Consider the following 576,716-nt stretch of genomic DNA (forward strand, 5'->3'; position numbering starts at 1 on the left):
TCCCCCTCCTCTCCCTCAGTGTCGTGTCCTCCCCTCCCCCCTTCCCCCTCCGCTCTCCCCTCTCCCTTCCCTCTCCCCATCTCCCCTCTCCTCCCATCCCCCTCTCTCCCCCTCCCTCCCTCTCCCCCCCTCCCCCCACCCCCAATCCCTCCCCCCTCCAATCCCTCCCCCTCTCCCCCACCCCTCCCCTCCCCAATCCCCTCTCCCCCTTTCCCCTCTCTCCCCTAAACCCTCCTCCCCCCACCCGTCCCCCTCCCCTCCTCTTCCCCTCCCCCCTCTCTCCCTCCCTCCCCCCACTCCCTCTCCTCCCCCCTCACTCCCCCTCTCCCCCCTCACTCCCCCTCCCCCCCCACTCCCCCTCCTCACTCCCCCTCCCCCCTCTCCCCCCTCACTCCCCCTCCCCCCTCTCCCCCTCTCTCCCTCACCCCCCCTTTCCACCTTCCCCTCCCCCATCCTCTCACCCCCTCCCCTCTACCCCGTCTCCCTTCCCCTCCTCCTCTCCCCTCCCCGTCCCCCCTTCACCTCCCCTCCTCCTCTCCCCCTTCCTCTCCCCCTCCCCTTCCTCTCCCCCTCTCTCCCCCTCCCCCCTCCCCCCTCTCTCCCCCTCCCCCCTCTCTCCCCCTCCCCCTCCCCCCTCTCTCCCCCTTCCCCCTCTCTCCCCTCCCCCTCCCCCTCTCCCTCCCCTCCCCCCTCTCTCCCCTCCCCCTCCCCCCTCTCCCTCCCCTCCCCCTCTCCCTCCCCTCCCCCTCTCCCTCCCCTCCCCCTCCCCCTCTCTCCCCCCCCTCTCTGCCCCTCCCCCCCTCTCCCCCCCTCCCCCCCTCTCTCCCCCTCCCCCCTCTCTCCCCCTTCCCCCTCTCTCCCCCTTCCCCCCTCTCTCCCCCTCCCCGCCCCTCCCCCTCCCCCCTCTCTCCCCCTTCCCCCTCTCTCCCCCTTCCCCCCTCTCTCCCCTCCCCCTCCCCCCTCTCTGCCCCTCCCCCTCCCCCCTCTCTCCCCCTCCCCCCTCTCTGCCCCTCCCCCTCCCCCCTCTCTCCCCCTCCCCGCCCCTCCCCCTCCCCTCTCTCCCCCCCTCTCTCCCCTCCCCCTCCCCTCTCTCCCCCCCCCTCTCCCCTCCCCCCTCTCTCCCCTCCCCCTCCCCCCTCTCCCCTCCCTCCCCTCCCCCTCCCCCCTTCCCCCTCCCCTCCCCCCTTCCCCCTCCCCTCCCCCTCCCCCCTTCCCTCCCCCTCCCCCTTCCCTCTCTCTCCCCTCCCCCTTCCCCCTCCCCCTCTCTCTCCCCTCCCCCTCCCCCTCTCTCTCCCCTCCCCCTCTCTCTCCCCTCCCCCTCCCCCCTCTCTCCCCTCCCCCTCCCCCCTCTCTCCCCTCCCCCTCCCCCCTCTCCCCTCCCCCTCTCTCCCCTCCCCCTCTCTCCCCTCCCCCTCCCCCCTCTCTCCCCTCCCCTTCCCCCCTCCCCCCTCTCTCCCCTCCCCCCTCTCTCCCCTCCCCCTCCCCTCCCCCCCCTTCCCTCCCCCCCTCCCCCCCCTTCCCTCCCCCCCTCCCCCCTTCCCTCCCCCCCTCCCCCCCTTCCCTCCTCTCCCCCCTCCCCTCCTCTCTCCCCCCCTCCCCCCCTTCCCTCCTCTCTCCCCTCCCCCCCTTCCCTTCCCCCTCCCCCCTTCCCTTCCCCCTCCCCTCCCCCCTTCCCTTCCCCCTCCCCCCCTCCCCTTCCCTTCCCCCCTCCCCCTTCCCTTCCCCCCCTTCCCTTCCCCCCTTCCCTTCCTCCCCTCCCCCTCCCCTTCCCCCCCCTCCCCTCCCCCTTCCCTCCCCCTCCCCTTCCCCCCCTCCCCCTTCCCCCCCTCCCCCTTCCCCCCTCCCCTCCCCCTTCCCTTCCCCTCCCCTCCCCCTTCCCTTCCCCCCTCTCTCCCCTTCCCCCTCCCCTCTCTCCCCTTCCCCCTCCCTCTCTCCCCTTCTCCCTCCCTCTCTCCCCCCCCCGCCTCCCTCTCTCCCCCTCCCCCTCCCCCTCCCCCTTCCCCCTCCCCCCCCCTCCCCCTTCCCCCTCCCCCCCTTCTCCCCCTCCCCCCCTTCTCCCCCTCCCCCCCTTCTCCCCCCCTTCTCCCCCTCCCCTCTCCCAGCGCCGGGCCGCTCCGCCCATTCACTGCGTGTGCCGCCGCCCGCACTCCGTCCGGCTGAGTTGGATCCACCGCCGAGGAGCGATCTCAGCGCCGCGCTCATTGCCAGGTCGGTAGAGACGGGATCCCCGTTCGCCGCAGACACTCCCCCTCCCTCCCGGCGCTGAGGCTGCCTCCACTACCCCGCTCCTCGGGAAAGCGCCGCATTTACCGGATCCACATTAAACACAGCGGGGCAATAACGGGACATTCCCGCCTGTGAACTTGGGCCGGTCCGTTTTGTGTCTGGGGTTTTATCTGTTGTTGAAGGGACCGGGGTTGGTGGGGGGTGTCCCGCCGGGGGGGTGCCCACTGCGGCTCTGTCCCCTGACCCTTGTTATAATAGCGCCGGTCTCCGTTATTTTGCATCTTCGAAGTCTCGGTTGAAGCATCCAGAACCATCTGCGTAAATAAAACAGAAAGTCTCGGTTTCACATTCCGTGAAATTCCCGGAGTCGGGCTTTGCAGGTCTGGGGAGTCACACTTGGCTCCGGGCTGCACCTACAACAACAAGGTTGGATACAAAGTGAAACCACTCGACATCATTGTGGTATCACTTCTGACGTCGACCCGGATTGCTACAGGATTCCCAGGCGTTGCTCTTCCCTTCAGCAGTCAGGAGGAGTGTTTCTGTAACCGCTACAGATTGTCAATGCTTTAATAGAATCAGTGGATTGTATCCAGCAGATCGTTTGTTGCTGCACGTACCAATATCTGCAACCTCTGACTCCCCAGAAAATACACGGCACAGAAATGGGCCCTTTCTGCCACCCTGTGATTGATGCCCATCAACGCTGATCCCATTTGCCTGCATTAAGCCCATATCCCTCTGTTTCTTTCTTATCCATGAACCTGCCAAATGCCTTTCAAATGCTAGGAAGTTGTGGGCATGCTATGTTGGCGCCGGAAGCGTGGCGACACTTACGGGCTGCCCCCAGAAGACTCTACGCAAAAGGTGCATTTCACGGTGTGTTTCTATGTACATGTGACTTAAGATATCACCTTATCTTAAATGTAAATGTTTCTGCCTCTACTACTTCCTGGGGCAGCTCGTTCCAGATATTCACCACCCTCTGTGTGAAAATTTACCCCTCAGATCTACTTCAAAATTCTCCCCTCTCACTTTAAATCTATGCTGTCTAGTTTTAGATTCCCCTGCCTTGGGAAAAAGACTGTCACTACCTACGCTATCTATGCCCCTCGTAATCTTATAAACCTCTATAAGATCATCACTCAGCTTTCTGTGCTCCAGTGAGACCAATCCTAGCAATCTCAGCAATCCCAGCCTATAAACCCAGCCTATCCAATCTCTCCTTGTAACTACAGCCCTCCATGCCAGGCAACATCCTGGCAAATCTCTTCTGCACCTTTTCTAATGCTACCACATCGTTCCTGCAGTGTGGTGACCAGAACTGTACACAATACTCCCAAGTGCAGCCTGTCCAATGTTTTGTGCAGCTGCAACATGATGTCCCAACGCTTATACTCAATACCTTGGCCTCTGAAGGCAAGTGTACCGAGTACCTTCATCATTACCCTATTCACCTGTGTGTCATTTTCAGGGAACTATGAACTTGCACCCCAAGGTCTCTCTAGATCAACAATCCGAAGGTCTCTGCCATTTACAGTATATGTCCTGCTGGCAGTTGACATCCCAACACTTTGCTCACTCAATGTACCTCTTTGGAGATATTGCTTGCTCCTCAAACCCTGCCTTCCCTCTTTAGGACCATAAACAAAGAAAGTAAAATGCAATTTAAAAGCAAATATTTCTGGTTTATGTAAGGTTTTGCCTTCACCGATTATTGATCAATAGATATCATTGATTGTAGAAGGTTTTGCAGATCTTCCTTGGAGAGAGAAGCAGTTAACATTGTCAGTTCAGTGGCAAATCATCAAGAGTTCTGAAGATCAGGCACTGATTTTAATGTTAGCTCTGTTTCTCTGCCGTTTACACTCCAACCCCTGTCTTTTCCATGCAGAATAAAAAAATCTCTTGAGATCATCATATCTTATGGTTGAAGAAATAAAGATAATTGCCATTTCTCAAGTGCTTTTGAGGACAGCAAGACAACCAAAGCAGCTTTACAGCCAATTAAGTAATTTTTGAAATGGAGTCATTATTGCAGGCAACTCAGTAAACAGCTTCTAGTCAGCAAGATCCCACAAACAGCAGTGGGATCTTGAGGGATGACTGTTGATCAGACTCTAGAGAAGAACTCAGTTTGAATTGTGAAGCTGACATCTGGATGTGTTGCCAGAATGTTACAAAACAAAAATAGTTTCAAATGCAAAACAAGTTGGTATTGTCTTTATCAGAAGGATGGTACGACAGGGAGCGTCCAGAGAGAGTCAGTGCCAGGAACGGCTTGTTGTAAAAGCTCCTGTGAACTAGCAAAGTTGAACATCCTATCCAATTCACCCTTTGCAAGGTTTTATGTAAAACTTTAATGCATTTTCCCCCATTGAAGATTGTAGCTTTTATAAAATCATGTATGTCAGGATATTGGACATCCACTTGTAAGGTAGAAACTTCTGGAGCTGCAGAAGAGGGAGTTGATTGGATTTCAGCAAGGTTTTTGACAAGGCTCCAAACTGACAAAGACACCCGTGCTCCCAGGGATGGTGGTGGCTTGGATCCACAGCTGGCTCATCGGCAGGCAGGAAGCAAGGGGGAATGTCTGGTCACCTCACTACAGGAAGGATGTGGAAGCCATAAAAAGGGTGCAGAGGAGATTTACAAGGATGTTGCCTGGATTGGGGAGCATGCCTTCTGAAAACAGGTTGAGTGAACTTGGCCTTTTCTCCTTGGAGCGACAGACGACGAGAGGTGACCTGATAGAGGTGTATAAGATGATAAGAGGCATTGATCGTTTGGTTTGTCAGAGGCTCTTTCCCAGGGCTGAAATGGTTGCCACAAGAGGACATAGGTTTAAGGTGCTGGGGAGTAGGTATAGAGATGTCAGGGGTAAGTTTTTTATTCAGAGAGTGGTGAGTGCATGGAATGGGCTGCCCACAATGATGGTGGAGGCGGATATGATAGGGTCTTTTAAGGGACTTTTGGATAGGTACATGGAGCTTAGAAAAATAGAGAGCTATGGGTAAGCCTAGTAATTTCTAAGGTAGGGACATGTTCAGGCACAGCTTTGTGGACCGAAGGGCCTGTATTGTGCTGTAGGTTTTCTATGTTTCTCAGGTGTTTCTGTGACTGAAAGGCTGTTACCAATGAGAAGCCATGAGGATCAATACTTGGCCATTTGATTTATGTTGTGTATATTAGTAGTGTCGTGGAGAAATACAGCAAGGAAACGTGTCCCTTGGTCCACCAAGTCCACACCGGCCATCAGACCCTCATTTTTAAACTGAGTCTTCACTAATCCCATCTAATTCTCCCTACATTCCTATCAATTAGCCCCAGATCCTACCGCTCACCTACACAAGGGGCAATTTACAGCGTTAAGCTATCAACCCGCAAAACCGCACGTCTGTGGGATGTGGAAGGAAACCAGAGCACCAAGAGGAAGATAAGATTTCTTTATTCATCACATGTACATCGAAACACACAGTGAAATGCACCTTTTTGTGTTGCGTGTTCTGGGGGCAGCCCACAAGTGTCACCACACTTCCAGCGCCAACATAGCATGCCCACAGCTTCCTAACCTGTACATCTTTGGAATGTGGGAGGAAACCCACCCACACAGTCACAGAGAATATGCAAACTCCACACAGACATCACCCGAGATCAGGATTGAACCCGGCTCTCTGGAGTTATGAGACAGCAGCTCTACTGGCTGGGCCACTATGCTGCCCTCAAGTGATTTAGACTCACATGTAGGGGCACAATGAATAAATTTGAAGATGATACAAGAATTGGTTGTGTTGTTGACAGAGAGGAGGAAAGGTTTAGAATTCAGGAGGATATAGATGATGCGTTCCTTTCAACAGAAAAGTGGCATAAGGAATTTAGTCCAAAGGTTAGGTGACTGAGGACATGATGTGAGGCAAGAGAATGTACTGTAAATGGGCAGGTATTGAGAAGTGAGTAGGGACAGAGAGACTTCCTGCTGTATACCCACAGATTCTTAGAGATAGAGGAAAGTGGATAATGTTGTTTAAGAAGTCACATGGGATACTCTCATTAGTTGAGGCATAGAATATAAGAGTGGGGAGATTATGCGTTTCTCCCTATTTTTCCTCTGGGAGTGGAGGACATGCCCAGACCAACCTGCCGGGTACATCTTCTTGCTCTGCATTTTGCAACTCCTCCATTCTTTTGTCTATGTTCTCACTCTCCAACTGCTCCCATTCACTCATTGACCAGATAACCATGTTTACTGCTTATCCCATGGTCACCCCATTGAGAGACACCCCATCATCCCTGCAGTTTAACGAGTTTCTTTTGTCTTCTTCCCAGTTCTTCGACCTGAAATGTTTCTCTTCCCACAGATCTGGCCTGACCTTCTGAGTATTTCCAGCATTTTTTATGTTTTTTATTTTAGACTTTGAGCATCTACAGTTTTTTTTATTTTTCCGAGATTATACTAGAATTGTATACAACACTTATTAGCCCACAGCTTGTCTACATTTCTGGTCATAATGTTACAGGAATGATGTCCCTTGGTCCACCAAGTCCACACTGGCCATCAGACCCTCATTTTTAAATTAAGTCTTCCCTAAATCCCATTTAATTCTCCCTACTTTCCTATCAATTAGCCCCAGATCCTACCTCTCAAATACACAAGGGGCAATTTATCCCAGAGAAGTCGCAGAGATCTGTAAAGACATTGCTAAGACTGAAAAGTCATTGCCGTGAGGCTTTTAGCGGGGGTTGTTTTACTTTATTTTGGATCACTTAAGGCTGGGTGGGAAGTTAATTGAGGCGTAAAATTATGCAGCGTCAAAACAAAATAGGAAAACCAGGAGGGTACAGATTTAAAGAGGTAAAGGTTTAGAAGGGAGATTTTTATTTGGGTTATGGGTCTGGAACTCACTGTCTGAAAGAGTGGCAGAGGCAGACACCATCCTCAGAAGTGCCTAGGTGCATAATTGAAGAACTGTGAGCTGCAAAGCTACGGTTCAAGGCTGGGGACTGAGATTGGGTTGAGCAGCTCTTTTTGGACCGACACGGAATCAATAGGCATAATTGCTTCCTTCTGCGTCATTAATGTTCTATTTTTCTTTGCTGTCACTCTTCAAAAATGCTGGGTCCATGGGCCAACAGTGCTGAGTGATGCTGTGATTGTAATGCCTTTAACTTGCTAAAGGCTGCTTAATGTAACAGTGCTAAAAGCCAGCCAGCGTGGAGATGGTGGAGCAGTTCCCCATCAATGTAGGTCATTCAGTGGTGCAGGCTTGGTGAGCACATTACTGTAAATGTCAAACATTGATTTTTATGCACATAATTCACGAATACCAATCCTCCACTCTGCATTTTTCTGAAGAAACGGCCCTGCTTTTAATTGGATTTGTTGCTGCCCTCCATGCTTCCTCTGCTCTTTAAACTTAGCTTCCTGAGTAAATTGACTTTGCTTTTCATCAGAGTGTTTGTGGTCAGCCCATCATCCCGCTCCATCTCAACCTTAGAACATTCAGAAAGTGATATTGAAATTTAGTTGTAGGCGCTGTGTTTTTAAGAGTTGTACAGCACAGAAATGAGCCCTTTGACCCACAGGCTTCATGCTGACATTTTTGCCAATCCACATTAATCCCATTTGCCTGCATTGGGTCTGTGTCCTTCTACGCCTTGTCTATGTAAGTACCTGCCTAGTAGTGCTTGTAGCTGACTCCACCACTTCCCCTGGTGGCAAGTTCCAGATATCAACCACTAGGCAGGCACAGTAGCAGTAGTGTAGTGGTTAGCGTAATGCTATTACAGTGCCAGCGACCCAGGTTCAATTCTGACCGCTGTCTGTAAGGAGTTTGTACTTTGTCCCTGTGTCTGCGTGGGTTTCCTCCGGGTGCTCCGGTTTCCTCCCACATTCCAAAGATGTACAGGTTAGGAAGTTGTGGGCATGCTATGTTGGTGCCGGAAGCGTGGCAACACTTGTGGGCTGCCCCCCAGAACACTCTACGCAAACGATGCATTTCACTGTGTGTTTCGATGTATATCTGACTAATTAAGATATCATATCATCTCTGTGTTTAAAAAAAACTTTCCCCTCAAATCCCCTTTAAAACTCCTCCTGCTCACTTAAACCTATGCCCTCCTGTTTTCGATACTCCTACCTTGTCTATAAAGTTTAACACGTTATATTTGGTACTAATGAAATCCTCTCTTAGCAGGATGACAGTCAAGCTTTATCTGCTTCTGTTTATCAGTCAACTGCCTGTCCTGTTTAATGCGTTATCCGGGTGTGTTGACGCATCGACAACACAAACCAATCACACTCCACAGCCACAGAGAAAAGGTAAGTTTTTTAAATATATTTAATGTAATTGTAATGATCATCCCCTCTCTCCTCCTCCTGTAGTTGAACTAGTGTTACATAGAACACAGAACAGTACAGCACAGGAACAAGCACTTCAGCCCATGATGTTGTGCCAAACTAATTAACCACCTAACTAAACGAATCCCTTCTGCCTACACAATTGGTATTGGTTTATTATTGTCACTTGTACTGAGGGACAGTGAAAAATTTGTCTTGCATACCATTCATACAGATCAATTCATTCCACAGTGCATTGAGGTTGTACGGGGTAAAAACAATAACAGAATAGAGAGTAAAGTGTCACACAAATGTCCATCTCCCTCCATTCTCTGCACATTCATGTGTCTATCTAAGAGCCTCTTAAACGCCGCTATCATATCTGCCTCCACTTCCAGCCCTGGCAGTATGTTCCAGGCACCCACCACTCTCTGTGTAAAAAAAAACTTGCTCCATACATCTCCTTTGAACTTACCCTGTCTGATTTTAAATGCATTCCCTCTAGTATTAGACATTTTGACCCTGGGAAAAAGATACTGGCTGTCTATCTTTGCCTCTCATAATCTTATAAACTTCTATCAGGTCTCTCCTCAGCCTCCACTGCTCCAGAGAAAACAACCCAAGCCTGTCCAACCTCTCCCCATACCACAGCCCTCTAAACTAGGCATCATCCTGGTAAACCTCTTCTGAACCCTCTCCAAAGCCTTCATATCCTTCCTATAATGGGGCAACCAGAATAGAATGCAATACTCCAGATGTGGCTTCACCAGAGTTTTGTAAAGCTGCAACATAACTTCCTGACTCTTGAACTCAGTGCCTCGACTAATAAAGGCAAGCATGCCATATGCCTTCTTTACCACACTAACAAACCTGTGCAGCCACTTTACAGGGGGGGCTATGGAGTTGGACCCCAAGATCCCTCTGTACATCAACGCTGTTAAGGGTCCTGCCATTAACTGTGTACTGTCCCTTTATATTTGATCTAGTGTTGATCCTCATCCATTGTTAAAATGATAGACAGTTATAATCTGTGCAAAAATCTATCTGTTCCTGTTTATTTGGGGTATGTCCGTGGCTTTGCTCATTGCAGATCTATATCCCAACTCCATTCTCCCGGTTTAGCTCCATTGAGCCAACATTAGGTCATGAAAATCAATACTAACTGCAGATGCTGGATATCTGAAATAAAAGCAGAAAATGCTGGGGAAAAACTCAGCAGTTCAGGCAGCATCTGTGGAAAGAGAAACAGTTAATGTTTCACGTCTGGGACCCTTCATCAGAACTGAGAGAGAGGAAGAAGCTAGGCTAGGTAACCGAGAAGGTGGGTAGAATTTCTCTGATCGGGTGAAATAATGTGGTTGTTAAAGAGAAACTAAGGGCATCAATCACTAAGGACCCTCACCATCTGGGACATGCCCTCTTTTAGTTACTACCATCGGGGAGGAGGTACAGGAGCCTGAAGACCCACACTCAATGACTTAGGAACATCTTCTTCTCCTTTGCCATCAGATTTCTGAACCCATGAGCTACCTCATTATTCCTTTTTTTTTGCACTATTTATTTATTCTGTAATTTATAGTAATTTTATTTCTTGCACTGTACTGCTGCTGCAAAACAACACATTTCACAACATATAAATCAGTGATAATAAATCTGATTCTGAATTAAGCTTCTCTGTGTAATGTGTTGCTCATGTCTGTGTAATGCCCAGCGGACTAGAATAGACAATTGAAATAAGATGGAAGAGAGGGATGGCAGACAAAAATGGACGGTCCTGTTATAAACAGAAAGAGCAATGTTTTGGAGACATGTAGACGGGCACGTGAACAGGCAGAGGAATAGAGGTATATAGATCACGTGTAGGCAGATGGGATCAGCCCTGATGCAGGGTTTTGGCCCGAAACGTCGACAATTCCTTTTGCCTCACAGATGCCGATTGGCCCGCTGAGTTCCTCCAGCAGATTGTTTATCACTGGGATTAGTTTGGATTAGGATTATGGTCAGCACAGACATCATGGGCCGAAGGGCCTGTTCCTGTGCTGTACTGTTCTCTGTTCTATCTGAAGGCGGAGAACGCAGTACTGAGTCCTACAGGCTGCAACTTGTCCTGATGAAAGATGAGAGAACAAGGTACAGGAGAAACTCAGCGGGTTGAGCAGCATTTGTGGAGGGAAATGGATAGTCAATGTTTCTGTTCGAGACCCTTCACCTGGACTGGGAGATGTTGTTCCTCAAGCTTGCATTGGGTCTCCTGGTAACAGTACAAGAGGTCAGAGTGGGTGTGGGATGGTGAATTAAAGTGGCAGGCAACTGGGTCATGAAAATTTCATCTGAAAATTCACTTGTTCTCGTTAAAGTAAGTTTTAAAAAGAGACTAGAGAAACAAAGGACTGCAGACGCTGGAATCTAGATGAAAAACACGACGATGCTGGAGGGACTCAGCAGGCCAGGCAGCATCTGTGGAGAAAAGCAGGCAGTCAACGTTTTGGGTCAGGACCCTTCTTCAGGACTGAAGATAGGAAAAGGGGAAGCCCGATATATAGGAGGGAAAAGCAGGGCAGTGATAGGTGGACAAAAGAGGGGAGGCAGGGTGGGCACAAGGTGGTGATAGGTAGATGCAGGTAAGAGATAGTGATGGGCAGGTGCGGGGGAGGAGGGGAGAGCAGATCCACTGGGGGATGGGTCAAAGGTAAGGAGAGAGAGGAAAGGACTATTCCTCGACAGACCGTAGTGTATTTTGGCACCTTCTAATTCTGTGCCTCGCTCCAGAGACCAGAACACAAAATCTAGGCACACCCTGCCAGTACTGGAGAGTCTCCAGGCTGTTGGAGATGCTGTCAGAGGATATTTAATGACTCAGACAATTGGTGTTCTTTTTGGAATAAAGAAGGCTGAGAGATTTGCTGGAGGCGTACATGGCGCGGTTAGAATGAGGCGAGAAGCTCTTCCCATTAACAGATAGTTCAAGGACCAGGTGGCAGGGATTTAAAGTGTTGGGCAAAAGATTATGGAGTCATAGAATTGTACAGCATTGAAACAGGCCCTTCAGCCCACCATGTCTATGCTGACCATATTGCTATCCATAGTTATCCCACTTGCCTGCATTAATTTCCACATCCCTCTATGCCCTGATCATTCAAGTACCTGTCCAGATGCCTCTTAAATACCTTTACTGTTCCTGCCTCCACCACCTCTGGCACCTCATTCCAGATACCAACTAATCTTTGTGCGGAAAAATATACCTCTCAGATCTCCTTGAAACCCCTTCCTTCTCACTATTAACCTATACCCTCTAGTTTTAGACACTCCTACCATGGGAGACAGACACTGGCTATCTGTTTTATCTATGCTTCAGAATTTTAAATACCTCCATCATGTCACGTCTCAGCCCCCTTCACTCCAGGGAAAACAGACCTTGCCTCTCCAATCTCTCCTGGTAACACAAGCCCTCCAATCCAGGCAACATGCTTTTGAATCTTTTCTGCACTCTCTCTAACTTAATCATGTCCTTTCCATAGTTTAGTGACCAGAACTGAACACAGTACTCCAAGTGCAGCTGGACCAATGATCTGTACAACTGTAATGTGGCGTCCCAACTCTTTGGCCGATGAAGGCAAGCATGCCGTATGCCCTTCTTCACCACCCTGTCTACCTGTGTTGCCCCTTTCAGGGAACTATGTTCTTGTACCCCAAGGTCTCTCTGTTCAACAACACTCCCCAGAGCCCTGTCATTCATTGCATGTGTCTACCCTAGTTAAACTTCCCAAAATGCATCACTTTGCACTTGAGTTAAACTCCATTTGCCATTCCTTTGCCCACTTTCCCAGATGATCAACATCCTGTTGTAACCTGAGGCAACTTCTTCACTATCCACTATACCACTAATTTTGGTGTCATCTGCGAACTTCTAAACCTTGCCATCTATGTTCTCATTTAGGGGAGGTTGTGAGGAAAAAAGGTTGTTTCTTTTGCAGGAAGTAGTGATGATGTGGAACTTGTAGCCTGTGGGATGATGGGAACAGCCGGTCGGGGCGTTTGAAAGAGAATGGACACTAGGCAGGATAATTGGAGTGCTATAGAAGAGCTGAGGAAGGGCACTGACTAGATTCTTTTACAAAGAACCGACATGGACTTCGCGGTCCAAATGTCTGAACGTGCCCTTGTGATTCTATGATCCAAATGGAATCTGCATGCCCTTTCAGGTTGATATAAAACATCCCATGGTCTTGCTCAAAGAAGAGTTGTGGAATTCTCTCTAGCTCTCTCTAGCTCCCTGACCCCCTCAAGCATCAGCAGTTTAAAACCTGATTATTATTATATTGCTCAGAGTTGTAGAGACCTACAGCACAGGCACAGGCCCTTTGGCCCAACTTGTCCATGCTGACTATCTATACTAATCCCACTTTCCTGCATTTGGACTATGTCCTTCTATTCCTTTCCTATCCATGTACCTGTCCAAATGCTTTTTAAATACTGTGATTGTACCAGTCTCTACCACCACCTCTGGCAGCTTGTTCCATACCCACCACCCTCCGTGTGAAGAACTTGCCCCTCAGGTCCCCTTTAAATATTTCCCCTCTCACCTTCAACCTATGTCCACTAATTTTAGACTCCACTACCCTTGGAAAAAGACTATGACTACCTACTCTATCTATGTTCTTCATAATTTTATAAACCTCTATAAGGTCACCCCTCAGCCTCTTATGCTCCAGTGAGAACAATACCAGCCTATCCAATCACTTCTTGCAACTAAAGCCCTCCATACCGGGCAACATCCCGGTGAAGCTCTTCTCTCTTTCTAGTGCTGTCACATTATGACCAGAACAGCACACAATATTCCAAATGTGGCCCAACCAATGTCCTGTACAGGTTCAATATGATGTTCCAACTATTGTGTGCAGTTCTGGATACTCAGGTAAATGAAGGATGTGGAGCCTTTGGAGAGGATACAGAAGAGCTTCATCAGGATGTTGTCTGGCTATAAGGAGAGGTTGAAAATTATTTCAACCTCTCCTTATTTTCTCTGGAGCGTCAGAGGCTGAGGGGAGACCTGATAGAAGTTAATAAAATTATGAAAGGCATAGATAAGGTAGATAGTCAGAGGCTTTGTCCAAGGTAGAAATGCCAAATACTTGAGGGCATAGCTTTAACATGAAGGGGGTAAAGTTGAAAGGAGATGTGTGGGGTAAGTTCTTTACACGGTGCCTGGAATGCATTGCCAAGGGGAATGGTGGAAGCAGACACAATAATTGTGTTTATGTGATATTTGGACAGGCACATGAACATGAAGAGAATGGAGTGATATGGATCATGTGCCAGCAGATAGGTTTAGTTTAACTTGGCATCACTGTTGGCACAGATATCATGAGCTGAAGGGCCTGTTTCTCTGCTGTCCTGTTCTATGTTAACTCTTATACTCAGGACCCTTGCTTGTGCCCTAGCAAACTAAACCCCTTCTTCCCTAGAATGTTATCCACCTGTGTCACCATTTTCAGGGCACTATGAACTTGTACCCCAAGGTTCCTCTGTACATCAATGCTTCTAAGGTCCCTGCCATTTACTGTACATGTCCTGCCAGTATTAGACAACGCAAAATGCATTACCTCACACTTCTCCGATGTAAATTCCACCTGTCACTGCTCCACCCAACTTTCCGGCTGATCTATGTCCCTTAGGCAACCATCTTCGCTATCTACAACCACACCAATCTTTGTGTCGTCAGCAAGCTTACTTATCAGATCACAGACATTCTCATCCAAGTCATTTATATATATGACAAACAACAAAGGTCCCAGCATTGACTCCTGCAGTACACCACTGGTTACAGACTTCCAGTCAGAAAAACAACCCTCCAACACTACGCTCTGGCTCCTATCACCAAGCTAATTTTGGATCCAGTTTGCCAAAACACCTTATATCCTTTGTGTCCTAACTTTCTGGACCAGCCTACCATGTGGGACCTAATCAAAAGCCTTGCTAAAGTCCATGTATACCATGTCTACCACCTTGCCTTCATCAATTTTCTTAGTTACCTCCTCAAAAACAAAACAATTGGATTTGTGAGGTAGGATTTCCCATGCACTAAACCTTGCTGACTCCCCCTAATCAGTCCCTGCTTTTTAGAGTGATCATAAACCCTACCGCTCAGCATTTTTTTCAATAGTTTCCCTACTACTGACGTAAGGCTCACTGGCCTGTAGTTTTCTGGCTTATCTCCACTGCCCTTCTTGAATATGGAAAGAACGTTAGTTACCCTCTGGTCTTCCAGTACCTCACCGGTGCCTTTTTAAAAGGGACAGTGCTTGCTGGCCACATATTATTTGTTATATTTCCCTATCTTTAAGCTGTGACCAATCTTATGGGAAAAAAATATTAGCCAGATTAGAATATCCTGAGGCCAAGATGTACATGTGACTAATAAAGATATCTTAGAGACATACAACATGCAACAGGCCCTATATCTCACCAAGTCCATGCTAACCATCAACCACCCATTTACACTAATCATACATTAACCCCGTTTTGATTCTCATTGATCTACATTGGTGGTTAGTGCTGTATAAATGGAAACTGTTCTCTTATCTTTGCTTTGTGTTTTTATTTTAACCAAAATGGATTAATTGTGGGTTTGATGCAATTGTCCGCTTGTGGTCATGCATTTTGGCAATGACTTCCCCTGTAGGTGTTGCAGTGCAGTCTTATATAATGGAAAATAAATATTAATCAGTCAAGTGTCTGCTCTTGACTGGTACACTAGAATGTCGTAGACAGGAGTGGGAGGAAGTGGCATTGCACATCAATATTTCCTTTGAAAGTTGGGTCTATATAAAAATTATCTTTCTAGATCATGTTTGGGTCATTTTTGTGTGTAAGTACTTTTCATGTTGGAAACATTTTAGAACTGATAGTGAATGTGAATATTCACATGAACAGCATCTCTGTGGAATATTAACAGTACTGATAGTGCCAACAAAATGAATCAAATTCCACTACTTTACAATGAACTCTGTACCCTCTGTCCCGGTGCAGTAGGTATAACTTAGAAACTGGGAACCAGTGCCAGGAGGTGAATGCACAGAACAATTCAGCCAATGTACAAGTGCATTTTTAAGTATTACTTATTATGACACAGAAGGAGGCCATTCAGCCCATTGTTACCATGCTGGCTCGCAGCACAGCAATCTCGTCAGACCCATTCCTTTGTAAACTATTCTCTCTCACTACAAATGCAAGGCAAGTCATTTAAGGTGTCAATAGTAAACAAGTGCAGTTTGCTTTTAAAGTTTTTTAGTTGAAGTGGTGCTCTTTTATTCTGTTTTGGTTTGGTATTGGTATTGGTTTATTATTGTCACTTGTATCGAGGTACAGTGAAAAACTTGTCTTACAAACCGATCTTACAGGTCAATTCATTACACAGTGCAGTTACATTGAGTTAGTACAGAGTGCATTGATGTAGTACAGGTAAAAACAATAACAGTACGAGTAAAGTGTCACAGCTACAGAGAAAGTGCAGTGCAATAAGGTGCAAGGTCACAACAAGGTAGATCATGAGGTCATAGGTCATAGTCCATGTCCATTGTATAAGGGAACTGTTCAATAGTCTTATCACAGTGGGGTAGAAGCTGTCCTTAAGTCCTGGTGGTACTTGCCCTCAGGATCCTGTATCTTCTACCCGATGGAAGAGGAGAGAAGAGAGAATGTCCCGGGTGGGTGGGGTCTTTGATTATGCTGGCTGCTGCACCAAGACAATGAGAGGTAAAGACAGAGTCCAGGGAGGGGAGACTGGTGTCCATAATGCATTGGGCTGTGTCCACAACTCTCTACAGCTTCTTGCGGTCTTGGGCAGAGCAGTTGCCGTACCAAGCCGTGATACATCCAGATAGGATGCTTTCTATGGTGCATCGGTAAAAGTTGGTGAGAGTCAAAGGGGGACAAACCAAATTTCTTTAGCTTCCTGAGGAAGTAGAGGCGCTGGTGAGCTTTCTTGGCCATGGCATCCATGTGGTTTGTCCAGGACAGGTTGTTGGTGATGTTCACTCCCAGGAACTTGAAGGTCAACCCTCTTGACCTCAGAGCCATTGATGAAGACAGGTGCATGTACACCCCCCCCTTTCCTGAAGTCAATGACCAGCTCTTTAGTTTTGTTGACATTGAGGGAAAGGTTGTTGTCATGAAACTATTCCACTATCTCCTTCTTGTACTCCGACTCATCACTGTTTGAGATACGGGTGCAGTAGTAAATCTGATGCCAAAGAAATCCCGCACAAAGAGTGTATGTGTTTTATGGCTATCACTTTGATTATCAAAGTACTGAACAGATATTCCAGGCTCGTGTGGCTATCTTAATTTCCATGTTAAAATGTTCATAAACATTAAAGATAGACAATCCGAAGAGCTCTATTGGCATTGGTTTATTATTGTCACTTGTACTGAGGTACAGTGAAAAACTTGTCTTGCATACCGATTGTACAGGTCAATTCATTGCATTGAGATAGTACAGGGTAAAAACAGTAACAGAATACAGAGGGTCACTGCTACAGGGAAGCTCTAGGAAACTATTCCTGGTCAATATTTTGCAAAGCCCATTCAGTTCCCATGTCATTGGAAGGAAAAGTAGATCAATAAAGAAAGAGGGCTCTTCACAGCCTTGTGAAGTTTCAAAATATTTTACAGCTAATGAATGAGCTGTTGCTGTTGAATTTTATGATTCTATGACTCAATTAGCTTTGGGGAAACGTGGCAATCAGTGTGCATGCAGCAAGCAAAGTCTCACCAATGGTAACAAAATAACAGCCAGAAATGTTTGTTTTGTGATGTTGGTTAAGGGATAAATTTTGGCCGGAACACTGGGATGAACAGTCCTGGTGGAAACTGAAATACACTGGTGTCTCACTTGGTGTTACCCCATAGAGCATTGATCCCTTATAGTGCTATTGGTCTGGGGGAAAAATATTTTTACTAATAAGTGCTAGAAAACAAAAATAAATAATCAAAGCTTATCAGCTTGCTGAAGGTGTCTAGGTACCACGTTGGTCACATTGCCCAGGCCAATGGTATCTGTGGTGCTCAGTCAATGGAAGCACAGTACGTAATCGATTTGAATATGTCTTTGGAGCTTAGTGCAATAATGCGTAACTCTAATGATTTGCTTAAGCCACTGGAATGGGATTTGAACCAATATCCTTCTGACTCAGGGGCAATAGCATTACAGAATGTGTTTGGGGCTTACTTATCCTGGCTTTCAGTGTCCGTACAAAGTAGGCAATAAAGCAGTAATCTTTTGAGAGCTGGTGGGAGCCTCCATTGAGAGAATCGTCTCAGATCATTTCGTTTTGACGTAGCAGAAAATGAATAGAGGGATATGGGCCAAACGGGAGCAAATGGGACTAGCTTAGATGGGTAGGGCTGAAGGACCTGTTCCGTGCTGTGTGACTCTAAAATCAGGCGTGAATAGTATTCTGGCTGACTCTTGCAGGCATGAGAACAGGAGGTCCTTTAATCCTTTCTACCTGACCTGCAGCACAGGCGCTGTATTCAATTGGAGGGAAGGATGTGGGTGCACATGAGGTAACTTATAGAACCCACAGCTGGCACAATGACTGCTGCTCCTTCAAGGGTCCAGAATCTGCAGGAGATCCGATGACAACCCCATCTTCACTCACCTTTTCTTCTCCCCTTTCACCTTCTCTTTGGTCCACACCTTGCTTCCTTTCGTCTGAGAGTTGGAACTCATTATGTGGGAACGTGCAGCTACAGTGCAGAGCTCCACTTCTGAAAATGGAGATTCAATGTCTCTGTAGAGATTTTGCACTCTGTATGGACAGATGTTTCCAAGAATTTAAGTACCATCACAACACATATTTCTGGGAACTGCAATAGTGTATGGTTCCTGTCTCTCAGTATGTTTCAGTCTCCAATTGCAATGGAGTCGTAGAGAGATACAGCATGGAAACAGGCCCTTCAGCCCACTGAATCCGTGCTACACTACATGGTATCTGGACATATTCAGCAAGCTGATAACCACCTACACTAATCATAGATTAATCCCAGTTTTATTCTGCCCACAGTCTCATCAACTCCCCCAGGTCTTACCACTCACCTATATACTAGGGGCAATCTATAGTGGCTAATTAACTTACCAACCTGCGTGTTTTTGGGATGTGGGAGGAGATTGGAGCACCCGGAGGAAACCCACATAGTCACAGGAACATGCAACCTCCACACAGACAGCACCCAAGGTTAGGATTGCTAACCTGGGTTGCTGGAGCTGAGTTCTACTAGATGCATCATTGTGCTGCCCCACAATAGGCTATACATCACAGGCACAACCCTCCTCACCGTCAAGGACATCTTCAAGTGGTGGTGCGTCAAGAAGGTGGCATCCATTATTAAGGACCCTCACCATCCGGGACATGCCGTCTTCACATTACTACCATTAGGGAGGAGGTACAGGAGCCTGAAGACCCACACTCAATGATTCAGAAACAGATTCTTCCCCTCCGCCATGAGATTTCTGAACCGTCCATGAACACTATCTTGTTATCCTTTTTTTTTGCACTATATTATTTATTTTTGTACTTTTAATTTCTTTTAACTGTACAACAAATTTCATGTCATATAAGTCAATGATAATAATTCTGATTGACCCTTGTGGGTGAAAAATTTGTATACATTCTCCCTTTAGACCTTGGAATACCAAACAACTTTCCCCTCAATCGGAAGCTGAACACTGAACCTCTAACCTAACCTCGTCCTTATCATAACCAAAACCATGACTGCTCTTTCAACATCCTTTTTCGAACTAGATGTTTATTATTGAACTCTCCAACACAATCCCATTATGGGTTAGATGATGTGAAGTTGGATAATTAAGAGGATGAGTTGATTAAAGTGGCAGCAAAACTCGATCTTGGATGATCAGAAAAACACATGTGAAGGGCGATTGTTCTGTTGCCCATAAACTCAAGTCCAAACTTCTAATGTTAGTTTGTGCTCTCTGCTCGCTAATCAATCTGAACGATTTACTTTGATCAACTTTCTCAGTTTCGTCCATTAACTTGAAAACTTTAGATGGGTCATTTCACTGATCCTTTTCCGAGGGAAATGAGCATAAAATGCTGAAATAAACAGAACAACTGCTCCTGCATTGATGATTCATATATTTGAGATTGTTATTGAGGTTAGAACAGATTCCTAAAAGAGGATGTGCATGGTTGAAAGAGCACCCATGGTTTGGTTTGAGGATGCTAATGGATTAGTCTCCTATTTAAACACAGTGGATACAGTCAGCCAAACAATGACATCTACTGTCAGTTTTTAAGCTGATACAGTTCTTGTGTTTATATGTGTGTGCCTGTTCATGGTTTTCAGCGTTTATCAGGGGAGATGAAGCCCTCAGTTTCTTGGGACGGCGTCTCCTATACAATCAGTGGGATTTTGAAATATTCACCCAAGGAAATCTCGAAAGAGAGTGTTATGAAGAAATATGCAACTTTGAAGAGGCACGAGAGGTTTTTGAAGATGATAAGAAAACAGTTGAGTATTTCATTCTTACTATATCTATATGATACCTGATGATGCATGTGCATCCTAAAAGGGAATAGCATTTAATAACTGATGTTACTTTCAAAATTTGTTTAAAAAAATTGTTAACTTGATGAAATACCTCAGTTTTAAATACAGACTCTCTCATACCACCTGCTGGTATGAGACAGTGCTATGCTGCTAGCTGTTCTCGGACGCCCTACCTATGTATTGGGAAGGGAGTCCATACAGAAATGTCAGCAATCTATTTCATCAGTGGAGTATCACTGCCAGATAAAATCTTGTCCTTAACCAACCTCTGCAGTCTGAAATGAGTGCATCTTTTTCAAAACTCCTGATTAAGATCACTCAAACTTGAAACTGAGTAGATATTATATCTGGACTTTCTTAATCCGTATGGTTGTACAGAATGAAGCATATTCCCACTCTTCTGGGTTTGAAGATTGTTTAAATTGTAATTTGAAATGATATGTCTTATTACTGAGGGAAAGGAAATACTTCTATTTTTAAAATAGATTTTCTTTATTTTAGCTTAGCTTTTGGAAAGTATACTCAACAAAGGGCCCTTATGCTAACTCAGGTAAGAGGTACTTTTATTATTACCAATGTGATCTTTTGTTATATCATTCAACTTAAGGGCATCATTGGCATGCATTACCCTTGAGAAGTTACCCCTCAGCCACATTTTTAAGTCTCTAAAGTGATTTAAGTGAAGGTACTCCCACAACATAGTTGGATGGGGAGTTTCATGATTTGAGTACAAGAGTTGGGACATTATGTTACAGCTGTACAAGCCGTTGGTAAGACTACATTTGTAGTATTGTGTGCAATTCTGGTCGCCGAGCTATAGGAAGGATTTCATTAAGCTGGAAAGGGTGTAGAGAAGTTTCACGAGGCTGTTACTGGGATTGGAGGCTTGAGTTATGAAGGGAGACTGGATAGGCTGTGGCTTTTTCCCTGGAGCGTAGGAAGCTGAAGGGTGACATTATAGGGCTTTATAAAATTATGAGGGTTATGGATAAGGTGAATGGTCACAGTCTTTTTCCCAGGGTAGGGGAGGCTAAACTTAGTGAGCAAAGATTCATGGTGAGAGAGGAAAGATTTAAAGGAACCTGAGGGGCAATTTTTTCCACACACAGGGTGGTGGGTATGTGGAACGAGCTGCCAGAGGAAGCTGTAGAGTAAAATTACAACATTTAAAAGACATTTGGACAGGTAGATGGATAGATAAGATTTCTTTATTAGTCACATGTACATTGAAACACACAGTGAAATGCATCTTTTGCGTAGAGTGTTCTGGGGGCAGCCCGCAAGTGTCGCCATGCTTACGGCACCAACATAGCATGCCCACAACTTCCTAACCCGTACGTCTTTGGAATGTGGGAGGAAACCCACACAGTCATGGGGAGAACATAGGAAAGGTTTCGAAGGATATGGACCAAACTAAGGCAAATGGGACTAGCTCAGATACACAACTTCGTTGGCACGAACAAGTTGGGCCAATGGCCTGTTTCCATCCTGTACAACTCTATGAGTCTATGACCCAGTGACAATGAAGGATGATCAAGTCAGGATGACGTGCACCTTGGAGGGGAATCTGCAGGTGGTGGAGTTCTCTCATGCCTGCTATCACCATTGTTGGTGACGGGTCCCAAGTTTGGGAGTGGCTGTCAGAGTGATCAAGGGGAGTAAATGCAATACATGGTACACAATGCAGCCACTGTGCACCAGCAGGAAGGAAGTAAGTGCTTTGGCTGGTGGATGTGGTGCCGGTCAAATGGACTTGTTTGTCCTGAATGTTGCCAAGCCTTTATTAGGGTTGTTGGCGCTACAGTCCCACTAAAGGAGTCAAGAGTATTCCATGACATTTCTAAATAGTGCCTTTTAAATGGTGGTGTGGCAACTCACCGCTTAGTTCGGTCGAACTGGGCTCGGCAGTCGGGTCGAGCGGCGTCGGAGCGACGAGGCCCAAGATGGCAGCGGGCCTCGTCTTTCCCGAGCGACGGGGAGAACCCGCGCGCGGGAAAGTCTTGATGACGTAGGACTTACGTCATTGCCGGTTGGATTGGGCGGGAACAGTCTCCCTTAAAGGGCCCGCGCAAGGCGGGAAAATAAACCAGTTCTGGTTCGACAATCCTCCGACTAGCGCCTTGTTTTATTTCGCGGTAGCAACCGCTACATTGGTGACCCCGACGGTCCAAACGGATTTTGGATGCGCGCAATGGCCGACAGCGCAGCAGCCAACGCAGTGGCCCTCAAGCTGCCCACCTTTTGGACACTTCGGCCCAGCGTCCGGTTTGACCAGGCCGAAGCACAATTCCACCTTCGGCAGATCACCTCCAACTCCACGAAGTACTACCATGTGGTTAGCTCTCTGGACCAAGAGACAGCTGCCCAGGTTGGAGACTTCATCCAGTCGCCTCCGGAGGAAGATAAGTACCCGGCTTTCAAAGACCTTTTGATTCGGACCTTCGGCCTCTCCCGTCGTGAGCGTGCCGCCCGCCTGCTTCATCTGGATGGCCTGGGGGACAGATCGCCATCCGCCCTAATGAATGAGATGCTGGCATTGGCCGAGGGACACAAGCCATGCCTGATGTTCGAACAGGCCTTCCTCAAACAGCTCCCCGATGACATCCACCTGTTGTTAGCTGACGCCGACTTCAGCAACCCCCGTCAGGTGGCCACCCGGGCAGATGTCCTGTGGAGGGCCAAGCGCGAGAGCGGTTCGTCCGTCAGTCAAATCACCAGGCCGCAAGCCCAATGCCCGCCTCGCCTGGCCCCAGCAACCGAGCAACCACACCCCAGGAACGCAAACGACGACACGGGTGACCAGCTGTGCTTCTACCATCAGAGGTGGGGTGCGGAGGCCCGTCGATGCCGCCCACCCTGCAAGTTTCAGGGAAACGCCAGGGCCAGCTGCCGCTGATGGCTACGGCGGCTGGCCGCCGACAGAGCCTCCTATTCGTTCAGGACAAGAAATCTGGACAGCGTTTCCTCGTTGATACTGGAGCGGAGGTTTAGTCGGTCGAACCGGCTCGGCAGTCGGGTCGAGCGGCGTCGGAGCGACAAGGCCCAAGATGGCGGCGGGCCTCGTCTTTCCCAAGCGACGGGGAGAACCCGCGCGCGGGAAAGTCTTGATGACGTAGTACTTACGTCATTGCCGGTTGGATTGGGCAGGAACAGTCTCCCTTAAAGGGCCCGCGCAAGGCGGGAAAATAAACCAGTTCTTGTTCGACAATCCTCCGACTAGTGTCTTGTTTTATTTCGCGGTAGCAACCACTACAGTGGAATGGATTTGGGATGTCAGGGGGTGAGTCATTCTTCACAGGACTGTATTTATGTGACTGGGCAGTTGAGTTTCTGGTCAGCTGGTCAGGAGTGATTGCCAGGATGTTGAAGGTGCGGGGACTCTACAATGATAATATCCTTAAATGTGAAGGGTGGGTGATCAACCTCTCTGTGGGAGATGAGATTTTGTTTGGCCCAGTTCAGTAAAACTCCAATCTTTCTGCTATCCGACCATTTGGAAATCCCGATGGTTCGGTTTCTGGCTTCCATTGATGTTTGCACTTCCGACCTGCTGGGGCCCCGGTTCCCGTGCTCACTTTAAAGTCACCTGGTTATGTTGGCAGGTGCTGTCTTGTCGGGTTCACTGAAATGTAATTGTGTAATGTCTTTTAACAGTGAATTAGACGTGTGTTGGAGTCATAAGCTTCCAATAGGCCAGAAAATCTGCTGGTTGCAACAACCTCCAAAGTCCTGAACATCCTGGAGTGATGGAGTTTTACTGTATTGTTGTAGCGCAAGTGATGCAGAGACAGTTACAATTTGTTCATTCTGAGCAGGATTTGCTGATGTGGAGCTGGTGGGTTTCTCCAAAAACTTATTGTCAACAAAACTACAATTATGATATGATCTGAAGATTGGAATTATAATCTTGACCTAATTAAGTTGTGGCATAATATACCGTTAATCTGCCCTGATTGTAGCTCACCATGAGGAATAAAGTATCTTCTAGTATGTACATCAGCAAAAGAGGCTATTTAATCCAACTGCTCTGTGCAAGCCAGAGATGCGGCCTGGAAACAGGCCCTTCAGCCCACTGAGTGTGCACTGATCGACAACCACCCATTTACACTAATCCTACATTCCGATTTTGTTCTCCCCAGGTTCCCATCAACCCCCCCCCCCCCCCCCCCCCCATTCTATCACTCACCTGCACACTAGGGACATTTTAAAGGAGACAATTAACCTACCGACCTGCCTGCCTTTGGGATGTGGGAGGAAACCGGAGCACCTAGAGGAAGCCCACAGTACCTGAGGTCAGCACTGAACCCGGGTCTCTGGCACTGTGAGGCAGCAGCTGTACTAGCTGCACCACTGTGCTGCCCCTTTTTGTTTCTTTAAGCAAACATAAGTAAAGTGTTTATACTGCACACAAATCACCTGTGATATCCCATCTTGCTCACACACTTACTTCATTTTCCCCTTTAAAACCATCACTGATATTCACCTAAACCACTTTGTAGTGCTGAATTCCACATGCACATCACTTGCTATGTTAAAATGTTTCACACAAATATCCGACTGGATTTATTAGACCCTCTTTTGTATTGATGTCTCTAGCTTTAGGAACGGAGACCTGGGAGTGTAAGTGTCCTGATCCTTAAAAGGCAGGATAAATTGGGAAGGTTCACTGAAATTTTAAAAACAAAACTGCAGAAGCTGCAAATCAGAAATAAAACAGCATTACTGGGAACACTCAGCAGGTCAGGCAGCATCTGTGGAAAGAGAAACAGTTAATGTTTCAGGTCTGGCACTGTTCATCAGAACTGGGAGACGAGATGTGGTCAAGGGCTCTCTCCACTAAGGTAGATGGGAAGTCATGGTCAGGAAGATGAAGGACATTTCTGAGGCATCTGTCTCATCATTGGAGCATATGGGAAGGTTACCTACCTGAATATATTGCAGAATAAGGTTGCTCACTATCAATTTTTTTGTGGGCAGTAGTAATGGGCAATAAATACCAGAGAAACAAAGGAATGCAGATGCTGGAATCTAGATGAAAAACACGATGATGCTGGAGGAACTCAGCAGGCCAGGCAGCATCCGTGGAGAAAAGCAGGCGGTCAACGTTTCGGGTCAGGACCCTTCTTCAGGACTGAAGATAGGAAAAGGGGAAGCCCGATATATAGAGGAGGGAAAAACAGAGCAGTGATAGGTGGACAAAAGAGGGGAGGCAGGGTGGGCACAGGGTGGTGATAGGTAGATGCTGTAAGAGATAGTGATGGGCAGGTGTGGGGGAGGAGGGGAGAGCAGATCCACTGGGGGATGGGTCAAAGGTAAGGAGAGAGAGGGAAAAAGAGGCCAGGAAAGGGAAGAAGAGAAGAAGCGTGGTGGGGGAGGAGGGGAATTTGTGGGGAAGGGGGGGTGGATGTTACCAGATAAATATCAGTTTCGTCAGTGACCATGTTCCATGGTGAAAGTCCCTTACAAGTTAAATATTTCCAGTACAGCATTGCCCCAAATGGCCATGGCATTGATACCCATAAGAATAAAAGTATCACATTTTAGCACAAACCACAAGATAGAATAAGGGAAGAGTTCAAATAATTTAGAATGAAACTTTGAACTTTGGCAATCAAAGACAGATCAAACTGGACATGGCTAACTTTGATCATCTCTCTTCGCCCTCTCTTTACAGGAATTACAGCTGACGTTACTACAATTCTGACAGCTTTCTTTGGCACTCTGATAGTTTTAATTGTGTTGGGGTTGTTCCTCTGGTATTGCTGCAAGCACAGATCCAAAGATCAGAATAGGACAAGGTGAGTTTCTGTGTTGGGTTAATCATTGTCTTTGGTGTATACATGAGAAGGGTTTTTTGGAAAACTCTAAAACATGTTTAAAAACTCTGCACACATCACCTTGTGATTTGTGCTTGGATTTACTCTTCAAAACAAATGTATATAGAATCTGAAGTGTCAATGAAGGAATTATGGGTTAGTGTCTGCAATTGTTCAGCATGTTCCCAACTGGACATTGAAATTTTTCTCAATTAAAATGGTAATATAAAGAAAGTAAATGTGTGTGTATGGGGGGGGGGGGGGGGGGGAGGCGGGGGTCGCAATCTAGAGTGACGTAAGAAGACTAACCACACTGAACAAAGATGATATAATGCTTCCCATCTGTTTTTCATTGAATAGCAAGAACAGTAACTTTCATTTCACCTCACTTTTCACCTTCGTAGTGAAATGTCCCAAAATGCTTCAGAGGAACAATTATCAAACAAAATCTGATACTGATCCACAGAAGGAGATGATCAAAAACTAGAATATAAAATATTGGTTGGGCCACAGCTGGAGTTCTGTGTACAGTGCTGGCCAGTAGACTATAGAAAGGATGTGATTGAACTGGAGAGGGTGCAGAGGAGATGTTGCCTGGCATGGAGTGTTTCAGTTAGGAGAGACTGGACGTTGGGTTTTGTTTATTTTGAGGCAAAGGAGGCTGAGTGGGGATCTAATTATGATGGGCATAGGTAGCGTAGATAGTAGGAAACATTTCCCCCATAGCAGAGATGCCCCATACTCAAACATAGAACCATAGAACATAGAACAATACAGCACAATGCAGGCCCTTTGGCCCACCATGTTGTGCCGACCTTTAAAACACATCTAACCCCTTCCTCCCACATATTCCTCTATTTTAAATTCCTCCATATGCTTATCTAACAATCTCTTGAACTTGTCCAACGTATCAGCCCTCACCACCACCCCAGGCAGCGCATTCCATGCACCAACCACTCTCTGGATGAAAAACCTCCCTCTGACATCTCCCTTGAACTTCCCACCCATTACATTAAAGCCATGCCCTCTGTTACGGACTCAGTGAAAGTCCCTTTAAGATAGAGAGTGTGTGTGTATGTGTGTGTGGGGCGTGCTTACGTCAATAGAAGATAAAGGACGTAATGACGTTGTTGAAGAAGAAGAAGAAGAAGAGAGAGAGAAGGGAGAGAGACACCAGCCTGCTTGTTTTCTCTATCGATGGATGAGAAACAATAACTGTGTTTACCACTGAAATCCATGTATGGAAGTTGGAAGTAATCCGGTGGAGTTCACTTTGTTGCTGACCTGTAGAAGGAAACAGGTATTTGTGTGTGGACGACCACGGTTCGGATGCTTTTCGGGGTGAGGAAGTCACTACCGAGTAAACACTGGAGTGTCGTTTGGGTTCCATCGTGGAACATTTGGATTTCGTATGTACTCTCTCTATGTTTTTCTACATCTACATCTTATCTTCAGACAACGGTGGTTGTTGAAGAAGCCCTTGCTCATGTTTCACCTTATGGCTTGCGGAACTGAACTTTAAGAACCATTCCGGAACTGGGAGTTTTGGACTTTGTCACACACACACACGAAGAGTTTAGTTTTGGGGTTAACGTTCGAGGTTTAACATTCTTGAATTCTAACATACTAACATTTTTTTTTACATTAACACTGAAAAAAAAATGTTAGTATGTTAGAATTCAAGAATGTTAAACCTCGAACGTTAACCCCAAAACTAAACTCTTCGTGTGTGTGTGTGACAAAGTCCAAAACTCCCAGTTCCGGAATGGTTCTTAAAGTTCAGTTCCGCAAGCCATAAGGTGAAACATGAGCAAGGGCTTCTTCAACAACCACCGTTGTCTGAAGATAAGACGTAGACGTAGAGAAACATAGGGAGAGTAAATACGAAATCCAAATGTTCCATGATGGAACCCAAATGACACTCCAGCGTTTACTCGGTAGTGACTTCCTCACCCCGAAAAGCATCCGAACCGTGGTCGTCCACACACAAATACCTGTTTCCTTCTACAGGTCAGCAACAAAGTGAACTCCACCGGATTACTTCCAACTTCCATACATGGATTTCAGTGGTAAACACAGTTATTGTTTCTCATCCATCGATAGAGAAAACAAGCAGGCTGGTGTCTCTCTCCCTTCTCTCTCTCTTCTTCTTCTTCTTCTTCAACAACGTCATTACGTCCTTTATCTTCTATTGACGTAAGCACGCCCCACACACACATACACACACACTCTCTATCTTAAAGGGACTTTCACTGAGTCCGTAACACCTCTTGTATTGAGCATTGGTGCCCTGGGAAAGAGGCACTGGCTGTCCGCTCTCTCTATTCCTCTTAATACTTTGTATACCTCTATCATGTCTCCTCTCATCCTCCTTCTCTCCAATGAGTAAAGCCCTAGCTCCCTTAGTCTCTCCTCATAATCCATACTCTCTAATCCAGGCAGCATCCTGGTAAATCTCCTCTGCAACCTTTCCAACGCCTCCACATCCTTCCTATAATGAGGCGACCAGAACTGGACACAGTATGTGGTCTAACCAGAATTTTGTAAAGCTGGATCATTACTTCGCGGCTCTTAAACTCGATCCCACGACTTATGAAAGCTAACATCCCATAAGCTTTCTTAACTACCCTATCCACCTGTGAGGCAACTTTCAGTGATCTGTGGATATGAACCCCCAGATCCCTCTGCTCCTCTACACTGCCCAGAATCCTGCCATTTACCTTGTACTCCGCCTTGGAGTTTGTCCTTCCAAAGTGTACTACCTCACACTTCTCCGGATTGAACTCCATCTGCCACTTGTCAGCCCAGCTCAGCATCCTATCAATATCCCTCTGTAAGCTTCGACAGCCCTCCACACTATCCACAACACCACCGATCTTTGTGTCATCTGCAAACTTGCTAACTCACCCTTCCAACCCCTCATCTAAGTCATTAATAAATATCACGAAAAGTAGAGGTCCCAGAACCGATCGCTGCGGGACAACCCGAATGCACTCCCTCCACCACAACCCTCTGCTTTCTACAGGCAAGCCAATTCTGAATCCACACGGTCAAGCCTCCCTGGATCCCTTGGCCTCTGACCTTCCGAAGAAGCCTACCATGTGGAACCTTGCCAAACGCCTTACTAAAATCCATGTAGACCACATCTACTGCACTACCCTCATCAATCTTCCTGGTCACCTCCTCAAACATACCCAAACATTTCCCCCATACTCAAAGGCATAGGTTTAGGGTAAGGGGCAAAAGCTTTAGAGAGGATCTGAGGAAGAACTTTTTCAACCAGAGGGTAATTGGAATCTGGAACGCACTGCGAGGTGAGTGATGGAGACAACATCTAACAAGTATCCAGACAAGCATTTTAATCACCAAGGCATAGAAGACCATGGACCAAGTGCTAGGAAGTGGGATTACTACAGGTGAGTACTTGATAGTCAGTATGGACATGGTGGGCTGAAGGGCCTGTTTCTGTGCTATACGCCTCTATAAGTTGTTCTGAAGGAAAAAGAGGGATTGGAAGATTGAAAGGCCTGGATAGAGTGGACAGGGAGAGAATGCTTCCAGTAGTGGGAGAGTCTAGGATCAGAGGGCACAGCCTCAGAATAGGAGGACGTCCCTTTAGAACAGAGGTGAGGAGGAATTTCTTCAGCCAGAGCGTGGTGAATCTGTGGAATTCATTGCCAGACAGCTGTGGAGGCCAAGTCATTGGGTATATTTAAAGTGGAGGTTGATAAGTTCTTAATTAGTAGGTTATGGGGAGAAGGCAGGAGAATGGGGTTGACAAGGAAAAATAAATCAGCCATTGTCGAATGGTGGAGCAGACTCGATGGGCTGAATGGCCTAATTTTGCTCCTATGTCTTATGGTCTAAGAAGCGGTTCAGGGAAGGTTTTCCCAAGTTTAGGGCCTTGGCAGTTGAAGTCATTGTTGCCAGTGATGGTGAGATTAAGTATGTGATGCTCAAAGAGGCCAAATTGGAGGCGTGCAGAGATCTCAGAGGATGATAGGGTTGAAGATAGGGAGGACTGATGCCACATAGGACACTGGCAGTGACTAGAAAGGTAGCACGACGTTTAGGGTTTATTCACACACCATCAGGAAGGGCAGAAATACACAGCACTGATCAGTAACTGCAAAGAAAAGTGATTTTGACAGTTCAAATGTGAACCACATCAGAAGTAAGAATTTGGGGGGGAAAATTTGTTGAAGAAAAATAGGAGGACTCAATATACGCCCATGTATTGTACACATGGAGCATGTCTTATGAGGATAGGTTGAGTGAGCTAGGGCTTTTCTCTTTGGAGAGGAGGAGGATGAAAGGTGATTTGATAGAGGTGTACAAGATGGTAAGAGGCATAGATCGAGTGGACAGTCAGAGACTTTCTCCCAGGGCGACAATGGCTAACACGAGGGGGCATAATTATAAGGTGATTGGAGGAAGGTATAAGGGGGATGTTAGGGGTAAGTTTTTTACACAGAGAGTGGTGGGTGCGTGGCAGAGGTTGTGGGGGCAGATACATTAGAGACATTTAAGAGACTCTTAGACACATGAATGATAGAGAAGCAGAGGGTTATGTGGGAGGGATGGGTTAGATAGATATTAGAGCAGGATAAAATGTCGGCACAACATCGTGGGCCGAAGGGCCTGTACTGTGCTGTAATGTTCTATGCTTAAGAAGGGGAAAATATGTATCAAAATGTGGTTTGTGTTTTTTTTCTCCCATTTGACCACTAGATGGCACTTCAGTTGCATCCTACAAAAACTCCCTGCACGGCAACAAACTGAATCTACATTTTATTTCAGACTTCCAGCATCTGCATTTTGTTTTGATTTTCACTAGATATATTTTTTGTAGAATTGGAATTGTTTGTCAATAGAAGCATCATAAAGACTTAAAATGTCTCGGTCACAGTCAGCACTAACACTCCCTATCACCTCATCTGTCTTACCCCATCTCTACATAGTCTTTTGTCTTACACCTCAGTCCTCCTGCCAGCTCTCTGAAAACTGTAACCCCTCCACTCTCCCCCCAGTTCCAGGGGTGGGCGGCTGCTGATCCCAAAATATTGACTGGTTTCTCTTTCCACAGATGCTGCTTGACTGGCTAAGTTCTTCCAGCGCTTCTGTTTATGTTTCAGATTCCAGCATCTATGGTTCTGTTTGTTCTCCTTTGGTTCCCCGTCCACCACCCTAAACATTCATTCCTTCCACCACTGGCACACAGTGCTGCAGTACCATCTACAGGATGCACTGCAGTTACTCATCTATTCTACTCTGACAACATCTAATCTCATGATCTTTGCCATGGGGCAGGCACGGTGGTGTAGTGGTTAGTGTAACGCTATTACAGTGCCAGCGACCCAGGTTCAATTCCGGCCACTGTCTGTAAGGAGTTTGTACGTTCTCCCCGTGTGTCTGCGTGGGTCTCCTCCGGGTGGTCTGGTTTCCTCTGACACTCCAAAGACATACGGGTTAGGAAGTTGTGGGCATGCTATGTTGGCGCCGGAAGCGTGGCGACACTTGTGGGCTGCCCCCAGATCACTCTACACAAAAAAAAGATGTATTTCACTGTGTTTCGATGTACATGTGACTAATAAAGATCTTATCTTATAAAAAAAAGATATCTTATCACCAAGGAGAATGTCAACATCAGGAACATAGGAACACCATCACCTGCATGTGATTGTGTGCAGTTCTGGTTGCCCCATTACAGCAAGGATGTGGAGGCTTTGAAAAGAGTACAGAAGAGGTTTACCAGGATGCTGCCTGAATTAGAGGATATGAGCTATACGGAGGGGATGGACAAACTTGGGTTGTTTTCTCTGGAGCATCAGAGGCTGAGGGGAGACCTGATAGATAGGGGAGATAGTTAGAGTCTTTTTCCCAGAGTAGAAATGTCAAATACTAGATGACACATATTTAAGGTGAGAGGGAGAAGGTTTAAAGGAGAGGTGCAGGGCAGGTTTTTTCTTACACAGGGAGTGGTAGGTGCCTGGATCAGGTTGCCGGGAGTCCTGGTGGAAGCAGATATGATAGTGATGTTTAAGAGGCTTTTAGGTAGACACATGAATATGCAGGGAATAGAGGGATATGGATCATGTACAGGCAGAAGAGATATAGTTTAATTTGGCATCATGTTCGGTGTAGACATTGTGGGCTGAAGGGCCTGTTCCTGTTCTATGTATTAAGCCCAGAATTTCAATTCTTCTATCAGAAAATTCTGATAGCAAGCTGAAATTGGACCGACTGTGCTGTTTGACCGTGCTGTTAGATATATTTCGTTCTCATCCAATCTGTGCACCATTCTGATGTGGAAATATACCACAGGTGCTTTGTTGTCACTCGGTCTAAATCTTGGAACTTCCTCCTCAAAAGCGCTGTGGAAGTTCCTTCACCAGGAGGACTGCAGTGATTCAAGAAGGTGGCTCATCACCACCTTCTCTGGGGCAGTAAGGTTTGGGGAGTAAATGCTGGCCTTGCCAGTAACACCCAGGTTCTAAAAAAAAGTGAATAAAATGGAATATTTAATCCATAGTCAAATATTAACATTTAACCCAAAGGAGACATCAGTAGAACTTCCTGTTTCCATCTCTATAACATTGACATTTCTCCTGCTTCAGCTGCAGCTGAAACCCTCATTCCTGCCATGGTTACTTGTAGACTTGACTATTCCAACAGGCTCCTGGCCATCCTTCCTTCTCCAACTCTTTTAGTTCATCTCAAATTCTGCTGCCCATGTCTTAATTTGCATTGTTACATTCAGCTCTTGTCTTTCCTGACTTTTATTGTTCCTGAGTAAGGTCGCTTCTATTTTTGTTTTTGTTTAAATTTTCTCACTTAGTGAAAAGTTATGTCTCAACTTACTCTGTCCCAGAAATCCCTTTCAGCCTACAACTTGGTGAAGAATTTACACTGCTCTAATTCTGGTCTGTTGAGCCTTCCCTAATTTAATCTAATTCCACAAGTGGTGACGGTGCCTTCACACAATAGCGATCTAAACTTTGGAATTCCCATCCTAAGTCACCTCAATATATTCCCTTTACTACTTTAAGATGTTCCTGAATATCCTGAATTTGATGTAATATCTCCATGGATGGTTCTGTGTAAAATTTTCATGCTTGGTAATTTATTCTGACACAGAAGGTAGCTGTTTGGCCATCTGATCCATTCCCAGCAGAGCAATCCGATCAGTCAGTTACTTCGAGTCATAGAGTCACACAGCATGGAAACAGGCTAACTGGTCTCTGCTGACCAAGATGCCCATCTAGAAAGTCCCATTTGATGGTGTTTAGCCCATATCCCTGTCCATGCACTTGTCCAAGTGTCTTTTAAATGTTGTTAATGTATCTACCTCAACCATTTCCTCTGGCAGTTCAATTCATATACTGACCACCCTGTGGGTGAAAATCTTGCCCCTCGGGTTCCTATTAAATCTCTCCCCTCAAATCTATGCCCTCTAGTTCTCGATTCCCCAACCCTGGAAAAAGACTGTGGGCATTCACCCCTATCGATGCTCCTACTTATTTCCCTGTCCCACTGCAATTTATTCTCTCTCACATGTCCATCAATTCTCTTTTGATTATTTTGCCATCTATCTACTCTCAGGGGTAATTTACTGCAGTCATTTAACCTATCAGCATTGCTTTTGGACGTGGGAGGAAACGGACTTCTCCAATGAATGCTCTGTGCAGTCCACAGAACATGCACAACCTCCACCTGGATAGAACCCAAGGTCAAGATTGAACTGGGTCCTTGGAGCTATGAAGCAGCAGCACTATGCTGCACAGTGATGCCCCAACAGTCTTGTGAAGTGCCTTTTGGTGTGTTAAAGGCACTATCCAAATGGAAGTTCCTGTTATATACTGAGATGTGATGTTGAAAAGAGAAGAGGAGGAGGAGTTCTTTTTGTTTCCAACTCCACACACTCACTCCCCTTCAAAAACTAAATTCTTTCTTCTTATTGGAGCTGAATGTTTATAGGAAGTTGTTTGGGGTCAGGGCAGCATGGCTGACCAACTTGATCCTGAATATTTGACCACATGTAATAGCTACGAAATATTGTTTGCAAAAAGAGCTGAAAAAATGCGCAGCTGAAATATTGCAAACCCTGAATCACTTCTGATCAATTACTTACTGATCAAGGGACTGTAAATTGCTTGGTGTTCAAACTTTCCCTGGCAAATTTCCCTGCTTATGTTGAAAAGAATTTTGACTGGGAGAAAAGCCTGTGTACTCTTGTTCGGCTCTGGTGGTTTTGTGCACAGTAATTTTCTGGACTAGCTTTTGGACTAGCAATCTGGACTAGCAAGATTCATCATCTTGCATACTTCTCCAATTAGATCACCACTCAGGCACTACCTTTCAGAACTGAAAAACTAGTTACATGAGCATTTCTTTTTATCATTATGTCTTATGAGGAACCTTGGTTCAGACTTAAAGACAGAGAAATAACATTTCTCACTATTGACTCGAAATTATCCAGAAAGACTGAACAGAGTGGAGCTCATTTGACTCGACAGAGTTGTGTGATACAGTGAAGTTTGAAAAGATGTGGGGGTCATAATTGTAAGATGGTGAAAAGTGCAAGAGGCTTTCAGGAGAAAGTAGTTCAAATGTTGAATTGAGTAACTGAAACGAATATTGGTGATATTTTGAAAGATGCTAAAAATCTGAAAGAAAAGTAGAAAATCAAAGACCCCTCCCACCCTGGACATTCTCTCTTCTGCCCCCTCCCATTGGGCAGAAGATGCAAAAGCCTGAAGACACGTACCACTAGGCTCAAGGACAGCTTCTATCCCACTGTTATAAGACTATGGAATGGTCCCTTAGTACAAAAGTACGATCTTGACCTCGTAACCTACCTCGTCATGGCCTTGCACCTTATTGTCTGCCTGCACTGCACTTTCTCTGCAACTGTAACACTATTCTGCATTGTGTTATTGCTTTTCCCTTGTACTACCTCGATGTACTGATGTGGTGAAATGATCTGTATGGATGGCATGCAAAACAAAGTTTTCCAGTGTACCTCAGTACATGTGACAATAACAAAACCAATTTAAATACTGGATACACTCAGCAGGTCAGGCAGCGTTTGTGGAAAGGAAACAGAGTTAATGTTTCAGGTCAGAGATCCATTGTCAGAACTGGGAAAGAGGAAAAACAAGTTAGTTTTCAGTTGAAGAGAAGGTGGTGCTCGGGGAGGGGGAGGAGAACAAAGGGAAAATCTGTGACAGCATGAGGCCAGGTCAAATGGGTTAATGGAGGCAATTATATGGTGATTACGTTGCTTTGTCTGTGTTTTGTGTTGCTAATGGTAGGACTGTGGGAAATGGCCAGTGGGTCAGACTGTACTAATGGAGCGAGGAAAACTATGCCAGTATGACAGAGAGACGCAAGAGACTGCAGATGCTGGAGCAACAAACAATCTGCTGAAACCCTGCCTCAGGAGTCCTGCTGCAGGGCTTGGATCTGAAACGTCCACAATTCCTTCACCACCCCCCCCCCCCGCCCCCCCACAACACAGATGCTGCTTGACCTACTCTGTTCCTCCAGCAGGTTGTTTGTTGAGCCAGTATGACAGATGGGTGACTTGCAGTAGAAATGGCCAGTGCTGATGCAGAGAAAGTGAGTTACTAAAAGTTGGAGAATTCTATACTCTGAAAGGCTGCAGTGTACCCAGACGGAAGGTGGGATGCTGTTCCTCAAGCTTGTGCTGGGCTTTGTTGTAACAGTGCAGGAGACCACAGGAAGGTCAGCGAGGGAGTGGGATGAAGAATTAAAGTGGCAGGCAGCAGTGGGAAGCTCAGGGTCGCTCTGGTGGATGGAACGCAGGTGTTCTACAAAGCAGTCGCCCGACATGCATTTGTCTTCTATGTAAATGGGACCACATTGTGAACAGTGAACGCAGTACACCATACTGGAAGAAGTGCAAGTGAATCCTTTCAACTCTTCCCAGTCTTTCCGGTTGAAGCGCCAATTCACTCGCACTTCCACTCTGATGTACTCTAAACTCTCATGTTCTATTTTCCCCTCTTAATTAATCTCTTATTCCTCCTTTGCTGTGTTCTTAAAACATTCCCAGTCCTGCCAAGGTGAGCCTAAATGCTAACTAGAGGAACAGCACCTTATATTCTGCCTGGGTCGTCTACTACCCGACGGCATGAACATTGAATTCTCCAACCTCCAGTAAGCTGCTCCCCTCTGTCCCTTTCCTCTCTCCTCCTCATCTACCTAGCCCCCATCACCGTTTCTTTACCCCTGCTCCTCCCTGTCCATCTCCCCATCAGCCACGCACTCCTCCCATTGGTTCCCGTCCCCCACTGCTCCCGTCTGCCCTCCCCACCTTCCTCCCTTTACTCCATGTTCTGCCTTTCTCTCCTATCAGATTCCATCTTCAGCTCTTTGTCATTTCCACCTATCACCTTCCAGCTTTTGTTCCTATTCTTACTCTCCCTCCTCCATCTGCCAATCACCTCTCCTCACCTGGGTCCACCTACCACTTGCCAGCTCTTGCTCCACCCCTTCCCTTCACCTCTTTCGACTGGCCATCTCCTTTCTATCTTTCAGTCCAAATGAAGGGTCTCGACCCGAGACATCGACTGTCCATTTCCTTCCATAGATGCTGCTTGACCCTCTGAGTTCCTCCAGCATCTTGTGTGTTGCTTCAGTCTACTCTCTTGTCCCCCTGTCCTCAGGTTTGCCTTTTTCAGGCCAACTTGTATGAGATCTCATATTATCCCCAATTTATCTAGTTGATTGAGCCACCTTTTCTGTTTTAATTTTGTGCCACTGAAAATCAATAAAAAATCTGCAGATGCTGAAAATCTGAAATAAGAGGAAAATGCTGGAAACACTCAGCAGGTCAGGCAGCATCTGTGGAGAGAGAAGACCTTTCCACACTATTTTTGTGCCAGACAGGAATAAAGAATTGTAGTGCCTCCATGCCCTCCTTAAATGTTTGCCCATGTTAATCCCATTAGTAATCTGTAAAGTTTCCCGCTCCTTGGCATTTCTTAGCTCTACCCGTACAGATTTCACATCATCTGAGCTAATATTCTTCTTTTCTTTCTGTTATAATTATAAGATAAGATCTTTATTAGTCACGTGTACATCGAAACACACAGTGAAATACATCTCTTGTGTAGTGATTTTGGGGGGCAGCCCGCAAGTGTCGCCACACTTGCACCCTTTGCACATGCACATCTTTCTCTTCTGCACCTCTCTGAAGTTCTTTTCACCCACAGAAAGATATTAATTATTCAAACTAGCTCCACTCTTTTAAGTTGGACAAAGGTGGGCAATCTGCAGCTGACTTCTCTTTCTCATAAATTCTTAAAATTAGTAGCAAGCTGAGCACAGTTCATTTATTACAAAAAGAAACAGATGAATCAGTAACAGACCATCTACAAATTAATAAGTTCTAAACTTTGACTTAGTTCTTGCTGTGTTTTTTTAAGTTGGTGTGATAGTGCAAAAACCCATTTTCTAAAGAGCAGCTTCTCTCCCAGCAGAGTTGACTTGAGGCCCAACCTTTGCTCCATTTCAAAGCAGCCAGTAAAGGCTTTAAGCCTTTGGATTTCGTGTCCAAGATGCTGGTATGCAAAATTGCTCAGAAAGTGTGTGATGGATTTCAATGTTAAAAGAGTTAGACTTGCCATATTACTGAGTGACAAAGCCAAATGTCTCTGCCAAGTATTGAGATGTAATCTGGGCCCATATTTATGCTTGTAACTCAGAGCCAGCAAGAGGGAGGCATCGAGAATATGAATTACTATTTATTTTATCACCACCTGTTATGACTGCCTCTGCATGTTGGAGTCATGGGGAACAGTTCCATGCAGTCCCCCTCAAATGCCAACGCTGTAGTCTACTCATGAGTTCCAGTTGGACTCATTGGATGGAAGCCTGACTTGGGATTTTTTTTTCCACTTAAGAGTCCAGGTTGTTGAAGGAAATTGTCTACCTTTGCTGAGATCAACCAATATAGTACACTCATTTCAGAAAAAAATCAATATAATTTGTCTTTATAAAGAATCTGGAACTGTAATCACATTTATGTAATCATGTTTATTTTGTATGAGCTATCAGGAGAGGTTGGACAAACTTGGGTTGTTTTCACTGGAGCATTGAAGGCTGAGGGGACACCTGATAGAAGTTTATAAAATTATGAGAGGCATAGATAGAGAGGACAGTCAGAATCTTCTTCCCAAGGTAGAAATGTCTAATACTAGAGGACATGCATTTAAGGTGAGAGGGGGGTAAGTTCAAAGGAGATCTACAGGGCAAGTTTTTCACACAGTGAGTGGTAGGTGCCAGGAATGCACTGCATGGGGGGAGTGGTGGAAGCAGATGCGATAGTGGTGTTTAATAGAGACATGAATATGCAGGGAATGGAGGGATATCAATCATGTGCAGGCAGAAGAGAATTAGTTTAATTCGGCATCACGTTTGGCACAGATTTTATGGGTCAAAGGGCCTGATCCTGTGCTGTAATGTATTAAGCCCAGAATTTAAATTCTTCTATCAGCAAACTTTGATAACAAATTGAAAGAATGGTCATTCATTGGGGGAAAAATTCCCATCTTTTTGATTTGGGAAAATGTTCTCATATTTTAGATTATAATGAAGTTGTTCTGCTCTAATAAAGTTACCTCTGTTAACTTTGTTTTAAAATTTTGCCTAACATGAAAAGAGCCTTTGTTTACACAGTACCATTCATAATCTGTTTGCCCCAAACAATTTGAAATCAGTGAAGTTCTTTTGAAGTTTCATTGTGGTTTTACTGTAGGCGGACTTACGATAATGAAACATTCTGTGCCCAAATGAAGAAAAGCCTAGATAACGTTCGGGCACGAACTGATTTATGACAAATAGCATCCACACCATGCAGTAGTGAATCTGACCAATTCCCCATTGATATCTCCATTGTCTATTCTCCCATTATTTACTTCCTCAGCCATCATTGCCAGAAAGTTAACTGAGCTGGTCATGTAAATACAGTAGCCACAAGAGCAAGGCAGGTCAAAGGTTGAGTATCCTGTGTCGAGTGACTCAAGACTCTAGTAACTCATTGCATCATCTATATAAATGTTAGCAATTCTCTGGAATACTCTCCACTCACATATCCAATAACACTTAGAAGCTTAACACCATCCAAGACAAAATGTCCTGTTCAATTGACAACCTATCTACCACCCTAAACACTTGCTGCTGCTATCGCTGATGCATTTAGTAACCTACCTTGCTTCTCAATTAAGCAACAGTTCAATTATGTAACTTGTGTCTTTCTTTCCAAACCCCTCCATGGTCCTCTCTCTGTAACTGCTTAAAATCATCCAGCCCTACAACACTAAAATGATCAGCTGTCTTGAACGTCTCTGATTTTAACCTCTCTGCTGTTTGGCTGTTTTGCCTTCTGTTGGCAGGGCCCTAAGCTCTGACATCCCCTTCTTAAACTCTCTGCCTCAAGTGACTTTATTTCCTCCTTTAAGACCCCCTAAGACCCAGCTCTTTGTCCAAAATTTTAATCATCTTTGCCAATAACTCTTTATGCAGTTTTGTGTGTAGTTTTGTTCGACAGGGGCTCTGCAAAAAATGTTAGAGTGTCTTACATTGAAATAAAGTTACTTCATTTTTCCCTCCAAACATAAAGTCCACTCTCCCCTTATGCTCGAGTTTTCAGCCTTCTCAAGTATATTATTAACTTTCAGTTCTGTTAATAATCTTGAATACATGGAAACAAGATAAAGCCACTTATCCCTTGACTTATCTGAACATGGCTGATTTGTACCATGACACCTTTAATTTGCGTTGTACCTTTTAATATTCTCAGTAACTACAATCTATCAACTTCAACCTTAAAAATATCAATTGATGCCTACCCCCTCCCCCATCTCCCAAAGCACCCTGAGCATTTGATATTAAAATGTTCCATTTCTATCTGTGTAAAAGAAAATGCTTTCTGATTTCACACCTAACTGGTCTAACTCTAATTTTATTATTGCACCCCTTCCCTATCATAGAAATTAGCATCTCTAGCTAATCAAATCCTTTTTCCATTTTTAACACCTCAATGACATCACTAATCAATCTTACAAAGCTGAGGGAATTCAAACCAAGACTGTGAAATATTTCCTCATAATTAAACCCTAGAAGCCCCAGGAAAATGTGATTACTGTCTCCAGAACATTTTTCCTTCTGTGAACAACACACAAATCTTTTCAGAATATGGTTGACTTGTGCCCATCTTCATAGATGCAAATACAGAATTGATAGAGGCCATTTGATCCATTAAGTCCATGCCAGCCCCCTGCAAGACCAATCTTGTCATTCTAATTCCCCAGCTCTTTAACTGTAATTGGCCCTGCAATTTCTTTCACCCTCAGCTCCCTTGTTTAAGCCACCACTATTCTGATTCCTCTGCCCTTTCAGGTAGTGAATTGTAGGTTATTGTGTGAAGAAGTTTTTCATTAATCCCATCCTGTTTCTTTTGCCTATTATTTGAAATCCATATTCTCAAGCTGGTATTTGAATACTCCATTTCTGGTGCACAGGAGACACACTTTCATCTTTTGAAGATTTGTGTATCTTCTGCAATGTCATGATGCTCTTGTGGGATTTATCCTTTATTCTTCACTTAAACTGTAGACAAAGATTTGAATTGTATAATAAAAACTGCAGCTGTGAAGGTAAATAGAAAATGCTAATCCAACGAATTGGTTTATTTTATGCTAGAAATGCCATTAACTTTCAGCTTCATAAGAACATAATTATATGAGACAAGGAAACTACAATGAATAGAGAACATGCAATGATTGTTGCCAGGATTACTGTTTCACATCCATATTACTAGGTAACAGATGTTTCAGTTACTTATCATGAGGAGTAAGTAAAATCCATGCAAAAAAGATTTTGAATTTGCTTCAACGATAACTGCCAACAGCAAATTTTCTGGAAGTATTTTTTGCAGCTAATGAACTTGAAAAAGTTGTGCTTTATTCTGTTAATGAGTGCCAGTGTAACTTTCACCAGATGAACTTGTTCATTAATACTAGATGCTCTCTGATGTTGATCAGTATATGTCTTTACTAATATTTATCAAATTCCATTAGCATCCAGTTCCTACTTGGGATATAGATCCAAATTTGTAGATTTGGCTTCACTCTCATGGGGTTGATGGTGATAACACAATTTATATGGTGCATCTGCTGGTTATCACTTGACAACTAGCAGTGCAGTGATATGGGTTTCACCTTTTCACACCTATTGTCACTTAAATACCACCATGGAAACTTGTGAAGTTGAACATGGATGCTCTTGTAGTCTCAAAGTGAAAGTGGAAGGGAACCTATCAGACTGAGCCAAATTGACCAAACATGACTGCAATGAGTTGACTCTGAAGGGGGCAAACCACACAACTGTGCAAAAAAAACATTCACAATTTCCAGGAAGAATCTTTAAACCCAGCTCAATGATTTAGTGACTGTGATGAACAGATTCATTTTATATACAACTGCAATAATTTTGTGTGTATGCAGTGTAATCTGCAATAATATTTAGTCAAGCCAAGCTGTTTATTTGGATTTATTTCATTGTAGTTAATGGAGCCTAATGATCCATATGATTATTCTAGTGTGCCCATCCTGCCCTGCCTTCTATAACTGCACTTTCTATTCTTGTACTGTTAAGAAAATCATGGCCAGCAAAAATGTTTAGACATGTTTGTTAATGCCCTTGTTTTATCAGGAGGACTGAAGAAACCTCCGTGTATCTTATGCCCATTCTTGGAAACCCAAAGTCAGCTCTACCTACCTATGAGCAAGCGCTTATGGCAACTGGACAACATGATGCTCTTCCACCTCCCTACCCAGGGTAGGTAACACAACTGCTATCATTTACAGGAATGAAGTAGTTATTGCATTAGTTGAGTAAATGTCAAACGTTGCATAGAAAAGCCTTCACAATTCATTGGTTTTAAACTGCTTTGGGTTGATGCGGGTGTGTGAAAGACACATTATGAATTGCAACTTACAAACCCATAAAATAAGCAAACTGTCACTGGGGTCAATTTCTTGAGTGGGATAGAATTAAAACTTGGGTTTGGTTCAATTTGTGACATTCTCACCTCTGAATGATGAAGTTCCAGAATCACATCCTAGTACAGTAACTTGAGTCCAAAATTTCAGGCGAAACTCCAATGCAGGAGTGAAGGAGTGCGACTATCAGAGGTTCTGTTGTTTCGATTAATCAAGGCCGAATGAGCCCTATCTGTCCCTCAGCCCTCAAACAGAACATAAGCTCCTGAAGTCTGCTCTGCCATTCAGTAAGATCAGGGGTTGTCCAATTTTAGCCTCAACACTACTTTCCCACTCTTCCTCTGTATTCCTTGACTCCCTTGAGGTTTAAATGTCTGTCAATCTCTGTCAACATTCAGTGACTCCACCCCCACAGGTCTCTGTGATAAGAGAATTCCAAAGATTCGCTCCCTCACAGAAGAAATTCCTTCTCATCTTTCTTGAAATGGACAACATCTTATTTCTGAAACCATGTCCCTTACCAAGAGAACCATCCCACACAGAATCATATGTTTCAGTCAAATCACCTCTGATTTTTCTATGCTCCAGTGAGCATTGGCACAACCTGTTCAACCTTCCTTCATATGTCAATGCCCTTCATCCTAAGATGAAGGTAAATCTTTGCATTGCCTACCACACAAGTACATCCTTTCTTAAATATAGAGATCAAAACTGTAGACAGGACTCCAGATATGGTCTTCCTATCACCCTGTAACATTGCATGAAGACTTCCCTACTTTTATACTCCATACCCCTCGCAAAAAAGGTCCACATCCCATTAACTTTTCTACTTACATGCTGTGCCCGCATGCTAACTTTTTGTGGTTCAAGTACCAGGACTCCCAGATCCTTTTGTAGTCTCACAATGTTTAGTAACAATTTGCTTTTTCATTCTTCCTTCCAAAGTGGATAATCTCACGTTTTTCCACATTTCCCATAGCAGCTAGGAGATTCACTGTCTCACTGCTCCAGCAACCCAGCTTCAGTCCAGACTGCTGGTGTGGAGTTTGCATGTTCTCCCTGTGACCACGTGGGTTTTCTCCGAATGGTCCAGTTTCCTCCGACGTCCCAAAGGTGTGGGCTGGTAGGTTAATTGGCCGCTGTAAATTTACCCCTAGAGTGTAGGTGAGTGGGAGAACCTGGAGGAAGTTTGAGAGGAATGTGGGAAGAATAAGATGGATGGTGGAAATGAGTTGTTGATGGTCACTGTGGGCTCAGTGGGCTGAGGTCTCAGTTTCCATGCTGTATGACTCTATGACTATGACTATTCCATTTTCCAACTTCTCACCCTCTTACTAACATAGCCATATCCCTTTGCAGGCTCTTTGTGTCCTCCTATCAACTTGCTAACACACCTTTGATTAGCCAATGTGCCTACAGACTCTGCTAGGGCAACACAAATTACCATGAAGAATCTTAAAAGAGATTAGCTACCTGCCTCAGACTTGCTAGATGTTTTTCAGGCATCCTTGTTTATTGGACATAGCCAGGGCAAAACTGGGATTCTTTTCCCCTGTTTTCTATCTGGTAAATGGGATCGATGCTCACTTTCTCCACCTCATAACCCTTACATCCAACAAGGCCCTGGCCCTTTAGCCCACTGAGTCTGCACCGACCATCAACCACCCATTTTTAATCTAATCCCTCCCTAACCCATTTTAAAAAGTCTCCCCACATTCCAATCAACTCCCCCAGATTCTACCACCTACTGTAAATTAGTGGCAATTTTCAGTGGCCAGTTAACCTATTAACCTACCAGCCGGCACATTTATGGGATGTGGGAGGAAACTGGAGCACCCGTGAGAAACCCATCAGTTTCAGGGAGAACATGTAACCTCCACACAAACGTTACTGGAGGTCAGGATTGAATCCAGGTTGCTGGAGTTGTGAGGTGGCAGCTTTACTAGCTAGATATTGATAAAATGTTATTAATTTTGAAGGCATTTAAAAACTAAAGGTTATACATATAAAATAGCAGCTAATATCTCTAAAGGGGAATTCAGGAGCAATTTCTTAATTAACAAATGCTTAAAATATATAACATAACACCACAAGGAGCAGTTGATGCCAAAAGCAAAGATGCATTTTGGGAGAAATTAAATAAATACAAGAGAGAGAGAGGGAGGATGAGATATGGTGGGATGACACGAAGCTTAAACACTGGCAAAGATCATTTGGGCTGCATGGATTGTTACTTGGCTGTAAGTTCTGTGATTCAGTGAAACACTCGATGATTGCTTTGTATAACTGGAAGTCAAATTCTGGTGGGACATATAGAGTAAATGGCAGGAACCTTAGGAGTACTGATGTTCAGAGAGACCTTAGGGTGCAAGTCAATCTTCACACTGAAGATTATTCATTTCTTAACAGATTTCTGTGTAACTATTTTTTCTGAAATATACTGTTTGTACAGGTCACCTTCTGGTTCCTGAAAATCCCATTGCTCCAGAAAACGAATAGACAAATTAGTCTTGATAAAAAAATTGGCACTAATAGAAAACATTTATATATGGTGTATTTTTAATAATGAAATATGCACTATAAAAATTACATTAATTACTGTTTGTATTTGAATATGTGATATTTGTATATAACTATGTGGATGTAAAATTCTTCAGAAATGATACAAAAAATGTTGGTTTATTTTTCGTAGTTTAACTTTTTTCAAACACTTTCTTAATCTATTATATGAACAAATAACATTTTAACTAATGCAGTTATAAATCTGCAAACCATTGACCTTCTCGACAGTTTGGCAGAAGTGTGTCTCATTGCTTCCAAGTTGCAGGATTTCAGCTCCAGGGATGATTGGAAAATTGAAAATATTTGTATTGGGCTAGAGTTAAGTAGGGCTGAGTACTTAAGCATGTGTCTTCTATAATGTTTCTCATATATCAATTATAAGTAAGGGAGAATTATAATATTTTCCTAAAAAAATCATCCACTATTCCATGTTGGTCTAGCAGCTCAGTCAGCCAAATCATGAACAGACTTAAAAAAACATAGTCTTCAAAAGCTGCTTCACACTAAAAAGCTTACTGATCCTGGAATTTCAAGGCTTAATTACCTAACAACTTTCCCTTTCAACTAGTGCAGGTCTTCAAGTCTGACTATCAAAATCAAAACTCAGATAAGTACAGACCTGCATTCCTCTCATCAACCAGCTCTGAGCTTGGTTTCCATTGTAATTCATGGTCTTGTAACATTTCAGCCACATCAACAAGAGCTGACTTTGGAGCAATCCATTGTCACCTTTATTCAATTTCTCTCTCTGTCAATGCCCCCAGCATTGAGTTGAAACATTAGTTGTTGATATTTATAGCATTCACAGCCACATTGAGAAACTGGCATGTCAGGTTAGCTGGTATCCTGAACATGTCACTTGCATCCCACGAATACAATATTATGATATCAAATGGATTGATTATATTCCTAACACTATTTACTCAATATTTTCTTGTTCCTGTGATGTCAGAATTTTGTATTTGCTCAAGTCTAAAGAAAGACTTTGCTCTGGGCTTTACATTATGTACTAATTCAATACTATTGATAAACGATGAATCATGGGTTTTGACAAAGGATTACTAATATGGAGAAGGATCTAGTCACGGAGTAGAAGGTTAGTGAGGTTAGAATAATTTCTGCTAATTAATTTACACTACAAGTATACTTCAACTGACAATATGTCCTATACTTGAATTGATCTGGACTTTCAATGGAACCCATAAATTACATTGGGGGTGCATAGGTAAATGTTTGAAATGAGGAAAAGTTGTGCATTATAAATTTTTGGGCACCACATCGATATCCAAGAACACTTATTAGTCACCACCGCCGGACAGGAATATACTTGAATTTGTGCAAGTTTAGATGATGGTTTATCAACTCCAAACTCGCTCAACCTCTTTTGTTTCCTCCTTGAAGACATCTATACAATCTTACTGTGAAAGCAACTCGACTGTGCTTTAGGTCTTTTGGGGAACTATTAATTGAATTCACCTATTCACATAATTGAGTATAGACCAAGAACATTCCACACTCATCCTCATATCTGCTGAATCATCCATCAGGCTGAGGTTTGAGTCATTGTACATTAGAGAAAAAAATATTGGTTTAAAGTTCTATTTTTGCGAGACTGCGACTGGAAGTTTCATGTGAATTGATGTGATGCCATTTGCAAATGTACAATCTGTCAGCACTGTTCAGAAAGTCTTGTCTGTGAATAATACCATTTGGATAAACTTGTGATAATGAAGGGAGCTTCTGGAATTGTACCGTGAGAGACAATACTTTCAGTAGATGGTATAAGAGGAGCATAAAATACCTGCCATGTCACTTCTAGTATTCTGGGTATTAATTGTTGTTGTTACCATTCTGACTAATTAAGCTCAGATAAGTTGTCTCAGGAAATCTTTTTGCCGTACAAAAAAAATGAAAGGAAATGAAAGGACTTTAGTGACTTACCTCAAGATTTGGGTGCCTATTTAGGAAGGTTTGTATTGAAGATGTGCAGGTCTGCATATCTGACTGGAAGAGAGAAACCATTTTACTTCAAAACCTCACATAGCCCTAATTAAACGCATACATTTCTTTTAACACAGAAATTACTTCATGCAAAATTCTGGGGTGGGGGGGGGACATTCTGATAGTTCTTTCATACTCTATAGGATTATGAAATAGTACTGTGAATAAAGTACAGACAGTAGTCTCTGTGTAGTCATGCCTTTTGTGCTTAAGTCCTTAATTATTGTGAAATCTGAGAGGCTTTAGTTAACTATGATTACAATTTTATTTTACTGAATTTGCCAAATTTATTTTGGGGTTTGCTGTCAAATGCAATAGTCATTTAGATTTCATTAAAGGCTTCTTTGGAAATTTTGAGGCAAATCGCCCTTTCTCTGGAACTGCTAGCACTAATATCCCAGTACTTTCTCTCCAAACTGTCTTACCCTTAACCAAAACAAACATTACCCTTACAGAAATTGAACATTTTCCCCAATATGCTTTAGTTTCATGTTCTTCTGTTGCATGTTATCTTTGATGTCCTTTGGCTTTTTTTTCCAGGAAATCAGCCTCCAGAGTTTTGTCTTCAATTAATCAACATTCTAGATCCTAAACCTGGGCTGTTTAAGCAATTTCCTTCCCTGCTTTCTTGTTAATTCAATGGAGTATATATTTGTGTTAACAGATTGATAACTATTTGTAAAATGTTTTGATTCTAAATAAAACCTGCTTTCATCAAAAAATGTTCAGCAGTACTTGTAATTTTTACAAACCCAATTATTCTACAGAATTTCTTTCCACAAATATATCTAAAGCTGGAATATTGTGGTTCAGGCAGCAAAAAAACCCAGTTTGACCTTGGTTTTAATGATGATCACTTACTCCCAGTCAGAGTTGCATTTCTCAAGCTTGCATATTGCAGCTGAGTGCATTCCAACTATCAGGACACTTGCTGGTCTTTGAGCAAGTGCCAACAACACAAACATATATAATGTATGTATTTAGTATCACAGAATCATACAGCATAGAAGAGAGACTATTTGAGCCATTGTTGCCTTTTGCTGGATCTTTGAAAGAGCTATTCAATTTGTCCCACTCCCTTGCTGTCTTCACAGTAGTGCCATTTTTTTTCTATTCATATATCCAATTCCCTCTTTCAAAGTTGGTATTATGAATCAGCTTTCACCTTTCTAGGCTATGCATTCCAGATCATAATCTCAAACAATGGCAATGCCTAATTGTAGAGTATATGACAAAGGATGCCATAACCTTCCAATGCACCTGCTGTCTACGTCTAAGGTGAATGAGGTCACTATTCAAAGAAATGCAGGGAAAGAAACTGGGGTGAACTCCGGCAGTACATCCAGTACACAAAATGTCCTCCATGGCATACTAATTGTGTGTGTAGAGGTTTCTGTTTATATTACTAGTAACAGGGTCCAGATGCAGCCACTCTATTTAACACACACAAGCAAACTAGTTGTGCCAATGAACACTCGGTGAATGTAACTTTTATCTGAAAGGTGTTGGCTTAAATTTGTGCTGGAATTAGTTGAAGCTTGAAAAGATAATCTCACAGCACTGATGTGTAATATGTAACATTGGCAGCTTTCCAAATTCTCCTCAAAATGGGGTATCTAGCCCTCAAAGTGCCTTCCTAATGTTATATGCTGTTCTGGAACTGTAAAAGATTTTGGTTTTCCATATTTCCTTACAACATAGAAAGAGGCTATTTCAACCCATCGAGTCCCCACTGGCTCACAGAGCAATTCCATTCCCCACCAACTTTCCCTGTAATAGTCCCATCAATTTGCCCAGATTTTCCCACTCGCCTACAAGCTATGGCTAATGTAGTGGCCTATTAAATGACTGATCTGAATGTCTTCGAGATGTGGGAGGAAACGGGAGCACCTAGGGAAAATTCATGCAATTTTAGGGCAATCGTGCACGGACAATACTGTTGGTCAGTATTGATGCCAGTTCACTAGAGCTGTGAGTCAACACCTCTACCTCTGCACCATTATCATTTTGGTGGTGTTCAGTCTCGGGGGTTTGCTGGATCTTGGTGGCCAGTTATGATATTCACTTCTTATTTAATACTTTATTGGCAGCCCTGGTAGTTTTTGCAGCAAGCTCTTTCTTAGTAACTGCCTTAATCAGTATCAACTTTGCAATCTATTGTTACTCAAAAGTGATATCTTCCCCTCAAGCTTTCCATTTGTTTGATAACTTGATATATCTGATTTCTTGGGAGTGGTTGAGAGGAAGTAATTTGCTCACTGATGTTACTTCTCCTACAATGGTCCATGTCCATCAATGATAAATTACATAAGCCAAGAGAATATTTTGTTGGGGGAACAAAGTCTGTATTTAAAAGGAATAAAGCTTTCTTTAGTCTCTTTAGGGGATGCAAATAACCAAGCAAACTCATAACTTTCCAACCTACAATTTTATTCTCCCCAGTTAATTGTAATTGCTTGTACCATTTTAAGTAATGTAGTGCATACTTTTATCACTTGATTAAACTGTACTTTTACTACACTCTCTGCTAGGATATGCTTTCCTGAATTAAAATTTTTGCATTTTATTCATTACAGAAAGAGGGTAGTTTGAAGGTAAAAATGACACACATGTCTTGGCTTTGATTTCCCCTGTCTGGATAGATTTATCTGATCCCATCTGGTAGAGTAATAAATCACTAGTTGCTCTAAGCATTGAATAAATCGCTGGCTGGAAGACAAAAGGGGAAAGGTAGGTTCAGATCTGCAAGAGCTGGGAAATGGAGTCATCCCCAAGGATCTGTGTTAGGAGACTGATTGTTCACAACTTATCAATTAGACTTTAGGATGATAAACACAATTTCCAAATTTGAAAATGACACCAAATTAAATAGTCGATACCAAGGAGAGGAGGAAAGTAACAAATTACAAACATGCATTAATAAATTTGAAGAGTGGTTATATTGTAATTGCAGCATGTTTTAGGAAGAAAATTGTCATTATTTGGAAAATAAGAATATAGATTAAAACCGAAAATTCTGGAAATACACAGCAGGTCAGGCAGCATCTGTAGAAAGAGATTAAGACGTTTCAAATTGGAGACCCTTTGTCAGAACTGGGTGATCACTGGAACAAAGCAATCTGAGAACATAAGTGCATCACCTGCTAAAATTTGTGATGGAGATCAGTAAGGATGTATCACAAACAAGCATCATAATTTATTGATTTGAGATAAATAACCAAAATTAGAAAAGGTTTGACAAACTTTTATCAAACCTTGGTTATTCCACACAGTATACCTATAATTTACTTTGGTATAAAAAAGTACTATAGAAAGTACAAAAAAGTTACACTATTGAGATTATACATATCAGAAAAGGATAATCACACTTTTCTCTTGAAAAGAGATGGCTGATTGATGAACTGGGAGAGCTCCTCTAAATTATGAAAGGATTTGTTAGCATAGAAATAGTGATTTCATTCGCGAGGTGCAGTAAACCAAAATGCCAATAATGAAAATTAAAAATCTAGAAGACAATTCCCCACCCAGCAAGTGATGAGAATGTACACATGGAGCAGTTGAGTTGCATGGATGGATTTTAATGGAAGACTAATCAGCACATGAGGGAGAAGAACAGAGAATTATATTGATAGGGTTGCAAATGAAAGGATGAGAGGATATTTGAGTGCAGCATAAATGTCAGCAAGTATTGGCTGGGGTGAACAGTTGGTCTCTGCATCCTAGATAACCTTTGTAAAGGTTCTTGGGTTAAGGAAGGAAATATTGCCCAGGGTGAACTAACCACAATTGGAAGTGCAGACGTTGGGTGAATTCAGGAAGTGTTCTTGGCTATGATGCAAACAGTGGTTGGAATTCTCACCTTACCACACTGCCTACACTTGTTACCCACAGCAGCCATTAGGATTAGGTACCTGAAGTTTCTTTTCCTCCTGGAACTTTGGTCTTGTGGGCAGAAGAACACTTTCTGACAAAGGTAGGAGAAAGTTGGTTCTGACAAAGGTAGGAGAAAGTTGGTGAGGGATGAAAAGTTGGGTTACATGGCTATTACTACTATGTGCTATCACTTGTACTATGTTGAGTGGTGTAAATCTCTTTAAAATATTTTTCTGCTTTTGTATTCATCCTGGGATGTGGTTTGGCTTCCATCCTCTATAAACTTGAGCATATTCCAAAACTCTGCTGTCTGGTTTTTCACTTGGACTAAACCCAATCACCTTGGTACATACTGACCTATGTTTGACCTTTGACTAGCAACACCTCTATTTTAAAATTCTCATCCTAGTTTTTAAAATCCTTTCATGACTTCAACCCTTCTCTATCAGTCCTGCACTCTCCATGATCACTCTGCTCCTCAAATATGCCCTCTAGTATATCCCTGACTTGAATCGCTGCACCATCAATGGGTGGATTTTTAGTTGTCTATGCCATAAATATGGGAATTTCCTCCCTTAAATTTCCCCACATGTCTTTCCTCAAGCCATTCTTAAATCCTTCCTCCTTAGCCAAGTTTTAGGTCATCTGTCCAAATAGTTTATGATTTGGTTTGATGTCAAATTTTGCTTGAAGATGCTCCTGTGGACCATCCTGGGATGTTTTTCAACATTTAAGATGCTTTATAAAACTGAGTCTAACTAGAAGGTATTTGATGGTAGAATTCTTATGCCAAACCTGGACTGTCCTTTGATTCCGAATATGCACTCACTATTTGAGGTTATTGGACAGCATTCTGGGGTTGAAACACCGACATATTTCTCCCCTCTAATTAAAGTCATCAAGGCCAATAATTGTCTCCTGCCCTGTATCTTAGCCTTACATTAAAAAATACTTTAGCACAGGTCAGGAAATTAACTTTCTAACCGGTATGTAACCTAACAGTAGCACCAAATGCCTTTTCTTTGAGCCATCAGGGTAATGTTAGGTTGACACAGTACCAGCATTCCCCAGGTTATGACAGTGCTCTGTTCCCGAGAACTGTTTGTAAGTCAGAAATGAACAGAAACAGTGAGGATCACAGAAACAGCGGTGACGGGGGAGTGAGCAGGCATGGGAAGAGCGGCCACCGGCCGGCCTCACTAACTGAGTGAGTGAGTCTGCTCAGTGCTCCCAGCTCTGCTCGGCTTGACCCAGACCCTGACTGTTGTGACTCAGGGGTGGGTGGGTGGTGGAGAGAGAAGGCACGTGGAAATGCCCCATTCCCACCCGGTGGGAGATGCCTGCAGTCCTGCAGCAGCCGGTGAATCCATCCCCATCCATCCCACCAGTCTCCTAAATGCTTGCTTGTATATACGGCGTGTCGATAAGTTAGACCTGGGGAGAATCTGTACCATTAACCAAAGAAAAAGGAAATAAGTTTTTTTTTAAGAGTGATGACAAATAAACACACAGATCGTACAAAAGAAGAGAGAAGTTCTCAAATACAGTGCAACCTCAATATGTCAGGGTAAATTTTAATACCTGTGTAATAACTTACTTGCATTGTAAGTGAAACTAACATTTACTCAGTTCTCATCTTGAGAGAAATGATAATACCCCAGAGTAAATCTGAAACTGTGTTATAATTACACACATTTGTAATGAGGTTACCCTGTAATATAATTTAATTTGCAACATAACAATTTAACTAAGATTTTAGTTGCCTACCCTAACATCTCTTTAGGTGGAAATGAGAATAGTTTCTACCTTCCTCAGAGTGTGTAAGGCATCAAGTTTTCCCATGGATGACTCGTGATCATTCTCCAGGCCCATCTGGGTACATACAAGGTTCTGGAAGATACAGTAGGAATGTGACCAACCCTCCACACACCACCATATCCAGCTTAGTCCTGTGAATGACCAAGTCCAGGGGCAGACTCGTGAGGAGATCCTGCACTCTGGAAACTCAGCAGACTAGTTTTGGGGCTGTCAGATGGTGTGATGTCCTTTTTAAATAATTATTAAATAATTCTGATTCTAACAGTTTGCAAAGGGATATGAACTGAATAGAAGTAAAAAGAAATATCCCGTGATATTTGCCAGTGGTTAACAGCCTCACTGCTTTCAGGAAACATTCCTATTCTTAATGCACATTTTCAGCTGTGCACTTCAAATGAATATCACATGCATTAGGGACTTTTCCAGTTTTGACAGATGTAGAATTTTATCAGCAACATATAAATAATAAAAGATTACTCTTGCAGAATCTCTAACTTGTTTGTCCAGTCTATTAGACTGATTTTGTCGAAGTTTAAAGTGAGGCTATCAGTGATAAGAAATAGGTCACTTTTCCATTTCACGTATACAGTACCAGCATGAGATATCTTTAACCAATATCTAAGGCATGCAAAACAAAGCTGCTACTACTACTTTTGCAATATGAACTATAATAACACTGAAATCAAAACTACCAGTTTCTGCAATCTTGCCACATTGGGGGCCCCCATGAGGGAGAATGCCAGTTAGTGCCATGCTTATTCTTATTCTTTCTTGTGCTGTAGTCGTAACCAATTGGGAAAATTGGTCAGAGGATGCAAATTGATGAGGGAGTTCAGTACAACCAGAAAATAGAAAGGAGATTTTAATCCCTCACCCTGGATTACGTTCAAACCCAGGTTCAGAAATGTGATTGACCAACTGCACAATTCAGTTCCTGTCAACATGTTTCTTATTAATTCTTTGGCATTGAAGAAATAATATTGTACAACTGATTTCCAGCTTACTTTCTGTTTGCTTAAATGAACATAGAACATTAAGGACATAATGAATTTATTTCATATTTTGACCCCCAAGCTGAACTTCTAACCACATTTACAAGCCATCACTTCAATGTCCTGTCTCTACTTTCATAACATCATCAAAATCCATCCCTACCTCAACTCTTCTGCTGTTCAAATTCTTAACTGTACTTTGATTATCCCTGGACTGCTCTAGTGCAGACTTGGTCCACATCCCATCTTCCATCCTCTGTAAACTTTTGAGATCATCAAAAAACTGCTTGTTTCCTAGTTTCTACTGTCCATTCACCCATCATCCTATGCTCAATAATCAATATTGAGTCCTGTTCAAGCAACCCCTTGAGTTTAAAATTCCCATCGATGTTTTCAAAACCCCCTTGGCAGTGCCCCTTCCCCTACAACCTGCACTCCTCCAATTTTGAGTTCTCACATATCCTTGAAATTCTCTGTCATTAATAAGTCTTCTTCTGCTCTCACCCCAAAGTCTGGAATTCCTTCAAGGTGGCAACCATCATTAAAGAATCTCACCACCTGGGGCATGCCCTCTTCACGTTACTACCATCGGCAAGGAGGTACAGGAGCCTGAAGACCCACATTCAATGTTTCAAGAACAGCAACTTCCCCTCCACCATCAGATTTCTGAACTGTCCATGAACACTACCTTGTTATTCCTCTTTTGCACTGTTTATTTATTTTTATAACTTACAGTAATTTTGATGTCTTTATGTCTTGCACTGTAATGCTGCCACAAAACAACAAATTTCACTATATACATCAGTGATAATAAACAGATTCTGATAACAGCTACACGTCTCTCCCTTAAAGAAGCACCATGAAACTACGCTCTAGTGGCCTCCCCTAACATCTCTTTAAGTGGTTCAATGTGAAATTTTGTTCAATAATATTCCTATGAAGCATCATGGAATGCTATAAAGGTGCTTCATAAAATAGGGGTTGTAGCTGTTGCTTATTCTTTCTTTGTAACAGCTTGGGGAAAAGTGGATTGAAGTTAATAGAGAAAAGTGAGAGGTGTGAGGCACATTGGGTTCTTTCACTAAATCCTCTGCTAATTGTAAATATCTGCAATGAAATGTGCTTAAGCTGTCTGAGGCTAGTTTTTAATAAGCACAGAAGTACTGCACAGAATTCAACATTTATAATAACACATTTCATAATCTGAATGTGCAGCACCAATGCACTTTACAGCCAATGAAGTATTTTTTAAATGTAATCATTGCTGTAATGTAGAAAATGTGGCAGCCAATTTGCACACAGCAGGAATCCCCGTAATAACAATGAAATAATGTGCTGGAATGTGCTGAAAGCTACCTGGCAGTTCCACAGTTCCATAGAGAATTACTGAGTAGATGCCGTGTGTGAGGCAGCGAGTCCTGATATTCCAGAGTTATGCCCAGCAGCACAGAAATCAGGAACACATTGCACACCATGATAACCAAAGCTTTAATGGAACAAAGGGGTGCATTAGGCATGAGACTACCAGATCCCAATCAAAGCAGAGGTCTGTAAGGCACATGATGATCATGATGTCAGAAGTGACCAATCATATGCCTCATTCAGTTGGGTTGGACAAGAGGCGATAACTGAATGTTTTTACATCGATGAACACAACATAGAACAGAGAATAGTACAGCAGAATGTCTGTGCCGACCATGATGCCAAATTAAACTGCCTGCATGTGATCCACATCCCTCCTTTCCCTGCACATTCATGTGCCTATCTAAATGCCTTTTAAATGTCTCTAATGTGTATGCTTCTACCATTACCCCTGGCAGTGCATTCCAGGCACCTACTACTCTTTGTGTAAAAAACTTGCCCTGCACATCTCCCATAACTTTTCCTGTCTCACCTTAAAGCTACCCTGGGAAAGAGATTCTGACAATCTACCCTATCTATGCCTCTCAGATGCCCTCTAGTATTTGACACTTCTGCCCTGAAGATGTAAAACTTTATCTCGAAATGTGTATAAGGTTGCCTTATGTTGTATAACTGGAGAGAGTGCATGGATCAAACTGGTAAGGTGAACAGGCCTCTCCCTCCTTGAGATAAAATATTGAATGAATATAAATGTTTCTGCTTGACTAAGAATGGCTTTGTGTGTGTGATTTCTTGGTTCACAGTATTGCACAACAAAAACATGATAAATTTTGAGTCCACTATTATCACCAGCTTTTTTTAAATGTTACCACAACCGCAGCCAGTTATGTGCAGTGGGGATTTCTGTAGGAAGATTGGGGCTGAAGTTTATTTTTGTTATATGTGAAGAAAGATTTACTCTGTACCTAACTCTGTTGACATTGGATGCGAAAAGTGGGAAGGTGCTCTTCAGCAATAAATCCCATTGAGAAACACAATCATCCCTTTGCAAGGAAAATATACAATGAAGTTAAATTCCAACAATGGCCTGGTTATGCAGCACAACTAACTGAATAAGGCCCAAATGTGCAGGTAAGAAAACAAAATGGGAATGTACTGACTGAAATAAAATTTTAAAATTGCTAGAGCAGCTTTGGCAGCGTGCTTGGTAGTGCATTTCTTGTACTTCTTGAGATATACTTGTTTTTTTAAACTAATGTACATTGTCAAAATCCAATTCTATCTCTCCACCACCTTGCACTACGTGTTGTTTGTGGCTGCTTGCTCAGCATTCAGAAGGATGAGACATAATTTCCTCCACTTAATGATAGTGAAGAATAAAGCCTCTGTCTTTGGCTCCTATCACAAAATATATAGTCTTGCTGCTGTTTGAACACCCATTCTGACCCCTCCAGAAATGGACTTATTGAGAACCTGAATACCCTGTCAGACCCCAAAATGAGCTTCCAATCCCATTTCCATTTCCATCACAAAGACTGCCTACTTCCTCTTCTGTACCCATTCTTATTTGGTCCATTTATGGCAGAAACTCTCCAGATTTTCCTCAGAACAGTGAGCCATCTGCACATATATTCCTGCTAATCCCACTCACACCTTTAGTGGGTTCTCCAGCAAGGGCTTCCTCAGCAAATTCCCCTTCAAACTGATGGGTTCTGGTTGTAATTTGCATGGAAATATTTAAATCATGCCACCAAGCTGAACTGCTGTAAAGAATAAAGAATTAATACTAATAAATACATTTTATTTTAAACCTTTCCATGAGCTCACCCTTTGAAATCTGCTTCAGCGCTACAATCTGTGTCACCACCCCCCCCAACAAGAGTTCACCTTTTGTTCATTCCTTATCCCATCATTGCAGCAGTGACCTCAACCCATTTGAAGGCAATGGTAAGAAACCACCAACACTGTCTCCACAAAACCCTCCTAATGAAATAGAAGTATGAACAAGACACAAAATGCTGGAGGAACTCAGCAGGTCCAGCAGCACCTCTGGGTCGAGACCCTTCCATCAACTGTCCAATTTCCTCCTTAGATGCTGCCTGACCTGCTGAGTTCCTCCAGCTTTTTGCATGTTGATCCAGATGCCAGCATCTGCAGTCTCTGTGTCCTCTCCCTGACCCCTGTCTCCAGCACTGGGGCCCAAGTTACACTCAGTCAGCTCCGTTGGGCAGGCGATGTCATTTGCATGCCTGCCAACCGACTCCGGAAAGAGACATTCTATTCCGAGCTCTGTCGTAAGAACAGATTAGCATGTTGACAGATTCAAAGACGTGCTCAAAGCCCCTCTGATAAATGCAATGTCCCAACTGACTCACTAACCCTGGTCCATGATGACTCAAAGTGGAGAATTAGCATTTGGGATGGTATTGAGTCCATGTATCAGGAGCACACAAAGCTCAGTGAAATGCAAGGAGTGATACCACCTCACAAACTACCCATCCACCTACCCCATCAGGCAGCTCCTGTTCCTGATGTGGAGGAGTCTGAAGTTCCCACATTTCCTCATCAGTCACCTTAGAACCCACAGAATTGGAGTGGAAGCAAGTTATCCCTTATCCAGAGGGACCGTGCAAGATTACATCATTGTTGATTTTGTCTCTTTTATCAACAAGGTCCCATCCTTGAGAATTTTTTACCCAAACATTTCTGTCTTCATCTTTTCCTTTAAAACTTTCTTTGATCAAGATTTAATAATTTCCTGCTTTGGATCAGCTTCCATTTCTTTGATTGCATTTCAGTGCAAAGAACTGGAGCATTTGTTCACATAAGTGTGCTTCAAAATTTCTTTTTATTCAATTCACAGAATGTGAGCAAGACCATGATCACTGCCATCCTCAAATGCCCTTGAGAAGTTGGTAGCAGCCTACCTTCTTGAATCACAGCGGTCAATGTAGTGAAGGTTCTCAGTCCATGTGGTGAAGGTTCTCGTCCTGTGCTCTTAGGTGGAGGACATTTGACCAGGTGATAATGAAGGAAGTGGTGTATTATTAAATCAGAATGGTCAGGGGAAATAAATATGATGATGTTTCCATATACCTGCTGCTTTTCACTCTGTAGGTGATAGTGCCTGCTGATGAGTCGTTAGCATAACGCTATTACAGCGCAAGCGACCCGGGTTCAATTCCAGCCACTGTCTGTAAGGAGTTTATACGTTCTCCCCAACACTGCATGGGTTTCCTCTGGGTGCTCCGGTTTCCTCCCACATTCCAAAGACATACAGGTTAGGAAGTTGTGGACATGCTATGTTGGCGCTGGAAGCGTGACGACACTTGCGGGCTGCCCCCAGAACACTCTACGCAAAAGATGCATTTCACTGTGTGTTTCAATGTACATGTGACTAATAAAGATATCTTATGAAGGGTCTCGGCTTGAAATGTTGAATCTCCATTTCCCTCCATAGATGCTGCCTGATCCACTGAGTTCCTCCAGCATTTTGAGTGTGTTGCTCCAAATTCCAGCATCTGAAGTCTTTTGTGCCTCCAATAACACTCACAAGCTGTTGCAGTACCTCTACATCAGTGGCATTACACAACAATGTAAAAAATTGTAAAATTAGGTGCTGTCCACAAAAAGCAGGCGTGAATCATCTAACTAATTATTGTCATCGAATGAATAGATGATTCAGATTAACTCACTTTTACTCCACAGATGCTGCCTGATCTGCTGGGTATGTCCAGCATTCTCTTTTATTTCTGATGTCTAACAGTTTGTTCTGTTCTGCACCTGACTGGCCCAGCATGTTTTTCTGTTTATTTTCCAGCATTAACTGCCCTCATTCATCTAATAATAAGTAGACCCTGAAAGCATTGCATCACCTGGACAACCTTGGTCCCACGCCATTACAGAAATCCCTTGGAGACACAAGACCGCAGATGCTGGAATCTGGAGCATAAGAAGAACTCCTGGAAGAACTCAGCGGGTCAAGCAGCATCTGTGGAGGGAAAGGGACAGTTTACGTTTCAAGTCAAGACCCTTTATCCTTTGTTCTCTCCATCCTTTACGCTCCCTGCACTTTAAAATACAGCGGGTCCCAGGTTATGGAACACCTGGCTTACAAAAATCTGACTGTATGCAAATTCTCCCAGACTCTGCTCTCAGGTACAGTACCTGAATCTCTTCGCCAGGAAATGATGCAGAGATCACCCATAGAAAAAGCCAAATCCTTCTCTAAACTCTCCTTCAGGTAAGATCAAATGTTACGAACCCTTAGTGCACACTTTCTTTCATTAAACTGCTGACAATTTTCTCACTGATTAATGCTCCCCCTGTACCTGCATTCAGACAAACATTTGTCACAGTTCACTTGCTGGTAACAACTCCTGTCACCTACACTGACCTTCTGCAGTCTAGTCTCTGCAAATCTGTCCCCAGGGCTGTTACTAAAGATTTCACATTATGGTTTGGGGGAAAATGTTCGTTTCTGACTTACAGAAAACTTATGGACAGTTCTCAGGGAGGGAGACACAAGAGACTGCAGATGCTGGAATTTGGAGCATAAGAAGAACTCCTGGAGGAACTCAGCGGGTCAGGCAGCATCTGTGGAGCGAAATCGGCAGTCGATGTTTCAGGTCAAGACCCTTCATCAGGAGTGAAAGCTAGAGGGGAGATGATCAGTATAAAGAGGTGAGGGGAAGAGGTGGAGTAAGAGCTGATAAGTGATAAGTGGATCCAGGTGAGGAGCAGAGACAGGTGGATGGAGGGGAGAATGGAAATAGCGACAGAGGCTGGGAAGTGATACGTGGAGGCAACAAAGGCCTGTGGACAATGGAATATGATAGAAAAGTAAGGTGGAGCATGGAACCAAATAAGGGAGGTGGGGTGGGGAGGTGGGAACAGTAGTGGGAGGAGTGTGTGAGTGATGGATAGATGGAGTAGGCAGAGAAGGGGAAAGAAACAGGGTGATGGGGTGGGGTAGGGTGTAGGAGGAACTGGATAGATCAGGAGGAGAAAGAAAAGGGACAGAGGGGGAGCAGGTTACCTGAAATTGGAGAATTCAATGTTCGTGCTGTCGGGTTGTAGACTACCCAGGCGCTGTTCCTCTAGTCTGGCCTCACCCTGGTGGTGGAGAAGGCGGAGGACAGACAGGTTGGTGTGGGAATGGTGAGGGTATTTAAAATGGCTAGCAAGTGGGAGCTCTAGAAGGGCATGGTTGATGGAGCACATGTGCGTGACAAAGCAGTTGCCTAGTATGCACTTGGTCTCACCAATGTAGCCTCTGTCTTTCAGTCCAGATGAAGGGTCTCGCCCGAAACATTGACTGTCCATTTCCCTCCACAGATGCTACCTGACCTGATTAGTTCTTCCAGCAGTTTGTTTTTTTTTGCTCTCAGGAGCAGAACCTTACATAACACAAAGACCCCCCGACAACTTCCGATTTTGCAATTTTGATGACAGATCATTGATGGGAAATGCTAACCCTGGTTTCTCACTCCATGGATGCTGCTTGACCTGCTGAGTTAAGAGCAGGAGTAGGCCATATCGCTCCTCATGTCTGCTCTACCATTCAACAAGATCATGGCTAATCTACATAGAACATAGAACACTACAGCACAGTACAGGCCCTTGGGCCCACAATGTTGTGCTGACATTTTATCCTGCTCTAAGATCTATCTAACCCTTCCCTCCCACATAGCCCCCTATTTTTCTATCATTCATGTGCCTATCTAAGTCTCTTAAAGGTCCCAAATATATCTGCCCCCACAACCTCTGCTGGCAGTGTGTTCCACGCACCCACCACTCTGTGTTAAAAACTTAGCCATGACATCTCCCTTATACCTTTCTCCAATCAGCTTAAAATTATGTCCCCTCGTGTTAGCCATTGTCGCACTGGGAACAAGTCTCTAACTGTCCACTCGATCTATGCCCCTCATAATCTTATACATCTCTATCAAGTCACCTCTCATCCTTCATCGGTCCAAAGAGAAAAGCCCTAGCTCGCTCAACCTTTCCTCATAAGACATGTTCTCTAATCCAGGCAGCATCCTGGTAATTCTCCTCTGCACCCTCTCTAAAGCTTCCACATCCTTCCTATAATGAGGCGACCAGGACTGAACACAATACTCCAAGTGAGGTCTGACCAGAGTTCTCTGGAGCTGAAACATCACCTCGCGGCTCTTGAACTCAATACCCTGACTAATGAAGGCCAACACTCCATACGCCTTCTTAACAACCCTATTGACCTGCGCGGCAACCTTGAGGGATCTATGGATGTGGACCCCAAGATCCCTCTGTTCCTCCACACTGCTAAGAGTCCTGCCATTAACCTTGTATTCTGCCTTCGAATTTGATCCTTGGCCTTAACTCCACTTACCTGGCTCTTGCCATAATCATTAATCTGCCACATCAAAAGATTCTCCAAAAATCTGTCTATAGCAACCTTGAATACATTTAATGTCTGCATTCATAGCCCTCTGGAGTACAAAATTCCAAAGATTCACAATGTTCTGAGAAGATAAATTTCTTCTCATCTGAGCTTTGTGACAACAGATTGCCCCTCTAGGGGAAACATCTTCGTAGTATTTAACCTCTCAAGTCCTTCCAGAATCCTACAGATTTCTGTGTGATCACCTCTTATTCTTCTATAGTGCAGAGAATATTGGCTCATTCTGCTCAATCTTTCCTCATTGTACACATTCCAGGAATCAATCCAGTGATATTTCTTGCACTGCTTCCAAGACAAGTAAATCTTGCTTAAATAAGGAGACCAAAACTGTACACAGGTCTCACCAAAGCTCTGAACAGTTGCAGCAAGCCTTTTTTTACTCTTTTAATCTATTCCCCCTGCACTAGAGGCCTGCATTCCATTTGCCTTTCTGACAACTTGCAGTCTTGCTTGCTAACTTTTTCTCTTGAAAATTAGATTCTTCTGAACACCAATATTTAAAACTCTCAAAAAATGGAATTATATTCTCCTTTTCTATTTTTCCTGTCAAATTGAATACCCTCATGGTCATCTACATCATCTTTTTGCTCACACTCAACCTCTCTATATTCCTTTATGGATCTCTGTCCCACTCAAAGTTTACTTTCACTTTAAAATAAGCACAGCATATACAGGAAAGGTTCAGTTCAGGCAGCATATGTGGAAAAAGAAACAAGTTAATGTTTCAGGTCAGAGACTCTACTACATTTTGAAAACATTCCATTCAGTCCCTTCACCTGCCATTAACATAGATTGTAAACAGCTGAGGCCCAACACTGAGGTACTCAACTAGCTACAGCTTGCCAACTTGAATATGACCATTTATCTCTTCCGTTTTCTGTCTGTTAACTAATCTTCTATCCACAAGCTCAGCCTGTGCAATAACCTCTTATCTGTTACATCAGTTAATGTCTTTTAGAAATCCAATTACAGTATGTCCACTGACCCTTCTTGGTCCATCCTCCTAGTTACATTCTCAAATAAACGTTAATTATTTTAATCGTTAAATAACTATAGTAAACTTTAAACACAATTTTCCTTTCATGAAACGATGTTGACTCTGCTTTATCATATTATGCTTTCCTGAAGTGATCTCTTAAACATGCTAAATGATAGATTCTAGCAATTGCTTGATGACTGATGCCAGCTGATTGGCAAATAATTCCCATTTTCCTCTCTTCTTCCTTTCTTGTGTAATGGTGTAACAGTTGCTGTTTTCTAACCCAGAGACAGCTGTCTGGAATCTAATGATTTTTTAAAGATTACTAATGTACCTACTACCTCTGCAATCACCCCTTTTAGAACCTTAAGATGATAAGCATCTGGACAAGAGCATATATCAGCTCTTGTTCCCATTAGTTTGCCTGGTAGTGTTTATTTTGTGATATTGTTTTACATTTGCCTCTTGGTTGCTGACAATTTCTAGTATGTATTCAGTATCTTTTACTGTGAAGATAGATACAAAGTATTTGTAAAACATCTCTGCCATTTCCTTATTCCACATTATTAAAACCCATATCTCAGCTTCTATGGAGTCAACATTTACTTTTTCTACTTTCTTCCTTGTTGCATTCTTGTAGACGCTCTTACAGTCTTTTATATTTCATTCTAGTTTACACTCATGTTCTATTTGGTCATTCTTAATTTTTTTAGTCATCCTTTTCCAGTTTCTGAAATTCTCCTAATCCTAATTCTCAGGCAGTCTACTATTCTTCAGAACTTTATAAGCCTTTTCTGTATAAGACCAACTTTATAAGACTCTTTGTAAGAGCAAACCACAATTTTTAAAAATTCATTCATTTTTTTGTCAGGATCTGGCTGTCATTGCCAAGGCCAGCATTAACTGCCTAATCTAACTGCCCTTGAGAAGATGGTGGTGAGCTGCCTTCTTAAAGCGCTGAAGTCCTGATGGTGAAGTTACTTCTAGTGTTGTTGGACAGGGAATTCCAGGATTGAGGCCCCATTGCAATGAAGGATACATTTCCAAGTCAGGATGATGGGTGACTTGGCGAGAACCTTCAAGTAGAGTGTACCCATGTGTTTTCTGCCCTTGTCTTTCTTGGTGGTACAGAACATGGGTTTGGGAGGTGCTGTCGGAGTAGCCTGGACATGTAACTACACTGCATCCACTGTGCAGGAATGAACATTTCGGGTGGTGGATGGGGTACAAATCAAGAGGGCTGTTTTGCCCTGTATGGTGTTGACCTTCTTGTGAATTGTTGGAGCTACACCAATCCAGGCAAGTGTAGAGTAATCCATCATGCTGCTGACTTGTGGCTTGTAGAAGGTAGAAAGGCTTTGGCATGTCAGAAAATGAATCACTCACTTCAGAATACCCAGCCTCTGACTGGTTCTTGTAGCCACAGTATTGGTTCATTTGAGCTTCTGGTCAATGGTGATTTCCCATCATGTTGATGTTGGGTTCATGAGAATACTAATACCATAATGTCAAGAGTAGATGATGAGACTTCCACTCCTGAGGACCTGGAGTGCTGGACTGGGTAAGGAAAAGCAGATTTCCTTCTCTAAACCTCATTTGTAACCAGATGGGTTTTTACATGGATCCGGTAGTTTTAATGCCAGCTTATATAGCAGAAAACTATATTATTAAATGAATTTAAATTCCCCAGCTACCACAGTGTTATTCAAAGTGATTTCCTCAGATCATTAGTCATGGTCACTAGGGTTCTAATCCGGTAATATAATGACTACGCCATTGAACCACTTAATTGCCAAAAATAGTGGAAATGAAATCTACAAGGTAAAACCTGTTGTAACAAATTACACATATATACAAAAAGCATTGGAATGATTTTGGTAATACTTTTAAAAGGTTTGGCTCAGTGGCATATCCTGTTCCTAACTGAGAGGGCAGGCCCTCATCCAACTCTGCCCTTGTTGCAGCTGGTGGGAAGCTAGTTTGTGATTAAAAGCAGCTTGTTGTGACTGCCCTTGTAAGGTTCATTGCTTCCCTTTGGGGTAGTGTTGCCCTACACACTCTTTCAGATGGTGATGAAATGTGGCATGTGCGGTCAAATAATAGTGAAAACAAAAGTGGCACCAGCTGCAGCCTGACATCATGTCAGATGTACATCCTTGGGTGTCACAAACAGTAGAATAAGCTTTGGATGAAAGTCAAAACCAATAAATCTCCAAAGGTGGATTTTGCATACTTGTTGAGGTATTGAGTCTGGGCGTGAAACTTATTAAGTTGTAATAGGTAAGTACAGGATAGGTCTCTGTGGAATGACAACAAACCAATAAAACACCTATTCTTAACTAAAGGCAATCAAACTAAACCCTGAGAATCATTAACACTACATTAGAAACTGTTAAAATAACAACTTTGAACATCAGAAACAACGTTGGAAATTTTCCTCTTGAAATGAATCCAGTCAGTAGCAGCCAAGGTAAGATTCAGAAAAGGCAGATCCTGGGGTTGAACTCCTTCAAGAAGTAAAAACAAAGTCATTTTATGCCAGGTATGTAATGGTTGAACTTCCAGAAAACCAGTTCAATGGAAAAGACAATGGAAAAACAAGCTCAAAATATTGGTTATCTTAGTGAAAGCTTGTATTTGGATAAGAACATGAAGAAAGTAAACCAGTCAGAAAAGTAATGACAGGTTGGAGGAATGTACAGACTTGATCACCCCAGGGATCAATGTTCAAGCACTTTTTCTGACCCGAATAAGTGACCTGGATTCAGAAACATAATAGAAATTGACCAGGGCTTGCATATAAAATAATTTCAAACCAGGCAAGGCAGCAGAGTAGGATGAAGCAACCATGGAATTATAGAAAAAAATGCGAGTACTTTCAGGAGGACAGATCTATGAAAGACAAATGACTGCAGGGTATTATACATTGAGAAAATAATGGGAAACATACTTCATGAAAGGTGCTCAGTTAGGCAGAGGGAGAGATTTAGAGCAATCTGGAGATGCTAGTACACTCAGCACTACTCAGGTTCAGTCACTGTGAAGCATTCTGCAGTTCAGCTACAGAACTCTCATCTCTGAGTAAGAATAGCTGAGAGTTCCATACCCATTCCTGAGCCTTGAGCACAAAATCTAGGCTGATCATCCTGCATAATACTGAGAGATCACTGTATTGTCAGAGATGCTGTGTTTCATATAAAATATTAAACATAGACACTGTCTGCCCTTTCTGATATACATAAGAAAAATCCCACAACATTATTTATAAGAAGAGTACTCCCTAGTGTTCTGGCCAATAATTATCTTTCAAACAACTGAATAGATTATCTAGTCATTAACTATGTTCAAATTAGCTGCCATGTTTTCTACATTACAGCAGAGACTACACACCCAAATAGTTTAGCAGACCTTGGAAAACATGGACCACATCCCATGTGGCAATCATCAATGAGGAAATCTACCATCACCTTCAATGTGCTATCACAACCTCTGATCGATTGAGGAAAAGCATGCTTGATGCTAATTACCTCAGACCCAGCACAAAACTCATGGTCTACAAGGCAGCAGTAATCCCTGTCCTCTCAGATGCTTCTAAGACCTGCAGTACCCACAGCAAGCATCTCAAGGCACTGGAAAGATAGCACCAACTTTACTCCATAAAATCTTCCAAATTCACTGGAAGGACAAGCAAATCAACAACACTGGTCTCTCCCAGGCCAACAATCCTAGCATTGAGGTCACAGTTACATTTAGTCAGCTGTTGTGCGAGCTACATCACTCACAGGCCTGACACAAGCCTCCTGAAACAGTTTATATCAGCTGTTAAAGAAAGAGATTACCATGTGGACGAAGGAAAATATTCAAGGATGTAGGCAGAGCCTCCTTGATAAATAACAGGTATGTGTTAGTTAAACATTGCAGCTGATATTTCCCCTAGCTCCAAATATTGTGCTGGAATGGTGATTTCTGCACAATCCAAGCTGATGCACTGCTAATCCCTGAGAAGTTTTCAATTTCAGCCTCATTTACTCTCTAAAAGGTCTCAATTATATTCCCTCTTGGGAGTTTGTAGCTGGGGAAGTAAGCGAGGAGGGGTTAGGGAAGGGTATTGGGAAAAGGCTGGCTGCTAGCCCCGGGTGTTTGCAATAACTGCTATGGTGAGGCCAAATCACCAAAATTTCAATCCAATTCCTTCCATTAAATCCCAGAATTTGCAGCATTTATAGTTCTTTTCCCCCTTGATTCTCCACTAAATAATGTGGTTACGATGCCCAAAAGCACTTTATGGATTTCCTGTCACTAAATAATTACTCCTATGGATAGCATTAACAATAACACAAACTCAGCAGAAAGATGGCGAAAAATCTATTCTGGTAAATGGGACATATAAAATATGCTGTTAAACAGAACTACTTCTTATCATATATCCTCCCATATTAAAAACCAACAGACTAAGATTCTAATCAATGGAAGTGTCCAGATACAAAATAATTCCAATAAAAAAGGTAGAATTACAAATCTACCTGTGAATCTGACATCTCCTTTATCATACTTCTGCCAAAGTTAATTGAGAAGTTCAAGTAACTCACTCAGTCTGGTTAACTATGTGATTACAGATTAAAAATATAGAAATGCAAATCACTGCTGAAGTAAATTAACAGCAATAGATCAGGAAATTCAGAGGCATGTTTTTTTCTGACTAGATAGCACCTCACAAAGCAATCAAATATAAGATTATCAACATCTGGAAATCATTTTTAGTCTATTTTTCATTGCAAATTATAGATTGCTTATTCCTGATTTTTTTGTTTTAAAAGATGTTTCTTTTAAACTCCTGATTGGATTTATTAAAGACTACCTTATGTTAATAATCTTTAGTTTTAGGTTATCACAAACCAGAAAACATTTTCTCAAAAGTCTATCCTATCAATTCCCTTCACAGTTTTAGAAACCTCAACAGGTTCCCCCCTTAGTTTTCCTTTTTCTCTGGAGAAAAGACTATACACAATATCTTATACGTTAAGACATTGTACATTCTTATTGTAGTTAGTCCCATGAAAAACACAACAGAAATGTTACATTAAACTTTTTAACTGTCAAACAGATATTTGTTCCAAAACTGAAGTGATAGAATTATCTGTAATATAATCTTAGTGACAAATTGTTTGAAGCATTAAAGGCAATTTATAGTTCAAAGTGAGTTATATACAAAAATATCATTTTGTTTTGGGCATGTGTTGTTACAGAACATGGAAACAGGCCCTTTGGCTCATCAGGTCCACGCTAGTCATCAAGTATCTATCTACACTAATCCCATTTCACAGCAGTCAGCCAGTAGCCTAAAAGCCAGGCTGTTTCAAGTGCTCATCCAAATAGTTCTCAGTCTCCACTACCTTTCATGGAGTGGGTTCCAGGTTTCAATCACCCTCTGGCTGAAAATATTCTTTCTCAGATCCACAGTAAATCCCTTACCCCTTATCTTACACGCTTGGCCTCTGCTCATGGAAACTTCTGTTCTGGGGAAAAATTTCTCACTATCTCCTCTGTCTAAGCCCCTCTTAACTCAATCAGGTCACCACTCAACCTTCTCAACTCTGAAGCAAACAAATCTAGCCTATTCAGTCTCTCCTCATAGCTGAAACGCCCCATCCCAGACAACATATTGGTCGATCTTGTCTACGTCCTCTCCAGTGCAGTACCATATACAGTACTCCAGCTGTGGACCAGCTACTGTTTTATATATTTGTAATATAAGCTCTCTGCTCTTATATTCGATGCCCTGGCTAATGAAGGTAAGGATCTTGTATTCCGTCTTAATCACCTTAAGTACCTGCGCCTTCAGAGATCCTTGGGCATGTACACCAAATCCCTCTGTTCCTCAGTACTTCCTAGGGTATTACTATACATTGTGTTTATCCAAGCCTTATTAGTTCTCCCAAAATGTAACACCTTTTATAGGTTAAATTCCATCTGGCATTTTTCCGCCCATTTTACTAACTGATCAATATTGTCCTGTAGCTGAAGTCTATCTTCCTCACCAACCACAACATCACCAATGTTCGTGTCATTTGCAAAACTAATCATATCTTCTACATTCATATCCAGATTTTAATGTATATAAAAAATTGCAATGTCCCTGCAGAGATTGTGTGATACACTACTAGTCACAGGCTTCTCATCATAAAAAAACCCTCTACCATCAACCTCTGCCTCCTACAACAAAGTCAATTTCAGATCCAATATGACAAATTGCCTGGGAACTCTTGGACCAGATCTAACTTTATGGACCAGTCTCCCATGTAGGACCTAGTCAAAGGGCTTACAGAAGTCCAAGACTACATCAGCCACAATACCCTCATGGACACATTAAGCCACCTCCTTAGAAAATCCAATCAAACTAGCACTACCTCCCCTTGACTACCCTTGATTCATTCCTGCCTATCCAAGTGCAGATTAATCCTGTCCTCAGAATTCTTTACAATAAACTACCTCCAATAATGTTAGAGTCGGAGGTCTGTAATTACCTGGTTCATCCCTGCTGCCCTTCTTGGATAAAGATGCCACATTTGCTATCCTCCAGATAGATAGCATTGCTTCTGTGGCCAGAGAAGATTTGAAAAGTTTTGTCAGAACCACAGCAATCTCCTCCCTTGGCAGCCTGGGACTGACATATCTGTGATGGAGTGGGAGGGGGAGTTGAAGTGACTGGCAACAGGGAGATGCAAATCACAGTTATAGAGTGCAGGTGTTCTGCAAAATGGTCACCTAGTCTCCTCCACTGCCAGGAGGATTCCAAGCGCAAACTGGAGGAACAGCACCTCATTTTCCATCTTGGAACCTTGCAACTTACCGGAATGAACATTGAATTCTCCCACTTTAATTAATCCCCCCCCCTCCACACCCCCCCCCCCCCCCACCCGACCCAACCATGCCTCTTCTTTTCTTCCCTTTCCTAGCCTCTCTTTCAAGGTTCAAGTTACTTTATTGTCATTCACCCATATGCTATAAAAACACATGGAGGAATGAAATGTCGTTTCCCCCAGACTCACACAAAAAAGGACATACATAAAACAGAAGACATACAATAAACGCAGACAAAAAAAATTGTGCAAGTACAAATAGTGCAACCCCTTTTTTTCTCTCTCCTTACCTTTGACCCATTCCCCCAGTGGATCTGCTCTCCCCCCTCCCCCGCCTATCACTATCTCTTACCTGCATCTACCTATCACCACCCTATGCCCACCCTGCCTCCCCTCTTTTGTCTACCTATCACTGCTCTGTTTTTCCCTCCTATTTATTGGGCTTCTCCTTTTCCTACCTTCAGTCCTGAAGAAGGGTCCTGACCCGAAATGTTGACCACCTTTCTCCACAGATGCTGCCTTGCCTGCTGAGTTCCTCCAGCATCATTGTGTTTTTCATCTAGATTCCAGCATCTGCAGTCCTTTATTTCTCTTTCTTTAATTGTATTCACATTTGATCAATGTAGAACAAGAAATAATACTTATAAAATATGTGATGTAGTTTATATAGAATTTCAAATGTCATTAATTCACCTGCAAGTTCATCTGTTTTATCATTCTTTTATTTATGGCTTAAGTTTTTTATCCCCATTGTGTTGTGGTCTTGCATGTTTTCAAAATATTTTTCGATTTCCTAACATGTAACACCTCCTGTAGGTGGTGGACAAAAAGGCAAGCAGACAATAATTTCATCCTTTAACTTTACTGTAACATTAAGGTATTAATTGTCCCTGGTATTAGCGATCTATTGTTAATTTGTGTAGTTGCCACTTTTGATTTGATGGAGATGGTTTCAACAGTAATTTGTGGCAGAAATTAACATACCACCATGAACAAAGAAACAGGTAAACTCCATGGGTCATTAGATGGTGAATAAAGTAAAACGCTAATATTATACTTGAGCCATTGTGGATTGGAGTCCTGCAGTATTGATGGAGAAGTCCTCACATTGAGAAAACCAAATATAATTGCTCCTTGTAATTTAACCTGGTATAATTCAGCCTAATCTATGCTGAAATCTGCCCAAGGCCAGTCACATCCTTTCTAATGTGTGGTGTCCAGACCCACATACAGTACTCCAGATGTAATCTAACCAGAGAAACCAAACTGTTAAGAATGGCCAATTTATGCTAATGTTGCCAGTGACAACCCTATGCCCACAATTTTAAAAAATCATGCAATTCAAAACTTAAGTTTTGATTTTTGGATATGTTGCCTATCTGTTAATTTGTTTTGTTTCCTTCAGTTTTTCCTATCCAACAGCAAAATTTTGAATGGTATTTTTTTTCCAACAAAATGGGGATTAAGAATACCAGTTTTGCAGTCAAGGCATTGGGAGAATCAGTCAATGTTATCTGTGACTGGGAATTCCTTTTGGCTGGAGAGCAAACCAGTTGGGTGAATCTCTGCCCACAGAGATTTTGTAATTTCCTTGCCAATTATCATTGCGGCAGTTGAAATTCTAGACCATAAGGATAATCTTAGAGTTCAATGGCATAAGCAGGTAAGGCAGAGCTGCTAAAGCATAACAGATGGTAAACAGTTGCCAAAAACACTTTAATTACCTGAGCAGCACTTAGTTTAAAGGATTTTAAGGGTTTTGGATTCAGAGTCTTAGTGTATGGTATGGTGCCAATCTTTAACTGTGTCAGATATAATTATACATCTATTAATACGTTAATTAATGTATAACCTTATGTGGTTGTGAGATGAAGTACTTATGTACAATGGATTGTGTCAGATTCGAAGTATAACTGGAGCATATGGTAAACATGCTAACACTATTTTATTTTGAAAATAAAAATAATACTTTAATATGTTTGTAGTTTCTTTATGCCAGGAACAATACACAGAATTGTTAACCATTTCTATACACCAAGGTTGTGCCAGGAATTTGCTAACATTGTAAATTTCAGAAAATCATTAATTGATCTAAGCACAAAATTAAGATGTATCAAATTAAATCCTCTTGTTACACCGTTTGGAATATCTGAGCTAATCGTCAATCATTTACAAAATCTTGACCAATATACAATGTAATGTAATGAATCGATTTTTAATTATTAGCTTGGGAAATATTAAATTTACTGTTAGATTTGATTTGAAGACTGCAGCTCCTCAGAGTTATTAAACCAGTTTTACACTACATGTGTGCTTATGCTTCTTATTGACTGGTTGGATAGAAATATTGAATAAATTTTAAATGCACAGTGTAATGAAGATTTGCAGGTTAGCTATTTTTAACCATGGACAGAAATGTAACACGACAAACTACTTACTTACATCTTAATAACTAACTGTCCAATATAGTCTAAATTACATAACCTTCAAGTGTAGGATTCCAGTTAAAACAAGTTTAATCAGGGAATTCTAGTACTAAAAATATCAGTATGTAAATTCAACAGAAATTATAAATTAATTTACAGCTTTTCTTGGCCCTTTCAGTAATTGATGTGAGTTTTGTGCATCAGGTTGTGATATTACATGAATCAAAAATGCAATGGGGAGGTAAGGCTCTTATCAAGGAGAATGGTAGATTTTTATTCTAAACAATTTAAATTTGACACATTTGTCAAAGTGAATAATTTACAGAAATGGCATCTCTTCCTACCTCTGCACAGTCACTTTTGAAGTATTCCCTGTAATTCATTTACATGCTGTCTTTTGATAACATTATTCACTGAATTATGGTCAGTTTTCATACAATTACTGATAACACCCAGCTTTTACATCTCCATTCGCATTCTCATTTTTATCAGAACTTTCATTATTCTTCAGCAACCCAAGAGTTCCAATGAAAGGTCATCACACTGAAACGTTAACTATGTCTCTCTCTCTCTCTGCAGACACTGCCTAATCTATTGAACATTTTCTGCTTCCTACACATCAGCCTTTCAGTTCTATTTTTGTTTTCCCGCGTTTCCCTCCTCCTGGTTGGACTAAATGTGTGGGTTCTTATTCTAATGGAACATAGTATCGGGGATATAATGAATCACCACTAGAAGAAATGCTGAGAAACATGCATCTTGTTCATTTCACTGCCTAATCAGCTAGTGCATGTGCACATATACATGCACATCACACATTCATTCACACTCCACTCCAATTTTGTAAAAAGATCAAATAAGCAATTCTGTGTGTTTTATAATGTTGATTGCATACATCATAATTCAGGTTTATAAACACTACACTCATGATCCTCACTTGATGGCAGAGCATTAGTAATCTTGGCTCTATTGACAAGAGATTCCTTCAAAAACCTCTTTGTTTTGCTCTTTCTGCCTTTAAAAGGTTATTAAAGCATATCCTTTGGATTATTTTCATCAACTTTCTCAGCATTACTAGCTCCTGGGCCATATATTAACTGTGAGGTGTAAATAAATGAAGAATATCGATTAAGCATGAATCAGTGATATGACAGACACAGATTGAATTGATAACAAAATAGAAATATACCAACAGCCATTAACACTTTTGATAGGGCAAGTGACTGGATTTTATTACAAATGTTTAAGAAACTAATATCATCATCACTTTTTGATCATTAGAACCATACTGTAGGAAACACTTTCTTTGGTTTATCACCAAAAGATAGTAAATGGAGAACTGTACATGTCAGCAGGCAGAAATTAGGTACAAATGATTCACCCAGGGTAATCAGGTTCACATTTGAAGACAACCATGAGCTAACTGTACAGCTCAATTCAGATAATGCTATACTTGTGCTTGAGCTGTGTGTTATCTCTCTGCAACTAAAGTGATGTGATTGACTAATAATAATACTGTTCTGAAGAATCAGAATCAGGTTTATTATCACTGACATATGTCGTGAAATTTGTTGTTTTGCGGCAGCAGTACAGTACGACAAAAATTACTATAAGTTACAAAAATAAATAGTGCAAAAGAGGAATAATGAGGTAGTGTTCATGGACCGTTCAGAAGTCAGATGGCGGAGAGGAAGAAGCTGTTCCTGAAATGTTGAGTGTGGGTCTTCAGGCTCCTGTACCTTCTCCCCGATGGTAGTAACGAGAAGAGGACATATCCCGGACGGCAAGGCTCCTTAATGATGGATGCCGCCTTCTTGAGGCACCACCTCTTGAAGATGTCCTCGATGGAGGGGTGAGTTTTGTGTCCATGATGGAGCTAGTTGAGTCTACAACCCTCTGCAGCCTCTTTCAATTGTGCACATTGGAGCCTCCATACCAGGCAGTGATGCAACCAGTCAGAATGCTCTCCACTGTACATCTGTAGAAATTTGCAAGAGTCTTTGGTGACACACCAAATCTCCTCAAACGCTTAATGAAGTAGAGCCGCTGGCATGCCTTCTTTGTGATTGCATCAATCTGTTGGGCCCAAAATAGATCCTCTGAGATATCGACGCCCAGGAACTTGAAGCTGCTCACCCTTCCCACCACTGACCCCTCAATGAAGACTGGTCTGTGTTCTCCCAACTTCCCCTTCCTGAAGTCCACAATCAATTCCAAATGTTGAGTGCAAGGTTGTTGTTGTGACACCACTCAATCAGCCGATCTATCTCACTCCTGTACACCTTCTCATTGCCATCTGAGATTTTGCCAACAACAGTGGTGTCATTGGTGAATTTATGGATGGCATTTGAGCTGTGTAGAGAGAGTAGAGCAGTGGGCTCAGCACGCATCCTTGAGGTTGATCCTTTGTTGATTGTCAGCGAGGAGGAGAAAGACTCCCTTTCCAACAGGGGTTGCCATTGAATTGTCTAATGAGAGGTATTTTCTAACAGCAAATGGATGATGGTCAACACAGATTTGGTGGGCCAAAGGGCCTGTTTCCATGCTGAATCTCTCCATGACTCTATGAGCATTAAAATACACTTTGTTATTGCTGCAAATTGTTAAATAATTTAAATGGTCTATGATCAGTGAAGTGAAAATATTTTGCTCATTTATTTGCTTTGCCTTAGATTTTTAACTTTCAGACACTTCATCAGTCTTACATTGCATTCTGCAACTGGATGATCAACTAAGGCAAGTTATAATACAACCCAGTCATCAAAAATGAACAAACTCCCAGTTTTGTTTGAAATTAGGAATTAAGGATTAGGAAGTGACCAAAGATAACACTACTATTCTACCAGCAGGGGAATGGGACTGACTGGATACTCTACAAAGAGCTGGCACTGACCCGATGGAACGAATAGCCTTCGTCTGTGCCATAACAGTTTTGCTGTCCACTATCCAGTAAGCAATCAAAGCCATTCTTGGTCCTGCAAGACAGAACAATTAAACCACCAATTAGTTTTATATGATGTGATAATGTTTTATTATCAAATCCTGGGAAAGAGAATGTACAATCATTCATCAACAAACTAGTGTTGGTACCACACACAAAGAGGTGGAGGAACTCAGTAGCTCAGACAGCATCTATGGAGAGAAATGGACAGTCGACGTTTCGGGACAAAACCCTTCATCTGGACTCAAAGTCTTGGTCAGTCTAGGAATTCAAGCTGATTAAAGTATTCTGTGATAAATCAATCCAACATTAGCAAGCACTAGTATTAGCTAAGCAATATTAGCATAGTAGACACTGACATTAATGGTCCTGAGCAATCATGCATCAACAAGCCAGGTACTGTGGTTCTGAACAGACTACTATTACCAAACTATTACTGTGGTACCAGGAAATGAAGCATCGGTAAACTTTGACATCGTGGAACTACTAGGAAATAAACCATATATTGGAGAAGAAGATACAAAAGCCTGAAAGTAGGTGCCACCAGGCTCAAGGCCAGCTTCTATCCCACTATTATAAGACCGTTGAATGGTCCCCTTGTACGATAAGATGGACTCTTGACCTCACAATACAGCTCATCATGACCTTGCAACTTATTGTCTGCCTGCACCGTACTTTCTCTGTAACTGTAAAACTTTATTCTGCTATTGTTTTTCCTTTGTATTTCTCAATGTACTGATGTGATGAAATGGTCTGTATGGATGGCAATGCAAAACAAAGTTTTTCCACTGTACCTCGGTACATGTGACAATAATAAACCAATTCACCCTACATTATATGAGACCAGACAACATTCGAGCATCAGCAAGCTTTGGAAACAAACTATTACCAAATCCCATATTATAAGACCAGACAACATTCAAGCATTAGCAAGCTTTGGAGACAAACTATTACTAACCCTTGCATTATGAGACCAGACAACATTCAAGCATTAGCAAGCTTTGGAGACAAACTATTACTAACCCTTGCATTATGAGACCAGACAACATTCAAGCATTAGCAAGCTTTGGAGACAAACTATTACTACACCCTGCATTATGAGACCAGACAACATTCAAGCATTAGCAAGCTTTGGAGACAAACTATTACTACACCCTGCATTATGAGACCAGACAACATTCAAGCATTAGCAAGCTTTGGTAATCAACCAAATTCTGCGGGGTCCAGACACCACTTAAGTGTCAGGAAAGCCAGGAAGAGCATATGTGAGCGGTGGAACGTTATAAGCATGCCTCGGCACGGTGGGCCTGGGCTATCAGGCGATAGCCAGCCCCAGCCTTGTCCCTCCCCAATTCCTGACGCTCACGCGTTTGGCTTCCCTGACGCCAGCTCTCTCGCTGTGGTCTGGAGCAGAAGGAGGTGCATCCTGGGAAGAACCAGCGTTGTTGGGGGGAAGAGAGAGGGAGAGGAATCAGAAAGTGAGGCCGTTTGCATTCCGTGGACTCTCTCTCTCTCTCTCTCTCTCAGGCTGAGAGGCGCCCCGGGGCCCGCGCTCCCGCCACAAGCGCGGCTCCCAACGGCCGCCGGCCAACGGCGCGAGGCATGTGACGGACGGGCCTCCCTCCCGCCCGCCCGCCAGCCAGCGAGCGCCACCGCCGCCGCCGCGCACTCGGAACATGGACAGGAACTACACGGCGCCCAACTTCACCGACCCGCTGGTCGCCAGCGGGCAAGCGTGGCCGTACGAGCGGGCGGGGAGCGGCGTCAAGTCCAGGTGAGGGGGAGAAAGGTGGGCGCGCTTGGGGCGGGCGGCCTGACCGGCTGAGGTGCGTGTGTTTGGGGAGGGCTGGCCGGGCTTGAACGTGTCCTCCTCCTCTCCCCTCCCCTCACTATCTAACGGCGAGAGGAAAAATCGAGTAGGGGGCTTCGAGGCCTTCTCCGCTTCCCCCACCGCAGAAATCCTGTGTCGGTGTCCAGCGGAGTTGGGCCCCTGCATTTTTCAGTGGTTTATCTCTAGGTTAATTATTTTTAATCTCCTTTCCCTCCCGGTAATTTTTAAAAAAATGCTTATTTTCCTCTTGATCGCCTTTGATAACATGTCCACAGGGGTCGGGAGGGATGAAGAGCGGCTCTTGCACAGGGCTCAGATCAGGGCCTTCAGCAAAATTGTTTTGTTTCCACCGCCCCTTATCTTCGTCCCTTCTCTTTTTTTTGAAGTAATTCTACATTGATTGCAAACTGTTTAAGAAAGCTCTTTGGTACAGATTCAGGGATCGGTGTTTGACTTTTTATTGTTAATGGAAGTGGAGAACGTTTTAAGAGTTTGCAAAAGTAGGCGTGGTCTACAGGAATCACACGAGTTCTGCTGCGGGGACTTGTAAGAGTTCTCGTCAAGTGTTTCAAACTTTTTAGTCATCAGCAACTCAATTCAAGCAAACATCATTCGTGTGCATTCAACTTTGTTCCTGAGGCAGACAGGTTGTTTGATGTTAATTTGCGTTAAGTTTGACAAGTTACGCACGTAAAATCTATGTGGAATTGTTACGGTACTAATTAATTGTTTCCCATGTTGTATGGCTTTAATTGTTTACATTCTGCTCCTTGCAGTTACATTTTAATGCAGAGATATAAAGGCTTAAACTTTTTGATACTTTTAGGCGAAAAACATGTTAAAATCGCTATTATTGGAAAATAACTTTTTATTACAAATTTTAAAAAGGCCTTAAGTTAACTTGCACATTGCAGCACAGAAGGGGGGCATTTACCTCATCCGGAACCGTGCTGGCTCCCAGCAATCTCATTAGTCCATTCCTCTTCCCCTACACATGAGCCCTACAACTCATTCTCTCGCACATGCCCATCGATACCCCTTTGGTTTTTTTTTTGCCCTTTCTGACATTAGGGGATATTTTAGACTAGCCACTTCTCCTTACTAGCACATTTCTGTGACGTGAGAGGAAACTGAAACATTCAGCATTACAGGGGGAGCATGCAAACTCCAGAAGGGCAGCATCCACGTCGTGATCAAACCTAGGTCCCTCGAACTGAGGCAGCAGCATTAATTGTTATGCCTCCACTGTTTTGCATCTTTTCACAACCCTGAGGTGATCCAAAGCACTTCATACTCTTGCTATTTTTTCTTTGTAATTATTGTAATGAAGGCAACGTAGCAACCATTTTGTACATAGTAAGTTCCTGCAAACAGCAACGTTTAATTACTAGTTCAATTACTAGTTGAAGGCTAAAATTTAGCCAGGGAAAATTTCTGTAGCTTGTCTGAAAAAAGTTTTTAAAAATTCATTTCTCAAGGTATGGATGCCATTGGCAAAGCCAACAATTACTGCAGATCCTTAATTGTTCTTGAGAAAGCAGTGAACTATGTCAAAGGTATTGTTGGGTAGGGATTTCAAAGATATAAATCTGGTGATGAAGAAGAAATAACAATATGATTTCATGTCAAAATTGGACTTGGGAGAATCTACCTTTCACCCTTCTTCTTGACTTAGAAGTTATGGGTTTCATTGATGCTGAAATAATATGCGATCCAATACATCTGCTGGAGATGGACAGGACTTCCATCTCATTTAAAAGAGTACATCTCTGACAGTACCACCCTGTCAAAGTTTTGTATTTATTTTCTGGAGTGTGACAAATACACAACCTGGTGACTGAAGTGCCACCCACATTTATTTGTTGATTGGAATATTTAAAGTTGAAGTTCTGATGGCAGAACATTAATTCTTCACTGGAAGATCCTATAGTTCAGTTGTTGAGATGGATTACATTTTGGATCAATTCATTAAGCTCGCTCTCAAAGCATTTTTTCTCCATGGAGGAAAAGTTAAAAGAAATTTGCAATGTCCTTTCAAACACATCTGCCATGTGATGCATTAATACTGGTGATTGTGAAGAATCTTATAATCAAACTCCTGATTTGAGAGAAGGCAGCAAGTAAGGGAGGTAAAGGTGAAAAATAAGAGGGTCAAAAATAAGGCAAGTTCACCAAATTATGGTTCAAAGCTTCATTTAAGTTTGTTTATTTGTTTTCTAACCTGCAAGACCAGCTACAGTGAACAGGATATCACATTGTTCTATCCATTTCTGTTAACCTGATTATTGCCTTGTAAATCTTTTTTTTCATGTCATCAGGATAAATCCAGATTTCATTATGTAAATCTTAGCAGTTGTCTTATGAATGTTAGGCTTCAGTATTTGATTTAAAATCAGGCCATTATTAATGGTGTTGACCTGACCTGCAATCTAGCATAAATGAGATGTGGCTTTGCATCTTTAAAATATTTTTATCAGTTTGCTGCTTGTGTGATCATATATTACATTATCACCATAACCTACCCTGATGCTATGCATCTGTTGTGAAGCTGTTTTCCAGGAAAGCTCATCGTTTCTTCAAAAATTCTTAATTTTCTATAAAAGCCAGATCTTTCACTTTAGATCAGGGAAAATACTTCAGAAAGCTTTTTTTGCATTCCTGAACAAGTTTTTGCATGAAAGCTACTTCCTCCTTTCAGCTCTAAAGCATCTCTGTAAAAATACTGAATGATTGTAGCAATACTACAACACTCAGTAGTTTTGTTAAGCTTTTCACAAATTCTTTCAGAGTTCTTCTTTGTCTTCTCCATGTCACTATTTTGTTGTAGAGATGCAGCATTCTCATACTTTTCCTAGAAGTTCAGAATTGTATGATTTCTTGATTTTTTTTTAAAATACAAGCTTTTTGTCCTGTTAATACTTTGGACATACCTTGTCTTTAGTCTTCAACCTTGGTCATGTTGTGTGCTATAGCCTTGGCTGTCTTTAGTTTCTCAATAAAAAAGAAAGATCTCTCTGGAGATAACTAAAGTTTGGAAAGCTGATCTGTCTTCCTGAATTTTGCAGTTCAGATCTGATATTCTATTGGGGTTTCAAGATGATGTGACAGAAAGGGGTTTACTCATTCCCCAATATATCTTCCTAAATCCTGATTATAAACACAACAAAGTATACCAATTGCACTCTTCAGCAAGTGCAATTCTTTTCTTTTGTACAAATTCCCCATTTATCTGTGACCCACATTGAGTTTGAAATCCTGCTTTTTTAAAAAAAAATTTCATTCAAATAGCACCAAATACTGTTTATCTTAAAGCAGAATTTTAATGAACATTGTCATTTGTCTGCAGTGCCGAATTCTGGAATATAAGATTCGTTTAAGGTTTTTGTATTATTGGGCTGAACTTAAATGTTTAGAATTTCATCTGCAAGTCTTGGTAAGTGATTTGCATGGAGGCACAAACATGTAACTGATTTAAATTGGTACAGGATCATTAAGAAAGTGGAGTTCTTTCATTTCACCCCGCCCCTGCACCACCCCCCCCCCCCCCCCCCCATACCTGTAAATTTATTAGACTTGCATCTAATGATTTGGATTTTTTGCTTCAAGTCATCTACAAAATTGTAAAGCCCTACATTGTAAATATATAGCACAAGCCCAATATTAATACTTAGTAATTTCCCTTCTGTAACTTTGACATGCACATCTGATATGAATTTAGTTGCATAAGATGAAATTTAATTAGGATGTGCAGAGCATTTTGTTATATCTGGGCATAAGTGGTGGAGCCAATGTACTTGGAACTATGTGGCTTGGTGAGCAATTTCAGAGGATCTTTAAGAATTGCACAAAGACCACACCAGGTGTCACATTTCCTCCCCTGTATGACAGTAGTGATCCTGCTGGGGTTTTGCAACATTCTAGTTAATACTAATGGCTTTTTTTTAAAATTGCAAATTACTTGGCTGCATTTAAATTCCATAGTTGAAATCTTGGGATTTGAACTTGGGTTCCTGTATTGTTAATCCAGACTTCTGAATGTTTAACCAACACATCACCCCCTGTGCTCATTGCATTCAAATTAGTATATGACCTGTTGAAGTTGGGGACAACTTTGTACAGTTTATTTTGTTGATTTCTGAGAATTGTCCAATTAGTAATCTCAAACTTTAAAATGGAACTCTGTTAATTGGAAGATCAATATGTAAAAGGCTGCTGTGGGAAAACCTGCAATCCAAATTGGAGTTTTGTTCTTTGCATGTACGCAGAATTAGTGAAGGGTGAAATTTCATTTGGAAACTTTGTTTCTTTACTGCCAAGGGGTTGATTCAACACAGTGCCAGTGTAATTCATTTATCTGCAAAGTCCAATTTTTAAAAAATCTCATTCTTGAGATGTGATATCACCAAAAGATCTGGCTTTTATTCTTAATTACCCTGATATGGTAGCAATGCCTTAAATTGAATGGACTTGTTGTGTTACTTGTGAGTGGCTAGCTAGGCTGCTGAAGGACCATGTTGATGTAAGTGGTCACACAATTGGTGCATGGGGTAAGGACGAAAGACTTTCTTTAAAGGAAGTTAATAAGCCAAATTGATTTTTTTTTGTCATTCTGACAGTTACATGATCACCTTTTAAATGATCAGATTTTATGTTTGAAGTATTTAAACTGAATTCAAAATCTCAACAGCCATTGTACAATTTCAACACATGTTGATTAAGTGACCTTAAGTCTTAAACTTTTATGCACTCTTTATAAATAATTTATTACTCAGATGGTGAGTTCCTCTTGATGCTAGAAGAAAATGCATCGACTGTGAAGATAAGATAAGCAAACTCAGGTTATTGAAATTGTTTCTTATGATCTTATTGAAATTGTTTCTTATGATCTTATTGAAATTGTTTCTTATGATCAATTTTCTAAACCTTTTAAAACAATGTTAACTTGGTTAGCCTGATCCCAAGAAGAAGACGCGTAGTTTCTGATTGTGGTTTATTGAGTGAAGTTGAAGCCCTGAATAGTTCATTACAGTTGACATTATTGATATGAATGTGGAACTTGCTACCGTATGGAGTGAGAAGGGAGACAATAGCATTGACATATTTAGGGAAGAATAATGTATACATCATAGGGAAGAGAATAAAGGACTACAGGTGCAGGAAGGAGACCATTTGGCCCATAATGTCTGTACCAGTTGAGAAAGAGGTCACAACTTATTCCATTCCTGCATCCTCAGTAATGTATGCATATCCAGGCACTTTTTAACTATGAGGCTTTCTATCTCGCCCTCCTTTCAGGCATTGAGTTTCAGTCCCCAACCACCCTAGCGCAAAAGGTTTCTTATTCAACCTCCCTCCAGTCCTACTACTGATTACTTTAAAGGTATGCCCCTAATTTTTGAATCTGCCTTCTAGAAGAAAAGGATCCTTCTTATTCCTGCAGCCAGTCCCACTATACACCTCAATTTAGTCCCCTTTATATGTTCCCAACCTAACTAATTATTCTCTCAGCTAAAATTTTCCACTCCTGACAATATCCTCATAAATCACTCTGCACCCTCTCCAGTGCAGACACATCTTTCCTGTAATGTGGTGACTAGAACTGTACATAACACTCAAGCTCTGGCCTAATAAATAGTTTGTAATTCTAGCATAACCTCCCTGTTCCTATGCTTTCTCTTGTTAACCAAGGCATCCCATATGTCTTTTTAGCCACCTTATCTACCTGTTACTTTTAATGATCTGTGAACAAACACTCAAAGGTCCCTTCATTCCTTCCCACTTCTCAATGTTCTAGTAATTGTATTTTCCCTTGCCTTGTTGCACCTCCCCAAATGAGTTAATTTGCACTCCTCTGGATTAAATTCCATTTGCAGCTCTTCTGCCCAAATGATCAGACCATCTATATCCTCGTGAAGTTGAAAGCTTTCCTCCTCCCTGTCTACTACAAGGCCAATTTTTGTATCATCTGCAAAAAATGATCCATAAAATAGTGTTGGCTGGATCACTTCCAAAGCATAAAGTAAGGAATGTGCTTTAGAAATCCAGAAGAGAGAGAACCTCATTTTTTGTGAACTTCATGTGTATTTCTCAGTTTGAGTTTCAAGCAAGAACAAATTTGTTGGGAACCATCCATATACCTGCAATACTATGTGCTGATTATCTTAAAATCTTATACTTCCACCAAACTTGAAAACTCTCCCACTATTCAGATATCATTTGATAGAAACTGAAAGTATGCCTTTAGAACCCTTTTATATTTGTAACTTTGGATCTGTAAACAGTGAATTGTAATCTCAACAGGCTTTTTATCAAAATTCACAAGTGTTAATTGATTTACCGACTGCATTCCTTTTTTAACATTGGTAAAGTGGCAAATGCCTATTCTGTGACTAAATGTCATCTTAATCACAATTCAGAATTAAAATGCATTATAACGATTTGCAGAACCAACTGGACGTTTTATGACTAAATCTTTCCACAGTTAGTATGCTGCTTGGATAAACACATTGGACTAATAGCTATGAATGGATTAAGGTCTATTTTTTAGTTTATTTGACTTGGGTAAAGTATACTGAGTTTGGTGTGCAAGTTCTTCGGAGATTATTTGATATTTCCAGCAGGCTGGTGGGGGAGGTAGGTAAACATTTTAATTTATTTTTGCATTGTACATAGGAGTGATCTGAATGCACATAGCACTTGCAATGCAGTAAATGAATTAATAGAGCAAATTGAAATAAATGGGTACAATCTAATAGCCATTACTGAGACGACGTTGCAAAGAGATTAAGGCTGAGATTGAAACATTGCTGACGGGAAAAATAGGAAATGTGGGATAGCCTGATAATAAGGGCAGGAGAGAATCAGTTTAAGTGAGAAACAGCAAGAGACATTGGTGGGCATAATACAAATTGGGAAATTGGAAATGCATGTAGCCGGGCGATAATATAATCAGAGGACCTTGCCTATAGACTGGATAAACCTGAATAGTAGTAACAGTGTGGAGGATCAGTTTATGAAATGTGTAAGAGATCAGTGTATGTTAAGGATCAGTGAGGGAGTAGACTATTTTAGGTCTATTAATGTGCAATGGGAATGTAAACCTGAAAGTTAAGGGGTCTTTAGTGAACAGTCATCATGATATGATCGAATTTTATGTAAAGATTGAAAGCAATTTTGTTCAATCTAAAACCAAGGTCTTATGTCTTTGTAGTTTACTTTATTCAGACTTGAGGTCTGAATTGGCAATGGTTGATTAGGAAGCTACATTAAATGGTATGGTAGTAAACAAGTGAAGGTTAACTTTTATTAACTGATACATTGTTTATAAGTAAAATGTCCCTTTTAAGGCCATTCTGATGTGGGTTGATCCATTCTGAAGGATTGGATGTCAGTGGTAAAAATGAACTGGTTGGGAGCTGCAAACTATCAAATTTGCAGGTGGTAAGAGGATTGTTATGGGTGTAAGTGGGAAGAAGCTGGATAAGGAGTGCAAGAATTGCATTAAGGTAGAAGAAGTAAGTTCTGTGGGATAAGAATAAGGTGAAATGCTAGGAGAGACCTTGGGGCGGTGGTAGATGTGTTCTATGCATGGTTTGAGACTGAGGCTAGAGGTTCTGGAGAGAAGATCTTCTCAAAGTGTCAATGACTGTCTGGGAGATGTCACTGTTTCTTCTCAGCCTGACTGCTCTGATGTCCACTGGTCAGCATTTTCTTGCATTCATTCTCAACAAGTTCATCCAAAAATGTTGCCCATCTCTACTGTCCTTTCTAAAAAGACTTTTGATGTCCTGTACTCTTAATTCAGGCATCTTGTACATCCTCTGATGGGTGCAGTGATTGAAGTCAGATGGCCAGGCCCAATTTCAGTCTCTAAAACACCCCGTCTTGCCAATTCTCTACTCTTCTTAAAATCTATGATTGATGTCAATTTTTGTGTAACCTCTGGTTATTTTACTGTTATGTACATGCAATTGGTATTGGTTTATTATTGTCACTTGTACCAAGGTACAGTGAAAAACTTGTCTTGCATACCGATCGTACAGGTCAATTCATTACACAGTGCAGTTACGTTGGGTTAGTACAGAATGCATTGAGGTAGTACAGGTAAAAACAATAACAGTACGGAGTATAGTGTCACAACTACAGAGAAAGTGCAGTGCAATAAGGTGCAAGGTCACAACAAGGTAGATTGTGAGGTCAGAGTCCATCTCATTGTATAAGGGAACTGTTCAATAGTCTTATCACAGTGGGGTAGAAGCTGTCCTTAAGTCTGGTGGTACGTGCCCTCAGGCTCTTGTATCTTCTACCCGATGGAAGAGGAGAGAAGAGAGAATGTCCTGGGTGGGTGGGGTCTTTGATTATGCTGGCTGCTTCACCAAGACAATGAGAGGTAAAGACAGTCCAAGGAGGGGAGGCTGGTGTCTGTGATGTGCTGGGCTGTGTCCACAACTCTGCAGCTTCTTGTGGTCCTGGGCAGAGCAGTTGCCATACCAAGCCATGATGCATCCAGATAGGATGCTTTCTATGGTGCATCGATAAAAGTGGTGAGAGTCAAAGGGGACAGACCAAATTTTTTTAGCCTCCTGAGGAAGTAGAGGCGCTGGTGAGCTTTCTTGGCCATGGCATCTACATGATTTGACCAGGACAGGCTGTTGGTGATGTTCACTTGCAGGAACTTGAAGCTCTCAACCCTCTCGACCTCAGCACCATTGATGTAGACAGTTTGTTAACATATCCCAAAGTGCTCCACAGGCACATTAATAAGCAGCTAGGGAACTATCAGGGGAGGCCAAAAGTTTTGTTAAATAAGCAGGTTTTAAGGAAGGTCTCAATGAAGGAATAAGTGTTTGGAAAAATTTGGAAGGGAATCTTAGAGGTAAGCATTTCAGAACCTGAAGGCATCATTGGCAATGGTGGAAGACTTTTAAAATCAGATGTGTAAAGTGCCAGAGCTAATAAGTGTGGGGATTTTGAATGTTTATAAGTTGGGAGGAGTTTGAAGTGAGCAGAGTAATTGGAAAAATTTGAACAATTTAAAATTGCAGCATCACTGAACTGTGAACCAGTATGGATCAAATGGTGTAGAAGTGATGGGTGAATGCGATGTGGGGTATGAAGATAGAGGCAGCAGAGTTTTGAGAAGTTCACAATGATACAGGGTGGAAAATGGGAAGCCAGTGAGAATTGGAATTGTTGACCATAGATGGAACAAAGGCCTTGACGAGAGCTTTGGAAACAAATGAACTGAAATGGGCACAGAGTTGGTTGCTGAGTGTCAAGGAAACTGGTGCTGTTTTTGGGTGATGTTGCCAACTTGCAGTCAACAAATGAAGGGTAAGAGAGGTTCCAATTCCAGACTCTCGAGTCAACCATTCCTTGGTTGACTCTTGAGTCTAGATTTGGAGCCAGGAGAAAAGTTGTTGCAGGGTTTCTTGAGCCATGACTAAATAGGTTAAAATAGAACCAGATGTGAGCAGCCCTACTACAGCTTGGCTACCAGTCTTATTTTTTTGATACTCAATGGGACCATGTTTGGTCAGGTTGGTTATCAAAAAAATTTAGTCCTTGGGGATGGGTTTTATACGTATGCAGATTTCTGAAGTCCCACCAAGCTGGACTACAAAATATTTTTATTGTGTAGGTGGCAAGTTCTTCAGAATAATTGGCTTCAGCACTAAAGTGTCTGCAACTTGGTCATTGAGCAAGGTTTAATCAAAATGAGCTGGTAAGATCTCCAGAGGTACATTAACAATCTTTAACATGTTATAGTATGTTAATCGCCCAGAAGAACAGTAATCTTGCAAATCTAGCAATTTTGTCTACTTTAATTACAATTTTCCATCTGTGTCTCTGATTTGTATCCACAATAATTGCTTTCTTAAATGCCTTTGAATATACCATGTGTTTTGACTAGGTCAATTATTTAAGGAATGGATGCATTTAAGATTATTTTCAGCAATATAGTATGTGCATTAATTTTTTTTTCACTCCTTTAGATTCATTCTTAAGTTTAACTCTCATTGAAGTTATACTTGCAAGTAGAATTGGACCAGTATGTGTTTCATTGCCCAATTCATGTTTGCTGTATGAGCAATATTTTTACTCTATATATGAAGTATTGTACTTTTACTTAACACATCCATCCAATATACTGTATAAAATTCCTAGCAGTTGTGGGTGCATGATAAGTTGAATCTGCAGTTTTATGATTGGGATCACCCTGAATCCAAACTGGAGAGATTTAAAAAAAAAATTTGGGTGATTATTTTTTGATTTAGATAAGATATCTCTATTAGTTGCATGTACATTGAAACACACAGTGAAATTCATCTTTTTGTGTAGTGTTCTGGGGGCAGCCTGCAAGTGTTGCCACTCTTCCAGCACCAACATAGCACGCCCACAACTTCCTAACCCGTACATCTATAAAATGTGGGAGGAAACCCACGCGGACATGGTGAAATGTACAAACTCCTTACAGACAGTGGCCGGAATTGTACCTGGGTTGCTGGTGCTGTAATAGCGTTACGTTAACCACTACACTACCTTGCCTGCCCTGATTTCCTGGCAGTTCAGCTACCTGTGATTACTCAACAGGTGAAGCTTGTCATTATTTTAATGGCCCAACGCTGGGGTGCAATTAGACAGATTTTGATACTGCTCCAGATAAGATAGGTAACCAGACAAAAAAAGAAGGTCAATTTTAAGATGAAGAGCATTGAAACTGAGGGTGAAATTCCAGGTTATAGACAAGGCAGCTGAAGGTATTACTTGGTGGAGAGAGATTAGCATTAGGCTGTTCAAGAGGCCGGTTTTGGAAGTGCACAGCAATCTTGGAAGGTTGCTGACTTGAAGATGGATGAAGCCATAGAGGGTTGTAAAAATCAGGGTGAGAATTTTAAAATCACTTGATTGCTTGACCATGATCCTTTTCAGTACTCTGAGTAGAAGGATGATGTGTGAATAGGGCTGTGGAGAGCAAGTCAGACATGATCTGTGGAAAGAAAAAAAATTAAGTTCTGAAGTTGACCTTTCTTGGAGAGAGAACAGTCATGGCATTAGCATTGTTGATGAGCAGAGAGGGTTACAAGTCTATAGTTCCCTGAAAGTGGCAATATCGATCGATCAGATCGTTAAGAAGGCATATGGCATGCTTCCCTTCATAAGTCGGGGCATAGAATGTAAATGCTGGGATGTTATGTTGCAACTTGCTAAAAGGCATCAGAAAGTTGTCTTGATAATTTATGTCTCGGCTCATAACTCATTATTGATTTCAGCTTCTGAACATTGCAATTGTAAGAGTTGACTTGATATGGTTTGCACAGTCATTCTGTTAGCCTATCCTGTTAGCCAATATGAGAGATAAGTATTTTATTTGAGCAGATTTTGCATTTTGGAATATTGGGTTATATTTTAGCAATATAGTAGCTGCTGATTTGGATTTTCATGTCTTTTATAAATGTTCTGTATCCTTATATTGCCAAGTATGTAAAATTACAAGGTGCTCATCAATTGATATTTAAAAATGCATATTTCTTTCCTTCATATAGCAATTCCTTTGTGTAAGAATATTTTCGGTGAGGCAAGGAGTTGGAGGAAGACAAAACCAGGAATGTCAGTGACTAGCCCCATAGGATCATAATTTTTTCACTATGAGAGGAGGCTGTTGGACCTATTGTGCATCTTTCCACGTTGCCCTTTATGTTCCCCTGCATTTAAGTGTTCACTTAATTCTCTTTCAAGAGTTATTATTGAATCTGCTTCCACCACTCTTGGGCAGTGCATTCTAGGTACCAATATGTTACTAGATTAAAATTATGGAATAAACTTGATTTCTCTTTGTAAATCATCTTAAATCTGTCTTCTGATTATGACCCTTGTGTCACTTAATAGATATGCATATATCCTTCATGATTTTGAACACTTGTATCTTCTCTTAACCTTGTACATTCTAAAGAAATCCATAGACCTTCAGTAACTTTGTATAATTCAAAATTGAGCCTCTAGTCCAATACAAAGTTGAGGTCCCGGTACTCCATTGGTAAGTATCTGCTCAATCTTCTAAAGTCTTGACACCCTTTCTAAGGTTTAATGCATAGGAGTGAGCACAGTTATTTAGCTCAGGCCTGAGCAATACTTTGGAAAGGTTTATATGACTCTCCTTGTTTTTGTTTCTTTGACTCCCTTTAGGAAAGTCAGATTCCACCTTTTATTAGCATCTTTCTCCATTTGTTCTGCTGCTTTAAAAAAAATGTACATATCTACCTCAAGTCTGTCTGTTCCTGCACCTTCTTTAAAATGATATCATTTAGTTCATTTTGCTTCTCATTCTTCGACTAGAACTTGTCTCCAAATTTACTGGAGTTGTTCATCTATGATCTGTCTCTTAATTTTCCTGATGGTTTGAAATTATTGCCAAGTTTAGCAAAATCCAGATAATCAATATACATCTGATAGAGCAGTGGTCCAGATCCTTGGATTGGGCAACACTAAGTACTTCTCTCCTGAGATGAAGACAGAAATCCAGATCTGGAAGGAACGAGTCAGAGGTGGACCATTTGAAACTGAGAGCACAGGTGGAAATGTGCAGCAAAAGTAACGAAATTTTCCAGTTCTACATGAGTACAGGAAGCACCTTCTCTACAATTGAAAACTAACTTTTTTCTCACTTTCCCAGTGCTGATAAAAGGTCTTTCATCTGAATTTCTCTTGATGAGATGCTGAGTGTTTCCAGTATTTCTTGTTTTTATTTCAGATTTTTGGCCTCGGCAGTTTTGCTTTTCGGTTGCCAGATCAAACCTTACCAAATGTTTGCAGTTGTGTATTTCATATTACTCGCAACGTAGAAGGAGGCCATTCAGCACAACAAGCCTCTGCCATGTCTGAGAGCAATCTATTCAGTCCCATTACCTTAATTATTTTCCAGTAGCCTATTCTCTCTCTGTGCCCATAAACTTCCTGATTGTCCTGCCACCGACTTGCGCCGGGGGTCATTTACAGTAGCCAATTAATCTACCAACCATCTCAGCATCTTCTCTGACATCTCTGATGGCACTGATTTATCTAACCGTTCTGCATTTGGAGGGGTCTTCCATTGTTTTATGGAGACTTGATTCTCAAAGCTATAATTCTGCAGTACACTCCTCCCCTCCTGCCTTTTGATTTATATTTCCTATCTTTTATTTATGGCAAAATCCTCCATATTCATTGAAACAATGAATTAACTGATGATAGTGTCCTCTCTTAGACCAACATCCCTGGAGGCACTGTTTTCACTCAGTCGGCTCTGCAGGGCAGGGTGTTTGCTTGCACACCTGGAGCCAGGTTCCCAAAATAGACACCCTATTCAGAGTTCCTCTTGTCAGGGAAAGAGATTACCCAATGGGCTAAAGAAACATTTGAGGATATGCTCAAAGACTTCTTGGAAGCATCCCCTTTGACTTCTGGGAATCCCTGGCCCATGATTACTCAAAGTGGAAAAGGATCATTTGGGTTTTATTGAGAACCTCAATTTCATGTATCAGAACACAGAAGCCCTATGTAAATTGCAGAAGGGTCTTATTACATCAAAAACTACCCACTTGTGGGAGGTACCTCCTGCCATATTTGTGGGAAAAGTCTGAAGTTGCCACGTTGACCTCAGTCACCTCAGAAGCCCCATCATCCTCGATCCCAAGGGACTGCTCAACATGATTTATAGGAGCTATAGGTTGCTCGATAATCTGAAATTTATGCATAGGAAAATAAGTAGTTGTTAACAAATAGTAAAAACAATTGTTACCTTTGCACTCTAGCCTGCATTGTACATCTTCTTGGAACAGCATCTTGAGAATGACTAAATAAATCTTTTAATGTCTTCATTCTTTTACCATCTTATTTTATGATTGCTTAACTTTTTGTTTTCAGGCAACATATTCCATATTTGAATACCTGTCTTGTCATTTTTCTTCCATTTGGTTCCTGGTGGATTTACTCTTTTGATTATGTATAAATTTATGGAAGGAGAAAAAAAATTATACTACTTTTAGATATCACTGTCTTGTGAACAATAGGAATAACAATTCTTTGCCAGACTCATTTATTATGTAAAGACTTCTTCACTTGTTAATAGCTTAAATGCTAGAAACTTCATGATTTATTTTGAAAGCAAAGTTGACCAGTTGTACATTTCATTCCTTTGTTTTCCATTTTAAAATTCATTTTTGAGGCCTAATTTCATATTCCTAAAATGAATCTGTTGATCATACTGTTTCCCAAAAAATTTTTTTTTTACTTGTTCAGTCATTCCACTACAATGTGGTTATGGGTAATGGTCATATCTTTAATGAAAATATTCACTATAATTTAGTTACTCAAATTGTATTGAATGTTGTATCAACAGCAATATAACTTGATGTAAAACTCTATCACCAAAAGTTTTTATGAATTCCTGCAATCAGGGTTCTGCACCTCCAACTGTACCACTATTCTGCTGTTATCAGACTCTTTAATGGACCTCTTCTATGCAAAAAAATATGAATGCTTGATCTCCCAATCTACCCTGTTGTTGCCCTTGCACTTTATTTGTCTACCTGCTGTGCACCTTCTCTGTAATTGTAACACTATATTCTGCATTCTGTTTTCCTTTTTACTGCCTCGATGGTAATTATTTATAGAATGATCTGTCCAGATGGCATTTCTCGGTACGTGTGACAATACTCAACCAGACCAACCAAAACTGACCATCTTTATATGAATTGGTGTTGAAAATTTTGTTAAGTGTTCCTGTTACGTTTTGTTATGTATTTTGTTATGCTACATGTATAAAGTAACTCAATTTAGAAGTCCTTGGTTCCGGCTGAAGATGTGCAAAAATTCAATTGTTCAGTTCCATTATCACTTGTTTTGTGTGCAGAAACTGTGAATTCATTTTCATATGCATGTCATCCACAAAATCTCATGTTTGGAATTTAATGTTACGATATGTGGCATTGTGATATAATTATTTTTCAGATGCTTTGGACCATGGTGAAATGGATAGTAACTGTTTATCACTTACCTCTGTAGTTTTTCCTGATCTCTAAATGGTGATTAATGAAAATGTTTTAATGCAAGATTGAATCAAAAGTGATGATTATTGCACTCTACATCTGTATTGAGTCTTAAACACTTGGTCTGTTTATAATCTTTGCTTCATTTACCTTGCCATTACTTTAATGTGTCTTGATTCTGCCTGAAGCTGAAATAAAACTTGTATGTGGGTTCATTAATTTTTGAATCTCTATTTGTTATAATCTGAATTGCAGTTTGTGGTACTCCAATTCCCTACTTAAAGCTGTCTTTCTTTCTCAGATCCACATACTGGATTCCAGTTAGACAAGCAGAGCTTTGGCCTGAAGTGAAATAATTTTTCACTGACTTGCTATTATAGCATGACTTTTCTAAGAAAAGAGAAAAGATGATAATTAAAAGTGGGTGTCCAAAAAAAATTAGAAAATGAAACAACACTTATTAATTGTTATATTGATCGTTGTTAATTTGTTATGTAGTGAACGTACAGTTTCTTCAGGAAAACGTTATTGTTATCCCAACCACACAAAATGTAGAATGTTGAAAATGTAATCCTTGTTATGTTCTCTTGAATAATATTCCTTCCATTTGGTATCCACAGAAAGGCAAGTGCAAACATTTCTTTTAATCTCTTAGTAGATTATAATCAGAAGAGTTTAAAGTTTGCACATTTTTAATTGCATCAGTAGCTCCCAGAGAAATCTTTTGTTCTCCATTGGACTTAATTTTAGAAGCCAACCTTAATGTTTGCATGGTTTTCAAATTTGAATTGATTAGAACTGAACTAAGTATTAAGCATTATTTAGAAGTAACTGTCAAGTTTCTTTTAGTGAAGCTCAGCGTTCAAAACAAAACTTGCACATGATGCAAAGCTAGTTATTAGATTTATCCATTGGGAAAAAAAAAAGTGGAAAAACTTTGATTTCTAATCTTAGCCAAAATATAACTGGTTCACAGATTCTCCCCAGTTTAGAAACACCTGACTTGTGTACAGCCCATACATATGAGCATTTGGGAAACTGGTAGTATAGATTTGCCAGCTGCTGTGGGGCTGCAGGCATCTTCTGTCACCTGGGAACTCTGTTCAGGCCACATATCTGATTTTAAATGGTTTGGGTTATGAGCAGTTCCCTCCTTTGTCCTTGAGTGCACCTACCCTTTTCCTAGCTGCCCTGTTGCTCCTAATATACTTATAAATTGCCTTGGGATTCTCCTTAATCCTACATGTTAAGGAGATTTCATGGCCCTTTTTTTAGCCCTCCTAATTCCTTGTTTAAATTTTTTCCTGATTCCTTTGTTCCTCAAGGGCCTTGTCTAATTTCAGCTTCCTAAACCTTGCATTGGCCTTGAATTTTCTGCTGAAGCTGTTGGATTGGGACTTGAACCAACAACTTTCTGACTTAGAGTTGTGAGTGCTCCTAAAGGAGTTGCAGTTCCGACAACAAGACACAAAATGGTGTGGGTCTTTTATTTTTTATTATTTCATTAGCTCTACTGTATTCATTACTTAATTTTGCTTACCTGCCAGTAGAATATACGAGTCGGCGTTGTGGAAATGCCATAAACAGCCTGTGGGGGTGGGTGCTGCCATCAATCAGTTTAACTGATCACTGTAGGCTAGCATTAGAAAGCAAGTCCAGTCGATTAACGGAGGCACCAGAGGTGGCCCATGGAAAAGGGCATGGAATATGTTCTGGAAAGTGAGGGTTAAATTGATGAATGCCATGAATCAACATTCTCAGCAATTAATCTGATAATTATCAGAGCAGGTTTGAGACCTATGCAGCCTACACTTGGTATTTATTATCTTGCAGGCACGGTAGTGTAGCAGTTAGTGTAAAGCTTTACAGCGCCAGCGACCTGGGTTCAAATCCGGCCACTGTCTGTAAGGAGTTTGTACGTTCTCCCCGTATCTGCGTGGCTTTCCTCTGGGTGCTCCAATTTCGTCCCATGTTCCAAAGACATACGGGTTAGGAAGTTGTGTGCATGATATGTTGGCACCAGAAGCGTGGTGACACTTGCGGGCTGCTCCCCAAATGACTACGCGAAAGATGTACGTCGAAACACATAGTGAAATACATGTGACTAATAAAGAAATCTTATCTGTTGCTGGGATGAAAAATGAGGCCTAATTTAGATGCAGAAAAGCTAATCAGTTCAATTTTTTAAGTTGTAATGTTCAGTCATTATTCTTGTGATGCTTTGAATTTGTCTGACAGGTTTGCTGTAATTGAAATTTAGGATGTTGAAGCACAAGGAACACTCTGGCTTTGCTGAGCGATGCAAAGTTAATGTTTTCATGTTTTCTTATGACAAGGAGGAGGCTGCTTGGCCCTTCGTGTTTATTCTGACCTTCAGAGCAATCACATAAATGCTCTGCTTTTCCTTTAAAACAATCTCTCTCACATGCTCATCAACTCCAATCTGAATCTCCTATCACCCACCAAGACTCAAGGCACTTCATAGTTACTAATTGCGGGAGGAAAATAGTCCCCGAGGGAAATCTACCTGGTCACGAAGAGAATGTCCAAACTCCAGGTCAGGATTGAATTTGAGTCACTGAATCTTTAAGGTACCAGCACTACCTGCTGCATCAACATATATTGTCATTGCATGTGAATTTTAATTATAGTTTATACCTTTTCCCTTTTTTGTTCCGAACCAGCTAATTTCTAATAAAATGCCAATTTTTCTGACAAAGGGAGTAGAGGGATATAGACCACGTGGAAGCAGATGTGCAGTTTAAGTAGGCACCATGGTTGGCACTGACATCGTGGGCCAAAGGACCTGATCCTGTGCTGTACTGTTTGTTTTTCTGTTATTATTGTGGACATATAAATTTATGATCATATGTTTGACATCAAGAACTAACTTCTGAATAATGCATATTTAAATATAGATACAAGAGACTTAACTGTAGTTTGAATATGCATCAGTTTAGATTTTGAACATTCAAACTGGAGTTGCAATATGAGAAAACACGTTGAGCTGAGTCACATACGGTAATGTGTATGATGGGATCTCATGCCATCTTGGATCTTATTGATGCAAGTAGCTAATTCAGAATAGGGAAACCAGCACTCTACTTTTTTTGGCTTTTATTTATAGTATCAGGAGGATGATGAATAGGATCATTGATTTGTTGCATCGTGACATTCCAGAACTTCAGCGCTTTTTTTTTGTACGACTTCAGATTTGCACTACAATCTTTGCATCATTCTGCTGTTTGTATACTGTTTACTCTGTGAGCTTCACACAAGCAAGAAACTTCATTGCACCCTGGTGTATATGACAGTAAGCTAATCTGTATCAAATTCTGCAATCCACTTGTGCAATTTTCCTGCTCCCGTAAGTGATACATTTTTATTTTAACAAGCAGTACTTTTTGAAAGTACCAGCATTCTGTCTGTCTGCCAGAATGAAAAATTGGTTATTGTAATAATGACATTTCGTGCAGTCAGCATCTGAACCATTTGGTTCCAAACAATTCATCAGTCCTTAATTTAAACTCTCACAATGTATTTTGAATAGTTCTAATGTTACATTAACCAGCTGCAACCACGGACTGAGGGGAACCGAACATCTAACACTTTTTAACCCGTATTTCTGATTAAAGCTTAAGTGCTGCAAGCAAAGTATTCTCAAAAATTGTGCACACCTTTTTGATAATTGCTTAGATTTCATTCTCAATTTCTTTAATGGCCCAGGAATCAACATTGAATTCAACTGTTCCGGACCAGTCTTTTCACTTCTGCTCAGAACTAGCCAATTCTTTAAAAAGAGGTCATCAACCTGCAATGTAGACTGTTTCCAGTATTTTGTTTTTTGTCAGATTTCTAGCATCTGCATTGTTTTCTTCTCCAGCTTGAATCTGAAGTTTCAGCATTTTGTTTGTTTCTCTGATGGAGGTTCTTAGACCTGAAATGCTGCCTGACCTGCTGAGTGTTTCAGATTTGCAGCAACTGCAGTGTTTTCATTTGTTTTCTTTCCTTTTTTTTTATTAACTCTACTGGTTTTTCATTTTTCTCCCTTTTCTGCAAGAGATGCAAAACAGATAATTGGCAGTTGACAAATCTTTGCCACGCACTCTCAGCTGGCACTGCCAATCAGTCTCTCCTGGCCTCTATGATAGACAGTCCCTTTGATATCTCCTTTATTCTCCCTCTTAAAGTAACATTTGATTTTTTAACAGTTCTGACAAAAGGTCATCAACTAAAACATTAACTTTTTTCCCTTTATCTCAATAGATGCTGTTCGGCCTACTGAGTATTTCCAACATTCTATTCCCAGTTCCTCTTTGTTTGTTACCAATTTTCACATTGTCAAATCACTTCCCCCCCCCAAAGACGAACAAACACTAATTTGTTTTAACACATTGTTCTTTGTGTTAAGTGGGCAAGATGCATGTTCAAGTCTCCTTGACCTTCATATTCCAGGAGGAACCACATAAAATGATAAAACATCTGCTGATTTGGAACCAAGTAAAATTTGTTGCCGTCCTAGCAACTTCACTGTATACATGTGTTAAAATATTTTTTTAAGAAAACAGCATTTATGGAAGGTGGAAGAAGACTTTGATCAATCATTTCTAGCCAAGCTTCGCTTTAAAGCATGGTTACAATGACACCACGTCAAAACTAATATATTTCAATATAGGGACCTAGCTCACATAATCTTGATTTTGAAGACAGGAAGTTGGTGTGAGAGGAGATAATTTTATTAAATGTTGTAGTGTGGGTTTGCACCCAGATTAGCCAACAAAAACCCTGCCAAAAATAATCAATCACTCACTATAATTGTTGGCCTGGAAGTTCAATTTTGAGTACAGACCAATTTTCAGAAGACTATTTTCAGGCACTAAGAGTTTGTTGTCTTTTGGTATAATTGCAGTTGGCACCTCTGAATTGCAATGTGGTCTCTCAAACTACTTCAAGCCCATATGCAAATGATTTTTGAAATGTAAATTCTTCAAGTTGATATCTGCAAAAGAAGGTGGAGAAAAGGGAGTTTCAGATGAGGAGAAAAAGCAGCAAGAAAACAAGGTTACCAACAAAGTGATGTGCAAAAACCAAGTGATTTCCAAATTGTGAAGAAAGATTGAGCAATTTTATAAATTGCTCTTTTGTGGGTTTCAAAGTGCATTATAACCAATGAAATTCCCTTTTGAGGTGAAGAGATATTGTGTGATATATTGCTCAAACCATTATGGCCCAGCTTTCATTAATGGTGCTATAGAATCATTTATGCATGTCACAACAGGCAAGGGTTTTAATTTGCTCATTTAAAAGTTGGCACATCCTATAATACTACTCTTCCTCATTTCTGATCCTCTAACCTTTTGATTAATATTATTAAATTTTTAAAAATTTTATTTACAGCGTGGTAACAGGCCCTTCCAGCCCAACGAGTCCGCGCCACCCATTTTAAACCCAAATTAACCTACCCATACGTCTTTGGAATGTGGGAGGAAACCGGAGCACCTGGAGGAAACCCATACAGACACGGGAGAACGTACAAACTCCTTAGACATCATATCCTATGAGCCAAGTTGACTCTGGAAATAAGTTTCATGATTTTAATTTTCAATCATTCCAAGTGCATTCCAACCGGTATTTGTAGTCATGGCCCATGGTGCTATGTGGAGTGGTCAGTATTATCAGTTATATTCTGTTCACCAGAATTTAATTGCAGTAGGATAGGGTTGGAATGATTTCGTAATTGATAAATGTCAAGGTGCCGGACCACATAGGAACAGTTTGGGACTGGAGAGCCTCATGTGGTCAGCCACAATCATGTGAGAGTTGGGAGACTGTGGATGGAAAATTTGGAGGCTGAGCTGAATGGTGGCACTGAGCAAAATTTGGTGGGAAATGGTGCCTTTCCTCTGCAAGATATCTGATATTGGAGAAGTCATTCAGATTCAATAGAAAGTGGCCACAATAAAGTAGGGATGGTCTTAATTAAAAAACACTTTCTGTGTTAAAGTTACTGGTTTGTACTGTGATCAGCATCCTCTTTACATTGATGACTCCTTGCCTGGAACTCCAATTATTTTGCCAAGAAGAGAGAGAGTACATGTTGTCATTTGTATCCTGTGCACCTTTCTGGACATTTAGATTTAAATATTTATAGAGCATTTTAGGAAGAACTTTCATAAACTTGGTTTCAAGCCTACCCGGTTTAATTTATGTGTTCAAGGGGTTTAATGTACACAAGGGCATGCTGTAAGTTAGTTAATGTTCATATGATGTTAAATCAATACAGTGGTGAAACTTTTCTCTTCAGGGCTCTTTGCATTGGTGTATTCTCAGGTCATATTCAATAAATTCCAGTTTATGCTGCAAATTTTATTATGAGGGCAAAAGTGAAGTATTTTGTAGTCATGGTACATTTGGAATATAAATGGTTGTGAAGAATCCATCAGTGGATGGAAAAAACAAAACTAGATATATTGCATTTATGTGTTGATATTGAAGACTTCAGGATATGTCAAAAGCCAATAAAGGATTTTTTGAAATGTGGTCACTCTGATAAGGTAGGTAAGTGACAGTCTAAGGTTGCCATGTGTGAATAACAGCCAGTTTGGCTTTCCTTAGTTGATGCTGTAAGGGTTACTTATCTAACATTAAATATTCTATAACAATATTGTGTTGTTTAGAAGAAAATAATGTAGGCTTTATCTTTAGGAATTTGGCTGGAGGTACTTGTGATACTTGGAGGGAAGAGAGCATGCAGTATCTTAATTGTGTGGCTTTTGTATCAACTGGTATATTGATGTCCAGTTTTGGAGCCAGGTTATGCTGAGTGGAGGAGCTGCATGAATGCTGACTATGCTGTGGATAAAGTGTGGGTGGGGAGGGTGCACATCTTTGACTCTGCTTTATGCTTTAACTTTCATTGCCGTGGTCACCACTGTGAGTTAATTTGAATTTCCATTGGTGTAAAAGATGGTCATATTTTATTTTGGCATTCCTTCTATCATTCATGCATGTCTGACAGGTTTGCAAAGATTTGATCAGTCTTTCTTTCTAATGCATGAAGAAGTGATATTTGCCAGAGTCAGGAGCCATTTGAGGCCGTTGACTTCACTGCTTCAGTAATTGTACATGTTGTAATCAGTTGCACAGGCAGTGTCTTGTGTGGTGAGTGTCTATCTGTACAAGAGTACAATGCTCTACAGTAAAGTTCACCAAGGACAAAGCAGTTGTTCATACGTTCTTTGTTCTTGGAGCCATGTGGTTTCTGCAAATTTTGGTGCCTGTATCTTTTCCCTAATCTTAAATAAATGTTGCTTGAAGGTAGAGGAATGGCACATCAATACTTGTAGGTACTTTGTACAATTGGAATCTAATTTCCAGGGATTAAAGTGTTGCTCAAATTATTTTGGTCACTTTATAAAGTTGAGTACTAGCTAAATTCATGGTGGGTGTCTGCAGCTAGTCCCATGTTTTCAGCATCTGTGAGTTTGGCTGACTGTCATAGATATTGAAAAGTGATAGAGCTTATTGTGGGTGTCTGTCATTAAACACAATGACTCATTAAGTCAGCATTTGGAATTGCCGTTGAGATGACGTGCATATGTTCACATCAAAAGATCCTCAACACTTTAAACATCCACCTCTGTCAGTGAGAGAAAAGGGTAATGAGAAGCTCTCGGGTCTTTCTCTCATGCAAGAAACATTTCTTGTTGAAAGTTGTGAGGGATAGGAACTGATTGGAGTAGCTGCAGTAACATCTGAAATCTACCTGATTATTTGAGAAGTGAGAGAGATGGTTATGTAGAATTGTTCAGTTGTTTTCTTGGTTTTAACAGGATGATGACCTTGACCTGCTTCCTTTGGTTTTGGCGTGCTTACGCTTTGTTAAATAGTTGTGAAAAGTTTGGCAAACCTCTTGCCCTGAGGTTCTTCGAAAGTTCTGGGTAAATTCCATCTAATTAATAGCTTGCTTGCAGCAGCAACAGCAGCAAGTGATGCGTTTATCCCTTCCACTATGCACGTTGTGATGGGGTTCCCTGGCCACTGCAATTTGCTGCTTGTTGTGAGGCATTTTTGATATTGTGTAGGTAGGAGGCTTGTGATCCTTTTGGAAGTGGTGAGGATAAATGAGAGAGGGATGCTTTTTGGATGATTGAACATTCCAAAGGAGCTGGAGAGATGACTGACAATGCAAGTAGGAGGAAGAGGCCATTCGGCCCCTAAATTTCATACCAGCACCTAGCAGAGCAATCCCATTACCCTCAAATTCCCTGTAGCCCTACAACAACTCTCTGGCATGCCCATCATGTGATAGTCAAATGCTGTGACTTGCCTGCACTAAGGGGTAATTTACAGTAACAGGACATTTTTGGGATGCAGGAGGGAGGAAATGGAGCACTGGGTGAAAACACGTCACAAGGTGAATGTGCAGACTCTACACAGAACGTACTTAAGGTCAGCATTGAACAAAAAACTGAGTCAGCAGCACTGAATGCTGCCCCCTGTACCACTTAAAGGGTAAAGTCCATTCTTCCCAATATTCAAAGACATCTGAGTTCAGAAGTGTCAGTAATCGAGCACCTTCCAGATCGTTATGTGTAAGATATTTCTGGGGGAGAGGCGGGGGGTGGTTTCAAATTCTGCTTTCCCCAAGGAAAAAAAAAATTCCAGTAAGAAGCTGGTCTGTGGCATGTGGCCAGCTGTTCAACATCTAGGGTTATAATAGTCAGCAGAATGACTTTAAACAAATTGTTTTCTTTAAAATGGATTTTCCTTGTGTAAAGTATATTTGTGGGTTGAGATTTGTTCCTTGCCTTGCAAACTTAGAAGATTTTTGTGTTTTGCAATCGAGGAATTGAAATGCGTTGGTGATCATTCTGACAGTTACTGTTGTATTGAAGCTTCAATTGTACTAGTTGACTTGGACATAAGGAAGTCTCTTATATAGGCAGTTGTGTGGAGAAGATTTAGGAATATTAATTTGCTGGATCAATTGTGGAGAGAATGAAGGCACATTTAAGCATGTAATGATCATTAGCCACTGCAAGATAGACTAATTAAATTACTCTGTTTCATTACAAAGTTTCATTGTACAAACCTAGAAATTCCACAGAGCCAACTAATCACATCACTCCCAAAATTTAGTTCTGGGTTATTTTCTTTAACTGTTGCTTTTTGGGGGCCTGTCTACATATGTCAAAATCAAATTCAAAGGTCAATACACAAGAAAAATCAAATTAATTAACCTACCCATCTTATCTTGGAAATCCTTGCAAATGTTTAAGTTCTGCTCAGTTTTTAGTAGTTAAGCCTTGCCAATGCTGTAGTTCATTTTGCAGCTTGTAACAATTGGGATCTTGCCATATTCGTGACTGGAAAAATGTTATTACTGGCAAAAATGTTTTTTTCTGTTGCAGGGGCTTTTCAGCTATCTGATTTTTTTTAAGATGTCTAACTGACAAATCAAGTCAAGCTGGGCAGAAAAAGTGCTCCAGCAAGCAGTATTTTAAATTTGTTGGTTGGGAGGTGAGTATCACTGGCATTGTTCACAGCTATTCCTAATTGTACTTCCACTTAACCATTTAACAATCTAACCACTGAATCATTTAAGAATCAACCATATTGATGGGCTGGGTGTCACCTAAAGGCCAGACCACATGAGCTTGGTCGATTTCTTTCCATGAAGGACACTAGTGACCAAATGAGCTTTATGACAATCCACTTGTGTCATGGTTACTTTACTGTGACTAGATTTTTTTTACATTAAAGTCTTTAATTTATAATTCCTCAGCTGATCTGGTGACATTTGAACCTGTGTGGATCAATGAACTAGAATTCTGGCTGCTAGTCCAGTAACATAAGCACTACCATACCTCTACATTGCCGCCACTATTCATAGTTTGGAAGGAGTTCTGGAACCTTTTGGAACTGGGTATAATTACACTTTTTTTTAAAACTCTTGGAATGGGTTATGAGTTTATTTAAGAACTGGTGAAATTCTTGCAACGTAAATATATTGTTCATTACTCCCTAGAAAAGTTCATGGTTGAACTAGCTCAAACATATACAGGTCCTCCCTGAGTTAGGGAGATCCCATTACGTATGATCGAATATTTGGGATGCTGGCAGGATGGATTTGCTGGCTGCTGTGGGGCTGCAAGCATTTTCTGCCAGTTACGAGCAGTTCACAGGAACAGAACCTTGCCATAACCTGGGAGGACCTATAGTTGTATTTGGAGGCCGGCAGGATGGATTTGTTGGCTGCTGTGGGGCTGCAAGCATTTTCTGCTGGTTACGAGCAGTTCACAGGAACAGGACCTTGCCATAACCTGGGAGGACCTATAGTTGTATTTGGTTGTAAAGCTCCACATTTCTATTCTCTGTCACCTAGCTTGAGCATGTTGCACAGCTATACTAACAGAACTGCCCGATCTTTCCTCCTTCACCACCATCCAGAGACCTAAACGACTCTTCCATGTGAGGCAGATGCACATGCCTCTCCTCCAGCCTCATCAATTGCATTTAGTGCTCTTGATGTGGCTTCTATACAGGTGAGACTAAGTGCAGACCGGACAGTCCCTTTGCTGAGCCCCTGCACTCTGTTCACATGGCCATCTTGAGTTCCTGGTTGCAAGCCATGCCCATGCCAATCTATCTGTCCTTGGCCTGCTTCTCTGCTAGGGCGAGGCAAAATACAAACTAGAGGAACAACATTTCGTATTCTGCCTGGGTAGTCTTCCACCCAATGGCATGAACATTGAATTCTCCACTTCAGTAATCCACTCCCCCTCTGTCCCTTTCTCTCTCCTTCAGATCCACCAGTATCCTCTCACACACCACCTTCTTTCCCCTCCCCCACCTGGTTCCATCTGCCTATCATCCACACACAACCAACTTGGTCCCCTATCTCCTCTCCTCTCTCCCCTCCCCCCACTATTCCCATCTGCCCATCATCCCTCCTTTATCTAGTTCCACTCGTCACTTGCCTTCCTTAACAGATTCCATAATCTGCAGCCCTTTATTGTCTCCACGAATCACCTCCCAGCCTCAGTTGCAAACGCCACCCTTCCCCTCCCCCATTTAGGATTGAGGTGAGGAGAAACTTCTACATGCAGAGGGTGGCGAATCACCTGGAGAGCTTTGGAGACTCAGTTGCTGAGTTCATTCAAAACAGATCAGTAAATATCTGGATATTGAGGGAATAGGGATATGGAGATAGTGCTGGGAAATGAAGCTGAGCTGGAAGATCTGCCATGATTTTTAGCAAAGATGGAGCAGACTTGAGCAGCCAGATGGCCTATTTCTGCATGTTCTATGTAATACCTCTTTCTTTCTTAAAATTGGTAAATTGGTTTATTATTGCCATATGTACCGATGTACAGTGAAAAACTTTGCTCTGCATGCCATCCATACAGATCATTTCACTACGTCGGTGCATTGAGGTAGTACAAGGGAAAGCAAAAGCAAAATGCAGAATAAAATGTCACAGTTACAGAGGAAATGCAGGCAGACAATAAGGTGCAAGGCCATGATACGGTAGATTGAGGTCAAGAATCCATCTCATCATACTAGGGGACTGTTCAATAATCTTATAACAGCGGGATTGAAGCTGTCTTTCAGTGTTGCGTGCTTTCAGACTTTTCTGCCCGATGGGAGAAGAGAGAATGGGTGGGTGGGGTCTTTGATTATGTTGGCTGCTTTACCTAGGCCACGAGAAGTATGGACAGAGTCCATGGAGGGGAGGCTGGTTTTTGTGATGTGCTGAGCTGTGTCCACAACTCTCTGCAGTTTCCTGCTGTCTTGGGCAGAGCAGTTGCTGTACCAAGCCATGATGCATCTGGATAGAATGCTTTCTATGGTGCATCTCTAAAAATTGGTGAGGGTCAAAGGAGACATGCCAAATTTCTTTAGCCCCCTGAGGAAGTAGAGGCACTGGTGCACTTTCTTGGCTATGGTGTCTACATCGTTGGACCAGGATGGGCTATTGGTGATGTTCATTCCTAGGACTTGAAGCTCTCAACCCTCTCAACCTCAGTACTGTTAATGTAAACAGGAGTGTGTGCACCGGCCCTCTTTCCTGTAGTCAATGACCAGCTCTTTTGTTTTGCTACCAAGAAAGGTTATCCATCAAGTCTTGTCATCGCAGTGCGCCTTTCGAAGATGTGCAAAGTGGTGTCATTTTAGAGGTGATGTACCTCAAAATTATTGCAATTTAATGATGTAATTTGCACTTATGACACCATGTCTGTGAGCAAAAATATAAGTACTTTATTCAAATAGCCACATCTTTAATTTTTGCTATCAGATATTTGCTTTTTGAGGATTCAATTAACTGTTGTTAGCAGTAAACCAGCAATAACCCCCAAAATTAAACAAGAAATTAGGACTTGCAATTTACAAAAACAGCCTGTGTTGCAGTTGGATGCTTACTGCTTTGGTGGTCAGGTTAGTGGACTTTGGATAATCCCATAAAAATTCATTCAGTTCACTTAAGCAATTCAGGGAAGTAAATCTGCCATCTGTAACTGCTCTGATTTGACTGGAGTCACAGACAGACCAATGTGATTGTCTCTCATGTCCTCTGAAATGGCCTCTCAAAAGGATAGCCAATAAATGCTGGTGTTGCCAGCAAAGTCTGTATTCCATGAATGAATGAAGAGTACCTTGGGTAATTTTTAAGACTAAAAAATGCCATTGTACATTGCATAACAAGGAATCAAACCATATCATAATTTTGAAGGTATGACTAAACATACCTGTACATTTTCTTGTTTAGTCTGCAGCTTTTGGGGGAAAAAAAATTAAGTGCCTGACTGGAAATGACTAATACATAACTGTGATGTCGAACTCAGGAAAAGGCTAACAAAAGTCTGAAGGTAATTTTCTTAAGCATTTTTGTTCAGTTTAAATCCAGACAAAAATTCTGAGCTATATCTGCTGAATAGAGAAACCAATGGCCAGCAGGGGATTTTTAGGATGTGCAGACTTCAAACTTTGTTAGCAAATTCAGCCATGCCAGAAATTGAATGGATGTCTAGTGAATTCAAGATTAGTTTGATGTGATATTCCCATTCCTTCTGAGGTTGAACATTTACTTAAGCTCTTGGATAAATTACTGAAAGTATCTATAAAATGATACCCTACCACACAAAAACCTTTTAGAAGAGAAGGAAAAAATACTAGCACAAATGGAAATAACTACAAGTACATGAAAATTCTACAATGGTGGAAAGATTTTGCACCTTGAAAGTTATCTCATGATTGCGGTCTACTTATTTCTATTGCATAGTAACACTTTGGAAAATGTTGCCTTGTAAGATCCTGCAAAAACATAAAACTAGGAAACTCCTTACAGTGAAAAAGTATGAATTGTATTGAAGTACCTCTTTGTGAATTGAATGGAGCATGTTAAAAAAAAAATTGATAGTGTATGTTGTATTTTGTGCCTTAATTTTTTTATTTAGTAAACAGCCTTGGACAAATAAAATTTTATGTTGCATGTGCTCAAGGATGAGGGAATTTAGAGTTTAGTTTTGATATAATACACAATGTCATAGTCATAAAGCATGGAAACAGGCCCTTCGTCCAACGTCCATGCTGATCAAGGTGCCTTCCTGAGCTAGTCCCATTTGTCTGCATTTGGTCCATATCCCTCTAAACTTTCCTGTCCTTGAACTTGTCTGAATGTCTTTTGGACATTGTAGTTGTGCCCACCTCAACCGCTTCCTCTGCAGATAGATAAGTAAGCTTAATTTCTGAAGAATGGTGAGGCTGAAGTTTTATTGTCAGTTCCAATCGCACGTAATGCCACTGCAGTCTGTTCCTGTACGAGACTGAATGGGGGGCAGGGCGTGCAGTGCGTGGGGGTGCTTGGTTTAGACGTAGCGCTGTATGACAAAGAAAGTGGGGGAATGGTGTTGGGGGAGCGGGCTGGGGAAAGAGATGGAGACTTTGGAATGGTCTGCGGATATGTTGGTTGACCAGATGCCATCCAATCCGTTGATGCCAATCTTCAGGACTACAACCTACCTGAATTGGTAACAACCCAGTAGAGTCCTGAATTGAGAAATGAATACGTTGAATGTAGCAGTTTCGCTCCAACATATGATGTATTCTGTTTTCCTTTCTTAATCCATTAAAAAAAACTCATCTTTGAATGCTTCATTATCTTAAAAACATAAAAAAAATAGGAGTTAACATGATCATGGCTGATCCTCTATCTCAATACTCTCTCTCTCCGTATACCCCTTGATGCCTTTTGTATCTAGAAATCTACTTACTCATTTTTTGAAAATACATTCAGTGACTTCGTCTCCACTGTATTTTCCATTCCTGAGACTGTCTTAATGGTGCCAAGTAGAAATGAGGACTATAGTTCATTACTGAACTTCTGAAGCCATGCATAATGATTTTAATGAACAAGGAATTTAAATGGCAAAACTATTAAATGAGCAGAACTGAACTACAGCAAATTTGTTCTAGTTCAGTACTGAATCTTGTTTTTTTTTCAAGATTATTGACACATTTCCCTGCACCTGCAATGACAGTTTTGAAAATAAGAGCAATTGGAAAAAGAAAGACAGATGATGTTAATTCCCAAGGGTCTGTAATTTACCACATTTACTAATTAACTTGTATTGTTCCTGGAGTTTTTGAAGCCATATTAAGTTTGACTCCGTCTACTGACTGACTTAACTCACTGAAACAGAAACCTATGCTTTTGTTGACCATTCTCTCTCTACATTTAAAGTGCAGTGAAAGACCCGAGTGGAGAAACAGGTGAAGGATGAACTTGGGTGGGACATGGGAGAAAGTGGAGTGGAAAGAGGACATGATGAGGAAATGGGGTATTTTGTAATTTATTCCAAGTACTTACATTTGGTATTGAGAATCTAAACAACTACTGTTTGCATAAATGGTAAATAGAAGGTTGTGAAAGTTGGTATAGTTTGAACTTACAAAGAAAACTTTATTTTGATTGTTGAGACACAATCTTCTTGTAAAACCACAGCAGAACTATTTGCGGGCATATCTGTATTTTAAAACTTTGCATTAAAATCCCTTTCCACCAAACTAATGGGAATTCTACCTGCACAAGTGGAATTGCTAAAAGAACATCAAAATTAAAATGTTGAACTCAATGTTCAGTACGTCAACTGGCATCTGTAGAAATAGAAATTGAGTTACTGTTTCATGTTGATGATAATTCATTGTTTTGAGATTTACTCATTGAAAAGAAAGTGATGGAATGATTTAGGAAAACCTTTCTGAGATTACTTTAGCCTATTCCACCAGCCTAATTTGGGTTCCTGTTTCATTCTGGATCATGCCATGTTTTTCTTTTCTTTCCAAATTTACTTGTGATTTTAATTGCTTTAAGTTATCATTAAGTCCACTCTTCAGTGGTTTCATGAATTACCACTATTCACTAGCTTTTGTTCCTATCTCCATTCCCTAGGCCCAAAGAGAGGCAACGTTTCAAAAACTGTAGAGAAACGCTAGACAATCTTTACTCAAGATGCTAGTGATTACTCAATGTAGAGGGAATGTGTGGGTGCAGAAGTAGCAGAGAAGGATACATCACTAGAGAATTGACTTGGGTGGGAGTTTGAAAGATCTCTTGAAACAGTAAAGATGTTTCTACTTGCTGGCTGGTAACAAATAGAAGACAATTTTAATTTAATCAAATTGGAAAGAAATCGACACCTCTGAGCTGTAGACCTATTACACCATGCTGATTTTCTCTATCTGAGATCCTTTATCAGAAACTGAAAGGACTCTTGATTTCATTTTCCCTAGAGAGTTGTATTGATGTTTTTATCTAAAGAACTTGAATCTTTGTAGCATGTGCTTAGTATCTACTTAAAACAACAGTTAAAGAATTCCTAGACAATTTTCAGGTTCTGTCCACATTTGAATTCCCACTTTTGAGCTGTAGTTGACAAACAAATATTATGGATTTTGAAAGACCAGTGGTCATCTAATTTTTGCTTGTAGCTGGATTACAGATTAGGCCTGTTGAAGGGCCAGTTTGGGGAGCTGGGGGAAAGGCAAAGCAACCAAGGTGATTGGAAGTGTGAAACAGTGGATTTTAGGAGACAGTGCTCTTCCTGGTCCATTGGAAATTTAATCATACCACCAAAACTATTTTTTCTTGAGCAGTCTCCTACGTTAAGAACCATTGGTCACACTGTATTAATACCTTATCTACCTGGACCTGCCAACTACACTGTATGCTTGATTTATTTGTGCATAATGGCAGTGTTCTGTAAAGACCCCTGCATATTTAAAGAATCTTCTATTGCTTAGAGGCAAGATGCTGATGGTTTCGAGGGGAAAAAAAATCCCACTTGATATTAAAGTCCAATGAGCCTTGGGTGGTTAATGACAATTTTTGCTCAATTTGCCCATTTTATTTCTTCAGTGCCACAGGTGCTCCTGCCCAAGCACCCATACTCACCCACCCTTCAAGTTTTTTGACATGAACTAGACATCTTAAATTTATTATCTGTGATGTGTATCATTCAACGTTTGATAAGTTCCACCAAAGATGATATATAAAATATCATAGACATTGACTATCAAAATATTTGGAGTATTTTATGTTTTGGTATTACTTGTTTGCTCTCAGTGTCTCGTAATTTGTAAGAACTGGCCATTATCATGTTAGTTGACTCTTGCTCAGTGCAGATTGACTGCTGCGTTTCCTATATGACAGTATATTTTAGGGTACATCATTGCCTCCAACATGGTTCGAGTCAACTGGAGCTCATGAAAGTTATTCTTTATTTCTGGATTTCAATGCAATGCTGTGAACTTATTTGGAAAAGAAATTGAACTATTTCATGAGTCTCACATGCTTGGAGATAATTTGATGTTGACTGGTAATTCGGTTCTCGAGTGCAGTGAAAGAGTGATTTACTTTTAGGTTTTGACAGCAGTATGGCTGTAATTTACTAGAACACATGATTTTTATTTATGGCAAATAACATTGGGAGACACTTGCATGTGCACTGCAATAGTCTCCATATAACAAGAAGGATATTGACAACTAAAAAAGCTGCAAAAATGGTTTGCAGAGATAAAAGTCAGAACTGGGAATGTATGCCCATCAGGATAGATAAAACAATTTGAGTTTCTTTTCTATATATGAGTGGTGTTCTTTTTAGAGGGATTTAAAATGTATACGGGTTTGGGAATAAAAAATGTTTCCATTTGGCTGAGAGAACAGGGTGAGTTGGTTAGGAAAGAATGAAACTACAGGAAATGTATATAGGATTATCATTAATAAATCCAGTATAGAACTCGGGACAAATTACTTCATTCAGAATGGCGAATATGGTACTCACTGGGGGGGAAAAAATAGATGCATTCAAGGGAAAACTGGAGAATCATAGGGGGTGAAAAGGATAGAAAGGTGTATTGATGGGGTTAGATGAAGGAGGCTCATATTTGGTGTAAATATTGACTTATTCCAGTTGGGCTGATGTCTTATTTCTGTAATACAAAATCTATTTATTTAACTGTCAGCAAACATAAGAGCCTGCACAGAGCCAAACCTGTCAATCATTGCTCAAGAAGGCACAGGAAAAGTTCCATGCAGATGTGAGGTGTCCTTGAGGCACTCCTCTCCCAAGGCGAAGAAGCACCATCAAGCACTCATTAACATTGACCAGACACTCTGTGGCAGCATGCAGTAGTTTGACCATTTTATGGTCTGAGTTAAAACTCAGCCCATAAAAGAGGCTCAAAAAGGTACTCATGATCCACACTGTCAAATACTTACTCCATGTCAAGGGAAGAAAGAAGAGCTACTAACAAACTAACCCTTGAGAAATGTGGGTCAGGTCTTGGATTAGATAGATGTTGTCCTGAATGGACTAGCTCAGGACTGCATTGGACTGGTCAGTGTGGGCCAGCATAGAGCTCATGTGGGTGGATGCTATTTCTCCAGCAAGTAGAAGAAGGGTAAGGCAGTCCAAATCTTGCAGGATCTATATCCTCTGTATTGCATATATGCCCTGAGATCCCGTGAGGTTCCACAGCACACTATTCTTCATTTGTGCTTATCGAACTGGGTCCTCAACAGCTTAACTTAGCTGGGACAACAACTCAAGCCCCTCTTTCTGAAGGCACTTGACATCAGACCCCAGTGCCCGTTGGTTGACCCCTTCATATACTCCTGATAGAAGAGATGGATGTGAATCTTACCCACATTCTACCATAAGGAGCTTTTCCAATATGCCTGGAATTAATGGAACAAATCCAGCATCTGGTTGTTAAAGTGCTGGTCTCCATGAGGTGATAGTCCAGACATGACTGCATGGAGGCTGCTGACTCTTTCCACTGCCGATTTTCCCCCAATGTAGACTGGCGCGTGTTCTTGGGTACAGTTGAAATCCCATCATCCCTCCCACACCAAGGGTGATGTGTTCCCTGCTGTTGATAGAACTCGAGCAGCTGCTTCTTGGAAGAAGCTTGCTTGCAATAAGCCGGGCCAGGAGATGCACACATTCACAAAGAGTAATGTTGCCTCATTTGGGTGAATAGTGAAGTGCTATAAGTGGCCTGGCACAAGCTCCGTGACCCCCAAGATCTCTAGCTGAAAAGATGGTCGCTGTGCTAGATATAGAACTAAGATGACTTGTTCCCAGAATAGCAAATGGAGGAGAGAAAGGGGTGTTCTCTCGTACTTTGTGTGGAGTTTGCATGTTTTCCCTGTGACCACGTGGTTTCTCTGGGTGCTGCTGTTACCATCCACATCCCAAAAATGTGCTGGTTATTGGGTAAACTGGCTGCTGTATATTGCCACTGGTGTAGGTGGGTGATAGGAAAGTCAGTGGAGTGTTGATAGGCATGAGAGAGAGAATAGGTTGTAGGGAAATAAGTGGGGGAATGGGATTTCTCGAGAGCTGGCATTGACGTGAAGGGTCAACTATCATGCTATGTCATAAGGAAATATGAGGAAACTCTATACACTTCCCTTCCCTAAGAAGCGGAAGTAGAAGACATCATGTAGATCCACCTTAAAGTACACCACATTTCTCGTGTATCCAGTGCAGTGATTTCAGTAAAGTTAAAAGGGAATTTTACCTATGTATCAAAACCATGGCATTCATGGGCACATTTAGAAAGTTTAGTGGAACAAAGTTTATTTTATTTTCATTATATTGCAGTGGAATTCACCAAATAATTGTTGAAGTGTTGGTGTGTCATTTGTACATTTGCTGATTTGAATAGCTGACAACAGGCAACCCCTGCGTTACAGGGGGATTGTGTTCCCAGAAAAAGGTCTGTTTCGCGATTTTCCATAATGCGTAGCCACATCATCTGCGACATGTCAAGAAATAAGAGTGGGGAAAAAAAATTGACACACAAATTCTGTGTTAGTGAATTTTTATTTGTGTATCAGATTTTTTTTGATAGTGATTTGTAAGTTTCAGAAGGGTGAATTACCTGATGTCCTGCAACGTGGGGGTTGCCTGTACTGTATTTTCATTGTGTGTGTTGCTTCCTACATCACTGGCACCTTGAATAATTCTGGAATAAAAAGCTTGTCTCAGTTTAACTCTTGGATTCTCAGGGAAGCCCATCTGGTTAAATAATATTCTTCAGGGAAGGAAACCTGCCACGTTTACTTGCTCTGCCTTGTGTGTGACTCCAGACCCACCAATGTGGTTGATTCTCAGTTGAATTCTTGTTACAGGGGCAAATAGGAATGGACAGTCAGTTCTTGTATTATCAGTAATGTCCACATCCCATGAATGAATAAACAGAATAATTTTTCAGTAGAACTGGAACTTCTGTATAGGATCCTTGGAGACATCTGAAATATACAAAGTTTATTCTTGTTAACTTCTTTGGATGTCAAAATATGCTGTTTTAGGCCTAAATTTAAATAGTGGACATTATAAGCAATCCATTCAAAGGAGATTGTTGAAATGAAGCAGCTCATAAGAGTTCACTAAAGTTTTAAAACTGTACTGAATTTTCAGTGCTAATCCAGTTTTGCACTCGGTTACACCATGTTAAATTGTTTTGCTTTTGACAATGAGTGTAAACTGTGATACTGGATTGAAGCTAAAAACCTCTTCCCCACCCCTTTGCATTTTAGCTGAAGTTCTACAACCCACGTTAAAATCCAGTAGGATCATAAATCCTGTGCAAGTCTAGCTTTGCACAGAACTTGAAAATTGGATTTTGGATTTTTTCTCCAGTGTTCAAAATCCATCAGGACTTCCATGTTCAATGATGTCATGTGCCCAGGTCCTAGACCTGCTTCTGTTTGAATGGAACTGCTAGTATTTAGCAGCTAGATGCAGAGCATTGTGTTGTTTTCCAACAAATTTTAGATGTCAGTCATTCTCATTTGTACTGTTAATTTTAACTGAATATCCTTGGCCAGCTGTCAGAACTTGTGAATGTGTTCTTTAAATCTCTGGAATCATTGGAAGTCTCAATTCTTGTATTATAGCGGTGGCATGCATATATTATCAGTGACATGCTATCATACACCTAAAGAGCCTGTTAGAAAATGGTGCAAGGCAAATTAGTGCTTAAGTATTGGTTCTGAATAACGGTGTAAGAATTCAAATGACTCATCAAGCTCAGAAAATCTTAGCTTTTGCTGCAGTGCCTTTCCAAATCAGTAATTGAAGTACTTGGTGAACTTGTAATAAAGCTATCAGTACTTAATTTTCTGTGTATTATGATTAACCATTAGTTTTGTTTCTCCTCAAGTAAAATACATTGTGTTCTCTGTACATTTTGTCCTTTTGACAAAAGACCTATAGTTTTAGTCATGTATTTTTAAAAATATGCCTTTTCAGTATGGGTGGCAAGGAAACAATTTTATTTGTTCCAAATTACTTTTTGAAAAGCTTTTTGGGCTATTTCAGCAGGCATCTAAGAGTCGGTCACATTGATGTGGGTCTGATTCACAAAAGCTGTACCAGAGATTCCTAAATGAGATTAGTGAACCAGATGGGTTTTTTACTCAATTCCCCAGCTGTTCTTATGGGATTTGAGCTTGTGTTTCCAGATCGTTAGTCCAGGCCCCTGAATTACTGGTTCAGTGCTATAAATTCTGTGCTGCAGTACTAAATTATATGAAAGCATTTTCCTTGGTTCCGATCATGAGAGAGTTCTTTTGTTATTACAGAAACAGGATGTCAGGCTAATTTAAATTAATGTTGAGTCTTAAATTTTTAATAGAGGGAAATATTGTGTACATCACCTTAAGTCCAGGTGTAATACTGATCTGGATTTCAAGCTCCATATCTAGTCCATTGTGAGGATGGCATCTCTGAGACATCAGTCACTCATGCCTTAGATTGCCAGTGATAATCTGCAGTGATGACTCACATTAGATTTAAAATCAAAGTTTTCTGACAGTGCAAAATTTATATTTGGCTTTTATGTTGAGTCCGTGCTGTTACAAGCTAACAAAATAGATGATGGAGAGAATGGACTTGGAAAACTGGTCTTGCTAACTAAAAAAATTAATTTCCATATACTTTTTTAATAATTACAGTAAGACTCTGATACTCCAGCATCCGCGGGGCTTTAGTGGTACCAAACTGGCAGATTTTCCAAATATATTTTTAACTCACATTTTGTTTTACATGTTATACAATAGTATAATAAATTTTCCAGTGAACCAGGTGAGCTTACAGAGAGCGCAGGAAACTGAGTCCCAGTGACTTTAAAGGTTGTGTGGGAAATTGGGCTACGATGAGTTTAAAGGGAGTGTGGGAAACTGAATTCATGTGAGCTTAAAGGGCATGTGGGAAATAGAACCAGGTGATCCTGATGTCATACCATCTAGTTTTCCAAAAAATCATGAAGCACATTATCTGAGTTTTATGGTAGCAATCAATTGGCTATACTATCAGGGAGAACTTGTGGAATAAAATTGGATCAAAAAGCTTCAAAATGTCTTCAATTGAGAAGTCTGATGGCCAAGAATTTTGCAGTCAACTGCAAATCCAAGTTCTTCCTATTTGAATTAATTCATTGCAAGCTTGAATTAAGTTTTCTTCTTTGTTTATTTTGCTCTAGTAAGGGAGTTCACTCTTGGGGGTACAATTTCATTGTAGTTTTTAAACCCCATGGTCTGCCCAAGTAATGCTGTTTATGTAATCTGCACAATGCAAAATAATCCAGTTCACTATATAAAGGGCATCACAATCAACTGCATTATCTGATGTTCATTTAATATGCTTGCACGCACCAATTTCCAATGTCCAGGGGCAGAAATTTCTTATTCGTGTTCCTAGTTTATGACAACCCAAGATGGAATACAGTCATCACAGGTTCTATTAAGGTTACCCAGGCTAGTTCAAGTTTATTACTGTCATGGGTATACTTGCACAAGGTCTGAATGCCATGAAAATTAGCTTTTTGCAGCAGCAGTGCAGTGAACTTTCATGGCATTTTCATGGCTAAAATGTATTGCAGGCTTGCATTCATTAGGTGACATACACTTTACAGGTGATCTAGAAATTACTTATGTTTAGCATTGAAAGAAGACATACAAATGTGATCATACATTTTTAAAGATGTTTTCCATTATATAGTCAATGATATTCTGGTACTGTGTGAGTTTCAGGAGAAATTTAAACTTGGAACCCCTGCTATTTCTTGACTTTAACCATTTACCTCATTATGACCTTGCACCTTATTGTCTACCTGCACTACACTTACTCCGTAGCTGTGACACTTTGCATTCTGTATTGTTTTATCTTGTACCATCTCAATGCACTGTGCAATGAATTAGTCTGTATGAATGGTGTGGAAGACGAGTTTTTCACTGTACCTCGGTACAAGTGACCATAATAAACCAATTCCAACTACCCATTTGAAAAGGACTGTTTATTTTAATAGCTTGATCAAGAGCTTGCATTTGTGTCCTCTTTTGTGTCTTTTTTTTAAATTCCCCATGTTAGTTTTTGATTCACACCAACAAATATTCCAAAAATTGGCAGAGCCATAGTATTGAGATGGACATGTGTTTGCACTTAGATAATTGAGTTCCTAATCACTTCTGTTCTGTTTTCGTTCAATGCTAAATGGAAGCCAGGTGGTTTGTTGGAGAAGCTGTTACCTCTAGTTACACCTGTGTAAGTTCTGGCAGTGAAATATCTTTAAGGCAATTTGACATGAAAGGAATCCAGCTGACCTGAAATGCATTGATCATCTTTTTTGCCAGCAGTAGTTGATAATTTAAGAGCTCCCATGTGCAGGGATCTTGTACCATTGTAAAAAAAAACACACAAAATATGTGCATTAACAATTATTCCATTAATTAGGGAGACATTATGGAACCAGAATCCTGCATTTCCTCTGGTAAATCTATTGGGTTTCTATATTTTGCGTTTCTATATTTTGCTGTGGTAATTAACAGGAGTAACAAGTTAAGGTTTTGATTTGGTGGAAAAGGCTAGGGATTATAAAGCATCTTTAGAAACATAGAGGAACCTACAGCACAATTCAGGCCCTTTGGCCCACAAAGCTGTGCCGAACATGTCCCTGCCCTAGAAATTACTAGGCTACCCATAGCCCTCTATTTTTCTCATCTCCATGTACCTATCCAACAGGCTCTTAAAAGACCCTATCGTATCCGCCTCCGCCACTGTTGCCGGCAGCCCATTCCACGCACTCACCACCCTCTGAGTAAAAATCTTACCCCTGACATCTCCTCTATACCTACTCCCCAGCACCTTAAACCTACGTCCTCTTGTGGCCACCATTTCAGCCCTGGGGGAAAAGCATCTGACTATCCACCTGATCAATGCCTCTCGTCATCTTATACACCTCTATCAGGTCCCCCGCATCCTCCTTTGCTCCAAGGAGAAAAGGCCGAGTTCCCTCAACCTGCTTTCATAAGGCATACTCCACATTCCAGGCAGCATCCTGAGGTACACCACTGGTCACCGACCTCCATGCAGAATACGACCCTTCAACAACCACTCTTTGCCTTCTGTGTAATCCTTCATTAGCAATGGATGATAAGTGACTACTTGCCTGACACAAGAATTTTTAAGGTTCTGAGAGACACACACACGCATACACTCATACATGCACACACAAGCAAATGAACCTTATTTCAAATATTGTAGCTGGTTCAGATTAACATTTTAAACTTCATTTTGACAAATATATTTATTTTTAACTGCATTACTGCTATCTGAATATAGTAATTGTGAGTGTGTACCAAGTGTAAACTGAATTACACCTTTGGTATAGACAGTGAATTATTTGATCCAGTGTTGGTAGTATCATGGTTTGTTCATATTCTTGCTCACTGTCATATCATTGCCAAGTGTTTATGGAATAATGAAATAGTGAGTCATAGGGAACTGGCTATTTGGTCCATCAGCTTTATCAGACATATTCAGTTTGTCCCACTCTGGACTCTTTCTGCACAACCAGGCATTTTTTTTTCTCTCTGCTGGTATTTTTATGGTTGCCATTGAAGGCTGCCATGGAATCTCTGCACACCACCCTGGCAGGTTGCCGTTCAGTCTGGATCCTGCTCCTTCAGGAAGTCATTTCAAATCTTACCCACTTGTTGCATAAAAATGTTTTTGCTTGTGTTGCCTCATGGTTCTTTTGTTCATTACTTCAAATTTATGCCTTTTTAATTAGTGTCCCTTCAGCCATTGGAAATGATTTTCTTATTCACTCTAAACTTTCATTTAATAACCTACGTCCTCCTTGATGCCTTTGTTCTAGGGAAGTTCAACCCCAACCTCGAATCTATCCACAAAACTGTGAGGTCTCCTACAGCAATTCAAAGCTATTCTCTGTGCTCTCCTTTTATTTTTCTGGTAGATTCTTTTCTCTTGCGTTGGTGATTTTGTTTCCTTGAAATAGGCAATGATCACTTCCCGTGGCAAAAGACTACAAAATTCAACGACACTTTCTAATGCAATTTCAAATGTCTCTCTGTGCTGTTTCAATTTTGAATCCATCACCCTGTTTGCTAACAGCCAGACCAGAAGAAATTAATTTTCTTAACATCCTTCATAATTCTAAAACTTTCCACTTTTTTTTTAAAAAGATTCTGGCTTCCAAGGAAATGGTTTCAGAAATTCCATTTTCACTCAAGTTTTCTTCTCTTTGAATCTGCTGTTTATCAAAGAGTCAGAAGCATTATTCCAAGAATGAAGAAACTAAGACAATTGTAAAATAATTGTTATCTTGTCCAAGATCATTACGGATTGGTCAGAAAGTATTGCTCTTTTTTTGTATGCTCTGCTGCATGCTGATTTTACCAAATGAGCTACTTGGAAGAGCCTACCCCTTCCATCCAAAACATTGTACAAAGCTCTGACTTGCTATACCTAGTTTCCATCACAACCTTGACTTTTTTTTATGTATTTGAATGGCTTCAGGAGTTCAGTGCTCAGTAGAGATTATTTTCCCTCCTGGCTCGTGCATATGGCTAGTCTGGTTAACTTTTGGATCATGCTAGCAGTATGGGGGGGATTTAGTGATGGCAATTTGTTGAATGTCACTTGGAGGTGCATTGCATTTGGGTGGTCTGAACTTTTTTTGCAACTTTTGCATAAGTGACTGATGTCTCAGAGATACCATGTTGTACAAATCTTATGAGTACAAGTTGTTTCAATAGTTGAGCTATAATTGAGTCTGAACAGAGCAATAATGAGAGTACACACTTCTGACCTCATGTAATATAGTTCTGGAATTGCTGTAATTGGCCTCTAACACCACAACTTGTGGTCTTCAGTTCCAGGTATGACTTGAGCTAGTGCAGTTATACACTGACCTCCGTTTTGCTGTGTGTTCTTGTTGCATTTGGTCAAGTATTGAGGTTCATACTTAATTAATGGCATTCAGTTGCAATGCCCATGTTCTGACCAAGGCTGAAATCTGGAGTAGAGTGGTCCCGGCAAATCCCTAAGCGTTTTGAAAAGCAGATGGTTGGTGAGAGTGTGCTGCTTGTTAGTACCTTTGACAGCTTCTGTCACTTTTCTGGTAATTTGGTAGAATTGCTAAGCATGTACTGCACTGTCTATTAGTGGAGCTGTGTTTATTTTAAACTGTTCTTTTCAAGTCAGAGTCCACTACTTAGATGCAGTGTGAAATTATTTGGGTTGTTTAATACTGGAATTTGCTATGGGTTTATGAAGTTAAAATGCTTGCTGCTGCCAAACCTTAATCGTTTTGAATTTCTAGCAGTGCTATATCTGAGTGTTAGCTGCAGTTATTTTTAAATTGAGAAACTCTTAACTGAGGTTTGTTCCTTCCTAATTTCTTGGCAGTTTTTGGCACACCCTTCATCGACCTGAAGGAGCTTCTTCATTTTGGTAACTGAAGACATCAGTAAACTCCTTTTAGTCTTGCTCTTGGATATTTGATCTGACAGTGCACTCAATGGCCACTTTCAGCAACTGGTGTATTGAGGGTAACCTGCAAAAGAGTTTAAGAGCTAGGTCGATTATAGTATGTTCCTCCTTAGGAGCATACTTCTCTGGAGCTACTTCCTCCAGGAGGCGAAAGAAATTTGGCACACCCCCTTTGACACTCACCAACTTTTATCGATGCACTATAGAAAGCATCCTATTTGGATGCTTCATAGCTTGATATGGCATCTGCTCTGCCCGGGACTGCAAGAAACTGTAGAGAATTGTGGACACAGCTCAGCGCATCACGGAAACCAGCCTCCCCTCCATGGACTCTATCTATACTTCTTGTTGCCTCGGTAAAGCAGCCAGCATAATCAAAGACCCCACCCACTCTGGACATTCTTTCTTCTCCCCTCTCCCATTGAGAAGAAGATGTAAAAGCATGTACCACCACGCCCAAGCTTCTATCCCGCTGTTATAAGATTATTGAATGGTTCCCTAGTACGATAAGATGGACTCTTGACCTCAAATCTACCTCGTTGTGACCTTGCACCTTTATTGTCTGCCTGCACTGCAATTTCTCTGTAGCTGTGACACTTTACTCTGCATTCTGTATTGTTTTACCTTGTACTACCTCAATGCACTGTGTAATGAATTGATCCGTATGAACGGTGTGCAAGACAAGTTTTTCACTGTACCTTGGTACAAGTGACAATAATAAACCAATTCCATAGTTAAGGGATCATGACCACAGTTGAACTTTAAGTCAGCCAGCATCTTCCACTATTAGAGCAAGTAGCCTTTACAAATTCTGTTGGATGCTACCTTTTAAGAGAGGTTGAAGCCAAGGGACCTCCGTGATAGAGGAGGGTGGTGTTCATTGAAGTATTTTTTTCCTGCAGTGAACGCATTCTGTATTTCTCTCCATCTACTTGGTTTGTGGCGGTGCACAAACGTTGTTCCATAGCCCTGTTTTTTAAACTTCTGTTCTTTGGGACACCACATGATGGTGCTGGGAACTGCCAAAGATATTGGTAGATGTATTCTGGTGGATTTCTGAGGGGTGTATTTGGAGTGGTTTCAAAGCTGAATTAATCCATGTTTTTTTACGGCTTTGCTTAGAGTATTTGTGATAGAACCAGTGCCTTGGCATCATTTGGCTCCAGTGAGAACCACGAGATCTTGTTTCATGATCTCCATTTAACACCAGAACTACCATGGGGATGAAAGTCATAATTTGCAGTGATTTAGTTTGTTTAATGATGTCATAATGGACTTTAGTTCACTCAAGTTATTAAATGTTTTTCTATGAAGTATAAGTTTATAATCTAATCAAAGAAGAGGAACAAGTTTGGCAACATCTGTGGAGAGAGAAACAAAGTCTATGCTTTTAAATCACCCTTCATGAGAACTGATTGCTCAAATGGATTATCTCAACTAGAACTTGATGGGATAATGTTTTAACCTAAGAAAGGGTATTAGACCCAGTGTATGTTAATTACAAGTTTGCTCTACTTTAGTATGCTTATTTTGCACTCATTTGGGGTCAAGGATGTCTTGCTTCTGCTCCCGTTCTATGGGTTCTGAATTGCCTGAAGAGTACCATGCAGATCTCAGACTCTGCCACAGGTGGGTCTTGATGGGGTGGATGGGTGGATTGTTTGGAATGTTATGTACTCCTTCCCTTGTTTGTGAATGGTCTCCATGCGTTGTCGTCATTGAGACTTTGAGAGCATCTTTGACATCTTTTGTCTATCCTCCCGGAAATCACCTGCCAGGTGGAGCTTGGAATGGAGTATTTATTTCAAGAAATAAAACCAGAAAATGCTGGAAGCATTCAGCAGGTCAGGCAGCCATCTATGGAAAAAGAAACCAGTGCCTTGTTTCTGTTTCCACAATGCTACTTGACCTGCTGAGTGTTTCTGTTTATTGTCTGTCTTCATTTCTGATTTCTATCATTTTGCATTTTTGATATTTTTCATTGCTTGTTTTTCTAAGAGCTTGGTGTCAGGCATGAGAATGATGTGACCTACCCATGGAATGTGGTTGAGTGTGATTAGAGCATTGATGTCGCCCTGACGAATTCTGCTGATGTCAGATTGCCAATGGATTTGGAGGAATTTGAACAAATGATATTCATAATTCTTCAGTGCTTTGAGAAGAATGTTGTTATTCACATCTCTGAAGCAGATAAAGAATTGGAAGCGATGCTGCTGGGATAGAGATCTTGGTCTTTGCACAGTCTTTGCAGTTGGCTGAACTCTGCACTGGCTTACTGGAGGTGATGGTGAATTTTACCTGCTTTTGTTGAGTAATGGCTCCTAAGATATAGAAACCAAACCATATTTTCTAATTCTCATCATGAATATTGGTTCTTATTGGAGGTGTACCATGAGGGAGCAGATTGATAGGGTCTTTTGAATGTTTGGTGTAAGTTCCATCTCCTCATGTTTCAGGGAAGGAGCTAACAGTGATTGTCTCTAAATGTACACAAAGCAAGCATCCTCTGGTACTCTAAATTGATAACTGAGATTGAGCTGAACTTGGTTCCAGGAGTGGCGATAAAGAAGGGTGAACAGTTTATTTGTCCTGTACATTAACTTCACTCCCAACAGGTAGCTGAGAGATGAAGAAGTGTTGCAGTGAGGAAGATTGAGAAGGGGGTTGGTGCAATGACACGCCTTGCTTAATGTCAGGCTACACTAGGATTGGGTGGACTAATTGGATGTCATCATCACAGCTGAGCAGCTGCATGATCTGCAACTTTGAGAAATACTTTCATAATGTAATAACATGATTATGAATTTGTATTCATAATGAAGTACATTTTTTAAAAAGAAATAATATTTGGGTTTTTCTCATATTTGTGACTCGATGCTTTCTATGATCAAACCAAATCCCTTATGAATTGGAACCAATGCCTTTGCACTCTGTCTTGTGTGACTAAGCAGAATTCACATCTAATCATTATTTTCAAACTGCATCAAATCATTTTCTTAGGGAATACCTTGTGTTCACAGCATTCTCCTTAGAGGTAGGAAATATTGCACTGCTAAAGCTACAGATTAATTTTGCTCTAATAAATTATAGGTAAACAATACATGGAGCAATGCATGGATGGTTCAATAATTAAACTTGGACTAAAAATTTTAGTCATTAAGAAAATTTTATTCTGCTTCTCTCTGGAATTTTTGAGAAGTGGTAAGCATGTAACAAGTTTTGCTTTGATGGACTTTTATCAATCTCCTTTGAAGGGTAGAGGCAGATAGGTAGAAAAGTTCTCTTCAGGGAAGACTTTAGCTTCTAAGGGTGCTTTTATTTCTAACATGCCTTAAAATAGTTGTCATCCTTGTTTGCTTTCAGTACTGAGAGTGGTTTTAGATGGTGTTAAATCAGAGTTTTACCCAGTGACCATGATACCAAAAATACACTGTTATACTTGATCTTTAGTAACTTAACTGTGATGGAATACACAGCCACTTGCATCCAGTGGCCAGCTTTCATTGAAATGCCATCAGTTATAAACCTTCATGTAAAGTATTTTTTTAGTTTAAAGCTGTTGTTTCAACCAGGAGACACTGTTATCTAATGTTTGTACCTTGTAGACTGAGTTTCTTGGTTTGCCATTTTGTTTGTAATTCAAAACCAAAATGCCCTTTTTAATCAGTTATTTTACAAGTGTAATCAAAAGGGTATGAAAGCTTGATTTATCACAGTATATAGTACACTAATACTGATTTGAGTGCTCACTTCAAAGCCCACTTCACTTACTGTCTACTAAATAAATTTTACGGTGATTTGAGCTTTGCAATGATATTCCGTTTGTTACAGATTTCTGGGTTCAATGTACCCAAATCCATTTGAACCATAGTGAAGAAATATAAATATAAATGTGTATTTGCATTTCATTACCTAGTTTAGTAGGTGTCCTATCCACTTAATATTGTGTATTCATGAGTGGGATTAAAATCCACATAAACAAAAGGCAGTCTTTTTACATGAGAGCTATATTCTATACCTTACCATGTGCTGGAAGTAAAGCTCTTGACAATCATTAAATAAATTACTAACACTTGACTTTCATTAAGAAGCTGTGTTCTGCCACCATCTGATTTATAGGTGTTAATGATGGCTAAGTTTGGTTTTCGAACTGTTTTGCCTTGGCTAGACAGAAGGATATTTGTTACCAGTCTCTATTCTTGATCCTAATCAGTAGTTATGTTTGTTAGTTAATCCCTTGCTAAATATCAAAGTCGAGAAACAAAATCTTAAAGTAACAGTTATTCTTTGCCATAGTTAACAGCACTTAACGTTTTGTATGTGAGTAATAAGTAGGGTTAGTTGATTAAGATATTTGGTAACAGTTGTAAAAGCAGTTAGGCCACAATAATTCAGGAGTAAATGTTTACTGATTATAAATTTACACTTGATCAGTGTCAGAGATTGAGATTAAATTAGCATTTGATTTGAATAGCCATGGATCAACAACGTTGGATAACCAAACACAGAATAGATTAAAATCTTGTAGTTAGAAATTCAGAACATGTGAAGCTGCTGAGGTGTCGCTGAGAAATCATTTGAAAAGTTGCTTTCTCTTGTGTACTGGCTCTATCTGGTCTGACCATTATTTTACAGCAGTTTGTATCATTTAAGTGACACTGCTGTATCCATCTGTGTATAATCACTATCTTTGTAACTTTTCTTTCAGATTCACTTTAATGTGTGCTTCCATGTGTAATTGTCCCTTCCCCTGTTTCACTGTCTTGCTGTCTCATTGTCTGTTGCTTTCATTCTATACTGCTCACCTAGACTCAAGCCAAGTTTCTCAATTGCTACTTTTCTTCATCAGACTCTAGAACATCTCACTCATGGTGATACAAGAGATTCTGCAGATGCTGGAATCTGGAGCAACACACACAAAAAGTGCTGGAGGAACTCAGCAGGTCATGCAGCGTCTATGGAGGGAAATAAACAGTCAATGTTTTGGGTCAAGAATGTCAACTTGCAATTAAATTACAATTAAATTTTAATTTCAGTCCCTCACCTGAGTTCACTACTCCCTGTCCTCATTTAATCACTTTCCATATAAACTCTGCTATATATGCTCATGGCCACCTCTTTAACCTTACTATCAACACGATCTCGCTATTCAACCCCAACAAAACTGTTGCTTTTGTCCCATTTAGTCATTCTCCTTTTGAATTGTTCCAGTCTTTGCTTTGTTCAAAGGGGGACAAATTTGACTGCTTAGATGACCGGTTTAGCTTTTTGTTGTCAGATCCGGCGAGACCTTGTCAGGAGCCAAAATGCTATGCTACTCTCGACTCATCTGTTTACCACTTCTTAACTGAGGAATTGAGATTCCACCTTGACCTGCCCCCTTCCCTCTGCCCCTACATTACAGCCTTTGGAAGTTATCCCAAGGATCTTTTCTTGACCTCTTGTGTTCCACATTGCATTCTGCCCCAAAGTGACATTGTCCAAAGATGTTAGTTTCCACGTTCTGACCTGTACCCAGTATCCTTTTTTCATCGACCTACATGGTTCCCAGCTCTCAAAATATACCCAGCCCTATTTTAAAATTCTGTTTAAAACAAAATACTGTAGCCAAGCTTGTTTCTGCTTTTAGGAGACCTTGTTACTTCTCCTTTGCCTTGATGTCAGTTTTTTGACTACTAGCTTTCATGGAAAGTGCCTTGAGACATTTTTGTTCCAGTGTTTAAAGGTGAGATATAAATGTAAATTATTGGTGGAACACTCTGTTAAATCTGAAAGTTACAGGTTAATTATCTGAGAGTTAACCCATTGCTATTTGTTTAACCTGACTGTATGTTGTTGGCTATCATCTTTCCCTATTATTAGAGATGTGTCTACACTTTAAAAGTGCCTTTAAACTGTGAAAGATGATTTATAAATGAAAGTTCTCTCTGAGAAGCTGCAGATTTCACCTTTCTGCTTACTGGATTGTTTTTAATGTGGTGACAAAGGGATATAATACTAATTGGAAAGTACCTGTCTAAGTAATCTCTACTTTGACCTCATATATAGCATTTATAATACACTATCATCCAATCACATTTAATAAAAAATGTATATGCAGTGGATCTAAATTCTAGTGCCAACACTGCATAGTCTTTCAATGATGGCAGCAAAGACCCAGTATCTCAACATTGTGTGATTAATTACTTTTCATTTATGAGCTGATTGGGAGAAATAGTTGGTTACAGAAGAGGTGAAGACTTACTCTTCAGTCCTTGAAAGCAATTATTCTGTCAGCTAAAAGTAACTAGTCCTCTTTAAAACTCCCAAAAGCTGAAGGAGTATACGAAAGATTATTATCAAGTTTCTACAAAGTATATACACCTTTTAAAGTTAAGATGTTTATTTATGAGTCACATGTACATTGAAACATACAGTGAAATGCACCTTTTTGCATTACTGAGAATGTGCTGGGGTCAGACTGTAAGTGTTGCCACTCTTCCAGCGCCAACATATAGCATGCCCACAACTCCTCACCTGTACGTCTTTGGAATGTGGGAGGAAACCGGAACACCCGGAGGAAACCCATGCAGTCACGAGGAGAATGTACAAATTCCTTGCAGACAGCAGCGGGAATTGAACCCCGGTCGCTGGCACTGTAGTAGCGTTATGCTAACCACTACACTCCGTGCTGTGTAGGTAGTCGGTTCTGGCAGAAATAAAACAACTACTATTTGTATTATTGCCAGCTTTGTATTCACTAGAATTTTAACTGCTTTATTTGTACTTCATTGAGATGAACTGAACAATTAATTAAAATTACATCTATGCTGGTGTTTTGTTGAGAAAGTGGCACTCCGATTTTAATCCCAAATGTAACTTTTTCTTTTGAACTGTGATATATGTATCTGTCAATAATTAGTCCTGTAGAAGATTATTAACTATATTGAAAAATATATTCTGTCATCACTAACTTATTGCCCATTCCTGATTGCCCTTGAACTGAGTGGCTTGCTAGGCCATTTCAAAGGGCATTTAGGAGTCAACCACACTGGCGGGTCTGGTGTCACACATCGGGTGGCAGATTTCCTCTTTGGAAGGACATTAGTGAACCAAATGGGTTTTTACAACAATGTGGTCATTCTGTGGTTAGCGTCATGAATGACTAATTTTTGATTCTAGACTATTAACTGAATTTAAATTCCACAGTTGCTGCAACGAGATTCAAATTCTGGTCTTTGGATTGTTAGTCCAGGCCTCTATGTTAGTAGTCCAGTAACTTGACTACTGTGCCACATTTGATCAAACTGAAACAGAAATCTTAATTGTTCTTAGTCAATGTTATGGTGAAAGAGCTGCACACACAGTCAGAATAACACGTGACTTTTCATAATGTATGTAGTTGTAGGCTCTAAGATTCTAGCTACTCTGTGAAATCTAAGATCAAAATTGTGCAAGGTTGAGAGTCCAGTAACAAAGTTCAGTGTTTACTTGAATCACTTTCACCATTTGGCTGGACAATCAATACCACAGAAATGCTTCAAAAACTGAACAAAACTTTGCAGGTTAGGCAGCATCTGTGGAAAGAGAAACAGAATTAATGTTTCGTATCAAAGACCCTTCATCAGATTTGAATTTAACCGTTTCTCTTTCTACAGATGCTGCCTGTTCTTTTGAGTGTTTCCGGCATTTTCTGTTTGTTTTAGATTTCCATCATCAGCAGTATTGTTGATTTTTATTTATCACAGAAATACTTGTATTTTACATTTTCTCATTTTGTAATGTTTTTATAGAATCCTCCTAGAAATTTCCAGTACAGGAGGAGGCTGTTTGGGCAATCATTGTCAATTCTGGCAAAGTGGGTTAATTCTTCTTCCCAACTCTTGGTCATATCCTGGAGGTTATAGCTCTACAAAGGCTCAGCTGGGTACTTTTAAAACGTTGTGAAGATTTCTACACCATCCTTTCAGGCAACTAATTCCCAGCCCCACCACTTGAGTGAAATATTTTTCTCAACTCTTCTCCAAGCTGCCTTAAATTAAATCCGTGTCTCCACTACCCCCAATAAGTTCCTGTCCTCTCTGCTAAGGGAAATAAGTCCTTTCTGTTTATCTTGTCTTGGCCTCTCATAATTTTATACACCTCCCCTAAACCTCCCTACAGTTTCCTTTGTTCTAAAGAAATGAACCCCAGCTTAGTGAGTCTTTACTCATTACTGAAACACTCCAGCCCTGGCAATATTTTTTTTGTAGAAACTGAATTTTCCACTGACTCCTAGAAATCTCTGGTCCATGACCATCCAAAGTAGAGAAGATGCAATTAGCAATGGCCTAGTTAGTATTTTATCATTTCAGAATGACCTCTGGCTCTTGTATTCTGTGCCTCAAAATCCAAAATGCTTGCCATTTGAGAGTCGTATTGAGTATTTCCTGTGAAATGTTTTGGATATTAAATACATTTTTATAGGTGACTTGCATTCACTTTTTGCATGTGCTTTACGTACTAGATTCATACAATATTCCAAATATTTATCAGTAATCCAAAACAAGCTTTTAAATGAAGGGCATATGACTAAGAGACACAAAAACTAAAGGACGTTTGTTTGCACATTGCAAATATCATGCATTTCCTTACAATAAAGGAGGAGGCCATTTGGCCCATTGAGTCTATGCTGGCTGTCAGAGCAATGACTTCAATACCATTCCACACGTATTTCCATGTAAGATGTTCTTCCACATATTCCCAGTTGACACCCCATGATTCTCCCACTAGCCACCTACATAAGGAGTAATTTACAGTAGACAATTAATCTACCAACTTGTCTATGGGAAGTGGAAGGGATCTGGAGCTCCTCGGGGTGGGTGGGGAGATTCCATACAGTCACAATATCGCGTATAAACTCCACACAGACTGTGCATGTGTATCAGTGAAAATGTGGAAAGAATCATTTCCATTGACCATGGTGTAACTGTACCACTTTCACTTTGCACAGAACTCTCCACCTTGTGGTTTTTCGCACAAACCCCTTGTGGTTTTATGCTCAACTTGGGACCCTGTTTAAGAAACTTCCTCTTTCAATGCAGTAAACCCTGTATGTGTATTTATTTCCACCAAATCAAATCTTGATGAGACTTTGAAAATTTTTGAGCCTGTAGAGAAAGAGCAACAGAAAATGTGCACGTCAAATTAGAAAATGTGACCGAGTGTTAGTGAAATAGTCTGCAATGCAATAGTACTGTCAAATTTTGTCATGTTCCATGGAAGAAAAATTATATAATTTATGTGAATAGAATTATGAGCATTTTATTCATGCAATGTCAATACTTAACTATCATTAAGGTTGAATTTTTCCATATATTTAGGCATCTCATTGGGAACCAATTGCAGAATAAAATGTTTTGTCCCATAACTGCATATTTTGAAAGTCCGTGCTGTGGGTTAAGTAGTAATTGTATTACAGCTATAGTAAGGCTGTCTTCACTCTGTGTGTGTGTGTGTGTGTGTGTGTGTGTGTGTGTGTGTACCAGTCACCTCTCCAAATTAACACATCAAATATGACACTTTGTTAAAGTTACAAACCAATGCCTTTTTCATGCTTTTTTTGGTCAGTCTCCCACTCTACTCTTAAAATTGAGGTCATCTAAAACTCTGCCTCAACTGTAATTCCCATCAGATCTCATTCACCAATCTCCCCTGTGCTCGTTAACTTAGGCAGGCTCCTGGATAAGCATTACCTTGATTTGAAAATTCTCATTTCAAATCCTTCATTGTCTGAGTGTTAAATAGCTTTAACTACAATCTACATTCCCCACTCCAACCCAAGCTCTACGACCTTTCAAGGTATTTCTGGTGCTTCGCTTTTGGTCTCTTGAACATTTCTTCTCGCTGAGGGTTACACCTGCAACTATTAAAGCGTAAGCTCTTTAATTCCCTCCCTAAATGTCTTTTATTCCTTTCCCTTCCCTTCCCTTCCCTTCCCTTCCCTTCCCTTCCCTTCCCTTCCCTTCCCTTCCCTTCCCTTCCCTTCCCTTCCCTTCCCTTCCCTTCCCTTCCCTTCCCTTCCCTTCCCTTCCCTTCCCTTCCCTTCCCTTCCCTTCCCTTCCCCCTTGAAAATACTCCTTAAAATCTACTCTATTTACCCAAAACCAAGTAACAAATTTTGTTTGATTATGTATCTGTGAAGCACCTTTTGGATAATTTACTACATTGAAGGTGAATTGTTGAGATGAGGAACTTTGACCTGTAGTCTGAACTTTTCACATAGTTATAATTGCTCTTTAGTCTTGGATTATAAATCAATGGAATTGCTTAGATTGGCCTATCTATAGAAGTGGGTTAGGTATGTAACTGAACTTCACAAACCTGGCAATCATGGTGTTCTTAATTATAAGCTGCTGCCTTTTACAAAGTACATGAGAGGTGTATTAGTTGACACTTGCTTATTTGCAAATTTCTGGTGAATAACAAGCTTCTGTTTACATTTAAGTAGTATTGACAGATCTTTGTGAAACTGTTATATGCCTGTAAGGACTGTAAGTAGGAACCAACATCTCAAGTTTCAAAGAACCATAAATTAAATGGGCAGTGTTCTGTCATTGCCAACAAATGAAAGTGGAAACCAATCTGATTGCTCTAAATATTTTTCCTCCAATCAGTTGAGTACGCTTGGATTGAATGAAACATCACACATTAGGAAAAAGCAAGAAAGTTTTAACTTCGTCTTACAGCTACTCAATGTCCACTGGAAATGTGTCAATTAAGTTTTGCTTCTGGAGCCCAACTTTTATCCTGGGTGTGGAGGGGTGTGAATTTGATTTTGATATTGTGTGTTGTGTATTTCTGGGCAATAAGTGTGGTTTTGATAATGGGCTGTTTACTAATTAGGTTGTAATTACACCTTTTTGTGCTGAGTTGGCGTTAGTCCACAAATGTCATGCTAGTTCAGATTTACACACACTCAAATCCATTTTAGCCTGTTAGGCTCTCTCACTCCTGGCAAATCAGATATGCTTAAACAGCTTTCAGACAACATGGGGCAGTGCCAGGCTGGCTGATATTTAGCCAATATTTGTTGGGTATATTTTATTGAGTGGCTTTATGCAATGGAAAATTGGAGTTCATTAATCTCTCTCTCAAGATCATTTGGAAAAGGGAGATAATTGTTTCTGTTTGCAGGAACAAGATTATATTTGAAGATGATAAACTTCAGAGGTTGTGAGGTGACCTAATAGAGGTGTTTAAGGTCACAATGGGCATCGAGAGTAGACAGAAACTGTTCCTATTGACGAAGGATCAAGGAGTAGGTTTAATAGGTTGAAAGTGATTTTAAAAAAAAGAACTAGAAGTCACACCAGGTAAATAATTTTTTGCACAGTGTGTAGTTAGGATCTGGAATGCGTTGCCAGAGAAGTAATGGAGGCAGATTCCATTGTAGCACTAAAAATGGAGGTAGACCAAATCTGAAAGGAAAGAATTTGCAAGGTTATGGGAAGAGGGTGGGTAAGTGGGACTGGGTGAGTGGGACTAGCTGACTGGATAGACTTCAAGGAGGTATAAATGTCCTGACAGAATGGGCAGATAGCAGATGAAATTTAATACTGAGAAATAAGTGTTGCATTTAGTCGGAAGGATGGAAGAAGCAATATAAAACTACAGGATAAAATTCAAAGGCTAGAAGAATAGAGTTGGTGATAAATATGCATTGTTTGTTGAAAACGGCAGAGCAGGTTGTGAAGATGTTTAAAAAGGCATCTGGGATCCTGTGCTATAAAGGGTAAGGAAGCTGTGATAAACCTGTATGTAAAACTTGTTTGGTCACAATTGGAGTATTGTCTGGCTCTTGGTTTGCTGTTTGGGAAAGCGATGAGGGCTTTGGAGAAAATATTCACCAAAATAATTTTGGGGATGAGGAATTGTAATTATGTGGTTAGACTGAGGACACCTAACAGAAACTGTTCCCATTGGCAGAGGGTCAAGAAGTAGGTTTGATAGATTGATAAACAAAAGAACCAGAAGTCACATGAGGAAAATAATTGTTTATCATGGCAAGATGGTGAGTGGTTAGGATCTGGAATGCATTGCTGGAGTAATAATGGAAGTAGCATTGAAACCAACTGCGGAAGGAACTCAACAGGTCAAGCAGCATCTTTAAGGAAAAGGGATAGTCGATGTTTCGGGTTGAGACACTGCATCAGACTGAGAGTGTAAAGGGGGGAAGTGAAAGCTGGTAAGCGATAGGTGGATCCAGGTGGGGGTTGATGGAGCCATGTGGGGAAGGGTGGAGATGGTGACAGAGGCTGGGAGGTGATAGTGGAGACCAGGAAGGGCTGATTATTACCCCCCACGTGGCTCCGTCTGCCCATGAACTCTTCACCTGGATCCATCCATCACTTGCCAGCTCCTGCCTCACTCTAATCCCTCACCTCTTTGTACTGGCTACCTCCTGTTTACACTCAGTCCTAATTCAGGGTCTCAACCGAAACGTTGACCATCCCTTTGACGCTACAGATGCTGCTGAGTTCTTCCAGCAGTTTGTTTGTTGTGCTCCAGATCCCAGTCACTGCAGTGTCTTTTGTCTCCATAGTAACGGAAGCACGTTTAATTGTAGCACTCAAAGTGGAGCTACAGGTGTATTTGAAAGGAAAGATTTTTTCAGGGTTATGGGGAGAGGGTGGAGGAGTGAGAGTAGCTGGATTACTTTTATATAGATGAGGTATAGATATGACAGGCCAAATGACCTCCACCTATGATTCTGTGAAATACTTTTAAATATATATATTGCAACATCGCGGTGTAAAGAACTTTTGTTTAAGCTTTAAACTCGATAATAGTTTTTTAATCTTTGCATTTCTTCCTCCCACCCTGTCCCTGTTTAAAAATAACTTTTTGTTGCATGTGAATAACTAAATCTGTTAACTTTGTTTCTTCTCAGCTTGAGCTATGGAGCATCACATCCAGAAACTGACCTCATTCATAGACAGGCTTATGCAACATCTCACCAGCTGCCTGGCTATACCACTACACATCATCCTACAGGTACAAAATAGTTTACAATGTTGATTTAAATAACTTTCTTCGAAGTTTAAAAAAAGATGTCTGGAATAAAAACACAATATGTTGGAAATATTCACTTGGACAGCCTGTATCTATGAAGAGAGAATCAGTGTTTAATGTTTCATGTCAATGACCTTTTATCAGATCTGAGAAAAGTTAGAAATCAAATAAGTTTTGTTGCTGAGAAAGGAATGTGTGGATGTGTGACTATTATCATAATATGATGTGTATTAAAACCATCTTTTTAGCATTCCTTTGAAATCTGTTTTCATGTAATTTTTGGAATTGGCAATTTGTAATTTTTATCAACAAATAAATTGGAAGCGTGACAATTTTTTCAGTTAGATGGCTCTGGATTGATTACTCAACTAGTTCAAAGCCATGGAATATTTTAAAAATAAATTGCACCACTTTGGAAATGGTATTGAAAATTATCTTGAAGTGCTACATATTCAAAGTCCATGTTCTGGCCTACTAAGACGAGGGCAATGGGAAGTGTAGAAATGCTGCCACCTACAGCACTCCTCCAGGTCACACAGCCTTGACTTAGAAGTATATTGTTGTTCTAGATGCTGGAACTTCCTGCCAAACGGAACTGTGCAGGGACTTTTACCAAAAGGACTGGAGCAGTTCAAGGGCAACTTGTCACCATCTTCCCATTAGAGATGGGTAATAAATACTAACCTTGGCAGTGACACCCACTTCTGTAAATAAACTAAAAACAATGACATCCTGCTTGCCAAGAGGGAAGAACAATCACACAGTATATCATTTCATCATTAACATGAAATTTTAACTGTTTCTTTCTCTGGATTCTGCCTAACCCGTTGAGTGTTTGCAACATTTTTCTGTTGTTGTTTCAGATTGCCAACATATTTTTGCTTTTTGATGTGTGACTTTTTTGTTTGGTAACATTGTTTAAACAAAAGGGTACAGTTCTAAAACTTTAACACAAGGCAAATAGTTTTCTCAACCAACTTGCTGATTTGATTTTAAAATTTTTCCTCCTCGATGGTAACATTACTCATATTCATTTTAACATAGTCTTGTCTTTGAGGTTCATGCTGCATTTCAAATTGGAGTGCAAGATCAAAACGCACTCTAGTGCAGGTGAATAGAAACAGTGAGGAAGCATTATGCCATTGGAGAAGGCTTTTTGGGAAGAGATGTTAAACTAAGACATGTATAGTCTGCTCTGAAAGATTTAAAAGCAGAGATGTTCATCCCAGTATTTAAAACAGAAAATACTCAGCAAGTCAGGCAGCATCTTGGGAGGAGGGTGGGAAACAAATGTACCATCTCTGGTCTATGACATTTCATGACAAGTGGAGAAAAATGAGAGTTTTTTAAAAACGCAGAAATTTGCAGAGAAAGAACCAGGGGCACAGAGAATGGAAGAAAAGGTCTGTGATAAAATGGGAAATTGGGTGACAAAAATGTTGAAGGTGACAGGAAGAGGATGGGTAATGGCTCACAAATAAAACTTGTGTCTGGGGAGACAGAAATAAGAGATGAACAAAATCTAAAATTATCATAAGAAGGGAGTCGAAAAAGTAACGCTGAATGTTGGTAAAGTCCGTAGAGCCCAATTATCTGAATTTATTGGAATCAGTGTTGAATTCTGCAATGTTTTTACTCAAGAGGTGAGATTCTTGTGCAGAGACTTATTTCAATTATTCAGCATCTGTGGCACTTTGCTATTGGATTAACATTCTTTCCATTATCCTTTATGCCCCCCCCCCCCCCCATATCTACTCCTCAACCAATATCACTAAAAAGTAGATTATTATTAGTATTTATGGGACATTATAGTACCAAGTGGCTGCCGTACTTCAGAGTGCAAGAATGTTTTGCTATGCTTTAACAAAAAGCCACTAAGATGAATTTTCCGAGAAAGTATCCACATTTACACAATGCCTTTTGAATCCTTTTCAGGAGGTCCCAAAGTACAGTTAATTAGGTACTTTTGAAGTACTGCAGGATTGCACTGGAATAACACTAAATTTCTGTGGTCAAATTAGGAGTGTGACTCGAACCCATAACTCTTTGACTCTGGAGCAATCAACAGAGTCATAGCTGAAAATAGAATATCTCCAAAGAGTTAGTTTTAATTAAATTGGTTGTCAGCTGAAGAATGTAAAGTAGGACTAAGTGTTTTGGAATACAAGAATATCACAGTATGAGAGGCTGCCTGAGGCCACTTTCACTTCTGTTGGCTTTTTTTTCCAGCTCCATTATCCCATTTTGTTGCCCTTTTAATCTGTTTCCTCTTTAATGTTTTCAAATATTTATCCATGAGCCATTTAAAAGCTATTGTGGATTCTGCTTTCCCACTATTGCTGATAAAACATTCCGTTGCCAGAAACAGGATTGTGATAACAACTGGATAATGTTTTTTAATGTTAATTTAAAGTATAGCTTCCTGGCTCCCTTGGAAGTAGTGTCGCGGAAACTTTCGCTTCATCTTGCCTATGTATAAGGTTCACGGATAATATTTTCAATATTTCTGCTAGAACTGCTAATTTTGTTTGTCATTTGGTGATCATAAATTTAAACTCTTAGCTATCAGTTCACAAACTGCAAGCCCTCAATTTCAGGAAAAAGATTGTATCTCACATTTATGCTAATGAATAGTACCTGTGTCTCCAATATTTCCTCAAAACCAAAGCTTCTCATCCTTTTGTATTGCTTCCAATTTCTCTACATTAAATGTCATCCAGTATTTATTTGATCAATGTGTTAATCATGTGTACCCCTGAAGTTATTTGAAATCCTCTTCAAATTTACTCGGTCCTTATTTTGTACAAATCTTGAAAGCCTGTGACGAGGTTATTTAATTACACTTTGTGAAAAGCAGTGGCCCAAATTATGCTTGCATCTCATTTTATATTTTCCAATCCCAAACAAAAAATCCATTAACCGTATCTCCCCCTTTCTTTCTTTTTTATCCATACGACCACATTGATTGTTATCATATGTTTGTTCAGGGAACATGGATGATGTTAGCAAGCCTTGCATTTATCGTTGCCCCTTGAATTGAATAACTTGCTAGGCCTCCAGACAGGGCACTTGAGAGTCAATGGCACTGTTTATTTGGAGTCATGTACATGTTCTTTGGATAATACCATACTTTCATGAGTTGCCATTTCTGATGTTTTTTTAAAAGAAAAATCCATACTTATTTAAGTTCTCCAATCTCTATGACGGGATTTGGCTCTAGGTCAGTGGTCTGGGCTCTGAAGGCTAATCAAGTAACGTTACCAGTGTGTTACTATACCTCTGAATTGCATACTATAATTCATCCAGCACCAGTTCTGTGTAGCACCTTATCAAATTGCATTTAAATGTCCATTCTTTATATCCACTGCATGTTTTGTAAAGAAACTTTCAAAATGCTGCATCAGTGCTTTACAAGTGCTTTGTGGGTGGAAACCCCCTGAAAATATTGTTGCAGGAAACCTCAGCCAAACTTCTGAAAATCTACAAACAACAGAAACCTATCAGATCTTATCTTTTAAGTTGCTCTACTAGCAAAAATAGTGTTTGTTACATAAGCAAATGCAGAAAATTGGAGAATAAAAATTTTGCTTTAAGCCATGTGCAGCCCTTGGTTGGCTAAAATGTGCAGAAATTTGATGTGGCAAATGCTGGAAATCCCTGAACATTTTGTAATTGTTTTCTTCTTTATGTCCCCTTTTGTATTTTACTATTAAATATGAACCAATGCTAGGTCCTGGGAGATGGTTATCAATCTTGTAAAGCTGAAATTTATTCTGTTCAGAAATTTCTTTCTATTCTCTCTACAGACTGATCCTGTTTTCTAGTGCATATGTCTATGCTTACCAAGCATTATCTGATCAAAGAAAATACATGTAGGGAAGAGCAGACAAGGAGACAGTAGAAAAATCAAATGGAAGCAAGGAGCAAGAAAGGCAGTAAGCAAATACTGGAAGGACCAAAGATTTATTTGATGATAAAGGCACACAAAAAAAAAGAATTATAAAGTAAAATGAATTGTTTAGATTAACCATAATTGCTACTATTTCCTTGAGGACAATTAGAATTTGGCAAAAAAAATGTTGGCCTTGTCAGCAAGGACACATCTTGAGTGAATGGGGAAAAAAATTGATGAATGGTAAAATTATTTTTAATAAAGGTAATGGAAGGAGGGAAATAAAATATTTTAATCCCAAGTACCTGGGAAGTTACAGCTTGCTTTGAAGTGTCTGGGTTTTAGTTGTGTGTATATTAAAGGTTCAATCTTAGTAGCATTTTTTAAAGTATTGTTTAAAAATACGTACTTAACCTTCACTAGTAGTGAGACTCCCTAAAGCAATCAAGTACGTTTTGTATGAAATTCCATTCTTGTGTAATTTTTTCCCCATGTGGAATTGTAAACTCCACATACTTTTTATATTGAGAACAGATGATAAAAATACACACATTGCATTACTAGAAGTAGTTTGCAACCCTTGTCTGGTATTATTCTTGAATTTCATTCTAATTGTATGCCTAATACAATGCCAGAAGACTACATGATAATCAAACTGCGATACAGTGCGTAGCTGTATTGTGGACCTTGTTATAATTTCCTAGTAGTTTTGTTGTTAACCAGTAATCAGATTTGTCCACTTTTAAATGTTGAGGTTGAACTTTTCACTTTTGATCTTTGGTTCAATTTTGAGTTTCTCCTTTTTTTTTAATGTGTTCAGTGTAATATGTTAATTTAAATTATTAAAAATAAAGTCAGTTAGTAAGAGTCATCAACTTCCACTCTCTAGTATGTATGCTGTTAAATTAACAAAGTCTAGCATGTCTGTGTACTGGTTTTGCAAGCAACATGACAAACTCTTTAGCAGAATGGCTCAGTGAATTTGCTTGCAGAGGAAATTTCCTTGTGCAAACAAATTGTAATCCCAAGAGTCCTTATGGAACCCACGTATTAGGGAAATTGTTCAATTTAAGGGATTTCATTCCAGAGGGTGTATTGCCTTGTAGAAATCTTGCCCAACCAGCAAGCTGCTAAAAGCCACAGTAAAAGAAAATCAGCAAGTCATTAGGACTGATGGTATCGCTCCCCTACTAAACCCATTTCTGGAATGCTTGAAATCAAGCCTCATTGTGTTGTCATCTATTGTAATTCTTGGACCCTGTAAACAGTGTTGAACACAGGCAGTTTAGAAGAAAAAGCTAGAATTAAGGGTAGAACTATACTGTTTTTCCTTCACAGTTACAAAATAGGAAACTGCATGGTACCTGTGCTAGAAATTTCACAGAATTGCTAATTGGTTTATTATTATCACATGTACCAAGGTACAATGAAAAACTTTGTTTTGCATGCCATCCATACAGATCAATTCATTACAACAGTGCATTGAGGTAGTACAAGGGAAAACAATAACAATGCAGAAAGTGGAGGCAGACAATAAGGTTCAAGGCCATAACGAGGTAGATTGTGAGGTCAAGACGCCATCTTATTGTACTAGGGGTCCGTTGAGCCGTCTTATCACAGACGGATAGAAGCTGGTAGTACATGCTTCAGGCTTTTGTATATTCTGCCTGATGGGAGCAGTGAGAAGAGAATGTCTGGGGTGAGTGGGGTCTTTGATTATGCTGGCTGCTTTACCGAGGTAGTGAGAAGTGTAGGCAGAGTCCATAGAGGGGAGGCTGGTTTCCATGATGTGCTGAGCTGTGTCCACAGCTCTCTGCAGTTTCTTGTGGTCTCAGGCAGTGCAGTTGCCATACCAAGCCATGATACCTCCGGATAGGATGCTTTCTTTGGTGCATTGATAAAAGTTTGTGAGGGTCAAAGGGGACATGCCAAATGTCTTTTTCTTGAAATTTTTCAAGAATCTTGTTCTTGAAAGATTGTTCCTTAAGGGGCTGGGCTGACTTATTAGAAATGCAAATACACACAGTGTAATATGTTAATATATGCAGTTTGACAAACATGAGTTGCAATGTCTTGTGAAGATTTGCTGTGAAGTCCAGTCTGTAGAAAAGATGAGAAGGAAGACAGCAGGTTTAAGCCATTTTCATTTTAATTCCCTGGTTGGAATGATCATTCAGCTTGCAAATAGAATTTCCATGAATAAAATCATAATTCTGATTGCTGGGTTGCAGTTCTAGCAAATGCTGGTTGCGTAGCGGTCAATGTAATGCTATTACAGTGCCAGTGATCAGGGTTCAATTCCAGCCACGGTCTATAACGAGTTTCTATGTTTTCCCAGTGACTGAGTGGGTTTCCTCCAGGTGCTCTGGTTTTCTCCCACATTCCAAAGACATACGGGTTAGTAGGTTAACATGGGTGTAATTGGGTGGCACGGGTTCGTTGGGCTGGAAGGGCCTGTTACTGTGCTGTATAAATAAAGTTTAAAGTTTTAAAGTAAAATGCCTTCCAGCTTCTGTGATCATTTCCAAATTGCTACATCTTTCAAAGACTACTATTTTTACCTGCTAAAGTAGCATCTATTAACCTGCACATTTTTGTTTGGTGAATTGATCGAGATAATTCATGCTCATTGATGTGTATGGTTTAATTTTTTTTTGCCTTCTGAAGTGATTGGGAAAAATATGATTGACTCCACATATTGTCTACTAAACTATGTACCAACAAAAAATGACCTTGAGACATCAAACCTATGGGCATCTGGAGTATATGGCCCAGGGAATTGCTAATAATAATGTGAATAATAGTTAAATTTAAGGATGGAATTTTTGACTTTTTCTTGAATGTTCGTGGGTTTATATATCCTTTTCCAGGCATTTGAGAGAGAAATCTTGGCTGATGTGGTACAAGGCAAATAGTGTGCAAAAGAAACAAGATGCTAGAAGAACTCAGTGGTTCAGGCAGCATCTGTGGAGGGAAATGGACAGTCAACGTTTCAAGTCGAGACCCTTAATCTGGACTGAAAGGGAGAGGATTTGTTTCAACAGGTGAAGGAAATGGTAGAACAAGAGCTAGCAAGCAACAGGTGGATCCGTAGGCAGATGGCGGAGGGGAGAGTGGAAGTAGCAACAGAAGCTGGGAGGTGATAGGTGGAGGCGACAAAGGGCTGTTGATGATGGAATCTAATAGGAGAGGTAGGTGGGAGGGCAGATGGGAACAGTAGGGGACAGGAACCAATGGGAGGAGTGTGGATGATGGGCAGATGGAATGGATGGAGCAGGGGAAAAGAAATAAGGTGATGGGGGCAGGGGTGATTATGCACTGTTGAAGGTATCAGATGATGTAAAATACAGAAGCTCTGTCTATCCCCTGAAATAGAACAAAAAAAACCTTTAGAACTTTCCTTGGTGGCAGGATTCCCTCAAGGTCTCAGACAATATTTTTCTTTCTGCCAACATTACTTAAAAATAATTACCTGGTCATTACCTCGTTGCTGCTTGTGAGTCCTTTCTATGAGCAAATAGGCTGCATTATTTTCCTATATTGCAATAATGACTGCATATCAAAGGTACTGAATTGGCTGTAAAGTTCCTTGGGATGTCCTGAAGTGAAGCAAGATCTTGTATGCTTTCTTTGCTTCAACCAATTTGCATGTTTCTTCTTTTACAATTTGGGTTGTTTTTTTAATCACTGTAAGGTGGATGTGGTTGCACATGAATTCAATTAATCAGCTTTTCACAAGAGTGATTAGATTATTGCTTGTTGAGAAGGAAGTTTGTTTTTTCTTCCTTGGAGAACATATGAAAATTAGTGTAAAGCAGGATTAAATAGATGTTTTCAGTAGAGCTAAATGTGTTTTTTTTCAATTTATTCTGGCTATCAGCCCATGCTTGACCAAGAAATCTACAGAGATTATAAAAATAATAAAAATGACAAAATTAGAAGTTGGATACATCTGAATACACATAGTATATAAAACGCAGCAGATGAATTGAGCGTGCAACCAGAAATGTGTATGATCTATTAGCTGTTACAGAGACGTGGCTGTGAGATGATGTGGGTTAAAGTCATAGAGCAATACAGCACAGATACAGGCCCTTCGGCTCAACCAGTCCATGCTGACCAGTGCCCACCCAGCTGGTCCCAATTTCCTGTGTTCGGCCCATATATCCTTCGAAGCCCTGACCTATCCAAGTGCTTTTTAAATGATACTATTGTACCTGCTTCAACCACTTCCTCTGGCAGCTCATTTTATATACTCACCACAACTGCAACATAATGTCCCAACTCCTATACTCAGTGCCCTAACTGATGAAGGCCAGTGTGCTAAATTCCCATTTCGCCACCCTGTCCACTTGTGACGCCGCATTCAATGAACTATGCACTTGTACTCCTAGGTCCCTCTGTTCCATTACACTCCCTAGTGCCCTAACATTCATAGTATAAATCCAATGCTAGTTTGAATTTCCTCACACTTATCTGTATTGAAATGCATTTGCCACTCCTCGGCCCATCTTCCCTAACTGATCAAGATCCCCCTGTAATCTACGATAGCCTTCTTCACTATCAACAACACTTCCTAATTTCGTGTCATCTGCAAACTTACTGATCAAGCCTTGTGCATTCACATCCGAATCATTTATATAAATAATGAATAACGAGAGTCCCAACACTGACCCCTGCGGCACACCACTAGCCACCAGCCTGCATTCTGAGAAACGGCCTTCAACCACCCTCCCTCTGCTTCCTAACTCTGAGCCAATTTTGAATCCGTCTAACTAGCTCTCCCTGGATTCCATGAGACATAACCTTCCGGACCAGCCTGCCATGCAGGACCTTGTCCAAGGCCTTGCTAAAGTCCAAATAGACAACATCTACTGCCTTACCCTCATCTACCTATTTGGTTACCTCTTCAAAAAAAAACTCTAAAGAGTTCATCAAGCACGACTTTCCATGCACAAAGTCATGCTGACTCCTCCTAATCAGACTCTGTCTATCCAGATGCTGGTAGATACTGTCCCTCAGAATTCTCTCCAGTAACTTGGGACTAGCTGGCTAGCTCGGTGGGCACCATGGTCACCATGGATTCGTTGGGCCGAAGGGCCTGTACCTGTGCTGTATTGCTCTATGACTGTATATAAAAAAAATGAATTGCCTGCATAAGATTAAGGTAAAAACTGAAACTTCAAAACCAAGCTATGGCAGATATTTAACAAATTGTTTAGCCTTAATATACCATTATGAGAATCATAATGCACTCAAAATTTTCAAAACACGATGGATTTTAAAATTTTATTTTTTTTAAAACAAATGTTGGAATTTCAGTTTTTACCTTGGTCTTGTGCAGGTAATCCATTCTTCAAATACACTCAGATCAATAGAGTACAGATACAGGCCCTTCAGCCAAATGAGTCCATTGCCATCCACGGTACCCACCCAGCTAGTCCCAATTTCCTGCGTTTAACCCATATGTCTCTAAACCCCACCCCTCCATGTACCTATCCAAGTGCTTCTTAAATGATTCTATTGTACCTGCCTCAACCGCTTCTTCTGGCAGCTTATTCCATATACTCACTATCCTCTGCATGAAAAAGTTGCCCCTCAGGCCACCTTTTTAAATCTTCCCCCCTTCACTCTAAATCTGTGGCCCCTAGTTTTGAACTGCCCTACCCTGGGAGGGAAAAAAACTGTTAGTCCATCTTATGCCTCTCCTGATTTTAAGCATTTCTATAATGTCACCCCTCATTCTACATTCCAAGGAATAAAGACCTCGCCTGACCAACCTCTCCCTATAACTCATGCCCTCTCGTCCTGACAACATCCTTGTATATGTCTTCTGCACTCTTTCCAGTTTAACCACGTCTTTCCTATAACAGGGTGACTAAAACTATACGATATTTCAAGTGCGGTCTCACCGACAACTTGTACGACTGCAACATAATGTCCCAACTTCTTATGCTCAGTGCCCTGACTGATGAAGGCCAGCGTGCTAAATGCCTTTTTTTTTAACCACCCTGTCTATCTGTTATGCTGCTTTCAATGCACTATGCATTTATTCTCCGTGGTCCCTCTGTTCCATTACATTCCCAAGTGCCCTACCATTCATAGTATAAATCCTACCTTGGTTTGACTTTCCAAAATGTATCACCTCACACTTGGTTGGGATCTGAATGCTGAAAGGTACCTGAAATAGAGGAAGGATAAGAAGCTTGGAAAGGGTGAAGGAATGCATCTGTTAGTATACTGTGTACAGTATTGGACACTTTGTTTAAGAATTTGAATGTCTTGGAAGCAGTTTAGAGTTTACTCAACCAACATCTGGAATGGCAGCATGTCTAAGGAAAGGTTGAACAAGCTAAGCTTGTATCTGCTGCAGATTAAGGAAAGAGAACTTGATTGAAACATAGAAGTTCTCAGAGTATTAACAGGGTGGATGAGGAGAGCATGCTTTCAATTGTGAGAGAATCCAGAAATAGGTATCAAGTTTTTTTTTAAAGAAAGGTTCAGCCTTCTATGATCGAGATGAGGCATCTTTTTTCTCTGAGGGTCTTCAGAGCTCTTCCTCAAAGGATGGGGAAGGCAGAGTCTTTCAATATCTTTAAGGCAGAGGTAGATAGCTTGTTGATAAGTAAGGGGATGAAGGCTTAGCTTTGATGCCTTGGGATTTACTGTTTTAATTAGCAGTTGATAGTAATGGCTGGTCTTCAGCTAAATATGAAACAGTACTTAGGGTGACTATTCATTACTGATTACATCCTATTTTGCATAATTCTGGCCAATAGTATTCATTGTTGTCTGCATTTGTTCAGGGCTGTCCAGTTTGTTTGATGCAACCATGCAACATTCTGGCAGTGGTGCATCGGAGACATCTGTTATGAATTTCCTTTCGGCTATTGAATCACGTACCCCTCAGAGTGGACCTGCTACAGCCTCCCTGCTACCACAGTTCAGAACACCTTCATGGCAGACAGGTAAGACTAAATTATGAAGCTGGAAGACTTGAGCTTTTTTTGGTTAGCTTATATTTTACATGGGTATTTCTCCATGCCAATTCCAGCATCAACTGAGAAGATAGATACCACAAAGTGAAGGAAGTTATAGCATGAATAAGTATTGGCCAATCTGGTGCATCTGTTAACAGCTCCGTGCTTTTGAACTTTTTGGGTGGGGGGGGGTGAAGGGAAGCAAATGCAAAATAATTTGTGTTGCTGGTCACCTCTTTCCTTCCATCCCCTTTTGATCTCTTCCACCACCCCTACCCCAGCCCACAAAATGATATTCTGGTATAGTTTAATTTTTTTGTTGTCAAGGAAACTAAAGTTCTCATTTGAACTTGAAATAGTTTATATCTGGTAATTTGATTGCATTTTGGCTGATCTTACGATTTTAAAAGGTTGGATTTCTCTGTTTCCTTTGATTAGAGAGCCCCAATTATTGCTAACTAAACTAAAATTGAGAAAAGTAGAACATTAATTTTCTCTTCAATCGCAAAAAGGATTGTTTTCAAGTTTTGAGCCAAAGGTTAGCGTAACACTATTACAGTGCCAGCGATCGGACTTCAGTTTCAGCCGCTGTCTATAGGGAGTTTGTACGTTCTCCCCATGACTGCGTGGGATTCCTCCGGGTGCTCTGGTTTCCTCCCATATTCTAAAGATGTACAGGTTAGTAGGTTAACATGGGTGTAATTGGGCAGCGCGGGTTTGTTGGACCAAGAGGGCCTGTTACCGTGCTGTATAAATAAAGTTTAAAATCAGTTACCAATGTTGCCCATTATCTGAAGTATTGGGCTTATCTATAAAATGTAGGTAAATGATTTTTTAAAAAAAAACTTATAAGTTAAACATTCTGGTCATAAACCACAGCAAAGTTGCATATGGTTTTGTAAGTTATTGTCTCAACTTTTTAAAATGATGCTCTGAGTAAGCTCCCACCTTGCATCTTCCATAAGCTTGAGCTCATCCAGAGTTCTGCTATCCATATCCCAGCTTGTGTCACATCTCATACACCTATTAGCTGTGTGTCTGTTGATTTACATCCAGATTTTCTATTTGTTTTATTACTTCACACTTTCTTTCCTCTTTTAATCTTTTCTGGCTCGAGGTTCCCTTGAATATCTGCACTTTTCCAATTCTGGCCTATAAATCATATTTTTGTCCTTTTGTTGATCAAATCTTTGACTCTAAATTGCTCTCTAAGGCTTTTGTTTCTTTCTCTTTCTCCTAAAGGCACAGATTAAAACACTTTTCTTTGACTCTCCTCTGTCAAACAATCTTGCCTAACACTTCGGTGCAGTCACCTTATTGTAGGACAATTGGTATGTTCTTTTAAACCAATGTGCAACACACTAAAAATAGTGAGTAAAGTATGTGTTAAATCACATTTGTATACTCATCCTGAATCCAGTAGCCAGTCAAGATGCTGGCAGAATTTGAAATGAAATCCATGGCAGTCCATAAAGGGTAACTCACTTGGTTAAGTTGAGCTTTGACTGCTGAGTTCCCACAACAGTTAATCCTTCTTTTCTGTTTGGTTCTCTACAAAACTGTGCACTGCTGCGGTTGAGTCCATTGAGGCATTCTTCTCAGTTAAGTCCATCAGTAATATTTTGGTATACTGAATGCTGGATTGGTTGTGCTCTTTCTCTCGCAGCATTTGTAACTACTTTTTTTATGCTATTGACAAAGTTAATGGCACGGAGATGAAATTCTGTTGCGCATACATAAATATTTGGTGCCAACAGAATGGTAGTTGCCTGCATTGTGAATATCCCTTTCTGTTGCCTTACAGGAGAAATTGTCAAATGATCAATGGGGCCACCTCACCATGTCTACCCGAGCCTAAATGGCTAGTGTCAGAAATGAAAGGTTTATTCCTTATTAAGCAGATAGCTATAAAAGCTACACTCTGCCATCTGCAGTGTTCATAAAAAGAACTACCAATACAAACATAAGTACCTTTGCCTGGAAATTTGATGTTGATCAGCTCTATTAGTCATTAACGATAGAAAACAAACTACAGAATAATTCTGTGGACACTTTTTCAGTGCCTGTTATTTTTGAATTTCTTTGCAAAGAAGTTGCATATTATTGAGCTCAAGTTAAAGTTGGAATGAAAAAATTGAAGCCCAGTTGGTATGTGTGGAAGGAGGAGACCGGTGAACAAAATTTGTCTTTTCTTGAAACCAGGGATTAAGAGTACAACAATGAAACTATTTCTGACTTCTGAATTTCTTCAAGCTTCATAACAAGTGAAAACATAATTAGTCTTTGAGATAATGTTCATCTGGATCTATCCAGTTGAACAATTTATTTGAAAACAATAGCTTAGGGCCCAAGTTTTGGTATAATATATAATTTGCATATTTGATGAATCTCGGCATAAAATAACTTTTTATAAATTTCTATTTTTGTTTTATGAAGAGAATTTTGGGGGGCTAAGCAAATCAATATTTTTGTATTTGACGTGCTCTGTAATTTTTTTAAATTAAATTTTCTAGGTATGCACTCTTCAACGCCTACAGAACTGTTCGTCACTGGAGCACTGCAAGCTTCAGGAACATTCCCGCCATCAGCTCTTGCAGCTTATCAGCATCCTTCTTCCTTCAGTAGTCGTGGCTTTACTGGTACCCAGTCTCTGACGCTACAAGATGCAGCTTTCAATCCTACAACAAACGGGCTTCTTTCTCCACATGATCCTTTGCTTCAGATCAAGTCTTCTCAGACTGCTGTTCCTTCCCCATTGACATTTGACAGAATTGGTAGTACTGTTTTAAGTACAAGCATACCCCAGTCTTCAACATATCGTTCTGCTCAAGAATCTGCTCCTCATCACTTACAACCACAATTTAGCTTGTTGCCTTCAGCACTTGGACCAGCTCAGCAAGCCTCTCAACCATATGCCACGTCAGTTTTTTCTAGTTCAACTGCCTCTATTGAAAGGGCACTTCAAAGAGAATGTAGTGTTATTAAGCATCACCAGCGGCCTTCCAGCTCACACTCGGTGCAGGCGCAGTTACCAAGTTCTCACCATTCCTTGCAAAACTATCTTGCCAGTGGGAGTGGAGTTGATTTTCAGGAAACATCAAGACATACAGGTTTAGCGTGCAGCCCTCTGGGAGACCAGTCTCAGGTGAGCAATGGTGGAACTCAACAAAAGAACTCTCCAGTAACAGTTGAGCAGTCACAGAGTTATTCGTCCACTGTTCAATCTCCTGATTATTCCTCGAAACCCAAGAATTGTTCAAGGTCAGCTCAACGTTCCACAAAAACCGCCAAATCCCAAAGTGCAACCGTGACTGTACAAACACAGACTTACTCCACAGCCACGCAAAAACAAAGTTCTGTAATAGCAAGCCAGTCTCAAGTATACTCTTCAGGGCAGGCATCAAACCTAATAATGTCAAATAGTCAGTCACAGAGCTATGTTTCAACACAGTCTCAAAATATGTCGACTGTTAGTCACTCAGAAGTATATTCTTCCAGTCAGCCTGAGAAACTCACTACTTTAAGCAAGTCACCAGCTTCTTATTCCGGTCAGTCGCAGAACTTGACATCTGTTAGTCAAACACTTAGCTACTCTTCTGACCAGTCACAAGTATTGCCTTCAGTTAGTCACACTGACAACTATTCTGGTCAATCACAGAATCTGTCTTCTGTCAACCAGACACAAAGCTATTCTTCTAGTCACTCTCAGGGATTGCCTGCTGTGAGTCAGTCACAAAACAGCTATTCAGCACAGACCCAGGGCTTGTCAACTGTTAGTCTTTCACAAAGTTATGCTTCCGGACAATCTCTCACTTTGACATCCCACACGCAGTCATTGCCATTTTCTTCATCTGCTCGTGCACAGAATCTATCTGCATCCAGTCCAACTCAGAACTTTATGTCTATGCATTCGTCACCAACCAGTCAGTCACAAAGTGTTTCTTCACCCCAATCTCAGAAGTTTTTATCAGGAGTTCATTCGCCTACTTTCACTTCATCATCTCATTCACACACCATGCAAAACACTCAATCGTCCACGGACAGAAAGCAGTCTTATATAAAAAGGAAATCTGATTCTGATATATTTGCTCCTTCTAAGGAAGCTGAGGGTTTTCCTATTCAGAATTTGTTACAGCAGCAGCCTTCCCTTGATGCATCCACTCCAGGTTTAACTGAAAGTGGAATTGGGGATGAAGGTGCTGTTTACCCTGCCTCAAAAGCAGATGACCGGTATCTATCTCAGAGTGTTATCAGGAGTAATTCTCGCCTAGAGGAACAGATTGTAGGTCTTACTCTTCAAGTGTCAAAATCAGATGAAAGAAAACATGAGCACGTAAAGCAATTTAATGTGACACGACCTATAGAAATGGTAACTCATCATGGTCAGCCAATTGGTAGTAACAATGATATAAACACACACAAGATGAAAAGTGTTGCCGATTCATCACAGCCTTCGCATATAATTATGGCTGCTGAAGAATTGAAGCAGCCTCATTCTCTTTTACAAAAGGCGCCAGAGACTAGACCACAAGCTCGTCTCACACAAGTTATTAACACGCCACAACAATTGCAGACTTCCTCTGTTAATCAGGTTCCACGACTGCAGCTTTCTGGTGCACGGTTACTCCTGGGTTCATCCCGTGAAATGCCACTGTCATTGCTGCAGCAGTCAGTAGGACTCCAGGCCCAGTTGCTACAGTCAGGACTAGGTCAATCCCAAGCATCGTCACAGTCGCAGCAAATACAGGCTCAGTCTCAGGCATCCCATCATCAGTCACAATTTCTTCAACTTGAGCGGCACATTGCCCAAGCCAACGCAACGCAATCTCAACAGCTTCTGCAACAGAATTCTGAGGCAATGAAGCTAGATGGCACTGAATCTTCGAAACCACTACAGTTAACAGCAAAAGATCATTTTGATCAGACAGACAGACAGGATTCAAAGTCTCAGTTTGTTGGCCTTAGTTCTGTCTGTTTTACAGAATCTATGTTGCTTGGTGTTGATAGAAACCTCTTCTCTGGTGTTGAAGATGTGTTTTCTGCCAACGAGCAGTGTGGAGTGACTTCACAAGAGTTTGCCAAATCTGCTTGTAGTGAATCCAGTATTCAATCAGTTGAATGTGCCAATGGTTCAAAATCCACATTTCAAACAGTGACTGTAAGGCATGTTACACCAAACTTCCACACCACACAAGCTTTGCTTTCGGATCAACAAAATATACATAATTTGGCATTAAGTAATAGTCAGATTAATTTGGATCTTGAGGCAGTACCGTTAGATAATACAGCTCAGTCTAAAACTTCAAACCTTGAACAGCAAACGCTTGGAACAGATCAGCAAATACAGCCTGGTTTAAATACATCAAATTTGAATTCCATCCAAGATGCCAATGACCACAGTATTGAGGGCTTTAAAAAGCAGCTAGGTGCTAATCCAGAATCCGAAGAGGATGATAATGATGACATTCCTGATGATGGTGCCATAAATAATGCAAAGGATCCTGACTTCATTCCAAGTGGTAGAAGTAACACTGATGAGAGTGCTGTATCTGACATTGATTACAACCTGGGTGATGAGATTACGCCAGGATCTAATAATAAAAGGAAATTAAAGAGACCAGTGAAGCCTAAATTAAAAATGGGAGTACCAGCAGATGGGTGGTCTCACAGTGTGCCTGAAGAAGAAAGTAATCTAGACTTGTCGCTTGATGGTAATCAGAAAAAAAGAAGAGCAAAAGTGCAACCTAAAGAAGTGGCAGAGGATGACATTGGTGGTCAGAAGCCAGTGAAACGAAGTGGGCCGAGTAAACGCCCGAATTCCAAAGATCCAAACTCGCCTCATACATCTAATGACAGTTATTATGAAAATTACCATCAGCAAGAAAGGATAAATCAAAAAATTAGAGAAGTTGAGGAAAAGCAACCAGAAGTTAAGAGTGGTTTCATTGCATCCTTTTTAGACTTTCTTAAATCGGGACCTAAGCAGCAATTTCCAGCACCTTCTGTACGTACGGCACATCGCAATAGGCGTCCATCCACCAATACCATTCATGCTCCTCTGATTCCACCAGTTTCAACTAGTCAGTCGGTGCCAACTGCCTTATTATCGACTGAAAGTGGACCTACCAGTCCTTGCAGAAGATTAGATGATGACCTGAAGAAAAACCTGGAAACGTTAGCTGCATTTTCTTCTGATGAGGAAGATTCGGTTGGGAAGAACCATGATCTTCAGAAGAGTATTTCCTCTGCACTTTCTGTTTTGGATGATCCCAATAAAAAAGAAAAATGTACAAAAATAGGTAAGGATGCTTGCTTACTGAAATTGGGATATAACCAATAGAAAAGGAAATTGATGATTAAAAAATACTGTTGCAGAAAATACGGTTACTGTCAAATGTGAAATGTAATATTGTAATTCATACTCGTCCCATTATCATGTCGGTGCAGCCATGCTGTTTGGATAGAATATATGCTTTAAATTGTAGTTTGGAGAGATGCTTCAGAAAATATAATGTACTGCTGTCGAAATGATTTTTGTGTATCATTTCTGATTTGGGTTGGGGAAGTTATCATCAGGCAGAGAGTGGTAAATCTCCAGCATCTTTTACCCCAGAGGCCTCTGAATGCACATACAAGGCTGAGATCACTTAACTTTTGAATACTAAGAGAATTAAGGGATGGGGAAATCAGTTGGCAAAATGAATGAGGTCAAGGACTGGCAGCGATCTTATTGAATGGCAGAGTGGTCTTGGCTTACTCCTGCTTCTGTTTCCTATGTTCTGATCTGAAATTTATTTGGCTATTTGTGATAAAATATCTGTCAAGGTTCCTTTAATACATATTTGAGCAAAGAACTTGATGCTGAAAATCCAAAACAAAGACAATCAGCAGGTCAGGTACCATCAGTGGGGAGAAAAACTGAGTCAACTTTTTGGGTCAACGACCCTTCTTCAGAACTGGAGTTAAAAGTTTCAAGCTAAATGAATGTATATTTTTGGGATATGGTCGGTGGGGGGAAAATTGCGTGATTGTGCTTTTTATGGCAGAATGTCACTCCTCGTTCAATTGTTCTGTTGTGTTGTATCTAATTGCGTTCATCCCACACATTGAGTTTCTACTTTTAAATTAATAGCATGTTTATTTTGTTAAGATCTGACTACTAATTGAATGTCAAAATATTAATATTCATGTGATTAAGTTTGGAAGAATACCTTAAAAACAATGCATGTATTTATGATAACTTCCTTTTATTCTGCATTCAGTGTATATTTTTCTTTACTAGAGTCCACTAATGGAGAAAAGGGTTCCAACACTTCTGTTTCTGCTGTTATACAGCAGGAAAAAGTTACAAATCCTTCTCCGCCTCCTCCTCCTCCTCTTCCTCCTCCTCCTCCTTCAAAAGAGGAAGCACAGGAGCCAACTGAAGCTCTAGAATCTTCCAAGGAAAATGAACAAGATGATTTGAATCCTCCAGAGCGGGCTGAAAAGCAAGAACTAATTGCTGTGGAAGGTTCAACGGATGAAGAGGATATAGAAAGTGGCGGGGAGGGCATGTACAGGGAGCGAGATGAATTTGTTGTAAAGATAGAGGACATTAACGCTCTTAAGGTAATATCATTTTTTAAATATTTTCCATAAAATTTGAATTAAAGAGGATAAATTTTAATATCAAGGTTGTTTCCAAAGTCAAATGTACGCTCTGTTGTGCCCAAGTTCTCTGTTAGCTATTTAAAGACTTATAGATCTCTTGGATTTCCTTTATTCTTTTGAGAGCATAAAGATGTAGAGTTGCCCAGCTTTCCTGGAAATAGCTGGAGATGTAAGAGACTGCAGTTGCTGAAATAAGATAAAATATCTTTATTAGTCACATGTACATTGAAACACACAGTGAAATGCACCTTTTGCATAGTGTTCTGGGGGCAGCCTGCAAGTGTCACCATGATTCTGGCGCCAACGTGCATGCCCACAACTTCCTAACCCGTATGTCTTTGGAATGTGGGAGGAAACCGGATCACCCGGAGGAAACGTGCAGGGAGAACGTACAAAGTCCTTACAGACAGTGGTGGTAATTGAATCCGGGTCGCTGACGCTGTAAAGTGTTACACTACCCACTGAAGCAACACGCAAAATGCTGGAGGAACTCAATGGATCAGGCAGCATCCACGGAGGGAAATGGAGAGTTGAAGTTTCGGGTTGAGACCCTTCATCAGTCTGGGTGAAAGGTGTCAACCCGAAACGTCGACTGTCCATTTCCCTTCGTAGATGCTGCCTAATCTGCTAAATTCCTCCAGCATCTTGTGTGTTGTTCCTGGTAATAGCTAATTGCTAAGTAATTAGTTTTGTACTCCTGAGCTTGTTATTGGTTTATTATTGTCACTTGTACCGAGGTACAGTGGAAAAACTTGTCTTGCATATTGATCGTACAGGTCAATTCATTACACAGTGCAGTTACATTGGGATAGTACAGAGTCCATTGAGGTAGTACAGTTAAAAACAATAACAGCACAGAGTAAAGTGTCACAGCTACAGAGAAAGTGCATTGCAGGCAGACAGTAAGGTGCAAGATCACAACAAAGTAGATTGTGAGGTCAGAGTCCATCTCATCGTATAAGGCAACCGTTCAATAGTCTTATCACTGTGGGATAGAAGCTGTCCTTGAGCCTGGTGGTATCTGCCCTCAGGCCCCTATAATCTCAGCTTCCAATAATTCTATACATTTTAGTAATACGAAGAAATAAATATAACTTGTAAATGTTTAGTTGCATGTAAATTCAGAGCTGACAAATTTAATAATGTATCCACTGAAACCTCCAGATTCTGTTCCTACATCATTTCTTCATCATTGAATAACACTAATCACTGCTCACATCACAATTCCACTGCACAAATTTGGATAGGTATGCTATGCTTGACTTATTGTGTTAACTCAAAGTGGTCAACAATAAATTCTCACAGGATTCAGTTGGTAATGTCGAGGATATAAAATGGGACCACTGTTATGACTAGATAGCTGAAAGTAGAATCAAGGCAAGAAGTCTGACTTAGCTGGACTTCAGAGAGAAACATTTGATGGCAATGCCAGAAAGTATGAGTACTATTTCACCTCCTCACATTCGGAGAGGATATAATAGAGGTTCTTAACAGGGATAAAATCATAATGGGAGGGAATCTAACATGACATACTGTTCAATATGTATACAGATTTGGAGGACAGATATGTCAGTACTTTGCAAAGACTGAAAATCCAATAGACTGGAGACCCTGGAAGTCTGAAATAATAAAAAAACAAAAAATGCCAGAAATATTCAGCAGTACAGGCCGCACCTGTGGAAAGAAAATCAGTTAACATTTCAGGGGCCCCTTATTAGATTGTTCCAACATAATTAATAATAATAAAAAAATCCAGTATGCTTGAGACTTTTGAATAAATTGTTGGTATTTGCATACTTGGAAATTCTAAGTATAATTATTTCAGAATAAAAATGGACAGAAAAAGCAATGACATTGCAAGACGGACTTGCAGAATAGAATTGATAATTGACAGACCTCTGTGTAGCAATTAACTTAATTTTATAACAATCTAATATGAGTATAGTGCGGCTATTTGAGCAAATTGTCAATCAAATGCAATTATTTTTAATGATGTGCTTGCTTTTACCAGACTTGAGATGCATTCCCTTTTCATTCTGAGCTCTTGATACACAAAACTGGAAAAACACAGTCAAACTCATTTGGTTTCATGTTAAGCTTATGAACACCTTGCATGTATTACAACAATGATAAATATATTGATAGGCTGAATAAAGGTAAAACTTGAAGTTCTACTATAGTAGTGTTTAGATTTTAAAAAAATAAATGTGAAGTTTTTGATATAATAGTGGATGGATAGCATTCCTGTAGGAATGCACTAAGCAGGGCTTTAAATACAATTGCACTTTGATCTTTCAGATTCGCTTAGAAGTACAACATCAGTGTATATTCTTGAAAACTGCTTGTTATGAGTGTTTTGCATGAAAAGCTTTTTGGGGTGAGGAGTAAAAGTAACTGTCCAAAGAGCCTGTTTCCATGCTATACATAAAATCTCATGATTTACTTACAGTCCCTCAAATGTGTTGCTGTTTTGACCAAGCTACTAAATAATTCTCAGGAAAATGATCAAGTATGGCTAGATTTGTATTTATTTAATTTTTTTTAATTGCTATTTTTGATCATGTGTTTGGTGTTCTTGCTGCTATCACCTGTATCAGAATCTGAAAGACTATAAAAATAGCAATTTAAAATTTATTTTATTTAAACAAATACAAGTGTAGCTGTATTGGTATTGGTTTATTATTGTCACTTGTACTGAGGTGCAGTGAAAAACTTGTGTTGCGTACCGATCGTACAGGTCAATTCATTACACAGTGCAGTTACATTGAGTTAGTACAGAGTGCATTGAGGTAGTACAGGTAAAAACAATAACAGTACAGAGTAAAGTGTCACAGCTACAGAGAAAGTGCAGTGCAATAAGGTGTAAGGTCACAACAAGGTAGATCGTGAGGTGAGAGTCCATCTCATTGTATAAGGGAACCATTCAATAGTCTTATCACAGTGGGATAGAAGCTGTCCTTAAGCCTGGTGGTACGTGCCCTCAGGCTCCTGTACTTTATTATTTTTGCTCAGAATAATTTTTGAAGTTTGATCACAAACAATGTCAAACTCTATGGAAACTGTTTTATTGTGCTGTGTAGTCTGATTACACTACTCTGATGTGCTTTAGATTGAATATTACAGGAAGTTGTTTAGAACAAGAAGTCATGTAATTTCTCAGAGGCACTGACCATTCAGTAATTTTATTCATTTACTTAAATAATGCTCGAGGCCATTTAGTGCTATTAAATAGCACATGGATCTAGGAGTATATGAATATAACATTAGTGTATTCCTTGACTGGAATTATAAATGCAATGGTATTTCAAATTCCTCGTTTTACTTCAAAAGTAAGGACTTTCCCTCCTTTCCATCTCACCCCACCACCCAAAATCAGTTTCAATATTGAGTTAGTGTTCAAAAATCTGAATGTATATGGCAATACCATCCAAATTAATTTAGTTGCTGTCTGAATATTCTAAGTACAAACAATTTGAATTCTGAAACTAATTCAGGGAGTTGGGGAATGGTGCTGCATCAAAATGGAAACTACTTTATTTTTCACTTTTTAACATTTAAATTGTTTGTTTATAGGTGGCCTTAAACACAGGTAGAGAACCTCCTGCAATATGGAAGGTACAGAAAGCTTTGTTGCAAAAATTTATGCCTGAAGTAAAGGATGGACGGAGACAATTCTCCGCGACAAACAGCGTGAGTGAAATTTGTTAATATGTAGAAGTGAATGCAGTGCTTAGGTACAATCTTAAAAAAAAAGGTTGTTTTGGATTTGTGCACAATTAAAGAGGAATGTTAGTGTAGAGGTTAAGTTACTGGCTAGTTTCCAGAATCCTGTTGATCCAAAAAAAACGAGTTAAAGTTTTTAAACTCATGAAATTAAAATTAAATTTGCGATTTAAGAAGGCTAGTGTCAGCAGGAGCAGCCACAAAATCATCAAATGGTCATTAAAATCCATGAAGTTCATTAGAGCCCTTTTAAGGAATCTACCAACCTTGCATGACAAGGTCTTTGATAAGGTCCCATGTGGGCTACTGGTCTAAAAGGTTAGAGCCCAAGGGATCCAGGACAAGTTGGCAAATATGTTGCAAAGTTATCTTCATAATGGGAGGTAGAGAATGAATGGAATCTTGTGACCAGTGGTGTACCGCAAGGATTGATACTGGGACAGTTGCTGTTTGTTATGTACATTTAATAATTTGGATGTGAATGTAGGAGGTATGATTTAATAAATTTACAGATGGCATGAAGATTGGTGGTGGTATTTATTGTAAGATGAATAGTCTTGGGCTACTGGACAATGTTGATGAGCTTGTTAGAGGGCAGATGCATATGCATACTGAAGTTTCTGTGAATCATTACAAAATGTTTTTTTAATTTCTTGTAGTACCTTGGATACTTTGGGGATGCAAAAACCAAATACAAACGGGTGTATGTGAAGTTCATCGAAAATGTAAACAAAAAGGATTATGTTCGAGTTTGTTCCAAAAAGCCAAGAAACAGACCATTGCAAACTTTACGGTATGGAAAATATTTTGATTTTGTCCATTTTGCTGTTGGAAGTATTGGTTTTCAGCCAGGTTGGGTTGTTTGTTTGTTTTTATTAGAAGTGCATGAAATTTCTTCATGAGAATTTGTGTTACCATTAACGTTGTGAGAGAGAATGAATTTACTTTTCCTGTTGAAAAATTCAGATGGAATTTTACAACACTAATCTCCAATTGTAAACTAGATTCATCAGGAACAAACTTTTCACCAACCTAGTTATCCTTTTCCTTCCCCTGCATGCTTTTCAATTTGCTTGAACTTGTTAATCATTTAAAAGCAGGTTAGCAAATTGTTCTGCAGTTCAATATCCAAAATAACCTGCATCTATCTTTGGGATACTGTACCACTTGGCAGTACTTTTATTGTTAATAGAAAATACATTTCCCTAATAAATTTTCTGTAGTCAAAATTATAAACTGACTCTGGCATCTGTTGGCCAGGATTTTGTTTGCATTTAACTGCAGTCCAGAGCTTCACATAGGTGGCATTCCAGGTATGAACTTACTGTGTGATTGTTAGCATCATATTTTTGAATATATTCCATTGCTGGTCTCCAGTGGCGATTTTTTGATTTTGCTGAGGCTCCCCAGCATAATGCGCTTGGAAGATGCACTACATTAGGTGTGTGGTTCTGTATGTTATAAATTTCCAAAGCTGTCAAGTGATGTTCACACTGCGGTCACCACCCCCCGAGGCACTGCGGCCACTTAGACCTCACCGTTGGATTTGGAGTATTTCAGACAACAAGAATAACTCATTTGAATCCAGTCTAGATAAGCTTAGGTGTACGATGACCATGGATGATGGGCCCATGCCAACAAGATCTGGGTTATTATCTTTGATAACAGATATTATCTTCGAAGTATTGAAAAATAAACTGCCACTGCTTACCATTGATTTTTCCTATTAAGCTAGTGAGATGTTTTCTTTGATTAAAAATACTTCATAATTGTAATGTTCCTCTTCCCAACGAAATAAAAATATATATCAGTTTTTAGTTTCTTTAAAATTACTACTTGATTAAGGTGTACTGTTGATTCAAAGTCATTATATGATCACAGCTAAAATTGTCAAGAGTTGTTTGAAGGTGAACCAAGGGATTGATATTATGGTATTATGTCCAACTATTTTTAAACTTGCCTTTTCTGTCTTCAGGCACGCACAGTCAAGGACGGGTTCTAGTAATAAAACCTGCATCAGTAACTCTGCAGCACAGAAAGGTTCATCAGCAAAATCCAAAGCCAGGCCAGTTAAACAAGCAAAGGTAAAAGCCGAACCACCGCCCAAAAAACGAAAGAAATGGGTAAAAGAAGAATATTCGTCTCACTCAGACACTTCCATTGAAACACAGAGTGAAGATGACGATGATGGTGAGGCTTATTTAATTTTTGTTTATTTTTAAATATGTTTTACGAGTGTAGTCATTCCTAAATGGTGTCAAGGTGGTAAGAGAATCAAGATTGGTTCTGAAACTTTCATTATTTTCTACTTGTATCACTAAAATATTTAATTTGTTAAATCATTCTCCATAGTTATTTTTAAGATAACATTAAGGTATGGCAATGTGAAAATGAATATTTTGCAAGGAACTAAAATGTTGGACATGAAATTCATATAGATTCATGCAGTCTTCTATTCACATTGAAGGGTGCTATATTGGTTCAGTTTGAAAAGAGGGATAGGGTGAAGTCACACAGTGAAGAATTTTCAACAAATTAATAACCAGATGATGTGTGTATTCAAACAAATTGGGAACAGGGCCAATCCAGCATGCATTAAATGAAACTGTATTGCTATTTTCAGGTCTTACATAGCTTCTGAAACGGGGAATACCTGTAATGATATTCCCTCTTCTCAAATTGAGATCTTTACCTTGCACTGCCAATTGGTTCCATGTGCTAGTAAGGAGTATGGGAGAACTGTACTCTTTATAAATCTATGCAGTTGGCTCTCATCTAGGTAGACTACATAGTGTTTCATCTAAATAATTTGGGATGTAATTAAACCCAGCTTACAGAATTAAAAACAATTTCCAACACCATAAAGTTCAATTCCCCAGGCTATCAAATTTTGACAACACCAAGAGCTCTTCAGATTTATAAAGATACTTTGAGGTAAACTAATTTTTAGCCCTTAAAATCCCCATACCCCACTCCAAAAAAAAATTGTCCCACTTGATTAATATCTGTGCAATACTTGTTCAGATATGTTTTTTAAAACTCATTTGCTTTGTTGGGGCATATTTCTCTTCAATGAGATTGCAAATTGAGTGTAGGAAATGTAGGGTAAAAACCACTGTGGTGAACAGTCTTGTCTCTCCAAACAATTGAAAGTTTAATGTTTTTCACCTTAACTTTAAAATAATTTTGGCAAGATATCCTCGTGACTCAATTGGCAAAAAAAGGTGCCTAGTGGTTGTGGAACAGTTCTCAAGCTAAGTACCAATGTCTTCTGGAGAGAAGAGATCATAGAGTGGCAGAGGTGGGTGGGGGAAATAAATAAAAATATTGAACAGGTCTTTAACAAAAATCCACAACTGCCTTCTTCCTCAGACAATGGATTTCTTTCGAAAGTGAATACACATGGAAAAACTGTCAAAAACATTCAGCAGAAATCAGGTCTGTGAAATTAAGTATATTTATGTTCCAGAAGTATTGTGCTGTTCCCATGGACATTTTATAATTTCTCACAGTATAATTTATACATTCGATTGAATGAAGAAACTTCTCTGCATTTGCTAGCATGCTAATGTGATAGTGGTTGAAGAAGTATCATTTGGTTGTCTTTTCCCTCTTATCTCAGCAAAGATCAGCAATTCAGTCTAGGATCTTGTGACCTTGAGAATCAGTTGTGTGCTTGCTTGTTTTATAGAAAGTGAGGGAGCATTTCAAAATGCTCAAAACTCAAGGAGCAAGCAATTGATTAAATGAGGGGAGAAGTTACCCATCTTTCCACAGACCATTCCTGGGATTTATGATATTTTATGATGTCATTCCATGCTAGTTTCCTTTGCAGCTGAAAATATTTTTCTCTGGTAATTTTGGTTACCACTTGCAAATTTTGTCAATTATTCTAATGCATAATGTTGAACATTATAACTTTTGTGTTAATTGTTTTGTTGACTTGCAATGTGTTAGTCTGAGTCGGAAGGCTGTGGGTTCAAGAACTACGATAGAAACTGAAAAGTGCATAATTTAGTTTGACTCTGCAATGCGGTGCTGAAAGAAGACTGATATTGTCCTTTGGACAAAAGCTTGACATGGATCTAGTCTGCTCTCTTGGGTGAGCATATACTGTAAGCCCTACAGAGCAGAAATATTCTGTGCTGCCCTATCCAATGTTTTAGCTTTCATAACCAGTAACTTTGAAGATTATCTGGTCATCATCTATTTTCTATTTGTGGAGCCTTGACTGCAGCTTTTTCCTTACAAGTTGCTATATTTTAAAGATATTTTCAAAAAATTTGTTGTACAACTCTTTGGCAAGCCCTGAAGTGCAACATATCATATTTGGTGCCTAACCTTGCTTGCTTTTTAGTGCCAGACTCCTTTGCTGCTTTGCCACGAGGTTGTAGATAGTTTTCATATTTGGCTTTGGTAAGGGAAACTGTGGGGGAAGGTGCAAAGTAGTTTCTGAGGTGGTAAATGTCTTTTGAGTCACAAGGTTGAGTAGTACCTCCCAAGGTGTGTCATATAACATACCAGAAGCATGCTGAAGGAGGCTGGTATTTGTTGAAGATGCCGTCTGAGTGTTTTGTCGCGAGTGCTTTTTTTTCTGATCTACTGCCCTAGAAGGATGTTAATTGGTCATTCAACTCATCATTTTTGTGCACTTAGCTGTGCAAAGATAGCTGCCAGTTCCTGCACTTCAATTGCTAAGGCACAAGTATATTCAGTACTGGGAAGCCAATAAACTGCAGTTTTCTTTCTGTCCTGACATGCATCGCTCCATGAGATCATCAACAGTAGGCCACTTGGGCAATGCTCTATATTATCTTGGGTTACTTGTGGAGGGGTAGAGCTTCAAATTGCTGAAGAGATAGTTGATTCCAGTAAATCGCTGATTTCCTAACATTTTAAAGCTCATGAGTCGCCTTGTAGTGTTCTGAACTGCATTGGCAGTTTCCCATAACTATCTAAGAAGCACACCCAAAGCTGCACTCTGAATGCTGCCTGGAAACTTAATTACTTTCGTAAAGAGTATAGGTTGTCATCTGATTTTAAGTAATTCTTTTTATAGTAATTCTGTTGATAGAAGTTTATAAAATTATGAGGGGTATAGATGGGGTAGACAGTCAGAATCTTTTTCCCATGGTTGAAGTGCTGAATACTACAGGGTATAGCATTAAGGTGAGAGGGGGAAAGTTTAAAAAGGATGTGCAGGGCAAGTTTTTTTTTACAGAGTGGTAGGTGCCTGGAACCTGCTGCCAGGGGAGGTAGTGGAATCAGATACAGTAGTGGCATTTAAATGGCTTTTAGATACACACATGATTATGCAGAGAATAGATGAATATGGTTCATGTGCAGGCAGAAGGGATCAGTTTACTTTGGCAACTTGCTCAGCACAGGCATTGTGAGCCAAAGGGACTGTTCCTGTGCTGTACTGTTCTAGGTTCTATTGGTATTGGTTTATTATTGTCACTTGTACTGAGGCACAGTGAACAACTTGTCTTACAAACTGATCTTACAGGTCAATTCATTACACAGTGTAGTTACATTGAGTCAGTACAGAGTACATTGATGTAGTACAGGTAAAAATAATAACAGTACAGAGTAGTGTCACAGCTACAGAGAAAGTGCCGTACTTATCAATTTTTCTACCACTTCTGTTATTGAAGCCAGCTTTCTAAATGTTATATTGATAATAATAATATCTTATGATTTTAAAAATAGTATTTTTGTATACTCCCAATGTTCTTCATTAATTCTTATCCCTTTATATTCTGAATGGATTATTTTCGTGAAAACATCATGTGTATGTTTCTGATCAGTTCTGACGAATGCCTAACCTGCTGACAGTTTCCAGTATTTTCTGCTTTTATTTTAGATTTCCAGCATTCACTGAAATTTACTGTTGCATTCTTTTTACTTATTCAATTTTAGGGATTCATTGTTTAATACACATCTGTTTATTTGATCATCTACTTGCCTTGTAAATAGTTTATTCAGCCTTCATGACTCTGCAAAGAACCTCAATATTTCAGTGTCATTTATTTGTTGTATATTTTAAAATATGATCTGTCAAGAAACCTCTACATTTAAATACTACAAAAATCTTAAACTTTGTTGCTTATGGTTACTTTTACCCAGAGTTTATTGCTACTATATTGTGGAAACCGTTTCTAAATCAAGTCTTGATGTGGGTTGTCTGAGCAGAGTCTGTAACATAGCGATCAGTGTTTGAAATTATCATGCTCAGGTTGATAAATGGATTCATTCTCAGAAGTATACCTTTGTTTAACTGCTCCATTACTTAACTATGGAAATGTTCCAAGAATGATACCAGTAAATAGAAATACCTTATTGCTCAATGTCGACAATTAAGTGCACAATTAAAAATAAAAGGTTCCCCTTTTCATACTTCCTAGTTTGAAGGTTTCATTTTAGCAGGTGTGCAATGTTCCATTTGATGAATCAAGTTAACTGGTATTCAAATATCATTCCATTCCATTAAAATCATTTTCATATTTTTGACTTCATTAAAACAGTCTTTTGTTACATGTTAATTTTTAATTGGAAAGCCTGCATGATAAACTATAGAGAACGTGGCTTTTCAAATCTGAGGTTATTTTGAGTTCTCAGTATAACAAAGTAAATTGGCAATCTCCCTCATGCTGTAACTATGTTCATTATGGGAAATGATAAGAATCGACTTTGTGTAGTGGGTGCCAATTTTTAATTGGAATTAAGACACATCAATGAGACAAATAATGAAAATGTTGTAGCGGTTGCTACCGCGGAATAAAACAAGACTCACTCGGAGGATTGCCAAACAGAACTGGTTTATTTTCCCGCCTTGCGCGGGCCCTTTAAGGGAGAAAACTCCCGCCCAAAAAACCGGCAATGACGTAAGTCCTACGTCATCAGGACTTTCCCGCGCGCGGGTTCTCCCCGTCGCTCAGAAAGACGAGGCCCGCCGCCATCTTGGGCCTCGTCGCTCCGACACCGTGCGACCTGACTGCCGAGCCGGTTCGCCCAGCTAGACGGTGAGTCGCCACACAACCCCCCCCCCCCCCCCAGAACCGGCGAGACAGTCCCCAAGGTCCGTGGGCTGTGCCAGCTGCCGCTTAGGGGGGTGGCCTCTGCGTCGCGGCGTGGCAACCTCGACAGGCTGTTGCAGATCCAAGTGGGCCGGTTTGAGGCGGTCCGCTGTGAAAACCTGTTCCCTGCCTCCAATGTCCAAAATAAAGTGGATCCGTTATTCCGTATGACTCGGAACGGTCCCTCATATGGTCATTGCAACGGCGCCCGAGGTGTGCCCCTGCGAACGAAAACAAACTTACAGTCCCGTAGTTCCTTGGGCTGGCAGGATGGGGCTTGACCGTGCCATGAGGTGGGAATCGGGGCCAAGGCGCCAAGCTTCTCGCGCAGTCTTTGTAGGACTGCTGGGGGTTGTTCCCCTTGGTCCCGAAGGGCAGGTATGAAATCCCCGGGGACAACTAGTGGCGCCCCGTATACAAGCTCAGCTGACGAAGTGCGGAGGTCTTCTTTGGGGGCAGTGCATATGCCGAGCAGGACCCAAGGCAGCTCGTCAACCCAGTTAGGACCCTTCAGGCGGGCCATCAAGGCCGATTTTAGATGGCGGTGAAAACGTTCCACCAACCCGTTTGATTGAGGATGGTAGGCCATGGTGGTGTGCAGCTGCGTCCCTAGCAGGTTCGCTAATGCAGCCCAGAGACTGGAAGTGAATTGGGTGCCTCTGTCTGAAGTGATGTGGGCCGGAACGCCAAAACGTGAGACCCAAGTTGTGAGCAGCGCTCGGGCGCAGGAATCAGTTGTGATGTCAGTCGGGGGTTGCCTCAGGCCACCTCGTGAACCGGTCCATGATAGTAAGGAGGTACCGGGCTCCTCTTGAAACCGGCAGAGGGCCCACGAGGTCGACGTGTATGTGGTCGAACCTCCTACGGGTAGGCTCGAACTGCTGTGGCGGGACCTTGGTGTGTCGCTGGATTTTTGACGTCTGGCAGTGCGGACAAGTCCTGGCCCACTCACTGACCTGTTTGCGCAGGCCATGCCAGACAAACTTGCTGGCGACCAGTCGGACAGTAGATCTGATGGACGGGTGCGCCAACCCATGTACCGAGTCAAAAACGCGTCTCCGCCAGGCTGCAGGGACTATAGGGCGGGGCTGACCAGTCGCAACGTCGCAAAGTAGGGTCCGCTGACCTGGACCAACCAAGAAATCTCGGAGCTGTAGACCCGAGACTGCAGTTCTGTAGCTGGGCAGTTCGTCGTCGGCTTGCTGTGCGTCAGCCAGGGCCGTGTAGTCGACACCCAAGGATAGGTTGTGGATGGTCGGTCTGGAAAGTGCATCAGCAACGACATTATCCTTTCCGGAGACATGTTGGATGTCAGTTGTGAACTTGGAAATGTAGGATAATTGTCTCTGCTGACAAGCTGACCAGGGATCGGAGACTTTGGAGAAGGCAAAGGACAGAGGCTTATGATCGGTGAAAGGCCTGCCTTCTAGAAAGTATCGGAAATGCCGGACCGCCAGATACAGCGCTAGAAGTTCCCGATCAAAAGCGCTGTACTTCAGTTCGGGCGGTCTAAGGTGCTTGCTGAAAAATGCCAAGGGTTGCCAGCGGCCTTCGAGTAGCTGTTCCAGTACCCCACCCACCGCGGTGTTGGACGCGTCTACCGTGAGGGCAGTCGGGACATCAGTCCTGGGGTATACCAGCATCGTGGCGTCTGCCAGGGCGTCTTTGGCCTTAACGAAAGCAGCCGCAGCCTCGTCAGTCCAGATGATGTCCTTGCCCTTACCAGCCAGCAGCGAGAACAGAGGGCGCATGATACGGGCTGCTGCAGGGATGAAACAATGGTAAAAGTTGACCATCCCAAGGAATTCCTGTAGGCCTTTGACTGTGTCGGGGCGGGCAAAATGGCGGATAGCATCCACCTTGGCGGGTAGGGGTGTTGCCCCGTCGCTGGTGATTTTGTGGCCGAGGAAATCGATAGAGTCAAGTCCGAATTGGCACTTGGACGGGTTAATCGTGAGGCCGAAATCGCGGAGGCGGGAATACAGCTGGCGGAGGTGGGAAAGGTGTTCCTGGCGGTTACGGCTGGCGATCAGTATGTCGTCCAAGTAAATGAACACGAAGTCCAGGTCTCGGCCTACCGCGTCCATCAGCCACTGGAAGGTCTGCGCGGCGTTCTTAACGGCTTCCGAAGGAATTCGAACAGGCCGAATGGGGTGATAATCGCAGTTTTGGGGACGTCATCCGGATGGACCGGGATTTGGTGGTATCCCCTAATGAGGTCCACTTTGGAAAAGATGCGGGCCCCGTGTAAGTTCGCTGCGAAGTCCTGGATGTGAGGGATGGGATAGCGGTCCGGGGTGGTGAAGTCATTCAGCCTGCGGTAGTCGCCGCAGGGCCTCCACCCTCCGGTGGCTTTGGGGACCATGTGCAGGGGGGAGGCCCAGGGGCTGTCTGACCTGCGAACAATCCCCAGCTCCTCCATGTGACGGAACTCTTCCTTTGCCAGGCGGAGCTTGTCTGGAGGTAATCGTCGTGCTCGGGCATGAAGGGGTGGCCCTGTGGTAATGATGTGGTGTCGTACCCCATGTGTGGGCCTAGAATTTGTAAACGAAGGTGCCAAAATCGATGGGAATTCGGCTAGGAGCTTGGCGAAATCGTCGCCAGAAAGGGAAATGGAGTCCAGGCGCGGGGCTGGTGTGCTGATTTCTCCCAGGGGATAGGTCCGGAGAGTGCTAGAGTGAACTAACCGCTTCCTTCGCAGGTCGACTAACAGGTTGTGGGCCCGAAGGAAATCGGCTCCTAGGAGTGGTCGGGCGACGGTGGCAAGGGTAAAGGCCCAGGTAAAACGGCTGCCGCCAAAGTGTAACTGAAGGGTACGGGTGCCGAAAGACCGTATCGTTGTACCGTTGGCGGCATTGAGTAGAGGACCTGGTGGCCTGTCACAAGTGTCGCGGCCTGTCGGGGGCAAAATACTGACCTCTGCTCCAGTATCAACGAGGAAACGCCGTCCAGATTTCTTGTCCTGAACGAAGAGGAGGCTCTGTCGGCGGCCAGCCGCCGTAGCCATCAGCGGCGGCTGGCCCTGGCGTTTCCCTGAAACTTGCAGGGTGGGCGGCATCGACGGGCCTCCGCACCCCACCTCTGATGGTAGAAGCACAGCTGGTCACCCGTGTCGTCGTCTGCGTTCCTGGGGCGTGGCTGCTCGGTTGCTGGGGCCGGGCGAGGCGGGCGTTGGGCTCGCGGCCTGGTTATTTGACTGACGGACGAACCGCTCTTGCACTTGGCCCTCCACAGGACATCTGCCCGGGTGGCCACCTGATGGGGGTTGCTGAAGTCGGCGTCAGCTAACAACAAGTGGATGTCATCGGGGAGCTGTACGAGGAAGGCCTGTTCGAACATCAGGCATGGCTTGTGTCCCTCGGCCAATGCCAGCATCTCATTCATTAGGGCGGATGGGGATCTGTCCCCCAGGCCATCCAGATGAAGCAGGCGGGCGGCGCGCTCACGACGGGAGAGGCCGAAGGTCCGGATCAAAAGGTCTTTGAAAGCCGGGTACTTAACTTCCTCCGGAGGCGACTGGATGAAGTCTCCAACCTGGGCGGCTGTCTCCTGGTCCAGAGAGCTAACCACATGGTAGTACTTCGTGGAGTCGGAGGTGATCTGCCGAAGGTGGAATTGCGCTTCGGCCTGGTCAAACCAGACGCTGGGCCGAAGTGTCCAAAAGGTGGGCAGCTTGAGGGCCACTGCGTTGGCTGCTGCGCTGTCGTCCATTTCGCCGGTCCAAAAGCCGTTTGGACCGTCGGGGTCACCAATGTAGCGGTTGCTACCGCGGAATAAAACAAGACTCACTCGGAGGATTGCCAAACAGAACTGGTTTATTTTCCCGCCTTGCGCGGGCCCTTTAAGGGAGAAAACTCCCGCCCAAAAAACCGGCAATGACGTAAGTCCTACGTCATCAGGACTTTCCCGCGCACGGGTTCTCCCCGTCGCTCGGAAAGACGAGGCCCGCCACCATCTTGGGCCTCGTCGCTCCGACACCGCGCGACCCGACTGCCGAGCCGGTTCGCCCGACTAGACGGTGAGTCGCCACAACGTGCCCTTTTATACATTAGAGAGTACCCAACAGTTGTATTACCAAATGCTGCCTGCACCTTAGTGGCTATCACTTTAAGCTCTGCAGTCATCAAAAATTGTAAATTTCTGAAAAAAAATAAGGAAAAAATACTTGTCTTCAATGGTATAGTCTATTAAAGAAAATATTTTACTGGTAAAATAACTATCAGAAGAAACAAAAATATTTTCATTGTGTTTTCCTGAAACTATCAACTGCAATATTTTCATAAGCATTGCAGCTAACCAACAATATATTTAGATATTAGTATATTAACTTCGTTTTCACCAAGAATTACCTTTTTTTTAATCTGGAAAATATTCAGTCACTTGCAAGTACTCAGAGGAAACATTGTTCTGACATTTTTCTGTAGTTCCCATTGTATTTTAGCCTATAATTTGCAATCAATAGTGAGTTGCCACACCCCACCATGATTTCTAACTAAAGATCAGACTTGTCAGGAGCAATCACAAAAACCACAGGAATTGGAGAAGATCTGTTTGGATCTCTCATTTTAACACCATTCGGACTTTCTGCTGAATAATGTGCTCATAGGGAGAGCCAAAATAAGCCCTTCCTGAAAATATTAAAACTAGTTTGACAATCAATATGTCTTGACTTAACCAAAATCATCAAAACAAGAAATGTTCACATCAATCAAAAACATGGAAAATTTCCAACGCACATTTTAAAAATTATTAAAACTTTTTAAAGTAATTCTAAATCCTGGAACAAAACCTTCCTGGAAGCATATGTAAGGTTTAGGAAGCTAAAATCAAACAGACCTTTTGAGTATTATAAAGAAGTAGGATTAAAGAGAATCCCAAGGCATTCTATACATACATCAGGAGCAAAAGGATAACTAGCAAGCAGGTCAGACCAGTTTAAGGATAAAGGAGGGAACATGTGCTTGGAGGCAGAAGATGTGGGAGAGGTCCTAAATGAGAACTTTGCATCAGTATTTATCAAGGAGAAAGACATGGAGGATAGGGAGATCATTGTGGAGCGTGCTAATATGTTAGGGCATTTTGAGATAAAGAAGGAGGTAGTGTTGGGTCTTTTAATGAACATTTTGGTGGATAAGTCCCCAGGGCCTGATGGGATAAACCCCAGGTTATTCAGAGAGGCAAGAGATGAGATTGCTAGGGCCTTTGACCAATATCTTCATGTCCTCTCTAGCCACAGACGAGGTCCCCGAGGACTGGCGAGTAGCTAATGTTGTTCCATTATTCAAGAAGGGAAATGGGGGTAATCCTGGAAACTATAGACCAGTGAGTCTCTTGTCAGTGGTAGGGAAGTTACTGGAGAGGATTCTTAGGGATAGGATTTATGAGTATTTGGAAAACCATGGCCTAATTTGGGACAGTCAGCATGGCTTTGTGTGGGGCAAGTCATGTCTTACTAACTTGAGTGAGTCTTTTGAGGAGGTGATGAAATTGATTGATGAAGATAGAGCTGTGGATGTTGTCTTCATGGATTTTAGTAAGGTGTTTGACATTTAGATTTAGACGGTGAATTGGCCATTTAGATTCAGAATTGGCTTGCCCATAGAAGACAGAGGGTAGTGGTCGATGGGGCTTATTCTGGCTGGATGTCTGAGACTAGTGGTGTTCCGCAGGGATCCGTATTGGGACTTCTGCAGTTTGTGAGATGTATATAGTCCATAGCTTCCTGAAGGTAGCTACACAAGTTGATAGGGTGTATGGCATGCTTGCCTTTTATTAGTCAAGGAATTGAGTTCAAGAGTCGGGAAGTAATATCGCAGCTTTATAAAACTCTAGTTAGGCCACCTCTGGAATATTGCACTCCTTTTTGCTCGCTCCATTGCAGCAAAGATGTGGAGGTTTTGGAGAGGGTTCAAAAGAGGTGTACCAGGATGCTGCCTGGATTAGAGGGCATGTGCTATAAGGAGAGGTTGGACAAACGTGGGTTGTTTTCTGTGAAGCGGCGGAGGTTGAGGGGAGATCTGATAGAGGTTTATAAGATTATGAGAGGCATAGATGAAGTAGACAGCCGGTATCTTTTTCCCAGGGTAGAAATGTCTAATACTAAAAGGCATGCATTTAAGGTGAGAGGGGGTAAGTTTAAAGGAGATGTGCAAGGCAAGTTTTTATTTTACAGAGAGTGGTGGGTGCCTGGAATGTGCTGCCAGGGGTGGTGGTGGAGGCAAATACAATAGAGGCATTCAAGAGGCTCTTAGATAGGCACATGGATGTACAGGAAATGGAGAGGGGTGGACGTTGTCTGGGCAGAAGGGATTAGTTGGGCATTTGATTACTAATTTAATTAGTTTGGCACAACATTGTGGGCCAAATGTCCTGTTCCTGTGCTGTACTGTTCTAAGTTCTAAAAATGTTAAATCATTTAAAAAGAAACGAAGAAGTTAAAAATAAAATTCAAATAAATGAATCACATAGGCTCTTGCTGTTAACCATCCTTTGAAAGTGAATATGGAAACCTGGTGAAGAAGGCTGTGTGGATTGCCCACCATAAGTAATTGCCAATTAATATAACTTCTCCCACGCTGAACTGAATGAAGAATCCAGCATCAGAACGCAGTCACCCAAACAGTGAAATTTTTACCTTTTACATAGAAATCCTAAAGTCATTTGGTTATACGGGGATATATTAACAGTTGCCTGGGAAAATGCTGTTTCACTCAAAAATCTGGGCCAATGTATATTACATAAGCAGAAAGTAATATTGGTGCATTATGTAAGATTTTTATATCCTATGTATTACTGATACATGTGAACAAACACTTGTGTAGTAGGTACATTGAAATGTATTTCTAAATATGTACCAATTTAGTTACTAATATTTGTTTATTTTAGAACGACCTCCAACAACTCCATATGTAGCTCGTTTCTTGAATACCAGAACAATGAAAGAGACATTTAAGAACTATGTAGAGCTGCTTGTGAGTACAGCCTTGGATCCTGACATGATTGAGGCATCAGAACAAAGTAATGGTAAATATTGATGTTCCATTTTGATTTGGATTTTAACTTGCTTTACAGGATCAATACCTGCTCTGCCATCTTAGTTGTGGTCAATGCTTATCTCTTGAAAAGCACCTCTGGTTAGACAGCTTGCTTTATTATTCATTTCCTGGATGTTGGCATTGCTGGCAAGACCAGCATTAAGTCCCCTTGGAAATAAAGAGCAATTAAGAGTAACCGCATTGAATTTTTTGAGGTTGTATCTATACTGGCACCCTGCAGAGCACTGATTGTTGTGGTGCTCTTGGTCAATGTGTTCACAGGTATGTATCCCTGTACTTTTTAAAAACAAAAGGGATCCACTAGGACTGTGTGCTGTTATGTTGGTGTAGATTCCTGCTCTCCACTGGCACTCTGCATCCATGAATTGCCCATTTCTCGGAATGGAGAGGCTGCCTAGGGCAATTGATGTTTGGGAGCTGGGTTTAACGGTTCATCAGGAAACAGGAACAGTATTTTAATAAATGGTGTGAGTTTGAAAGGTGTTGGTGTTCAGAGGGACTTGGGAATCCTCTTACCTGAATCACTGAGTTAATGTACAAATATAACATCAGTTAGGAAGGCAAGCATTATGTTGGCTCGTATTGCAGGAGAATTTGAGTACAGGAGCAGAGATAATCTTGCTCAAATTATCGAGTGCCCTGGTGAGACCACACCTGGAATTGAGTACAGGTCTGCAAACAGTCTGCTGGAGGAACTCACTGGGTCAAGCAGCATCCTCATTATTCTTCGTTTGCACTATTTATTTACTTCTGTAACATAGTAATTTTTATGTCTTTATTTCTTGTCCTCTACTGCTGCCACAAAACAACAAATTTCACGACATATGTCAGTGATAACAAACCTGATTCTGATTCTGTGGAAGTAAAGGAATTGACAACGTTTTGGATCGAAACCCTGCATCAGGGCTCCTCCAGATTGTTTGTTGCTCCAGATTCCAGCATCTGCTGTCTCTTTTGTCTCCTTGTGTACAAGTCTGTTCCCCTTAACTAAGGAAGGATATATTTGTGAGGGGGGGAGTGCTGTGAAGCAGACTAATCTTGTATTCTTGAGTTTAGAAAGAAGAATCTTACTGAACCTTACAAAATCCTTGAAGGTGTTAAGGGGTAGATGCGGAGATGATATTTCCCAAGGTTGCAGTGAATAGAAGCAGGATCTCAAAATAAGGGGTTGGCCATGTAGGACAGAGATGAGAAGTTGTTTCTTCATCAGAAGATAGAGAATCTTTGGAGTTCTATGCCCAAGAGGACTGTGGAGGCTCAGTTGTTGAGTATTTTCAAGAAAGAACATGATAGGTTTTTAGATATTAAAGAAATTGAGGTATGGCAGAAGACTGCTATATTGAACTGATGCAGTGACGTGTTTTAGTGCAACTGGAAAAAGAGAAGTATGCTGAAGTTTCATATGAATGTGAAAAGGTTGGAGGACCAGATGGTTCTGTCAAATGTCAGTATGTAGGATTAGTTGTGGGTTGCAAATCTTTAAGTGCAGGCTGTTATTTTAATGATGAGTAGTAAATGGTCCACAAAGAGACTGTTGCCAGTTATTTGATGAAACAAAATCAATTTATTCTTAGCGTAAAGTCTTGCGTGACCCTTTATTGTGGATCACATTTCCACCCCCCCCCCCACCCCAAACTATATTGTTAAGCAAAATAAGGGTTTTATTATTACATCTTAAGATGAAACCTGTAAGGGTGGAATGCCTCTTTAAGAAGACTTTCTCATCTCCAAAATATACCACTGTACATTCCAGCAGTTAAGTATCTGTGTAGCTTTAGTTTTATGAAAAGATTGAAATCAATGAAGATGAAAGTGAAGCTCTTCAATTTTAAAAATGAAGCTGGTTCACTCCTCCTTTACAGGAGGAAACCTAAATTCAGTTATGTTCACTGTCCTCTGAAGTGGCCTTGCAAGTTGGCAATCCATTCTTTTTACTATGGAGAATGTTGATATTCTAATTAATAATATTTAATTGTAGGACTTTAAAGTTGGTAAAAGTGGGCTTTGAATTTTAATTGCTTTCAGATGAAATGTACTTGCCACATATGAGGAAGATTGATAGTATGCTGAATGAGAACAAGAAGCGAATGATTTCTAAGTTCCCACTGCAGCCAGCACTCAAGGTGAGAACTTTTATTAAAAACCACATTTATGTGACTTCGAAAATAATGTCATTCCTCATTATATTTCACAATTGCTGTCTCCATCCACAGGCTTGAATATTACTTCAAAGAAGTAAGTTAGTTACTATTTCCATTTTAAAAATTTGGAGACAGTAGTGTGGTTAATGCTAGTCTTATGGTGTTTGTACAGGAATCTGAGGAGTAAATCTGTTTAGAAACTGTTTTAATGAAAGATTTGTTTCTGTGCATAACACTAAGGTGATAAGCAGTTTTGATTTGCAGTATAGATCAATAAACCATAGGTTAATCTATAGAAGGAGATTGTTAGTGTACAAATAACAAGGAAATCTTGTTACATTTTAAATGCAAGTGACATGGTTAATGAAGTAGCAAAATGAATGATTTTAGTCTTTTTGTGAATTTGAAATGAATCACTGGCATTGCTAACTTGACATGATGCTGCCACTTCACCCTCCCCCAGGAGTCTGCAATTAGCAAAGTCTTGGAAGTCAAACTTTCAAATTTTTTCAGATGCTGGAAATCTGAAAAAAAAACCCAGAAAATATTGGAATCACTCAGCAGGTCAGATGGCATCTGTGGAAAGAGAAAAAGAGTTAACATTTCAGGTTAAAGATCCCTTATCAGAACTGAGAAATTGAGAAAACAAGTCAGTTTAAATTCCAGAGAAGATGGGAAGGCAAGACAGGGCTATGTAAAGGGAAATAGCTCAAATAAGGTGAGGCCAGAGTTGCCAAGGTGATGTTAATGTTTACTCAGCCATCTGATTAATAGATTAATGAGGGAAGTTAGAGAGAGTGATAGAAAACAAAGAGACCTGTTAAAACTCTGAAATGCAGCTTAGAGCCATTACTGGAACCTGAAACCAAAGAGGATGCTGGAAATGCCCAGCATATCAACCTGTGGAGAGAGAAAAACTAAGTTTACCATTACAGGTGGATAACTTTACAACAGGACTGGCCAGTTCTTATACAAACAGGAAAAAACAAGTTATCTGAAATTGTTAAATTTGAAATCTCAAAGACTAAAACATGCCTAGGTGAAAGATGAGGTGCTGTTCTTCAAGCTTGCATTGGGCCTTGTTGGAAGAGTGCAGGTGACCACTGAGAGTTAGATTAGAGTGGGAAAGAGATATAGCGAAGAGCAAGTGGAAAATCAGGTAGCTTGTATTTTCAGAGCCTCACTCCCTTTTGCACTTGCTAAATTGAGTAAACAAATGATTAACCCAATTGTTAAACATACAATACGAATATGGTTTCAATTTCTTAAATTTTTTGGATTGAATAAATTCATTTTATCAAGTCCTATCCAATCTAATTTTTTCTTTCAACCATCTAGGATTGACTTAGCTTTTTCTTTATGGAAAATGAAGGGAATAACATGCTTTTGTGATTTATTCATTGATAACTGTTTTGCCTTTTGAACAGTTTTCTAACAAATAGAATTTGCCTAGATCACATTTTTTCCGATATTTCCAGATTAGAAACTTTTTTAAGTTACTTTACCTTCTTTTCCGATACTATATAAAACTGAAATTACAGGAAAAATCTTAGGTTTTAATCCTTATCAGAAGGGCTTTATAGCAATAATTCATGATCTGATTATGAAAATATGTCTAGAGACACTTGATAAAATTAAGAATGAATGGGAAAGAGAACTGCAGATACTCTGACCTGCAGAGACATGGAAGAAAATTCTCCAATACATCTCGTATAATTAGTTAATACATCTTCAATGTGTGCTAGACACTCTTTTTGGTACAGTTTAAGGTGGTTCATAAGACCCATATGTGGAAGGACAAGTTAGCCCATTTTTACCACCTTATAAATCCTATATGTGACAGATGTAATTCGGAGGTGGCTTCCCTGACACACATTTTGGTCCTGTCCTCTTTTGGAAAAACGTTGGAAAGGCATTTTTAATATTATTTCAACTGTATTGAATATTGATCTACAACCCCATCCTATTACTGCAATTTTTGGGTTACCAATGATGGATTCTGGCCATTTATCCGCTTCTGCTTGTGGTATGATTGCTTTTGTTACATTAATGGCCGAGAGATCCATTCTATTTAAATGGAAGGACCCTATACCCCCTACTACATTTCAATGTTTTTCTCAAACTATTAACATGTTTAAACTTAGAAAAAATTAGGAGTGGTACTGTTGATCCTTTGCTAAATTTGAGGAAGTTTGAGGTCCATTTGTTCAATATTTCCATATGATAAAAGCTGACCTTTTTCAGATCCCTTTCAATAACCTTTGAATGTAGAGGAGCAGAGCTGATGACATAATTTTTTTAATCGAAGAAATATCAGTCCAGTTTTTTTTTACTTTGAAGTTTTTGGTTTGCATTTGTCTATTATTATATATTTTTTTGATTTGGGGGTTTTTCTTTTCATATAATCAAATTTCTTTTCAATTTCTTTTTTTTGCATTATGTACACTTAGCAAGAGAGCGGGAGGTCTAGATGACGTATTTTATTCCTTGGGAGTATAAATATTAACTGTTATTATTGTTATCCCGATCTCTTCGCACCAGATGTATAATTATTAATGTTATGTATATTACTTTCAATTAATTTGAAATTCAGTAAAAAGATTGAAAAAGGAAAATTAGGAATCAGGGATGCTCCCATGGACTAAATGGAGGTGCAATAGTGCAAAGCTCTCGAACTTATTAATTTAGTAAATCTACCCTGTCCTTGCCTCTCATAATTTTACACACTTCGATCAGGTCGCTCTTCAGCCTGTGATGCCCCAGAGAAAAACAAGTTTGTCCAACCTCTTTGTAGCTAATATACTCTAATCCAGCCAACATCCTGGTGAATCTTTTCTTCACCCTCTCCAAAGCCTCCACATATTTCCTGTAATGTGGCCACCAGAACTGCACACAATACTCCAAATGTGGCCTAGCCAAAGTTTATACAGCTGCAAAACGACTTTCTGACTTTTATACTCAACAGCCTGACTGATGAAGGCAAGCCTTCTTTACCACCTTATCTACTTGTGTTGTTACTTTCAGGGAGCTTTGGATTTGTATCCCAAGTTCCTTCTATATATCACTGATCCTCAGGGTCTTGCCTCTTACTGTATACTCTTACATTTGACCTCCCAAAGTGCAACACCTCACACCTGTCTGGACTAAACTGCAACTACTGTTTCTCTGCCCACATTTCCAACTGGTCTATATCCTGCCAATCATTTGACAACCTTTCTCACTGTTCACAACTCCACCAATTTTTGTGTCATCTGCAAACTTACTCCACTTGGTGCTTCCACTTCACTCAACTTCACATTACTTCCGGCTGTCTTGTATTCCTTAAAATGTGGTGTTTGAGTTCATGCTGTTGACATGGATGAAAATGGTTACTTATATCTCTGAAGTTGTTTTCATAGTCGTATAGTTTATTTAGCATTTTTGTTTCCTGCACATTATTTGCCTTAGTCCAAATCCAGCTTCATTTCTTGTAAATAATTATAGAACAAGATCAAGAAACCAAACCCACATTCTTTTTTGAGGTACAGTCATTTTGCCTTGTAACTTATTATTGTAAAACTGCTGCTTATCTCCTTAAGGGAGACAAAAAAAATTCCTATTTTCTTCTTGAAGTTAGATCTGATGAGAGGTCATCAACCAAACTCATTAACTCGGTCTTCACAGATGCTTTATGACCCTCTGGTTATTTTTAGAATTTTTTTTTATGGTTCTGTGTTTTTGTTCTAAAATTTATCTGTTTTGTTCTGTAGACTGCACTGGAGAATTTTCCTGAGCTAACAGTATGTGTCCCAGGAACAAAGGGTAGCAATTCCAAGCTGACCAAAATTAAACTGACTGGTAAAAATTACAACAAGAAAACGCTCCAATCATTAAAACAGAATAGTAAGAGCTCAAAGGTAAGGTCTGCTGCAAATTTTATCTTTAGTATTTTTTTCCTCTGAATTGGTGGTTGTTATGCTCTGTTAAATGTTGAAAACACACAAATTTCTAGCACAATGCAGCCTTGATTGCTCACTTATAATGAATAGTATTAGCTCATGACCTCAGACATCTTTAACCATTTTGCCAGTATCAATGGAAAAAAAAGTTTCTAAGAGACAATTAAGATAGAAAGTTCTGTGTTAAAGATGAATCATTAAAATACCCCCAAATAAGTCCCATTCAACTCTTGAGATCTTCATTGATTGAATGATAAATACAGTATTGTTTTATGAAAAAAGGTACAGTAAAATCCTTTGGGCGCTTGTAAGGCTGACACATCAAGGTGGCATCCTGAAGGAGAGATTTGTGAAGCACCAAGGAATTTAAGATCTTAGATTTTAGCAAAGATTTTGTTACAGTACTGCACAGATTAGCTCTCTAGTTCTGGGGATGGAAGATGGCCATAATCTTCTCCTGTAGATCAGAATTTGTCTGATCAAGTGAACATGGGTATGGATTTTAAGTAGAAAGAGCTGATGAGCAGGAGGTCTCAGGTGTGTGCACTGGAGTGATAAATGCTTACGTTGAGCATAAGCTGTGTGGCAGTAGAGCTAAGAAAACAACCCATGTTTATTTATTGAGGTTAAAGAACTCAGGTGGGGAAGGAAGGTGATGGAATACACATCTGGGCTTATGCGTGGACCCAGCAGTTTTACTGTTTATGCCGAGCTTAATATCGACACACTTTTCATACGAGGTCTGCACAAAAAAAAACCTCCTGCCCTGACTCAGTGGATATAAACACTGGCCTTCTAATTGGAGTGCAGGTTTTAAAATTGAGAGGAAATGGAAAGCTGTTTCAAAATACTATATAAAAGTACAAACTAATACATGAACCAGACTTGAGGCTGCATGAACCACTTCTATTTGTTCCCTCAAGGTGCTTTTCCTTCAAATTAAAATTATTCAAATTAAACTTGAATCCAATGCCTAATATAAAAATGCAAAACTATAAAGCCCTTGTTTGTATAATACAATTGCCCAAGTAACTTATTTTGTTTAAATCCAGTTGATCAAGTCCTTCTCAGTCCCACTTGGCATCAACCGTGTAATTGAAACCAAGTTTGGAATGGGCCCTATTCAGTTTTATTGCAGAAATTATTTGGACTGTTGATGATTATTTTAATAAACTGATTTAACTTATCATGCAACTCTTTTTATATAAAGTTAATCATGCTTAACCAGGGAGTGACAACATTTCCATTGGCTGGTCAATGTAATTATATGGCAGCCTGAGACTGGAGATTAGGCTTGTTATTGGGATTCTTTGTGTTATGTTTCATACAAATTTGAAAGCGATGCCATCCAGGTTATAGCCAAAAAGGTATGAATAACACTTTCAAATAAATCACAAAACCTCGTACTCAGTTCTGCAGTGATTCCTGGGGCCTGCTTAAGGTGGGATCCCATTACCTTGTAAGCAGGTGTATTATTTTTGGAACTAACATTTGAAAGCAGTGTCAAAGAAAGGATGTACGTTTATAGACAAGAAACTGATCTTTAGGCCCTATTTTCTTCTTGCTGGATTCATCCACCACAGCTGATTTGGAAATCTTGTCATGAAAACAAAAAGCCTTGTCCAAAATATGCTCATTTCATTTGAGTACATATGGTATCTTTCCTTCATATGGCCTTTCAATGGTATATACTTGAGAATGGCTCAGTCGTTAAATTTAGTTAAGTAATTGTGAAACTGGGATTCAGTGGTAAGAAATTAAATAATGCAGTGCTGAAGACTAGGTAAACAGAAGATATGGCAAGGAATCATGAACTACAGATTTTCAGATTATATTTTCAGTGACCTCCCACATAGGTTGTCCTGGTATATAAAAAAAAATATGAAAATGATAAAATGACCATTGCTAATTGGTAATTTTTAGAAAGCAGTTGAGAATTTTTACTTTTGAATTTAATTTTTTTCTGTATTTTAAATATAGGAGTTTACTGTAGATCAAGAGAAATTGCAGTGCTGTACTTTATATCACACCCTTCATCACTATAAATATCACACATACCTGATATGCAAGAAAGAGGTGAGTATTTTAAGCTCCGCAACATTTAATACTTGGTTAGACTCTTAAATTACTAGATTTCAACTAAGTAAAGCAGATCCCAGGGTAATGCAATAAATCTAAGATTTAAAATGAGCATTCGGCATCTCTTCTGAAAAAGCATATTTGCAAACTAACAGCAGTTAGAAGGTGCGTTCTTTCTTGAAATTCAATCCATCATTTTAACTAACAGTTCTTTTGCAGTATATTTGTACTGTAAATTAAACAAAGTACAGACGCTCTGCTGAGATGATGCTAACTATGCATAATTTTTCAGTCTAACTTTATAATATGGCCTGGATTTTGTGGTCAGCAACAAAGTGACGGTGATTGCCATTGGCCTTGAATAATGCTGACCAGAAAGATCTGGGGATTTCTCTGGCCTGTATTTCCCTTTTTCCAATGTTGGTTGCTATCAGGTGCCAATTTAAAGGGATCCTTCAAAGCCAGCAACAGTGATGACATCAGGTTGGCTTCACTAATTTTTGCAGATGGCAAACAAGGAAGGAAAGGCATAACTTTTAAATCCTTAAATATTGTACAAAGGACCAATTAAAGAATGGATTGCCTGCATAAGATTAAGGTAGAAATCGAAATTCCAAAATTTTTTCAAACCAAAATTATTTTAAAATCCATTGTGTTTTGAAAAATTTTAGTTCATTACAGTTCTCATAATGGTGTATTAAGTCTAAACAATTTGTTAAATCTCTGCCGTAGCTTAGTACATATGTTTAAAAACTCATTCAAGCCTTATTTTTCATGTCATATGTTTCTCATATTTATCATATTTTCTTCTGGCATAGGAGACCATTCATCCATTGAGCCTATGCTAGCTCTCAGAGCAATCTCATTCTTCCCCTTATTTCCCTATAACCTATTCTCTTGTATGTCCATCAACGACAGCCTGATTTTTCTTACAGCCCATTTAGATGATGGGTAATTTAGAATAGCCAATTAACCTGCTAGCACATCTTTAGGATGTGGGAGGAAACCAGAGCATCCAGGGAAACCCACATGGTCACGGGGAGAATGTGCAAACTCCACACGGATGGCACCCAAGGTTGGGATTGAATTCTAGTTACTAGAGCTGTAAGATTCAGACTGAGTTTATTTTATAAGTACTTGATTTTCCTTTAATCTATTGGGGGATGGTTTAAAAAAAACATGCAGCTTGGAGGATAGCTAAATCACTGGCAGTAACTTCAGGGTTTTCACTTTAAACTACTTACATTCAGTAGTCCTGATTTGTTCCTGTCACTTTTGTTGTGTGCCATCTTTATAACATTTGTTGTCATTGGCAACAGCACGATCCAGTTCTTTTGAGTCGAAGCGTTGATACATGAAATATTAGTTACCAAATGTTTTAAACTATATATCTATTCATATTTGCAAAGGAAATCTGTGATATGCATTCTTTAAAATTTGTAACTTTTTTTTCCAACCATTTGAACAGGCATCGTCCATTCTGAAGCAGAACAAAGATCTAGGCCAAGTTGAAACTATCCAGCAATGCATGGAAAATGAGAAATGGGTGGAGGATCTCTTTGAGAAATTTGGCGACCTTCTGACACAAGCACAGCAGAACTGTTTATAATGTACATATGAGATTTTTCACCGGTTGTATCAATGGCACTAGTGATATCATGGGACATACTGAAATGAACTTTGGCACCCGGGCTGATGCTTGGACTAAGCTTATAATAGTGGCACTCATGGGTTTTAATGGACCTTGTACTTTGGCCCATAGTTAAATGGTCATAGTGGCCAAGAAAACACATTTTGACATTGGGAGTAAAGTAATTATTACGACTGTAACCACATTTTTTATAATGGCCAATGTTTTTGATTTATTTGTATTCCGTGAACTTGAGGTATTGAGTAATGGTTATTTCCAAAAAAAAAGTAAAACATTTTTTTTAAAAAAAATTTGTGACCGATCAAAATGGCAAGGCATGCACTAAGTATATTATGATTTTCTTATTAATATAGTTTAAACACATTAGGAAACTCTGTTCTACAAGAAATACTTTAAAATTGATTACCTGACTTACTGATCCACAAGACAAAAATGCCAGAGGCAACCAGAGCTTTGTAATGTTTGCCAACCATATTTCTACACACAATGTAAGGAAAGTTGGTGTGCCGTGACACTCTTTAAAGTGAATTTGCCAACAGAAAATAACACTTGCTTTACAGACTCAAAATAGTAAGTTCAGGAAACTGGACGTGGAGTTGGTGCAATCCAATGACTGTGTCAATTCTGATAATGAAAATGTGATGAACACATCTATTTTCCCAATTTGAAGAAAAAATTATTTTTCCTCTTTATCCATATTTCTTCAAAAAATAAATTGTACATTTTATCACATCAATAGTTGTATTTTTCAGAGAAAATATTGTGGTTTGAATTATGTTCATGTATCTTTGTAATACACTTCTCATTGTTTCCAGTAAATTCTTTTCACTTACATTGATCACACATTGTATACTTCATATACTGAGGTAAACTACTATTTCTGAATTCTTGTTAATACAGTTTGCTTCAGTGTTTACCAGATATGCATATTGGACTAGTTTTGCCTTTTAAGTGTAGCTGTGTTACACATTTCAATTATTTTCTGATACATGAAAATAAATTTCCTACTAAACCTAATGCCAAAAATATCTATTTTTATGTTGCACCATGATAAATTATGATATTTGTAAAAGTAGTTTTAATTTCAATATGTTTTGGCTGTACTGTTGACAAATACTCTTACCCTAAGGGATTACCAATTTGAATTGTTACTTCCCATTCTGTGAATCAACGATATTTTGCTCTACTAAATTAACTCTTAAAATCTTACAACTTTTAAATTTCTCTTCCCACATTCTTTATTATTTTAGTTACCTTTAAATCATACTGCTGTTTATAATGATTAACTTTTCATGTAAAATATTTTACATTAACTTTTTGTTAACTTTCAGGGTGCGTCCTCAGTGAGAACGCAGTACTCTTCCACTTTCAGAAATACAGTTTTCAGTATTCAGACTGCAGTATGTAAAGTTGTCTTGAGCAATGAGTTTTAATCCCAGATGCAAAAGAATGCCCACACAGTGCAGCAATGTGCTCTTTTCCTTCATCACCATCTTTGTCACCATTCTGAATAAGATTGCCAATGTTAAGGAATGGTGTTTTTTTTGTACCGCTGAAAAACATCAGACCACGCCCAAAGTCAACAGCAACAACAGACTATTTTAATGCCTTAGACCTCATGGTATTCCAAGCCGCTTTGTAGAAGATGTAGTCAAACAAGTTTTGACACTGAGCCACGAGAGTTAACAGAACAGAGGACCAAGAGCCATGCTTTAATGAACATCTTAAAGGAGTGAGGCAGAGAGTCTTGGGAAGAGAATTCCAGGCAGTCAAAGGTGGCTACCAGTGGAGTGATAAAGGGAATTGGGCAGGCACAGAAGGTAGAACAGGAGAAGAGTTCTTGTGGGGTTGAGGGGCTGGAGATGGTTACAGAAGCAGGGTCATCAATGTTAAAGTTGGGGCCTGTAGGTCAGCAAATTGGTGTTTGAGTGAATATACATATACCTCCCCAGCAGACGTGAAAGGAAGATCCCAGCGTGGGAGCTGGAGACGACAAGCTGAGAGCACAGAATGGAAAGCAAAGGAGGTGGGCATGATCCTTATGGGAGAATGGGCTGGTTGGTGAGTTGTTTTCTTCTTTATCAAGATAGTTGTTTGAGTGTGGGATGAGGGGGGTGGGAGGAATAATGATTGAATTCAAAGCAGATCAACTAGATAACCAAAAAATTGAATGGATAAAAAAATTTATCTAATCGAATATCGCAGAATGGTTATTGTGTGGAAGGAGGCCATTCAGTCTGTCAAATCTGTACTGGTTCTTTAAGAGCAATCCATTCATTTACCCTCACCACATTAGTCTGCAGATTCTTTCCTTTCAGATCCTTATCCATCTCCCTTTTCAGTACCACAGCTGAATAAACTCCTAAATTTTCTACTTGTTGGGTTAAAATGGTCACTTTTGGTTCTTTTGCAAGTCACCTTCATGCTATGTCCCCTAATTCTTGACACCTCAGTCATTTAGAATAGTTCCTATTTACATGGTCTGCACCTTTCATGACCTCCTCTGTTCCAAGGAAAACGACACTAACTCCTCCATTCTATCCACGTAACCAACGTCCCTCATCCTTGATAATTTTAGTTAATCTCTTCTGCAATTTCTCCAAAGTTTGGCACCTGGCACTGGATACAACACTCCCATTTGAGGCCAAACCAATATTGTATAAAGATTCATCATGATATCTTTGCTCTTGTATTCTATTCATCTTTTTATAAAGAATGGAATCTCATATTCTTTTTAAACCACTTTATCAACCTGCCCTGTCACTTCCAATGAACTATGCACATACACGGTAAAACTTTCGCTTCTTGCGTACCCTCTAGTTTATTTTGCTACTTCCCATTCCTCCTCCCAAAATATAACAGTTTTGTGATGTTTATCCTTGTCCTCCTCACAGTTATGCTGTGTGCACTCAAGTCAAAACCACCAATGGATGTTGAGGATAGCAGAGGTCTGGTCCTGATCAGTGCATCAGAGTCAGATTTATTATCACCGACTTAAATTACATAAAATTTGTTATTTCAAAACAGTGCAAAGACATAAAATTACTATAAATTACAAAAAAGGACTGATGAAGTAGTGTTCATTGGTACATGGATTGTTCAGAAATCTGATGGCAGAGGGGAAGAAGCTGTTTCTGGATGGTTGAGTGTGGGTCTTCAGGCTCCTGTGCCCCCCCCCCCCCAATGGTAGTAATGAGAAGAGGGCATGTCCCAGATGGTGAGTGTCCCTCCCTCCAGTCTGGAAAAAACCTTTATTGTTCAATTTTCTGTCAGATCGTGCGCAGCCCCTTTTGTTCCATGGCCTTCAGTCTCAATTACAAGCTGCGTATTTGGCACTTTATCAAATAACTTTTGGATGTCACTTTCCAACACCATTTGCATTTCTCTTGACAACCATCTCAGTTTCTTTATCAAAAACCTAATTAATTTAGTTGGATATGATTTGCATATAAGTCCATGATGTTTTCTCTAACCAGCCAACAAGTTCAAGTCCCTGTTTCTGGCAAACTCTGTTTCTGTCCCAACACAGAAGTTAACTTGACTGGTATATAGTTGCTGGGTTTATCCCTACATTTGTTTACAAAGCATTTATAATTTTCCAATCTTTGGATACCAACCCTGTACTTAAAAAAATGTCCTTGGAAATTGGGTGGGAGAGGGTAGGGTTTGGATGGGAAGGAAATTATGAATTTAAAAAACATGATCAGAGTTTGAGTACGACAGGAAATGGGTTTAGTGTGGATGGATTCTTAGAAACATAGAAAAACTACAGCACAGTTCAGGCCCTTCGGCCCACAAAGCTTGATGGTTTCTTGATGGTTAGTATGGACATCGTGGACCAAAGGACCCATTTTGGTGATGTACGACTTCATGACACTATGACAACCAGATTGGAATCATCAGGGAATACAGTTAAAACAAGGAAAAATGTAAAAAGTTATAATTAAAGGTATGTTCATAAAAATATAAACAGTGTAGGTCACTCTGCCCTTCATGACCGTTTGGTCATTTGATAAGACTATAGGTGATCTCTTACCAAGACACTTTCCTACACTAACCCGATATCCCTTGCTTCCCTTCATGCCCCAAAACCAATCAATTTGATTTGTTCTCTCATATTTGTTCTCTGAAGGCATCTCCTCCTAAATCACCTACCTTTTAGAGACTCTGATCTCTGGTTCTTGAGATTCCATCCAAGGAAAGAACGTCCTGCATGTACTCTATCTAAAGTCCAGTAGGGATTTTGCATGTTTCTATCAGATGATCCCCAATTTTTTGCTAAATTCAAGGCTGTGGAGGATCAGCCTGTTTAATGTTCCCTCATGGGACAAACCTTCCTCTTGCTCCTCATCCAAAGAATAAATCTAGTGAGCCTTTGTTGAACCCCCTGTATCACAAGTATATTCTTCTTAAGTCGGCACACTTGAGCTTTAAAGTCATTCAGGGTGTGGTTTCAGTATGGCATCTTCTTGCAATAAAGGCCATCTGCCTTCCTACGTGTTTGTTCTACCTCCATGTTGATGTTCAATCATGAGGATGCCGAAGTCTCTGACCACCAACACCTTTGGTGATACTGGTTTATTATTGTCACATGTACTGAGATACAATAAAAAGCTTTCGATCGCATGCCATCCAGGTAGATCATTCCAGACATAAGTACATCAAGGTAGTACAAAAAGGAAAAACAATGCAGAATATAGTGTTACAGTTACAGAAAGTGCAGTGCATGTAGACAAATAAAGTGCAAGGGCCATGACGAGGTAGATTGAAGGATCAAGTGTTCTTCTTTAGTGTATAACAGGTAAATTGGTTTATTATTGTACAATGAAAAACATTGCTTTGCATGCCACCCATAGAGATAATTTCATTACAACAGTGCATAGAGGTAGTACAAGGTAAAACAAATACCAAGTGCAAAATGAAGTGTTACAGTTACAGAGAAAGTGCAGTGCAGGAGGACAATAAGGCACAAAGCCATGGCCAAGATTCTGGTCTGTTCAAGAGTCTGATAACAGCAGGATGGAAGCTGTCTTTGAGCCTTTCAAGCTTGCACCATTAAAAAAAATACTGTCTTGCTATCTTTCTATTGAAGTGGATGATCTTGCACTTTTCCACATTATGTTCCATGTACCACGTCCTCATCAATTCACTTAACCTGTTCAAGTCCTCCTGAAAACCCAACTGCCACCCAGCCTAGTAGTGACCTATCAATGAAATATTGAACTGAGGCTCCCTTTGTCTTATTGAGGTCACAAGGGCACTTACTAGGAGGTTACGCTAGTGTCCTGGCACATATTCAACTCGCAGTCTTATCACTAAAAGCAGATTATTATGTCACCATCACATTGTTCTTGGAGGGAGTTGCTGTGGGGAAAAATAGTTTTGTATTTGTTATCTGTCAAAAAGAAATAATTTTAATAGTTATAGTTGTTAAATGCCAATCATCCCAACATCAGGATATTGATGCAGGAGCTCCATGGTTTGTTTTAGGCCATACAACCTTCAACTGCTTCATCAATTATTTTCCTCCCAACATGTCAGAAGTTGGGAGTTTACTGATGATTGCAGAATGCTCAGTTCCATTCAGTATTCAACAAATGAAGCAGTACATTCTACATGCAGCAAGACTGAAGAAACATTCAAGCATAGGCTGAAAAGTGGTAAATAATATCTTTGTCAGGCACCAACTAGAGATCCAATCAGGTTCCCATGATATTCAATGGCATTAACATGTCCCCCACAACCAACATCTTGGGGACAACCATTGACCAGAAACTCAGTTGAGTCAGTCAGATGAATACTGTGGCTACAAGAAGTGTGCAGTAATTAGTAATTGATTCTTCTCCTTACACTGGAAATACACAATGTTTTACAAGGAAGAAGTCGGGAGCACAATGGAATATACACTCTAGATGAATACATGTCCAACAACACTCAAAAAGCTTGACACTGTATTCACTCTAAATGTTCACTTTCCCTCTTCCCCCTACCACAAGCGCATAGTAGCTGCAGTGTTTACCGTCTAGAAAATAGTATCAGCCACGTAAACACAAGGGCAGGTAAGTGAGTCACTTTCTGACACCCCAAAACCATTCATTATCTATAAGATATATTTATTCATCACATGTACATCGAAACACACAGTGAAATGCATCTTTTGCATAGTGTGTTCTGGGGGCAGCCTGCAAGTGTCGCCGTGCTTCTGGCGCCAACATAGCATACCCACAACTTCCTAACCCATACGTCCTTGGAATGTGAGAGGAAACCGGAGCACCCAGAGGAAACCCACGCAGTCACAGGGAGAACGTACAAGCTCCTTACAGACAGTGGCTGGAATTGAACCCGGGTCGCCGGTGCTGTAATAGCGTTGCACTAACCACTACACTACCGTGCATGCATTAGGAGTGTTAAAATGCTCCCCACGTTCTTGGATGTATGCAGTTCTAACACTCAATACTTGCCACCATCCAGGCTTCCTTGATGGTATCAATACACAAAAAGTGCTGGAGGAACTCACTTTTTGTGTATTGCTTCAGATTCCAGCATCTGCAGAATTTCTTGTGTCTTCTTTGATGGGTTCCTGCCTGCCACTCTCAATGATCATCCCTGGCAACACCACCAATGTTTTGTTCATCCTTAATGGTCCCGGGACTGAGGAGGTATGTATCAACCCGGCAGATTAGTGAGTCAGGAGTTACACCTAGATCAGTTTCTATATGGACCGCAGATTTTCTTTAAAAGGTGCTGATGAATCAGGCATCTTTACAACAGTCATGTTGGTGAGTAACCTACTTTGCACAAGTTCACGCAATGTCCTAAATTTAATTGTCCCAACTGCCAATGCTCTGACGTAAGATATGAATGTGGTTTTGTTTTCCTGATTTATTACGTGCATTTGTTTCATTTCCCTCAAACTTGAGCACAATGAAGTTTTTAACATTCACATAGTGACAGCTGATGACAGAAAAAAACTTACAAGACATAAATACTGGCTGATTTTAAGTGATATCAACATATTCTGCCCCGAATTCTTTTCATATCTTTTTCAACAGTAACTTTATATGTTGATGGGGGGGGGGGGGGGGGGGGGGGGGGGGGTGGGAGGCGAAAGCATAGTCCCCAAACACCAGTCTGCATGAAGTGAACTGCATCATTATCTCCAGAGCAGGAATGGCAATCCTTGGACCGAGAGTGACTTTAAATCTCTTGTCTATTGTGGTGGAACCAACACGCTTGCCGGGAGTGGCTGGCTTGGGCAATCTTTTTATTTTCCGGGGCGGTCATTGTTTAGTTTCTTGCAGAGTAGGAAGTGGGTTGCAATTGCACATTGCTTTCAAATGTTATGAATTTGCATTCAGGGAATAGAAAACGTCCAGCGTGGGGAAATGCCTGCGAGCCGGGGGTCGGCTCGGCTCAGCTCCGCCGCAAACGCCGAGGGCTGCAGGCGCCTCGCGCCGGCCGGCGCAACGTTCCAATCGCAACGGGCCGACTTCCGGCTAGCATCGGACACCACCATTCCTTCACCTCCAAGGGGGGAGAGGAAGATAGAGGAGCAGCGCAATTGTATTTAATAAACATTAATGGGGCAGTGAGTGAAGGATGACAGGGTGTATAGTTATAAAGATGCCAATGCACGGCGGGGTGGGGGTGGATGTTGGGCGGGTGTTGTGTTTGGGGTGGGTGTTGGGGTATGGTCCCCCCCCCACTCTCTGCTGGGCGGGGGTAGGGGGCGGGTGGTAGGGTCGGCGGGGGCGGGGCCTGAGGCCGGTCACGTGGGAGGCGCCGGGCGCCGGGCGACCACACGAGGCGGGCGGACGGGCGGAGCCGGGCGGGCCTCCCGGAGAGGTTGCTGCTGGTGGCCCGTCGGTCGGTGGGTGGTGAGGGGGGGGGGGACCGGATGGGAGCGGCGGCACCATGGCGCAGCCGGGCGGTGTGAGAGGCCGAGTGTCGGCCGACAGGCTGCGCTCCTGGTGGGAGGTGCCGGCCATCGCGCACTTCTGCTCCTTGTTCCGGGCCGCCTTCGCGCTGCCCGACTTCGAGATCGAGGTGAGGCTACGAGTCGACGCCACCCCCCCCCCCCCCCCCCCCCGGATCCGAGGCCTAGCCGTGCGGGGTGGAAGGGGACTGTCGCGCCGGGCCGGGCCTTCTCCCTGGGGGGTGGGGATCCACTCTAACCGAGGCCCCGGGCCCTGTGATTTTTCTGCCCCACCGGTCGCCCCACGCGTCGGGTGGGAGGACCGTGAATCCGTCCCTTGTGTTTAACCCCCTGTCACGCTTTTGGGGGCTTCACTGATCTAACCTCTGCAGTTGCTGCCTTTCATTATTCCTCCATCGCCTCGTCCCCCCCCCCCCCCCAGGGGTTATGTATTGTGTGTAAGGGTGTTTGTTGCCCCCTTGCCCTTGGATCGGTTCCCCCCCCCCCCCCCACCTCCACGGGTTCGTTTATTGTGTATAAGGGCGTTTATTGCTTACTTTCCCCCTGGATTTGGTCTCTGGAGGGTGTTTGTTCCCCCCCCCCCCCCCCACGGGTTCATTTATTGTGTGTAAGGGTGTTTAATTGCCTGCTTTCCCCTTGGATTTGGTCTTGTGGGGGGTGTTTGTTGCCTCCTTGCCCATGGATCTGTTGTTGTTTCCCCCCCACACCCTTGGACTTGGGTGTGATTGTTCCTTGTACTGAATTGTTACCCAACTCTCCAGTGGGGGATTTACTCGGCTTGTATTAGCGTGGTTGAGTTGGTTATTGTGAAACCCAAATCTTTTTTCTTTTGGAATAATGTAGGTGGGCCAAATCGTGTTTGGATTTTGTTTGATTGTCAGAGTTAAATGAGCTGCAATTAGGATAGGGTTAGGAACGTTTTAAGTTTCCTACTTTTTTTAAAGAAAAGGAAACACTTGTTAAATTGTGCCAAGTATAGTATTATTGTGACGGTTCCTTTGTTACTTTTTTGTCTGGCTGTTAAGGCTTAGTGACTCATGTCTCTTTAATGTACAGCATTATATTATGTTATTCATTTTGTAATGTCTTCATCATGTAGGCGAGCTCTGGAAAGGGTGAAAACTTGCCTTGAATCTAAGCCAATGATGCAGTAATGTTTCCTTTTAAGCAAGGTGTTGCTTACAGACAATTGTGTTTGCAAATTATTGTTTTGTGAGAATTGATCTAGCACTTAATGAATTTCTGAAATTTAAGGGGAATTGTTAAATCAAAAACTGGAAATACTTAAGAGAATACATCTGAGGGTGCTGTGAAAAGCATGAAGTGCTTTGGATTTCTTGATGGTTTAATATGTTCAGTTGGATTTTATAGCATTTCACATTTAATGTGAAATCAATGTTACAGTATACACTGAGTGACTTTTGTTCCAACACTAAATTATTTCCTTCTGCTGTCTTTGACAGTGTCACCAACCACATTCCTAGTCATCTGGTGAATTTGACTAGTTATGTTTAAGACAAGACTTGCATGTGTAAAGGGCATTTTGCAGTCATGGGTGTAAAAGGCTGTTACAACTAATGGAATATTTTTTGAAGCATTGTCATTGTCCAAGGAATTTAGAAGTAAGTCTGCGCAAACAGGATTATGACGCTGTAAATTTAAATCTTTGTTAAGGAATAAATATTGAGGAAGCAGCCTCAATATTGCCCAGTGGAACATTGTAAGATTGAGACGAGAGAGACTGCAGATGCTGGAAATTTGGAGCAACACACAAAGGACCTGGAGGAACTCAATGAGTCAGGCAGCATCTGTGGAGGGAAAGGGACAGTTGACGTTTTGGGTTGTGACTCTTCATCAGGACTGGAAAGGAAGCGGGGAGATGGCCAGTATATATAAAAAAAAAGTGGTGGAAGGGGTGGAGCAAGAGCTGGCAGGTGGGGTGGGTGATAGGGAGGGGGGAGATTGGGAATGAAGTGAGAAGCTGAGAGGTGATAGGTGGAAGTAACAAAAGGCTGATGAAGAAGATGGAATCTGATAGGTGAGAACAGTGGACCATGGAATAAAGGGAGGAATGCGTGGGTGATGGGCAGATCGAGAGGGCGGGAGAGTGGAAAGAGATGGGGTGATGGCTGGTGGGATAAGGAAAAAATGGGGGACAGAAGGGAGTGGTTGCATTGTAAACTGGTGCTTTGATGGTACTCCCTCACCACCACCATGATTTTGTGATGTAATATCTTGTACCCACAACTTTCTGACTTGGTGGCAAGTACTATATACCACTGAGTCACAAGGCTTACTTCTTCCACCATACTTCCACTTCCCTGCCTGAAGTACAGCAAACTTCTTAACCATGACTTTCATTGCTGATTCACTTGCTGACTCATTTCTTTACTTGTATTTTTCTGTGAATTTTAAGAGAAATCTTCATCATGAAATTCTTTAAGAACTGTTTCCCTTTTGAATTTTTAATTAAAAGAGCAAGTTTTAACCAGCCGCTAATTTGCACAATAATGCATTTACATTGGCTCCTTTGATCATAATGGCACAATATGGCCACTGTGCACCTTAATCTCTGGAATGGGATTAAAATGTAACACCAAACAAATGAAATTTGCTACTGTCATCCTATATGAATTAATGATAGTAAATGAGTGTGTTGCCATTCAGTAGAGATTATTGTTTTGAGACAAGTAAAATACTGCTGATGGTTGGAATTTGAAATAAGAAGGGAAAATGCTTGAAGTACTTGGTCATGCTGCAGCTGTGTAGAGATGCAGAATTAACATTTAAGTGCATTTGAAATGTTGCATGTTGGATTTTGAAAGATGTGTTGATTTTAAAAGAACTCTTTTCTGGTGAGGTGGCTGGTGCTGTTCTCTGGTTTCGGCTTAAGGTACATGCTGGCAGGATTTGTAGTGAATTGTTGACATTTTCAGTTCTTTGGTTTCTTGTGAATACTCTGGACTTGAGTGTTGAAATAAAACTCTGCTGCACTTGTGCTGAGAATCCTTCCAGAATAGCCCTGGTTAAATGGGCTTTGATTTATTTGAATGAGGAGGAATTATAATGGGGAAAGGGGTATTGTTAGTTTACTTTTTTTTATGAATGTCAAATATTTCTCTGGGGGGAGTTCTTCTGGCCTCCTGATCTGAGGGCATTTGCTGCACAAGGCCCAGCCCCGGGGTTTGCCTTTTACAAATCCCCAGTGTTGATCTGTGAGTGAGTTTGGGCTTGCTGATTTTGAAACCATGATTGTCATTAGCAGGAAATTCTGGGATGGGGAAATAGATGCATATTTCCATGGTTTTCTCTGAGGAGTTTAGTACAAAGTATGAGCATTTGAAAGTAAAATTGGAGGAAAAGACCAAATGGTTCTCCAAGACTTGTATTAGAAAAGCTAACTGAGTGTGTGAGGTGTCGAGAAGATTCCTTTCCAACTTGTGTTGGTGATCGAAACGTTGACCATAATTCATATAACTGAAAATTGAACTACATTTTTGTGTTCCGCTGAGTCTGTCTCATGATGACAGTGTACAGCATGTTTCTATTATCCTCTTGGGGTGGAAACGCTTAACATCTAATCTGTTTCTGCTCTTGTGATTTGTATACACAGTCCTTGGTGCTTAATCTGTTTAAATGAAATAATCTGTCAGTGTGAACACAGTATAATACTCATTATGCTGAAACACTTTTAGCAAATTCACATGGAGGCTATGTATCTCTTAAGCAAAATAATGCAAGTTTTTTTCCAGTCTACCCGGTTATCTATTACCAACTAGACTGCAATGTTCTTTTGTTCAGTGGCAATTACTGTGTCACTCAGAAACTTTGCATACTAGCTCGGGTACTGTAATTGGAGGTGGTGTTGCTGTTACGAACGTTCCTGAAGTCATTGGCCCATCTCCATGCAATGTGTGATGGACTATGAAAAGCAATGTAATACTCAAAGTCCTGATGAAGGGTCTCGACCCGAAACGTCGATTTGTTTATTTCCCTCCATAGATGCTGCCTGATTTGCTGAGTTCCTCCAGCATTTTGTGTTGCCCCAGATTCCAGCATCTGCAGTCTCTCGTGTCTCTGTAATACTCAGTGCTATTTTTCTTGTAATTTAACCCTAGTCTTTGCTGTAATGCTGTGGAGCAGCTATCCTGGCCAGCAAGAGCGACTACTTTATAGTGGACCTTTTGTTCACAGGAAGCGCACCATTCTCCAGATTATTGCTGATAGTCAGTGCCTGGTCACTACAGTGAAACACATCTGGTTTGACACAGTCCAGGATTTAGACTCCAGTAACGAATTGCAAAGACACTAGCTTTAAAGGTGTGACTCAGCAAATTTATTGTTCATAGGCTCGCTTTTAAACTTCAATGGCAACTATTTGTAATGAATGATGCAGATAATTCAGAATTGATACATAACCCAAAATACATTGAGTATGTCTAGATTTTTGAATTAATCGCAAGCAACGTAAGGGAAGAACAATTTCTACAATCCCAGCATCTAGGAAAAATTGATGAATTCACTGAGGAAAAACTTCAAGTTGCACAGGAACTTTTAGAGGATGGTTTGGATCCATGGATGGACATCAGTGCATCTAGAGTGGTGATAGTTAGAAATCCTTTTAGCCCGAGACTAGCTGCAGAAGTGGTGCTGTGAACTCCTGAGGTAAAATTGAAACTGAAACCAAAAATAAACAATTACTACTTCATAAATAATTGTTTAATAATTGGAAACTTCCAGCAACATTGTCTTAAAATTGAAGTGGATTGTTTCATTACATTTGGCACAATTAACCAGATTAGGGGAGCAAATTTGGTGCAATAATGTTAGAGGCAGGAACGTTGTTGAATACTGAAGTGATCCTATTGGGACAGAAATGGGCAATGTATCCATTTTCAAAAGTGGCAATTCCCTCCATTTATTATATAGGAAGAAGGTGAGAATTGCTTGCCCAATAATTACTTTAATACAATCTGGAGGTGTTCAGAAGTTATGTCAATCGCTGGCAACTCAGAAGTGGTATCCCATGTGGATTCTGAAGGAATCTTGTGAAGTTGTATGCCTTGACTTTAATCAGCATATGATCTTTGAAAGTATGAATATATAAGTTTTTAGAGGAGGGCATTCAAGGCAAAACACAAGTCCGCAAGATCAGGAAATTAATAAATAAATTATCTGCAATAACTGCCTCTGCTGTGAGCCATTGCCAATTCCTGCATCAGCACTTCAGCTGTTTTAAAATTAAATATCAAAGATTCTTAAATGATTTGAAGGCAAGACTGTCTTGATACAGATTTCTCCTGATCTGTTTTCCATTGGGTGGCAGTTCTGTCTTCAATTATTATACCACAGCATTTATTTCATAAACCATGCCTGCATCTGTATTTTTTGAAAAGTGTTGCACATTCAATGGGTTGATTGTTAAAGGAGAATGTAACATTGTGCCTTTATTCTGCTGAAGTGACGCTTGGCTCTTGTAGGGTTATGAAGTTTGATACCCTATGCTTAAAATCTCTTCTTCAATTTTTGCATGTGACCAGCTTCATACCCACTGATTTTTTTTCAAGCATGGGGCTCTTTATTTGTTCCTGGCACAAGTTTACTATTGGAGGAGCTTCTTGATTTCTTTGGGCTAAAGATGAGACTATGAGCTTGCTGGCCTCACTGGGTTCTGTGTATATTTCTGTTGTGTCTACATTTAAACTCCTCTTGCGAGGATGTCTGCAAAAGTTCATGCTTCACTGAAGATGTAGCTATTTGAGCAGTGGGTTAAATTCTACATCAAGGTTGCAGACCCATCCCATGGCTTCGGGTGAGACTGTGTGGATGAATACTATGCCATCACTACAAAATCTTGCAGAACAATTCCAGATGTGAACAATTGGTCTGGTTGGTTAGCAGCTGGGGCTTTTTCCTCACTTTCCACATGGAGCAAATGGTCATACTTCAAACAACAAATTGGCTTTGATTCTGTGGGTGATGTTGGTAAATGTTCACCTTAACCAACCAGGTTAATCTTCTTGTCCCTAAAATTGCTGGTTAGCCTCAGCTGAACCTTGGCCACATTTGTGTGGCAACTTTTCAACTGGTTGTGCATTGGTTTGTCAGTTGTCGTGACTACCAAAGTAAACAAAGCTCTGTGTAACTGGCTGACATTGCTACCCCAAGTTGTGTCAGCTAATGAGTGGTTAATGAGGTTATGTGGCTCTTGTAATAAACTCTACCCTTTCATGCACTCATATTGAAGCAGTATAACTTGATGCGAAGCAGTATAACTTGATGCAAAGAAGTAGCTGAAATTGGAGAATTTTCCAAGTTCCTTAATGCATAAGAATCAAAATATGAAATGCATCTTTTAAGTTTTTAATAATGAATGGACTATTGATCAAAAAGGACATGTCCATATCAGTCTAATACTTCAAATTTCACATGTTCTTTTACAATTGTTTATAGCCTCTCAATGGGGATAGGAAGAAGAGATTTGTCATCACTGAGCATATTCCTAGTATTGAAACTAATTTTTGATGTGTTTGGATTTATGGTGCTGTTAACAATTCAACATGTTTGCTTCCTCTGTTTTTAAAAAGAAATTCTGAAATGAGGCTTTGAATGCTGCAATGTATTAGAACTGTGGAATCGTTGTATGATGGGAGGAAGTTATTTGTCCATTAAGTATGTGCTGGGCTTTTGTAGAGCCATCCAATAAGTTGTACATCTCACCTATAAACAAACATTTCCCCCCTCCCCCACCCTCCCAGAAAAAACCACCACGACCATACTTAGCAAGGCTATGGAGAAGAGAACATTTTTAAGGCGGATACTTATGAAAGAGTATTCCAGGAGATGTGAATGTGGATAATGAACTGATCAGCCATTTATCATTGCAGGGCAGGCTTGAAGGTCTGAGTGGCCTACTCCTAATTTGTATGTAATTAATATTCAGTTTGAGGGAGAATATGTAACTGCATATGCAAACTAATATTACATTCAGATTCCAACTGGAGTTTTGCAGTATCTCTTATGTGAACACTTAAGTTCTCCCCTGTCTGTCAATCCCCTGCTCCCCAGTAGTACCATTTAACTCAACTACTCTGGCATAGTAACTAAAATGCAGTCAAATGCATCTGAGTAATATCTGAAGATGGTGATATCTGCAACATGCGTGACAAATTAAAATAGCATGTAGTTAGTTTGGGAGTTGTGCTACATAGATCAGTGCTGCACAGGAACAGGCCATTTGGCCCACAATGTTTATGCTGACCACAGTAGCAATTTAAACTGCACATCTGCCTGCACATGATCTGTATCCATCCCCACTGCATGTCCATGTGCCTGTCTAAAGGCCTCTTAAACATCGTTGTCATATCTGCTACCACCACCTCACCTAGCACCATATTACAGGTACCTACCACTCTGCTTTTATAAAACAAAAAGCTACTCTCTTAAATCTTTTAAACTTTCCTCCCCTCTCTTTTTTAAAACTATACCCTCTAGTATCTGATATTTCCACTCTGGGGAGTAAAGACTCTGATTATCTACCCTATCAATGCCTCTCATAATTTTGGATATTTCTATCAGGGCATCCCTCATCCTCCAAAGTTCCAGAGAAGACAACCTGTTTTTCCTCATGTCTCCTTATAGCTAATACTCCCTTATCCAGGCAGCATCCTGATGAACCTCTTCTACACCCTCTCCAAAGCCCCCACATCCTTCCTGTAATGCAGTGACCAGAACTGCACACAGTACTCTGGAAGAGAGAAGTTTGAACCATAGAACAATACAGGCCCTTCGGCTCACCGTGTTGTGCTGACCTTCAAACCACTTCTAAGACTGACTAACCCCTTCCTCCCACATATCCCTCTATCTTAAATTCCTCCATATGCTTATCTAACAATCTCTTGAACTTGACCAACGTGTCAGCCTCCACCACCACCCCAGGCAGCGCATTCCATGCACCAACCACTCTCTGAGTGAAAAACCTCCCTCTGATGTCTCCCTTGAACTTTCCACCCATTACGTTAAAGCCATGCCCTCTTGTATTGAGCGTTGGTGCCCTGGGAAAGAGGTGCTGGCTGTCCACTCTATCTAATCCTCTTAATATTTTGTATACCTCTATCATGTCTCCCCTCATCCTCCTCTCCAATGAGTAAAGCCCTAGCTCCTTTAGTCTCTCCTCATAATCCATACTCTAATCCAGGCAGCATCCTGATAAATCTCCTCTGCACCCTCTCCAACGCCTCCACATCCTTCCTATAATGAGGCGACCAGAACTGGACACTGAGTGTGGTCTAACCAGAGTTTTGTAAAGCTGCATCATTACTTCGTGGCTCTTAAACTCGATCCCATGACTTATGAAAGCTAACACCCCATAAGCTTTCTTAACTACCCTATCCACCTGTGTGGCAACTTTCAGTATCTGTGGATATGAACCCCCAGATTCCTCTGCTCCTCTACACTGCCCAGAATCCTGCCATTTACCTTGTATTCCGCCTTGGAGTTTTTCCTTCCAAAGTGTACCACTTCACACTTCTCTGGATTGAACTCCATCTGCCACTTGTCAGCCCAGCTCTGCATCCTATCAATATCCTTCTGTAAGCTTTGACAGCCCTCCACACTATACACAACACCACCGATCTTTGTGTCATCTGCAAACTTGTTAACCCACCCTTCCACCTCCTCATCTAAGTCATTAATAAATATCACAAAAAGTAGAGGTCCCAGAACCGATCCTTGGGGGACACTACTAGTCACAGCCCTCCAATCTGAATGCACTCCCTCCACCACAACCCTCTGCTTTCTACAGGCAAGCCAATTCTGAATCCACACGGCCGAGCTTCCCTGGATCCCTTGGCCTCTGACCTTCTGAAGAAGCCTACCATGCGGAACCTTGTCAGACGCCTTACTAAGATCCATGTAGACCACATCTACTGCACTACCCTCATCAATCTTCCTGGTCACCTCCTCATACAACCCTATCAGGCTTGTGAGGCAAGATCTTCCCTTCACAAATCCATGCTGGCTGTCCCTAATCAGTCCATGATTCTCTAAATGATCATACATCCTATCTCTTAGAATCCTTTCTAGCAGCTTACCCACCACAGACGTAAGGCTCACTGGTCTGTAATTCCCTGACCAGTTGAGTGGGTTATATCTTGAATTAAGGGATTGCATCAGATGCCTAATCCTATTTAGATTTTTGGAGACATTCCAACATTATCAAATTTTAAGTAATAAATATATATATTAATTGCATCATAGAAAATGTGACACAGGAGACCATTTTGTTCTTTCATATTGTTGAGATGGTGCTATCCATGCCTAATCCCTCCTTCCAATAATTGGTCCATATTGCAGGTCACAGTTTGTTAAATACATATCCTCGTTTCGGCCTCTACCACCCCTTTTGGCAGAGAAATCCAGGCTCCTGACCACCTTTATTACCACCTCACAGTTTATATGGTGGAGTCCTGCATGCTATGCAAATACTTAATGTTAATCCTGCCCTTAATAGCACAGGTGTATGTTGTGGCGCAGTTGTCATTGCTCATCACTTTCAAGGAATACATTGAACACCAAATTTCGTTGTACTGGGATTGGTTAAACACAATTCAGAAAATTGTCAAATTTGCCCAGCTTCCTGCAGGGTTTCTTACATTGGTGCTTCACCAAAAGACTTAACAGCCCAATACAGAGGACTACAGATTGCTGTTCTTACCTGCTAGATACCCATGAAAGCTTGTTAGTTTAAGAGTAAAGAAATTTTTATCAACATGGTAAGTGGGCCCATTGCTACTCATTTTGAAATGGCTGACTTTGTCTTGTCTCAGAAACTTAAGTGAACTTGGGCCAAGTTAATATTTGGTAAAGGTACTGAGGGCTTTACCAAACAGGATTTAAAAATAATACTTTCCTTTTTATCCCTCTAATCTTTTCTATCTATGATTCTATACTGAATTAAATACTCTGCATCATTTGCAGTTTCAAGTCAGCAACTCTGGAAAGCTTCTTCAGATCCCCTGTAGAAAGTTCTGCATTCTATTGATTGCCCATTAGCAATGTTACCATTGCAAAGGATACTTGGTCTGTGGTAGCTATAAGCATAATAAGTGGTTCTGCATGGGAAATCTCGGTCATGTGGTCACCTGCACCTAACCCATTTCAAGATCTGGTACTACAATAGGATTAAGACTAAATCAAACTCCTAATTACCAGTAGTTTTACTCAGCACAGTAAAATTCTGTTAATCTGGTATGCTCAGGATTTTGGTTCTGGATCGACAGATGCTTCAGATAATTGGATGTTATTCTAATTAATGTGCCAATATTCTGTTAAATTTATTTCTGTAGATGTAAACATAGTACAGTAGTATAATATTCCGGTGAGTTTCAAGGGAGCGTGGAAACGGACTGAGCGAAATACCAGGCCATCGGGATTTCTGAGCAAACAAGGTGGATTATCAGAGTTTTGCAGCAATATGAAATAATTTTGATATTTATGGATTTTTTCAGTTAACTTCCAGTGCTGGATAACTTGTAATTTGAATTCTTGAATACTTTGTCAAAGGCGCTGTAAAATCAGACATTATCTGATCCTTATTCCTTTGTGTCTAGATACCTGCAAGTTAAACATGCATTCAATAAAATCTGTTGCGTTTGGAATTTGAATACTCAACCCATGGATTACAAATTTAATACTATTAGCACCATGTTCCAAATAGAGAATACCTTAAAGCATGTGGTTATTTCCATTCCCTTTGTAACAATAACATGCTATCCAAATGCCGTTGAGATAAGCAGGCATATTTGTTTTGCACCTGACTTGCAAAACAAAGATGAAGCTGATATTATTGGTTTTTTTTACACTTCCACCCTCCCCCCAAAAAAATTCTTGGGAGTGGCTTGGTATTCTCCACTTCTATTTTGAATAGAAAAACTTATAAAGCAAGTTAAAATGCTGCTGCTTTGTTGAAATCTTGTCAGCATAGAGTTTACACTTTCAAATTTTCTACAAACAACTTGAATGTGAATTTTTATATTTGTAGCATTTAGGTAATTACAACCATTGAGATTTTAGCTGAATTAAGTAAAATCTTCATAGTGTTCATTGGATGGAAGGTCTATAGTTTTTCTTCAGATGTATGTTGCTTAGTGGAGAGCAATGGTCATTGGGGGAGGAAAAATCACAAATGATAGTGGAATTATTTAAATCTTGAATGCTGCAGTCGCAAGAACCAATGATCTATTCTTTTAATGGTTTGTCCTTGGAGATGGTGTGAAGAATATTTGACCAGATCGATAAATGAGTTATGTGGAGAACTAAAGAAACTAGATTTGTTCACATTTGAGCAGATAAAGTCTTGAGATTTAATAGAACTGCTGAATGTTAAGAGAGAATTGAAAGTGTGTCTAATGCAGAATCTTGCACAACCTTGTCTCAAGAGGAAATTGCTGTGGGGGTTGGTGGTGATGTGTTGACTGATGACTGGTGAAAGGTATACTTGTTCAAACCCTTAAATGCTAAGATAAAGTACAATTACTCAAATGTGTAGCAAGTTACTCGTCAAGACAAGGTGATTAGCCTCAGACTTGTTGTACTCTGTTTTTTCTGAATCCCAGACTTTTGGGGGGGTGGGGGGGGGCTTCCTCTTCTGAGTGTTTGTCCAAGGTTCTTGTGCTGCTCTTGGGTTCAGTAAGCAGTTAAATCCTGTTTCCAGGATCCATCTCCCTCCTGTTCCTTCTCTCCAATGAGGTGATACCACATGGATATTTCAGTCGAAATCTGACCCATGGAATCACCTGCATTTTCCACAATTGTAAAGTATTGTAGTTATCAGTACAGGGGAGTGTGAAATTGATTGCTCTTGACAGTTGATACAGTGACCTTATTCCCCACCTGGGTCTTGTGACCAAGTGTCATCACTTGGGTATTTTGCTCTTAACCTAGGTCTCTCTCTTCTACTCCCATAACAGCAGGCAGAAGAGCTGACTATTAAGGCCCCAAGACACCTTTGGAGGTGGACCCATGTCTCTTACCTCACCACAACCAGGTGGCCACTATCTTGCCTCTAATATATTTGCCTCTCAATGTTGAGTCTTGGTAAAGCAAGCTAAATTCTCAATTTATGGCTTCCGCTTACTGAAGCAAAGAGAACAGTACATCGGGTAATCATCCCTTATCTCATCCCAGTCTGGCTTCAGCCTGCATTTGTTTATTTCAGAATCTTAATTGCCACCGATAGCTTCTCAAAGCCATTCCTAATTCAGAATGCTGTGATTAATCAATACTGGAGCTTCATTCTTTCAATTAAGTAATTATGTGATTAATCAATACTGGAGCTTCATTCCTTCAATTAAGTAATTATCAAATTTTCTTAGTATTCTCAGAACTTCATAGACCATTAACTATGTATGGCAATCTTCTTGTCTGTTCCGGCAGCAGATATGGAGGGGGAAACCAAGTTATTGTTTTAAGTTGACAATGTTTCATCAGAACTGGTTTCAATGATGGTTTTCAAAGGGAAACTATCTATTTCAAGAAGAAAACATTGAGGTGCCATGGGGTAACTGGATAACTTGCAAAGAACCAGCACCATGAGGATGATTTCCTTCTGCTCTAAGGTTCTAAGAGTTTAAAATGGGCATTGGAGATAGTAGTTTATGGGACTTTAATAGTTGAATGGCATTTGGCATTAATAACCTTGAACTGTTACCTGGCTTACTCAATAAGATAGTGTCAGCTGATTGAGTAGACTCTAGAGTCAAAACTTATCTCACCATAAAAGACTAGCCCTGGAATCAATTAAATGTAAACATTCAATTTTTTTAGATAGCATCCACTATAAATTTCCAATCTATTTGGGGTCTGCATATCTAAATAGTTGTCTCTGATGTGCCCACACCTGTGTTTAGTTAGATTTGTAAGTTTAACATTTTAGTTTTGAGTGTGGAGAGATATCAGCAGGATTTAATTTGAATTGACTCATTACAATGCCATTTTTGTCATGTGTTATAGGGGAAGTGCTGATGTGTACACACTTGTATGATGCAAGTTCATGAGTAAGAGTTTGATGACAGCAGTATTCTCCATGGGACTTTTATTGACCAAAAGCCACAAATGGTATGAGATGATACTGTTGTTGCTATGCTTTTTCAGTGAAATGGCCAAGACAAATTTTCATTAATTATAGATAAATCACCAGTTACTTTACTCATTCATGGGATACAAGTGTAGTTGTAAGGCCAGCATTTTATTGTTTATCCTCACTTTGAGAAGGTGATGGTAAGCTGTTGTATTTAGCCATGATATTGGTCTGAGATAGTGACGCGAGTAGCTCAGTGCCATAGATCTGATGTCAAGTAGGTCTGACTGGGGTGAATACAGCAGATTTCCTTCAAAAAGATATTTGTAAATCAGGTGCACTTTTGCAATAATGCAAATTTCATTATTGACTCCAGCTTGTTTTACTCCAGATGTATTTAATAAACTGAATTTGGATTCCCCATCTTTATGGTGGTATTTGAAATGTCTCCAGATCACTAGTCTTGGACATTGGATTACTAGTCGAGTCAGATAAATTGTGCAGCTATTGATTTTTCTTCATAGGAGTTATTTTCAGCTGCAAAACACTAAGGTTAAGGTGGCTTCATTACAGATCTGTTATTAATAGTTCCAGATTAAATTGCATCTATGCCTTGCCAGTTTATGAAGAAAAGTAATTCTGATTTTATGATTTATACCCTAATCAATTACTGGACAATCAATTGAGATGAGTGTAAATTTCTGACAAGTGCAGGAGCATTGGTGGATTTCAATTGACCAAATAGTAACAGGGATACAGTACAGAGGGCCAGAATTTCTATATTGCTTTCAAGGGAACCTGTTTAGCCATTATACATGGAACAGTACAGCACAGAACAGGCCCTTCGCCCCACAATGTTGTGCTGCCATAGCAAAGCCAATAAAGGGAACATTCTGGATATAGTTTGGGGAAATAAAGCTGAGGTGGAAGGAGAGATGTGTAGTGATCATAATTCAGTTGGGTTTAGACTAGTTAGGGAAAAGATAAAATAAGAATAAAGGTTCAAAGTTGGGATAAGGACCAATGTACAAAACTCAAATGATTTAGCAAAAATACACTGGGAATAGCTGCTGCTTGAAGATAAATCAGTTACAGAACATGGAAGGCAATGAAGGGGATTTGAGGAGCTTGGGAAAACCTGTCATACAAAGGTGGGATTGTCAAATCCAGAGCTGCCTGAATGATAAGGTGCAGAGGTGATAAGTTGAGGCATAAAGCTTGTGTGAGATGGAGAGTTATATATAACAAATCTGAGAAGAGCAGTTGTCAGGCTAAGGAAATCAATGTGGGTTTGGAAAAAATATTGGCAAGTATCAAAAAAAAATCCAAGATGCTTAAGAGAATAACAAAGTAATGAGTAAGTATATTAGGGGCCAAAAACAATGGTGAGGTTGTGGATAAGTTTTCATGATGAATGTTCTGCAGCCCTCTTAACAAAAGGGGGAAATATTGCTGATACTGGAGTCGGGATGAGGACGACTTAGAGAAAAATGTTAATGGCTGTAGGATCTTTGAAGGTGGATACATCAGTTCTAGATGAACCGTGGCTAAGAGCTGGGGAGATGGATTGTGGACACTCTGACTCAATCTTCCCTTTCCACTAGAAGATTGGAGGGCTGCTGTTGTGCCATGGTTTAGAGGGAGGAGGGGATAAATCAAGTAGTCAGGCCAGTTAGTCGTACTTCAGTAAATTATTGGAATTGATTGAGGAACAGTATAAACTATTTTGAAAAGCAAGATTAATCAAGGACAGTCGGAGTTGTATAAAATTATTAGTACCGTAGATGGAGTAAGTAGGAAGGACAGAGGTGTCAAAAAGCTGGGGTGTAGATTGAAAATAATTGGTAAAATGATGGGATGGGAGATGAAGGAAAATGTTTCTGCCTGGAGGATGGTAGGAGTCTGGAACTTGCTGTCAGAAAAAGATAATTGACACAGAAGCCTTCATCACATTTTTAAAAAAAGTACTTTGATATGTATTGGAAGAGCTGAGTCCTGCAGGATTATAGACCTAATGCATGAAAGTAAGATCTTGCAGGGTAACTTTCTCAAAAGGTATCCGCGTGGTCAGCTGAAGGGTCCTTCTATTGTCAGTTTTGGGATTTCTGGAGAGACTTCTGCATAAGTATAAGAAGTTGCACATTATTGCACTCTTGACTCACCAGTTAATTCCATCATTCTCATAATTTTTTTAAAAAAAATTAATTCAAAGACTCAGTACTCCTAAGAATGGAGTTTCCAGATCAAACTGATATCTTTAGTAGATGGAATATTTCATAATTCTAGTTACTTAGTGCATCTGGTTCATGTGGAATGTGCATTGACTAAAAATATCAGTGAATTAAACAATGGTATAGTGATGTGTTTTTGTTATTTGAAATCTCAGCAACAACTTTAACTTGAAGAAAATCGCAATCCAAGAATTCCTTTTCGGTTTAGTTGCTTTGAGTTAGGAGTGACTGTAGCTTGATCTTATCAAATGACTATTCAGTGACGGAGCTCCCCCCCCCACTGTTACTATTATGAGAAATGGTTAAATTTAGTTCAGATGTAGATTTTGTGGTGTCAAAGGGGCTGTTTGTGCCAACTTGGAACATTTGACCATTATGCCTTGGCAAGATTTTTTTTCAGTTACCTGGCAACATGGATTCTAACAGATGGTGTGACTTGCATCAGTCAGTTGGTACCTTTCACATCCCATTTGGTATAGAAGGTGGCTGTGACCTTCTTTAGTTTTTTAAATAGTGATCGTAAATAAAACTTGTCCCTTAAAATATTTACTCAAAACTTAAAAGCTGAACGCATTGGGTAGCCACTGAAATAAGTTTACTGACAAATGCAAATTTTAAATATATAAACAAAATCAAACTGGGATTCTATTTGGGGCATCAGAGGAAAGGAAAGAACTTTAGCCCGGAAACTAAGTCTTTCAGTATTATTCATAGAGGGATACACCACAGACTTGACAAGTAAATGCAGAGTAAGAGACAGCAGTATATTTATCAAGTTGACGAAAGCAATTTTTATTTTTTCATTTTATTTTCTAGTAGATTATGCCTTGTATTGTTTAAGCCTCTTGCAGGCAACTCTATTGTTGTCCAAGGTCTCGGTGAGAAACACTATCCTTTCCCCACCTCCTAAATTTAGTGGATTTTCATACAAACAATTTTAAAGTTGCAGGAGTCGCTTGTTCTAGTGGCAACACTGATGCTCTTGGTGTTAATATAAATATTTCATGCATGGTGCTATGTTGTAAATGAGAATATGATTTGTTTCTTTGGTCTGTTAAGCACATTTTTTGCTTTTGAAAGAAACAAGCTGAATTGATGGCCTGACGCCCTTTCTGTTGCTAAATACAAACGTACTTCAAAATGTAGTTGTGAAGCTTATAGTTTGAATTTCTTCCATATTCCTATAGCACTGAAGTAATTGGATGAGCTGTATCAATTTCTACAGGTATAACATCATTGGTCCGAATGCCGTAGTATCAATAACATGTTCATGGGACAAGAGAATCCAGCAGATCATTGGAATTGGATTACATGCCTTGTAGAAAAATTAATTTATGTAGTGTTGATGTTCTCTATTTCTCTACTGTAATAATATGATTAAGGCAGCTGAGGTAGCAAAATCTTCGACAGCTGTATCGTAGGAGTTGATTTGTATTTAATTGAGCATATTATTGCTCAAAAATGTTGACTTTTCATAATGCTGTTAAGTTACAGATCTGACTGGTTCTTGCAAGTGATGTCAATGCTGTTAGTGGTTTGAGTATGTGTTCAAGATTGTGTGTAGAATTATGTGCATTTTTGCCCACCAGTTTCTCATTTACATCAATGACGTGGATTCTGAAATTGACTTAAAATAGCCAAATTTATGGATGACACCAACGTTGGAAACCGTGAAAATAGAGATGGATCTGATCATTTACATGGAACTTTCAGTTGCTCATTCATCACAGCCTACACAGTGGTAGCTAAATGACCAATGCTCTCATATCTGAGTATAGTTTTCTCGTAGCCTAGGTTGTCATGATGAGCAGAAAATATATTTATTATATTTACATCACTTAGTAAAAGCCAAATTCTCTAGTCTGATTTCTGATATTAATCATTTAATTTATTATCTTACAATAACTGCTCAAAACATTTACTGTCCTCGTGCTTTGTACCACATGTTGCTTCCCATTCCACCACCTCATCTCCTATAGCATACCCTTCCTATTTCCTTTCTCTCATGTCTGCTTTCCTTATGGAAAATATCAAAATTATTTTGCCTCAGTCATTTCCAGTGGCTGCAAATTACACATTCTAACTCACTTCCCAGTTACTGCAATTATGTAGGGCTTTGTTGAAACACAACTCGAGTATTGTGTACAATTTTTGTTTCCTTAGGGCATTCTTGCCTTGGAGGAAGTGCAGTAAAGATTCACCTGGAGAAATTTGGCTCGTATAAACAGATATACAGCCTATTCCTATGTTATACACTTGTGTTTCTTTTAGAAATATAAAGTATAGCATAGGAGCAGACCCTTCGGCCCACCATATTTGCACTGACCATGATGCCAAATTAAACTAATCCCATCTGCCTATTCGTGGATCATATTCTTGTCTTCCCTGTCTGTTCATGTGTCTGTCTAAATGCCTTTTAAATGTTGCTGTCATATCTGCTTCCAACACTTACCCTGGCAGTGTGTTCCAAGCCCCCACCACTCCGTTTTCTTAAAAGAAAAACTTGCCTCGTAAATTTCCCCTTCTCGCAATTCCCCCTATCGACCTTCAATCTCTGCCCTCTGGTATTTGATATTTCCACCCTGAGAGAGACTGGCTGTCTACCCTGTCTTTGTCTTTCATAATACATTTCATAATACTTTGTCTTTCAGATACATTAGGGACACTTAAGAGACTCTTAGATAGACGCATGAATGATAGAAAAATAGGGGGCTATGTGGGAGGGAAGGCTTAGGTAGATCTTAAAGCAGGATAAAATATCAGCACAATATTGTGGGCTGAAGGGCCTGTACTGTGCTGAAGTGTTCTATGTTCTATAACCTTGTATGCTTCTATCAGGTTGCCCCTCAGTCTCCAACACTCGAAAGAAATCCGAATTTCTCTGACCTCTCATTTACAGCTCTCATGAGGAGAAATTAGAGGTTGGGCCTCTTCTAAAGAACAGTCTAGAAGAATGAGAGGAGACCTCATTGAAATGTACTGAATTCTGAGAGGGCTTAATGTTAGATGCAGAAATGGTATTTCCTCTGGGAAGTCCAGAACTAAGGGTTAAAGTCTTGAGGTAAGTAGTAGGTCATTTAGGATTGAAATGCTTAGAAATTTCTTCTGTGGTGATTTAGTCATTGAGTTCATTCAAAACTGGTACAGATTTCTGTACATAAGAGGAATCGAGGGATGTGGCGATAAGGCAATAAGAAAAATGTGTTGAGGTAGATCAGCCATGATACTAAATAGCGAAGGTGGTTTGAGGGCCAAATTTCCTTATGAAGCAGATAAAGATGGTTGGATCTCAGATATGGCAATGAGGTACTCCTACAACATTTTCCTGGGAGTGAGATTGTTGGAATCAAATATCCACAGTGGTCTATCATTATGTCAAATATGCCACCAGCCACTGGAGAGTTTTCCCCTTGATTTCCATTGACCAGTTTTACTATGGCTTCTTTACACCACACTGCCTTGATGCAGAGGATAGTCATGTGTGTTTTCCCTCTTGTACATATTTGGATCTTGGCTCCATTGAGTTTTGGAGCTGAGGAGGTTCAGGCAGTATCCAAATCTAGACATCAGTGAGCAGGTTATTTGTGAGTAAGAGCTGCTTGTTGTTCTATAATTTGATCAGTGCTGACATTTATAGTGCGAAGATTATCCCTAAATACAAAAATAGTTGAGAGTCAACTTCATTGTTGGATGTGGAGTTGGATATTGAGCAATATGGAGAAAAATGGCAGATTTCCTTCTCCAAAGGATGTTAGTGGACCAGAGGGGTTTTCACAGCAAATTAATAATTTTGTGGTTTGTTGCTGTGCCCTTTGCTTGTGATGACTTTCATCTGTATCAGTGATTTGGATATGAATGTACAAGGCCTGGTTAGTAAGTTTGCAGATGGCACTAAAGTAGGTGCTGTAGTGGGCAGTGAAGAAGGTTATCAAAAATTACAGGGGATCTTGATCAGCTGAGGAATGGCAAATGGACTTTAATTTAGATAAGTGAGGTGTTGCATTTTGGAAAGTCAAATCAAAGTAGGACTTTCACAGTGAATGGGTAGGGCCCTGGGGAGTGTTGTAAATGGGGACCTTGGAGTACATGTTTCCCTCAAAGTGGAGTCACAGGTAGACAGGGTGATGAAGGCTTTTGGTATGCTGGTCTTCATCATTTCAGGGTATGGAGTGTAAAAGTTGAGAGGTCATGATGTGGTTGCACAGGACGCTGGTGAGGCTGCACTTGGAGTATTGTGTTCAGTTTTGGTTGCCCTGCTATAGGAAAGATGCTATTAAACTGAAAAGAGTGCAGAAAAGATTTACAAGGATGTTGCCAGGACTTGAGGGACTGAGCTATAGGGAGGTTGCACAGATGAGGACTGTATTCTTTTGAGCACAAGAGACAGAGCTGACCTTAGAGGTGTATATAATCATGGGGGGCATAGATGGGGTGAATGCATACACTCTTTATCCCAGGGTTGGGGAATCCAGAGCTAGAAGGCATAGGTTTAAGGTGAGTGGGGAAAGATTTAATAGAAACTTGAGGGGTAACTTCTTTACACAAAACGTGATGTGTATGTGGAATGAGGTGCTAGAGGAAGTGGTTGAGGCAGGTACAATAACTTTTTTTAAAAAAAACTGTTGGATAGTAATCTCAGGATTACTACCTGTGCCACGTGTCAATGATAGGAAGAATAGAAAGCTCTGACAGATGAATGCGTGGCTGAGTGACTGGTGCAGGGGGCAGGGCTTCAGATTTTTGGATAATTGGGACCTTTTTTGGGGGAGGCATGACCTATTCGCTAAGGATGGGTTGCACCTAAACTCCAAAGGTTCCAGTATCTTGGCGGGAATGTTTAATTTAGTTGTAGGGGAGGGTTTAAACTGATCTGGCAGGGGGATGGAAACCAGGATGTTAGGTTACAAGATGCTAAGATAAGGGAGGAAGTTTATAGAAACAAGTCCAATGAGGATGGCAAGAAGGACAGGCAGGTGAGAAGTCAGGATAATTTGCTGAATAATAGAAGTACAACAAGTCAGGATGTTAGGATACAGAATGTTAGGATAGGGGATGAGGTATATAGGAACATGTCTAAGGTAGTATGTAGTGAAGATGGTAAGAAGGATAGACAGGTGGAAAGCCAGAATAATCTGCTGAACAATAGAAGTACAACAAAATTAATAGCAGATACCGGACTAAACGTACTATATTTAAATGCACGTAGCATTAGGAATAAAGTAGATGACCTAGTGGCACAACTACAGGTTAATAAATATGACATTGTGGCAATCACCGAGTCATGGCTTCATGATGGATGTGATTGGGAACTGAATGTCCAGGGGTACACAGTGTATAGGAAGGATAGGCGGGTAGGCAGAGGGGGAGGTGTGGCCATGATGGTTAGTAGTGATATAAAATCGATAGAAAGGAAGGATATTGGGTCAGAGGAGGTGGAATCCTTGTGGGTGGAGCTAAGAAATAGCAAGGGTAAAAAGACAATAGTAGCAGTCATATATAGGCCCCCTAATAGCAGTCAGCAAGTGGACGATGTTGCAGTTTGAGATAGAAAAAGCATGCCAGTGTGACAATATGAAGATAATTATGGGGGATTTTAACATGAAGGTGGACTGGGAAATCCAGAATGGCGGTAGTACTCAGGAGAGGGAGTTTGTGGAATGTCTAAGGGACGTTTTTCTAGAGCAACTTGTTGAAGAGCCCACCAGGGGATCGGCGGTTTTGGATTGGGTGCTGTGCAATGAACCGGAGGTGATTAGGGAACTAAAGGTAAAGGAACCACTGGGAACCAGTGATCACTATGATTGAGTTCAGTTTCAAGTTTGAGAAGGAGAAGCTGATAACTGGTGTATCAATATGTCAGTGGAACAAAGGAAATTACAATGGTATGAGAGAGGAGTTGGCCCTAATTGATTGGAAGAGTAAGCTGGCTGGAGGGACGGCAGAGGAGAAATGGAAGGAATTTCTACAGGAAATAAGGAAATTACAGGATAGATATATTCCAAGAAAAAAGAAGGTTTTGAATGGAAAAAAGGCACAAATGTGGATAACGAGAGAGGTGAAGGCTAAAATAAAAGCAAAAGGGGCGGAGTACAAAGAAGCAAAAATTAGTGGGAAAACAGAAGACTGGGAAGCTTTTAAAAACCTGCAGAGAGAAACGTAAGGAGGTCATTAGGAAAGAAAAGATGAATTATGAAAGGAAGTTGGCGGTTAACATTCGAAAGGATACTAAGAGTTTTTTTAAATACATAAGGTGTAAAAGAGAGACACGGGTTGATATAGGACCAATTGATAACGGTACAGGAGCTATTATAATGGATGATAGAGAGATGGCAGAGGAATTGAATGAATATTTTGCATCTGTCTTCACCGTGGAGGACATCAGCAATGTGCCGGTTAGTCAGGAGTCTCACAAAATGGAACTGAGTTCAGTTAAGATTACTAGGGAGAAGGTGCTAGGAAAACTAAATGGGCTAAAGACTGACAAGTCTCCCGGACCAGATGAGGTGCATCCCTGGGTTCTGAAGGAGTGGCTTTAGAGATGATAGAGGCATTGGTGATAATTTTCCAGAAATCGATAGATTCCGGCATGGTTCCGGAGGACTGGAGGGTCGCAAATGTAGTTCTGTTGTATAAGAAAGGTGGGAGGCAGCATAAAGGAAATTACGGACCTATTAGTCTGACGTCAGTGGTGGGAAAGTTATTGGAATCTATCCTCAAGGATGGGGTTACGGAATACCTAGAGGCGCAGGGCAAGATAGGTCCTAGCCAACATGGTTTTGTGAAGGGAAGATCCTGCCTGACCAACCTATTGGAGTTTTTTGAAGAAATCACAGGTAGGGTGGATAAGGGAGAGGCGGTAGATGTTGTGTATTTAGACTTTCAAAAGGCCTTTGATAAGGTGCCTCACAAGAGACTGATTAATAAGATGAGAGGTCATGGAATTACGGGTAGGATAACAGAATGGGTGGAGCATTGGCTGGTTGACAGGAAGCAAAGAGTGGAAATAAAAGGATCTCGTTCTGGTTGGTTACCGGTTACTAGTGGTGTGCCGCAGGGGTCAGTGTTGGGACCGCTCCTTTTTACCTTGTACATTAACGATTTGGATGATGGAATAAATGGTTTCGTGGCTAAGTTTGCGGATGACACCAAGATAGGGGGAGGAGTAGGGAGTATTGAAGAGATAGGAAGGTTGCAGAGGGACCTAGACAGTTTAGGAGAATGGGCAAGGAAATGGCAGATGAGATTCAATGTTGAGAAATGTGCAGTTGTACACTTTGGAAGCAGAAATAAGTGGGCAGATTATTATCTAGGAGGAGAGAAAATCCAAAGCACGGAAGTACAAAGGGACTTGGGGGTACTCGTGCAGGATACCTTAAAGGTTAACCACCAGGTCGGATCGGTGGTAAAGAAAGCGAATGCTATGTTGGCATTCATTTCGAGAGGTATAGTGTATAAAAGTAAGGAAGTGTTGTTGAGGCTCTACGGGGCACTAGTGAGGCCTCATTTGGAATATTGTGCACAGTTTTGGGCCCCACATCTTAGGAAGGATGTGTTGACGTTGGAGAGGGTTCAGAGGAGATTTACGAGGATGATTCCAGGAACGAAAGGGCTTGCGTATGAGGAGCGTTTGTCGGCTCTTGGACTGTACTCACTGGAGTACAGAAGAATGAGAGGGGACTTCATAGCAACATTTAAAATATTGATAGGAAAGGACAGAGTAAATGTGGCTAGGCTGTTTCCCTTGGTGGGTGAGTCCAGAACCAGAGGGCACAATCTTAGAATTAGAGGGTACAGTTTCAAAACAGAGATGAGGAAAAATTTCTTTAGCCAGAGGGTGGTGAATTTGTGGAACTCCTTGCCACGTACAGCAGTGGAGGCCAGATCAGTGGGGGCGTTCAAGGAGGAGATAGATATCCAAATAGTCAGGATATCAGGGGATATGGGGATAAGGCCGGAAATTGGAATTAGAATAGGTTTTTTTTTGTTCTTTTTTTCTTCTTTTTCTTTCCCCCATTCCCCATTTCTCATTTCTATTTTCCCTTTCCTTGGGGTGGACTCGATGGGCCGAGTGGCCTGCTTCTGCTCCCTTGTCTTGTGATCTTGTGATAGGTACACTGATAGGAAGGATTTAGGAGGTTATCGGCCAAATGCTGGCGATTGGGACTGGCTTGGGTGGGCATCTCAGTCGGCACGCACCAGTTGGGCCTGTTTTGACTCTTTCTTGCATTGTTCTCATCTGCTGTGGCGGGAATCAAGTTTGTGTCTCAATTAGTGGTCTAGAGCTGTAGCTGCTAGTCCACTATTGCAATCTCTCTGCTACTATCTATCACTTTGGGAGTGATATGGAACATGAATAGCTCCTAATCATGGATTTTTTTTTATAACAACAAAGGATGCCATTTGTCCCATTTAGTCAGCACTAGTTCTTTGTATAGCATTCCAGTTAGACCTATTTCTTGCTCTCATCCCATAGTCTTTCAAAAATGTTGTCCTTCATATATTTCCAATTCCCTTTTGAAAACCACAATTGAATCCACTTTCAAACTGTACATTTCAGGGTATAATTGCTTGCCTGTTAAAGTATCATCCTTCACATCATCCTGGATCTTTTGCGAATCTCTTCAAATCTGTCTCTTCTACTCATCGCCTGCAATGGGTATAGTTTTTCTCAGCTTATCCCGTCTAAACCCATATTATTTTGTATACCTCCTATCAAGTATCTTTTCAACCTTCTCGAGCAGAACAACATGTGATCCTCGTGTGTGTATATGTGTGTGTGTGTGTATATATTTTTTATATATGAAAATCCCTCATCCATGGAACTATTCTAGTGAACTGTCTTTGCGCACATTTGTACCTTAATTCTTCTTTAGACAGTGTTCACAGTAACAGTACGTAATACTGTTGTGGCCTATCCAGTGTTTTATGACAATCCAGCCTAACTTCCCTTTTGACAGATAGTAATATTTGAGATCCAATTTAGAGGTGCTGAATTCTGACTTTTGGAAAGGTGGGGGAGATGGGAGGAGTGTGGTTTTAGCTGATCTTGATTCTTCCTTTGCCTTCCCTTACCAGGCCTGTGGTAATGGGACAGCATCCAAATAGCAAGTAGAAGACTGCAATTTGCACTTAGACTATTTAATCTGTTAACTGAAATGTTTCAACTTTGAATAAAATTGACCTCTGAAGCTTAATAAAACCTATGTTAATTATTGATACTTTTTCATTAATTCCCAGGAGTTGGAAGATGCTTTGCTGGTTGATAACTGGGACTTCTTGGAGGACTTGGTTTCTAAACTTCTTCGAGGATGTTACCAACGCAAAGATATTAGGTGAGTTGTTAAGCCAATTCTCAGCAATAGTCACTATTGTAAGTACATTTTAAACTTGTTCATGTTGCATTTCATGTCAGGATAATTGAGATTATTCTGTTAGGTAGAGTTTAAAATGTCCGACTTGCAACGGGTCCCTGTCTATATGCAGTTAGCAACTTGTCTTCCTGAGATGTTGGTGGTCAGGCAGACAGGATTAAGTAAATGTTAGTTTTGTCGAACTTCAAAGGAACAATAATTTGGAAGTAAACTACAGTCTGTCATAACTGATGATGTTAGAAAAGCTTGTTCTCAAAAACTAAGTTTTCATTTGAAATTTCAAACTCAAGCTTTTCATTAACTGTCTTCACAGACACAGTGGTCACAGTGCAATAGGAGGCTCTCAGGTCCATAATATTCTTGCTGGCTCTCTGCCAGAGTAGGTCTCTATTCAGTCCACCAGCCCTTTGTCCATAGCTTGAAAAATTTACTCCACTATATTTATCAATTCCCTCTTGGAGGCCACACTTGAACTGCCTCTACTACATCTTCAGGTAATTCATTCCAGATTCTAACCATGTAGTGTAAAAAAAAATTCCCTATTGCTATTAATTCTCTTCCCCTTTGGTTTGCACTCATGACCTCTAATTCTTGACCCTTCCACCAAAGTGAACAATCTGCCACTATCAACTCTGTCAAGACCCCTCATTTATATACTTCTATCAAATTGTTAATGGAATTTCCCAATTCTGTTTGCGTTTGCTTACTGCAGTGAAAGTAAAGCATGTCCTTTTTTTTCATTATACTCTTTGAATACAGCAATTAGTTACAACTCTCCCATTAAAATGAAATTGAAGACTATGCATGATAACAGCAATAGCTTGTATTTGTATAGTCCTTCAATGTGGCATAATTCCCCAAAGAACTTGGGAGCACTATCAAATAAAAGTTGACACTGAGGAGATGCTGGGGCAGTTGACGAAATGCTTGGTTAGAGGTAGATTTAAGAAGCATCTTAGAGGAGAGAGTGGTTGTGGTAGGGAGAAAATTCCAGAAGTTCAGGCCTTCGTAGCTTAGCACAGTGATGGTAGATGAACTGTACCCAATAGGAGATGGACCACAGGCGGAGAACTTCAATTTTAGAGTGAGTGGAAAGTTGAACTGTTGGAGTAACTAAGCATGGAGGGTACAAAGCCACCATAATCATTTCAGTAGCAGGTGGAGTTAAGCAGTGCTCCTTAAATAACAGTAGGCAGTTTTACTAGAAGTACTGAGGTTGACCAAAACTCAAATCTGTATTGGCTATAAAATCAGGGATCCAGACAGTCCTAGGTGAAGCAACAATTCACTTGTTCCACTTTAGTGTGTTGTATTAGGTACTCCCAATGTGGTGGACTCTATATTGGGGAAACCACAAGCAGAGTGGGTGACTACTTTACAGAACACCTCCATTCAGTCGGCATGAGTAACGCTCATTTCCCAGTTGCCTATCATTTTAATTCTCCATCCCAGTCCCACTCCGATCTCTTCACAAGCTTTAAGGAAGAACACCTTATCTTCCATCTGGGCATGTTGTCATCTCCCTGACTTGATACTGATTTAGCAATGTTGCATAACAATTCTTTTTCCCCTCTTGCTCCACAGATGGGCTATGCCTTTCTGTTTGAATGTTTCTTTTTTTCTCTTATGTCTCCAACTGCTGTTTTTAAGGTAATTGTTACTTTGACAACTTCATTCTGCATCCTACCGTAGGGATTCTCTGTTCTGTCTACCCCTCTCCCTCTTCGATTGGGTTGGCAGTCAGAACCAAGTGTCTCCTTTGTTACGCCCTTGCCAGTCCAAGGACGTGAATGGACATCTCAGAATGCAGTGCTGCCGTGCTCTTCATCTGGGAGGCATTTTCTCAGATCCGCTGCATTGTGGGGAGCTGCAGTAGCCATTGCCAGTTCTTGCATCAGCTCCCAGTAATCTCTTGGCCTTTTACTCCACTTCCACGGTCCAGCGCTTTAACCCACAACCCCCTTAAACTCCTCCTACACAATTTTTCCAACATGAACCTCCCCTCTTCCCCCCCCCCCCCCCCCATCCTCATTTCCCATCCCTTTCTCTGATAGCCCCACTTCCTAAATCCTTTCAAGTCAAATTTTACTCTCTGCTGTTAAATAATGACGGTTGGTCACTTTGTCACTGCCGAGAAAGTGGCTTAATATGAGAAGAAAAACATCCAATCGGAACACGTCTCTGCTTATAACATGGGATGGTCATCTGTACTTGTTTTCTCTCTTCCATTTCTGGTGAACGGAATAGTTGGGTTAGACAGTTATTACTATTTAACAGAATAACTAATTCTAAACTCTACCATTAAGTGACGTAAATGAATTCATTGTAAACAAATAATATAATTATGGTAACATGAGATTTTCCTATGAAATCAAAGCGCAGTGCAGAAATTGCCTTATTGTATCTGATGTTCACCACCACTTTAAATAAGGTGGTGTCTGTTTTAATATGAATAAATTAATCTTTCTGCTATATGACTTGTACTATTTTGTGCAAATCTTATTAATGTATCTTTCCTGTTTCATGGCCAGCTTATTTTAAGACATCTTTCCTTTCTGCACTCTTAACCAAAAGGTGTGGTGTTTGCAAGGTGGAAAGTGAAAGCATAATGTTTGAGAGTGTGAGGCTTTTCACTTTGATAGGTGGAATAGAGAGAAATAGCATGGTTTTCCATGTGGTGAGAAACTAGTAAGCCTTGGTGTTCAGGGGATGTTAGTGTGAAGGTTACCAAAATAGAAAGTAAACATGAAGGTTATAGAAAACAATTAGAAGAGTGAATTGTATGTTTATTGGAAAGGGGTTGGATTAAACTGTTGAGATGACATCTGGAATACTGTGCTCAGTTTAGATCTCAAAAATATATTTGCCTTTGAGATATTCACTGGATTAGTTTTGAGAGTTTGAGTTTGTCCACTGTGGAGAAATATATGTATATAAAATTGGCCTACACTCCTTAGAGTTTAGAATAATCCAAAATGATTTCATCGAGACACGCACAATTCTCAGAGGGATTGGTAAAGTAAATACCAAGAGGCAGTTTCCTTTGGCTGGAGATTCTAGGACTAGTGTAGTAATCTCAGGAAAAGGTATTGGCTAATTAGAATTGAGTTGAGAAATTTCTTCGCACACAATTCAGAGGGCAGGGTTGTTGAATATATTCTAGGCTGATAACAATTGTTTTTACATGAAATGAAGATTGTGCTGATCTTGCACCTCATTCAATCTTGAATGTTGGAACAGATCTGAGGGGCTGTTCCTCTTATGTTATAGGTGTCAATTGTAGTATTGTGTCTCAAGTTTGTTTTCTACCATAGATGGGGAAAATGAGTTGTAGCTGAAACTGTTTAGTGAACAGATTGAATACTGTTCCATGCATTTTAACTCCTTTCCTCCCCTCCAATGTTGCACTGTGAGAGCTGAAAAACAATTCATCAATGCAACCCTAGTGTATGTTAAGTGACATGTCCTCTTTCTGTTCTTGATATTTCATCCCTCCTCTGGGAGAACAGCTGTTCCACAGAAGTCAGCTCATTGCCAGCTGCATATTTCTGGCTTAAGCTTGAGTCCCGCTCCCCCTGGTCACCTTCCACATCTTAATTCAATTTACTCTAAGACCCGAATAGTTGAGACCAACTGGTAATTTATCAGTCCTGAATCATGGTATTAGGTAAACCACCTTCCCCTTTGGGGAAAACTAATATTCCATCTGTTAGTTTCATGAAATGCACCAAGTAAGTAATATTGAAGTGGCGTAAGTACTAACCAGCTATGTTCAGTAGGAATTTTCTCATCAGAAATCCGGCCAGAAGAATTAAAGCCAATCTTAAATGTACAGCCACTTAATGTGCTCTGGTCCATGTAATTCTAATGTTCTGAAGCTTGCATTGCCTCCAATTATAAATATGAGAAGTTTAACAACACTTAATCAACTCGCTGTTGTGTTGTTGATCTTTGTACTTTCAGCATCAGTGCCAAATTAAGCTTTTGTGTTCCTGAACCAAACCCATTCTGGCAAATTTCCATCACTATCTGGGATCTAATCTTCCTGATGGCACTTTGCACCATGGCAGGGAAAAAAATGCAGTGCTTTTTTGTAATAGCCACCATAAGCCATTATTGACATTCTCAATACTTGAAGTTTCCTTGATAAGTTCCTGAAAATACTGTATTGTGGTGCTTGATTGGTAGTGATAAGTTTTTGAACTTTTGCAGTTGAGGATGTTCCAGTTTGGAACCTTGAATTGAAAGGATTCCAGCCAAGCTCCAAACCATAACTTTTGTAAACTTTGCAAAATATCCCACTGTGCTTTTCAGGGACATTATCAATGGAAATCCAAATGCCTTTTTATGCAGCCAGAGATAAGACTGAAAAGTAGATTTAAAAGATGTGGCAAAAAGTACTGATGAATACTTTGGAACTGTGTTTACCATAGAAGAAAAAGCTGCCAAGTTACAGTAAAAGAGGAGGCATATAATTCATTTTTAGAAAAAGGGAGTACATGGGAATAAAATATAAGAAATAGAAGCAGGAATCATCTGGCCATTCAAGCCTACTCCACCATTCATCAAGAGTATGACTGATCTACCTTGACTCTATTTTTCTTCATTATTCCCATATCTTTCAATTTCCTTAAACAGCATATTTCTGGATATTGTTTTCATTAAACCCTGTGCTTGAAGAAATTTCTCCTCATTTCAGTCCTAAGTGGCCTACCTTTTATTCTCAGTGTGACTGCTGGTTCTAGACTTGGCCAGGGAAACGTCCTCCCTGTGCAACCTATTGATCCCTGTAAGAGTTTTATAAATTTCCATGGAAAGCTGACTAGACTTGGATAAGTCACCAGCTTTTTGTGTGTGATAGATCCAAGGTTACTGAATGGTGAAAGTTGTGGAGGTCTGGGCCGTGTCCTTCTGATTTCCCCTGAATATGGAATGGTCATGTGTACATAAGTATGTAGATACAGAACAGAAACAGACCCTTTGGCCCATCGTCCATGCCGCCCATCAAGTCCATGCCAACCATCAACCACCCACTTGCATTCGTCTCATTTTTTAAATTCTTCCCACGTTCCCATCAAATTTCTCCAGGTTCTACACACTGGGGACAATTTACAGCGGCCAATTAACCTACTTAGCTGCAGGTCTTTGGTATGTGGGAGGACACCAGAGCACCTGGGGGGGTGACCCACGCAACCACAGAGAACGTGCAAACTCCACACATACAGCACCTGAGGTCAGGATCGAACCTAGGTCTCTGGCACTGTGGGGCAGTGGCTCTACTAGCTACTCCACTGTGCCACCAGAATGGCATTTGAGGAAAATTGTAAATGTTACATATTTCAAAGAAAACCCAGCAACCTCAAGCTTGTTAGTTTAACTTCTTTCGTGGGGAAACTGATAATTCAGGACAAAATGAATACTCATTTGGAAATTGAAGATTAATAAAGGAAAGCAAACATGGGTTTGATGAAGGCAAATCATGTTTAAGTATCTGAATCCACACTTCATGAAGTAGTAGAGAATTGAAGTCATTGCAGTTGTTTGTATTTTCAAAGGTTATTTGATAAAGTGTAATAAAAAGCTTGTCAGCATAATTGAGACCTATGGAATAAAATTGACTTTGGCAGTGTGATTAAGAAATTTGGCTTTGGGGCAGAAAAAAGATTAATGGTGAATGGTTGCTTTTTGGACTGGAGAAAGATGAACCTTGTTCCCATGTGTGTGGTGTTGGGGCCGCAGCATGTATGTAGGACCCAGTTTCTAAACTTTAAAGTGTGGCAAGCTATGAGAAGGCTAGTGAGAGCATACCCTTGGGACCCACTCCACTATTCAATAAGATCATTGCAGATCATGCACTTCAGTATCCTGTTCCCACTTTCTCCACTGGTCTCTTTAGCATTAAGAAATATGTTTTCTAATATATTTAAGGATTTGACTCCTCTGCCTTCTGTGGTAGATAATTTCACAGCTTTGCCACCCTCTGGGTGAAGAAATTACTCCTGATCTCTGTTCTAAATAGTATAATTTCATATCCTGAGATTGTGACCTCCTGTTCTGATTCCTCAGCTGTTAGGAGTATCTTCTCTGCATTTAGTTGTCTACTCCTGTTAGAATTTTGATATCACAAGTTTACAAAATACATGGACTGGTGAGATGATGAAATTTAACACTGAGGTGCAGAATTATGTATTTAACTAGTAAGAGTAAAGGGAGGCAATATAATCTTTACAAATCATTTCTAAAAGAGGCTATGGGAACAAAGAGGCAGTGTCCACAGATCTTTGCAAGTGGCAGGAGATGTTGTGAAAGCTGTTTTAAAAAGGCTTAATGGATCCTGGGCTTTGTAAATAGAGGCATAAAATGCAAAAGCAAAGCAGTTATATTTAACACTGAAAACACTGGCTTGGAAGGAAAGCCTCAATCTGGGCATTGCTTCGGGAAGACTGCAGAAAAGTCAGGGATGATAGATTTCAGTCAACTGGAATAGCAGGGAATGCTCGCCTGGGAGCAGCCTAGGTGGGGAAGAGAGTGGACAAGTGTTTGTAATCATCATGAAATTAAAAGGAAATGTTCTATTGGAGGATGGGTTGAGGACCACAAGTTTGCTGATGATGGCATAACAATCAAAGGTGATAAGAGAAAAGCTTTCTCATTCAGTGAGTAATCATGATTAGGAATTCACCCAAAAGATTGGGGAAGCAGTTTCAATCACAGCATTCAAAAAGTAATCATAACTGCATGGGTTTAAAAATAATTGCAGGTCACCAGGGTAAGAGTCAAGGTAGAAATGCTTTGGATTACTGTTACTTTAAAATGCTAATTTAGGTTTAAAGACTTCCTGTCACCAAGCAACATGAAATATTAATACAAATGTCCAAAAAAATTTGTGGGCCATATTAAAAGAACATAGAAATGAGAAATTTGGGGACGGTTCTAGACTAATGCGGTCACCAAAACTTATCAAAGAAAGTCAAAGATTCAAGGATGCAGAAGGTCAGAATTGGAGGATTGCGGGGATCTTGGACAGAGATGACAGGTTGCCTGAAATGGATGGGACAAGGCCACAGAACATTTAAAACAAAAAGTGACATTTGCAGGAAAAAAAACTTAGGTTGTAATGCAGGAGGAGGCTAATTAGCCTGTGTCATGCTGTTGGTGAAAAACTACCTTGCTTTAATCCCAGTTTCCAGCATGAGGTCTGCAGCTCTGCAGTAGATTATGGCTCTTCACGTCCACCAAGTATTGTTTAAATGTGAGGAGGGTTTCTGCCTCTACCAATCTTTCAGACAGTGAGTTTTGGGCCTCAACCACCATCTCAATGAAAAAAAGATTTTCTTCACTTCCCTTCTAATCCTACCAATTACCTGGTATCTATGTGCCCTGGTCTTTAACTCTTGGTAAGGGAAATACTCATCTTGGCCCCTTGTAACTTTAGACACCTCAATTAAATCTTCTCGACCTCCCCTATTACAAAGAAAGCAACCCTGGCTTATCCAGTGTTTCTTCACTGCTGCAATTTTCCAGTCCTGGCAATGTGTGAAAGTGCAACATCTTTCCTGTAATGTAACTGGATTGGGAGCTATTATATGTCAGTGAGGACAGTCTTATCATCTGCATGGTTTCTTCATTTCCACTTTATCCTATAGAGAGGAGATAGGGAAAATGAATTTGCACCCAGAGGGTGGTAGAAATCTGGAAGGTTTGAAAGGTTGGCAGAACCACAACGTATAAGGTCACAGATGTCATGCCGGTAACTGGGATTAAACAGGGTAGCTTTTTTTCCAGGGCTAAGTAGTCTCCTGTATCATAAATTTTCTATGATTTTTTTAATGAACCTCTTTATTTGCATGTCCCTTTTCAAATTAATATGAACTATTTATTTCGTGGAGATGAGTTTCAAATGTTTTGGCTGTCATGATCACCGGTTTTTCCTGAGGATTGACCATGAATTTCTATGATGCATGATAACGTTAGCAAATGAAAGTTGGAACTTTATGAAATGAATAAGGAAGGAAGTACTTAAAGTATTCTCAGAATTATTAATGCACTATCCTGCTGTTGTCTTGATTTAATGATGGTCTCTGCCGGAGACCCAGGGTTTTGAATGGAGGGAGAGGTTGTTGACCTTAGTTGTGCGATGCAGCTGAATTAATATACAGCTGAGATAACAGATCGGAGAACTAATTCCCTTGAGCCCTTCCTGTGCAGATGGTAACAGTGCATTTGCCACTTAATCAACATATTCTGGTTTTGGTTCTGAAAGCTTCCTCTTTGTTTCTTAATCTATTTAATGTTTTGAACCTAAAACTTAAAATAGCTCTCCAATTGGCACAAGAAAAATCCACTCTAATGCATCAAAGCCCTGTTGTGGCCTGAATCCCAGATATTTAATTTGATGTGGAGCATGATACTTTCCATTGACTTTGTTTCTGGCATATATCCTCTATTCCTCCAAATAGCATAATGGAGACCCATAGAACTTCAAGCAATATCTTTACAATTGCAGAATTATTTGATTCAAACTACTGCAAAATCTTTTGGCACAACATTTAATATATCCTGCTGTGACCTGAAGCTTGAATGATGGAAGCTGGCACTGATGAAGGCACTCGTTCACTTACTGAAATGTCACTCAGAAGTACTTTGTTTATCTCATCAGCATAGAGAATTTCCACATGTATCTTGAAGACATCATACGACATCGATGGGAACTCGAAGAGGGGAAGGAAAACCCACTGCAGGGAATACACTTTAGGGCTCTTTCTTCCAGGACAATTGTAGAAATTTTGCACAGACTCTGTGATTACCGTTTGGACGCCACAGATGTATTTGACCTTCTAAAGGTGAGGGTTTTTTTCTGAAATATATTATGGTACAAAGGATTGAACTAAACACAATGCATGCAGCAGCATTGGTCAGGTTGTTGAAATGTTGATGTTTTTATAAATGTATAAATTTAGTGCATAAAGGATTACAGTACCCATTTACACTATGCTTGGTGCTGGTGTAGAGCAATTTTTCCAAGTTGCTAACCTTGCATGGTGTAAGTTTTTTGAATGGCTTCCCAGTCCAGCTCTGAAGTTGGTTAATACATCTTGCCCATAAGATCTTGCACTTTGTTCTTCACTGATTTAAGATGGTTTTTTGCTATAATTTCTTTCAAAGTCACATTATAGTTTTGGTTAAAACACTGCTGTTAATATAGGAACATTAGAAAAACTGAAATGGGAAAGGACATCTATACTGAATTTCACTGTTGTATTAATGCTATCCTAAACTCTTTAAATGTTTCCAAATTCACTATCCAACCTAACAAAATTATCAAATGTTTAATTCCTTACTTTTTAAAAAATGAATTAAGTTTGCTTTTCATTGATGTAATTTGTAGACAACTGATCATTACAGAGTCAGAGTTCTACAACATAGAAATGGTCCTTTAGACCCACCATCGCGCCTATCTATATTAATCCCATTTGCCTGCATGAATTCTATATCCCTCTGTGCCCTGTTCATTCAAGTACCTGTCAAGATGCCTCTTGAATGTTGTTACTGTTCCTGCCTCCTCCACCTCTGGCAGCTGATTCCAGATACCAACTACTCTGTGTGGGGGGAGAAATATACCCTTCAAATCTCCTTTTAAAGCTCCTCCCTCTCACCTTAAACCTGTGTGCTCTAGTTTTAGACTCCCCTGCTATCGGAAACAGATGCTGGCTATCTACCCTATCTGAGCCTCTCATAATGGTATATACCTTTTTAATATGTCACCTTTCGGCCTCCTTCAGTCCAAGGAAAACAAACCTAGCCAATCCAATTTCCCCTGATGACCCAAGCCCTCCAATCCAGGTACCATCCTTGTGATACTTTTCTGCACCCTCCCTAGCTTAATCACTCCCTTACTGTAGTGTGGGTGACCAGAACTGCACACAATACACCAAGTGCAGTCTAACCAACATTTTGTACAACTGTAACATAACATCCCAACTCTTATACTCAGTTCCTCAGCCGATGAAGGCACGCATGCTATATGCCTTCCTCACTGCCCTGTCTACCTGTGTTCCCATTTTCAGGAAACTATGTACTTGTACGCCAAGTTGTCTCTGTTCAACAACACTCCCCAGGGCCTTGCCATTCACTACACCCTGGCCTGGTCTAGCTTCCTGAAATGCATAACTTTGTGCTTGTCAGAGTTAAATTCCATCTGCTATTCTCTTGCCTGCTTTCCCATTTGTTTCATATCCTGTTGTAACCTTAATGTCATTTCAGGCCAGGGGAACCAGTGAAGAAGGTTGTCTAAGTTTACATTGTCCATGCCATTTAATATTAATGAAGTTGTCCTTTTTCCTCCCTCTCTTCAGGCTGTAAAATTTAGGCTCCTCTGCACTTAGAATAATTGATTGGTACAGCACACAGGCCAATCTGTTGATATCTGTGCCAGCTCATTGGGAGAACTGTCCAGTACGTCCTCTGCTCTTTCTCCACAGTGCTATACAGTGGCATACGAAAGTTTGGGCACCCCTGGTCAAAATTTCTGTTACTGTGAATAGCTATGCGAGTAAAAGATGACCTGATTTCCAAAAGGTATAAAGTTAAAGATGACGCACTTCGTTAATATTTTAAGCAAGATTACTTTTTTACTTCCATCTTTTACAGTTTCAAAATAACAGAAAAAGAAAAGGGCCCGAAGCAAAAGTCTGGGCACCCTGCATGGTCAGTACTTAGTAACACCCCCTTTGGCAAGTATCACAGCTTGTAAATGCTTTCTGTAGCCAGCTAAGAGTCTTTCAATTCTTGTTTGGGGGATTTCTGCTTATTCTTCCTTGCAAATGTCTTCTAGTTCTGTGAGGTTCTTGGGTTGTCTTGCATGCACTGCTCTTTTGAGGTCTATGCACAGATTTTCGATGATGTTTATTCATGCCCAAAGCACGATCGATCCACCCCCATGCTTAGCAGTTGGAAAGGTGTTCTTTTCATGAAATTCTGCACCCTTTTTTCTCCAAACTTTCCTGTGTCCTCACCACAAAATTCAGCGTCAGAAGTTTGCAAAGGAACATCTAAACAAGCCTAATGCATTTTGGAAACAAATCCTGTGAACTGATGAAGTTAAAATAGAACTTTTTGGCCGCAATGAGCAAAGGTATGCTTTGGGCTTGTGTTGCAGCCAGTGGCATGGGGAACATTTCACTGGTAGAGGGAAGAATGAATTCAACTAAATACGAGCAAATTCTGGAAGCAAACATCACACTGTCTATAACAAAAAAAAAGCTGAAGATGAAAAGAGGATGGCTTCTACAACAGGATAACAATCCTAAACACACCTCAAAAATCCACAATGGACTACCTTGAGGCACAAGCTGAAGGTTTTGCCATGTCCCTCACAGTCCAACGACCTAAACATCATCGAAAATCTGTGGATAGACCTCAAAAGAGCAGTGCATGCAAGACGGCCCAAGAATCTCACAGAACTGGAAGCCTTTTGCAAGGAAGAATGAGCGGAAATCCCCCAAACAAGAATTGTAAGACTCTTAGCTGGCTACAGAAAGCATTTACAAGCTGTGATACTTGCCAAAGGGGGTGTTACTAAGTACTGACCATGCAGGGTGCCCATACTTTTGCTTCGGTCCCTTTTCCTTTTCTGTTATTTTGAAACTGTAAAAGTTGGAAATAAAGTAATCTTGCTTAAAATATTAAAGAAATGTGTCATCTTTAACTTCATGCCTTCTGGAAATCAGGTCATCTTTTACTTTTTACTCGCATAGCTATTCACAGTAACAGAAATTTTGACCGGGGTGCTCAAACTTTTGCATGCCACTGTATATTTAAACAAAAAAGAAACTAGATTAAGTACTTCAAGGGAAATAATTTAAAGTTATGTTGACGTCTGCTTCCATGCTTCACCACCAACCTCCACTCCCCCATCGCTACCCAACCACCTCTAGATGCTGTATTCCAGATCAAGACAACTCACAGCTTTAAAGGTCTTTGTCTGCCATAAGAATACCCAATTTTCGAGTCTCTCCATGTTCTTGGTGAAGCCATAATATTAAGTATGGTACTCAAATTGAACACATTAGTAGAACTATGGCCTGAAAAGATGTTTTACAGAACTTAAGTGTGGTTTCTTTGCACTTGTATGTTGTACCTCTGTTAAGAAAACCAAACATCCTTAAAGTAATTTTCACAATGTGTCTTGCTCCCTTTGGAGATTTGTGTACGACCCTCTGTCCCTGCACCCTCTTAAACTTCTGATTATCTGCTTTTTCTTCGTGAAAATGTATCAGTTTACACTTTTGTGATAAATTTCATTGGCTGTGCATCTGTCTTCAATCTATATGACCTCTTGAAATCTCTTATCTTTGTTACCTGCAAACTTTAAAAACTTATGTCTGGTTCAGGCCATCCCTGGGTTACGAATGCCCAACTTATGGACACCCGTAGATATGAACAAGTTCTCATAGTATTATTAAGTTTGAACTGCAGAACTAGTTTCCTCTCTCTCCACTTTTAGTAATTGTTCTTTCTTATCAGTCTTGTGTGTGTTTTAATGCGATTCCTTACAACACTGTGGGTACTGTTACAATATCGTGATTTTTGTGTATTTTCTGGCATGAACGAAATCGACTCTGTAAAAATGGAACCCATTTGTTACCTGTGTATCCAAGTCTGAATAATTACTGTATATGAAGAGGAACCACAGTCCTAATCCTGAACTTGGGTATCACAACTGTATGTCTCTCTCCCATCTTATATATAACTTTTCTTCCCCCCACCCCTAGGCAATTCACTTCTGCAGGTTGTGCTTAATAAATTTCTCCATATCTTGTAACTTTTGTGGGTATTTTACACTTTTTAATCAGTTTAATGAGATTTTGTAGACTACAGACTAAAAATAGAAGTATTTGTTGGGAAGAACAGTGCTACAAAGCAAGGTTTTGAATCCAACTCTTGGTATCATGTATATGAATTTTGTTTCAGGGTCTTGAAGCAGATAGCTTAAGAGTAGAGGCCCTCGGAGAGGACAACACTGGGGCTCGATACTGGTATTTCTATGGCACCAGGCTGTACAAAGAGCTGCCTCCACCAGCACCGCCAAAGGAGGAACCAAAATATAAAACATCAAAGAATGATAATAAGTAATTTAAATTTTATATTGTAAATAGTTTAAATTTCTTTAAACACAAGGCTGATTTGAATTAGCTGTTAAATGAGTGAAAATATTCAGGTTGGTCAGTGTGCAATGCTGTTTCTTAATTGGAGAATAGGAATGAGAGAGATCCTGGACATTTCAAGTAAACCTTGAATAGGTGCTGCCCTGGTGATTTTCTTCTCGTCCTTTTTTCCCCACAGTTATTCTTCCGGAAGCCACGGGTTGATATTACAGATGCTTTTTTTTTCACTTTTTAAAAAAAAAACAAACATTGGAGGAGAAACAGATTGTTCAAGATGTTCATGGCAGATCCTCTAGCTCAATGTCATATTCCTAGTACCTCCCCTTTCATGTCGAGATTGCTTGTGACTTTGTAAACAAGGTATTTTCTTAGTATTCCAGATACTAGTTTTCATTTCTAAATTCTCCCACTTAACCTTCCCAGTTTGCTCATTTTAAAACAATTGACTTTGTTATTTGCCTGTGTCACAGATCTAATATCTTCAGCCAGCCTTTAAACAAATTATTTAATGCAGCAACAAACAATCAGCTGGAGGGGCTCAGTGGGTTGAGCAGCATCTGTGAAGCCCTGCATTAGGACTAAGGGTTGAAAGGGAAGATAGCCTGTATAAAGAGGGGGAGTGGTGAGACCCCCATTCTCCCCTCTTTTTTTTTCACCCCCACCCCCATCCCTATCTGGTTCTGCTTCCATCTGCCCTTCACCTCTCCCCTTTATCACCTTCCTTACTTATCAGATTTTAGCACCGATAGCCTTTGTGTTCCAGCTTATCGACCTCCTTGCTGTCTCCACCTTCACTCCACTCCCTCCACCTGGCTCTGCCTGCCTCCATCTGTCATCCAACTGCATCTGCCTCCCAATTCTACCCGCTCCCCCTCGTCCACCTGGCTCAATCTGCCTGTCATCCTTCACCCCTCCTTGGTCTGTCAGTCACCTACTGGCCTCTTTCTCACCACTACCCCTCTATCTTCCCTCCCTATTTCTTACTCCTGATGCAGGGCTTCCACCCAATGTGTTGACAATTCCTTCCCCTTCTCCCACCGCACACCCCCACACCTCTCCCACCTCCCTGCCCCCCCCCCCACAAAAACAGATGCTGCTCAACCCACTGAGTTCCTTCAGCAGATTGTTTGTTGCTCCAGATTCCAGCATCTGCAGTCTCTTGTCTTTTAAGTACAGAACTTTGCATTACCTGAGGTAGTTCCAGGAATTAAGTTGAATATCACATCACCTGTTTGGAAGTGGTTTTGTGATTTTTGTAAATCTTTCATAATCCTTGAAGATCAGGTGCTGGCCAGACCCCCACATCTATACTTTCAGAAATGTTGGATTCACAGCAATTTTGTAACAGCTAGAGTCAATGTGCTAGAGCATTAGACAGAGACAGTGGATGGACTGCCCTGCCCATTATCGGTGCAGATAGTCAATGTAATTCCCTGTTCTGACTAGCTCCATGTGTGGATTTGGGAGACTGCCCTTGCTGTAAGATGGAAGTGGTTAATGATCCAAAAACAAATTTATTTGCTTTAAGATGCGGGCAAGGCCAGTATTTATTGCTCCTTTCCAATTATCGAGACAATGATAATGAGCCAGCATCTTGGATAGTTGAAGTTCTTCTGGTGCTCATCAGTATCATCAGCTTCTTAGTTTTAGAGCCAACGATGAAGGAAAAGCAAGTTAGGATGATGTGGGATATGGAGGCAAATTTCAAAGTGGGAGTGTTTCCCATGCTCCTGCTGTCTTTGACCAAGGTGGTAGAGGTTTTGGGTGATGTTGAAGTGGCCTTGGCAAGTAATTGCAGTGCATTTTGTAGATGCAGCCATGGTGTGCTCATGATGATGGGAATGAATGTGTAGAGTGGTGTGTGGCATGTCCACAATAAAGTGGGCTGCTTTTCCCTGGATGGCTTTGTACACCAAAAGTCACTTTTATAATTATTTAACAACTTGAAGCATGAATGCAGAGTAGTGAGTGTCAACTTTCAGTGGGTCACTATAAACTTTCTTTTCTAGGAAAGGAAAGAAATTCAAGGAAGAACAAAAAATGAGAAATTCCAGACTACTACATAAAAATATAACAGCAAAAACTGAAAATGAGAAGCTAAAGAAAAAATGGAAACTTCGTTATAGTTTATCAAAATCAAGGTAGGGTATAACATATAAACGTGCAGTTCAGTTTCATAATTTACTACAATTGAGTAACATTTTGCTGATTAAAAGTTGTCTGTTGCATTAACACATTGTTTCCAGGTTTTAAGATTTCACTTTCCTATTTTTTTTAAACAGTAGGTTTGAGAGAGTTGAAAAGGGAAGTGGACTGCTTGATGAAACTTCTGATGAAGAAGCAAATGTGCAGAAGGAAAATGATGCCATTGGATGTAATGGTAAGAATGCGTAAAGAGTGCAACTGTCAGTGTAACTTATTAACAGGTGAACAGTTGTAAAGTATATTAGTTATGTGGCATTTAGTAAATTGCTAATTATAATTATAATTGGAACTGAAATGGTTCTGTGTTATGTCATACTGTCTCTTAAATACTGATATTAGGATTTTTTAATACTTCATGTGTTAACTCTGGGGGAAATTGAGTTTGTAAGTAGAAGATATCATTGAAGTCACTGTGCCACAAGTCCTTGATTTGCCATCCTACTTGACAAGGAGGGAAGTTGTTGCATTATCCATCAATGCTCAATGACCACCTCCATGTTCCTCCTGCAGACTAGGCATGATGTCTTCTGCCATGTTGTATTGAAACTTCTGAAAATATGCATTGAAGGTAGTCCAAGGATAATTCACATTTACATCTCTTGTGTTCTGGAGGCATAACATCAAAAAACTTTAACATTTGATGGATTTGTATTTTTTTTTCAGTTTCACTAAGTATGATTGGCATGTAATATTTGCTACCTTTTTGCATTTTGAGTGGAGGTGAGGAGAATTGCACACGACTGGGGTTCTTTAGGCCTTAAGTTTAACTTGGATGTGCTTTGTCATATGGTTTGACAGCATTCCTCAGTGGTGGATGCAATTTAATTAAAGCCAATATATAATACTAATTTCCCCCGTGTTTCATTCCTGGAACTAGTTTCTTCAGTAATGCACGTAGAAGAAAGGAGTACATGGAGTCTTGTATGTCACACTTTAGAAGAATGGAAACATCTGGCTGAGTCTTTTAGAGAGAGTCAGTGTGCAAAAGAAAAGAAGCTGTACAAAATTTTGACTGAGAACTTCATCCCTGAGATCAGCAATCTACTTGTACAGAAGGTGAGCTCATTTCTGTTTAAAGCAAGAAGGTGTTCATTTTGACAGTGCTTGGAGGGGGGAGAAATGTGGCTATTTGAAATTGGCTATTCAGTTATGTACAAAAGATACAAGGTGAATATGAGACAGAATCAGGTTTATTATCACTGACATGTCTTGAAATTTGTTTTGCGGCAGCAGTACAGTGCAAGACGTGCCTTTTTTATGTGGAGGATTGTTATGATCCACTACTTGCCACCTTTTGGCTGGTAGAATCACTTGGGACTTTCAAGAGGCAATTGGATGGGAAAATAATTTACAGGGCTCGGGAGATAAGTGGGGAAATGTGATTGTCTGAATAGCTCTACCAGTAGCCAACGTGGAATCAGTGTGCTGAATGGCGGTGTCCCATAAGAATTTGAAATAAAAGTGCTTGCAGTTTTTTTTTCCCTTTAGAATTTTTTTTCTTGCTTGATGCCTGGTGGCAAATCGCCTAGAATGCAGGGGACCTGTTTCATCTCCAAGTCGATTGATCTAATTGCTAGGCTTTCAGAAGTTAATTAATAGAGCTTCCAAGATCAGGGTTTTATTTTCCCTTTTTGAAGGGATTGGACTTGTAACTAATGAGGGGAAAAAAGGTTTTATCTTTCTCTACTTGTCAATTACCCATTGTGCTGGTCCCAGGAAGGCAAGTTCAAAGTGCAGTCTTTGGTCAGAATGGAATTAGAAAATTGGAAATAATTGAGCTGCAGCATGAAAATGTAATATATTCCCTACTTTTTAAATCCAAACCTCTTTAAATTGTGGATTTCATGGTATTTATATCTGAATAACACAAATTAGCAATGAGTTTCTCCAATACAGACTGAGATGCAGCACTGAAACAGCACATTACTGTCTGTGGCAGAGGCTAATTCTAATATGACTAGGTCACATTGCAAGCCCTTGTTTAAAGTGTGGGTAGATGAAGGTGGCCAACATGGAATTGTAACACTTTCAATCTGCAAAGATGTAAATAATAATGTTTCCCCTTCACTGAGAGAGTGACTGCTTCTTTCAGTGTCAAAAAGTAATTATAAGACTGAAATTTTCTTCTGTCTGCAGGAGAAACAACTGCAGAAGAAGTTTGCAGAAATTCTTCCTCGTAGGGCTTCAGATCGTCTCCTTGTGAAACGTACTCAGCAGGAGGAATTGGTAAGTGATCATTCCCACCATCTCTTTCGAGATCCATGGTAGAGATAATGGGCAAGTCATCCTCGTTTTAATTTTAGAGTACACTGTGCAGATGAGGTGAAGAGTTGGATAGGAGCAACAACCCCCTCCTATGTGAGGATAGCCTAGAAAGATCAGATCACTTCCTCCCCAACCCCATGCCGATGTCCCATCAATTACTGCATCCTCCCTCCATAGTATGTGGCCTTTACAGAAGTTCATTATGTGCCACCCTATGAATTAACAATTGATGTGCAAATACCAAGCATGATGTACTGGCACTGATGTCAAAATTGAGTTCCCAGAGTGTTCCAAATGTTGAAGATTGTCAACACTAGTAGGCAAATCAGTGTGCGAGTATTCTGGCTCCCTACAAATGTAGGTAATGTGAACAGCATTAAAAATGTAATATCCAGCCTAGTTTCATGGCTAATGTAAGTTTTATAATCTGTCCTGTATTATGCATGTTTTGATCTAAGACCTTGTGATATTTTCAGGTTTCTTCCCTGTTGAAGGAAAGGCAGGCTGTATATGGTAGACTGGGAGATAACAGAATGAAAGATGAGTACTACTATGCAGCCCAGAGGCTGTTCACACCACAGGAAATTAAACAAATTGAGGAAGAAGGAAGAGTTCTTGCACGTGAAGGTAAGCCTGTGTACCTCAATGTCTTCGATACAGCAATTTGTTTGGCAGAGCAGTATTTGAAATATTTCTCTGTAGGCTGAAGAACGTTCATTTTCCAGCTAGATGGAGAAATGTTTGTTGTACTTTGTGCAAAAGTTGCAGCATATTGGGGCATTATAAAGTTTCTTTTAAAATGCATTGTTCTTTAACTTAAAAAAAATCCCTGCCAAGTCAGTTTACTTTTTTCAGATATTACTTCTGTTTTAATGTCATTTTCTGGAGTATGGTACCAATGAAATATTCTCTGAGGGAGCAGTTGCTCCCATCTATTTACCTGTTAATTATTGGTAATGTGTGGTTATCACCTGGCTCTGTTTTCTTCAGCAATTGATTTTGTTATGCACCCTGGCTTAATATTTCTGAACTGCAGAAAATACGAAATAAAAAATTACTTACTTAAACAGTGGCTTAATCTTTATACTATCAAATAGGATTATTAAGCAATGTTAGCAATAATAGCAATCCACTGAATTTTCAGGCTATCAGGAAAGGAAAAAAACAAATAATGAATAAAAAATGAACCTCCTTTGGCCTGTCCTAAATTTTCCTTGTAATCGCCCATTGCACTTTCAGTTACAAGGCACTTCATTTCTGGCTTTAGATTCCATCTGATTTGTATATCAAGAGGGTCTAAGATTGGTTCAAAATCTGAAAGAAAAAATATATTTCCAAACTACAGAGCTACCAGAAGTTTATTCACAAATGCTGATTGTATTTGCCTCAATTGGTGGGGTAATTTAATTGTACTCTGGTATAAGCACACAGTTAGCTTTGGAATATTGTGCATAAAACGTGCAGAGATGTCATCTGTACAATGGTCAGTGATAATCTCTCTCTCTCTCAGCAGATGTGTTGTGAACACGTTCAATGCTACGCTGTTGCCAGTCTGTCCAGTAAATATAATCACCCAAAAGAGTAAAACCAAAGATGTGTGGTAACTTATCCTCCACAAGGACTTGTCTACCAGTACCGTCGCAGTTCATTACCTCAATCTTATCAGTTTTAGCATCGCCCCAATACATTTTTTCTTCATAACTATCATGGGTTTTAAAGTGCCTTCGTGTAGCACAGCCTAACCAATATTCTGAGGTGGGCTGACAAGTGTTAAATAACATTCATGCTATACACATGCAGATAGTGACAATCTTCTACAAAGGAGTCCAACCTCATACACTTGATATTGTTTATATGTTTGGGCTAGATGTTGTACAGAAACCTTTTAACAGATTTGTTTTGCTTGCATTGTAACTTGTTGTCAAGGTGGATTTGTTTTACTGAGCACTTAAGAGTTCAAAAGCATTATGGGTATATTACTGAACTGGTAATCAAAGGAATAAAAAAAACTAGAGATCTGTTCAAATCCCATTGTAGTCACCGGAGCATTCAGATTTGGTTAATTAATTTCATCTGGAAGTGGGGAGGAAACTCATCATTCATCTTGACACTGAAACTTAACATTCTCTTAAACATGCTTCAGTGAAGGTTAATCTGGCCTAAATTCAACTCCAGACCCATAATGTTATGATCAACTTTCATGTTTTCTTGATCACCTGGAAAATCACTCAAATGTACCATAATCTTCAAGGGCACTTAGGTTGAGTAATATATGGTGGCCTTTTCCATCCAAGGATAAATGGTAAAAGAATTCATTGGAAAAGGTGTAAATCACTGGGACTGATCCAGACAGTTTACATCCTTGAAGTTCCTTTTGGATTTCTTCATACCATGATCCATATCTGCTTTTGTCAGCTCATCTCTTGAGGCCCTTAATCATGCATTTCTTTTTAGACTCAGCTATTCTAATGCTTTCTTGTTTGCCTCTCATATTTGATCCTCCATAATCTTAAATTCTGTCCAAATTCTGCTGCCTCCATGCTAACTCCTACCTAGTCCTGTCTATTCATTATTCCTATGTTCGCTCTGTTTGGCTTCTGGTCCACCAGCACAACTGTCTTAAAATTCATTCATGAACTTTGCACCTTAAAATCTCTAACCACATACAGCTGCCTACCCAATTTTCATTACTCTTCCATCGGTACTCTAAGCCCTGAGCCTTGTAGTTGTATAGGACGCATTTTTTTGACCATACACATCACTGTAGCATGGATCACTGGACATCAATCAAAAACTAAAGGGCACAGGTTTAAGATGAGAGGGGAAAGATTTAAAAGGGACTGAGAGGCAACTTCACACAGGATTGTGCATATATGGAATGAGCTGCCAGAGGAAGTGATTGAGGCAGGTAAAATAATGTCACTTAAAAGACATTTGGACAGGTACATGGATAGAGAAGGTCAAATGCAATGGGACTAGCTTAGATGGACATCTTGATCGGCATGGAGGAGTTCGGCCTATTTCTGTGTTGTTATTCTGACCTTGACTGCTTCTCTCCACCTTTACGGAGCTCACTTAAAAATTGTTTCTTGTCGATCTTCAGTCGTGTAAAGCTTCATCGTATGGCTCAGTTTGTTATGGAGCACCTTGGAACAGAACACTAAGTGCGGGATGTTGTTTGAGGGAAATTTTGTCATGAGGTTGACTTCATTTATCTCCTCCCCAAAATAGAACGAGCAAGGCGTCGACAAATGCGAGAAGAGAAATCGATGCTGATGTCCAATGTCAAAAGTGCCCTGAAAAGAAAGCAAAATGCAACACCGCATTCTCCAGTCAAATCTGAAGAACCTGAGAAGAAAAGGCCTGAAGTGTAAGCAGTCTTCAGCTCTGTCCTCTTGCTGGTCATTTTGCATGTTCTGACATTCTAAATCTTAGTACACTTCCCATTTTGTTTGTCTACTCAAAATCTTTTGTTTCCTTGAAGACCCTTATGGTTTAGTGGGTAAATTTATTGTTGTGATATAAAGCTCAAGTAGACCAGGAGGAACTCTGTTTCAATCGCTAGACTGTACGAGGTTAGAAAGTAGGGCAGGGGGAGTTCAAGCTCCAATTGTGGACCAGGCAAGCAAACTATAGTAAAACAGATAATCTGTAATCTGATCATTTGGAAATCCCGATGGTTTGACATCTGGCTCACTGGGTGCTGATTTCCACGCTCCCTTGAAACTCGACAGGCCCCTGGTTCTCCTGTTCCCTTGAAACTCACTGGGCCACTGGAAAATTTATTGTACTTGTCACGAACCAGCAAGAAAAGAAACACACTGAGCATGATTCAGTCTTAAAAACTATTTTATTAATTACTACTTATGATAATACGTAAAATAAAAGTAAAAATGTTAGTATGTTAGAATTCAAAAATGTTAAACCTCGAACGTTAACCCCAAAACTAAACTCTTCGTGTGTGTGTGTGTGTGTGTGTGTGTGTGTGTGTGTGGCAAAGTCCAAAACTCCCAGTTCAGGAATGGTTCTTAAAGTTCAGTTCCGCAAGCCATAAGGTGAAACATGAGCAAGGGCTTCTTCAACAACCACCGTTGTCAGAAGATAAGACGTAGATGTAGAGAACATAGAGAGAGTAAATATGAAATCCAAATGTTCCACGATGGAACCCAAACGACACTTCAGGGTTTACTCGGTAGTGACTTCCTCACCCCGAAAAGCATCCGAACCGTGGTCGTCCACACATAAATACCTGTTTCCTTCTACAGGTCAGCAACAAAGTGAACTCCACTGGATTACTTCCAACTTCCATACATGGATTTCAGTGGCAAACACAGTTATTGTTTCTCATCCATCGATAGAGAAAACAAGCAGGCTGGTGTCTCTCTCCCTTCTCTCTCACTCTCTCCTTCTTCTTCTTCAACAACGTCATTACGTCCTTTATCTTCTATTGACGTAAGCATGCCCCACACACACATACACACTCTATCTTAAAGGGACTTTCACTGAGTCCGTAACATACTCTACAGTGTAACATCTTAAAGTGAATTAAGGATGTTGGAATAACATCCAATACTTTGGAAAATCTGACAGCACAGCACCACCAAGATCCTTAGTGTGCCTGAATTTGAGTTTTACTGTACCACCATTCACTCCCTTGCTCTTGTATGAAAATAGCCACCTGAATACTAGACATTGCCAGACTGTAAATATTTGTGGGTTTAGCATCTTCAAATGAAAATAGTTGGTGGCCAAAATCCAAAGTTTTCATGGTCTTCTCGTTGCAAGTCACCTGCCTTCTCTATCATATGGGAAATTCAGCAAAGGGTAGGAGAAATGCCATATATCTGTAAGTCAGTGAATAAGTGTTTTGATTTTCTTTTTTAGCAGTTTGACAATTGCAGTCTTTTTTTCTCCCTCCAGGCATTATACAGATGATGAACAGTATGTTTCTATGTATAAAGGTTGGTGACATTTCTAATTATTTTATCTATAATAATTGACAATGCTGCAAGAGCAATTTGCTGAAACTTCAATGACAATGGTCAGCTTTTTATTTAGTATATCTGAACTTTTAACATCTTTGCACTGTGAAAGTTAACTTTATTGTCTTGAGCCTTGCCTTCTGATTGGGTGTTTGCATCATAGTTTTGAATAGCTTTTATATTTGGGCTTTCTTCAGAAGTGAGCTTGTGGAAAAATCAATAGTGCCACAGTGCATGCAAGAGATTTGTTAGAGGTGTCATTAAAGTCTAGCAAGAAATTAATTTAAAGAAATTGTATGGTCTTTTAGAGGATCGGTTCTGCTCTCTGGGGATAAAAGCTAACTTTGGTGATTAGACCACTACAAAAAGATTGGGTCATCAATACAAGACAATACCAATTTACCGAGAGTGGTTTGAATATGGAACAGCATTGACATATCTAAGGGCTAGGTTGATAGGCACCTAAAGGGGTGAAGAATAGAAGGATATTTTGACAGGGTTGGATTAAGTAGAGTAGATGGTGGCTTGTGGGGAGCTTAAGCACGGATGGAATGGCCCATTTCTATGCTTTGGATTTGGTGTAATGTTCCTGCTTAAATAAAGTGGTTATGCTCATTTAACCATAATACTGCTCTCTGTTTTTCAATGCATCTGTTTGCTTCAACCCCACTGAACACTTTGTTGTTTGCAGTACTAGATGCTGTAAAAGTTCACAAGGATTCCTGGCCATTTAATGAACCGGTGGATGAATCCTATGCTCCGGATTACCACAAAATTATTGAGGTATGACAGATTAAAGGAGGATATTGTGTTAATGATAGTATATTTGGTTTTATTCTAGAAACATCTTTGGAGTCAAATTTAATCGAGTGAACATCAAGCCTTGTCTCTACCATTAGATTAGAAATCTTATTAATGAAGATTATAATTCTAAGAGAATTAGAACTTTACAAAACAGACTTTTAATTGGGTATCAGGGTTATTAATTTCTAAAATGTGATTTTTTTATTCCCAATGAAGGATTGCTGTGACTTTATAATGGTCTTTATTTGCTACAGAAATGCATGTAGATTGTAATGCTAGACTTGCCAAGTGTAATACAAGAAAAAAAATCAATTATGTTTGAAGCGGTTTGACCATTCCAGTACATTCAAATTCCATCCATAGTAACTGGGGTATTCAAATTCGGGCGATGATAAAGACCATTAATGGTGACCGTGGGGAAGTTAAAGCTTTTTGTAAAAACCCAGCTGGACTCTGTAAAAGTGAAGTCTGCTAACCCCAATCCCCAACCCCCACCTTGCCTGATTTAACAGTTAGGTGACTCCAATCCCACCAATCACCAATGTTGGTTAAGTTTTAACTGCCCTCTGAAATAACCCAGAGATGGAGTGTTTCCATATCCTGCAAATGATTTTTTTTAAATAAGACTTTTCAGTATTCCTCTATGTATTGATTTTATTCTGTATTAAGGCATTGCCTAACCAATGCAGATAATGGGAATGGAGCGGTAAATCATTGTCAAACAGCATAGAAATAGGTCCTTAGCCCATCGTGTCTACTGACCATCAAGTGCCTACCTACATTAATCCCATGTTCCGGCACTCAACCTGAAGAATTTATGCCATGGTGTTTCATGCACTCATATAAATAATAGTGTGAGTGTACCCATTTCACCAGCCCTCGGACAGTTTGTTCCAGATTTCAATCACCCTCTTGATGAGAACATTCTTCTTTAAATCCCCCTATGTATCTCCTACCCCTTAAAACTATGCCCTCTGGTTATAGACACCTCTGCTAAGGGGAAAAGTCTCTCACCTGAGCAATGCCTCTCATAACTTTTATATACTTCAATTGGGTCAGCCTTACCTGCTCCAAAGAAAACAAACACAGACTACCCACTCTCTGCTCGTAGTCAGACAAGCTATCCCCTTAAAATCATTGTCCCTGTCAGTGTGGTTTATTAAAAAGAGATCTCTTAATAGATTGCAGTGCAAATTGCTCCTGTCCCTCACCTTTTTTTGTTCAGTATTTTCACCATCATTTATGGTATGCTGGCCTGTAATTATCTGACCTATTCCTCCTGGGTCCTTGCATGTACTTGTACCACAATAGTTGATTAACTTTTACCTTCTAAATGTATTATCCTTTTCATACCTCCAGCAAAGTTGTCGTCTTGCTCTAATTGTCCTATGCCAGTAACACGTATTCATTCTGCTGTTGATAGGAACCGATGGATCTGTCAACTATTGAGAAAAAGCTAAGCGAGAAAAAGTACAACAGCAAATGGGCCTTTGTATCTGACTTTAGGCTCATGTTTGAGAACTGTGAGCAATACAATGGAAAAGGAAATGGTTAGTTTGATATGAAAATTGTTACTAATTCTTTTAACCAAACAATATTTACCTGTTGAAATTCAACTGCTGGATATTTGCTTTATTTTACTAAGTGCTTCTGTGAAAGGTTGACATTTTAAATCTACACTGCTTTATACCCTTAATCTGCCATGCTGGTTAGTACTCAGTGGCTGTATGAGACGTGAAATGTCAGGCATAAGAATTCTCAATAATGTGCAGTCATTTGTCCCTGAATAGACTCCTAGTGATTTGGGAACTAATTTAAATGTTAGAAAATTAGTTTGAAGCTGTGCATTCTTGCCTGAAAGGCATATATTTTTGTCGGATATAATGCAATGAAAGAAATCTTTCAACTGTTATATTACATATGCAGCAGAGCCCTGATCGCAATATTTTACGGAATAGAACCTGGGAAAATTCCATGGTTGAAATGGGTTTTGGGAATAAAGTTCAGTTATTTACTGGGTCATAAGATTGACTTGGGCAAGGAACAAATCTTCTGGATTATTATGAAGGGGTTCTATTGTAGGCTAAATTATTCTGCATTCTTGGTATCTTGTAAATAAAAAAATTATGTTCTCTTGTTCAAGAGGATGTTATTTCAGTTGTACTTTGCAAATATTTTAAAGTTCTTTTAACTTTTTAATTTCATACCTGACTTATCTGTAGAATATACCCTGATGGCCCGAGCTGTAGAGAAGTGCTTCAACAAAGCAATGATCAAGTACTTTCCAAAGGACGAAGTGGACAGTGATGATGAGTTCTCAGCTAAGGTGATGTGTGGAAAGAAAGACAAGCACAAGAGCAAACCAAGCCATTTAGCTAAGGATGAAACCAAGACTCTAACCGAAACAACTGATGATGGGCTTGGAGCACCAAAGGTCAATGGTTTCGTGAACAGTAGTCCAGCCAGTGACATTCCGCAAGTAACTGCTGAACCCAAGGAAGAGGGAAATTCTCAACAACCGATGCTTGTCCCAGTTCAAAAGCAAACCACAGAGGTGAAGGAAAGACCATTTTCTAATTGTAACTTCCTGAGTGGTATTGTATTTTGCCTCCATTATCTGTTTCATTCAGGGAGATAAGTGATTCCAATTATGCGGTTGGTGATCAAGTCCTAATGCCCTCAGTAGCTTTACAAACCAGTCAGATTTTGGGATGGCAGGGAATCAGGCATTTTGTTCAATAATTTCTTGGTCTGAGATTGAGGAATAATTGTGGTCTTTCAGTTTTATTCATAGCTCTAAAATATACTAATAGAAGGATATGGGCTGGGGTATGGAATACAAGAGCATGGAGTCATGTACAACTTTATAGAACTTTGATTAGTTCCCTTTTTCTTGCCATTTCCTCCTCCCAGCTGGAGTGCTACTTTTATTTAGGTCCCGACGTACAGATGCCGACCAGGCCTCCTGCTATGGAAGTTGAATTTGATGCAGTAAATTCAAGACTTCATGGAATCCTATGGGAGAGGAGGTTGTTCTATGCTGATGGACTGTCAGTTTATCCCCACTCCACAGATTGGTCTCCTAGTATATGCCTAGATGCCCGTTTTAAATGTACGGAATCTGATTCCACCAAATTTTTAAGTAGTTTGTCTGGATTGCAATAATTTATTCTGGTGTGCTACAACGAGAGGCTTGTATTAAATCCACATTCTGTTTGTTAGAACGGAACACCTGTACTCATATTTTTGACATTGAATACAGTTATTATCAAAGGGTATGTGACAGAAAATAGTGGTGATGTTGATAGCAAGGAGGATTGTCTTAAGTTACAGAATGATATTGATCAGCTGGTCAATTGGCAGGAGCAATGGCAGATGGAATTTAATCCCAATAAGTGCCGGGTGATGCATTTTGCAAGGTCTAATATGGGTAGGACATACACAATGAATGATGAGGCCCTAGGGAGTATTGAGGAACAGGGCAACCTTGGTTTCCTGGTCTGTAAGTAAATAAAGTAGTGAAGGAAGCATACAGGATGCGAGTCTTCATTCACCAGGGCATAGAATGCAAGGGCATGGAGGTCATATACAACTTTGAGTTCACAGCTGGAGTACTGAGTGCAGTTCTGGTGCCACACTGTAGGAAGTGCATGAATGCACAGGAGAGGGTGCAGAGGAGATTTACCAGAATGTTGCTTGGGATGGAACGTTTTCAGTTATGAGGAGTGATTAGATAGGCCAGGCTTGGTTTGCTTTTCTTGGAGCAGAGGAGGCTGAGGGACCTGATAGAGGTATACAAGATTGAGAAGCACGGATAGGGTGGTTAGTAAGAAACTATATCCCATGATGGAAATATCCAATTCAGAAGGTATAGGTTTAAGGTGAGGAGTAAGAGGGTTAAAGAGAATCTGAACAAAAACAGTTTTCATCCTGACGATGGCTGTAATCTGGAGCATGTTGCCTGAGAGGGCACTCTCAACATTTACAAAGTATCTGATCAGCTGCAGAAGGCTACAAACCAAGTATTGGGATTAGTATTAATGGGTAATTAATGGTCAGTGTGGATGTGTTGGGCTGAAGGGTCTCTTTCTGTGCTGTGACTTTAATGTTAAACGGTTGTCGGGAGATGAACTGTGGCCTAACTTCCCACTTGTTTCTCCTTTTATTGTCCCTTTTGCTTTATTTCGTTCAAGTAATTGGTTGCTTCATAGCCTGATTTTCCCAGGAACATTCAATCTGCATTTTATTAAGCTGCTGAGTGGGTTCTTGTGCATGAGTGGGTCTTTACTGCTTCAGTTCATTTTCTACACATCTTCAGTCTGCTCTTGCAAAGCTCTCCACTGGGTCTCTCATCCAGCTACAGCATAGATGTTGCTTTTGATGGTAGAACACAGTATTTATCACACTTCAGTATTAAGACAAGGCGTTTAATTCTTGAATCACCTATGTGAAACATTGTGAACTCTCATCAATAGGACCAGACAAAATTTGATTACAAACCAAAATTTGTGGAGAAAATGCATAGCCATCCATGTAGTTTGAAACATTTTGTCATTTAAAAAGAACTAGGATGTTTGGAAAATATCAGTGGTGGGCAAATTAGTGGAGAAGGTTCTTAGAGACAAGATCTATGGGCATTTGGAGAAGCATAGGCTGATTAGGGACAGTCAGCATGGCTTTGAGAGGGGCAGGTTGTGCCTCACAAGCCTGACTGAATTCTTTGAGGATGTGACAAAGCACATTGATAAAGGTAGAGCAGTGGATGTGGTGTACATGGATTTTAGTAAGGCGTTTGACAAGGTTCCTCATGGAAGGCTCATTCAGAAAGCCAGGAGGCACGGGATCCAGGGAAACTTGGCTGTGTGGATTCAGAATTGGCTCGCCCATAGAAGACGGTGATGGTAGATGGAGCATATTCTGCCTGGAGGTCGGTGACCAGCGGTGTTCCGCAGCGATCTGTTCTGGGATCCCTGCTTCTTGATTTTTATAAATGACTTGGATGAGGATATGAAAGAGTAGGTTAGTAAGCTTGCTGATGACACGAAGGTTGGTGGTGTTGTGGATGGTGTAGAAGGTTGCTGTAGGTTACAACAGGACATTGATAGAATGCAGAGCTGGGCTGAGGAGTGGCAGATGGAGTTCAACTTGTAAAAGGATGGAGTGTAACACTTTGGAAGATCGAATTTTGAAGGTAGAGTACAAGGTTAATGGCAGGACTTTTAGTAGTGTGGAGGAACAGGGGGTCCATGTCCATAGATCCCTCAAGGTCGCCATGCAGGTTGACAGGTTTGTTAAGAAGGCATATGGTGTGTTGGCCTTCATTAGTCGGGGTATTGAGTTCAAGAGCCACGAGGCAATGTTGCAGCTCTATAAAACTCTGGTTAGACCACACTTGGAGTATTGTGTTCAGTTCTGGTCACCTCATTTATAGGAAGGATGTGGAAGCTTTGGAGAGGGTGCAGAGGAGATTTACCATGATGCTGCCTGGATTGGAGAGCATGTCCTATGAGAATAGGTTGAGTGAGCTAGGGCTTTTCTTTTTAGGGAGGAGGATGAGAGGTGACTTGATAGAGGTGTACAGGATGATAAGAGGCATTGATCGAGTGGACAGACAGACTTTTCCAGGGTGCAAATGGCTAACATGAAGGGGCATAATTTTAACGTGATTGGAGGAAGGTATAAAGGGGATATCAGGTAAGTTTTTTTTTACACAGTGGTGGGTGCGTGGAACGCACTGCCGGCAGAGGTTGTGGGGGCAGATACATTGGGGTCATTTAAGAAACTCTTAGCCACGTGAATGATAGAAAAATGGATTGCTGTGTGGGAGGGAAGGGTTAGATATTAGCAGGATAAAATGTCAGCACAACATCGTGGGCTAAAAGGCCTGTACTGTGCTGTGATGTTCTATGTAAATGGCACATTCTAGGGAAAATGGACATTCTAAGGATACCTGCATAGATTAATGTGATAATTGTGTCACTTAGTTTTAAGTCCAAAATGAAGACAACATAGAAGTGAATCAGTTGTGTTGTGTATTGTCAACACAATGAATAGAATGGTATCACATTATTGAAGTTTGGCTGGAAACTGAACAAGACCATGAAAGTAGGGGAGCATTTTCTTGCACTTCAGTTTATCACTTGTGGTTTTGATTCTACCTGTAAATGCTGAATCATGCTCTTCTCTCACCTACAGCAACATCCGGTCAGTGGTTCAGTCACAAGTTCTGATGTTGTTCCTCAGCTTCCAGCTCCTGGTGCATCAGGGCGGATCGTTATGGAACCGATACGCAAAAGGTTTCAGCAGCAATACCGGATGCAGGTATTCTAAAGTATTATTAAAATCATCCTGCTGATTTACAAAGCCTTCAAACAAACAAACAAATCTGTGGAATAACATTTTTCATTTGAACTAATTCAATGCATTTTGTCAAACTAATGCAATTCTTTTTTGAGAACTGTCGCAATCAAATGGCATCATTGCAGTCCCAAAGAGTTTAGTGGACTCTTTAAAATTAAGTCACTGGTATGTGGAGTACTGATATCGTAGGATGCATAAATATCACTTTGCACACTATCTGCTGTTTCACCTTGGGATTTAATTTTGTCCCTTTTCACATGCAGGAGTATGGGAAATTGCAAACAAGTTTCTTGTGTTTGCGGTGCTACAGAGCAGCTCATATTTGGATGGTAGCTGCCAATATTTCTTGGAAACGTGATAAATGAAAGATTCATGCAGTCTCAGTAGGAGGTGCTCTTTTGATGTTTGTACTGAGACTCTCTATTAAGGCAGAGTAATGGAAGTTTTACTTCTATCCCTTCAACCAAAGTAAATCTGGAGGGTGTTCGATTCCTGAATGCTAACATTTCAGTGAGTGTGAGTTTTCCAGCAAACAGACTCTAATTGTTATAACAACATGGGATGGTCATTCGGTCCATGCTTGTTCCCAGGGGAGAATTATCCCCTACAGTGTTTTCTCCCTCTACACTTGCCCATCAACCCCTTTTTAATTTCTTTTGCCATTAACCTACAGTGTGGGGTAATTTACAGTTGCCAATTTAACCACACAGAAGGAAACCCACAAATTCACCAAGAGAACTCTGCACTGACAGCACCCAAGGTTGGGCTCCAACTGGGATCCCTGAAGCTCTGCTGCCTTTGGTTTGGTACAAATATACTGCATTAAACTATTAAAATCTGCTGAAGAGGGCTGAATTTCTTTGGAGATTTGATTGTGCTTGTTTCTTATTTAAAAAGCTTTTTTTTTCTTTCCTTTTAGCAACTAATGTTGATGAATGGAGCAGGGGCCTCTGATTCAGCTGGTTCCAATTCGGCAAGTTTACAGACACCCAGCCTTTCATCTAGTGGTCACGGAATGGTACCACCCCACACTGAGGTGCCTACCAGCTCTACTGAAGCTCAAGCAGCAATACACTCCTCCATATGTAGACCAAATAGGCCTCCAAGTCAGGGTTTTTCACAGACTGAGGCAGAAACTCCTAGTTCCCATTCAACCACAACTATCCCATCAACACACGGAACTGGAGGAACAACTGTACTGCCAATTACATCAAGTAGAGATTGCCATGAACCAATGGATTTAAATCAAACTAGAGAGCCAGAATGGCCTGAATATTTGTACAGTTCCAATCAACACTCTGAACATAAACTACCAACAGCAAAATCTAATCCTGTATCATCTCAGGGAGTGTCAGTGGAACGCACAGAACTTAATATGCAGGGTCATCCGTCGACATCGAACAATTCAATACTTGGATCTGGAAGTCCTGTCAAAAGAGAGACTCCACCCAACACTTATGGAATTTCTGTAAAATTCAGTGAACCACTCCCAGTTAAACCTCAGATGCAAACTTCTGTTTTTAACACTCCTTCCTGCAGTCCTCCTGACCAAACTTCTCAAAGACCACCTTTTCAAGGTAACTAATTTTCATAGAATGTTGTGAGAATTGACCTTATCATAAAACATGAAGCTCTGATCATTAAATGTTTCCAGATCTGTGCTTCAGCTGACAAAATATAATGAAGTTATTTGGTGTTGAAGCATGGTATAAATATCTGAAGCCAAAGAGCAGGGATAAGATGGCCTTCTGTCATGTTCCCCCAGGCTTCTGTTCAGCTCTCCCAGAGCATCCCCACCTATCTGATCTTTAAGTTGGCAGAGTGGAGGCTGCAGCATTTCCTGGGTGGATTGAGGGGATTGTGTGACAAGCAAGTCTTGTGCAATACCTGGCACCACCTCATGGCTGGGATCAGCTGAAATATCCACGTCATTTGCAACTTTACCCAATCTTTGTGGGAAAAGCACAGTGGACAACTTGAGCTGAGTGAGAAAATTCAGCTTCTAATTCCCTTGTTTTAGACTTGTCAATATCTGAAAGATGCAGTCCAGCAGCTACTTGTAAACCTAGCAATTCATTAGTTGAATGAGTGCAGTTAGTAGCTTAGGTATCTGATGAAAGCTTGGTAATAATGTTTATGCTGAAGCCTGTACTTTCTCTCCTTAAGAAAACAACTTTAAAGACCTTTTCCCAAAAACAGAACCATGCTTAAAATAGGAGATTTGTGTGCCAACTTCACTAACTACATTGCAAGTACAGTATAGAAGGCCATTTGTCACAAAAGATCAACACTTGGTGTTTGTTCTATTCCAGTCTTCATTGACCTGACTCTCTAATCCTATCAATGTGACTTCCTGTTCCTAAATAAAAGGTGCAAGGGAATGCTACTTGGACTGGAGGGCTTTGGCTATAAGGAGAGGCTGGACAGGCTTTCTCCCTGGAGTATAGAAGGCTGAGGGGTGACCTTGTAGAGGTGTATAAAATCACGAGGGGCATGTATAAGGTAAATAGCCAAATTCTTTTTCCCAAGTTAGGGGAGTCCAAAACTAGAGGGCATGGGTTTAAACTGAGAGGGGAAAGACTTAAAAGGGGCCTGAGGGCAAATCTTTCACAGAGGGTGTTGAGTATATGGAACGAGCTGCCAGAGGAAGTGGTAGAGGCAGATACAATTATGACGTTTAACAGGCATTTGGACAGTAATGTGGATAGGGAAGGTTTAGACGGATATGGGCCAAACACAAGCATATGGGACTAGCCCAGTTAGGCAACTTGGTCGGCATTGACAATGGGCCAAAGGGCCTATTCCTGTTCTCTGTAGCCCTATGACTCTCTGGTGGCAAGTTCATCATTATTGCCAAGCTTCTCCAGAATTTCCAACTGAATTAAACCATAAGATATAGGAGCAGAATTAGGCCATTCAGCAAATTGAGTCTGCTCTGCCATTCTATCAACCCCATTCACCTGCCTTTCCCCCATAACCCTTAACCACCACCACCCCCCCCCCCCCCCCCCCCCCTTACCAATCCAGAACCTATCAATCTCTGCCTTAAATACACCCAATGACTTGGCCTCTGTGGCAATAAATTGTTTGGATTCACCACCCTCTGAAGAAATTCCTTCTCATCTCAGTTTTAAAGGGATGTCCCTTTTACTGAGGCTGTGCCCTCTGGTCCTAGACTCCTACTACTGGAAACATCCTCTCCACGTCCACTCTGTCCAGGCCTTCCAGTATCTGGTAGGTTCCAGTGAAATTTCCCCTTGTCCTTCTGAACTCCATCGAGTGCGGGCCCGGAGATATCAAATGCTCCTGCCATTGTTAAACCTTTAATTCCTTAGATCATTCTTATGAACCTTCTCTGGGGCCAGTACATCTTTCCTTAGATATGCGGCCTAAAACTGCTCTCAATATTCCAAATGTGGTCTGACCAATGCCTTATAAAGCCTTAGCAGTACATCCTTGCAATTATGTTATAATCCAAAATGAATATTAGAGAATATCTTCAGTTTATAGACTCTGGTTTTGGATTCCCTGACAAGTGGAAAGAAGCATCTTTAGCTTTATATTAGATAAATGGAATACAAAGCTAGATGGCTGCACTAAGCTATAAATCACTTGTTAGGCCTCCCATGGAGAATAATGTTCAGGTTTGAGCAATGCCTATGGGAAAGATTTCAAGATTTTAAGAGGGTGCAGAAATTACTTACTGGAATAGTGTCTACAATGAATAACTTCAGTTATATGGAAATACTGAGCTTTTCTGCTTAGACCAGAGAAACTGGGCATATTGCAGGTGTTTAATGAGCTATTTTGATTAAGTAAACACTCTTCAGTGGTAGAGGAAACAGTAACTGGAGGAAATGGGTTTAAATAATTGGCAGTAGAGTCCAAAGTGATGTAAGGAATTTTTTTTTCTTTTCCCCTGTTGATAATTTGGATTAGACTGGGTGAGAGGCTTTTCAGTTGCAATTTGTATATAGAATTGCAGCAAAAAGATTTGCAGGACAGCAGAGATGTAGGGAGAATTGGTTCTCCAAAAAGCCAGTGTTATATCATTCTGATTCTGTACTCTCTAAACCATTTAGCTCTTTCAAAAACTTAAAGATCTGAGTCCAGTCACCTTTTAAACCTTTGCCATTCTAGAGAAAAGAGCTCCAGCTGGTTCACTCTTTATCAAACAGTATAATCTCACGTGAATATCATTCTTGTAAATTTGGGTAGGAATAGGAGTGTCAGTATTAAGGTATTCCTTCCTTGCCATTGTTTTTCCTGGCCAAATGAAAGAACAATTAGCTTAGTGGCTAAGCACACTGCTGGAATTTCCCACTTCAATTCAAAATCTTTACTAAGGTTATTTAATTTGGGGTACAACTTGTAACATTTAGAGTTGGCCCTACCCAGACTTCCTGGACATGGACTATGGCATCACCAGAAGATGATGCAGTTTGGTCCTTGATGGTTGAGGTTACTGGCACTTGCTCTGTAAGATCACAAATGGAGAAAGAGTTGTATGCTGATGAATGCCAGGGATGATTCTTCATTATTAAAATGTTTTGAGTCTCTGCACTTTTTATGCATTTTGCACGCACTTTGAGAGAAAATGCACGTCAGTACAGATCAGATGAGTGTTGTAAATTTTCATTAATGTACATATGTTTTAAAATAACTTGAAACTGACATCTATCTGGAGCCTCAGCATTTACAAATTACACCTTTTTGCCACTCTATCTTCTCCCTAATAACATGAGCTATTTGCTTTTACGAAAATTAAATCTTTGTGTTAATTTATAGGATGGAACAATGGAATAGTTGAGGAAATGAGCAGCAAGTTATAGTGGACCAGTGACTAAAATAATTTTCAAAGTGATTTTCAAGTTCCACGATATTGAGCTGAGGCACTTGAGAACATTATCACTGAGGATGGGTGGGAACACATGAATGTCCAAAAGACCAGAACTCGATAGATGGAGTCCACCAACAAATTTCAAGACAAGTCAGTATTCCAATAAGGAAAGGGGCAGTGAGAGTGAATGGGAGACTTGTTATCAGAATTTAGAAGTATATGGTTAAGAATTTTATTGATAGGAGTTAGAATAGCATCAGAGACTGAAGTACCTTGGTGCAGGATGGGCTGTTGAGTTTGGATCTCAGCTTGGGGTTGAACACATGATTTTGTATGATTTGCTTCAGCCTGAATGGCGTGGTAGTCAGATATAGAAACATAGAAAAACTACAGCACAATTCAGGCCCTTCAGCCCACAAAGCTGTGCTGAACATGTCCCTACCTTAGAAATTACTAGGCTTACCCATAGCCCTCTATTTTTCTCATCTCCATGTACCTATCCAAAAGTCTCTTAAAAGACCCTATCGTATCCGCCTCCACCACCGTTGCTGGCAGCCCAGTCCACCCACTCACCACTCTGAGTAAAAAAAAACTTACCCCTGACATCTCCTCTGTACCTATTCCCCAGCACCTTAAACCTATGTATGTATAATAAATATATATCTATAAACCATCAATAACATTGTCCAGCAGAAAAATTATGGCTTTAACAATTCAGGCAACCAATGTGTGTAAGATTAAAAGGAATTAGTTCTACCAGTAGATTAGCAGGGACTGGTACTGCATGGTATAACTAGATCTATAAGGCCAAGTTCATTAACACATGATGCACCCAAGTCTGTGGTGCTTGGAATTGAAGGGTGGAGGATAAAGCTAAAAAAAACACTGGAGGCTGGATGGTAATGGTGGTTATGTTGGGACAAGGATATCAATGAATGAGGTGATTGAGAGTTCCAGGCCCCAGTTGTAAAGGAAACAAGCTGATTTATCCAAGCCTGTTGAGTGAAATCATGTGCACGTCTGCAATAAAATGTTTGAGACTGGTGCTTATAGCAGCACGTGTGCATCAATGAGTTATTGCCACTGTTCCATGAATTATTACAGGCTATTGTGCAGGCATAATAGCTTCCAGGCTATTTAAACAAAAAACTTGCCTCAAATCTTTTTTAAACTTTCCCCCTTTCACCTTAAAACTATTTCCTCTGGTATTTGACATTTCCACCCTGGGAAAAAGACCTCTATTTACCCTGCCTATGTCTCTTGTCATTTTGTATACTTCTATCAGCCTCTGATGATCCAGAGAAAACAATCCAAGTTTGTTCAACCTCTACTTGTAGTGAACACTCTCCAATCCAGGCAACATTCTAGTGAACCTCTTCTGCACCCTCCCCAAAGCCTCCACATCCTTCCTGTAATGCTGCAACACAATACTTCAAACGTGGCCGAACCAAACCTTTATGTAGCTCCAACGTGACTTCCTGACTTTTATAATCAAAACACTCTGATCAATGAAGGCAAGGATAACCATGAGACATAGAATTAGGCCATTTGGCCCATCGATCTGCTCTGTCTTTCGATCATGGCTCATATATTTTCCCTCTCAACCCCATTCTCCTGCCTTCTCCCTGTAATCTTTGATGCCCTTACTAATCAAGAACCTATCAACCTCTGCTTTAAATATACCCAATGACTTGGCCTCCACAGCCGTCTGTGGCAATGTATAACCACAGATTCACCATCCTCTGTCTGAAGATATTTCATCCCCATCTCAGTTCTAAAGGGATGTCCTTTTATTCTCAGGTAGTGCCCTCTGACCCTCGACTCTCCCACTACTGGAAACATCCTCCCCACAAAGGATGCCTTATGCCACCTTTACCACCCTATCTACCTGTATTGCCACTTTCAGGGAGCTGTGGACTTGCACCCCAAGATTCCTCTGTACATCGTGCTCATAAGGGTCCTGCCATTTACTGTATACTTTCCTTTTTAACCTCAAGTGCAACACCTCTCATGTCTGAATTAAATTCTATTTGCCATTTCTCTGCCCACATTTCTAGCTGGTCTATATTCTGCTGGATCCTTTGACAACTTTCCTTACTATCCACAACTCCCATTTTCATGTCATCTGCAGACTTACTAATCAGACCTCCTGCATTTTAATTCAAATCATGAACATGCATCACAAACAGCAGAGGTCCCAGCACTGATCTTTGTTGAACACCAATGGTCACAGACCTCCTGTCAGAATAACACCCATCCACCGCTACCCTCTGTCTTGGCTAAGCCAAATTTGAATCCAATCTATTAAGTCTCCATGGATCCCATGTGCCTTGATGTTCGGGATCAGCCTACCATGAGGGATCTTGTTGAGAGATTTAAGTTCATGTACACAATATTCACTGCCCTACCCTCATCAATCATCATTGTCACCACCTCAAAGACTCAATTAAGTTTGTAAGACATGACCTGTCCTGCACAATGCTATGCTGACTGTCCCTAATGAATCTATGGTTTTCCAGATGTGAGTAGATCCTATCCCAAAGACTTCTCCAATAATTTCCCTACCAGTGATGCAAGGCTCACTGGCCTATGATTTCCTGGTTTCTCTCTAGTGCCCTTTTTTTAAAAAAAAGGATAATATTGGCTGTTCGAAAGGATAAGATATCTTTATTAGTCACATGTATATTGGAACACAGTGAAATGCATCTTTGTATCGAGTGTTCAAGTGTCGCCACGCTTCCAGCGCCAACATAGCATGCCCACAACTTCATGGGAGTGGCAGGCAACCGGAAGCTCAGGTTTACTCCTGCAGACTGAGTGGAGGGGCTGTGGAAAGCAACCACTCAATCTGCATTTGGTTTCTCCAGTGCAGAAATGTGAACTCTAAATGCTGTACATTAGATTGGAAGGAGTGCAAGTGAAACACTGCTCCACCTGTAAAGACTATTTGAGTCACAGATAATGAGAAGGGAAGAGGTGAAAGTACAGGTGTTGCACCTCCTACAGATGTACAGGAAAGTGCAACACAAGGGGGACTGGTAGATGAGTGGACCAGGAGGTCACAAAGGGCCTAATTCTGTTGAAATACTGAAAGGGGAGGGGTATGTGTATCTGGTGGTGGAATCTTGTTGGAGCCAGAAGACATTTGCCTAGCATTTTCTTTATTTTAGATTGTTTTAATCTGTTTTCATTTGGATTTCCAGCATCTACAGTTTTTTAAATTGATTCTTTAAGATAATGTAGATTAATGAGTGAAGTAACAGAAGGATTTATAGTTGTAAAAGCACAACACTGGGAAAATTAGAGGGGTTAGAATGTGGGATAAGATACAGAGGTGGGAAAAAATTTTGTCACAGAAATGGCTCCAGACAGTATGTGGCTTAACTGTTTAGGCAAAAACTGTCAAGATTTGATTGGATGTGGGGGGAGGAGAAGCAAATGGGCAATGGAAATACATTGGGCAATTAGGATTAGGACTATTTTCTTGTCTGAAGATTATAATGTGTTTTTTAGGTTCCATTTTAAAAAAACAGGCAGTTGTTTTAAACTTTAGTTGTTCTAAAACTTTCATGTGCTTCGTTTTCCTTTCTGACTAAATTTGCAGCAGCTCTTGTCATCCAGGGTTCTTGAACCTTGCCCATCCTTTCCTTACCTTCCTCACAGGAACATATTGATCCTGAATTTTGACCTTCTGGCTTTAAACGACTCCCACATGTTCAAAGTACATGTATACGCAGGTGCAATGTAAAACTTAATTGCAGCAGCATCACAGGCATATAGCATCAGATAAGCAGCATTCAAAAGAAAAACTGAAATTGAACATAAATTATACACACTTACAGGAAAGACCACAATTAGAACAAAAAAAAAGTCCATTGTAGTAGGAAGTGGTCATAGTGTTGCTAAACTGTAGTGATTAGGGTTGTGCTAGTTGGTTCAAGAACCAGATGGTTGAAGGGAAATATCTGGTGGTGTGGGACTTCAGGCTTCTATACCTCCTGCCCGATGGTAGCTGTGAGAAGATGACGTGGTGGGGATATTTGGATGTTGCCTTCTTGAGGCATATTCATTCGATACGGATTTATTCCATAACAGCTACTCCCAATCTCCACTCCTCAGCTCCTGTCTAATACTGTTGTAATTAACCTTTCCTCAATTTAGCATGACATCCAGTCTTATCTTTGTCCATAACTATCTGAAAACTTGCTGAGTTGTGATCACGGTTTCCAAAATGCTCTTCCACTGAAACTTTGATAACCTAGCCAGGCTCATTTCCCAGTACAAGGTCCAGTACAGCCCCTTCATTAGTTGGACTATCTACATACTGTGTCAAGGAACTCTCCCGGATGCACCTAACATTCTACCCCATCTGAGCTTCTGGCACTAAGGGAGCCCCAGCCAACATCAGGGAAATTAAAGTCAGCCACTACAACTACCCTGTAGCTTTTACATCTATCCATAATCTGCTGACATATCCGTCGACCCCATCATAATGATTGCACCTTTCTTGTTCCTGAGCTTCTGCCCATATTGCTTCATTGGATGTGCCTTCCAGGATGTCCCCTCTAAATGCTGCTGTGACATTCTCCCTGATCATTTACATCCTTCTCTATTGCTTCTGAAACATCTGAATCCCAGAATGTTGAGCTGCCAGTCCTGCCCTTCTTTCAATTAAGTCTCTGTAATGAGGACAACAACATGGTTCCATTTACTAATCCTGGCTCTAAGTTCATCTGCTTTGCCCATAATAGTCCTTGCATTGATATAAATACACTTCAGCCCATCAGCCCCGCTGTGCTCATTAACCTGGTGCTGCCTGTCCTTCCTTTTAACCTTTCTTGACTTAACCTCTACCTTTCCCTCAATTCCTCCACTTGCTGACCTGCTGCTCCAGTTCCCATCCCCCTGCCACGCTAGTTTAAACCCTCCAGAGTAGCACTGGCAAATCTCCCTGCATTGATGTCCGTCCAGTTTAGGTGCACCCCATCCTTGTGCAGGTCCCACCTGCCCTTTAAGAGTGCCCAATGATCCATGTACCTGAGGCCCTCCCTCCTGCAACAAATCCTGAGCCAAGCACTTAACTGTGCTATCTTCCTAGTTCTTACCTCACTAGCATGTGGCATGGGGAGTAATCCTGAGATTACAACGCCAGAGGTCCTGTTTTTAACTTTCTACCTAACTCCCCAAATTCTCTTTGCAGGACCATGTCACTCTTCCTGTCTATGTTGTTAGTATCAATATGCACCCGGCTGCTGGTGCTCGCTTCTCAGACTGTCCTGTGCCTGCTCCAAGACATCCTTGAACCTGGCATCAGGGAGGCAACAGACTATCTTGAGTCTTGCTCTCAGCCACAGAAACTCCTTTGTGCCTCTGACTAAAGAGTCCCATATCACTAATGCTTGTCTAGATTTTGCCCTACCCTGCTGTACATAGCCAGTCATGATGCTACTGATATGGCTGCTGCTGTCGCCTGAAAGGTTATTTCCACCCCCCACCCCCCGTCTCCAAAATGTTATACTTGTTTGAGAGAGGCACAGCCCCAGGAGAATGCTGCCCCTCCTGGCAATCACCCAGCCATCTGGTTGACCTTTAGTGTAGCCACCTTCCCTGGTAGCAAGTTCCTTAAGTGTTTGATGGAGAATCACACATCTGACCTGAAACTTTCAAACCTGTATATGTTAGCATTTCTTTTTTACTGTAGACAGAGTTAAGAGCCATAGGCTTTTGACGATTAGAAAACTTGAAGACTAAAGTAAATACATTGTTGTTCAGGATGCATAGGGATCTCAAAAGAACATTTTGAAAACACTTGGGCACATCCCATTGTCAGCTTTAAAGAATTATGATTACAAGAAATGGTTCATTATTCTTATTGGGGTCAGCATATATCCTATCTGTAATTAATTGGAATAGAAGTCAACATACAAATTATCCAGTGTATAAGTCACTGTTCCCTTTTGGACAATTAGTTTTAGGAAAGGCATTTCTTGGATTTAAAATTTTAGTTTTTCCTGTAAACTCTAGGTCAATAATTTGGGCGTGGGAGAGAGAATTGATTCAAGTTGTAATTGCCTGTTCTATTAATGTACTTGTTTCCCCAAGTAGACTTGGTAAAATATGAACAATATGTATTTACACACAGAAGCATCAATTTAGTATATTTTTAAAAAGCATCAGGGAAATGATTATAAAAGTTGGCACATTTAAAGGAAAATTGTTAATTGAAAATCAAATTCTTGAGCCTAACTTTATTGGGTGAACATTAAATTACACCAGTGTACGTGTTCTCCAGGCCCCTCCATTTAAGCCTTTCCCTAAGGTACCCAGAAAATTGACCTCCACCAATTTTTATGGTAAATGTTTAAATCGATACAAATTTGTTTTTAAGTTTAGATGTTCGAACAATCATACTCCAGATAGTAGCTTTCTCTACATAAACATTCTCTTTAAAAAAAAAGATTCAAGTTATTGGAGTAAGTTATGCTTCCTTAGATTAAGATTGAATTGAATCATGTCATTTCTTACTATTCTGTCTTTAAACCCTTAAGGTGCACCGCTAAAACAGGCTGCCTACACTAATGTGTTTTCTACAGATCAGCATCATCACTTGAAGAACAAGGACCTCATTTCAAATGAAGTTATCCCTCTAAATACCTCGGCAGCATCTAACCTACATTGGCAGGACTCTTTCATGAAGAGTGCAGAATTGGAGAGACTTTATGGAAATGTAGCATTTAAAAAGGAACAGAAAATTTTCAGTAACAGTGCAGCTGGGGAAAAAGACTCCGAAGACAGTAAATTAAGGGAGGCATTGAATTTGGTGCTTTCAAAAGCAGAGGACTCCGAGAAAAGACACACTAACTCTGATGCACATAAAGAGTTGGTTAGGACAGAAGCTGAGCTGAAAACTAATCTCATCAGTCAGAAAATGGGGCGACCCAACTTGGCTTCTGACAAATGTGAAACCGCATATCTGCAAAAGGGTTCAACTGTCAGTGGAAAGCGCAGCACAAAAGACCCAAAATCGATGGAAAGTCTGAAACTAAAGTTACCAAATAATCCAAAAGCTCTTCTGGATTTGTCTAACGGTGGTGCCGAAATGGTTGGTGGTGTGCACCACAGGAACCCTGCTGTTGTTGTTGCTCACCCTGAGACGAGGCATCAGTTTGGACCAGTGCCGGGGTACATGCACTATCTGGGATGTAGTCCTGAGAGCCTGCCACCGGGCCATTCATTTGGCCAGCACGCTCCCCCTTTTATGGTGGTTCACCCAATGCAGGGTCAACCCTCCCATTTTTACCAGCATCCAACACAACAGCAAATCACCTCTCAGCTGAGTAATCTTAACTATCACCCTCAGCAGTCAGTTCACTCCAGTGTAATGCCTGAGAGAGGTTACCTTTCAGGGCAATCTAGTTTGTACAGCCAGTCGCCACTCATCTTCTTAAGAGAAGGCAGTAGGCAATCGCATGCTCTTCGGAAGGACAGAACTGATGCATTTTCTGACCAACTAATTCCAGAAAGAAATCACTGCAAACCTTTGCAAGGAACTTCAGTAAAGAAGCTAAAAACTGAGGCCGACGAGAGGAGAGTTCCAGCTTCCAATATGGACAGCAGTAGTGAGAAAGCTACCAAGCACAGCAGGCAGCAAGAGTGTTTAGATCTCCATGTCCAAAATGCATCTCAAAGGCAACAAGTTATTCACATGGCTTCTGCAGCTTATAATAGTCAAATAACGAGTGGAATTTATTCGCATCAAGTTCCACATCCCGCACTTTATGCTAATGCCCCATCTCATAATGTACAGAGGCTTCCTTATGGCCAGGCGTACAATCCACAACTACTGCGTGTACATTCAGTAATAACTTCAACTTCCAACCACATGGTACCCCCTCCAGTGATGAGCCACAGTCCTGTTGGAATGCAGTTGTTCAGTCAATCAGATACGAAGCCTTGTCCCTACCCTGGAACTGTAATTGTACAGAGACCACAGTTCAATACAAGTGGAGATCTCTACATGATGAGAAAGTGAGTTCAGTTTCTTTGAATGATAATATTGAGCATAATTCTGGTTAAAATAGAATGGCTTTAAAGGAGTGGTTTCTTGAAAATAGAGGCAAGTAATTGATTATATTTCTTGGAAATATCATTGTCCCTTGGTCATTTGTGGGTCAAAATTCTGGAATTCCCTACTTAACAGCATCTCGGGAGTGTTGTTGCCACAGTGACAGCAGTGCTTTATGGCTCACCACCATTTCAAGGGCCATTAAGAATGAGCATTAATGCTGTTACTTCATGAAAAATAAAAGAGCTATTTTACTTTGCTGACTTATACATGAATTTGTTGTGCTATGTTAATGAAGTTGAAAGAACCCCACCAACCAGGTTTTAATCACCATACTACATGGGATTCCTTTTGTGACCCAACTTTCTTTAAGGGGCCATCAATTGTCTTCTATTGAATCATCAGAAAGTTCTGATTTAACCCCACCCTAGGCAGTAAGTGGGGGATTGGCGTTGCTTGGAGAACCTACATGGATTGAATGGCCTCCCTCAATGTCACAAGTGAATATAGTACGAGAAATTTAGCCACAGAATTGGTGTAATAGTTGGTGCAGGAATGATGCTGTCTTGTAATATGGAATAATATGACATCTTGTTTCCTTTTATAGGGTTAATAGCATGGTAGTATATTTTTTAAAAGTTTTAATTTTATAAGGTTTTCCTAGTCTTGAGCAACGTTTGACAGTTAAACAATCCTCCTGTGCTCTCCATGTTGTGAATCTTGTTCCAAGTTAGTCATGGGGTTTTTCTAATGATTTTTATTGTTCGCTCTGAGGCACCAATGACTGATGGCCTTTAAGCATTCCATCCGTCAGTAAATGCTTAACTAGCATTAGAGCAGCCTCCTACCCCCACCCCTGAACTCCAAGCCCAAGCTGGTTCTCATGAAATCATGCCTGAATTGTGACCCAAACTCTGTGACCTGCCTTTTACACCATATCTTTTAATAGCTTTCATTAACTAAAATCGATCTAAATCAGACTTGAGGTTTACAACTGCCATTTACGGAAGACAGTCAAAAAGCTTTGAATGCAATTTCACTTGAGCAACCTGACTCTAATTTTTTTAGACTCTGCCTTCTGGTTTTCCTTTGGCAATCCTTTCAGCCCCCTTAATTATGTGCAGATGAAATTAAATTACCCTGTAGATAATTATTGGTGGAAACCAGCGTTCAACAAACTGCTGGAGGAATTCAGCAGGTCAGGCAGCGTCTGTGGAGCCAGAGGGATAATCAACGTATCGGATCAAAACCCTGCATCAGGACTGAGCATTGTGGAGTAATACAGCAAGGAAATGGCCCCTTCACCTCAACCTGCCCATACCAAACAAGGTCTCCTCCTGAGAGAGTCCCAGATCCCTCTGAACCTGTCCAGTGCAGAGAGGAGATGGCCAGTATAAGAATGGGGGGAGGCAGGAGCTGGCAGGTGATGTGTGGAACCAAGTGAGGAGTGGGATGATGGGCAGATGGTCGGGGCGGGGTAGAGGTAGAGACAGAGGCTGGAAGGTGATGTGGAAACGAGAAGGGGCTGCAGGTTCTGGAGTCTGATAAGTAAGGAAGGTGATGAATAGATTCAGATAAGGGAGGGATGATAGGCAGATGGAACCATGTGGGGGAGGGGAAAGAAACTGGGTAATGGTGGGGGTGCTTGGGGTTGTAAAAAGGGGGGTGAGGTGAACCTAGGTGGATCAGAAGTAGAGGGGAAGGAATACAGAGCATGCAGGTTACCTGAAATTGGAAACTTCAATGCTTATACCATTGGGGTTGTCAACTACCCAGACGGAACCAGAACAACTGTTCTAGTTTGTGTTTGGCCATGCCCTGGCATTGGAGGGGGCGGAGGACAGACAGGTCGGTGTGGGAACAGGAGATGAAATGGCATGCAGCCGGGAGCTCAGATGACCATTGCGGACAGAGCACAGGTCTTGCCAAAACATTCACCTAGTCTGCAGTCGGCCTCACCGATTGTAGGAGAGGCCACATCGCAAGCTCTGAATGCAATAGAAAGGTTGGAGGAGGTGCAGATGAATCTCTGTTTGCCTTAAGGCTGTATACGTACCTGGATGGTGGTGAGGGAGGAAAGATGTAGAGATGGGTATTGCACCTCCAATGGTTGCAGGGGAAAGTGCCCGGGGGCGGGAAGGGATGAGCAAACCAGGGAGTTGCAGAGAGAGTGGTCCCTACAGAAAGCAGAAAGGGGTGGGGAGGGGAAGTGTGGCTGGTGACGGGATCGAGTAGCAGCTGGCGGAAATGACAAGGAATAATGTGCTGAAGGCAGAGGGTGAAAGGTGAGGTCCCAGGGAACTCTGTTTCTGTTCCCTCTATGGAGGAGGTAGGGTGAAGAGAGATGCAGGAAATGGAGGAGATGCAGGTGGGTGCTCCATCAACCACAGTAGAGAAAAAGCCATGTTTCCTGAGAAAGGACGCTTCGAATGTCGGAAACTCTTGTCTCGAGAGCAGATGTGGCGGAACAAAGAAACTGGGAGAAAGGGGTGATGTCCTTACAAGAGAGAATTTGGGAGGTGGTGTCGTCTGGGTAGCTGTGGGAGTCAATAGGTTTGCAGTAAATGTCAGTGGATAGTTTGTCTCCTGAGATGGAGACCGAGAGATGCAGAAAGAGGGGAGAGGTGTTAGAAATGGTCGAAGTGAATTTGAGTCCAGGGTGGAAGTTCATAGCGAAGGTGATAACACTGACTAGTTGTGCATGAGGCAGCATCAATACAGTCGTCTGTGAAGTGGAGAAAAAGTTAGGGAGTGATTCTGGAGTAGGTTTGGATCTGCCCATCATCCCTCTTTTATCTGGTTCCACTTACCTTCTTTATCAGATTCCTGAATCTGCACCCCTTTGTCCCATTTATCACCTTCCAGCCTCTGACTCTCCCACCACCATCCCCTCCCTCTACCTGGCATCGTCTGCCCACCATCCCCCTCCTCCCATGGTTTCACCTATTTTCTGCCTGCTCCTGCCTCTTCCCTCCCCACCTCTCTATACTGGCTATCTCCCCTCTGTACTCTGTCCTGATGCAGGGTTTTGACCCGAAACATCGACCATCCCTCTGCTTCCACAGATGCTTCTTGATCAGTTTGTATTTTTCTCTGGATTCCAGCATCTGCAATCTCTTGTGTCTCTGTTCTACACAGCATAGTGAAGTGGCTTAATGTACTGGGAAGTTAACATTGACGTACACCATTTGAGTTCCATTTCGGTGTTATGGACCTACTCAGATCTGGGTATTCAGTTTACAGTACTCTGCTGAATGAGCTGAAACGTTCGATTTATCAACTCTTCAATTACTGACAGATTTTACAACTGCACCAGAAAAGGTGCTAGTCTGGAATTAAGAGAAACTTGTTAATTGGTCTATTATTGTTAATTCTAAGTTGTTCCTGCACAAAAAGAATTTTGATTTTCATTAGTTTTATGCTCATTTATTAAATTTAGTTAAATGTTTTTCAGTCATATCGTTTTCATTTAACTGATGGTTCAATCTAAGAGTAGGCTGTTATTTTCTGAATCCAGTGCAAATGTATTGTAATTTTTTTGACAATGTCTACAGCCTATTGTTTGGACAGAATAAACTGCTCAGGATTGGTATAGTATTGGTTTATTATTGTCACATACCGAGACACAGTGGAAAAACTTGTCTTGCATACCGATCGTACAGATCAATTCATTCCACAGTGCATTAAGGTAGTACAGGGTAAGAACAATAACATTACAGAGTGTCACAGCTACAAGGAAGTGTATTGCAGGTAGCCAATAAGGTGCAAGGTCAAACAAGGTAGATTGAAATGTGACGAGTCCATCTCATCGTATAAGGGATGTGGCTGACTGTTTTCTGCTCCCATGTTATAAAATGATAATGACATATTTCATTGTGCTGTTACTTTTACCCATTTGGCCTCTGTATATTTACATCAAAAATTAAACTGTTGGGGGAACTCAGAACATCGAGCAGCATCTGTGTAAGGGGTGGGGGGGTAGGAAGGAAGGAATCGTCAGCATTTAGGGTGGAGACCCTGCATCAGGACTTAAATGCATGTCCTGCGGCTGTAACTCAAGAAATGTTTTATATGGACAGGGATATTGTTCCACTTAAAAACTGTTCAGCCGCTAATGGGTACCTTTTGTTTGTTCATTATTTAGCAACAAGTCCTAATTTGTTAAAACACCCTACTGTCACTTGAAGGATAAGTTCTCTGGGGATTTTCTGATTACTGGTATCTATTACAATGTGGCGTTGTTTATGCATGGAAATAGTTTTGGCTCCTTATGTGAAATTGCCCAAATTATAATTGTAGAATTGTCCTTATTCATGCTTATATTTTGTCCACTGCTAGTTGAGTTTTAACTGAATGATTTCGTACAGTTTGGGGTTGGCCACATTGCTGAGAGTCTGGGGCCATAGAGGAAACTGGATAAGTTTGGCAAATTTCCTTTCCTGAAAGGCTTGAGTGAACCCGATGGATTTTTAAGATTGTTTCACAGCCGCCATTACTGATTCTTCTTTAATTCTCTGTTTATTAAATTCAGATTGCCCCAACTCTACAGTAGGACATGAACTTTTATCTCCAGATAATTAGTTCAGGTCTCTGGATCTGTGGTCCAGTAATACCTGTACTCTTGTGTTAAATATAGTGTATTATACGTCTTTGTTTCAAAATTTATTTAGATTGTGTGGATGGAGGAGGAAGCTGAAAATGTTTAAAACCATCTTCAACAGTGGAGTGATTTGATGTAAATTCACAGATCAAATAATTATTCATTGTTTATAATTGTAAACCAGCAGTGAATTACATCCAGAAGTGTAGAAAATCCATAGGAATTTTTGCATGAAGATTTGTTCTATCACAGTATCTATACTGGTGCTTGGTATTGGACTTTTAGTCAATGATTATGATAGTAATAGTGACCTTCAATGAATGTCCTTTCCCCATTTTCTTTACAAATACAACCAGAAGTACTGTTCAGGCTGTAAGCTTAGTGATTTACATAGTCTGCCTCTTTAGTGTTCGTAAAAACGAAAAATTGAAACAAGATGCTTTGTTTCAGTCTGCTGCCTGAATACCCAGTGTTGAAACAGATGGGGAGAAGGGATCCTGATACAATGCCACAGCCTCAAGATAAAACAGTGCCGCCTCTTTGTATGAACCAGGTAAGTTTCAGCTGTTGGGTAGAAGTGAAAGATCCAGTGGAATAGCTGAAGAACGGGAAGACTCTAAAACTTCTCAACCGACATTTATTTCTCAATTCATGCACCAAAGCAGCTTAATTGATTATTCATATTTGCCAACATAGGTGGGTACGCATATTTCACCACGAGTAGAATTACTTCAAAATTAAATCGTTTGCGAAGCTCTTTGGGACTTCCTGTTAATATTGAAGACATTAAATGTGAAATTAACTCTCTTAATGTGAATAAGTAAACAATATAACAAATATTTACAGAATATAACAGGTGGAAACAAAGTCCTATTACTTTGCAACTCAATAGCTATTAATTCAGCAAAAATTCTACATAGTGCTGAGCACTGATATGAGTAAATAAGTTACATAATTGTCCCTTTAGTTCCTGACCTGGTCCTTTATATTACAAAGAACCTTAACGTCTCAGGAAAAGTTGGTGGGAGAGTCTCTTAACTCTTAATCATTTGTGCATGATAATGTAGCAGCAGTGTCACGTTGGCATTTGTGTGGCAAACAATATACACAGATACACTGGTATTGGTTTATTATTGTCACTTGTACTGAGGCACAGTGAAAAACTTGTCTTGCATACTGATTGTACAGGTCCAATTCATTACACAGTGGAGTTACATTGGGTTAGTACAGAGTACAGGTAAAAACAATAACAGTACAAAGTAAAGTGTCACAGTTACAGACAGAGTGCAGTAAGGTGCAAGGTCACAACAAGGTAGATCGTGAGGTCAGAGTCCATCTCATTGTATAAGGAGTCCATCTCGAGAGTGAAGGACTTGCGAGAGAAATGGGCATAATCTCTGCAAGAACCTGCAAGAGAACTAGGGACATAATGAACTTTATAGTTGTCTGAATAATCAGTTTATTTTAATGGCATAAAAAAACTAAGGGAGGGCAGGGGAACATTGGCAACTCATGGATATTTTGGCAGTTTGCAGCAAGTCATTGGTTTAACCAGAATTCAAGGGCTTTGCCTGATCTGAGATGACTTCCAGGTAATAGCCTTTGCTTATACTTACCTGGAGGTGCATGGGCAGATTAGGATGATTTCTATTGATTTCTTGTGTGTGGACGTGTCGACTTCCTTCCTCTCCCTGCTGTAAAATGTTGTGATGATGGACCAACTCCAGATTAAACACGGAAGTTGGTGAGAGATGGTGGACACATACAAGCTGGGTGTTAAATTTTAGACCTGCTTGCTTGCTTTCAAAATTTTAAGCTAATCAGTAGATACTTGTGGCCCAGAATGTACAACTGTTTACCCTTTATCTACTGAAAGATTATAATATGCCCCTGGTAGCTACTATTAGCTGATGACCCATTGTTTAATATACAAAAGGTAGACTTAATATGTGACAGATTATTCAGCCAAATCTTTTCCTGGCACTTGAAGGTTTATGAAATAACTAACCCTCTTGGTAGACAAATTATGAAACCTGAATGTAGGATTCTATTATAATTGGGGTATTTTTTCCAGCAAAATATTTATTTGTAAGATATTTAGCAGCCCACATTTAATGTACTTTCTCTTTTTTTCCCCCTCTCTCCACAGCCCTGAACAAAACATCTTGGCATTGCAAGTGGATGTGGCTCAGGAAAGCACTGAAAATACTATCGTAGTATTACAGCTCAAAAACTGTGAATTGTAGCCAGGGACCATTTCTGTAGTGGGAGATAAACTCAGGTTTATATAGTGTGAATAGAGAATTTTCAATAATAAGAATTTGAAATAAAGTTAAGTTTATTACACTTTTATTTTGACCCGAAACTGTTTTGTAAACTGCCTTAAAGAGACTGTAAATTGTATATAGAAATTGCATCACCTTGCTTGCAAACTTCATAAAATCATAAGAGGAAAAACATAACCAGAACTCGTAATTTATAAATTGTGTACACCGTTTTGGGCGTGGTTTCCATCTGGGGAAAACACAGTGAAGATACAAGTATGTTTAAACACACTGTGGCTTTGGCAAGCAGCTGCTAAACTGTGAATATTAGATTTTCCTTGTGTTTACTTTAGTATATGGATTCAGGAAAGGTTTACAATTAGTGTTGCATTCACTGTACTTTATTACCTTGTCTGTGAAACTGCATTTGGAATGCTTTTATTTGGTAAAGACCTTTTGAAAAGGTGGCCTTTCTCAATTTGACTAGCTAGGACTATTAATTGATTGTAGAGGTATATGAATTCTATTTTGTTATTTATGTATTAAATGTTTTAAAAAATCTGAGGAGTACACACAGCTAATGTCAAAAACATGTTTTGTAAACTTTAGTGTAGAGTACTGCTGCCTATCTCTGTACCAGCAGCACTGTGTTTAAATGGCTCTTCTCAGGAATAAATCTATTTGTGTACAACATGGACTTTAAACAAACATCTTTGCTCTTTTCTGTGGGAAATGGAGACGTGATTTATTTCAGTGAGGTGTTATTACATAAAATAAGGGGTAGAGATTTCTGTGGACTCAAAGGGACAAATTGGGATGCATGTAAAGACAAGCATGAGATTTCTGTAGTGAGCACAAGTACAAGTCTGGGTGCTTCTGTGCATATAGATTGGTTGCAATATACTCATTTTCAGTAAGGTATTGCTCAATAACTACTGCTGGTCTGTCTGCTACTGGTCTGTCATGGCTGTTTTGCAACCTCTATAAACTTTGGAAAAGAACATGTACTGGGGTAAATCAAATGAGTCAGTTTTAGTCATCCCATCTTGCCATTTTCCTAATTTGTATGGAGTTCTTTCATCAGTGCCATGAGACTACATGGACCTCCATGTGAAATGTCACGTGAATATAGTTTGTTAGAAAGCCACTTGTAAGACGTTGTGTGATAGAAGTTAGATCTTGGTGCGGCACGGAAAGCAATTGAATTGTAAAGCAAGCTTCAGATGCTGGAAATCCGAAATAAAATGCTGGAAATGTTCGGCAGGTCACGTGGCGTCAGTGGAAAGGAAAACAAAGTAAACAGTTCAGGTCACTGGTATTGAAGAGTTTGAAATCAAACAGGCTTTAAGTTGCAGAGCAGAGGATGGGGGTAAAGAAAAGAAAGGAAATGTCTGTGGCAGCGTGAAGCCCAAGAGAGAGTGAAGGAAATGGCACTGTGGTGAAAGCAATTGAATCTCGCTATACAGACGCTCCCTTCACTCTTTCCACCCTGATGTCTCTGCACCTTAAAACATGACAGATTTCAAACCATTCAAATTCTGATGAGAGGATGTTGACTTGAAATATTGACTGTTTCTCTCTCCCTAGATGCTGCCTGACCTCTGAGTGTTTCCAGCATTTTCTGTTTTTTTTTGAAAAAAATTGTCAGTGGGTTGCGGCATGAGGAAGATGTATGTGATCATTGGGTGTATCTAATGAAAGCATAGCATTGATATCATGCTTTTCACAATCCCCAGGTGTCCAAAGCACTTAACTGCCAATGAGATATTCTATAATGGAGGAAACAGCAGCCAATTTGTTCACAGCATGTTCCACAAACACCAAGAGCCAATGACCAGACAATCTGTTTTAGGTGTTTCTTCCACTTTACTACACTAATTGGGATAAAGTGGTTCTTGAAACTTCACCCAGTCACTGAGTTACAGATGGGGAACAGCAAGTAATTTTTGAAAGAGAATTTGCATTTCTATTAAAAACAAAATGCTGAAAATACTCAGTAGGTCTAGCTAAATCTGTAGAAAGGATAGAGTTAAACATTTAATCAAAAGGGATGTTTTTATTCTGGATTTCCAGCTTCTGCAGTTTGATTTTTCACTTGCATTTTAAATACTTTTCAGGATATCCCAGAATTTTGCAGAAGTATTTTTTGAAGCATAGTCGTCGTTGGCTACTGCATTCCTCTATTACAATCTGCCCACAGGACAAGGCAATGGGAAAATGACCAAATAAATATAGTGATATTGACTAAGAGATAAACACTAGCTCCAGAATATCAGGGAAATGCCTCTGGATTTTAAATAATGGTGTGGGATCTTTTATTCTCACCTGAGAGAGCAGACAGAACCTTGTCCAGTTGCATAATTAAATCATCATCTCTAATGAGCCACAATTCAACCATGTGTTTAAAGTTGTCTTAAATGGTTCATTATAGCAAACAATCCACAGAATCCATTTAAAATCATCTACAAACTACACAAGTTGTGTCTGAACTGCAGCAATATTTGATAAAAGCTGACAAGAGGGAAAGATGATTACAAATCTGCACTAATCCCAGTTTGGGTATGTGATAAAGACATCACCCCACCATCCCCATTGAAGTGGGGCCTGTGAAAATTAAAATGAAATGTTTTATAATGAAATTACTAAACATCCTACGGCTGAGAAAAAATTAAATAGCTGTTGGAAGTATTGAACAGTTTAGTTCAATGAGGCTGGGGTGCAGTAGAATCTCGGCCTATGATTCACATCCAAAACCTCTGAATTGTCTCATGTAAACTACTTGCCATGTGTTTGGTAAGATCAAATGCATTTTAAATAATATAAAGATTAATCAGTTCCAAAAATATAACAAAACTTCTCAAATGATTAATTACTGTGAAATGCATGGGCTGTTATGGAGGCACAGAGTATGCACTGAAGTTGCCCAGTCAACAGTCTGATAAGTGATCAATTAATCAATATTTGCAATTTTAGTCGAGAAGACAGTTTGCTCAAGACATATCACATGAGAACTGGAGTGAGATTGAACTTGCAGCTTGGAAGCAAGATTATGACCAGCTAACTGAAAATGTGTTTTTATCATCAACGTTCAATTAAGAAAGTCTTTGCTCAAGTGACTATTGCTTGATTCTAGCTTTTGAAAATGAATCACCTTGATTTAAAAATAAAAGTAGGTACCCTTTCTAATGCCAAAGAAAAAAAAATTGGCAATATGCAGTGGGCTGTCAGAAATAATACTTGTATACACAGAAACAAAGAAAGTAGCAACATTAGACTTTGGTATTTGGTACAATCATGGCTATCCTCTTGGTACCATGTAGAACATCGAATATAAAACAGTACAGCACAGGAACAGGCCCTTTGGCCCACAATGTCTGTGCCGACCATTATCCCAAATTAAACTAATCCCATCTGCCAGCACTTGGTCTGTATCCCTCAATTCCCTGCCTGTTCATGTGTTTTTCTAAACGCCACTACCGTATCTGCTTCCACCACCGCCCCTGGCAGCGCATTCCAGACACCCACCACTCTCTGTGTAAAACAAATTTTGCCCTGCATATCTCCTTTAAACATTTCCCCCTCTCTCCTTAAAGCTATGCCCTCTAGTATTGACATTTCTACCCTGAGAAAAAGACTATCTGTGCCCCACATAATCTTATAAACCTCTATCAGGTCTCCCCTCAGCCTCCGCTCCAGAGAAAACAATTCAAGTTTGTCCAGCCTTTCCTTATAGCTAGTACTCTCTAATCCTGGCAGTTCTCTCTCTCCAAACCCTTGATGCCTTTTGAGTCTGGAAATCTATTTCATCCTTTAAATGCATTCAGCCTCCACTACCTTGTGTGATAGGGAATTCCACAAGTTTGCCGTCCTCTGACTGAAGAAATTTCTCCTCGTGCTGGTCCTGAATGTCTTGCCCCGCGTCCAGAGACCGTGACCCTTCCTTGTTCTGGACGCCTGATACGCCAGCAGAAACATTCTCCCTCCACCCAGTTTGTCCAGCCCTGCCCCAGTTTTATGTTTCAATGAGATCCCCACTCATTCTTCCAAGCTCTAGTGAATGTGGGTGTAGTTGACTCAAGTTTTCCTCAGACTCAAGGATCAGTCTGGTGAACCTCTATTCTTTGGTGAGGGGGACCACACCTGCACAGAACACCCCACGTGTGATCTTACCAAGGCCCTGTATAATTCTTGTCATCCTTATTCCTGCACTCAGCTCCTGCAACAAAGGCCATCACAAGACATAGGAGCAGAATTAGGCCATTCAGCCCATCGAGTCTGCTTCACCATTTGATCATGGCTGACTTACTGGCTGATGATCATGTCTGAACCGCTTGCTACACCTGTATATTTGCTTTCAGTGACTGGTGCACAAGAAACCCCCAGGTGCCTTTGTACATCAGCATTTTCCATCTCTATTTACACAATACTCTGTCTTCCTGTTTTACTAACCAATGTGGATGAGTTTACATTTATCCCTGTTATAACTGCATCTGCCATATATTTACCCACTCAATAATTGCCTAAATTGCCTTGAAGCCTCTGCGTGTCCTCCTCACAAATCACATCATTTGGCAAATTTTGAAATACTGCGTTTGGTTCCCTCATCCAAATCATTGATATATATGTTGCCCAAAGCCCAAGCACTAATCCGTGTGGTACCCCACTAGCCACTGTCTGCCATCATGAAACGGTCCCATTTATTCCTCTTACCTGTTTGTCAATTTAAATCTTTGCCAGTATGTTACTCCCAATCCCATGTGCTTTAATTATGCACGCTAGTTTCTTACATGGAACTTTATCCAAAAGGCCTTCTGAAATCCAGATACATCATATCTATTGGTTTTCCCTTGTACAGACGACACCAACGTTACAGGGGGGAGTTGTGTTCCGAGAAAATGGTTCTTATTGCAATTTTCCATAAAGCAAAGCCAGATCACCTGCACATGCATCAAGAAGTGAGAGTTGAAAAAAATAAATACTGTGTTTATTTATTTACTAACTTACGGATTAGTGCTTGGGCTTTGGGCAACATATATATCAATGATTTGGATGAGGGAACCAAACGCAGCATTTCGAAATTTGCCAAATGATGTGATCTGTGAGGAGGACACAAAGAGGCTTAAAGGTGATTTAAACAATTAGTGGGTAAATATATGGCAGATGCAGTTATAACAGGGATAAATGTAAACTCATCCACGTTAGTTAGTAAAACAGGAAGGCAGAGAATTGTGTAAATAGAGATGGGAAATGCTGGGACCTGGGTGTCGTTTACTTTTTTCCCATAAATTCCATGAGAGTGAATTTTATTCCATATCTCAAATCTTTGGGTAGTGATTTGTGAATTCCGTAAGGGTGGATCTCCAATACCCAAATTTCTGTGACATGGGGGTTGCCTGTATATTCTAGCAGTTAACATCAGTAAAGCTCCAGTAGATTTATCAAACATGAAATCGCTCACAAATCCCTGCTGACTTTGTCTAATCCTGCTGATGTTTTCTGAGTGTCCTGTTATCCTTTACAACATTTTCCCTACTACACATGTTAGACTAGTGGACCTGAAGTTCCCTGTTTTCTCTTCCTTTTCAAACAGTGGGTATATATTTGTGACCCTCCATCCTGTAGGACTGTTCCATAAACCATTGTTTGTTTTCACATTGAAATCACTCAACTCCTGCTTCTGAAACTGAAGAGTACAAAAAAGGGGAGGTGATTTTTAAACTTTATGAAAGACTTCTTAAGCCACAGATGAATTATTGCACGCAGAATTAGATTTATTATCACTGACTTGAAATTTGTTGCTTTGCGGCAGCAGTACAGTGCAAAGACATAAAATTACAATAAATTACAAAAATAAATACTGCAAATGGTGCCAAAGAAAAGGAGTAACAAGGTAGTGTTCGTGGGTTCATGGACCATTCAGAAATCTGATGGTGGAGGGGAAGAAGCTGTTTCTGAATCGTTGAGTGTGGGTCTGTATCTCCTCCCCGATGGTAGTAATGAGAAGAACGCTTGTCCCGGATGGTGAGGGTCCTTAGTGGTGGATGCTGCCTTCTTGAGGCACCGCCTCTTGAAGACGTCCTTGATGGTGGGTAGGGTTGTGCCCGTGATGGAGCTGGCTGAGTCTACAACCCTTTGCAGGCAGCCTCTTGCAATTCTTTGCATTGGAGCCTCCATATTAGGCTGTGATGCAACCAGTCAGAATGCTCTCCACCGTACACCTGTAGAAATTTGTATGTGTAAATCTATCGAAATTTGTAGTTGTGGTTTCCACACTTTGAGTATGCGAGGGACCCTAGAGGGGCTGTGCGGAAGATTCCAAGATGAGGGATTCCTGCTTCAAGGTTGGACTGGAGGATCTCAGAATTTCTGGAACAAAAAGGTTGAGGGGAGGTCAAGAAGATAATGGTGGATTTTGATTGGATAAACAGCTGCTCCCATTAGCAGATGGTTCAATGTACTAGACCACATTTAAAAACAAGAAACCTTTTTATCCTGGTGGTGATAATTTGGAAGTTACTGCCTGTAATGGTGGTGAAAATGATCAGTGAGGGTTTTCAAGAGAATAAGCACAGGAGGAAATAATTTACAGGGCTTTGGGGAAATAATGGGAGACTGAGATTGGAAGCTTCCTCTGCAGACAGGTAAATAAGGAAGTGTAGATTATTTTGGCTGAAGGGTGAAAATAAGGCTAGCATGTTTGATCCACTTCCCATTCCCACACTGACATGTCTATCCATGGCCTCCTCTACCGCCACGTTGAGGCCAGGCGCGGGTTGGAGGAACAACACCTCATATTCCGCCTTGGGAGTCTCCAGCCTGATGGCCTCAACATCGATTTCTCTAACTTCTGGTAACCCCACCCCTTCTTTTTCTCCTCCCCCCTTTGTCTTCACTTATTCCCATGGCTCCCTTCCCCTGCCTTGATGATCTGCCCATCTCCTCTCCTCCACTCCTCTCCCCCATCCTTTATTCCATGGTCCACTGCCCTCTCCTACCGGATTCCTTCTTCTTCAGCCCTTTGGCCTCCTCTACCTATCACCCCTCAGCTTATTACATCTTTTCCCCTTTTCACCTCTCAGCTGGACTCACCTCTCCCCCGCCAGCCTGTGCTCCTTTCCCTCCCCCCACCTTCTTATTCTGGCTTCTACCCTCTTCCTTTCCAGTCCCGATGAAGGGTCTCGGCCTGAAACGTCGACTGTTTGTTTCCCTCCATGGGTGCTGCCTGACCTGCTGAGGTCCTCCTGCACTTTTTGTCTGTTGCTCCAGATTGCAGCATCCGCAGAATTTCTTGTGTCTCTGAGCATGTTTGAACGTCTGGATTTAGCATATAGTTTTGATCCTAATTGTTGGTTACCATAACTTGAGCATGCTCAGGGTGGTGAGGGCTTCAACAAATGCTTCTCATCCATACTTTCTAAGGAGAAGGATGTTGTAGCTGGAGGAATTAGGGAGAGGGACATGAAATTCCAGACCATGTTAGCATTAAAAGGGAAAAGGTATTAGGTATCTTAGCAGGCTTAAAGGTAGATAAATCCCCAGAGCCTGATGAGATATGTCCCAGGGTGTTATAAACACCAAGGGATAAGATTGACAGAGATTCTTAAATTTTCACTGGCCAGAGGTGAAATGCCAAGTAACTGGAGAACAGCAAATGTACCTCCTTTCAAGAAGGACAGCAGGAATAACTCTGGGAACTTCAAACCTGAGTCTAACGTCAGTGGTAGGGAAGTTATTGGAAAAACTCCTGAGGGACAAAATTAACCAAAGATGGTCAGCATGCCTTTGTTGGGAGAGATCCTAACCGTAACCCTAACCCCCTACCTCACATACACAACTACAATACCTGGGACCCCCTATCCCACCCTATTAAGATATGGAATAAAGAATAGGGCACAGATCCCAATAAAGGCGAGTGGAGCAGGACCAGGATAATGAAGGCATGGGCCAGATCAAAGTGGCAGGGTCCAGTGAGATTGAATCTCCAGTAATGAGATCAATGAACACAAGAGGGATCATTTTCCCACTGCCCGCTAACTAACAACCTAACCCAATTTGAATTTATTGAAGAGCAAATAAATTGTGATGAGGGAAGTGCAGTTGATATTGTCTACACAGACTTCAGTAATGCCTTTGACAAGGTCCCACATCGGACTGATCCATAAGGTTAAATCGCATGGGTTGGGAAATTGGATCCAAAATTAGTTTGCTGATAGGAGGGTGAGGGTGAAGGTTTTTTTTGTGATTGGGAGCTTGTTGACCTGTGATACACAGCAGGGATCAGTGCTTTACTGATATATGCATGAACAATTTGGATTAGAATGTAGGGGGTATGATGAGCAAGTTTGTAGATAAGACAGAAGTTGGAGGTGTGATAGTGAGGAAGGTAGTCATGTTGATCAGTGAGCAGAGCAGTGGCAGATGGAACTTACTCCCAGAAGTGTGAAGTTTGGGAGGACTAATCAGGGTGGGACATACAAGGTAAAGCTGTTCGGCATATTGAGGATTTGAAGGACCTTGGTGTACAAGTCCAAGGATCCCTGAAGGTGGCAGCACAGGTATTGAAGAGAAATAGGATATTAGACGTTGATAACACACACAAAACGCTCAGCAGGTCAGGCAGCATCTGTGCAGAGAGATTTCTCTTCATAGATGCTGCCTGACCTGCTGAGTTCCTCCAGCATTTTGTGTGTGTTACTCCAGATTCCAGCCTCTGCAGAATCTCTTGTGTCTCCATAGAAATATAGGAGCAGGGAGATTATGTTAAGGCCACATTGATGAGGCCACAGATGGAATACTGCGTGCAGTTCAGGTGATTACACTGGAGAGGGCTTAGGGGAGATTTACCAGGATGTTGCTTGGGATGGAGTATTTCAATGACGAGCAGAGACTGGATTTATTCTCCTTGGTGCTGAGGGGGTGGGGAGGGGCCTGACTGAGGTATATAAAATTATGAGGGGCATAGGCAGCGTAGATAGAGGAAACTTTTCCCATAGCAGAGGTGTCATAAACTAGAAGGTTTAAGGTAAGGAGTTCCGAAGGGGGATCTGAGGTGAGTTATCTCACGATTGCAATCAATTAATTCGGAATTAATGCAATTGGGCAGGTTTGGTCCACTCTTCAAATTGCAGAACCGAGTGCGGGTCCAACCAACGCGGGCTGGAGATTCCTCGGCGAGCGATGGCAACGGTGAGAGACAGAGCGCACGTCCTGAGCCTCAACCTGAATCTGGCGGCTCTCAGCCCGGCGGTTAGAGCAGGTACTGGCTCCAAGTTACAAAGTATCACTTAATGCAAAGCCCCGAATACAAAGTTGCTTATAATTAGTTCTGCCCAGGTTCTCGCTTATTGTTACTAAGTGTCTCTCCCCGGCGTTGTGCAATGCCAAGAATTTGTTTAATGGCAGTGTAACCATTCAAGGTTAATGTTTAAATGTAAGGAGGGTGTTCGGTAACCTCTTGTGCAATGTGCTCCTGTCCATGGAGCCGTTTGTAACTGCAAACACGCACGCTGGCCCTCCGCCCCTCTGTTCCAATCTGCGGCTGGTTTGCGAGTTTACATTCCTGCCTCCCCGTTTGTCCACGCCTTTTGTATTTACATCGGCCTCCGAGTCGGATTTCCCCGCGGCCACGGACACCGTTCCCAACACTTTCTCCCGCCCGGGCGGGAAGCTGTCGGTCACCTTCCCCACACGCTGCTGAGAACGATGTCCCATCCGCAGCATGGCGCAGTCAGGTAAAGAGAAGTAGGAGGTGTCAGCGATCGTTTGCCGCCGGCGCTGCGGGTCGGGGGTGGGCGATAGTGTGGCGCCCGCCACTCACTCGGACATCGCCTCTTCCCTTGAGAGACGAGGTGGGAGAGAGGGGAGGTGTGGCGCTCTCGAGAGACGAGGTGTGGGGGACGGGGGTTGGTCGTCAACAGGTTTGAAGGGAGCCCGCAGTCTTCCACTGGCGGGACCCCGGGGTGGTGACTGCTCGGCCCCTGGGCGCGGGATACCGGCTCCCTCGGTGAAGGGGGCGGGAAAGTTCCCGGGGCAACAGTGCGTTCAACCGACCCAAACGTCCCAGAAGGTTAAAGTAGGAGCGGTATATCCTTTTGATGCGGGAAGTGAAGCAAGATTCACCTCACAGGTTTTGTATGTCCGGTCCCACAGTGAGGCGTCTGCCCTGCCCCGGGGCAATGGGTGTTTAGAATTCAATCTAGAAAAGGCTTTACTCGCTGGTTTCTGTTTTGAATATTTGATTTGAGGATGTCGGGGGGAGGAATTGGAATGGACTGAACCCAGCCACATTCGTAATTCCTAAGGTTTTGCGTTGGTTTATCGCCGTGGATAAAAGTTTCGGGGGGGGGGGGTGGAGGGGTTGGGATAGTCGGTGAAGGTGGAAGAGGTTAAAATGGGCGCGGTGTTTCTACGAAAGTTGCCGTCATTAAATTGGGTCACAGCGTGGGTTAAGAAACGCCACCCATTCTGCTGGAGCTGCCTGTTTTCAGAGTGGTTTATTAAGGAGCTTAAATTTCAGTTGTCTTGGTTTCAAGCTTGGAGGAAAAAGTAGGCCATTTGCCACTTTGAGCCTGTTCCACTATTGATACAAAATTTCTTATGCACACCTAGATCACGGCTGATTCTCTACATTTTCCGCCTATGTCTCTGTATCCACACGTCTATGCCTTGAATGCAATGCTGTCACGCACTGGGGCAGAGAATTCGAAAGGTTTGCCATGCTCCGAGTGAAGAAATCTCTTCACTTCAATTCTAAGTGGACTGCTCCTTGAGATTGATCCCTCGTTCTAGACTGTATTGCCCTAGGGAAACATCTTCCCTGCTACCCTGTGGGTCGGAGTTTGGAATGTCTCTGAGGTTATCACTCATTCTTCTAAATCTCATTAAAGAGTATCGGACTGCTCCATCTCTCCTGGTTTGAGACCTGCCATCTCTAACCATTGTGGTCAACTTTTGCTGCAGTCCTTCTATAGTGAGTACACTTGTCTTTGGTAGGGAGATGAACATTGTGTACACTGCAGGTGTGGTCTCACCACAGCCCTGCAGAGTCATAGCCATACAGCACAGATACAGGCTCTTCAACCCATCATTTCCATGATAGCTATTTATACTAATCCCATTTTCCAGCACTCTGTCTGTAACTATATTAGGATATCTTTACTCTTGTATCTAAATCCTTTGGCAGTGAAGGCCAGTATACAATTTGCCTTCCAAATTGCTTGCTGCACCTGCATGGTAGTTCTTGGTGTTTTACACACAGACACTTGTATCCTTCTGAACATCAATTCCCAGTCTATCAGCAGCTGTTTTTAAAAAAAATCACTTGGTATTTCTGGTTTTTCCAACTAAAGTGGAAACCCACACTTGTATGTGTCTAGTGTTTCAACTATGTTCCTCTTTCTTGGTAATGGAAACATCCTTCCAACTACTGACAGATGAAAAGCACTCATTAGTACCCTAACAATGTCCTCATCCATGTGTAACTTCCCACTTTTGGTTTCAATGCCCCTCATTCCTTTGTACTACCCTGTTACTCTTTAGCTGTCTCTAGAACAATTTTGGATGCTGGTTTGTTTACAGCTGTTATTTTCTTTTGCACTTCTTTACCTCTTTAGTTTTTGTAATCTTTGGTTGTCACTGGTATTTGGGCAGCCTTTATACTTCCTATGTATTTCTTTCATCCTCCAGAGAGCTCAATTTATTTTTTTTTACACATGGGAATGTGCCCCAATGGTACCTGAACACCCTGTTCCATAAAAGCAATTCATTCTGCCACAGTCTAATCAGTCAACTTTTGTATCCCATGTGTCTGAGCCAGATTCATTCTCATCTCATGGAATTTGGCTTTCTGCTAATTAACTTTATTTTGGATTGTTGCTTCCTCTTTCCTCTGGCTAACCAAAATCTTGAGTTTGATCTTTCTCGCAAATTCCCCCAACCACACTTTGGTGAACTGGAGCGACCTCATTCCCCAGAACCAGATCCAGCCATGCCTCTTCCCTTGTTTGACCAGAAACATTGCTCTAGAAAATTATCCTGGACACATTTTTACAAGTTCTTCATGCTCTCTTCCCTTAATATTACCAGCTCAGCTTGCATTGGAATAATTAAAATCCCTCATTTTCAACTACTCTGTAAATATTGGTTCTATAACTTCCCTGCATATTTGTCTCTCCTCTGCTGACCTGTAGGTTATACCCAGCAGTGTAAATGTTCCCTGTTTCTTGGTTCTAATCCAGCTGATTTGACCCCTTGGCACCATCCTCTCTAGTGCCATAATATTCTTTATCAATACCGCTGCTCTTTCCTTTCCTCTCCTTTGAGCACTTTATATCCGGGAATGTTTCACGCTCAGTTCTGCCTCTTGTTTCTGTTATCACCACATCGTATTCCCATTGAACAGTGTCTGTAGTTCACTAACTTTATTTCAGCGCACTACACATTCGCATACATGCAGAGTAATGCAAGAGAAACAAAGGACTGCAGATGCTGGAATCTAATAAAATACGTCATGATGCTGGAGAACTCGGCAGGCCAGGCAGCATCTGTGGAGAAAAGCAGGTGGTCAGTGTTTTGGGTCGGGACCCTTCTCCAGGTTGACCCCCCTGCTTTTCTCCACGGATGCTGCCTGACCTGCTGAGTTCTCCAGCATCAGTGTTTTTTATCTAGATTCCAGCATCTGCGGTCCTTTGTTTCTCTGGTTGCATCATTATCCCCTCATTATATCATGCATCCCCAAAACACCAACAAATTAGTAAAGCATGATTGCCTTTTCATATCTCCATGAATGTGGTTATTATCCATATCACATCCTTTATGGGTTCAAGTACAGATACAGTGAAATGCATCTTTTGTGTGGAGTGTTCTGGGGGCAGCCTGCAAGTGTCGCCATGCTTCTGGTGCCAACATAGCATGCCCACAACTTCCTAACCTCTACATCTTTGGAATGTGGGAGGAAACCCATGCAGACATGGGGAGAACATGCAAACTCCTTGCAGTGGCTGGAATTGAACCTGCGTTGTTGGTGCTGTAATATCATCACACTAAGCACTACACTAGTTGTAATGGTGAGTGAGTCCCTATTTTCTCTCCCTCTTTTCTTGCATTGGGGTCACATTTGCTGCCCTCCATTTTACTGAACCATTCGAGAATTATGGAAGATGATAAACAGTATGCACTATCTCCATAACCAAAACTTTATGTTGATGGTTAAGTCCTCAGCATTATCAGTTTAAACACACTAACTTCTGGGGAATTTTCACTGTTACTAATTTCTTTATTTCCTCACTTGTGTTGGACCTTCTGGTTCTGTTTGAGGGATTTTGGTTGCCTTCTACAAAGACACAAGATGCTCCTGTTTCCTCTATCCCAAGGATGTGTGGGTTGGTAAGTTAATTAGCCACTGCAAATTGCCCCTAGTTTACTGGAGTAGAACTTGGAGGGAGTTCATGAGAACTTGGAAATTTTAAAAAGGGATTAATGTAGGAATGAGCCAATGTGTGGGTGATGGTCAGTGCATGCTTGGTGGGCTGAAGGGCCTCTCTGTGCTGCATCTCTCAATTGTTCCTCCTCTGCCATTCTGCATTCTCCATTGTAAATCCTGCTAATTCTATCTGTAGGTCACCTACACTTGGAAGCTTTTAGTCTGTTTTATGCTTCTCATTCTACAGTATGTTCTCTTTCATTGTCAATTTCTTGATCATCCTTATTATTTAATTTCTGTCCTTGGGTTTGCTGTATTTCTGGCAAGTTTATGAATTGATTTAATACTATTTGCGATTTCTCCTATATTCCAAGTGAATTTTCATGTCACAAGCAAAGGAGATGGAGTTGATGATTTAAAAAAAATATATTTTGTATTATGGTGCCTCAGTGAGACCACACCTGTGCTGTGTACATTTGCCTCAGTGAGACCACACCTAATCTGTGTATGTTTCCATCTCAAAGTAAGGCAGTTGGTCTTTGGAGTTGAAGTGCCGATTGACACCTGGGATGAGGAGATGGGCTTGAGAACATAGAACAGCACAGCATGTGAAAGGGCCCTTCAGCCCATCATATCTGTGCTAACCATGATGCCAAATTAAACTAATCCTATCTGCCTGCACATGGTCTCTCTCTCCATTTCCCTGTCTAAATGCCTCTTGAACTTTGCTATTGTACCTGCTTCATCCACCTGGCAAAGTGTTCCACTCCTGAGCTCAGTGGGATTAAAAGAATGAGGGTGAGATGAATTATTGGGGTAAATGCTGAGGTTGTTCCCCTTTGCAGCAGAGCCTGGAACCCAGGCTGTCATCTCATTAGGGATGGGCCACTTCAGACTGGGGAAACTTACTTACTCAAAGGGTTGGAAACTTTTACCTCAGATTGTGGATAGTCAATCATTTGTGTTCAAGTTTATAAAGGTTGGTTAAAAATGTGAGCAAAATGGCAAAATAGAGGATCAGCTGTGATCTTGTTGATCATATTGAACAGATTTGAGGGGCTTGCACTGTTGTGGCATTTATTTTTCTATTTGTATTTTTAAGATGAATGAAGAGTTGAGCATAGGTTTTTCCTTCTGGAGCAGTGGTCTGTTCAGTGTGGTGCTCAGATGTGACTTCCCTGGCTTCACCACTCTTGGGTTTGAGTGAGACATGACTATAACAAGTTTAGTTTTTAGATGTTGATATAATGATATTCCAAGCCTTCTGAGGATTGTCATTGTCTAGGGTCTGTTTCCTCTGTCTGACTCATTTCTTTGTGTAAATAATGACTGATTATTATTTTTAGTGCATTTCTTACACTTCAAAATAATTGTTTAAGCTGTTTTAAGGCATCAGATTTAGATGGTCTCGTATAAAAAGCAGGTCTTTCACTTGTATGACTAGCTATTGGAAGGAGCTGTGAATGGTTAAGATTCCCATCCTCCTGAGTGATTCTGAGACCTAAAATACCTACAGAAGGCACTGGAAAAACCACTGACACTTCTGCCACAAAATCCTCAAATCACTGGAAGGACAAGCAAACCAATATCACTGTCCTCTCCCTGGCCAACATCTCTAGCAGAGACCCCAGTTGTGTACATTGGGCATGCCCAATGCCAGAATTCCAAAACAAATGCTCTGTCATGGGTTGAGATGACCAAGAAAAGACTTGTGTGCTCAAAACCTCATGGTGCAACATCCCCACTGCCTTTTGGGAAACTTTGACCTAGACCACTGAAAATGGAGAAGGGACAATCAAGATGGCATTGAGAATCTTGGCCATGTATTAGGTCTACACCACCTCCCAATGAGCTGGCTGTCCCATTGGCTGCCTCCTGCCCCATTGTGGAAGAGTCTATGGTTCCCATGTTTGCCTTGGAAACCATAACTAGAGTGGAAACAAGTCCTCAATTCTGCTGGACCACCAGAGGTGGCTAAACTAGTATCTGGAGGTCTGGACCTTGGAGATGAGATGTAATCCCATCATAGTAAAGTCAAAGTTGAGTTATTGTCATATGCACAAGTACATATATGCAGAGGTGCAATGAAACTTGCATCACAAGCAGTGTCAGATGCACAACATTCACAAGAAAAACATAAATTATACAAGAGAACACAATTAGAACACAAAAAGCCAAGTCCATTATTGTGCAGAATGGTCTTAGTGTTACAATACTGAGGTAATGATTAGGGTTGTGCAGGTTGGTTCAAGAACTGAATGGTTGAAGGGAAGTAGCTGTTCCTGAACCTTGTGGTGTGGGGCTTGGGTACCTCCTGCCTGATGGTAGCTGTGAGAATTCCTTGTTGGCATAAAGCTCAGTAAACAGCATACATGGCATCTGGGCCCTGCTATTTATTGATGCATTACAGTAAGGATTGAAGGCTTTGGGGAGGGTGCAGAAGAGGCTTACTAGGATGTTGCCTGGATTAGAGAGTATTGACTATAAGTAGAGGTTGGACAAACTTGGATTGCTTTTTTTGTCTGGTGTGTTGGAGGCTGAGGGGAGACCTGATAGAAGTTTGTATCTCACTTGAGAGATGCAGATGGTCAATTCTACCCCCCAACAAACCACCCCCCCCCCCCCCCACAGGGTGTAAATGTCAAATACTAGAGGACATCTCTTTAAGGTGAGAGGAGGAAAATTTTATTTAGTGGTAGATGCCTGGGAAGTGGTGGAAGCAGATGGATAGCAATGTTTAAGGGGCATTTAGATAGGTGCATGACCAGGCAGCAAATGGAGAGAAATAGGCCATGTATGGGTAAATTGGCATTGTGGTTGGTACAGACATGGGCTGAAGGGCCTATTTCTGTATTCAACAATCTTTACCAGTGGTTGAGTGAGGGTGCAGTCATCACCCTTCCAAGTTTTTGGGTGGAATTGAGTGGGGATGAAGATCAAGGGGAAATGGATGAACTGAGTCTTTGCTTGAACATGGCAGATGCAATATATTTGGCGGGGGGGGGGGGGGTGGTGGAGGTGAGGAAAGTGAAGTTGTCCACCTCGGTGCACAGAACAAAAACAGTCCATTAAAACTCAATCTGCACTTTACAACCATGGCTACACTCCATGATGTACTGTGGTTATGTAGGAAACTTCAGCTGATAGGCACAGCCAAATCCCACAAATGTGACTGGTGCTAGGCTGGCAGATTTTCCAGACTTGAACATTTGTCCTATTTATAATCCAACATTTTATAATTCATTTTTGTTTAAAATGTCACATGGTAATGTACATCTTTGGTGAGTAAAGGTTGCAGGCCCCGAGGCAACAGGATTTCCAAACAATTGGATTGCAGATTATTGGAGTTTCATTACTTTAAATTGAACATCAGTGTTGCCCACAAGGTTCTGGGTTGAGTGGCCAAGAAACTACATGCAGGTGTAGCAGGGCTTGAGGACAAGAGTATGGATGTGTTGCTGCACACACAGGGTCCAGGTGAGACCACACCTAGATTACTGTATACCACTTGGTCCCCTTGTGTATATTGTATACAATTTCTCAAGAAATCCTTGCTTGAGATGGAGCACAGCAAAGATTCAAAAGACGGGTTCCAGGGATGCTGGGGAGGGATTTGCAGCAGGAGGAGATAAAATAGACTGGGCCTGTATTCCCAATGAGACTGGCAGCAGGAAAGATGTTTCCTCTGAGTCTAAGACCAGGGGATGAAATCTCAAGGAGCAGGCCACTTAAAACGGCAAATCTTGCATTCTGTACGTAAGGGTTGTGGAGGGATAGTCTTCTGAATTCATTCAAAAACAGATATGGATATTTAAGGAATGGAGGGGAAGTAGAGATGTGTCAATTTCCTGTAGTCAGCAGATAATCAGCCTCTATTTTGAATGATGCAGCAGGCTTGAAGGGCCTGAAATCAGCCTCCTATTCCTTGTACTAGATGCCCTTGTAGTTTGTGTCTACAATTTCCACCGTGAATTTGTTCAGTGACTCAGTTGGGAACATTCTATCAGTTAACATCGAAAGTGTGAACCCCTGAAAATTTGACCTTCAATTCTCCCAGAAGGTGATGTGTTATTTAATCTGCACTTTGTTTTATGAAGTGTTGTGTAGCCTGCCTGATACCAGAATCTACAACATCACCTGGCATTTTTTCAGAAAATCTGAAACCACTTTTGGAACATGAAGGATCTCTCATTTCTAGCAATAGTTTTGTTCATTGTTTCAAGATGGACTGCGGGGTTTATCTGCAGTGCATGGTACAAGTGAAATAAGCCAGCAAGGAAGGAGCTTCCTAATACCAATGGTATCATTGCTATGTACAATCCAAACTATGTTTGAATTCCAATCTCAACTGGATGATCTCAATAAGTAACTGTCCTGATGGTTTTGCCACTTGTAATCCAGCTAGTTCCTTGGGATGCTATTAGTTGCTGTCAATGGCACCCAAGTTGATTGTATTAAAGGTATCTCCAAGAGGGACGAGATATCACTTAGACTGGTTGTATTGACTGTGGGAAGATGAGGCCATTTTGGGATAATTCCATCCCTTTTTACCCAAATCTAGAAACCAATTGATATATTGGTTTACTGTTGGGAGGGGAGAGGAGGCCAGCTGTCTAGATGAGACTAGGATTATTTTCAGTTCCTTGCTGGCTTGACAACATGTTCCGTGAGTATCAACTGTGCTTCTCTTGACTTTGGTTCAAATCCAAAGACTTGAATGCAGAAATCTAGGCTGACAGTATCAAGGGAGAACTGCACCAATGTCATTCCCATCTATTGATTCCTTGGATAAGTGTAAAGGATCCAAAGATCATATATTGAAGAATACACAAGAGTTCTTCCCAGTCTCTTGACCATTGCTTACTCAATTGTTTTTACAGATGTTGATTAGTTGTCTGTGAGAGCTAGCTAATCACATTGGCTGCTGTTTCTTGCATAATGATTCATTACTGTGGTTAGCATGTAACTTGTAAGATGTATTGAGTCTGAAGTTTTCCCATACAACAGCTATTAGCAAGAAGCTAAGAATGACAAAACCTTGATTGGCTGCTATATTTTGCCTGTAAATGATTATGGTTTCAACCTCTATACATTGAACAAGGCATGGTTTTACAAATTTGGATCTGCAGTAGATATTCTCTGATTTAATGGCTCCCATTGTCTTTTAGCTGAATTGCCACATTTGTAGGTGAGTTGCATGATGACATTTTCAGTTGTAACAATAATTCCCTGTGATTGGAGCTGGACATTCCTCTCCCTTGCAGCAATTCCTTCAGTGTGTGACTAGATCTAACCACCTTGGGTGAGACAGGCAGGGGATGGAGGGGTTTAGTGCAGACAAATGAGTTTGGTTGGATTGGGATGATTAGCACAGACATTGTGGGCTGAAGGGCCTGTTCCTGTGCTGTTCTAATCTATTTTAATATTTGTGGAAACTTCCTTAATCCAGGATAAGATTGAATTCTGACTCTAAAGTATGTTTACAAATAACTTTGGATTTGCTAAAGACATTTTTTAGTTGAGGTTTTAAAGTTGCAAGGTAGTTAGAATAGTGGAATTAGTGGCATGAGTATCAATTTTTAGTTGCTCTTTCAAGTACTGTCTAATGCAAGCAAAATTTAAGTTTGTGGATTAGAACAGTGGCAGTATGATTACTTAGTGTAGGTTGCCCAGGGCCCAGACATAGTGGTTCACAGAGAATCTGTATTGGGTCTGCTGCTCTCTGGTTACAATGTCCTGGGTATGTAGAACATGACTTCAAAGCTTTTCAGTATGAAAATCTCATTCTTATCACTAGCCTTTGATCAAAGTTGAGTTTATTGTCATATGTACAAGTATATGTGTGCACAGGTGCAGTGGAAAAACCTTTACAGGAGAGAACAAAGTCCATTTCATTGTGAGGGATCAATGTGGTCCTAGTGTTGCTAAATGGTAGTGATTTGGGTTGTACCAGTTGGTTCAAGAACTGGTTGAAGGGAAGTAGCTGTTCTTGAACCTGGTGGTGTGGGACTTCAGGCAATGTACCTCCTGTAAATCTGGTTGGCTCTACCATTTGTCTTCTGGTTGGTTGAGACTCTGCTCGCCAGGTACATGACTGGTCTCTCCTGTACAGTTTCCCCTAGTGCCTCCCAATCAATTTCTGGCTTCCTACTTCTCATCTGCCTGCAGCCCCTTGGGTATCTCAACTTAAAATGTGGATAAATTTTGTATGTACACAATGCCCAGTTTGACCTGGCTACTCTTTCCTGACCCTTGAGTTGCTAGATTGTTGTGTAATGGTTGTCAGACAAGCACCAAGAAATTTCTTCCCACCAAATATCAGGAAGAATGAAATGATTATCTTTTAGTCCAAGTTGTCAACTCCATTCCACTCTGGTCATTATCTGAACCAGCCCATGTTCTACTCTGTCACTATTTGACCTGACATGTTTCTGACCACAGGTATTCTATCACAAAAGACCACTGGCTTCTACCTCTATCCGGGTTCATCAGCCAGAACCCTCGTACATTGTTACCCTGAGATAAGACTAATTCAGTGCTCCCTTGTCCCAAAATCTGACAAGGCTTAAAGTTCTCCCACTTGTGCTGATGAGCATCAAATTCTACTTGTCCATCTTGCTCACCTCCATTGGCTCTGTTTTGGCTATACCTCAGCTTTAATATTCTCTTGCCTGGTTTACAAATCCTTGACCCCTCTGACCATCCAGGACCCCTGCCCTGATCTGTGCTTTTCAATTTGAAATGCTCCACCATTAGTGACCTTGCCTTCAGCTGCCTGGGCTGACACTTTGTCCTGCTCTAATATCTATCTAACCCTTCCCTCCCACACAGCCCCCCCCCCCATTTCTCTATCATTCATGTGTTTAAGTGTCCCTAATGTATCTGCCCCAACAACCTCTGCAGGCAGTGTTCCATGTACCCACCATTCTGTATAGTTTAAAAAAAACTTGCCCCAACATTTCTCTGTGTGCCCCCCCCCCCCCCCCCCCCCCCCCCATACCTTGCTCAAAATTGTCCCCTTGTTGGCCATTGTTGCCCTGGGGAAAAAGTCTCTGACTGTCCACTTAATCTATGCCTCTTATCTTGTACACTATCAAGTCACTCCTCCTCTCCAAAGAGAAGCCCTAGCTTACTCACCCTTGCTCAAAACCAGGAATGTGCCATGAAATTGAATGGTGGTGCAGGCTTGAAGGGCCACATACCCTACCACTACCTTGTAAAAGCCAACTCCACAAACAAGCACTTCCTACATTGAAGGACATCACTGCACTCAAATGACAAGTGTTTCAGAACATTGAGATTGTTGGATGTCCTATGTCAGAACATAATTTTTCTTTGTCCTTTCATTCTTGACACAAATCACTGTTCTTGACCATCCAGTGTGGGGGAAACTATCTGCAATTCAAATATTGTCTTACTTTTTACCAAATGGCCTCTGCCAGTTTTGCTGAAACAGCTTGTTATAATATCAAAAAGCCTTCACAGGTGGCTTTATGAAACATTGAAAATTCCCCTTCATAATCTCACTTTAGACTTAAAAACCCTTGAAGTTTGTTAAACAGCAATCTACTCTCAATTTGCAATGATCTTCCTATTTTACCAGACTAGTTCTACTTTGTTGTGCAATAAGCTTGCCCACTTGGTTCTCAGTTCTTAATGTGTATTCTCCTGTGGCTGAAAGCTTCTAGATTAGTTTCAAATGACCTTTCATCTTGCCCAACCCACTGTTCTAGGGCAAAGACTATCCTTTCCTTTCACCTTTCCATTTGCCCTGCCTGCTTAACTGTTTCATATTTTGTGTTCCAACAACTTGCATTCGTACAGAGCCTCGAACATTTAAAGCTCCAAGGGACTTTGTGGGTGTGTTAATGGCTTGGTAAGTCAGCTTCTGGGTATCTGGGTTGTGACCTGATGCTTGATCCAAGGGGGTGGGTTTAAGTGTAGGGACTCCTGGGTTATAGAAGAGCTGACTGGAAATCTGACTTTACATGAATTCTCCCATAATATTTTAAAGAATTTTTCCAGATGGGAAAGTTACAGAAATGCAAACATCTTCAGGAGTTGTGCAATAGGCATAATAGCTAGTTAATTCAAGACAACCAGTCTTCCAGAAAAAAGTTTACAGGTAATCTCCCTGCAGTAATCAAAGATACACTAGTGTCTTCACAGCAGGAGGCCACTTCAGAGATTTGCTTTGGAAACTGACAAGGCAAATCTCTTCTATTGACACTTGTAAAATACTTTATAAAATAAAGTAACATCCATTGATGCTTTGAGGCCATCAGAACTGGCCATTGGATGTGGGACATTCCAACTCTACTATTATAAATACACAGGGAAGACTATTTATCTTAATCAATCCTCATTGAAATTTTTCATTTCTGACTGAGTGGAAATTGGTTTACAGGCAATTCTTATGAATGGAGCCCTTGTGTAATCCAGGGACTGCCTATAATGTCTTGAAGGAGCAAGGTGCAGAGAGGATATTCTGGACATCTGAGACTAAGCAGATATAAATGTATTTTACCATTAATCTGCTGGTCTTCTATTCATTGTTGCAACTTCCTGTATATTTTCAATTTCTTTTCCATCTGCTAGCCCAATGGTACAATGCTGCAATTAAGATCACAAGTTTTTTTGAGGGCTGCTATGGATACAGAATGGAAAGTCAAGTGTGGAGTTGGTTGGGGTGCCCACTGACTTTAAGCTAGTGCCCCCAGGAATGTGTAAAATGGGAAACTGCAAATATTTGGTGTTAGTGGATAGGCTGGTGCAGAAGAAACACTGAAGGGAATACTGTAGAAAAATATTGGAACCTCTTCTACTTGGTCTCCATTGTGATGATAAACTTGAGCCAATGACAGTGTGTACTACATTCCTGGAAGGTGAATGGTCACATTGCTCCAGTGCCATAAAGTGAGATTAGGAGCTCAGCCAAACCTTGTGGATCACAGTATTTCTTGTGCCTTCTGTCCCAGTGAAATGTAGTTACACTTTCAGTCTTGTCAGTGCAGCAGCCATTTTGCATGCAGTCAGTGACAGCAGTGAAATCAGATGTTTTCTGGTATTGTTTCAACAATATTGGTATAGGAAACTCCTCTACGTTATGCCATTTGAATCTTTTAACCCACCTGTAGGGATAAGGTTGTATTAATATTACTACAACTTGGGCAGTGCAACACCTGCTCAGTGCCTCTGCCTCAGGTTTATGTACTTAAACCTTTGAAATGGGGCTTCAGTCCACAACCTTGTCTCGAGGGCAAGGGTGCTACTCAATGAGCCATGGCTGATGCATTGGGAGATGGCATCATTTATTTTGAGTTTCAGTTAGCTTTGCATCTTTTTTTTCAGATTTGCCAACTGTTAATCCATTCAGAGCAACTCGTATTTGGTGCAACATAATCGCTGCCCTTCAGTCAGAGGTGGAGGTTAAGAGGCGCAGACAGAACCTGAAGTGCCACAATGACTGCTTTCTTGGCTCTGATGCTGTGGATCTCATCCTGGGTCACCTTCTGCAGAATAAGTACTTTGATGCTGAGATCACTCGATCGAAAGTGGTGAGGCTTTGCCAAGCTCTGATGGACAATAAGGTGTTCGAAGGAGTCGGTACAAAACTCTTTGGCAAAGTTAAGAAAGAGTCTATCTTTGAGGACAGTAGCTACAGCTTGTACAGATTTACCACCATGCACAAGTGGGTTGATGCTGTAAAAGAGAATTTGAACACTGGCTTGTCTCCTAGAACACAACTAACCTCTGGATTCAATGGATGGGGTAGTAGGTAAGGGCACTTAAGATTTGTCTTTGTGGTAAAAGCAACTTTCAGTAACAGGAATTCTGACCATTTCAGATTATTAAACAGTTCCCTGGTATGATGAGATGGACTCTTTGACCTCAATCTATCTTGTTATGGCCTTGCACCTTATTGTCTGCCTGCACTGCATGTTCTTTAACACTTTATTCTGCATCCTGTTAGTTTTTCCTTGTACTATCTCAATGCACTGTTGTAATGAATTGACCTGTGTTGATGACATGCAAAACCTTTTCTCTGTACATGTGACAATAAACCAATTTACCAGTTGTGTACAGAGGTGCCCAAAGAATCATGATGATTTACCAAAGTTACCACCAAAGGTAGCTGCCTACTTAATCTTATAACCATTATTAGCATGCCTTAAAATAATTCTGCATTTCTGTAGACCAATAATCCTGTGGCAGTGGAGATGTTTTCCCCATACAGAAATAAGAGGATTTCTATGCATCCTGGATCTGGTGATGTCCAGGCAAAATTGAATTGACTGGTTCTGCAGCAATGATGCGTTGCTGTCACAGTTGAACTAAAATCATTGTTAAAATGTTTGGAAACTTTTTGAAAGGTGTTGGAGCCTGTCAATGTCATGAAAAAGGGCTGTTACTAGATCATGACAGATCTGCACATTACATTTCTTAACCCATCTACCTTGGTTCTACAAATTGCAATTGTCCCATGCTCCTCAGCTGTTTAGGAATGTCTGCATGAGCTGGTGTGGCTGAAGATGTCCACTAACTTGTGGTGCTGTTTGACATTGTACATCCTAGCTCCATTCTGAAGATTATGAACCCTTATTCTAATCTTCCCACAAAAATAATTTCTCCCTATCATAGAACATAGAGCAGGACAGCAGAGGAACAGGTCCTTCAGTCCATAATGTCTGTGACTATGATGCCAAATCAAACTAAACCCATCTGCCTATCCACACTATAGATTAATTATCTCCATGGGATCAGTTGATCTGTGCACCATGGAATATCATCAAACCTGTCTTTATGTACAATTCCCTTTAGTGCACTAATCTGCTGCACTGCAAGACCAATGGGAATTTTATGCCACAATTGGATCCATTGATCTGATGAGACTACATCAGAGGGCAGTACAGCTCTCCATCACTTTGTATTCATGTCCCCTAAGTTAAGGAACAAAATTCCATTGGCCTCTTGTCCTTTTTTTTTGTACCTTTTAATGGCCTTGCTGTACATGATTTCTGTCCTTGGTTTGGTTCCTGAACTCTAACAATTTGGATGATTTTCTGAACTATTTTTCAATCCAAAGTGTGTGATCAGACACCCTGTCTGTCTGTGTGTGTGTGGTGGTGGGGGGGGGGGGGGTGGTGGTGGTGGGGAGATTATGCTGTGGTTTTATCCATTTGCATAATCTGTCTCCAGGTTTTATTGTTCTGTTCCCTGGCATTGGGTAATTGATATGGTTTTGAATTTTTACTTTAGTGATCAGCTTAGTCCAACCCCACAGATTCATTAGTGTTAAGTCCAGGAGTCCCAACAACAAAGGTACCTACCTCTGCTGTACTTGAGGGGGGGGGGGGGGAAATAAAAGCCATCTGCCCTAGCTGTGCTGCTGTACTAGGAACCTGAGCCATTCCTGGGGGGGAGGGGGGGGGGGGGTGGTGGTGACACTGAGACAGACATCAGGTGCTGCTGGAAGGTCATCAACTCTGAAGGACACCCTTTGGTCTGTCTGAAACTTGCTGGTCTTCCAGCACAGTGGGATGTCCATTAGGGAATGCTGCTGACTGGCACATTCCAGGATGCAGGGGTCTGTGCTGAGGGATGCTCTGAAGCTTGGTGCAGCCAATGCTAAGGCTCTGGGAAAGGACCACAGTATAGGCCCCTTCCACAACTGCACATAGAGGGTCAGAGGTAGGTGGGGAAGCCCCTCACACTGAAAGGGGTATTGCCTTAAGGAGCCACATAAATGGCACTGGTGCTATGTTTTTCTGTGGTTTTTCCTTAAAGTTTTGCACTACTGAATGTAACAACCAGAGAATGTTAAGGTTTTTGTTCTTTGCACTTTCTTTTGTATATTTATGAATGTTTTTGAAATTTAAAAACAAACCCCTGCCCTTCATAGCACCTACCTAGAGCACTGAAAGGGATCTTGTCACCACAGGCTCTGAATCACTGTGGCAACGTGTGAGGCTGGTGTTGGGCAGGTTGGGATGAGCAATATGGTCACAATGCTGAGATGCAAGGCTCCAGCTTCTCCACAGTGTGAACCATTGCTGGGGACTGGCAGCACCCCACTCCATGTTGACTGACTGCGCAGATCCTTTGGTGTCTCATCACCTCCTGTTGGATGTGATGGAAACTTGTCTCCCCCTCTTTGTTCTGCACCATGGCTCTCCCCATTTGAGCTTATTACCATGGAGAAACCTCTGGGCTAGGGTGAGCTGTGGAGTTTCCTGCCCACATACTGAGACATGTTCATTTACCTAACCTTTAATCCTAATGATGAAACTGGTATTTAAAATGTGGTGCCAAAGGTGTGCTGCTTCTAGTAGTTCAAAACATTAAGCAAAGGTGGTTTGTTTCAGAAAAGTAACTTTCTATTCTTGTTGACAAGAATTGTTTTTAATTGACTAGAGGCATAAAGGCAAACCCTTTATGTAATTCCTGTACCCTCTTTTGTATTTTGAGTATTGAGAAGACTTGATTAGTATAAATAAAACTTAAACCAACTGCATTGTTTAATTATGTCCATTATCTTATCAGTGGTGCTGAACTAACAATCTTGTTTGTAGGCAGGAGCCAGTTGACTTTACCACATCAGGTACCAGTCCTGACAGCTCACTAGTGGAACTGCTTGATAACTTGAGTTTAAAACCTGCTCGTACTGAAGTGTCACATCTGCCTCCAACAGGTAAGTGCCTCTTACCACTGTTAAATAACAGCAGCATTTTGGACTTAATACTTAATGGCAAGTTGACTTTTTGGTGTAGACCAGCTTCTTGCCTTGTGAACTCTTACTTGGATCCTGGCCTTTCAAGACCATTCATCTATATGTAATTAATGTCCATTTCCCTCCATTGATACTGCCTGACCCACTGAGTTCCACCACTAACTTTTTTTTGCTTTAATTACTCCTGTTGTCTGTCTGAGATAGATAATCATAACTGATGTGAAAACCTTTTTTGCAACTTGTGTTTTTCCCCAGCAACCCCCCCCACACCACCACCTGCTCTTGGAGGTGACCCATTACTTGTGCCGGGTCAACTTCCTTGACTGTTGACAGCTTTAAGTCACTGTTCATTGTAAACTAGGACAGTGGTTAAGCTAGTGTTGGACCTTGGTGATGTTGAAGATTAGTCCAATTCTATAGCCACAAGCACTTTCTACATCAGTGAACAAGAACAGGAGCCTCAGTAACAACTCTTCTCCCAGCCCAGGAACACACCAGTTGTAATGCAGAGCTCCCATAGTTAATGCAACATAATCACCAGGGTTTCTTTGTCAGTATCACTCTCAAACAAGGAGATCAAGGGTAGCAGGTGTGTGATAACCAGACCTCCATGTTGCACACACCACCCTGATGAACTCGTGAATCACTGCTAATGATCCTGGATCACAGCATTGAATAGTCTTCTCCACATACTTCTAATTCTAGCTGTTAGGTCATTGGATATGAGTGTGGATGACAAGGCTGGAACTTTATTGGCCACATTTAGCTGCTCTTAAAGGAAGAACTAGGCAACTGCCTTGAACCACTGAGAATAAGCAAAACTACTTCAAATGTTCAATCGTTAATCAAACATCTTCCATGTTAATATTTTACATGTTTAAATCCTTTTGGCTTGTACATGTGCTTTACAAATCTTTCAAACATCTCTATAGCATTGGAAATGATCCTTCCTGGAGTTTATTCTAAACACTTGTATTAATCTCCATTGTCAAGTATTTTGTGCCTGGGGATAAACTAGAACAGTCATTTTAAATTACACCATCACTAAATACAAACAGTTTACTGTGTGCCTGAAGATTATTGCAAAGCTTTTCTGAAAAGGTGGGGGCTGTTTTTCAAACTGTTTTAGATTAAGTAACGTTTCTGAGATTGCCACTATAAACTATTTTAATTTCCTTGTTGCAGTTGTCAGTGAGGTATGGCAGGAACAAACAATATTGCGTCTTCTGCAACTGATTGAGCTTCCGATCTTGGACTCGCTCCTGGATAGAAAAGAGCACAGACCAAAATCACAGAATTTGAGCAGCAATGTGGTTACTGGTGGCTTACTGGATCGGGAAATCCTAAAGGCTTTTGGTGATTCTCAGTATGTATTTATAAGACCTACCAGTAATTGTTACATTCTCTGGTGACATACCTCAAAGCTGTCATTTTGCAAAAACCATCAGTCTGGTAGTTGAGGACAATAATGGTATTAGAAGGAACTGACCTCCTTGGTGCATTTGTGGATTGTCCAGCAAAATTCAGTCTAGTGCCTCCCTCCCCATGACTGCATCTACCTCCCAGGTGATCAAAGAAATGTCTCTTCTATCCTGCAATTAAGCCAAAACAATAGATGATGCTAGAGACTTGCATCTATAATTTAGTATTGCACCTATAATTTATCCCTTTGAAACAGATAACTTTCCACTTTTTCCTTTAAGGAGTTACTTGAGTAGAGTACATTTCATTCTTCCTGAAGCAACCACCAATGGAGTCTGGTGGAATGCTTGTAGAGTTAAATTTAATTTTGGCTCTTCAAAATTCCAAGCTTGCCTTCCATTTCCCTCTGCTGTGCTTGTACCTCCAATAGCCATGCCTGGATTTTCTCCCAGAGGAGTTCTCAAGTTCCTGGTACCTGGAACACTGAGCTCCAAGTCCCAGAAGTATTGAGACTATTCTCTGAACTTCCCACCTGCTTTGGGCTATTATGATCTTGGGCCACATGTTAAAGAATTTGGAAACACTGCAAAAACAAAATGGACTGGGATTACACTAGAAATGAAGACAGCTATCAGAAAAGACCAGGCATTTGGGCTTTCATCTCTAAGTCACCTCTTTGCTTTTTTTTTCTAGAGATGATAATAGTTTAAACTTCTGTTTTTTAAATAGCAGACTAAAGCTTGTGACTTTAACCATTGTCACAAAATCCAACAAGAGATTTGGAATCATTTGACCCAGTGTGGTTAATACATGTACCTCCTTGCCACAGACTATTAATGATACTCTTGAATACATGTCTGCTGAATGATGTGTATCAGTGAGGGGAAAAACTATGGGGAAGTTTTGGGTGGGAGGAGTTTGTATGATGCTTAATGCCATGTTTTTGTACTCTAAATTCCTCTCTATTAAAGTATACTCAACCAGGATTTGGTACTCCTATAGCAGTTAGCTGTGTTAACTTCTGGACAGGTTTTATTAGCATCTTTGGTTGGATCCTCTTTTTAAAAAGGGATCAAACTTTGTTTCCTTCTGACATGTTGCCCATTGCTCTGTTGGGATTGCTTTATCACATTGTTCCAAGAGTGTGGTGGACAAATCTACAGAATTTTCTGTAATCAACCACACCACTAAGATCCCTTGTATAGAATGAAGAGGATGGGATTCTATAGGAGTTGTATTTTGCTCATGGAAAGTAACTGCATGTTTTTTAAAATAAATAAATAAATTTTGCTTTTGGGTCTTGATGTCAGTAGCAAGGCCAGGATTTATTTCCTATCTCTAGCTGCTTTTGAGAAGGTGGTGAGCTGTTGCCTTGAACAGCTGCAGTCCCTAAGTTGAGTCTGGCCCCATGACATGGGGACAATACCCAGAGTGGTGTTGGGTCAGATGCTATTGAACTTCCTGTGCACCTGCTGTCCTCAGGTGGTTGGGGGAAGATTAGTGTAGCTGGTGCTTTACATGAAGAAAAGGCTCTTGAGGTTCTGAAACTGGATTGGGTGGTGGGGGGAGGAACTAGTTTTACTTGTCTGTACACTGCCACACTCAAAGGAAAGTAAAATTACTACTGGTCCTAAGTTTTAAATTTGCTAGAGCCAACATCTTTCAAAAGACAACCTAACCTTTTCTTTCCTTCCACCAGGGATGATGAATGGCTGTCAGCTGCAATTGGTTTACTGGAGTATCTCCCAGACATCATGGTGGTGGAAATCAGTAGGAACTTTCCGGAGCCATCCTGTGATGTTGACCAGTGCAAAATGCTGCTTTTTGATGCTATTGCTAAATATTACAGCCAAACCAAAGAACCACTCCTTACCAATGACCTCTTTGACATTCACACAGGAGTGGCAGAACTGATTGGTATGTATAACTCTAATTACTGGCATTGCAGTACATGAAGAGTTTGCTTATAACTGGAGGTGCTGGGAGCTTGGAAGTAATTTGATTTTTGAAGGCAGTAAACTGTCTTATGGTTGCACTTTTACACTGTCTGCTGTGTTTTACACTTTGTGTACCCAATAGTTACACTGTTGGGGAGAATGGTGCTTCAAAAGGCATTGTGAATAGTTACCAGGTGTCTGAGAGGCATGTTTCATGCAGCCTCTGGCCAATGTATCTACCTCAATCCAAAGCCTAAAGGTTGATGACCTGGTCACTATCTGTTGCTGTTTATGGGAGCTTACCATGTGTAAATTCACTGTTTGGTGTATTGTAAAAATATCACTTCAAGAACTGAAATTCAAAATAACTGGATGCTAGAAATGTGAAATAAAAACAAATGCTGGGGGGGAGAAACCTCAGCAGGTGAGGCAGCATCTGTGCAAAGAGAAACTGTCAATGTTTTGGTTTCCGATCCTTCATCAGAAATGCCTCACTGGCTGTAAGGTGCTTTGGGATGCCCTGAGATTAAGGGAGGTGTGCTCAAAACAATTGACAAACTATGGCTTTTCGGTTCTCTGAAGGAGTCTTGCAGTCTCTACAAGAGTTCTAGAGGGAATGGAGTCAAGATGACAAACATAACTGGGCTGCCCTTGCTGATTGAAGGACTGTTTCTCAGTTGGTATACAATTTGTGGTGGAAACCACATCGTGAGCACCAAATGCGATGCACCAGATTAGAAGTAAAGGGGGTGGGGGGGGTCCACTTCACTTAGTGTGTCTGGGTCCCTGATTGGTGGGAAGGTGAAAGGGTAGGTGTGGTGTCTTTATTTGCATGGGAAGATTCCACAAGAAGGGGAATGAGTGATGGAAATACGTCCAGGGTGCTGCATAGGGAAGAGTCCCTTCCAACTGCTGGGGTGGGGGAGGACACAAGATGGGGGTTTACATTAGGGGTGGTGGAAATCAAAGGATTGAATATGGGGATGGAGAATGAAAACCTTGCTCCAGTTAAGAGGATGGGGTGTGGGATGAAAGGGACTACTGTGGTAGAGAGCAGTGCCAACTTTTGAGGGGAAGCTCCAGGAAAGGAGACCAGAAGACCTCAGAAGCATTGATGGGAAAACGTCATTGTCGGATATTAGAACAGAATGGAGCCCCTACAGGAAACTGCATGGGAGATGATGCAGTGGAGATGGCAGGTGGGAGTCTATGGGATTGTAATGGACTTTTGATTGCTGACCTTCTCCCTGAAGTGGAGATGGAGAATTGGAGACAAAAGATGAAACGGTGTAGGAGCAGGGATGAATCAAGTTCTGTAAGAGTGGTGACTATCAGTGTGACTTCCTGCAATGTATTTGGGGGGGGGGGGTGGGGGTGTGTGGGAAGAAAAGTGGAGGAGGGGGCCAGGGTGAACTCTCTCATCTGGAGAAACTAATCCCAGATTGCTTTTGGCTCTCAGCTGGTGGCACCACCATTGGGGTCACTTAGTCTCCTGGCCTCCACAGACCATTCTCATTGTAATTGCCATCCCTCCCCCCTTCACCCTGTGCCCCTGGTAGTTTGAACCTGTTTGATTTCTACTTTTATCTCCTAGTTCTGAGGAATTTATCCTGAAACAATTGTTTTTTCCTCTTTTTGATTCTAGCTGACCCATTGAGTATTTCCAGCATTTTATTGCTGAAGCCTTATTGCATGTGTGGCTACTTATTTTCCAGGGACCAGCTTTGAGTTAATCTGGTAGTAATTATTCTTCCACTTAATGTTTGCTTAAATTTGATAGTCAAGACCCAATGTCCTATCTCCACATGCTGGTGCTAATAACATACTTTGACCTTTTAAGTGGCTATTCCAGTAGAATAACCACCCACTTGCTGCTGAAGAATTGTTGTCATTTGGCCTTGTTCTCTAGCTTGTTTGTTTTTCCTCAAAGCTCTGCATTTACCTCCTATCACAAAAGGAGGTGGTTAATGTTGGAGTCTGTGGAAGAGATGCATTTAGGTGGCCTATTTCTGTAATGCCTTTCATGATCTGAATGAACCACAGCATTGTTCAATCAATTGTATACCTTTCTGAAGTATCAAATTTTCTATTTTGACCCACTGGCTTGTTTATCTGCACTAACTTCATTAGTGTTAATAGGCTAACATTTGAGGCCAAGAGTAAATCTCCCACTGCTCAACTTGGCTTATTGTTAAGCATTCTTCTTGACTTTGGGGGGGGGGGGGGGGGGAGAAAAGAGTTGGCAGGGATGATGCTGGTGTACAGTCCAGCTTGCCTTCAAGTCTCCATTTCCCAAGGTACATACTGTAAATGAAGTGCTATAACTTTAGATAGGACAGACCTCACCTGCCCCCTCTGTAGAAGAGTTTGTGGTTCCTACATTACCTCATCAGCCACTAAAGACATGCAAAACTGGAGTGGAAGCAAGTGGTCCTTGATCCTGGGGGGCTTGCCAAGGAAAGGGGAGACACCAGACATGGAGTTAATCATGGAGCCATTTTGTTCCTTTTCAGAGTTGCAGACAATGAACATTGAGGTACAGTTCCATGAACTACCTCTATTTAAATTCTGCTTTAGTGTAAAAATGCAAGGTCACAAATGGCCTCTGCAATTTTTAGCTGACACTTCCTTTTGGTTTGAAGAATGCATTTTTGAAGAAAAAGACCTTCTGTTTGAAATGTGTGCAATGCATTGGAAGGCTCAAACATCTAGCAGAACAAGAATTTCTAGTTTGAGTTGATTGGTTCTACTCTTATTGGGTCACCAGCAGGATGTTAAAACAAAGAAAATACTGCATTGAGCATTTGAGTTGTGGGAAGGTCACTAATGAAATCAAATCATATTTAAACTTATTGTCTTGTATATATTGTTGGAAAGTGTTCTCCTGTATTCTACTAAAGTGTTTTGGTGTGCTCAAGTTCACTATCTTGTTTGTGGCACCCTTAATATTGTAAAAACATCCCAAGGCACTTGTGTTACCAGTGCACAATGCTTTTCCAGAGCATTGATTCTGTGAAGATTGGCCACAGAGCTATATAAGGAAATATGAATTCTGGTGACAAAAGACTTGTCCGGCAACAAGTTTTAAGGTGCTTCTTTAAAAGGATAGAGCCAGAATTATTTTGTTTGGGGGGGGGGGGGGAAGAAATTCCTGCACTTGCTCCAAAGAGTCAAGTGTTTCTGCCAGTTGCAGTGTGTTTTTGCTATTTTAAAAAAAAAAATGGGGTGCACGAGAGGTTATATGAAGTGTCACACCTTGAATATATTTTCTCTACACTAGTTGTGATACAATTGGGAATCCCTTGCCCAGCTGGTTTTGGTACCTTGCCCCATGGTTTTGGTGGCTGATTAAACCTGTTCATTGGATTTTCTTTTTTCCCCTTCCTTGGCTTTGACTAAGGGTCTTCAACTGGAAATATTCTATTTCCACAGATGCTGCCTGACCTGGGTGTTTCTGGCATTTTTAAAATTTTATCTTTGGTTTCCAACATCCTGCAATTTGTTTTTGTAACTTCCATTTATTAGGGCAGCAGAGTAGCACAGCAGTTAGCATGATGCTATTAGTGCCAGCAACCTGGGTTCAGTTCTGGCTGCTGTCTGTAAGGAGTTTGTACGTTCTCCCCATGTTCCTCCAGGTGCTCAGGTTTCCTCCCACATTCCAAAGACATACAGGTTAGGAAGTTGTGGGCATGCTACATTGGTGCCAGAAGAGTGGCAACATTTGCAGGCTGCCCCAGCACACTCGATAATGCAAAAAGACTCACTTCACTGTTTTGATGTACATGTGACTAGTAAGTATCTTGTATCAGATGTGTTTTATGAAAATGCCCTGTTTCAGATTACTTTATAATTTCATAATCAAAACAACATTCACTTTGTTACTTTAATGTTTGCATCACAAATGTATTCACGAACTTGATTCAAGTGTTTCAAGATGAAGCGAAAAGCTGGATTTGGCAGGGAGTCTGTTATGATATATCAGATATCAGTGAGAGGTTGGTCTTTTAGATGCTGCTTTCAGAAGAATCTGTACGGTTTAAGTCTTTTGTGCAGTGGAACAATGTTTTATATTTAACCTAATGCAACAGTGTTCCTGCTTATTTAAACTAAATAGGCTGTTTTGTTTTGAGGTATAATTAAGTTCCTAGCAATTTCACTGGTACCTTGTTTTGAAGAATCCTTTAGTTTGTTTTGGGGTTAAATTTATTAGACAAGTAATTAGTTGGAGGACATGGAATCAATAGATTTCATTCTGTACTAAAACACAATGTTATTAACCTTCCATAATTGACTCTTTTCAACACTGAGCTTAAAGCTAAGAATTTGTCCTTTTTGTCCTACCATTGGCAGCAGGGCCTTCAGTCCTCCTCAGATTGCTCCTCTTGTCTGAGATGCTGCATTAAAACTTAATTCCCCCTTTGACTCAATTTTCTGTCTAATTGCTCTGATTTTTAAACAGCTGTAATCAATTCCATTTAAGGAAAGCAATTCCATTTAAGGAAAGCTATTCCATTGTATGAATGGACCCTGAATTCTGACCTGAGTAATTTCCTCTGGCTCAGTTTTGACCCCAAGTTCCACTGGTGGAAAATAGTTAAGGTTACTTGTTTGGAACCAAAAAGTAATTGGTTTATATCTGCTTAATCACCCAAGTGTTTGCATTACTTTCTCTAATGAATTGTTTGAACACCATTGCATTGGATATTTCAATGAAAGTACTTGTGTGTATATTTTGCCTTGGGATGCAGCTAATGTACATTTTAGAAACACAATTTCAATGAAAGAGGGCTGCTAGTGTATATGGCAAGGCCCCACAAATGACAATGGTGGTGCAGCTGGTCAAGCTGCTGTCTGTGTTGGCATTGTGGGTTCAATCCTGACTTTGGATACTGTGTGTAGAATTTACACATTTTCCCCTGTGACTGGTTTTCCCCCAACATGTCCTCCTGTTTTTCTCCCACATCCCAGAAACATCTGGGTTGATGGGCTGCTGTAAGTTGCCCTTAGTGAGCATGTGGATGGAAGTATATGGGAGTTGGAGGGAATGGGTGAGGTAATGAATTGCTCTTTGAGCTGTCATAGATTCTGGGCTGAACTGCTCCCTACTTCAAAGGGAGATGAAGGTAATCTGTTAAGTAGTATTGGTTGAGGGAATTGATGTGACGGGAATGTAGTCTTTTCCTTAAATTATTTCACAGCTCTTAACCTTGTGAATATACCTAATTTTCCTTGTTTACATTAACATACTGTTATCAACTTTCTGAATAAATTGTGGGTTTTTTGTAATCTGTAATTGGTGTGGCTCAGATTGATCCCTCTGAATGCCAGTCTGTACAGCTCCCCTGGGTCTGATAGTTTAGGAGAGATTAAACTCCCTCAGAATCGAGGCTTCTGATTCACTATTTTTCTTAATCCCTTGAGGATCTGGTAGCACTAGTCAGAAGGTTGTGGATTTGAGCTACGCTGCCTTTAGTGTGAGACATTAAACCAAAACCTCTTCTGTGAATAGATGTTTAAGGAGCAGGTGAAATCTAGTGATACTTATCAACCAATATCACTTCATTTGCATTAATTGCCAAAAGCTAGGAATACAGTAGTTTAGGCTGTGTGTGGAGAGAGAACCAGTTGAAGTTTCAGGTTGATAACACTGGTTCTGATGTTTCTTCCTCTGCAAATACTGTCTGACCTCTGGACTATTTTCAGCACTTTTTGAATTTCCAGTATCTGATTTTTGCTTATCAATCACTATTAGCCATGTTTCAGTCAGATGTGGGAGCTGACTGTATAAATTGGATGTTGCTTTTCCTACATTATAACAATACAAAGTAATTGAATTTGGATGCTTGGGTCATGGAAGTTAAAAAAAAATTCTTGTGATTAATCAACATTTCTAATTGTTTTTGTATAATACTCATACTCTGTGTGCAAAATGGCCAAACAACTTATACAGAAGAAACTATTTTAATTTTTAAATCACACCTAATTATCCCAAAGTCTTGCATACCAGCATTGTTAACACATTGGAAATCTGAGGAATGCAATGGCAATCTGAACAATCTCATTGTGCACATTCTGGAGGCATTTGTATAATTGAAGTATGTTGGAAATGCTGTTGTCTGCTCTGGTGTATTGGTCCCTTCCACTGAGTCTCTGGGGTAACTTTGTGTGTGAAATTCTATCTAAACCAAATGCTTGGCTAACTGAAGTGAGTAAATAATACATCCATTATGCCTTTTTTGAGACAGCTCCTGTGATTTGCCCACAGCTAAGTTATTACTAATTCTTAGATGGTGAAAGTTGAATGAATGCAGTATGGAGTTGTACAGAAGACTTCACTCATTCTGCCTTGGGCGTACTGGGTGAACTGGTTCCTAATAGTCCAAAGTGTTATCAGTGCTCTAACTGTTGCTTGTTCTCCTGTAACAGGAAAACGATGGCCTAACATTAAATATCAGTTCACATTGATCCTGGAATTTGACATCTTGTATTTACACTTCAATGTCAAGCATGTTTGCTAAAGTAGTCAAAAGATGCATGTAAGCACTCTTTTCATGTGATGTTATTGTAGACCTTCATTATAAATGTAACTGATTAACTTTTTATGCCAGGCCTTGTTTTAAAGAAATTTGTTGGCAGAGTATTTAACATCAAAGGCCAATTTGAGCAATTGGTTTATACTTGTGGGTGGTTAATCTAACCCCTTTTTTGACAAATACATAGAATATCCTCATTGCATTTTTCCCTCGCTTATCTGGCTTCACCTTCATGCATCGATGCTTTGCCTCAATTCCTTGTAGCAGTAAGTTCTGCAATCTAACCACTCTAGATGACGTTTGGGTGATTTTTAAACCCCTGATTCACCCAGTTCTGGTCTCCTTTAGGAGGAAGCATTATGAAAGAACATCCTCAAACTTTCCCCCCTGGACATAATTAGCTTTAGGGCTTTGGACTGAGTTGTTATTTTCAACTTTTTATCAACCTTTTTCCCTTCCTGTTTCCCACCCCCTCCCCCTCCCTTCAGCCCATCTCCATTCATAAATCAATGTACTGTTGCTGAATGGAGTTTCTACATCAGTGGATAATAAGAGTGGGTGGGGGGGGGCAGGGTTTGAAGTGAGCCAAATACTGACATTTTGTATTTGATTGTAGTATATATTTAACCTTTGGAAATATCTTTGCACAATATAAATGCAAAGTGCTTTACAATTTGCAAATATTTCTGAAAGGTACTCTGTTACAATGGATATGTTGACTGCACAGCAAGCTCCCACATAATGACCCAATGAGTTTTTATAGTTGTGTTGGTTGAGCTAAATACTGGTTCAGGATATGGGGGAACTCTTGATCTGATGTCCTTGGTTTCTTTCCTAAAAGGACAGCTTCTGTTTTCACATCTGATTGTAGGAATGTTTGAGATTTGCCCTTGGCAAGTGCCTTGCTTTAAGCACTCCCTTTCAGACTAGGATTGCTTCAGTAATGTTGTGAAGTCTTGATTGCTATCAGTTAGCTGGTTCTAACCTTTCCATCTATTTCCCAGTTTTACTTGGCACTGTAAAGCTAATGTATTTTAACTTGTAAAGCTAATGAGAACCATCACTCTAGGGAAGGGGGACAAAGCTGCTTTCCCCCTCCACACATCCCTCATGACCTGACCATCTCCAGTGTTTTTTTTAAAAAAAATGCAATTTAATCCATCAGTTGAAAAGGAAATATCAAAGGAATAGTGATTTATGCAATCAGCAAAATTCACAGGTCAACAGGGGAACAAAGTTAATTTACCCCAATCTGAAAGTGAAACTTTAGTGTTTGGAATGATATAAATTGTGGCTGGTCACATTTGAAATAAGATTTAAATAGATGATTTGCATGTTGGCTCCACCTGTATACTTTTAAAAACTGGTAAACCAATGTCACTGGGAATGGATAGAAGAACCCAAGTCTTCCACATTGGAATTTGCTAAACTTGCCTGAGATGGTCTTGAAGCTGTAGAGATCTGACATGAAATGCCAGTGAATGTGGTTCCTGGGGAGAGAAGAGAATCCCCTTTTAGTTTGCTACTGAGTGGTCATTTTGCCACATGTTCAAGGAATGGCAAGTGTGGATATTGAAAATGAGTTGTATAACTACAGTGGTGGGCAGCACCTTGGGGCTGGGTACAAAGTAGAAGCTGCTTTGCTTTGGTGTTTTGTATGTGACTTGTCTGAACTGGAATAATTTCAATTGTGCAAACAAACACTATACCTTGAGCGCAATGAGAACTATTAGATTTGAGAAATGCCCTAGTACTATTTGTTCAATAAAACTGTTCTTAATTTAGTCACCTAAGCTTTGATATTCTTAAACTTTATCCAGTTGCTTTAAGTTGGATATCTTCAACTGCTTTTAAACTTTGCACTGCAATTGATTAGTCTTGACTCCCTGCCCTCAACTTTCCAGCCTTTAGAAATCTCAGTATTTCAGTTTCTCTATCACCATCTCACTCAACATTCTTTAACCTGTATTGAAATGGATTTTGCTTTTAGTCATGGATTTATCCCCAGTTTAACAAATTTGAGGACTTAATTCGTTCATTGAGTGTGGGCATCATAGATGAGACTATTTATTGACACCCCCCCCCTCCCCATTTGCTAGGTAAACCGCTTGGCATTTTTTTGTTTAACCATATCAGGGCATTTGGAAGTCAACCACAATGGTGTAGACTAGAGGAAGCACGTCAGACTCCTTTCCCTAAAGGGCATTGGATGATTGGGTTTTATGGTCTAATGCTCTGGATTTTTGTTTTCTGCCACATTTGTCATGTGTTTGGAGAACTCAAATTTGTTGCAAGTTGATCTATGGATCATTAGTCCATGCCTCATTTATTGCTTCAATAAGAACTGCTTTGATTTTGGATTTTAACACTCAATGGTTCTTTTCATCCTCCTGATTAATCAGTTTGTAGACATTGAGGGCAGGAAGTTCCACATTAGATAGAGGGTACAGTCTTTGAAAGGCCACAATGCAGGAAAATACCCACTGTGATCCAGTGGGCTGAAGAAAGTGAAGTCCCTCTAACGTAGAGGGTGGGTGGTTAGACTCCTCGTTGATGGTTGTTGCTTGGCATATTTGCAGTGTAAAAGTTCTGCCATTTATCAGCATGTGCCTGAACATTGCTCCATCCAGGCATAGACTGCTTCATCTATTCTGCATTATTGGTGAAGTTGTGCATGAAATTGATCATGGTGAAATCATTGGCAAACATCCCCACTGTCAGTCCCAATGCAGGGTTTCAGCCTTTAATATCTACTACCCCTCTGCCTCCACAAATGGTTGCCTGACCCACTGAGTTCCTCCAGCAGTTCTTTATTCTAATTCAAATTTGGTGATGGTTAATATCTTCAAGTTCATTTCTCAGCATCCACCATAAGCATACCGGTTAAAGAAATGGCCCTTCAGCCCACCATATCTGGAATTTAAGTTCTTGATTAGTAAGGGTGTCAAAGGTTATGGGGAGAAGGCAGAAGAATGGGGTTGAGGGGGGGGAAAATCAGCCATGATTGAATGGCAGAGCAGATTCGATGGGCCAAATGGCCTAATTCTGCTTCTGTCTTATGAAGGAATATCTGTCAGCCACTAGTGCCTATCTATATTAATTCCATTATCAGTGCTCATCCAGATGCTGCTTAAATGTTGGTGTTTACCACCTCCACCTCAGGCAGTGTTCCAGATTGTAACCACCCTCTGAGTGAAACTTCTTCCTCTATCCCCTTTAGAGAGGTCCCCTCTAGACCTTGTCACCTTTTTTTAAACCTGTCCCTTCTAGTCTTTGACACACCTGCCACTGGAAAAGTTTCCTCCATCTACCCTATCTATGCCCCTTAAACATGTACACTGCTGTTGGATTACCCCTTCAATCTCTTCTGTTCCAAGGAAAACAACCACCAATCCCTCTCCTTAACAAACGTTCCATCCCTGACAACAACCTGGTGCATCTCCTCTGCATCCTCCAATACAATCATGTTCTTGTGTTGCAACCAGAACTGTACATGGTCCAGATGTGGCCTAATCAGCATTTTCTGAAGTTTGCCAAAATCTCCCTGTACTTTTAATCAATGCCCTGGTTAATGAGAGCAAGCATCCTGTATGCTGCTTTTGTCACACTGTCCTGCTATCTTTGGGGATCTTTGTACCTGTGCACCAAGGTCCCTTTTTTGTTCCTCAATACTTCCTATCCCCCCACCCCATGGATAATTACCAGCTGATCAATATTCCTAAGACTTCCTCACTCTCCACAATCCTGTTGATTTTGTCACCTGCAGAACTTGCTAATCATACAGTACCTCCTACTTTGACATCTAAATTGTTAAGCATATCCTGGAAACAGTCTTGTGCTTTGACCAGAAATATTCGAAGGTCTGTCTATCGAGCTTGGCATATTGCTGCTGTGTACCTCCTTCATCTGCCTCCAATATCATCCTTTTAATTTTGCCCAGCTTGTGAAATTTACATGCTGGGGATTTGAGCATGTAATCTAGATTAATGCTCAAGCACAAAGCAGTGTTGTTGACTTTTCTTTCTAAATCAAGACATTTAAAACCAAATCTCCATCTGTCATTGGGATCTTTCGCAAGGTTTGAAGAACTAGAGTTTCTGGCCTACATTCCCACCCCCCCTCCCCCCCCCAAAGTATCTTGTTGCCATTTGTGATCTGTGCAAATTGGTGCTTTTGGTCTATATACTGTTGATTATACTTAACATTCAATATGAAGAATTGGTTGAATAAGATTCAAATTGAATTCAAGTTCCTCCCCCTCAGCATGGTAATACATTGTTTTTCCTTTCCCAATCTGTCTCAAGTGCACAGTCCTGCCATTATTTTTTCTTTTCAATGGCTATTATTGTCCCAAACTAAAAGACAAACTTTCTCTTTTTAATCTCCTTTTGATGTGAAATATTTACATAAAATTTACAGCTGAAACAAAGCTAATCATTTCTGGAGCCAAGTCGGTCAATGAAGCATTGTATTTGTCTGTTCCAATGTAGTCACTGGCCCTAGTGTGTTGTTCGTTCTTGTTGGAATGCAATATGCTTTGTTTAAAAAGTTTAACATGCTGTTTAGCTGATAGAGGGTATTGGTGATGAAAGCAAGCTGGTACAAATTGATGTAAATGGCTTACATCAGCTTTGTTAGCCATATGACCACACTGGTAGTAAGCAAGTTACTTTTATCCCTGGAGTGTGCTTTTATCAAAGCTTCAGGGAAATGTTGGCTATTGTCTGTTTCATTTAAAATACATATTTGAAGTTTGTTTCTTGGTCTACAGAAGACTATTCTATACCAGAATAGTTAGGATTCTAAACACCAAATGTTTATCAAATTGTGCATGTCCAAAGTGCAGCCTTTTGGAAAGAAATTAGTTTCTAAAGGCAGCAATTTATTTTTTAATGTTGCTCAAATTGTTGGGAATTGTCTGCAGTTTACCACTGGCATCAGTGAGGGAACTAGACTTTATTCAGTTGGGGGTTGGTCAAAATTACAACTAGTTGAGCTGTACTGATGTACAATATCAATGGGTTGCATTTTTTCTACTGGTTTAAAATTTTATTACTTTCATTTTGAGGGACATGAAACAAAGGTGACCTAGATCATGTTAAGATGCTAATCAACAATCAAACAATAAATTGGAGGTGCTGGGATCTTAGATTTGTGTTTGGGGTTTCTAGCAGTTTTGCTTGCTCCAGTGATCTTATTGCCCTCCAGAACAAACTCCAGGTTGAATTGCTGTATCCATGCAAAAAGTCTAGCCAGATGCACCAGTGAAACGTCAAGATTTTGCAGCATCAATAATGCTTGTATTCAGCTGAGACAGCTTTTGGGTGATCTGAAAGGATCTGTGACTATTTTGCAATTCCTACTGGCTGCAAAAGCCAGTGTCAAAAGCATTATAACATAAGATATCTTTTAGTCACGTGTACATCAAAACACAGTAAAATGCATCTTTTGCATAGTGTTCTGGGGGCAACCTGCAAGTGTTGCCATGCTTCCAGTGCCAACATAGTATGCCCACAGCTCCTGACAAGTCTTTGGAATGTGGGAGGAAACCCACACACATGGGGAGAATGTATAAACTCCTTACAGTGGCTAGAATTGAACCCAGGTCACTAGCACTAATAGTGTTATGCTAACCACTACACTACCTGCCTCATCCCATTGCATACAAGTTCCCAAAGCCAACTGGCTGCCATATTTCCAGCATTATGATGGTTATTAATGATATTTTGGCTGGAAATCAATTGGACATGTCTTGATTGTGAATGCTGTTTTATAAACTTTCCAGTAATAGCTGGAGATGAAACAGTTGGCTAAGTTTCTTTGGCCCATGAATACAGAGGCAAGTTATGGTACTTTCTGGCAGAAGTATTAGAGGCTTTTGCAGAATCTTGCATCACTATACAATCATGTTTACTGCTGACTGTAGTGAAATCACATTACTGGACATGCTCAGTTGGACAGGTGATACTTGTGGAGAAAAATTGACTTTGGATCAACAACCAATGTTTGGAACTTTCCTCTAAAATATTTTTAGTCACACGTACATCAAAACAGTGAAATGTCTTTTTTGCATTGCTGAGAATGTGCTGGGGGCAGCCCACAAGTGTTGCCACTCTTCCAGCACCAATATAGCATGTCCACAGCTCCTAACCTCCATCTTTGGAATGTGGGAGGACACTGGAGCACCTGGAGGAGATGTGCAGAGAATACACAAACTCCTTGCAGACAGCAACTGGAATTGAACCTGGGTCACTGGTGCTGTAAAGCATTACACTAACCACTACACTGCTGTGCCATGAGTTCATTGAGTCATTCTCATTGCAGTAAATGGCAAGTCTGAACCAGCACTGGAAGCCACACAGCTTTGTTTGAAGCTTCTGAATTCCAGGAATCGGGAAGAACTGAGGAGGCTGTTGCATTTCATGGCTGTTGCTGCTTATCCAGCATCCATTGCGATGCAGAAGGGGGTGAGTGTGCCATCTTTGGAAAGACTTTTTTTTAGAACAGTACAGGCCCTTCAGCCCATGACGTTGTGCCAACCCACATAAACCTTATCCCCATTCAATCTAGCCCCCTCTACTTCACCTCCCATAACCCTCTACTTTTCTTTCATCCATGTGCCTATCTAGTAGTCTTTTAAATGACCCTATCGTATCGGCCCCTACCAACACCTTGCCCATTGATTCCTTAACATCTTAAAATCTATCTCAGCTTTAAATATACTTAATGACTCAGGTTTCCACAGCAGTCTGGGTTAGACATTTATAAAGGTTCACTCAGAGAAAAACCTGTTCATTTCAGAGTTAAATGACCAATACCTTAACCTGGAGCTATGTCCCCTCTAGATCTAGATTCCTCCATGGGTTGAATCTTCCTCTCAGCTTTATCCCTGTGAACTTTCCTCTGGATCTTATACTTAAAATAATAACTTGTTATCTGGTCAGTTATTCTCCATCAGAATTCAACATGCAAGGCTGAATTTTAGCTTCTGCAACTTAATGGGCAGTAGAACTACTTGAACCATGATGCTAACTTCTTTATCCTTCAGGTCGAGAATAGAATAGTGATGAAGAGGACTTTCGGTAAAGCCATCGCCTTCAATAAGAACCTACCAAAGGGGAAAGCTGATCTCTTGGTTTTGTTTCTACTTGATCATCAGAAAGATGTATTTAAGGTACATAATATGACAGCAACAAAGAAATCATGCACCTTCAAACTGCAGTCATACACTAAGATCAAGGGCTAGATTGTGATGGAAAGTGAACCTTCTGCTTTCACATCACTTGATTCCATGAGTTCATTGATCTTTGCTTTGTATACATTCACTGAGCATCCATAGCCTTCTATTCACAATCCCCTGAGTAAAGAAACTTTTGTCCTGCTTTTCCCAGAGTAATGAATCTGTTGAATTCTCTGCCCAGGGAAGCATCAGAGGCTACCACATTAAAAATATTTAAGACATAGGTTTTTGCATAGTAGGGAACTAAGGGTTAAAGGGGGGTGGGGGGGGGGGTGAGGTGGGAAGGCAGGTAAGTGGAGCTGAGTCCATGACTAGATCAGCCACGATCTCATTGAATGGTGCAGCAGACTCAATAGGCCAGATGGCCTAGTCCTCTTATGTTCTTGTGAATGCTGACCTTCTGGTTTGCAGCTCTGCAACCAGTGGTGCCCTTGACCCTGTCAAGCCCTCTATTTTAAATATTTCATTTGAAGTGTAGGCTCTTTCCTGTGCTCCTGTGTTCACATGGAGAGCTCTCTGAATACAGGACAGTGGGATTTTGAGGCTTGGAGCACAAGCCCAAGGCTGTGTAGGCCAACACTATGTGGAGGAGCTTCTTGGCTGCAGTTTGAAGTGATGCTAAATGAATGTATCTGTTAATTCCAAGTTGTTTTTCCTTAAAATTCAATGCAGTAAATTGAATACAGAGCAAGAGTGATTCTTATTGAACTTCATATAATTTGAATGACTTCAGATAAAGGGTTGACTGAAGTAGCAGTCAAATGTGATTAAACTTAATAGGGATCTGGACAGTAATAGTGTCCTTTGCTGTAGTGTATCCTGCAATCCTCCCACCACACTGCCCCCCTTAAAGGGACCAATGAAATGCAGGCTTGTAGGTCTGCAAATGCTGGGTTTCCTAGATTATGCCGGCCATGAGACTTGCCTAGGGACATTCCAATGTTTGGGTGAAATGCTATGACTTTGGGGTTTCATTCCTTGGAGACTCCAAATGGGAGTGCAGGAAGATTTTATGCTTTGAGAAATGCAAAAGTAGCAGTACACTTCAAACGGTTTGAATAACTCTTAAAATATTCAGGTCCCTGCGATGCTACACAAAATGGTGAGTGAGAAGCTGATGCTCATTCAGTCTGGAAGGGATCCAGACTTCAGTACAGGTAAGAGGACAACTATCCACTTGTGTCTGAAGCAATGTCATTATTGTCATTTCTAAATGTGTACTTTCACTGTATCTCCAGGTAGTTCCATATTTGGCTTATTTGGGGGGGAAATGATTTGTCCATAGAGCTTTGCACACCTAAACAGACAAATTCCTGGGAGTTGATCTGAAAAGTTTAGAATCATGAGCTAGCTTTGCTTAAATTGAGCTTGGGTTGTTTTCTACCATGGAATAGGTGCTAGGCTAGCAAAGCAGATAAAGGCATCAATGTAACTGCACTGTAATTGACCTGTATGATCAGTATGCAAGACAAGTTTTTCACTGTACCTCAGTACAATAATAAATCAATACCAATTGGCAGTTCAGCCCCCTGGAGCTTGCTTGAGCACTCAGATCATGTCTAGTCTGAATCTTCCTTTCTCAGCTCTCATTCCGTAACTCTCCTACTTTTGCCTGATACAAATCAGTTTCCACTTTAAGTTCCAGTGGACCCCTGGACTCTGCCAATACCCATTGCCCTTTGAATGAAGAATTGTTTCCTGATGTTGGCCAAGAATCCTAGTTCCAATTTTGGTTTTATCCTTTTTATTCTAGGCTCACAAAAGAATGTTTCTCTAACCCTGTTGAGTCCTTAACACTTGGATCGACTCCTAATCTTTGTGGGGGGGTGGGAAGATAAAGGAACACTTTTTTTTAACCTGTCCTCTCCTTTAGAGCCCAGGTATCTTCTGGTGAATTAGTTGCAACAGTGTAAATTGGATCGGTTCCACAGGATGCAGTCTTGGACCAAAACCATCAAAATTAATGCATCCATCAGATTTCTTTAAATAGATGTTTTAAGTGAAACAATACCAGTGTTTGGGTATTTTACTGTAAATTTATCAGCTCCTGACCAGTTGAGTTGGTGCCCAGTATCCTTGTATACCAATGCCTTGCAGTTATTGCTGGGGTGAAAATAGCATCTTTGCCATCTTGGGAAATCCACTGGGATCAAGGATGACTTCGGTTCTGTATGTACTGAGATCACTGAGGCCAATATTGCAACTGCAATCTCTTGAGAGCAGGAAGTGCCTGACAGTGGGTGGTTTCTTGAGGTGACCACAAATCCCAGGGTATTTCCACACTGGCTTTGAGCATGACAAGTTGGGAATTGAAATTTGTATACTGGAAGTATCTACACATTTCATGTTTGCAGATAGTTTTGCAATATCAGCATTTGAGAAGTAGGTAATGTTGGAAATAGTATGACTCTAGGTGTCCTGTCACTTCTGGTTCATGATCACTTCAGTCTTGTAACATGTTCCACCAAAACAGATATCAGATTTGTTAAATTAACATTTCTTGGTTAGGATATAGAATTTTTTTAATATGCCTTGAATGTAACCCAATAGCTTTTGAAGTTCATTGTGGCATTTTCTGTAAATTTCTCCTTCCTAGGGCACTCTTTCTGTGAAAGGTTAAGTGTTTCTGCGTGTGAAAGCATCATGCGGAAGACCACCAGAGATGAACTGTTATTGCTGCTTAAAACTATTGATGAAAACAAACAGCTGCCTGCTAAAGAGAAAAAGAAGGTCCTCACTCAGTTCAGCAAGAGTCATCCAGCTATATTTATTCAATATTTCTTTGATCCTTTGAGGAAACCATAATTTTGTCGATGTATAGGTGTATAATTGTAAGTTAATTGTAAAGCAATTAAATTTATTGATTTTATAAGATTGAATAATAAAACTTAAGTTTATTCAGTTTAACCTGTTATCTTGCTTTCCTTAGTTTCTATTCATCCCAGGCTTTCGGCTTTCCAGGGTGGGCCAGCATTTATTGCACATCCCTGTTGGTGGCTCAGTCATTTCAGGGCAGTGGAGAGTTTGCCATGTCTGGAGGTGCACATAGCCCATACCAGGTTTAAATGGCAGATTTCCTTCCCTAAAAAGATGCTGTGAACCTGATGTTTTCATGATCCCATCTAGTCAGTCATGGCAACTTTGTTCCCTATGAATTTGGTTTTTCTAGCTACAGCTGGTATAAGAAAATGCTAGCAATATTGTGCAGTCCTCATCTGTGGAGGAAGAAATAGTTGTCCTGAAATGGTAAACCATCTCTTTTATAGTGGGATTCAAATTTGACTCCAAATCAATTTAGGCATCTTAATGTAAGTACATAACTTAACCACTACCTAATAAAAATATTCAAAGTAGTTCATTAAAACCACTTGAGGCATGCAGCTCCCTTGTTTTTGGAACTAGGTAGCATTGACAAGCTGCTGTTCAGTTTTGTAGGTACTAAATTATTCTTAGCCACATAAACTAACCCTCAGTACTTTAGAACACCCTCTGTGCACCTGGTCAGAAACAGCTTGGTGTTTAGCAAGGAACATCAGTAGGAAAAGTTGCATCCAACCCATCTTGGCTCATTTAAGATAAGATCTTTATTAGTTACATGTACATCAAAACAGTGAAATGCATCTTTTGTTGAGTGTTCTGAGGGCAGCCTGCAAGTGTTGCCATGCTTCTGGTGCCAACATAGCACACCCGTAACTTCCTAACCTGTATGTCTTTGGAATGTGAGAGGAAACAGGAGCACCTGGAGGAAACCCATGTGCAGATGGGAGTGGGGGGGGGGGGGGGGGGGAGGCTAGAGAAGAAGAACACAAACTCCTTACAGACAGCAGCCAGAATTGAACCCAGGTCACTGGCACTGTAATAGTTTTATGCTAACTGCTACACTACTGTTCCTGCCCTGTGGATAGACAATACATGCTGACCTTGCCAGTGGTGCCCACATACCATAAATGAATAGAAAGAAACTTAATTGCACTCAGCAGTACCTGTCCAGCATTCTGCAATTCAAATCCAGCAAGCTCAATAGAAAAGGGTACTTTTATAAGGAGCCTTCTAAACCTCAATCACATGCACTTTACTGCCCAAGTAATAGATTATGTACCCATGCAAATCCTGCAAGAAATAGGCCATAAACATCAATATTATAATAACCAGGTAATATTTTAACATTTGAACAAAATCTGTTTCAGCAGCACTCCAGTTACTTAGATTAAACTCAATTTTATACATTTTCTTTATTCGGGTTATTCAAAGCAGCCTTTTCATGAGCTGTCAAGTACTAATTTACCTTGTGCATTCAATTTTCTGAGTGAAATAACTAGAAATGGTAATTGATAATGTAGGGGCTGTTATCTCTAATAGACTGTCACTAGTTGTCAGACACTAGAAAATAATTGACACCTATTACCAGTAGTTCTGAGTTTAAATCTTGTTTCCTGTGGCACTAAATGAAGTGTTTCTTTATCTAGTACATAGCAAGTGATGGTGTAGTCAGCACTTCAAGTGCTTGCTCATGGAACTGCCTTGTGACCCTAGCTGGTATTTGCATTGTGATCAAAAGGCACAAAACCCCTGCAGATATATTATCTGAATCCTCTTGGCCTTCATCTCATTTTTTTTAAATTCTCCCCATCCCTCCAACACAACACACCTATTTCTCTAAATGTTTCCCACCTCTAACAAATATTCAACCCAAAACATTAACATTTTCCAGTCTCCACAGATGGTGCCTGTCTGAAATAAAGACAAAGTTTGATGTACCCAACAGGTCAGACACCATCTGTGGAGACTGGAAAATGTTAATGTTTTGGGTTGAATATTTGTTAGAGGTGGGAAACGTTTAGAGAAATAGGTGTGTGTTGTGTTGGAGGGATGGGGAGAATTTTAAAAAAAATGAGATGAAGGCCAAGAGGATTCGGATAATAGTGATATTCAGAGGGGTTTGTGAAGGCTCGTTAATTGCAGGTGATCTGCCTGGAGGTGGTGTGAATAGAAGGGGAAAAAAACTACAAAATAAACAACAATGGGACTAAGATACTGACTACAGCAGATACTGGAAATCTGAAATAAAGGAGAATGCTGGGAAAGCTCAGTAAGTCAGACAACATCCACAGAGATGGCTAGGGGTTCAAAAGTGTTTTCTTTTAAACAAAAGCCCTGCAGGTGCTGGATATCAGAAACAAAACCAAAATGTTGGAAATGCATTGTAGGCTGTGCAGTAGCTGCAGAGAGAAAACAAGTAATGCTCCAAGTCATCGAACAGTTTAGCACAGGAACAGGGCCTTTTGGCCCATGATGTCTATGCAGACCATGATGCCAATTTAAACTCGGAACTCAGCACAATAGAACTCTGGTTAGACCACACTTGGAGCATTGTGTTCAGTTCAGGTCACCTCATTATAGGAAGGATGTGGAAGCTTTAGAGAAGGTGCAGAGGAGATTTACCAGGATGCTGCCTGGATTGGAGAGAGTGTCTTATGAGGATAGGTTGAGCAAGCTGGGGCTTTTTGGAGAGGAGGAGGATGAGAGGTGACATAATAGAGGTGTACAAGATAAGAGGCAAAGATCAAGTGGACCATCAGACTTTTCCCCATGGCTAACATGAGGCATAATTTTAAAGTGATTGGAGAAAGATATAAGGGGGATGTCGGGTAATTTTTTTTTAAAGTGGTGGGTGCGTGGTAGAGGTTGTGGGGGCAGATACATTGGGGACATTTAAGACACTCTTAGACACAATGATAGAAAAATGGAGCACTATGTGGGAGGGAAGGGTTGCATAGATCATAGAGCAGGTTTAAAATGTTGGCACAACATTGGGCTGAAGGGCCTTTACTAAGCTGTTATGTTCTATGTAAACTGCACATTGTCTGTATTCCTCTATTCCCTGCCTTGTCAACATTAGTACCTGCTTGCACCACTCCCCCTGGCTGTGTTCCAGGCACCTGTATGTGTGCGAAGTCTTGTTCCTCCAGCATTGTGTTTTTCATCGTCTTGTAAACCTCCCTTAAACTTTTGTCTTCTCATCTTAAAGCTTTGCCCTTTAGTATTTGACGTTCCCACTCGGGGGGAGGCACATTCATAGAACGTGGAACATTATAGCACAGAACAGGACCTTCGGCCCACAATGTTGTGCTGACATAGCTATTTCCTCCTACCTACAGAATGCCCATATCCCTCTATTTTCTATGTGCCCATCCAAGCCCCTCTTTAAAAAAAACCCCCAATGAATTTACCACCTCCATCAGGCAAGGCATTCCAGGCATCCACCACTGAGTGAAAAACGTACCCCTCATGTTTGTTCTGAACCTACCCCCTCACCTTAAATGCATGCCCTCTGGTATTGGATTGCTCAATAATGGGGGGAGAAAGATATTGCTTGTCCACCCTATCTATTGCCCCTCAATTTTATACACTTCCAACAGATCACCCCTCAGCCTCCGCCGCTCCAGAGAAAAGAGCCCAAGTTTGTCTGGCCTCTCCTCATAGCACATGCCCTCTAATCCAGGCAGCATCCTGGTAAACCACCTCTGCACCCTCACTAAAGCCTCAACATCCTTCCTGTAGTGAGGTGACCAGAATTTCATTGTAATACTCTAAATGCGGCCTAACCAGAGTTCTATTGAGATGCATCACAATTCCTCTCATAATTCCTTTTTATTTCTATCAGGTCGCCCCTCAGCCTCTGATGCTCGAACAGAAATGATCCAGGTTGTAATGGACTGGAAATGCTTGCTCTGCCTTCTCCACACTCCCAAACCAATAGTTAAATCACTGATTGGAATGGTTGAATTCAGTGTTTTAGATCTGGCGGCTGTAAACAAAGTATGGTATTTTGTTCCTCTGTCTTGTGTTGCACTTTGGAACAGTGCAAAAGGCCAAGTCAGAGTGGGATAGAGAATTAAACAGCCTAACTTTGTTGTGTCAGTTGATCTGAAATGTTTCTCTTGTTACATGTGAAGATTAACGTGCTGAATATTTCCAGCATGTCGGAAAAGCTTTGCCAAAAGTTGTTCTAACTGGTATCAAGGTAACTGGACAGGATATGTTTCTCAATGCCTAAGAATAAAGATCACGTGTGGTCTTTAGGGGTTGCAGTGTTAAGATAGTGGGGAATAATTAAGATATATCTTTATTAGTCACATGTATATCGAAACACAGTGAAATGCATCTTTTGCGTAGAGTGTTCTGGGGGCAGTCCGCAAATATTGCCGTGCTTCTGGCACTAACGTAGCACGCCCACAACTTCCTAACCCGTACCTCTTTGGAATGTGGGAGGAAACCCACGCAGACATGGGGAGAACGTACAAACTCCTTACAGACAGCGGCTGGAATTGGAGCCGGGTCGTTGGCGCTGTAATAGCGTTACGCTAACCGCTACACTACCGTGCCAATTGAACCCGGATATTCAAATTTAACTCCATTCACAATTTAAAGTTAGATATTTTTCCCTTATTTTTTTTGTAGGATTCCATGTAGTCATTCAACGTTCTGATGTATGTTGGGATGTAGCAACATGAGGATACAGGAAGCAGAGTTTATGATTACAAGTTTCCAGAGGGGAGAACATGAACCAGGGATAAAATTTGGAGGGAAAGTAACAAATCTAGCGATGAGAGTTTCAGCAGCAAAAGAGCCATGGTATGGGTGGTGTACTTAAATTGTTCATGGGGTGGGGATGACACTAACAAGATGATGCTCATTTGTCTTTTCCTTGGTGCCCCTGAGCTAAATGGCTTGCTCATACATTGTAGAAAGCAGTTAAATGTGAACTACACTGAATTACGTCACAAGGGCTAGACCACACAAGGGAGATTTCCTTCACTGAAGGAATTTAATGACGTAAGGTTTTTTGAGAAATATTTTATGATGTCATGATGGTTGATTTATTGCATTTAATTTCCCCACTTGCTAGTGTGGGATTTGAACTTGTCTTGATTAGTGATCTAGAGATTTCTGGATATTGGTTCAATAACCTAATCACTGCTACAATCCAGATGTGAAAATAGGGGAAAGAAGTTTAGGGGAGTTGTTTGGTAATGGTGTAGATGTGGTGTCCAAAACTTAGAGCCTGGCTCAAATATGCAAGGTATCAGCAAATGTCGTAGTTGGACTGAAAGGGTTGGAATTACTGTAGGGACTGGCTTTGGTCTTCCTGATATTTAGTCAAAGGAGGTCTCAGAAAATACTTCAAAATGGTCCCCAAATCTTAAACTTTTTTTTGTCGTGGAAAAACCCCTAATGTGTTGTTTTCTTCTGTGTAGTTATCAGAATCCTACCTTCGAGGTGCAAACCTACAGACCGACGTTGTATGTGTTGCTAAAGAAGGCACACCGTTTCTCCTCCCATTGCTGTTATTTTCTTGGCTGCCTGGAGGTGAAGTTCTCCAGAGTACGTCCTGAGATTGTGATCCCTAGTTGCAGACCCTTTCCAGCCAGGGAAAACATTTTCTCTTCATCCATACAGACAAACCCTGTCAGAATTTTATACATTTCAATATGATCTTTCTTTTGTTGTGTTACATACCAGCAACAATAGAAACACAATGAGTCATTTTAAATGTTAGAATCTATTTACTAATAACTACTTGTAATAAGAGAAATAAAAACATTAGATATCAGATATTGACCCCCAAAATAAACCCAAAGTGTGTGTGGCAAGTTCCCAAACCCCAAGTCTAGGAACAGTTCTCAAAGTTCAGTTCAGCAAGTCACAAAGCAAGATGAGGAGCAAAGGCTTCTGAAAACCACATTTGGATGTAGAGAGAATGTATTTACGAATTCCACAAGTTCCACGATGGAACAACACGACATCTCAATCGCTGAAGAACTCTGCTGCTTTTAGTCAGAGATATCTGCCACTTTGATCGACACGTGGCTGCCCAGAAATATACCTGATTCCTGGTACAGGTTAACGACAAAGTGGATTCCACTCATTGTTCCAAAGATCCATACATGGATTGTATAGTGACAATCACAATGATTGTGATTCATTCGTAGATACAGAAACTGGCAGTCAGTGCTACCAACCCTCTCTCTCTCTGCTCCCACTTTTAGTAGTCAGATAAAGCCACACACACACTACTACACTACTGTCCAGGTGCCTCAAAGGGACACTCACCAAGTAGCAACCTGGCTGGTAACAGTTGAAACTCTGAATACAAGCCTTTTGGACTTGATTCCCATCATGCAACACTGCTGCTTTCCCAGGAATGGTGAACTCAAAGGTCAAATTCTGCTCGGACATTTAGAGTAAATGGCAGGGACCTTGATAGCATTGATGTGTAGAGAGACCTTGGGGTGCAAGTCCAGAGCTCACTGAAAGTGGCGACCCAGGTGGGTGGGGTAGCGAAGAAGGTATTTGGTATGTTTGCCTTCATAGGCCAAGCTATTGATTATAAGAGTTAGGACATTATGTTGTTATATGCAACATTGGTTAGACCACACTTGGAGTATTGTGTACAGTTCTGATTGGCACACTACAGGAAGGATGCAGTAGCGACAGAGAGAGTGCAGAAGAGATTCACCAGGGTCTTGCCTGGAATGGAGGGCTGTAATTATAAGGAGGGATTGGATAGATTGGGTTTATTCTCAGTGGAATGTAGGAGGCTGACATTGTAGTGTGACGGGCATAGGTAGGATAGAGGGTTGGAGTCATCTTCCTTGGTTAGGGAAGATTAGAACGAGAGGGCACACTTTTATCTTAAAAGTGGACATTTAATGGAGACCTGAGGGGCAGGTTTTTCTCACAGAGGGTGGTGGTCATTTGGAATGAGGTGATGGAGGCAGACAAAATTACAACATTTAAAAGGCATTTGGACAGGTACTTGAATAGGAAAGGAGTAGAGGGGTCTGGGCTGAATGCAGACAAATGAGATTAATGAAGATGGGCATCATAGTTGGCATGGATGAGGTGAGCTGTTCTGTTTTGTATGATTCTAACCTTTATTGCCCTCCTGTGACATGTAAATCTTTCTTGAGTTAAGGAGGCCAATGCTACACACACTACAGGTGTGTTCTCACAAAGACCCTGTGTAAATGTGTTCCTATACTCAAAACCTTATGCAATGAAAGGCATTTGGTGCTTTAATGGTTTGTTGGGCGCAAGTTAGTCTATCTCAATTTTTTCTGAGATTCTTTGAAGTGACCTGGTAAGACTTCATTAATAAACTTTGTGAATTCTTTACCACCAGGTTCAAGGACAACTTCTATCCTGCCATTATAAGACTATTGAACAGTTCCCTAGTATGACAAGATGAATTCTTGACTTCACAGTCTACCTCATTATGACCTTGCATCTTCTGCACAGCACTTCCTCTGTAGCTGTTACACTTTATTCTGTATTGTTTTACCTCGTACTACCTCAATGCACTGTGTAGTGAATTGATCTGTACGATCGGTATGCAAGACAAGCTTTTCACTGTACCTCGGTACAAGTGAAATAATAAACCAATTCCAATTGATTGAGCTGGGAATAGGGAACTTGTTGGTGAAAGCATTGTACCATGTTAGGGCAATCTGGGAAGATACTGAGCACCTCCAGTCTCTGCACAGGGAGACCACATGCATTCAGCTCGAGTGGTGCTGAACTTCCCAATCTCCCCACTCAGCTTGTCAAGCACACGTGGCAGAGATTGTGGCTCTCTCACAGGACTCCTCAGCCATCACAGAACCCCCAGACCTGTAACAGAACCAAGTCATAAATGTCTTGTCCCAAAACGTTGACTGTCAATTTCCCTCCATTGATGCTGCCTCACCCAATGAGTTCCTCCAGCCGTTTGTTTTTTGCTCCAGATTGTAGCATCTGCAGTCTCTTCTGTCTCCATAGTATTTTAGTGGTCTGACTGATGAACTTTGTGCTTTAATCCTCCCGTGTTGAAGAGAATTTGATCCTCTTGTTATAAAATGGGAAGTATAAAAATCTGTTAAAGGGTCAGTTATCACCACCTCAATACTTCAGCATAGCCTTTGGAAGCTGAAGGGACAAAGAAAGTTTTGGCACAAAACTCCCTGCTCCCTGTCCATTTCCCTCTACAGATGCTGCCTGACATAATAGTCACATATAGTCATAAATATGAGCCGTTTCCTCCAGCAGTTTGTTTTTTGCTGCAGATTTCAGCGTCTGCAGTCCCTTTGTGTCTCGGCATGATTGACAGATGACGTAATGGGATCCTTTCGCCTGCAAACTACAATTCCCACAACACCCAGCGGCGCATTTCCGCCTCGTCGTTTCCGTAAATAAACGGTCGCCGGCCGGTCGCCGGAGCGGGAGGCGGAGGTTGTTGCCAGCTGAGCGGATCGCCGAGGCCGGAGGGGGCGGCGAGCGGCGGCGAGCGGCGGCGGGAGCGGGCCCTCGGACGGGTGGATTAATGCCAGCGGCCCGCGGGCTCGGCCCGGCCGGCAGGGGGACGTGAGGCGGCGCAGCGAGCAGCGGGTGAGGCGCGGCGGCGGCGGCCGGGGGGAGGCCGCGGGGTCTCTGCCCACGGCCTGACACCGGGCGTTGCACAGACCCTGCTGCACACACACCGTCCTAACCGAATGTGGGCGTATGTTCAGGTGCATATAACCTGCCACATGTCTACACACACACACATAATCAACTATCCATCACCTACAGAGTATATGTTGTATCATCTATATATTACTTATATGTAATGATTTATGACTATATGTGAATATAATCTATTATTGCATGTATAGGTATCCTATACAATCTTATGGATATATACACACACAGAGTTGTACAGCACAGAAATGGGCTGTGTCCATGCTTCCCTTTTTGCCCATCCCCATTAATCCAATTTACCCACTTTATTGTGCATTGCCTACTTAAGTGCGTCTAAATGTCCCTTCAATGGCGTGATTGTATCTGACTCCACTATTTCCTCAGGCAGCACCCTCCAGATATTAACACCTCTCTGTAAAAACAAAATCTCCTCCATCCCTTTAAAACTCCTTCATCTTATTGATAATTAAACCAAATTCTTGTTTGTTTTCCATTCTTCCCTCCATGACTGTCTGCACTTTTACTTTAAACCTTTGCTGCCTTGTGTTTGATACTCATACCATGGGAAAAAGATTTTATATACCTCTATCAGGTGTCCTTTGCTCCAGGGAAAACAAACCCAGCCTTCCCAATCTATTCACATAAATAAAGTCCTCCAATCCGGGCAAAATCCTGGTGAATCTCCAGTGCAACCACATCCTATTGTGTGGTGATAGAACTGCACACAATACTGAAGTGCAATCTAACCAGTGTTTTATAAAGTTGCAAAGTAACATGCCAGTGTTTATATTGTGTCCTGCCGTATGAAGGCAACCATGTCATATGCATTCTTCACTGCCATTTTCGGGGAACTATAGACTTGAACTCCAAGGTTCCTTTGTTTATCAACGTTCTTTAGTGTCCTAATATTTACAGTATATATCCTACCTCTATTTGACCTTGCCTTGCATTTGGGATTAAATTCCATCTGATCTGATCTGTAGCCTTAGACAACCTACCTCACTATCCACAACAAGTAAATCGTACCTCCTATATTCACACCCAAGTCATTAATATGTATCACAAACAACACAAACTGCACTGATCCCTGTGGTATATCTCAGGTCATACTTTTCCAGCCAGGAAAGCATCCTTCCACCACTAGTCTCTGCCTCTTATCACCTATCACTGATGTAAGGCTTACTGGACTGTAGCTACCTGGTTTAGCCCTGTTGCCTTTATTAAATAAAGCAACAACATTAGTTATCCTCCAGTTGTCTGGCACATTGCATATGGCTAACGAGGATGCAAAGATCTCTGCCAGAGCCACAGCTATCTTCTCCCTTGATTGCCATGGCATCCCGGGATAGATCTCAACTCTTATATGTCCCATAACATCAAATACCTCCTCCTTAACTGACCTGCTCCTGATTATCCACATACCCTTGCCTGAATTCGCTATCTTCCATGTCCTTCTCCTTGGTGAATACAGGTTCATTTAGGACCTCACCCATATCACCTAGCTTCACACACAGATTACCCCTTTGGTCTCTAAGGGGATCCACTCTTTCCCTGGCTACCTTCCTGCTCCTGACATGTATGTTTGGCTTGGGTGTATAGGGCACAATTCCTAAAAGGTAAATTGGTTTATTATTGTCTCATATATAGAGGTACAGTGAAAAACTCTGTTTTGTATCCATCCATACAGATCATTTCAACACATCAGTACATTGAGGCAGTACAAGGGAAAAGCAATAGCAGAATGCAGAATAAAGTGTCACAGTTACAGAGAAATTGCAGTGCAGGCAGACAGTAAGGTGCAAGGCCATGATAAGGTAGATTGTGAAGTCAAGAGTCCATCTTATCATACAAGGAGACCGTTAAATAGTCTTACAACAGCGGGATAGAAGCTGTCCTTGAGCCTCGTGGTACGTGCTTTCAGGCTTTGTATCTTCTGCCCAATTGGGTGGGGGGTGTGTGAGAAGAGAGAATGTCTTGGAGGGGGGGAGGGCGGTGGTGAGAAGAGAGAATGTCCGGGGTGGTTGGGGTCTTTGACTATGTTGGCTGCTCTTTACTGAGGCAGTGAGAAATGTAGACAGAATCCATGGAGGGGAGGCTGGTTTCCATGATGCACTGAGCCGTGTCCACAACTCTCTGAAGTTTCTTGTGGTCTTGGGCAGAACAGTTGCTGTACCAAGCTGTGATGCATCCGGGTAGGATGCTTTCTATGGTGACACTAAACCTGGAGGTGTAGTGAATGGTCAGGGTAGTAATAGACTTCAGGGTGATATAAACAGGCTGGTGGGTAGCTGTAATGTGAAATTAAAGTTGAGAAATGTGAATTTTTTACATCTTGATTGGAGGAATGAAAAGAGGCAAAGCAAACTAGAGGGCATGATTCAGAAAAGGGGTATAGAAATAGAGGGATCTGAGAGTACATGTGCATAGATCATTGAAGTGGCAGGACAGGGTGAGGAAGTGGTTTAAAAAAAAGCATATGGGATCCTCAGCTTTGGGCACAGAGTACAATAGCAAGAAAGTTGTGATGAACTTTTATAAAACACTGGTTGGATCACCAACTGAAGTTATTACGTCTAGTTGTGGGTGCCAGGTTTTTAGAAATGAAGTGATTGCTTTGGAGAAGGTAGAGAAGTGATTTACCAACATTATTTCATTGATGAGGTACTTAAATTATGTGGATGAACTGGAGAAGCTGGGGATGTTCTCCTTGGAACAGAGAATCAGAATCAGGTTTATTATTAAAATCCCAAAGTATTGACAAGTGTGGATAAAGAGACATTGTTCCCATTGGTGGAGGGCTCAAGAACTTTGTGACATGTGTTGAAGCTAATTGGTAAAAGAGTTAAAGATGACATAAGGAACAGCTTTTCTCTCCCCCCATAATAAATAAGGACTGAAATGTATTGCTTGTAGTTGTGGAGGTAGATTCAATTGTAGCATTCAAAATGCAACTGAAGGGAGGGAATTTGTAGGGTTATGAGGGAAGGGAAGGGAGGGGGACTAGCTGGATTGCTCTTACATTGAACTGGTATGGATTCGACAGTTGAAAATAGCTTCCGTGCTGTGATTCTGTACATTTTTTATATATTTGTGTGTTATAATTTGTATGTGGTGGGAGTCTCTCTCTGGTAGCACTTTTATCTTGGTTCATATCCCACTCTAGAGACTTGAACATCTATGGTGACTGTCTGATCAAGTACAGAAAGATTGCCGTAATCTTGGAAGTGTTGTTAACACTAGACTTGTGGCATAAAGGATCCATGGCTCTATTTCAAAGATGAGTAATGGATTTCTTCCTAGTGTCTTGGCCTGTTGTTTATTCCTCATTAAAAACTCTAAAAACTGATTATCTGTTCATTATCACTTGGTGGTTTGTGAGTTCTGGCTGTTTACAACTGGACAGCTGTCTTCCCATCATTATACCTCTTGTTGAATGCAGTGTTTTTTTGTGTAAAAGTATTTTTGTATGGTTAACAACCAATAGCCATTTAACATCGCCAGAACAGATAAACAGCAATGTGTATTTGCATGGCACATTTAATTTTATGAAGCAAAACTTACCAGCAAGCCTTGGGAGGGAATTTCAGAGTTGAAAGTTTAAGTAGGCAGATGCACAGCTATCAGTAGCTGCAAAAGAAATATGGATGGGCACAGAGATCTTGGAGGATTGTATGACTGAAGGAGATTACAGCAATAGTGATCAAACACAGATTGGGCAATCATTTAGCTCACTATCTTTTCAGTGCAGAAATGATGCCTCAATTGCCAAATATTTACGGCATTTTCTCTCTGTGTTTCAGATTTCCACTATCCACGGTATTTTGCATGTATACAAGAGAAGTTTCTTGATCAGTGTGTTTTCATCCCAGTAAGAAAAGAAGCAGTGCTGGATCCACGGGAATGAAGACTGGCAAGTGGTGTATGTTTTAGTGGGGGAACATTTGGGGAATGTTAATCACAATATTAAGTTTAGGATAATAATGGAAAATAATAAAAATTAATCAAGTGCTATACTGCTTAACTTGAAAAGAGCTAACTTCTGTGAGCTAAGAAGTGATTTGGCAAGTGGATTGGGATCAAAAATTGGTAGTCAAAACAGTAACTGAACAACAAGAATCCTTTAAAGAAGAGATGAAATGAGTGCAAAATTGACACTGTTGGGTGAGGGCCATATTATTGCATTCCAAAGCCAGAGCTGACTGGATGATCAAAATATTGAAACTAAAATGAGACAGAGGAGGTGGTTTATGACTAATGCAAGGTTTATAACATAGCAGGGATTCAATTGAAGTCTGAAAAATGAAGGGGAAAGGCAAAGAAAGTATGAGAGTTGACCAGCGGCTAACAGAAAACATAGTCTTTTATAAACATACTATCAGTAAAATGTTAGTGAATATAGGAAGTAAAAGCAGGAGTAGGCCTTCAGCTCCTCATGCCTGCTTCACCATTCAGAGCATGTCTGACCTTTTACCTCAGCACCAGTTTCCTACACTAATCCCATAAACCTCGATTCCCATAACATACGAAAATCTATCCAGTGACTGAGTCTCCACAGCACTCTGTGTTGGAGAATTCTAAACATTCACCATCTTCTGGGGAAGTACTTACGAAGCCAATTAGGATTCAAAGAGAGCAACTCGTGGGGGCAGAAAGCTTGGCTGAATACTTTTCATCTGTCTTCACTTGTTGCTGATGTGATAATGCTGTTAGACAGGTTAAAAATAGGTAAGGAAAAGTGGTTTAACACTGCTCAGACTAGAAAAGTCATTCAGCCTAGAGGGACACAGTGGCACAGGTAGCAGAGTTGCTGCCTCAGATCACCAGAAGTTCTGGTTCGTTCCCCACCTCCGGTGCTCTCTGTGTGGAGTTTGCGCATTCTCACTGCGACTGCATGGGGTTCCCCTGGTGCTCCAGTTTTCTCCCCGATTCCAAAGACGTGTTGCTTGGTTAATTGGCCACTATAAATTGCTCCTTGTGTGTAGGTGAGTGTATAGTAAAATCTGGGAGAATTTGAAGGGAGTATGTGGAAAATAAAGTAGCATTAGTGTAGATGGTTAGTGTGAACTTGGCGGGCCGAAAGGCCTGTTTCATGACTCTGTGATTCTAGATGGGATGCATCCTAAGTTAGACAAAAGTAAGAGTAGAAATTGCATAGGCAACGGCCACAATCTCCCAGTCATGTATGTAGAAGTGGTGACAGAAGACTGGAGGTTTGCAAATGCTCCAGCCCAGTGTATAAAGGGGAGGGGGATAAACATGAAAGGTAAAATCAGTCTGAGGAAGGAAGGTCCTTGTGATTAAGAAGGCTTTATACAAGTGGTGAAATCACTTGGATGAACTATTCGCCAGAAATTACTCCCTGTATGTTGTTAGACTAACTTTTTAGGAAAGAAAGAGGGAAGGTGATAATTAGTCCAAAACCATGCTTCATGTTCTGGAGAAGATCCTGAATGAATGTACCAATGTTGTAGCTTTATGATAATGTGTATTACTTCTCAGTCCAATATACTCACCTCCCGAGTGTTTGTAGGAAAGATTTGATTATAACAAAAATTTTAAAAAAAGGCAGATGCTGGAAATCTTTGATTAGAATGAATCTTGCTGAAACTGGTGGATGTGTAAATGAAAACTTTCCTGGTTAATTAAATCATATTCTTACAGGTGATTGTTGTTTTGAATAATTAATTGCAAAGGGAGAGATAAACACAAATAGGTGTGGGCCCCTTTGAGGCAGAAATTGGAGAAATAGGAAAATCACAGACTCCTTAATCACATGGAAGAGACAAAGAAATGATGGAAATTGTGGCGAATCAAGGGTCTAATAAGAGTAAGGATTTTAACTAATATCAGGGTACTGAATGCTAACAAATTTGGTTCAGATGGCTTCGAAGACAGGTGGCTACAGCAGTGCTAGATGCATTGGGATTGTTCTTGCAGCATTCTGTGGCTATCAGAATGGTTCCTGTGGAATGGAATGTGGTAAATTTAACTCACCTGCTCAAGAAAGGAGGGGGAACATAATCCTGAAACAATAGCCCAAATAGCCAAATTTCAGTCGGGAATCTATTAAGCCTGTGGGTAACAGGGCACTTGGAAAATCATAATGTGATTGCACAGAGGTAAAACTGTTATGAAAATAAGTTTTATATATGACAAACGTATGAGTTTTTTGAGGATGTAACTAGCAGGAAATGTAATGAAAACAAGAGAATGTTGTATATTTATATTTTCAGAAGATATTTGATAAGGTGCCACAGTAAAAGTTGTTGCATAAAATTAGAGGTAACGCACTGGTATGGATCGAAGATTAGTTAACAGAGAGAATAAATGTATAATTTTCAGGATGTCAGTGTATAACTAACAAAGTGCTGTAAGTATTGTTGCTTGGGCCTCAACTGTTTACAGTCTTTGTCAATAATATAAATGAGAGAAGTGAATGTAATATATTCAGAAGTACATTCTTATTAAAATGATATGTTCAAACTTGCAGTTGATAGCAAGTTGATGAACATTTCAATTGCAGCAACATCCAAAGCCTTTCTGGAAAGTAAATCCAGATCTCCACAATGATTTATGTCCAAACCTTCATTTTTCTTTTACTCAAGTGACTGGATTTTAATCTTACTGTAATGTTCCTTTGAGTTTTCCTATAAAAGGGATAGATTCCCTTATTGACTCTCTTGAATTCTTCTTTATCATGTAAAGCACCGTCATTAAATAATCTTTAAAGCTTCTACCCTGAGGTGAATATGTCAGGCTTATTCAACTGTAGCTCATATTTTTAACCTTGGTATCAATCTGGTATCTGTCCCAGAATTGCTTGCACTGCTCCAGATGCTGTCTAAGGCTTTATACATACTAATATTTCACTTTCCCACTTTTCATCTGCCTTTTTATACATGTGCACTGGTTCTTTTTACATGTACCTAAGTCCTCCTTTCCTACACAGTTCTTGGTCTTTTATCCTTAGTAAACATTGTTTTTCTCAGAGTTATAATAAAGTCTGGGAAACAAAGCCGACATGATGACTGTAAAATTACTATATTGTCATTATAATCCATCTGATTCACCAATTGCTTTAGGAAAGGAAATATGCCATCCTTAGTTGGTCAGGCCTAAATGTGATTCAGATTTACAGCAGTTGATTCTTAACTATACTCAGAAATGGCACAGTAGCCATTTATTTCATGAGCAATTAGGGATGAGCAATAAATACCAGTATTGTCACATGCCCTGTACAAATAAGCAAGTGGATGATCTCACGTTTGCCTGCATCGAACTCTTATCTGCCTGCTTACTTTATTTCTGCCCCTATGAGGCGTCCTACTCCCATCTATATATCCTGCTGTATTTATTATAATTTGCAAGTTTGCTTGCACAGCTCTCCATTCCTTCATCCAAGTTATTTATACATGGTAGAATGCTGAGGTCCCTGAAAAAAAAATCTCTGGGAACATCATTTAACACCTTCAGAGGAATTCAGAAGAAATTCTCGTTACTACTCCTTTCTGTTTCCTGTCTTCTGCCTACTAACTAATCTTATTTCGGTGCATAGAACCATAGAACACTACAGCACAGAAAACAGGCCATTCGGCCCTTCTAGTTTGCGCCGAAACTTTATTCCGCTAGTCCCATTTACCTGCACCCAGTCCATAACCCTCCAGACCTCTCCCGTCCATGTATCTATCCAATTTATTCTTAAAACTTAAGAGTGAGCCCGCATTAACCACATCAGATGGCAGCTCGTTCCACACTCCCACCACTGTCTGAGTGAAGAAGTTCCCCCTAATGTTCCCCTAAACCTTTCCCCCTTCACCCTAAAGCCATGTCCTCTCGTTCTTATCTCTCCTAGTCTAGGTGGAAAGAGACTACTCGCATTTACTCTGTCTATACCCCTCATAATTTTGTAAACCTCTATCAAACCTCCCCTCATTCTTCTACGCTCCAAGGAATAAAGTCCTAAATGGTTCAATCTTTCCCTGTAACTCAACTCCTGAAGACCTGGCAACATTCTAGTAAATCTCCTCTGCATTCTTTCAGTCTTACTGATATCTTTTAATTTTGGTAACCAGTTACTTAAAAAATTTAGCAAATGCTTCTGCAAGTGTAAGGATGTGACGTTGTGTTCCCTGCAATTTTCCATACAATGGCGTTAGGAAGGCACAATCTGTGCCTGAACTAGAGAACAAGTTATCTACATTGCCTTTTCTGTACATACTGGAGCATAGGGTTATTTTATTGGGTGGATTTTTGGAGCAGCTAAAAAACCTGAGAAAAGTTAAGAGATGTGTTCTAAAATGTGAACGTATCAGTTATTCTCAACACCCATTTAAAGCACAAAATGGGATAGAACTTGAATAGGAATGTTAATATTTAAAAGAGCTTTTTTGTGGTGAAATTTGTGCAGTTGCTCTTGATGTTTTCTAATATAGAACCATAGAACAATACAGCACAATACAGGCCCTTTGGCTCACCATGTTGTGATGAAAATCATTCTCTTCTATATGCTTGAACTTTGGCATCTCAGTTTTCAAGGACTGCACTTGGTTGAGCCTTTGAAATTTTCGAAGCAACAAGGAAGTGACATAGCAGCAATTTGCATTTAAACATTGCCTTTAATCTACAGTAAGTCAGTCTTTAAGTTTACACAGAGGCATCATCAAAAACTAAACACCTAGCCAAGGAAGGAGAAAATTAGGATGGGTGACCCAAAGCATAGCCAAAATAAAAATTACAAGCTGTAATGTAAACAGTTATTCTGGTAGTTACCAGCTTTATTTCAAATAGGAATAATTATTAAAACACTTGAAACTAGTAATACCATTTTCTTTGAAGTTATCTTTGCAAAACCACCACATCATTTATTTTAACAGAATTGCATGTTTTCTTCTTCCTGAGTTGTATAACTATCTGAGGGAGTATGTTAGTAAACCCCATACTGCTTCCACTGTTATTCTAAATCTCTTTGAAGCGTCTCTTTATCTACTTGCTTTTTATTTTAGCCATTTCTATAGAAAAACTTCTGCCTTTTATTATTGCTCCAATGAGGCAGAGACTACAATTTTGGAACTTTCTCCATAAACTTCTCCTTTGGACCATGGTTACGGCCATTTCACCTAACCCTTCTCCTGCTACACATTTGTTCATCTGCTGTGAAGTGTCTTGCGATGTCCCTACATTAACACTGTCGTTTAATGTGTGTGGTTATCGAAGCTGATATGGGTTCAAATACGCAAAGCGTTACTGGAGAAAAGTACTGCATTAACTCTTAAAATGGAATTGGCTTTAATCTATAATTGCAATTGTAATTTCCTGTTGAATTATGACTCAATTGCAAAAGTCCAGTTGCAATTTGAAAAAAATAGTTATTATTACTCAATTTATCGAAAAGCTATTGCAACCATTTTGGGTGAGCCTATGAAAATTATGTTTTATGATATGGGTGAACATATCACTGAAATAGTTCACTATCCCAATTGGTTAATTTCATGGGTGCCCAAGGAATCTTATTTATGTGTGGAACATCTCACTGGGGATTTTTGCAAGTCCCCAGTGTAAAACAGGAATTATAATCAGCAGAGCTCAAGGCCACTGTCTTTTACAGGTTCCAAGTCAAAAAGCTGTATAGAGTATACTTGAAACACATCAACCATGCCACTGGAGCCAGAGAAACCACCTGAAGGTAACGGGGAGGAAAAACCTGTGAGTACACACCTTAATAGGCAGAGTGATTCAGAAGCCGAAAATCTACATCATCAAATAGGACGAAGGACTGAAATCTCCCGCAGTGGAAACACTCTTTCTTGTAAGTTTGTCTTCATACATCTACGTGTGCTCAAGTCCAGGATCATAGTTGTAAGTTAAAGGAAAATCATGAACGGTATCTAATACGAAGTATTTTAGTTTTCCTCTCTTTGTGAATTGTTCTGCAAATTCCAAAGTACCAACCTGGAAATAGTTATATCAAATAATTTATTAAAATTAATTGTGTATTGTATCATTTAGGATTCTGAGCCACAAAAAGGTAATATAAGTTTAACCAGCTTATTAAAAGCAATGTGATTGAAAAGTCTTACAGATAGAACTGCTGTGCAATTTAAAAAAAAATTTTTTTAAATTAATCGCAAATTGGCTGTGATTTTAATCATATTATTAAACAATAATAGAATGCCAGTAATTTACATTTCTGGAGTTAATTGAGGTTTGTGCTTTTAATTGTTTCTTAATGTTTTAAATATTTATTTTATTACTGGTTTCATTAGTTTTTAATACTTTTGAATATTTCTGAATGCCAGAGGTATTCAGAAACATTCATTACTTTGATAGGTGTTTCAGGCTAAGCCAAGAAATGTGGCTCAGCTAGATGGCAGACTTTTCCCCCCACTCATGCACATGCCTCAGTCAAGATGGCAGTGACAGTAGCAGGGCCTTGGTAATGAAGATTCAGGAAGTCTATGGGAAAGAACATCTCACTAGGGATTCAGACGAGCTCAGTCTGGACGGTGCTCATGTCTGTGGTTAAAAAAATCAAGGCCATGTTTTTTAACAGTGATTATATATTAAAATAAAAGTGTTAAGTTGCCTTTGTGCACTTTGGTTGTGATTAGTAGACAGTCTTATATACTGGTCCTTGGAAATGTTATTGGAAAGAGGATGACATTTACAATAAAATTGTACCTGTATTTTATGTAGTTGCATGAATACATTTCTGTTTACATTTAGAAAATGTCTATTCCATAAAATTGCAAATCCTCAAAGGGATATGAGAATGTTCGGATCATAAACATTTTAAAGTAGGTTTATAATATTTAAATCATACTTTTTATTAAAAAGAATTTCTTGTGCAGTGGGAGACCAACTATTTAGTGGAAAGATATGGTTATCTGGGTAAATTGTAGTTGTCCATCTAATTAGGATTTGATTAGATGTTTAATATAGCAGAGTCATAATTCTGCTGGTTTCTAAAGTTCAATAATCGATTCTCATTTCAGATTGTCACGTTAGACCTGACCCTGAGGAGTGATGTTAGTGCTAGCTATCATCCTACACATTTTTGTGATGGTCAAGGATATATGATATTGAAATATGAACATGTCATGCCATAATTGTTAACTTTTTTTTGTGTGTTCCAGCTGTTTCTCCTAATCTGGTTTCTGTAGAGGAGTTAATTGAGGCAGAAAAAGGAGTTTGTAACATGGCTTTAGCCCATGAGATCGTGGTTGATGAAGGTTTTGTAATCAAACAGCGCGATCTACCAGAGAGCAGGTACATTCTTTGAACAGAATAATAGTGTTTATTTTTTGGCTTCTGAAATCTCATACTTTTAGTTCTTGTTAATACATCAGTTGCCTTACAACCAAAATTATTAAAAGATCCAACTTTATTTGGTTTCCATGCTAATTGCCAATTTTTGCCTAAACAAAACTCAGCCAGGGCTAACTTAGGGCAAGCTGAACTTATCTGTTTGTGGGTCACTGTGATTTCTAATTTCACAAACTATTGCCCCCCTCACTTGCCCTGCCAGGCACCTTCCGCCCCATTCATGGAAGAATCTATGGTTTACCCACTTCAGCTTCATCAATCACCTCAGATCTCACAAAGCCATCTTGGAACTAAGTCAGCCTTCTCCTGAGGGACTGCCCATGATTGAAGAGATCTGGACACTCTTTCTGTAGTAAAGGAAATATAGAAGTCTGCTGAAAGGACAGACAGATGAGTAATTTTCTTAATTAATTGACCAAGGTAGTCTTTAATGTAGAACTGACAGAATAACAGCATCAAAATGGCATTTACAGTACATATAAACGCATACTGTGCATTGAAGCTAAGAGTGACTGTATAACTAATCTAAAGTTGCTATCATGTCAACAGTTTTGAGAAAACAATTGAAGATATTATGAAGAAAGCTTTTTGGGATTGTTTACAAGCTCAGCTAAATGAGAATCCACCAGTTTACGACCATGCAATCAAGCTTCTAGGTGAGATTAAAGAGGTAAGATCTCCAGGGTTATTGTAGCTCCCCCCCACCCCCCCATTTCATTTTGGAACTCCCTTGTTTAACTGCTGTTTAGAAATAGTATTCAGTACAGGCAAATCCCACCTGATTATCCTGAGGAGATGGTGATGGTGGGCTGTTTTCTCCAGAGGATGACACATTCCACATTAAGTGTCACTCCAATGCAGGAGTGTTATTGCAGGTTTCCTTTCCTCATAATCCATTAGTAAATCAGTTGGGTTTTTAGAAACATCCAGTAGCCTTTATTGTGTTCTCACTTAATTAAACAAGCACAACTTGCTGCAGTGGAAGTTGATCACCAGGTTGCTTGTCTAATGCCATCAGCATGTTGGTAGGGCTGCTGTAACATTGGTGATTGAACTTCCCGTGGTGTATAGGTCAATTTCTCACCCGCAAATAGTTTAATGCTTGGAATCAGGAAATGGCAAGCAATCCACAGATTCCTACCAGTATATTAGCTGTAACCCGTATGTGTGGCCCACCACACAGCCTCTCCTGTCTTCTGGAGATGGAAACCTGAATAATCCAGAGGAAGCAAAGATGACAGAGGTGGCTTGCACAACCCTAAAGCAATACGCATTATTGTAAGTTTGTATAATAGTTTGTCATAATAATCATACACTGAAATATTGTTGGAACTGTACTAGTGAGCATATAAGTCATTGAAGTTGAAATTATCACACCGTATAGTATCTGGTGTCAGTTTTGAAAACCACTTGATTATTTGCCATCTCCCATCCAGTCTGATATTCACTGCATCATTCACATGGTTGTAGTTAATACACAAGAATAAACAGATTATTGGATTTTGTTGACTATTGTTTCTAATGTAAACTAATTTTTATCCATCCACAAGTCACTGTGATATAGAAAGTATTTTGAACATTGAGCAGTTTACATTCTCACTTCTGTTTTATTGCAACCATATGAAATGCAGTAAATATATTGAGATGTTTTGCCAAGGTAAGCAGTATGAAAATCACAAAGTCATCCCTTCAGCCTGGCATGTTCATCCTGCCCACGGTACCTAGCTATACTAATCCCAGTTACCCACATTACGTCTGCAGCTATTGATGCCCTGGTGGCTCAGACACTCAGCCAGATGCTTCTTAAACGTAGTCAGAGTATCTGCTGCCACCACTTCTTAAGGCAGAGCATTCCAGACTCCAACTGCCCTCTGTGTAGGGGGAAAATTTCACCCTCTAAACCTCAGACCAGACCTCTCACCTTAAATCTGTGCCCTTTGGTCTTAGACACCCGCACTATGGGGGAAAATAGTTTTTTTTTACTATCTATCCCACTTATAATTTTATATATCACTTCTATCAGAGAGATTTTTGCATAGTAGAGGAATTAAGGGTTATGGGGAAAAGGCAGATAGGTGGAGCTGAGTCCACGGCCAGATCAGCCATGATGTTATTGAATGGCGGAGCAGGCTCGACGGGCCAGATGGCCTCCTCCTGCTCCTATTTCTTATGTAACGAATAGGCCAAACAGCCTATCAAACTGCTCTGTTGTTCAGTAAAATCATCAGTCATCTGATCCTTGGCATAACTCCATTTTCCTGCCTTTTCCTACTTTTGCTTATAGCAATGCAAGTGATTATTGATTTTCAGTTGTGGAATTCTGAGAGGTAAAACAGCTGTTACTTAGATGATTCCAGTATTTTGGCAGTGAAAAGGGTGTACCCATGTCTTTTAAGAACATTTCGGGCTAGTTTGTTACATTCATGTTGAAAGTGTTCAAAGGAATAGTTTGGATTTTGCTGATGCTTCCATCTAGTTTCTGATTTCTGCACTATTATCTTTTAGACTCTGCTCTCATTCTTGCTGCCTGGTCACACCAGGCTGAGGAACCAAATCAATGAAGTTCTGGATCTGGAACTCATAAAACAGGAGGCTGAGAACAATGCATTGAACATCCCAAAGCTAGCTGACTTCATCATTGGGATGATGGGAACACTCTGCGCTCCCATTAGGGATGATGACATCAAGCTCATCAGGGGCATCTCGGATGTGGTGCCATTATTCAGGTAAGATTACATGTTAAAATTCAATAATAATGTGTGAACTTACTAGTGGATCTTGTGTTTTATCTGATTGGGTTACAAATTGAAATCTGTGATGTAATACATCATCCCATCTGCCTTTTTGTTCTTCTTCACCCTCCTCACAGTGATCAGTTTTCAAGCTTAAGTATGATCGTGGAGGAGATTTGGAAAGTCTCTCTTATTTCTGGTTTAATAGTAGCAGGTGGGAGCGATAGTAACAGGTCACTGGATAATTAAGGAATAGGAAACTTTAAGAAATTGAATGTGACATGATCTCTTAAGCACACATTAGAACTGTATTTTTTAACAGGCAAAATTGGTAACATGAAGTAGCACTTAAAATAAATTTTGCAGCAGTTATTTGGGACCAGTTACACTGCAACTTCTTGTTCCTCCCCTCTACAAACACAAAACTGACAAAATTTCTGCTATTGGTGAAGAAACGTAAGAACTTTCATTTCTCTGCATATTTTGGCATGTTATTCAGCTGCATTATGTGGTCACGTGTTTGCTTATAGTTGGGACTGCAAAGTTCATTTGGCCCTTGCCATTATGGTTATGAGTTCAAATCCCAGAGCTGTCCATGAGCTGGATTAACTCAACCTGCTCTACTTTCGTGCATGTAAATATTTTGTTATGATTTCTGGAAGGAAAAGAGATGCAAAATATTTATTGATTAGATTCTATTACTGAAGGCTATTACTTTTGATATGTATAAATGTATTTATCGCACAAAAATTTGAAAATGAGACAAAACTTGGAAGTATGGTTAAAAAAAATGAGGAAGGTATTAATAGACCACAAGAGGACATAAGTAAGCCGGTGTAAAGGATAGACCTGGCAGTTGAAATTTAATGCATAAAACTGTGAAGTGATACAGTATGCTTCTTAGGAAAAATAGAGACAATAATGATGAAAGGGACCACAGGAACAAAAAGACTTAAAGGGCATGAAAGTGTGTGAAACTTGGAAGCAGTAAGTACATAGAATACAGAGGTATGTAAAATGTTTTAGCATTCTGCCAAGATGGTGTAATGGTTATTTAATATGCAGGTAATTATCTTTATCATTGTGGGCAGTTTGAGAAAACGATTGTGTAGGATACTGGGCTTCATAAATTCAAGCACAGAGATTTTATTGAACTTTTATAATCAATGATTAAACCACAGCCAGAATAAGAAGGATGTGAATACCCTAGAGAATCATCATAGAACGTAGAACAGTACAGCACAATACAGGCCCTTCAGCCCATAATGTTGTGCTGACCTTTAAACCTCGCCTAAGACTACCTAACCCCTTCCTCCCACATATCCCTCTATTTTAAATTCCGTCATATACTTATCTAGCAATCTCTTGATTTTGACCAATGTACCTGCCTCCACCACCACCCCAGGCAGTGCATTCCATGCCCCAACCACTCTCTGGGTAAAAAACCTCCCTCTGATATCTCCCTTGAACTTCCCACCCATTACTTTAAAGCCATGCCCTCTTGTGTTGAGCATTGGTGCCCTGGAAAAGAGGTGCTGGCTGTCCACTATATCTATTCCTCTTAATATTTTGTACACCTCTATCATGTCTCCCCTATTCTTTCTTCTCTCCAAAGAGTAAAGCCCTAGCTCCCGTAGTCTCTCCTCATAATGCATACTCTCCAAACCAGGCAGCATCCTGGTAAATCTCCTCTGCACCCTTTTCCAATGCTTCCACATCCTTCCTATAATGAGATGACCAGAACTGGACACAGTACTCCAAGTGTGGTCTAACCAGAGTTTTGTAGAGCTGCATCATTACCTCGCGGCTCTTAAACGCGATCCCACGGCTTATGAATACTAACATCCCATAAGCTTTCTTAACTATCCTATCCACCTGTGAGGCAACTGAGAGAGCATGTAAACTTACTAAAATGATTTCGGGATTGGAGAAGTTTAAGCTCTGAGTTGTAGCCAAGAGAATCTAGCATTGGTCTCCTTGGAGCTGGGAAGGTTGACAGAAAATTTTATTGAGGTGTACAAAATCATGATGAGTTTAGAGGAAGTAGAGAAAAACTGTTCCCATTATTGAAGGGGCCAAGGACTACATTTAAAGTGATTTTCAAATGATCCAGAGGTAATGTGAGGATTTTATTTTATACAGAGCATGTATTATGATTTACAGTGCTTAGCCTGTGAATGTGGTGGATGCTGGTGTAATTTTGGTCTTCAAAGGGAATTGGATAGTATTTGAATGTAAAACTTTGCAAGGTTATGAGGAAAGATGGTTGAACAGGACTGACGACAGTGAGCCAGAACTGACTTTGTGGGTTCTGGCTCACTGAATGACTTCCTCCTGCAAAGTAGCAATTCTATAATTATAATTCTATAATCAATCAAGAAACGGTGGCAACAAAAGGGTGATGCCTTTTTAGAAGAATTTAAAACCAAAAAGAGTTTAAACCCAAGAATACATCTCTCAGCTTGCCACAGTAGCTTTAAGTCACTGTCCAAACACTGCTGTCAAGTCAGAATGAACTATAGCTTGTAGCTTTCAAGCAGAATGAAAGACCAGTCTCCTGGTCAGAACCCCAGTGTGAGCAGTGAAAAAATCATTGTTAACAGAACCATCCAAAATGCACTTGTTCAAAAAATAAAAGCCAGCTCAGAAGATTTTTAGATGATTATATTTTGGTCCAAGTGTGCTTTGTTAAAAAATAAACCTTACTCGTTTATGACTTTGTCCAATTACGATGGTGGGTTTGTTCCTGGAAACTGGGTGCATCAAGGTATGATATTGTGATAGCCAGATTGGAGCCACACACCAGACTCTGTTAAAGCTGCAGACTGAAAAAATAAGGAACAAGTTATTCTAGACATGTATTTTGTTTTGACAGGGAGATTTTTGCTGTGCTGGATTTAATGAAGCTTGACATGGTGAATTTTGCCATTAGCAGTATTCGACCACACTTGATGAAACAGTCTGTTGATTATGAGCGAAAATGTTTCCAGGAATTCTTTGATAAGCAACACGGTGAGAGTGAAGAGTCGTTTCATAGTTGTAATGTATTACCTGGACCGTTCAATGATTTTGGACTTAACTTTATTTGTACTTCTTAATAAAATCAGAATTATTATCATTGACACATGATGTGAAATCTGTTGCTTTGCGGCAGCAGTACAGGGCAAATACATAAAAATCTATAAATTACAAAAATAAATAGTGCAAGAAGAGGAATAATGAGGCAGTGTTCATGGAACTTCAAGAAGGGGAATCATGAAACGTTCAGAAATCTGGAAGGGAAGTAACTATTCCTGAATCATTGAGAGTGGGTCTTCAGGCTCCTGTACCACCTCCCTGATGGTAGTAATGAGAAGAGGGCATGTCCCAGGTGGTGAGGGTCCTTAATGATGGATGCTGGCTTTTTGAGGCACTCCATCTTGAAGATGTCCTCGACAGGTGGGGGGCGGTTGGGGGGGTGGGGGGTTGTGTCCACGATAGAGCTGGCTGAGTCTATAACCCTCTGCAGCCTCTTGCGATCCTGTGCATTGGAGGCTTCATACCAGGGGGCGATGCAACCAGTCAGGATGCTCTTCACTTACAGAATCTTTGATGACATACGAAATTTCCTCAAACTCCTAATGAAGTAGAGCCACTGGCCTGCCTCCTTCGTGAGTGCATCAGTGGGTCGGGCCCAGGACAGCTCCTCTGAGATGTCAATGAACAGGAACTTGAAGCTGCTCACCCTTTCTACTGTTGACCCCTCAATGAGAACTGGTGTGTGTTCTCTCAACTTCCCCTTCCTGAAGTCCACAGTCAGTTCTTTAGTCTTGCTGATGTTGAGTGTGAGAAACTTGAGTGCGAAAAACTGAATTTGTTAAAATGGTACATGAGTAGAGAAGATAACAAGGGAATATGGGTAAATCAGTTGATATTGATTACTAGCGTGGTCTGCCTTTTAGGTACATTGTATCTTTATTTAATCCAGTCATGTTGGTTGGGAATATTCCTCACTAGCTCTCCATGACGTCAGTCAGTATGTAAAAAAAAAAGATGATGGATTAGTGATTATGGTGTGCTGAAGTCATTCACTGCTCTATTGACTTTCTTTATCACACTGCTGAAGAGAAAGAATTCATTTATAAGATTGCTTGAGTCCGTGACATGATTTGAATTTACTGTTTTTATTTAACCAGTTTGGTTTTGTAGCACAGAAGCATAGAATTATACATCAAGGAAACAGGCCTTTCGGCCCAACTCACCTATGCTGACCAAGTTGCCTACTCCCATTTGCCTGCATTTGACGCATATCCCACTAAACCTTATCTATCCATGTACCTGTCCGAATGTCAGTTGAACATTGTAATTGTACCTGCCTCTACCACTTACTCTGGCAACTGGTTCCACATACTCCTCTGTGTGGAAAAAGTTTCCCCTCAGGTCCCCTTTAAATCTTTCCCCTCTCACCTTAAAATCCATACCCTTTAGTTTTAGACCCCCACCCGCCCACCCTGGGAAAAATATTGTGACCATTCACCAAGTCTCTGCCCCTTATGATTTTAATACCTCTGTAAGGTTACCCCTCAGCCTCCCATGCTGCAGCTTAAAAAAAAGTGCCCTGGCCTATCCTGTCTCTCCTTATAACTCAAGCGCTCCAATCCCAGTAACACCCTTGAGAAGCTTTTCTGCACCCTTTCCAGCTTAAAGACACCTTTCCTTATAGCTAAGTGACCAGAAATGCATACAATACCTCAAATGTGGGTAGAAAGGGACCCATGCAAGCTTTATGTGTTACTGGCTTATAAGGTAGGGCATCATCTGATTTAAAAGGAATTGCATTTATATAGGGTGTTTTAATGACCTCAGAATGTCCCAAAGCATAAGACCAAGAAAGTACTTTTGAAGTACAACCAAATAATGCACAGTAAGCTCGCATGAACAAAAGTGTGGTGATGACCAGATTCTTTATAATGCAAATGAGAATCAGAATCAGGTTCATTGACATGAAATTTGTTGTTTTGTGGCAGCAGTACAGTGCAAGGCATAAAAATTACTATAAGTTACAAAAATAAATAAATAGTGCAAAAGAGCCCACTAATATTGACCTTTTCTTCCTTTCCACCACTGGACTACTGCAGACACCCTCAATGATGTAAAATTGGAAGATTCTGCTTTATCTGAAATCTGAGAATATCTTTGTTTTTTGTTTAAATAACTTGATTTTCTTTTTTGTCATAGGTTCATTGGAGGTCGCTACAGAATGGCTGCAAGAGGCAGCGAGTGAAGTCCTGGCCTCTGATACTTCTGTGCTTGATGGAGCCACAGCTGGTGCCACAGATGTTTCAGCATTGTGCCCTACCTCAGTGTTAAACCATGCATATGTTAAATTGCTGAAATGGGATCATGCCAGTAGACTCTTCCCAGAGGTTGGTACAATTTCCTCACCTCATCTACACTGACAAGAACACAAGAAAATAGGAACAGGAGTAGGCTATCAGGCCCTTCAAGCCTGCCTCACCCTTCCACATTATCGTGACTGATCGCTGCTGCCTCAATTCCAATTCTGTGCCATCTCTCTATGATCTAGCAAATATTTATCCACCTCCAGTTTAAATACTTCTAGTGACCTCACTTCCACAAAGCTCCTGGGCAGAGAATTCCAAAGGTTCACTGTGGAGGCGGAGTCAGTGAATATATTCAAGGTGGAGATTGGCAGACATTTAAACTACAAAGGAATCAAGGAGTCTGGGGAGAGAATGGGAAAGTGGTGTTGAGGCCCAGATGGATCAGCCATGATCTCACTAAATGGCAGAGGAAGCCCAAGGGGCAGATGGACCTGCTCGTGCTCCTTTTTCTCGTATTATCAAACCATTGTGAGACCATACTGGTACTTGTTTTATGGTCTTGGCCTCTGTAAAGCTTAAATGATTTAAGTTTGAGAACAGCTGCCTTTTTTGTACGGTATTTGGGTTTATTGTGCACAAACTGCCTGCTGTGTATCCTACGCAATGACAGTGACTCATTGCCTATAACACATGAAGGCACTAAGGGTTTCTTCCGGTGCTCTATAAATGCCAGACCTTTCTCCTTTTAAATGCATGATTAGTGGTCAGGTCAATTAATGCTGACAGCAGTTTGGGATTTGGTAGCCTGTCCCATTTCCTTGGACAAGAATTACTGCAGAGTAAAAGCTATAAAAACAAAAAGGGAAGAGCATTTAAAATCTGACAATAATGGACAAAGAACAGAAAATGAAGAAAGCAGTTCCGTGGAACACACTACAGGTGAATTGGTTGCTGTACTGAAGTTTGTCCTGCTCGGGTGATTTGCCATTTTGTTGTGCCTTTTCCTTTAGCCTGTGCTGATGGACCAATCCCGTTTTGAGGAGATGCAGAGGGAGCTGAATCAGCTGACCATTACTGCAGCTGTCCTGCTAGTTATATACAACATGACCGGTGCTGCCATTTCAGGGCTTTCTGGCTTCCTGGACAGACTGAAGGGGATTATTAAAGTCTTACTGACAGGCATGCATACTCAGTAAGTGATTTATTGCATTGCTTCAGACATACACTGCTCCGATTTGGAATTCACCACCCAGATGATTTTGATAGAATATCTAAATCTTAGTTTCAAAGAACCACTTGGAGATTACATGAAACAAGCTGGTCAGTGTAGGTATTTATCCCCTAGTTGAACAGTAATCCCAATCTCATGAATTTGCTGTTTCAGTGTATGCCTGTGTTAGAGGAGGTGCACTTGAGGTTCATTGGACTGATCTTTAGATATTAAGCAAATCAAGGGACATGGGGTTATTGAAGGAAAGTGGCACTGAGGTGAAAGGCCAGCCATCTTATTGAGTGATAGAATAACCATGAGGGGGCGAATGGCCTAGTGCTGCTTCTATTTCTACCCTCTTCTCCTTTTCTTTAATCACCCCACGAACCTTCCTTAAACCATGATGCTGACTTGATTTCAATCATTAATGTTTCATGGCCTTAAATCTTTATACTTTTCCCTGCCCTATATTGTTAAATATATCTATAAATCAGACTCCCTTTGTTCTGGATCTCTCAGCCACTTTCCTACCCGTTGTGTCCCACACCTTCACAACTCTTTTAAAAAGCAAAATACTGCAGGTACTGGAAATCTGAATTAAAAACATTTTCTACAAAGTATTCAGAGGGTCAGGAAGTATCTTCAGATCGAAAAACAGAATTGATATTTCAGGTCAATGATGATATTTCATTGGAACCCATTTTTAGCTACCCTGTCAAATCACCTTGTAATCTGCTTTGTTTTAACTAAAGCACTTTATTTCATCTAGAAACATGGAAAACCCACAGCACAATACAGGCCCTTTGGCCCACAAAGTTGTGCTGAACATGTCCCTACCTTAGAAATTACCAAGCTTACCCATAGCCCTCTATTTTTCCCAGCTCCATGTACCTATCCAAAAGTCTCTTAAAAGACCCTATCGTATCTGCCTCCACCACCGTTGCCGGCAGCCCATTCCACGCACTCACCACTCTCTGAATAAAAAACTTACCCCTGACATCTCCTCTGTACCTACTCCCCAGCACCTTAAACCTGTGTCCTCTTGTGGCCACCATTTCAGCCCTGGGAAAAAGCCTCTGACTATCCACACGGTCAATGCCTCTTATCATCTTATACACCTCTTTCAGGTCACCTCTCATCCTCCATCGCTCCAAGGAGAAAAGGCCGAATTCACTCAACCTGTTTTCATAAGGCATGCTCCCCAATCCAGGCAACATCCTTGTAAATCTCCTCTGCACCCTTTCTGTGGCTTCCACATCCTTCCTGTAGTGAGGCGACCAGAACCGAGTACAGTACTCCAAGTGGGGTCTGACCAGGGTCCTATATAGCTGCAACATTACCTCTCAGCTCCTAATCATGCCAGATAGTATCCTGAGGAATGTTTGGTGTATCCTTACCTGTAATGTGGGTTCCTCAACCTCCTATGCTACTTCAGCTGTGGTTTTACTACAGTTTTATATAGATGCAACATTATATTCAGTTAATGAGGAACACCACCTCATCTGTGGGCATATTGTAGCCTGCAGGCCTTGATATTGAATTCTCCAACCTTTAGATAACTTGCTTTTACCCTCTGTTTGTTTCAGGACTGGCTATTTTTCCCTTCCATCCCTCTTTTCTTTCTGTCTGGTCCCAGTAGGCCAGACTGTACAACATTACCTAGACTTTACAACACTAGCACCACGTTACACGGGCAAAAGAACTTAACTGCTCTTTTATGGCTCCATCATTATGTCACCCTGTCCCAGAAGTTCCCTTTGTTGCTCCTTCCCACCTTCTCTGCTACTTGTTTCTGTCTTTCTCAGTCCTGATGAAGGGTCTTCAGACTGAAGCGTTAACTGTTTCTTTACACAGCTGCTGCCTGAGCTGCTGAGTTTTTCCAGCACTTCCAGTTTTTTTAAAGTTAAAGTCAGTAACTCTTAACCATAAAGCTCAGTGTTATACTTTTCTTTAATGAGGAATATGGAACCGTAGACCTACTCCATCATTCAGTCAAATCAATTCTGATCCTTGATCTAACACCGTACATCCAATGCCTTTGTCCTGTATCCTTGATACCTTCAGTTACAAATTACCTGTCACAGATTAAAAATTAATGCTTGACCTAGCGCCAGTTGTCGTTTGTAGAAGTCCCAAAATTCAACTACCCGTAGATGTCAAACTGTTTTGCAACTTTTGAAAGGCCTGGCTCTAATTTTCAATATCCTGTACCTCTTCCTCCTTCTCTTCCTTGCTCTCTTTCCCATCTACTTTCCTCTTTAGCCTCTCTACTCTCTACTTTTTTTTTAACTTCTCTCATGCATTTTCTCCCTCTCTCCGTCTCCCTCTGGTTTCCTGTGCCCTTTCACATCCTTTCCCTTCCATTCGATCTTCTCTCGCACCTCCCTTGCCTCTCACACTTCCTCCCTGCACCTCTCCTCCCCAGGACTAATCATCAATTTATTTATAAAAATCCTAATATTCTGGAGAATTAAATTTATTCTGATTCAAAATAGATGTTGCAATCGGTTGACCCAGCAGACTCTAATATTGGGAATGTTCTCTGAATAATTCCCGTTTTCCATTATTCCTGTTTATTTTTTGTAAAAAAAACAAAAAGACCTTGAAAAATGAAAGTAAGTATTTTATTTTGAAAACATTTATTGCATTTACAGCTCCTTTCACCTTGCCGAAGCTATGACCAGTATGAGTGAGCAGATCTGTGTGGAGGTAAATAACTGCTTAACTCAACATGGTTTCTCACTACTACCTACTGAAAAAGCGATGGTGTTGAAAGGTCAAATCCAGGCCATATCTAATCCGGATAACTCTGTTCGCAAATTAATAGGTAAGAATATACATTGAAATACATTAAGTGCTTTGTAGATGTAACTTGTGCATTTGGCAGTCCAGACCAGTCAGTGTTTAGGAATGCTTGTAGACTGGCCTTTGTTGAAGCTGCCTGCCAGTTAGAAATGGTTCAGTTGCTAGGAATCTAATGATCGATCTGAGCCGAGGGAAGAAGTAGTCGATCGGGGCCGGGGGATCGGGTGACTCAGCTATGGCTGGGCAAATCAAACGATCGAGCTGGGCCCGGGAGAGTCCACACGGACAACTAACTAGCTGAAAATATTGTGAACATTTCTTGTGTTTCAGATGACATTGTCTGAAATATTAGTGTAAGCAGGAACTTTCAACAGGGGATTGGTGTGCCAATGCCAGCTGTTCCTTCCCTCACACCATCAAGTACCCCCTCCCTCCCCCACCACCAAGCAGGCTCCCAACCCCTCCGGGGGGGTGGGGGGGGGGGTGGCAGGTGTCGGGTCCCCATCTCTCTACAGGCCACTGGATTCCATTCCATGGAGCCACTGATCCAACACCGTCACTGCCCTCTCGTTAAGTCATGTGATTGCCACCGTAAAACCAGGGGAAGCAGCTCATTTCTATTTTATATTTCCAATTCTAGAACTATTGAAGAGGTAATTTACAGAGCGTGTTCCATCATATTTGAAAGTAAATTAACATTGCTTTTAATCAGATAGTTCATTAATTCTGAACTTGCAGTTCTGATAGTAGCTGTAGTTTAAGAAGGTTTTCTAAAAAGTTATTGCATCTTGTCCAGACTCCACATAGCTGCTTAGAATCTGATTAAATCCCTGGTTCTTGGCTGGATTGTGAGCTGGCTGCTCCAGTTCGATAAAAAGCCCATTTATAAGGAGTTCTACCCATTGCTGTTTGCCATACTCTACCTTCATTTAGTTATTTCTTTTGACAGATGTACGAATGCAGACTTTTCTGAAGATGCACCTCGCGGCAAGCAATCCAAAATCCGTTTCAGTCCCTGGAGGGCTTGGCCCCATTAAAAGAGAGCTGGAAGAGATAACAGTCAAATTTCTTCACCTTGTAAACTATAACAAGTTGGTCTTCAGTCCTTATTATGACACTATCTTGGCTAAAGTGCTCCAAAGGAATGAGACACAACTTCCAGGGGCAGGTGAGAAGGAACAATGATCATAGTATCTAAAGCTTTGCACATTGAATAACACGATCTTTTCGTTTGTGTGCCTCTCCATGTACCTAGCTGGTTTCATTCTCTTTTTGGTTTGGGGAGGGAAAATTGTGAAGAAATAGCTTGGTTTGGAATGATCTGAGACATGGGGTGGGGTGAGGAGGGTGGCAGAATCCAGTTAGCCCTTGCTGTTTGTATAGGGTGTGTTTTGAAGTAAAGATCCAGTTATTTTCTGGGAAAATTTTAAATTATACTTGAATGATTTTTCATCAGAAGTTATCTCTATTCCTCTCCCCCCTCACCATCCAAAAACTCAGATTAAAGCACCTTGAGACTATTCACTACATTAGAGACCCAATATAACTCTGGGTCATTGAATGGAGACTAAAATTATGTCTCCTTGACAACAGGCTTCCACATCACTAATCATTGCAGGTGGAATTCCGGTTGGTATCAATTAATTAATAGAAGGAGCAGCCCTTGGTATTGGCTGGTCTAGATTGATGCTACAATCTAGTGATGCATACCTACCAGTGCAAGAAGCCCACTGCACTTCTCTGGGCAGTTCTGGTTCTCATCAATATGGGCTGAGAGCATGAACCCCATTTCTGATGAGCCCCTTGCATGCCAGAGAAGTGAAGCACCCCCTTTTGATGCATCTCTTTAATTGAACTGTAATCAGCAGAAAACCTCCCTTCAACAAGAAGAATGACCTTGGTATTTATAGCCTGTTGTGCACTTATTTCTAGAGTGCAACTACCGTTCCTGAAGCCTTTGTTCCAGTCCTGATACCAGTCCTATGTTCAGGTTGAGGCAGAGTTATCAACCCTTCACAACTTACCGAGATTTGCAACCTCTCAGCTACAGCCCAAATCCAATCCGGAAAACCTTCAAAAATGTTATCTTTTGTGTGAAAATAGGAAGACCACTTACACTGCACTTATTGAGCCCGAGTTAGAAGCATCGAATGGATATTCCTGTACCCTTCAACTTGGGTTGTTGCTCAAATCCATGGGGGAGATTTTAATCTTTCTTTTTTGTGGTAGTTCAATATATATTCAAAAAAAAGGATCAGATGCAGCCAAATCTTTTTTTTCTTGTATTGTTTATATATTTGAATATGCAAGCAGCCAACACATTACCATCACTTAGTGGATCATTTTTGGAAGCTAAATTTGGGACCACTGTAGAAACGGTTTAAAATGAGGATATTGCTTGGATTTGCTTTCATGCACAGTAAACATGTTGAATTATTAAATACAATCATCTTCAATGAAAACATTTATGTCACAGTGGATATAAACTCAGTATTTTCCTCACTGTTGGTTGCGATGTCGTATTATAGCTTGCTTGCTGAGCATTATGTTTGCCTCTTCTGTACTGTTACATAGAGTGGCTACAGAAATGGTATGTATTGTACTGACTACAAGTTGTACTTTACCACTGTAAATACTAGTAACTTATTTTGTAAAACTTAAGAATGTGCATAATTTTTTTCAGCTGCATGTTTCCAAAATTTTGCAGTAGTGATAATGTATAGTATTTAAACAAAAAATGCAAACCTATGTATCCTGGTGTAATAAAGGTACATTGAGTGGCAGTAGTTGTTTTATAAAGAAACAACAGTGGATATCACAGTTCTTACAAGTGATGCACTATGACCACTAGTGTTTTGTGCTGCTGATGTACTACATGTGGTGATCCTGAGGAGAACGCCTTGGTCAGGTATGGAAAAAATCAGCCATCTGTTATTATCTACTGACTCCTATCAGAGAGCACATGTGGGTAGTGGGAAAGAGCAAGTGTGGGGTTTGGTATCAGAAAGCATAAAAGAACAGGCAGGGCTGTATTGTGCTTCAGACTTGTTCTGCTATCCACTGATTGATAGTAATGGGTGAGGTAGTGGATAACTAACAGATCCCTACATCTTCCCTGAAAGCTCAAAGATCTGTTGGCCTTAGTCAAGCTCTGGGCACGGGCTGCACCTCCCGTTGTAGATTGCCAGGAGCTAACAGCTGAAAATTCAGCTCCAGATCCCACACCTACTGGAAGCCTAGCATTGCATTGAATGTATTTGGCAGTGGGCCAATGCACATTTGGGTAAAAAAATAAACAACTGGCCCTAAACTAACCAGTGACTGAAATAGGCAAAAGTTTTTGGAAAGGTAGCGGTACTGTGTCCCTCTGCAGCACCTGCCCCACCTCAGATCAAAGATAGTGTTGCCTGTGGCACTGGATAACCAAGAGGAAAGAGAACTGAAAACCTGCTGAGATGGCCTTACATCTCCAATGTAACTACTTCAGCATAACTTTAGAGCGCTTGACTATTTCAGCCAATATTTTTCTGAATTGAATTTTTGACTGTAATGATAACTGATATTCACCCACTACATTGAAAACTAGGAGTATTGGTAGACGTGGAAGAGGTGGGTTGGAAAAAGCCATCCTTGGTTTTAGATGTTAAGTGTTGGCATGCACAGTGATCGATGATTCTGATTTTCAGAATTTCAGTAGCAAATTTCAAAGCACAGACTTTAGTACAGGATGCATTAAACTAATGATGAATTATATTTGTTACGGACTCAGTGAAAGTCCCTTTAAGATAGAGAGTGTGTGTGTATGTGTGTGTGGGGCGTGCTTACGTCAATAGAAGATAAAGGACGTAATGACGTTGTTGAAGAAGTAAGAAGAAGAAGGAGAGAGAGAGAAGGGAGAGAGAAAACAAGCAGGCTGGTGTCTCTCTCCCTTCTCTCCTTCTTCTTCTTCTTACTTCTTCAACAACGTCATTACGTCCTTTATCTTCTATTGACGTAAGCACGCCCCACACACACATACACACACACTCTCTATCTTAAAGGGACTTTCACTGAGTCCGTAACATATTCCATAGATAGATAAATTATTACTACAGAATACCTAAGATTTGTTGACAGTGAAAAATATTTTTTTAAAATGCTGGATTAACACAAAAAGGAATTTTTCTTTAGCATATTTAAGGTTCAATGGCCTCTTAAAAAAAATTGGTACTGCCAGCTCTGAGCTACCAATTAATTCCATTTCTCTTCTCGTTCCCCAGAACCCTATTTTTTTTAAAGTATATAATCAAGAAATTTTAAGCAGTTGCTATTGAATGCTTTCACCAACTAATGATTATTTTAAAAAAAATACAACACAGGCTGTGGGCTTCTGACAACTGACATGGTGGTGAGTCAGAATGCCATTGTTCTTTCCACCATGCATGGTCTGGCAAAGCAGCAGGCCTGTGGAGCTCCTGAAATTACTGTAAGTTAACTTGTTATTTTCTATACTTAATAAAACGTTCATTTGCTTTCTAACAATACCCGGCTCTGCCTGCTGTTTAAAGACATATAAACATGGGAGAGAGTCTCAGTGTCTTTGCAATAAAGCAAGAGTCTGAATTTAAATGCATTTTATGTCTTTATTACAAATTGTGTTCAGGCTCTCAAATTACAAAAGGAAACAGGTTGCCATAAATAATGGTAAAATGAGACTTGGCAGGAAACCACATGACATAACAGGACTGTGGTGTTAATAGTTCTGTGGGATATTAAAATACCTTCCCTTGTATTTGCACCATCCAGTTTTCTTTAAAAAATGAAACAGACAAGTAAAACAAAATCACAAAGATTCACAAGTTGCATTGTAATAGCAGACTTGCATGGAACTAGATTGCAGTTGAAATGTTTGTACTGGCTGTGTGTGGGTGCAGTGTCTGGTGTTCAATACCAAAGTTTTTTATTCTGCCCAAACGAAAGCCTCTTCAAAAATGCAACCTTTTGCACAGAAGAAGCCAGGTTTTTCTGTCCAGATGAGCTATCTTACTCGAATGAGGCACAACAGTGAAAGCACAGTCTCATTTCCACAGGCAAGTGAAGACACAGCTCATTTCTCGACAGCTTAAGAATGACATTCAGTTCCTTCAAGACATGAAACAGCTGCTGGTGGATGTTTATCGGACTCGTTTCTGCTGGCGAGCTCTGTAGATGTCATGCACGGGAGGTGCCACTGCTCCCTTTTCCTCCTCTTCATCGGAATCTTCATTTGCTGCCCTCTTTAAGGGCTTTTTCATCACTGCATCATTCTCTATAGGTCCATTTCCTTCAGCAACTGTTTCTGGTTGACCTCCAGTGATCAGTTCAACAGCTTGTTCAACAGCTTTTAAAAAAAATTAAAAGGCACAGTTTAATAAACCCATCCTTCTTATGGGGGAGCTGCCAGAAGAAGCGGTTGAGGCAGGTACAATAACAACTTTAAAATGACACTTGGACAGGTACATGGATTGGGAAGGTTTGGAGGGATATGGGTCAAATGGGACTAGTTTAGATGGGAATCTTGGTCGTCATGGCCCAGTTGGGCTGAAGGGCCTGTTTCCGTGCTGTATGGCTCCAAAGTTTCGAGTCACAAGCAACCCGGTTTAATCCCAGAAATCTGCTCGCTCTTAATGCAGCAGAAGAGAGGAGAATGAACGACTGGTAATATAAATTTCTTCTGTAGCAGGAGAAATTAACTGAAGGAACTACCTGGGACCACATAACATTACAATAAAAACCATGAAAGATGAAGGTTTTTAGAACAAATGTAATCAGTTTATTTTGCAATAATCAGCAGAGTTTAGAGATATGAACTTAAAGTTCTACTTGTGTTTGAATCAGACAATGGGGATTGTTCAATTTGAGAAAGTAGTAAGGGTTCCTTCACTGTACTTTTCCAGAGTATGCTTAAAGAGAACACAAACTTAAGCAGACTTTAAAATAAATGCAACAACTTGAGTTCCTGATAGCAAACAGCATTTAAAAACAAAAAAAACACAGGAATCATTCCATATCCAAAATGTCATCTATCATAATATTTCTAAAAGATGAATTGCAAAGGCTTTGGACTCACAGTTTAACCTGCGTACCTGAACAAAATCAATTCATTTTAAACATTTGCACAAGAATAGCAAAGATAATTTTCGAAGAAAGTGTTGATATCTGAGCTAATATCAATTTAGTGGTTTGAGTGTGTTTACCGTGTGCCCATTCTGAACATTACCAGAGTAGCATGAAGGAGCAGCAAAGAAGAGCACTTACTGTCTGGTAACTGGCAGCGTCGCAAAACTTCAATTAGTTCATCAACTTGAACAAATGGCCCCTGTGGGAAGCAAGTTTCCAAATACAATCACTGTGGAACAAATACTGAAGAACTGTTCAGTACAGTGGAAAGAGAGTTTTCCCAGTCACCATATTCTTCAAGTTCTGCCTCATTTCTTTGCATCAGTGTCCAACACAACACATGAACATATACAGAATGGGTTAAAATTTAATTAACAAGTTGGAACTGGTAACACAAGGGGAAGGAGATATGTGCTTCAAGTGCTGGCTTCCCATACTATGGAGTGCAGAGGAGTTCCATTCAGAGCCTGTAGTCACTGACAGGACCCTTACTTCAGTAAATCTGCCCAGATTATAATCAGAATACATGAAGCACAGGCCAGACATAAAACACTTATTTAAAACAGGAACTTAAGGGGACCACAAGTTGCAAAAAGAGAGAGAGATAGATATCTTTATTAGTCACATGTACATCTAAACACACAGTGAAATGCATCTTTTGTGTAGAGTGTCCTGTGGGCAGCCCGCAAGTGTCACCACACTTCCAGCGCCAACATAACATGCCCAAACTTCCTAACCCATACGTCTTTGGAATGTGGGAGGAAACTGAAGTACCCGGAGGAAACCCACGCAGACACACAGGGAGAACGTACAAACTTCTTACAGACAGTGGCCGGAATTGAACCCAGGTCGCTGGCACTGTAATAGCGTTACGCTAACTGCTACACTACTGTGCCTGCCCGGTAGGGAGGATTTGATTCGATGTTACCCGCCTGTATTGCTACTGTTGTTTCACATCGACAACCTTTCATCAGAACTGGGAAAAGTTAAAAAAGCAAGCATGGTTTCAGAGACGGGGTGGATAGGGTGGAGATCAAGAGAGACTGAATGACAGAGTGCTGGCGTCAGCTGAGAGAGAAAGAAGGTTAATTGCAGCTCATCAGTCTGAGGTGGAAATAGATGATGATAAATGACAGATATAGAAACGTGTCCCACAAGAAGTGTGTGTCCTAAATCCTGATCAGAGAACCATAGAACAGTACAGCACAATACAGGCCCTTTGGCCCACAATGTTGTGCCGACCTCGAAACCTCGCCTAAGACTATCTAACCCCTTCCTCCCACATATCCCTCTATTTTAAATTCCTCCATATGCATATCTAACAATCTCTTGAATCTGACCAATGTACCTGCCTCCACCACCGCCCCAGGCAGCGCATTCCATGCCCCAACCATACTCTGTGTAAAAAAACCTCCCTCTGATATCTCCCTTGAACTTCCCACCCATTACTTTAAAGCCATGCCCTCTTGTATTGAGCATTGGTGCCCTGGGAAAGAGGTGCTGGCTGTCTATCTATTCCTCTTAATATTTTGTACACCTCTATCATGTCTCCTCTCATCCTCCTTCTCTCCAAAGAGTAAAGCCCTAGCTCCCTTAGTCTCTCCTCATAACGCATACTCTCTAAACCAGGCAGCATCCTGGCAAATCTCCTCTACACCCTTTCCAACGCTTCCACATCCTTCCTATAATGAGGCGACCAGAACTGGACACAGTGCTCTAAGTGTGGTCTAACCAGAGTTTTGTAGAGCTGCATCATTACCTCGCGGCTCTTAAACTCGATCCCACGACTTATGAATGCTGATCACAGCCATAAATGCAAGGACTTTTAACAGGCTCTTAGATAGGCACATGAATGTGCAGAGAATGGATATGGACATCGTGTATGCAGAAGGGATTAGTTGGGTGTTTAATTACTAGTTTATTTACTTCGGCACAACATCATGGGCCGAAGGGCCTGTTCCTGTGCTGCACTGTTCTATGAATATGTCTATGACTTGGTTCACTTACTGTTGGCCCAGATACATTAGCTGCAACAACCCTTCAGTCCGCCGTGACACTCATTCCCTTTCTCCCCAGTCCTTCCCTTTGCCACAGCTTTGAAACGCCAACATCCTGGTGAACGGTCGTTGACCTGAAGCATCAACTCAATTTCCGACTCCAGAGATGCTGCCTGACTTGCTGAGTATTTCCAACATTTTCTGTTTTTACTTCAGACTTGCATCGTATGCAGTTTTTACTTTTCAGTTACAGCAGTGCACATCAACAAGTATTTCATCGGTCCATGAAGACACTATGTGGACGCAAGAGTTTAAATGGAAATGGCCCTAAGGGGTAGGACAGGTTTAGAAATGTTCAAATTGCAGCAGAGCCACAACCTAACAGGAAAGCAGAGAGCTGGGTGAACAATAACCAAGTCCTTAAGGGGCTCTGGTGATGTTACTCAGAGACAAGGTTGGACCAGACCTCTCCAATTCCCATTAAAGTTCAAGAAAAAGGTGAGTGTACAATGGCTACCTGGACCACTATTGCCCAAAGTCAAAATGGTCAAGGTCAAAATAAACCTGAATTGGGATCTACTGAAAACAATCACTGGTGTACTCACCTGGAAACACGTTGGTGGTGGTAACAATTTCATAAGCAGGACAGAAGCTGGGGGTACAGGGAACACTCCCCCTGGGACAGGATGGAGACCAGGTGCTGTACAACGACAAACAGCATCCAAGCATTAACTACAGTAAAGGTAATTAATCAGTGCAGCATCCAAACATCAGCCTGCTATTGGTTTGGTCAATATTCTCGATATTGAAGTCAGCAACTGAAAAGCAACGTCAAGCCACTTACGTGCCAGGTGTCGGGGTTGGAAAGGAATCATCTGGTTTGTGTCAGGTTTGGGATACTCCGGCTTTCGGTCTATCTCGTCCTTCATTATGGTTACGGTGGAGGGCGTCACTATGGGGTCTGGGATAATGGCCGTCAGCTTGGTTCGAGAGACATCCTGTAAGCACGACAACACCAACAGAATGCTGTAATAATTGTCTGCTGTTCTCAGGTAATTACAGCTCAGTGGTTTTACACCAAACAGTATTTGACATCAAGTCCAGCACAGTTAACAGGCGACTCCGCTCACCTCGACTGCTGTTTATACCACACAAGAGTCGTCCCATCAATTGCCACATCTCAGCCTTTCAACATCTCTTCCTGGTCTATTTGTTCTCATGTATTTGTCCACCTGCCTTCACAACCTTTTAGTTTATTTGCCTCAATGACTTCCTGTGGTACTAAGTTGCACATTCTAACCTCTCTTCTAAAGAAAGGAATTCCTCTGTACTTTTCACCTTAATTTTGGTTTAGTAACTTTCTAGTATTCACGATCCCTAGTTTTGGAAACTCTTTCCAATTTGACTCAGTCTAATCCATTCACCATTATAAACTACAACAGGCCAGAATCTAGAAACAAACACGATAAAAGAAAAGACAACATGAGTATCAAACAGGAAAATACTTCTGGACAAATCTTCTTGAGTTTTTTTTGAAGAAGTTACACAGAGATGTGACAATGCTCGTGCATTAGATGTATTTATCTAGATTTCCAGAAGAGTTTTGGAAAGGGTTTTGACCCCATAACAACCCAATAATTAAGGTCAGAGAACGTGGGAACAGGGAATGGATCTTCAGCTGGTTGCAGGACTGAAAGCAGAAAGTGGGAGTAAAGGGTGAATGCCGTTCACGGTGGGAGAAGGTGGGGAGTGATGTTCTACAAGGATCAGTAATTTCTTCAATCAGTCTGGAATTAAAGACATCATCTGTGGTGACAATTAGCCCACTGGATTGTTGTAAAAACCCCCTGGGTTTGAGGGAAGGAAATCTGCTCGACCTATCTGGACTGGCCTATGTGTGACTCCAGACTCACTAATACAGTCAGCACTAAACTGGTACAGCCTATCTTGCACTTCAGTCCATGAGCAATGAGGGGTGAATGGTAAATGTGGATCCAGCCAGTGACATCCACTGAAGAAACGAGTGGCAGTGGGCTGACTTCTCAAACTCCTTGTTGCATGATGGTAAAACCAAGAGGCTTGTTGACTACCAATCACATCACTGAGGAACCAGAGTCACAGACTGGGTGAGAACCGCAGATTTCCTTCCCTAGAGGACAGTAGTTGTCCTGAAAGATATTGAATTTTTTCTCTGTTGACGAATGATCAATCATGTTGATCCTCGGAGCTTGGAGTGGTCATTCGTGGCCATTAGCTGGTGTTACATGATGGGCAAGGCCCAATTTTCCATCAGACTTGGACTTGCTCTAAAGGACAAATGACTCCTATCTTCAAGTGTCTGCAGTGGTCCAAGTTTCCTCCAGATTAGTTCCTCTGTGGACTGACTAAAATTTATTTTAAGTGAAGCAACACTCAACCAAATATGAATAAAAATTGAATCAGATGTCCCTTAGAGTGGGGCCAGCGAGCAACGTTTTGAAGAGAAAAGCTCAGTTGTAGGAGCAGTACATGTGATGTCAAGGTGAAAGAAAACCATTAAGGTGACCACACTGGACATGCAATGGATTATTATGCAGCTCAGTTTTCCAAAATTCGTCCAAATTACAAAGTATAATTCAATGTGCTGGAAACAAGTACTGCTACAGTGGGGTAGAGCAGGAGTGATGGATCAGATGTACATTCCTTGCCCATCAATTTGGTGTGTCTGTAATTATCATACTCCATCAGCTCACCAAGGCTTTTTTAACAGAACGTTCCACACCCATTACCGCAGGTGCATGGGATTGCCCAATTTAACTCACACACCACCTTAACCATCTTAACTCTCGGAAAAACGTTACTATTCCTTCTTTGTTACCGGAGAAAACTCCCGGATTGACCAACACCTCAAAAGCACGGTGGGATTAACCTCATCAATGCAGCCAGTCGAAAAAGGAAACTCACCACTAACATCTCCGGGATAATTCAAGAGCAGATAATTAAGGAGCTAATTAATTGAATGCCAGCTTTGTCAGTGCTGCCCACATCCCAAAGGAGCATGACAATGGAAGGTACATACCTTATATCCAAGAGCTTTAAGCTCACTGTTTGAACAGGGGAACAGGTCCATGAACTTGTACCTGTCCACCAGTAACGCCGTTTCCTTTCCTTCATATTCTTCCTTAAAAGCAGCAAACCTCCTCTTTTCCACTTTCAGAATACTGGCCAGGTCGCCGATGTTACTTTCAAAAGCCAGAAATCGTGCCCAGATCTCTCTGTAATGTTGACAAGCAGAAAGAGGGAAAAACTAGAATTAGGGTGGGATATAACCAGACTATGTGGGCTTTCTGCTTACTCCTTACAGACACTTGATGCTTTTTAGCTGAAGTATGTTGGAAACAAACACTGCAAAGTAGTTCATAAGATGATTATCAAAGACTTCAGCAAAGCCTCTGGCAGAATTCATGTTGGCAATGGAATCCAGCAATCATCATGCATGGTAGGCACGGTAGTGTAGCGGTTAGCGTAATGCTTTACAGACATGCTATGTTGGCGCTGGAAGTGTGGCGACACTTGCGGGCTGCCCCCAGAACACTCTACGCAAAAGATGCATTTCACTGCGTGTTTCGATGTACATGTGACTAATAAAGAGATCTTAAATCAAACTGCTTTACCAGAGGCGGGTGCAATTACAATGCTTAAAAGACAGGTACATTGATAGGAAAGTTTAGAGGGATATGGGCCAAATGCAGGCAAATGGGACTAGCTCAGGTGGACATCTCGGTCGGCATGGACGAGTTGGGCCGATGGGTCTGTTTCTGTGCTGTATAAATCTATGACCTCCAAATCTTCAATTCTACTGTCCAAACACAAATGTCAGTGTACATAATCTGAACCAACCGTCACATGAAACATATGGACAAAACTTACAGAATGCCATAGCACGGGAGATGTCCACTGACGGTGAAAGAGCCATCCAGTTAATCCCAGTCCCTCTTACTTTCCCCATCAGCTGCCACAGTATTTCTGACTCCCCCTGCATGTTACAGTGCCACCCGATTCATGCAGAGCAGTACATACCACAACTCCCTGTAAAAAAATAATTAAAATTCTGATCTGCCAGCTTCTGCCCGAGGAAGCAGCTCCTCCCAGGCACTTTCTCAAAATAATGAAACAATTAAAAAACGTGGGTACCTTTCCCCCACCCTCTGGTGGCCCAGTGTCAGGATAGAACAAGACACATGTGGACAGAACATTTGCTGACACCTAATACTGACACTTCACACATTAGGTTAACACTCAGTGGTTGAAATACTTGTTCTGATTTTCTCCAGGAAAATTTGAAAGGGGTGAGAATTATGAGAAGGATGAGAATTCTCTGTAACTGTAACACTTTATTCTGCATTCTGTTATTGTTTTCCCTTGTACTACCTCGATGTACTGATGTGATGAAATGATCTGTATGGATGGTATGCAAGACAAGCTTTTCACTGTGCCTCGGTACATGTGACAATAATAAACTAATTTACCAATTACCACAAGGCTAGAGGAGGAATGACAGTGAACAGGCTGCAGATCAATTAGTTCCACATCCAGACACTGAACGGGATCCTTACATAAATTCATTCGGTGTGGAATTATGATATCATTAAAGGTGATGACTCTGTCCAGAGAGCTATAGGTGCAAGGTCATTAAGTACATTCAAGACCGAGAGAGATTTCTGGACTATAGTTATAAGAATTGAGCAGGAAAGGAAAGCTGAAGATCAGATCAACCAGGACGTTACTGAACGCTGAAGCAGCTCGTCCTTCTCCTAGTCCTTGTGCTCTTAGAAATGCAATGTTCTTTAAGGAAATAAAATCTTAAAAGATTTTTTTTTGATATTTATGTCTTAATTCCTGTGCAAGTCCTCATCTTCAGTTTGCATTCTGTAAAATGATTTAATTGCTATTTACATTTCCCACTTTGTTGCCTGAACCTGCTTCATTTTGGTTCTCTTGCTGGGCTCTGCAGATCCCCTGAGAACACGTTGGGAATGGGGAAGTCTTTGTTCTCGTGCCGTCCGTTCACTGCCGACGGTGAGATCGGGTGTGATGTTGAGAAAGACCACAAACACTCCCAGAAGGATGGAGTACAACAAATGAATACTCTAATAAAGTCAAGAAGATTGCTACGGATTAACCAAAATAATTTAAAATGTGTGGCGTCCCACTCCCTCAGAAGAACATTTAAAAATGTCCTCTGCTTTCGCAAAAATTAAGAAATGTTTCTATCCTGATACTTACATTTCTTCCTAAATCTATGCCAATCCTCCAGGTTTTAGGCTATAATTCTTTATAATTAATTAAAAGCTTTTTGCTATCTGTGAGAATTTCTAATAAAACTCACAACGATTGCTCTACATATGCTGAACACAATTTTGAAGTATTTTAAAACATTTAATTTTTGACAGATGATTTAAAGTTTAAGGACGGGAAGTATTACCCAGATTTCTCAGGTGGCAAGGATCCAGATGTCAGGACACGTTCAAACAAAACCCTGGTGTTGTTGTCCTCTGAAATGCAAAGAAAATGCAGTTAAGCAGCTTGCTGTGCTGGAACAGTGCTGAGACCTGTACTTACTTTGTACCTGGATAAACACTAGAATCTGCAAGGCTGTGGACCAAGACCTAAGAAGTAGGACTAGATCACAGAGATCTTTCTCAGGTGGCACCAGTACAACCCATCGTTTGGGCTTAATCTTTGTTGGAAACCTCCACAGTGTTGGGCACACACTTGACGGACAGGATGGCTGCATTCTGTGCGGTGAATATCCAGGATCTGACAACATTTCAACCCATCTTCTCTCCCTCAGTATGTGTGCCTTTTATATACACAAAACATTCAGAAAAACAACCCAACCCAACCCACCCCCCCACCAACGCCCCCCCCCCACGCTAATACACTAAATACATGTAGAATAAGTCCTGGAGGTTTGGAAAGTCCACAGAATTCAGATGGACAGACCCACACTCAATGGTTCAAGAACAGCTTCTTCCCCTCCGCCATCAGATTTCTGAATGGTCTATGAACCCATGAACACTAACTCGTTTTTTTGGCACTATTTAGTTTTGTAATTTATAGTAATTTTATGCCTTTGCACTGTACTGCTGCTAAACAACAAATTTCATGTCATACAAGTCAGTGATAATAAACCTGATTCCGATTCTGAGTACAGACACACGAGACTGCAGATGCCAGAAACCTGGAGCAACACAGACAAAATGCTGGAGGAACTCAGCGGGTCAGGCAGCATCTATGGAGGGATGCCCCCGCACCCTTTTACTCTGGCTTCTGCCCCCTTTCTTTCCAGTCCCGACGAAGGGTCTCGGCCCGAAACATCGACTGTTCATTTCCCTCCACGGATGCCGTCTGATCCGCTGAGTTCCTCCAGCACTTTGTGTGTGTTGCTCTGAGTGTAGGTAAATACTTTGCAAAGATGTAGGGTTGGGGTTGGATTGCTCTCGGAAAGAGCTGGCACAGGTTCAATAGGCTGAATTGATTCCTTCGACGCCCTATCGTTCTATACTGACCGCGTGTCCCACACAATCTCAATGCCACTTCCTTTGTAGAGTTTCCTCCCTATCACATTACTAAATTGTAGTTACGCTCTGTTGATACATTTCCTTTTCCAGAATACTGTGCGCATTTATCTCCTCTTTGAAACTGTGTATCATTCAGAGTGTGACAGTGAAGAAAAGCAGCCACTGCTTACATGGTGGGCAGCAGTCAGCCTCTACAGCTAATTACAGATTCAAGGGTCAAACCAGTTGCACTGGTAACATGCATGAAAGAAGTGAGGGTGTGGCTGCTGTCAGCATGAACAACCTGTCAGTAACGCCCAAAACAAACGTCTGCTGCTGATTTTTGATACGGTATCTCTGATTTCTTGCAGCTTGTCTCCGAGTCAGCCCTGCAGCTCAATAAGTTCTCACACTTAATTGAATTAATCCGAAGCTCTGCAAGTCCACCGACGCTGGAGACAGATTGGAACAAATAGTTCCATTTCGCGCGCCCGAGCTGGGTTTGTGTACTGCTAAGATGACCAGAGCCACAACTAACCTCTCACCATTCACATACATCCCAAGCCACCCTAAGCTCTGTCCTGTAGAACATAGAACACTACAGCACAGTACAGGCCCTTTGGCCCACAATGTTGTGCCGACATTTTATCCTGCTCTAAGATCTATCTAACCCTTCCCTCCCACATAGCCCCCCCATTCCTCTATCATTCATGTCCTGTTGGGAACAGCAGCTTTGTAGGTTTGAGGAGGAAATGGCAGGATTCTGAACCAAACATGAAGAAAGGGAGAAAGGACGCCTGTCATACTCTGACAGTGAATTACAGGATATGTGCAACTAACGTACATAGAGGCAAAATCCCCACTCTCCATATTTCACTCCCTGGCAGAATAGGATTTATGAGACAACGGTGTTTAGTTGTACAAGGCAGGCAGCGTAAGTGTAAGATTAAAGCACATGGGATTGGTGGTAGTGTACTGACATGACTGAGAATCTGTTGGCAGACGGGAACCAGAGCAGAAATGAACAGGTCTTTCTCTGGGTGGTGGGCAGTGACAGTGGGGAGCCACAGGGATCAGTGTTGGGCCCCAGCTGTTCATCAACTGGATCAGTGACCTGGATGAGGGAACTAACTGTAACATTTGCAGATGACTCATTGCTGGAGGGGGTGGGAAATGCAAGCTGTGAGGAGGATGCATGGAGCTAATGTGACTTAGATAAATCAGGTAAGCGGGAAAACTCAAGGCAGGTGCAGTTTAGTGTGGATAAGAAAGGTGTTAAAAACAGAAAGACAGATTACTAGAAGGGTGACAGATTGGGAAATGTCACCTGGGTGTCCTTCTGCATGTCACTGAAAGCAAGTAATTGGGTGCAGCAAGTGAGAAGGTGGTAAATGGGACGTTGGCCTTCACTGCAAGAGGATGAGTACAGGAGTGAAAGTGTTTCACTGCAGCTGTATCTGGCGTGGATAAGAACCCATCTAGAGTTTTGGTCTCCAAGCTCTTGCCATGAGGGAGTGCAGCAAAGCTGTACCTGACTGATTCCTGGGATGGCAGGACTGAAGCTTGAGGAGAGACAGGTTCGGCTGGAGTTTGGAGTTTAGAAGAATGATATGGGTTTCTATGAAATCTCCTTAATACTAACAGGACCAGACAGCCTAGATACAGGGAGGGTGTTGCCAAGGGCTGGGAGTCCAGAACTTGAAGTCACAGCCTCAGGATACAGGGGACATCATTGAGGACTGAGATGTGGTGTTGAACCTGTGGAACTATCCACCACAGAAGGCAGTACAGGCCAACTCAGTAAATATATGCAAGGAGGTGGTAGATATATTTCTTAATGTAAAAGAGAGAGAAAGGAATAAGGGGAGAAGGGGGAAACGGCACTAGAACATAGATCAGTACAGCACAGTACAGGCCCTTCAGCCCACGATATTGTGCCGTCCTATATAAACCTACTCTCTGATCAATCTAACCCTTCCCTCCTACACAATAACCCTCCATTTTTCTTACTTTCATGTGCCTATTCAAGAGTCTTTTAAATGTCCCTATTGTATCAGCCTCTACCACCCCCCCACCCGGCAGTGCGTTTCAGGCACCCACCACTCCCTGTGTTAAGAACCTACCTTTGACATCTCCCCTAAACTTTCCTCCTCTGACCTTAAACAGATGTCTTCTGGTATTGGCTATTGCCGCCCTGGGGAAAAGGTGCTGGCTCTCCACTCTATCTATTCCCCTCATAATCTTATACACCTCTATCAAGTCACCTCTCATCCTGCGTCTCTCCAGAGAAAAGCCCTAGCTCGCTCAACCTTTCCTCATGAGACATGTTCTCTAATCCAGGCAGCATCCTGGTAAATCTCCTCTGCACCCTCTCTAAAGCTTCCACATCCTTCCTATAATGAGGCGACCAGAACTGAGCACTATACTCCAAGTGAGGTCTGACCAGCGTTCTATAGAGCTGCAACATTACCTCGCGGCTCTTGAACTCAATACCCCAACTAATGAAGGCCAACACTCCATATGCCTTCTTAACAACCCTATCGACCTGCGGGGCAACCTTGAGGGATCTATGGACGTGGACCCCAAGATCCCTCTGTTCCTCCACACTGCTGAGGATCTGTGGTGGATGATCAGCCCTGATTGTACAGAATGGTGTGGTAGGCCTGGTGGGCCAAATGGCCAACTTCTCCTCCTATTTTCTATGGTCAATCAGTCAATACGGTGCACAATATCGTGATCACTCTGAACTTGGGCAAAAGCCGGAAACCTGTATCGCCGAAGGATGCAAAGCAACCTCTAAAGAAAGCTCTTGAAAAGAATAATTAAGCCGCTTTAGTTAGCAGCACTAGTGCCAGTGAATGCAGTAAGACCACAAGATATTGTGGTGAATGGAATCAGAGGAAAAAATAAGCTCCAGGCTATGAGACTCTCAGTGGAGAACAATTATCAGTGTCAGCAGATGAACTGGACTCAGAACAGTTGTGTTGGTGGTTAACCTCACTGAGTGGAGTGTGTTGCCCAGGAAAGAAAGGGTTGAGTGGGAAGATGTGACCACTTCACAGATGTTTGCTGCTCTGCAAACCTGCTGCATCACAACTCATCAGTGCACATCGTGAGTGTTGAAGCCACGCAAGAATCCTGCTGCTTCATTATTCCCCACAGCAGTCGGAGCACCAGCCACCAGTAAAAGTAAACACTTGCAACGTACACACCAATGTATTAATTAGTCAAGACAACACAGTGCATGAACAAACCTTCAACAATCTTCAGTCGTCCTACTCTAACTCAGCGAGGAATTGCCAGAAAATTTCCATACAAACGTAGGACAGTTCTGGGTGTTCATTGCAACTGATATTCAAATCCAGGAGTGGCAATGTGCCATTCTGCACAACTCTCAGGTGACTACGATACTCTACTGAACTTCAGCAGAGAATTAGCTTTCCACCTTGTGGAGGTTACATATGAAATGCCAAAAAAGCTGTACAGAAAAGCTTGCAGAACAGCATGTCAGGTATGTAACTGTGAATTCAGTGCTCCAAGCCATGTACTAAGCAGAGTCTGAACCGTGATGATGCGCAATGTTGCTTTATGGCAGTAATTTAGTTACAAAATGGCAACCGCACCCTCGTGAGATAATGCACTCACAATGTGAGACTCGCACTAAGTTTGAGATGGAGTCACAACAGCACCTTGCCAGTGGTATGAGGTCATCACGTTGTCAGCGAGTAGCCACTAACTGTGTTTTAGATATTGCCCACAAAGGAATAGTGAAAATTTAAGTAAAAAGTTATGCTTCCCAGGAATAGATTGGTTGGTTGAACACAAAAACCGACAAGTGTCCAAGTAACTACGATGTCAAACCTACAAGGTCCGATACAAAGGTCAGTCACCAAATAGCATTCGTGTTGACTGTGCACACTGGTGATCACCTGCCATTAGTTGTTGATGACAACAGTACTGTCCCTGTTACAGAGATGTCCACATATTTATCTCCACATTTCCTTACCATCAGGAGGCCGTTCAGCCCAGTCACTGCCAGCTCAATCAGCGATCCCAATCCCCTACTAATTTTTCCCCACAACCTATTCTTTCTGCATTCCCAGCAGCTCCCTCGAGATCCCGTCACTTAGTCTTACACCAGGGGCAACTTAAGGGTGGCCAATTAACCTACCAACCTGTACGTCTTTGGGATGTGAGAGGAAACTCACAGAGTCACGCAGACAGCACCGGAGGTCAGGATTGAACCCTGGACACTTTTTTTTAAAATATAAACATTTATTAACTAAAAGCACTACAAAAGGACAACCAGTGTCAATACACTACAACTAATACAGAAAGAGAAGAAAACAAACTAAGCAGCTACATAACTACAGCAAAATAATGCTAACTAAACGCCCGCTAAATGCACCACGCAACACGTCAGAGAAGAATCGCATTCTCACCGTCCATGACACGTGATCTCGAGGGGCCCACCGAGAGCAGGACTCACCCAGGGTGCCCGCGGAGACCGTGTGCTCCCTCTCCAAGGACACCCGCACGCGGACGTAAGCCTAGAAGACCGGCAGAACCCTGGATACTGGCACAGTGAGGAGGCCACTGCACCACGGCACCACCTAGTGTCAGTTCTTCAGCCACAAAAGCTGCCCCTCAAAAGCCTGATGTCGTCGTGCTGTGTGGTCTTTGGGGAACATTGAGGATGAATAAAAGCGATGAATTCAGGAAGTTTGCAACCTACTGGGGTTGCAGACGTTGCAACATCTCACCAAGGGTCTGCTGGAAGGTCTCAGTGGGTCGAGGAGCTGAGTTTCTCCAGCAGATTGTGTGTTGCTCTAGATTCCAGCATCTGCAGTCTCTTGTGTCTCCAAGGGTTAGGAGGAGATATGCAAATACTAAGACCATAAGACACTGGAGCAGAATTAGGCCATTCAGCCCATCAAATCTACCCCCCTCATTTGATCACGGCTGATTTATTTTCCCCTCTCAACCCCATTCTCCTGCCTTCTCTCCAAAACCTTTGATGCCCTTACTAATCAACAACCTATCAACCTCTGCTTTTATACCCATTGCCATCTGTGGCAATGTCTGTGGCACAGATTCACCACCCTCTGGCTAAAGAAATTCCTCTTCATCTCTATTCTAAAGGGACGTCCTTCTATTCTGAGGCTGTGCCCTCTGGTCCTAGACTCTCCCACTACTGGAAACATCCTCTCCACGTCCACTCTATCCAGGCCTTTCAGTGTTCGGTAGGTTTCAATGAGATCCCCCCCATCCTTCTAAACTCCAGCGGGTACAGACCGAGAGCCATCAAACGCTGCTCATATGTTAACCTCTAAGGAACGTCATCTGCATTCTTCATGCTGAAGGGAGATGACACAAGGGAGAACTGCTCCTTATGAAACTACAGAACAACGCCACATTCAACAACAGGAAAACAAGCAGCTACGCTCGTTTTTGCATAGTCTATGACAGGTGGACAAGGAGAATGTGAACAAATACAGAGAAATACACCAAAATCAGATCTAGCCATTACCATTCTTGCAAACCACATAATCACTTGGACAAGGGCAGGCACGGTAGTGTAGCGGTTAGCGTGATGCTATTACAGTGCCAGCGACCCGGGTTCAATTCCGGCCGCTGTCTGTAAGGAGTTTGTATGTTCTCTCTGTGTCTGCGTGGGTTTCCTCCGGGTGCTCCGGTTTCCTCCCACATTCCAAAGACGCACGGGTTAGGAAGTTGTGGGCATGCTATGTTGGTGCCGGAAGCGTGGCAACATTTGCGGGCTGCCCCCAGAATACTCTATGCAAAAGATGCGTTTCACTGTGTGTTTCGATGTACATGTGACTGATAAAGATATCTCGACATTTAAGAATACACCTCTTACCATTTAAATGAGAAAGGTAGTCAATATACGCCAATATATATTCTGGAATATCGCCGTACTTCTTCAAACCAAGCTCAAATATCTTGAAGGCTACTGCCTTGTCCTGAAAAGGAATGGTCACAGCAGTTAGTTACTGCCTGGCTGATCACACATGTTGAGGTGTGACTCTGGGATCAGAAGTGAGGAGCACACCTTACTGCAGTAGTACTCCATGAGGGCAGCAGACACATAAACGTGATGGCGTGTTCTGGGATCTTCCCGTGCTTTCTTAAATATGGATCGACCGGATTTGATGCCCTCCGCTCTTCGTGCAAATTTCATATATTGGATGTAAACCTTGAATTCAAGTACAAAAGATTAATTGTCAGAAAACCACACACTTCTCAGGTTAACATTACAAGATGGATCCTGGGCAATGAAAATTCCATGCCCACTCCAGGTCTTTACTATTTGAATTAATTTCTGCCAATTAAGGCACTAACAACTGTCCTCAATGTTGCCAGACTAGGAACAGGGGTAGAGGAATCCATACATTTTCCACAACAGAACCCCGTCTGCTAAGCTGTCTGACAATTGAACAGCTCCAGATTCCTGGTTCTATCTGGCTCCTTTTCCCCATGGATACCCAATCCCTCTACATTCAGGCCTTTCAATTCTTCCTTGAAGAGTTCCAACCAGTCTCCTGTCCACCACAACTCTTCACCTGGCTGAACTCGTTCTCACACTGAATGATTTGTGCTTTAACTCTGCACATTTCCTCCAAATTTAAGGTGCAGCTATTGGAACTCGTGTGGGTTCAAGCCACATCAGTCTCTACGTGGGATACGTGAAACAATCTTTGTTTCACTCCTACCTGAGTCCCCTCTCTCACCTTCTTTCCTCCGGTACATTGATGACTGTAATGCTGCCAACACCCTGTTCTCATCCAGAAACCTGGTTCTGATGGAAGATTATAGACTTGAAATGTTAACCCTGTTTCTCTCTCTGCACGAATGCTGCCTGATCTTCTGAATATTTCCAGCATTTCCTGCATTTACTGTGGTCCAGTAAACCTTGTTGGAACTCATGGAGTTACAGGAGTGAGCACTACGTATTCCAGGGCTTCACAGACCACCAGGGTCAGTTGAGGCAGTCAGGAGCACACTTTCTTGTGTCAGAAAGTTGTGGACTCCAACTTCACTCCACAGACTTACAGCACTAAGATTCTGCTGACGTTCTGATGCCGCATTCTGACAGAGCTGCACTATCAGAGGTTCCGTCTAATCTCTTAGAAAATATGTAAAAGCTCCTCTTAAGCAATTCACAAGCAAGAGGTTCTCCCTGGTGTCCTGGGCAATATTAATCTTTCAATCAACATCACAGGAACTGACTGTCTATTGCTGTTTGTGGGAACTTGCTGTGCACAAACCTGCTGCCACTTTCCCTATGTAATTACACTTGCTGTAACGTATTCAAGATGGCCTGAGGTTATAGTGGCATCTAGAGATATCCAGACTGAAACATTCAAGAATTCTACCTGGATCAGGAATCGTTAAACTGCTGAAAATTGCGAAACTGCTGACGTGCTTCTGAAGTCACAGTAAGTGTTAATATATAAATCCATGAGAAAGGTGCAAGGTGAGTGGAGATTTAAACAAGAATATTCAAAGGAAAATAACCAATCCAGTAAGGCAAAGGTATGAACAGAATGTTGGAAGGGCCTTGCACGGTCAGGCAGCATCATTGGGGAGAGAAACACAGTCAATGTTTTGTGTCAAGGACCCTTCATCGGAGCTGGAAGAGCAAGAAAACAAGTGTGTTAAGTTGCAGAGCGGGGGAGGGGTGGAAAGGACAGAGGGAATGCCTGTGATAGGATGCAGACCAAAGTTGTCAAGTTAACAATTATGTTCAAATCTGCCATTTGGACACAGAATGGAAAAAAGAGACATACTGAAACAGAAAGGTACAGCAACATCCATGGGGAGAGGGAAAAAAGGGAGTGGCCACCTGAAATTGTTAACTTCAATGTTAAGTCCCAAGGGCTTCAGTGTACACAGAGGGAAGGCGAGCTGCTATTCTTCAACATTACGTTGGGCATCATTGGAGCAATGTTGGGGGCTAAAGACAGAGGTCAGAGTGGGAGTGGGCCAGAGAATTGAACTGACAGGTGACAGGAAACTCAGGGACACCCTTGCAAACTGAACAAAGGTGTTCTGCCAAATAGTCACCCAATCTGTGGGTACAGAGGAGAGCAAATGCAATAACCTAAATTGGAAGTGTTTCAATTTATTCCTTACTTGCTGGTTTTTGAAGTAACTATTAACTTGACAACTTTTGTCTGCATCCTATCACAGACATTCCCTCTGTTCTTTCCATCTTGCACCTCTCTGCAACTAAAACACATTTGTCTTCTTGTTCAGTTCTGACGAAGAGTCCTTGACCCAAAACATTCACCCTTCCCATTGATGCTACTTGACCTGCTAAGGGCTTCTATAAGCATTTTCTATCTTTATTTTGGATTTCCAGCATTTCTTGTTTCAATAAATAAAAATATAAGCTGGTGAAGTGTTTAATTCAGCTGCCAGAGCCTTTAGTAAAGGTATATTGACCAGATACATTGGACAGGTTCAAGAGCTTGTTGGATAGGCATATGGAGGAGTGTGGGATGGGGGGATATGCGGGAGGAAGGGGTTAGGTAGTGTGAAGGTGGTTTGATGGACGGCACAACATGGTGGGCCAAAGGGCCTGTTTTGTGCTGTATGGTTCTATGGTTCTATCATGGATATGGAATCATGCTGGGTAAGAGAAAACAGATCGGTCATAATCCAAATAAATCGTGAAACAGGCTTGAGGAAATGACTGACTCCTGCTCCTATTTCCTTTCATATTCCTATTCTATCCCTCCAGGAAAAAGTCCATCTGGACTTTGTTTCTCTGCCATCTCCTTGCCACTATCTGTAAGTCAGTGAGCGATGACTAATGATGGATTAAAATACACACAAACACACCTTATTCCTGCCGATGGTGCAAACCAGAGCCACACTTACCAACGTTGGATCGATATCTTCAATAGCCAAGAGACGATTGTATATGCTGTGCACCTTTTCATATTTCATCCGACTCTTTAACAAAAGCAGAAGGTTGCCATTAACTAGTGCAGAATAACAGGGAACAGTACACCACCATTTTATATACCAGAGGATGGCATAATCTCTACTTACTTCTTCGTAATCTGCATATGCAAAGTAAAGCAGCATGTTCTTCTTTAGCAAAGTGCTGATGGCCCTCTCGTAGATATTTGCAGCTTCATCACTGAACAGTTTTGCATTGTTCATGTCCTGCCAAAGAGTAACATTGATGAGAAAGGTTCCTCAAATTAATGTGCACTGACACACCCGGAACTTTTTTACAGCTATGTAAGAGTCAAGAACAAATACCTGGAACCCACCAGGAAAATGCCTGTGTAGGACTTTTGTTGGCATTTTAAAAAATAAACTATGTTTATGGGATTTCATAAACTACTCTGCTTTACCTTAATACCAAAATGACTTGCATTTATATAGAACCTTTGGTGTAGGAAAATTTCTGAGGCTGCTTCCCAGAAACATAACCAAATAAAATTAGACACTAGTTAACATAAAGAGATCCTAAAACAGATGACAATAAGAGGTTTTAACAAGTCTCTTTGAGGAGAGAGACAGTGGAAGGGGTTCCAGAATTCAAGGACGAGGCAGCTGAAAGCGCCCCCACAATGGTGAGGCAAGGTAATGGCAGGGAAAGCCACGAAGCTGAAACGGGAGGAGTTGTAGAGGCTACAGAGAAAGGGTGAATCAGTGGAAGCAAACCCAGTTATAGCACCCATTGTATTGCAGCAACATCACAGAAGCAGGGGTTACAGTACAGGTCCTAAACCATTGAATAAAACAGAACTGCAAAGAGGAAGGCAGGAGAAGTTAGAAAGAAACAGGCATCTAAAGGCTGGGTGCCAACAAAGTGAAATGACTTGGGAGCATTTAAAGAATAAGGCAGAATTGGAAGGAAGATGCTCGGGCGGTGTTGCTAAACACAAACTAACTTTCATAATATTTGCTAAGGAGATTCTCTATCAGTGGTCACAAGCCACCAGTGTTGGTCACACTAAGTAATCAACACATCTGCTTTTAAACAATCCTAGAAACAAATGCAACACAGTGAATATCAAATTAATATTGATAGGTTGCTATGAACTTCCTCAGCAGTCTATCATCATGTTAAGGGCCTTGGAAGTTAATAAGTGATGGCCTCAGGAGCTCAAGATATTTTAACCAGTTCCATAGAACAATTTACAATTATTTCTGCAGGGATTCTCCTGAGGTGAAATCCATTAAAATAGGACTAGTAATTCACTTGTAGTTGGTATGCTTGCAACCCCAGCACAAAGTGTGTTGTATCTCCTTATAAACATTGCTTTCATTATACATTCAAGATGTATTGATAACTAGCCATGCATTACCTACCCCCTTTTCTGCTAGCAGCTTGCTGGATTGCTCCAAGTACTGTGCAGCTTCATACCAGATGTCAGGATGATGCCCCAAGACCAGAAGACATTGCTCATAAGCAAACATAACTACAAGAAGATGGTTACAATTCTTTAGACTCTGTAATATATCTGACAGGAGATGTTAGCTAGCATGCAATCATTTACAAATGTCTGTTACTTCCAGAAAGCCACTTTTAAAAGAATTCTCGCCAGCTCTGAATTATAAAGATATCCAATTTATATAACTCCTTGTAACGCATTTCTAAGAAGTTTCACATCGCTTCATAGACAATTCAATGCTCTCAAAACATAACAAATAACTTACATTTACATAAGGTGTTTAATGGAGTAAAACATCCCAAGGTGCTTCAAGGAAACATTATGACACCAAACCAAAAAAGACATGACCAAATTAAATCTACACTTGGACTGATGACCAAAAGATTGGTCAAAGAGGTAGGTGGAGAGAAAGATAGAGATAGGAAGGTTTAGAGAAGGAATTACAGAGTTTAGTGCAGTGATCATTAAGCATTTAGGCACAGTAAAATCCCTCTGACAGCAATGAACTGAACAAGACATTAATCTCATTCTGGACTGCTTTTGCACGATATGAACACTCCAGCACTGGCTGTTGATTATCCTCACCTCGCTTAGTGATTAGTGTTTGGTCTTCTGTGCGAAGTGGATTACTTTTTTCCCATTGGATATACTTCTTCCACATTTCCACCTGCTGTGCTTCCTGAGGGCTGTTCTGTGGCGGGACCGATGGCGCATTGCGGTCCAGACCTTTCATGACAGTCTCATACTCCTGAAAGGCAAATATGTACCCCATTGCTCCGATGCACAAGAAGAAGGGAGACCCTTGCATTTTAAAGCATTCCTAGTTTGCAGTGACTCAGTAACGCAAAGTAAAGTGAGAACACTTACCTTTGCCACTCGGCGAGCATTCATATAATCCCTGCTCCGATCTTCAATCATTTTCTTGGCCAGGTGGATGTTAATGCTCTGCGGAGAAAGAGAGAAAAACTCTTTACTTTCATCACTCAAACTTCATAACTAAAATTATACTTCAGTGTCACACTGAACTGCCCAACTTTCCAAGCTAACTGCCAAGTTCTACAGTCTCTCTTGTCATTGCTGCAGCAAATCATTATTATGGAGGCTGTGTGCCGCCTATTTTATCCAATTATTCCTTTATTAAAACAATTTTCTTTAGTACAACATACTCCGTGTATTGTTTGAAGTGCTGTGGAGTATTAAAATGAGCTACTTTCTTTATGTCAAATCTCGCCCATTCCAAAACAGGAGCAAATCATTTGGAAAATCTGTTTGCTGCAAAATATTTATGTATTGCTGAGTTAGCATTGGAGGTGGACAGATAGGAACTGGACATTATTTTACCACATGGGGTTGGTACAGCACTTCAAATGGAATAAGGTCACATATTCAGACACTGCAGTAACGGTTTCCCATTACAGTGGCAGCAAATGGGTAAATGAACAAATATTTGTGGACTGTTTAAAGCATTTGTCAACATTGTAATTGACTGCATTATGATGGTAAAATCAAATCAACAATTGGGGAAATGTATGCAAATCTGAAGAGACGTTACTCCCTTTAACAATTTTAACAATGAGCTGATATGTTCGAAGCAGATTACTGTTTATTATTTTAAAGTTGCTGAACCATTTAAAATGGTAGAGGAACTTAATTAAAATATAATAATTCTTTCTTAAGTAACACCAGTCAGAAAGGGGAAAAAATATATAAGCAAAGAAGGCTGTCAAAACTTGCAAAGTGATCTGGCCCAGCTGGGAAAACGGCAGATGGAATTTAATGCAGACAAGTGTGAGGTGATGCACTTTGGGAGGACAAACCAGGGTAAGATTTGCACAGTGAATGGTAGGGCACTGAGGTGTGCGGTAGAACAAAGGGACCTGGGAATACAGATCCATAATTCCTTGAAAGTGGTGTCACAGGTGGATAGGGTTGTAAAGAGAACTTTTGGCATATTGGTCTTCATAAATCAGGGCACTGACTACAGGAGTTGGGATGTTATGTTGAAGTTGTACAAGACATTGGTGAGGCCAAACTTAAGAGTATTGTGTGCAGTTCTGGTCACCTACCTACAGGAAAGATATCAATAAGCTTGAAGGAGTGCAGAGAAAATTTACATGGATGTTGCCGGGACTTGGACTTGAGTTATAGGGAAAGGTTGAATAGGTTAGGATTTTATTCCCTGAAGCGCAGGAGAATGAGGGGAGATCTTACAGAGGTATACAAAATTATGAGGGGTATAGATAGGGTGAATGCATGCAGGCTTTTTCCCCTCAGGTTGGGTGAGACTGGAACTAGAGGTCATAGGTTCAGGATGAAAGGCGAAATATTTAAGGGGGATCTGAGGAGGAACTACACTCAGAGGGTGTTGCGAGTGTGGAACGAGCTGCCAGCGGAAGTGGTGGATGCAGGTTCAATTGTAACATTTAAGAGAAGTTTGGATAGGCACATGGATGGGAGAGGTATGGAGGGCTATGGTCCGGGTGCAAGCAGAAAACCAGGCCGGCATGGACTAGATGGGCCGAAGGGCCTATTTCTGTGCTGTAGTCCACTATGACTCTATATAAAGACATAGGGGAAGAGTAAGAGTCTGTGATAAATAGGTTTGCTCTTTGAAAGAGCCAGCATGACTTGATGGAGCAAACAGACTTCATATTCTACCCTGGCTCAAGTAAGGAAAATTGGCTATAAACCTTAACCTTCTCCCTCTGCAGAGTATTATCTGTGTCTAAAGATTTTACCTCTTCATATTTGTTATAATCTCGCCATAACTGCTCAATATTTATCATAGGATTGACACAGCCTCGCTGATACACCCGACGAACTGCTGTTATCCTTTGGTTCTCTGCATAGGATCCCACAGCTTCCCTGTCAGAAGTCATGTGGAAGCATGTTAGAGTGAGCACAAGTTTTAGATCTTTCTCTCTAAATAAAATAAAATTCAGAATAAATGAACAAGAATAATATTCATTACTTACACTCCTTTCAAAAAGTTAATGTAATCAACCCAAATCTGCAAGAGATTTATTATTAAAATTATTGCAATTCCAGTTCACAATATATTTTAAAAAATCTTTTTAAAAAGTTGCAGAAGTTAAATGAAAAGTATTACTTGGTAAGACATAATCTCCATGCCAATTTTATCCAAGGCAAAATCATAAGCTTGGGCCATCTTCTCTCTGCAATGCAATTGAAGGTGTTACAGAACATTCTTTGACAGCTAGAAATAAAATTATTAAAAAAATAAAATTAAAGCAAAGTTACAACACTTCATCCCTTACTTGTAACTAGGAAGTTTCCCTTTAGTTTCCCGTACATAAGCCAAATAACATTTCCATAGGTCAATATGCAAAACCTTCATAAGACATCGCTGAAACAACTGGAAAAAAAAGCAAAAACTAGTCATAAACATTTTTAAGACATATTTCTTCCTACTCTTCAGATCCTCCATAAATTATTCCATGACTAGGAGGCACAGTTGCTAGGTCTCATTGGACCTCCTCTTGGATGAAGACATCTCTATTTATAGGGTAAACATTGCATTGCCACACTGCTGGCTAGGAGCCCACTCTACTGGAGAACAGACTGGTAAAGAAAGCAGAGGTCTGTGCACTTGATTCATATCCTGTAAAACTCAGAAACAGGATACTTGGCCCAGCCACTTCATTCTAGTGCTGACAGTCTATTCAAGCTTCCTCCCATCCTTCTCTTTGAACTACCAGTTTAACCTTCTAGTCTCTACTCTATCAGATCTAGCATCTCTTTAAAATCAGCAGTGTTGTTCAACTCAACCATTCCTTATGGTTGCAAGTTCCATGGTCTCTATCCATTCCAAGCTTCCCTCTGTGATTTGTTAGTGACTATCTTATGTTCATAGCTTCTAGTTTTGCTCTATAACCAACATCAGAAATGTATGCCGAGTCTAATGCATCATAACCTTCCACAATTTTAGATGATGTAATAGGTCGCTCTTTCCTTCCAAAGGACTTGATTCTCAGTGCTAAATGCAAAACCTTTTGACAGTACCACAGCCTGATTAGTTTAACCTGCTGCCTTTGACTTGCCTTTCTTTACTGGGCAAGAAGTTTGTTATTTGAGCAAAAAAAACAATGCTGGAGGACCTCAGCAGGTCAAGCAGCATCTGTGGAGGCAAAGGGACTATCCTGATGCAGGGTCTTAACTCAAAACATTGACCATCCCTTTGCCTCTGCAGATGCTGCTTGACCCACTGAGTTCCTCCAGCAGCTTGCCTTTTGCTCCAGATTCCAGCATCTGCAGTCTCTTGTGTCTTCACCTTGTTACTTGATACTTCCACCAAATGACTTGGGCTGAGATCAGATGCTATGAATGAAAAATCTTTCATGGATTAACTTCCAACCAATTCCTTTCTACAAAGATCATTTGATGTGCTGTTCTACGAAACCAGCATCACAACACCAAGTTTCTTTTAAAAAAAGGGAACCAAAATTTGTTTCTCTTTACCACAGACAAACTCCAGAACATCATTGATATGCATGGAGACATAGACAAAGACGTACAATGTCATGGAATGTTTTATAGAGAACCAGACTAATTGCTCAAAGAACATTTATCTTACATTAATGCTCATCTTAGTTTTGTGGAGAAAAGCTACCATACATTGGATGATGGAAGCCAGTTATTAATCTATGTAAAAAACAAAGGGATTTGGTTCATGTGTTTAAAAACATGAATTCCAAGATATGGTGTTCACCAAGATGTAAAAACTAAATGATTAAGCTATGTGTTAGCTTTCAGTGACTGACTGATTAACCATAAGGTATATCTGGCTCCTTCCTCTCTAGTGTGATACTGGGATTAAAAATGAAACCTTTTAAGCTTACCTTTTCAACTTTGTCGTAGTTTTTGGCTTTTATCTGTAGAAACAGAAGAGAGATTCACATTAAATTTTCCAAAAGTGAGGAGAAACTGTGTCTTAAAAAGAGCAGTAGTTCCAGTTCTGCAATAGTTACAGGTATCTCACACAGAGAACTCTTTGCAGTTAAATTTTGACATGGAAGATAACATTACAAAAGAAAAAGACATTCAACAGGGATCATCCACGTGACTGATTCAAATTAACATGACAGTGATATTGAGATATTTAGTGTTATTATTCATAAAGATAAGGATGAAAAGTTTGTTTATTCATCAGGATACTTTGTAATGTAAAACAAATAATAACATGTAAAATACGGAGTGTAACAGAGAAAGAGGAAATGTAAAATAAAATGGAATAAAGCAATAACAAAATAAAAGTAAAAGGTGAAATAAAGAGATCGAAAGGAGAAGATCTAAAACTGGTTCAAAATGATTTAACAGTCATTGAATTGTAAGGCATAGAAACAGGCCCTTCGGCCCATTGTGTCTATGCAGACCATCATACATATCTATATTAATCCCACGGCTGCATTAATTCCCTGCATTAATTCCTTCCTCCGTTCCCTGCTCATTCAAATACTGATCCAGATCCTTCTTAAAAGGATGCCTCCACCTCTGGCAGCTCATTCCAGATACCAATAACTGTGAAAAATTTACCCCTCAGATCTGCTTTAAAACTCCTCGCTCTTGCCTTAGACCTGTGCCCTCTAGTTTTAGACACACCTGCCATTGGAAACAGACACTAGCTATCTACCTTATCTACTCCTCTCATAATTTGATATACCTCTATCGATGTCACCTCTCAGCCTCTTTCACTCCAGGGAAAACAGACCCAGCCCCTCCAATCTGTTTGTATAACTCTAGCCCTCTAATCTAGGTAAGATGCTGGTGATTTTTTTCTACACCCGCTAAAGCTTAATCACATCCTTCCTATGGCGTGGCGATACACAATACTCCAAGTGAGGCCTAGCCAACATTTTGTACAATTGTAACGTGACATCCCAACTCTTATACTCAATGCCTTGGCCAATGAAGGCATCTTCTTCAACACCTTGTCTACCTGTGTTGCCACTTTCAGGGAACTATGTACTTGTACCTGTTCAACAACACTCCCTAGGGCCCTGCCATTTACCGTGTATGACCTACCCTGGTTTAACCTCCCAAAATGCATCACTTTGCACTTGTCTGAGCTAAACTCCATCTGCCATTCCCTTGCCCACTTTCCCAGTTGATCTATATCCTGTTGTAACCTTCTTCCCTGTCCACTGTATCACCAATTTTGGTGTCATCTGCAAACATACTATTCAAGCCACCTACGTTCTCATCCAAATCTTTTATATACATGACAAACAACAAATGACCCAGCAGTGATCCTTGTGGCACACCACTGGACGCAGGCCTCCAGTCTGAAAAACAATCCTCCACTGCCACCTTCTGCCTCCTACCACTAAGCCAATTTTGTATCCAATTTGATAGATCACCATGGATCCCATATGTTTTAATCTCTGGCCCAGCCTACCATGAGGGATCCTATCAAAGACCTTGTTAAAGTCCACGTAGACAATGTCTACCCACAACCCCAACGCTCCCCACCTCCCCCACCCAGGAATCCTCTTGCTCACCTCCTCAAAAACCTCAAACTCCTGAGACATGATTTCCCACGCAGAAAGCTACGATGACTATCCTTAATCAGTCCTTGCTCTTCTAAATGCAAATAAATCCTGTCCCTCGGAATTCCTTCCAATAACTTTCCCACCACTGATGTAAGGCTCACTGCCTGTAGTTCTCTGGCTTATCCATTGTCTTTGTGTAAAAGCAGTTTGAAATATAAAAATTATTTATGTCTAAATGTAAGAATGCTTTAGGATATCATTATTGTATTTACATGTTCTGGTACATGTCATGAAGTTCACACCAGTGAAGCACATTTCTCACCCAACTCCTCAATTCCCATGCAAGTGCTGCAGTGAAGCCCCAGTAAGGTTGGATTGATGAAATGCTGCCCCAAAAATTGCAATTTGATTCCAACAGAACCCAAAACCCCATTGAGAGTTCAAGCTAAAGTTCACAGACTGGGGGATGATTATGTGCAGCTGGAACTGACGTTTACTGGGCTCTAGTTATCAAAGAGAAACTGGAATTTAAAGTTCCACCAAGTTATTAGTGTGCAGCTGTAATGGGTGAAAATTTGTAGTAGGCACATATTATTCTCTTGAATGCCTTTCTCTTTCCCTGACGAACATTCAGCTTCTACCAGCCCTGGGGCAGTGAATTCCTGATCCCAACTACATTCAACATAACAAATGTTTTTCCTCACGTCCCCCTTTGATCTTTTGCCTAAAAACTATAAATCCGCATCCTCTGGACCATCAACTGATGGGAACAGCTTCTCTATATCATCCCTATCTAAACCATCAAAACCTTATACAGATCTATCAAGTCTCCTCTCAATATTCTTTGCTCCAAGGAGAGGAAACCCATTTTTCCCAGTCTAACCTCACAGCTGAAATCCCTCAACCCTAGAATCATTTCTGCACCCTTTCTGGGACTTTCACAACCTTCCTAGAATTTGGTGACCAAAATTTGAATGCATTCCTCCAGCTGTGCCTTAACTATGTTTTAAACATGTTCAACTTCCCTGCTTTTAAACCCAATGCCTCAATTTTTATTGACGTAATGACCCATAACTCCTGCTGCTTCCTCCTACATCATCCAAGTTAAAAATGCAGAATATTTAATATTATCACTACCTTATGAAGATTTGCATTTTCAAAATAAAAGGTAAATCAGAGAGATGTGCTTTACTCTTCCATTATGGAGGGGATGAGAATGAAGGTGTCAAACAGATCAATAGTTTAATACAATAAACATCAGTTTGGATGAAGAGGTATTGAACTGAAATGCTAGTTTTGTTTCTTTCTCCAAAGATGTTGGCTAATAGTGATTCATAGTGTTACGCAGAATAGAAGGAATCTTTCCGCCCATTATGTCTATGCTGACCTTTTTGCCTATCCAACTAATCCCATTTACCCGCATTAGGATCGTATCCTTCTATGCTTTGCCTATTTAAGTGTTTGACTTAAAGCCTCTTATATGTAGCAATTATATCCGATTCCCCCACCTCCTCTGGCAGCGCAGTTCAGATATCAACTACACTCTGTGTGGAAAAACTTCCCCTAAGATCCCCTTTAAATCTCCTACCTCTCATCTTAAAACCATACCCTCTTGTTTTTGATATCCCTACCATGGGTAAAAAAATTTGACTACCTATGTCTCTCATAATCTTGTATACTTTTTTCATGTCACCTTGCAACCTCTTTTGCTCCAGGGAATACAAGTCTGGCCCATCTAATCTCTCCCCATAACTAAAGTCCTCTGCACTCTCTCTCTCTCGAGCAATCACATCTTTCCTATAGTAAGGCAACCAGAACTACACACATTACTCCAAATGCGGTCTAACTGGTGTTTTGTAAAGTTGCTACTTAATGCTCAAGTTTTATATTCTATGCTCATCTTATGATCTACTAAACACCTCTAACATTTTCTGCTTATTTTTCAAGTTTCCAGCAACTGGTGTTTATTTGCTTTAAAATCTCAAAAACGTTGCCCTGAAGCCATCAAATATATCAACTTCTAACAAAGTGCATGGTGTCCAGCTGCTATTTGGCTTTGTGCACTAAAAGATTCCTTTGCAAGGTGAAACATATTCCTGAATATTGTTAAAAACTAAACGTAACCTCAAACATCTTAAATGCAATATGCCTGTAGCTTCAACTGCCAGCTGTTCCAGATTTCTAACAGCTAACTTTTTTTATATAGTGAATTTGCATTGGGGTAGGACTTATTCTGGATCAAGCACAACTCACTGCTTACAGCTTGAGGCTGGCAGAGACTGGTGGTGGGAAAAGCAAAGATTTAACTTGGGTTTTGCAATACAGGAGAAACCATCTGCTACCTGGCAGCTGAGACCAAGGAACAAACCAGACAGAAGTCTTGTATTTCTTCAGTGAACCAAGAAAAATATGGCCTTAACATTGAGGTCTCAAGTAGATGAGACGTTTGTCTTTGCCTGAAGCTAACTAGCTCATCTATAGAAGAGTTATATAAACAATTAGCTTAATTTATGGGCTCATTGCTCTTCAATGACCAGACATAATTTAAGCAGAGGATTCCAAATAATCTGATTAACATTTTAAAGTAAATCATCATTGCATTTCTTGTGTAGTATTTCGATTTTACTTCTTTTCCCCCAAAAGGGAATACCTTTGGGAAGCAAAAGCACAAAGGAGTTTGAGCAAAGAAGTTTCTCTGCATTGTAGCCTGAGACGCTGGAAGACATGAACCCATCCTAGATGCTACAGTGCCTCCAAAAGGTAAAAATACACTGTGACAAGTTCTATTGGGTAGTCCCAATTATAAAATGAGTATATGGAAATTTATAATAGCAGCCAGAAAATTACTAACTCCTGGCACATTCAAAATTCTTATTTTAAAAAAAACTCTTATTTTAAAAAAAACTCCACAAAGATAAGAAAAGCAATAACTTTCCTATTGACAGAAATGCTTTTCAATTGACAACATGGATTGCACACTAGATTCTCCCAAGAATGATTGGCTTCTAATGTATTTAGGCTGTACAGGCCTTAAAAGGCCTTTTGTTCCTTAAAGTTCCAACGAGGCGACATAAAACTGCCGAGAACTAGAACTCCGTAAAGTTCTTGTGTTGTTTGTAAACCTTTCCCTCACTCTGCACAATTATATCCACTTTGCAGATACTTCTTTCTTGAAAACCTCTCAAAATCTTTTGGTCTCCTTCTGAATTTTAGGACATTCATGGTGTAGAGAGTTAATTTTTCTCAAAAAAATCACCAATGTATTTTGTTTCACTGTAGGACTTTCAGTACCTTCATTGGCAGATGTCATATGCTTCACCCCCATTTTGAGGGATCATAACAGAATATGAAGATTTCATCTGACATTAGACACTAATCTGAAGGATATGTAATAGGCATAATAGATTTTATTAAAACAATAGGAGAACTTTATTTTAATAAGGTCATGCAAAGAAATTATTGCAGCTCTCTGCAATATAGAAAGAGCTCTCTTCACATAAATCATAAGTAGAAGACTTGTCCCAACATATAGAATGTCTATTGCTTTCAGAGATCTTGCTTTGGGCTAATACCAAGGCTGATTCCTTTTTTAAACCAAGCATTTTCTTAACATCAGCATTTTTCCCCTCTGACCCTTCTTGAATTAAGAGATTATGCAATCTGCAATAAGGATTCAGTTGAAGGAACCAGTGACCAGGAGCCCAGGGGATAACTTTCCTACTTTCAGCACAACATGTAAACATTGTTTACTGCTGAAGCTCTCCCAAAAAATCCACTGCAGAGCCTAAAAGCTCACAAGTTCAGCTTACTACCATCACTACTTCAGTTCCTTGGACCATATCAGTTTGACTGCATAAAAACTCTGAAATAAGAAATTCCTTTAATGATAATATGAAATACAAATGGTAAGTGAATCTTTGCTCCAGTCCAATTAATACAACCAATTCTATTATAGCATTCCCTTGAGTCAGCAGAATATGCTTTGCCTGCAATGTAATCCCAATGCAATGTCGAGGAATGGATGCTCATTTATATTAATAATGATTAATTTGGATGCACTATTTTGGATGCAATAATCTTTGTGTCTAATTTTTGATTGTTGAGCAAACTAGAACCAGATCCTTAAAAAATGTAGCTACATGTTCATAGCCTTGCTGAGTAGTCTAGAGCTTCTTATGAATCATCTTTTAAAGAACGAAATGAGCTGTGTGATGTGCAAGACCTGCATACGTTTTACTTGTGGTTGAAATTTTGCATTACCTACTCACAGAATGAGCATCATGATTCGTTAACTATTAATATAAGGACTTTCTCCAGTATATTTACTTCCATGTGTTCAGCAGCAAACCCCAGTTGGTTAGAGCAATGAGTAAGAAACTCTCCTAGATCACTACTTTAGAAACTGTTCATGTTTACCACAAACCCACTCATTACAAATGTAGCACATTACAGTCAGCATTAGTCATAATGCGAAACCTCCACTGAATTTACCTTTTACAGATACATGGGATTGAAGAACCTCCACATCTCTCATGAGCTTGGTAGTCCTGATTTGAGTATTAGTAACTAACAAAAAATTACCTGAAAAGTCCTTCATCTGGATAGTAACCATCCTGGCTAGGTAAGTATTTTAGCAACCTGGACTGGATTTATTCCCAAAAGAGCCAGGCACCTTTGCAGAACGATAATGAAATAACGCCTTTAGTCATGTTAACTATCCATGTTACAGATCAACGTGAACCTCATTAGAATACTGCCACCTGGAAGGCAACCTGAGAATTAGGCTCTTTCCACTTTTGTTCTTGGGATGTATAGTGTCTTTAAGAAGTCCAAAGATCAACCCTGCGGCCAGTTAATTGCCCAATACACCTACCAAGAAAGGGTAATTCAGTGGAAATTGCCCCCCCCCCAGTTATGTCTCAGAAGCCTTTTACCTTTAAGTCTCCTGGTGTGGTCATTGATGAAACTAATACAGAAACAACACTTTTTAGATTTTATACTCATTCATTCCTTGTAGGTGTCATTTAAAGGCCAGGACTCAATCACATTGCTTTAGGTCTGGAATCACTTATTAGCCAGATAGATTTAAGAGAGGCAGTTTCTCCAGGTGGGTCTTTATGACAATCTAATAGTTTTATGGTTATGGTACCATTACTGGTACAAGCTTATTAATAAAGATTATTTACTTAACTGCATTTAAATTCCTTACTTATCATGTTGGGATTTGAACTCGTGTCATTGGAACTTAAGTTCAGGCTGTGAATTACTTGACAACTGATCTACCATCCACTGAAACTTAACCATGGGTTTCCAAGGCAACAGCTTCTTTTATGGAAGCCAATGACTCACCGAGCAGCTAGGTGGAAGCACCGCCACACATAGCTTTTCCTTTCTGTTTTTGTCCTTTGAGATTGGAACATGTAGTCCTGACTCATGGGAATGACAGAAGGAAGTGCATAATGCTGATAATTCATAGATAGATTCAAAGAGTCATTCAAGGATTTTTTTTCTCCTTTGCTGCCCTAAGATTGAGCAATTTGTTCAGTCTTTTCTTGACGGAAATTCTTCAATAAGATCACCATGGTACAAGAGCCCACTTTTAGAGACTTGAAGCAATTTCTTGTAGTTTATGCATTTTTAAAGTGGGACTTGGTTGGTTCTAAAAAGTTTACATAAAAAGAGAGTGGTAGAGTGGTGCAGCAGCCTCACAGATCCAGAGACCGGGGTTTGATTTTGACCTCCGGTGCTGTCTGTGTAGAGTTTGCATGTTCTCCCTGTGACTGCATGGGGTTCCCCGGGTGCTCTAGTTTCTTCCCATATCCGAAGGATGTGCTGATTGGTAGGTTAACTGCCCACTGTAAGTTACCTCTGTTGTATCTCCGTGGCAGGTGAATCAAGGAGTGGATGGGCACAAGAGAAACAGGAAATAATTGGGGGAAAAAGGATTGCTCAGAGAGCTGGCATAGACTCAATAGCCTTCTTGTAAATCAAAGGTAATATATGACAGGTGTATGTGATAACATAAATTCTTGAAGGTGATAGGCCACACCTGGAGCATTGCACCAATTCTGGTCACCACACCTTCATGGTGGGCCAAATGGCCTCCTTCCATTCTATGGAATGTGAAGATTCTACAGAAGTTGCCAAGAAGATTTACGTTATGGTTCCACAAATGAGGAACTTCAGCTACAGGGTTAGACTGGAGAGGATGCAGTTGTCCTACTTGGGGCAGAGAACGTTGAGAAGAGATTAGACACAGGTATTCAAGGACATGACTAGGTTAGACAGGTTAACTAGAGTGAAGCTGTTCGCATTAGCAGATAGTCAAAGGAGTGGCATACATTGATTTAAGATGGCACAGACAAGAAAAGTATTTTTATGCTGAAATGGTTATGATCTGAAACTCACTGCCAATAAGGGTAGTAGAATAGAATCAAACCAAAATTTAAAAGGGAAACGTTACAGGAATTTGTAGAGCTGCAAAGAGACAGGATGAATGGGATTGGATCAAGGGGCTTCCTCCTGTGCTATAACAATTCTATGATCCTAGTTATAAATAGGATGTTGCTTCCAATCATCAAAACAGCAGACTCCCTATGTCAAACACATTCTTTTGAGAATAAGCACAAGGAAACACAGAGAATTTTACTAGAGTTGGGATACATTCAATGCTTCAATAGTTTAAATCAAAAGTAATATAAACAGAGTTAAAATAATTTCACATCAAAGAATTTTCATCACCTGAGAGGTCTTTCTCTCCCCACAAATGCTGTCTGTCTTGCTGTACATTTCCAACATTTTCTAGTTTTATTTCCGGTTTCCAGCACCTATAGTATTTTGCTTTTGGGTTGATCAGCAATACTGGGAACAAGTGAGTGTCTGACCACTTGGCAAAGCATTTTATTACTGGAACTGTCCACCGATCACCAAATGTGGCCTGGATCATGGTGAGGAAGACCCTCTCTGTGCAGGCTTGCTCACACACTTGGATCCTTGGTGCTAAAATGAACTACCTTCCAGGGAACAAGACCATCACCGTCTCCTGCTCAAATCACTCTTTGCACAGTAGGTGCAGAGAGAGGTGCATTGGTATTTGTCCCAGTTCATCCTCAGCAGATTGATAGCACAGGACTTTATGCTTTTGAGAGTGTTCCCAGGGATGCGCATCAGTGAATGGTGGCCTTCAGGAGGAGGAACTATCCATGACTGAGTACTACCAACTGGCATGTACAAACTTAAAGGTGGGAATGGGATGGGGACAGAGAGGCACTTTGATGGTCCAGGTTAGGAAAAGTAGCTAGAACAGGAACTTCATAGTGGATAGGTGCAAGGATCTGATGGTACTTATCATTATGGGTCTTTCTTCAACAGTTCATCTTTTCTTTTTGGATTTCAAGTGTGTGTAGTCCTTTTACCCCCCTACTTTTTGCAGCTTTTTCTTTCCCTTGAGCTTTTCAACAATTTATGTTTTTTTGTTCTTTGCATAATCTCAGTGTGAAAAACTTATTACCTAACATCCCTTGTGTTCCATCAAGTTGATTATCAGTGCTTTAGCTGTCTCCCTTCCTGCTGAGAATTAGTCGCTTTCCATTTCTGTTTGGTTTCACGTTTTAATCTTCAGATGCGATAAAAAGTTAAACAATGACTGTGGCATTTTGAGCATGGATTTGAGACAATCTCCAATGTACTAGCACTGATTTATTTAGTTCCATATTTAATAAGTAACATGGTTTGACAGTCCAAAGGAGTCCGGTTCAAGGTATGTTAGGATGATTGAAAACTTCAATTAAGGATGGAGTTTCTCCTTCAATTTTGTACAAATACTGTTCATTATCAATTTACAAATAAAGAAAGAAACAGTGCCAGCTAAAGGATGCAAACATTTCACATGTATGACTCACTCCTCCCACTCAATTTTCTACCATTCTTTGAGAATGCTTCACATAAAAGAGAAAGAAGACAAAGAAAAAAGTCGTATTTATATAGCATCTTTCATAACCTCAGGGGAATGAACTGTGCTTTACAGGCAGTAAGTACTTCAGAAGTGTAATCGCTGCTGTAACATAGAAAATATGGCAGTTGATTCACACACAGCAAGCTCCCTCACACACCAGTAATAATAATGAATGAATAATCTGTTTTAGTAATGTTGATTTAGGGATAAACATTAGGGATGATGAACAGCACCTCCCCTGCTCTTCAAAATCATTTTTTTTTGTTTACATTCATCTACAGAAGCAGATGGTTTAAACATTTCATGAGAAAACAGCACCTCCCACAGGCTTGAGCCAATGGAGGGCCACTTGAACCACATATTTCCTGCGCAGATGTGAGAGTGGTCAGCACTGAGCCAATATGATACAACATGCTGCCTCACACTACAGAGATCACTTTCAATCTGAAAACTCACTAGTTAGTGTCCACATGAACATTTTTAAGAGGACGGCAATCTGGAGAATGCTTTGCAAGTTCCAATCATTTACTTTTGCCCATGGATAGAAGCAAATTGGAATAGATTAAGATTATCGAAGCACAGACCAGTGACCAAGTATTACTTCTCATAGAATGCATGGCACAGCAGGTGGCCTTTCTTCCCACTGTGTTCATACTACTAAAATTAAGCTAGCAAGGCCTCATAGCTTTTTTCCTCCACCACTGCTCCAAGCAGCAAGTTCCAATCCCCACCATTATCTGAGCAAAAACATTTTCCTCAATTCCTTTCTAATCCTTCTACCAATTACCTTAAAGTTCAGTCCCCACGTTAGTGACCACTCTGCCGAGGAAATCATTCTTTCTTGTTCAGCTTTACTACTTTGGATTCCTTGATTATATCTCCCATTAGGCTCATCTGTTCCAAAGGAAACCACCCCAGCCTAGCCAATCCAAAGTTTTCCAGCCTCTGCCAACGTCCCCAAAAATCTCCCTGGCAATGGAGACCAATCTCTCAAAATGGTGAATTGCAACACAAGGCATTTAAAACAAGTGGAATGGTCTAACCAAGTTTACAGGCACAACCATTGGGTCCCATGTCCAGCCCACTGCTCCAGCTCCTGCCTCCTTCTACCCCTGGACTCCCATTTCTGTTGGTGCTTCCACCTGAATCCTGGTTTTTGATTTCCTGCCCAGACCTACAGGGCAAGGCTTGCACCTTGTCAATTAGAGCCTACTTTGGTAGCCAACACTGTCACTGAATGGCTCAGAGGTAGTGAGGGAATGATGGCTGGAGAGATCAGCCTGAACAAATCATGAAGGGAGGAAGCTAAAGATTCGGGAGTGCTGGCCGGCTGAGCGGTGGACAAGCTGTAGGTAAATGTCCATCAAAGCTTGGGGATGGTGTGAGAAATCCAGCCCTGCTGTAATTTGTCGAGGGACCTCTACAGAATCTTTGTAGGTTGTACAGTCCTGACCATATAGTGTGGGTCACCTTACCTCAGCACCAACTTAGTGCTATCACAGCTGGTGATTAGAACTATGCACAGTTCTCTAGCTGCAGCCTAACTAGGGTTTCTAGCACAACCTTGCTGCTCTTATATTTTATGTTTCAGCCAATAATGGACCTCATATGCCTTTAATCACCATGTCTGTCTATCAAGTGACTTCTGTGGATATGCAGTCCACGATCCGTGTGCTGCTCCAGCTCATTCCCCATCGTACATCCCTTGCTTCGTTTGCCTTCCCAGTTTGCACTACCTCAAACTTGTCTCGATTAATTCCGGTTACCAGTAATTTTTTTGCCCACCTGATCAGTTCATTGACATCTTTCTGTAGCCTATAACTTTCTTCCCTAACTTTAAACACATTGCCAACATTGGTATCATTGGCAAACTACTTCATCCTGGAAACTTGATTTCAGCCTACATCATTTTCCACAAAATGGAAAAGACAGAGGATGGGGGGGTGCCTTTCTAATCAACGATTTGCAGTCACTCACAATGTTTTCTAACTATTTTTGCAGCACTGACAAGCCTGTAATTATACCCTTTATCCCCTTCTACCTTTATAAACAACAGTATTCCAGCCCACTGGTAGTATGCTAGTAGCTAAACATGTTCTTTATGGCTTATTATATAGCATCTATTAATAGTTTGGCAAAATCTTTCATATTTGGAGGCCTTATAGCATTAGGGCCCCTTAGACCAGAGGCTTAGATGTAATTCCTTATCCCATTGCAATGGTGCAGGAATGGGAGCAACTTTAATGTACACAGTGTGCATTTAACTCAACTCAGCAAAAGCATCCCAAGATACTTCTCAGAGCACTATCAAAACTGAAAACCCATGCCAGATCTCCGAGATATTACATCAGAGGACCAAAAGAATCAGAGATAGGGAGTGTCCTTAAGAGGAAGGAAAGGGTAAAGATAGTATAGAAGCACTCAAGAAACTGCAGCGGCTGGAATCTGGAGCAAAAAACAAACTGCTGGCAGAACTTAGCAGATCGAGTGGCATCTGTGAGGGGTGGGGAGAGGAATATAGAATTTTGACAGGGAAAACTCATAGCTTAGGGCCTTAGTAGCCAGCCAGCAATAAAGGAGCAACTGGAGATTAGCAAGAGGCCAGAATTCAAGGAACAATGATATCCCAGAGAGTTATAGGGCAGCAGGAATTCGGAAGGGACAAGACCATGGAAGGATTTGAAAACCAAAACGAGAATTTAAAACAAGGCATTGCTTACCAGGAACCAATATAAACCTGCAAGTACAGGAGCGATGGGTGAAAAGGATCTAGTGAATTAGGACACAAGCAGCAGAGTTTTGGATAAACTTAAGTTTACTAAGAGTAGCAATGAGGGATGTTGGCCATAAGTGAACAAGAATCATTGTCTAGAGGGCTTTAGCAGAGTTGGCCAAAATTAAAAAAAAATCTGCTGGTTACTAATACAAATACAAAAACTATAAAAGATTTTTTTTAAAGAAAGGAAAGGACTTTATATGCAGTGATTATAATTTTCTCAATAAAATTATACAGAACTCTAAATAAAGCATGAAAAAAAAATCAACCTTGAAGTGAAAAGTCACAACCCTTTTAAATATTTTAATTTAAAGTAAATTACGTTTGAAATATTTAAACAATGTCAATATACATACATAAAAGTAGTTTATTTAGGGCCAGATAGCTTGCTAAGCAGTAATTATGGTCGAGTAAAACTCAGCCCTCAAGCAACACTTCCACAGTATTTTGCAGCAAGGCTAGTTCTTTAATAGCTTGAGTTTACATCAAAACATGTGATCTCCCTTGATTCTATTGAAGAAGATCAAAAACAGCACAGCCAATGGAGAAGGGCTGAAATCGCTGACTCCAACATCAGAAATCCCGAAACTAAGTCAGTTTCATGGAATAACAATGGCGGATGCAGGTAGCTTCACTGTCAGTTCTACTGAAAAATCTGGGCCATACCATTTCCTCTCAGAAGTCCGTAACAAATATCCAACCGCCCTACCCCCACAAAACACTCCATTCATTGAAATTCTAAGTAAAAATCAGCGAATAATATTAATGCTGATAACTACTATGCTTTAGTGGCCCGAAATTGGAAGTGTAACTTTTCTTGACAAGTTACAGTCAAAACCCAAATATATGGCATTTTGTCTGATTAACCACAACAGCTACAGGAGAACTGCTGTGTAAAAATATTTCCCAAGATGTTCACAATTCCCTTGGCTGGCTTCTCTAACAGTATCCCATGCCAGAGCCACTCGTTAGATTGAAATTTAAAAAAGGTAACGTTTCCATAAGGTATATAATCTCATTGTGGACATCATACAGTCCTGTAGCAAAGGTAGTTTAATAATATTCAATGCAAAAACTGCAGAAATCTAGTCACTATTCAGCTGAAATATCATGATTAATAATTTTCAATTAACTGGCAGATTCAATGCCTTTTTCCACCCAAACTACCATAATGAACAGCTCAACAAACAATCTGTTGGAGGGACTCAGCCAGTCAAGCAGCATCTGTGGGAGGAAAGGAATAGTCGATGTTTCCAGTCGAAACCCTGCATCAGGACCTGAAACGTCAACAATCCCTTTCCTCCCACAGATGCTGCCTGACCCGCTGAGTTCTTTCAGCAGATTGTTTGTGGCTCCAGATTCCAGCATCTGCAGTCTTGTGTGTCTAACAGCTCAGTTCATTTAAATCTTGCCACTAATAAATGTTATGTTCATGCACACTTCTAATCAGCTGTGTCTATTATAAATTCTTATATCAATGTTATCTGCACTCTCTGCAAGCACAGGTGACTGAAATATTTAAATGTTATAATGCCCTGTCACCTCATCTCTAATATTATATTTTGTAAATTTAAAATGCCATGTTATAGTTTATGTTCAGTATATCAAGAACCTGGGCATCACACATTTAAATAATATTTCAGTAGTCATTTAAATGTTTACATCTCTTGTTACTGAAATGTTATGTAAGGCTAAATTTTAAGCAATCAAGTACTTAGAAATCACACTTTCCATTGAATTAAACTTTTTTTTAAAGAAAAGTTCACGCAAAGCTAATGTGCATGACAGATTGCAATGTGAACTGCTACCTTAGGCCATAGAAAAAGGGTATGGTTTTATGATTGACAGCTACAATTTCTATTGACTTTCTGCCTTTGATATACAAACAAACCTTATCAATATGTTCTTCAGAGTTAGGGATATAAGTAAGCCAGGGTAGATGGGATTTAGAGCCAATCAAAAGATTGATTAAACCACTGGCCTTTGAAAAGCATTGTTGGAAGAACTCAAGAAGTCAGCAGCTTAATTTTTGATTTATTCATTTGCGATCCGGGTATCGCTAACAAGGCCATCATTTATTGCTCATCCCTGTTTGCTCTTCGGAAGATGGTGTTGAGCTGCCTCTTAAAATGCTGCGGTCTTTCTTGAAGACCGACGTGCTGTTGAGGAGGCTCTTCCAGGATTTAAACTCAGCGACAATGAAAGAATGCAATTTATTTCCAAGTCAGGATGGTATGCAACTTGGAGAGGAACTTGCAGGTAATGGTATTCCCATGTGCCTGCTGCCATTCTCTTTCCTGATGGCAGAGGTGACTCAGCTGGGAGGTGTTGTTATAGCAGCCTACGTGAGTAACTGCTGCGCACTCTTTAGGTGAGACACAATGCAGAAAGCTTCGCAGAAAAGATTTACAAGGATGTTGCCAGGACTCGAGGGACTGAGTTATAGCTAGGACCTTTTTTCCTTGGAGCGTAAGAGACCAAGGGGCGATCAAATCATGAGGGGAATAGATAGGGTGAATGCACTCAGTCTTTTTCCCCAGGGTTGGGGAATGAAGAACTATAGGGCATAAAGGAGGGAGGGAAAAGATTTAATAAGAGCTCGAGGGGCAGCTTTTTTTTAAAAAAAGAGGTGGTATGTATATGGAATGAGCTGCCAGAGGAAGTAGTTGAGGCAGGTACAATAACAACATTTTAGAAGATATTTGGACAGGCACATGGATAGGAAAGGTTTAGAAGGATATTGGCCAAACATGGGCAAACAGGACTAGTTTGGATGGGCATCTTGATTGGCATGGACCAGTTCTATGTTGTGCAACGCAATGCACTCAAGTCGTCCCCCTCCCTGGTGAAGCATACAACTGTTACAAGATAGCGTATAAGGTATCAAACAATCCATTTCTGTGTCTTGGATGGTGTCGAGCTTCTTTGGTGTTACAGAAGTTGCACTCATCCAGGCAGGTGGAGAGTAACATACTCCTGAATGTGCCTTGTAGATGGTGGAAAGGCATTGGGATGTCAGCAAATGAGCCACATGCCACAGAATGACCAGCCGTTGCCTTGTGCCCAAAGGATTTAAGTGGCTGGTCCAAATTCTCACCAATGGTGACCACCAGGGTCAGCACTGTAACACAGATGCTGGAAACTGAAATAAAAGCTGAAAATACTGGAAGTACTCAGAAGGTCAGGATGTAGCAGGGCAGAGAAACAAAGCAATGTTTCAAGTTAATGCCCCATGAGAACCAGCTGAAGGTGGTTATGGAAATAAGTAATTCACAGAAGACAGAAAATGGACTTTAAAAAAGCTTAACCATGGCTTCTAATTAGGCAGAATTAAAACAAATCCCACAGCACACTTTGATAATGTAAGAATTTTCAGTGGAATTGCAGTTTCTTATCTACTATCATGCCCTTCTACACATACCATTGGATATTTTGTGGCTGGGAAACTGAAGAGATGGGGAATGAGAAGACTTTATTGTCCCACTTTTTCATAAATTTAATGTCAAAATTCATTTCTGAAACCACTGAAAGTGTTGCACAAGAACAACCGTGGAATAGAATTAAAACATTTGAAATGGAAGGATTGACTGGTGAAGTAATTTTCTTCTAAGATGTACAAAGGAGAAAAATCCTGCAGTGCAAAACTGTACATTGAGAGTATATCCATCTGAAGATATTCAAGGTTATCAATAACCTTCCTTCCATCCCAAGGTCGGAAGTGGGGATGTTTGCCGATGACTGCACAACTTTCTCAATTTCTCAGCAAATGAAGCTGTCCACACGTGTACGTAGCAAGGCCTAGACAACATTCAGGCACGAGTTGGTAAGTGACAATTAACATTCACACCATAAATAACTGCATCCAACAACACTGTGTTTAACCACCTACACTTGACATTTAACGGATTACCATCTTGAGTACCCTACTATCAACATCCTGGGGGTCACAATTGACCAGAAACTCAGCTGGATCGGTCACATAAATACTCTGGGAACATGAGTAAGTCAGAGGCTGGGATCTTGCAGTGAGTGATTCACCTCATGATATGCCAAGGCCTTTACACCATGCATAAGGCACAAGTCAGGAGCATGAGGAAATTGCGTGGATAACTGCAGCTTCAACAACATTCAAGCAGCTCAACGACATCCAGGACAAAGCAGCCTTCTGATTGGCACCTCACCCTCCATCTGATACACCCTATTCATTCTCACCACCACCAATAGTGGCTGAGAATGCACTGCCTACAAAATGCATTGTAGTCATTCACCTAGGTGAGCCCAATACCTCCCAAACCCCCAATCTCTACCAGTAGCACCACAAAGGACAAGGGCTGCAGGTTCATGGCAATACCACTAACTTTAATGTTCCTCTATAAATTCGCACTATTCTGATCTAGAATACATCATTGGTCCTTCACCATTGCTGGGTCGAAATGCTGGAATTTGACAACCAATGGCATCCTGGAATACATTCACTAGGAAGACTGCAACAGGTTCAAGAAGTTAGCTCAACATCACCTTTAATAGGGCAATCAAGGATGGGCATTTGCCCAGATGAAAAAATGAAAATCCCAAAAGATTTAGAGAAGAAATTTATCTGCGATTCTAGCCCCAAAGAATAGTTTGTGGAAGTCAGATAATTCCTTCAAAAATGTCTGAGAAACTATAACCAAGGCTAAAACATCAAAAAAACTAATTTTTGATCTGGTTTCGAGCTATAAAGTAAATTTAGTTTGATATACATAACATGAATTGGAAATGCATCATAGTGAGAAAAATAACACTTTTCTTTGGATAAAGCAGCCCTCTCACTTGAAAGGACAATTGTTGTCAGTGATGCTTTGATGTGTCCATGGTAGTAGTATTATTAGGTTGTTAGCAGTAAACAAGATCATAGGACCCACTGGGCATTTTGAGACATACAACAATGTACACACACCACAAATATAATCTTACTCTGGGAAAAATTGGAAGTATGAAAGTCAACTCTTCATTAAGTAGGCCTGTGTATAATTGTAGATGCAAAAATGAAATCGTTCTAGAAGGCAGCAATGTTAAATTTCTAGGTGTTTCAAGCAAAATACAGAAAGGAAAGAGATACACAAAATAAACTAGTCAGAAAAAAGTGAAAAATGGAAGAGCATCAAACTTGAAGTTATAAACTGGCCTGTAAAATCAATCATATCCTTTCTACCGTCCATAGTGGGAGGAATGCAGAACTGAGAAATAACAACAAACTTTGAGGAACATGAGGATCAGCTTGAAAACTGCCAGCAAGTCAACTAGACTTTTATATCATAGGTAAAAGCTGCATCCAGAAAGAAAGAATAATGACATACCAAAAGAACTTTCGTTTGATTTGCAGAATTATCTTTCTTACAAATTTACTCGAGTTCTGTAAATAAATGAATCAAAGGCCACGATGCTATTTATTGGAAGTGAGAACAACAAAGCCATCAAAATTTGGAGATGGTCAAACATTTCAGGTGGGATGATAATTAAACAGCAAGGCACAAACGAACTATGACGGGATATGCACAGGTTGGGATGGTAAGTGGAATTTAAGAAACAAAGATATAAATTAAATTTGGCTTAAACTTATCACGAGACAAGGGAGCAGAAGTAGGCCATTCGGCCCATCAAGTCTGCTCCAAGGAAAAGGGAAAAAAGAAAAAGAAATGAGAAATTGGGGGGGGGGGTGCAAAAAAAAGAAAACACACTATTCTTACTCCAATTTTCGGCCTCATTCCCATATCCCTTGATACCCCGACTATTTAGATATCTCTCTCTCTCTTCCTTAAACGCCTCCAATGATCTGGCCTCCACTGCTGTACATATCTGAGAGAGGCTTACAAGTTTCACTGTTTATTCTGCAAAATTAAAATAATACCTCAGTAGAGGCGTCATCGTTGTATTCACGATGAAGAACATAAATAATTCACAGGAAACACTGAACTGAAAGGATAATTTTGTTTCTCTCTCCACAGAAGCTGCCTGACCCACTGAGCAATTCTAGCATTTTGTTTTTATTTCAGATTTCCAGCATCTCTAGTTTTTTGATTTTCAAATAATTAAACAATATTTAATGTGGCCTCAAATTGCATAATCAATATCCATGGAATGAAGTATAAAAGAGAGAAGATATATAGACAATTGAAATGTAAATACTTGACTAAAGGGGTGTTGTACCATCCAACATGAGTGGAAACATTGAGAGAATTGGATAGACAGAGGCAGGGAACGACAGGCATTCCTCCACGGAACTTTCGGACAGGTCCAAGTGCTTCTTGGATCTTGAATCTTTCCATGTTCTTAAAATTTATACTCTTCTTCCAATTCTGGAGCAAGGGTGGGACTGAGGTGTTGGCAGTGGGGGGGGGGGGGGGTGTCACTGTTAATTATGTATCAAACTACATGCATTTTTATTTCATCCCAAACACTAATTCATTCAAAAGGTATTAGAATTTCATTTTATTAAGTATTTTAAATATTGCTCAGTGCTCTGGAAGCACAGAAGGAAATTTGAAGTCTATATTCAAGGTCTAAATGCCCAAGTGGGCAAAGGCACTTGGAGCCAAATCAATACCATCAGGTACTATTTCATCTTCACATACACTAAGTTAGATGAGCTAAGTTGCGATGTCATTACTTGCGTCAACACTGCAGACTTGGACAGGAAAACTGTCATGTATCAGATACCTGATATTGAATCACCTATAAGAAATTGTACATGGATGACGTGATGGAGGTTGAGATGGATGCTGAGATGGATGCTGGGCTCAGTGCGCGATTGCATGCCTTCAACTGTACTGCAGCAAGGATCCAGAGATTCTGGTATCTGTGGAACTATATGGCAAAATCTGTATCTTCAGCTAAGTGCAAAGAAGTCCATATAGAAAGCTTAACATATTGAATACTGGCTTAACAAAGAATTAAATGTCCATTTCAGTGCCTTTAACATCCTAAAAATCTGACTAAACACTTAGTGGTCAATAAAGCACCATTAAAACATATTTGGTTACATTAGGAAATGCCACAGGGAAGGTGCAAGGTCCCAAAAAAAAAATGCTCTGTTTAATCCGTTTTTGGTGGTGTACACTAAAGAATACATATTGACCAGAAAACTCCAAGAATTCTTCTTCTCGTCAATAAATTATCCTACCAGAACAGGCAGAAGATGCTTCTCTCTAATGTCGATAAGACAGGATCTTTTCCACTGCAGGATTCTCACTGCCACTCTTTGGTGTCAGTCTTGATTCTTTATCCAAATGTTGGAGCAGGGCTTGAACTCAATTTTTATGTTTTGCCGTTAACACAATCTTAAATGTTCTGTTTTAAAGTACATGCAAAAGAGCTTAAGATTTTCACAGCTTCGTGTAGACCATTTACTCACCTAAGTGTATAAATCATCATTTAATAAATCACTGTCTCACGCAGACAAATTTCACACCTTTTAAATTGCTGCTGGCGTACCTGCTCAAGGAAGTAGCAGCGCACGACTACATCTATCATGTTGTTTCTTTACAACTGCTGGCAGAGTGAATGATGATGATGCCAGTTTGTATCAAATATGCAGCATTTTAAGTTAAAGAGTGCACAGATGAATAGAAGATTATGCTTGTGCTGCGAGCTTAGCTATACATTTGAGATGCATGTACTGGTGCAGATTTTTTAAATGCCAAAGAGATTTAATAACCGTTCAGTCGATTCACTGAACATTAAGAACTATTTTACCTCCTTTAATGTTCTAGCACTGATACTGATAATAAATATTCACTGAGATTAATATTTATAGCATTTAATTTCTGTCACCCAGGGAGCTGGCAGAATGACAAGTCAGTGATTAACTCTGTTAAGGATGTCCTTCTGTTTTATATTTTGAAAGCAAACTTCCTAATCTAGGTGTTTCCCAGTTTTTTTTTCCACGTTTCCAAGGTTTGCTTAGATGCAATACATTGGAGTCTTTGACAGACAGCAATGAAATATTAAGTAAATGTTTCCATTAATTTTTTTTACTCTCAAAATGCCCTTCAAGGTGGATCAATGATACAACTGGAACTCATAGCAGCCTTTGGCAAAACTAACAGGAATGACAGTAGACATGTTCAATTACTAGATCTGTAAATCCAGCCAGGGAAACATGGCAGCTGGGATTTAGATTCAGTTACTTAAATAGCCATAAATAAAAATAAGATAGCATCAGTAATAGCAACCATGAATTACTGAACTGTGATAAAGTGCATCTGCTTCACTACATTCTTAAGAAAAAAATACCGGTACCTTTACCAGACTATAAGCAATTCTAAGCATACACCTCTCTCTCAAACAGTCCCCAGGGCTTCTACTTCATTTCTGTGGATTCCAGAGTGACTGACAAAATCAATGTGGCCACTTTTTTTGCCGCAGAAACGGCAGGGATCGTCTGGCTGGGCAGTTGGGCAGCTTGGAAGGTGGTGTTTCACTGAGCGTGCCCATACTCCTGATAAATGGATTCATAATAGTCACTGCCATCCCAAATGCTCAAGCATACAGGAGGGCAGGGAACACTGTTGCCTGTTAGTCCATGACCTTTGTGCCAGGTTTGAGGTCCTGATTTTCAAACATTCTTTTCCTCAGATGACCACAGGCTATGTTGGCATAAAGGCGGCGATAGAATTTCATTCTCAATGTCCATCTTTGTTGAGAGGTGGCTCCCAAGACATGGGAAGTAGTCCACATTTTCTAGGATCTTGTTAATGTCTTTATCAGTGAGTATTATACAGTGGGACAGTTTGGTAGCTTAAGTGCAAGATCCATTGTCCCATATGCTTCGGTCAACAGTGACCTGGAGCTCAGCCTCTGAACATAATCCATACAACTCAATGATTTAAGCTGGGGTGATCTTGGTTCCGGGGTAGAGACAATGTAGCTTGAACAGGTCCACAACAGATCCAATTGAAGAGAACTTCTGAGGACAACCAAGTTTGAGAATTATCCAGACTCTCTTGATTGATGGAATCTAAGATTTTTCTAAGCTTCAAAAAGGTCATGTATTGTGGTTCACGGCAGTCCCTGCACCTCCATCAGCGACGATCACATCCATTGTGCCTCTCGATGAATGGAATCCACACTGCATCTCCTGTAGGTTGAATAGCACTTTGAAGCAGCAGAGAGCCGCAAGGACACAGAACTTACTTTGTAGGGGATTTCAATGTCCATTACCAAGAGTAGCCCAGTGGCAGCATCACTGACCTGAAGGATATAGCTGCCAGGCAGATAGTGAGAAAAGCAGCAAGGGGTAAATATCCTGATTAATCTAACTGCTGCAGATGCATTCATCCCTGACAGTATTGGCAAGACTGAGCAACACAGTCAAGACAATTTATCATCTTCATAACACACTCCATTGTGTTATGTGCCACTACCACTACTATCCAAAGGGATAGATTCATAACACACCTAGTAGCTCAAAAAGACATTCAAAAGTCACTGCAGGCTATCAGCACAATCTGTAGCTTCAAGGCCTCATCATGAATCAACCTCGGTTCAATAAAGGTGCCAGGAGCAGTGTTGCAGGAACCTGAATGTGAACGGCCACCTTGGTGATGCCACACCACAGATATACATACATAAATACTAAACAGCAAAATCTACATGCAACAGACCATGGATTAGATCCAAGATCACCCGTCACATTCAATCATGAATGATGACTGGCAATCAAATAGCCAAAGGGGGAAAAAAAAGGCTCCCAGAACATTCCCATTTTCAATAATGGTGCTGCCCAAGAATGCCATAGATGAGGTTCCAGCATCTTCAACCTAAAGTGGCAAGTAGATGATCTATCACTGCTCCCTCCAATAGCCCCTTCAAACCTGCCTTCAGCCAGTTCCATTCACTCCACCTGAAACCAATAAAAGGCTTGAAAAAACTGGATAAAGCAAAGGCTCTGGTTGTGCTTTAGAAAAACTTGAAGAGGTCAAACCCAGCCAAACTACCTCAATACAGCTGTAACTGTCATCTAACTTGCCAATGTGGAAAATTGCCTGGTACATTCTGTTCAGGAAAAGTAAAAAAAACTCAATCCAATTACTACCATTGATCAAAGTTATGGAATGAGTTGCTGACAACACTATCAAGCAGCAGTTACTCACTGACATCCAGTTTGGGTTCACCTGGACTATTCCATTCCAGGCCACATTATAGCCTTGGTTCAAACATAGATAAAAAGAGTTGAATTTCAGATATGAAGTGATTGCAAATGGTCCTTGACTTTAGGTAGCTCTGGCAAAATAAAAGTCAATAGGAATCAAGAAGAAAACATTTCAGTTGCTGGGGCCATAGCAATGCCCTTCCATTGTTATATCAGAAGTGAGGATGTGTGCTACAATCATCTACCTCAATACAGCTCATTTGCAGTGAGATAATGAAATTCTCTTACCTGCATACATGACTACCACAACATTCAGGCATGAATTGTAAGTGATTGGTAGGATTAGTGTCAGACAAATACCAGGCAATGTTCACCTTGCAAGGTCTTATAACCACCAATCCTCAACATTCCAAAAGCCATCGTGTTTCTGACCCTCATATTGTGGATCACCATTAGAAACTGAGGTGAATTGGCCACATTTATTGTGGCTACAAGAGGGTGTTAGAGGCTCAGTGTATTGCAGTGAATTGATCACCTACTGACTTCCCAAAAGTTTCCACCATCTGCAAGGCACAAATCAGGAGGGGTGATGGAATGCTCTTCACTTGCCTGGATGAGTGCAGCCCCAACACTCAAACAGCTCAAGAGAAACCAGGTCAAAGCAACCACCTGGATTGGGACTTCATCTACATTCCCATCAAACATTCACTCCCCTTACTATCAGAGAACTCTGGTTGCTCCGTGTACCATCCACAGAATAATTTGCAGCATCTCGCCAAGGCTTCAACAGCACCTAACCCACCTGCGACAGAAATATGTTTCTGATTGTCACTGGGCCTAAATCCCGGAACTCATTACCCAAACAAGTATCATCACTACATGGACTGCAGTAGCCCAAGTTGGCAGCTAACTACCATCTTCAAGAGCAATAAACACTAATTTTTCCTGTGAGGCTCATACCCAGTAAAATAAAAAAAAACTTTCAGGTTCAAAGTTAGTTATGTCAAATCAGCTTGTTCAGGATCCGTAGGGATAGATTGGGAGGATTTGAGGGCATGCGTAGCCAATCAACTAGCTTAGATGTTAGCCAAACCTCCTGCATATTACTTGAATTCATAATGTTTTCTATGCTGATGAACAGAGCTCACATTAAGGTTAATAGTATTTTACAATCACCATTACAATATTTTAAACATTTAGGGCTCAATTTTTATTATAATTGTCTTTCAATAGCACATCAGTAAAATGCATGGCCTAGTATTAATAATCACCATCAATAATATTAATGATTTTTTTTTTGGTATTTTTAGCTCTACATCTCCAGGATTACTGCAGGAGCAATTTGCAGAGTATATGGGACTAATAAACGAGATGCTGGAGGAACTCAAGGTCAGGCAGTATCTGTGGACGGAACTGGAAAGTCAGCGTTTCCAGTTGATACCCTTCATCTGGACTGAAAGATAGAGGAGAGGCAGCCAGTATAAGCAGGTGAAGGGAAAGGCTGAGCAAGAGCTGGCAAGCTATAGGTGGATCCAGAAGAGGAAGGGCTGCAGAAGATGTAATTTGATACGAAAGGAAGGTGGAGCATGGAATCAAATAAGGGAGGTGAAGTGGGCAGATGGGAACAGTAAAGGGAAGGGACCCAGTGGAAGGAATGTGTGGGTGATGGGGCAGATTGAGTGGGTGGAGGAGGGGAAAGAACCTGGCTAACTTATTTCAAAAGAACTGGTACAGGCATGATGCATTGAATAACCTCTTCCCATACTGTAAGATTCCACAATTACTTTACTTCCCAATATAGTACCTCAGATTAGCAATTATATCTAACAAAGATCCAAAAACCCCGAGAGAAAAAGAATTTTGTACAAATGTGTCCTGCCTGTTAATGAAAATTTGTTAGAAGATTTTTCTATTCCTTCACAAGATGATAAAAGAAAGGTGGTGATCACAGCAGCCTTACACTTACAATATACAGCTGATACAATTACAATGACTGGTGTTCATTTGCTAAAACATCAGTTCTGTAATTTTATTTCCAAATGTTGAAATTTGAAAAGCTCTTCTGCTGACATGGTGGTTATAGAAGTAAACAAATTCCAGGTAGCCTGCATAAGTTTATAATTTTCTGACAAGTATTTGCCACGCCTTTGAGGTGAATTCTTATAACACAGGCAGCTAGCAACTCAAACCTTAAAACAGATTGATATTAAAAACTGTAAAATTTTCAAAGAAAATACAAGGATATATAAAAGCATATGATAAACACCATAAATCAATACATCTTACTGGGCTGGAGGTGAAGTGGGGCAGTGAAGCTTTGTTTCAAACTGACAGAGACCCTTAGTGGCAGTCTCATTTGAGTCAGAAAGTTTTGGATTTGAGGCCAGTGACTCGACCATAAAAAAAAATCTAAGTTGATGCTCCAATGGAGTACTGAGGTAGTGCTACCCTGTCACAGGTGTCACCTTTCTATTAAGATGTCAGACTCGTGTCTTGTCTGATCTCTCAGGTCCATGACCCATAAACACTACCTCGTTATTCCTCTTTTGTTTGCACTATTTGTTTTTGTAATTTATGGAAATTTTATGTCTTTGCACTGTACTGCTGCTGCAAAACAACAAACTTCACGTCATGTAAGTCAGTGATAATAAATCTGATTCTGGTAAGATTCATTGCATTCTTTAAGTTCCTGGGAGTTATTTGCAGTATTATCCCTATTTGTATTTGTAGCATTATCCCTCATTCAAAATCATTGCAATACTTTGGGTTCCATCATCTTTGTGTACTTTGGGTGCTGCATTTCCTATGTAATATTAGCCATCACACTTCAAAACTATTGGCTGCAAAGCATTCTAGGACATAGGAAAGTGACACACGAAAGGGAAGCAAAAGCATTATATAAATGCTAGACTCTCATTTACTTTCTTTTCTTGCAAAGCTGAGGACATGTGTGATAGGATGACATGGCATGAGAATGAACAATTCTACAGCTTCAGCACCTAGCTGGTGAACTCTCAGAATGTCAGCTTCTTCTGTGACATCCTCAAAACGCAGCACCTCAGTATTACAACACTGGGAGGCCGTATGACTCATTAGAGCTGGATTAGCCCTTTGAAGACCAGTCCATTCTACAATTCTCTCCCTGTACGTCTGCATTTTATCTTTTTTTACCTTCAATATTTATCCAATCTTAACAAATAAATTTGCATTAACACTTTTAGTCAGTGCATTCCAAATCATAGTCCAAATCCTCTTGGGTAACAGTGCAGATCAAGACTCCTGCAGGAAGGCACAAGTTCAAACTTTCACATTGCTGACTACCACTAATGGGACCACTGTGTGCCACTCTTGGATCACTCATGGGAGTCCAGCAGGGATTCCTGAACTTCTGTACATTTCCCCAGCAAATACAGTGGTAAATCTGCCTGCAGAACCAAGTCCCTTGAATGGAGAATGAGCAGATGCAAGGAAGAAGGAAAGTACAATTTAAAAGTTTATTAAGTTAACAAATGGTATATAATTGTTTTCTTCTCTTCTGTTGTTTGTTTATAAAAATTTTCAATAAAAGAAATAGTTCTATGTTTAATTCAATAGTTTTGAATGTTGAACATCAGAGACATTCAAACAATAAACCTTAAATTTTGATAGCCATCAAGTCTGGGGACACAACTTTGTCAGGTGTCAAAAGCTATTTTGTGGACAGCTTGTCACTTACAATCAGAATGGCCCTTTGCAGAACTGGGGCTTGTCAATCAGCTTAGAGTAGGTTTACCTGAGAAGTGTGTGTTCAGGAAACCCGGTCAAAATAGTTTTTCCTAATGTCACTCATTTGCCAAACTTTATTCCCTCTACTTAACTAAACCCACCAAGATTTTGTACATTTAAGTCAAGAATTGGAACTCACGAAGTCTGAACTATGAATATAGTATCGTCTGTATTAGGAAGCCTGTAAATATACAAAGAAAACAATGGAACGGCAGTTTCCAAGCACATGTTATAGAGGGAGGCTGGTCAGGGGACTTGAAGTTGCAGAAAGCAAAATCAGTAAGGCCCTCACATGAAGTTTGTCCTACTGCATATAGCAATAGTGGCAATTATGCTGGGAAACCTGCCTACTGAAGTTTGCCCTTTCATTTCAATAGAGAAGAGCCATTACAGGCAAGCAAGCACAATTGAATCAATTCAAGTGTATTAAATGTGTTTTGTGTCGGGTCACTGTCAAATTACATTATTTTCTTTTAAAGTGTACTTTTCTAACCAGATTTGTGATAAGTGTACATACGAACACTTGATTCTATGGAAAGAATACTATAACAGTGTAAGGTTGTAAGCAGTTGCGTTAGAATCAAGTAAACAATAACTTACATACACCATAAATTTTATAAGTGAAATAATGTTTGATTTATTTAAAATATACATGCTCAAATGTTAGTTACAATGAGATCTGTAAACTTTATAAATCAATTGTCCAATTGTTTAGTCACAAGTATTTTGCTGAGTTTTAGATCATAATTCCAAAAAACATTGATCAATAGAACTATAGCTATTAAAGTTTGCCTTCCAAGTCAGTAAAATTTTCAGAAAGTGCCATGTTATAGTATGAAATAAAATGTTCACGTTATAAGATGCATTGCAGATATGCCATGATTAAGACTGTTCGCCAAATGGAAATAATGAAGCAATTCACCTGGCTTTGGAGGTATTAAAATATTCTAAGTACATAGCTTAGTGTTTTTATTACCTCAAAATTAATGGGCTTATACTGTCAGGTTATATTGACATTTTCACACACAATTTACAAAGCAAATCAAATTCAACATTTGCCTAGACTGTAGCATTTGACAATGCAAAGAAGCCTAGAAGCAGTTGTCAACCTTGCATCACATATAACAAGCCACAATTTGTCAATTGGTTTAGATATATTTGCCAGTAAATAAAATCCTGCACTTAAAAGTTCATTCTGTGCCATCAGGTCAATGTGAATGTCCAAAACTAAGTGCATGGAAATAACTTCTCAATGGTCATCCTTGATTACTATGGTCATTAAACTCCTGCTTGATCATGGACCTAATGCAATATGCAGACGTGGTGGACCAAAGGCCTGTTTTACTCTATCAGAGTAAAATCAGTGGTGAAAAACATCATTAACACACATCAGTATCATGTAGAACATGCAATATAAATTAATAACCTTTGCTGCCTAATTGAGGTTGACAGATTCACAAATCTTGCCATCTTTGGAAACCTCTGAATAAAACTAACTTTTGCTTGCAAATCAGTGTACTTAATCCATTAGCAAAAAAGAAACTTGAACAAACATCTCCTGGGGTAACTGTTGCATGATTAGCCAAGCTATATTTTAATAGTTTTGTAAGATGATCTTATTATGCCATTAATTTTTTGCACCTTCCTTGCCAGTTCTTCTCCACTACTGCAAAGGAGCAATTCCTCAATGGTTCATTCCAACAGATGATGGGCGGCCTCTGATACTTCCCATGTCCATATGCAAGAATGTCACCTGAATGGAGTCTTGGTCCTTCAAATGCAGACTCAGAGCCGACTTCCATTTTACTTTACTTAAAAAGGCACGTAACCTCCACAGGGTTTGCTCAGTAGTGACCAGGAGCAACAATCTCTTTCTCTAATCCAGTTAGTTCAACTATCACTGCTGTAGCTGAGATCAGATACGGGACATAGGTTGAACCCATATTGTTTTTCTTCTGTACTTCAGCTACTCATTCAATAATTAGAAGTAAAATGCACCCTCAAGTTCTTTGCAGCAAGACTAAATTTATACAGCACCTCTGCACTGCTCAACCTACCTTCACGTTTAAAAGTAGATGGTAGATGTGATTCCATATTTGATATCGACTTTCCTCAGATCAATCATACGTGAAATGATCAGCTGTTGAGATAGCCAAAAGGAAGCTCCACATCCAGGGTGGACTGTATGACAAGAAATAATGCTCAACTGTAAAGTTATTCAAGTTATCATGCCAGCAATGTATCTTTTGCAAAATATTATAAGATAGAGAGCCTGTTATTGATTTAGACAAGGATCCTTACTGCCAAAACCACACAGTTGTTTGGTCACAAGGCAGCATGTCTAAATGATAGATGTCAACTTAGCCAAGCCCAGTAACTGATGAAATCCACTGCTGGTTTCATGCACAGAAGGCCATTTGGATAGACAGTATAAATGTGTCAGTTATGTGAATGGAACTATTCTCCACCAAAGGTCTCCAGGAAAAGAAAGCAAACCAAGAATACACAAAATACCTGCCCTGTCAGCTCCTCCTTTCCCATCATTCTGAAGCTCAAGTACTACTTCCAAGTGAAAGGTCATATTTATTTCAATCCAGTATACCTCACGATGCATTCTTTCCTACTCAAGACAACCAAAGATGCAATGACCACTTTGCAGAACATCTATTTCGCCTGCCACTGTGACATGGAGCTTCTGTTCATCTGGAACTTTAATTCTTTAACCACTCTGACCTATCTGCCCTTGGCTTTCAATGAAGCTCAATGCAAGCCTGAGGAGTAGGCTTCTGGACTTTGAGTTCAACAATTTCAGATAGATTCCAATATTCCAAATTATACTGTCTAAACCCACATTTGCTCCTTTCCATGACAAATTATCATTCACTTCTCTCATTTAATCTTATCTGTTCCCCAGAAGCATGGCCCTTCCTTTTTCTTCTTTCCTCCCTTCCCCCAACTCAGTGTTTCCGTAACATTTTCCAGTTTTAACAAAAGGTCACCCACTGGAAAGTAAACTCTTGTTCATCTCCAAGATACTGCTTGACACAATGAATATTTTCACTAGTTTCTGTAATTTTAGATTTCCCACATCTGCAGCACTTTGCTTGTGTTAAAGTAAAAGCAAGGGATGGGTAGGGTGCAAATGCAAGCTGTATCCTATTGGATTTGGATGAATCACTCTATTAAGTCAAATCTTTCTAAAAATATTGTTATCAGTACTTAAATGTTTATTTGTAAAATAATCAAGGTGAGCTGATCAGCTCCAATAACAGCATAAAACTTACAGCCAGCAAGTTAACAGAACTTCCCTATGTGGGCCTTAAGCTTGGCCATCAACAATACATGCCTGCCATTTGCACCCACATTAACCCAGTGGCAACATGGGGCAGATGGCCTAGACATTGGAAGGAGGAAACAGGCAATGCTTGATCTCATGACTCCATCGTTAGAACAAACCAACTTAATGTGAAAAATGACATGGAAATTCTACTTTGCAAACAATTTATCACTAGCAAACTAGTCTCACAAATAAAGCATACAGACTTTGTATCAAAAGGCAATGATGTGGCAATAGTACTCCAGTGTTCTGTAACAATAGCAAAATTCCGACTGCTGAATATTGAAAAATAGGCAGAGAGCAAAATATGCATGTAATACCTCTGAAGTACTATCTAGCACAACAGTTTTATAATGTATAAACACCATACTGGTAATGAGATACCAGCCTAATAGTGCTGCAATAAAGCATACAACAGGTGGTGCAAAGCGATTTTAAAACCAAAGATCAGTTCAATGTTCTGCCATCCTACCACATCTAGTTGTGAATGGTGGTGGACAATTAAACTAACAAGAAAGTCAGCCCCCAAAACATTCCCATTCTCCACAATGGCTTCATATGAATACTAAAGACCGAAGACTTTGCAATTATGTTCAGCCGGAAGTGCCTAATGGATGCGCTAATTTAGCTTCCTCCCGAGATTCCCACCATCAGATGCCAGTTCCAGCCAATTCGATTCACTCCATGTCAAAAATGGCTGAGAGCAATGGATACAGCAAAGGCTAGGAACCAAACAACATCCCAGCGGTAGCACTGAAGACCAGCAGTTACAATAAATTGATCAGGTATGTCTTCTTCACAGAAAGCAGGATAAATCCAGTTAGTTAACTACCACCCAGTCAATCCGCTGCCAATTGACGGAAACTTATCAGCAGTACTATTGAATGCACTTACACAAAGATAACCAACTCAGCAATGCCTCGTTTGGATTTTGCCAAACTCTGCTCCAGTCCTCATCACAGCTTTGGTCAAAATATGGTCAAAGAGCTGAATTCCAGGTGAGACAAGTGAGTGCCCTTGACATCAAGGCAGCATTTGACCCAGGGTGGCTAAAACTGAATTCAATAGGCAAAGGAAAAATACTCCAGTGGCGGGAGTAGTATCTTAAGAGTCATAGTGTTACAGCACAGAAACAGGCTCTTTGGCCCAACAGATCCATGCTGACCAAGATCTTGCACAAAGGAAATGGCTGCAGTTGCTGGAGATCAATCATCCCAGTCCCATGATATCATTGCAGGAGTTCCTCGGGGTAGTGTTCCAGATCTAACCATCTTCAACTGCTTCAATGACCTTTCTTCCATCATATCAGTAGTGGGAATGTTCACTGATCATTTCACAACGTTCGATTCAATTTGCAACCTATTAGCAAATGAAGCTGTCCATGCATTCATACAGAAAGACAGCCACAAGTGTCAGAGAGACAGCATCTAACAAGAGAGTCTAATCACCTACCCTGGATGTTCAATTGCATTACTATCGTTGAAGACTCCAATAAATTTTCTGTGGGTCACCAGTGACCAGAAATTCAACTGGACCATCCGCAAAGGGTGGGTATTGCACAGCAAGCGCCTCAAGTCTTGACACCTCAATGCTCTTGCTTCAATGCACAAATTAGGAAGGGGCATGATGGAATACTTTCCACTTGCCTGGATGAATGTTGCACCAACGATTCTTTAGGACTGCAACAACATCCAGAAAAAAGCAGCCCATTCGATTGGCACCACTTCAACACCCTCAGAAAAGTTATTGCCTCCAATACTGGCATATAGGAGCTGCAGTATGAACCTGCTACAAAATTCACTGCAGTTACTTGAATGGGCTACTCAATACCTCCTAAATCTGCTACCATTAAGGATAAAGGCAGCAAATATTTGAGTACTCCGCCATCCGTAGTTCCTCTCCAAGTTGAACACCATCCTGACTTGGAAATGTATCCCCAGTCCTTCGTTGTTGCTAGATGCAAGTCCTGGAAATTCCTCTCCAACAGCACATTGGGAATTCCTTCGCCACAGGGACAGAGGCAGCTCAAGGCAGTGGCCCGTTACATCCTCCTCAAAAGCAAATATAGGGATGGACGAAAAATACTGAAAACAAATTCTGCAAAATTGTATTAAAAAGCCAACTTAATCAAACAATTCACCTCATCGCTAAGTAACAAGTTTGATTCCAGTGTTAATCTCCACTGTTAGAGGAGTTATCGTTCACACAAGATATGAAACCCCATGTCCTACCTGCCCATCAGGTGAATGACAAAAGATATTTAGCATCATCTGATGTCAAGAAAGTATTCTGAAACCGCACCGATGCTACAAATTATATGATCATGCAAAAAATATAGTCTTACAGATGCTCACAGAGAGGATAAAGGGAAATGAATTGTTTAGACCAAATGGCCTAATTCCACAGTATAATGTGTAATCATTATTCTTCATTATCAATTCAAAGATGAGAAATACATTGAATAGCTTGAATATTACATTCATTAGGGATCTTGAATTGAGAATTCCCATTTAGAAGACTATATGAAAATGCTTAATTCAATCTTGCCTATGAAGTATGCAAGATGCCATTCTATCATAAACAATACTGCAAGATACTGCTGTTAACCTCTTCCCTGAAACAAACCTATGTGGTTTCAGTCCAGTTTCTGGTAGCTACAGAAATGAATTTAATAGACCAAAGGTAAATGCGGTAGGAAAAGTGATACCTAAAACCACACTCATACAGGGCGATGTCATTGTTTACAGAAGGGCAAATCAGTATAGTTCTAATGCTAGATATTCTCTGCAATCGTTTTCTGTGGAAAGTGGATGCTTTTGTTGCAAAGAAAAAAAAATTCCCAATGGAATCACATTTGTCCAATTAAAAAATAATGCTGTGGGGAACCTTTGAAAGCATCCATTTTGCATTTATCAGTTATGCTATGAAAGATTGGGCTTTGTTTCTGGGGAGGAGACCAAATTGGTTTCCTGCTATTTTGGCATTTGTGTGTATGAATCACAAATGTAATAAATTATTGAATATATAATTTGCCAGCATTTATCCAATGAAATAAATCGAAGTATGTGTTTGATTCGAGAAATATCAGGGCCAGCAAACACTTAAACAGGACCATGGGAGGGAGTGAAGGGGATGCTCATCCATGCAACTTTGGCACCAGAATGCCACAGAGAGATTTTTTGTCAGAAGTAGATTTGCAATAGAAGATACCTTATAAGTATCTGTAAAAACAAACAGAACGGAAAACAAACTGGAAGCCATTGAATCAATGAAAGTTATGGAACCACTTTCAAATAAGAGAAAAATTCAGAATAAGTTCAGTTTTGATCACAGCAAACTTTTTTTTTAATATGGTGAACACCAATGTTGTAGTTTTATAATATCCATGTGTCTTCATAATCATTTCTCATTTGAGACCTATTATGTAAGCAAACGAGTTTAAATAAGGTTTATTGGTTACACTGATCTGAAGTTTTGATATGCTATAAAAACCAGAATTGTTCTACAGCATTTAAGGCTATGCTTTAATTATAATTTTACCTCCACAATGATCACAGTTTATAACATGTATAGTAATTATTGCACTGATTACATACACTTAAAATGTTGTTTTCCAGCTCCTTCCCCCACCCTCAGTTATGTTCCAGCATCCTACTACAATGACAGGTTGTAGTGGTTTCTCTGTACCTGTGAAAACTGCTGCTGTAAGTTATCAACACAAAGTACCAAAGAAATAACTACTAAAACAGTAACTGGGAATAAAATAACACCAAAGCTATGGCAATGTCCTTCTCTGTAATTTATAATCTCACTAGAAAGGTTTGTTTTTTCTCTTTTATAATCAGAAAATATTTAATATGTCTCTACTAAATTTTCATAACACGTGCGTAATAATATCTTACAACTCTGATTAGCACTAAAGGTGCCAGTTTCAATGCATTTTATGGGAACACTTGAATAAACAATGGCCTTAAAAGGATATACAGGGCTAACAGCTACCCAGTGCTATGTATTCCAGACTATCCATGAGCAATGTTCATTTTCTCAAAGGAAAATGTGAAGCTTATTTTAAAAACAGAATTTTGTACTATTAACTGTATTTGGTGTGCTGTGTATAATTCCACTTTGAAACCTCTGGTTTTCCTTTTCTGTAAGCTGGATTTGTGCTCTACAGCTGTTTTGCATGTTCAACACTCTACCATGAGCTTTAGAAAGCAGACAAGATATTCCCAGTTTCTAAAGGCGTTCTGCTTCAATAGGAGGGAATTATTAAATCAAACTACAATACAAATTTGGGCTGTAAAACTGTGGGATCTTTTTGGGATTGAATAAAAGTAATTAGTACTAAACACTACATTCAAGTTCACTGCAGGTCAGTTACACTTGCTTCATCTTCACTGGCAATAAGTGCCTTACATGAGAGGCATTCAGGCTACATCAGTTCCTAGGAGTGTAATTAACAGAATAAAGCTGATCTAAGATCAGTAGAAATACAAATTCACTAATGACTGAGAATGAAAATGTAGGATATACATCTTAGACATGACAGAGGTGTACAAAATATTAAGAATAGATAGAGTAGACAGCCAGCGCCTCTTTCCCAGGGCACCAATGCTCAATACAAGACGGCATGGCTTTAAAGTAATGGGTGGGAAGTTCAAGGGAGATATCAGAGGGAAGTTTTTTAGCCAGTGTGGTTGGGGCATGGAATGCGCTGCCTGGGGTGGTGGTGGGGGCAGGTACATTGGTCAAATTCAAGAGATTGCTAGATAAGCATATGGAGGAATTTAAAATGGAGGGATATGTGGGAGGAAGGGCTTAAATAGTCTTAGGCAAGGTTTAAAGGTCAGCACAACATTGTGGGCCGAAGGGTCTGTATTGTGCTGTACCGTTCTATGATTCTATGAAAATTTCATGGCTAGGGTGTATAGTGTGCTCTTTTGAAGATAGTTAGCTATGTCATCAAGACCTTTATTTCACATCTGGTTGCATATTCATTCACAATCATACAAATCTACAAAGCTTACTTAAAGAAAATGCTTATTGGTGCTGGAATGAACTATAGAGACCTAACACAAGCACTTGCAATCATGTGACATTGAGTTTACACCAGAATCCAGATTGTTTTATCCATATGTGGGATTATGAATATATAACTAAAACAGGGACTGTCCCACCAAAGAGAACATTACAAAGTTCTCAATCACAGCCAATATTAGTCCTTTCAGAACTGGAAAAAACACCTATAATCACCCATGTTTCCAACAGTTTCTTCATTTAGTACTTTCTTTCAGGACCATAGAACCATAGAGCACAAAACAGGCCCTTCGGCCCACCATGTTGTGCCGTCCATCAAACCACTCACACTATCTAACCCCTTCCTCCCGCATATCCCCCCATCCCACACTCCTCCATATGCCTATCCAACAAGCTCTTGAACCTGTCCAATGTATCTGCCTCCACCACCACCCCAGGCTGTGCATTCCATGCACCAACCACTCTCTGGGTGAGAAACCTCCCCGACACCTCCACTGAACCTCCCATCCATAACCTTAAAGCCATGCCCTCGTCTTGAGCATTGGTGCCCTGGGAAGGAGGCGTTGACTGTCTACTCTATCTATTCCTCTCAATATTTTATATACCTCTATCCTGTCTCCTCTCATCCTCCTCCTTTCCAGTGAATAAAGCCCTAGCACCTTAAGCCTCCCCTCATATTCAATACTCTCTAATCCAGGCAGCATCCTGGTAAATCTCCTCTGCACCCTCTCCAACGCCTCCACATCCTTCCTATAATGAGGGGACCAGAACTGAACACAGTATTCTAAGTGTGGCCTAACTAGAGTTTTGTAAAGCTCTGGAGTTTTACAAGCAGTAAAAATATGAAGAGAATTTTGTGTACATCAAAAGAAAATAGATGAATATTCCACTGGATGCATAAAAGATGAAAATGTGAAATACATAAAAATAAGTGATTTTAAAAGTAACAACCTTTAAAAATTTCAGTTGCTTATCCCATTACTCAATGCTTTGCAAAATTATAATTAAGTTAAATTATAATAAATAATTAACTAAGTTAAGGATGCATTAAACAACGGACCTGTAGAAAGTTTTTTTTTTGCAGACTACAGCAAACTGCAAACCAGTTTCAATGTACACTGTATTAAATCTCTGACACAAGATAGCATAATTTGAATTCCAGCAAAAGCAGCATTTCACGAAAATATCTGCTTTAAGTCCATATCTGACCATTAATTCCTACATTCCCATCTCCAAGGAGAGTACTGGACACCAATGCTCAAAGCCATTTAATTTGCATCAAAGAAAGGATAAGAAAGCCTGAGGTTTTAACTATGCAGTCAAGTATGAGTCACGGTTTAGTCCAATTACAGGGGACGTTATTTTTTTCCCGTCCACTTGCCTTGAAAGAAAGTACTGAAGGAAACTGGTTGTAGCATGGGTACTGATGGGCAGGCTGTCTATTCCAAGGACCAATATTGGCTGCAGTTCAAAAATTATTTTTTTAATATTTTGCTGTGTAAAGCAAGTACTCACACCTTGCAATTATCGTAGAATTCGGAGAAATAGGAAATCCAACCACTATTCTATATTTATAAATGAAACATTTATTATTTTCAGAGAATGCAAACCAATAAACAGTGATTTATAAAGCATTTCATTGCCAGTTGCAAAGGAGTGCAGGAACAGAGAAACCTGAAGGTTCACATACATCAATCACTGAAAGTGGAAGGACTTGATAAATCTGTTTTAAGGAGTTATCATGCATTGTACAGAAAGATGGAGTACAAAAGATGATGCTAAACCATGAAATCACTGGACTTCAACTAGAATACTGTGCCTGGTTTTGAAGGACATCAGAGATTTACTACAATGGCATCAGGGATGAGGGATTTCAGATTGTGCTCTTTAAACTTCTCCATTCCATGAAAATGATGGATTTTGACAAGAATAAATTGACTGCTTTAAAGCTAATCGCACACATTGTTCTGCATTCATTGCTATAATACATTCTTATGTGTGAAAATTAATACTGTTACATGGTAAAGAAATTTTAAATAACTTTTTATAATTGGGCAGAGTACAAACTTTCCTAGTGAGGTCATAAATAACAGAGGGAGCCAATGTCATGGGTTTGTTAGGATTATTTTATTTCCAGTTACTGCTTTGAAAGTTATTTCTTCAGGCATTGAAGTATTCCATGTGGTGAAAACTTACAGCATCAGTCTTACCTGGAAGTAGCCACCTCCTGACCAGTAAGATTATCTAAATTGGATTTGGAAAAGAATAACAGGATCACACATTTTAATCCCATACATATTCAATAATCGCAAATACACCAATGTATTCACTGGCAAATACTATGTCAACAGATGACAGGCAACTAGATGACAAATGTGTAAATAAATGAAAACAAGTGACTAGGTATACTGTGCTACCAAGGGGCTTTATTATTTTGGCAACATTGCTCTACAGTGTTGACAGCCTGCAAAACAGCCAAACCACCTGTGCAGAAATAGATGAAAACTTTAAAGTGGTCAGGTGCAAGCTCTGACAACAGCAATCAAAATAGATCCTGTTTTCACAGCCCAATGTACTCTTCTGCTTGAAATGTTTTATCAAATTTTCCATCATGAAGTACAATAGCTCAACTATCTTATGAAAAATCACCAACTTTTGCAATGTCCTTCTCCAACTGGATTGATGTCCACAGGGCCTAATAACCAAATTTCTATCCACATTGCTCTATTTTCTCCTATATACAAACCCAAATTTTTGTAACAAGCCTTCTGCTAAACATCTAGCAAAAGGCTATATCCACCTTATGTACTGCATTTCCCACGCAATTGGTCACCAAGCTCAGTGCCCCATTTGATCCTGAGCTTCCATCAAATATCCTCAGCATTGTAGAAGTTGCCTGCTTCCATCTCTTAATGATGAAAACCACATCTACACTTCAATCTCAAAGTTCTACTATTCCAATGCAAAGCCAACCTGGCCTCCAGTCTACCACCCTTCATAATTTTGCTCAAATTTTAGTTTTATATTATTACTTATTTTCCCTTTCTTGTATTTTTACTATGCATTTATCTATTCCCCTTCATGTGATAAAATGCATTTTCACAGAGCTATCAATCACAATTTGATAACCACAGAAGGAGTTTAGTCATATAACCAAAAGTATGACTATAGAGGTGTGTTACAAAGTCCTTTAGATGTTGTTTGGAAAGGAAATTCCAAACCAAAGGTGACAAGACTTGTGGACAGTGAAGTCTATTATTTGGGCAATCATGAAATTATGTACTATGAAAGAATGTAGAGTTGAAGGAAGATGAATACAAGAATGGGAAAGACTAGTTAAAGATATCAAAATAAGGATAAGAACGTATTAAGTTGCTGCTTAACCTGCAACCAATATAGATCACTAAACAAAGGTTATAGGCGAGATGAACAGCATTGGTCAGGCAGGAGCCTCAGTGTTTTGAATGCCCCTCCAACCCTCCCAGAGTTCACTGATGACAGAACAAGGCAGCTCAGAAGTGGTTTGCAGTAATCCAAGGGAGGTAAAATAAAAGGCAAGAATGAGAGCTGGGCAGGATTAGTGGGAAAATGTTACAAAGATTGCAATGAACAGTCATAGTAATAGCACAAGTATGAAGTTGCAGGTCAAGCATGAAACCAAAGTTTAGTTTATCCCTCATCCTGAATCCCTCTAGTGACCATAAGGAGGATGCCCACCCCTCTTAACCTTGCCCAATAGCTTGTGCTATATTCCATACTAGAAAAGAACTTTCTCCTGTTAAATTTTATAAACTCCTAATTTCCCACCAAAAACTGTTCCCTAACCACCAACCAACCCATCATTTTCTGTTCTTAGTCTTAAATTGAACCAGAATATTGCAACCTTGCTCTGAGTTGATCACTGCACTCCATACCCTTTCCAAAATCAAGCCACTCATTTCAATGAGATCGTCTGAAACTGCTTCAGCTCATTGGCTGCTGAAACCCAATGGTTACCTGAAGAGTCAATAACCTGCTCAAATTTTTAAAGTGATAACCATCTTTTTAATTGTGCACTTTCACTTTGCATCAAGAACAGCATTGTCAAAGATATAGTTGTGTATCGTCATGAAATACCAAATATTGTGGATACTATTTGGCATCGAACTTTTATTTGGCATCCGCACTTTGCATTTGTACCTTACCCATTTGCTAGGCAAGTTGTCCCTGAAGCTTAGCTACTTAGGGACTTAAATGAAATCAGTAGGGATTTTTCTACTAGTTATCCAACTGAAAAGAGCCAAAAAGAAACTAAAGAGTAGGACAGATACAAAATGTTGCTGATACAAACAGGCCTTTTTACCTACAGAGTTTATTATCCTGAAGCATTAATCTTTAAGTCTATGAAACAATCAAGCAGGGAATCAGGAATTTGTAGGTTGATGATATGCTGGTTGGTTGCAGCCATTTGCAAGCTAAGTGTAGATCATTTACATTTAGAAAGACCACATTATAATACTTGATCCTCTCAAAGACCAGCAAAAGCAGCTGGCACAATTAAGAACCAGAGAATGAACTATTTAGAGAGCGTATCATACAAACCGTGTCATTGTTGGCAAAATGGAGCTGATGCTGCACTGTGTAGATGCTGGAAGGGTTGCCTTACTTGCCACTCCAAGACACTGAGGTCAGCAGGGTAGTACATCCTGCAAATGGTAGTAATGAGATCAATGTTATATGCTCCATCTGTAAAGAAGACGTGCGCCAAGGAAAGTCAATGAAAGCCGAAGTTGACTAATGCATGATCCATATGTAAACGACAATTATTTCACATTTATTGTGGATCCAAAGTAAGTCTAGATATACAAAATAAGTTGCATAACCAATGACCATGCAAAGCACAGAATACTACATCTCAAATGAAAGCATTGGCACATTCACATCTTCCATGTGCAAGCACTATGGCGCAGTCACTTAAAGACTATGACAGAATGCAGCTTGAATGGAGCTTTAACCATTCAAATCAAGCTGCATCTGAAATGACACTATAATGTATGGAAGAAGAATTGAAGACTCAAATTCCATACCCTATTTGCTTTGATGGCTATTGTGCATCAGAAAGAATCAAGGTAAGAGAAGGCTATGCTCCAAGAATCCACAAGTTACTGACTAGCATCAACCATCCTAACACTCCTCTTAAGCACACATAACCACTGAATGCAACCTCTTAGGAAGGTAATTCATTTTTCTGCACTGCAGGCCTAGAGCAACAAACTACAGTTCTCCCCACCATCGAGGACATCTACAAGAGGCGGTGTCTCAGGAAGGCAGCATCCATCATCAGGGACTCCCATCATCTGGGCCATGCCCTTTTCTTGATGCTGCCATCAGATAGGAGGTACAGGAACCTGAAGATCTACACCTCTAAACTGAACAACAGTTATTTCCCCCACTACCATAGGTCCTTGAACCAACTTGGAAAATCCTAACACTACCTCAAACTACATTTCTTAAACTCTCAATTTGCACTAGTTATGTTTATTTTGTCATATGTATTATTTGTTAACTTGTTTGTCATGTCTGTAATGCACTGTGCTGCTGCTGCAAAAAGCTAGTTTTCACAACATTTATACCATGTATGTATGCCCATGACAATAAACAAATTACCAGGATAATGCTATTCATATCAACAAATGCCATCAGGCACATGGCTACACAAGTAACAGAAGACAGTAGTGATTCTAGCATAAGTAGCACTACTGGGGAGTATAAAAAATAGCTAACTGCCATAAAATAGATTTTTATACTTTGGGGAAATTGTGAAATACTAATCAGTACAAAAAAAAACAAAATAGCTGGTTATGTTCCCAAAGCCTCTCTCATAAAATGCAGTTGTTGCTGATGCTAGACAAGGCCATCCTAGAACATTCTAGTAATCCCTTCCCCAAAAAACTTAAAAACTTTTGCCACACATCCTTCCCACATGCTGTATTTTTGCAATATATAGCCTAGTTCTGCTAAATTACCTCTTCCAATGTGGTGTTAGTTTAGAGGGCATCATTCCGGTTAGGCTGGGACTGTTTTCTTTAGAGCAACGGAGGCTGAGGGGTGACCTTAGAGATTCATAAAATCATGAGGGGCTTGGATAAGATGAATTGTCAGTCTTTTCCCCAGGGTAGGGGAGGCCAAAACTAGAAGGCATGGATTGAGAGGGGAATGGAGACCCAAGGGACAAGTTTCTCCCCCACACAGAGGTGGGTGAATTTGGAATGGGCTGCCAGAGGAAGTGGTAGAGGTGGGTAAGATTACAATGCTTAAAAGATATTTGGATAGGTATATGGATAGGAAAGGTTTAGAGGGATATGGGCCAAATGCAGGCAAATGGGACTAAGGAAGTCAGCATGGATGTGTTGGGCCGAAGGGCCTGTTTCAGTGCTGTACAATTCCATGGTGACAGTACTCCAATATACTGACAATTATTCCCAAAGGTTTCTAATAGTATGCAGCAGCACAAGATATAGAACATAGCCTGGAGCCAAACTACGCAGAACAGTTATTAGGTGGTTATAGGGAAAAAATAATTTTGTTTCTTCCAGAAACATCTTTAAGTTTTCACTTCTATACCGAGCAGCTATCTGGAAATCTTAAGTACTTTAAACAATTTATGATATAATCAGAAAAACATATGAATAGTCTATGCCATGCATGTCATGATTGGAGGTATGCAAGACACCTGAAGATCAAGTGAAGGTGAAAATCTTCAGTTGTGTTCTATTTGGATGCAAATGAAATAAATCTGAAGACCAGTTTGCCTCTTCCACATTCTCTAGGTTATTAAAGTTCATCCTCAACATTCAGTCAATTCATCCAGTACACAACCTTAATTTTCTGCAGTCACCATTTTGAAACTATTCAAGGTGCCAGAGTAAACATCAGGTTGTTCAGGAACATTGGAAAGTTAAAAAAAAAGTTTTTTTACATCCATTTGGTGCATGTCTGGAAAAAGACAATCTTCTGTATTTCATGGATATTCACTTGGTAGGACCACTTAAAGTGGACCAAGAAAACTGTGAGATAAAAATACTTTTCTGACAACCTCCTGCCTCATATGGTAACCAACTGTAGAACTTACCCAAAAAGTTAGGAATACAATTGTTTACGGACTGTCATGTCACCTTGGCAAAAGCTATCACAGGGCAGATACAAAAATTGGAAGTTACATTCTGGTCCCCTATTTTTAATATAATTCTTATGAAGCACCACTGGGTAGACATTCAAGTCTACGTCTCAGAGAACTTTAGGCTCCTTCATGAATAGTACCACTGACTTCACAAACAGCCTTCTTGGTTGCCTTTTTTTTAAAATTCAACACTCAATAATGATTGCAGGTGCAAAAGGAGACAAAATAACTAGGTATGTCTGGTAAACAAAAGTGGCTAAGTTATATTTGACAACTCTATCCAAAGTGCATTTAGTCAGTTGCAATGAATAATTATGTACGTTAGAAAAATAGGTCAGAGTAATTGCTGCTACAATTTATACTGTCTAGACATTTGAAGAATGCTTCAATAATTCTCTGGTATCCAGTGTTCTAAAGTTTATTGCTGAAGATTGTGGTCTCATTTCATATATTGGTGACTGGTATTATTGTATGTAGAAAACCACCAAAAAGAAAGGAAAGAAGGTGAGCGGAGATGAATAAAGTACAAGTTGGATGCAAGTGAAGCAGAACATGTTTTTGTCCCTTGGTCTTCAGCAGCAAGAATGCAGATTGTTAGGTACATTTTTCCCCTTAGCTCAGCCAATAAACAAAAACTTGAGTTAAAGAGAAAACGAAGGCACAAATGGAACAGAAGTGTCTTATTTCAATGCCGTAAACCGTGCAATTCCTGTTATTCAGGATATTTAATATTGCACCCTTGTTTGCTTCAAGGAAATTCTGAAAGAACAGTGATGCTTGAACTGATCATTTGCCTCAGAGTACAAAAGCAAATAGTAGTTGAAATAAAATTCAATTAGTCTGAATTAGCAACTTTAAACCCAAGAATATATGAAGACTGTCAAAAATTGTGCATGCTGTAATGGGTTACAACCATTCATATCAATGGCCAAATTTGGTTACAACCATTACAATTTTGATTGCAAAAACAACAGAACTTAAATCACATTGCTCTTGCAATGTTAAACAGTATCAAGAGAAATACAGATCAGTGGATATGTGGCTTAAACTAGGAGCTTGTATAAACTTTTCCTGACTTGGTATTTTTACCCTGCTTTCTACCTTTTGCTTTGCTTTAGGTGAGTTGATCCAATAGTCTTTCAGCTGCTACAGATAGTATTCAAATTACTGGCTGAGAAAGATTGATTTTAGAAAACAAAAGGTTTAGCAGACCATGCAAGATAGAAATTATAAAACACATGCACATATTGTACAACCTCAAACAACATGTAAAACACTAACTCTTTATTTCATAGCTGTAAAGGGAAGATTTCTTCTTTTAGAAAAAATTGTCAGAATCTGGAATACACCTCTGGGAGAGCAGTGTAGGTAGGTTCAATTCTACCATTCAAAAGGGAACCAGGTTAGTATCTGAAAGAGAATATGCAATGTCACGCGGCAAGGGCAGGAGAGGACAGGTTGAACTGATTTTCCATAAACCCAGTACAGACTCAACAGGCCAAATGGTTCCATCCATTCTGATTTTATGAAACTGTAATGATAAATAAAAAAAATTTGGAAAACTCATTGCAAATTTAGTTCCAAGTACACAGCACAACAGTGTACAAGAATATCTTCAAAGCTACAGAGACTTGTAAATAATTGATAAATACCTTAAGTCATTTTCTTTCATTAATTTGTATATCTTAAGTAGCTGGTACCAGAGGATGGGCAATACCCAGATCCTGAAACTTGAATTAAAAAAAATACCAATTTAGTTTGCAGTCACCCATTGGGTCTCTACTTTTCTTAAACATGCAGCCCTCAAATAAGAAAGGCAAGCACACAAATTGAGTCAGTTGCCAGGACCCAGGGAGATAGTACCCCAAGAACAACTATTTGCCAACCTCAGGATGTAGATGCCACTGATAGGGCTAGCAATTTCTCACTAGTTGTCTCCAGATGGGCAACTCCTGGAAACCCATCTAACAAATAGCAGCATGCCAATCCACTTCAGAGTACAGTTAAGAGTCAACATGCGTGACACTTCAATTAAAGATGACAAGTTGTCTTTTCAAAAGTGGAACAATTAAGACAGTCCAAGTTTCAAGATCACTAGATTCAAGTCTTCAAACTGCTGTGGAGGGTTTTTGAATTAATATTCCCCAGATTACAAGAGTTGTATAACTGTGTTTTGTTTGGTGTAGTATTAAAACAGAACTGGCTGACCTCAGCTGGATGTTACAATCTGGGGGAGAACCAACAATAAAAAGATTTTCTTCCTACTATTGATAAATTTTGACTAGGAAATGAGTATGCTTTCAAGAGGTATAAGTTTTCCCCACAATGAATCAGCTTGTACAAAGTATTTTAGGCAGAAGAATAGGTGTTTGCAAGAAGTGTCGGTGCTTCAGGAGCCAGGTCAAATTGGAACGTGCAGAGTAAATCGAGGGAAAAAGATAAATGCTTTTTTTGAATAGATGGTTCTGGTGGGTAAAATAAAGTGCAATGCCAAACTTTGGCATGTAAAACAGCTGGCAACATGGCTGCAATTAGAAAGTAAAAACTCATGTATTTAATAAGCATTTATGGAACAACTTTTGCAACCTGATACCTCCAAAGCACTTAGCAGACAATGAAGTGCATTTGAAGAGTCAATGTTATAATTCAGATAATAAAATCACCTTGGGTTCAGTTCCAATCTGAAACAATAGGAACAACCAGCTCCAGGTTGCCTGCACAAGAACCTGCCAATTCCAAAGCAACTGTTAAAAGTGAATTGCCAACGTCAATCATATACATACAAAAAAACACGTGTGACTGCATTAGCACTGCCTCAGTAAAAACATCAACCATCATTATAATGAGCTAACAAGGGCAGAAAGTTTAAAAATTTACTACCAAGGAAAGGGAAGATAGATTATGAAAGCAAGCTAGCACAAAGTATGAAGATAGTAAAAGCTTTTATAATTATATAAAAGCAGAAGAGTGTGGCTAAAGGTAATGTAGGTCACTTGGAAGATGAGGGGGAATTAATATTGGATAATGCAGAAATAGCAGAGGCTTTGAGAATTTTTTTTGTCAGTCTTCACAGTGGAGGACATGTCTAACATGCCAAAGAGATGTTATCCATGTGATGAGAGGTGAGAACCTCGATACAATCGCTGTCACAAAAGAGGTAGTGCTGAGCAAACTAGTGGGCCTAAAAGGTAGACGAATCCCCTAGACCAGATGGAATGCATCCCAGGGTACTGAAAGAAATGGCAGAAGTTATATTAGAGGCATGTGTGATAATTTACCAAAATTCTCTGGACAGGTCCCAGCGGACTGGAAGACAGCTAATGTTACACCGTTATTTAAAAAGGACGTAGGCAAAAGGCAGGGAACTATAGGGCAGTTAGCTTATCGTCTGTATTCGGGAAAATGCTTGAAGCTATCATGAAGAAATAGTGAGACATCTGGATAGAAGTAATTCCACCATGCAGACTCAGCATAGATTCAGGAAGGGCAAGTCCTGTTTTACAAACTTACTACAGTTCTTTGAGGATATAACCAGCACAGTGAATAGAGGGGAACAGATGAATGTTGTATACTTGGATTTCCAGAAGGCATTTGATAAGGCTTATCCATAAGGATGCATGGAGTTGGGGGTAATGTATTAGCATGCATAGACGATTAGTAACCAAGAGAAGACAGAGTTGGGATAACTGGGCATTTCTCTAGTTTGTAATCAGTGGTGAGCAGACAGGGATCAGTGCCTGGTCTACAACTGTGCATGATATATATTAAACAACTTGGAAGAGGGGACTGAGTGTAGCATATCTAAATTTGCTGACGACACTAAATTGAGTGGAAAAGCAAATTGCGCAGAGGATGTGGAAAGTCTGCAGAGATATATAGATAGGTTGAGTGGGCAGGGGTCTGGCACATGGAGTAGTGTTGGTAAATGAGAGGTCATCCACTTTGGAAGGAAAAAATCAAAGATTATTTAAATGGTTAAAGATTACAACATGGTATTGTAGAGGGACTTGGGATTGCTTGTGCATGAATTGCGAGTGGTTGGTTTGCAGGTGCAACAAGTTATCAAGGTGGCAAATGGAATGCTGGCCTTCATTGCTAGAGGGATTGAATTTAAGGGCAGGGAGGTTATACTGCAACTGTACAGTGTTCTGGTGAGGCTGTACCTGGAGTACCGTGTGCAATTCTGGTCTCCTTACTTGAGAACAGATATACTGGTTTTGGTGCAGAGGAGGTTCACCAGGTTGATTCCAAAGAGGGGGTTAGCCTAAGGAGAGATTGCGTCATCTGGGATAATGCTCATTGGAATTCAGAAGAGTGAGAGGGGTCTTATAGAAACATACAAAATTATGAAAGGGGTAGAAAAGTTGTTTCCACTGGTAGGTGAGACTAGAACTAGAGGACATAGCCTCCAGATTCGGGAGAATAGATTTAGGACCGAGGTGAGAAGGAACTAGTTTTCCCCAGAGAGTAGTGAATCTGTGGAATTCTGCCCAGGGAAGCAGTAGAGGCTACCTCATTAAATATACTTAGACACAGTTCGATAGATTTTTGCAATTAGCGGAATTAAGGGTTATGAGGAAAAGACAGGTAGGTGGAGCTGAGTCTACGGCCAGATCAGCCATGATCTTATTGAATGGCAGAGCAGGCTCAACAGGGCAGATGGCCTACTCCTGCTCCTATTTCTTCCATTCTTATCACGACATTTTATGGACTCACTAAAAGAACTGAAGTTGCTATGATATTCCACACAAGTCTGACAAAAAAAAACGAGCAAATTATTCATCTCGTTTATTTTACACATACTATTAACTGCTTCACAAAGTTTGTACATTTTATTGCTAGGCTTTATGTAATTCTCTTTCACATACACACAAATATTATAAGACCTTTATGAAAATCAGTCTTTAAATCCATATTTTGGTATATGTGTGCAATAAATTCACCAAAAGACTTTGCTATGTGTATATATTGAAAGGTGTTAAGTGGAAGATAACAATCTGGATAATTCAAAGTAGATGTGCATTCGTGCAGTGAGGGTATCATACCACTGTTCTCAGATTAAGCAAATGCTACATGTATTTAATAATTGCAACATATCTGGCAATAAGTGCTACCAAAATTGTGAAAGATAATTTTCACATGGCTGACACTGCCATGATGGCCCAGGTCTCTCAACAATAATTCAGTCACTATTGTGCTACCACCTCTCATCCATATCCATCAGCAGCCAATTGTATTAGTTGATATTAATTGGAGGCATTTTTATCAGTTTAGGAAGCAGGCCTCGTCACCTAATTTTGAGTAATGATTGGACAAAGAAGGTCCAATTTCAGTATTCCCTCATGTCCCAAGCCAGCTCCAGATATCCTTTATAGCCCTTTTAAATTGGCTTTAGGGACTTTGTACAGGGGCACCTAATACTTGTTTAGAGATCTGCTGGGAAACTTAATTGAAACTGAGTGGAACTCTTTGAGCCCTTCTACAGTCCAGTAGTTTATCAAAAGTAATTGCTATATTCATCTTAAATGCAGTTAGCATTCAAGCTCAATTGCACTAAAATGAACTAAATTGCCACCCTAATAGGACCTACACAAAACTGGGATAAAGCAATCTACCTAGTTGACTTGGGAGAGCAGGTAGGAATCAACAGCTTAATGTATTCTTCAGATGGGGAGCAATTTAGAAGCCTCAGGTCTCCTGCTTCTAAAACACCTGTCACTGTCAAACTGAATAACTAACTTTTATATGCATATAGATAAGTTTATAATCTACATATATCTTCCAATCTAACATTACCAGCATGTACTCAAATGAATTTTAATTAAGATTTAAAGGAATAAAAACACTTTTAATTGTTTTAAACAAGGTTTTAGATACAGAAAATGGTAGCAAAATTCAGCAGTTCAGGCAACATCTGTAAGGAGCAAATTTAACGTTTCAGCTCAATGCCCTTCCGATGAAAAGCCCTGGAACCAAAACATCAACTTTCTCTCTCAAAAGATGCTGCCTGAACTGCTGTGTTTTGCCAGCATTTGGCACCTTCATTTCAAATTTCCAGCATCTGCAGCATTTTACTTTGAGATTATAGCCTTAAGTACATTCAACTTCATCTATCAAAATGTCAAGAAAAGATTAAAAAAAAGGCATTCCTGGAAGAGAAATGGCATTGAATTCAACAATAATCGAGAAGCCAAAACAAAGGAATTCTGAATGTCTTAACCAAGTGTGGACTATAATCACCTTTGCAGATAGGTGATGGGAATAGATGTGAAAGAACAAATATCACAAGAAGTGGTGGTGAGCCATAAATAACAGTATTGCTTACCACAATTTTCAGGAACCTGTGGTGAACCTGATGTTCTAATCAAACATACTTAGGCTAATATTCTTATCTTCCAGATAGATCTGCAATATATTAGTAACCTTTTGTCACTTTAAATTATGTTTTTCTTTTATACTCATTTCTACCTCTTTCCCCAAAAGTGCAAGACTGATTGTGAAATTATCACTTAACTGCTGTTGCTGTCTAAAGCTTAATGTTATTTGATCAGATCATTTCAAGTTTACATTTACCATCAGAATTGTATTTAATTTCCAAATATAAAAAAGCCAGCAGAAAGTGCCCTTGATCAAGTAACTGAACAAGCAATCTGCTCATGGGAATTAAAAAATTATGATCCTTTCAGAAGGTGAACAGAAGGGCAGGTCAGTACTTTGCAGCAGAACCAATTTAATTTTAGCAAGAAACAAACCCATCTTTACAGTTCATCCAAGTATTTACTGCAAATTTCTTCATCAAAAATGATTTGTGAAATGCTAGATTTTGTCCAATATGGGGTTAATATCTGAAACAAAACTTTGTGAACTCGATTAGTAGTGTAGATCACAATCTCAAATTGGGATGGCCACGTAACTACAAAAATGAAGGCATACAGAGAAAACTAATCACCCTCCCATGAGGTGTAGAAGACATTTTTTTTTACTAATCTTGTCAGAATGTGGACAGAAAAAACCAAGCTGATTTGCATCATATGTGCCTGATGCTCAAAAGAGTTATGCAAGTGATCCTGCAGAAACAATGGATGCAAATTACAGATCTTACTGAAATAGATCAGTTCAATTAATTTCTACTGAAAATTCAAACAAGGCAAAACAATTAAGATTTCTTATCCACATCTTCAAAAGAATCAAACATATTTATACTCTTGTTGATTCATCTAAACTAATGAATGCAGTAGGTAGGTAAAAGGCATAAAACATTGTGCCTATTCAATATCGGTCAATTTTATGCAACATTACACAAGTGGAGACAAGGCAAGTACAAGTGAACAGAAATTAGTCGGTGGGAGATCAATGAACCATGGAGCAAGGATGGAAAGTTCTGAATAAGAGATCATACATTCTATCCTTGTTTGGATACAAGACTTTTATTTCATCATTCAGTTAAATGCCAGAGTAACAATTTGGGAAGATGTAAAGTTGTTTGGAGCACAGGAGTTTATTTCTAGTAATGCTCAAGGAATTAAGAATAAAACACAATCAGTACATCACAATGAATGGTGGATGCATGTTATTTCCATGTGACGGGTTTACACCAGCAACTCTAAATATAGACAAATTTATAATAAGCAGTGACAAAATTGTCATCAGGGAGTAAGGTTTTGCAGATGTGAAGTACACATTGTTCCATGTTTTAATGATATATGAATCTATTCATTAAAGGTTTATCCTAAAATGAATTAAAACTACATAACCATGAAGAATTGAAGCTCTCACAGATCACTTGAAACAAATGGTATGAGTCAAAGGTTCTGGAAAAGCTCAAAATACAATAAAAATATCCCCTAAATAGCTCACCTAGGAGATCATTTGAAAAATTGTTACCTTGGGTAAAAAGGTATGCAAGTTTCAAAAGAAAGTGTATAGTTTATCATTAATGGCTAAAATAGCAAGGAGTGCAGATTGACATTGTTCATTCAAACTACCTCACACCCCCATATCACACAAAAATGGAATTTAACAGCAGGAAGATTTCACTGAGAAGGAACAGAAAGCTGTTAATCCAAGTTTGCTACTGTCACCAGATTAGGTGACATGATATATAAAATACCAGAACATTTCAAAAGGCTTTAATAAAAGTGAGTTGAAATTTAATGTGCTGGATCATTCACTTCAAATCCAAGGAAAACAAGCAGTTTTTGTAAACATGGGCAGCAAGAAAACATGAACAAATGAGAGATTAACGGGTCAACAAAAATCTGGTATTTCATGACAGTGATAAGAAAATTTAAGCAAGTCAGTAGACAGAATTAAGATGCAGATCACTTGTTTCTATTGAGTGGTAGACTCTGGTCAATTTTATGAATGTTGCATATAAAATAAAATTATCTAGAATTATTGGATCTTTAATATAATGCAACTGGCCATGGTCACTTTGGGTGTTGTGATTAGGAAAGGCCAAAGATTTCAGGCTGAGCCGAAATAAGCTTTGGGTAACCTAAAAGGTACCATTTCACAGTACATTTAAATAATTAAAAGTAAAAAAAAGTTCCATTCTCTGATGTGCACATCAAGATATCGTGTCAATTATCAGCTTTACATTGGAGCTTCAAAAGCTTCTCTTGTAAATTATGCTGATTTTTGTGCATTCTGGGTTGATGTTATTTGTTCTGCAGAATGAAATATTTCTCCTTCCCACATCAAATAATTCTGAACAAAACAATGCATTGCTCAAATATCTTTTCACCTCAATTTCTAGACAAGTATCTACACTGGTTTAATATTCATTTTGCTTCCTAATCACTCAATCTTTATTTAATGACTAGTTACGGGTAGTTAGCAACTGAGGTACCTGATCTTACTTGAAAACGTTAATAGAAGGAAAACAAAACAGACTGGGAAATGAAAATTTGCACCTAGATCACCATAGTAAAAAAACCAAGTACCCTCAGCTTAAACTTCTCTCTTCCATGAACACCCATGCCAATGTCATCCTACTTGTATTTAGCATTTTTTAATATAAAATACATGTTTGGAACGCTACGTTCCGAATGACAACTGCAAAATGTTAGGACCCCGGAATCATTGCTATATAAGCACATACAGTTAATGAGAGATTGAGATCTTAACATCCATTTCTTACATGATTATGCAGACCCATTATCATGCTATCCAGAAATGCACTCAGCAGGATACAGGAACAGATATTACAAATGGAAGAATCCATTTATGTCCACATTCAGTGTAATAAACAGACCTAACAAATATTTCAGATAAAGACCATACAAAATTTCCTAAAACTGCAAGAATGAATTACTGGTGGTTATCTTCAAATACGAGACAAAATTTTTCATATAAAGATCATTTTCCAACTTTTGTGCCCTTAATTCCTTTGTGCACATGCACTACATTGGGGATGGGCTTAACAACATAAGTATTAGCGATTAAGAGCCTTGTGGCATTAAAGAACCCTGCCACCAATAAAATTCACAAAGCCAAACTATTTTATTCAACTTTACAGTATGTTGTATTGCTAAGACCCAAGGTGTTGGTGCAACAGTTTTTGTGGACTGGCACAGAAATGACAAATTCCATAGTTCCTTGTCATGTAATAAATGCACACTGATGCCTGATGTTGCCAGGATCAAGCTAGTGGATAGAACATTCTAGGATACAGTCACAAAGCTTTAATGCAAGAAATATTGTAGAAATGTCAAAAGTGAATGTAACTTCCTAATGTTTTTAGTTTATTCATAAACACCTTCAATGTTTGTTAATCAGGTTAACTTCCTGTACCATTTATCAGGGATTGGACAGTACTTAGGCTATAAGCAACATTTTCTTGTATTTTGTATTTTAAATTAATTAATGCATGCAGCTTCACGTTGACACAGGTATGAAATTACATAGAGCATTCTAACGTATCCTACTCAATGCATTCTTATAGCAACTTTTGGGAACTGCAGCTCATTTCATGCCTCCCAATAAGAATGGCCATAGGTTGAGGTAGAAGTAAATTGTCTTTCAATATCATTAGCTTCTGCTTTAGACTATGCGATTTTACAGGTTAGACCTAATTCAATTCATTTCAGACATTCGAACTGAACCACAGACACTTTCATTTTGTGGTAGTGGTTTTTAAACCACAAGGATGCTGTTTTCAGGAAAGTTGAAGTGGAAGAGGAAAGTGAAAAAAGGAATGGTGCGATGCCATACCTGACACCTACCAATTCAAAAATGTAAAAAAATGCAGGATAAATCAGATCACTGGAATGTAATAAAGCAGCAGATAGAGATCTAAGTACATAAAAACAAAATATCAGATGAGTAAAGGATTACTGTGCAAAACAAAGAAAAGGCAGAGTTGTGGGAAAGAAACTTTTTAATAATTCACCTGTAAAAAAAATTACAACTAAGTTTCTTTCCCCCGACGAATAGGGAAACAAATTTCACTGTGCAAGATTACTATAGTTCTTCTCAAAGTGAAACTGTTCTAATATTAAAGCAACACACTATTCCCCAAAGCAGTACTGAGAGCAGAGAATAAAAGTCCTTCCCAATAAAACTACAGTGACTTCATAATAACCTATTGTTGCTTCCCAGATTTGTGAAGACCACCATGCATCCAAAGTAGGTAAGAAACTGAAACTATGTTTGAAGTTTGAACTTATTCTTATTATACATTACAAGGATCAGCTTGTAACTATGATTTATCTGGTCTGCATTTTGTATTTTTTATTCATGTAACAAGCTGATAAGTGGCAATGCACTATCATGCAAGACAGACCTTGCTTCTGGAACAATGAAATTGTTTATAACAGAATTGCATCAGGGTATCATCAATATTGGCAAGCTCTTTCTTCCTCAGTCAGCTTTTGTGCAATAGTGCCAGCTGAATGCCATAGCATGACAAAATCTGGTTATTATCTAGACAATGGCTGCACCAAAACAAGTCTTCCTGCTCTTAGTTATTCAACATCAGTTTATTGCTGAATATAATTGACCAGGAATAAAACAGCTATGATTTCTGGTAGAACCTGGTTCAAAGCTCAATATCTTCTATCATATTAATGTCATGAAATTGTGGTCATTAGATCCATAGAAATGACAAACTACTACAATATTAAACTATACAATATAAAGGTTGTTCATTTAAACCAGTTTATTAAACCAGGCATTTAATACTCTTAATTAAAAGCATTCATTACACACACATATTCAATGACTTAAGAACTTTTTGGTTGTGTCTGTTGTATGGGTATCTAAAGCATTTATTTCAGATCTCATTTTAAAAAAAATAAAACAATTTATTGTATTTCTGCAATGCTAGAAATAACTACAAGCTGATTACAATGCAAAGTCCTGAAAAGGAAATAAAAGATTAAACAAATACAGCATTAAATATTAAGAGTCTCCATGGCAAATAAAATGCCCCAGCTTGATAAAGGACTATTAAATACAAGATATTGTGAGTGAACAGAAGAAATGAACTCTAAAGAAATGACACGGGAGGCAATAAAGAGACACATGACAACTGAATAAAAGGCCAAAAGCACATAAGATACCATTAAAGACTATTTTAATGTTGTTGCAATTTCAACATGCAACAATCATTGGTGTGCAATAGGCCCACACATTAAGATTTCATTTAAAATACTTTAAATCCCTATATAAAGTACAGTCTGCACCTACAGATATTAAGACCCAACCACCTGCAGCTTTCAGTCTGTCTATTCACCTAAAATTGGTTTGGCTAATTTAACTCACTGGTGTGAACTTCCTGAAGCATGGCAGGGATTATGTTACTTTAAAATTAACCTCTAAAATTGAAATGAAAAAAAATATTAACCTCAGCTTCAATGTATAGCTTCCAGAATCTGCCAGAGCTTGGGAACTGTGTGACAAGTCGCTCATAGGTCTTCCGCGCTTTGTCTATTGGTTGGTTCTAAAAGCAAAAACCATCAAAAATGTTTACAGCATTTAAAATATGTAATAAGCCATTGATGTTTTACTCCCCAATCTCAGTAAGAGGCAATTTTCACAACTGTTTTAAAATCATAATGTGCAATTTTTTTGAACTGTATAATAAGCAAACATAACCCTATTTCACTAAACCTGTGCCTCTCGTATGAGAATGCTCCAAGCATCAAGGTCATATGGATTTTCTTCTAATTTCTTTTCTGCCTTCTTCACTTTTTCAGGAACATACTCTGGAGCCTGTGGAGAAAGAGCATAAATTTACATCACCACTTGCACTACTCTTACCCATCTTACAGATTTCAAAGTACCTACAACTACAAATTACACTAAAACCCTTGTAATAAACAATGTGAAGTTAAATGTACAAACTACATCTCTATTGTCAAGCAAGGCACAACAGAGCTCAACAACATTCTTGTACAAGAAAGCACTAGATGATTCCAACATACTTCCTGTCAGCTGTAACACTTAAAACTACTTTTAAGAACTGATGAAATAAATGCATTATCAAGACTTTGATCAGACTGCTCATCTGTCCAGTCTTATTTATACACATTATATATAGATTTGAACATAAAATCATGCAGTGCTTCCAAAGCAATTTCTGCAAAGATAGTAAACAATCATGAAAACTGGTATCAAACCAACCAGAATACCTCTTTTCAATACATGTTGAAATCTCTTAGTACCTGATTATTTTTCTTTCTAAAAAGATGCTAGATTTTACATAATTCAACTATGATTGCAAGCCACTGTTTATAGCTTAGGCTGATAGCATTTTAAGTCCCCTACTATGATAAAGTGCACTCTTGACCTCTCAATCTACCTCATTATGGCCTTGCACCTTGTTTACCTGCACTGCACTTTCTCTGTAACTGCAACACTTTGTTCTGCATTGTTATTGTTTTACTTTGTACTACCTCAATGCACTGTTGTAATGAAATGATCTGTATGGACAGTATGCACGTCAAGTTTTTCACCGTACCTTGGTACATGTGACAATAATAATAAACTAATCTGTGAGCAGAGAATCATTCAGAACATTTATTGCTGGGGTCACAAAGGAGATATGAATGAGGTGGAGTTAGGGACAAACATTAATGAATACACAGAACTCATTTAAGTATGGGTATGCATGAATTCACTGATTTCGGATCCAAGGAAACATTAAACAGAGAAACTAGGACCTATAGGCAGAGTAAATTTATATCTAGGTATATACTTAACAAGACAGTATATGCAAATCAAAAAATTATCAATATCAAATAGGACAATGGTCTATTTATCTCGGGGCTGGATTATAAAAGGTCAGAACATACCCTTAGTCAGAACTCCATTTGAAGCACAGCATTCAATTCTGCATACTGCACCACCGAGGATATGCCTTGAAGGGGCTGCAGCGCAGATACACCATGATGCAAAATTATGAGGATATGTAGTAGAGATGTTAAAATTTATTTTGTGTACATCCTTTAGCGGGGAAGCCTCAAGGACAATCTTGAAATTAAAAGCTGAAGAAATCAGCAATCACCTAACGGAATGGAGAGCAATAACTTTCCCCAAATACTTGACTACTGGGTCAGCTGAAGCATTCAATTCCAAGATCAATTGTTTTTTTTCTTCTTATGAAGATATCCAGTGGTAAGGAATAAAGATGGTTAAATGAGATTGGTACTATTAGCTACGTTCCAAGGGAATGGTGGAAAATGCAAGGAAAATTGCAAAGGTATTTCAGGGAGTGAGAGTGAGCAGAGGCAAAGACAACCGGTATAACAAATGCTTTAAATTTATGCCATCTCCACAGACATTTGCTTCCATGTATGGCAATACATCATAACTATCTAGCATTCTTATTCAGGTTGTAGTGGTGGTGGGGGGGGGGGGGGGGGGGGGGGGGGGGGGGGGGGGGGGGGGGGGGGAAGAGAAATTAGAATTAATGTATTAATTTTAAAATGTTCTGAAGTAAGGCATCTTCAGAAGCACACAAGGGATGTACAGATAATTCAGATCATAGCTACTTTAAAACAAGTTATGAGAGAAATTACTTCTGAGGGCTGGCAGTATTTAGAAGCAAAGGGTCTTGCATTACAGCACATTCCAGATTTCAAAGTCATGATGCTCCCTCCCCAAATGCATGAGCACCAAAGATGTGAACACATTTTTACGGTAATCTAAACCTCTCTAAAAGCAATACATTCTGACAAAAGAAATTGAGGGAAATGTTTGACATTAATATGAGATCAAAGAACTCCCCTCCTCCTGTGAGCCATATATACTCTGTGCCCCTTAAAAGTTTGTTACACAGAGGGTTATGGCTATATGGAACAAGTTGCCACAGGAAGTGCTAGAGGCAGATGTAATTACAACACTTAAAAGGTATTTGGACAATGTAGGTACAGGTGACTTCGGCATTCCTGGAACATGTAACAGAAAACTGCATCTGTGCATGCATCAAGAAATGCAAGTTGAAAAAAAAATTACTTTTCTTCCTCCCCCCACCCCCCATGAATTCTGTAAGACCGAGTATTATTCCATATCTCAGATCTTTGTCACCTGCACTTGAATAGGAAAGTAGTAGAGAGATAAGGGCCTAATGCAAGCAAATGGGATTACTGTAAATAGGTAATGCAGTTGGCATGGACAAGATGGGCTGAAGGGTTGGTTCCTGTGCTGTACAACTTTATAATTATTCTTGCATTATCACTCCCCACTCTCCCCCCACCACACAAATTATTTCAGCTACACACCAAAGATGTGGGTAGAGCCATCAGTAACTCAAGTCTAATTTTAGCTGTAATGAAGACAAAGCCACCAAAAAAACTTTTTATACATTCTTATGGCAACAATAAAGCAATATTATTGCTCAAAGCTCCCTTATGGTGTCACAAAATTTGAGCCAAACTAGTAATTGCTCCACAAACTCAAAACTAAGACAATTCTAAACTCCAACTTGGTTCAGGCTCACCTTAAATTGAGAATGAGAGAAAATTTTCAAATTTGAAATCTAAACATACCCTTAGAGTTTTAACCCACTTCCCAGAAATAAATCAACCCCACTAATTTGGTTAATGTAACCAGAGGAAGCTATGCTTCTTGCCTCTTGTGTTGAATGTGTTGTTTCATAAAGGCACACATTACTGGACTCGCAAGTTCCACAATTCCACACCCCCACCTCACTGTTTTAAAAAGTGCAAAAATTTAACTGGCATGCAATTCACCAAATAAAAGATTAACTTTCAAAATGACTTAATAAAACAAGGTTATTTTCTTTATTTTCACAACAATAGATGCTAGTATTAATTTAATAGCTGAACATCTGCAGTAGGGCAACTACTAGTGAGCTATATTGGGGTTATCATTCTGAGACTAGTAGCTGCAATACAGATTCTGAACAGGGAAAATTCACACTACTTAATTTCAACTATAAAACCCAAAATGTTTAGTGAGAACCCAGTATTTAAATTACCCTCAATGTTCTTAACAATTTGCAGGATCTCAGAGTTGTGTTCCAGTTCCAATCAATTCCAGTCAGGTTAAAGCTTTACTTCAGATTTGGCACTGTAATAATACAATTGTTGCTATGTAATCACATCTTTACATATCTAGCTCAAACTGACAGGAAGCTACAGAACCAATAGCATCTTATAATGGCTGTAACCACGGAATCAACTGAACTTTCTCTGAAAGCCTGGCTACATAAAACAAACCAGACAGGATCAATCAGGTTTAGACTGGGCAATACAATGCCACCATAGTTTAGTACTTAATCAAGTAATAATGGCTTAGTGTTATTGCATAGCCTTTCAGTTCTTGATTAGTAGTATTTTATGTCCTATCATCAGGCAGATCAATAGTATGAGATTTATAGCAATGATCAGGTTGGGTGCATGGCAAAAGTTAACAATAGTCAGGTTTTAATTTTAACTCAAACAGATCTCTATTATTTCCATCTTTGAACAGTATCACAATTAAACTACATACAATTTATATAGTTAACTTTTAGTGGTTCCAAAAAACAAGTGCAAAATTCTTAATCACACCAGAAGATCTTTGCTAACTCCCCATAAGTTTTAAACTCACTGGTGGGTGCAGATTTGCACTAAGCTATTAGAGAAAACAGTGTAAGGGTAAACTAACAAATTATAAAAAAAAACAAGAATGTGTCTACAAGTATACAAAAATGACTAGCATTAATGCATGAAGGAGTTTCTAGAGGAAAATTTGGACAAGCAGGAGCAGCTTAAGGATCAGCACTGTGACTTCAAATACATACAATCTACATTAATGGCTTAGAAGGCTGAATGCACAGTGGCCAAAATATATAGACAACCTTCCTGCAGAGCACTCCACATGACTCTAACGTTAGGCAGCACCACATAGGCAGGTTGAAGATTCTTGAGAGGTTTTCCTAGAAGAGATTCAAAGAGGGCTGGGCTTCAGGGTTGGGGAAGTGATTGATAATTAAGGAAGCAAGCCTGAAAATGGCATGTGGTAGCTGTTTATTTTCTGAGTTGCTGCAGCTGGAGAATTGGAAGAGGCCAGGGTTGTAGAGGGATAGGAGCTGACAGGAAAGGTAAATGGGTAGAAAGGCTAAGGAAAGCAGTTTTGACCGAGGGGTGGAGAGAAAGAATAAAGAATAAGGAACTGAAGCAGGGAGGGACCAAGGCAAGGGAGAGGGATGGTCATGAGGGCATGGGGAAGATTATGTGTATTCCGGTCCATGACTGCTTGCCTTTGTACAAATCTGTAGTGGAGCCTGCAGTTTAATTATCATGGACCAAAACCTTGCTTTGTTTGCTCATGGATTCCACTCCTCAGAACTGGAGTGGAAGCAAATTATCCTTGACCCCAATGGACTGCACGAGAAGCATGACAAGAATAGATGGGAAAGCAAGTTGTGAAATGGGCACAAAGGGATAAAGGTGCAAGCGGCCAAGTAAAATGCAGGGCATTACAAAGGTTGATTTAAAACAAATGGAAAAAGCAAAATATAGCTTAAATAGAGACTACAGAATGCTGCTGTAAAGGGACCTGGGTAAATCCAGACAATATTTCAAATGAAGGGTGGCACAATATAGGCAACCCCTGCATCTGAGTGGTTGCATTCCTAGAAAACCAACAATATTGCTATTTTCTGTAATGCGAATCCCCCTTGACCACTAGATGTTTTTCCTCTTATTTTAAGCCATTTTATCAGCTATGACAAAGTGACCACTACCATTATTAAACAGTTGAGGCCAACATTTGACTTGGGGAACCAGTGCAAAGCAAACAACAAATTTTTATTTTTAGTCATTCAATACTGTGGGGCAATAAGATTTGGATATGACATTACCATGTCGATTGGGTTGGCAGTCACAGCAGAGTTCCTCCTTTGCTATGCCCTCTCCAGTCTGAGGACATCAACAGATGCTGCCGTACCCTTCATCTGCGAGGCATCTTCTCTGATGCACAAGGCTTGGGGATTACGAAAAGGTTAAGGAGCTGGGATATCGGAAAGTGATGGGATTCAAGGATTGGGCTTCATGGGAGAAGTGTGGTGTAGAAGAAATTTAAGGGGGTATTAAGTTAAAGTGCAGTGACTTCGTGGAAGTGGAGTAAAGGCCGAGAAATTACCCGTGTAAGAGCAGGTTATGGTTTCCGTGGCTCCCCACAATACAGCTCATCAACTCTCTTGCATTTTGTGCTTATTTTTCCCCCCACATAAATTCCACAAGGATAAATTTACACAACCTGACTGACTGTAAACTTTAAAATTTATACAACACTGTAACAGGCCCTTCTGGCCTAATAAGCTCACGCCACCCAATTACACCCAAGTTAACATACTAACCCATACGTCTTTGGAATGTGGGAGGAAACCAGAGCACCCAGAGGAAACCTGTACCACAGCAGTCACCTGTAGTTAGTGCTACTGCCTCAGAGCACCAGAGATGAGAGTTTGATCCTGACCTCAGGTATTATCTGTGTGGACCGTGAAGGTTCTCTTTTTGAGTGTCTGACAGGTTCTCCCATTTCCTTCCAAAGACATGCGGGTAGATTAAAGGGCTACCAAAATTACCTTCAGTGCAATCTTGTGGCAAAGAACCAAAGCGGAGATGATAGGGATGTGAGAGAGACTCAGTTACGTGGCTACAGCGAAATATTAGGGGTGGGTGGGTGAAGGAAGAGAAAGTGATGGAATTACACTGATGGGACTCAGAATAATCTGTGTTGAATGGGCACCGTGTCATAATAAATGCTTGGTTAACATGTAGATACAGCAAATAATTAGCAGGCATAATGAAATTGCACTATTGTTGCAAGGATACAGAGTAAAAAAAAGTTAAGTTTTAGTCTTGCATTAGAAGCTGCCTCAGAAAAGGTCCACTAACTAGATTCCTGGAATGCTTGGGTAGCCTTATGAGAAACAATTGGACCTATACATGATAATTTAGAATAAGAGCTGATCCTATTGAAACTCAAAATTCTGAGAAGGATTGATAGGGTAAATACAGAGTCCATGTTTCTCCTTATTGAGGATTCGAGAACCAGGGGGAAATCCAGAACAAGAGATTTTCCACTTGAGAAGGAAGTTGTGAATCTTATGAAATTCTGTACACCAGGGAGCTGTGGAGGCAAGACATTGAATATATTCAAGACAGGATTTTTCGACTCTAGGGGAGTCAATACATATAGGGATCAGACAAGAAAGTGAAGCTGGGGCCCAGATCAGTCATGATCTTATTGAATGGTGGAAGTGATAGGCTCAAGGGGCTTAATGGCCTACTACAGCCAACCTTTTTACTATTCTCATTACAGATACTGACTGCTCTGGTATCATAGCTAAGTGACCTATTTATGTGGCCCTGGCTGGAATGTTAGCATTTTAATTGAATGCAGAGGGTAAAAATCACTAATCTGTTCTCATTTTAAAGTTACATTGCCAATGTTACCAAGTAGTAATTAGAACTGGAATTTTCCTTAATTCTGGCAAATTAACAGTAAATACAGTATCCCTAACACTGCATCAGTTAAGCACAGATTAGAGCTCTAGTCCAAAAACTCTAGAAGGTTATAAGCCTGCTATTCACTGGGTAGACTGAAGGGTGACTACAAGTTAAGAGGCAAATCATTTCACTTGCTTCTAGAATTCATTCAGAAATGCATACACATCTTCAATTCAAAATTCCAATCCATTTCAAGTCCCTTGATGACACCATTCCTCCACAACTTTAATGCAAGAAAACCTTCAACTCCCGCCAATTTTGGCTTCATTTGCATTTTTCTCAGCATTTATCTATCCCACCATGGCTTCAGCTGTCCCCCACCCATCACACTACACATTATTGCCTCACTACCTCCAAAATTTGCTTTGAAGCCTAATACTGAGACTTAAACTTATAGCCATCACATCTACCAACTTCTTTTCAGGTCACTATGTGAAGTACCATATATGTCACACAAGATATTTGTTTTGACAAATGCCCCAAAGCCTGTCTTTACCATGTTTTGCAAGCAGCCAAAAAGTCCGCAAGTCAACTCCTAATAATACAACAGCAATTCATCAGGCCACTCTGAATTCCCCTCTCCATCCTAATACACCATTGCCCTTTGCAGCTCCTACAGAAGCACTATTAACCAGGATAGCTGAGAGTCAGTTGTGCAGAAACTTGATGCCAAAATATATGCCCAAAATACCGAAGCAACATACAAAGGAGCTGGAGGAACTCAGAGGGTCAGGCAGCATTTATGGAGGGAAATAAACAGTTGATGTTTTGGGTCAAAACCCTTCATCAGGGCTTTGAGTGTTGCTCCAGATTTCCAGACTCTTCAGTCTCTTGTGTGCCCAAAGTACTGAACCTCTTCATTAGTGCAAATACATAGCACTAGCAAGAATTCAGACTAGTAACCTTTCCTTACAAGTGTTTCTATTGAACCCAATTATGACCAAGAATGGCAAAATAAAATATAAAGGGCTGTCATAATATATAGAATTGAAATTAAAAAGATTACATAGCATCTTAAATTGGTGAAGTATAAAAGGTCCTTCATAAATGAAGCAAATATCTAATTCAATACTGCACATGAAAGTGAGTAACTTCATTCAAAAGCTTTACAAAAAGCAAATTCACACAAAAAAATTGAAACCCTTGATGTAGGATAATGTCTTATGAACCATTTACATTTATGCCACTTAAGAGTTAACAGGATTTGACTTTAACATTATAATTGATTTCACTTCTGTCACAGATCTAAAAAAGTTCCAATTGTTAGTAATTTAAAGTGTACACCTGATTAACAAAAAATCAAAATATTTTGCATTTTCAAAATTTGAGTGGAATATTACTGCCAAACAGATTTTAAAGCAGCTACAATTCAATTCTGCACATTTTATTACCATTTAAAAAAAAAAGCAAATTTTTAGTACTATTCCATCATTATTAAATTGCCTGCCCTTCACCTCACATTGTGTGCTAACTAGCTCTCACATCACAATTTTCCGCAATCCTGCAAACTCAAAAAAGCCTACAAAAAACTCTTTTCAAATTAAATTCCAAACAAATTATATCAAGCATAATATCCATGCCAACCAGCGTTTTCATTAAAATCATAATAACAATATTCTAGCCAATAGCAAAATGAAAAAATATCTGAATTGATATTTTCTCTTCTGATGAGCATATCTAGTGCAACTCTTAGAGATTAGAGCTCTATTCCCTCGATCACATTCAAATCATCAGCCCTGGAATGAATCATTGATCAGGAAGAATTCAGGTTTGTACTTTACAAAAAGGATAGAATCATGGATTGGAATTCCCCATTAGCAAATCATGGAGAATCTAATCCCTCCATTCAAGCAGCAGATTTACATTGGCACAAGTTATTCCAGCCAATCGTGGCACTAAAAAATCTCTAGATAGCACAATTTGCATGAAAGATCTACCCACCGGATTTATGGAAAAAATTGAAATAAGCACATCGTTGTAAATATTACTGTTTTTTTTTAAATGCAGTTAGGAGAAAATGGAAGAGAACATTAGGGTCAAATAAGACTGCAAAAATAAATGGTAGCATTCAGAGGACCCAACTAGTCCTCTCATAGGAGCAGTACACAATCAAAAAGCAGAACAGGATGTCATGGGCGAGATTGGAAACAAGAATTCATGGATGTCCATGTCACCAACATATAGCAAGCTAAAAATCAAGGATATGACCTCCAGCATGAAATGAAATGAAACAAAGTTAGTCCCACTGGAACGAGATAATTGGGGAAAATCACAGAAGATATGCTGACCAGAGTTAAAGACTACATGGAGCTTTAATAAAATATTCCATGGTCAGGTTCATGGAGTTGGTGTTCAAGACTTAGTTCAGGGTTGTGTGCTGTGGATGATAGAAAATCGATTTCAGAATTGAAACAGGGAACTGCAAGAGGTAAGTGGCAAAAATGAGGGAGACTACATTCTGAAATCCTTGGGAATGGGAATAAAACCAATTATTAAGACAGAAGGACGAAAGAAATGCCAATAGAGAAGACACCAGTAAGAGCTGTAATAGGGCCAGAAAAATAAGCTGGATGGTGAAGGGATCCTTGCATCATTACATAAGCAGTCTGGGAAAACTAGCATTCACCAGATACAGTATGACTTGATGCTCATTTCCAGCAACAGTTGAGTGCTTCAAATCCTGAGGGAACTCTGCACTGAATGAGTTACCCTCCTGTTACCAACATCAAGTCAGATGTCAAATCCATTCGTGAACATTACTTAATCAAGCATTATAAACATAATACATCCCACCCACTAACCCTCATATCGGGCCTGTTGCAGCAAGTGTGGTTCTGCCACATACAATTTATAAGGAACCCGGAGAAATTGGCACAAAGTGTTTGCATTAGTGGGGCTCCCTGCAGCACCATGGGAGCACTCAACTTTGCATAGAAATTTGTCAGTAAGTCACCATTCCAAAGTTCAATACAAAATTAATGCTGATACTTAACACAGTTCTGGCGAATTGCTGCACTTGTGCAGTTGTCTTTTGGATTAAATATTTAATGCTGTTTTCATCTTCCTTTAGACTGCTTTCTTGACACATCAACCAATACACAGGTTGTCAGAGACAAGTGTATTTACTGCATCTTGCATTGTTGCATGTTGGTATCGTCTTCCTAGGCAGTCCCCAAGAATTGAGGATGACTTCTGCTCTGGTTTGTGGATTCTGAGGTAGCTAATCATCATGAACTGCAGACTTTTCCACAAATAGGGCAGGTAGGCAGCTTGTGACATGGTCTGCTCTTTTCACTGTTTATGCAAGGCCCACGTGTGCTTCCAATGCATGGCCTTGAGGTTCCCAATACTATACTGAATACTCCTCCACTTAGAGCGGTCATGGCTCAGGGATACCCAAAAGTCAATGGTGATGTTGAATTTTTTAAAGGGGTTTTGAGCACAACTTTGAATCTTTACTGCTGTTGGTAATCTCTTCCACTGAAAGACCTCCGAGAGTGGCAATCAGGGAAGTCCAATGTAGCACACTGCAACTGGGACCTCAATATGGAGGACTATGGCCAAGGAAAGGACACTGATATGGGTTCTGTTGCTATTTTTACAAGACTGCATAAGCAACTTCCATCTCCCTATGCTCAAGATTTAAACAATTGCACATAATAAAACCACAGGATCCAGCTTTCCTGTTGATTCAAGTATAGGAGGATAGATTTCTCTTTATCCTATGTTTAATTTTAGCAAACACTCCAGAATCCAGCATAGACACAGCACTAGTAACTCAGTCAGGGAATCCTGCTCCCTTGTTCCATAATAAGGACACAGCAATGCCAGTATATTTTCTCAGGATAATTTCCAGGCAGTTCTCATCTTTTCACAGAAGATTGCCCAATTCTCAGCTGTGACCGTTAGTAGCATTTTCTCCTGAGTTTAAGGACACCCTGCAAGTGTCTTAAGAATAAAATTCAAAACTGACCAAATCTCTCTCTCAGCAATACTTTGAGAAATATCAGGTAATTTTGCATCTCCAGTTCTTGCATCTGCTGGTATCTTCCTCCTCCTAGGCAGTGCCTCAATGATCAATCTCTATTGATTTATTTTTCAGGATCTAAACCAATGCCAGCTTAAATAGTCTAATTGTCCTCGAGCAGGCGGCAGCGAAACACAAACCTGTTGGGGAAAATCTTTCAGGATTTAGAACCCAGCCACAAAGGAATGGTGCTATATTTCCAAGCCAAAACAGTGTGCAATTTGGAAGGAAAATACAGATGGCAATGTTTCCATACACCTGAACATTTTCCTTCTTGGTGGCAGAGGTGCTGAGGAAGAAGCAATTATTTAAGGTAGTGGTATGGTGAAACAATCAAGGAGACTGCTTTGCCCTACATGGTTTTGAATTTCAGAGTTCTTGTTGGAGCTGCATTCACCTAGCCAAGTGAAAGGTATTCCACCATATTCCTGAATCATGCCTTGTAGATGGTGGAAAGGCTTTGGGGTAGTGGATGATGAGTCATGACACAGGATACTCTGGCCTCTCAGCCAGTCTTGTAGCCACAGTGTGTGTGGCTGGCCCAAACAAATTTCTGGTCAATGCTAACCTCTGTGTTGATGGCAAGAGATTCAACAATAATGAAGGGCTTGAATGTCAATGATAAAGGATTAGATTCCTTTGTTGGATATGATCAATATTTAGCATAGTACAAATGTTACTTGCTACGTATCAGCCTATGCCTGAACATTGTCTAGGTCTTGCTGTACACAAGCGTGAAATTAACTGTGCAATCCCCACTTCTGATCTTAATGAAGTAGCCTGAAGACAGCTCGACCCTGGGCACTGCCCTAAGGAACTCATGTGCTGATGGCCTTGGACTGGGATGATTGACCACCAATGGATCATGTAAATAGTAGGTCACTCAAGCCTGCCCCACCATTTGTAATGAAATTAACTGATTTGTCCCGAGCCTCATTTCTGTGCAAGTTTTCACCCTTGATAATATCAATTCAACCACCAATTATCTACACCCCAAGCTTCAATTCCTGAAGGATGGTGATAAGAATTAAACAAATTAAACTGACCACTGTTGAATTTGGCATTTAAACAATTGAACACTTCTCTGAAACAACTATCTGGAATACTGATAGAAAATCCTCCTGTGATTTCAGCCTCTTCAATGGCCCCAGGTTTTAACAAACACACCTCCACTGGTCGATGATACTTAAATACAATTATGAGAGGCAGATAGGGTAGATGGTCAGAATATCTTTCCCTAGGGTAGAAATGTCAAATACTAGAAAGCAAAAATTTAAGGTGAGAGGGGGAAAGTTTAAAAGAGGACGTGCAGGGTTAAGTCTTTTTTAACAAAAAAAGTGGTAGGTGCCTGGAAAGGGCTGCCAGGGGTAGTGGTGGAAGCAGATACCATAGTGGCATTCAAGATGTTACAAAGACACATGAATATGTAGGCAATGGAGGAATATGGATCAGGTACAGGGAGAAGGGATTAGTTTAACTTGGCATCTTAAATTTGGCACAGACATCGTGGGCCGAAGGGCCTCTCCCTGTACTGTTCCATGTTCTAATTGGGTCACAACATGTTCCCTTCGCAACAAAAGACGACGGCTCCAACCAAGCGTGTCGTTGAATGTTAAAATAGAAGCTGGAAGGTGGGGGTAGTTAAATCTCAAGAGTAACGAGGGAAAGATCTCGACTTTCGCGTTTACGGTTAAGATTTATTTCACGAGGCTTTGGAATCTCAATGCTCCATCTCACTTATACTGCAGGGTGACCTTTTTTTTCCCGCTTGGATGAAGAAGGGGAGAGGGAGAGTGGAAGGGTGAGACAGCCGGTGTTCAGTGCGGCCACCTGCCCCCTTTTGAACAGAGATACACGTTGGGACCGGCCTCGCCCGCCATCTTGCCGCCGCCGGCCCAGGGACCAGAGTGAACAAAACCGTCAGGATACAATAAAAATACCCGCTGCTTCATTTTCCGAGGGTATGTGCAGCCCCCACGCCCACAGTTACCCGCCTTTTTGCCGCCCGACCCATTCCCTCCTCCCTCACAACACCAACTGAATCCGACCTACCTGCTCCGTGTTCGCTTCACCCGACATTGTTTGCTGATTATTTTTTTAAATCTATCTTTAAAAAAACACACCATACAAATGAATTAACGGATGTATAATATCGTTCGGGCTGCTGCAGAGCCGGCACCGACTAGAAACCCCCTCTCCAAGCTCCGGACTCCTACCCGCCCCCCTCTCCTCCTCCGCACCGCGTTGCTCGTAAAATGGCGGCCGGCGGGCGGACGATCGGTCGCCGGAAGCGGCGCGCGCATGCGCGACTCCTCCCGCCTCCCCTTCCAGGGCCCGGATATGTGGCTGCGCACCCTTCACAAGCCAGTGCCTCCTCACTGGGAGGATGGGCTCCCTGGTCCTGTCAAAGTGTCACCACCACTGAATGTAGTGACCAAATGACACCAAGAGTTATTTGAAATTAAAAAGAAAAGGCTGCACTACTTTAAAACCAACGTTGAGTTTATTGTCATATTATCAATGCACCATAGAAACATCCTATCTGGGTGCATCACAGCTTGGTACTGCAACTGCTCTGCTCAGGACTGCAAGAAACTGCAGGGAGTTGTGGACACAGCCCAGCGCATCATGGAAACCAGCCTCCCCTCCATGGACTCTTGTCTTTACCTCTCGCTGCCTTGGGCAAAGCAGCCCAGCATAATCAAAATCCCGGCCACCCGGGTCATTCTCTCTTCCATCAGGTAGAAGATACAGGAGCCTGAGGGCACGTACCACCAGACTTAAGGACAGCTTCTATCCCTGTGTGATAGACTATTGAACGGTTCCCTTATACGATGAGATGGACTCTGACCTCACGATCTACCTTGTTGTGACCTTGCACCTTGTTGCACTGCACTTTCTCTGTAGCTGTGACATTTTACTCTGTAATATTATTGTTTTTACCCGTACTACATCAATGCACTCTGTACTAACTCAATGGAACTGCACTGTGTAATGAATTGACCTGTATGATCAGTATGCAAGACAAGTTTTTCACTGTACCATCGGTACAAGTGAATAATAAACCAATACCAATACCAATATGCACAAGTACATGTATGCGCAGGTGCAATGAAAAACTTACTTGCAGCAGCATCACAGGCACATTGCATCATATGAGCAGCATTCATAAGAAAAACATAAATTATACATAGAGAGACAAAGGACTGCAGATGCTGGAATCTAGATGAAAAACACTATGAAGCTGGAGGAACTCAGCAGGCTAGGCAGCATCCGTGGAGAAAAACAAACGGTCAACATTTGGGTCAGAAGATCCTGAAGGGAGGGTCCTACCCAAAACGTTGACCACCTGCTTTTCTCCACGGATGCTGCCTAGCCTGATGATTATACATAAATTATACAAAAATAATTACACAAATTTTTGATCTGTGTACACATCTCAGTACACTGGTGACACTGAGATTACGATCACTACCATACTTCCTAGCCTCTATCACATGATAAATGCTGTGACCTAGGAGGTTACAGCATTTTCTGACTGTCAGACAATGCAAAGTGATATGGATATAATGACAACTTCTTTTTGCCTTCAGGAAGATTATCTGCTTTAAACAGTTGGTCAGTCCTATTGGTTCATGGTTGATGATGGATACAATAGACATAAGACGTAAGCTGTGATGCTGCTGCAAGCAAGTTTTCATTGTACCCGTACCTCACTGTACTTGTGCACCATGACAATAAACTTGACTTGACTTGAGCTATCTAACTGACAATTTCTTAGAATGCTTGAAGGAATAATTCATTTAATCTGGTGAAGTCATTAAGGATCCCAACAAAGAAATGTTGTGATTAAAGTCTACATGCAATAACATCTACACTATTGCCAGTCTCACAACTGCTAAAGGAGACACAAGGAACTGCAGATGCTGGAACCTGGAGCAACAAACAATCTGCCGGAGGCACTCAGTGGGTCAAGCAGCATCTGTGGGAGGGGTAGAAACCACAGAGGGGGAATAGTGAGAGAGGGTCTCAGAACTCCCATCGGAGGGGTAGAAACCACAGAGGGGGAACAGTGAGAGAGGGTCTCACAGAACTTCCATTGGAGGGAGGAGAAAAACTTCTTCAAATTTGGCATATCTTTAAGAGACTTCACAATAGAGTAGTGGATGCAGGGTTTCGACCCGAATCGTCGGCAATTCCTTTCTTCCCACAGATGTTGCTCGACCTGCTGAATTCAACCAGCAGATTGTTTGTTGTTCACACCTGCTAAAACCTGGGAAGGCTTCAACTCCAACCAACAGTTAAATCCCAGCAGGTTCTGTGGCTGCAATGCATGCAATCTGACCAGCTATCAGGGCACAGCATTGAAACCGCCGGAATTTTTGTATGAAATTAATCAGTGACCTTGGAAAAGTAGTTTTGCTACATGGAACACTTCTACAAAACCATACAGTTCTCATAAATGGGGGATGGCCAAAACCTTGACCACTGGTAATGCAAGTAATAAGATAAGATTTCTTTATTAGTCACATCTGCATCAAAACACACAGTGAAATACATCTTTTGCATAGAGTGTTCTGGGGGCAGCCCACAAGTGTTGCCACACTTCCGGCGCCAACGTAGCATGCCCACAACTTCCTAACCCGTACGTCTTTGGAATGTGGGAGGAAACTGGAGCACCCGGAGGAGACCCACGCAGACATGGGGAGAACGTACAAACTCCTTACAGACAGTGGCTGGAATTGAACCCAGGTCGCTGGCGCTATAATAGTGTTATGCTAACAGCTACACTACTGTGCCTGTTAATACAGGTAATGAGGCCACCTAACCATGGGACACACATGTTGATATATGGTTGATTTAGTTGATTTTTCACATGCAAGAATATTATAACAATTTGACCATGCCTGCTTCATTGAATGATGATGATTTGAAAATGAAACCAACAAAGAAAGTTGATTTTCCACTGAAACATTTATCTCCAAGTTGAGGAATCAATTACAGGCAATCCCTACATTACAGCAGTTTGGGTAATGGAAATTTGTCCTTACGAAATTCACAAATCACAACCAATAAATCTGGAATATGGAATAAAAGATTGTCTTTTGAAATTTATGTGAAAAAAACACAAAAATGTATTTTTTTCAACTCACATTTCTTGACACGTGGAACTTTGCATTACAGAAAATCACAATACTGGCTGTTTTCTAGGAATGCACCTCCCCCTAACACAGAGGTCACCTGTACAGTGATCATAGAGTCATACAGCACAGAAACAGGCCCTTCAGACCATGTCCATTCCGATCTTTTTGTCCATCTGCTCTAATCCCATTGGCCCGCATTAGGACTATATCCTTCTATGCCTTTCCTATTTAAGTATCTGCCTACAGTAAGTGCCTCTTAAACATAGTAATTGTATCTGATTTCACCACCTCTTCAGACAGCGCGTTCCAGATATCAAACACTCTTGTGTAAATACTTACCCCTCAGATCCCCTTCAAAATTCCTTCCTATGTCCTCTTGCTTTTGTTCTCACCTATATGCTCTACACAAACAACTGCTTGGAATTTATGTGGAGAGATTTGGCTGTATCCTAGCCTTCAGAATGCCTTTAACACTCGATCCATTATTATTTATATTTAACTTTCCTGAATAACTTATTAATGGGTCAAAATTCTGTGATAAGGTCAGGCTCTTTATTGCTAGCATGAGCTTTTTCTACCTGGTATTTTCAAGGATATGTCTTCTGGCAATAGCATATCAGCAAAAAAACAGATGAGCAACTTGCCTGCCTGCCTCATCCTTACATTTTCTGCTTTGGAACTTATAGCTTGATTATGCAAGGAACCAGAATTGTGCACTGAAATGTCACCTTATAGTCCTTCAAGCCAAGAACTGGAGAGAGGTTAACACAATCTGCTGTCAATAATTACACCTGTAAGTAAATGCATTTTTCTTTTTGGCTATGATTGTTACTTCAGGGAAAGCTATTTATATAGTTCCACGTGACAATTACAGATGCTTTAAGTCACTCTAGCATTGCAGATATTTGTATATCCAACACCATCAGGTCTTGTGGCGCTCTGCCACATCAGTGAGAATTCCAGTTGTACTCAAATTTAATAATTGGAAAGCAGTTTATAGTAAGAATTTTTATTGTACATTGACAACATTTTTACTTTATACAAGAGTCAGATTATTAAATGCATTAAATAAAATTACTTTTGATACTTCAAGAGCAAAAAGCTTTTATCTTGTGTTTTATATAAATTATGAACACCTAACCTGTGCCCATAATAATATTATGGTGTGTTTTATCTCCAAGTATAATTAGAACAAACTACAACGCAAATAAATCCGCCAGAAGTTTACAGACTTGATGACCCTGTTTTTTTTCCCTAAAGTCTCATAATACCCAATTATAAGAACATAGAACAGTACAGTACAGAACAGGCCCTTCGGCCCACAATGTTGTGCTGACATAGCTATTTCCTCCTACCTAGAGAATGCCCATATCCCTCTATTTTCCTCTCATTCATGCCCATCCAAGCCAATCCTAACAGCCCCCAATGAATTTGCCTCCACCACCCTATCAGGCAACGCATTCCAGGCATCCAGCATTCTCTCAGTAAAAAACGTACCCCTCACGTCTGTTCTGAACCCACCCACCCTCACCTTAAAGGCATGCCCTCTGGTATTGGATTGCTCAATAATGGGAAAAAGATATTACTTGTCCACCCTATCTATGCCCCTCATAATTTCATACACCTCCCCATCCCCGAGGAGGTCGCACACATTGGGTTGAGAACCGCTGGTCTATTCAACCGTGTGGGCATTAAAAATACAGGTTTGATCCAACTATGATGCATTTTCTTGTAAGGCCCCAATGGAGAGACATCAACAGGAGGAACTTGGGCTGATATTTCTCCTTCCCAACCTGAAGATATCAGGGTGATTTTAACTAAACTTACCAGCTGAGACATCTGTGGGACCTTCAATGATCAGTTTTGTACAATACTCCACTCCATAGACATAGATTAACAGCTTTTATTAAAAATAGAGGCGATAGGTTTGCAGGTGTTTAGAGCAAAGTAAGCCAGCACCTTGCATGCAGTGATATGAAGTTGAACTTGGATAGTTTAGGATTGCACAGATGGATGCTCCTTCAATCATCATACGAGATCTAAAAGTTGGTACAAAATTGAAAAATTAGGCAAACTACCTAAATATCATTTCATCTGCACAAGCATGCTTTGCTTAGCAGCACATCTCTTAATGGGGGAAAGGTATTTGTAAAGATCTTGTGGCCACTGGCATGTCCCTTAGCCCTACCAGTGGAACACATTGCACGCACAAAGAAGCTTAATCTGAATTTAACTGCTCCTTCACCACCACATTATCTGGTCTCACCTTATCAGAGATATCCCCTTTGATCCACCCATCCCCCTTCCCATCTTCTTTGCTATCTAAAACAAACGTGTTTTCTCTTTTCCAGTTCTGAATGGTCCTGGGCCTGAAACATTGACTGATTCTCTTTCTGCAGCTGCTGCCCGACCTGCTAAGTGCTTTCAGCATTTTCTGTTTTTATTACAATCCAGGATAAAGTAACCCACTTAATTGGCACTACATCCACCACCCAAAACACTCCTTCCTTCCACTACAGTGGCTGCAGTGTGTATCGTCTACAAAATATACTGCAGTGACTCACCCAGGCCACTCTGACAGCATCTTCCAAGTCTGCAACTTCTACCACCAGGAAGGACAAGGGCAACAAACACAGGGGAACACCACCACCCGCAGGTTCCCCCTCATACCAGACCGACTTGGAAATACATTGCCAATCCTTCATTGTTGCAGGGTCTAAATCCACCCCACTGGAAGTATCTACCAGAAAGACTGCTGCTGTTCACCAACACCTCTCAGGGGTAATTAGGGATGGCCAGTAAATACTGGCCTTACTGGTGATGCCCAGATCACAAAAAAAAACACTCCTTGGGTGAATGAAGTAAATAATTACAGGTAATTTTTAAGGTTTTGTACATTTTTATGAGACATTTCCTACTGCTTGTGATGGAAATTTAATGTATTACTTACCATTGACTCCTCCATATTTCTGTCAACCTCCTCAGGAGCCTGCAGACGAGGGATCTTTGCGTGAACAATTTCATCTCTATTCTCAGCATCTTCTGGCCTGCCTCGTTTTCCCATTGTGCTGGGAATCTCGACATGCTTTGCTGAGCAAGAACCTAGAAGAAATCATATACATGGGCAAGTGAAGCGTTGGAAGAAAATACAGACACCTTAACAAAAATATTTGCAAGTACTAAACAGGACAAACTGCACAGTCATATTTTATGAACATGGCAAAAATATTTCATTGATTTTTAAGGTGGTTTGAACAATCAAGTAACAATCCCATTGTGGAAAATGGATGCGTCTTGTATTGTGATTTTTGTCTTGCTGCAAAGTGATTTCCTGTTAAAGCAGCAGCAGGAAAGTACTACAATCTGTGCTCACCCAATGCTTAAGTCCTGAGCGGATAGTGCTACACTGTTTGAATATGGGGGCATCCTACAAATCCATCAGAATATCAATACAGATTTTTAAGTGAACTCTAGAGGGATCCAAAAGGGTTCATGGGAGCATTTTTTTAAAACAAAACTGGCAAAATTATTCAAATCATTAGATGCTTCACGAACATTACATTTAGAAGTTAATCTGAAGGGAAGGAACTCTGCTCATCGCTTTTATAAGGCATTAGGATTCCAATTAAAGGTGGATGGTCCAAACATGGTGCCACTCAGCTGGAAGCACTGCTCCAGCTAGTGATGTTAAGTGAATTAGCCACAGCGTAAATGTGCCTTTAATTCTTCCAGAAATAAATCATGTTGTTAAGATTAACCTCTCAGCTAAGAACTTTTTTTTAAAATTTTGTTCTTCTTTACATCTGGGTAAGTTGCTAATGATATGGGCCCTGAGAATATACTTCTCAGATCTTTGTTAAAGGGGCATGACTGAGGAGCTGGATTCACTTGGATTGTTTGCTCCATTTCAGTACTGTGAGGTTTGTTTTCATCTGGGATGTGTACTTGTGTAGGTTGAAGCTTGTGCTTGTCATGTGATGGTTGTTTTCCAGAGAGAGTGTTTGCATGTGTGAGTTGTTAAAATCTAAAAACACTGTTTTCCATTCTTATTTTAAGCTTCATTTAACATATTTGTGCAACATTTGCATAACAATATTTTAAGGTTTACAAATACATCTCAACATAAGAAACAGGCCTCTTGAGCCCGCTCCACCATTCAAAACGATCGTGGATGATCGAATCTTAGCTTCAACATCACTTTCCCAGGCTGTCCCCATATCCCTTGGCTCCCCTATATTTCAAATATCTGCTTGTTTTTACCAGTTACATTGCTATGGCCAACAGCTTTAGCAGTGGATGAGTCCTGGTAATCAGTAAGAGAGAGAACCATAACCTGTAAGCCTAAATAGAAATAAAACGTTGTGTAAGCAAGAGATTCCAAAATAAGGTATTTAAAAGTAATATGGTACATACTTGGATCTCACAGGCTTCTCTAAACAGAAACAAAACTTCTATGTTTATGGGGTAGGAGAGGTGGAGAACATGCAAACTCCACACAGGCAGCACCCAAGGTCAGGATTGAACCCAGGTCTCTGGCTCTACTTGCTGCACCACTCTGCCACCCTTCAATTGTCAATGAATATTTTTTTAAACCAGAAGTTCCATGTAGAAATTTGTTGGCCCACAGACAAGTCAGAGTTACTCAAGTACTGCATCTAGAGAAGCAATATAAAACTTGCTTTACGATATCGTAACGAGATAATTTTTTAGGCTGCAACTTACAAAGTCCCTTATCATGAGAGAGTTGTTGATAAATCTGCTTCATGTGTTCAGTGTTCAGTTGGTTTGCTTTGACATGATTAACCATCGGTTTGGGGTAGTGAACACCTATGATGCACTTTGCAGCTGCCTGAACTTCAAAGGGAGCATTCCATGGATCATAGATATACTTCGTAGGGTATCCTTTTAGGATTGGTAGGTATTGTCTAAATACAGAAAGCAATAAAAAAAACAGACACGGTCACTCATTTCATGTTTCTGTTTCTACTTAACTCCAACAATAATAAAACCCTAACAAACTTCTACAGATGTACTGTTGAAGGTATCCTGACTAGTTCCATCATGGTCTGGTACAGCAATTCGAATGCGCAAGAACATAAGAAGCTGCAGAGAGTAGTGGACTCAACACAATACATCATGGGCACTTTCCTCCCCACCATCGAGAGTATCTACAGGAGGTGCTGCCTCAAGAAGACAACATCTAACATCAAAGATCCCCACTATCTGGGCCATGCCGTCTTCTACCATCGGGCAGGAGGTACAGAAGCCTGAAGTCCCACACCACCAGGTTCAGGAACAGCTACTTCCCTTCAACCATTCGGTTCTTGAACCAACCTGCACAACCCTAATCACTACAGTTTAGCAACACTATGACCACTTTGATCACTTTGCATTAAAATGGACTCATTCTAATTGTGTTCTTTCTTGTAAAAATTGTGCATAATTTATGCTTAATTTATGTTTTTCCTGTGAATGCTGTTTATCTGATGCTATGTGCCTGTGATGCTGCTGCAAGTAAGTTTTTCATTGCACCTGTACTTGTGCAAATGACAATAAACTTGACTTTGACTTTGACAGGCTAAAAATTCAACTTGCACTCAAAAATAAAAAACAAGTAAATGCAAACTGGGGCTATTTCTTTAGGGTGGAGAGTCTCATAGAATACGTAGTTGATTGTTTAGTTCTGAAAAGAGAAATCTCTTCACTCAGAGGTTTTTGAATCTATGGAGTTTCCCTCTCCAGAGGGTTATTGATTCTCAGTTGAAGTATATTTTCGAGACTGGAATCAATGGATTTTTAGGCACCAAGGGAACAAGGGATACGGTTTTTGCATGGGAAGGGGGAGTTGAGGGAGAAGATTGACCTTGATCTTAATCTTACTGAAAGGCAGAGCAAGTTCACACGACCGTATGAACTCCTGCTCCAACTTTTTCTGTTGTATTCTTGGTCAGGACTGAGCCAGATTCAGCAAAAGACTTTATTAAAATGGATGTCATTCAGCTTCCCATTGCTGTTCACTGGATTAGCTGCAGCCTTAAACCAACCAGTACTTAAACCTTACTCCAGGTACACCTAAACTACAACCTCCATGCCACAGTTAGAGTCATAGAGTCATATAGCACAGAAACAGGCCCTTCGGCCCAAATGGTCCATGCCGACCAGTTGGGCTGATTGCCATCTAAGCTAGCCCCATTTGCTTGTATTTGGCCCACGTCCCTCTAAACCTTTCCTATCCATGTACCTGTGCAATTGTATTTTAAATATTGTTAATGTACCTGCCTCAACCACTTCCTCTGGAAACTCATTCTATATACTGGCCACCCTCTGAGTGAAAAACTTGTTCTTCAGGTTCCTATTAAATCTCTCCTCTCTCACCCTAAACCCATGTCCTCTAGTTCTTGATTCCCCAGCCCTGGGAAAAAGACTGTGTGTATTCACCCTATCTATGTCCCTCATGATTTTATACACTTCAGTCAGAACCCAACCTGTTCAGCCTCTCTCTATAACTCATTCCCTCGAGTCCTGGCAACATCCTCATAAATCTCCCCTGCACTACAACAACTCTTTGTTTGAACCACAGACAAAGGTTCCTGTGTCAAATGCCCAACGTGTTGTGTGCATTGAGATTTCCGGCACAACCTCCAGCAATTGTAGACAGGGGGATCGCGGAACAGAGGATTGAGGCGTTGGGGAGGAATGCTGTCAAAGATTGGGGAGGATCAAAATTGGGTCGGGAGAGAGAAACCTGTTTTGTGGAGGAGCCTGCAAACAATGCAGATGCAGCCAAATTTTTGACTGCTTGATGAAACTGCATGCCGTGGTCCTTGAGCTAGCTAGCAGGCTGCACACACAGAAGTGTCAGCAACAACTTTGGCCTGCAGCCTCTGATCTCAAAGTGGCCCTCCAATTATGAGTGCATTCTGCATGCACATGGTATTTTCGTTTATCACAACCATATTTTCCTACTCTTACACGGCTTCGAAGGGTTGTCGTTCAAAATAATATGGAGAGACAAAGTAAACCTATATATTACTGGAGGTTCTCCTTCCTTCTTTGCGATGGACCCTGCCAATTAATGTTTTATTATAGTCCTCCAATTCTTGTGCTGTGAATTCATCCCTAGAACAAGATGTCATGTTGCAACTGTACAAGTCATTGGTGAGACCACACTTGGAGTATTGTGCATAGCTTTGGTCGCCCAGCTATAGGGAGAATGCCATTAAGCTGGAAAGGGCACAGAAAAGATTTACAAGGATGTCATTGTCCCTGGATAGGCTGGGACTGTTTTCCCTGGAGCATAGGAGGCTGAAGGGTGACCTTATACAGGAATATAAGATCATGAGGGGTATAGATAAGGTGAATGGTCAGGGTCTTTTTTCCAGGGTAGGAGAGTCTAAAACCAGAGGACATAGATTTATGGTGAGAGAGAAAAGATTTAAAAGGGACCTGAGGGGAAAGTTTCTCACACAGAGGGTGGTGGGTATATGGAATGAGCTGCCAGAGGAAGCTGCAGAGGCAGGTACAAATACATCTAAAAGACATTTGGACACAGATAGAAAAGATGTAGAGGGATATGGGCCAAATGCAGGCAAGTGGGATGAGATCAGGTAGACATCTTGGTCGGCATGGACGAGATGGGCTGAAGGGCCTCTTTCCATGCTGTGTAACTCGATTCTCCATGTCAGCACTGGAATACGAACCAGAAAGGTGCAGCATTGGTTTTAAGATGTTTTTCCACAGTAACAACGATTAAGCCTCACCTGACATAACCCCCACTCCCCACTTGGATCGGTCCTTCTCCCAAAACCAACAGGGCAGTAACAATGAAAGAACCGCTGGAAGAACGCACTGCAGGACAGCCACATCCACCACCCTGCAGTTACGCTGAAGTCAGCATCGAGAAGTGTTTCATTAACAACCTAAAAAGAAAATAAACAGAGATGCTGTTGAAAGGGAAGGGTAAGCGTTAGCAGTCTATCCAAGGCAAATGGTACCTGCCAAAACTATTGTATTTTCCTTTCCTGGCGGACTGGATCATGACCTGAAGAGAAGGCTCATGGGATCCCAAGAGATAATGGCAGGCATACAATTCCAGTTAGGGTGACTCTTAAGATAAACAGATCAAGAGCTTAGAGTCATAGAATCAGACACCATGGAAACTGGTTGGTGTGAATTTGGTGTGCCATTCAGCACACCAAATCCACACCAACCAGTGGGCACCTATCTGTATTAATCCCATATTCCAGCAGTTGACCTGTAGCCTTCTATGCCAAGGTGATTTAAGTGCATGTCTAGACACTTCTTAAATGCTGTCAGTGACTCTGCTTCCATCACTCTCTCCAGCAGTGCATTCCAGGTACTCACCACTTTGTTTTTATTGTTCTGGTCGTGTTCTTTCTTGTAGAAATTGTGTATAATTTATGTTTAATTTATGTGAATGCTGCTTATATAATCCTATGTACCTGTGATGCTGGTGCAAGTAGATTCTTCATTGTACCTGTGCACACATGTACCTGTGCATGTGACAATAAACTCGACTTTGACTTTGATTTTGACTTTCTGGGTGGAGAAGGTCCCTCTCAGATCCTTTCTAAATCTCTTACCCTTTACCCTAAATCTGTGTCCTCTAGTTTTATTCTAAATCTGTTCTAAATCTGTGTCCTCTAGTCCTCAAGTGGGCAGGCACAGTAGTGTAGAGGTTAGTGTAACACTATTACAGCGCCAGTGACCCGGGTTCAATTCCGGCCACTGTCTGTAAGGAGTTTGTACGTTCTCCCCAAGTCTGCGTGGGTTTCCTCCGGGTGCTCCGGTTTCCTCCCACATTCCAAAGACGTACAGATTAGGAAGTTGTGGGCACATTATGTTGGTGCCAGAAGCGTGGCAACACTTGCGGGCTGCCCCCAGAACACTACGCAATACGATGCATTTCACTGTGTGTTTCGATGTTCATGTGACTAACAAAGATATCTTGTCTTATCTCATCCACCTTTGACAGAGGGAAAAATTTCCTGGAGTCTACCCTGTCTGTAGCTCCCATAATTTTATATACCTCAATCATGTCCCCTCTTAGCCTCTGCTCCAGGGAAAACAGACCTAGCCTCTCCAGTCCCTCCTGTCCAGGAGCAGTTTACCATTCCAAGTCAGGAGCTATGAATCGGGCTAACGACTGATCCGAGTTAAAGCGACTTAATCTGGAAGCAACCCAGAGATGAGCGTGCTGGTTACGTAGCCATGGATAAACATCAACTGAACCAGGATCTGTTGGGATGCAAGCCAAGGCCTATACCTTACCCTGGACGGACAGAAGTGGTTGCCTCATGTGCCAGTGGCCACCATGAAACCAAGAAAGTAACTGTCTGTTGTATGTTTTTAGTTTTGGGAGGAAGCAGAGTTGGAAAATAAAGTCATGCAATTCCAAAATCACCTGCAGGTCCGAAACACAGATGGATTTCCCTCTTCCCAATAGAACAGGGAGTTAATATATGGTTCTATTACATAGTTGGACTTGGGTGGAGACTGGTGAGGACAAGGAGGTTATTGCACAGCAAGGCCTATATAAGCTAATACAGTAGAGGCAATTGGATATAATGGAAGGATATATTGAGTTCCTGTACTTCCTTAAGGTTGACTCTGTGGTAAGATTTTTAAATGCATGGTAACAAATCACCAGCATCCTGTCAACAACGGGGTGAGACTGGAGACCTAAAAGAGGATTTTTTAAATTCATTTATATATTCATGGTCTATCCTAATTAACTCTTGACCTAATTGCTTGCTAGGCCATTTCAGGTGGCAGTTAAGTGTCAACTATATTGGTGGGTCTGAAGTTATTGGATATTGAACTAAGTGGGATTTAATTAGGTGGGATCCAACCTGAAGTCTCTGGATCAATCATTCAGGCCTCTGTGTACCAGTCCAATATCATAACCAAGTAACTTTACGAACATAGTGAAGCATGGTTAATTATTATTTTAAATGCTGCCATTAAAAATACTATGTACAACATTTGACAATTCATCTATTTCAAAGTGCCAGTAGAAGAGAGAGAGAGAGAGAGAGAGAGAGAGAGAGAGAGAGAGAGAGAGAGAACCTTGTGACTAGAAGGCAGTAATTTACAAACATATTCCAAATACAAAACATCCCTCAACAAGGATCAGTTAATTTCAGATCTTGTTTGCCAACATTCAAATAGTCCTTAGGGTAAACTGTGATCATCAGACACCGGTGAACTGGAATCAGAGAAGATGCCAAAATGTTGGTCTCAGATTCAATCAAACAGGCTCAACTCTGGGTTTAATGATGGTGGGACAAGGGCAGACTGCCAATGCATGTCTACAAAGGTGGAAACTGCATACTTCACTGCTTTTTCAGGTACAACCCTGCCTGCTGTTTTCCCCAAGGGAACCATGCTTCTCAAAAGAGGCAAAGGCAGCTCTGGGAGAACGTTGAATGCCTTTACAGCACTCCTTGTGGGCCAGGAGGAGCGCTTTCTCTCCACAGAGCAAGCTTCTTTCCTCAACCCTCTCCCTCCCCAAATCACCAAGCCATAGAAGGCTATTTCTTCTCCTTTCACCTTCACCAGTGGTTTAAATACTGTTCCTTCTTTGTTTCAGAATCTAAACCATATACACAAGATTTATTTACCCCTTATCAGTTTTATCTAGTCTCACATAATCTCCAATTTGGATTCTTTCACTTAAAATAAAGACCGTAGAACGCAACATGACATATTCCACGGTGCTTTTGGCGTAAGACAATCTCTGAAATAATCCTTATGGTTCATTACCAGATAAGAAGCACATAAGCTAAAGCTATAAAATGTTTCTCACAAGAACACTTGTATATATGGTTCACAACAATTTAAAAAGGGAAATAATTTGAGCTGGTTTTATAATATAGGGGAATGTGGGGAGAATAAAATGGGATCAGTGGAAATGGGTGGTATGGACTAGGTGGGCTGAAGAGCCTGTTTCTATGCTGTATGACGTTATGATATGGAATATACAGGAGAATTTTGAAGTTGTTTAGCAATAATGAGAAACTAAGACGTTAACCACCAAGCCAAGCTCAGATAGCTATGAAAGATGTGCGGCAAGGCAGCAAGAACAAACCATTAGGATTATTCAAAATACAACTGGATGTAATAAAAAGAAAATAGCCTTGAGAGAGATGAACTGAACAGCCCTCCCCCATTTGTTCTATGAAGGAAGTTCATGATTTAACACCAACAAATTTACATGGCGCCTTCAACCCAATAAGACCATCCTGAGAACTTCATGAAGAGAAAAGTTGACAACAAGCTACTTTTAACATTTTTGATGTGACCAAAAGATTGGTCACAGTGGTCTTTAAGGACAATTTAAAGGAGCAAAGAGAGGAAAGAGATTTTAAGATCTTAAATTCCACTGTGAAAAGCTTGAGCAGCTAAAGGCATGGCTGCCGGTAACCAACCAATGAAAATTAGGGATAAAAAGACTTCAGAACTGGAGGAAGACAGAAATCTCAGAGGGAGGGAGGACCATGAGGAGTTTGAACATACAGAAAATGTTTAAACACAGAAGTGCGACCAAACAAGATGCTTAGACAGGAACTCGCATTCATCATTAAATTTGAGATATTCACCTTCATGCCTTCCTCCCAACTAATCCAGAGATCACTTCTTGTAAGGAAACTGCCCACTGCACACCTGGCGAGATGGTGAATCCAACCTTCTTGCCGTAGTTGTTTCATGATTGCATCAATCCAGGGGAAACCCGTTTGTCCATTTATCCACTTCATGAGGGCTTGTTGTTTCTTGTCCCAAGGAATCTGCAGGCAAATAGGGTTCCCTTCCATTCTGTCAAACCTTGGGTTATTTGTTGCAGCAGTACAGAAGAACTCCCGTCTAAGGAACTCTCCATATAGAAAAAGATTTGGCCTGCTGTGATTTTTTTATCCAAACAAAAACTTAGATTTTATGCAATATAGATCAGATAGTTAAAATTTTCTTGATAATCATTAATATTAAAAATTAAGGATCATAGAGATTCAGAGTATCATAAAAAGATACACCACAGAAATAGGCCCTTTCAGCCCCCCTTGTCTATGCCAACTATGATGCCCATCTATGCTGATCCCAGTTGCTTGGATTAGGCCTGTATCTCTCCACTCCTTTCCTATCTATAATAACATTGTTATTGTATCTGATTCCACCACCTCCTCTGGCAGCTCATTCCAACTATTCACCACCCTCTGTGCAAAAAACGTACCCTCAGATTTCCTTCAGATTACCCCCATTCACCTTAAATCTGTTCCCTCTGGTTTTAAACATCCCTGCCTTAGGAAGAACATTCTGACTCTCTATACTTTCTATGCCCCTGGTAATTCTTTTAAACCTCTATAAAGTCATCCCTCAGCCACCTACGTTCCAGTAAGAATAAACCCAACCTATCCAATCTCTCCTTATAATCACAGGCTGGCACTATACAACACACTATTACACCTCTCAAACATTTCAAAGACCTTTGAGAAGGACTTTGCATCCAAAAGCAGATACTTTCTAGCAATGCCAGGCTGACTCTGGTAGGGGATACACACAGAGGCGATCACGCTTCAGTGATACTCTTCCTGTGCCTGAGTCAAGGGAGGGGTTTGAGCTCCACTCCAGATATCTCCAGAGACCTGCCCATCTGCTGTTAATACAATGGGTTCAATGCATAATGGGGTGTTTTGTTCTACACACATATTATCTTTAGGTTTGGTTGAAGCCCTCCAATGGGAGGGTAACATAGGTAAAGAAAGGCAATGGAAACCACCTCAGCCACTCTTCCATTAGTTAAGTGGTTCAGGAATCTTACACGTGGGGTATAGGCCAGGAAATTCCAGAGCACACGGGATAACACTAAGGATTGTCAAAAAAAAGGCACTGATGTGTGATAATTTGGCACCTCCTTTTGAATGACTAAGTTTATCACAATGAGTGACTAAGGGAGAGTCGGGAACAGCAATTGTGTATCGTTGAAGCAGGGACAAAAATAAAAAAGTATAACAAGTTCTCCCAGTATGAAAAACAGTCAATCAATTCAACATTGAAAAAACAAAACAAAGCACATTTCACAGAAGTGTCCAAATGTACATTTGAAGGACTAAGCAGTATTTCATTCATCCTTATCATCCTATAAAACTCCAGCAACGTATAATAAAACTTTCTTCACGGTAAACACCCAAAGCAGAGGTATGGATACAATCCTGTTGGGCTTGACATCAAGGACTCCGTGTTCAAAGTTGGATCTTCATAACTGGCAGCGAAAGCCTTTAAAAATAACAAAAGGCCATCTTTGGAAGAGAACATATTCGACTATTCTAAATGGCTTCAATTATACAGAGTCATAATCATAGAGTCATGGAGAGATACAGCACAGAAACAGGCCCTTCGGCCCATCGAATCTGTGCTGACCATCAACCAGCCATTCACACTAATCCTACATTAATTCCATTTTTTTTATTCTTTCCACATTTTCATCAACTCCGCCCAGATTCTACCACTCACCTATATTCCAGGTGCAATTTAGTGGCCAATTAACCTACAAACCTCTATGTCTTTGGGATGTGGGAGGAAACTGGAACTCCTGGAGGAAACCCACATGGCCACAGGGAAAACGTGCAAACTCCACACAGCCAGCACCTAAGGTCAGGATTGAACCCGGGTCTGAGACGGTGCCACTGTGTCACCCACTACGCCACTCTGCTTTAAAGAAGAAATTGTGAATATTATAATATATGATGAAGAAAGGGAACTGTAGCAAAATTAACATCTACTTTGTAAACCACCATGACCCCAGCTTAGCACTTCTAATTAAAAAGACAGAGTCATAGAACTACACAGCACGGAAACAGGCTCTTTGGCCCAATTTGGGCTCTTCTCTCTGGAGCGGCGGAGGCTGAGGGGTGATCTGTTGGAAGTGTATAAAATTATGAGCGGCATAGATAGGGTGGACAAGCAATATCTTTTTCCCATTATTGAGTGATCCAATACCAGAGGGCACGCATTTAAGGTGAGAGCAGCTAGGTTCAGAGCAGACCTGAGGGGTACCCTTTTTACTGAGAGAGTGCTGGATGCCTGGAATGCGTTGCCTGATAGGGTGGTGGAGGCAAATTCATTGGGGGCTCTTAAGAGGGGCTTGGATGAGCACATGAATGAGAGGAAAATAGAGGGATATGGGCATTTTGTAGGTAGGAGGGAATAGCTATGTCGGCACACATCATTGTCTGAAAGTGGGCTGAAAGGCCTGTTTCTGTGCTGTACTGTTCTATGTTTGTCCATGCTGACCAAGTTGTCCACCTGGGCTAGTCCCATTTGACTGCATTTGGCTCATATCCCTCTAATCCTTTTCTACCAATGTAATGTCCAAATGTCTTTTAAATGTCATAATCTTACCCGCTTCTACCACTTCCTCTGGCAGCTCGTTCCGTGTACCCACCACCCTCTGTGTGAAAAAGTTGTCCCTCAGGTCCCTTTTAAATATTTCCTCTCTCACTTGAAACCTATACCCTCTAGTTTTGGATTCCCTTACCTGGGGTAAAGACTGTGCCCCTAAATTCTATACGGTCACCCCTCAGCCCCGCCAGTCCTTTGAGAAAACTGCTATTTTGTTGAGAGACACCATGATAATGCACAAAACAACAAGGATCCCCATTTCAGGATCTTAAGAAGTGACAGACACTTCTATATCATACTTCACTGGTTCTGATGTTTCATGATGCTTTACATTTTGTAAGTGTGCTTATGTAGACAATTTACGCACAACTCACACCAGCACACAAAAGCAAAATTGGCCGGATAATCTGTTTACTTTTAGCAATGTTGGCTGAAGGCTGAATATTGGGAAGAACTCTGGACCACACTCTTCCGTCAAAATAGTGCTGTGGGTTCAGTTATGACAAGGGAGGAGATGTGGCCTCAGGTTAAACTGATCAACTGAAAAACAGCACCACTGACAATGCAATGCTGAAGTATTAGTCTACACTTCTGCTGGAGTCCATTAACCATGTGATAAACTGAAAGTGACACCCTGGTCACTAAAGAGAGATTCAAAAGCTTGATGAAAAGAAAGTGGTTTAAGGAAAGGTACTGAATCATAGAAACTTATAACACAGCCAGACACCATGTTGGCCCATTGCATTTTGACCCATATTAATTCTTCCTAATTCTCAATTCTTGGTCCTGAACCTTGTAGGTTTTACTGTGGTTTAGGCTGGGAATTCCAGAACTTAGACCCCACTCCAGAATCTTGAACAGAAAATCTAAGCTGTAACAGCTTTAACAGGCTGATACGCTCAGGCATGTCGATGTGAGGAAAGAGGATGTGCTGGAACTTTTGAAAAACATTAGGATAGATAAGTCACCGGGGCCGGATGGGATACATCCAAGGTTATTATGGGAAGCGACGGAAGAGATTGCTGCGCCTTTGGCGATGATCTTTGCATCCTCACTGGCCACAGGAGTAGTGCCAGATGATTGGAGGGTGGCAAATGTTGTTCCTTTGATCAAGAAAGGGAGTAGGGATAATCCTGGGAATTACAGGCCAGAGAGTCGGGGTATTGAGTTCAAGAGCCGCGAGGTAATGTTGCAGCTCTACAAAAACACTGGTTAGGCCACACTTGGAGTATTATTGTGGCGACTCACCGTCTAGTCGGGCGAACCGGCTCGGCAATCGGGTTGCGCGGCGTCGGAGCGACGAGGCCCAAGATGGCGGCGGGCCTCGTCTTTCCGAGCGACAGGGAGAACCAGCGCGCGGGAAAGTCCTGATGACGTAGGACTTACGTCATTGCCAGTTGTTTTGGGCGGGAACATTCTCCCTTAAAGGGCCCGCGCAAGGCGGGAAAATAAACCAGTTCTGTTTGGCAATCCTCCGAGTAGAGTCTTGTTTTATTCCGCGGTAGCAACCGCTACATTATGCTCATTTCTGGCTGCCTCATTATAGGAAGGATGTGGAAGCTTTAGAGAGGGTGCAGAGGAGATTTACCAGGATGCTGCCTGGATTGGAGAGCATGTCTTATGAGGATAGGTTGAGAGGTCTAGGGCTGTTCTCTTCGGAGCAAAGGAGGATAAGGGGTGACTTGATAGAGGTGTACAAGATGATAAGAGGCATAGATCGAGTGGACAGTCAGAGACTTTTTTCCAGGGTGAAAATGGCTAACATGAGGGGACATAATTTTAAGGTGATTGGAGGAAGGTATGGGGGGGGGGGGGGGAGGAATGCCAGAGGTAAGTTGTTTTACACAGGGAGTGGTGGGTGCATGGAATGCACTGCTGGCAGAGGTTGTGGGGGCAGATACATTAGGGGCATTTAAGAGACACTTAGATAGGCACATGAATGATAGAAAAATGGAGGGCTATGTGGGAGGGAAGGGTTAGATGGATGTTAGAGCAGGATAAAATTTCAGCACAACATTGTGGGCCGAAGGGCCTGTACTGTGCTGTAATGTTCTATGTTCAAAGTAAAGTTTAATATTGTGGAGAAACAAAGGACTGCAGATGCTGGAATCTAGATGAAAAACACGATGATGCTGGAGGAACTGCTGAACTCCTCCAGCATCATCATGTTTTGATATTGTGGAAGTGCTGAAGTTTCAGGAGTGCTGTCTTTCAAAGAATTTCATTGCCTGCAAGGCATTTGTGTCTCCCTAGGTGTAAAAGGTGCCACATATATATAAATTCACCAGCGATAAGGTGCAGGAAGTGGGGTATACTTAAGGAAAAGAAATGAGAACACTTACGAGTGCAGTCCTTCCCATCTAAGTTGATGTGTTGGGGATCATCTGATTTTATTGCACAAAGCACTCGGAAATATAAAACTACACTGATCACCTCTTAAATTATACTGAAAACCTAGTTTTCGGTGTGCCTTAAGAGCAAAGATTTCCAGTTTTCAGAATGCTATACATATACACCACACCAACTTTATACTGAATTATTTTTCTGCGTCATTTTTAAATTTAAAATTCATTAGTCTGAATGAAGGCATAATCCAGTGGGCAAATTATATTTAGTAGAAATAAAATAGTCATTATCATTTTTTAAAAATATTATTGAATAATCTGATGTTATTTTTAATCTTGTTAAAGGGAACATTTAAATCCATTGATGAGTAGCATTTGTATATTGTTTAGAATTCAGTCTGCATTCTGGTAATGTTTCTGTTTGAACCTCTACAGCATCTATCTCGAACCATAAGCTAGCAAAATACATTGAAAAGTATATTCTTGTGGCAATGCATGATTCATTTTATATGTCTGGTTGAAATATTAACCAACCAGAGCAGCAACTTGCACGCAACCTACGATGTAGTAAAGATGCCCAGAGGCAATTCACAAGGGAAAGGTTGAAAAATATGATGCTAATATTAAAATAACCTCGATTAAAGATGGCGAAATTGGTTGAGAAAGGAAGATTCTTTTGAAATTGTGAGTTGGAAGATATCCAGATCCCAGAAAGTGAAAGGAATTGTTTTGAGGAAGGAGGCCATAGATGATATACGAATGATAATAATCATAACCACAACAGATGAAGATAAAAAGGCACTTTGGAGTACCTTTTCTTCAAAGTATCTGTAGAGCCATGCCAAAGCTTTAGTCTCCCCTCCTTGCCATATAGCCCGATCAAGTTCACTTGTATCAGATCCTGGAAAACAGCACGGTTATTTATGAATTCCATGCTGAATGATGCATTTTTCCTGTAGTCTTCAGTGATGTTTCAGCAAGACTCCTCTTCCTACTGACCCATCAAGCTAGGCAGGAATCAGAACTGGAAAGAATTATGGAATGATTCCACGCATCATGAGTATGTGGTGCTGAATCTTTGGCAGGGTTGTCCAAATGATTCCACTCCCTGGCACTTGCAATGTATCCCTTTAAACATTTTTCCTTTAAGTATTTACCCAATTCCACTTTGAATATTACTACTGAATCTGTTTCCACTCTACTTTCAGGCAATGCCCTCCAAATCATAGCACGTCACTGTTAAAAATCCAGCTCCCCTCATCTCGCCTCGAGTTCTTTTGCCAGCCACCCTATATACATCCTCTGGTTATTAACTCTTCTGCTGCATGGAAGGGTTTAGCTCTATCTTCCCTACAAAAATGACTCATACTTTTAAAACCCATTATCAAATTTCCTCTCAAACTTATCTCCTTGGAGAATAACCTGAATTCCCCACAGAACTTCTCACTGGTAGTGTGTCAGTAAATTTTGGCTCCTGTCCCAAGGTATTTCCAATGTATTGCAAAACAACAAACTGCTGGAGGAACTCAGCGGGTCAGGCAGCATCTGTGGGGGTAAATGCTCAGTCAATGATTCAGCTCGAGACCCTTCATTTGTACTCTGCTGAGTTTCTCCAGTGGTTTGCTTTTCACTCCAGATTCCAGCATCTGTAGTCTCTTGTGTGTCTCCATTTCTAATGTTTGGCCCAGAATTGACCACAATGTTCCAGCTGAGAACTAGCGAGTGCTTTCTTAAGGTTTTAGGGCAGGCACAGTAGTGTAGCGGTTAGCGTAACGCTTTACAGCGCCAGCAACCCGGGTTCAATTCCAGTCACTGTCTGTAAGGAGTTTGTATGTTCTCTCTGCATGGGTTTCCTCCGGGTGCTCCGGTTTCCTCCCACATTCCAAAGCTGTATGGGTTAGGAAGTTGTGGGCATGCTATGTTGGCGCTGGAAGCGTGGCGACACTTGCAGGCTGCCCCAAGAACACTATGCAAAAAGATGCATTTCTCTGTGTGTTTTGATGTACATGTGACTCATATAGATATCTTATCATAGTTTCCTTATTTTTTTGCATACAATTCATAAAACTAAAGATCCTATACCTTATTAATACCTTTCACAAATTGTTCTCTCACCTTATAAGACTTGAGTACATAGATCCATACATCTCTGTTCCTGCATCCCTTTAAAATTGTACTATTTGATTCATATTTCCTAAACTTAATCCTTCCTATGACACTGCGTGAACAGGTGGACAACAAGAGTAAATAAAACAAGAATGGAGAAGAGGGATCGGGAAAATAAAGGAAGAAAAAAATTAACACCACTATCTAACAGCAGTACGAGACACAAGAGACTGCAGATTCTTCAGGTTTATATTTTGTTAAATAGGCATAACTGCACATGACGTTGGGTACTGGTTTCCTCAACTATATATTAAAACCAACCCCTCCTCATTCATTAACTATACTGTCCACCTGACTGGACACTGGTGGTTCCAATTCAAAGACATTTTACTGGTTAAATTTAACAGCAGCAAGACTGATCCTAGCACATACTTAGTTAAGCAGAACCTGTGTGGTGGGGGGGGGGGGTGGAATTGGGGGGGTAGAGAAATTTTCGTGCATTGTACGCCAACAGTTCCTTCCACCCCCCCCCTCCCACAGATGCTGCTCGACCCGCTGAGCTCCTCCAGCAGATTGTTTATTGACCTAACAGCAGTAGATGTGAACATACTTCCGAGACTGAACTAATAGTAACACAAAATAATTTCAGCATTTATATAGCACAAATAATAAATTTCTCATTTTTTTCCCCAGATTTCTAGCATCTGCAATGTTTTGCTTCATAATTAATAATAAACTCCTCAAATGACTTGATGAAGTTGAATTTAGGAACTGTTTTACCATAACCCCATATCCTCAAGCCTCTCCCTCTTAATGACTATACTCCAACTTTACATTGGGCAAGGTGACACAAGACAAATAACTAGTTAATCTACATTAAAAGTATTAGATAATACCATTGCTGGAAGAACTTGGTAAATATTGATAGCATTTGCATCTAAATAAGTTGTAGAATCAGTCTTGTTGCTGTTAAATTTAACCTGTAAAATGTCTTTGAATCGGAACCAACGGTGTCCAATCACGTGGACAGTATAGTTAATGAATGAGGTGGGGTTGGTTTTCATATATAGTTGGGAAAACCAGTATCCAACATCATATGCAGTTATGCCTATTTAACAAAATGTCAACCTAAAGACAGTTATTACTTATTTAGCATACTTTGCTATTATGCATCACATCACAGTCAGGATGTATGGAGAACGGCCTGCTACCCTTGTCCTTCCTGCTGGTAGAGGTTGGGTGTTTGAGATGTGCTGTGTCGGAGTATCCTGGGTGAGTAACTACGGTATATTTTGTAGATGGAGACACTGCAGCCACTATGTGTGTTGTGGGTGGTAGAGGGAATGAATGTGCAGGATGGTTGATGTGGTGCCAAATCAAGACGATTGCTTTGTCCTGCATGGCATTCAGCTTGTTGAGAGCTGTAGGCTCTGCTTTCATGAAGGCAACTGGAGAGTATTCCATCGTTCTTCAGTCTTGTGCATTGTAGATGGTGGAAGGGAGGTGAGTCACTTGCTGCCGTGTACCCAGCTTGTTCTTGTAGCTGTGGCATTTATGTGGCTGGTCCAGTTGAGTTTCTGGTGAATGGTGATCCCCAGGATATTGTTGGCGGGGGACTCGTCAAAGGTAATGCCACTGAATATTGAAAGTAGGTGGTTAGACTCTCTCTTTTTGAAGCATGATTGCCTGGCACTTATGTGGTGCAACTTTTTAAACCCCACGTGGGCGTTACCTAGATCTTCCTGCATGCAGGCATGAGCTGCTTCATTTGCTGAGGAGTTGCATACGAATTCAACATTGTGCAATCATCTGCAAACATCCTCAGTTTGGATCTTATGAAGGAAGGAAGGGCACAGAGGAAGCAGCTGAAGATAGTTTGGCCTAGGACACTGCACTGTGGAACTCTTGCAACGATGTCTGGGGCTGGTTTGATTGACCTCTGTCAAGGGTCTTCCCTTATGACTTTGTAAATGTCTTGCAATTACTTCCTTAATAAGGCAGTAAAGTACTTCATTGGCTGTGATGCATAATAGCAAAGTATGCTAAATAAGTAATAACTGTCTTTAGGTTGACATTTTGTTAAATAGGCATAACTGCATATGATGTTGGATACTGGTTTTCCCAACTATATATGAAAACCAACCCCTCCTCATTCATTAACTATACTGTCCACCTGATTGGACACCGTTGGTTCCAATTCAAAGACATTTTACAGGTTAAATTTAACAGCAACAAGACTGATTCTACAACTTATTTAGATGCAAATGCTATCAATATTTACCAAGTTCTTCCAGCGATGGTATTCCGTACTGTTCATGGTGGCTTTCTTGGATATTTTGTGTGCACTTTTCCATCTGGTCCAGTGTCACAGTATTGACAGGAGCTTTATGTAACTTCAGTTTTCTGATGATTGCACAGAATCGTTTGTACGTGAGGGGGGCTTTATTACCATTTGCCTTAATTATTCTGCAAGTAATAACAGGGACATTTTTACCACTCATAGCAAATACTAAAAGAAGTGATACCTTTGCTTCAACACTAATAATAATAACGTGGATTTATTTAGCATCTTTAATGTAGAAACATTTCATAATGCTTTATAAAGGAGATATCAAAAGAAATTTTAAACTAAGGGGAAGAAACAACTGCTTGGAAAATAGCTAGTAGACTTTTTCATTAAGTTAATTGTTTTCAAGTAAGTGTGCATTTATTTTTTAACATTTTAATCCTACATCCTTTAAAATAATTTAAATGTTAGCATTGTTTTATTCTTTAATAGTTCTTGGGTGTTTTTGAACACCAAAGACGTTCACAAACACTCAATTTCAGAGGCAACTTGACAGTCTGTGAGCTTGGGGTGAGACCTCACTGGCTATCAAAGCCTCACTGGAAGAGGCTGCACAGTGTTCTAGGTCCCACTGCTGGTCTGGGATCTAACCTCCTAGCAGGATACTGCATCTGGGCCCACAACTGGTCAAGCAAACCCCTGGGCAATGAAAGATCTGCCCTATTATTTTGTTATAGAAAATATAATTTTAAAAAATATAGATCAACAGGTTCTGAAATAATAACATAAAAAAATCAGAATCAGATTTACTATCACTGACAAATGCTGTGAAATTTGTTGTTTTGCAGCAGCAGCAGTATGGTGCAAGACCTAAAGGCCACTCAGGAGTAGGCCTGCTCTGCCAGTCAATAAGATCATGGCTGATCTGTTGTCTGCCACTTTACTGCACTAACCCCATAATCCTTGATTCCCTAATGAAAGCAAAGTACCAGCTCATTTATACTAAATGTATTGTTTTTATTAAATAAAAATTATTTAGGTTTTCTAAGAAAAAAATCTACTTCTAGGTTTATATAACCATTCCCTATCTCCTAATACATTTCCTGCCTCAAAAGGTTTAATATCAGACAGATACTAGATGTTTGTTTGATTTACTTCATCCGGCACATGTACTGTGGCGTGACATGACACGGTTTGATGTAACTGACTGATACTTCCCATGCACTGCAGTGTGACCTTTCTCTTTATAACTCTGCCAGCAGGTGGCAAAATACTCGTATCTCAACTGCAACACACACAGACACACACACGGAAACTAGCGTGTCCTTATGTAACCAGAAAGAGCTATGATAAGTTAGTGACGATGTTCAAAGCTCACTATTACAGTTTGTAAGTTTTTACAGTATTTTTTAAAACATCTAGAAATAAAAATAAAAGAAGCTATGTAACAACATATCTTCCTGATTGCTGCATAATATTTATTTTATAATATATCCTGTTCAATATTTGAATATTTTGATGCTGTTTCTATTGGTTTATGAATCTAGAACAAAGATCACAGTCTCAGAATATTGGCATTTACGGTAGAGATGAGAAGAAAGTTTTTCCGGGGAATTGTGAATCTTTGAAATATTCACTCCAGTAGGGCGAGGGATACTCAGTTATCAAGCATGTTCAAGACTGGAGTCCAAGGACAGGGGTCTAGGGTGAGAGGGTCTGGTTGAAGTAGGTCAATCACAATCTTATTGATTGGAAGAGCAGGTTCAAGTAAAAAAGGAATTTACTGGTCAACATCGTACAAGGTATGCGAGATTTGTACAGTGACTTCTACCCCAGCGATTTTTGCCAGTTTCATAATGGCAGCATCTCTCTCCTTTCCAAAAGGCTCGGAATCATACTCAAAAGTCAGTTGTGTCACATTCCATTCCTTGGGTAGGGAAATAAACTGCATCATTCACAGTTGGGACTCAGGTCACAGGAGCTGGATGCTCATTTAAACAGCAAAAACTTGCAAAATATTATAGTGCACTACGTGCTAATCACTCAAAGCATGGAGACACAAGAGACTGCAGATGTTGTACTGATGCAGGGTCTCGACCTGAAACGTCGAACGTCCTCTGCCTCCACAGATGCTGCCTGACCTGCTGAGTTCCTCCAGCAGTTTGTTTTATTGTTTAACATTCAATATTAGGATGAGAATTACCCTTACTACTTCCCATGTGAAACTTGGCTAGGGGTGGTGGTGGTGACAAAATGAAAGAAAGATGTAAAAACGTTTTAAGTAATTCAAGCTGGCATTCAGTGAGCTACTGAGGCAGCAGTCAAGTTGTTATTTTTTGAAAAAATGTTAACCTGAGCGTCTTCTGGTCTCTCAGGTAGATAAGCAACAAAAATCCTATAGCATTATCTGAAAAAGAGTAAGTTCTCCCTGGTGTCCTGGCAAATATTTACCCTTCAATCAATACCATCTAAAATAGATTACTGGTCATTATCACATTGCCGTTTGAAGGAGTTTGCTTTGCGTAAAATGGCTGCTGCCTTCTACAGTAGCACAGCACCCACACTTCAGAAATAATTAATAGTCAATTGCGGAGATGGAAAAGTACAATTAGTTGAAGTAATTGGGTTTAGTCTGTGTTAATGGCAGAGCAAGAGGGAGAGCAAAATTGGTGCTCATGTTACCCAGGAGTTTGTCACTCTAGCTTATATAGACAATCACCTTTGTATATATCTGTGTGCGACACAAAAGTGTGACTGAAAAAAATAACAGGAACCTATGGATTTTATAAATAAGAACAGCATGCAGAATCAAATATCCAATACAGCGTAGTCTATGAATTCTTCACAAATACATCTCCAACTCCTAAAAAGCTATTTTTACCAAGTTTGGGTGTGTAATGTTAAAAGCTGATGTCAAAAATCTCTCAAAAGACAATTAATACTGAAACATATCAAACTGCATCATGCCAGTGAAATGTTATTACCTTAAATAATCTCGGAAATACATCAGTGGGTTGCCCTCGGATAACAAAGAGCCTGGATTTTAATTTCTTCAGACTGGTATCCAGATCTTCTAAGCACTGAATAAGGAACCTTGAGAGAAAAGAGAAAAAAAGTCTGAAGATGAGAAAGAATTTTTTTATATATAACTTACCACATCTTTTGGAACAGGCAATGTCATTGATGTGAATTCATGAGCAACTTTAGATAATGCAGCAAGTAATTGGTGCATTATCTGCAGTTGCTCAAGAATTCACATCAATGACATTGCCTTTTCCAATACATGGAATCTCTTCAGGAGAAAGAATCTGATGATCAACTGAGTTGCAACTGGTTTTTTATTCTGCACTTATCACCAATGTGTTAGGTAGTCCCTTAACAATGAATCATGCTGCATCAGTGATCCGTCTATCACAGCAACACTAAACATCATCTAAAACTCATTGTGTTCAAGGATGACTAGAAGATACTGGAACTTGCCGATTCCTACTTGAATATACACATGCAGAAATCCCTGTGCTGCTTATGTGTAAACAGTTAAATTCCTGTGGTTCAGGACCACTATCATTTCTCAGCAAATTCTCAGCCACATTGGGCTGGATATCGCTCTGGAAATAATGCTGAGGATACAGAACTCACCTTCATTAAAGTGTCATCAGACAATAATTCCCAGCGTTGCCACAAACACAGGAACATATGGGAATATGTAAATTATTGTCTGAAGTTGCATTGCTCCTGCGTTTGTACCTAGAGATTTGCCATTGACATACATGAAGTTGCAGCACTTACATGATAGATCTCCAACAAGCAGACTAGAAAATATTTGACCTTATCCATTCTAGATTTTCATTTTAACAGCCCAGTGTTCACATTAGATTGTGTTTGTTTTACAAGTTTAAACAAAATTGCCATTCATGGGAATAGGAGGGGGATTTTCAGTGTGGCAAGTTTGTCCCACCATCCAGCATCACGTTGATCTGTGACTTCAGTCCATATACCTCCCTTTCGCTCATATCCCTTTACATCACTGGGTGTCTGGAATCTTAACCCCCAACTTAAAATTAACAATCCACCAATTACTACGTGTGGAAGAGTTCCAAAGTCCTACACCCTCTGGTTGTTGAAGTGCTACATAAGTCAAGTTCATTGCCATGTGCACAAGTATGGTGAGGTACAGGTACAATGAAAAACTTGCTTGCAGCAGCAACATAGGCACATAGGTACAGATACAAATTATACAAGACAGTGAAGGGAGAAAAACAAAAACTTTGCGATACAAGACATTAGTGCAAATAAAGACACGATCAGAGACAAGTCCATGATAGGGCAAGAGGTGGTCCGTAGTGTTCCCGTTGCTGAGGTAGGGTTAGGGTTGTGCAGGTCGGTTCAAGAACCTGATAGTTATAGGAAATTAGCTGTTCCTGAACCTGGTGGTGCGGGACTTCAGGCTTCTGTACCTCCTGCCTCATAGTAGCAGTGAGAAGAGGGCATGACCCCGATGGTGGGGATTGTTGATGATAGATGCCACCTTCTTGAGGACAGCGCCTCCTGTAGATACTGTCAAGGTGGGGAGGGCCGTGCCTGTGATGGACCAGGCTTGTGTCCACTGCTCTCTGCAGCCTCTTGTACTCCTGTGCATTGGAATTGCTGTACCAGACCACGATACAATCGGTCAGGATACGTTCAACAGTGTATGTGTAGAAGTTTGTTGGAGTATTTGGTGGCATGCCTTTGGTGACATAACTTTACTCCACGGTAAACTAGCACTAATTTGTCGACCAATGTACCACCGCCTCTCGCCCCTCCCAAATCCAAGAGGCTCCAGTGGGGAGGAAACAGAAGAGTGAGCAGTTCAAATACTTCAACTTAGAATGACAAAGAACCATTTAACTTCTAGACAAGGCTGATGGGTAGATGCACTCAAGACAATCAAGAATGTCTTTCAGAAGAATGAGAGGGGATCTTATAGAAACATATAAAATCATGAAAGGGACAGATAAGATAGAGGCAGGAAGGTTGTTTCCACTGGTAGGTGAGACTAGAACTTGGGGACATAGCCTCCAGATTCGGGGGAATAGATTTAGGATGGAGCTGAGGAGAATCTGCTTTTCCCAGAGAGTGGTGAATCTGCTGAATTCTCTGCCTAGGGAAACAGTGGAGGCTACCTCATTAAATATATTTAAGACACAGTTAGATTTCTGCATAGTAGGGGAATTAAGGGTTATGGGGAAGAGGCAGGTAGGTGGATCTGAGTCCACGGCCAGATCAGCCATGATCTTATTGAATGGCGGAGCAGGCTCGAAGGGCCAGATGGTCTACTCCTGCTCAGGTCATAACTGAAAACCCACCTAAGGGCTGGACCACTGATGTTAACTGGAGCCAGTTCTGGAGTTCAGGGATGAGATAAATCCTACGTCACCCATTATTGCACTACTTCAGTTTGCACTACAATCTTTGCACCATTCTGCTGTTTTGCAAGTCGCCATATTGATTGTTAGTACTCACTATTACCATGTTTGCTGTTTACTCTCTGAGCTTTACGCCAACAAGGAATTCTCGCAGCTACCATCGGGCAGGAGGTACAGAAGCCTGAAGTCCCACACCACCAGCTTCAAGAAAAGCTCCTTCCTTTCAACCATTCGCTTCCTGAACCAACCTGCACAACCCTAATCACTACCTCAGTAGAGGAAAACTATTACTGCTTTGATCACTTTGCACTAAAATTGAATTTGTTTTTGTTTGTCCTTTTTGTGTTTTCTTGTAAAAATTATCTATAATTTATGTTTGTTTCTCTTGTGAATGCTGCTCATATGATGCAATGTTGTGTCTGCGATGCTGCTGCAAGTTTCTCATTGCACCTGTGCATATGTTGCACCCGTGCATACATGCAGTTGTGCATGTGACAATAAACTCGACCTTGACTTCTCAATTTCATTGCACCCTGGTGTATATAACAATGAACTAATCTGAATCTAATCAATTGAACTTCCTGTCTCATTCCCACCCTTCTCTGCTGTTAAAAACAACCACAAACACGATGGAGGCGCCTTGTGTTAGGAAATGTAGAAGTTAAACCACAGTCTTCAGGAGAGATCAACAACAGAGCAGATAAGTCGCCAATGGCTTGTCATTTTAGCACTGCCCCTGTGCCGCTCAATCATTGCTGCAACTGGGGGCACAATCCTGGTGGTGGGAGGGGGGAAAGGAAAAATCAAACAAAATCCACAAACCTCCACCAGTTGATCTGGATGTTTGACGACCCTGCAAAGCACGGGTCCAAAATGTAAACGCATCGGACAGTGTCAGCTCCCGAGAGAGCTCGCTGTAAGGCTGGGTTGTCGTGCAGGCGAAGACCCTTGAGGAACCAGTGCACCGAATTCAGCACCATCCTGAATCGCACAACACCCAAGGAAAATAAGATGACATATAATGAAGTCAACGTCCACACCTTCCTCGCTGTCGGTGCCTGAGAGGGAGTTACTGTAATCGGAGGTACAACCGGCTACACCTAAGTGGCCCCTTGGGGCTGAATCTAGAACAAAGTCGCGTTATTCACAACACGTTCACTGTTACTGCTTCCCACATTTCAAAGGATATGTTCTGATCAATTCTGTGGCGTTGATTTGCTTCTCTGGAGATTCACTTGAATTATGCATTCAACTCGACCTGAAATGAAAGAGACCAATAATGCAGTTGCTGTAGGTGTGATCTAAAGTTAGAACACACTGATTTAAAACAAGATGAGAGAGGGAATTATGCCTGGACTGTTGCTCTGAATGCAATGCAGGATTCCACTCCACGAGTTTGCAGAAGAGGTTCACCAGGATGCTGCCCGGATTAGAGGGTATGAGCTATAAGGAGAGGTTGGACAAACTTGGGTTGTTTTCTCTGGCTTTGGAGGCTGAGGGGAGACCTGATAGAAGTTTATAAAATTATGATATTATGAAATTATGAATTAGATTATGAAATTATAAATCAGGCAGAGATAGGGTAGTCTTTTTCCCAGGGTAGAAATGTCAAATACTAGGGGGCATAGCTTTAAGGTGGGGGGTAGGGGGGAGTTTAAAGGGGATGTGTGGGGTAAGTTTTTTTTACACAGAAAGTGGTGGGTGCCTGGAATGTGCTGCCAGGGGTGGTGGTGGAGGCAGATACAATAGAGGCGTTTAAAAGGCGTTTAGACAGGCACATGAACATGCAGGGAATGGAGGGAGATGTGCAGGCAGGTGGGATTAGTTTAATTTGGCATCACAGTCGGCACAGACATTGTGGGCCGAAGGGCCTGTCCTTGTGCTGTACTGTTCTGTGTTCTATTCCAGACTGACAACAGAGCATTTTTACTGACATACAGCATTTGTATTCTGTTATTGTTTTATCCTGTACTACCTCAATGCACTGTGTAATGAATTGATCTGTATGAACGGTATGTAAAGACAAGTTTTTCACTGTACCTCGGTACAAGTGACAATAGTAAACCAATACCATTTTCAGTAAGACTCAAATAATCATGGACATTTTTTGTTTACCACATAGAGGGCCAGCTGGTTGTAAAGGATCTACCGGGTCTCGTTCTCCCCTTCCAGCACTGTGTCCATAGCCCTGCAGGGTCCGGCTCTTCAGTGCACACCCAAGTACTGTTTACATGTGGTGAGGGTTCTGCTTCTGCTGCCCAGTCGGAGAGTGAGCTCCACACCCCTCCACACTCTGGGAAAAACATTGTCCTATTTCTTCGCTTCATCCCTCTCCACCAGTTATTTTAAATCCATGCCCCTGGTTTTTGCTCCTTCTGCTTAAAGAAAATAGGATCTACTCCACCCAGACTATTCATAATTTTACAGATCACACATCTCCCTTCAGCCTTCCCTGATCAGAAAGAAAGATCCTAGGATGTCCAATTTGTCTCAGAGCTCATTTTATTTCAGTCCTTGTAACATCCTTGTGCATCTGCTCTGCATCGTCTTCTTTCCTATAAAGTACTGACCCGAACTGTGCGCAGTAAGATAAGATTTCTTTATTAGTCACACATACATTGAAACACACAGTGAAATGCATCTTTTGCGTAGTGTTCTGGGGGCAGCCCACAAGTGTCGCCACGCTTCCGGTGCCAACATAGCATGCCCACAACTTCCTAACCCGTACGTCTTTGGAACGTGGGAGGAAACTGGAGCACCCGGAGGAAACCCACGCAGACACGGGGAGAACGTACAAACTCCTTACAGACAGCGGCCGGAATTGAACTCAGGTCGCTGGCGCTGTAATAGCGTTACACTAACCGTGACACTACTCAGATTGTGTTGTATGTAGTTCTAGCACAGCCTCCCTGCTCTTGTATTCCATGCCGTAGATAATAATGGAAAGCATCACATATACCATTGTAACATCCACCATGCTAATGAGTGGACATATAATCCAAGATCCTTCTGTTCCTCCACACCCCTCGGTATTCTCTCATTTGTTGTGCGCTCCCTGCTTTGTCACCCCTGCATAAATGCATTAACCCAACTTCTTCAGATTGAAGCAACACACACAGAATGCAGGAGGAACTCAGCAGGTCAGGCAGCATCTATGGAGGGAAATGAACAGTCGACATTTTGGGACAAGACGCTTCATCTGGACTGAATTCCATTTGCCACCTTTCTGCCCAAATGCCCAGTCCATTGATATCCTCCTACAGTCTATAGTTTTTTTTTCCTCTGTGGTCAAAGTCATGGTCACTTGCTGTACCACTTTCAAACCTCTCTCTCATGTCCCCGACATTGAAGTCCAAATAGCAAACACGACAAATTGAGCACTGAACCTTGTGGCACACCAATGGAAACCACCTTCCTGTTGACAACCATTACCCTCTGCCTCCTGAGCTAGTTTTGGATCCAATTTGCCGGTATTCCTTGAATCCCACATCCTGAGCACTGAGTGCAATAGACCAGGTTGGAGGAGGTCAAAGTCAAAGACGAGTTTATTGTCATAAGCACATGTGTGCACGGGTGCAATGAAAAACTTACTTGCAGCAGCATCACAGGCACATAGCATCAGATAAACAGCGTGCATGTGAATCTTTGCTCCCGATACAGTCATCTCCACCTCAGCGAGACCATGTGTAGACTAGGCAACTGCTTCGCAGAGCACCTGCACTCTGTGTGCAATGGCCGTCTTGTGCATCCGGTTGGTATGGGGGCTCCCATTCTCATGTCAGCCTGTCTGTCCTCGGCCTTCCCCACTGCTTCAGTGAGGCTAAACAGAAACTAGAGGAACAACACCTGATAATCCGCCTGGGTAGCCTACAGCCCAATGGTCCGGATGTTGAGTTGTCCTATTTCAGAAGACCCACCCCCTGTGTTCATTTCCCACCCAGGGTCTCTGTCCCTCTGTTCACCTGCCCCTCTGTTATGTGGACTCATCACCTTCCTCACCTGGTTCCATGTGCCCGTCACCCACAAACCGTTTCTTTTCTTCCTTGGTTCATCTTTCCCATCCCCTCCTCCATCTGGTTCCATCTCTCCCTTATCTGGTTCCACACATCACTTATCAGCCCCTGTCTCTACTCTACTCCCTCCCCTCCCCCACCTGGCTAAACTTTTTCACCTGTCCATTACGAACAAGTTGGGGACCCACCTTGGTTCAGTGAGAAGTACTTGACGGGAGAGGCAACAAACACACCTTAAAAATGAGGTGAACTTGCAAAACAGGACTGGCTACGTGTGCGCTAAGCAACAAAAACAGCTTGCAATAGACTGAGCCATCTGAAGTCCACAGCTTTGTCGTCCCATCACAGCCAGTCAATAATGGTGAACAACTCACCAGCTAATGGGAGGGCAGGACTGAAGAATATCCCCATTCTCAGTGATGGCGGGGCCCAACACATGAGTGTTATCGACACGTCAGAAAGATTCGCAGCTAACGCCCAGAAGTAGCAAATGGGTGATCCATCTCTGCTTCCTCCTGAGACCCTCACCATCACAGAAGCTAGTCTTCAGCCAATTCACTTCATTCAGGTGCTATCAAGAAATAGCTGAGAACACTGGGCACAGCAAAGTCTACAGGACCAGACAACACCCCAGCTGGAGCACGGGAGACCTGCACCCCAGAACTAACCGCACCTGTTCCAGTAGCATTACAACAGTGGCATCTGCCTGATGGTGTGGAATAGTGCCCAAGTGTGTCCTGTTCACAAAAGATATCTTTATTAGTCACATGTACATCGAAACACACAGTGAAATGCATCTTTTGTGTCGAGTGTTCTGGGGGCAGCCCGCAAGTGTCGCCATGCCTCCAGCGCCAACATAGCATGCCCACAACTTCCTAACCCGTACGTCTTTGGAATGTGGGAGGAAACCGGAGCACCCGGAGGAAACCCATGCAGACACGGGTAGAACATACAAACTCCTTACAGACAGTGGACGGAATTGAACTCGGGTCGCTGGCGCTGTAGTAGTGTTACACTAACCGCTGCACTACCGTGCCTGACAGAAGCAATCTAGCTCCTTCCTCCCCCTCACTCATCAGTCTGCTGTCAATCACAGCAAGGTCTCAGCCACGGTCGTATTAAGTACTATCAGTGGCACTTATTTACCAACAGCCTGTTCACTGATGCCCAGTTTGGGTTTCACCCAGCTCCATTGCAGCAACAATATTAAAACAATATGTTACATCAGATTTTTGGAGTGGGAGCTTTGAAAAGAGGTGAGTCTCTGTGCATGTGCTTGTGAGTTTCACCTTGCAAGAGTCTAAAAAGAGGCACATTTGCAAAGTGTCAATAGTTAATGGTGGAGGGAGTGCATTCAGATTGGAGGGCTGTTACTAGCGGTGTCCCACAGGATCGGTTCTGGGACCTCTGCTTTTCGTGATTTTTATTAATGACCTGGATGAGGGGGTAGAAGGGTGAGTTGGAAAGTTTGCAGACGACACAAAGGTTGGTGGTGTTATGGATAGTGTAGAGGATTGTCGAAGATTGCAGAGGGACATTGATAGGATGCAGAGCTAGGCTAAGAAGTGGCAGATGGAGTTCAATCCGGAGAAGTGTGAGGTGGTACACTTTGGAAGGACAAACTCCAAGGCAGAGTACAATGTTAATGGCAGGATTCTAGGTAGTGTGGAGGAGCAGAGGGATCTGGGGGTTCATATCCACAGATCCCTGAAAGTTGCCTCACAGGTGGATAGGGTAGTTAAGAAAGCTTATGGGATGTTAGCTTTCACAAGTCGTGGGATCGAGTTTAGGAGCCGCGAGGTAATGATGCAGCTTTACAAAACTCTGGTTAGACCACACTTAGAGTAATGTGTCCAGTTCTGGTCACCTCATTATAGGAAGGATGTGGAAGCATTGGAAAAGGGTGCAGAGGAGATTTACCAGGATGCTGCTTGGTTTGGAGAGTATGCATTATGAGGAGAGACTAAGGGAGCTAGGGCTTTACTCTTTGGAGAGAAGGGGGATGAGGGGAGACATGATAGAGGTGTACAAAATATTAAGAGGAATAGATAGAGTAGACAGCCAGCGCCTTTTTCCCAGGGCACCAATGCTCAATACAAGAGGGCATTGTTTTAAAGTAATGGGTGGGAAGTTCAAGGGAGATATCAGAGGGAGGTTTTTTACCAAGAGAGTGGTTGGTAGGTACATTGGTCAAATTCAAGAGATTGCTAGATAAGCATATGGAGGAATTTAAAATAGAGGGATATGTGGGAGGAAGGGGTTAGATAGTCTTAGGCGAGGTTTAAAGGTCAGCACAGCATTGTGGGCCGTAGGCCCTGTATTGAGCTGTACTGTTCTATGATTCTATGATTTATTGGCTAATTAACAGCAGCAAATAAAAGGTAGGTAGGTATAAGCGGAGCGGCCATTGTTGGAGTGGACCAGGGTTAGAAGTGGAGCACTTGAGGCTTTAATGAGAGAGGGAGGCTGCTGGATATTCCGGGGTTTAAATGTTTCAAAAGGGACAGGGGCAGATGTAAAAGGGGAACTGGCTTTGCTGATCAGGGACAGTGCCGGATGATTGGAGGGTGGCAAATGTTGTTCCCTTGTTTAAGAAAGGGAGTCAGGATAATCCTGGGAATTACAGGCCAGTGAGTCTTGCTTCAGTGGTGGGCAAATTACTGGACAAGATTCTGAGAGACAGGATTTATGGGCATTTGGAGAAGCATAGGCTGCTTCGGGACAGTCAGCATGGCTTTGTGAGGGGCAGGTCATGCCTCACGAGTTCGACTGATTTCTTTGAGGATGTGACAAAGCACATTGATGAAGGTAGAGCAGTGGATGTGGTGTACATGGATTTTCGTAAGGCATTTGGTAAGGTTCCTCATGGAAGGCTCATTCAGAAAGTCAGGACGCATAGGATCCAGGGAAACTTGGCTGTGTGGATTCAGAATTGGCTCACCCATAGAAGACAGTGTGGTTGTAGATGGAGCGTATTCTGCCTGGAGGTCGGTGACCAGTGGTGTTCCGCAGGGATCTGTTCTGGGACCCCTGCTCTTTGTGATTTTTATAAATGACTTGGTTGAGGATGTGGAAGGGTGGGTTGGTAAGTTTGCAGATGACACGAAGGTTGGTGGTGTTGTGGATAGTGTAAAAGGTTGCTGTAGGTTACAACAGGATATTGATAGGATGCAGAGCTGGTCTGAGAACTGGCAGATGAGTTCATCCTGGAAAAGTTTGAAGTGATACACTTTGGAAGATTGAATTTGAAGGCAGAATACAAAGTTAATGGCAGAACTCTTAGCAGTGTGGAGGAACAGAGGGATCTTGGGGTCCACATCCATAGATCCCTCAAGGTTGCCACGCAGGTCGATAGGTTTCGATTTAGTTATTTCAAATTAAGTTTCTCTATGGAGTTTGTGTCTAGACCTTGATGGTTTAAACTGTTACTTCTCTCCCGAGTCACACGAACCATTTCATGATACATTGCTGTAAGGTAACTGTGTAGGTCTGAGACCTGTCCTGCAGTGCAACTTCATTGTGCATTTCCACAGTACGTCGCATCGCTCTTCACCAATCATAGTTGTGCACACACTGTGGTATCTCAGCATCACGCCACGTCATCGAGCGTGAGCCAAACTTCTTCAGCAGGACACACAGTCTAGAGATCTAGGCATGTCTCCCCACGTACCATGTAGTGATCAGGTTAGCAAATGCAGCTCTTTTAAAATGGTCATAGGCAAGGACAGACACTTCACCACAAGAATATATTGAACTACACTTGTCCTGGCTTTAACTTCAAAATCAAATTAATATCTGTTAGCAAATAATAGCCAGATATTCAAGTCATTTAATACCATTTAAGAACATTTTTTTTAAAAGCTTCCTAATCAATGGAACGACTTCCCATGTGTGATCTAGAACATAAGATATCTTTATTAGTCACATGTACATCGAAACACACAGTGAAATGCACCTTTGTGTAGTGTTCTGGGGGCAGCCTGCAAGTGTCGCCACGCTTCTGGCGCCAACATAGCATGCCCACAACTTCCTAACCTGTACGTCTTTGGAATGTGGGAGGAAACCCACGCAGACACAGGGAGAATGTACAAACTCCTTACAGACAGTGGCTGGAATTGAACCCGGGTGGCTGGCACTGCAATAGCATTACACTAACCGCTACACTACCGTGCCTGCACAATATGCAATTGAAATTACCATTTTGTCTCTTCAGAAGCTCTGTATCGAACAGTAAAGATTTTCTAGAGTTGCCATAAAATCAATAAAACATTTTAGTGATTACGTAAATCGCAGAAACATCAAAAAACTTCCCAATATGTTGTGCCTTTGTTCATTTATCCCCCATTCCTAAATAAACAACCTGTGGTTGGACTGACGGGCTGTGTCAAAGTTTAGTTTCGTTTTCCCATTAAAATTTTATTCCTTGACCTGCAGCAAATCTCCAGAATTCACTTCACTCCTTTTTCTTTTAAGCTGCAGTTGATGTTTGACCGATACCAATCCCTTTGTGCTTAAGGTAAATCATTCTTTGTACATCTTGTTCCAGAAAATGGCAAATAAGCCCAAATGTGTTGAGTCCAGGTCTCTGACGGACAAAGCATTAAGTGCAAATTGTCACAATGCTGCATGCTTGCAGATAAGTGCTTGGGTTTTGAAGCTGCTGCATCTCTTGCCCTCTCTGAAGTTCAAAGTCATCATCAGCAGTTTGGAAAGAAGAAAATCCATCATGGCTCTGTTTAGGAGCTCAGGGGGTTGATTTGTCTCGTTTTACACCTGCACAGAGGAAGCTCACAAAATCAAAATCCACGCCATCTGGCGTAATGGCAGAACCTGCAGATCAAACTCTTGTTTCATTTGTAAGTTTTGACCTTATCTCCCCATTCAAGCCTGCCAGAACATAGAAGCCTACGGACCAAATGTTGGTAAGTGGCATTAGCATAGATGGATACTTAATGGTCAGGACTGACAAGATGAGCTGAAGGATTCTACGACTCCAGTAGCAGAACACCATTGAACACTGGCAGCTGCAGCACTGAAAGTTGTGAATTTAAGACCAACTAGAGAGTTGGGCATGAAGCTCTAGGCTGGTACACTAGTGCGTAATTAAGGGACCGCTAGACCATTACACACATTGTCCTTCAGATGTCGAACCAGGTGGAAGATCCCATAGTACTACCATCAAAGAGGGATGGTGCATCATTCCATTAATCTGATCATCGTCACATTGCTGTTTGCAGGAACCTGCTGTGCATAAATGATCACCATGCTCCACACATCACAACAGTTCCTACGCTGCTGTAAAAGGAGTTGGCGGGTGCAAAGTAATCAGAACATCTTGAAGGTGCCACGTCTTTCTTTAGTTTGTTACACAAAGGTGTCAGTGTACACCTGGAGGCACTTCCTCTCATGGTGTTCACAACTGATCCTGTTTGGAGGCAGTATACCAGTTTGAATGTTTAACAATTCCCAGTCTAATCCACTGTAGAATTCCCTTGTGTTTGCCTATGTAACCACAGAACCTTTATTGGTGTTTGTTGTTTATAAAACCATGAGCAGAATCAGGCCATTCAGCCCATCAAGTCTGGTCCACTAATCAATCATGGCTGATTCTTTTTTCCAACCCCATTCTCCAGCCTTCTCCCCATGACCTTTAACCCCCTCACCAGTCAAGAACCTATCAATCCCTGCCTTAAATACACCCAATGACTTGGCCTCCACAGCCCTCTGTGGTAACAAATTCACCACCCTCTGGCTGAAGAAATTCCTCCTCATCTCAGTTTTAACAGGATGTCCCTTTATTCTGAGGCTGTGTCCTCAGATCCTCGGCTGTCCTACTAACGGAAACAGCTCCACTTCCGCTCCATCCAGGCCTTTCAGTACCCGGTGGGTTTCAATGAGATTCCACACCCTCCCATCCCATCCTTCTGAACTCCATCGAGTACAGGCGCAGAGACACCAAACACTCCTCAAACATTAAGCTTTTCATTGTTGGGATCATTCTTGTGAACCTCCTCTGGATCCTCTCCAAAGCCAGCACATCTTTCTTTAGATACAGAGCCCAAAATTGCTTAAAAATGATATAATTGTGGATATGGTAGTGTAATGGCTGCATTACTTGACTAGCCACCAACTCAAATCTCACACTGCAGCTTGGGAATTTAAATTCCATTAATTAAATAAATTTGGAACTAAAAAGCTGGGATCAGCAAGTGGCCATGAACCTAATGAACTGTTTTAAAAGGAAGTCTGATGTCCTTAACTGCTCTGCGACTCCATACCACATCAGTGTAGTTAACCTTTAAGACACTAGGATTGGCAAGCCATCCTTTCAATTCAAGGTAGTTCAATAAGTGCAATCAAACCCACATCACACCAATGGATAATACAAACAGTAAAATTGTGAACATCGATATTGAATATAAACACAAGTAATTCTTTGCTGAAATTTTTTTTTCCCAGCCAAAAGGATTGAAAATTGTGGTAAAAGGTTTTATTTTCAGATTACCAAAAGACCATTAAATTTTTGATTAACAGGCTTAGACCATTGCATGGCATGTATTGAAAACCCCAATAATGAAACAGTATTTTTCCAACTCAATAAGTTTACCCTTTCCCGTGAAAATATAAAAGTGTTTTAAGCAATCAAATTACTGCAAGATAAACTTGCAAGAGATTCTCTCAGTTCCCCTTTATCCTGAAGGAATTAAGAATGCTCTTTACTGTGACTGTTACAAAAGACGAGATGGAAATGGATCTTCTGTCCCTTCCACTAAACAGACACGTATAGTAGCAGCCGTACATTGTATTCTATTCAGGAAGTTGTTTATATTTTAAGAACTGAAATTCAGAAGTTCGTTATACTACTACATTGCACCATTCCCCAAGGATGAATTTCTAACCCAATGAGTACATCAGGAGCCAAAATAATCCTCCTCTTGACCATCCTTCACCTTTCCCAATTACAGGAAACCCCAATCCAACGATTGCAAAGACAAGGACAGGGCAAAAGCAATGACCGCTTGCACAACAGTGGGAGTGTGAGAACAAAGAGACCAACTAGTTTACAAAATGCTCATGAACAAGAGCTATTCCCCAGGTTACACTGCATGAACAAAGCAGTTTTCCATTTACTGTATAAAACAATCTTGGTCAACTGCAAGGAATTTCAGAAAAAATTGAATAACTAGATTTAAGGAGTGGTGTCCTAAACATCTTCGCAGCGGTTCCCGGTGAATCAACCCGTTACAAGTGGACAAGAGTCGGCAATCCAAGTTTTAAAATTGGCAGTGACTCCTTTGACGACGATGATTTAGTGGATGGTGGGAGTGATGACATGGTGCTTCTCAAGTTTACCAGTCATTAGCCTTGAGGACCCACTGCCTTGAGTGGGCAGATGGTTGAATAGGGAGCTGTGCAAGAGCATTCCAGTACTGTCCATCTTGCCTTGCAGGGGAGATAGCTAGAAAAAACAGGGGTGGGGGGGGTGGGGGGGGTGGGGAGTGCTGCTGCAAAATTTCAACTGTTTGGCAATTTCCATTCTCTCACCACTCAGGCTCCCCTTCCTCACAAACTTCCACTGTACATCCAGTCTAATGGAATACTCTTTCTAGACTCTAGCTTCATTGCTCTCGTGGCTCTTGCTTAACGTTTGTTGCTGCACCTTCTTCATTTCAAGTCCTTTCACCCAGGTGTAGGCAAAAGAACCAAAGAGGACCAGCAGGTTACTAGTCCACCAGAGAGCGGTCTTGACCTCTTCATAGTAGGACACTGCCAGGACGGTTTGTGTACAAGCTTTGGCAGTACCGGAGACATTATGGGTCAATGGGCTGGTGAATTTGATCTGTAGTCCTGTGACATATCCGATGGCAAAACCAAACACACCTCCTAAAATCATCACTGCCCAGAAGTGGTAACTGCTGAGCTTGTCAAAGTTAAACAGTATTTTCAGTTCCCCAGTGACTGCAATTAATGGAATGAACAAGATGCAAGCATTGACGTTGTTGTAGTAGGTTAGTCTCCAAATACTGCCGTCCACGGCTGGCAGAACCTTCTTTGTGTAAATGGCGTTCAGCGACACACACAGACTGGCCATTACGCCAAACATCACTCCAATCCACGACAGACTGCCTGTCGCACCCTCCTGATTTATTCCCAAGCAAAAACCACCTGCAAAGAAATGACATAGTCATACACAAGAGGCTGAAAACATCGACATTTTTAATAAAGAGCCAGCATCCTTCCATTATTTATGAAGGCATGGGTTTGGTTATGGCATTGTTGATACCATAGTCTTGATTCAGTGGTCAGTGTTGAAAGGAGAACTCCTCCAGCCACTCCATTAAGAATAGAGATTTGATGGGGTTACTAAGCTGCCTGCGGCTGTCGAGTCAGGAATTAAGACCTCAGGTTTAAGCCTTTCGGCTTAAGAAACAGAGAGAAGGAAGAAAAGCTACACCGTGATCTGCAGCAACCTGCAATGCACTGAGGGGGTAGTGCAAGGAAACCCAAGTCATTTCAAAGTTGAACAGTATAAATATTTAAAATAATTTTCACGGAGCATGGCGACTCTTTGCAGCTGCTTTCAGCAGATCAACTCATTATATTTTTTATTATCATTACCTCAATGTACTTATGCATGGAATCACAAGAGACCGCAGATGCTGGAATCTGGAGCAACACGAAAAGTACCGGAGGAACTCAGCAGGTCAGGCAGCACCTGTGGAGGGAAGTGGACAGTCGATGTTTTGGGTCGAGATGAAGGGCCTCGACCCAAAACATTGACTGTCCACTTCCCTCCATAGATGCTGCCTGACCTGCTGAGTTCCTCCAGTGCTTCATGTGTTGTTTATATATGGAATGATCTGTCTGCATGGAATGCAAACAAAAGCTTTTCACTGTATCCCAATTATAGCTATGCAGACATTGTGGGATACAAGTCTGATGAATTGAGTAGCCGCTTATGTTCTAAGATCAGCAAATTTGGAATTCTTTACCTATTTTTTTTTTGAGATCAGCTTCCTGTGCCGTCTTTAAGGACAAAATCATTTTGCTCCCTAATACTTGTAACATTTTACCACTGTGGGTATTTTGGCTGTCTTCATTCTGCTCCCCACCAGACACCAATGCATCATCTCAAACACCTCACCTACACAGTTCCAACAAAGCTCAACACAAGATCATGGAACAGCAGCTTATCTTCTGACTAGGTACACTGCAAGCGTCCGGACTCAATCTTGTTGAGCTTAATAGTTTCAGGTAATGAATATTTCCATCATACATTCCATTTTCATTGATAATCTTAAATATTTTTTCTGCATTTACATTCCATTTAGACTTGTTAGCTTGCATTACCATCCCTCTAGCTGTTCAATCCTTCCTGCCTTCCACCCTATCACAGACCTTTCCTTTTTACTGCTTCGTCTCCTATGTCTTTCTCTGTATTTTAAAACTGGTTTAAAGATGAGAGGTCATTTACTCGGAACGCTTCTTTCTCCACAGATGCTGCCTGACCCACTGAGCATTTTCAGCATTCAGGGTATTTTGCCTTCTAACTCTGCACTGAATCTCAATCTGAACTTTAGAAGTTATTCTTCAACTGCAAGTCAGGGGCTTTATTCTCTCTGTATTGCCTCTGGAGCTGGTCCTTCATCTATCAAATGTGTTCTTTAAAAATACCAAAATTTGAGATAAAAGACAAGAACTCTAAAATCGTATTTACTGCACAAGAGTTAGGAACATAGATCAGGGCAGACCACCCAGTCAGTCCATTCCACCGTTCAATTAGATTGTGGCTGATCTGTACCTGGTCTCTATTCTGCTCACTTGACTCCACACCCCTTAATAATCCTGACAAAAATCTGTTTCTATATAGACTAGAGCACCAGGATAGGAAACTTGTACTGCGAATTTATCGGAGAAATCACAAATGCTTTCCCCAGAGGAGAACTATTCCAGTCAATTGTGTCATTACTAAAGACCTTTTGGCCAGGACCTTACTGAAACTATTAACTTCCATCTTTTTAAGCAAAGATTGCTGTGAATCATTAATAAAAAAATCTACTTTATTGAATAATTAATTTACATCAATACCTCAGGATTTTCACAACATGTCAATGCAAGATGACGTTAGCTTTTCTTGCTGTAAAAATAATTGCTTCTCTGTTCATCGATATCCTAGGGGAATTAAGGAAAAAAACCAATGCAGTCTGGCATCCCCATGCAATGTGGAAAATTGTTTAGATAGGTCTTTTTCAAAAAAAGAGTAAACCAAATCTAGCTATTTATCACACAGTCTATCTGCAATCATGGGCAGAGTGCTGGAAGGTGTTGTTGACTGTGCTGTCAAGAGGCACTTACTCACTAATAACCTTGTCACCGATGCCCAGTTTGGACTTTGCCAGGACAACTTGCTTCCGGACCCTCTCACAGATTTAGTCCAAAAATGAACCAATGAGGTGACTTCCAGAGGCGAGATGAGAGTGACTGCTGTTGTTGCCAAGGCAACACTTAATTGAGTGTGGTACCAAGTTTTTAAAGTCAACAGGCATCAAAAGGGAAAATACTCCAGCAGTTGGATTACTCCAGCGGTTGGAGTATTATCTTGCTCAAAGGAAGCTGGTTATGGTTGTTGGGAATTAAATCTTTCCTGCCCCAGGATATTACTTCAGGAGATCTTCAAGATAGTGCCTAGGTCTGACCACCTCTGCTTCATTGATGACCTTAGTTCCACCATAAGGTCAGAAGCAGGGATATTTGTTGATGCCTTGTACAATCAAAACATTCATTCCCTCCTTTACCACTGCTGCAGTGCGTGTCCAGTCTACAAACACATTGCGGTTACTCACCTGGGCTACTCCAATAGCACCTTCCAAACCAGCAGCATCTACCACAGAGGGCAAGGGCTTCAGGCTCTTGGGGTTGCTACCACCATCATGCTACCACGTGGGGCACCTTCCTACCTTGGAAATATTTTGCTATTCCTTCCTCATCATTGATTTTCAGTCCTGAAACTTCCTATCAACAAAGCTGTGGGAGCATCTCCACCTGATGGACTGGACCTTCACCAGAAGATACCTCATCCCCACCTTCTCAAGGGTAATTTGGGATAAGTAATAAATACTGGCCTTGCCTGCCATACCCAGATCCTGAAAAATGAATAAGATTTTGCATGTATATAACACCTTTCACATTAAATAGTCCAATAATATTTCATACCCAATAACTATTGCTGTGACAGTAACTGTGGCAATAATTACAGTAACTGTGGCAACAATTTGGGCTCAGCAATCGCACAATCATCAATAAGCAGTAAGATATCTTTATTAGTCACATGTACCTCAAAACACAGTGAAATGCATCTTCTGCGTAGAGCATTCTGGGGGCAGCCCACAAGTGTCGCCACGCTTCCGGCACCAACATAGCACACCCACAACTTCCTAACCCGTACATCTTTGGAATGTGGGAGGAAACCCACGCAGACACGGAGAATGTACAAACTCCTTACAGACAGTGGCCGGAATTGAACCTGGGTTGCTTGTGCTGTAAAATGTTATGCTAACCACCACACTACTGTGCCTGCCATTAGGACATGTTTGTTTGGTTTTGGTCAAAGATATATGTTGTCCAGGATACTTTGCAAGGTCTTTGACTAATTAACATGCAAACAGGCATGAACCAGTTAAGCTGAAAGTCCTGTTCTGTGCTGTATTACTCTAAATCTCTCAGCCCTTACCCTAAACCTATGTGCTCTAGTTTTATTTCCTGTAGTCAATCCCATCTATATCCTTCAATTTTACATACCTCTTTCAGGAACCCTCCAAACCTCCTCTGCTCCAGGGTAAACAGACCCAGCCTCTCCAACATCTCCTCATAACCGAAACTGCTCCATCCCAGGTAACATCCTGACGTCCATTAATTACCCTGGGGAAGTTTTCTAAGCAAACACACACACACTCACTGAATTACTATACGGTTGGCTTTGATGATTACCTATGATGATACCACAGCACAGTATGGCTCGGAATGAAGTGGTCTGCTTCAACAGTGCATAGGACAACAAGACGTTGAAGACGGTGGTCAAGGAACGCCCAACGTTGTAGAAAGCCACCCCGACGTACTTCAGGCAAAGGTTATTAAAGGTGATCATCCCGATGAAGACCACGGAGAGTGGAAGAACCTCCCTGGAAACCTTGAGGTCGAAGGCAACGGACGGGAACTCCACCAGCCTGGGAGACAGTGTGGCCAGCGACTTCAGGAGGAAGCAGAGGGACACTGTCACCAGGCACTGGAAGCAGGTTACAAACAGCGGTGCGTCCAGCTGCAGAGCGGGGCTGGCCAACAGGTACTTATTGACAAAGATCATCGTGATCGATACGAACCAATACACGACCACCACACAGGTGATTTTCACCGCCTTCGCCGCAAACGACTCGGAGCTGCCCTGCTCCATGTTGGACAACGCCATTTTGAGGATATGGGATCGCTTCAAGGAAGTAATGTTCATGGTTACAGCAACAACACTTGTGATCAAAGGCACGCCATGCAAGGGTATTATTTCTTCTAATTTTAAATACAAATATATTTAAAGCGTAATAATTAAAATAAGATTTACTAATGCAAAAAAAAAATAAAATCCAGGCTCAGGACACTACCCACAATTATAACCAAGCACTGCCGGCTTGGCGCGCCCCTCCACTTCCGGGTAAGGTATCAATTTCACGGTCGCCTAGCAACCGGCGTTCCAATGGGATTCCACGTTCCCGCGTCGGGGAGCGCAGCCGGGCCGGGAATCGCTGGGTCGTTGCCATCTGCCGGGCTGCCCACAGTTTGGGTTTGGGGCTCCCTGGTCCTGGGACGGGAGAGGCGTCGCATCAATAAGTGCCAGCCGCTCCTTCCACCCACCCCCTCCACAGCCCGCAGTGCCACAGCGGCTGAAAGTGAAGTGAGACGGGAAATGCTCAGCCGGTCGGTCTGCATCTGTGCAGAGGGTGACCAGGCTCACGTTTCAGATCCCTGACCTTTCATTGGAACTGGGAATAGTTGTTGAGGGGGTCTTAAGAACAGACAGAGTGGGATGGCAAGGAGAGAGGATAGATAGATATTAGTCGGGGTATTGAGTTCAAGAGCCACTTGCAGCTCTATAGAACTCTGGTTAGACCACACTTGGAGCATTGTGTTCAGTTCTGGTCGCCTCATTATAGGAAGGATGTGGAAACTTTAAAGAGGGTGCAGAGGAGATTTACCAGGATGCTGCCTGGATTGGAGAGCATGTCTTATGAGGACAGGTCGAGTGAGCTAGGGCTTTCCTCTTTGGAGAGGAGGAGGATGAGAGGTGATTTGATAGAGGTGTACAAGATGATAAGAGGCATAGATCGAGTGGACAGTCAGAGACTTTTTCCCAGGGTGACAATGGCTAACACGAGGGGGCATAATTTTAAGGTGACTGGAGGAAGGTATAAGGGGGATAAGGTATAAGGGGTCGCTGGCGCTGTAAGGTATTATGCAAACCGCTACACTACCGTGCCTGCATGGAAGGCTGGAGAAATTAAAAAGGTACAAGGGTCAAATGGCAATCGGGTGTGGCGCTATGTCAAGTAGGGTGTCTCTACCATTATATTTGATGGCATTGAATATGTTGATGCAGCTGGTAAGCCGTGTTGAAATAGTATACATGAATGTCTCCGGCCTGTTAAACAAGTCAGACCAGATTTCTGTAATTGTGCTAGCAAGCTTGAGAGTACAAATAAGATCCAACAGCCCACTGGAATGTTTCCTTAAAGGTAAAAGCAACCAATAGTATTGTCCCTAAAGCAGTTAATGACGGCAGGAATGCAAAGATGCCCAAGTCAGGTGGAAGATACAAGACACGCACCACCAGGCTCAAGGCCAGCTTCTATCCTGCTTTGTAAGACTGTTGAACGCACCTCTCGCACGATAAAGATGAACTCTTGACCTCACAATCTACCTTGTTGTGGCCCTTGCACCTTATTGTCTGCCTGCACTGCATTTTCTCTGTAACTGTAACAATTTATTCTGCAGATACAAAGGACTGCAGATGCTGGAATCTAAATGAAAAACACGATGATGCTGGAGGAACTCAGCAGGCCAGGCAGCATCCGTGGAGAAAAGCAGGCGGTCAATGTTTCAGGTCAGGACCCTTCTTCAGGACTTCTTTATTCTGCATTCTGTTTTGCCTTTCCCTTGTACTACCTCAATGTACTTATGTTTTGAAATGATCTGTATGGATGGCAGGCAAAACAAAGCTTTTCACTGTACCTCGGTACACGTGACAATAATAAACCAATTACCAGTTCCTCTGTAACAGCTGCATTCTGTGGTGTCTCTCCATCTGACAATACTCTGTTCATAAATTCTTCCTACTGAAGTGGAGAACTTCAATTTACTCTCATTATGCTCCATCTGTCAATCTTTTGTCTGTTTAACAGACCCATCTATATCCTTTGCAGACTCTGTGACCTCCTATAATTTGCTTCCCTGCACTTCATTGCACTGTCAGGAAATTTGGGAATAAAACACTTTTTTGTATCTTCAGGAAAATCTGTTAACGTAGATTGTAGAATCCAGCACTGATCCCTGTGGCTTCACTGGTTACAACTTTCCATTCTCACATTCCTGTTTGTGGAATCTTGCTGTGCACGATTTCACTCCTGTATCTCCTGTGCTGTAACATTGATGGCACCCCAGAGGTGTTTCAGTGGCTGTAGAGAAACTGACCCCATTGACAGAAGGATCACAAACCAGAGTACTGACAAAAGAACCAAAAGTGACAGGAGGTAAAATCTCTTCTTGTCGTGAAAATCTCTCCCTCAAATGCGGAAGCCAAAAAAGGGAGCCAAATCGTTAAAGTTTATTAAGAGGAAATGAACCATTTGCCCCAATTCTCTGTGTTCTGTTAGTTTGCCAGCTCTCTCTCCATTCTAATATATTAACCCTGCCTTGAACTCTTACTTTGTGCAGTAAACTTTTATGCGGCACCTTTGCAAATACCCCTTGGAAATCTAAATATGGTACATTAACTTGTCCCCCTTTATCTATCCTGCTCATGACGTCCTCAAAGAGTGGTAATAGATCTGTCGTTCACAGTTTCCCTTCTATATAATCATGCTGACTGTGCTTAATAATGACACACCTGTGCGAGTCCTGGATTGAAAGGCCTGGATAGAGTGGACATGGAGAGGATGTTTCCAGTAGTGGGAGAGTCTAGGATCAGAGGCACAGCCTCAGAATAGAAGGATGCCCATTTAGGACAGAGATGAAGAGGAATTTCCTTAGCCAGAGGGTGGTGAATCTGTGAAATTAATTGCCACAGACGGCTGTGGAGGCCACGTCATTGGGTATATTTAAAGTAGAGCTTGATAGGTTCTTGATTAGTAAGGGTGTCAAAGGTTACGGGGAGAAGGCAGGAGAATGGGGTTGAGAGGGAAAAATAAATCAGCCATGATTGAAGGGCGGAGCAGACTTGAAGGGCCGAATGGCCTGATTCTGCTCCTATGTCTTATGGAGTCCCCACAGCCCCCCACAACCCTGTGATATTAGTCTTGGAGGCTGACGTCAGAACATCCTTCCGGAGGGTGAACCCTTGCAATGTGTCAGGCCCTGACGGTGTGCCCGATCCAGTGCTAAAAACCTGTGCTGACCAACTGACTGGAGTGTTCAAGGACATCTTCAACCTCTCACTGCTGCTGTCTGGGGTTCCCACATGCTTCAAAATGGTATTGATTGTATCGGTGCCTATGACAATAAACTTGAACTTAACCATATTGAGATTTTTCTAAATGTCCTGTTACCACCTACTTAATAATGGATTCCAGGATTTCCCACTGTCAAATTAAAATGTTAGACTAACTAGCTTATAGTTTTCTGTTTTCTGTATCCCCAACCTTCATAAGGAGTGTTACAATTGTGGTTTTCCCAATCGGCTGTGCCCGTTCCAAAATCGAGGACATTTTAGAAGATTACAAGCAATGCATTCACTACCTTTGTAGTCCTTTCTCTTAAGACCTTAGGATGCAGATCTTCTGCACTGGGGAACTTAGTCCCATCACTTAGCCTAGCGGTTTTCTTTAATGATTGTGATTGTTTTAAGTTCCCAACTATCTCTGGCCCCCATCATTCCAACTGCTATTGGGATGCTTTATGTGCCTTCTACTGTAGAGATGGATATACAAAAGAGATCTTCAAAGCTTCTGCCATTTCTCTAGTCCATGTGATCAGTTCCCTGTCTCATTCTCTGGGAGACCAATGTTTCCTTAATCCTTCTTTATACACTTGTAAAAGGATTTAATGGTCAGATTTTCACTGCAGAGAAATATCTTACCGCCCGTCACTTTTAGTTCTTTTGCCAGTCCTTCGGCTTTTGATCCTTCTGCTACTGAAGCATCTAAGAGACACCAACTGCTCTCACTGAGGCGGGAAGCAAAATTGTGCACAGCAAGATGACACAAGCAGGAGAGTGCTAATGGATGAGGAAACTGTCTGCAGGCGATCCCCGCGTTCCGGCAGTTTGGGTAATGGAAATTCGCTCTTACGGAACTCGCAAATTGCTACCAAAAATCTGGGGAATGGAATAAAATTTGCTCTTCCAAAATTTATCTGAAAAAAGAGTAGAGAAATAAAGACAAAATTTATTTTTTTCTGCTTATATTTCTTGACGCATGCGCAGATGATGTGGCTTTGCGTTACAGGCAATTGCAATACTGTAACTCTGGGCTTATGTCCGCGCCCGGGTGTCCTTGGAGAGGGAGCATGTGGTATCCGCGGGCACCCTGGGTGAATTCCATGATCGGTGGGCCCCTCGGGATCACGTGTGTCGTGGACGGTGTTAGTGGTATTATCTAAAGTAGTGCCTTTTGCGGTAGTTTAGTTAGTGTCCTCTGCTGTAGTTATGTAGTTAGCATATGTTGGCGTCGTATTTTCTCTCTTTTCTTTTTCAATTTTTTTTGCTGAATTTCAAATTAATTGAAAATAATACACATAACATTAATGATTATACATCTGGTGCGAAGAGATCGGGATAACAACAATAACAGTTAATATTTATACTCCCAAGGAGTAAAATATATAATCTGGACCTCCCGCTCTCTTGCTAAGTGAACATGATACAAAAAAAAGAGAAATTGAAAAGAAATTTGATTATATGAAAAGAAAAACCCCCAAATCAAAAAAAAAGTATGATGATAAACAAAAGCAAACCAAAACGTCAAAACAAAACTGGACTGATATTTCTTCAGTTAAAAAAAAATCATTATGTCGTCAGCTCTGCTCCTCTATATTCAAAGGTTATTGAAAGGGATTCGTGAAAGGTCTGCTTACATCATATGGAAATATTGAATAAATGGGCTCCAAACTTCCTCAAATTTAAGCGAAGGATCAACAGTTCCACTCCTAATTTTTTCTAAGTTTGAACATGTTATAGTTTGAGAAAACCATTGAAATGTGGTATAGGGTCCTTCCATTTAAATAGAATGCATCTCTTTGCCATTATTCTTTCTTGTCTCAGTTGCTGTAGTTTTGACCCTGGATGTCATTTCGTAATGCTTTTAGTCAATAAACTTTTGTATGTTCATAACAAAATAAAATACAGACTATAACATGGAGGTCACCTGTATTATTTTAAGTGCTGGTGATATGAGTAATATCAGCCTGGACACCAGGCACAACCTCTGCTGCTCCTTTACAAAATAGTGCCATTGGATCCTTTAAGTTGATAAGAGAGGCTACTGAAGCCGGGAGTTAAATGGTGCATTGGCATCATGCACACTGTTGTTCATAGAGAGACAGCAGGAATGTTTTTCACAATGGGCTGGAGTTGGAGAGTTGGGGGGGAAGGGGTTTCCAATGTGACATCAGGATGAGTTAGTCACTGGGTGGGATTCCTGGCTTTTAAGACTTGCCTTCTCATTGGTCCATCCAAGGATTCTTCTAATGCTTGCTATTCCCAACATTCTTACATTGTAAGGTTGCCTATTCCAGTCAGAAGTAACCACAGGACTTATAAATTGGATTGAGAGGTGGGACTATGGTGCAGCAGGTAGTTCTGCTATCTCACAGGTCCAGCAACCCAGGTTCGACCCTGATCTCTGGGCCGGTCTCTGTGGAGTTCTCGCTGTGACCGCACGACTTTCCCCCGGGTTCTCTGACTTCCTCCCACATCCCAAAGACTAGGTGGCTGGTAGGTTATTTGGCCGCTGTAAATTTACCCCTGGCGTAGGTGGGTCTGTGAGGTTACAGGGAAGTGAATGGGGGATAGGGACTGTTCTGAGAGATGGCCTCCTTCCAATGCCTGCAGGTATGTTGTGCACATGTCCTGTTTTTGTCACATCCATTGGGAAATTGGGTTGGACATTTCCTGTTGCAATTCACCAACTCGTTGTTAACTCTATTTCGTGAGAATTTTACATCATCAATGTGTTCACCTTAGGTCTCCGACTTAACATTAATTCCATCAAAATTTTGTGACCTCCGACCTTTGTGCTTCGTAAGGAGAACGTCACAGAGCAACAGACAATCTGCTGGAGGAACTCAGTGGGTCGAGCAGCTTCTGTGGGGGAAGGGATTCATCAATATTTCGGGTCAAGACCCTGCATCAGGACCCATAGGTGCTGCCTGACCCGCTGAGTTCCTTCAGCAGATGGAGACACAGGACACTGCAGATGCTTGAATTGGGGACAACACACAAAACGCTGGAGCAACTCAGTGAGTCAGGCAGCATCTGTGGAGGGAAATGGACAGTCAATGTTTCAGGTCATGACTCGTCATCTGGACTGGATGAACGGTCTCGACCCAAAGCATCGACTGCTGACTGTACATTTCCCTCCATAGATGCTGCCTGACCATAGATGCTCCACGTTCCAGCATCTACAGTTTCGGTGTCTCCACATCACAGAGCTGGTCTGGAAACTCATGTGGATGAGAAGGTTCTCTCCAGGACATTGCTGTTACTTTCACTGACTCCTCTGCATTGATTTAAACGGTGCAGACAGGCAGCATTGATAACAATTACTGCACTGGTGGCCTCCTGGTGATTACTATGGAGCAGCCCAGTCAAAGCTCGGGACATGACTGTGCCTCGGCTGCCATACCAATAGTGTGTGCGAGTGTCCCATTGCACACCAATACTGCTGCATCTTTCTTAAACAGAATCTGTGCACCTTTGAAAGAAATATGCAGCAAAACCACTGCAGATTGTGAACTGGCTGTCCCCTGTGGCGACATGAAAAAGCAGCAACAGAGGTTTCTGACACATTACAGTCTCTGTCATAAGTTATCCCGCAAAAGGTTCAATCACAACCCAGCACTGTTGGATTACAATGTTCATTATGGAATTAGCAGTCGCCTGCCCAAACATCTACCTGATAACCACCTAATGCGTATGTATCTATTTACTTATTTATGTATCTTTCTCTCTTGCTCTTCCTCAGTCTTCTTATCTTAATCATAGTTATTTAGACATTCAACAAGAAGGACCTAAGATTATATTCTCTATTGGTTTTCATCTTTTGACACCAGTTACAGATTTAATCTTCCCCCAGTCTCTCATACAATTCAATAAAGCTCCCAGCGATGTGCTGTTCAGAATGTAAATGTATTCGACATTTTAACTTATACAACATAAACAGAGGTAAGTTTTTATGCCAATGTTTAGAATGTTCAGAATCCTATTGTTCCAGTTAAAAGTTTTGAGCTAATATTTACACAGATAATTCTTCATTCATTTATACGAAATGCTGATGATACAAATGTTTAACATGCACATTGTTTATTGTGTATGTGTTGAAGGACATGGAGAAGATTTCTTCACGTTACATTGACAAAACTTGCAAATAACTCATCCTATAAGACAGTGTTATTGGAATAAGGTCCCTAGCTGAATCAGCCTGGTGGTGGTGGGGGTGGGGATGGCTGGGGTGGGTGAGGAGGGGGCAGGAGAGCAGGGCAGGCATGGTAGTGTAGCACTTAGCATAACGCCATTACAGCGCCAGCGACCCGGGTTCAATTCCGGCCGCTGTCTGTAAGGAGTTTGTACATTCTCCCCATGTCTGTGTGGGTTTCCTCTGGGTGCTCCAGTTTCCTCCCACATTCCAAAGACGTACGGGTTAGGAAGTTGTGGGCATGCTATGTTGGCGCTGGAAACGTGGCGACACTTGCGGGCTGCCCCCAGAACACTCTACGCAAAAGATATATTTCACTGTGCGTTTCGATGTACATGTGACTAATAAAAATATCTATCTATCCACCTTACCTTGTGTTGCAATCCAATTGCAGTCAATGCCCTCTAGCTGACTAGTGGGACAAAATAAAAATGGTTTTTAATGATGTTACAGAGTACAGAGACGGGTCCTTCTGAGCAACATCCGCTATTGAAAACCAATCCTACATTAATCCCATTTTATTCCCGCCACGTTCCCATCCACTCCCCCCAGACTCTACTACTCACCTATGCACTAGGGGCAATTTACAGTGGCTAATTAACCCACCAACCCGCACGTCTTTGCAACGTGGGAGGAAACCAGAGCACCCAGAGGAAATTGATACAGTCACAGGGAGAACGTGCAAACTCCACACAGACAGCACCCGAGGTCAGGATTGAACCTGGGTCACTGGCGCTGTGAGGCAGCTGCTCTACTAGTTTTAACTTTGGAATTGTGACTTACTTTTACTGATACTTGAAGGCATGGAATGATGCCATTATGAGAATTATCAACGGGGATGAACAAAGACTAATGAAGTATTTTCAGGGTAAGCAGGTTGCTTATCTTTGGTGAGACTTTAGGTTCCTTCACTAGAGCTGTGGAGCAGCGCAGTTCTCTGAAACCAAGTTTAATTTCAGTTTAAGTGTAGTTTAAATGGCATCATGGCCAGCACAGACATTGTGGGCCGAAGGGCCTGTTCCTGTGCTGTACTGTTCTATGTTCCATGTTCACTGGTTTAGTTTTTTGTGTTTGTATCAGTTGTGTTGTAGCACTGTCAAACTTAAATGGCCACAATTTGTACTTTAGGTTCATTTAATATTCAACACATTGACTCTATTGAACTGTGTGGAAAGGACATTGAAGAGGGATGAAGAATCCTGCTGGTACCATCCACCGCTGGAAAGACTTTTGTAGAGAAACAAAGGACTGCAGATGCTGGAATCTAGATGAAAAACACAGTGATGCTGGAGGAACTCAACAGGCCAGGCAGCATCCGTGGAGAAAAGCAGGCGGTCAACGTTTCGGGTCAGGACTCTTCTTCAGGACTTCCTAAGGGGAAGCCCAATATATAGGAGGGAAAAGCAGAGCAGTGATAGGTGGACAAAAGAGGGGAGGCAGGGTGGGCACAAGGTGGTGATAGGTAGATGCAGGTAAAAGATAGTGATCGGCAGGTGTGGGGGAGGAGGGGAGAGCTGATGTGTTGGATACGTAGGTTGGTGGGATGAAATGTGAGGGCAAGGGTGACCCTATCCCTGTTGGGTCTGGGAGGGGTGGGGGTGAGAGCAGAGGTGCGGGAAATGGCAGAGGTGCGGGTGCGAGCTCCCTCGACCATAGTCCGGGGGAAGCCACGGTTAGAAAAGAAGTTGGACATCTCGGATGTCCTGGAGTGGAAAGCCTCATCATGGGAGCAGATGCGGCGGAGGCAGAGAAGACTTTTGCGGAGTTGATTGAACTGGTTGAGCATTATAAATGCCACATCCCTGGTCACCTGCCTTCCCTGGAACCCCCAATGGGGAAAGGGTCAGAGTGATAGGCCCGTGTGAAGTTAGAGCAAGAAGTGGTGAAAGTGTGGTAAAGTTCCTTCTTTTGATTGTCGCGGGGCAAGATTCCAGGTCGGTACACGGGAACTGGTAATCAAGGAGGAAGTGGACTGGGGAGAGATCGAGAGCCTAACAAAACTGAAAATTAAAAAAAAATGCCTATGTTGGACATATGAAATAAATACCATAAATGCTGGAAACACTCAGCAGGTCAGGCAGCATCTGTGGAGTGGGAAACACAGTTAATGCCTCAGGTCTGAAAGCCTTAGTCAGAACTCAACTAGGGAAGGGCACTGAGACATTAACTCTTGTTTCTCTTTCCGCAGATACTGCCTGACCTACTGTTTCCCAGCATTTTCTGTTTGTGTTTTAGTCTCTGAACCCATTAAATGGAAAGATGCAGAGGTGAAAAGCCAGACGCGGACTGAGAAGTATCTAGGCACTGGACGTCACAGCACAACATTGACCATTCAACATAAGAACACAAAATAGGAACAGGAGTAAGTCACCAGGCCCCTCATGCCTGCCCCACATTTCAATATGCCCCAGGCCTCAACTCTTCTTCTGTGCCAGTTCCCCATACCCCTCAATTCCTCGACCTTTTAAATATATATCTATCTCCACCTTGAATATATCTAGTGATCTGGCCTCCACTACATCGGGGTCAGAGACTTCCAGAGATTCATTGCCAGGGCACATGAATGTGCATTCAGTCCTGTGTTGTGCTCCCCCTTTTTACTAGAAAGTGTTCATAGAACATAGAACAGTACAGCACAGAACAGGCCCTTCAGCCCACAATGTTGTGCCGACATCTTTTCCCTCCTACCTACAGAATGCCCATATCCCTCTATTTTCCTCTCATTCATGTGCCCATCCAAGCCCTTCTTAAAAGTCGCCAATGAGTTTGCCTCCAATACCCTATCAGGCAACACATTCCAGGCATCCACCACTCTCTCAGTAAAAAATGTACCCTTCACAAATGTTCTGAACCTACCCCCTCTCACCTTAAATGCATGCCCTCTGGTATTGGATCTCTCAATAATGGGAAAAAGATATTGCCTGTCTACCCTATCTATGCCCCTCATAATTTTATGCACTTCCAACAGATCACCCCCTCCCGCCTCTGCTGCTCCAGAGAGAAGAGACCAAGTTTGTCCAGCCTCTCCTGATAGCACATGCCCTCTAATACAGGCAGCATCCTAGTAAACCTCCTCTGCACCCTCTCTAAAGCCTTGACATCCTTCCTATAGTGAGGTGACCAGAATTGCACTCGATACTCTAAATGCGACCTAACCAGAGTTTCTCTCTGGTTCTACACTAATTCAAGTATTTTGCCAGCTGGCCGACACTGCAGAGCTTCTTCCTGTGCCTTACTGCTTGTTAGGAGTCTGTGTGGATAAAGCTGTGTACAAGTCCAACCACAGGAACCCAGTTTCCAAACATTTTGGACGTCCTTGCCATTAGACCAAGACCTTGCTCTGGCAAATTGGTGTGTGGTAGTTCTGTTCAACAGCCATGCCATGTTAAAAAAATAATGCACAATCACCTTCTACTCACTGTAGTGGAGGCATGGCAGCCTTGGTCTCAAAGGACTGCCTCAGAAGAAGACAGATGGTGAATTATCACAGTTGGCCACTTTCATCAATGACCACTGGAGGGCACTCAGGGACCGTCTCTTGTGTTCTTGATGCTTCATCACAAAGTTGCAACCACCATGTCCATCAGATCCTTAAACCTTGTACACTGATATTTGCTAGATTTAAGCTGCAAATGTATTAAATGTGTAAGATGTTACTGAGTGAATGTTCTCGGTTTGTCTGAAACGCTTGCTGGGCATGTTTTGAAGTGAGATCATTTCCCCTTGGTATAATTCTTACAACCCACCAGTCCTTCTCAGCATGATTATCCTTTGGTCACCAGGGATGGATATCTTAACCAGTAAATAATTCAAACGCTGTCTGGGAAACACTTTACACAATACTTGTTCTTTTTATGCATGAAAAATAATATATATTTAAAATCTCTTTCGTCTCTGTGCAATTTAAGTCAACTTTGCCATAGATTCTTTATGGGGATACTAGCAATCATATTCTTTGTCCATAATGAAAGCAAGAAATAAGGACAGATGGCCCAAGACTAAAATGGTGGCAGTGATGTCTGTATGCACCAGTCATCTCACCTCCTGAATCTTAACCACTAGCTTAATGATAACACTTGACCCCTCATATTCAAGGCAATGGGGGATCATCTGATGCTAACAAATGAAACACGTTATGTCAGTGTACACTCCTTCAACTGCATTCAGTGTTCAGTTTCCCATGCTCACGTTTTTCATGGAAACTTACTGTGCTGTAACTGCACCCTCCCACCAGTGAGGGCATCACTGCACCCTACAGGCTTGGAGGGTTGTTGCTTAGGTGGGAATTTCCCTTTCATAAATGTGGAGATGCAGTTTATAGCCACAAATATAAAAGTCCATCTCTTTGTAACTGAATATATGACTGGGGATTGAATTACATTTGAGTTTTCTGGTCCAGCAATTCATTTACTTAGAACATAGAACATAGAACAGTATTGGTATTGGTATTGGTTTATTATTGTCATTTGTACCGAGGTACAGTGAAAAGCTTGTCTTGCAAACCGATCGTACAGGTCAATTCATTACACAGTGCAGTTACACTGAGTTAGTACAGAGTGCATTGAGGTAGTACAGGTAAAAACAGTAACAGTACAGAGTAAAGTGTCACAGCTACAGAGAAAATGCAGTGCAATAAGGTGCAAGGTCACAATAACGTAGATCGTGAGGTCAGAGTCCATCTCATCATATCAGGGAACCATTCAATAGTCTTATCACAGTGGGGTAGAAGCCGTCTTTAAGTCTGGTGGTACGTGCCTTCAGGCTCCTGTATCTCCTACCCGATGGAAGAGGAGAGAAGAGAGAATGACCTGGGTGGGTGGGGTCTTTGATTATGCTGGCTGCTTCACCAAGACAACGAGAGGTAAAGACAGAGTCCAAGGAGGGGAGGCTGGTGTCCGTGACGCGCTGGGCTGTGTCCACAACTCTCTGCAGTTTCTTGCGGTTGTGGGCAGAGCAGTTGCCGTACCAAGCCGTGATGCATCCAGATAGGATGCTTTCTATGGTGTATCGGTAAAAGTTGGTGAGAGTCAAAGGGGACAAACCAAACTTCTTTAGCCTCTTGAGGAAGTAGGCCCTTTGGTCCACCATGTCTGTTCTGACCAATTTAAACTCAACCCATCTGCCTGCACATGGTCTGTATCCCTCCATTTCCTACCTGTTCATGTGCCTGTCTAAATGCCTCTTAAACGTTGCTATTGTATTTGCTTCCCCCACCACCCCTGGCAACACATTCCAGGCACCCACCACTCTCCAGGTAAAAAATCTTGCCATGTTGATTGCCTTTAGGTTTTCCCCCTCTCATCTTAAAGCTATGGCCTCTAATATTTGACATTTCCACCCTGGGAAAAGCACTCTGTCAACTCTATCTATGCCTCTCATAATTTTTATAAACTTCTATCAGGTCTCCCCTCAGCCTCCGATGCTCCAGAGAAAAGAACCCAGGTTTGTCCAACTTCTCCTTACAACTCCTACACTCCAATCCAGGCAACATCCCGGTAAACCTCTTCTGCACCCTCTCCAAAGCCATCTGGAGCCGTGAACATGTCTACAACCTCACTGTTGGATAAATATCAATGGGGTTGTCATGCCCTTGTTTATCTTCCCCTGTGTGTGTTCCCATCTGACTGTTCAGCTACTCCTCCATCTGCATCCATGTATAATTCTCTTTGTCTCTCTGCCTGACCATCCATCTAGCTGTCTATGTACCTGTCTCACACTTTCTCCATAGCTACAAAAATAAAAGAGTGAGAAAAGATAGAGCCTGAATAATGTGTTTCAAAGCTTTCCATTACTCATTTTGAGAGCATATTTAGTGATATTGCATTATCATTACTGTAATAAATCTATTCCTGGCATTTTTAATACTAGTAGTGCAGCAGTAAGGGGTTTTTCAGTAACATAATGTCGAGGCTGAGCTATGGACAATCCAGACTGATGCCGAGAGTTCTCTGGACTGACAGCAGTCCAAGGTTAAAGGAAGAGGGTTTTGAAAACAAATTATTTGCCCGATACATTTTGGGAAAGTGGGGTGGGACGAGAAGGGAGAAGGAAACTTTTGCCGTGGTGCTGTGTGTCACTTGACTGGGAGAGGTGGTGACTCTCGTACACTTCTGGGCAGCAGCTTGTAATGATTGGGTTGTTGTTTACCAATGGTACACAGGTCTGTTTAGAAGGAAAAACTACCCCAAGAAAGGAAACCAGCCTCCCCTCCATGGACTCTGTCTGCACTTCCCGCTACCTCAGTAAAGCAGCCGACATAATCAAGGACCCCACCCACCCCGGACATTCTCTCCTCTTCCCTCTCCCATCGGGCAGAAAATACAAAAGCCTGAAAGTACGTACCACCAGGCTCAAGGACAGCTTCTATGCCACCGTTAAAAGACTATTGGATGGTCCCGTTGTACGATAAGATGGACTCTTGATCTCACAATCTACCTCGTTATGACCTTGCACCTTATTGCCTGCCTGCACTGCACTTTCTCTGTAACTGTAACACTTTATTCTGCATTCTGCTATTGTTTTCCCTTGTACTGCCTCAATGTACTGATGCGATGAAATGATCTGTATGGATGGCATGCAAAACAAAGTTTTTCTCTGTACCTCGGTACATGTGACAATAATAAACCAAGTTACCAAGAAGATAAGAAAATGGTAGGAGTAGGCAGCCCCTCAGGCCTGCGCTACCACTCAGTGCCAAGATGGCTGATCTATTCCAGACCTCTACTCCTTATGCCAGTTCCCTGATCTTTCAAAATGAATCCACCCCCTCTTTAAAGGCACCCAGCGATCCAGCCTCCACATCCCTCCAGGGTAGAGAATTCCAGAGAGTCACACCCTTGACAAGAAGGTGTTTGGCACGCTGGCCTTCATCAGTCAGGGCACTGAGTACAAGACCTGGGACATTGTGTCACAACTGTATAAGACATTGGTGAGACCAGGCTTGGAGTATTGTGCATAGCTCTGGTCGCCCAGCTACAGGAAGAATGTCATTAAGCTGGAAAGGGCACAGAAAAGAGTCACACGATGTTACCGGGACTGGAGGGCTTGAGTTATGGGACAGACTGGATAGACTGAGACTGTTTTCTCTGGAGATTAGGAGGCTGAGGGGTGACCTCATGGAGGTTTATAAAATCATGAGGGGTGGAGATAAGGTGAATGGTCACAGTCTGTTTCCCAGGATAGGGGAGTCTAAAACTAGAGGGCACAGGTTTAAGGTGAGAGGGAAAAAACTTAAAGGGGACTTGAGGAGCAGGTTTTTCACACAGAGGGTGGTGGGTATGTGGAACAAGCTGAATGAGGCAGGTATAATTACAATGTTTAAAGGACACTTGCACAGGTACATGGACAGGAAAAGTTTAGAGGAATATGGGTCAAACACGGCATGGTAGTGTCACGGTTAGCGTAATGCTATTACCGCGCCAGCAACCTGGATTCAATTCCGGCTGCTGTCTGTAAGGAGTTTGTACGTTCTCCCTGTGTCTGTGTGGGTTTCCTCCAGGTGCTCCGTTTCCTCCCACATTCCAAGGACATACGGGTTAGGAAGTTGTGGACATGCTATGTTGGCGCCAGAAGCGTGGTGACACTTGCGGGCTGCCCCCAGAGCACTAAGCAAAAGATGCATTTCACTGTGTGTTTCGATGTACACGTGACTAATAAATAAATATCTTAATAAATATCTTAAATGGGACTAGCCGAGGTAAGCACCCTGGTCGGCACGGACGAGGTTGGCCGAAGGGCCTGTTTCTGTGCTGTATAATTCTATGACTCTAAGAAATTCCTTCAGTTCTCAGCTGTAATTGCAAGCCCCCAGATCCTATGTTCCCTCGACTGAGATTCTCCCAGAGGTGGAGATGTCTTGCCACCTACCCTAACCTGCCCTCTCAGATTCTTACGTGTTTCTGAAAGTATTGCCAACACTTTAAAGGCAGCGAATTACAGTGGTACAGAGAAGGAGGCCACTCGGCCATTGAGTCAATGCTGGCTCTTTTGAAGACTAATCCAGATAGCCCACCCAAAGTCCAAAGTGGAGTATTGTCATGTGCACAAGTACAAGTGCAATGAAGAACTTACTTGCAGCAGCATTGTGCCCTTTCCTATTATCACTGCAAGTTCTTTCTTCTTCATGTGTTTTACAATGCAGCAACAGCTGTTGAATAAGCAAATGCAGCAGTTAATTTGGACACAGCAAGAACTCACAAACAGGAGTGTAGGACGTGACTCTTTGGTGTAATAAAAATGAAGCAGGTCAGGCTGTATCTGTAGAAAGAGAAACAGAGTTAATGTTTCTGGTCAAAGATCCTTTGTCAGAACTTGGAAGAAGGAAAACAAAACAAGCTGCAGAAAGTGGAATGGAGGTTGACAGGGCAGAGGGAATATCTATAGTAGGGTGAGGACAGGGTTGCTGTGGGGATAAGTTACATAGATCTTCCTGTTAAATGGGTTAATGGGGGCAGTTGGAGGGACAATACAGACAAAGAAGTGCAGTGTGTTTTACACAGAAGGGCTGTGGGACATTCCCAGCAGGAGAAAGAAAACCTTGAGCTATTTAGTGTGTTTGGCAGCATGCTTGAGGGAAGAATGTTGGTCAAGACTCTAGGTCTCCATCCTCTTCAAAGAACCTCTTCAGTGCTGGGCCTATTGTTTGTCATTTATATCAACGATTCGGATAAGAATGTACCAGGCATGGTTAGTAAGCTTGCAGGTGACACTAAAATAGGTGGTATAGTGGACAATGAAGAAGGTTCTCAAAATTTACTGGGGGAGTCTTGATCTGAGTTGAATTTGGATAAGCGCAAGGTGTTGTATTTTGGAAAGTCAAATCCAAGTAGGACTTTCACAGTGAATGGCAGAGACCTGGGGAGTGTTGTAAACAGGGGGACCTTGGAGTACAAGTATATGGTTCAATGAAAGTAAAGTCACAGGTAGACAGGGTGCTGAGAAAGGCTTTTGGCACACTGGCCTTCATAAGTTAGGGCATGGAGTCTAAAAGTTGGGAGGTCATGGTGCAGTTGTACAGGACACTGGTGAGGCTGCACTTGGAGTACTGTGTTCAGTTTTGGTTGCCCTATTATAGGAAAGATATTATTGAACTGGAAGGAGTGCAGAAAAGTTCTACAAGGACGTTGCCAGGATTTGAGGGACTGAGTTATAGGGAGAGGTTGGACTGATTACGACTTTATTCCTTGGAGCACAGGAGACTGAGAGGTGATCATATGGAGGTGTATATAATCATGAAGGGCACAGATAGGGTGAATGCACTCAGTCTTTTTCCCAGGATTGGGGAATCAAGAACTAGAGGGCATAGGTTTAAGGTGAGAGGGGAAAAATTTAGTAGGAACTTGAGGGGGCAACTTTTTTTACACAAAGGGTGGGGTGTGTGTGGAACGAGCTGCCAGAGGAAGTGGTTGAGGCAGATACAATAATAACTTTTAAAATACAGTTGGACGGGTACGTGGATAGGAAAGGTTTAGAAGGTTATGGGCCAAACGCTACAAAATGGACTAGCTTGGATGGGGCATCTTGGTCGACATGGACCAGTTGGGCTGAAGGGAAAAAGGCTGTATAACTCTATGAAAGAATCTCTATCTCTATGAAAGTCCTGTAGATTTCAAGGATTTCCCTGAACTAAATTGGTAGACAGGACCTTGGTTTAATGTCTTGCCTCAGGTCTACAGTGAGGAGTCAGTCCAATTTCTGTGCTCATTCTGAAACCTGATCCTTCTGATGTGGGGCAGAGATTGAGCCAAGCTGATGCATTGAATATGAGTAATTTTTCTGTCTGCTTTGAGGTTGGCAGCCCTGCAGGCTTGGCTAGGAAATGAAGATTAGTCGCCAGGGAACCTGTTGCAAGCAACAACAGACACATCACTGGGACATTAAACAGATCTGCTTTTTTCATTTCTTAAGCTCATTCATTTATTGCTTAAAGCAATTACATACAGGATTAAAAGAAAGGCTTTTATTAATAATCAATTAATCCAATTGGGTAACAGAGATGTCAGCTTCCATTCCAATTGGCTGGAAGATCGCTGTGATCCTGTAGTGAACCAATAGTGTGGAGGGGTAGTGCTTTTAGGCATCAGATCATGTATTGGTATTGGTTTATTATTGTCACTTGTACCGAGGTACAGTGAAAAACTTGTCTTGCATACCGATTGTACAGGTTAATTCATTACACAGTGCAGTTACATTGGGTTAGTACACAGTGCATTGAGGTAGTACAGGTAAAAACAATAACAGTACAGAGTAAAGTGTCACAGCTACAGAGAAAGTGCAGTGCAATAAGGTGCAAGGTCACAACAAGGTAGATCTTGAGGTCAGAGTCCATCTCATCGTATAAGGGAACCGTTCAATAGTCTTATCACAGTGGGGTAGAAGCTGTCCTTAAGTCTGGTGGTACGTGCCCTCAGGAAGAGGAGAAAAGAGAGAATGACCCGGGTGGGTGGGGTCTAAAACACATAGAAATGCTTCCTTTCAGAGTTCCCAATCCCAAGTTCTGGATACCCGTGCAATTAGCCAACAAATGCCCCTGTTTGTTCAAGGCTGCAAACCGTGGAGAATATAAGATCAAGGGAGCACTTTGAACAGGAGGCAATTCCAACACAGAAGTCCCAGGCAGCTGAATAACTAAATAAGCAGCCTTTGCTGCATTTCAACCGATTCCAGGGGCACCTGGATGGAGACTGAAGCACCCAGACTCCAGGTGACTGACGAAAGGAAACATTATTATCCATTGAGTTGTTGCGATGGGGTGGGAGGTTGAAGCATTGAGACATGATTGGGTAAATACTTGAAGGGAACTAAAATCTTCTGGTTAAGGTGAAAGTGCTTGGGGTAAGACTGGAAAGGCAAGTGCAGCAGGGACACAGGGATCACCAGTGGACCCTCCAACTCCTACACCACACCTAAAACTACCTAACCCCTTCCTCCCACATATCCCCCTATTTTAAATTCTTCCATATGCTTATCTAACAATCTCTTGAACTCGACTAATGTACCTGCCTCCACCACCACCCCAGGCAGCACATTCCATGCCTCAACCACTCTCTGGGTAAAAAACCTTCCTCTGATATCTCACTTGAACTTCCCACCCATTACTTTAAAGCCATGTCCTCTTGTATTGAGCATTGGTGTCCTTGGAAAGAGGCGCTGGCTGTCCACTCTATCTATTCCTCTTAGTATTTTGTACACCTCTATCATGTCTCCCCTCATCCCCTTTCTCTCCAAGGAGTAAAGCCCTAGCTCCCTTAGTCTCTCCTCATAATGCATACTCTCCAAACCAGGCAGCATCCTGGTAAATCTCCTCTGCACCCTCTCCAATGCCTCCACATCCTTCCTATAATGAGGAAATAATAAAAAACACATTTTTACATTGTGTAACAGTTTTATAATAAATGGTTCAGTTGTCATCATGTTGTTATCATGTCTTCAAGTGCCTTTTGCTGCATCAGAGCTTTGTTTTCATTTGCGGCTCAATATATTTTTAGTCCATTTGTCAGCTTCTAGGGCTTTCAGTCCTCTTGCAATTCCCGACCAACCTCTGCTGCCCTGGTCTACAAGCTCTGATTACATTTCCCAATAGATTTAAATGTGGTATTAGGTTTGATACTTGATAAGGTGTGAATTTATTTTCTCAGTGTAGGTCAGTATTGATTTACCATTTTGTGCAAGAAAATAATACATCATGTCATCACAAATCCAAGTTTAGTTTCTAAAGAAATTTGATAGTTTTACAAATGAGGAAGCAACATAGGGTCCAGAATGGAAGATTGGGAAGGGTTTGGAAGTGTTAATGAGGGCTAGTTTTGTTAAGGGGATGAGTTTTTCAGGCTTCCTGTAAGTGTCTGGAATGCTTCACATGGCCCATTGGTCTGCTGTGTTAACATCAGGGAATTTTGGGACTGATTTCTTTGCAGGACACAAGTTCCTCTGGCAATGCCACCCTATTGCCCTTGAACTGAGTGCTCCGTCGGGCCTCTCCAGAGGGCAGTTGGGACTGGAGTCACATATGGACCAGGCAAGGTAAGTAAGTCTCCACCCTTTGGGACATTAGACAATGAGTTGTATTTAAAAGAGAATCCAGAATTATTTAACCGTATGATGTTAATTTCCCCACTTGGTGGGGTCCAAGCTCATGCCTCCTGCTTATTAATCTGAATGTTAGTCCATGATGTCACTACTCCACAGTTCTAAAGGTGCTCCAGGCAGACACATCTGTTTTCCCATAATATATACCTATAATCTTCTCCACCCCTCCAGTCCTCTGCACCCTCCCAATTCTGACCCCTTGACTTCAATTGGTGGCACTACTGGTGATGATGTAGGAGTGACGATATACTGGCAACCTGGTTGAGTTCCGTGATTGGTGGGCCCCCTCAGGGGATCGCATGTGTTGTGGACGGTGAAAATGCGATTCTTCTCTGAAGTGTTGTGTGTGTGTTTAGCGGGTGTTAGCATTATTGCTGTAGTCATGTAGATACGTAGTTTGCTTTCTTCTGTTTTCTGTATTAGTCGTAGTATTTTGACACTGGTTGTCCTTTTGTAGTGCTTTTAGCTAATAAACGTTTATATTAATAGAACAAAAGTGGCGCTATACTTCTTAGTCAGGATGGTGTGCGACTTGGAGGGGAACCTGCAGGTGGTGGTGTCCCCTGTCCTTCTTGGCGGTAGAATTCAGGGGACCGAGAGGTGAAGGTGCGGTAGCCTGGATGAGTAACTGCTGTGCATTTTGTAGACGGTACACACTCTCACCAGTGGTGGAGGAAATGAATGTTTATGATGCTGAATAGTTTGCCAATCAATTGGGCCGCTTTGTACTGGATGCTGCTGAACCTTTGGAGAGTTATCGGTTCTGCACTCATTCAGGCAAGTGGAAAGTGACCATCGCACTGGAGTTGGTGCCTTGTAGATCGTGGAAGGGCTTCGAGGTGTTGGGAGCTGAGTCACTCACCTGACCTGCTCTTGTAGCCCCGGTATTTATGTGGCTGGTCCAGAGGAGTCTCTGGTCAATGATGACTCTCTGGGTGTTCATAGAGGAGGATGGTGATGGTGCTACAGCACTGCAGGGCTTTGATCTGATTCAGTAGTTGTGGGATCACTTAGCTGACTAATGCTTGCTGCTTTTTTTTTAAAACCCTAGTCCACGAAGTGTTACCGCTTTGCTGGATGGATTTTTAGGCACCTCATCCACAAAGCTGGAAGGATCTACGGACGCTGGGAAGGGTGAAGCTGCAGATCTGAGAAGTTTAGAGTCGCTTCCCTTGGGGAGCAGTGGGAGTGGCAACAGATGAACGGACTTGGTGCGAATGGTAAAGAGACCAGGTATCAGAAGGTTGAATGTTCGATGACCTGAGCATAAAGTTTAGGCCAGTACTCTCAAAGCAGAACTGAGGGAGTTCTGTACGGTCAGCTGGTGACACCTTCTGGTCAAACCTCGGACCATTCTCTACTCTCCTAGGGGCAAGCAGAATATCCTGCCTTGCTACTAGAAAAAAAGTAGTGCAGTTGTCCTGGTCAACATTTATTCCTCAACTACTGCTCTTTGTGGGAGCTTCCTGTGCGAATTGGTGCAATGTTTTCCACAATACAGCAGTGAGCATACAGCTGAGATTACATCATTGGCTGGAAAGCTCTTTGGGTTGACCTGAAGTTGTGAAAGGTGCCGTAGAAATGCATTTAACCAAGGGAGTATAAGATATTCCAGTTCAACCCCAGGCAGGGCTCCAATCAGACAATTACACACCCTCAGATCTGAACTTGCCACCAATTACTAAACATTTAGCAGGTGAACCTTTGTACAAGTGGCATTGGAGTGGAAAATCTCTCTCCTGCTCTCTCTGACCTAGATAACAAAGAATCTCTTTGTTTGTACAATTTTATTCCAGATACGTCTGCAGGTTGCAGAGAGTAAAATAATGGTAAACTCTCCCATGTTACTATTTGCAATTACACAGCAGATGGTTTGAGATGAAGCAATGCTTCCTTTACTTTGAAAATTGAAAAAAACAGCAGATGCTGGAAATCCAAAACAAAACAGAAAATGCTGGAAACATCAACGCTGTTTCTCTCTCCACAGACCCTGCCCGACCTGCAGAGTTTTTCCCACATTTCTATTTCCTTAACTTTGTTCAGTTAAATAAATTCTCCATAATTTTATAGTGAATCTATAAGGTTAGTAAGCATCTGAATAATTAATTAATTCCTGAATATTTAAGCCCATCAGCCAAGATCATCAAAAATTTAATGAAGTGATTTTCAAAAAGAAGTTTGTATAGTGTCATCTGACATCTTGTTTACAGAATTCTGCACATCCACTGACTTTAGGAAGGTGAGCTCTCTCATGGGGAGTGTTTGTAGATGGACAGCACTGTAAACATAGAACATAGAACACTACAGCACAGTACAGGCCCTTCAACCCATGATGTTGTGCCGACATTTTATCCTGCTCTAACATCTATCTAACCCTTCCCTCCCACATAGCCCTCCATTTCTCTATCATTCATACATCTATCTAAGAGACTCTTAAGTGTCCCTAATGTATCTGCCCCCACAACCTCCGCAGGCAGTGCGTTCCACGCACCCACCAATCTCGGTGTAAGAAAATGTACCCCTGACATCCCCCTTATACCTTCCTCCAATCACCTTAAAATTATGACCCCTTGTGTTAGCCTGGTGTTAGCCTCATGTAAAGCTGGGGATGAAGTATGAAGCATAAGATAAGAAAATAGTATCAATGGCTGGACATTCAGCCCATCATGTCTACTCTACCAGACAATAGGATCATGGCTGATTGGCCCCAAGTGTTATTTCCTCTTGCTAGTTCCCCAGAGCCCTCAACTCACTGATCTTTCAAAAACTTACCTTTAGATATCCCCAATGATTTAGTCTCCACAATTCTCTGGAGTCGAGAAGGCTCACTACACCCTGTGAGAAGAAGTTCCTACGCACCTCAGTTTTAAATGACTGCCCCTAATCATGTAACTATATCCCCTCATTTGAAACTCCCCCACTAGTGGAAACATCTCGGTATCTCCCCTGTCATGTCCCCTCAGTATCCTGTATGTATCGATGATGTGTCAGGGTCCAGCAGGAGGGGATAGATACAAGGCAAAGATATCAGATGCCTACTGCTCCAGTGTTATCCCAGTAGTTACAATATCCTGATCCAACCACATAGACGCCACGACCAAGAAAACACACCAGCGCCTCTACTTCCTCAGAAGGCAAAGGAAAATTGGCATGTCCCTGATGACTCTCATCAATTTTTATAGACGCACCATAGAAAACATTCTACCCGGATGCATCACAGCTTGGGACGGCAACTGCTCTGCCCAAGACTGCAAGAAACTGCAGAGTTGTGAACGCAGCCCATTCCATTATGAAAACCAGTCTCCCCTCCGTGGACTCTGTCTACACTTCTTGCTGCCTTGGAAAAGCAGCCAGCATAATCAAAGTCCCCACCCACCACGGACAAGACAAGATTTCTTTATTAGTCACATGTACATCGAAACACACAGTGAAATGCATCTTTTTTGCGTAGAGTGTTCTGGGGGCAGCCCGCAAGTGTCGCCATGCTTCTGGCGCCAACATAGCATGCCCACAATTTCCTAACCCGTACATCTTTGGAATGTGGGATTAAACTGGTGCACCCGGAGGAAATCCACGCAGACATGGGGAGAACATACAAACTCCTTACAGACAGTGGCCGGAATTGAACCCTGGTCACTGGCACTGTAACAGCATTACGCTAACTGCTGCACTACTGTGCCTTCCCCTGCACCATCAGGTAGAAGATACAAAAGCTTGAAAACACACACCACCAGGATCAAGGACAGCTTCTATCCTGCTGTTATAAGACTCTTGAACGGAACTCCTTTATGTTAAATATGAATTCTTCATCTTACAATCTACCTCGTCATGGCCCTTGCACCTTATTGTCTTCCTCATTGCACTTTCTCTGTAACTGTGACACCATATTCTCTATTCTGTTATTGCTTTTCCCTTGTACTACTGTCTGGATGGTTTGCAAAACAAAGTTTTTCACTGTATTTCGGTACATGTGACGATAATAAACCAATTCCAATTCCAACTGCAATTGCAATGATAGGGCTTGACAGGCTGGAGGCAGGGAGGATGTTTCTCCTGACTTGGTAGTCGGGAACCAGGGCTCAGGACTGGGGTCAGGCACTTAGGACCTGAGGTGAGGAGAGGGGTGAACCTGAGGCTGATTCTTGGTGAAGACTTGGTCGGCCTGTTCACTGTTATATGACTCCATGGGATTGCAGTGTGTTGTGCTCAGATACTGCGCCCATTTTCAGTGGTGCCTGACTGTGAAAGGACAATGTGTGCAAGTCAAGGTGGGGGAGGCAGTGTTGATTCAATGTCCCAGGGGAGTCCCCTTTGTTCACATCAGGTTCCCAACTTGGTGTGAGACATAATCCTTGTTTTACCACAAGTGAAGAACAAAGGTCACACCCAGTTTGACTTGGCCTCCACTGCCCTCCATGGAATTTGTTGCCACAGAAGGCTGTGGAGGTCAAGACATTGGGTATATTTAAGGCAGAGGTTGATAGGTTCTTGAGCGGGTTAAGGGTTACGGGGAGAAGGTAGGAGAATAGGGTTGCAAAATAAAATCAGCCTTGATTGAATAGTGGAGCAGACTTGATGGGCCAAATTGCCTAATTCTGCTCCTATATCTCATGGTCTAGGTCACGACTCTTTGATCCGGTTCCCGTTGGTGAGTTAGAACCTGCACGGTACACATTGATGTCACCATTGTGAGATAGGATGGGGATTAGAGCGATCATGACAGGAAATGTCTGATCCAATTTTCTGATCCGTTTGCAAGGGGCATAAACATTTTGAAACAGTGAGCAGAACACTTTATGTGCCGACGGTGGGTTTAACTGAATGTGTTTGCAATATAGAGCAATAAACAATCTGCTGAAGAACTCAGCGGGTCGAGCAGCATCTGTGGGGGGGAAGGAATTGTCGACGTTTCAGGTTGAAACCCAGGACTCCTGAAACGTTGACATTTCCTTTCCCCTCCCACAGATGCTGCTTGACCTGCTGAGTTCCTCCAGCAGATTGTTTGTTGCTCCAGATTCTGGCATCTGCTGTCTCTGGTGTCTTGTGCTTGCAATGTATTTGCTCCACCTTTAGGTAAACAGACACTTGGGCAGTTCTGTTGCAGTAATGTTCCTTGGTAGTTGCAATATAAAAATAAAATCTGCATTGGCAGTACAAATACTAAAAAAACACTGCTGGTCCTGGTAACGATTATGAGCTCTGATCATTTGTTGTTAATTTAACACCTTACGTATCAAAGGATGGACAGAAAGCCTTGTCAGTATTATTCCTGAAATTAAGGGGCTGTGAAATTAAAAATGTTAATGTGCAATTGGAATTTGCTCTCCTGCATTTTTGTAAGAACAAATATTTTTTATTGACAAGTGGAGGCTATTTAGCTCATTGTGCTTTTGAAAAATATATCCAATTAGTCCCAGTTTCCTGCTCCCACTGCATAGTCCAGGATTCGTTCTTCCCTTCTGGATTTATCTGATTCCTGCAGGAGAGCTTATACTGAATATGATCCCACCATCCTTTCCGGCATTGCTTTCCGGATCATGGGCTGGAATACCCTACAGATCCCGGATGGATCAGGCTGCAAGTGTCAACTAGGCCTCAGGTGGCGGATCCCAAGGTCCTGCTCAAGAAAATCCTCAAACTCGCTGCTGCCAAAGACCTTTTGAACAGTTTTTAAATATCCCTGATATCCCTAAAAGCAGTTCTATTATGTATATGAATAATAAAAAAAATTACTAAAAAAAGATTTACTTCAAAATACTTTAAACCATTTGGCATTAATTAAAAACAAAAAGAAATTTTGAAATATAGAAATATAAACAACTACTTCTCTGTACTTATCTTTCTAATCAATGTCACTGACCCTCTTCAACTAAATGTGCCGTGCATCTTTTGTCAATTCACTCTGCCTTAAATCTGAGGAGTGGATGCAAAGTGTATGGGTTCTGTTGTTCAGTACCTACCTCTGTGGACTTGTTGACTGAAGGTCAGTGGATTCCAGCCCATTTGCAATGGGTCATTACTGCCTTGTATCCGTAGGAGGCCACATTTACCAATTACATGAACAGCCGGCTTTACAAAGACAAAAGAATGCAAATCTTGAATAAAATCAGAGAGGTACACGTGTTGCTGGCCTGGACATTAACAGGGAGAGTTTACACCGATGGGGAACACTAGTGAGGGGGACGTCGCTGACAGTTCTTCCCTGGAATTGCCACCAGTTTCAGTCCCAGGACAATGAAGTTACCGGGATGATTAATCCAGAGGCCGGGCTAATGATCCAGAGACCAGAGTTCGAATCTCACCACGGCAGCTGTGGAATTTAATTATAACCTGGAAAGAAAAAGAAAGTAATCATTAGTAATGATGCCACAAGTCCACTGGCTTGTCACATGAATGCATCTGGTTCGCTAATGTCCCTGGGGAGGAAATCTGCTGACCTTTCTGGTGTGACCCCAGGCCTATTAATGTGGGTGGCAGTTCAAGGGCAGTTAGCAATGAACAATAAATGATGCCCTGGTCTTGAAAAAAAATACAAAAAAGGGACAGTACAGGGTCAATGGGCTGAATGGTCTCCTTCTGTGCCGTAACAATTTTAGAATTCTATTTTGTCAATAAAAAGAATCAGAACATTCTGGAAATACTCAGCAGGTCAGGCAGCATCTGAGGACAGCAGATCAGAGTTGTAGAACTCTGAACAAAGGTCACCAACCTGAAACATTAACTCAGCTCCTCTCCCAACCTGTTGACCACTTCCAGCATTTTCTATTTTTTATTTTCAGGCTTTCGACATCCATAATATTTTACTTTGATTCTGGAAAGAAAGAATCACCACCCACTTTGCTAACACAGTTCTGACTCACAGCAACAAACAATTGATGCTGATTCAACATGTTCACAGAATACTGAATCCCCTCCCACTGCTTAAAAGTTAACTTTTAAAATATTTCCAATCTCAGAATCTGCATAATTAATTCAATAAAGCTCACCCCTTTTGCTTGATTAGTAACCTGTGAGCAGTTGCATCGGTTTGTTCTTTAATATGTAATTTTGTTCACACTAAATCTCTAGACCCTCCATTAATGAATATGGAGACAGCAATGTTCTACTTCTTCATTTAGGTTTAATTTATAACTTCATGCTGCTTGTCTTAAGTAGCTAATGCAGTATTGGATTAATAAATCTGCCTAAGTATTCTATGTTAAATGCCCAATCACTTTATCATCAAGTTATCTCAAATTTTCTATTATTTAAGCCTTTTCTCACCAAACCTATTTCATTACATAACCACTCCTGCCTCCCAATCAGTTTTGAAGTTGAGCTGACCACTCCCTCAGTGGTAACTGCATTACCAGGACACAAAGAATAGAAACAGGAGTAGGCGAAATGTTCCCCTTGAGTTTGCTCTGCATTCAACAAGGTCCTGGCTGATCCAATTAATTTCCTGTATAATCAATTTTCAAGTGTTACTTTAATTTCTCCAACTTCTTTTGGAACAATGCAATGTGAAGGCTCTGACTGAACCTGACTGTACGTACCAGCCACCATCACAGGCCTGGTTCCACATTCTAGTTGCTAGCACCACTTCTATTGTGTTTCCAACAGTATTTAGATATTTAGAGTATGTAGCATATGGTTTAAGGTGGAACTTAAATGTTTCCTGGGAATGCATTTGTGCATATACCAGTTCCCTGAGCATGAATTACTGTTGTGTCTTGAGAGACTGTATGGACATTCGAAGGAGGTTCTCAGTGAAGCAGCCAGTGTTATTTTGGACTGTGTTGGTAGCTACAGTGTGCCTCAGTGAGGTCTGTGGAGTGGGTGAACATTGTTTGGATATCTTTGGGGCTGTGTTAATCATGGTGGGGTCTCTGGGAGTGTGTTGGTGACAGTGGAGTCTCTGGGGGTGTGTCAGTGACAGTGGGGTCTCCGGGGAGTCGGTGATGGTGGGGTCTCTGGGAGTGTGTTGGTGACGGTGGAGTCTCTGGGGGTGTGTTGGTGACGGTGGGGTCTCTGGGAGTGTGTCAGTGAGAGTGGGATCTCTGGGGAGTCGGTGACGGTGGGGTCTCTGGGAGGGTGTTGGTGACGGTGGGGTCTCTGGGGGTGTGTCGGTGACGGTGGGGTCTCTGGGACTGTGTCGATTGTGGGATCTCTGGGAGTGTGTCAGTGAGAGTGGGATCTCTGGGGGTGTGTCGGTGACGGGATCTCTGGGGGTGTGTCGGTGACGGTGGGATCTCCAGAGTCAGGAGCAGGCCCAGCAGGAACAGGCCCTTCAGCCCAAAATGTCCGTGCCAGCCACAAAGCCAATTTAAACTGCACACCTGCCTGCACACGGTCCGCCTCCCTCTGTTCAACAGCGCTCGTCATCCACGGTTCCTGAACTGTGCCGTCCTTGTCTTTCTTCCTCACAGGAACACGTTGGTCCTGAATTCTGACCAGCTGGCCTTTAAATGACTCCCGATAACAGCCGCTCCCAATGTATAATGGGGCTTCTCCCAGTGTGTTCATGTAGTTGGGGAATTTCTAGAAGCAATGTTCGGGGAACGTTCCCTTGCTGGTAACTCTGAACGTTACTGCACTCCCAGAAATATCCCGTCATTATTGATCTGACTCCATATGAAACTTGCTCCCTAACATTATGGATTTTTGAGCCTCAACGACCATCCAATTCTGATACAGCTGGTAAACATGTCAATAAACAAAATTATTGACTCTTTTCCAAACTTGTTAGCACAGTCACTTGAGTAATTGCCATTGAATTTAGCTGATAAATATTTGTCACATTGATTAATTGTAGAGATGGAGCTTCTATTGGTTTACTTCATTTCCCTGTGTTAAAAGTGTAGCTTTGATCAAATGGGAGGGAAGTTCTTCCCAAGCTGCAGCCAGGTCTGTTTGGTGTTACCCATGGAACTGATTACAAACCAGGAGTAATTGAAAGCAAATACACAAGCCCAGTGTGTTCCCTAAGGGGTTAATCAGCTGGAAGGTGTAAGGTACCTCACTTTTGTAGCTGCCTCTAATTCAATATTCATCCAAATGCAAAGGGAGCAATGCTAAAAGGTGCCCAACTGCTAATGTTTCAACCGAGCAGAATCCTGCACATGGTCTCCATTGCTGCAATTTCTAAATAGAAACATAGAAAACCTACAGCACAATACAGGCCCACAGAGCTGTGCCGAACATGTCCCTACCTTAGAAATTGCTAGGCTTACCCATAGCCCTCTATTTTTCTAAGCTCCATGTACCTATTCAAAAGTCTCTTAAAAGACCCTATTGTATCCCCCTCCATCACCATTGCCGGCAGCCCATTCCACACACTCACCACTCTCTGAGTAAAAAACTTACCCCTGACATCTCCTCTGTACCTACTCCCCAGCACCTTAAACCTGTGTCCTCTTGTGGCAACCATTTCAGCCCTGGGAAAAAGCCTCTGATTATCCACCCGATCAATGCCTCTTATCATCTTATACACCTCTATCAGGTCCCCCCTCGTCCTCCGTCGCTCTAAGGAGAAAAGGCTGAGTTCACTCAGATGTTCCAGGAATTTCCATTCCCATCTGGAATTCCGTTCCATGCGTTGACCTCTTCCCTGCGTGAGGAATGGCTTGCTTACTGCAGTCCTGCAATAGTCTTTCTGTGGTTTGAGCAGGTAACAGGGAATATCAGAAGGGTCACAGCCCAACCAGTCCAAGGCGCAGTTCACTGCCAAGTCCCTTCACTCTCCTCACAGCCTTCTTTTCTTTTCCCGTATTCTTGTCGGAACTTCCCTTTGATATATCTCCACTAATCTCCCTGACTTGTGGTGGTGAGCTCCACATTCCTGACACCCTCTGAGAACAGAGGTTGCTCCTGAATTCTTATCTTGGTGACATTTCACATTCTCTTTTTATCTCCTTCATCCAAACCTTTCATGATTTTAATAACCTCTCTTAGGCCTTCTCTTCTGAGAGAACAGAGAATTAGTTAGATCCCCCTTTCCTGATGGGATTAGCTCATCGTTGTACCCGTCATTGTACATTACTTTAGCACCCTCTTCTGCGTCTCCGTATTTTATCTTCAAAAAGATGTCAGGAATCACGTACAGTACTCCCAAATGAATTCGAAACAGGGTTCAGTACATTGGACAAGCAATTTTTCACCATCTTCCCAAGGGTAACTAGCGTCAGGCAATTAATTAAAGATGACTTTTCCAGTGACATCCACATTGCAGGACAAAAAGTAAACAACGGCAGTCCGGTGGGGCAGCTGGTAGAACGGTTACCTCACAGCTCCAGTGACCCAGGTTCAATCCCGATCTCAGGTGCGGTCTGTGTGGAGTTGGAACATTCCCCTTGTGATCATGTGGGTTTCCCCCGGTGCTCCATTTCCCAAAGGTGTGTGGGTTTGTAGGTTAGTTGGTCACTGTAAATTGCCCCTGGTGTGTAGGTGAGGGGTAGAAACTGGGGGGCTGTTGATAGGGTTGTGGGCAGGATAAAAGGGATTACAGTAATGTGGGATTCGTGTAATTGGGTGTTTGATGGTTGGCGTGGACTCTGGGTGAAGGGTCTGACTCCATGCTGTATGACTCTACGATTCTGTGTTGGACCAGTTGTATAATGTGATAGATCATTACTTATCTTTTATCCCCAATCCCGTGCATATTTTTGGTTTTACTGAGGACCGTGTCACTAATGTGTGTCGTTATTACATTATATTATCCCTGTTGCTTTACTTCCCCTCTCTCCTGTAAACATCCTACACCCTGCAATGTTGAATTGCCAGTGTGATTTTACAGTGATGTCTCAGTAATTGCTGGTTCCACAATGCACATTATTATATCCAGTTGTTCTGTTTATTAGAATCTTGGTGCATGAATACACAAGCAGTTTAACTTGCTTTTAATAACAGTTACTCTTGACTTTATTTGAATTGTTTTTAAATTCCTGTTCCGTAACTCTACGTATTCATAAAGGTTCCATGAACCTTTTCTACTTCCACAGCTCATTGATTAAGTTCACCATCTTCGAACCAAATAGTCTCCACCTTCACAGAGAAGGTCTGTGCTCGGGACCTGTGCAGCCACCCCAGCTCTTGCCTATATGTCTCCTGCAGCCTGGAGACTAGCTCAGATTCAGTTTGATTCATTGATAGAAACAGCATTAAGGTCATTTGCAATTAGAAAAGGTAGTAAATCAAGTTCTAATATACTTAATCACACTGAATCAGCTGCCATCAATAATGCATTTCCCAAACAGAAATGGGAGTGACTTCAGACCTAACCACCGTGGTATAATCAAGAGCACTGGTCCAGCTGTTGGTTACACACATCTGCTTCAGCTGAATAGGTTTAAGGATCCACAACTGGACTGGGAAAAGTTTGGTGGAGAGAGGTGTCTCACCAAACAGAAGAGCTGGTCATTGACTTCAGGAAAGGGGACGGTGTACATGCACCTGTCTACATCAACGGTGCTGAGGTCGAGAGGGTTGAGAGCTTCAAGTTCCTGGGAGTGAACATCACCAACCGCCTGTCCTGGTCAAATCATGTAGATGCCACTGCCAAGAAAGCTCACCAGCGCCTCTACTTCCTCAGGAAGCTAAAGAAATTTGGTTTGTTCCCTTTGACTCTCACCAACTTTTACCGATGCACCATAGAAAGCATCCTATCTGGATGCATCACGGCTTGGTACGGCAACTGCTGTGCCTAGGACCGCAAGGAACTGCAGAGAGTTGTGGACACAGCCCAGCACATCACGGAAACCAGCCTCCCCTCCTTGGACTCTGTCTTTACCTCTCGCTGTCTTGGTGAAGCAGCCAGCATAATCAAAGACCCCACCCACCCGGGTCATTCTCTCTTCTCTCCTCTTCCATCAGGTAGAAGATACAGGAGCCTGAGGGCACGTATGACCAGACTTAAGGACAGCTTCTACCCCACTGTGATAAGACTGCTGAACGGTTCCCTTATACGATGAGATGGACTCTGACCTCATGATCTACCTTGTTGTGACCTTGCACCTTATTGCACTGCACTTTCCCTGTAGCAGTGACACTTTACTCTGTACTGTTATTGTTTTTAACCTGTACTACCACAATGCACTCTGTACTAACTCAATGTAACTGCACTGTGTAATGAATTGACCTGTACGATCGGTATTTCACCGTATCTCGGTACAAGTGACAATAATAAACCAATACCAATACCAACACCAGAATGGATCTGCAGACGTGCATTTGCTGAGCCTCTCCTTCACACTGGAGGGTGGATGGGTGTTAGAAGTATTGAACTAATTGAAAATATGTCGCTCTATTTGTGAGAAATCTCAAGGTATGTTTGAGTAGTTATAATGGATTTTGGAATATCTTACAGAGGCAAATATTGATAGATCTAGTCTTTGACGGTGTCATTTAATTAGCCAGCCTGTTTTTGGCAAATCCTTGAGGGATGAACAGGGACAGAGATTGGGAGGTGTCTCCGAGCAGTGGGAGGTGCCTTTGGGAAGGTGTGCTGGGGCCTCTAGTTTACAGCCTAGAGGCCATTTGGCCTGTTGCTAGGAAGATGTCCCACATATTATTCTTGCCTGGATTTGTGCAGAATTGCCTGGTTCTATCCCCCTTTTAGCCTCTGCATTCCAGATCATAAAACTCCTTGTTTTATCGTGATCCTCTGATGTGGCTTAAAGACTGAGTTCAGATGGTGGTGGTAAAGGCCCACAGATGGACATTTAGTTTTATAGCATGTGGCTAATTTAAGTAGCATCAGAGGTTGAAGGGAAGTGTGTGGAGACTGGGGGGAGTGGGGCGATATAGGAGTGAGCTCTGGCGACAGGGTTTGATTGGCAGGTTGGGAGTGAGATGTGGCAGATGTGGTGTGAGGCATTGGGGATGTGACTGGGGGCACTCGAATGAGTTCAGAGGATCAGGAGGGAGACTGGAGGGTTGGGAGTGAAATCCCCCACACTGGGAGTGAGATCAGTGGATCAGGAGTAAAGTTGGTGGTTTGGGTGGAGATCTGCCATTGGGTGTGGGAGCTGAGGTTGGGAGAGAGATTGGGAGGGTGGTGTGTGAGACCAAAGGGTTAGTATTAAGACTGAGGGGATGGAACTGAGGTTAGAAGGATGGAAGTAAGACCCACTGGTTGGGTGTGAGATTGAGGAGTTCAGGTGTGAGATCGGGGATTGGGCGTGAAATTGGGGGGGTGTGGATGTGAGTGTAATCAGATGTCTGGCGTGACATCTGGGGTAGGGAGTGTGATTGGGGTAGGGCCTGTTTGTTAGGAGTGTGTGTGTGTGTGTGTGGGGGGGGGGGAGTGGGGGGAGAAATGGTGGGTTGAGAATGAGATTAGAGGATCTCACTATCAGGGTTCAGGAGTGAGATCAGAGAGTTGGGAGTGAGATGGGCTGGTCAGGAGTGAGACTGGGGATTGTGGAATGAGGGGAGGTGGGTTGAGAGTGAGATAAGACAGTCAGGAGTGGGATCAGGGGTTTGGGAATGAAAGTGGAGGGTTGTCAGTGTGATCAGGAGGAGTCGGAGGTCAGTATGGACTTGCCCTATGAAGACCCAGTCCAGCACTGCAGTGTGAATACCTGGTGGTACTCAGACAGTCTCAGGGCAACCTGGTCTGCATGACTGAGATTGAAATTGTGTTGGGCACAGGGACAAATCACTCCAGGAAAAGCTCGGCCACATTTCCAAGGTGAAATGGCTGTTAAGGCACTCCACTCCAGGCAGAGTCAGTTTTAGTTACACAACTCTGGAATAAACAGTGCTATACTGTGCTTGTTCTACTGAAACTCCTCATAGATTTGAATATCCCTGTTAGGGATTCTCTGGACCTTTGCCTGTTGTGGGGAGCACAGTGTCTGTTCCTGCGGCCTCTCCACAGAACTGCAGCCCAGCAACCTATTTACAAACCCAGGATCCCATTTGATTTCCAAGCTGCCTTATCACCATTCCCTGTGAAAGTATCTACAGGAGGCGCTGCCCCAAGTAAGTGGAATCTATCAATGAAGGATCCCCACCGTCTGGGCCATGCCCTCTTCTCCCTGCTACCATTGGGCAGGAGGTACAGAAGCCTGAAGTCCCACACCACCAGGTTCAGGAACAGCTACTTTCCTACAACCATTAGGTCCTTGAACTAACCTGCACAACCCTAACCCTACCTCAGCAACGGAACACTGCCGACCACCTCTTGCACTATTGTGGACTTGTCTCTGATTGTGTCTTTGTTGTACTGACACCTTGTTTTGCACAGTCTTTTTTCTTTGCTGTGTGGTATATTTGCGTATATTTATGTTCTGTGTGTTGTCTGAACCTACATGCCTGTGATACTGCTGCAAACAAATTTTTCATTGTACCTATACCCCACCGTACTTGTGCACATGACAATAAACTTGACTTGATTCGGAGTCCCCAGTGTCACTGCTTTTGGGCTCTCTACCTCAGAGCAGAACCACTCAAATTAACCGAGTTCACTATGCTACCTGGCTGTTACCACATTGCTGATTGCGGAAACTTGCTGTGTACAAATTGGCTCGAATATTTACTTCATTAGCTGTGAAATACTGAGGCCATGGGAGACTTGCTGTTAATGCAAGAGTTTTCTATGACTGACATGGTGCAAGTTTTGCTCAAAAGGGATGTCTAGTTCTGGAGCAATTTCCATGAAGCATTTTTGTAAGAAATTATTAATATTGTTTAAGTGCATTTGTGGAGATTACATGGAATTTTAGGAAATGTTATTTTAATGAGACCCCCCCCGAGAAAACACATGAAGATCATCATTAAGGTTGGAATGGAGCAAGAGGCAGGAGAGCTTCATGTTTTATCAGATACCTGGCTCATCAACACTCCGATCCCAACACGTCTCGTCATTAACAATATAAGCCGCTTTCTTACCCTTTAACGGGCACTCAAACCATCCAAACTGTGCAAACGAAACTTACTTGGCAAAGCTAAGTATGACCATATAATTGGGCTCCCCACACAGTGCGGAATGACTTGGGAATGTAGATATTCTTCTTGGTTTGTCACCCAGATCACTAATGAAGAGCAGGAAAATTAGGAGTGATCCCAAAGGTACTCATTTCTAGTCTCGAATGTGAACATTATTCATTTTTAATAACCTTCTTCCTTCCATTTCCAAAACCAATTTTGTATTCAAATTCCCATATCACCTTCCCTCCACAAGGGTCTATTGTCTCTTTAACTAGTTGTGAGGAATCTCATCAAACATAGAGAAATCAAATTAAATGCTCTGCTCCCCTCTGCTCCGGATTCTAGTGCCTCAATACTAATCCTTTTCGTCACATTCCAACAAGCATTCTGTTGCTCAGCTACAGGCTGTCCCAGGATAATGAACAGGTTCTGTTTTTACAGACGTCCATAAGTCGATTTTGTCCATAAGTGTCCATTTGTGTGTAAAATTCTGAGGGGCATAGATAGGATGTTCAAGCAATATCTTTTTCCAATTATTGAGCGATCCAATACCAGAGGGCATGCCTTTAAGGTGAGAGGGGGGTAGATTCAGAACAGACGTGAGGGGTATGTTTTTTACTGAGAGAGTGGTGGATGCCTGGAATGTGTTGCCTGATAGGGTGGTGGAGGCAAATTCATTGGGGGCTTTTAAGAGGGGCTTGGATGGGCACATGAATGAGAGGAAATTAGAGGGATATGGGCATTCTGTAGGTAGGAGGGAATAGCTTTGTCGGCACAACATTGTGGGCCGAAGGGCCTGTTCTGTGCTGTACTGTGTTCTTTGTTCTATGTAAGTTGGATAATGCACAAAAATCACTCAACAGAGTAAACACACCTCCACAGTATTGTAATGAATGGCATCAAAAGCACATAAGATTGATAAGAACAATAACTAGAAGTGGAGAGAGGGAGAGAGGAAACTAGTTCTGCCATTGGTAGGAACGAATATATATTGGACTTTTGAATTTAATATTGTGAGAGTTCATTCGTATGTACGGGGATCCATAAGTTGGGCGTTCGTAACCCGGGGAGGGCCCGTACGTTGTTTTCAATGGTTGTGCTTCCTTCTGCTCATTGAGAAATGTGAAAGAGTTCTGGTCAGCAATCGATTCGAATGCCCCAGCTGTATATATGCCAGCAGTAATGGCAGGGCCTTTTTCATTGGGCTCGAGGCTTTTGGAGAATAAGATTTCCACAGTGTAGCTGGTGGTGACAGTGTTTTGGCCACAGCCGTGGAAACTGTAAAGGCCATGTAGACAGATAATGTCTTAACACAGGTACATGTACCCTGACCAGTTGGAATGGTTCAGGAGATGAGCTGAGTGATGTTATTTGACTTTTTCACTGGAAAAGGTGTGAACTGTCTTTGATCTGGAGATGTGTTAATGGGGACATCGTGCAGTCATTTCTAGGCACTTCTGAGGTGAATCCGGGGGAATGGGGCTGAACACCTAACGTCTGGGCATGGCGCACATGAGGGTGGTGTCTGTGGCTTCATCTACTGGCCTGGACTCAATGAAGGTGTTGGAGATAAGATCAACGAAGATGAGAATTGAAGGGCTCAGCCTCCGAGGACACTGGACGGTGATGTGCCAGCCCTTTTTCAGAGCTTCTGCAAGCAAGGGTCAGACAATTTCCTGGTCCCATCAGTCACTCCAAGTAGTTGGATCCTGCACAGCTGCTGAAGTAACCATTGGTGGGCTTGTAACACTAGGGTTTGCAGAGGAACTTGTGTCTGACAATGGGCACCGGTTTAGTTCAGTGCAATTTGAAATATCTGCGTGCATGAACTGTGTAACCCTCAGAACCACAAGTCTGGACCACCCAGGGAGGCAGATTGTTACTTCCACACAGTGAGGGAGGGCTCAGAGAAGAGGTAATGGAGAGCAGGTCACGCAAGTCGACAAAGCACAGATTAGTGGATTTCCTGCTAGTGTACAGGTGGAGACCACATCCACCCAGATGTTCCTGAACCACAGACCTGACAAGGCTGAGTCTGGCACCGCTAAACTTAGCAGAGGAGGAGGGGATGTAAATCAGTAAGTTGGTTTATTATTGTCACATGTAGTGAGGCACAGTGAAAAACTTTGTTTTGCGTGCCATCCATACAGATCATTTCACCACATGAGTACATCGAGGTAGTACAAGGGAAAAGCAATAATAGAATGCAGAATAAAGTGTTACAGTTACAGAAAAAGTGCAGAGCAGGCAGACAATAAGGTGCGAGGTCATGACGAGGTAGATTGTGAAATCAAGAGTCCATCTTAAGGGACCGTTCAATAGTCCTACAATAGAAGCTGTCCTTGAGCCTGGTGGTATGGGCTTTCAGGCTTTTGAATCTTCTGCCCGATGGGAGAGGGGAGAAGAGAGACTGTCCGGGGTGTGTGGGGTCTTTGATTATGTCGGCTGCTTTACCAAGGCAGCAAGAAGTGTTGACAGAAATGTGGAGTTAAAGTAAATGTATGAGATCAACCCAGAGAGAGGGAAGGTTTTGGGCACGGGACAAATGTTGAGTATCAGACCCTTGTGGCCAGGGAGGGATCTGGGAGAAGTCATAGATGTGTACTGAGACAGGAACTACTTGGTTAAAAGTTTATGGAAGTTCAAGAAGATCCATGTCGATCATTCTGCTCCTACGATGACAAGTCTGCAGTGAATAGAGCTGTAAGATGGAAGACTGGTATTGGTATTGGTTTATTATTGTCACTTATACCGAGGTACAGTGAAAAACTTGTCTTGCATACTGTTCGTACAGATCAATTCATTACACAGTGCATTGAGGTAGTACAGGATAAAAACAATAACAGAATACAGAGTAAAGTGTCACAGCTACAGGGAAGTGCATTGCAGGCAGACAATAAGGTGCAAGGTCAAACAAGGTAGATTGTGAGGTCAAGAGTCCATCACATCGTATCAGGGAACCGTTCAATAGTCTTATGACCAGGGGATAGAAGCCGTCCTTGAGCTTGGTGGTGTGTGCCCCCAGGCTCCTGTATCTTCTGCCTGATGGGAGAGGGGAGAGTGGGTGGGGTGGGTGGGGTGTTTGATCCGGGTGGGTGGGGTCTTTGATTATGTTGGCTGCTTTACTGAGGCAGCGAGAGGTATAGACAGAGTCCATGGAAGGGAGGCTGGTTTCCGTGATGTGCTGTGATAGGACATCACTGAAGGTGAGAGAGCTTCTCCTGATGCAGTGACTGATGGTCACTGTAGAGAATGATCATTAGCATCTAGAGAAGGCAGGAGGAATGTCTCATTGATGACATTCTGACCATTGTCCATGTGCTGTCTCTTTGCAAGTGTTAGCATGTCCAAGGGTCACAGCATTGGAATCTGTGGGCTTGTAAAATCAGGAAACTTCTCTGGATATGATCCAACTCCCATCTGAGTTTGTACAAGGGAAGCAGAGACAGGTAACCCTTGCAACTTGGTTAGCTCCAGAGCAGATGCATTCTGCTGATTGGAGATTCAACTCAGCACAACTAATTATCCCCGAAGGACATGATATTAAGACAACAGGACCACTACAAAGGCAGAGATTTTCAAAAGTATAACAATTAGTATTATTTTATTCCCCTGGCCATGATATTTGCAGCTCTGTAAGTTCATTAAACTTTTACTCAAACATGAGGCAATTGAATTAAGGGCAAGTGTGTGTCTGGTTCACAGTTCACATTAAAAAAAAATGTGAGAAGCATAAAACTGAATCTGAAAATAGACTCACTAATAATTTGGCCTTAGTTAAGCCTTTGGCATCTGCTGATTGGAACTGACTGCGAATTGAAATAAAAGGTCTCTGAAGACCCAGGAATTTTGTTCTTGTAATTGAAACTGCATTGGTTAATTTTTTTTTGTTTAAAATACTCCTGTTTGAGGTCAGGAGTGTGCATCAGAGCACATGATGTGTATAACCCATCACAGGTGGTCAGCCACATTTCTTCAGAGGTTCTGTTTGCTGCCACTTGTATGAAGCACAGGTGTTATGACAGTAAGATCTAATACAGCCTCTGCCCAGTGCTCTGAATGACAACTGCCATTGCTTTTGTTGATGAGACTCACGTTTCACAGTCACACGCGAAGCAGCTGCCCTGATCTCTGCTTCATTGTCACATGCTCTTACTGTTGTATGAAAATCAGTCAATTGACTAGACACTCATTCTCTCTGTGTCTTTCCCACTATTTCTCTATGTAGTCGATCAAATACAGTTTGAATGTACAGTGCAATACACGCCAATATCTTTCAATCTTATCAGATCCCTTTGTATAATCCATGTCATTTGTGACATCCACAACTATTCAGGAGAAAAGGAAATCCCAATCCCATGTGGTTACAGGGAGAACGTGCAAACTCCACACAGACAGCACCGAAGGTCACAATTGAACCTGGGTTGTTGTAACTGTAGGACAGTGGCTCTACTGACTGTACCACTGTGTCACTCCCAGTGAATAGAGACAGAATATGAAAGGATTAGTTAGCATTGGACATCTCATGGAAGCTTTCATCAACATGATTGTCTTTGTTTAAGTTTTAATATTATTTTACCTAAAATTCACAGAGTTGAGTATAGATAGGGGCAGCTAAGGTATTGGTGAGCAATAGAACCAAGAACATATCTTCTTAACGAAAGAGACTGAGGAAGAATCAGCCTGGGAAGTATGTGTAAATTAGAATCGGTGAATTAAATGTTAAATCAGCATAGAAATAGAAATAAAGAGAGAGAAAGGGAGAGCAGCTTAAAGGGGAGGAATAAAACATAGGCAAACTCAGAAAAAAGCTATAAATTTATGTCTGATATTTTGTCAAATTTTCTAAGATAATGCTTTGCCTGAAGAAATGAGACTCCACACTTAGAGTTGTTCACAGAGGGGCATAAAGAACGTTTGGCAGTCAGTGACGATTAGCATATTGTTTAGAAGGTCTGTGAGCTATAATTTTTTAGACTTAACTCTCTATGGCAGGTTTAATGGCGAATTAATGTGTGAACGAAGCACCTTCATAGAAATCATGGCGAGGTTAAGGGTTAGATGTTGATTTTGAGAACCTGGTAGCAAATTAGCTGGTAAGATGTAGCAGTTGGTATAACAAGCAGACCATGTGACTGGCACAATCTCAATACCATTGTGTCAACACTAAATACTTACGCCAGATTCCTGCCTAGTATTTCAGTGATAGTTTAGATGTGTTTATTTTCACACCCCTTTTAGAATACAAGAGAGAGGAACATGAGTCATATGTGTTTATTGTTCAGGGAATATTATTGCTGATAGTCATCCAGACTGTTGTGTTTTCATTTTGTGGACCAATCTGCTTGAGACGCAATTTAAGGAAGAGTGACCCAGTCAGGAAGGAAATGGAAAGCCATTAGTATGACTGAAAGCCAGGGGTCAGGCTGAACAATAAAGCTTTTGGTAACCTGTCAATCTACAGCTTCAGTGTTCTTTTCCATCCCTGAAAATAAAGTTGCAAGCCAGAGCGTCCAATACTTCATTTTCACTGACAGCTGACTCTAGTGGAAGTGTTGGTGGCTGGGGAAAGTGTTGTAATGACGTGCCTTCTCTTTGTAGTATCTGGAGGTAAGGGAAATTGCACAGAGGCCACACCGGTATGGCAGAGCGAAAAGGATATCTGTCAGTTTTCGGTGCAACTTATAGCTCTGGCATGAGACTGCAACGTATTTAGTTCATAGTGTTCTGTGGTATTTGACAGTAAAATATTATTTATTCATCGATTGTGGATGTTGTAGGAAGGCTGGTATTTATTGAGCCTCCCAAACTGAATGGTTCACTGTGCCATTTCAGAGTGTAATTAGGAGTCAACCACATTGATTTAAGTCACAATCAGGCCAAGGACAGAAGTTTCCCAGGACCTCAGTGAACCAGAGAGGGTTTTAATGATAAATCAGCAGTTCCAGTTTCACCAATACTTTTCATTTCAGATTTTAAATTTATTTATTTAAATTCAAATTCCCCAGCTATCTTGGTGAGATTGAAACTCATGTCTCCTGAATAATAGCCTAGGCCTCTGGATCACGATTCAAATACTCCTATTATCCTGATTCCATTGTTTCTGTTTTATGGTGGATTGAAATCTTTTGCATCAGTTTAATAGGTAAAGGGGAAAGAAATGTTGCATTTATATAACACCTCATCTTGCCACTCAAAAGTGCATCAAAGCACATCCCAGTGAATCACTTTGACCTAACCAAGTGTGGCAGGCAGATTGCAAACACAAGATTTTTTTGTATCGTTCTGCTACCTTTTAGTGACTTCTGATAGACAGCATATGGTCACAGTGTCACTCACATTCAGAGTGGAGGAAAGATAGTGTGGACCCCTGTCAATCAACCCAGGTCACCACACTGACGTGACTGGGACCAACTTGATGCACACAATGTTTTTGTGACTGTTCCCCATTCACTGGACCTTATCTGGAGATCTTACCCGACTTTTATCGGGAGAGGTTGGCATCGTTTTTAGTTCCTCTTGCCCTTTAAATAGATACTGCTTTCTGAGGAAGTTGTAGGACTGACTTTTTTCTGTGGGTTCAGACATCTGCCCCTCCCCTTCCAATAGCCAACTCGCTATTATCAATTGACACTCAGTTCCTTCAAACAGACATCCAAGTCTCTTCTCATCCATTACTTTGGTCTCATCATTTATTTATGGTTTCTGAATAGATGACCTCAGATCATCTGCTGTTCCTTTTGTACCATGTTCTTATTCTACCTCCTAACTTGGTATCACCCATAAACTTACACACATCAGTGTTAAATCATTGACAGACACGGTGAAAAGATGAGGCCCCCGGTTTAAGTTCCAGGAGGGTACCACGCCCAACAATCAGGAAGCATTCACTTTATTCTTACTCCCTTTCTCTGACCTCACTTCCAATGACATATCCAGGACTCAAGTTTGCTGATATTGGCCCCAGGTTTGCACCCACAGTAACAAAGTGTTTAATGTAATCACTGTTAACAAGGTGTAAATTAATCATCAATTTGTGGTGAGGAGAGCTCCCCTGTGTACTACAGGACAATTTGCAGAGCTTTCTCATTAGCCTTGAGTTAGCGACAACTCGTGAGAGCAGAAAAAGATAAAGTATAGAAGAAGCAGGAGCCGACCACAAGACAGCTCCACCGTTGAATAAACTCTGATCATCGGTTCCAACTCCACTTTCCAGCTTGGTTCTCATAACCCTCGAGTCCCTTCAGTCCAAAATGGATAGGAAAGGTTTAGAGGGATACGGGCCAAATGCAGGCAAATGGGACTGGCTTAGGTAGACAACTTGGTCGGCATGATGGTCCTGTTTCCGTGCTGTATAACTCTTTGACTCTATGTTCATACTTAATCCTGCTTTGTTCTGTAAAGTTGCTGCATCTGTATGTTTCCTCTTTAAACCCAGTACAGAAAGACATGGCTGATGAACAATAATCCTCTAAAGGGATGACTGATATTCTTAAAATGTTGATTAACCATTCCCACCTTGAAAGGGAACAATCAAGACCATGGCATCTAATTTCAATAGCTTGTAAATTCTTGAAGATTTTTGGAGAAGTATACTCCTGAGGAGGCTTGACAGAATTAATACGAGAGAGAATGTTTCACCTGGTGGGGAATCTATAGCGGGGGGGGGGGGGTATAGTTTCAGAAGGAAAATTGAATAGATAAGGAGAAATTGACCCCATTCAATGGCATAAGGAAGTCACATTGCAACGTTGTAAAACTTTGGTTAGACCGCACTTAGACTATTGTGTACAATTCTGGTCGCCCCATTACAGGAAGCATGTAGAAGCTTTGGAAAGGGTACAGGAGAGGTTTATCAAGATTGCTGTCTGGATTAGAGGGTATGAGCTATAAGGAGAGGTTGGACAGACTTGGGTTGTTTTCTCTGCAGAAGTTTATAAAATTATGGGAGGCATAGATAGAGTAGACAGTCAGAATCTTTTTCCCAGGGTAGAAATGTCGAATACTAGAGGAAATGCATTTAAAGTGAGGGGGGAAAGTTTAAAGGAGATGTGTAGAGCAAGTGTTTTTACACAGAGGGTTGTGGGTGCCTGGAACGGGTTGCCGGTGTGGTGGTAGGAAGCAAGTACGATAGTGGCATTTAAGAGGCTTTTCGATAAGCATGCAAGTATGCAGGGACCGGAGCAACATGGGTCGTGTGTAGGCAGAAGAGATTTAGTTTAATTTGGCATCGTGTTTGGCACAGACGTTGTGGGCTGAAGGGCCCATCCCTCTGCTGCACTGTTCTACGTTCTGTGTTCTATGTTCATTCCTTCTCCCGCTAACCTAAGTCCAAAAAACTGCAGATGCTGGAAATCTGCAACAAAAACAGAAGATGCTCGAAGCACTCAGCAGGTCAGGCAGCATCTATGACAAGAGAAATAGAGGTAACGTTTCAGGTTCAAGATGCTTCCTCAATCTTATTCCTTGGTACCAACCGAGCTTTCTGGAGTGAGGCAAAGGTGGTGTGCAGAACAGAAAGGTCCTTCGAAGATAGGAAATAAGCCCAGGTTGAAGTTTGTGGAGGGTTGCTGGGTTTTGGGAAATGGTTTTCCGGGATTGGGATTAGCTCGGATGGTCCAGTGAAATTTTCCGGCTGACTGCAAACAGCTGGCTGTTGTGCAAGTGTTAACTTGGCCTGGTAATTGGTGCATTGTGCAGTGGGTCCTCAGAGTGTGTGTCGTGAACATTAGCATTCAGAATATTAGCATGGCAGGCCCGGTAGTGTAGCGGTCAGCGTAACGTTATTACAGCACCAGCGACCCGGGTTCAATTCCGGATACTGTCTGTAAGGAGTTTGTACGTTCTCCCCGTGTCTGCGTGGGTTTCCTCCGGGTGCTCCGGTTTCCTCCCACATTCCAAAGACGTACGGGTTAGGAAGTTGTGGGTGTGCCAATTTTGGCGTCGTAAGCGTGGCGACACTTGCGGGCTGCCCCCAGAACACTCTACGCAAAAATATGCATTTCTCTGTGTGTCTCGATGTACATGTGACTAATAAAGAAAACTGATCTTATTGCACCAGACTGGGATGAGATCATTAGCAAGTGGTAACCCTCCCCCCTCACCAGTAGAATGGGCAGAAATAAACAGTAATCTAGTTTTTAAAATATTCAGTAGTTTACTGCCTTTTAATATTGAACTACAGAAGTAAAGAGATATCAAAGAAATCAAAGAGAAACAAGATTCACACATTAGAAGGATGAATTTGATCCTGAAGATTTTTAAGGCAGAATGTACCAGTTAGTTTGTAACTCACTTATTAGAAGCAGACTGCTATGCTTTAATAAAGGAAATCAGCCTCTTCCATTGATACAGCTCCTTGGCAGAGTGATCAATGTGTTGTGAGTAAGATGACAGAAAGCCATCTTGAACAGCTAGAAGGAAGAGTGAAATCACAGTTGAAAGTAAAAGATGGGAGAGATAGAAGGTTACAATGAGAGTTGGAGAGAAGTGGGGGGTGTCACCGAAGACTATTGAATGGTTCCCTTATCCGATGAGATGGACTCTGACCTCACGATCTACCTTGTTGTGACCTTGCACCTTACAACACTGCACTTTCTCTGTAGCTGTGACACTTTACTCTGTACTGTTATTGTTTTTACCTGTACTATCTCAATACACTCTGTACTAACTCAGTGTAACTGCACTGTGTAATGAAATGACCTGTATGATCGGTATGCAAGACAAGCTTTTCACTGTACCTCGGTACAAGTGACAATAATAAACCAATGCCAATACAAATACCAATGAGAGTGGAACATTCCCAGGGTAGGGGAGTCAAAAACTAGAGGGCATAGGTTTAAGGGGAGAGGGGAAAGATTTAAAGGAGATCTGAGAGGCAAGCTTTTCACACAGAAGGTGGTAGATGTGTGGAATGAGCTGCCAGAGGAAGAGGTAGAGGCAGGTGCAATTAGAACATTTAAAGGACATTTGGACAGGTTCATTGATAGGAAAGTTTTAGAGGAATATGGGCCAGATGCAGGCAAATGGAACTAACTCAGGAAGGCGCCTTGGTTAGCATGGATGGGTTGGGCTGAAGGGCCTGTTTCCATGCTGCATAACTCTATGACTTTATGGACCTGCAGTATGAGTTGGTAATCTCAGTATGGAATAGACCTCTTAGGAGACTTGAGAAGAGCCTCAGTGTCCACCAGCAAGAGCTGTCCCCTTGATTCAAATAAAACAAACACTGCGGCACAGTGTCAGAGAGATACTTGGAAAGAAGGTGCCCGAGATGGAAGTGTCTGTGGCGGAAAGGGAGAGTTATGGAATGCAGTATCCAGAGAGCAAGGAACTCGGGGTGAGGCACAAACAGTCTGCGATGAGCAGTTTGAGTCGAGGGCTTGTTGGAGACTGTAATCTTGCTTCTTCTGAGTAGAGGGATTGTTTATAGGCCTTAGATGCAGTAATTCATAAGAGGAGTCTGTAACTTGTTTGGATAGTATGAGGTAGTCAGCTTGTAGGAGTGTTAGAGTGACCCCTGCGCCATTTCACAGACCCAGTGGAAGAGGGGAAGCCCAGTGCAGGGTGTTGTAGTGAGGCTGTTTCCATTGTCAGATGATGGATGAGACGGTGCAAGTCCTGAGGAATGGTGTGATGTCTTCCAGAGATCTGTTGCTCATAGCAATTAAATGGGCTGAGTCAAACTCAGATTGAGTACGATGCCTCGAGTGAGGATCCTGTTGCAATGTGGAGGTGACTCAAGGGTTCTGAACATCCCATAAGTGAAGCGACACTCGGTGTACACTTACTGATGTTGGCTCAGTACAATGTAGCCCAAGTGCAGCAAGAGAGGCTGAAGCCAGTAATGACCAAAGTACAAACACTGAAACAATCCAGAGGAGGAGGGTTAGAGGCAGTGACACCTCACCTCAAAAGGGACAATTTTATTTTTTAATTTTATTTTTATTTTATTTACAGCTTGGTAAGAGGCCCTTCCAGCCCAACGAGTCTGCCCTGCTCATTTTAAACCCAAATTAACCTACGCATACGTCTTTGCAACGTGGGAGGAAACCAGAGCACCTGGAGGAAACCCACGCAGACACGGGGAGAACGTATAAACTCCTTACAGACAGCGACGGGAATCAAACCCCGATCGCTGGCGCTGTAATAGCGTCGCGCTAACCGCTATGCTACTGTGCCGCCTTGAGTCGAGGTCTTGTTGGAGACTGTAATCTTGCTTCTTCTGAGTAGAGGGATTGTTTATAGGCCTTAGAGGGGGAAGAGAAAAGGTCCACTGCCCAGGGAAAGCCTGTGGAAGTCAAATGCAAGACTGTCACACAAAGATGTGGAACTGTGTGAAGGATTCACATTAGAAAAGGCTGTCAATGAATTTATGGCATTTTGCAATATACTGGAAGCACCATACAGTCTCAATTACTGCAGTGGTTATGGGTGTATTGGTCTGTGAGATGTTTGGTTTTGGAACTGATGTTTTGAAAATTAATGTAACACAATGTATTATGATGATATGTAGGCAAGATAACAACTGTAATACAGGATGTGCAGTTAATTATATCTGAAGCCTATTGGAACACTGATTCATTAGGATTTTCAGTACTTACGGCAGACTCAAGATGTTAAGTTTACTGCTGAGCTTGTGGTCAGGACAATAAGTGGATTCATGAGTGGATTCATGTTGAGTTAACCCGAAGAATTATATGTCTTTTAGTAATTCATCTGTTAATTGTATAATTTTACGTGCATGTAAATAGTTAATTGAATAAAACAATATGTGGATTATTGTTATTGATATGGGTTTCTTTTTCTTAAAGGGAAAACAGCAGAATATATATGAATGTGTGTGTACCACTAAGCCATGCAGTATGACCTTTGATGCTTCGTTGTAGCAGCCACTGCTGTTAGTTGAGTCTTGGCTTCCATTAATAAAGGATGTTGGTTTTGTGGCCCTTTCCTTGTTCCTTGCCTTTCTAAGCAGCCATCTGGAAAAGTCTGAAGGCACTGTTGGGAAACTCCCATGGATGTCAAGGAACATGCAGAACTGGATAAAGCAAAAAAAAGATAACTTGTAATGGATACTGAGAGCTCAGAAAGCCTGGAGGAGTATAGAAAGTGCAATGGTGAAATTCGAACAGAATTTAGAATGGAAAAGAGGGTGCACGAAGAAATATTGACAGGTCAAATCAAGGAGAACCCTTGAAGGAAATATGTGAAGGGGAAGAGGACCTGAAAGGAAAAAAGTTGGTCCCATTAGAGACCAAAGCAGCATCCTGAGTGGGAGATGGAAGAGGTGTAATGTTCTGAAAGAAAACTTTACATCTGTTCTCAGGGAGGAAGGGGGTGATGCAGGTATTAATGTTCTGAATGAAGAATGCAAGGTATTGGAGAGGACATATTAAGGGGTCCAATAACTTGAAAGGTGGATATGTTGGCAGCTCCAGATAAAATGTATCCCAGATTCTTAAAGGAAGGGAGGGAGGAAGTGTGTGTGTGTTCTGGCTGTAATTTCTTGGTGCCGTTTGATTCCAGACCTGACAGCAGAGGACTGGAAGGTTGATGACGTTCTACCACTGTTTATTGAGGCAGCAGGGATGGACTGAGTAAGTCTGACATTGCAGGTGGGCACGTTGTTGGAAAGAGTTCCCAGATAGAATATATCAATGTTTAGAGAGACACAGGTTAATCAAAGTCAGACAGCATGGACTTGTTAAAAGAAGTCATGTCTGACTAACTTCAGTAAATTTCTGCGGAGTTACTAGGAAGGTCGAGCATTAGACAAAGATATATGGGTCTTAACAAAGTGATTGGCAATGTCCCATGTGGTAGATTGATCAAGCAGATAAAGGAACCAAAGGGTGTGATGAGAAGTCAGAGACTTTTTCCCAGGGTGAAAATTGCTAACATGAGGGGGCATAATTTTAAGGTGATTGGAGGAGGGTATAAGGGGGATGTCAGAGGTAAGTCTTTACACAGAGAGTGGTGGGTGCGTGGAACGCACTGCCTGCAGAGGTTGTGGGGGCAGATACATTAGGGACATTTAAGAGACTCTTAGATAGGCACATGAATGATAGAGAAATGGAGGGCTATGTGGGAGGGAAGGGTTAGATAGATATCAGAGCAGGAGAAAATGTTGGCACAATATCGTGGGCCAAAGGGCCTGTACTGTGCTGTAATGTTCTATGTTCTAAGTGAAGGCAGCCTTTATTGTACAAGGCATGGAATAAACAAACAAGGAGGTCATACTGGAACTTCCTAAACTTAGGTCACAGCTAAAGCAATGTTACAGTTCTGTCCCTACAGAATGATCACATTAGATTGGTAATTGGTTTATTATTGTCACATTTACTGAGACATGGTGAAAATCTTCGGTTTGCAAGCCATCCATACAGATCATTTCAAAACATAAGCACATTGAGGTAATACAAAGAGAAAAGCAATTACAGAATGCAAAATATAGTATTATGGTTACAGTTACAGAGAAAGTGCAGTGCAGGTAGACAGTAAGGCGCAAGGGTCATGATGAGGTCAATTGTAAGGTCAAGAATTCACCTTTATCTTACAAGAGGTTAATTCAATAGTCTCATAACAGTGGGATAGAAGCTGTCCATGAGCCTGGTGGTACGTGTTTTCAAGCTTTTGTATCTTCTGCCTGATAGAAGGGGGGAGAAGAGAGAATGTCCGGGGCGGGAGGGGTCCCTGATTATGTCGGCTGCTTTCCCGAGGCAGCGGGAAGTGTAGACAGAATCAATGGAGGGGAGGCTGGTTTGCGTGATGGACTTTATGAAGATGCTGTCAGGCTGAAGAATTATAGTCGTGAGGAGAGGTTGTCCAGGCTGGAGTTAGTTACTTTGGAACAATGGAGACTAAGGGGAGATTTAATCAAGGCATATAAATCATAGAGGTCCTAGAGGAAGGCCACATTTCCCTTTACTCAGTAATGAGTGGGAATTGGTTCAATTTGATTGGTAGAAGGTTTAAAGGGGAATTTGGAAAAAGGTGATTTAAGTGTTGGGGCCTGGGACTCAAATTCTGAAAGAGTGGTTGAAGTGGAAGCCCTCACTACATTTGTAAAACACTCGGATGAGGACTGGAACAGCTGTAACCTGAAGGGCTCTAGGATGAAACAAAGTTTATTTTTTGTCAGCAGGGACACAAAACCCAAGCGGCCTCCTTCTGTGCCATCACTGCTTATGATTCGATCATTTGATGATGACTGCAGCCTATTTAAAAGTTAATACTTGTAAAGAACTGAGATGTCCTAGTTAAAGTCAAGTTCATTGTAATATGCACAAGTACATGTGTGCACAGGTGCAATGAAAAACTTACTTGCAGCAGCATCCCAGGCACATAGCATCATATAAGCAGCTATACTGAGGTAGTGATTAGGGTTTGGCCAGTTGGTTCAAGAACCGAATGGTTGAAGGGAAGCAGCTGTTCTTGAACCTGGTGGTGTGGGACTTCAGGCTTCTGTACCTCCTGCCTGATGGTAGCTGCGAGAAGATGGCATGGCCCGGATGGTGGGGATCTTTGATGATAGATGCTGCCTTCTTGAGGCAATGCTTCATATAGATACTTTTGATAGTGATGAGGGATGTGCCTGTGATGTATTGGGCCTTAAGATCAATTTTTCTTGAAGAACTTTCTTATTGAACTTATGGGTACTTACTGGTCAACACGTAAAGAGTGGGCCGAAGGGCCTGTTTCTGTGCTGTATGAATCCAGTCAGAGCTAATGATCTCATCAGGCAGCTGGCTGAAAAGAGTTAATGAGTCCAACAGTAGCAGGGAGATGAATTAATGCAGACAATTGCAGCGACATGATCACTGAATCACTCTGAGCCAGCGGCAAGCTCTGTTATTGTTGAAGAAACTAATATTAGTTCAGCCTGCTAACCCAGTTAGATACAGTAACTCCTCCCAGCTTGCTTCTGCAAAAGTATCAAAGGTGTCCATCATTTGAAAGCAAATTTAGAAAAGTAAATACATCAAACCTTGATTCTGCTTTGATTCTTGTACAGGATTTTTCACCCTAACAATCCCTATTGCCATCAGGTTCTTGAACTGACCTGTTAAACCTTAACACCACCACAGATATTTTATTTCTTTCTCAATCTTGCATTGGTGCCATTGTTTGTTTTGTTTTTGTTTTGCACACTAGTAACTGATTTTCAGACATTTTCTCCTTTCCTCCCTCCCATCGGGCAGAAGATACAAAAGCCTGAAAGCATGCACCACCAGGCTCAAGAACAGCTCCTATCCCGCTGTTAAAAGACTATTGAACAGTTCCCTAGTACGATACGATGGACTCTTGGCCTCACAATCTAACTCATTTTGGCCTTGCACCTTATTGTCTGCTTGCACTTCACTTTCTCTGTAACTGTAACACTTTATTCTGCATTCTGTTATTGCTTTGTACTACCTCAATACACTGTTGTAATGAAGTGATATGGATGACATGCAAAACAAAGCTTTTCATTGTATCTTGATACACGTGACAACAATAAACCAGTTTACCAATTTGTCATGTATAACCTATGTTAATTAAGTTTATATTAACTTATGTTTGTCCTTGTCTTGTAATGTACTGTGCTGCTGCTGCAAAAAGCTGATTTTCATGACATTTATGCCCTGTGTATGTATGCCTGTGACAACAATAAACTTGAACGAGAGAGGAAACATCTCTAGGGAAGGAATGCCTGGCAAAATTTTTTTATATTTCATTAGAAACGAAAGGTAACATCTAACAGCAACATTAAAAGAACCACACTGGGGCTTGATGTTAATAGCAAGAAGTTGTTGTGTACCTTCCTTCCTAAGCAGTTAAAATATTGGTACAGGAAGTGGATGGCCCTTTAAGCATTAAGGTATGGCAATGCAAAATGAACCTGAGCAACTCGATTGCATTGTTTCCCATGACTTTCCCAGTGGTGGTCCCTATTGTGCTGGTCTGACGTCACAGCCCAATCTCACCACCCATGGCACTCAAGGGCTGGACCAGCTGACCCTCCTCACTCAAGAGGCCGAGTGAGAGGGAGCCAGGCCTCAGTAGGTGGATGCTGAGGCTCCGCCCACCAGGTGCCCTGATGGCCTTTGACAGCTCACTGGTTGCCAACGACTTTTAGATTTTTTTTCACGTCTCATACATATTTAAGAACTATTCAGATTTAAATAAAATATTAAAAACTCAATATTAAATATCTATTTATCTATTATATCTAGAAATAGATAATATTAATTATCCTAAAATATGAACAAGTAATTAAAAATAGTGAATAAAGTGACTTAAACACTTACCTCCATTTGCCTTTGCTAATGAGAACTACTTTCCAATGAAGAGGCATGAGGTCTGTTTGCTTTGCCTCTGGGCTCTCTCAGCAGGTCAGTGGGCCTGAGACAGACAGCCGTGATCGGCCAATGGCTCGCCAGCTTGAGTTGGCCCGGCCTACTCACTTCCTGATCCAGACTGTAAGTGCTACGCTTTGACGAGATAGTCCAGGCTTCTAATACCGGTGTCGTTTATGCCAGAGTGCATGTTTTATGATGGTTTCTTCATCAAGAATGGAGTTTGCCATTTGTTTGGAGTGAATCAGTGATCACGAAAATCAAAGAAACTGCACATGCTGGAAACCTGAGATAAAGGCAGAAAATGCTGGAAACACTCAGCAGGTCAGACAGCATCTATGGAGAGAGAAACAGCATTTATGTTTCAGGTTGAAGAATCTTCATCTGTTCTGGAAAGGAGAGTAGGACAGCCAGTATCTTTTTCCCTTGGTCGAAATGTCTAATACTAGAGGACATGCATTTAAGGTGAGAGGGGGTAAGTTCAAAGGATGTGTGCGGGGCAAGTTTTTTTCCACAGAGAGTGGTGGGTGCCTGGAATGCATTGCCAGGGGTGGTGGTGGAGGCAGATACGATAGAGGCGTTTAGGAGGCTCTTAGATAGGCACATGAATATGCAGAGAATAGAGGGATATGGACCTTGTGTAGGCAGAAGGGACTAGTTTAGTTAGGTGTTTAATTACTAGTTTAATTAGTTTGGCACAACATTGTGGGCTGAAGGGCCTGCTCCTGTGCTGTACTGTTCTATGTTCTATATTTTATAAAGAGCCATTGATCTGAAATGTTAACTCTGTTCCTCTTTTTACAGATGCTGCTTGACCTGCTGAGTGTTTCCAGCATTTTCTGGTTTGACTCAGTGAGCAAGTTGCTGCAGTTCTGTGGGCGAACCCTTCCTTGCACGACTCAACTTATTAACTCATTTCAACCAGCTGTTTGATCGATTATCCTGATCGGTTAGGGAGCCCCTTTTACCTCAGAGACACTGGAGACTGCAGATGTTGGAATCTGGAGCAACGGACAATCTGCCGGAGGAACTCAGCGGGTCGAGCAGCATCTGTGGAGGGGGAGAGAGGAAATGTTGATGTTTTGGGTAGAAACCCTGCATCAGGACTGAGAGTGGAGAGGGGAGATGACCAGTGTAAAGTGGAGAGGGGGAGTGGTGAGACAGAGACCAGATGTGATTGGTGGGCTGGTTTGACTGACAGGCATATCAATCTGCCCTTCAGCCAACCACTCCTACCCCCTCAGCCCACCAATCACCTTTTACCTCAGACCACCTTGGCTTTGGGATGGTGGTCTATAATGGCGTGGAATTTGCTCGGCTTTGCCCGCAGCTTTGCACACAAGCACCAGTGAACGTACACTTTTGCAAGCCCCAGTCTTGCTGACAAGCTCTGCTGCTGAAGTCCAGCTGTGTCCAGCTGTGCGTGGCTACTGGCTGGAGCAAGATGGAGGAGCAGGACATTGCTGGCATTTGCCTGTTCTCAGACTGTCTGCCAATTTAGAGCTGACACAGGAGCTGTGAGCAGATTCACTTCAACGCTGATTGCAGTCTGAGACTGAGAATCAGAATCAGGTTTATTACCACTGACATATGACGTGAAATTTGTTGTTCTGCGGCAGCAGTTCAATGCAAACACATAAGATTACCATAAATTACAAAAATAAAGTAGTGTTCATGGGGTCATGGACCGTTCAGAAATCTGATGGTGGAGGGGAAGAAGCTGCTCTTGAATCGTTGAGTGTGGGTCTTCAGGCTCCTGTACCTCCTCCCTGATGGTAGCAACGAGAAGAGGGCATGTGAGGGTCCTTAGTGATGGATACCACCTTCTTGAGGCACCGCTCCTTGAAGATGTCCTCCATGATGAGGAGGGTTTTGCCCGTGATGGAGCTGGCTGACTCTACAACCCTCTGCAGCCTCTTGCGATCCTATGCATTGGAGCCTCCATACCAGGCGGTGATGCAACCAGTCAGAACGCTCTCCACTGTACATCTCATGATCACGACCTCACGATCTACCTTGTTGTGACCTTGCACCTTATTGCACTGCACTTTCTCTGTAGCTGTGACACTTTACTCTGTACTGTTATTGTTTTTACCTGTACTACATCAATGCACTCTGTACTAACTCAATGTAACTGCACTGTGTAATGAATTGACCTGTACAATCGGCATGCAAGACAAGTTTTTCACTGTACCTCAGTACAAGTGACAATAATAAACCAATACATCTATAGAAATTTGTAAGAGTCTTTAGTGACATACCAAATCTCCTCAAACTCCTAATGAAGTAGAGCTGCTGAGAGGAAGAATGTTAAGGAAAAACTGTTAGTTTTCTTTCAGTTTTTTTGTTTGCCATGATAATTCATTATATAGAAGCATTTTCAGTGTTTTAAGTAATTTTACTTGTTTTTTTCAAGTTATTTTAAACACAGCAGGTGGTGGTTATATGGAATGAGCTGCCAGGGGAGGTGTTGGATGCAGGTACAATTGCAATGCTTAAAAGGCATTCGGAAGGGTACTTTGGTAGGGAAGAAGTAGAGGGTTATGGGCCTAATGCAGGCAAATGGGATTAGCGTAGATGGCCATCATGGTCAAAGAGCCTGTTTCTGTGCCGTACAACTCTATGACTCTGAAAGTCCAGTTCTGTTCAATCCTTCCTCATGGAACAAGCACTCCTCTCGGAAATTAGCCCGGTGAATCCTTCCTCTCCTGCCTCTATGATGCAAATCTATTTTCTTTTAAAAGAAGAGACCAGAACTGTATCTGTGTGTCAGTGTCGTGGAGGCTGGGAGTTTGCAGAAGGAATTGGACAGGTGGGAGAGTGGGCAAAGAAGTGGCAGATGGAATACAGCGTGGGGAAGTGTGGAGCTCTGCACTTCAGTAGGAAAAAGAAAGGGGTAGACAATTTGCTAAATGCGGAGAGGATTCAGAAATCGGAGGTGCAAAGGAACTTGGGAGTCTTAGTTCAGGATTCCCTTAAGGTTAACTTGCAGGTTGAGCTGCTCATAAAGAAGGCAAATGTAATGTCAGCATTCATTTCAAGAGGATTAGAATATCAAACACAGAATAGTACAGCACAGGAACAGGCCCTTCAGCCCACAATGTTGTGCTGAACTAATTAAACTAGTAATTAAATGCCTAACTAAACTAATCACTTCTGCCTACACAATGTCCATCTCCCTCCATTCTCTGCACATTCATGTGCCTATCTAAGAGCATCATGAAAGCCTCTAAGTTATTTGCCCCACCACCACCCCTGGCAGCGCATTCCAGGCACCCACCACAGCCTGTGTGTAAAAAAAAACTTGTCCCGCGCATCTCCTTTGAACTTACCCTTTCTCACCTTAAATACACTAGTATTAGACATTTCTACCCTGGGAAAGAGATACTGGCGGTCTACTCTATCTATGCCTCTCATAATCTTATAAACTTCTATCAGGTCTTTCCTCAGTCTCTGCCGCTGCAGAGAAAACAACCCAAGTTTGTGTAACCTCTCCTCATAGCACATGTCCTCTAACCCAGGCAGCATCCTGGCAAACCTCTTCTGCACCCTCTCCAAAGCCTCCACATCCTTCCTATAATGGGGCGACCAGAATTGAATGCAATTCTCCAGATGTGGCCTAACTAGAGTTTTATAAAGCTGCAACATAACTTCTTTATAAGGTGTTGGTTAAACTGTATTTGGAATATCGTGAGCAATTTTAGGCCTGGTATCAAAGGAGGGATGTGCTGGCCCAGGAGAGGGTCCAGAGGAGGTTCACAAGAATGATCCCGTGAATGAAAGGCTTAACATACGAGGAGTGTTTGATGTCTCTGGGCCTGTACTCAATGGAGTTCAGAAGGATGAGGGGGGGATCTCATTGAAACTCACCAGATACGGAAAGGCCTGGATAGAGTGGACAAAGAGAGGATATTTCCATTAGTAGCAGAATCTCGGATCCGAGGACACAGCCTCAGAATAAAGGGACGTCCCTTTAAAACTGAGATGAGGAGGAATTTCTTCATCCAGAGGGTGGTGAATCTGTGGAATTTGTTGCCACAGAGGGCTGTGGAGGCCAAGTTATTGGGTGTATTTAAGGCAGAGATTGATAGGTTCTTGATTGGTGAGGGAGTTAAGGGTTACAAGGAGAAGGTGGGAGAATGGGGTTGAAAAAAAATCAGCCGTGATCGAATGACGGAGCAGACTCAATGGGCTGAGTGGCCTAATTCTGCTCCTATGTCTTATGGTGTATTTGTTCTGCTTTCAAAGCGGGCAATATCAAATGTTTTGCAACGGGTCTGTGTTTACCAGTTGAGATCCATAACCCATTTCAACCTCAATGGCTTGCTTTATAATTGCTTTTTTTGACTTAGCACAATAAAACTGCAGTTTTCATGAATGTCCATTACGAGCCCAAAAATTTACCATCAGCATCTCCTGCAGGGCTCACACTGTGAAATACATTAAACCTTTAGAAAATCTCGCCGACTGCAGCTGACAGGAGCATGTAATTACTTGCAGCTAGCTTAAGAATCAGTGGTGTTAATAGAAGGATTGAACACACTGCTTCACCCATGCTGCATTCAATGTAATGAATAAAGAATATCAGTTTGAGGCTTATCTCCAGCGCACAGCACTGTAGATCTTTAATTTATTCCCTGCTTCATTCAGACTTGGAGTTTATGATCAGGGCACCTCGTCCAATCCATGTCCATATTTGGACATAATGGTCTCAAGTGGTCTTTCGCACTGATAAACACCACCTTTGGTATTGGCTCCTTAGATTGAACAATAAGCATTATTATGGAAATCTGTACAAGTTTGGATTGTTATTGGAACTGTAGACGTAACAACAACTTGCATTCATCTGCCACTGCAGTTAAAACATCCCAAGACGCTTCATTGGAGAGTTACCAAAAGCAATTTAATGGTGAGCCACATGAAGACATATTAGTGTATGGCCAGTTGCAGGATATCTCAAAGGAGGAGAGGGAGGTGGAGAGTTTAGGGAGAGAATTACATAGATCATAGAACAGTACAGCACAGGAACAGGCCCTTCGGCCCACGATGTCTGTGCAGAGCATGATGCCAAATGAAACTAATCCCTTCTGCCAGCACATGATCCACATCCCTCCATTCCCTACGCATTCATGTGTCTATCTAAAAGCCTCTTGAACGCCACTATCGTATCTGCTTCCACCACCACTCCTGGCAGTGTGTTCCAGGCACCCACCACTCTCTGCGTTTAAAAAAAAATTGCCCCGCACATCTCCTTTAATCTTTCCCACTCCCACCTTAAGGCTATGCCCTCTAGTATTCGACATATCTACCTCGGGAAAAATTTCAGAGCTTGAAAACGGGGCAGTGGAAGGCAGAGACAGCAAAGGTGGATCAACCCACAACTTCCTAACCTCTTAACCTGTTCGTCTTTGGAATGTGGGAAGAAACCGGAGCACCCGGAGGAAACCCACGCAGGCACGGGGAGAACGTACAAACTCCAGCATGGTAGTGTAGTAGGTAGCATAACACTATCACAGCGCCAGCGACCCGGGTTCAATTCCGGCCACTGTCTGTAAGGAGTTTTTCTGTTCTCCCCGTGTCTGCGTGGGTTTCCTCCGGGTGCTCCAGTTTCCTCCCACATTCCAAAGACGTACAGGTTAGGAAGTTGTGGGCATGTTATGTTGGTGCCGGAAGTTTGGCGACACTTGAGGGCTGCCCCCAGAACACTCTTCACAAAAAGATGCATTTCACTGTGTGTTTCGATGTACATGTGACTAATAAAGATATCTTATCTTATAAAAAGCAAGAACTGGATGAGGTTTGAGAGACAGGACGAGAATGAGGCCATGAGAGCATTTCAACACGTTGGGGAATGGGACAGGTGTGATTGCCTCACAGAAGCTGGCCTGGACTCAATGGGCCAAACAACATTCAGCATCATGACAATTCAATGACTGAGCGATTAAGAGTACATTGATTGTGCCAAGTGCTTCAAACCAATAAGCAGCCAATCAAAGATCTCAGTAATTACCATCAACATGCAAAGCAGCTGGAGATTTTCAGTGGCAGTGTGTTCATCTTAAAGGAGAGATTCAGCCTCCTGTCATCAGGCAACTGAAACAAGATGACACTGGATTGGGATGACATACTGACAGGCTTTTATCGGTTCAAAGGCAGAAAAAATGAAAAGAAATGCTGAGGAAAGCAGTGGGTGGGAGGGTTAATGATAACAGGCTTACCAACGACATCAAAGGTAAAAGAGTCTGCGAGGGAGGCTTCATCATTGCGACAGCTTTACCCGCACCTGTGTAATAGAAAGAGGTAGACCTGGTGAAAAGCAAGGCTGCTGTTAAAAAGAGAGAGAGGTGGGGAAGAGAGGTGAGCCACATGGCAGAGGTGTGGGGTTGTCAGGGTATCTGGTGGTGCACACACTTAGAGGGAGAGCAGTTCTTCATGTTTATTCAATCGTGGAATATTGGCATTCTTCAAATATTAAATTCAAGTTTATTGTTGTCATAGGCATACATACACAGGTTATAAATGCCATGAAAATGAGCCTTTTGCAGCAGTAGCATAGTATGAGGACAAATATAAGCTAACATAAACTTAAATTAACATTGCTGGGAAGAACAGTGTTTATTCTCCATTCCTGACTCACCCCTGGACTGAATGGTTTGCCAGAACATTTCAGAAAGCAGTTACAAGCCGACCATATTTTGAGAGCCTGAAGTGACGTAAAGGTCCCCACCCCCCTTCCCCACAAACACCTCCCTCCCCCACCCAGCTTCTTCTCGTCTTCCCTTTCCTAACCTTTTTTCCCTCTCTCTCCTTACCTTTGACTCATCCCCCGGTGGATCTGCTCTCCCCTCCTCCCCCACACCTGCCTATCACTGTCTCTTACCTGCGTCTACTTATCACCACCCTGTGACCACCCGCCTCCCCTCTTTTGTCCACCTATCACTGCTCTGCTTTTCCCTCCTATATGTTGGGCTTCCCCTTTTCTTATCTTCAGTCCTGAAGAAGGGTCCTGACCTGAAATGTTGACCACCTGTTTTTCTCCATGGATGCTGCCTGGCCTGCTGAGTTCCTCCAGCATCATCGAGTGTTTCACATAAAGGCCCGGGTGTGTGCTGATGACAGTCTTCCTTCTCTGAATCTTGAGGCCACTTTGTTCTATTCCCAGATCCCTTGTCCAAAATACTGGAATCTCTTAGTCTCTGCCCTTAAAATAACCAAGGCTCCACAGCCTTGGAGTACTGAAGTTTCTCCCCATCTCAGTCCTACATGGCTGACCCCTTATTTTGAGACAGTGCCCCTAGCACTGAGGAAACCACTGTCCGTGGTAATTCTAGCTTTTGAAGGAAGAGTATCACAGGCACTGCAGTTACATCCCAGGTTACTGCAACGTCATTTAAAAGACATTTGGATGAGTACATGGATAGGAAAGGTTTGGAGTGATACGGGTCAAACACAGGAAAATGGGACTAGCTCAGATGGGCATCACGGTCAGCATGGGAGAGTTGGGCCGAAGGGCCTATTTCCGTGCTGTATGGCTCTACGACACCTCCCAAACCTGTACCTCAGGGGAGGACAAGGGCAGCAGGATGATGGGAACACCACCACCTGCAGGTTCCCCACCAAGTCATACAATATCCTTCCTTGTTCCTTCATCAGAGCTGAGTCTAAGTCCTGGAACTCCCTCCCCAACAGCACAGTGGGAGCGCATTTGCCACGCTGACCAAAGTGGTTCAAGAGGGCAGCCACCACCACCTTCTTGAGGGCAACTAAGGATGGGCAATAAATGCTGGCCTTACTAGCAACACCCACATCCTGAAAAATGAATAGAACTAACAGAGGAAGCTTGGCAGTCCCGGTAGAATGGTGTGGAGGGGTGAATTGGGGAACAGACACTGGTGAGGGGGAAATGTGCCTTTGGTCACTGGCACAAGGTGCATGTGAATGTCTTGGCGGTGGATGGACAGAATCTGAGCCCTCGGTAGTGTTGGAATCCCAGACCGCTCATGAACTATATAGGAACAGTGGACATAAGAAACAGGAGTAGTAGGCCATGTGGCTCCTTGAACTATTGATGCAGGGTTCTGACCTGAAACCTCACCTCAACCATTTCTTTTCTTCCACAGATGCTGCTTGACCCGCTGGGTTCCTCCAGCAGTTTGCTTTTTGTTGGGATTAGTATAGTACAATGGTTAGCATGGTGGGCCAAAGGGCCTGTTTCTGTACTGTTCCTCTCTGATCTCAGCTCCACTTTCCTGCCTTGTGGTCTTGACTCACCAATATGGATTTCCTGGGCTGAAAGGCCAGCAGATGTGGACTCAGACGTCACTTGGGAATTCGATAGATACTTGAGGGTGACAAAAAGTGATGGCTCTGAGGAAAGAGCTGGGAAATGGGACTGATTGGATTTCTTTTGCAGAGAGCGAACACAAGCTTGATGAGTTAAATGGCCTCTTTCTGTGCTGTAATAGCTATAAGATATTTATTTATTAGTCACATGTACATTGAAACACACTGTGAAATGCGTCTTTTTGCATTACTGAGAATGTACTGGGGGCAGCCGGCAAGTGTTGCCACACTTCCAGCGCCAACATAGCATGCCTACAGCTTCCTAACCTGTACGTCTTTGGAATGTGGGAGGAAACCGGAGCACCCGGAGGAAACCCACGCAGACACGGGGAGAACGTACAAACTCCTTACAGACAGCGGCCAGAATTGAACCCGGCTCGCTGGCGCTGTAATAGCGTCATGCTAACCGCTACACTACTGTGCCTGCCTACAATTCTAATTTTTCTATGTAATAATTCTATGACTCTTTGCTTCAATGGAACCCAATGTCAGGAGTTGAGTACAACCAGCTGCCAATACCTCACACACATTTAATGTTACTGACCAAGTACTAGCTGACTCCCACTTCAGCATCTACACATCACAGTGTGGCTAATGAATCTTGTGGCTGGGTTGGAGGAAATTTAAAAAATCAGTCTCTTTTTTTGAAGAAAATCACAGGTGTCATCATGAGTTGATCGATTGACTCAGCATGGTGATCTTTTCAAACATTTTTCGCACTTTCTCGAGATATGACCTGTATTTAATACTCATCCCTTGTTGTCCTATGTGGCTTGTGTATCAGTTTGACCTGTACGATCGGTATGCAAGACAAGTTTTTCACTGTACCTCGGTACAAGTGACAATAATAAACCAATACCAATACATCCAATGACTCTCTTACATCTCCTCCTCAGGGAGGATTATCAGAAATCCTCGCTCTTTAGGTAGGCACATGGATGTAAGAAAAATGGAGGGTTATAGGCCGTGTAGGAGGGAAGGGTTGAATTGATAGGTTTATATAGGTTGGCATAACATTGTGGGCCGAAGGGCCTGTACTGTGCTGTACTGTTCTATGTTCTATAGCGCCGCTCAGGACCTCTGCATGTCCCACCACAGTTCACAACCAATGAAGTTCTATAGTAGAATAATTGTTGTTGTAATGTTGGAAAGGAGCCGGAAAATTTGCACATAGGAAGTGCCCTCGAACAGCAAGGTGATAATGACCAGATGTTGGTTGATATATCAATACTAGCCAAGAAACTAGGGAAAATGTACCTCCTTTTCTTCAAAACAGTTTGGGCGTTCCAAGGGTCCAGGTTCGATCCTGACTTCGGGTGCTGTTGTGTATGGAGTATGCACATTCTCCCTGTCAGTGTGTGGTTCCCTCTGGGTGCTTCAGGTTTTCTTCCACATCACAATGACATGTCGGTAGGTTAATAGGCCACTGTAAATTACCCCTTGGTGTAAGTTAATGGCAATTGAGAGTTAGTGGCCATGTGTGAGAGAGAATAAGTTGGAGGGGTCCAGGGAAATGAGGGGAGAGGGGATGGGAGCTGGTTTGGACTCGATGGGCTGTATGGCCTCCTTCTGTGTCACTACTTAAGTATTAATAAAACACATGCATCTCAGTTTAACATCTGGAGCAACACACAAAGAGATGGAGGAACTCATCAGGTCAGGCAGCATCTATGGAAGGAAATGGACAGTCAACATTTCGGGTTGAGACCCTTCATCAGGACTGAAACTGTCCAGGTGAAGGGTCTCAAGATGAAACGTCGACTGTCCACTTCCCTCCATAGATGCTCCCTGCCTCGCTGAGTTCAGCTTTTTGTGTGTTGCTCCAGATTCCAGCATCTGCAGAATCTCTTGTGTCTCTCTTGGTTAGAAATCTCATCTGAGCAACAGGATCTCGGCACAGCAAACACTCTACTGCGCTGCTCTCTCAGCGTAAATGTTTGTGCTCAGGTCAACTGGAGTGTGACTTGAACTCACAATTTTTGACTCAGTGGTAAGAGGGCTGAGAAATAAGGACTGGCAAATTCCTTCCCTTGAGAACCTGTTGGGATTGTATTCTGAAGCAGCTTCACGGCCAGTTTTTTTTCAAGCCAGCTTCCTGTTTAATTTCCTGATAGAAGTTTATAAAATTATGAGGGGCATAGATAGAGTAGTCAGCTGGTATCTTTCTCCCAGGGTTGAAATGTCTAATACTGGAGGGCACGCATTTAAGGTGAGAGGGGGAAAGTTCAACGGAGATGTGCGGGGTAAGTTTTTTTTTACACAGAGAGTGATGGGTGCCAGGAATGTGCTGCCAGGGGTGGGGGTGGAGGCAGATATAATAGAGGTGTTTAAGAGGCCCGTGAGTGTGCAGAGAATGGAGGGATATGGACCTTGTGCAGGCAGAAGGGATTAGTTTATTTAGGCACCATTAGCTTAATTAGTTCGGCACAACATTGTGGGCTGAAGGGCCTGTTCCTGTGCTGTACTGTTCTCTGTTCTATGTTTCGGTTTCTTTAAATGCCACTGGTGGGATTTGGCATTCTTCTCTGGTTTATTGGTGCTGGACTCTGGATGCACATCCAGTAATTTATGCACAGTATTCTTGTTGGAAAACGCAATAAAATGAGGCTTCCATAAAAACAAATGAAGAAATAACCTAAAATAGTGTTCACTACTTGTATAGAAGGAAGTTAACGTGATGCTGGGTTTGCCAGTAACTATTTTGCTCTGGCATCAATTGCATTTGTGCTGGCAACAAATTAAGGAAGAGGCAGTATGAGTGGCACTTCACTGCTGCTGCAATTTCTTAAATAAATTTTAACAGGCGGCAGATGGCAGATTGAGACGGTGACATTATCAGAGAATATCTGTCAGCACAACAGCATTTCGGTTGTATAATTAGCCTGGGAGCACATAGTTCCACAGCAAACATCCTTATCTGCGGTCCTTGGAGGTTGACGCTGTAACGCGTTTGGACAAGTCGGGATGGTGGATCTTGGCTTTGTCTCCAGACCTGGTGCATGACTCATTGTGTCTGAGTGCCAGCAGGGACGCCACACTCAGTGCTCCTGTTGCCTAGGATACTCTGCCATTTCTTTGCTGCAACTTTATTTTAGCTCAGTTTAATATCTGTCTGGCATGCAATTTGCACATATGCTTGGTGCCTCCAGAATGAGGTCACAGGCACTGCAGGAAATGAAGCCTGTCTGGCAGTCAAGTATCTTTGTGCACTGTCTGTCAACAACTATCGTAAGAAACAAAGACTTCTCATTCTGTAACACCTTACAGAGCCCCAGGACCACTCAAAGTCTGTGAAGCAGCAGGCACGGTAGTGCAGTGGTTAGTGTAACGCTATTACAGCGCCAGAGACCCGGGTTCAATTCCGGCCGCTGTCTGTAAGGAGTTTGTACGTTCTCCCCGTATCTACGTGGGTTTCCTCTGGGTGCTCCGGTTTCCTCTCACATTCCAAAGATGTAGAGGTTAGGAAGTTATGGGCATGCTATGTTGGCGCTGGAAGTGTGGCAACACTTGCGGACTGCCCCCAGAACACTCTATGCAAAAGATGCATTTCACATTGTGTTTCGATGTACATGTGACTAATAAAGATATCTCATCTTATCTTAATGGAAGGGAATTTGTATGTATCCTGCAAACAGCACTATGATAAGGGACAGCTGATTAAATTTTGTTACTGATGTTTTCGGGGATGCAAGCTGTTGGGGATATTTGGGAACACTGTCTCTACTTTGCCTTGTATTGTTATGATGAGATTGTTTACCTCCACCTAACTGGGTACGCAACACTCAGTCTGAAGACTGATGTGGCAACTCAGCTTGAGATTTCTTCTTTGATGCTTTATTCAACAGCTGGCAGCTCAGATAGTGCAGCATTCCTTCAGTACTGCACCAAAGCTCTGTCGCATGTTACAGCAATGCATCTCTCCCCTCAGCCTTTGCTCCACCACTCTAAGGTTATTCTCTCCATTCACAACACCCAAGGCCTTTGAATGAATTTGTTTACTGGAGGGGACGTTTGCACTGGAAGTGAGTGTCATGAAATTGCAAACATTGGTATCTGTTTGGCTGGGCAAGAGAGTTGGTGCTGGGTTTGGGTGAGACTGACCGAAACTTGGTGCGAGGATAAACATTTCACATGCTTGGCTGTGAGATGTAGTGTTAGAAGAAATAGCATTTCAGTAAATCTCTGGCAGAAGGAGCTTGTTAAATGGATTGTGAACGTTATGGGGAAACTCTACTGTCTGTCACCTTCACGAGGTGAAGGTGTGGAGATTCTGCCTCCATTCCAGCCTCAAGGATTAGGGCAAAACTTCCTTAGCCAATGTCAAATTTCTACTTGGAATAAGTTTCACACACTACAGCTCCTGCTTGTGATACTTCCCAGATATTGGTGAGCTGGGATATAGTAAAAAAAGAGGAGGCCATTCAGCCCATTGAGTTAGTTCCACCATTTGTGGCTGACCTATGATTTCTTTATTAGTCACATGTACATTGAAACACACAGTGAAATGTATCTTTTTGCATAGAGGGTTCTGGGCGCAGCACGCAAGTGTCGCCACACTTCCGGCGCCAACATAGCATGCCCACAACTTCCTAACCTCTACGTCTTTGGAATGTGGGAGGAAACTGGAGCACCTGGAGGAAACCCACGCAGACATGGGGAGAACGTACAAACTCCTTACAGACAGCGGCCGGAATTGAACCTGGGTCTCTGGCGCTGTAAAGCGTTACTCTAACCGCGACACTACCGTGACTGTCCGCCTTTATTGCATTCCCCTTAATATGATGAAGAAATATCCATAAACCTCAGGCTTTCAATTAATTTGAAATAAGATACAGGAGCCTGAGGGCACATACCATCAGGCTTAAGGACAGCTTCTATCCCACTGTAATAAGACTATTGAATGGTTCCCTTATATGATGAGATGGACTCTTGACCTCACAACCTACCTTGTTATGACCTTGCACCTTGTGTCTACCTGCAATGCACTTCCCTGTAGCTGTGACACTTTACTCTGTATTCTGTTATTGTTTTTACCCTGTACTACCTCAATGAACTGTGGAATGAATTAATCTGTATGATCAGTATGCAAGACAAGTTTTTCACTGTACCTCGATACAATGACAATAATAAACCAATACCAATACCAATTTTTTTTTGGCATTCATGTGTTGACAGGATATGGAAGTCCTTGGGAAGCCAGCATTTATTTCCATCTGTAATTGTCCTCTGAACTGATGGTGCGTGTGACTGGGTGGTAGAGATCAACCAATCTTATAGTGGACATAAAGGCCAGGCCAGTGAGGATGGCAGATTCACCCTCCTTGAAGGACATTAGTGAACCAGGGTGTTTATGACAATCCTTAGTTTCATCTCTGTTACTGTTCTTTATGCCCATAGTTTAAAAAAACTATTTCAATTTAAATTTGCAAGCAGCTGTGAAGGCTTTGAACATGTAACACCAGAAGCCACTAAACCCAGCATCAATTGGCAGCTATGGAAGGGAGTTCCTGAACTTTCACCACCATGTGCATGTTGTAGCTAGGTCCTGCTGTGTCACAACTCTTTGAGATCTGCAGAGCAGCAACAGAATTTGCATTTATATAGCACCTTTCTTCAATTGTCTCTGCCGCATGTCATTACAGAAAGGCTTGTTGCACCTATTGCACCTTTCGCAACCTCAGGATATCCCAAAACACTTCGCAGCCCATGAAAAACTTCTTGAAGAAAAATGTCAACGATCTCTATTTGGTCAACTCATGGCCTTCTCCTTGCTGTTGAATAGTACTTTCATCTGTTTATATCTTCCAAGGCTCTAAAGGACATTATACTCCACTCGCACATAGGGTGATGTATTCACACTTTAGTAATTATCTGGTTATATTTCCTGTCACTTTGTACACACGGTTGGTGAGTTAATGTTTACTATTTCTTGGATCGTGTACTTTTATAAGACAACAGGATGATTCTTTAATTTGTGTATGAATATATTTTATATTAAGAAAGTCTTTTTATGGTTATTCTAAATTGGTAAATTGGCTTATTATTGTCACTTGTACTGAGGGACAGTGAAAAACTTGTCTTGCATACCATCCATACAGATCAATTCATTAAAACAGTGCATTGAGGTAGTACAAGGTAAAACAATACAGAATGCAGAATAAAGTGTTACAGTACAGAGGAAGTGCAGTGCAGGTAAACAGTAAGGTGCAAGGTCACAACGAGGTAGATTGTGAGGTCAAGAGTCCATCTTATTGTACCAGGGAACCATTCAATAGTCTTACATAGATAGTTATCTCTCTGCTTAAAGACCTCACTAGAACAGACAAGGTAAAGCACTAAAACCAAACCAACATACTGGTTGCCCCCAGGTTACAGCAGGATTCTCTTCCCGTGAACTGTTCATAACCCAAACAATTTGTAGGTTGGAAATACAAACACGAACCGAATTCCCACCCGGCAGAATATACCTGCAGCCCCACTGCAGCCGGCAAATCCATCCCACCAGTCTCCCAAATGCTCTTTCGTATGTATGGGCTGTACATGAGTTGGGCATTTGGAAGCTGGGAAAGACCTGTACTGCAAATGGTAGAAATCTGAAATAAAATCAGAGAATGAGAAAAACTCAGCAGATCAGTCAGCACCTGTGGTGAGAGAAACAGAATTGATATTTTGGGTTAATTACCTCTTGTCAGAACTGGGAAAAGTTCAGAGAGATGAGTATGTGCAGAGGAAGGGAAAGATAAGATTTCTTTATTAGTCACATGTACATCGAAACACACAGTGAAATACATCTTTTTGCGTCGTGTTCTGGGGGCAGCCCGCAAGTGTCACCACACTTCCGGCGCCAACATAGCATGCCCACAACTTCTTTGTCTTTGGACACTACGTCTTTGGAATGTGGGAGGAAACCGGAGCACCTAGAGGAAACCCACGCAGACATGGGGAGAACATACAAACTCCTCACAGACAGCGGCTGGAATTGAATCTGGGTCGCTGGTGGAGGGAAGAAAGAAAGAAAGTGATAATTGGTAATTGGTTTGTTATTGTCACATGTACCAAGGTACAGTGAAAAGCTTTGCATACAATCTAGACATATCATTCCATACATAATTATATCGAGGTAGTACAAAAGGAAAACAATAACGGGATGCAAAATGTAGTGTTAAATGAAAGCTGTGCCACAGGGTGGTAGACAGGAGAGACTAAATGGGCATGGTGGTGTAGCGGTTAGCGTAACGCTTTACAGTGCCAGCGACCCGGGTTCAATTCCGTCACTGTCTGTAAGGAGTTTGTACATTCTCCCCGTGTCTGCGTGGGTTTCCTCTGGATGCTCTGGTTTCCTCCCACACTCTAAAGACGTATGGGTTAGGAAGTTGTGGGCATGCTATGTTGGCGCCGGAAGCGTGGCGACACTTGCGGGCTGCCCCCAGAACACTCTATTGCAAAAGGTGCATTTCACATTGTGTTTCCATGTACATGTGACTAATAAAGAAATCTTATCTTAAATGACAAAAGCGGGAATGGCTCAGGGTGAAAGTGGGTGGTAATGGGGAGCTAAAGGATCGAAGGATGGGTCAGGAGGGGGTGTGAATCAGAACAGCAGAACCATCTCCAACAACTGCTCTCTGGTGTGGAGGATTCGATCTAAAAGAGTTAACTCAAAGTTGAATCTGGAAGGCTTCAAAGTGACGAATCAAAAGATGAGGTGGTCTTCCTTGGGCCTGTCTTGAGCTTCACTGGAACATTACAAGAGAACAAGGAGAGAGTGGATGGTGGGGGACAGAGAACTGAACTGTTGGGTTGAGGGTCACTGTTTCTATGCTCCCTCCCAGGATTACCATCCGGATGAGGGAGGATCTCATTGAAGCCTGCCGAATATTGAAAGGCCTGGATAGAGTGGACGTGGAGAGGATGTTTCCAGTAGGGGGAGAGTCTAGGACCAGAGGGCACAGCCACAGAATAAAGGGATGTTCCTTTAGAACAGAGATGAGGAGGAATTTCTTTGGCCAGAGGGTGGTGAATCTGTGGAATTCGTTGCCACAGACAGCTGTGGAGGCCAAGTCACTGGGTATATTTAAAGTGGAGGTTGATAGGTTCTTGATTAGTAAGGGTGCCAAATGTTATGGGGAGAAGGCAGGGAGTGGGGTTGAGAGGGAAAAATAAATCAGCCATGATCAAGACTCGTTGTGCTGAATGACCTAATTCTGCTCCTGTGTCTTATGGTCTTATCCATTCTTGATTGCCTTTGAACTGAGTGGCAATTAACTGAGGACAGTTAAGAGTCAATCACATTGGTATGGGTCTGGAGTCACACATCAGCCAGATTATGTAGGGGTGGGCGGTTTTCTTCACTGGAAGACATCACTAAATCAAATAAGTTTTTGCAAGAACCCAGTAGTTCTGGTACTGTCTTTAACGATGCCAGCTTTTTTTCCACTTGTTTAATTTAACTGCTTGGACATAAATTTCCCAGTTACTGTGAGTGATTGAAACTGGTGTCTCTAGTTTATTGGCCCGGACTGCTGGATACTATTCCAGTGGTATAGCCAGTTCGCCACCCCACCCCACCCCACCCCCATACAGACTGCAGACCAAGCAGGAACGTTGAGCAGAGCAATCACCCAATCTGCAAAACGTCTCCTCCGCTGAGAGGGGACGGCAGGGTGGAACATCGAGCAATCACTCTTTACTTTCCGGGACGCAATGCAGTAATGCACTCTTCACCTTCTAATGCCAACATGTGCGATACAACTGGCACACTCTCCCCTCCAGCAACACCAGAGGCAAGGCCTACAGACTGATTGACAGAGAGCAGAGCATGCATCAGCAATGGTGACCCATAATCTGGAGACCAAGGCAAAATTCCTCACCACCTCTGCCTTTTGGAGGCGAGAAGCTCCTCTTGACAACCAATCTTGCATTATAGAATGGCATGGTGCAGAAGGAGACCATTTGGCCCATCCTGCCTGTGCCAGCTTCTTGATGGACACTCCTCCGTCGCTATGTACATTGGTATTGGTTTATTATTGTCACTTGTACTGAGGCACAGTGAAAAACTTGTCTTGCAAACCATTCGTACAGATCAATTCATTACACAGTGCAGATACATAGAAACATAGAAAACCTACAGCACATACAGGCCCTTCGGCCCACAAAGTTGTGCTGAACATGTCCCTACTTTAGAAATTACTAGGCTTACCCATAGCCCTCTATTTTTCTAAGCTCCATGTACCTATCCAAAAGTCTCTTAAAAGACCCTATCGTATCTGCCTCCACCAGCGCTGCCGGCAGCACATTCCACACACCCACCACTCTCTGAGTTATTACATTGAGTTAGTACACAGTGCATTGAGGTAGTACAGGTAAAAACAATAACAGAGCACAGAGTAAAGTGTCACAGCTACAGGGAAGTGCATTCCTTAAAGTCTAACATGGATAAGGCTTCATCATCACCAAGAAATCTGTTGACGTGGACTTCTTTCCTGAATAGGCGAGAGCTGAATGAGGTAATGACCAAGAACGTATGGAATCATAGAAACCTTAAGCCAATTGTGTTCATACCAGCCAGGCTAGGCCAATCCCACTTCCTAGCTCTCAGACATAGCCAGGTAGGGTCACAGCTATTCAAATGCTCATCCACTTGCTTCTTAAACATAGTGTGGGTTACTGTCTCCACTTCACTTTCAGGCAGTGAGTTCCAGACCTCCAACACATAGATGCAATCACAAGGAAGGCGCTCCAGTGTCTCTACTTTCTTAGAAGATTGAGGAGGTTCAGCATGCCACCAAACACTCTTACAAATCTCTACAGATGTACTGTTGACTGGTTGCATCATGGGCTGGTACGGCAATTCGAATGCTCAGGAACGTAAAAAGCTGCAGAGAGTAGTGGACTCAGCCCAATACATCACGGGCACATCCCTTCCCACCATCGAAGGTATCTATATGAGGCGTTGCCTCAAAAAAGCAGCGTCTATCATCAAAGATCCCCACCATCCGGGCCATGCCATCTCCTCGCAGCTACCATCGGGCAGGAGGTACAGAAGCCTGAAGTCCCACACCACCAGGTTCAAGAACAGCTACTTCCCTTCAAACATTCAGTTCTTGAACCAACCTGCACAACCTTAATCACTACCTCAGTAGAACAAATCTAGGACCACTTTGCACTACAATGAACTTTGTTAATTGTGTTTTTCCTTGTACAATTCTTGCATAATTTATGTTTAATTTTTCTTGTGAGTGTTGTCTCTAATGCTATGTGCCTGTGATGCTGCTGCAAGCAAGTTTTTCATTGCACCTGTACATACATGTACCAGTGCAGATGACAATAAGCTCAATGAATCATTGAGATGTACAGCACAGGAACAGGCCCTTCGGCCCACCATGTCTATGCTGACCTTTTTGCCCATCTACACCACTCCCATTTGCTTGCATTAGTGAAAAGGAAATTCTCAACTAGTATTTGCTGGTGTTGGGAGTACCCTTTGATCTAACCTCCGGTTTAAGTTGTTTTATGCAGACAATAGATTGAATGAGAGAGCCAACAACATTCATTGCACTTGGTGTCTCTATAGTCTTTGCAATGTATTAATTGGAGCAGTTTTCCACAGCCCAGCAGGTTGTATTAACCTGTTCTGGCCAGGATCTGGGTCCATTCATAACTTAGATACAATTCAAGCCTCATACTGTGATACTTCCAGAAGCGTTCAATAAAAAAACACTTCTCGCACTGGTTTTAATTAAACTCACAACTGCTAATTGGCATTGCCACAACATCAACACAACTCTGCAGGTTTCACTGCGACGAAAACTGTAGGTAAGAGTAATCAGATATATAAGCAGGTCAGACTCTGTGAAATTGGATTGCAATTAATTACCTGAGGGAAACACACTTTATACGAAGAAAGAATGGAGAAAATCAGTGTTTCCTTATTTTGATAAATGATTATATCTGCTGGAAGTTTTATAGGGTAGTTGGTTCTCTACAAAACTGTCTCCGGAAGGCACGACAAATGGTCTTACACAAGCTGCTTCTTTTCAAGTGAATACAGCATGTAATTGCTCAAGCTCACAGCACCTCCCAGTGTCGTAGGGTAACAGAATCATGGAACATAGAAACGGGCCCTTCGATCCAACACTGGACTCTGTCTATACTTCTCGCTGCCTTGGTGAAGCAGCCAGCATAATCAAAGACCCCACCCACCCGGGACATTCTCTCTTCTCTCCTCTCCCATCAGGTAGAAGATACAGGAGACTGAGGGCACGTACCACCAGGCTTAAGGACAGCTTCTATCCGACTGTGATAAGACTATCGAACGGTTCCCTTATACAATGAGATGGACTCTGACCTCAAGATCTATCTTGTTGTGACCTTGCACCTTATTGCACTGCACTTTCTCTGTAGCTGTGACACTTTACACAGAGGTTGTGGGGGCAGATACATTAGGGACATTTAAGAGACTCTTAGATAGACACGTGAATGATAGAAAAATGGAGGGCTATGTGGGAGGGAAGGGTTAGATAGATCTTAGAGCAGGATAAAATGTCGGCACAACATTGTGGGCCGAAGGGCCTGTACAGTGCTGTAGCGTTCTACGTTCTATGCCTCACTTCACCCCACAGTGTATCAGGAAGACAGTGTATCAGCAGATAAAAATGAACGGTTAATATCTTCATAAATGCATTGAGACTCAGCAAATGCATGCCCAATGAAGTAAAGCATTAACTATTTACTTGTTGAATCTCTAAGCTCTTGATATAAACTGGATGTCTGTGAAATTGTTACATTATTGAGAAGCTGACACACCAAATAACTTTACTGTCGCACAGGATCACAGTATGAACTCATGCACAGATGCTCCATGCTAAAGATACATTGCCGAACTACTTTATAAAATTGACAGCAGAAGGAGTTGGACAATAGGGTCAGAGGAGAGAACCTTAGCACTGCTATCAGGGAACTGCAACCAAGAGAAGTGGGATTAAGCAGCCTCCTTTCATGCCATAGTTTCTATCATTCAATGATAACTCTTCGTCACTGAGTCCGAGCAAGGGGACAGTTTGGAAATGTTGGTGCTCAGGTGCCTTTTGGAGATGCTCTCTGTGGAATGTGTCCTCAGTAATAGCTGCCCTTGTGTGGTCCCTCACTTAGTTCGAGTGCCTCCTGATTCTCACGGGTGGTCCTGTGACAGATCCGTGCTGTCAGAGGGTCCCAGTTCAGAGACACCTCACCTAAGTGTAAGCCTCCTTCCCCAGCACCATCCGCTCCTCAGTTTCCCTTCTAAACCTTTCCCTTTGATTTCTCTCTCCCCCTGCTCCCTGGTTCCCACACAACACAAAGATCCGGTGCGGTAGACCTGCCCCTCACAGGGTAAGTGATGTCACTCGTGTAGGAAGCATGTGACCATGTGTCACGTGATCAAACCTCCCATAACGTCTCACACCCAGAGTTTGTCAGCTTGGGATCAGGGTTAATATTGATTACTGATGAAAATGGAAGCAGTCAGCAAGTTAAGAACTGACAGTGTACCATCTAGATTAGGGTAATATAGCTTTTGCTGATTGCCATCCCAGTTCTCATGGGACCATCCAGACTGGATTGTGTAGAGCACTCCCAGTGTGCATTGGTCGAACTTAGCTGGACAATGGCTGGTGCCACAGTGCACAGCCTGTAGAGCCACCGCCTCTCACTCCAGGGACCGATGTTCAATCCTGACCTCGGGTGCCGTCTGTTGAAGAGTTTGCATGTTCTCTCTGTGACTACTTGTGTTTCCTTCGGGTGCTCTGGTTTCGTCCCACATCCCAAAGATGTGATGGTTAATTTTCTGCTGTAAATTGCCTCGAGTGTGTAGGTGAGCGGTAGAATCTGGAGGGAGTCGATGGGAACGTGGGGATAATAAAACAGGGTTAAGGTAGGATTGGTGTAAGTGGGTGCTTGTGATGGTCAGCACAGACTCGGTATTGGTATTGGTTTATTATTGTCACTTGTACTGAGGTACAGTGAAAAATTTGTCTTGCATACCGATCGTACAGGTCAATTCATTACACAGTGCAGTTACACTGAGTTAGTACAGACTGCACTGATGTAGTACAGGTAAAAACAATAACAGTGTTCCACGCACCCACCACCCTCTGTGTAAAAAACTTACCCCTGACATCCCCCTTATACCTTCCTCCAATCACCTTAAAATTATGTCCCTCCGTGTTAGCTATTGTCGCCTGATACAACAGAGCTCAGTTCAAAACATACTCCCCTGAGGCTCAAAGAATCGCCCTCTTGTCCCAATTATTTTCCAGTTGGCCATTAGTCATGGTTTACCAAGCCCTTCATCCGAACCAGCTCCAGTATAACTGCTGTCACTCACCATGTGTAGAAAAATGCAGGGGTCCATGCCCCCCACTTCCCTGATCCTCCTCGCAACCACCTCCAACTCCCCCAACCCCTGCCAGCACAGCCCAATTCCCTGACTCCCTGTCCCCAGTCTCCCATTGCCCAAGGCTGCTGTTCTATAGTCTTGATCTGTTCTGCTGAGCTCCCCACCTCCACCCCTTATCCCTGACACACTGTGTGCTGGACTCCTGACTCCTGCTCTTCTCAGCAGCAGCATCATGGAAAGACTGGTTTGCTGTCTTATTTGCAGGAAAGCAGCTCTGAGAGTGCAGCATTCCCTTGTCTCTGCACCTGAACTTCAGTCTGGAATTGTGTTTAAGAAATGTGTCGAGAGCTTCAAGTTCTTAGGAGTGACCATCACCAATAGCCTGTCCTGGTCAAATCACGTAGATGCCACGGCCAAGAAAGCTCACCAGCGCCTCTACTTCCACAAGAGGCTAAAGAAATTTGGTCTGTCCCCTTTGACACTCACCAACCTTTATTGATGCGCCATAGAAAGCATCCTATCTGGATGTATCACGGCTTGGTACGGCAACTGCTCTGCCTAGGACCGCAAGAAACTGCAGAGAGTTGTGGACACAGCCCAGCGCGTCACGGAAACCAGCCTCCCCTCCTTGGACTCTGCCTATACCTCTCGCTGCCTTGGTGAAGTAGCCAGTATAATCAAAGACCCCACCCACCCAGGTCATTCTCTCTTCTCTCCTCTTCCATCGGGTAGAAGATACCGGAGCCTGAGGGCATGTACCACCAGACTTAAGGACAGCTTCTATCCCACTGTGATAAAGCTATTGAATGATTCCCTTGTACGATGAGATGGACTCTGACCTCACAATCCACCTTGTTGTGACCTTGCACCTTATTGTCTACCTGCACTGCACTTTCTCTGTAGCTGTGACACTTTACTCTGTACTGTTATTGTTTTTACCTGTACTACCTCAATACACTCTGTACTACCTCAATGCAACTGCACTGTGTAATGAATTGACCTGTACCATCAGTACGCAAGACAAGTTTTTCACTGTACCTCGGTACAAGTGACAATAATAAACCAATACCAATACCAATAAATTTCCAGACTGGGGTTTGATCCCACGTTGTAAAGAAAAGTGCTCCAGACCTTACACACTTTTGGGACAGTATTTATTCATCAGATGTGTATCCACAGAACCAAGCAATGGCCTTCTCGTTTGTGGTGTTGTCAGACCATTGAGGGGACAACCCTTGATAACGTCCATCCTTGTGGATATCCCACCACACCTCCACACAGGGTTAGTAGCAAGGCCTCAGAGAGGAAGATTGGATGTACGTTGTTCTTGAAGGAGCCAACCTCAAATCCAAAGGACGTTGTGTGCCCTAATGAGGTGAACTGTGTGGTGGGTCTCAAGAACTTGCTCGTCACTTCTCTTGGTTTTCATACCTTGATCCTTGATCAGTTAAGGGCGTTGATATAGGAAGTGGATTGAACAGTTTGTTGTGTCGATGTAGCCAGGTCTACCATGGCAAAGTTGCAGACTGTTGGCTGGGAAGGGGAGTGACATTGGAGCCCATAGTGGAGAGGAAAGCAGAGTTCCACATATACCTCATGATGGTTACCACAGGGTTTAGTTTGATACAAAAGAAAATGGACTCTTCACTTAATGGAACATCTGTCTCAATAACTAAGTTTGTTGTCATGCCAGGATTACAAAGCAATGCCCCATAATTTTTGAACAACGATGAAGCAACCTCATCCAATCCCGGAGAAACATTCCCAGAAAGATCTAATGATGTGTGGAGTGAAGATTTTCCATTTTGACATGCTGGCTCCTAAGAAGTATCAGGTCTAAAGGACCCCTGGCATCAGTAGCAGTGGGGTAATCAGCCAATCACATTACAGAATTCTCATAGCAGGAGGTCAGGAAACAATATTTTTTTAAGTTTCTACGCACTGTACAATGCTAAGTAAAAACCACAGCAAAAATATAAAACCAGTTAAAATATCAGTATAGGCAGCCCCTGTATTACAGGGGTGGGATTGTGTTCCTAGAAAACAGTCGATATTGTGATTTTCCATGATGCGAAACTGCATCATCTGTGCCTGTGTCAAGAAACGAGTGGAAAAAGAATGCATTTATTTATTTACTTAGATCTTAGATATCTTTACTAGTCACATGTACATCGAAACACACAGTGAAATGCATCTTTTTACGTAGAGGGTTCTGGGGGCAGCCCGCAAGTGTCGCCATGCTTCCGGCGCCAACATAGAATGCCCACAACTTCCTAACCCACGCGGACACAGGGAGAACGTACAAACTCCTTACAAACAGCAGCGGGAATTGAACCCGGGTCGCTGGTGCTGTAATAGCGTTATGCTAACTGCTACACTGCCGTGCACATAAATTCTGTGAGTGAGTTTTATTCCATATCTCAAAATTTTGGTAGTGATTTGTGAATTCCATGAGGGCGAATTTGTGTGACCTGAACAGCTGTAACATAGAACATAGAACAGTACAGCACAGAACAGGCCCTTCGGCCCACAATGTTGTGCCGACATAGCTAATCCCTTCTACCTGCAGAAATCCCATATCCCTCCATTTTCCTCTCATTCATGTGCCCATCCAAGCCGCTTTTAAAAGCCCTCAATGAATTTGCCTTCACCACCCTATCAGGCAATGCATTCCAGGCATCCACCATTCTCTCAGTAAAATACATGCCCCTCACGTCTCTTCTGAACAGGTCTCACCTTAAATGCATGCCCTCTGGTACTGGATTGCTCAATAATGGGAAAAAGATATTGCTTGTCCACCCCATCTATGCCCCTCATAATTTTATACACTTCCAACAGATCACCTCTCAGCCTCTGCTGCTCCAGAGAAAAGAGCCCAAGTTTGTCTGGCCTCTTCTGATAGCACATGCCCTCTAATCCAGGCAACATCCTAGTAAACCTCCTCTGCACCCTCTCTAAACCCTTGACATTGCTCCTATAGTGAGGTGACCAGATTTGCACGCAATACTCTAAATGCAGCCTAACCAGAGTTCTATAGAGATGCAATGTAGGAGTTGTCTGTAATAAGCAATGCAAAAACTATTTTTTTTAAATTTAAAAACTCATTTTGACATTTTTAGAAAGGAAATTAAAACGTATGTTAGTTTCTTAGGGCCAAATTGTTTAGTGACCAGTAATTACAGCTTAACTACAACTTAAAATACTCACTTAGATCTCCTGTAGCTGAGTGCAAAATTTTCAGGACTTTTTTTTCTTTGAGAATACCTGAAATTTACTTCAGTTCAAGTGACTCCAGTTTGTTTGTGCTGGTATAGTCAGAATCAGTGCAATATGTAATTGCGGACTGAGCCACTGACAGCATCTGTGTACGGTTCTGGTCACCATGCTACAGAAGGGATGTGTTAGCAATAGAGAAGGTGCAGAAGAGCTTCACCAGGAGGTTGCCTGGAATGGAGGACTGTAGTTATAAGGAGGGACTGGATAGTCTGGGTTTATTTTTACTGGAACATAGGAAGCTGAGGGGTGACCTTATAAAGGTTTATAATATTATGAGGGCCATAGATAGGATACAGAGTCACAGCCTTTTTTCCCAGGATAGGGGAGTCTAGAACTAGAGGGCACAAATTTAAGGTGACAGGAGAGAAATTTAAAGGTGATCTGAGGGGTAACACCGAGGGTTTGGTTGTCTGGAACGAGCAGCCAGAAGAGGTGGTGGAGGCAGATATGATTACAATGTTTAAAAGGCATTTGGACAGGTAGTTAGATAGGAAAGAAATAGAGAGAGACAGGTCTAATGCTAGCAAATGGGATTAGTATAGAGAGACATGGACAAAATGGTCAGTTCTTGTGCTGTAAGATTCTATGATCTTTCTTATTTCAAAGATTCATTACACATGGGGAAAAATCCCAAAGTTATCGTTTGTTTCATGGAATTGTTTTGGGAATGCCGACTGTTCCGCTGTCAATGACCGGAATACAACTGCATCACCCTGAATCAGGCCTGGTGAGCTCAAAACATCGGTCCTGATGCAGGGTCTCAGCACGAAACGTCGACCATCCCTCTGCCTCCACAGATGCTGCCTGTTCCTTCAGCGGTTTGCTTTTTGCTCCAGCTTCCAGCATCTGCAGATTCACGTATCTCCATTATAACATTTCCCAATTTGTTTCACAGTTTTATCAACTTGGAAGAAAGTTTTCTGGAGGAAGCAGATGAGCGAGAGGTTGCCGTTACTCCTTGAATGATTTATTGAGGTTACCTTAAAATTAGCACAGTTTTATTTAGTTTGATTAAATATTTCAGATGATAAAAGGAGAAAAAGCTATTTATCAAAACTACAAGGTCTGAAAGGAAAGAGATTAATAATACAGAAATCTGTGAGGGGTAAATTGAGTTCGGAAATTCATTAGCACTTGAAATTGCACGCTGAAATGGCTTTGTGTAGATCAGGCCATTGGTTTTCTATGTACACCATGTCATACAGCGTGCATTTGAGTGTGGAATTCATGACTCAGTGACCAGATGTTATTTACAAAGTTGTGTGAGAAGCATGAACTTAAAATCTCAATCTCCCATTAGCTTGGGAGTTCTGACAGTTACACTGTTGTTGCTGTAAGCAGTGAGGTTGATGCAAGACAGCTTTGCCCTTGAATGGTGGGTCTGAGTTGAGACTGGGTGTCATGTGTCTCCAACAGAAGAAGGGGCACTGTGCCTTCAGAAGTGAGCACTCAGGGTGGGTTTCCAGAGGTCAGCACTCCTCAACACAATGGAGAAAGGTGGTCTTAAAATAAGCTAAAATATCTTTATTAGTCACATGTACAATAGTACAATAAGATGGACTCTTGACCTCACAATCTACCTCGTTATGACCTTGCACCTTATTGTCTACCTGCACTGCACTTTCTCTGTAGCTGTGACACTTTACTCTGCATTCTGTTATTGTTTTACCCTGTACTACCTCAATGCATTGTGTAGTGAATTGATCTGTACGATTGGTATGCAAGACAAGTTATTCACCCTATCTCGGTACAAGTGACAATAATAAACTAATTCCAATAATAAACCAATTATAGCAGGTGTGTTTAATGTGACCATAACCATCCCAAATGTAGCCAAATTTAAATTAGTCCACAAAAATCTGTTGATTAACTATTATACCGTGTCACTTTCCAATTCAAGGCAGGCACTGAACAATTTGAGTGAGGGTTTGTGGAGAAGTTTTCTGTGTAAATCATCCTGCAGATTGCCTGTGTCTAGTGGTGTGCCGCAGGGGTCGGTGCTGGGACCTTTGTTGTTTGTAATTTATATAAATGATTTGAACGTGAATGTACAAGGCGTGGTTATTAAGTTTGCAGATGATACTAAAACAGGTGCTGTTGTAGACAGTGTAAAAAGTTATGAAAAATTACAGGGGGATCTTGATCAGTTAGCTACATGTGCTGACGATTGACAAATGGCTTTCAATCCAGATAAATGTGAGGTATTGCATTTTGGGAGATCAAACAAGTGTAGGATTTATACAGTGAATGGTAGGGCCCTGGTGAGTGTTATGGAACAGAGGGACCTAGGAGTGCAAGTGCATAGTTCTTTGAAAGTGGTGTCACAGGTAGACAGGGTGGTGAAGAAGGCATTTGGCACGCTGGCCTTCATCAGTCAGGGCATTGAGTATAGGAGTTGGGAAGTTATGATGCAGTTCTATAAGATGTTGGTGAGGCTGCACTTGGAGTATTGTGTATGGTTTTGGTCGCCCTGTTATAGGAAAGATGTTAATAAACTAGAAAGGGTGCAGAAAAGATTTATCAGGATGTTGCCTGGACTTGGAGAGGTTGCGTAGACTAGGGCTTTATTCCCTGGAATATAGGAGATTGAGGGGTGACCTGACAGAGGTATATAAGATCATGAGGGGCATAGACAGGGTGAAAGCACATCATCTTTTTCCCAGGGAGGGGGTGCTAAAAACAAGAGGGCATAGGTTTAAGATCAGAGGCGAGAGATTTAAAAGGAACATCAGGGGCAGCTTCTTCACGCAAAGGATGGTGCGTATTTGGAATGAGCTGCCAGAAATAGTTGTTGAGGGGGGCACATTAGCAATGTTTAAAAGCCAACTAGATAAGTACATGGAGAGGAGAGGTTTAGAGGGCAATGGGTCATATGCAGGCGGATGGGACTAGCTCGCTGGGCAACGCGGTCGGCATGGACGAGTTGGGCCGAAGGGCCTGTTTCTGTGCTGCGTGACTCTGTGACTCCCGTTTCTGCAGATTGCTTAGCCTAATCCTGATTGAATTTCCATTGCTCTTTATTCATTGGATCCACTGCAGGCAGCTGGCAATTAGTCGAAATCATTTCTTGGCTGAAAGGCTTCCTTAATTCTGCAAAGAGTTAATTTGAAGCAGATTCATTTTGCATTGGCTACCGAGTAGGACCATTGCACTACATTGAAATGGAGGAAGGTAACTGCTCACGTAATCAATGTAAATGGGCCCTGTCGAGCTTCTTGACAAAAGATCTTACCTTAGCTCTATTTGAAACTTAAAGAAATATTCTACTCTAATGCTTCAGATTTCATTTACTAATCAGCTTGATGTAAGATCTGCAGGTTTTGGCTGGAAATAGTCTCATGAGGCGATGATCTTTCATTCTTTGAATGATCAGCAACCTGAAACGTTCTCTGTTTCTTCTGACCTGCTGCATGCCTTATACGATGAGATGGACTCTGACCTCACTATCTACCTTGTTGTGACCTTGCACCTTATTGCACTGCACTTTCTCTGTAGCTGTGACACTTTACTCTGTATTGTTATTGTTTTTACCTGTACAACCTCAAGTGATATAGATTGTAACGAGGAATACTAATACAAACCCTTTTGTTATGGAGTGCAAAAATATTTTTAAACACAGGATTTACTTGATGAAGGAGAGAGTGCGATCTTCAATTTATTTCAAAATAAATTTGAATGAAACAGAGGGATACTCGCAGGTTGAGAGCTTTCTGTAGAAGGCTCCTGCTCAGAATGAGTGGATGAAAATGATCTCCAATTGCTCGGGGCAGGACCTGTCCACCTTTTGGTAAGATGGAGCTTTGAAGTAAACTATAAAGAAGACACTAAGAAAAGAGACGGGCATCTCAGTGGCTGCATTTAATCATTTTATTGTTACTTTCAACTGAGTAGAATCATATTGAAGTCATTATAAATTTCAGAAACTGTGAAGAATAAAAGGCTGGTGACCAAAATTTCAACAGCATTGCAAATGGTTCCATTGTTTGATCAAAAGAAATGTACTGGTAAAATATTAAATTTTCTAATTACAATGTGTTGGAAAAGGAAGTAAAGTTAATATGAACAGAAAATGAAGGGCATATATTATTGATGGAAAGTGGGTCCAAGTCAATTTAGTGCTTAATTTATAAATGTGCTTTGACATAAAACTAATTTTCATATTGATTCAATCAATCCCTTTTAACAGTGTTAGAATACCTCCCATGTTGATGCTCTTTGTTGGCTTTTGTTATATATTAATGTAGTGAAAATTAGGTTACAAGCTAATTAACAGGATTTTAATAATATTTTAACTTCAAAGTGTCTTTAACTTAAAAAGCTTGAGGAGTTAGTCTCCAGCTGGTGATTACAGAGGCAGTCTGTGTATTAGGGTTATAGAGGGGACCAGCCCGAGGTGATAAGACATGACACCATGTTAGGTGAAGCAGAGATGAAGTGAAAGGAAGCTTTGTATGGAACACACCCAGGCAGACAACAGATGAAGGTGGGACCTCAGGTGGGTTCTTCTCTGGGATGGTTGCACATGTAAAGTGTTGTAAGGATACTTGAGCAAGGCCAGAGGTAGGGGAAAGGTCTGTGTAAGATATGTGATAGTCAGCTCACCATAGGGATCTACCAGGGTAATTATCTGTTGGTGATTGGTTTAGTAATAGGGTGATGTAATTGGAATAGTGGGGCCTACCAATCCTTTAGAGGGGGCTTAAGGGAAAATTGAGGATGTGGGAATGCCATCAAATTCCTCAAGGTTGGTCCCCAAGTACGATAAGGATTGACTCTTGACTTCACAATCTACCTTTTTCCTTGTTTTTTTTTACCAAACAGCTTCGGTTTTTGGTAGTGGGTGTAGATTTTTTTAATAATAAAATTATTACAATTTTTTCTTTATTAACTAACCATCACATGTGATTATTAACTTAGAGTATTGTGATCTCAAGTATAGTTTAACACAATGTATTCAGTAGTATTTTTACTCTCTTTTGGATGCATGTACTCTGTATTTTTTTTCTGTGGAATTAATAAAAATATTGTAAAAAGAAACAATCTACCTTGTCGTGACCCTTGCACCTTATTGTCTGCCTGCACTGCACTTTCCCTGTAACTGTAACACTTTATTCTGCATCCTGTTATTATTTTCCCTTGTAATACCTCGATGCACTGTTGTAATGAAATGATCTGTATGGACGGCATGCAAAACAAAGCTTGTCACTGTACCTCGGTACATGTGATAATAAACCAATTTACCAATTAATTTATTAACACCCTGATCTGACCAAGGTGAGGACCAGAGGGAATACTCTGCTGCTATTGGTCCAGCAGCTGGAGAACCAGATCAACATGTCTTACAGGTCATGTGCTTGCTTTGTATATCTGCCATCAGTATGTATTCTAATGGCTGCAGTAACTGTTGTTACCACTGTGAGCTAATAAACCACACTATTCCATGCTCTGTCTCGGTTTGAGATTGAGCAGCATGATGATAATGGGGAGATAGCTGTCATAGAGACACACAGTATGGAAACAGGCCCTTCAGCCCACTGAATCCCTGCCAACCATCAAGCACCCATCTTATTCTCCCCACATTCCAACCAACTTCCTCCGGATTCTACCACTCACCTGCGCACTAGGAACAATTCACGGTGGCCAATTAACCTACCAACCTTTGGGATGTGGGAGGAAATCGGAGTGCCTGGAGTAAGCCAGGCAATCAAGGAAGAACATGCAAGCTCCACACAGACAGCATCTATTGGCTGCACCATCTACTGGCCCCACACCAGGCCACGATGGGCACCAGTTATGCCACCAACCTTCCTTCTGCTCCTTCCCCATAGCCAACTTACCTTTTGAGAAAGGCAAGAAGGAGGAAGGTCTAAAGTAAGAGACTAAAACGAGAGGGCATTGATTTAAGGTGAAAAGAGGAAGATTTAAAGAGGACATGAGGGACAACTTTTTCACTCAAGAGGGTAGTGGGTATGTGCCAGAGTTAAGTGGTAGAGGTGGGTACAATTGCAGCATTTAAAAGATATTTGCACAGGTACTTGGATAGGAAAGGTTTGGAGGGATATGGGCCAAATGCGGGCAAATGGGACTGGCTTAGATGGGAATCTTAATCAGCATGGAAGTGTTGGGCCAAAGGCCCTATTTCCATGCTGTTTAATTCTGTGACTTTATAAATAAATATACTGAAAAGTTCCTCTCCGACCTCCTCATGTGACTGAGCCCAATCCAGGAGATTGGGTGACTGAGCTGTAAAGAAAATTTCCCTCTGTGCACAGCAGCTTCTATCCGAGAGAGGCCTAACTCATCCCGAAGGTATCACGGAGAACGAGGATCTGGCTTGGCAGCCAGCAGAGAAGGGAAAGGGACGAGGAAAATCAGAGCAGGAATCCACCAACTCCTAACTGTTCAAAGTGATGGATTGCTGGCACTAAACCTTGTGTTTGCAGCTAAACCTTACAGATAACAGAAAGAAGGAAAGACAAAGAATCACAGTGAAAAATGAAAACAAACAATTTATCTATTTATGAGAACTATAACAGCAGCCTCTGCTGTAGCATTGAGCTATGCCTTCTGATTTTTTCCTGTGGCTTTTATTATAATATTTCAGCTGGTTGTAATCTCATCAGAAAGAGTATTTTTGGTCTGTGAAGGAAAACATAGGACCTGACATGTGAGAACACTCAAAACATCATCAATTTCACTGGGATGTTTTATTTAGCTGGTGAAATGGATGTTAGTATTAAATATTAAAAATCCATCTGCTCAGTCAATCAAGTGTGTTTAAAAAATTTCGACTTGTGCCAAATGAGTTGCATTTCAGTCACCCCACACTTTAGTAGCAAGTTAAGCCTTGTTAATAGGATGTAAAATGGAGGTCAGTCTCTGGCCATTGAAGCTTATAATTTATTGCCTCTTCCTACTTCGGAAAGTTAAATCGCTTCACAGCCTCCCGGCTCTTTCCAAAGTTCTGATATTGCAGGATGTGTAAGGCTTTGGCTTTACCAAAAAAAAAGTAATTTTCATTAGGAAATCCCAGGTGACCTGAGGCTTGGGGAACAGAATGGTGTGCTGTAGGCCCGAAAGATTCATCGCCACTGACATAATTTAATTAAAATGATCAAGATTAATTCTCCTCGATTTACTTCTTCTTCCCTTTCCTCTAGATACTTGAAGCATGACCCTCTCGATAGATTAAAGCAGTCTTGCTGCATATTGAACACAGGAGTTTTAACCAATCCAACAAGCTCGAGCCCTGTTCCCTTGGCACTCTGGGTGTCAGGCAACAATTTTTCTTTCTCACAGCTGCTTTCTTCTTCAATTTAAACGGTCATCCCACTGGGGACCAGTAGCAGTGTGCCGAGGGCTCTTTCCAACTGTGCTCTGCCTTATTGCCATCCTAATGAATCCAATAAAACAAGCATAATATCCTTCCCCATATATTACACACAGCGCGTCACGAAATCAGGTTTGCAGTCTCCCATCTGAAACCTCTCTTGCCTTTTTCCAATAATTCAGACACAAATGTATTCAGCAAAGCCTGACTACACTGCTCATTAAGCAGCCCAACCTATGAGAGGTAACTGGTTTTGCTGGCCAGTGGTATCTTAGAAAACCTCCAAGGCAAATGAAAGCAAGCAGCGAGTGCGAGATGGAATGACTTGCGTGATATGTGCAATAATGAAATTACGGCGTGCTCATCTCTGGTTTAGAGTGATGGCTACATTTATTACTGTCATATCTCCTACATGCTGCCATACTTTATCTTGTTGGGAAGCAAGAGCAGAGTTTGGCTTGTTTTCTTTGGAGCAAAGAGGACTGAGATGACATTTATTTGAGGCATATAGAATTATGAGAGGCCAAAGTAAGCAGGATCGAACTATTTCTCTTGACAGAGCGAGCATAGATTTAAATTAATCTGCAGAAAGATGATAGGAGGGTTAAGAAATACTTTTGCTTTTAGCAGGGAGCAGGGGTCTGGAACTCATTGTCTGAAAGGTTGGTGGAGGCAGAAGTTCCCCCTGCATTGGCTGAACATTTGAGCAGCTGTAAGTTGTAACTGTAATTGGTTTATTATTGTCACATGTACCGAGGTACAGTGAAAAAACTTTGCTTTGCGTGCCATCCAGACAGTTAATTTCATCACAGCATTACATTGAGGCAGTACAAAGGAAAAGCAATAATTGGTTTATTATTGTCACATGTGCCAAGACACAGTGAAAAGCTTTTATGCATGCCAACCACACAGATTATTCCAGAGATATGTACATTGAGATAGTACAAAAGGAAATACAAAACAGCATGCAGTTACAGAGAAAGTGCAGGCAGATAAATAAAGTGCAAGGGCCATGATGAGGTAGATTGGGAGATCAAGGGTTCACCTTTATTGTATAAAACTGGCCAAGAGCTGGGAAGAGGGATTCACCTGGCTCATTTCTGGCTGGCATGGACATTTACGGGCTGAATGGCCTCCCTATGCAGTCACAGCCCAAGGTTCTGTGGTTCCTGACCTCTTCTCACACCAAGCTTGCAATATCTCCTCCATTTAAACTGAGCATACAGCTCAGTAATGGGTGCAGGCAGAGGAAAGAACTGAATTAAGGTTGATTCCAGTAGTGCAGAGAGAGCAATCAGAAAAAAAACATGAGATCACTGGAAATAAGGGAGAAAACTTTCTATGAGCCATCACTGAATAGGTGAAAACTGCATGGGTTGTAGGCGTCACATCAGATTGCTTTTACACACTGCTTTTAATGATGTTCATAGCTTTAATCCAATCCTGTGCTTCTGAGGTACATCTACTGTTCTTTTCAGAGAGGCTGGTGAATGTCTAGAATTTTTAACCCAGAGGGATCAGAACCAGAATCAGATTTATTATCACTGACTTAGATGATGTGAAATTTGTTGTTTTGTGGCAGCAGTACTGTGCAAACACATAAAATTACTATAAATTACAAAAATAAGTAAATAGTGCAAAAAAAAAAGGAATAACGAGGTAGTGTTCATGGGTTCATGGACCATTCAGAAATCTGATGGCGGAGGAGAAGAAGCTGTTCCTGGATCATTGAGTGTGGGTCTTCAGGCTCCTGTACTTCCTCCCTGATGGTGGTAACGAGAAGAGGGCGTGTCCCAGATGGTGAGGGTCCTTAGTGATAGAACATAGAACACTACAGCACAGTACAGGCCCTTCAGCCCACAATGTTGTGGTGACATTTTATCCTGCTCTAAGATCTATCTAACCCTTCCCTCCCACATAGCCCCCTATTTTTCTATCGTTCTTGTGTCTATCTAAAAGTCTCTTAAATGTCCCTAATGTATCTGCCCCAACAACCTCTGCAGGCAGTGCGTTCCACGCACCCACCAATCTCTGTGTAAAAAAACTTACCCCTGACATCCCCCTTACACCTTCCTCTAATCACCTTAAAATTATGTCCCCTCATGTTAGCCATTGTTGCTCTGGGAAAAAGTCTCTGACTGTCCTTCGTTCAATGGCGGTCCAATGGATGCTGCCTTCTTGAGGCACCCCCTCTTGAAGGGGGTTGTGGAGGCTAGGTCATTAAAGAGGAAGGACATTAATTTTTGAAAGATCAGGGACTTGAGGGAAATGAGGATCTGGCGCAGAAGGGGAGTTGAGGACCAGGGCAGATTAGCCATGAGCATATTAAATGGCAGGCAGGTTTGAGGGGCTGAGTGGCCTACTCCTACTCCTATGTGTTCCTGTAATACAAGAAATATGGCAAGGTCATGTAAATGTATGTGAAGATGTGAAATCAAACTAGAAAATGCTGGAGGTACTTAGCAGGACAGACACCATCTGCAGAGAGAGAAAAAGAGTTAAAATTTCAAAACTGATGTGAAGATGTGATGTTAGCTGAGGGAGGATTGCTCTTTGAGACAAAATAGCTTGGGATCTTTTGCATCCACCTAAGAAAGAAAACAGCTTAATGTCTCATCCAAAGGACACCATCTCCAGCAGTGCAACCCTCCCTCTGCACTGCAATTATGAACAACGGAATTTTTGCGCTCAAGTCTTTGGAGTGGCACTTTGCTTTTAGATATGCACTTCATGTATAATTGGATAATTCCATTGATTTTCTGATGTATAAAAAGCATTTTGGAAGCATTCTTGTTTTGGAGTTAATTAATTTTAATGAGCCACTCAAGGTAGTGCCATCAGCATCAGTAAATGAGAAGGAAACTAGCAATATTGGGGGAGGGAGTGGGGGAATAAAGGGACAAGATCTCAGTGGGAATAGATATCAGGAGGGATGTTAGGAGAATTGTTCGACTATTATCAGGCCATCACACAAAATCAAAGTCACTCCCAAGGAGTTTAATCAAAGACTCACAGATTGTTAGACCCCTGTAGTGTTCAGGGCACAAGAAGTGGAATATTTCATTTGAAGAAATCACTGCAGTGCTAACAATGACTGCATTTGTTATTCTGGTCAACAAGCTGCAAGTCTGCTGTCGTCTGTGCTTGCGGTTAGCTCCACCTCCCTATTTATTGAAGCCTTTGCCCTCTAGTTTTAGACTTGACCACCTTAGGAAGAAGATTGACTCTCTACCCAAACTACGCCCTTCGTAATCTCCTGAACCTCTATATGGTCACTCCTCAGCCTGCTACGTTCCAGTGAGAATAAAATCCCCCCTTATAGGTAAAGTCCTCAATTCCAGGCAACGTCCTGGCGAATCTCTTCTGCACTAATGGATGAATAATGTAGGGAAGGTGCTTGGTCCTTGGTCCTGATCCCAGAGGTCAAGGTCATGCAGGTCATTTTCAAGATGCTTGGGAGCTGTTGGGGCATTAGCTGCTAATTCCCCGCTATCACGTTTTATTCATGACACCAATAGGTGCAACATCAGATCCATTTCACCACTTAGGTGGCTGGACAGTTAAATGAGGGTCCAATTGGTGTCAATTGATAGTCCAGTTTCAAAGTGAGGCATTTTGTTCATGGAACTTACACACTGGAGTGCAATCATCGGACTTTATTGATGGTTTCAATGTCTGCTGGAAGGGATTCTGTTGCTAATATTCAAAATCTCATCAATAACGTGGTACAAAACGTAATAACACGAGTGGCTCCTTACTGCCTTGTATCCAATCCTTAGACGTCTTTGTAGTTTCAATGTTCCAAATTAGACTCAATATTCAGGGTGAGTTTTAACTATGGCGCTGTAAACTTTTAGATAGTTGTGCAACTTAGGACCACAGGCATGCCAAGCAGTGCGTGTAGAGCTAAGTGATCCCACAACCAACAGATTGGGTCATAGTATTGCAGTCCTGGCCCATCTGATCATCAGTGGTGATGGACAATTAAACAGCCAACAGGAGGGAGAGGCTCCAAGAGCACCCCAGTCCTCAGTGATGGTGGCACCCAGCATACGAGTGCTGAAGACAAGGCTGATAAATTTGCAACCACATTCAGTTGGAGGTCAATCATCACAGCCCCCGGACATCACCCCCAACCAACTGCCTCATCAATGGAATTCAGTCCAGACCAATGTGAGGTAATGCATTGTACGATGTCAAATACCAACAGGACATGTACAGTAAATGGCAGTGCCCTCGGGAGTGTTGATGTGCAGAAGGACTTTGGGGCGCAAGTTCATAGCTCCCTGAAAATTGTGACAAGGTAGTGAAGAAGGCACTCGGTACGCTCGCCTTCATAGGCCAAGGTATTGAGTTTAAGCGTCGGGACATCATGTTGCAGCTGCACAAGACATTGGACAGGCCGCACTTGGAGTATTCTGGTCACCACACTGCAGGAATGATGTGGTAGCATTATCATAGAATCAGAGAATCATAGAAAGTACAGCACAATACAGGCCCTTCAGCCCACAATGTTGTGCTGACCTTTAAACCTCGCCTGACTATCTAACCCCTTCCCCCCACATATCCCTCTATTTTAAATTCCTCCATATGCTTATCTAGCAATCTCTTGAATTTGACCAATTTAAAAACCAGTGTAGATTGTTTTCCATCAGAAAAGGTGCAGAAGAGATTCACCAAGACGTTTCCTGGAATGGAGGACTTTACCTATAAGGGGAGATTGGATAGGCTGGGTTTATTCTCACTGGAATGTAGGAGGCTGAGGAGTGACCATATAGAGGTTTAGGAGATTATGAAGGGCGTAGTTTAGGTAGAGAGTGAATCTTCTTCCTAAGGTGATCAAGTCTAAAACTAGAGGGCACAGGCTTCAGATGGGATATGAGAAATTTAAAAGGAGATCTGAGGGGTAAGTTTTTCCACACAGAGGGTGGTAGACATCTGGAATGAGCTGCCAGAAAGAGGTGGTAGAGAGAGAACCAATTAAACTTCTAAAAGACATTTGGCCAGGGTACTTGGATAGGAAAGGAATGGAGGGATATGGGCCTAATGAAGGCAAATGAGATTCTCTCAAGTCTTCTGACTGGTTGACACCTTCTCTCTTTGATCAGTTCTTTGCTGGCAAATTTATAAATGCAGATGTCACCAAGTCCCCGAAAGGTCAGGTATCACGAGTTTGGGAAAGTGATATCAAAGCTGTCAATCTGTATCTTTCCTGCATTCCAGTCTCAGCCAAGCACTTGAATATTAATTTGTTTTAGGAGCAATTTTGCTACTTCATAGTCGGAGGGTGTAATGATGTGATTGGTGCTGATAGAAATCTGTAGCTCAGCCGCTCTCATTACCGATTCAAGTGGTGAATAACTGTCGCTTCCCTTCATGAGTTGCCTGATTGCATTGTGAGCAGATCTGGGCTGCAGATGGCCAGCAAGATAGAAGCTCGCACCTCAGTGGCTGAGAAACTATCATAAATCCTCTCCGATTCAACATCCACACCAGATATGGCCAGTGTGTGACTCCAGACTCATCAATGTAGTTGACTATGAACTGCTGTCTAAAATGACCTGGCAGTTCAAGGGTAGTGTCAGCCTTGCCAGCGATGCCCACAAACTGTGAACAAGTAAAAACAGAACTTGTTATAGTTGGCCCTCCACCATGCGCTCATCTTGTTTTGTAATGGCACAGAAGGAGGCCATTGGATCCATGTTGGCTCCAAGGAGAGCAATCCCAGCAGTCCCATTCTCCCTCATTTTCCTGTATCCCTACAACTTAGCCTCTCTCACACATCCCTTTTCATCTTGCCATTAACCTACACTAAGGAGCGATCTCCCGTAACCCATTCATCTCCCAGCATGTTTTTATTTGGACGTGGGAGGAAACTGGAGCACCAGGAGGAACCCCACACAGTCACGGAGAGAAGGAGCAAACTCCGCACAGAGCAGAACCTGAGGTCAGAGTCAAACCCGGGTCCCTGGGGTTGTGAGGCAGCAGAGCTAATCCCTGCAGCGCGACGCTACCACCCACTCTGTCCCCACCCTGCTATGTGGCAGCAGCACAGAGGGATCCTGATGTCCAGAGGGATCTTGGGGTGCAAGTTCATAGCTCCCTGAAAGTGGCAGCACAAGTGGACAGAGTGGTAAAGAAGGTGTACGGCATGCTTGCCTTCATCGGTCGGGGTGTTGAGTATAAGAGTTGGGCAGTCATGTTGCAGCTGTGTAAAACTTTGGATAGGCCGCATTTGTGTGCAGTTCTGGTCGCCTCATTACAGGAGGCTTTGGAGAGGGTGCAGAAGAGGTCTACCAGGATAAGGGAGTATTTGCTATAAGGAGATGTTGGACAAACTTGGATTGTTTCCTCTGGAGCATTGGAGGCTGAGGGGAGACCTGATAGAAGTTTATAAAATTATGAGAGGCATAGATAGAGTAGACAGTCAGAGTCTTTTTCCTTGGGTGGAAATGTCAAATACTATTGAGAGAGGGAAAGTATAAAGGAGATTTACAAGGCAAGTTTTTTTTACACAGAGATTCATAGGTGCCTGGAACAATAGCAACGTTTAAGGGTCATTTAGACAGGTGTGTGAATAGGAGGTTGAAAGCTGACCATATACAGGCAGATTGGAGTAGTTTTGACTGGGATCATGGTCAGCACAGACACTGTGGGCCGAAGGGCCTGTTCCTATGCTGGACTGTTCGACGTTCTATGTGGCATAGGTTGTGAGTGTTGTGGTGGGGGAATTAATACGTAGGGTGGAGAAGCAGTGCCTATCCAGTGGATGCCATGTCCTGTATGTTTTGTACCTTCTTGAGTGTTGGAGCTGCAATCACCCAGACAGTTGGCCATCACAGTCCTGATTACTGCTGAATTATGTTGGTGTTAATGACCAGAGTGTAACAAGGGCAACATTGTCTGGATTAAGGACTTTGATTTAGAAGGCTTCTCATGAAAAGTACTTTATTGCCCGTGCATCAATACCTCCCATCTCTGCTCTGCTGGGAGATAAGGCTGCTGGTGTGCTGCTGGGATTTCCTCAACCTCCTGCTCCCCACCATCCTGTCTACACCTCGTCTCTCAGGCGCTGGACCTTCCTGCTGATCACCCTCGGGCACCGGGTGCATCCTCGTTGAGCTGGGCTCAGTAGACAGCACAGGATGATGGAGTATCAACACCTCCAGGCACCCCTGGACCAGTGCAGGAGCCTGAAGCTCTTGTTCAGAAGATCCAGTGCTTTTCTCCCAGTGACTGCAGTGATTGGGTGGCTCTCACTGTTGGTGTGGTGGGACTGTAAGTAACCCAAGGAGACAGGAAAAGGGTGGCGTGTTGAGTATAAGAGTTGGGCAGTCATGTTGCAGCTGTATAAAACTTTGGATAGACCTCATTTGTGTGCAGTTCTGGTCATCCCATTACAGGGAGGCTTTGGAGAGGGTGCAGAAGAGGTCTACCAGGATAAGAGAGTATTTGCTATAAGGAGATGTTGGACAAACTTGGATTGTTTTCTCTGGAGCATTGGAGGCTGAGGGGACACCTGACAGAAATTTATAAAATTATGAGAGGCATAGATAGGGTATACTGTCAGAATTTTTTTCCGAGGGTGAAAATGTTAAATACTAGAGGGCATGGCTTTAAGGTGAGAGAAGGAAAGTATAAAGGAGATTTACAAGGCAGGTTTTTTACACGGAGAGTGTTAGGTGATCTCCAGCATCCATCCCTCTAGATTGTGCTGGCCACAGAAAATATCCAGCAGTGCCGTCTCCCTGACCCAACATGCGCTTTCTAAGAGACATTGGGTTCACCACATGTCCTCTGATGATCCACAACCACCTGCACATTGATGGCGGGGAAGTCCTTTCTGTAACTGAGAAGGTCTTGGTTATTAATGGCAAGGGACTGCAAGAAACTGCAGAGAGTTGTGGACACAGCCCAGCGTGTCACAGAAACCAGCCTCCACTCCTTGGACTCTGTCTTTACCTCTTGCTGCCATGGCGAAGCAGTCAGCATAATCGAAGTCATTCTCTCTTCTCTCCTCTTCTATCAGATAGAAGATCATTGACTTCAGGAAAGGGGGTAGTGTACATGCACCTGTCTACATCAATGGTGCTGAGGTCGAGAGGGTTGAGAGCTTCATGTTCCTAGGAGTGAACATCACCAATAGCCTGTCCTGGTCCAATCTGGTCCTCTCACTGCCTTGGTGAAGCAGCCAGCATAATCAAAGACCCCACCCACCTAGGTCATTCTCTCTTCTCTCCTCTCCCATCAGGTAGAAGATACAGGACCCTGAGGGCAAGTACCACCAGGCTCAAGGACAGCTTCTATCCCACTGTGATAAGACTATTGAACGGTTCCCTTATACGATGAGATGGAATCTGACCTCACAATCTACCTTGCTGTGACCTTGCACCTTATTGCACTGCACTTTCACTGTAGCTGTGACACTTTACTCTGTACTGTCATTGTTTTTACCTGTACTACCTCAATGCACTCTGTACTAACTCAATGTAACCGCACTGTGTAATGAATTGACCTGTACGATCGGTATGCAAGACAAGTTTTTCACTGTACCTCGGTACAAGTGACAATAATAAACCAATACCAATACCAAACCCTTCACTCCCATATAGCTCCCTATTTCTCTATCATTCATGTGTCTATCTAAGAGTCTCTTAAATGTCCCTGATGTATCTGCCCCCACAACCTCTGCTGGAAGTGTGTACCATGCACCCACCACTCTCCGTGTAAAAAACTTACCCCTGACATCCCCCTTATACCTTCCTCCAATCACCTTAAAATTATGTCCCCTCGTGTTAGCCATTGTCGCCCTGGATAAAAGTCTGACTGTCCACTTGATCTCTGCCTCTTATCATCTTGTACACCTCTATCACAGGGTGGGTACTTAAATTGAAAAGGTGTAGAGGGATACGGGCCTAATATGGGCAGATGGGACTAGCAGAGATTGGCATCACGGTTGGCATGGACGAGATGGGCCAAAGGGCCTGTGTCTGTTCTGTACAACTCTATGACTCTGAAAAGCCAGTTCGGTTCAATCCTTCCTCATGGAACAAGTGCTCCTCTCAAGAATTGCTCGATGACTATACCTCTGTAACAATCCTCCGCTAATAGAGTGCTGTCACTGTGGAGGCTCTGATGGAGTGTGTCTCTCAGCAGCTGAAGGCTGGAGAACGCAGACCCCTGTTGGTTTACGCACACTCCGTTTGAGCGGCCCACGGTTAGTTTTGAAACTGTTCAGTCAAGAATCCTAATGCTAACAGAGTGTCATTTTAAATAGGATATATTCCTAGTTGTACTGTGAGTGTTCATTGAAGGTCCTTGGTTGTACACAAAAGTCCCAATTCAATGTGACAAGGGAGATAGCATAATTAAGTGGAGAATATCAGATATGAACACGTAACAGATCAGGAACAACTCCAGAAACTTAAGTAGCACTGACAGAATAATTTCAAGCTTTGCTGCTGGGCAGTTAATAAGTATACTTGTCCCTAATGGTTAGCAAGATTTATTAATTGCAAATACCATTAGAGAAAATCAATACAATTTTCATCTATTATATTGGCAATTAGATATAAGTGCCTATTGCTCAGAAATGACCCTCTGTAGTGATCCTGGGGGCTACGCTGGGATGAGCTAGGATCATTGAACGGGTACACCATGTATAGATACAAGCCCCAAATGTCTTCTCACCCTCTTGTGCCAGAGGGGAGGGTAGAGGTGCCCAGGATATCTCTCCTCCCACTCTATTTATCTCCTTGAGCTTCTTGAATAAGAGTCTGTTTCTCTTCAGTTTCTTCTCAGTTGTGTCATGTGAAATCCAAACAAGTTTGAGGCAACAGAAAGAACGACCATAAACGAGTAGGCTGGAGCAGGGGTGAAACAGAAGACTCCACACATGGGGCGGAGGGGTTGGTGTTTAGTTCCTAAAACAGGTGGGCTTGGGGGCAAACCAAACCCAACTCCCACCCCCAACACCTGCCTGTTTCAGATTTTAATGAAAGTAAGATAGGCTTGTGGGCAACTGATACTTCACAGGTTTTTAGGTCCTCCATTTTAAGTCCTGGGCCTGGACAAACCCAAGAGGGAAAGGCAGGGGAGGATCACTATGCAGAGGGAGTAAGTGAATTCAAGCAATGCTTGTAGATGGAGCAAGTGTGCTTTCCCCAACTAACTCCAGTTAACCTCCCTCCCTCCCCTTAATATACCTACCCCTGCAATCAGTGTGAACAAACAATTCCTTTACCAAGTCACCAGCCCTCATGACAAGCAATGTCTGTCCACGAGCTCTCCCTGACCGCTCAGAATGCCCCCGATCCTCCAAACCATTCTCAACACTGAACAGCAGGAAACTGACCCCTTCTTGGTGTAACACAACACACACAAAGGTGCTGGAGGAACTCAGCAGGTCAGGCAGCATCTGTGGAGGGAAATGGACAGTGGATGTTTCATTTGGGCTACTGTCCAGATGAAGGGTCTCGACCTGAAACATCGACTGTCTGTTTCCCTCCACAGATGCTGCCTGACCCGCTGAGTTCCTCCAGCATTTTGTGTGTGTTGCTCTAGGTTTCCAGCATCTGCAGTCTCTTGTTTCCCCTTCTTGGTGTTTTCCCCTTTGAGAAAATGTAAGTGCCTTTGAGCTTCCCAATGAAGGGCCTGCTTCCTGATCTTAATATCCCACACCAGTGGAGTTTGGAGCCACAGTAACTTGCTCTCCAAAGGATCGAGTCAATAATCCAGTGTGTGGTGATCATTACACTATTGTACGAAGTGGTATAGGAATGTTAAAAATTGTTGATGCCTCTTTCTTGGTTTGCCTTCATTAACTGGTCTGCAAGGTGTACAGTGACGGCTGATGTATCACCACCCACTCCTTGCACTGCCCTGTTGCTACAACACCAGATCTGGATCTGCAAGAATCCAAATTCCGGGCGCTCACTCCCTTATGGTCAGTTTCCCCACCCACTCGCCTTTTTTGGATGGATGGATGGTTGAGGGAAGATTTGAGTTCCGTCATTTCCTGCACTTGCTTCTGATGTATGCTGGTTGAAGGGAGGAGGTCCCCTGGAATTTTGGGGATCGGCGAGGGAGGGTGGTGAAATGGGGTAGTGCCTCTCTGTTCTGAAATCAATCTCTTCCTTATCTTTTAGTGAAGATGGATGCAAGGTACTTGCCCAGTGCCTCTGTTGCGCACACTGCCCTCACAGTAGGATTTCCATAATTGGCCCAACATGCCTTAACTATCCTTTGCCTTCAGGTTGAACAAACTAACCTTAGATCAATAAGGTAGCTGCAGGAAACATTTATCACCAACTATTGATGCACTTGGTGTATAATCAAAGATCTGCTTCCTGTATCTTCTTAAGGATCCTCATTAAAAATTGGTTGCTGGTATGTAAAAATAATTAGTTTGTTACCGTGCTACAGGGTTTGATAACTTAACTACATGGACTGCAGACAACAGAGTCATGTTAATTCTGCCAGAACTATACCCGTTACATGCCCATTAGTTCTGCTCAACCACATTAAGTGTTCTCTTGAGAACTTCTCATAATTATGAAACTAAAATAATTTTTAAAGGACTCGTCTTGTGTCATTTACCACACACGGGTTATTTCAGAATGGCTATTGTTAACCTAGCGTGTCCAGTGAGTCACTGAATAGTCACATTACTTGTGAAATCCTTTTTTTATGGACCAACACCAAGTTCTGATGTATATATAATAATCTCCTTGCTTGAGGTATGACAAACTGCCCCCTTTCCTGAAGTCAATGACCAGCCCTTTTGTTTTGTTGGCATTGAGGGAAAGGTTGTTGTCATGACACCACGTCATTAAGCTCTCTATCTCCTTCCTGTACTCCGACTCATCATTATTTGAGATACGGCCTACAATGGTGGTATCATCTGCAAACTTGTAGATGGAGTTAGAGCAGAATCTGGCCATGCATTCATAAGTACATAGGGAATAGAGTAGAGGGCTGTGGATGCACCAGTGTTGAGAATCATCGTGCAGGAGGTATTGCTGCCTATCCTCACTGATTGCGGTCTGTTGGTCAGAAAGTCAAGGATCCAGTTGCAGAGGGAGTGTTGAGTCCCAGGTCTTGGAGTCTGGTGATGAGTTTGTACAGAGGGATCTTGGGGTCCAAGCCCATAGCTCCCTGAAAGTGGCTGCACAGGTTGATGGGGTGGTAAAGGAGGCGTATGGTAGGCTTGCCTTTATTAGTTGACACATTGAGTTCAAGAGTCAGGAAGTTATGTGGCAGCTTCATAAAACTCTGCTTAGGCCGCATCTGGAGTATTGCATTCAATTCTGGCTGCCCCATTATCGGAAGAATGTGAAGGCTTTGGAGAGGGTGCAGAAGAGGTTTACTAGGATGCTGCCAGGATTAGAGGGCATGTACTATAAGGAGAGATTGGACAAACTAGGGTTATTTTCTCTGGAGCGGCAGAGGCTGAGGGGAGACCTGACAGAAGTTTATAACATAAGATATAGAGTAGACAGCCAGATTCTTTTTCCCAGGGTTGAAATGTCTAATACCAGAGGGCATGCATTAAAGTTGAGGGGGGGAAAGTTCAAAAGAGATGTGTGGGGTAAATATTTTTACACAGAGAGTGGTGGGTGTCTGGAATGTGCTGCCAGGGGTGGTGGTGGAGGCAGATACAATAGAGGCACTTAAGAGGCTGTTAGGCACACGAATGGGCAGAGAATGGAGGGATATAGACCATGTACAGGCAGAAGTGATTAGTTTAATTAGTTCAGCACAGCATCGTGGGCTGAAGGGCCTGTTCCTGTGCTGACCTGTTCTATGTTCTACGTTCTCCCCAATGCATGTTTTTAGGGAAGTTTTTCCGTGAGGATATATCTTTATTAGTCACATGTACATCGAAACACACAGTGAAATGCATCTTTTGTGTAGAGTGTTCTGGGGGCAGCCTGCAAGTGTCGCCACGCTTCCGGCGCCAACATAGCACGCCCACAACTTCCTAACCTGTACGTCTTTGGAATGTGGGAGGAAACCGGAGCACCCGGAGGAAACCCACGCAGACACGGGGAGAATGTACAAACTCCTTACAGACAGCGGCCGGAATTGAACCCGGGTCACTAGCGCTGTAATAGCGTTACGCTAGCCGCTACACTACCATGCCTCCCCCTCACTACCGTGCCTGCCCACCTACTCAATTTGCTCCTCCTACTCAAGGCTTGAGGTACAGGGAGCAATCTCCCAGCTGCACTACACCCCACATTGCAATAATTGATGCATATTGAATATACGCAAGCAACAGTATTCCCCACATTTGATTGCAGAATTCCACGTGACCCCATTCTTGCATAAGGCCTAGGTTGGATTAAATAGTTTGTTATCATTTAAAATTACTGATAGGGCAGGCAGCACTCTGCAACTATCAGTGATGAGGTTATTTATTCACTACTTTAAATTTTGAGTACTGTGCCACTTGCAAAGCTGAAGTCCGAGAGTATAGAGGGGCAGTGGACAAATCAGGGAATTGTGCTGAGAAGCAAAAAAAGAACCTGCAGATGATGGAAAGCTGAATTAAAAACTGAAAATTTTAAGGATACTCAGCCAGTCAGGCAGCGTCTACGGAGAGAGGAACAGTGTCAATGCTTTGGGCAAACGGCTCTC

At 41.5% G+C, this 576,716-nt stretch overlaps 8 protein-coding genes across 17 annotated transcripts; 5 read left to right on the forward strand and 3 right to left on the reverse strand.

Moving 5' to 3' along the window:
* Positions 1-2,112: 2,112 nt before the first annotated feature.
* Positions 2,113-47,263, forward strand: prrg4 (proline rich Gla (G-carboxyglutamic acid) 4 (transmembrane)). Its single transcript, XM_052029286.1, has 7 exons — positions 2,113-2,208; positions 8,421-8,545; positions 19,934-20,097; positions 20,639-20,687; positions 25,812-25,935; positions 41,695-41,820; positions 44,437-47,263. Exons 2-7 carry the CDS (start codon positions 8,422-8,424, stop codon positions 44,453-44,455), a joined length of 606 nt encoding a protein of 201 aa, XP_051885246.1. The 5' UTR covers positions 2,113-2,208; position 8,421; the 3' UTR covers positions 44,456-47,263.
* Positions 47,264-75,641: 28,378 nt separating this feature from the next.
* Positions 75,642-177,775, forward strand: qser1 (glutamine and serine rich 1). Of its 2 annotated transcripts, none has more exons than XM_052029393.1 (14): positions 75,642-76,014; positions 130,377-130,480; positions 141,197-141,358; positions 143,884-147,669; positions 148,653-148,978; positions 152,594-152,710; positions 153,403-153,536; positions 154,719-154,933; positions 156,116-156,181; positions 166,708-166,845; positions 168,903-169,000; positions 172,768-172,914; positions 174,937-175,032; positions 176,504-177,775. In XM_052029393.1, the coding sequence occupies exons 1-14, from the start codon at positions 75,917-75,919 to the stop codon at positions 176,642-176,644; spliced, it is 5,628 nt and encodes a 1,875-aa protein (XP_051885353.1). In that variant the 5' UTR covers positions 75,642-75,916; the 3' UTR covers positions 176,645-177,775. The 2 variants fall into 2 exon arrangements, with proteins under 2 accessions (XP_051885353.1, XP_051885354.1); XM_052029394.1 differs by lacking the exon at positions 75,642-76,014 and adding an exon at positions 134,305-134,433 and having other exon boundaries at positions 130,383-130,480.
* Positions 177,776-184,479: 6,704 nt separating this feature from the next.
* On the forward strand, positions 184,480-259,544 carry LOC127577907 (chromatin remodeling regulator CECR2-like). Of its 2 annotated transcripts, none has more exons than XM_052029556.1 (19): positions 184,480-184,732; positions 209,169-209,263; positions 217,962-218,145; positions 222,275-222,432; positions 224,478-224,609; positions 224,751-224,848; positions 225,551-225,729; positions 226,810-226,899; positions 227,415-227,565; positions 230,170-230,308; positions 231,859-231,899; positions 232,612-232,703; positions 234,148-234,274; positions 234,947-235,278; positions 238,920-239,045; positions 240,004-240,661; positions 250,473-251,952; positions 257,040-257,142; positions 258,739-259,544. In XM_052029556.1, exons 1-19 carry the CDS (start codon positions 184,601-184,603, stop codon positions 258,742-258,744), a joined length of 4,323 nt encoding a protein of 1,440 aa, XP_051885516.1. In that variant the 5' UTR covers positions 184,480-184,600; the 3' UTR covers positions 258,745-259,544. The 2 variants fall into 2 exon arrangements, with proteins under 2 accessions (XP_051885516.1, XP_051885517.1); XM_052029557.1 differs by having other exon boundaries at positions 250,518-251,952.
* An 8,005-nt stretch (positions 259,545-267,549) lies between these two features.
* On the forward strand, positions 267,550-305,046 carry depdc7a (DEP domain containing 7, paralog a). 3 transcript variants are annotated; one of them, XM_052029310.1, is made up of 10 exons: positions 267,550-267,662; positions 267,957-268,109; positions 281,625-282,051; positions 284,846-284,964; positions 286,189-286,369; positions 288,125-288,342; positions 301,220-301,362; positions 301,944-302,069; positions 303,214-303,292; positions 304,732-305,046. In XM_052029310.1, the coding sequence occupies exons 2-10, from the start codon at positions 268,031-268,033 to the stop codon at positions 304,938-304,940; spliced, it is 1,581 nt and encodes a 526-aa protein (XP_051885270.1). In that variant the 5' UTR covers positions 267,550-267,662; positions 267,957-268,030; the 3' UTR covers positions 304,941-305,046. The 3 variants fall into 3 exon arrangements, with proteins under 3 accessions (XP_051885270.1, XP_051885272.1, XP_051885273.1); XM_052029312.1 differs by lacking the exon at positions 267,550-267,662 and adding an exon at positions 267,821-267,875; XM_052029313.1 differs by lacking the exons at positions 267,550-267,662; positions 267,957-268,109 and adding an exon at positions 268,341-268,584 and having other exon boundaries at positions 304,732-304,990.
* Positions 305,047-313,381: 8,335 nt separating this feature from the next.
* Positions 313,382-339,833, forward strand: LOC127577718 (T-complex protein 11-like protein 1). Of its 5 annotated transcripts, none has more exons than XM_052029207.1 (12): positions 313,382-313,684; positions 317,435-317,544; positions 323,239-323,439; positions 324,767-324,899; positions 325,506-325,626; positions 327,462-327,682; positions 330,564-330,700; positions 332,906-333,093; positions 334,023-334,204; positions 336,877-337,049; positions 337,977-338,195; positions 338,960-339,833. In XM_052029207.1, exons 3-12 carry the CDS (start codon positions 323,286-323,288, stop codon positions 338,977-338,979), a joined length of 1,548 nt encoding a protein of 515 aa, XP_051885167.1. In that variant the 5' UTR covers positions 313,382-313,684; positions 317,435-317,544; positions 323,239-323,285; the 3' UTR covers positions 338,980-339,833. The 5 variants fall into 5 exon arrangements, with proteins under 5 accessions (XP_051885167.1, XP_051885166.1, XP_051885165.1 ...); XM_052029206.1 differs by having other exon boundaries at positions 313,382-313,562; positions 317,435-317,553; XM_052029205.1 differs by having other exon boundaries at positions 313,382-313,562.
* A 1,683-nt stretch (positions 339,834-341,516) lies between these two features.
* cstf3 (cleavage stimulation factor, 3' pre-RNA, subunit 3) lies at positions 341,517-434,102 on the reverse strand. Of its 2 annotated transcripts, XM_052029306.1 has the most exons (21): positions 433,860-434,102; positions 420,927-421,028; positions 420,661-420,756; positions 367,003-367,035; positions 365,422-365,519; positions 365,253-365,319; positions 365,119-365,153; positions 364,882-365,008; positions 363,011-363,088; positions 362,729-362,891; positions 362,061-362,170; positions 360,786-360,902; positions 360,612-360,686; positions 357,778-357,921; positions 357,586-357,688; positions 350,627-350,696; positions 348,221-348,416; positions 346,007-346,160; positions 345,768-345,862; positions 343,304-343,364; positions 341,517-342,386 (listed from the first exon to the last, which is right to left on the reverse strand). In XM_052029306.1, the coding sequence occupies exons 1-21, from the start codon at positions 433,884-433,886 to the stop codon at positions 342,181-342,183; spliced, it is 2,157 nt and encodes a 718-aa protein (XP_051885266.1). In that variant the 5' UTR covers positions 433,887-434,102; the 3' UTR covers positions 341,517-342,180. The 2 variants fall into 2 exon arrangements, with proteins under 2 accessions (XP_051885266.1, XP_051885267.1); XM_052029307.1 differs by lacking the exons at positions 420,661-420,756; positions 420,927-421,028; positions 433,860-434,102 and adding exons at positions 395,337-395,460; positions 403,864-403,886 and having other exon boundaries at positions 341,654-342,386.
* A 16,004-nt stretch (positions 434,103-450,106) lies between these two features.
* LOC127577599 (cryptochrome-1-like) lies at positions 450,107-464,492 on the reverse strand. The gene is made up of 6 exons (XM_052028861.1): positions 464,335-464,492; positions 461,089-461,197; positions 459,889-460,031; positions 458,099-458,283; positions 454,524-454,612; positions 450,107-450,241 (listed from the first exon to the last, which is right to left on the reverse strand). Exons 1-6 carry the CDS (start codon positions 464,490-464,492, stop codon positions 450,140-450,142), a joined length of 786 nt encoding a protein of 261 aa, XP_051884821.1. The 3' UTR covers positions 450,107-450,139.
* Positions 464,493-471,451: 6,959 nt separating this feature from the next.
* slc35c1 (solute carrier family 35 member C1) lies at positions 471,452-480,202 on the reverse strand. The gene is made up of 2 exons (XM_052029598.1): positions 479,514-480,202; positions 471,452-475,691 (listed from the first exon to the last, which is right to left on the reverse strand). Exons 1-2 carry the CDS (start codon positions 480,025-480,027, stop codon positions 475,132-475,134), a joined length of 1,074 nt encoding a protein of 357 aa, XP_051885558.1. The 5' UTR covers positions 480,028-480,202; the 3' UTR covers positions 471,452-475,131.
* Positions 480,203-576,716: the final 96,514 nt, after the last annotated feature.

This window comes from Pristis pectinata, chromosome 14 (genome assembly GCF_009764475.1).
Source record: "Pristis pectinata isolate sPriPec2 chromosome 14, sPriPec2.1.pri, whole genome shotgun sequence".
Classification (NCBI taxonomy): domain Eukaryota; kingdom Metazoa; phylum Chordata; class Chondrichthyes; order Rhinopristiformes; family Pristidae; genus Pristis; species Pristis pectinata.

Excerpts from the sequence above, each read along its gene's own strand:
- LOC127577907 (XM_052029556.1), top strand. The coding sequence starts at position 184,601 with ATGGCGCAGCCGGGCGGTGTGAGAGGCCGAGTGTCGGCCGACAGGCTG. Across the intron at positions 225,730-226,809 it reads GCAATCTACTTGTACAGAAG|GAGAAACAACTGCAGAAGAA; the intron begins GTGAGCTCATTT and ends TTCTGTCTGCAG. Across the intron at positions 240,662-250,472 it reads TCAAAGACCACCTTTTCAAG|GTGCACCGCTAAAACAGGCT; the intron begins GTAACTAATTTT and ends TAAACCCTTAAG.
- depdc7a (XM_052029310.1), top strand. The coding sequence starts at position 268,031 with ATGGCAACGGTGAGAGACAGAGCGCACGTCCTGAGCCTCAACCTGAAT. Across the intron at positions 286,370-288,124 it reads AAGGCTTTTGGTGATTCTCA|GGATGATGAATGGCTGTCAG; the intron begins GTATGTATTTAT and ends TCCTTCCACCAG. Across the intron at positions 303,293-304,731 it reads GGATCCAGACTTCAGTACAG|GGCACTCTTTCTGTGAAAGG; the intron begins GTAAGAGGACAA and ends TCTCCTTCCTAG.
- prrg4 (XM_052029286.1), top strand. The coding sequence starts at position 8,422 with ATGACAGTCAAGCTTTATCTGCTTCTGTTTATCAGTCAACTGCCTGTC. Across the intron at positions 20,688-25,811 it reads GGGCCCTTATGCTAACTCAG|GAATTACAGCTGACGTTACT; the intron begins GTAAGAGGTACT and ends CTCTCTTTACAG. Across the intron at positions 25,936-41,694 it reads AAAGATCAGAATAGGACAAG|GAGGACTGAAGAAACCTCCG; the intron begins GTGAGTTTCTGT and ends TTGTTTTATCAG.
- slc35c1 (XM_052029598.1), bottom strand. The coding sequence starts at position 480,027 with ATGAACATTACTTCCTTGAAGCGATCCCATATCCTCAAAATGGCGTTG. Across the intron at positions 475,692-479,513 it reads GTGCTGTGGTATCATCATAG|GTGGTTTTTGCTTGGGAATA; the intron begins GTAATCATCAAA and ends ATTTCTTTGCAG.
- LOC127577718 (XM_052029207.1), top strand. The coding sequence starts at position 323,286 with ATGCCACTGGAGCCAGAGAAACCACCTGAAGGTAACGGGGAGGAAAAA. Across the intron at positions 325,627-327,461 it reads TTCTAGGTGAGATTAAAGAG|ACTCTGCTCTCATTCTTGCT; the intron begins GTAAGATCTCCA and ends ATTATCTTTTAG. Across the intron at positions 327,683-330,563 it reads GATGTGGTGCCATTATTCAG|GGAGATTTTTGCTGTGCTGG; the intron begins GTAAGATTACAT and ends TTGTTTTGACAG.
- cstf3 (XM_052029306.1), bottom strand. The coding sequence starts at position 433,886 with ATGTCGGGTGAAGCGAACACGGAGCAG. Across the intron at positions 365,320-365,421 it reads GGGAAACTTCCTAGTTACAA|AGAGAAGATGGCCCAAGCTT; the intron begins GTAAGGGATGAA and ends ATTGCATTGCAG. Across the intron at positions 365,009-365,118 it reads ATTAACTTTTTGAAAGGAGT|GGAAGCTGTGGGATCCTATG; the intron begins GTAAGTAATGAA and ends GACTTCTGACAG.
- qser1 (XM_052029393.1), top strand. The coding sequence starts at position 75,917 with ATGGACAGGAACTACACGGCGCCCAACTTCACCGACCCGCTGGTCGCC. Across the intron at positions 156,182-166,707 it reads AAACATTCAGCAGAAATCAG|AACGACCTCCAACAACTCCA; the intron begins GTCTGTGAAATT and ends TGTTTATTTTAG. Across the intron at positions 172,915-174,936 it reads AGAATAGTAAGAGCTCAAAG|GAGTTTACTGTAGATCAAGA; the intron begins GTAAGGTCTGCT and ends TTTTAAATATAG.
- LOC127577599 (XM_052028861.1), bottom strand. The coding sequence starts at position 464,492 with ATGGTGCTGAATTCGGTGCACTGGTTCCTCAAGGGTCTTCGCCTGCAC. Across the intron at positions 460,032-461,088 it reads TATTTCCGAGATTATTTAAG|GAATGGAATGTGACACAACT; the intron begins GTAATAACATTT and ends TCCCTACCCAAG. Across the intron at positions 450,242-454,523 it reads ACAGATACTTTGAAGAAAAG|GCTTTCGCTGCCAGTTATGA; the intron begins GTACTCCAAAGT and ends TTATTTTTAAAG.